Genomic DNA, 576,716 nt, shown 5'->3' on the forward strand with positions numbered 1-576,716 from the left:
GGAGGTGGCGCTGTGGTTCAAGTGGCAGAGTGCTAGCCTTGCGCAAAAAGAAGCCAGGGACAGTGCTCAGGCCCTGAGTTCAAGCCCCAGGACTGGCAAAAAAACAAAACCAAACAAAAAGCTGTATATATATACACACACACACACACATGCATATATATATTAGGGAATTAACATCTAAATTGAGACATGAGGAGTGAATCGAAGTTTATACATCAAAGTACAATGGAATGATAACATTTTATGAGTATAAGCATGTTTGAAATGCCTAGAAATGAAAATATAACTTATGAACAAAAACTGAAGTAATATGCACAAGGTCAGAGTAAAAATAAGCACGAGGGATAGTCATACCAAATAAACTCAAACATGGAGAATGAAAATCCAATTTCAATATAAGTGCAATATTAATTTTAAGTAAAATATTATTTCTATATTATAGAAAAAACGAGAGTATAGCATTCCTAAAATTTTGATGGTTATTTATTGTTTGTTATAAGTATGATGTTCATTAACTACAAAAATAAATTGAATATTCCTTGGATAAACATTTCTGACAAAATTATTTCTGCAAAATTCAAAATCTCTTATTTTTGATACTTAGGATAAATGATCCAAAATTGAGTTATATGCTAATATTATGATCAGTATGAGCTCAAATCTTACATTGTTAAGTAGAGCACAACAGAAACTGATTTATGTTCTTTAAATCATCTTTGAGCTTGCTTTTGTGATACAATTAAAATACTGCGACACAGAAAACTGTGGATCCTCATAGCTGTTTGACCAGGGCCCATGAAGTTCAACATGTTAAATCACTTCCTCTACCTGCAGCTAAAGTATCTGCAGCTTTGTGTGGTCTCTAGAAAGTTTCCTTTATTTTCCTTCCTGTTTTTCCCCTTTTGCTGCTGTTTTGGATTTCTGTACATTTTGTCTTGTCTGTAATTTATGTGATTTGGGGAGGGGAAGGAGAAGCACAGGAGTGGGGGACAAAGGGTAAAGGAATTCAGCAGTGATACTACCCACAATTTGGGGGTGTGTGTGTCAGGAGGTAGGGGAGGGAAAAAAAACGAGGAGAAAATGAGGGAGGGGGTGACAATGTTCAGAAAAAAATTTACTCAATAGATGACTTACGTAACTAACTCCTCTGTACATCACCTTTACAATAAAAATTTCAAAGAAAAAGAAAGGAAAGGTTTTTTCCCTATTCCTTTCTGGTCTTGCCCTACCCTTCAGTAGTCACCTAGTACACATACTCTTATCAATTCTCAGCAGAAATCTGAAAGGAAGACTGCAAATCTGGAGTGTTCTCTCTCTCTCTCTCTCTCTCTCTCTCTCTCTGATTCAGTGTCTCTATTCATTTCTTTCATTCCCTTTCATTCTCCTTCCTCCTCATCTCTTCCATCTCCCCTTACTAATTCCCTTCTGTGATTCCTCCCTGCACTGACATCTTAAGTCTCTCCAAACAATATGCCACAACCATAGCAAGGCTTACTTTCTTTGGTTTCCTGAAAATCAGTGATCTTCCTGTTGCAAACCTGTCAGTTGGATGGCAAGTTTTGAGTGACTGGGATTTTCTAACAGGTTAATAAGTAAGCATTTAACAGTTGCAGCAGAGCAGAGAATGCTGAGCCCTCTACCAATACTGCAGCTTCCTGGAGATGACAAATTATTTCCATGTAAGAAATGAGGGGAAAATGGTTCTTCTGCTAGCAAGTGTTTCACAATGCCCAAACCATACATAGTATATTTTAATAAATTCCAAATTCTCACTTAGAAAGCACGGTAATAAGTTCATCTGATTTAATTTCCATGGATTTCCTTAATCATCTTCATCATGGTTTGATTATTTTTGGAAAGAGTGAAGCTTTATCAACAAATAGCAATTTTACCTTAAACAACTTAATAGCTTCTGTCTGCAGAGCTTCAGAAGGCAACGTGGTGAGCGGTGACAGAATTCCTTCTTTGCTGTGACACAAAGTGGGATGTCTCCATATCTGGGAAGCTATCCACAAAAGAACATACATAAGAACAGAAAGGAAAAGTACACATATATTGGCCTCTCACTAGACTGACCTTTTGGAAGTGACCTCTTTCAATTTTGGCTCACAACTGTCATCCCATATGCCAGGAAAAAACCTTGGCAATTATTTTACTTCAGTTTTTAGTCCATTGAAATTCTCCTTTTCTGTTGTCCATAAAGTAAACAAAGAAGTGGATCTCAGATTTTTAGGCTGCAACAAGTCTACTGGGAGCAAAGTCATATTTATTGGTCAAATGTGCGAGTGAGTGGTGTCCTATGATCATATTTATTGATCAAATGTGTGTGTGGGCTTTTACATGAAAAGGAACTAAGGGAATGACCTAGGGAGGAGAAGTCAAATAGGAAGAAATATGAAGATAAAGAAGAGTGCCAAGTCATTCCTAAAACCAACTTTTATAGATTGGGGGTATAGCTCAGTGGTAGAGTAATTGCACAATATGTGTGAAGCCCTGGGTTCCAACCCCAATACCATTAAACAAATCCCATACTGGACACTGCGGGTAAGATGTGGTTTCTGTAAGTATGTAAAACATAGGATAAAATCTAGACTGTTAATGGAAAATGTTACCCACAAAATAATTTTATCCAGATGGCGATAGCTCATGCCTGTAATCCTACTTGATGGGAAGTAGAGATTGAAAGGACTGTGGTTTGAGGCCAGTTTCAATAAGATATTGTCAACAAGACACCAATGCAAGAGAAAAGGCTAGGTATGGTGGCATGCACCTATCATTTCAATTATAGCAGGAAGTATAAATGGGAGTGGACTTCCCAGTCCAGTCTGGGCCTAGGTGAATATAAATCCCTATCTCAAAAATAACCAGAGCAAAAAGGGCTGAAGGCATGGCTTGAATGGTAGCGAACCTTCCTAACAAGGATGAAGTCCTGAGTTCAAATTCCATACTGCCAAAGAAAGAAGGGAGGAAAAAAAGAAAAGATTAATTTCAAATGTATAGCTACTGTAAAAGAGTTAAAAGGCTGGGCACTGGTGGCTCATGCCTGTAATCCTAGCTACTCAGAAGGCTGAGATCTGAGAATGGTAGTTCAAAGCCAGCTTGGGTAGGAGACTCCTTATCTCCAAATAACCTCCAGAAAACTGGAAGTTGCACTGCGGCTCAACTGGTAGAGCACTAGCCTTGACATGAAGAGATCAGAGACAGCATCCAGGGCCCAGAGTTCAAGCCCCACAACTGACCAAAAAAAAAGGGCTAAAAGGACAAGAACATTGGGATCTAATTTGGACACTGATTAAATTCCTTTTGTAGAGCCAGCTGCTGAACTGGAGGGGGCTGGCTGAGGGACCTCCTAAGACTAGGCAGGATTTCATCATATTGATAAGGACTGCCAGGGTAGGGGGCATTCCCAGCACAGGGAACAATATGAGCAGGCGTGGAGGAGTGTGACAGAACAGAACATATTCATTCAGGAAAGATGGTGCTCTTTGAGCCTAAGAACCCCTCTGAGAACCTTGACCAATTGCAAGCAAAGCCCATGAAAAGCAGGCACATTGCAAAGAAACAGGAATCCACAGTGAAAACTCCCTTACAGCATAATGGGGTCAGGGCCTACTGCATAAACTGTAAGGCCAGCGATGCTTGTGAACTTACAAGGTTCCCCTTCTATGTTTAACAATTTGCAAACGAGTTGTTCAAATTCAGATCCAACATTTACATTGTTACTTCCAGCTGCAACAGTCAGATGATAAAGCCAAGTGTCCTTAAAAATCAGAACATATTGATAAAAGTGTTAACAAGATACATTTTTTGATTACTTGAGAACAACTTACAAAAAAAAACAGAAAAGGAAATTTTTTAAAGTTTAGTAAGAATTTATTTAGCAAAGTAGGATAAAGTAGGGAGGAATTTAAAAAAAAAGGAAAAGAGAGGCATTTCCTGATTCACACACAGAAGAAGGAGCAGAGAGGTTCAAAATGGCAGCTCTGGTCCTGAGCATGTGTATAATATTTGAGCCAAGGGATTTCAGCTTGAACTCAGTAAAAGAAAACTTTGAGACAGAAAAGAAACAACATTCTTTAATTTTTAAATAATAACTCAAAAACGATTTTATCAAGCATGAGTTGAATCAAAACCCATTAACCTTACTTAAAGATTAAATAAAAATTAAAAAAGATTTGTAATACTGTTTGAAAATGGATATATTTTAAAAAAGAATATTTGATGAGGGCCTATGCTCTCTTTTTGTAATCACCACATTTAAATGAGCCTCATTTCTAGGTAGGTACAGAATTAAACTGCTAACAGTCTTTAGCAAAATTCTTGTTTCTATAAAAATAATGGTACAATTATTACCATATCTGAATCATATTAGCCTGCCTCATTTAGAATCAACCGGAGAGTCTTTAAATACCTTTTCATGTTTGGAGCCAATTAGGAGGTAAGTAGGACCTAGGTCTTTGGGGTGGATGACGATGGTGTAATGAGTGGATAGCAAACTACGTCCACTGGCTTCATAGTCTTCATCTGAATCACAGGACCTGTCCACTTCTTCAACTTTTGCCTCCCAGAGCTTGATCTGACCTAAAGGAAACTAAAGTATGGATGAGTAATTGTAAGGGAGGTACTTTATAAGTGTTTTCCTACTGAAAAGGTTTCATGCTCCTTAACATTAAAAAATTTGAATGTCTAGAAGTTATCTGCCTTAGATCATCTATTAGTTACAAATGTACTAACAACAGTAAAAGACCTGATTGTAATATAAAAGAATAATATAAATCCTAGACCTTTAATTTTTTAGGGATAAAGTAAGACACCAGTGGTTCAGATTATTCATATTATGGACTGAAATGACCCTTTTGTTAGACAAGTAACTAATAATAATTCAGTTAAAACATCCAGTTGTCTTGTTATTTTTCTCACAGAATTAATCAATCATTTTATTAAGCTAGTGATCAAAAGGAAAAGTAAAGACATGGTCTCAATATTGTCAGTAAAGCAATAAGAGCAGATGGCTGGTGCAAACACTATGACCCAGGCCCCAGGTAATAAGTAGTATTTTAAGGGTATTAAAATACCAAATACATTCTAAAACAAGGCATTAGAATATGATGGGTTTCTCCCATCTTAACTTAAGGGTGGAAAACCTTCATGAACTGATTTACATTAAGTTTTACCCTTTCACTGACCAAAACAAATATATCTGCCATGCTAGGTATTATGTATATGTTTTAAAACTTTTGCTTTAATTAAGTATATTTATTTCAGGAAAATACACAGTATGCTTCAGATTTAGAATCCGTAAAATATATTGTCAGATTTGCAATTTCAGCTCTTTGAAAAAGTCCATTCCAACCACAAAGACATTTACCATGACAGATTTCATACTGAGTTCCAGTAGTCAGTGCATGGACTCTCTTCACCCACACTCTGAGTGATCTCAACCAAATCAATGGCTTCAATCTCCACATATACTAGCTACTCCCAAATGCCAAACTCCAGGATCATGGTCTGTATGTAGGTATCTGACAGCACCTCAAGCTTACATGTCTACCGTGACAACCTGCTCTTATCAAAGCTGTCAATAACTTGAGTTTTTTCAAAGGTGTAGGGCAAAAATGTTGTTATCCCTGACCCTTAGCTTTCACTCATTACTACCTTGTAGCCAGTAAGTACTGATATCAGACTTCAGATTACATGCAGAGTCTGGTCAGTTCTTTCAAATCCATGGCCACCACTAAGTCACAATCATCTCTCACCTGGATGACTATCATAGCCTCTTACCTAGTCTCTTCCTTGTCCCCTTCAGTCTATTCCTAATGGAAACTGTGGGATTAGACTTGTTAAAATCATTTCCCTGCTCTGCTCAAAGCCTTCCAATGGCTTCCCATCTCATAGTAAAAGCCGGGGGAGGCATGCTTAAAAGACACCTAAAAGGATTATTTTGAACTAAATGCTTTAAAAAATAAAAGAAGGGCATTCTGATCCTCTACTTTTTTCTTCCCCAAAGCAAGAAATAAATTCCCACATGGAAGTTATCTTCCCTATAACAGAAGGAAAACAACATTCTTATCATCAAGGTCAGGAACTTGAGGCCAAAGAAAGCTTATATAAACATTCCTTGTTAAACTACCTCTTGCCTTGCTAGTCTCTTCTTCCCTTAGCTATTCTAGTCTGTTTGCCTTACTATGTTTTTCCAATTTACTGCTCTTTGTACAGTTCAAATCCAAGTACTGTCAAAAAAAAAATAAAGGGAAAGAAGGGAGGGAGTAAGGGAGGGAGGGGGGGAGGGAGGGAGAGAGAGAGAAAGAGAGAGAGAGAGATAAAGGAAGAGGAGGAGGAGGAGGAGGAGGAGGAGGAGGAGGAGGAGGAGGAGGAGGAGGAGGAAGAGGAGGAGAGGAAGGAAGGAAGGAAGGAAGGAAGGAAGGAAGGAAGGAAGGAAGGAAGGACAGAAAGGGAAAATGTATCACTCTAAAGATTTTATGTTCAAAGCAATGTTTCTTGTAAAGATCTTTATTCATTTTGTTCATCTTCGAAAACCGGAAAGTTTTTTTAAAAAAAGATACCAATCTAGATTCCAAAATTGTTTTAGAAATGTCTACATACCGAGTGTTTTATATATGCATGTACGTGTGTGTGTGAATACTGACTTACATGTATTCTCAATAACACCCAGTAATTATAATCGGCTCCTATTGTTTTTTGAAAGATTTTTTTTTTTTTTTCTGGCCAGTCCTGGGCTTGGACTCAGGGCCTGAGCACTGTCCCTGGCTTCTTTTTGCTCAAGGCTAGCACTCTGCCACTTGAGTCGCAGCGCCACTTCTGGCCATTTTCTATATATGTGGTGCTGGGGAAATGAACCCAGGGCCTCATGTATAAGGGGCAAGCACTCTTGCCACTAGGCCATATTCCCAGCCTCTACATTTCTAATATGTCATTTCTACAGGACTCAGGGCCTGAGCACTAAGGTTTCTAAATGCCATAATTAAAAGTTACTAACTGAAATTCTATTGTCATCCTGGCCTAAAATTAAGAATCAAGACCCTGCTAGATGATAGGTATGTGGTTACCTTAATAATAAATTTAACACTACATTTCATCCTCATCAAATATTCCGCAGTTTTACCTAGTAATAGAAGAGTAAAAGGGAAAATTTTAAAGCAAAAATTCCTCCAGATAGCATATTAAAAATATACACATACCTTGTCTTCTTGACTACGAAAATAATATAATATCTTTCCAATAAGTGTACACCAGACTCTTTTGGAGTAGCCGTGCTTTACCTGAAATCATATTTCAATAAATCACAATGTATCCCAGAGCTCTGTAAACTTACAGCATAACTTATACATTCCATTTGAGGTTCTATTAGGTATCCAGATATAAGTAATATTCCTTGTGGATTATCCAAATGCTATATGAAATGTATTTACATACTATGTCTCTTGGAGCTCACTATTCAACATTTAACAGAGTTTCTTATGTGTCAAGTACTATGCCTAGGACTAAGATCCAAAGGTGGTTTTGAGAAAAGGTGACGATTCCATAATTGAGACTAGTCCTTAGCTGCTATGTTTTCACAGATTTCCAGTAACATAGTGGCTCTCTTGGTTAGTAGTCTATTGTTACAACTGAGATTAAAGCACTCTTGTTATTTCCCAAATGTAAAAGCTTCATTCATTTGAAACAGTTGATACCTTCTCCGGAAGGAATCATACAAAATAGTACAATACGAATAAAAGCTAGAGTTCTTTTAGGTCAGACATTATGCTTTAAGTGTCTAAGTCCTGGGAAAATAGCTACAGGCTAGGCACTGCCTCCTAGCTGGCTGAGGTAGTGCACCCACAGAGAGAAGGGAGGAAGGAAAGGAGCTTAGCCTTATAAGGATGATAGATAATTAAGTCAGTAGGAAGCTATATAACTTTGTCAAGAACACAAGGTACTTCCTTATAGTGCTTTTTCTAGGAGATACTTTCCAAAAACATAATTGAGTATTATAGGGCTTATTTCCATTTGGTGGCTATATAAAGACCCTTACTGCAAGTTCTTTAACCAATCTACTCTAATAATCTGCCCTCATATAGGTATCAGAGGTCTTTACCAGGCAGTACCTACCACAGTCTCCTTCTGAGAGAACCATTTAAAAACCTCCATTCCTACCAATGGTTAAGACACCTAGTCTTAGACACCTAGCATGTGATGTTCACGGTTGAGTTCGCTTTGTAATCCCACTTCCCTGGGAGTGGTGCTTCCAACAAAGCCTTGCCAACTTCTGCCTCAAGGGTAGACCCTCTGCTGTAGGATAAGACTAGTTCTGTCCAACAGTCCTGTAAACCAAGACACTGGCCAGGAAAACCAATGTTGTTGACACATTTGCCTGCAATGGTAAGAAGGAGAACAAAGCAGGAAAAAAGAGGAACTTTGGGGGCAGTAGAGAGGATGTTACCATTTAAAATGTGGTGGTCCCTGCCAGGTACTGGTGGCTCATGCCTGTAATCTTAGCTACTCAATAGACTGAAATCTGAGGATCACAGTGTGAAGCCATTCCAGGCAGAAAAGTCCCCATGAGACTCTTACCTCCTATTAACCACTTAAAAATCAGAAAAGGGAATACCAAAATTGAGAGACAAAGGATAAAAAGACAAACCAATGCAACAGCAATACTTACAAAACTATATGGTGTAAACCAACTGTACAATTCATGGGGGGAAGAAGGAAATGGGGAGGCAGGAGATGGGGGAAAATGAGGAGGAGGTAACAAGTTAGGTGAGAAATGTACTCACTGCCTTAGGTATGAAACTGTAACCCCTCTGTACATCATTTTGACAATAAAGAAATGAAAAAAATCAGAAGTGGTGCTGTGGCTTAAGTGGTAGAGCACTAGCCTTGAGCACAAAGAGGCTCAGGGACTCACACAGGCCCTGAGTTCAAGCCCCACAACCAACAATAAATACAAACATACATACATACATACATACATACATACATACATACATACATACATACATAAAATATGGTGGTCCCAATGGAGAGGAAGAACAGCACATCATCTGAGGGAAAAGCAGGTATGTCTGGGATCTGGGAGACAGTATCTAGAAAATCTCAGGAACAGTGAATGCTCTTCTGAGTGTCTGAGGATGAAGGAGGGAGGGGAGAGGTTTTGGGCAAGGAATGAAGAGGTGTAGGATCTCAAACGCTCTTATAATGACTACATTTAAATGAACTGTTCTTACAGTCATTCACTGAAGAATGCTAATGATTGCTACCGAAGATTTTACTGCAGGCAAGTCACCACAGTAGGAAAGGCCTGGACCAAGGCTTAAGTTCAAGTTCCATCACATACTGGATGGACATCTGGGAACTGACTTAACTTCTCACTGTCTTTAACATAACATGGGACGGTTGGCCACATCACTGGGCTGTTGTGATGATCAAATAAAATAATGTAAATAAAGGGTAATAGCATTTAGACAACAAATGTTTTCTTCTTAACTATACATAAGAAGTAAAGCACATGTTTTCCTTTAAACCCACAAACCCAAGCAGCCTTGGGGCTTTCTAAGCTATGGTTTAAACAAATAACTCCACCACTAATAGTTTGATGGATTTTCTTCCTTGAGGAAAACAAAACAAAACAAAAAACTTGTTTCACTTGGCAAGAGTTGTTTCAGCTTAATTAAATTTGGAAACATATATTTATAGGCAAATATCCTGGCACTTTTAAATAGAGTTATGCAGAGGGTTTTGTTTTATTTTTTTCTTTGTTTAAGCAACTCCAGAAAGAAGTCTCCTAAAAATTAGAATTCAATGCATCTGGCTAAAAGATTGTGTACTTCTGAAATTATTTATTTTGAAAACAGAACAATGGTTACTTCTGGAGCACTGTAAATAAATGAAGACCTTTGCCATGAACTCACTGAAAAAGCTGTATTTTACAAATTCAGTCTGTAGGATTTCTCTGATTTAATGTGAAAACATTACAATAAGATCTGACATTCTGATCCTGATGAAGGGTTAAAAGACAATCTCAAAAAAGACATAATGCCTATGTATATCTGATCATATGTAATAATTTTTTAAATGAACTCCAAGAAATGAAAATGAAAAAAAAAGAGAGAGAATCTCAAGACTTTAACAAACTAAATTACTGAAAGAATGTTTATTTACGTTGCATCCATAACGAAGATACTTCATACCAGTACTGTTTACACTTTCAAGACCAACAGTCTATCTTACCCCAGGGAGCCTTTGACTGCACATGGAACCCAAGTTCCCAAGTCCTTTCCTTCCCTGAATTCTCCATCACAAATCCTGGACACCAGTCTTGCTGACTCCACTAGCAGGTAGTGGATGTGGCAGGGACTGTTCAAATACAATTACCTGATTAAGTATAACTCACTTAAATGCTTTCACTACCCTGTGAGGTTGACACTATCATCTCCATTTCACAACTAAGGACACTAAGGCACAGAAAATCTGTAAATGATCTATTCAAGGTCACATACATGGCAAGTGGAGCTAGGACTTGGGCCCAGGCTGTCTGACTCTCAAGCTCCTGGCCTGTCCTCTTTGCCACATTCTCTTTACATTCTTTCTCTTCCTTTTTAGTGACCTTTGCGTCCCTTCATTTCTGCCACACATGACCTCTTGGTCATACCTTTTCTTTCTGTTCCCTCTGGGAACTGCTCTACTCCAGCTCCTTACATTCTGCTTACTCCTCCTTCTACCTGCCTCGCTCTTATTCACACCAGTGCTATTCTTTGATCTCATTTGTAGCTTTAAGTCCCTACTGCCTCTCATTTCATTGTAGTTTTTGAGTGTCTTGCTTCAGGGTCCAGGATTAAATTACATTCCTGAAACTGACAGTCCTAATAGCTGAGATAATTTGGAAGTAATAATCTTTTATAAAAGGAAAAGAAGGGGTTGGCAGAGCGCCAGCTAATGAGCAAAAGTGTCAGATACTGAGTTCTAGGCTTAGTCTTGAACAAAAAAAGGAAAAGGTGCTTGTGTTCAATAAATGCTTACAAAATAATACTAATATCAACTGTATTAATTTTCATTCTAAAGTATCAGGAAAAATGAAGCAAAAATACAATAAATTTACATAGAAATAATGAATCTACCATGGCATATATTCCATTCAGACACTTTTCTATGAATACATATGACAAACAGGAATAATAATGTGCTGCTGCACTGTACTTATTAACTAACAATGCAGCATAACAAATAGCATTAAATATTCTCTTCTAACATTCAGAAGGCAAAATATAGCATTATATGGTTATAGAAACATATTTAAGCTATTCCCTATCCTATACATAAGTTGTCAGGTAGGGTATGGATATGACAATTTTTCTTTATTATAAACCATGGTCTTTCCAGGAATAGGAATGTTCTATACCTTAGTATAGTGGCAGTGAATATTTTCCAAAATTTATTAAGCTCTACACTTTAAATCTGCATATTTCAATATATGTTGATTATGGTTCATTTTTAAAGACAAATAAAAAGTAAATATCATTATTAAGTCTTAAATCTTTTGCAAAGTAAGCTACTTCCTAAGGATTCATTTCTTAAACTGAGATTGCCAAATCAAATTATATATCTTAATTATTTGATGTTCATTCCATTTAAGGACCTTGCCAAATTGTTTTCCAAAGCATTATTCTGACCAGCAGATATGTCTTAATGTTTGTCAATACTGGGTTTCAACATTTAAAAAATGTTTTTACTTTTACCACATAAAAATATCTTCATTACTTCAATTTCTACTTTAAAAATTATTCGTGATACTATTCACAATAGCCAAGATATGGAAACAACCCAGATGCTCCACAATAGATGAGTGGATCCAAAAAAGTGGTACCGATATACAATGGAATTTTACACAGCCATTAGAAAGAATAAAATAATGTCATTTGCAGAGAAATGGATAGAACTAAAACAAATCACATTAAGTGAAGTAAGCCAAGATCAGAGTCAAACGATGGTTGTTGTAGAAGTCAGATCTAAAATGCACTGAGATATGACAGACAAATTATGTAGAATTCTTGATATTCACGTACAGTGAGACCAAAAGAGGATAATCTTAGGAGAGAATCACAAAGGTGCAATACCCAAGCACCTCTTCATATGTATATAAAATATACATACTAAAATGAATCTAAAGACATGGAAACAAAGGACTTAAAATTGTTTTTTCTTTTTTTTGATGGCCTGTATTCTTTACTTTATCTATGGTGTATCCATGTGCACATCTGTGGGAGGGTTGGGGAGGACACAGGACCAGAGGAAAAAGGGTAAAAACGTGCAGCAGTGGAGAGCACTGGCTGCACAGGACATTGGTGAAAGTGATTTATGCAAAAGTGAACAGATGACACTATGCGAAAGGAAATGTACTTATTACCTGATGTATGTAAATGCAACCCTGCTGTATATCACCTCGAAAACAACAATAAAGTAAATTAGAAAAAAATATTAGTGATAGCAAAATCTTTTCCCTTACACTTACTGATCTTCTGTGTTTCTTCTTATTTCTACCTACTTCTTTCCTACTATGTCATCTGGTCTAACACTCTATTACATATCATGGATATTAACTGTTTTTCACACTTCAAACACCTTTTCCAATTTTTCATCTTTATGGATTTTATCTTAGGTATCCTATTTGAATATCCCTTCCTATCCTAAAACAAGATAAGCAATACATGTATTTCCTGACACCCACTTTTTTGGATCTGTGGGACAACATGATAGAGTTACCAATGATGCAGCTGCTATACACACAAGCTCCTACCTTAGTAAGCAATCCCTTCACTGTTGGTTTGCCCTCAGGCTGCAGGCAAAGTGGGTTAGCGGCTTGTACTCGAAGAACATTCTGTAACACTTTAATCCATTCATCCAATATATTGGGAGAATCAGCAGTCAGATAGTATGTGTGTTTTTCAGTGGTCAGCTAGAATGTAATAAGATAGCAAGAAGAAAGGCATTTGTGAACAAGTAGGATTATTAGTATTTCTGTGTTCCTAATAATTTATAATACTTTAGCAACTTTCTGAGAATTGTAATTATTTTTGTTTCAGTTTACTTTTCAGGTTTGTCATAATATAAATTTTGGGGTAGTGATTTTACAACTTGACCCATCACATTTTCCTTTTGCTCCTTCAATGTACTATCAAATAGTTGTTGAGTTGAAGAGTAGAATGACTGGAGGATACAAATTGAAATACTACAATTTTAGCAAATGAAGAGCAGTTTCTTTATAGAAATGAGGAAATGAAGTATAAACAAAATGAGAAGACCTTGCACACAAGAAGAAAAATCCTGGGACATGGTCTCCTTGATATATGACTGTTGGGGGGGGGGGAACAGTAGAGACCAGGTCTACAAAACAAAAAACTTCTTGTCAAATGGTATTTCCATAGGTGTGGGTCAGCGACCTTACATTATGTATCTAAAACCGAACAACTACTAAACATAAAAAGGTCTAAAATAGACCTCTCAGTGGATCACAATAGCTCAACAGCTATGAATATAAGACAAGGATAAGTAAACTCTATTGTTGACGTTATATTTAAAGTTCTAGGTGAATTTCCTTTGGTGTACACCACGTGGCTACTGTATATGATTTTGGTACACTGGGTATTGTATATATGCCTACCTGATCTAGGGAAGGGAAAGAAAAACGAAGGTGTAAGATATCACAAGAAATGTACTCACTGCCCTATTATGTAACTGTACCCCTTTTGCACAACACCTTGTCAACAAAATTTAATTAATAAAAAAAGAAAAATCCTTGAAACTAGCATGTGATTAGATACTGTGAATTATTATTTTCCAATCTCAAATTAACCACATAGCACATTTTCCAAATATATCAGAAGCATACAAATAATTCTTAAGAGCCATGCTCTAAGACAAAGCTTCCTGATTCCCCCTTTAAAATCTTTGAGTTCTTAGTCTACTAAAAACATTGATCATGTACCTTTCTGGCAAATGTTGTCTTCCACCCTCCAAAGAAGCAAGATGATAAGAAAATGATGGTTATTAAAACATTTCAGAAATAAAGTGAATTTTCATGAAACATATCAGAATATCTCTCAGGAGCTTGTTTTAAATTTAACAGGTTTCTGGCAAGACTAGCCTTATGAAGAGTGGGTAAAATAGGCAGCTGCTACTTCTCTGCTGTGACTTGTCAGACAACCCCTCTGCTCACCAATAGCTCTTCCACATAGTTTTGTAAAAACACCTGAAGTTCATAGAAGAACTGTCATTTAGCTTGGTACACCTGTAATCCTAGCTACTCAGGAGAGATGAGATAATGAGGATTGAGGTTTGAAGCCAGGCTAGGTAGAAAAGTCTATGACATTCTTATCGCCAGTTAGCCAGGAAAAAAAAAAGTCCAAAGTGGTATGTTGCTCAATTGTGTTAAGTGAAAAAGTCAAATGATAGTGGAAGGCTCTGAGTTCAAGCCCCAGTAGTGGCACACTCACACCTGCACTCATGTATACATGCATGCGTGTGCGTGCGTGCACAGACACACACACACAGAGAACTGTCATACATTGTATTCTGTATTAAAATTCAAATACTCTTGAATTTAGTTATATATTGCGGACATCTTACTGGGAATTTATTTATTAGATAATCCTCTAAAATGGCTTGTCATTTTCAGAGCTCAGATTATATGTGAGGAAAGAAAAGTATAAGGGTTTTAGAAAAGGTAATGAACGTTAATGGAATTACCCAGCATAAACTTACCTTATGTTATAGTTTTAACTAAATAGTCTTGGAATATTTCATTTGGGGATAAGATTCAATACAAACTGAAGAAAGAAATATGGAGTCATTCAATCTCCTTCCACTAGCTTGGATAATTGGAAAAAAAATGAATTTTTTGTTTGTTTGGTGCCAGTCCTGGTGCTTGAACTCAGGATTTGGGCACTGTCCCTGAGCATTTTTGCTTAAGCACTCTACCACTTGAGCCACAGCTCCACTTCTGAATTTTGGGTGGTTACTTGGAGATAAGATCCTCACCAACTTTCCGGCCCAGGCTGGTTTCAAATTGCAATCCTCAAATTTCAGCATCTTGAATAGCTAGGATTATAGTCGTGAGGCACTGATGCCTGGCATGAGATTTTTTTAATGATAATAAAAGAATAATAACAGTAATAATTTAAAAAGTAAGTACCTGCACAGTTTGTTTATTATCTCCTCTTAAAATATTGCAGGATGCACTAAGTTCAATATGGCCCTGAGGTTTCCTAATTACATCGCTCTGCATGAAAAGAAGAAAATAAAAAAAATGTAAAGAGATTTAATGTAATAGTAATAACAAATGTTTTTATGTAATTAATTTTGCATTATAAGAAACAAAATCAGTAAGGAGTTTTATTTATATTTGGAGGAATTCAAGTTTAAATAGCAAGAACTTTGTACTCACTGGAGATTTGTAGTAAAGTAATTCACCACCTTTAAGAACAAACCACCTCCGCTTCCAGGTCTTGACTTTACCACTCATTTTTAGTAGATAACCAGATTTTTCCAGTACCTCCTAATTAAAAAGGAAATACTATAAAACAATACTGTAAGTTTCCTTTGGGATACTCTAATTCATTAATTAATTTAAAAGATGACAGATATTAAGTTGGGTGCTATTCTCATGCCTATAATCCTAGAAACTCAGGAGGCTGAGGTCTGAGGCCCAAGGTTCAAAGTCAGCCTGGGCAAATAAATCTGAGAGCCTTATCTCCCATTAACCAGTAAAACTCTGGTACTAGATCTGTGGCCAGGTGTTGAAGTACACATAAAAGCAATATAAGTAAACATCTAGTATTTACGTTTTTCCCACTGTCACTGGAAGATGAGCAGGTCTTAGGAAGCTTCTGCTCTGGCTGTAAGCATTCTGTGTCTGTGGCATAAGCATCAGGAGGAATAGCATAATCACTTTCAGAAGCCACAGAACAGACAGACACCCCTAGAGGAACAGAAATAAATCAAGTCAATATTAATAAGGGCTCTCCAAATGACATCTGTAAGTTCTCCTACAGAATACCACCATAGACTAGATTTTTCATTTTTTGGTCATGAAGAACTTTTAAAGAAGAAAACAGAACTAAAGAGTTAGAAATGTCATGCTAATCTCCAAGGAAGTCAAAGAAACATAAATAATATTATGGTTTGATTACAACAACAGCTAGGTTTATGCATATAAAGCATATGTAATAGTCTACATGCATCTTTTATTTAAAATGAAAATACTGTATTTAAATATTGATATATAGGCAAAACTCTAATTTACCAAGACTTTCATAATCATATTATAAACCACTTAAGTTCTATAATCACTTTTAAAGTAACTCTACACTAAACAAAACAATGTGTGTCTGGCATGGTGTCTTATGTCTATAATCCCAACGACTTGGGAGTTGGAGGTAGGAGATCTTCAGTTTGAGGCCATCACAGACAAAGCTAGCAAGACTCTATCTCAAAAACAAAAGAGCTGGGGTATATATAACTCAAGTGGTAGAGTGTTTGCTTAGCAAGCCTGAGGCTCTGGGTTCAATTCCTAGTACCCCTCCAAATATGTACGGTTTCAATTGAATAAGCTACTAGTTGTCATATTTTTTAAAAAGTATCATAAAAGAGAAGCAATAAGACTTAAAGGCATGAACAGCAGCTTAAAGACCTTCCAGCAGCTTAAAATAAAATTCATTGGAACTTTCACAATATTTCAGTTGTTTTAATTACTCATGACTTGTAAGCTACATTTTCAAAAATCACAATTGCAGATTTTGGAATAAGTGAAACAAAGACGTACATCATTATTCATCATAGTATCCAGAAATTTAATAAAAAGTTTTCTAACATCTAATCCATATTAGGATAACATTACTCTTGCAATGCTACTCTTTAACTTATTAGCCTCAGAGAATAGTTGTGATAATATCTTTATTTTTCAAAGGATAACAGAAATTAGAAAGCTCTGTTATCACCCAAGCTAATGCCCCATTCTCTAAGTTTGAGATGACAGGATTTGTCCACCGTCAAATAGTTAATGAAGGGCAATGTGGCAGGGAAAATCTCAGGCTACCATCCCCAGGATCAGTGTGTCAGTATTGTCTGAGGTGCTACTGATAGAGAAGACAACAAAACAGAAATATATCAGTCCTTAGGGAACATAGATTTGGGGGTGGGGTAAGGAGAAGGAGATGAAAAACAGGCAGGAAGTGCTCTGAAGAATAGAACACAGAATACTGGGTCTGAACGTACTGAGACCTACTCCTGGGAACTGTAGCCTGGATTGTGTTTGCTGACAGTCAGGACTGAAGAGTCAAGTCCAGACCCTCTGAACCATGAAACTCCCACAGCCTCTTCCCCCACAAAGTGACATAAACTACTAGACAGGGTTGTTAAGTATTGAAGCAGCAGGCAAAACAAATATATCCCTTGGTTCTTCTCCAGCCAGTGCAGAACTTAGTACTCTGTTCCTCCTACCATCACCACCCTCTGATACATTTGGGGCCATGCAATGGCTTAGATGCTTGTTTACTCCTGGGGACATAAACTGAGGAGGGCGCTGTGGAGCAAACTGGAATCTTCGGAGTCCTCAAGATATAAAGTTCCCTGCAGCCAACAATGGCTCCCACACAGCTCAGCAGCAGAGGACTACCTTTCTCTAAGAGATTCCAGCTAGCTGACCTTGATGCCAGCATGGGGCACAGGATGAATGCTTGGCTACTGAGCCATACCCCTACCCCCAAGTTCATGATCTCCCTTTATTGCCACAGAAAAGTGATCTCTCTCATCTGCAGATAATAAGACAATTAATCATATAATAATAATAGAAATGAGACTATGTGGCTCATAGAAAATGAAATAGAAAATTAGGACAAGAATAACATTTTAGGCCACGGGTAATTATTTGAAGCACTATGGTTTGAAGCAGGTACTTTGCTTCTTTTTTTTAGTATTAAATTTTATTGACAAGGTGATGTGCAGAGGGGGTACAGTTACATAGTAAGGTAGTGAGTACATTTCTTGTCATATCTGCTATACCCTTCCTCATTTTTCTTTCCCTAGTTCAGGTAAGCATATATACAATATCCAGTGTACCAAAATCATATACAGAGGTACTTTGACTCTTTAAACAAACAAACAACTATGAGGATGACATTCTGAATACATATTCTACATGCACCCAAACTTTTCCCTCACCTCGTTTCATGGCTCTGGGACTGCCGGGCCCACTGCGGCTGCGCGTGTCTGATTCTGAGGTTCGGGAGCTGGACCTGGAGCTATCCTCTTCCTCGGAGCCAGAGGACTCGTCCAGGAAAGGGCTGCTGCTTATTTGGGTTGCCTTCTAAAGAGAAGCAGTACAGCTTTCCTAGATGTGTCTCTAAATTTACCTCTCTCCTTTTTGACATGAAATATTTTACAGAAAGTTAAGTCATGGAACAAAATTTTTAAAAAGAAATACACAAATATATTATGCCTATAAAAATCATGTTGTCAAACCTCAGAGTCTAATTAGCTTGGAATTTGTCAATTAGAAAAGACTCCTGAGAACATAAAAGTTGTCAGTGTTTGCCAGTCCTCATTTTAATTAACATCTGGCAAGGAAGGGGACTCTGGCATGGATACAAAGATTTTTGTAAATTAGAAGTCCCCATTACATTAATAGTATGTTTCCTTTGAACAATTAATAGCCTGGGGCAGAGGTGAGAAGAACCCACATGAAACATATGTAGATCTCTACCGCTTTGAGAAGAACTATCTTCTCCAGACCATTCCAATTCTTCTTTTTTATGATATAGTAAACTTCTAAAATTCTCTACAAAGAGAGAGTGTGCAAAATGTTAAGAATGGAATCTGCAGCTTTGGAAAAACAGTTTTTCAGGAAGAGAGCCACATATTTAAAGAAACACTGATAGGTTACCCCCTTCAACGTTGTGTAGACAGGGGTGGTCAGATTCTTGTATATCAGAGATGTATAAAGCCCTGATGTGGTACAGGAAAGCATGGTAGCAGAATCTGAAACAGAAAGACATTTTAAAAAACCAAACAACAGAGGGCTGGGGATTTAGCTCAGGGGAAGAATGCCTGCCTGGCGAGCGCAAGGCCCCTGAGTTCGCTCCTCAGCTCTGGAGGAAAAAAATCTATTAAAAAACAACAAACAACAACCTTTCTAACTAGCATAATAGCCTATTTCTGATGACTATGAATTATCATTGTTTTTAACTAAAGGGCAATTACGTGAACACACATGATTACTAGTCATTCAGTCTACTTTCTGGCATTTATAGGTTGACATACACACTTTTTTTTTTTAAACATAGCTCGTTATATCCTCAACTTCTTCTCTCATAACATTTCCAAACTAAGCTATAAGCTCTCAGCAAGAATCACAGCTTTCATTTCTTTAGTATCTTCATACACATTTATCTCAGGCTGTGCAGATTCTGTAATTCAGTGAGACTGACTAATACCTGTTGGAATACTTTTTGACTAAAGTGCTGTTATATGATTTTGGTTTTTTCCTTGTGCTAACACTGGGGCTTGAACTCAGGAGCCTCGTACTTTTGCTTGGCTTTTTCACTCAAGGCTGGTGCGCTATCACTTGAACCACACCACCAGCCTGCTATCTTAACCATTTTTTCTTTTTGCCAGTCCTGGTACTTGAACTCAAGGGCTGAGCACTGTCCCTGGCTTCTTTTAGCTCAAGGCTAGCACTCTGCCACTTGAGCCACAGCACCACTTGTGGCCTTTTCTGTTTATGTGGTGCTGAAGAACTGAACCCAGGGCTTCATGTATGCGAGGTAAGTACTCTACTACTAGGCCATATTCCCAGCCCCTCTCAACCACTAAGGGCACAATTCATTTCTTATAAGTATATTCACAGTGCTGTAAAATAGATGCCTGGACTATTTTATACTGTAAACATGAAATTCTAAGCCCATTAAACTACAAGTCCCTTTCCCCCCTCTTCTCAGCCCCAGTAACTAGCATTCTACATTCTTTTCTATGAATCTTTGACTATTTTATTTCAGTGGACTAGTAAGTTATTTGTCTTCTATCATTTGTGTGTTATGCTGTCACTTAGCAGAACTTCCTCAAGGTTCATCTGTGATGCAGTATGCAAAAGCACTTACTTTTGTTAGTGTTCTCCATAGTGAAGGCCTCAGACATTCGAATTCCTGATTTGGCTACAGCATAAATTCTGCTTTCCTAAAGTAAAAAAGAGATTTTAAAAGAGATTTAAAGCAAAAAAACAAAACCCAATAGATTTTCAATACGCGTTTTTTCCATTTGTGCTTCACTTAGCATTCACTATTAAATTCATCAATGACAGTATTCACTATTAAATTCATCAATGACAGTAAAACATCATTGTGAATAATACTGAAGAGATTCCCCCCATTTATTTATCAGTCATTTAAAATTCTTTTGATGATGTAGGAAACTAGTAAGTGGACGTTTACTCAGTGTCTGGATAAATACCATCTTTAATATTCTTCCATTCTACACTGTGGTTAAAAGGTGAAAAGAAAGACAAAACCTTTAATGGCTATAATAGTAAACTATAAACCATCCGCAATTACTCATTACATATAAATATATCCTTTAATATTCTGGAATATGATTAAAGAAAAAGAAAGACAGACCTTGAAGTCAGTAATCCACAGCATTCTCTATCTGGCATTCAGTGCTATCACTTTTATATTTCAAGTAACAGAAAAATACCTGAGGTCAAATAATAAATGATTTTGAAAATTATAACAAATATATAATACCATCCCAAAAGTTGTATAATTGTCCCTTCTGCTCTGAGAATGATCTGTGAAATGGGTAACAGCTCTGTCCATGAGAAAAGAGACTCTAAGTGGTTCCCAATGCACAGCATAGATCACCATGGCCATCATCCTGTAATGAGTCTAACCTAAACCAAGTTGGCTGAACCAGGACACAGTAGGCAACCAGCACCATCTTCTTTTCAAACTGGTCAGGTGCCAGAGAAGTAACTGACATAAACTGCTGATGTTTGGTAGTCCTGTTAAGTGAGGAGTGGCTGAATGAATGAATCAGATGTATCTTCCCTGAGCAAGTGATTGTGAGAGACACACAGAGAGTAAGAGGCAAAGTGGTTGTTGGATCTGAATAGGGCAATAAGCAGATATGAGACAGTTAGGGGGCATGGCTGTGGATCTCGAGAGTAGGCAGTAGGAAGAGAAGATGTAAGAATCAGTGTAGGTGTGAGGACGAGCTGAGACTCTGGAGCATGGGCACTTATTTTTAAGTTGTACCATCAGAGGTACTGCTGAATCATGAATCATATGTTTTCCCTCCAGAGTGACTATTATACTTTGAATGACATCCCAATTCATTGATAGGCCGTGCCTTGCAGTAACTTCTTAACTCAGGAAAATGGGATATGTGCATTCCTTAAAGCCTACAGATATATAAAAGATAAAACTTCCTAGCTAGCTAGCTAGACAGAAGGTTTTTGAAAAGCAACACTACTGAATAGTTTTAGAAGAAAAGGGAGAAAGGAATAAGAAACAAAAAAGCAATACAATGGTTTGCCAAGTAAAACAAACTTGAAAGCCTAACCTAAATCGCTGAAAATCTGAACACATTAAAAAAGCAAAATCTGAACTTTTCACTGCCTAAAGAGTAATATGATTGGAATTCCAGAGAATCACATGCCATTAACTTCCACATTTTTGTACCATTCAGAATTTCATGATAAACTGTAGGTTTTATGTGGGCACTGAAATGAAATAGTCTCTTGAAAACAAATAACGGCAGTTATATCTCAAAGTCTGACTTTACACTAGGAAAATATAGCTGGTCCTAGTTTGCTTAAAATTAGGGCAGTTACTAGATTTAAAAATATTAGTAAAAAAAACATGACTCCAAAAAAATTAAAAATCCTGCTAGTCAAACACAACAGTTAAATTATGTCAACATGTGAGGGAACACTTAAATCTACAAGACGGGGCTGGGGATATGGCCTAGTGGCAAGAGAGCTTGCCTCGTATACATGAAGCCCTGGGTTCAATTCCCCAGCACCACATATACAGAAAAAGGCCAGAAGTGGCGCTGTGGCTCAAGTGGCAGAGTGCTAGCCTTGAGCAAAAGGAAGCCAGGGACAGTGCTCAGGCCCTGAGTCCAAGGCCCAGGACTGGCAAAAAAAAAAAAAAAAAAAAAATCTACAAGACGGACCAATTCACTTTGTCTAAAATACAGTTAAGAAGGGAGGCAGGGAAGACAGACTATTTTCACTCTGAGAATGAGAAGAATCTGATGACACAGAAGTAACTCAGTTCTGAAGAAGGAAAGAGTAGAAAAAAGAAGAAACTACAAAGAGTTTGCCAGGACTAGAGAAACAATCACATACGAATTAAAGTAGTAAAGACTTGGGAGGCAGTACCCAGCTGTCCCCGTTGGAAGCCAAGGAACCAGATAGCACTACCAGGTACAATACAATGGTCCTGCCAAGGGAGTGCCAAATTCAGCTGCAAGAAAAGCACACAACCTGTAAGCCTTATTGCCAGCATTGGCAACGGGGTGGCAGTGACTAATCCACTGCAAGAGGCTACAATGGAAGAACTAAGACATTCTATTCTCCTCATATTCCAGAGAGCAACAGAGGGTTTTCATCTTGGAAACTTTCTCTGGGAGCCCAGAGACAAGAAGCCACAGCAGCTTAACAACTCATAGGACCTGAATATAAAGTCAGGTGCCAATGGCTCATGTCTGTAATCCTAGCTACTCAGGAGGCTGAGATCTGAGGATCACAGTTCAAAGTCAGCCTGGGCAGGAACATCTGTGAGACTCATCTCCAATTAACCACCAGAAGACCAGAAGTGGGACTGTGCCTAAAAGGGGTAGAGCACTAGCCTTGAGAAAAAGAATCTCAGAGACAGAACCCAGGCACTGTGTTCAAGCCCCAGGACCAGCATCAAAATAAATAAATAAGATAAAATAAAATAAAAAGAACTTAAATGTATAAATTAGTTATAAGAGGCAAGAGAAGGGAGTGAGTAGAGGGAAGAATGTCTAACAGGGACCAGCACAAAAAACTTCACTTTAGGAAGCTATGCTGCAGCTTAGAAGCCACAGGCTGCAGAAGCCCAGCAGGTGGCAGTACCAGAAAAAGACCGGGGGTGGTGGGGAGGAGGGGAGTTGAAGCAGACCAGAGAGTGGGGTTTCTGTTGAAGCAGATAGCAGAGATACCTGAGAAGCAGCTACTGTAGTTCCCACCTTAGAAGGAGCTGCGGCTTCCCAGGAATCCAGTTGCTATCAAGCTATAGCAGCTCAAGAAAAATCCAGCATTAGAAGCAACTGTGCAGACAAATACCTAGCAGCAAAGCAGCTTTAGAACTCCCTGCTATGCCAAACCGGGTGGGAGGGGTTGGGGAGGGAATAATCATCAGCTTGGACTCTGAAGGCCTTTCCCCCATGTAAAATCTTCTGAGAGAAGCCCTCACACCCAGACCTAAAGCAGCCTTTTTGTATCTTGTAAAGAAGTCTCTATACAAACATATACTGACATTTTATAACAATTTATTGTACATAAGTCTGTTCTTATTTTGGTTTGTTTTCAGTGTTGTATTGTTTGTATGTTTTTTCTTCTCTGTAAAATGGAATAAAAGTCTTTTAACTTCTACATTCTAGCATAAACGTGTTAATTGCTCCCATTTAATTTTGCATTTGTTTCTCCCCCCCTCTTTCTTTTCTCTGTAGTTACACCAAGCCTGAATCCCAATACTTGCCTTTTAGTGCTCTCTTTCAAATCAAAATAGCACAGTTCCTTTCCATGTATACCTTCCTTCTATCCACAATTGGAACTCCACTCCACTCTTACTCATATTCTTTTCTACAGTTGCTTCTCTACTGCAAATTATTTCTCATAACCTAAACTCATACCTTGTAACTAGATCTCGTGAACATTATTTGTTTGTTTTTTGGTTTTAATTTTGTTTGCTTGTTTTCCTCTTTTTTCTCCTTCTTGATCACTGGTAGTATCTTTTTATTTTATATACACACACAAACCAGAAGTACCCAAATAAATACCCTTATGATGCAACTCAAACTTCCAGAAAAACAAAAACAAACAACCCCCCCCAAATAGTAGATGGAGAGAATTATAAATGTTATAGCAGAAATTAATGAAACAGAGTCTAAACAAACTATACAAATAGACTATGAAACAAAAAATGGTTCTCTGAAAAACTAAATAAGATTGATAAATCCCTAGCTAATTTAGCCAAAAGAATAGATTCAAATCAATAACATTAGACATGAAAAAGTGGATTTCACAACAAATGCTAAAAAAAAATAAATTCAAAGGGTCACGAGGGAATACTTTGAAACCCTATACACAAATAATTGGGAAATCAAGGAGACATGGATACATTTTTAGATACAGTTGGCCCACCAAAATTGAACCAACAATATAAACCATTTAAGCATAGCTATAACAACCAATGAGACGGGTGCATTAATAAAAAAAAAAATCTTTCAACAAAGACAAGTCCAGGGCCAGACAGATTCATAGAAGAATTCTCCCAGACTGTCAAAGAACACCTCAAAGTCCTCCATGAAAAAGAAAAGGAAAGAACACTACAAAACTCATTCAATGAAGCAACTTATTACACTCTATTCTATGAAGCAAAGATGAAAAAAAAATCAGTGACAGAGAACTACAGCCCAGTCTCAATGAACACTGATGCAAAAATTCTCAATAAAATGTTTTGCAAACCAAATTCAACAATATATCAAAAACCATATAATAAAATCAAACTGTTTTTTATCCCATTGATGCAAAGATGGTTAAACATATGTAAATCAGTAAGTATAATACATCACTTGAACAGAATCAAGAACAAAAATTACCTAATCTCAATATACAATAAAAACCTCTGGCCAAATACAACATTATTTATGGTAAAAAGCTCTGAAGGAACTAGGAATAGAAGGAACATACCTAAACTTAATAGAGACAATAAACGACAACTCTGAAGCCAGTACATATAGAGAAAGCTGAAATCATTTCCCCTAGAGCCAGGAATGAGACAAAGATGTCCATGCTCTCTACTCTTACTCGGTATGGTACTAGAATTTCTAGCCAGAGCAATAAGGAAGAGAAAATAAATTCCCATTTGCTGCTGGTATGATCCTGTACTTACAGATTCCCTGAAAAAACTTCTTAAACTGATACATACCTTTGGAAAGGTACCAGACTATAAAAACAATACTCAAATACTTTTCTATATACTAACAGTGAGTAAGCATGCAGTCATTCACTTTCCTCTTTCCTTTCCCTTGAGAGGCTGTTCCCCTAGGAAACAAGCTGTTCTGTTTCTCCAGATATTTGTTTTAGTGGAATACCGTCTCACAGGAGGAAGCCTAGAATGGTCTAGTATACCTTGGACAGTGGGTGAATAACTGGCTAACATCCAGAAATGGAACACTCATTTCCCCGCCAATTTATTTTTTTAAAAGGTAATACTTTGATCTCCCATGTTTCATATTTCTTAAGACAGAGAACTAGATGGGAGAAGAGAGGGAGAGATTGTAAATTCTGATCTGGAAAATTTCAGAACCAAGTTGGATTTTAAAAGAAACAGGAGAAAAAGTAAAAGCTGAAAAGCACCAAGAAAAGAAACCACAGTGTATGTTTTGTACAGAGGAATATATAATTACCCAAGAGGGAAACCGGTGCAGGGGAGGAGTGGGAGGTTTGCTGCATGCTGCCTTCTTCGCCAAGTCGTTGGCTTCCTGGTGGTCTAAATATGGAGATTCTGGAGAGTCGTAGGTAAATACTCCATCATCACAGCTTGTGTCCATACTCTCCACATGTTCTGCATTGTCACCATCAACTAGATCAAGATCTGTTTCCTGAGGTCTCAGTGGTCGTATCATGCTTATGGCATTTCTGTTTGTACCAAACATCCTGTCAGAACTTAACTGTGGCTGGCTTAAGTGCCTTTTGGTGAGTGCTACACTTATACTGAAAACATTAGGAATCCTTAACTTAGGGGACAACAGGTGTGACGAAGGTGCTACTTGTGCTCCTTTTCCAGGGAGTGAGTTAGCATACTTTGGAGTTAAAGCTGGGGTCAAAATAGGACTTGGAGTGTTGGCCTCACTCGAAGAGGATGAATAATCCAGTCTTTGGGATTTAAATTTTTTATTCAGTTCATCTGAGGAACTATCTTGCTCCTTCTTATTTGTTTCAGAATTTCCCTTTTCAAGAAGTCTATTCTGAGCCTTCCACTGTGCCTCCTGTTGCCAAGAATAAAGCTTCTTGTGTTCTGGTCTCTTTATGCCAAAAGTCTCTTCTTCAAATATAGAACTGCTGTCATCAGATGCTGTCAAATACGCTTCACTTCCCATCCGGCCACCTTGGGCACCTTCCTCTGAGGTGTGACTAGAAAGGGTGGATGTGGGCCTGGACTTGGACCTTCCTTTGCTCCCATCTTCCTCCTCAGAACTCCAGTCACTCACTGGCACACCGGAATTCTGGGATATGCCACCATCTGTCCCAAAGCTTATTCTCGTTTTCCGGTTCTGTTCTGAGTTGCAAGGGGTTTCATGCAATGTTCTTTGGCTTCTGTTGATTTCTTGAGCTTGCTTATCAGCTGACTTCTCTGCAATGGCTACTTCTAGAAGATATGTCAGTGCAGTGCTTTTAGTAAAATCTTTTCTGCACATTTGGCTTTATGTAACTACATTGTAGAAACTAGAAATTTCATAGAAGTTTAATTTATACTATCCCTTCTCTTATGACTTATTTAAACACATGTTTAAAAATTTTTATATAAAACTATAAACTCTATATAACACAAAACCCTAATACTTCAATATAATTGTATCAAAACTGAAAGGCTTTTTAATAAACAAATATATTGACGTAACAGAAGTGACAAGAGTCTAAGAAGACATAATGAAAGAAAAAATGTAAAATAGGCCATTTTGACCATTAGAAGAAGCAGCCACTACGTTCTGTAGTTCTAGGGAATTGCTCAACCATTTTATCCACATCCCTAGCCATTTTCCTTGTAGTTTGTTTTTCGGATAGGGCCACAGAATAGCTTTCCCCAGGCTGCTCTCAAACTGTGATCCTCGTATCTCCACTTCCCTGGCAGCATCTGGGACTACAGGCTATATGATAATACCTGGTTCATTAATTCCATTTTATAGGCAAAGAAAATGACAACCCCTTTTCCATTAAATCTCTGATTTATCATAAAGTAAAGATAAGCATAATAAGCACAAAGCTTTAAGAAACAAACTTTGTGTCCAAGCTTTAACATATAAAATAAGTAAAATCATGAAGAAAACGTAAATAGAGAAATGCTTCCTTGGCTCTATTTTTTTGTTTAACCACAATTACGAGATTTTTGGTTAGAATAATAATATTCTTTGTGTGTGTGTGTATCAGTCCTGGGACTTGAACTTAGAGCCTGGATGTTAAGCTTTTGTGTTCAAAGCCAGCACTCTACCACTTGAGCCATAGCTCCATTTCTGGCTTTTTGGTGGTTAGCTGGAGATAAGATGGACTTTCAAGCCTAGACTGGCTTTGAACTATGAATGGTGATCTTCAAATTTCAGCCTCCAAAATAGCTAGGATGACAAGCATCAGCCATCGATGCCTGGCTAGAACAATACTCACTTAAATGCCTTTACATATGGCTTATTTATATTAATGGTATAAGTAACAGAATGGACAATTGGCTTAATAAACAATGAATTAAAACTTTTGACTAAAGCTGGGCATGGTGGGGCAGACTTGTAATTCCAGCACTAGGGAGACTCTTGTAGGTGGATTTTAAGTTCAAGATCAGCAAAGAGTTCATGGCAAGATCCTGTCTCATTAAAAAAAAAAAAGGTTAAGGTTATAGAGTAGAAAAGGAACTCTGAAAATATAAATATACCTCAGAGTTAAGCAACCAGAGGCTGAACAAATTCACTTGAAAGTTTCCTATCAGGCAATTTGTTAAACATGTGAGTGAGCCAAAGCTGCACTATCAGCCACTGCAACCCCGCTCTAAGAGACAATGAGATTCTTGAGAAAGCAAAACACAGGGGCTGGGAATATGGCCTAGCAGTAGAGTGCTTGCCTCGCATACATGAAAGCCTAGGCTTGATTCTTCAGCACCACATATATAGAAAAAGCCAGAAGTGGCGCTGTGGCTCAATCAGTAGAGTACTACTAGCCTTGAGTAAAAAGAAAAAAAAAAGTGTTCAGGCCCTGAGTCCAAGCCCCAGGACTGGCAAAAAAAAAAAAAAGAAAAGAAAAGAAAAATCAAATGACATAGCAAGTAATGGCAGGAAGAAAGTAACACAGCCACCTTCTGATTGAAAAATCATCATGTAGTCTTCAGGACAACGTAACTAAGCCTACAAACAGCTGTCAGAGCTACAATTTTCCTCCTGTGGAGGAAGAAAACTGGAACTGAAAGTAGTTAAGTTGCAAATTCAAGCCTTTAAAATATTTGGCAAAAGTCAACAAGAGAGGAGCTTGCCCTTGATGATAACAGCCAGCAGCCATACAACAGAGGCTTAACAGCTGGCAGCCGTACAATGTAGTAGTGACAGCTGTCAGTGGCCACATATAGTGTTGAATTCAGAACCTATGAATCAGAAAAGGAATAAAAATTTGTACAAATAAGCCAGGTGCCAATGGCTCACACCTGTAATCCTAGCTACTCAGGAGGCTGAGATCTGAGGATTTCGGTTTGAGGCCAGCCCAGGCAGAAAAGTTTGTGAGATTCTTATCTCCAATAAATCACCAAAAAAGCTGCAGATGTGTTTATTGTAAAGGTGATGTGCAGAGGGATTATAGTTATAACTCTTATTTCCAATAAACTACTCAGAAAAAGCTGGAAGTGGTGCTGTGGCTCTAGTGGCAGAATGCTATCCTTGAGCACAAAGAGGCTCAGGGACAGTACCCAAGCTGTCTGAGTTCAAGCCCCAGGATTGGAAAAAAAAAAATCTACACAAAGGACAGGAGTCTAGACATCTAGGCAAATATTTTCCACTTTGAAGCAACAGAGGGAAAAATCAAAGCAGTTACTAAACTGTACCCTAAGTTTCATTTCTTTATAAGTTTGCTAGAACAGAATTAATTTCATGTTTAATATTAATTTTTAATATTTTCAATGAATAATGGGTAAAATACAGTTCTAATCTGAAACTCAGATAAAATAAGTAGCTTGTAAATGTCACTTCTACCTGCTGTAGAAAAATTATTAAGGAAAAATCAGGCACTGGTGGCTGATACCTGTAATTCTAGCTACTCAGGAGGTTGAGATCTGAGGATCATAGTTCAAAGCCAGATCGGGCAGGAAAGTCTGTGAGACTCTATCTCCAATTAGCCACCCAAAAAGCCAGAAGTGGAACTGTGGCTCAAGTTATAGAGTGCTAGTCTTGAGAAAAAAAGGTCAATGATAGCACTCAGGACCTGAGATCTATAAAGTTCAGTATAGTGTCATTGTAGAAATACTCCCACCAAGCTTCATGTTGTCAGTACAGCATTGGAGACTTAAGATATATTTAGATTAATCAATTAATTATAGTAAATGATTTATCCTTTTAAGAAAAATACCAAGAAAGGCTGGAGGTAAAGAGTGCCTAGCAAGTAGACACCCTAAATTCAAATCCCAATACTGTAAAAAAAAAAAATCTAAAAACATAAAAATGGGTAAAAATGCTACAATCCATAAATACCTGTGTCCTTTCCTTCCAGAAACTCAGGCTCTTTAGATGATATTTTGCCCATTTCCTCAGCTTTTACTGCTTGAGGAGGACTCTTTGCTCGGGAAGAAAAACACCCAAATGTCAAACTGCTCAGGCGCTGTCCTTCTGAAGGCTTTGTTGTAGTGACAGTGGATGGCTTCTTCCCTTGAACTTCTGCAAGGTCATTAATCAAAATTCAGATCTGAATTTTTACAACAGCTTGTTAAACACAGAGCCAAAGCACATAAAATGTGCATAAATCATTCCTTATACCAGGAAAAAGTCTGAAGCTCATCTTTAGTGATGTATACTTACACATCTCAAATCTATTTTTAAAATCCATTTTGTAGGAAGCGGAGGTATAGCTCAAGTGGTTGAATACCAGCCTTGAGGGGAAAAAATCTAAGAGAGTGCATAAGGCCCTGAGTTCAAGCCCCAATAACCAGAACACCCATACTGCCCCCCAATCTATTCTATATATTTAGATGTTCAAAATATTTTAAATATAGAGAGAAAAATATTTGAAAGCAGTAAGTTCTCAAAATAAAACTCAATTATAAATAAGTAAAGAAGTAGAACTTCTTAAAAAGTTAATATTGGAAAGCAAAGAAAGGGGTGATATTGTCCAAAAACATAAAATGGTAACCCTTCTGTACCATATCTCAATAATAATAAAATTACATTTTAAAATAGATACTATTGGTATATACCAACAGTCACATTTCAAGTGCTCAATAGTCACGTATGGCTAGTACCATCATATTATCATAGGTACAGATTATTTCCTTCATCACAGAAAGGTCCAGAAAAAAAGTGTTTTCCACTGTTTAAAGACTAAATATGTGGTTTAAAAATACTACATAGTAATAATTGAATATCATAAAAGGTGATCGTCAGAGCTTGTGAAATATTCTTCTGAGTTATCTCAAGAGTGGCAAACAGTCCTTTGGATTTAATATTTGCAAGCAGTCAAAAGTTATAAAGAGGGGCTGGGGATATGGCCTAGTGGCAAGAGTGCCTGCCTCATACATAAGGCCCTGGGTTCGATTCCCCAGCACCACATATACAGAAAATGGCCAGAAGTGGCACTGTGGCTCAAGTGGCAGAGTGCTAGCCTTGAGCAAAAAGAAGCCAGGGACAGTGCTCAGGCCCTGAGTCCAAGCCCCAGGACTGGCTAAAAAAAAGAAGTTATAAAGAAATCTGTAAGTAAACATAAATGTCATGGTGTGTGGGGGGTATGTATATGTGTGTTGCTTGGATCAACCGTGAGTTTTCTGCATAATAGGAAAGCATTAAACCACTGAGCTACAACCCTGGCCCTAAATATCATTTTTATTTAGTTATTTTTTGGCAATCTTGAGGCTTGAAATCAGGGCCTCATGCTTACTAGGCAAGTACTCTAACATTTGATTTTGCTTTATTTATTTTCCAGGTATTATTTTCACCCAAAGTCAGTGGCAGACCTTGATCCTCCTACCTACACCTTCCAGTATCTAAGACGACAGGCTCCTAGGATCATGCCTAGGTTACTGGTTGAGATAGAGTCTTGCTAACTTTGTCCGAGCTGGCCTCAAACCTTAAATCTGCCTCCTAAGTAGCTGGAATTACAGATGGGAGCCAATGTACCCAGCTTAATGTTTTTTTTAAATAGGACAATCTCACTACTGATACGATGGAGCTATCAGCAGATGGCCAATGGATACTCCCAATTAGCAGGATTAAAATCCTCATCCAGAAGACCTAATAAGGAATAGTTTGGCATCCTGGTGATCCATGACTGTGTGAAGCTGTAACATTTGCATCCAGCTAACTACCAGCTCAGTCATATAAGAATAGATAGAAGTGTCCTATAGTTCCCTTCAAAGAAAACCAACTTCAGCGATGCATTCAAAATGTGTGAAGCTTGGGCTGGGGATATGGCCTAGTGGCAAGAGAGCTTGCCTCGTATACATGAGGCCCTGGGTTCGATTCCCCAGCACCACATATACAGAAAACGGCCAGAAGTGGCGCTGTGGCTCAAGTGGCAGAGTTCTAGCCTTGAGCAAAAAGAAGCCAGGGACAGTGCTCAGGCCCTGAGTCCAAGGCCCAGAACTGGCCAAAAAAAAAAAAAATGTGTGAAGCCAAGGATCCCTGATGAAAGTCCTCAATACAGAGACCACTGCACTGACTGCATTCAATGCAGCCACTGAATCTATGGTTCCCTGATTCCTACTATGAAAGTTAATTCTCTTTCTATGGCCAAAGTTCATGTCTTCTTGGGCTTTTTTTTTGCCAGTCCTGGGCCTTGGACTCAGGGCCTGAGCACTGTCCCTGGCTTCTTTTTGCTCAAGGCTAGCACTCTGCCACTTGAGCCACAGCGCCACTTCTGGCCATTTTCTATATATGTGGTGCTGGGGAATCGAACCCAGGGCTTCATGTATACAAGGCAAGCACTCTTGCCACTAGGCCATATTCCCAGCCCCTTCTTGGGCTTTTGAAGTATCTATCATTAATGTAAATAATCTGGCTCCATAAGGTTCTCTGAATTCTTTCAAGGAAACAGGGACATGTAGCACTACCTAGCTTAAAAAGATCAAAATATGGGCTGGGAATATGGCCTAGTGGCAAGAGCACTTGCCTTGTATACATGAAGCCCTGGGTTCGATTCCCCAGCACCACATATATAGAAAATGGCCAGAAGTGGCGCTGTGGTTCAAGTGGCAGAGTGCTAGCCTTGAGCAAAAAGAAGCCAGGGACAGTGCTCAGGCCCTGAGTCCAAGGCCCAGGACTGGCAAAAAAAAAAAAAAGAAAAAAAAAAAGATCAAAATAGCTGGGCACTGGTGACTCACATCTGTAACCCTAGCTACTCAGGAGACTGAGATCTGAGGATCATAGTTTGAAGCCAGCCCAGGCAGGAAAGTGTGTGAGACTCTTATTTCCAATTAATCGCAGAAAAGCAGGAAGTGGCACTGTGGCTCAGGTGGTAGAGTGCTAGCCTTGAGCAAAAGGAACTCAGGGACAGTGCCCGGGCCCTGAGTTCAAGCCCCAGGATAGGCAAAAAAAAAAAAAGAAAGAAATCCAATATGCCATTACTATCAAAGTTCAGAGATAATCCTTGGACTCCTGTGCTAAATCAATACATAATACTTTTAGCAAGCTGGACTCTGTGGGACAGTATAGTTCTAAAAAGGAGACAAAGGTAATCTCTTAGAATAGAGAGAAAGGCAAAATTATATGTAGTCTTATTTTCTAACCTATGTAGAAGCCATGTTGATAAGCCTGTAAATCAGTCCTACCTCTTTGTGCCTTTCCCTCTCAATCTCAACATTCACTTAGGTCTGGGTCTTCTGGTTTGCTTATAAATTGTTTTATTTAATGATGATGTCTTCTTATATGACATTCATATTTAGGTCTTTACAACAACAGCAAAGTCTACATAATAGAAGACTAAATAATATAACATTATCTATGGCCTAATAAATCCAACTAAGCTACCTTAGCAAAATTATTTGTACCTTGTAGTCTTGACTGTATTAATTTTATCTCTTCAGTTTGGTTTTGGTTGATCAAACGAAGATTCTGATTCTCTAATTCTAGCTGAAAGAAAATAGCAATATTCCCTTATATAACAATAACATTTCTAAAATGGACTAATAATAACTTATAATATTTAGAAAATATTAATATATCAATACTCTCCATTACAGTAAGATAAAAATAAAATGACAAGAACTAGTTTATTAGCAAAGGTTGTCAACCTAATTATGTCACCAGTATTTACCAGAGCTAAGAGTTTTAAGTATTTTCACCCCCCTATTATTTTTGCACTATAAAATTATTTTAAACCAAACTAGAGAGCATTTCAATCTGTGCTTCTCAGATACTAAACACAAATAATTATATGATATACATGTATGCTCTATAATTATTTAAGAGTAATTAATTCAAACTAAAACCAACTAATTAGGAGGTTGTTACACTGATGAGCCTATGGCTATTTTTAATTTTAGAAATACAATTTTTTTTAAAGCACAACCATCAGAGTTTTTGTTTCACTCAGTATGATCACATACTCTGATGATTTTATTCAAAAGCAGAAAATGGTAAAGAAAAGGAAAACAAAAACATAGTAATAAATACCTCATTTAACTTAACTGTTACCCACTCTTTGATCTTAGCTGCCTTCTCTTCTATTATTTTAGCTTCTTGTGTTCGTATTTGTTTCTGAAATAACATCAGCAGTTTGTTTAGTTCAAACATAAACATGGTAAGTCTGGAAAAGTTACATTAAAAATATTCAAAGCAAAACCACTTAAATTCTATTTCCAAGTTAATACATCACCTCCAGGGTATGAAGGCAGAAGGATCCTAAGTTTGAGGCCAGACATGACCTCAAGCTGGTTTTGGGATCTTTTCTCAATAAAACTGATAGGGCAGAGGGAGGAATGGAAAGAGGTGGAGAGAAGAAGGTAAGAAGAGAGGTTGGGAGAGGAGGAGGAAGTACACACTATTAATTTTAACAACTGTCCTCTTAAATATCATGCACTGAATCAGCCCACTAAATAACTTTAAAAAGAATTTCTAGAACAGTAGATTCAGATCAGTTAGTTGGGGGAAAAAAAAACCCTAATTATAATACGCTCAGGAGCATGCTGTTTTCTTCCTCAAACACTAGTTTTAAAAGACTTAGGAAAAACAAACTTTAAAACTTAAGACCTTACGGTTGTGGTCATAAATCTACTGAGAATGTGGCTGTACTGTAAGAACAATGGTTAGGCTGGGGTGGGAGAAATTGAAAACCAGTAACCTAAAGGAACAACTGATCTTCAGGGAAATTTGTTGTAAATGCTGAAGATGAACAATAATTTAATGTGTTTCATCAAAAATTTTTACAGTGATCAAATTTGAATATTGTCAAATGATTACTAAATAAAATAGCAGGGTGCTGGTGGCTCATGCCTATAATCCTAACTACTCAGGAAACTGGGATCTGAGGATCACAGTTCGAAGCCAGCTCAGGCAAACAAACCAGAGAAACTCTTATCTCCAATTAATCTCCAAAAAGCCAGAAGTGGAGTTGTGGTTCAAGTGGTAGAGTGCCAATCTTGAGGAAAAACAGGGTCAGCATCCAGGCCCTGAGTTCAAGCCTAAGACCAGCAGAAAACCAAACAGAAAAAAAACACCCACAAACGATATACTCTAATTTGTCTCAATAAAGTGGATTAAACTGCACATTTCTTAGTAGAAAGATTCATTTCAAACATAAACATTTTTTCTTTTTTCTAAGCACACATTAGTGATATAAGAAAGGATTTCATTGTGTCCTTTCCATGCATGTATATAAACTAAAACACATTTGTAATATTTCCATAAACATTTCCAACACCTTAACAATCTAAAATAAAGATTGGCTGCAAACACTTGTTTTCCATTTTTTCTTTTTGTTTCAAGACAGGATCTCAGAATGTAGCCCTCCGTGCCTCTGATTGCTATGCTATGTAGCCAATTCTGGCTTTTTTTTTTTTTTTGCCAGTCTTGGGGCTTGAACTCAGGACCTGAGCACTGTCCCTGGCTTCTTTTTGTTCAAGGCTAGCACTCTGCCACTTGAGCCACGGCGCCACTTCTGGCTTTTTCTATATATGTGGTGGTGAGGAATCAAACCTAGGGCTTCATGTGTGCAAGGCAAGCACTCTACCACTAGGCCATATTCTCAGCCCCAGTGCTGGCTTCTAATTCATAATCCTCCTGTTTCAGGATCCCTAGTGCAGAGATCACAAGCATGAACCACCCGATCCAAAGTGCTTGTAAACCAACATAAACACCTGCTGATAACTAAGTATTTCCAATTTCAATACTACAATTAAACTGTAAAGTGAAGGATAAGGAACAGTCACATTTAAAAAGTACTAGATGCTAGCCTTATACAGAATGTAGCTTAAGTTGTACTTTTTACTGGTACATGTGACATGATGCTATAGGCTGACTAAATAAGCAAGATTTATCCTTTAGTTAGATTTCTTTCTCTTTTTAACCTTTGTAAATATGACAAATGAGTAGACACATTTAGAAGACTTTAATGACTATATTTCCTAACCTGCTCTTCAAGTTGCAGTTCCAAATTTTGAATGATGTCATCTTTTTCCTGTAGTAAAGACTCTAGATCTTGACACTTTTTATATAACTTCATCTCTGATTCACTGGTTTGAATATTAGCTGCATTTAGTTTCTCTTCCATATCTTGTACCTGAATTCAGAAGATAAAATATTAAAATCATTCCTAAACTTAAACTTGGACTTTAACATTATATAGATACTTAGAAGGTATCATCATAAAAGGACAATATTAATAAATGCAAGGTTTAATGTATTTAAAAATTGTAAAGTCTGAAGACTATTTTGCCAGAGGCATTACTTTGAAGTTAAGGAAATATGAGATTATCAGAAAACTACTATCATGTTAGATAACAGTCATGTTTACTAGGCAAAGAGAATCTGCAAAGTTTCTGTGTAAAAACAGAAAGTTTCTAGCATCATTTTGTATATGTTAAACAAAACCATAAAGAATAGAAGATGCATGATGAATAAAAACTCACACCAAATGACCTGTATAACACACTTTGGGCAGGGGGAACTGAACTTGGATGGGGAAAAAAAACCCACAATGGAAATTAAAATAAAATAAAGAAACTTAAAGCCTTAAGCATTAGAATTATAAAAAACTAAAAATAAGAAACTAGATACAGATAGGAGAATGTGTTCCATGAGAGCTCATTGATTAGCTCAAAATGTTGGATGAGTACTTGCCAAATGTCAGACCTATTCCAGGCCCTGGGAAAGCACCAGTGAACAAAATAACCACTATTCAGAAATTACATTCTGGTAGGAAAGAAAGATAAAAATATAATAAGCTGGGTGCCCATGGTTCATGCCCATAATCCTAGCTACTCAGGAGGCTGAGATCTGAGGATTGTGATTCAAAGCCAGCCTAAGCAGCAAAGTCTGTGAGACTCTAATTAACCACCAGAAAACCAAAAGTGGAGCTGTGGCTCAAAGTGGTAAAGCACTAGCCTTGAATATAAAAGCTCAGGGACAGTGCCCAGGCCCTGAGTTCAAGCCCCATGATTATCAGAAAAAAAAAATTAAACGTATAAAAAAGGCAGTCAATTTGATTAACAGGTATGTGCCTGGAAAGTGAATGATGCTTCAATCTGCTTGAATCTTCTACTAAACATATTCTAGCATATTAAATTTCAAAAAAGCATATCTGAAAATTGTGTTTGCTGCCCTACACTGATTACATAAGTCTCAACTTACAGTGAAGTTTAGATTTCACTGTCACCATTGTTCAGCTGTCCCTTTTCACCATCTTTCTATGACTCACAAACATGATCCTGGGCTTGGAGGTAATCTCAGCTCCTAAGAGCAAGTCTAAAAAAGGGAGGTGCTACTGACATCAAGAAAAGAAAAGAAAGTATTTGGGACTATATACAATATAGAGGTTTTTTCTATAGATTTCAAATAGATAAGAATGTAATTTTAGCAATGGCTTAGGTTATAAATAAAAACCAATGTGAAAGTATTTGAGAAACTAACGACAGTTAAGATGAAAAATATCTTAACTATTAAAAATATCTCTGAAAAAATCAAAAGGAGTCCTTTCTGCAGGTTGGAAGGCTTTGACTAGTGGAAATTTTCATAAGGAAGACAGAGAGGTTGTTTTGACTTAATTTTTTTAACCATGAATACCAAGTTTCATCTATGGGGTCACTGTATACATGTAAATTCAATTCAGATGTCAAAACTGTCTTACCTAGATAATTACTCACATATCTGGAAATAATTTGTTAAAAAGATCAAAATGTATTCCACAATTCAAATGACAATGTGAGTTACCTTAGATTTAGATTCTTAAATCTAATATAGTGAAATTTCTGCATGAACTCAAAGGACAACGATCCACATCAAAGACTGGGTTTGGATCATAGATTTGTCTTTTGGCCCAGGAGAGAGTGGGACAGTACATACCAAGGGCCAATCTTAGATGCTATTACCAGTTACACATAGGGTATCCTGTAACTGTAGAAGCAGGGAGAGAAGAGCAGAACTCAAGTTCAAAATCGCATTTCTCCTCTTGAGTACAAAAGTACCAGAAGATAAATCTCAAGAAAAAGAAAAGTTAATTGAATCAAAATAAATATTACCAGGCCTATGTCCCCTGAACATCATGAGCCAGAAAATGATAAGGATACCTGTACATCTATGTTTATTGCCACAATATTCACAATAGCCAAGATACATAAACAGCCCAGATGCCCCACAATAGATGAGTGGATCCAAAAACTGTTGTTACCTATATACAACAGAATTTTGCACAGTCATTAGAAACAATAAAATAATGTTATTTGCAGGAAAATGGGTGGAAATAGAGCAAACCATTTTAAGCAAGGTAAGCCAAGCTCAGAGAGACAAATGATACATGTTCTCTCATATGTGTGGTTAGATCTAAAATGCACTTGGATGACAAATTACACAGGATTCTAGATACTCACACACAGTGAGACCAAAAGAGGATACGCTTAGGAGAGACTCACAAAGGCACAATGCCTAAGTGCCTCTTCATATTTATACAAAATAATATACATAGTGAAATGAACTCCAAGATAGTGAAACAAAAGACTTCTTTTATCTTTTTTTTTTAGCTTTTAGTTTTTGATGATTCTGTCTTCTTTATGTTATGTGTGGTGTATTCACACATGTCTATCTTCAGGAGGGTAGGGAGAGGGCACAGAACCCCAGGGAAAAGGGTGACAAAGTGCTACAGTAGAACTCCCTGGTCATTGATGAACGTGAACTATACAACTCATGGTGGAAATGGGAAGGAGGGACTGAGGGAGAATGAGGGAATAGATGATACTATGTGAAAGGAAATGTACTCATTACCTGACTCATGTAATTGTAACCCCTCTGTACATACCTCTATATCAGCAATAAAGTAAATTTAAAAAATATTACCGGGGGGAGGGGGAAATGAGGGAGGAGGTAACAAACAGTACAAGAAATGTAGCTAATGCCTAATGTATGAAACTGTAACCTCTCTGTACATCACTTTGTCAATAAATAAGAAAAAAATATTACCAGTACTTTGCCTATGGTCTCTTTTTATTAAGTCAGAGCAGGCCACCCTATAGACATTGGCTTGCCATATAAAACTGCCCTGTCATTACATAGGAAAGATCTAGGGTCTTAGATGACTATGATTTGAAACTGTTCTTCTACTATGAAAAATATATTTAACTTGAATGTTATTCTCACTCTATAAATGAATGACAGAGCTCCTAGGATGCATGTATACTATCTGAAACTTTTTTGACTATTACTTTTAGACAACTTTCTAAGGCAAGAAAAATATTGCCAAATGTTCAAAATCTCTTTAGAAAGCACCACAACATAATTCTTTTTTTTTTTTTTTTGCCAGTCCTGGGCCTTCAACTTGGTCTGAATACTGCCCCTGACTTCTTTTTGCTCAAGGCTAGCACTCTGCCACTTGAGCCACAGGTGCCACTTCTGGCCATTTTCTATATATGTGGTGCTAGGGAATTGAACCCAGGGCTTTGTGTATACGAGGCAAGCACTCTTGCCACTAGGCCATATTCCCAGCCTCCCCACAACATAATTCTAAGTATCCTACATACCACCTGGTATATGATCATATATGACCAAATCTAAGAGGATTCTCCAGTCTTCCTTGGCCATTAGTTGAATAACATTTTTACTGAAAAGCTAAGAAACAAGTACAAAAGAAACAAGTAGTCTTTTAAAATACCCTACCACAAGCACATGGAAAATAACCTAGTTCATTTCCTACTCACTTAACCTGAACAACTGAAGAATTCAACTCCTCAAACTGACCATAAACAAATACATATAAATTTGAATTAGTTTAAATAAACTCTTGCAACTGTCTATACCTGGATACCCTCCCGTGTGGAATAGCTCATATTCTGGGGCTTCTTTTCTCCTTTATTTCTATAGAAAAGTCTCTGCTTCTACTCAACACTTGCTTCAGCTATTTATCCCCCCCCAAAGAAACCTTCTTAATCCTTAGATCTCTAAGCTCCTCTTTAGCAAAGGGTTAACTGGGAGATCTCAGGGAAGTCAGACCCTTCACATTCTAAAGAAAGGATTGGTCCTTGAAAGACAGTTTCTGAGCCTTTGGAATATCCAGGTGGGTAGAACTATCTTTTTTTGGTAATAAAAATGTGGCGATAAAACTATCTTTTAGATATCTGAGATCATCTCCAGTGGCATAAGAAAGTTAATGCTATGTGCTGATTGGTGAATGCCTATTTTTGTTCAGTAAGAACTGTGGGTCACTCTATACCTGTTTGACCACTAGAAGCAGACAGGTAAGTAGCAAGTCTATAGACTAAGGAATGAAGATCAGTCACATAACACTTAAGACCTACATGACACACCCCAGTAAAAAGCCTGGTCACCAAAGCTCAGTTTTCAGGTTAGCAATGTTTTGACAATGTCCTGTGCATGTTGTCATATATCATTGACAGGAGGACTAAGTGCACCCTCTTGGAACTCTAATGGGTGCTCCCAGCCACCACCTAATGAGCCTTTTCCTTTTGTTGATTTCAATCCAAATATTTTTACTCTAACAAACCATAAATATAAGTCTTTTCTGGGTCCTGCAAGTCTTTCCAGCAATTCTTTGAATCTGAGGAAAGTTTTGGGATGCCCGACAAAGCTTCTGGTGTTATTTTCCATTATTTTGCCCACAACAGGATAACAAAAAAACAGGCACTGCAAATATTACTCTCATAATTTCAACCATGTTGCTATTTCTGCTTCTCATTTCATTGCTCCATCCTCTACTCTAAGCCATCAAGATTTAGTGTGTACTGTGTGTGTGTGTGTGTGTGTGTTATGCTAGAGTATCAAAAACAGGGATTCATTCATGCAAGGCAAGTACTTTACCACTTAGCTACATGTCCAGACGATTATAATTACATTTTGAGTAAGGACTGGCAATTCCTATTTCCTTAAACACTGCAAAGACAGGACAAAGATTCCTGATTGTTCCCAAATAGAATGAAGGAAATGTGAAGAGTATTTAAAATCCAAGCTTATTTTCTAGTTATTTAAGATGTATTCCAAATTAATTAATCATTCTAATCACATTTTAAATGTAATTATTTTGGTATAATATGTCAAAATTTATGAAGTAAGATCTTCTTACAAAGGTGAAAGGAAAAGCAATAAATAAACTTTTTGCATGTGCTAGTTCTAAGGCTTGAACTCAGAGCCTATATGCTATGTCTAAGCTTTTTTCTCCCCTCAAGGCAAATGCTCTACCACGACCTCCTTCTCCCTCTCCTCCTTCATTGTTTTTTTATTGTTTGTTTGTTTTTTGCTGTTCACTGGAGATAAGAATCTTAAAAACTTTCTTGCTCAGGCTGGCTTTGAACAGTGATCCTCAGATCTCAGCCTCCTAAATAGCTAGGATTATAGACGTGAGCCACCTGTGCTTTCTGTGTAGTGAAAAGCATCAAACCATTCTAAAGTCTGGCATATGAAGATAAAAGAGCACTAATAATTCATTAAGAACTAATACTTTCAATTTGAGAAGAACTTTACTGAAAGGAAGATTAGCCTGCATAGCAGAATGGTCAGGGAGAATTTTAAATACAGCTCCTAAGTCTGAATCAAATGTAGGCAAAGAAATCAAGCCCCAAAAGGTAGAATAAAAACACAAACTCCAGGCTAAGGATGGTGGCACATGCCTGTAATCCCCAATTACTCAGTAGGTAGAGATAGGAGGACTGTGTTCAGAAGACTACCAAGTATCATTGGCATAACATGCTACCTGAAAAACAAAAGCAAAAGGACTATGATGTGGCTAAAGTAATAGAACACTTGCCTGGAGTTCAATCCCTAGTACCAAAAAACAAAACAACCTCACAAATTTTACAGGGGAAACTTTTCTTGATTAGCACAAATTAGTATAATACCTAGGGCTATTACATAAGGTAATGAATACTAATAAACAGTACTGGGTTAACTAATGTACTGATATCACAACTTGAAAACAGCAATAAAAATGTGTTTCAGAGTTAAGCATAAAGATCACTAAAGTTTCTCTGGAAAAATGTATGATCTTCCTTCTCTGTAGACAATTTAGTTCAGGAAATGGTGCCATTTATTAATAAACAAAGGGAAAATGTATAAAGGTAAAGTATAGGGTTGAGATGGCTGTTACTTTTGATGGTGAAACATTTCTTTTTGGATAATGTAAATACAGTTATTTAAGTCTTAGGATACAGTTAAATGAGAAAAGACAAGCTGAATAAAAGCAGCATAAACATCCAGATAGGCCACAGTCCCACAGAAATTGTTAAACATGCCAGTGGATTCCCTTACTCTAACTTAACACACAGGCCAAAAATGGTAACATGATCAGCTCATGTTTACATTTCCTGTCAACTTTTTCGATTCATTATGAATTATTTATGGAAAAAATTCTTTCTGAAGCATAACAAAATAGACACCGAATAAATGTAAACTGTTATGACAAAGGGAAATACCTACAGACTTTTCTAGCTTACAGAAACTCAAAGGTCTGCAATCTGATTCTCCTACCCTGACTCCACCTTTGTTTTGCTTTAAATAACCAAACATATTGTTACTTTTTTTTGCTTAAAGATGTAGTGCTAAAACTAAACAATTTTACACCTGAATATACCTATATAACTTATATTTTCAAAGGGAAACTGTAAGTTCTTCTTGTTAAACTTGTCAAGATGAGTGGGTGAGCAAGCATGGGTGGCTAAAAACTGCCATGGTTTGATTGCCTTGCAAGGGGAATGGTGATTCTTTTTCTTTAGAATTCCTACTGGATCTATTAAGACCCAATATCTAAGGGCAAGAAATTAACAAAAAAAAAATCACATATAAAAATTATTTAATTTAATTTTCAGAAACAAACTTACCACACATAGAAGTTAAGAGTTTTAAGCAAAACCACCCTTAATTTATTTTTCCCCCTCTGTAATATATGCATTTGAAGGTTTAAGAAAAGTAAGTAGAAGGGTACAATAGGGCTTATACAGACAGAAGGGCTTATACAGACAGTCATGAGTGTAGATGGAGACATACCACTAAGAAAAGCCAAAGAGAGAAAGGAAAACACACAGTGGAAGATATGAAAAGACACAGAAAGGTAAACCAAGTGACATATGAACTACAGAGTGTGGGATGGAGCAGGAATATGTACATAAGGTTCACTTCACCAGTACTGAAAAAGACAGAGGTGTTTTGATATAGAATGAGGTAGGATGACATAAGTGTCTTTTATAGAATTTGAGTAACCTTTTGTGGTTTTACTGTTGATTGTTGCCTTGTTATAAGTGTGGATATCAGCACCAGTAATATCAGCTAAAGAATATCTTCAAAGGAAGCACATAGACACTTAACATTACTAATAGTACTTCTACCCACCCACCATCACCATTTATGGAGGAATGACTGAATGTCAAGCACTTTACTTAAATTAGCTTCAATCTTCATAACAGCTGAAACTTCTATAGCACTTCTAAGTGCCAGGAAATAGTCCAAGTATTTAGCTCATAGCAACTTATTCAACTTCCACAAAATCCTATGTCATAGGCATTAGATGGTACCACATTTCCCCACTAGAAAACTGGGGCCAAGTCCAATAGATGGTAAGAGATGAAGGCAGATTAAACTTGGCAATTTGACTCCAGAATCTGTGTTTTTAATCACTATGGGATAAACCTCTACATGGTACAGGGGCTATCAGTTCTGCCAGTACTAGCTCTTTTTTTGTAAGTGATAAAACTGAGACATAAGAACATTTTCCAGTCAATTAAAGTAGCAGACTTTGGATTTAAACCTAGTTAAAAAGTTAACTCTGTTCTCAATCAGAGAAAACATAAATTCATCTTATTTCTCTTCATCTGAAAAGACTACCTTGTCAATCTTTGGTCTCAAATCCCTTTATTCCTGTTCTGTCTCCATTCTTATCCTTCAAAGAAGGCAGGAAGGGAGGAAGAGGGGGAGGAAGGGAGGCAGAGGGGGAGGGAGGAAGGGGGGAAGGAAAGGAAGGAAGGAAGGAGGGGAGAAGGGAGGGAGGGAGGGAGGGACAGATGGAAAGAAGAGAAAGAAAAAGTAAAGTGCTCACTTGTGACATGGGCTTTTAGTCTATGTGTTTAGAATACTGTCACATGCACGCTGAAATAACTACATTCTAGGAACACTGACTGGGTTAGAATGTACCACATCTACAGTTTTATGAGGAGCATCTACAATAGTCTTGGAACAGCTGTTTCTTTCGTTACAGTATACAATCTTCTCCCACTTTGGCAGATTCAATGAACTTTTTGCAGTAAGAAAAACCTGCTTGTTACAAAACCAATTGGTGTAAACCAACTATACAACTCATGGGGGGAGAGGGAAAGAAATGGGGTGGGGGGAATGAGAGAGGAGGTAACAAGTTGGATAAGAAATGTACATGCCTTACATATGAAAATGTAACCCCTTTGTACTTCACTTTGACAATAAAAAAGAAGAAAAAAACAAAAACCTGCTTGTAGGTCAAACATCCTAAGTAAAGATCCAGAATCACAATAAATTAAAAAAAGGTTAAATGGGACTACATCAAACTGAAGAGTTTCTGCATGGCAAAGGATATAGCTATCAAGATAAACAGAAGGCCCACAGAATAGGAGATCTTTACTAGCTATATATCAGATAAGTGCCTCATATCTAAAATATACTTAGAGCTCAAAAAAATTAAACCCCTCAAAGATAAATCCACAAACTAACAACACATTAATAAGTAGGCTAAGGACTTAAAAAGAGACTTCTCCAAAGAAGAAATAAGAATGGCCAACAGGGCTGGGGATATGGTCTAGTGGCAAGAGTGTACATGAAGCCCTGGGTTGGATTCCTCAGCACCACATATACAGAAAACGGCCAGAAGTGGCGCTGTGGCTCAAGTGGCAGAGTGCTAGCCTTGAACAAAGAGAAGCCAGGGACAGTGCTCAGGCTGAGTCCAAGCCCCAGGATTGGCAAAAAAAAAAAAAAAAGGATGGCCAATAGACACATGATGGAATGTTCAACATCTCTGGCCATAAAAGAAATGCAAATCAAAACAACATTGAGATTCCACCTCACGCCAGTTAGAATGGCCATTATCAAGAAAAGAAATAACAGGTGCTTACAGGGATATGGCCACTGTTGGTGGGAATTTAAACGTATTCAACCACTCTGGAAAGCAGTATGGAGGTTCCTCAAAAGACTAAACATAGAGCTTCCCTATGACCCAGCAATCCCACTCTTGGGCATTTACCCAAATGACCACAAACCAGCCTACACTAAAGCCATCAGCACAACCATGTTCATGGCAGCATTATTTACCATAGCTAAGATATTGAATCAACCCAGATGCTCCTCAGTGAATGAATGGATCAGAAAATGTGGTATATATACACAATGGAATACTATGCTTCCATCAGAAAGTATTACATTGCTTCATTCATAAAAAAAAGACTTGGAAAAATTATTTTAAGTGAAGTAAACTAGACCCAAAGAAACATAGGCTGCATCGTTTCCCTCATTTGTAATAACCAGAATATGTCTATAAATCTACACATTAATCCAATGGATAGTAAAAGACAAATAATCACACTTGGACATGATTAATAACAGCACTCTAAGCATTGTGCAGTGAGAACAAGGAGGATATATTTAAGAGAAGATCACACCATGGCTCAACAACTATGTGCATATTACCATATAAAATAATGTTTATTGAAATGAACTCCAAGAAATGGAAACACGAGGGTTTTTTAAATTGTACTGTTTGCAGTTATTTTTCTTTCTTGATTTATTCCCTTTTGTCACTGTTTTTTATTTCTGTACCCTTTGTCTCATGTATGTTTATCTGACTTGAGGAAGAGAAGGGGAATCACAGAAATGGTGGGACAAAGGATGAATCAATTCAACAGTGATACTCACTAGACACTATGATGGGAATGAACTTTACAACCTGGGGGGCCAGGGGGTCAGAAGGGGAAAAAGTGAGAGAAAAATGAGGGAAGGAGAACACTGTTCAAAAAGAAATGTACTCATTATCTGCCTTATGTAACTGTAATTCCTCTGTACATCATCTTTACAAGGAAAAATCTGCTTGGGTTCTTTTTATTGGCAGAGATTATTAGATGTCAAACATTTATGTTCTGCTCCAGATAAATTCAAATTGTGGAAATGGTCTGTTGTGTGTACACGTGTATATTATACCAAGGAAGAAAATTTAGATTAGCATTCTGTTGAACAACAGCATGGTTAGAATGGCTAAAATTTAAAAAAATAACCATACCAAGTGTTAGCAAGGTCTGAAGCAGCTGGAATTTTCACACACTGCTAGCAGGAGTGCAACACTACTGCTGGCAAAACCATTTGCCAATGTCTACTAAAGTAAACATTTGCCAACCTTTGGCTCACCAATTGCACCCTTAGGTATATACCCAAGAGAATCAAGAACCAAAATAAAAGTATAGAGATATTTGTAGCTGCTTTATTTGTAAGAGCCTAGAACCTAAGATAAATCAAATGTTCACCAACAGTTGAATGAATAAAATTGAGGTGAAGTCACACTGAATACTATTCATCAGTAAAAAGAAAGAAAAAAGGTAATATTGGGTAAATTTGAACGCACATAGATATAACAGTAAGCAAAAGTATCCAGGACACCAAAAAATATACTATCAGGAATAGCCAAGCTAATTTATAATGATAGACAAGAGAATATCCATGACTTAATTTTAGTGGAACAGGGGTGTGGATGGAGAAAGAGCACATGAGAATCCTCAGGGCAATGAAATGCTCTATATCTTGGTATTTATACAGTGGAGGTCGTGGTAGTTATACAAGTACATACTTGTATGTTTATCTAGTGTACTTTTGGGTTATATAGATTATATCTTGATTTTTAAAAAGTAATAATTATAAACTGCACTAATTCATACAATAGAATTTCATTCAGCACTAAAAAGAAATAAGCTATCAAGTTATAAAAAGCCATAAAGGAAAGAATGCATATTGTTAAGTAAAGAAAGGCCAATATGGACTGTCAATTTACTGTATTATTCTAAAGATTAGAGTCTGTTAAAAGCAAAACTGTGAGGATAGTAAAAAGATTGTAGTTTCTAGAGACTTTAGAGCAAGAAAGGTTGATTAGATTAGGCATAGAATTTTAGAGCAGCACAACTATTCTATATGATAATATAGTGGTGAATAAAATTCATTATACATTTGTTAAAACTCATAGAACAAACAACTAGGAGTAAATTCTAAACTCTAAGGTAAGTTATTTAAAAATTTAGGGGATAATAATGTGTCATTGTTGGTTCATTGATTGTAACAAATGTACTAGCTAATGTGGGATGTTAAGGGTGAGGAAGGCTAGATATAATTTGGGTATATGATAAGGGAGAAGGTACATGAGATTTCTGTACTTTCCATTCAATTTTGTTGTCAATCTAAACCTATTCTGAAAAATAAAGCCCAAAATAAAGACAATCAAAAAGTGATTGTCTCCCTTTGAAATAATGGGTCAAAACAAGATTATCAATTGCTGCTAATATAATACAGAAAAAGAGATCACTAGATCTAACATGCCTCATGATAGAAATATACAATTTGGTGAGGGTGTTTAATAAGAGAAAGAGGGTCAAATATTTAGATTGACTTTATTTTACAGGAAATATAGAAGTATTAAATGCCTCTTGTTAATTAACGTCAGAGGGCTGTAATCTGCAAAATCCAGAAACTTTAGAGGTAAAATTGACTCTTTTTTCCCAACATATAAGAAAAAGAAATAAAAAAGGAAGTAAAGGGAGGAGACCTTACAGACTAAATAGTTTAAGAATCAAATGAAGCCAGGTACCAGTGACTCAAACCTGTAATCACAGCTACTCAAGAGGCTAAGATCTTCTGCTTGGACTATCCTAGACATATACTAATCAATACCAATGAGGGAAAACACACAATAGCTCAATGACTATGTACATATGATCATATAAGATGATGCTATGTGAAATGAACTCCAAGATATGGAAACAAGTGGTTTTTCATTGTTGTTATTTTTAGTGCACTATGTGAAATTATTTTTTTCTTGCACTTTTCTTCCCTATGGTTTAGCCCCTGTTGTCACTGTATTTGATTTTGGTACCCTGGCTATTGTATATATGTGTATCTGAATTAGGGAAGGGAAGGGGGAAGATCAGAATGGTGAGACAAAGGATAAAAGGCGATCCAGTGCAATACTCCAAGACAATATGTTGGAAACTAACTATACAACTGTGGGGAGGGGGTTGGGGAGGAAGGTAGGTGAGGGGGGGAAATGAGGGAGGAGGTAACAAGCTTGTCAAGAAATGTACTCACGGGCTGGGGATATAGCCTAGTGGCAAGAGTGCCTGCCTCAGATACACGAGGCCCTAGGTTCGATTCCCCAGCACCACATATACAGAAAACGGCCAGAAGCGGCGCTGTGGCTCAAGTGGCAGAGTGCTAGCCTTGAGCGGGAAGAAGCCAGGGACAGTGCTCAGGCCCTGAGTCCAAGGCCCAGGACTGGCAAAAAAATAAAAATAAAAAGAAATGTACTCACTACCTTACGTATGTAACCCCTCTGTACGTCACCTTGACAATAAAATTAATTTTTTTTAAAAAAAGAGGTTGAGATCTGAGGATCTCTGAAGCCATCCAGGGCAGGAAAGTCCCTGAGACTCTATCTCCAATCAACTACCAAAAAGCTGGAAGTGGAGCTATGATTCAAATGGTAGAGCTAGCCTTGAGTGAGAAAGCTTAGGGACAGCACCCAGACTCAGAGTTCAGGCCCCAGGATCAGCACAAAGAAAAAGAAAAAAAATCAAAATGTGTCAATATAGTTTTGATTTCAAGAAAAAAAGGCATATAGACAAAAGAATTAAACAGGTTCACAAACACTTGTATATACATGTTCATGGCAGCATTACTCGTGCTAGCCTAATGGTGGGGGAAAATGTTCACCAGTAGATGAGTGGATAAACATAACATAGCATATGTTCACATGGGTGAATCTTGCAAACATCTTGCCAAATAAAAATATCCAGACAAAAAATATCACATATTAACTGAATCCATCTAGAAGAAATTACATAAACTGGGCACTGATTGCTCACACCTGTAATCGTAGCTATTCAAGAGGCTGAGATCTGTGGAGGGTGGTTCAAAGTCACCCCAGGCCGGAAAGTCCATGAGACTCTTATCTTGGATTAATCACAGAAAAAGCTGGAAGTGGTGCTGTGGCTCAAGTGGTAGAGTACTAGCCTTGAGCAAAAGGAGCTGCTTGTCAGATTTTTGGCCTTTCTGAAGAAGTAAACTTTGCCTTGCTGAGTTATTTTCTATCTGGTGTCTTTATTCCTATGTGACAACCCAACATCCCAAGACATTTCAAACCTTTACAACTATAAAGGTGCTATGAATATATTTATATTTAAACTTAGTTATAAGTGGTATTATTATAAAAGTCACATTACATTTTCTCAGAAGATGAAACTTTCTAATTTAGGAAGTCTCTATTCCTCTTGATAGTATGTAAAGTTAAGATTCTCTACAGGTTAAGCTCATGAACAGTCAAAATGGTAAAATGTACTGAGAGCTGACAAATTATCTTCTGATTTTATGCAAAACCATTATAGAGGCAGAAAAAAACAACCTTTAAGATTATACTTTATCAGGCTGGGGATATGGCCTACTGGCAAGAGTGCTTGCCTCATATACATGAGGCCTGGGTTCAATTCCCCAGCACCACATATACAGAAAACGGCCAGAAGTGGCGCTGTGGCTCAAGTGGCAGAGTGCTAGCCTTGAGCAAAAAGAAGCCAGGGACAGTGGCTCAGGCCCTGAGTCCACGCCCCAGGACTGGCCAAAAAATAAAAATAAATAAATAAATATTAAAAAATTGTACTTTACCTGTTGAAAAGCTTTTTCTGCTTGACGTTCAGCATCAATAACTTGTCTCTCAAGCTGTTGCATCTGTAAAGTAAGGTGAGATATGAAATATATAAAAATTGAAAAATTCATAAAAAGTCTGTTTTGATATGATGTAATCTATGCCACAGGAGTATCATCAGTAGACTCCAAATTGCTAGTCAATATATATTAAGAACAACACACTAATAGAAAAATTTAAAAAGAAAGACAGGAAGGAAAAAGAAAGCAAGCAAGGAAGTCTTGAAATGTTACACTTGGTATTTTGATAAAAAAAAAATTCACTAAGACTTCAGGGAATTGGTGTGTTCCAACACTATGGATACATTTAAGTCAGGACTGCACAGTTTCACATTCTTACATGATTATGGAAATAATATATAAGAACCTGTGAATAAATCACACACACAAATACCCAAATGAATAATATAAGTGTACCATGTGTTGACTTCCACAAGTCAAGAGGTAAAGATCAGTTTCACATTCTTTTTGTTGAATGCGGAAATCTGGCCTGCTAAGCGCACATTTCTGCTCACTTTCAGGAGTGCTTGTTGGCTGGGTGGTTGCAACGTCCAGAACTTCTGGGGTGCCTTCAACTCACCCCAGGGTCCCGCTCAAGTTGGACTAAGGCTGGCCCTGGCCTCGCCCTGTCCTGGCACCATCGAGAGGGTAGAGCCTCCAACAGCTAGAGTGGCCCAGTCCAGAAGTGGCCCCATGAAGAGGTGACCCATCCCAGAAGTGCTCCCACAGAGACACAGCTTCCTCCCGCCCCTATCCCCCCCCACCCCCCCGCAAGCCACAGTGGCCCGGAAGTGTCCTCCTCCGCCCGTGCCACCAGGGCACCCTGTTTGGCACGAGCTGTCTTCAACGTCCGGAACATGGCCTCGCCCGGGGCGTCCTTTGTGAAGGGCACGTTGGTGGGGATCATTTCCTGGGCTTTGCTCACTACTCTAAGCCACATTCACATTCGACATGATGGTCCGGCTCAAGGCCACAGGCACCGTCACCTGCCCCCACCCGGCGACAAGGATTTCTTAGACCTGTTGGACGCCACCCGCACGCAGCTCAACCGGAGCATCCGGGTCCTGTGTGTCATCCTCGGAGAGTCCGAAGACGAGAGCGACTGGACGGTCCTGAAAGACACCTGGACCAAGCACTGCGACCGGGCGGAGCTCTACGACACCAAGCACGACGAGCTGTTCGGGGCGGGGAGAGACGACCAGTGGGTCCAGATGAGGGAGACCTACAAGGCTGTCTTCGGGAAGCACGGCGACCACTACAACTGGTACTTCCTTACCCTCCCCACCACGTTCGCGGTCATCGAGAACCTCAAGTACTTCCTGCTGACCAGGGACGCCTGGCAGCCTTTCTACCTGGGCCACACCGCCCGGTCCGGAGACCTCGAGTACGTGACTGCCGAAGGAGGGATCGTCCTGAGCATAGGGTCCATGAAGAGATTTATCCGACGCCTCCTGATCGACAGGAGCTGTGCGGACCCGAGTGCCATGTGGAATTTGGCCTACGACAAGCAGCTTGCCATGTGCCTGAAATATGCAGGCATTGTTGCCGAAAACGCAGAGGATTTCGAAGGGAAAAACATCTTTAATACGAAGCCAATCGCGCGTCTTATTCAAGAGGCCATGCCTACTAAGCCTCAGCAAGTAGTCAAAGGCTGCTGTTCAGATATGGCTATTACTTTTAATGGACTGACTCGCGAAAAGATGGAAGTAATGATGTATGGAGTGTATCGGCTCAGGGCGTTTGGACATCATTTCAATGACACGCTAGTTTTCTTGCCGCCAAATGGTTCAGAAAATGACTGAGGACCCGTGAAAAGCAGAACTGTACTGTCCAAGGGCACTTGAAACACGACTAGAGCCAGTTAAGATGTGCCCTGATATAAATATATATATACTATATTCAAGAATACAAATATTGCTAGAAAACTACAAAAATATAATTTTCCATGTTGAAACTAATATTTGTTGTTAAACATACCACTAAAATTAATTTCATCTGTTTTATTTTCATTTTATTCGTGTGTCCACTAGAAAGATTTTAGTCACATACATTGCTGATATATTTCTACTGGATAATAGAACATCTGCTGTCACCACAGACAATAATATAACTGTCCACATAGAAGCTCCTCTACCACACCTCTTCTTTTTTACTTGCTACTATTGGGGTTTGATCATTGGGCCTTGTATTTACTAGACAGACATTCTACCACTTGAGCCATGCCCCTATCCATTTTTGCATAGTATTATTTTCAGATAGGGTCTTACTTTTGCTTTCACAAGTCTTGGACCTTAATCTTAATACCTACAGCTTTCCATTTCCCTGGGATGATAGACACCCCACATCACCCTGGGTTTACAGATTGAGATGATATCTCACTAGTTTTCCCCAGGCTGGCCCCAAACTGCTGTCCTCCCTATCTCCCAGGTAGCTGGGATTATAGGCAAGTACTACCACATCCACATCATAGCAGCATTTTTCTCAGCTTTTTCTACTCATGGGTAGAAATAGTCTTGAGGACTTTTTTGCTCAGTATGACTTCAAAATGCAATCTTCAGATCTCAGCTTCATGAGTAGCTACGATGACAGGTATAAAACACTGAGAAGTCACTCCTTACACCCTTGGACCTGTATCATTCTAGATTATCTCCCTTTTCACCCTGACATAGCTCTCTCCTTAAATAATCCTTTTAACATTTTTTCACAATGGATCTCCTGTTTCCAATATTGCCTGCCTTCTTTGGTTTTGGTTTACTTTGTCTTTTTTTTTTTTTTTATGGTCCTGGGACTTGAACTCAGGGGCTTGGGTGCTGTCCCTGAGCCTCTTTGTGAGCAAGGCTAGTGATGTACCAATTGAGCCATAGCATCACTTCCAGCTTTTTCTGAATAGTTTACTGGAGATAAGAGTCTCATGGACTTTCCTGCCCAGGCTGGTTTCGAACTGCAATCCTCAGATCTCAGTCTCCTGAGAAGCTAGGATTATAAGCACCAGTGCCAGGCTTACTTTGTCTTTTTGATGGAGATTCACCAAAAGTTACACAAGACTTTAGATATTTTTAAAACATATTCTACCTTCAAGTAAAATTCACAAATAGTCTCAGAACAGAATTCTGGGTTTGAGATCATTTTCCTTCAGAATTTTGAAAACACTGTCCTATTATATCTTCTAATGTCTATTTATTGCTTTTGGTAAGACTGAAATCATTTTAGTTGCTGTTCTTTTCTATGTGATATGTTCGCTCTCTCTGGAAGCTTACAGTTATTTGCTTGATCCTCCTGTTATTAGTGAAGCAGAATGATGGGAAGGGAAGCACAGCCTAGAATAAGGCTGGAAGGGGCCTGAGCTCCTGAAGGCCAAATGTCCTTCAGAATCTTGTAAAGACTGGAGGGAGAATAATACATTGGGTAAAAAGAAAAAAAAAAGTTATTAATGGAAAATATGAGACTATTTAGAGTCAACTAAGTCTATGAAAATTTCTCACCCTCATATGTTAAAATGTCTGGGAAATAAACATTTACTTCCTGCATAAATTGAAAATGCCTTCTCTTACAAAACTGAATAAATTGTTTAGAGTGCATTCATCCAACAACTGTGGCATTTATAAGCTCCTAACCTAACAATTGGTCTCCCCCACACTCTCGCAAAGCAAAGGTTGACAGTTGGCCAGCTCTGACCATTTGTACACAACTGTCAGCCAACATTGCAGATGTCCCATTCTTAAATATAAATAGACCACCAATGATCATGAGACAGTTGAGCAAAGCTTTCAACACACCCTAAAAAAACATGAAAATAGGAAAATAATCTCAGAGGAAAGATATATCGCTCAGGGAACAGAAAATTTTAGAAATTCAAATGAGTGTTCAGAACCAGGAACAATTAAATACATCATTTTGCAGCCTTACCATGAAACGCAAGTTGTTCGTACTATTATGAAGATGGGAAATTGTGTATGAATATGATTATAGACATTTATGCTCCCATAAGGTGGCTGGGGTTTCAGTCTTCATATTCTGATTCCCTAGTGCTCTTTTTGTCAAACCACAGCTACTCTAGTATTTATAAACTACACATAGAGTACAGAATCATATGAAAACCAGCTCAAACATAAAGAACCACAAATTCTTAGTTGGATTGGTCTTTAGTTCTCTTTCAGCCTAAGAATCTGCATTGGTGACTTACAATCATATTAATATTCATAATAGGAAAAGTTCCAAGTTAGATGTTTGGAAAACCTAAAAAAAAGGAGACAGAGAGCTTAGAGATTAACCGATAGAGATTAAATTTGGAATCTGAGATTCTAACCATGTTCTGCTTATGGGTAGAAAATAATTTGAGTACCTCTGGATGGCTGATTTATTTATAGTAACAACTGAGGATAGGATGATGAATACTATATTAATAAATGTTGAGCCCTGAGTTGCAACTCGCTTAAATAAAGCCTTGCCTTCCTTTTGCATTTCGGAAAAAAAAATAAATAAATAAATGTTGAACAAATGAAATGAAAAAAGGCTTAGAATTTTTCCACAAAAATGCTAATGATAAACTCTGATAAAAAGAAACCACTGCAATTCACAATTTGTATTACAGATTACAATTGTTGGATACTTCACACTGCAGTAATATAAATATGGTCTATCTGATAAAGCTTAAATACTTTAAGAGCCGCTCCAACATTCAGGTACTACAAAAGGTAATACTTTGAATCTGCATGATTATTTCTTTTCATATTTGAGCTAGAAAATAACTTTGCAAAATACTCAAAAAGCAATATGAGACACATTTACGTAAATTCTTACACTCAATATGTGCATTACACTTTAGGTAGAATTCACTACCAATGACTACTAGGTAAGTGAAAAAAAATTGAAATGATCAATTTCCCTAAAACAAAACAAAAAAGACAGCAATAGTATTTTAGGAATGGGCCATGTACAATAACTAAAGACATAAATTCTGAACCTCATATTTGACTTATTGCTAACAGAAGTGTCCTCTGTAGCCAGAATCAATAAAATGGCAGAGGAGAATTTACTACTAAGCTTGGATCACTATACCACCACATATACTCACTGATCCTCTCATTATAGGCACTGGGTACAAACTTGTTCAACAGATTGGTTAATTTCAGTAGAATACCTTAGGTTTTCATATTCACTGATGTGGATAACAATACCGATCAAATATTTCTTCTCCTGATTTTCTGTAAAGACTTTAAATGATTCATCCCCAATCTCCTTACCCCATATACTAGAGTTTGAACTCAGAGCCTTACATTTCCTAAACAGGTACTCTACCACTCAATCCATTCTACCAGTCCTTTTTTGGTTATGTTGGCTATTTTCAACCTAGGATTTTGTTTTAAGTCCAGGCTGGCCTAGATTTTTATTCTCCTATTTATGCTTCTCCTGTAGATTATAAAGATGAGCCACAGCATCCATAGTTGGGATAACAGGTGTGTACCACCATATCCAGTCATTTGTAAGAGCCTTGTGAATTTTAATGCCCAGATTGGCCTCAAGCTGAGATCCTCCAATTCATACCTCCTAAGTAGCTGGAGTTACATTACAGGCTCGAACCACTGCACTAAGATTTTATTATTGTTGTTGCAGTTATTATTATTGCAGTTCTGAGGTTTGAGCTCAGGATCCAAGCTTGCTAGGCAAGTGCTATACCCCTTAAATAAGGAGTCCAGCTCTCCTATAAATGCCATAGAAGACTCATCACCAAGAATTGTTTAATGTTTATGATAATAAATAGTATCTTCACCTATTAACCCTCAAAGTGACATTCAAATTAGCCCATAAAGTCTTACAGGCTCTGCAATATTAGGTGAGCCGGAAGAATAACTGATTTAAATGGTTAATTGGGGTATTACACTGGACTGCTGTGTGACTACATATACTGTATTACCCAGGGACTTCTTATTTCTGGGAGTTACTCCTAGACTGTCTCAGAGAAATTACATTCCTGAAAGGATAACTAAAAGGCAGGGGGAAAAATACAGCATTAGGTATATGCAGTGGCAGGTTATATGAACCACACTCATGTCTAAAGGGAAACCTCTTCGCATATTTCTCCCTTTCCTTTGCACTAAAAATCTAATTTGTAGGAAGTAACATTAAAAAAAACTTGCCTTTTTTCCCTCTGACTCAGAAAACTAAGTAGTAATATTGTAAAGTAGGAAAACTACTTACATCTCAGCTTCCCTGAAGAGTTTATATTTGGCATACTAAGGATATTTCCAACACCATTCCTTAAATTCCTCTAAAGACCTCTCCCACTTACAGCCGCACTTGCCCAAGACTTCAATAAGGCCTTTTCTTCACAAGCTTCAATATTCTACCTTACTTAGAAATTGTGATTGGAAAAAAATAGCTACAAAAATAGTTTTTTAAATGAGTTTTCTACTCCATCTTCAATATGTATTTGAAATTCATCTTGAATTATAAAAATACTCAGATTATGTGATAGATTTTTCCTTACATTTCATGAATATACTTCTTACTGGCCAATAATTACATTTTCATTGACTGCTTCTACGCTTAATCAGTATGTCCCACCAGAAAGATACAAAAGGGCCTGGGGCATAGCTCAGTGGCAGTGTACTTGACCAGCACAAATCAGTTCCTGGGTTCAGTCCTTAGCACCACAAAAGAAAACAGAAGGAAACACACAAGAAAGCAATAACATGTCACTTCCATGTACTAGATACTGTTAGCTATATCACAACAAATCAGAAAAATCTAAAGTTTACTAGCAGTTCTGCTATTTGTTAGCTATCTAATACTGGACATAGTAATCAATTACTCTCAGCTTTAGTACTAAAATATATAGATTAGAAATAATACTAATTAGGTCATAGCCTTACTTCTGTGTTTAAACTAACTAATGGCTATGGCAAATGCTTAGTAACCACAGTTGACACCTGGAGTTAGCTGCCTTTAGCCAACACCAACAAAATACAAAATAACCCTTCCTCCCCCCCAAAAAAATAAAAATAAAATAAAACCCCTAAGAACAAGAACTGTCGCAAAAAAGAGAAGCTGGCCACAATTCCTGGCACAGAGCTAAAGAATCAAATTAGTATTTGCTCAAGAATCTTCAGCTTTGGAGTTGTATCCCTGTGGGAGGAAGAAACAAAACTATTAGAAGCCCTGGATCAGACTGGTCCTAACACAAAGCCAAAGGTTATGGATGGGACCAGACTAGTCTCAGGAATTCAGCATTTGACTCAAGTTAGCATTTAGAGTTAATGCAACAGTTTGCTTTGAAAATATATAATGTTATAGAAATTATTACTACTACATGCGTAATAAATACAACTAACAAACACAGATACTTAACCCTAGACAGTGAGGGATTTTTATGTTGCATGGGTGAAAAGCAGACAGAATAGATGGCTGGACAGATATACTAGAGAATGCAAGGAAGGTGGTATGAGAATCCAATTCAAGAGGCCATATAGAGTTACGGCTAATTATTTGGGCTTTACATACAGAATGCCTGGATTTATTTATTTATTATTATTAGTTTTTGTTGTTGTCATCAGTACCAGGGCTTGAATTTATGTCCTGAATACTGTCCCTGAGTGTTTTGCTCAAGGCTAGTGCTCTACCATTTAGAGTCACAGCTCCACTTCCAATTTTTAAGTGGTTAATTAGAGGTAAGTTTCATGGATTTTCCTGCCTAAGCTGGCTTTGAACGGCAATCCTCAGATCTCAGCCTCCTGAGTAGCTAGGATTACAGCATGAGCCACCAGTGCCCAGCTCAGAAAGCCTGGATTTAAACCTTGGCTTCATCCCTTACACTCTGGTGTGAACTCAGACAAGTTAAATAATTTTTCTGTGCTAATTTTCCTTCTATGTAGATATTGATCTGATTGCTGGAAAAATTTAAATGTATATGTATAAAAGCACTTAGAAGATTTCCTGGAACACAGTAAACTTAAGTTTCCTAATCTATAAAAATAAGGACAGTAAAATTTACAACTTCATGAATGGTTAGATGGTTGAAATAAGGTTTACCTATAAAGTGCTGAATATATAATCAATCAATAAATAGTAGGTATTTTTATTAAGAAAAAGAATTTTCAAATTTGAAAAAACAGTTCATAATAAAATAAAACAGAAAAGATTGTGAAAACTCTTATTTCCATTTTGGAGCTGAATATATGTGCTAGGAAACCATGAGTAACTTGGCATACTTAGCCGTTTTCCAACACGTAAAACACATCTGAATTATTCCATTGCTTAGATCTGTCCAAATAGTTAAGTCATAGATACAAAATACAGACCAAAAAAATGAAAGAGAAAATAAAGCCACAACTAGGACAATAATTTTGAAATATCCCTCTTAACACTCAGTGACAAATAATACGTTAAATCTAATGACATACTGACTCATAATTATGAGGCTACTTATAATTTTACTTATAGAGAAAATAAAATTTTGTAATTTATAAAATTGGATACTCATAAGGAAATTTGCCATGATGTGCCTTTCTAAAGAACAGAAAAAAATGTTGCCATAACATTTACATTTTAAAGGTCAAATAATTGCAGGCCAAGTAAACAGAACTTCCTGGGCTGGGAATATGGCCTAGTAGCAAGAGTGCTTGCCTCGTATACATGAAACCCAAGTTCAATTCCTCAGCACCACATATATAGAAAAGGCCAGAAGTGGTGCTGTGGCACAAGTTGGTAGAGTGCTAGCCTTGAACAAGAAGCCAAGGACAGTGCTCAGGCCCTGAGTTCAAGCCCAGAACTGGCAAAAAAAAAAAAAAAAAAAAAGAACTTCCAATTAGTTCACAAGGAAACCAAGAGAATAAATAAGTTAAGAAAAACAACAGAGGCTGTAGTCAACAATGACAAATGTGAAATGACAATTAAGTAAGCAAGTGAATAAATAAAACACAGAAGAAAGGAGCAAAAGACATTAAACTCTGAGTTAAGTTCACTTACTTGTAGACACTAAAACTAGAATTCTTTCTCAATCTATAATATTTATTCTAATGCCAATAAATAGGCCATACTTGTATCAGGAATTCTGCAAAGTCCATTACTGGGTCATCTTTAAATCAAAGTGAACAGAATAGCTTTAGTCTTAGGCTTAAAGCAAAAAAAAAAGTAAGTACACACACATATATATGTATATATGTATATATATAATATGTATATGGAGGCTTAAATAAAATGATATTCCACTGAATTTTATTAGAACATTTTTAAGAGATTCTTGACTAACAATGAAAGGATGATGTATTTTTGGAGATGTATTACATGTATCAGTCTCCATCCAAAAAGAATGGTATAGAGGTTGAGGATATGGCCTAGTGGCAAGAGTGCTTGCCTTGTACACATGAAGCCCTGGGTTCGATTCCCCAGCACCACATATATAGAAAACAGCCAGAAGGGGCGCTGTGGCTCAGTGGCAGAGTGCTGGCCTTGAGCAAAAAAGAAGCCAGGGTCAGTGCTCAGGCCCTGAGTCCAAACCCAGGACAGGAAAAAAAAAAAAAAAAAAAAGAATGGTATATAAAACACCTGCAAATTCTTCTAATGGGTTTTGAATATAAATAGCATTCATTCACCTATATAAATAGTACTGCCTAGAAACATGTGAGCCACACATTTAATTTTAAATTTCAAGAACATACATTTTAAAAGTGAAAAAAGTAATTTAATATTACCCATTTAACCGAATATCCAAAATATTATCAACAGAATATAAAAATTATTGCTCAAACATTTTACCTTTTCCATAGCGAACATTTAAAAACCAATATATGTTTTACATTTGCAGCACATCTCAATTTAAATGAGCCTCATTTGAAATGTTCAACAGCTACATGTGGCCAGAGGCTACCACATCAAGAAACATAGGTCTAGAATCCAAGCTTCCTGGAATCAGAAACATGGGCTATCTTGTTCACATATCTAACTGTGGGATTGCTGTGGTAACCCTCAACAAGTATGTATCAAATAAATGAATGAACAAACAAATTAGCTTAAAACCATTAGCTTAAAACATCTGCAAGAGCAAAATTTCTGTCCTATAATACTCTAACTACATTATTAGAACTATTAAGAGAGGCATATTACTTTGTTGAATTCAATTCTCATCTTGATGATGGTTTAATTATAAACAGTTAATCAATAGAAATTCCTAAGCAGAGGCATACTTTTAAATACAAAACAAGCACCTTTTACTATGAAAATGGGGTTAGTCTATAATTACTTCAAATGATATTCTTAAGTATTTAAAATATTAAACTGCTATTAAGTAATCCTGTAATAAAATTGAATATGTTATAGCTTTCCTCTCTGGAATGAACTCCAAATTCATCAATCACACCTAACTTTAATATATTTGTAGCATTTGCAAATAATGGTGGTTTTTTTTCCCCCTAATGCCCAATCCACCCTAATAGTAGCAAAAGAATATGCCAAGTACAGTTTCAAATGCTTGGTAAAATGTTACATTGCATTCATTATCTTAAAAACGCTTATTTTCCCCAAACAGGGAAATTAATCTTATATGAAATAATCTCACAAGTAGCTGATAGTTCATAGCAAAGTTTGGGGAGAGAAGCTTACTTTTTCTGCTAAGAGTTCTCGTATCTTGCTTGCTTGAACTCTAAATTTCATGAGCTGAGACTCCAGAGCCATACATCTTTCTTTCCAATTTATTGGTCCTTCTGGCTCAGAAAGCTCTGCCATATTTATTCTAAAAAAGAAAGAAAGCATTCAAACAACACAGTACCTTAGCATTGCAGATAATTCATTAAATAACCCAATGCACATGCTGAAGTCACTATCTCATGCTATCCAGATACTAGTTTTAAATTGTAAGATAAGTTCCAGGACTTACTGTAGCTTATGCAAAGAACTTAGTGAGAGATAAGAAGCCAGAGGTGGAATGGAAGCCCAGTTGCACCACTTAACTTTCCTAAGTCTGTTTCCCAATCTAGAAGAGAGAGATTCTGACAACCATGAGCCATTCTTCCTCATGGGGAGTTGTGGTCAACAACCGAAACATTGCTGTTTCTAAAATAACTTGGGACAGTGTGATAACACAGCACAGCATAGAGTCTTTATTACTTTTGAACTCTGCCCAGTAAAGGAGACTCTTAACTTTTCATCATTTTACCATACCCATAAACTTATAGAAGAATTACAATTTGATTCAATTGGTAGTATGATAAAATAATCTAAAGAAACATCACATCGTGACTATGATTATGGTTTCAGTTCTAAAATTATTACTTACCCACCACTCTAAATTTGTCCAGTCAAGGATAAGTCTCTCAAGACAGAAGTCCTTTGACATATTTAACTAGGTAAGTTACTACTCTCCAGACGAGTTTGCATAATTTTTATTTGGCATAAGAAGAGAAAACATATAATTATGACATTTGGAACCATTTACATTAAGGAAATGTGGACTCAATAGTTTCCATGATATGAACTTTCCCTCTGGAGATTAATCCAGGGAGAAGCACGAAGGGAAGAGGAGGCCAAGGAATTGGTTTTGAAATTCTCAAGTGTTACTTGATTTTGGAAGCCTGATTGTTTCTGGCTCTGAGATTCATGAAAGCAGTTTTAAATATTTGTTAATGTTTTATTAGGCAATTTTTATAACTAGCCTAGAAATATATTTTAGAATTGCTATGAAGTGAAAAAAATTTGCATTAGGAATGGATGTTCTATAGGAGACAAGCCCCAGTCATGAACACATGATGGAGAAACATTCAGAACCCAATGATACTGGAGCTAAAGTGCTCAGTTAAAGGGTCTTCTAGTCTTTTGTTCTGTAATAAATATAGTAAAATTTATTTTCATAGAATTTAGTGGAACAAATCTCCCTCCCTAAATCAATACCTATTTTTTAAAAAACTACATGATACTAAAAACTAGAAGATTCTTTTCTTAGCATATTGTTTTGTGCTTAAGTCAGTTTTCACATTAATACTGACTTAATCACTCAATAATAATTTAGAAAGAAATAAATCGCTATAAACACAACTATTTCCAAAAGCTATAACTTTTGTTAAAATTACTTTAGGCATCTCAAAGCTTCCATATGTCCTCCTATCCATAGTGTATGGAAAATTCATTGTAGAGCTAAAAATGATTCTCTTTTTGTTTCTTTTAGAAACTCAACTCCAGGGGTATTTATTAAAATAAACCATTAATATTTCTATATAAAATTTAATATTTAAATTTATCATTAAAAGTTACTATTGTTTTATATTAGCATTTATTATTAGTGACTTAGGAGTGGATAAATCTTCCTTCCTTCCTCCCTTCTCTCCCCCCGCCTTTTGTGGTCCTGAAGAGATAATGCAATTTTTCATCACAAACTTTTTCTCCATTCTGCTGTTACTTCATTAGCAAGAAAACTTGAAGGAGACAGGGAAAATATAGATACAAATATTAAAAATAAAAAGCAGTTAGATCCAAAATACAACTGGACACAATAACTTATACAGAAGTCTGAGCATTCACACACAGCCAGACTAAAGGAGTACACTCTTACAGGAGGAAACCAAAGACTTAATTCCTCTGAACATTTAAAATACTATTTATTGAAATGAATTCCAGGAATGGAAACATGGGTGTTTTTTGTTACTGGTGGTGTTTGGTTTTGCTTTGGGGTACTTTTTTTCTTTTTAGGGTAGGCAAAGGGAAGCACAGAAAGGGAGGGAAGAAGAGTAAACAAATGTGGTCCTAGTACTCAGTGTATACTATGTGGAAAATGACTTACACAACTGTGAGCAGGGACAGGAGTGGGAAACTAAGAGAAGGTGAAGGAAGAGGTGACATTGTCCAAAAAGGAAATATACTCATTACCTGACTTGCAAAATGGTAATCCCTCTGTATAACACCTTAATAATAACAACAAAATTATATATTTTTAAAAAGCAGCCATTCAAAACAGGTACTTAATTCTTGAACCATTCATTGACCAGGATTGTTGAGATATTCTTCTATATTAAGCACCAAGGAGTCTCTATCCTTTCCTTTTTCCTTTTCTTTCCTCTTTTCCCTACCCTTTTCTACCCTTCCCATCCCTTCTATTTTAGGTAGTACTGTAATTTGAACTCAGGGATTTATGTTTTTATAGCTGGCACTCTACCACTTATACGATACCTTTAGCTCAGGTTTTTGTTGGTTATTTTTGGTGTTGTTGTTTTGTTGTTGTTGTTGTTGTTTTGCCAGTCCTGGGCCTTGGACTCAGGGCCTGAGCACTGTCCCTGGCTTCTTTTCGCTCAAGGCTAGCACTCTACCACTTGAGCCACAGCGCCACTTCTGGCCATTTTCTATATATGTGGTGCTGAGGAATCAAACCCAGGGCTTCATGAGTATGAGGCAAGCACTCTTGCCACTAGGCCATATTCCCAGCCCCTCTTGGTTATTTTTGGAGATAAAAATCTTACAGGCTTTTCTGCCCAGTGTGGTTTTGATCCAAGATCTTCAGGATCTCTGCCTCCTGAGTAACTAGGATTATAGGCATCAGCCAACAGAAAGACTATTTCATGTTGGCTAATTTTTGCATTAAGTTTAGAATAATTTATTTATGGTCTGATATAAAGTGTCTACAGGTGTTCTTTTATTTTGTTTTGTTTGTGGTGCTGTGGATTGAACTCAGAGCCTTGTGCATGCTAGGCAAGTGCTCTACCACTGAGCTATATTCTGTTATTTAAAAATAACATAGAAGGGCTGGAGCATGGCTTAGTGGTATCTTGCTAGCCTAAAAAGTGTGGCAAGGCCTTGAATTCAAATCCTTATAGTACTGCCGAGATTAAGTAATTAACATAGACACAATTTTAGTAAATATAAATAAAGGTAATGTGCCATATGAATAAAAGTAAAGGAAAAATTACATGATCATTTCATTAACATAGAAAAATACATTATAAATCCCCCAAAAACGCATTATAAATCCCAAATCCCCCCCCCCATTTTTTTGGTGCCAGTGCTGGCAATTGAACTTAGGGCCTCAGCTTTGCCCCTAAGCTTTTGTGCTCTACCACTTCAGCCACGGGCACAGTTCTGGGTTTTTGGTACAAAATTCTTTTATAATAAACATATTCAGCATGCTAGCACTAGAAGGGAATTTCCTCACCCTGATAAAGAATATCTACCAAAAAAAAAACAACACAACGAATATAATACTTACTGGTAAGTAACTGAAAGTTTTTGTGCCAGGAAAAGACAAGAATATCTGTTCTCACTACTTCTATTCAACACTGTAGAAGAGATCCACACTCAGGTAAGAAATTAAAATAAGAAAGCATCTAGATTGGAAATAAGGTTAAACCATCTCTATTTGCAGATGACATAATCATATACATCGTTAAGAGGAATCCATCAAAAACTATTAGAATTATTGACTTAAGCAACATTAAAAAAAACAGATAATACACAAAATCAATTGTTCTCTACACTAGCAAGAAAAATCCAAAAATTAAGAAAACATTCCATTTACAGTGGCATCAAAATGAATAACACAGGAATAAATTTAAACAATTGCAAATTTATACCCTAGAAACTACAAAGCATCATTGAAAGATATTAAAGACCTAAATAAATGGAAGAAACTACCTGCTCATTGGGCTGAAAGTGTGGCTCAAGTGGTAAGAGTGCTAGCCCTGTAAGCATGGGGTCCCAAAGAAGGAAGGGAGGGAGGAAGGAAGGAGTGAATAAATGAACAAATTTCATACTCCTGGATTTCAAGAGGGAAGGAAAGAGAAAGAAGAAGAAACTAAATTTGTAAAGATGGGACTACTTTTAAATGAATAAACATAACCAACTTCTACTAATAGTCCAACTGAATGTTTTGCAAAAATTAACAAGTTGATCCTAAAATTATGGAATATATTCTAGAACTACCTAGAATATGTAAAATGATCTTGAAAAATTGAAGATTTAAGTGTTCACATTTTTACACAAAGGTATACTACTCAAGGCTGTACAATACTTACAATGGACAGGCTAATAGATTCATGGAATAAAGTCAAAACTAGTGATAAAACCTCACCTTCAGACTTATAAACAATTGTTTTAGCAAGGGTATAAAAATTACTACTCAGTGGGGAAAGAATAGTATCTTCAATAAATGATGCTGAAGCAGCTGGATATCATATGCAAAAGAATGAACTTAGGACCCCTACTTCATACCAAACACATGAATTAAAACAAAATAGGTCAAAGACCTAGATGTAAGGGTCAAACTTTAAAACTTTTAGAAGAAAACAGGTGTTAATCTTCATGACATAGAATTATGCAACATTTTCTTATGGTCTAAAACAAAGGTAATAAAAAATTCATTGTTAGACCTCATCAAAATTTAAGAATTGTGTGCTTCTAAGGACAGTATCAAAAAAGTATAAATTTGGGACTGGGGATATGGCCTAGTGGCAAGAGTGCTTGCCTCGTATACATGAGGCCCTGGGTTCAATTCCCCAGCACCACATATACAGAAAATGGCCAGAAGTGACGCTGTGGCTCAAGTGGCAAAGTGCTAGCCTTGAGCAAAAAGAAGCCAGGGACAGTGCTCAGGCCCTCAGTCCAAGCCCCAGGACTGGCAAAAAAAAAAAAAAAAAAAAAAGTATAAATTTGTTTGGCATTTGTGGGTCACACCTATAATCCTAGCTACTCAGGAGGCTGAGATCTGAGGATGGTGGTTTAAAGCCAGCCTGGGCAAGAAAGTCCATGAGACTCTTATCTCCAATTTAGTACTCAAAAAGGACCAGAAATTGTGCTGTGGCTCAAGTAGTAGAACACTAACCTTAATCAAAAAGCAGCTCAGCAATAATGCCCAGGCCTGAGTTCCAGACCCACAGAAGACAAAAAAAAAAAAAAAAAGGAAATTGTAAAAATAACCAATAAAATGGGAGGAAAATGTATGCAAATCATATATCTTATAAAGTACTGTGTCTAGAATATGTAAATCATTCATAGACCTCAACCAATAAAAAGATGACCTAATAAAAGTAGGTGAAGTACCCAAATAGACATTTTTTTTTCAAAGAAGAGATAAATGTACTAGGTTAAGTGGCTCAAGCTTATAATCCTAGCTTTTTGGGAGGCAGAGATGTGGGGATCATGGTTTAAGGCCAGCTGAGGGAAAAATATTCAACACTCCAACTCCACCAATAGCTGTGGAGGCCCCTGTCATTCCAGCAATGTGGAAAAGCACAAATAGAAGGATCTCAGCCCAAGCCAGCCTGGCATAAAGTCAGACCCTGTCACAAAATGAATGAAGATGAAGTAGCTCAAGTGGTAGAAAGGCTGCTTTTCAAATGTGAAGCCCTGAATTCAAATCCCAATGTTGCCAAAAAAGAGAGAGAGAAAAGGAATATACATATATACATATGTGTGTATGTATGTACATGTCAATGAGCATGTAAAACTATGTTCAGCATCATTACCTTATATAAAGGAAAGTGAAAAATCAAATACTCTACTTCTCACCAAATAGGACAGATGTAACAAAAATGAAAAGGAACACATACAAACAAGTGTTGATGAGAATGTAGGGAAGCTAGAGCCCTCATTACATTGCTGGTGGTATTGAAAAAAATGTTAGAGCTACTTTGTAAATAGTTCTTCAAAAATTTATACCTAAAGTTACTCTATGACCCAGCAATTCCAGTGCTCTTAAGAACAAACCCATGGAAATTAAAACACTGTCCACACCAAAACTAGTACACAATGTTCATAGCACCATTATTTACAATAGCTGAAATGTGGAAACAACCCATGTCCACCGTGTGATGAATGAATAAACAAAACGTGATCTATACAATGGGACATTATTCAGCCATATAAATGGAATAAAGGACAATTACATTCTACAACAATGAATGAACTTTGAAAACAGTATGCTAAGTAAAACATGCCAGACATAAAAAGGCTATATTCTGCCATTTCTATAACAGGTACAGAATAGACAAATCCAAAGAAACAGCAAGTAGGTTAGTGGTTGGCAAGAGTTGTGAGGGGAAGGCAATGAGGACTGACTACTAAATGGGTGTGGAGTCTCTTTTCCAGGGTGAGGAAAATTCAAGAATTAAGGAGTATACAACCTTGCAAATATACTAAAAAAATACTTAAAAAGTCCTGAACTATATACTTTAAAAGGGTAAGTTTTGTGGTTCCTGAAGTAAACCTCCATTTTTTTTAATTTTTTATTTATTTTTTTATTTTTTGGCCAGTCCTGGGGCTTGGACTCAGGGCCTGAGCACTGTCCCTGGCTTCTTTTTGCTCAAGGCTAACACTCTGCCACTTGAGCCACAGTGCCACTTCTGGCCATTTTCTGTGTATGTGGTGCTGGGGAATTGAACCCAGGGCCTCATGAATATGAGGCAGGCACTCTAGCCACTAGGCCATATCCCCAACCCGTAAACCTCCATTTTTAAAAAGCATAACACAGGAGGCTGGTGGCTCATGCCTAGCTATTTAGGAGACTGAGATCTGAGGATTGCGGTTCAAAGCCAGCCAGGGAAGGAAAGGCCATGAGACTCTTATCTCCAACTAACCACCCAAAACTGGAAAAGGCACTGTGGCTCAAGTGGAGAGCACTAACCTTGAGCTGAAGAGCTTAGGGACAGGGCCCAAGCCCAGAGTTCAAATCTCACCACCGACCAAAAAATAAATAAAATTATTTTTTTAAAAATGAATTTAATTTATCAATGAATAAAGAAAAAGTAGAAATTTGGATGGATGCATACTAGGTCCACATTTACAAATTTCATTATGTGTGTTTATCTCTTCCAAGAATTTCACCATTAATTCTAATAACTCAAAGATAACCGTTAACTTCAAATGTGAAAATATTGAACATATATCTTAGGTAATTTGCTCGGAAGAAACTACAATAAATAAATTCAAAGTTGAACACACCTGTTTATTTCTTAAGTTATGGCAATTGTATGTCTTATAATGAAGTAGTAAAGCCTTGAGAATTACTAAATTGGCATTCCCTATTAATTGGGTCCTAATTTTTTAAAACCCCAAACCGTAGATTGGTTTGCTGACGATCCACAATACAATCTAGACCCTTGATTTCCTTGTTTCTGTTAGTTAACACACATGAAGTAACTGTTGTGTGAATGCCCCGACCCTGAGTAGTTAAGAATTCTTTTTTTTTTTTTTTTGAGCAATATCCATCCCCCTTTTTTCAATATATCTTATATTACGAAACTACACCACTTTGGGAGCTACAGCAATTTCTAAATAAACGTTTCCACATTTTGATTTAGAAAGTGCTCTACCTTCTTTATAGGGGCCCCGGGGGGGGGGGGAATCTTAGTTTTCCAGATACCTCCAATGACTTTTGGAAATATTTACGGACACAAAATCAACTGTTTATAATTATAGAGTGAATGCTCTTTTCTTTGAGTCTCTGACTTCCTGTTTCGCTTCCAAATCCCAAAAAGGAAAGAAAAAGAATTCATGTCTTTAGGCTTAGGCTGATGAAGTCTGGGGGGGTCAACCTCTCATTTTCTTTTCCTCTCCTTAAGAAACAGCTAAACGGGGGGGAGGGGGTACGTAATGGTGTTTCTTTTTATTTATTTATTTATTTTCCTCTCAAAAGCAGCAAACATGTCTTTCTTAACCAGACTGAGGGATGCCTTGTTCAAAGTCGCTGACCACCGCCACCTCTGCACCCAGTCTTGGGCCACGCCTGCCCTTCATTGGCAAGGCCAGGACAGCCTACTTTCTTCAGCTGGACCCACACTCCTGGGCGGGGGGTGGGGGGTGGGGGGGCACACACGGCTTGCAAAGATTGGGATTTTGCCTGCAGGTAGCACCGCACCGAGCGCTCCCGGTGCCAAGGGTTCCACCTCCCTTCCCGCCCCACTCGGCCCACGGCAAACCGGGGCTTAGAATGAAGACTGCGGTACGCACGTCAGGGGCAGCGTGGCCTCCGGGGAAGTCGCTTTGGGGCGCTCGGCCGATGCCCGCAGCTCAGGTGTCAAGAGTTGGAGAAGTTCGTTGGTTCCCGTCCCCGGGCTCACAGCGGAGCTCCCCCGAAGCCAAGGCCGCGCCGCGGCATCGTGAACGGCGTGGGTCCCTCCACGCGGGGACGCGGGGCTGCCCCGCTGCGCCCCCAGCACCGCCCGCCAGGTGCCCGAGCCCCGGGCCCCGGGTTTTCAAACAAAACGTCACAGGAGCCCCGGGACGTAGGGCTGCGGACCGCCTCCCCCGCCTCCCCCAGCCCATCCTGCAGATGACGGGGGGACGCGGACCGCGGCTGCCACCCGAGGCGTGGGGCCGCGTCCGGCGCCCGCCCGCTCCGCCCTCCCGCCCGCTGCACGCCCGCTCTGTACGCCGCCCCCATCTCGGCTCGGAGCCCCCAAGACACAGCGCGCTCTTGGGGGGCGGGGACCCTGGGGGCGGGGAGGAAGAAGCCCGGAGGTGTCCCCTAGCTCCCAGCCCTTCCCATCTGCCTACCTCTGCTGCAGGATCTGGCGGCGGCACCCCAACTCCTATCCGTGACTGGTCCAAGCTCCCGGACTCTCCGGTCTTTTAGCCTGCTCTGATCCCTCTTGGAGCCCCGAGCGGGTAGGGCACCGCCTCTTCTATAGATTGGCAGCTAGGATAGCCAATCGGATGCCTCAGCAGACCACCTGGCGTCACTGGAGGGTGTAGCTGTAGTTTTGGCTCTTCCCACTCTCTACCCTGAGTGGAAATTGGGAATTCTGTGCCAAGAGTACCCTCAAATCTTCATCCTACCCTTGGATCTCAGATCGTGTTATAGCGGTAGGTCACCTTCCCTTTCACTCCCTTTGCCTCGAATGAACGGCTGTACCAACCTCTTCCCAGTCTTCCAGCCTGAATTTTCTCCTCTTGCCAATCAACTCTTCATCCTCCTGCGAGTTTAATAGTCCTTAAAAAGTTTTGATATACGTTTTGCCAAATACCTTTACTGATTTCCTGTTGCTTAAATTATCAAGAACAAGATCCCCCTTCCCTGCTATCAAGTGCTCCATCTTAAGTATTCAAGTTTAGTTTTCGTAGCTGCCTTTTCACACCTCTCAGACAAGAGCTATGTACCTCCCCTGCAAGGAAACACACTGGGCACCCTTATGTGCTATTTTCTTTCTTTCTTTTTTTTTTAAACTATGATAATGGTGGCTTTTATTTTAAGCCATTGAATTTGAAAGTAACAGTGCTAGAAATATATTTTTTAGCTTTGGTTTTATTTATGGGCCTAATATTAGTTCCATCTTTAGAAGGCACATAAAATCATTTAGGCCCAGTAAAATGGCATGAAGTTACTGATTTGCATTTACCTGCCATTTTTTTTTGTTGTCAAGATGATGTACAGAGAAGTTACAGTTACATACCTAAGGTAGTGAATACATACATATTTCTTGTCATACTTGTTATCCCCTTCCTCATTTTTCTCCCTCCTTCCCTCCCCCCAGGCTTATGTGCTATTTTTCAATTCCCTTACCTTTAAAAGTACAATCTATTCCTAAAACATGTCTCACAAACAACTCTGTGACTATGCCTGTTGCCCCACTTAGTAGACATTTCTTGTTTGTTCCCTGTGTATCTCGATTTGTGCCCATCTTGGCACTTACTCATTCTACCTTATGTAGCATCCATTATCTGTCTATTATAGAGAGCAAGGATTTGAGTTCTTTCTTTTCCTATCCTCCTAAGCACCAGTACAGAGATTATTGCATAAGTAGATGAATGATAACATAGGTCTAGTTGAATTTCACATCCCAAGCTGGAATCTACAGAGGTCAGGGAGAGGGTAATTTTTGTATATTATAGATAATCTTTCCTCAGGTCACAAAACTAAGTCACACAAATTATTCTCTTTGATTCATGGTTGGCCAATAGAAGGTAACAGAAGGTTTTTTCCACTTCAATTTTTTGGTTTTGGCTTATCTCATATAGAAAAAAAAATACAGAAATTTAGAAAGTCTCTCTGAGGGAAGGCAATAAATGAAAACAAGTAAAAGGCCAGCAAGCGAGTATCAGGCTTCCATATTTCTTCCAGATGAGCACTAATTTTGGACTGGATCCCAGACTACCCCCACACATCAAATTCCTTTTGCCTTCTGTGGAAGCTGATGATGCATATCATATGAAAAATTGTCTCCAAACAGCCCTGGCAAACAAGCAGGCTGATCTGGGCTTATTTTACAGAGCAGACAGGAGGAGTTAAATAAACAGAGTTTAAGTATCTTGCATAATTTAACGCAGGAAGTCAGTAGAGACCAAGGGGGAGAAAGAGAGAAAGAATGCCAAAATAGAATCACTTCCGTTTGTGAGTCAAAAATACTAAACAGACTAGGAGAACTGAGTGAATAAAATCAGTCATGAAAAGCAGCTTTCTAAACAGGGCGGCTGCCACTCTTGTAAGACTCAGCCAACGTTTACTTACTGTCACCTTTTCCTAGAAACATGACAAACTGAATTTGTTTGGCTGTGAAGAAGAAAAGTGGACCAGCATCCTGTTTCTGGCTAGGCAATAATAATAATATGGAATATAATAATTATATGGAATATTATTGGGCATTAAAAAGAAATTACATCCTGATATCTGATACACATTGGATAAGCTTTGAAAACATCATGCTAAATGAAAGGAGCCACTCAGAAAAACAGTATGTATTCTATGATTCCCTTTATATGAGACGATCAGAAAAGGCAAAATCATAGTCAAAGTAGATTACTGGTTGTCCTGGACAGCCTTGGCCAATCATGGCCAAGTGAAGTGAGGTTGCTTTTTGGTTAATGAAAGCAATAATAATAATTAATAAAAAAGCATGGTACTAGGTACACAACTCTATAAATATACTAAAACCTATAAACATGTACAATTTAGATGGGTACATTGTATGCTATAGGACCTGGTTAAAAAGTAGGTTCAAGATCAATCTGGGAAGGGACTAAGGTTTTGCATTTCTAACAAGCCCTAGGGATACATTTTTAAAATTTTAAGTAGTCAAATACAAAGAGATTTCAATTCAACATGTCAATGTATGAATACAGTGCGTCTTGATCAATGTCACCTCTTTCATCATTCTCCCCTTTTTAGATATATTTTGAGCCGCAAGGTTGCAATGACATTATTCCAAGAGTGGGAATCCATGGAAATCTTTGAAGTATTGAACATCACATGTGGCAAAGAGTATAGAGAGTGGAGTAGAAAAAAAAAAAAAAAAGCACCAACTCCCTAACTGGCCATGCTGGTGGCAGCTTCATTGCAGAGGTGGTATGCAAAAGCAACGAGTGACCAAAGCTAGGTTTAAGGGGAGCTTCATCTAGTGTGGTGAGAAGGAGGGACAATCAGGAGGTGAAGGAACTATGAGATGAAGAGAGGACCTTGGTGCTCATGGTGAAAATAAAATGGAGGCTGCGTGAGAAAGGGAAAGTTTTGGAGCTGACAATAGTAGCAGGTGGCAAGTACAGCAGGCCCTGGCACGCAAAACAGACACTGGCCCAAGTGCTTTAGCCCTTATAATCACGTGGAAACTTAGTAATAGTTGTACAATTATCATTCCCACCTAACAGATGGTATTATTGGGTTCCCAAAAGGTTAAAGAACTGGCCAAAGTTAAGAGTAAAACTGGAATTTCTGGCTTCACAGAAACGACTGGTATTTCTGATATCTTAACTGCTTTTAAGAAATGGAATCCATACAGTCTGACAATTGGTTAGAAGGAAGAAATGATCGGATTGGGAGTATTTCTCTGCATTACTGGAAAATGATGGTGCATTTAACCAAAGTAGGAAAGCAAAGAACTGGTTAAGGGGAAGAAGAATGAGCTCTGGCCTGAGGTGGTAAGCACACCTTGGAATATCAGTAAAATATCCAGGAAAGCACAGAAGAAAATTAGTCAGGCTCAATAGAGGAAACCAGCTTGGGTTTGGGTATCTATTTTATGGTAATCTGCACAGACTAGAGATTATGTAAATTGTTGAATGTTTCCTGGACACTCCGCATACTGAGAACAGGCCAGAGGAGTTAGAAAGAACAGAGATAAGGAATGGGTAAATACCAGGGAAGAAGAGGCTACCGCTTTAATCCAACCACACATGAAACAAAGAGGGAGAAGATACTGGCTCCACTAAAATGAGCATGTGGCTTCTAGAGCAGAGTGGGAACTCCACCAACTGAGGAAATACCTCAAACACAAGGGAAGAGATTGTTGTAGAAAAGAAAAGAAGACTGGTAGAAACAAACTTTCCCCAGCTGATTGGAGTACATGACTAGAGAGCTCAGCAAAGCCTGGTACAAAGGAGCCCTGGAAACAAGAGGACAATCTAGTCCTCCTAGTGAAGTGAGCCATGGAGATGGCTTCATTGGTGTATGTCCATGTTGGTTCTGCATAATGTCAAAATACCGGAGGTAGGTAAACAAAAGAGGTTAATTCAACTCACAGATTTGGAGACTAACAGTCCAAGATGAGAGGCCCCATTGATTTAGACTCTCCTGAGGACCTTCTGTCTATGTCACTGCATTGAAGATGACATTGTGGTGAGAGACAAGAAGAAATCACATGGTGAGACTGGAAGCAAGACTCTGCGGGAAGGCCAGTCTTACTTTCACCAGGACTGCAGTTTGAACTCAGGGCCTTGTGCTTGCATTGCTGGTATTCTAACACTTGAGTCCAGTCCACTTTTTTGCTGGTTATTTTAGAAACTGAGTCTCATGGACTTCTGGATTTCAGCCTTCTGAGTAGGATTACATGTGTGATCACCAGTGTCTGTCTGTCTGTCTGTCTGTCTCTCTCTCTCTCACACACACACGCATATAACTCACTCTCAAGGCAACACACCTACTCTTAGTAAACCCAACCTTTGTTTCCTGAGACAGCACAAAGGTGGAGTCCCCCCTAACCAAATAGTGACACATGGTTCACCTTTTAAAAGCTCTGTCATGTCAACATCATCACTGGGGGTTAAGCTTCTAGCATATGAGACTGTGAGACAAACCATACCTGAACCATAGCAATACATCCCACTTCCCTAGGAATAATGGCTTGCTCAACCATTTAGGTCTACAAGGAAAGCAAAACTATACCAGGTAAAGTGAGCCCCCACTGTGTGGGAGCAGTAGCCATATGTGCTACTGTGCCAGGGCCAGAACTGTTGGGGCTTATGAGTTTAATGAGCATTGGTAAGATCATGAAGAGAAAGCAAGTGTGTACAGAGAACAAAGTGAAGTGCAGAGCAGAACTTATTTTGAGCATCACTTGTTTCCAGACATCTGAAAAGAGGAAAAGAACTGTACAATCCAATGGGGGGATACTCAGAAATGGCTTGCTAAGTATTCATGAAGTTTAAGAAACACACACACACACACACACACACACACACACACACAGAACCAACAACAACAAAATGCACTGAAAATAAAAGTCATGAAGGAAAATGGTGACCATCAGTAGAAAAGTGATAAATATGAACAGATGAAGTTAGTACCTAGCGGTCAGAGGCAGTCATTCTGGTACATAATTTTAATAAAACTGATAACTCTGTTTCTATCTCTTAGTCTATGTCTCAGGCTCTTTGTCTGTCTAGCTAGCTATAATAATAAAAATAAAGAAGAAGGAGAAGGAGGAGGAGGAGGAGGAGGAGGAGGCGGCGGAGGTTTATGTTGAAAGTATAAGAACAAAGACCACAACAAAAATGAGCATGATATCTCCTGAAAAGATGTGGTAGAGGAACATTGTTGTGTTCTGTATAGTAACCATAAAATTATAAGGGATTTTCAAAATGCCTTGAAGAATGCTACAGTCCCCTGGATGGTAACAAGTAGTGGCACTCAGGAGGTGGGAGTTGAACAGGGCAAAGCTTGGTTAATCAGAAGGAACTGGTTGCCCCATTGTTGAGTGGGGGTGAGGCTGGAGCTCTGAACCAGGTCCATGGGAGGCACTAGTCTGTGAGCATGAGGGAGACTGAGTCATCTTGGCCAGTTGTAGGTTAAGAGATCTTAGCATCAGTTGAATCTCTAATACTAATAGCTAATATTGCGTATTAAGGAACAAGATCTTAATGTATGTCTCTCATTTCCACTCCTATCCCTGCCTACAGACTATACTACGAAGATTTCAGGACACCTTTGGTAGGGTAGTTAAAAGGATAGTTGTTTCCAGTGAACTGACTAAAGTACAATTCTAGTGCATTTGACAGATATTATAAGCCTGCAAGGTGCATCTATTTGAAAAGTAGTGGATACACTGTAGGAAATTCCTGAGAGGTAAGAGTGGGAGCTGTGGGAAGATGATGCGAGGGCAATGTAAAAGTGAGACAGGCTTTATACTCAATGTACATTATGTAAAAATTAAACCATTTGGGATAAGTATGGGATAAGGAAAGATGGAGCAGAAAGATAGAAAGGATGACATCAAGACCCTTGATACTTAAAATTTTACTTCTGGATTGAAACCCTTTGTACAACTACTTAATTCAAATTAATAAATATAAAGTTTTGAAAAAGTGAGACAGGGCTGCATGTAGGAACAGGAGAGTCAACATCCTGTTGTTCTCAAAAGGTGAGCTTCTCTCTAAACCTACTCAACATAACTTGAGATGGCTTGGCAACAACATTCTGAACTTATGATTGAAATGAGAAAGCAATTATTTGTATCTCTAGGGTTTTTTGTTGTTGTTTTTGTTTTCTGTTGGTTGTGGGGTCTGAATTTGAGGCCTGGGTGCCCTCCCTGAGCCTCTTTGTGCTCAAGGCTAGCAACTCTATGATGTGAGCCACAGCGCCATTTCTGGTTTTGAGTGGTTGAGATAAGAGTCTCATAGGGACTTTTCTGCCGGGCTGGCTTCAAACTATGACCCTCAGATCTCAACCTCCTGAATAGCTAAGATTACAGGCACAAGCCATGGGTGCCCACCCTGTATCTCTGTTTTTTAATGTCTTTTCCTTTCCTTAATAAAATTCACATGGTAGCTTTACACTTTGAACTTTATCACTACAATTCTGTTATATGCATAAATCGGTACTTCTTGAAAAACTCATGTCAAAACTTCTTAAGAAATGTTCCTTTGCCATTTTGTTTTGGAGTTTATTATAAAAGTGATATATTGGGGGCTGGGGATATGGCCTAGTGGCAAGAGAGCTTGTCTCGTATACATGAGGCCCTGGGTTCAATTCCCCAGCACCACATATACAGAAAACGGCCAGAAGTGGCGCTGTGGCTCAAGTGGCAGAGTGCTAGCCTTGAGCAAAAAGAAGCCAGGGACAGTGCTCAGGCCCTGAGTCCAAGGCCCAGGACTGGCAAAAAAAAAAAAAAAAAAAAAAAAAAAGTGATATAAACTCATCTTCACTGGATAGTATGAAAAGATATAGAGAACAAGAAAGAAAACCAATTATCTACAACCCCTCACTCATAAATACTCTGTAATTTTCAGTCTTTAAAAAATACATACATTGATTTGCCTTAATATATGAAATTATAATGGGTTTACCATTTTACATGCCATTGCAGTTATTTTCCTTGTTTTTATTTATTATTTGGAAACTTTTCTCTTTTCTTTTTTTTTTACAACTGAGTCTCAATAAGTAGCTCAAACTGCCCATGAACTCTCAATTCTCCTGCTTCCACTTCCCAAATATAGAGATTAGAGGTGTGGACCACTACACTCAGCAGAAAAATAATTTTTTTAGTGATTTGTTACTATAGAGTTCCCTAATGTATTTAACCATTATCTTTCTATTGTAAAGTTAGGTAATTATTATGTTAGGAAGCCTTTGTCTTTTATTATGTCACATTAAAAATACTTCATCCTTTTAAATAGAATGCTGTTCAGTTTTATTCTATCTGTACTTAAAATTCTAAGAAGAAAACTTCTCTTTCATCTGATCTTCACATTGTTGTACTCCAGTTGTCAGTTCTCAGCTTTTACCTTAACTGAGGGAACAGCAGCATCTGACAAGTCTGATCACACCCAACGGAGAAAGACAAAAGTAGCCCTCAAAATCTGAAAAGTAATCTGTTAGTCCTAGCTACTTGGAAGATAAAGAGTCATAGTTCAAGGCCAGCCCATGCAAAATGTCTGGGCTCCACCAATGGCTGGGCTCTACCAGTGGCTGGACAGCACGGCACCTGCCTGTCCCTGAAGCTACTTGGGAATATACAAATTGGATGACCCACATCCCAGACAGGACACAGGCATAAAATAAAACACAAATTTGAAAATAACCAATGCAAAAACAAGATAATGGAATGACTCAAGTGATAGAGTACCTGCCTAGAAAACGTGAGGCCCTGAGTTAAAATCTCAGCACCACAAAAACATCTGAGTAGTCTGACATTTCATCTCAAATTTGGGCTGCTAGAGAGAGATACTAGATGTCACAGCTATGGTATTCTATTGGACAAGAACCATTTCATACAATGTCCACAGCTGACAAGATCAGTTTATTACCCTGATGTACTGAGACCAACACCAGCACAACAAAACACAGAAATGCTATTGCATGATTTTAACCAAGCAAAAACAAAATGGAGAACATAATACAAACCACAAAAAGTACTGAAACTCTCTCTGTCTCTGCTGCCTCTTACCAGTTCCAACTATAACCTGGCTCTAGTCTTTCCTTTATTCAGATAAGAGTTTCAACAGTACTCAACCATAGAATAATCATATATATATATATGCACATGCATATACATATATATGCCACCATGCGTGTCATGCTCATGCTAGCATGTCCAGCAATCTCCTCCTCCTCTCATTTCTCCTCCTCTCTCCTCCTCCTCTTCTTTTTCCCCCTCCTCTTCTTCTCTCACTTCCCTCTTCCTCCTCCTCTTGCTTTTGAGTTAGTTGAGATTGAACTCTGGCAAAGCCTTGTGCTTAGTAAGATCCATGCCCTCAATTCTTTTTACTTTAGTCATTCTTGAAGTAGGGTCTTATTTTTATGTCTAGGCTGGCTTGGGCCATAATCCACATACTTAACACTTCCCAAAGAGCTGAGATGTCAGGTATGTCAAGAATTCTGATCCTTCTATCTCCACTTCCTGATTAGTTAGGATTACAGGCATGAGTCACCACACCTGACTATCCTTCTTACTTAATAACACGAATTGGGAACAAGTCCCCGATTCCTAGACTGCTCCTGTACCACACTAAATCTGGCTCTGAAGTTACTTTTTTAGTGTCAACATGATTTGTATTACATTCATTATTTTTCCAAATTAAAAGGGAAAGTTGTATGAAAAGGAAAACTTGTGCAAATTTTACCTGATTCTCTTATTGTTAACATCTTGCCTCACTTGCTTGATTAAAGTCTACATACAATGCCCACTTATTGAGGTGTCAGAGTTCCTCAAAGCATGTGCTCCAGCAGTCTTTGCATGTAGGGAACTGACAGAAGTAGAAGTTGAACCAGATTCACTTAAGCCTTCAGGGCCTTGGAGCAGGATCCACAATTCACTACTAGTGTCTATATCAGAGCACCTTTCTTTCTCACATGCATAATCTGAGTCAATTTCAGTATTTCATTGAAACCCTTCAAAAATGGGTTTGATTTGTTTCCACAAAAACAAGATCTCTTGGATTTCTCATCTCCTTGCTTCTCTCTCTTCTCTCTCTTCCCTCCTTTCCTTTCCTCTCTCCCCTCCTCTGTTCTCTCCCCTTCCCTCTCCTTTTCTTTTCCCATCTTTCTCTACCTCTTTTCATTCACTGTCTCTGTCTCTCTCTCTTCGTGATATTGCCCAGGCTGGTGTCTAATTTCTGGTTCAGCCTGTCCACCCATACAAGCCTCCCAAGCAGCTTCTACTTATACATGTGAGCCACCAGGCCTGGCTAGAACTGTTTTTGTCATTGTTAATCAGATTTGCATTGTTCTTGGACAAAATTGTTTTCTAGTCCTCTACCATTGTTTTTCCCCTCAACTAGCATTTAAGTGTTTGTAGGAAAACTGGGCAGGAAGCATGGCATAACTTAGGAAATTTGTCTTGAGTTAGCCTCAAGGGCTAAGGAGTGTGAAGGTCTCGCAGTCAGCTTGAAAAGTCTGAATAAATTTCTCCTTGGGTGATCTTTATAAGACTTGGGACTTCTCCCTCAGCTTTGGTCTTTGTTTCCCTTTTCTGTTTCCTCTACACTGAATTAGAAGATTTCATACAGCTCTGGATCAGCAACAATTGACCCTTGGCCAGCCTTCAGAGACACAGAGCACCTTCTTCACAGGGCATTCAGTTCTCACAGGATTTTAATAAGGAAAACTGTGACCCCATCACGTTATCACCTGTCTCTGTGTTTTTTTTTTTTTATTCACATGATAACATATACCCTGAATTTTCTAAATGGCATTCTTTTACCAAGAAGAAATTGGAGTACTATGGCCAATTGGGGGAACTTTTTGACACAAACAAGATTGTTCATTTCAGAAGTGTATCACAACAAAAAGAAGGAGACGTCCTCATACAGATTATTTGTCTTGCTTGTCTAAAAGAGCAAAAGTTTTGTTTAACCCAAGAAACAACTCCTCCTTCATTCTTGTACTTTGGGGAGTAAGAAGAAATGACATTTTAATTGTATGGCTTCATAAAATTGTTAAGGACTCACATTATGTTGAAATCAATTTACATACTGCTCTTTTGTGTGTGTAGATATAGAATTGATTTTTCTATTTCTCACACTCTTTCCTCTCCTTGCAGAGGGAACATAATTAGTTTTTTTATTTTAAAAATTTTTCGTATTTGTCTTAATCTGGCTCTCATAGTTTTTCTGCATTCTTTTCTTTCCCTTTTTCATCTCTTGGGAAAAGTTAAAGATTAATCAATTTTTCAAAAGTATTTAGTTGCATGCTCCCTGTAGAAACATAGTCTTTTTTTTTTTTTTTTTTTTTGCCAGTCCTGAGGCTTGGATTCAGGGCCTGAGCACTGCCTGGCTTCTTTTTGCTCAAGGTTAGCACTCTACTTCTCAAGCCACAGTGCCACTTCTGACATTTTCTATATATGTGGTGCTCAGGAATTGAACCCAGGGCTTCATGTATAGGAGGTAAGCACTTTACTACTAGGCCACATTCTCAGCCTGTAGAAACATAGTCTACATAAATAGTTAACACTGTCTAAAAAAAGAGATTAGACTATGTTTCTTCTGTTGGCACCAGAAAGAATGTTATATTATAGCCCCATATCAGCGAGGAGATAAGAAATAAAGGCTTGATTCTAATATAAGACAGGAGTTTTTGTGTGATTGATCATTTATAAAAATTCGTTTTATCATGGGAAAATAATTTTTACACAGCAGTTTAATTTGTTCAAGATTAGGATCAAATTTCTGTGGCTCAAACCTCTTAAATTTCCTACATTGGTCTTGTGAATTAAGTAAAATACCTTTCTCCATAACTTGATTTTTTAAATTCTCTATTTTTTTGAATTTATTTTTTTCATAAAGGTGATGCACAGAGGAGTTACAGTTACATAGATCAGGTAATGAGTGTATTTCTTTTTGAACAGTGTCACCTCTTTCCTCATTTTCTCCCAATTTTTCCCCTCCCAAACCGCCTTTCCCCATATTTTGTTTTAAGTCAATGATTATGTGCATAAAATTAGATTCAACAAAATGAAATAAGGGTTTAATTTTATGAACACTTGAAAAACATTATAAATCACAAGAATTTATGTATTGACTAAAAGTAATTTCCAGATACCTAACTTAAGAACCTTAGTCAAATGATTAAATTAAATAGTAAATAATATTTGATGCAAAGTTTAAAAAATAAATACATATCACTAAACATAATTTTAAGTTTCCCTAATTGTTTGAATTGACAATACATTAACAAAATGGGTGGCTACATTTGGAAGATTTTTATCTGTACACTTTTAGTTATTTTCATCTCCTCAAATCTGTCAGAATTACATACAAGGAGAATAAAAATCACTGAGGATTTTCAATACTCAAATTTTCTCCTGTCTCTAGAGTAAAGTTGGTTATATGTAATAGGATAACTGAGAGTTGTGGTGATCAGTGGCCAAACCTTTGCTTAGCACACACAAGGCTCTGGGTTCAGTCCTAGCACCAAAGAGAAAAATAAAGACAATTACTATGAATATTAACTATACTAGATACAATATTTAAAAACACACATACAAGTATATATAATATAATGAATATGATTTTCTGTTTAAGAAAAGTTACTAAAATGGACCAGGCATGATAACTAAAGCCTGTAGTTCTAGCTACTTGAAAGGCAGAGATCAGGGGACTGTGGTTTGAGAATAGCCCTGGCAAAAGAAGTTCATGAGACTTCATTTCAAACAATGGCTAGGTGTGTTGACCCAGGCCTGGTACTCTAGCTACAATTACCCGAACAGTGGTGTTTGCTTCCATTCCCAGTGACGCCAGAAAGTACAAGGTGGAGGATCACAACGCAGGCTAGCCAGAACATACAGCAAAACCCTGCCTCGAAAATAAAGAAAGCTAAAGAGATGAGGTGGAGGATTTAGCTAACTGGAGGGTGACTGAGCCCTGAGTTTGGTCCTCAGATCTGAAAAATAAAAAGAGAGAGAGAGACTAGAGGTTTGGCCCAAGTGATAGAATACCAGCCTAGGAAAGGTAAGGCCCTGAATTCAATCCCTGTCAAGCTTCAGTACCATCAAAGCAGAAGAAAAGAAATTTTACCAAGATGAAATTCAATGTGGTGTATTTACCATTTATATGACTGTTAATTATACTCTAAAAGAAGAAAGGCTTCACCAGGCATAGTGGTTCATATGTGTAAGCCCAGTTACTTGGGAGCCAGACATAAAGAGGAGCCCAGTTCAAGGCTATCCCAAGCAAAAAGTCAGCAAAACCCATTGCAACCAATAAAGCAAGGCATGGTGGCCTATTATCCCAGCTATCTGTGAAACACAGGTTAAGAGACTTACAGTCCAGTCTGGCCTTGGCAAAAATGTGAAACCCTATTTGAAAAATAACTAAAGTAAAAATCATAGGGGCATGGCTTAAGTGATAGGTGCCTGCCTAGCGAGCATGAAGCCATGAATTAAATTCCCAGACCTTCTCCCCACAGCTGAAAAAAAAAGCTAAGGGACAGTATCTAAGCCCTGAGTTCAAGCCCTAGTATAAGCCCACGCAAAAAAAAGAAAAAAAGCTAGTGGAAAAATAATATGCTATGGAGAGAAGAAGAACAAGTGATGCCAGCTAACCTGAGTCTTAAAATGTGTAAGTTGTTAGTCCCAAATTACTCATGTGGTGTAGGTGCAGTATAATATGTGGTCCATGGGGAGGTAAGGAAGGTCATTTATGAAGGTAATGCATGTGGGGGGAAAATACGAGCACCTACACAAAGCTTTAAACAAAGAAGTGCCTGGCATTTTAGGAAATTCGTTTGTTCTGGCACAACACAAAGAGTGGTTGAAAGCAGTGAGCCCTGGGGCAATTGCTCCAATGTGACTTAACACAGTGCAGATGATTTTTGGTTGTCATGACTGACAGATGCTGCTGGCATTTAATCGGTAATGATCAGAAATGCTGCTAAAAAACCCTCTTATGCATTCGACCACCTCCTACAACAGGAACTGTTCGGTCCAAAATGCCAATAGTGTGGATACTGACAAACTCTAAGAAAAGTAAGTTACCAGTGTCATGAAGTAGGCATTGAAAACAAATATGTCACTATCTAGAACACAATTTTTCAGCTACAGGGAGTGGAGTTTGAGGGGGAAAAGGATTCCAAGATTTTTTTCCTTGCTTTAGGGTACAAATGAGTATAGTGATCTAGGAAGAAAAACTGGTTGGGTGGAGTCAAAAAGAGAAAGGAACTTCAGTCAAGATATCAAAGAGAGACATTTGTCTGAAAGCAGGCCTCTAAAACTCTGAAGACAGAAATTTTAGAATTGCTAACAGGTCTCTGTGTTGTAGTCCTATATGTCACCAAGATATCTGGGCAACTCACCCGTTCTTTCATAGTGAATTGAGGCTACAGCTAATCTGTGGGGCAAAAAGGGCAAGTTTTTTGGCTTTTGAACTCTTAAACTATTTTCCTGAAACTTGTCTTTGAAGAAATAGTTTTGCAAATTTCAGAATTAAGCCTTATTTCTGTAATTACAGAGTTTGTTGTCCTACTGTAAATGACATGTTGGAGATGACAGATATGGATCCAAGAATGTTTCTTTGATAGGAAATAGATTCTACAGGGGGAAGAAGATATCAGGGGCTGGGCCAGAGGAGGCTGGGCAGACAGAGCAACACCACTTAAACACCACCCTTACTGCTCCTAATCTTTTTTTTTTTTTTTTTGACAGTCCTGGGGCTTGGGACTCAGGGCCTGAGCACTGTCCCTGGCTTCTTTTTGCTCAAGGCTAGCACTCTACCTCTTCATCCACAGGGGTTAATTTTATGAGTTCCTTGTATTTATTGGATATTAGGCCTTTGTCTGATATATTGGTGGTAAAGATCTTTTCCCAATTGGTTGGCTGTCTTTCTAGTTTAGTAACTATGTCCTTAGCTGTACAGAAACTTCTTATTTTAATGTAGTCCCACTTGTCGAGACTCTCTCCTATCTGTTGTGCCCCTGGGACTCTACTCAAGAAGTTCCTGCCTATACGTTTAAGTTCAAATGATTCTTCTACTCTCTCTTGTAGTAGTTTCAGAGTTTCAGGTCTGACATTGAGGTCTTTGATCTACTTTGAATTGACATTAGTACATGGCTACAAGCACAAATCCATTTTTAGTTTTCTGCACATGGCTGCCCAGTTTTCCCAACACCAATTGTTGAAAAGGCTATGTTTTGGTTTTTTTTCCCATCATATGTCTTTAGCTCCTTTGTCAAATATGAGATGACTGTAAGTATGTGGTTTTATTTCTGGGTCTTCTAATCTGTTCCATTGTTCAGGTCTATTTTTGTGCCAATACCAATCTGTTTTTGTTATTATAGCTCTGTAGTAGAATTTGAAATGTAGCATTGTGACACTGCCCACATTTGCTTTTTTTGCATAGAATTGCTTTGGCTATTCTAGTTCTTTTGTTGTTCCATATGAGCTTTTGGATTGTTTTCTTTATCTCAGTAAAGAACATCATAGGGATTTTGATAGGGTTTGCATTGCATTTGTATATCATTCTTGGCAGTATGGCCATTTTCACAATATTGATTCTACCTATCCTTGAACATGGAAGTTCTTTCAATTTCCTGTGTCTTTTTTGATTTATTTCCTCAGATTTTTATAGTTTTCACTATAAACCAGCCTTGCATCAATGGGATGAAACCTTCTTGGCCATAGTATATGATTTTTTTTTGTTTCTGGATTGTGTTAGTTAATATTTTATTGAAGAGTTTTACATCTGTGTCATCAGAAAAATTGGTCTGTAGTTCTCTCTCTCTCTCTCTCTCTCTTTCTCTCTCTCTCTCTCCCTCTCTTTCTCCCTCTCTCTCTCTCTCTCTTGTTAGAGCCTTACCTGGTTTGGGGATAAGTGTGATAATGGCTTCATAGAATGAATTTGGAATTGCTCCCTCTGTTTCTATTTCACAGAAAAGTTTGAGGAATATTGGTATTAGTTCATCTTTAAAAGTCTTGCAGAATTAGTGGCAAATCCATCCAGGCCTAGGCTTTTCCTTGTTTGAAGAATTCTGATTACTTCCTCTATCTCATTGCATGTTATTGGCTTGTTTAGCGGTTCATATCTTCTTGGGTCAGTTTAGGCAGTTTTATGTATTGAAAAATTAATTCATTTATTATAGGTTTTCCTTCTTTTGTGAGTGTAGGTTTTGGAAGTAGTCTTTTACAATCCTTTGAATTTTTTTTTTTAATGAAACCTACTTTTATTTATTTGTTTATTTTACCAGTTCTGGGCCTTGGACTCAGGGCCTGAGCACTGTCCCTGGCCTCTTCTTCTTCTTTCTTTCTTTCTTTTTTTTTTTTTTTTTTTTTGCTAAGGCTAGCACTCTACCACTTGAGCCACAGTACCTCTTCTGGCCTTTTCTATATATGTGGTGCTGGGGAATCGAATGCAGGGCTTCATGTAATACCAGGCAAGCGCTCTTGCCACTAGGCCATATTTCCAGCCCCTTTTGAATTTCTTGAATGTTTGTTGTAATGTGTCTTGTGGCATCTCTGATCTTACTGATTTGAATCTTCTCTCTTTTTTGTTAATCTCGCAATATCTATCAGTTTTGGTCATCTTTTTAAAGAAGCTTTTTGTTTCATTGATTTTATGTGTAATTTTTTTTAGTTTCCATTTCATTGACTCTTTGTTCTCTGTCTAGTAGTTTTAGGTTTGAATTGTTCTTGTTTTTCTAGCAGTTTTAATTGTATCATGAGGTTATTAACTTGAATAATTTTTCTTTTTGTGTGGTTAGAACTATAAACTCCCCCCACCCCCCGCCACACTTGTTTTGCTGTATCGCAGAGGTTCTGTTGTGATGTGTTTTTACTGTCATTGAATTGTAAGAACTTTCTATTTCTTTTTTTTTTTTTGCCAGTCCTGGGCCTTGGACTCAGGGCCTGAGCACTGTCCCTGGCTTCTTCCCACTCAAGGCTAGCACTCTGCCACTTGAGCCACAGCGCCGCTTCTGGCCGTTTTCTGTTTATGTGGTGCTGGGGAATCGAACCTGGGGCCTCGTGTATCCGAGGCAGGCACTCTTGCCACTAGGCCATATCCCCAGCCCTCTATTTCTTAATTTCTTCTGTGACCGGGGTATTATTCAGTACAGTGTTATTCAGCCTCCATGTGTTTAAGTGATTTTTACAGTATGCTTTATTATTGAGTGCTAGTTTGATTCTATTGTGGTCAAATAGGATGCAAGGAATTACGTCAATCCTCTTGTATTTGTTTAGATTCTTCCTGTGTACTACGATATGATCTATTTTGGAGAACGTTTCATGGGCTACTGAGAAGAATGTGAATTGGGTTATTGTTGGGTAGAATACTCTGTAGATGTCTGTTATGTCCATTTGGGTTATGGTGTCATTTAGTTCAAAGACTTCTTTGCTTATATTTTGCTTGGTGAGAGTGGGGTATCAAAATCTCCCATTATTATTGTGTTTGGGTCTATCCTGTTCTGTAAGTCCAAAAGTATTGGTTTAATGTATCTAAGTGCTCCATTATTTGGTGCATAGATATTGACCACTGTGATTTCCTCTTCATGGATCATTCCCTTTATTAATATGTAATGACCTTCCTTGTCTCTATGTACCGATTTTAATGAAAAGTCTATTTTATCAGATATCAACATGGCTACTCCTGCCTTCTTGCAGGGTGCATTTGCATGAAAGTTCTCTTTCTACCTCTTCATTCAGAGTTTGATTTTACTTTTGCCTGTGAGATGGGTTTCTTGAAGACAACAAATGGATAGATCTTGTTTCTTTGATCCAATCTGCTGTTCTTTTTCTTTTGATAGGGGAATTGAATCTGTTAATAGAGCTATTATAGAGAAATATGTCATAGTCCCTGCCATTTTCTTTATTTTCTGTATTTTGCTTCTTTCCTCTTCCTGTGCTTACTAAATTGATCTTCTAGTGATTTTTGTCTAATGTGTTTTCTTCAGATTGTATATTTCCCTTTAGATTCTTTGTAATTCTGATTTTGTGTTCATGAATTCCTTTATTTTTTTTTTGTTTGTCATGAAAGGTTTTAGTTTCACCTTCAAATGTAAATGATAGCTTCCCTAGGTACATCAGTTGTTGATCTTCAAAGCTTGGATTATACCATTCCAGGCTCTCCTTGGGTTGAGAGTTTGTGTGGAAAGCTCTGCAATGATTCTGATTTACTTTCAATTGTAATATAAGTCTGCCTTTGATTTTACAGTCTTTAAAATCAGTTCCTTGCTTTTCAAATCTAATGTTTTTACTATGATGTGTCTACAAGTGTTTCTTCTTGGATTCTGTCTACTGGGGGCTCTGTACACTTCTGTCAGGTGGGTGAGATTTTTCTCTCTTAAGATTGGGGAAGTTCTCTGTTATTATTGTACTGAATAGGTTTTCGCTGCTTTTAGTATTAAATTCTTCCCTCTCATCGATCCCAACTATGTTTCAATTTGATCTTTTGGCTGAGTCTGCCAATTGGATTTCTGAGTGTTTTCTCTATACCTTTGGCTTTTTGTTCTAACTCCTCTGTTTTATCCTGTTTTCCATTTCACTTATTCTGTTACCTAGGCATTCCAGAGGGATGGGGAAATTGAACCTTTTATGCTTCCTAGATCAGTTCTTATAGTATTAATCTCATCTTTTAAAGGGGTGTTGAGCCTGTCTATTTTTATCTCCATATGTTTTTTGGGAGTTCTGAATCTTTTTCTTTGTCATTTCTTCTTTGTACTCTTGAACTTATTTTTACATTACATCTCTCCTTTTATTTCATTGGCCAATTCAATTTCTTTAATGGTTCTTTGTCCTCCATCTCTTTTTCACTCTCACTGAGGTCCTTCCCTGTATTGTTGTTTGCTTTTTTGGTTTGTTGTCTTGATTGTTCGTGAATCTTGTAATCTTTCATTGTGATCTATGCATTTGGGTTCAGGGATTGTCAGGGCTGAGGCTCAAGCTTGGCCTGCTTACACCACAGCTGGCAGCTGGCAGCCTACACTCAGCCCTTGGGCCAGCAAGTGCTTTGCACCTGCACTTGGCCCCGGTTTAGGGAGGTGGGGAAAACTGGGAAGGCTATATTCAGGCTTCTGAGGTGGGCTCCCATAGGTGTGCAGGAATTTGTCTGTTCTTGGGCTCCTAGCTGGTTCTTTCCACAGGTGGCTGGTGCTTGGCCTCCGGCTTGTGTGTGTGCTTGGCTCGGGCCCTGGGCCAGTGAGCTGTCTGCCAGCTGTACTCAGTGTGGTCTGGGGTGGGTGTTGAGGGTCTAGATTCAGGCCTTAGGGATGGGTGTGAGGCTTCAGGAGTGGCGGGCTCCTGCAGGTGCTCAGGAGTTTGTCAATGCTGTTTTTAAACAGGTCAGGTTTTCCTGCCAACAGCCAGGAATGTAAAGGATGCAGGGTCCTAGCGCCCACTCAGTATGAGTCCTGGGGGAAGGCTCTTCGCAGTTTTCTGTCCTTGTGTGTACAAGTTATGAGGATTTTTTTCCATTCCTGTGATTCTCTATTTGTTAATATATTTGTTGTTGTTGATTTCTTGGGGAGAAATGCATATTAGGACTCCAAATCTCTGATTATAGAGAGCTAGGGGAAGTCCTTATTGCTCTACTGCCATATTCTTCTGTCTCCTGTTCCCTGACTTTTTAAAACCCTATTTATTTATTTTGTCTGCACTCCTAGCTTCCTTTGAAGGCAGAGCTGTTATCTCATTCAACACTTTATCTCTAGACCTTGGCACAGTGCTCAGAACACAGTAGGGGGCTGGGAATATGGCCTAGTGGTAAAAGTGCTCGCCTTGTATACATGAAGCACTGGGTTCGATTCTTCAGCACCACACATATATAGAAAAAGCCGAAAGTGGTGCTGTGGCTCAAGCGGTAGAGTGCTAGCCTTGAGCAAAAAGAAGCCAGAGACAGTGCTCAGGCCCTGAGTCCAAGCCCCAGGACTGGCAAAAAAAAAAAAAAAATCAGAACACAGTAGGTATCGGTAGTGGGTGCTGTGGTGTAGGGTTCCCTACCACCACCATTACCACTTTAAGATCAAGGCTCTTCCTCCCCCCACACAGCTCATGTTGGCTGCTGAAGCTCCTGAGGAGTCAAACGACTGGTGGATGAAGTACAGAGGATCAGTCCTATGTCTAGCCAACATCAGTGCACCCTACTGGATTGGCTGAGGCTTTTGTTGTAAGTTTATCCCAGCTCAGCTCTTTCTGACTAATTCTCTTTCCCTCAAGAATACTCCCCAGACACCCTCCCTCCCACATGTATCTGTCTAGAATCTGTTTCCTGGGAAACCAAATAAGACAGTGTTTAATAAATATTTATTGAATAAATGGATGAAGAGGCTCTTCTATTGTAAACTATGCTGTTCTTCACCCTGAACAGAGATATTGTGGAAAACCTCTGACCTTTATTTGTACATTTAATATTTATTCTGTCATCTCAGGCCCTAAAAGTCAAATCCTAGACTTAAATCATTCACCTGACCTCAGGGCCACGCATAACTTATATGATGACAGTATCAATACCCCGTTGTTGTAGTTATAATGCCACTTGACCACCAGATGGCAGAGGTGACACTTGGAAAGCCTCTCTTTCTGCCTCTAGGTCACCTATTCCAGGATTGAACATTAAACCTAAATTACCCACTTATGCCATTAATTCCAAAGCCATTGTAATTATAGCATTGTTTCACTTTGTAGAAGAGTATCATTGCAGTTAAAAAAAGAGTTCTCAATATAATGGAAAGAGTCCTGGCCCCAGACCAGAATCATTGCACAAGAGCCGCTTGCTCCTTTTAACAGTTTTTTAAATCACTAAAAACAATACAAATTCTAATCTGCATGCTTTACAGTCCTGTCATGAGTAGTACATGAAAGCTACTGGGAATTTGGGAAGGGGATTAACCAAATGGCTCCCTCATACAGGTAGGCTCTGGGCTTGAAAGGGGGCGTCAAGTCTGTGTGAATGGAGGGCTACTATCTGGGCATATAGAATCTTCTTTAGCCTCCCAAGGTTTTATAAGGAGGCCCTGGCTCCTGAAATACAAAACACTCTATTACAACCTTATAATCCTAGACCCTCTGAAGTTCATTTCCATTCTTAAAACATCATAAAAGTTTCCAGCATGCTGGAGCAAACACTGTGGTTTATTTCTCCTAGAAATCCTCAATTTAAGCCTTTGTTGCTTGTGCATGCTATAGCATCATGATCTCATAGCTGAGTTTGAATGAGTTTTTCATACTGCCACATGAAGGTCCTCACCTCACTTCCCTGAATTCCCCCACTCCAATACCCATGATTGGCTGAGTGCAGAGGGTGGCACCAGGAAAGCTTGCATAGTTCTCCATCAACTACCTGATCTGCATTCATTTACCCAGTTCTGAGGTATCTGAGTTGATAAAATGGGAGCTAATGGGCTGAATGCAGACAGTCAGATGAGAATCCTGGAGTCAGTGTGGCTTAGATATGAGTCTATTGCCATTCTCTCCTACTTTTTTGTACTTTAGGAGTATGTCTATTTCTTATTAGTGTAACAAATAGCACATAGTTAGCAGCTTAAAGTATCATACATTTATTTCTCTGGTGGTCAGAAGTTTTCAATGTGTCTTAAATGACAGCTGGGATATATTCCTTGTAGAGATCCTGGGGAGAATGTTTTCTTTGTCTTTCTCTAGCTTCTAGAGGGTGCCTGTATTCTTTAGTCTGTGGTGTCTTCCTTCGTGTTTAGAGCAAATCATTGCAACCTCTGCTTCCATCCTCACATCTCGTTTTCCTGACTCTGACCTCCTGCCTCCCTTTTGAAAAGGTCCTCATGCTTACACTGGAGTCCCTGGGTTTATCCAGGGCAGTTTCTTTAGTTCAAAATCCTTAACTTATTCACGCTCGCAAAAGCTTCTTGCCATTTTAGATAACACCTTTGGAGGTCACAGGCTATAGGTGGACATCTTTGGAAAGACTTCAGCCTAGGGGTTGTGATCTAGGATCAAAGGTGATGAGAATAATAAGAAACCATTTGCTAAACATGTGCAGTATTATGTCTCAGAAATTGTAGGCACTGTGCATGTAGTATATCATTTAAGTTTCACATCAAGGTAGCAAAGTGGACATTACTACAGATTTTAAAAACAGAGATAGAGGAGTTAAACAATTTACTAATCAGTGGTAATAGTTCACATTTAAAAATTCAATCCTTTCCTTTAGTCCCTAGGGAAAAAAAGGTCTTCGCATTTACAAAATGAGACAGTAACTTGATCATGGGTTTGTATGAGAATTCTACATCCGCAAGGGGTTGAGAAGAGGTGTGGCTCATGGTGGGGCTCTGCTCTGACAGCTGTTATTGTTAATCTGGCAGCCCCAAGTTTCCCAGGGCATTCCTGGCTCAAGTTGCTGCTCTCTCTGGCAGACAGAGCCCCACCCGGTTCTAAGCCAATCCCAACCAATCCAACTCACATCAGATGCCAGCTGTGTGCTCTGAAATTATGTGCTGCCACAAGGCCGGTCCTGTGAGACACTAGGGCAGAGCATCCACTTCCCCCAAAGAGTAACTATTTTTGCAAAATATCTTAACCTAAGGTGGAAATGTACAACAGTGCTAACTATGTTAGCTGATAACCTAAAAGCCTTCCAAGCAGCTATCCTGGGGGCTCTCAAGCTGGCCCTGCCAGAGGATGAAGACCACTGTACCTTTACTTACTCCCTAAACTCAATTAGTCATTGAGCTATTTATCTAGGTTTAATTCTACCTAGGAACCTTGCATGACTGTATCCTGTAAGTAAAGCAGTATCTACTAGTCCCTCCTGAGAACTGGGATTGCAGATGAACAAGGCAAGGCAAATTCCTGCATTTGCCTTCAGATGGTATTCTATACTTTAGAATTTTGTTTTTCTATCAGTGCCAACAGAACTACTGCCTTTTCTGTAGGTGACAGTAATATAATCTAAATGTTAAAAATGGCAACTTCTTTTTTGGAATTTGAAAGTATTTCAATTAGCAACTCTATACTCTATTATTTTTTTAAATAGAGAAAGGGTTTTGTACTGTAGAGCAGGCTGGTGATCCTTTAGCCTCAACCTCCTTGGTGCTGGGATTATAGGTGTGTGTCAGCAAGCCTGAATTAATGAATTCCCTCATAATCTTATAAATCTGTCTAACTGCCATACCCAACACATTCTTTTCTAAACCATGTTCATAACATTTATGTTTTATGAAGTTGTAAACATAATGTATAATTTTCTGTTCTAATATTTTTGGGTCATATTATCTTACACTCTTACATTACTTCTTAATTAATGAAGTTTTCTCTGAAATATATATGCATATATACATATGTATACACACACATACACACATATGTTCAGTAGTGGAGCTTGAACTCTGGGCCTGGGCGCTTGAGCCATAGTGCCACTTCCAGTTTTCTGGTGGTTTATTGGAGATGAGAGTCTCATGGACTTTCCTGCCCAGGCTGACTTCAAATTGTGATCCTCAGATCTCAGCCTCTTGAGTAGGTGGGATTACAGGCATGAGCCACCAGTGCCTGGCTGAAGTGTATATGCTTTTAAAGTAAAAAGTATAAGCAAGCTTGGTGCTGGTGGCTCATGTCTGTAATCCTTTCTACTCAAGAGGCTGAGATCTGAGGATCACAGTTTGAAGCCAGCCTGGGCAGGAAAGTCCATGAGACTCTCATCTCCAATAAACCACCAGAGAACTGGAAGAGTGGAAAAGCTCAGTGACAGCACTCAGGTCCTGATTTCAAGCCCATGACCAATAACAAACAAAAAGTATAAGCAACAATGTGAATGAATAAAGAAAAAATACTGAGTAATTATTATAAGTTTCGAATTTGTACTTCTATCTCATAATAGATAAATTATTAAAACTGCACTGAGAAGTTATTCAAATATACTTTCTGGCAGGAAGTTAAGATATAGTCTTTTTATAGTACTTTCATATAAAGTATGCTATTATTCAAATAATGCAGAAATATACAGCATGGACAGTGAGGGCCCCCTGTAACTTCACACTCAGAAAAATCATTGCCTGCCATTTGGTGACTCCTTATGCTGGCTGGCCTTCTTACAAAGGGTAGTAGTGATTCTGTAGTTTGCTGCCACACAGTGGTAAGGAAAGCACTACTGCACACTGACACTGGAAGGAACTTGATGGCCCTTTCATTCTTTTTTTTTTTTTTTTTGGCCAGTCCTGAGCCTTGGACTCAGGGCCTGAGCACTGTCCCTGGCTTCTTCCCGCTCAAGGCTAGCACTCTGCCACTTGAGCCACAGCGCCGCTTCTGGCCGTTTTCTGTATATGTGGTGCTGGGGAATCGAACCTAGGGCCTCGTGTATCCGAGGCAGGCACTCTTGCCACTAGGCTATATCCCCAGCCCTCTCATTCGAATTCAATAAACATTTGCCAGGCTGGGCACTGGTGGCTCAAGGCTGTAAACCTTTATTCAGGAGGCTGAGATCTGAGGATTGTGGCTTGAAGCCAGCCGGGGCAGGAAAGTTCATGAGACTCTTATCTCTAGTAAACTACTCAGAAAAAGCCAGATGTGGTGCTGTGTCTCAAGTGGTAGAGAGCTACCCTTGAGCACAAATTGGCTCAGGCAGTATACTAGTCACTAGGTATCTAAACATGGTCTGTGTTTTGTAAAAGTTCACAAAAAGCAGGAAGCCTAATGAACATACCTAAATACTATGTACTAAAAACCTGAGAATATTCCAAAACAAAAAGAAACCCTAAGTATAATGGAAGAAAGACTTCTTGTCAGGTTTGATTAAGGTGGTGACATTTTAAGTGGGTTCTCAAATATGAGGAAGTTTCCCAGGTGCAAATGAGAAAGACTTCCAGCCAAGAAAGCACAATATGAGAAAGGACTCAAGTTGGAGATAATGTAGAGGAAAGCAAAGACAGGAGGTTCAATACACAATGTTTATGTGTCTGCCTTTTCCCTCCCTCCCTCTTTTCCTTCCTTCTTCTATTTTTTGGCCTTTTTTTTTTTCCCTCAAGGGTAACATTTTACCATTTCAGCCACATCTGACTTTTTGCTTTTGTGTGTGTGTGTGTGTGTTTAATTGGAGATGACTCTCATGGACTTTCCTTCTTGGGCTGGGTTTGAACCATAATCTTCAGATCTCAGCCTCCTGAGTAGTTAGGATTACAGGTGTGAGCCACTGGCACCTGGCTTACTTCAACTTTTAAACTAAACTTTCTCTTGATCCCACTTCCCTGGGACCTAGGAATTAACCTCCCATTTATGTGCTTCTTGTGTACAAGTACACAGAGTGGCCTCTACAATCACGCCTCAATGTCCATGACCCTCTTCCTCATGAGGATACCAAAATCTGAGGATGTTCAAGACCCTTATAGAAGGCCAGTAATTTTAGCTACTCAGGAGACAGATCTGAGAATTGAGGTTTGAAGCCAGTTCAGGGTGATAAACCCAAGAGACTCTTATCTCCAATTAACCAGCAAAAAATTGGAAGTGGAGCTGTGGCTCAAGTGGTTTAGTGCCAGCCTTGAGAAAAACCCAAGCGAGGTCTCCAGGCCCAGAGTTCAAATTTCAGTACTGGAATAAAAAATTGAAACAACAAAAAGACCCTTATAGAAAATAGCATAAACCTGTGTCATTCTCCTCAGTTTGAACCATCTCTAGATTATCTGTAATACCTAACATAAAGTAAATGCTTATGTAAATAGCTGTTTATGGAAATTTATATATTTTTAGGCATTTAAGATTCACTTTTTCTTTTTTTTTTTTGGCCAGTCGTGGGCCTTGGACTCAGGGCCTGAGCACTGTCCCTGGCTTCTTCCCGCTCAAGGCTAGCACTCTGCCACTTGAGCCACAGCGCCGCTTCTGGACGTTTTCTGTATATGTGGTGCTGGGGAATCGAACCTAGGGCCTCGTGTATCCGAGGCAGGCACTCTTGCCACTAGGCTATATCCCCAGCCCTCACTTTTTCTTTTAAAGTAAAATAGCTATTTATTCAGCCTCTTGTCATGCCAAAATGCTCTGTGCACATACCACTATAATTAGCAAACCTTCTGAAACAGGCAAAATTGTACATCAAATTACATTTATTACGTGATTATATAAAAATGTAAAATGAAAACAACTTATCAATTCCTTTTAACATTCCTAATAATTCAGCAGGAGATATGAGGCACAAAATCTTAGTAAAATATGACACAGTAAGAGATGTAATGTAATTTTCACTTAAAGTTAACCTATCATAGTTTGTAACTAACATACAAAGACAACAAACTTTTAAAATGTATTTACTAAGATTCTGGCAACAGTTTTATATAACAAGATATAGCATAACAAGCCTGCACTCAACTTGTATATGGTCTCAGCTTCAATATGAAGCTGTTAAAAAAAAAATCAAATCCCTGCTTTTTACATGCTAAATATCTTGGCAAATATGCCATTAAAATAGTTATGAATGTAAGACAGCAAGAGTAAGGACTTAACTGAAGCTAAACATTGCAACCTAAACAAAGTTAATACAAAAAATAAAGTTAACAATCACTGGTTACATAAAATTTTCTTGATAGGTTAAAACTTAACAGTATAAAACATGCATTTTAGATCTTCAACTACCAATTTCCAAAAGTACCAGTGTCTATTTGAAACGATTCCTCTCCAAAGTCAAAGTGTAGTCAAAATTCAAACAACATAACACATTCTAATGCTAAAAAACATTCAGTTATTATTGAGGTGGAGGTAATTTCCCGAGCTTTGGGGGTTTTCTCATGCTGCAAAGGGCTTCATATCTCTGGCTCACTCAATGCAGCACACAAAATCCAAGGATGTCACTAAACTCAGTAAAGGACAAGACTTAGCAAACCACCCTCTTGCCTTAAAAGTTCCTTCCTTAAGTATACAGGGGGAAAAAAAATTAAAATACACTTATCTACACAGTAAAGATTTCTGAACTATTAATGTAATCCCTACTTCAAAAATTTTAACAAGAATCATCTGGTCATTTCTGATTGCATCTTAAAGATACATCTAGATTCAGTTTGTTTATCCATAGATATATCTAGTCAAAAGTATTAGCTTTAATCCCCAAATGTCTTAACCACTAGCAAGACTGCAGTGTAGTATCTCCCAGAGTTATCAAGCACAGAGGAGAAAGTAGATGCTCAAAAAACAGGCAGCAATCATGGCCTTCCATACAGCAGCATCTGAATGGCTACTGTAGAGTCCAGGAATAATTTTAGAAACAAGAAATTTCATGCATTTTAGTAAATATAATTTTCACAGTTGAGATTTTCTTAGTGCACTTTCTTTAAGGGAATCTTGGTTTTTCTAAACGTTACAACGAATCAGGACTTTAACTAGCAGCCTTCTTTTTCTTCTTGCTGTTTTTCTTATGCTTCTTTTTCTTTTTTGCCTTTTCTGTTGTTCTTTCTCGTTCTTCGCTGTTTTTCTTCTTTTTTGCTCTTACCTCCTCAGCATAATCTGATTCTGACAAGGACCCAGATGATAAGGGTTTATCTTCAGGATACATCTTTCTTTTCTTGCCAAGTCCTTTAATGTCCTTACTGTCTGACTCAGTTTCTGACATAGAGCTTTCAGAAGATTTATGTGAACGGTTCTTCTTTTTTTTTCTCCTTTTTGCTTGTTTCTTATCCTCATCATCAGTCTGAAGAACTGCTGGTAGAATCAGAGTTTGATGAAGAAGATGAATACCTACCAGTTTTCTTTTCTTTTTTCTTTCTCTGTCTTTTTTTAGATGAGCTCTCATTTCCACTTAATAATTTCTCCCTGTGTTTTTCTAGCTCTTTCTTCCAGTTCTCATTCATTTTTTTTTTTTTCAAATTCAGCCAAAGCCTTGGAGCCTTTCTTTTTCTTTTCTAGTTGTTCTTTTACTTCCTCCCAGGTAGGTCTTGGTCGATTTAGATAATCCTGGATCGAGGGCCCCGAAGACTGAATTGGCCCCCTTGATCTGGCCATTGCTATTGCATTCATGTAGGCCATGCGGTTGTCCCGTTTCCCCATGATGCTGGATTAGCCACACAGCAAGCCAGGCCACAGACACAGCATAAGCAGGCCCGCCGCAAGTCCTACTCACTTTTTCTTGTTTATTATCATAAAGGTGATGTATAGAGGGGTTACAGTTACATAAGTCAGACAAAGAGTACATTTGTTTTTGGACAATGTCATCCTTTCCCTTGATCTCTCTGTTTTTCCCTCTCATCCCACCCATACATTATATAGTTCATTTTCAAGTGTCTAGTGAGTACCATTGCTGCATTTGTTCATACTTTGCCGCTCCACTTGTGTCCTTCCCTTGCCCTTCCTACAACAGATATACAAACAAGACAGAAAGAAAACAAATGCAGTTACAAAGAAAAAAAAGGGGAAATTCATTTTTAAAAGTCTGTATATGTTAATATAGACTCAATTTCCCTACCCCCAGCCCCCGTATCCTCCCAACCTGTATCCATGTATGCAGAATCTGCAGATACAGATGACAATATATCTCCTCTCAGCCTCTTCAAAACCCATCCAAACCTGTTCCAAGTAAACTTCTGTCCCTACCACTTGGAGCTGCGCGGGACAGAAATCTTGGACAACTGTTTCATTCTCTAGAAAATCCTGTTAGCACTACTCCCCTCTATATTCAGAATCTATTTATCATCTTTGATCTCAGATACTCCAGAATTTGGGATTACAGGCAAGAGCCACAGTACCCACCTTATAATGTTTATTATTTTTTTTTAAAGGGCGGAATCCTGTCACCATCTGAACTGCATATATTATATACATATTAAGGCTCCTCCTTCCAGCAGCCTGAAGGTAGTTTTCTCCGAATGTGGATAGGCTGATGGGGCAAGTGTAGAAGGTCAAGGTTGAGAATGGGGGTGGAGGGCACGCAGGCATCCCGAGGTGCCGGATCACCGGCTAGGCATCCGGTAGACCGTGAGGTGGGCGCAGTTCCCTCCGTGTCGCTCGCGAGTCCCGCGCCGCCGCCTTCCCCGTGACGTCACTGCGCCTCCAAACTCCTGGTTGGCGGAGCTGCGTCCGGCCTGTTCTCGCGATGACTCCTCCCGCAGGTTCCGGGCCCGCCCTTCTCAGCTCTCACCGAGTATTCGCTCCCGACCACGTTGCGCGCCGCGGAGACGCCGCCGTAGTCCAGAACGGCTTCCGGGACTCGTCCGGAGGCCGCTTCGCTGCTCCGTTCACCCCCGAACTCGAGGTTTGGCGCGCACGCGTTGTGTTTGCCGGACTGGCGGCCGCGCGGGGCTCCCCATCACCGGGCTGGGCCGGTTTGCCGGGGCCGCCGCCTCTCTGTGGTAGCTGTAGCTTTTGGCGGCGGCGGAGCAGCTTTCCGGTCGGTTTGGTCTCCACGGAGACAGCACTGGAACCACTTTTTTTCCCCCTCCCCACCTGTCATGTCCCGGGTTCCATGTGCTTTTGTGGGAGTGAACCAGAAAGGTGTAAATGGAGGTGGGGGCAGCAGTCACGAGGAGCCTGAGTAGAATCCGCCGGGCACCTTCCAGGGTCACTTCAGTGGGATATTAGTGTGGACTAGTGGTTCTTGGTTGCTTTCCCCCTAACCTGGGAGCCCCACTTCCAGACACAGGGTTAGGCATCTACTGAGCGCGCATAAACCCCAAGTCTGTTTATGTGTGAGGGTGCCAGGACCAAATCCTGCCGCGAACTTGGCAGAGAAGAGGTCTCCTAACCTTCCTCAGTTCATTCTCACTGTGAGCTGGCCACCTTCCCAGGAAGAGAGCCTCCGTTATTCCACGAAGTCTAAGCATATCACGTCCAAATCCGCTGTCTTTTACTGTCTTCCTAATTCAGTGATGAATCTACCTTTACTATATTGATTGTTTCTCAGATGGATCGTTGATTCTTTAATTCCTGGGACTACCTTGTCACTTAGTTGTAGAATGTACTTTAGATATGATAGTTCCTCTTTCTACCATGGAAGGTGTATCTTCCCTCTGACATCTCGGATAAATGCTGTTAGTTCATTTACTCACCAAATATTTATTAGGTCTCTGCAATAGGGCAGGTACTCTTGAAGGAGTTGAGAACTAAAACACTGAACAAAGTCGTTACAAGTTGTTAGCTGGGCCCAGTTGCTAAAGCCTGTAATCCTAGCTACTTGGGAAGCAGAGGTTGCTATTTGAGGCCAGCTTGAGTATAAAAGTTTATAAAACTCTATCTCAAATATTGGGAGAGCATCGTGGCATGCATGTGTCATCCCAAGCCCCAAGGGAAGCAGAATGGCTAGGTACAGTGGCACTTGCCTATCATCCCAGAGACAAAGGGAAACACAAACAGGAGGATTACAGTCCAGGTTGTCCAGGGAATAAAGAGCTTATCTCGAAAATAACCAGAGTGGTAGAGTGTTTCAACTGGAAGAGCACCTACCTAGCAAGTATGAGGCCCTGAGTTCAAATCACAGTATTGCCAACACCTCCCACCCCCACCCCAAAACAAACAGAAAAACCAGGTAATAATTTAAGTTATTGTGTTCATGGAGTTTACTACTAGGGGAGACAGACAATGTATAGGTGCATAAGTTAATATAATTTTAGATACTAGCAAATACTGTGAAGAAGGTAAAGAAATGAATGCTGTGTATATGTGTCAGAGTGGTGGCATTTTAGAGAAAATAAAGGAAGCTCCTCTTAGGAGGCATTATTCAAACAGAAATATGAATGATTAGGAGTGGACCTTGCAAAGATGAAGTGGAATGAACATTAAGAGACAGATCAGAGTAAGAGCATCAGGAAATGTGAAGGCTCTTAATGGTGAAGAACAGGTTGCTTTGAGATGAATAGCAGAGGAAGCCAGAGCCAAATTATTTAGGGCTTTGAAGGTGAAGGTCTTAAGTTTGGGTTTTATTCTAAGTACAACTGGAAGCCCTTGGAAAGTTTTAAGCAAGTGTGTAATTAGGTTTGATTAGTATTTTTTAAAAGATTGCTTTGATAACTAAAGAGATTGGACTCTTCAGTGGTGAAAACCTTTTCCATTAGTGCAGCTGTATCAGTATTCACTCAGATTCGGTTCTGAAGCTTGCAATAATTTACCAAATCTTCAGTGAGACATATGAAATCTAGTCCCTTCTTTTCCAAAGTAGTCCAACAGCCATTTTAAGGCATGTCTTTCCTGTAGACCAAACATCTTTGGTTAACACTGCAGTATTGTCTGTAGCTACTCTCCAGGCACTTTAGAAATCATTTATTTTCTGGAAAGCATTATTTCTTGTTCCTTTAAGTGTTCTATCATCCTGTACATCATGGAGATACCTAGTCTCCCTTGATCCAGCTGATTTCATATGCAGCTTTCAGCCATCATGTTGAGCTATTTCAAGCCATATTTAACCTCCCCTAGGTTCTTCATCTTGTATTTGTACATGTGTGTATTGTTTCTAATTTGAAGGAGCATTTTACATTTATTTCCTTTTTCTACTTAGGACATTTTATTTTGTTCATGATTTCAGTTTATTGCAGAGTTCCTCATCTAACATGTCCATGTTTTATGTAATATTCTCTAATGTTTATATCATAAACATTGTTAAAATTGCTAACTTTATCAAGAAAGCCTGTGGCCTTTCCCTAGTGACTTCTTTCTAACTGGCATGGGATTGATGGTCAATCTTTGAGTAGAGTTCTTTTGTCCATTATGAACCCAGTGGTTTGCTAACTAAAAGCAAACTCAAAAGGATCATATGTAAGAGTTTTTGTTTTCTAAACTCTGTGAAATCAAGATACAATAACACTTCTTGATCTTTCAGTCTAACAAGTCACAAAGATAAGTTAGACCCATTTTAGGAAAACTATTGGTCTTTTTAGCTTTTATTAAAATGAAGCTTTGTTTTATTTATTTGTATTTTAAAATACAAAGACTGGTTCATAGTAGGTAAAAGTTCCTTTAGATAGTAATAAACTCTTCTTGATATAAAAATGTTTTTTCTCTTTCAAAGCTGAAATCCTTGGATCAGTGATTCTTAGACTGGGCAGTTTAACACCCTAGTAGACATTTGCTGTGTTGGGAGAGAGTTTTTGTTTGCCATACCTTATTGAGGGGAGTGCCTCAATAGTAGATAGAGGCCAGAGAGGCCTCTCTCACAGTACAGCACAGCACCCTTCAAAAAAGAACTTTCCGGGCTGGGGATATGGCCTAGTGGCTAGAGTGCCTGCCTCGTATTCATGAGGCCCTGGGTTCAATTCCCCAGCACCACATATACAGAAAATGGCCAGAAGTGGCGCTGTGGCTCAAGTGGCAGAGTGCTAGCCTTGAGCAAAGAGAAGCCAGGGACAGTGCTCAGGCCCTGAGTCCAAGCCCCAGGACTGGCCACCAAAAAAAAAAAAAAAAAAAAAAGAACTTTCCAGTCAAAAATACCAGTAGTATTGAGGCTGAGAAACCCTCCAGTAGACAATGCCTAAAACTCTTCTTTTTTTTTCAGTGACTCCTATTCATTTTGTCTAAAATGGGTGTGAAGAAGAAGCGAAGCACGCAAGTTGCTGCATTTACTATTCCTCATCAGGACTTTGAAACCTTGAGATGTAGGTGATTTCTGAATTCATTTTTTTGGTGTGTTTCTTTTCTAGTCTGCAAGCTGAGTGTGTTAATCTCCCTGACCCCATAAAGTTCACTTTTTTTTTTTTGCCAGTCCTGGGTCTTGGACTCAGGGCCTAAGCACTGTCCCTTGCTTCTTTAAGCTCAAGGCTAGCATTCTACCTCTTGAGCCACAGTGCCACTTACGGCCTTTTCTGTTTTTTGTGGTGCTCAGGAATCAAACCCAGGGCTTTGTGCATGCTAGGCAAGCACTCTACCACTAAGCCACATTCCCAGCCTCACATTTTTTCTATTTAGTTTTTTTCTATGGTGTTTACATTCAGTTTTGGAGGAAATATGGATTTCTTAAAATTTTACTTTCAGGCTAAGTTTACTTGATTTTTGGGTATACAGCTTTAAAAGATTATAAAATACATAACACAGGTAAGCTTATATTCATATTGTTGCTAAATTACTGCTTTTTTTGTGTATCTATGTTTCATAGCTTTTGCTGATGTGGAAGGGAAAAATCTAGCTTCTTTGCTGTTACGATGTGTCCAGCTCACAGATGGGGTGTCACAAATCCATTATGTTAAACAGGTAAAGAACTGTTATTTATGGATATATCTTGTAGATTATTATGCTATTATTGATTTTTAAATAAACAATTAAAATTATTTAATATCAATTTAACACAAAGAATAATTTTGTTTTCATTGTACAATATTAAAGCATCAATAAAAGCCATCAATATACCTTTTTGTGGAGATAAATTAAAAAGTTTATTTATATCTTCAAAAGCTTTCAGCAGACTAATGCAAAAGTTAACTTAAAATATAAATATTATTTTTATTCATCTTTCAGTACTTGAATTTACCATTTGTACTTACGTTGTGTGTGTGTGTGTGTGCGTGTGTGTGTGCCCGCGCGCGCGCGCACGCACTAGTAGTTATTTAAGATGCTACAGATTTCTCTACTTTGGACCTAATTGGAGATGGGTCAGGAAGATAAAGCAGGGGTAAGGGACATGGATTAAAAAGGTTGAAAGTACTGAAACAAAAATTAGTATCTTTAACAATACGGTATAGGGAGCATTTTACAGTATAATTGGTACTTAAGAAGTATTTGTAACTTTTTTGCACTTGGGATTAGAAAAGATTGCTTTGATTTTTTTTTTAAATTTTAGATTGTGCCTCTACTGGAAAAGGTAGATAAAAATGGAGTGTGTGATCCCACCATTCAAGCTTGTTTGGATATTTTAGCAGGCATTTATTTTTCTTTGAGTTTGAAGAATCCCTTGAAGAAAGTATTAGCAAGGTAAGGGATTAAAAACATGGAGGGGGAGTATCATAAAAAGTTCCTAAAAGTTCTTTTCTCATTAAAAGAAGACACTGAAGTATACCACTAAAAATTCTATTCATACAGTCCTACTCTCTAGTCTATCTTCCTCTCTTTTAGCCCGTTTCTCAATTCTTAGGTCATAGATCATATATATATATATATATATATATATATATATATATATGTATGTATTAAAGAAAAATCAGTAGTCTTAGAAGCTAGAGGAATGACTTAGCTTCCTGGCAAATACAAAGCCTTAAGTTCAAACTCAATACCAGCTGTTTCCTCAAAAACTTACAACTTTGAACTGCTCTCCTTTTATATCAGACTTTTGAATAGCTAGGATTATAGGCATGGGCCAGTAATGCCTAGCTTGAGTGAAGTTTTCTGCTTGTGTTTTAAAGGTTTAGTTAAGTGTTCCTACATATCTCTTTATTTTTCCCCCACATATCCTGGTGGTACAAGGTTGTCAGAGTTTTTGTGTTTGTTTCTTTTTTAGCTCATTAAATGGCCTACCTGAATGTTTTCTAACTGGGGCTGAACACAGTTTTACTTATCATCTTCAAGAAGAATTGAGTACTGTTGATTTGTACTCTTATAGGAAAGTAGTTGACAATTTATCGTCCTGTATGGAGAATTTTAACTTGGGTAAGCCAGCATTTTTCTAGTACTTTTCCTGGCTAATACTTGTTTTTACATCATTGTTTTTAAATGTTAATTTTGGTAAAACTCTTTACCAGTGTTAATTTTTTTCTTACCCTATAGGTAGAGCAAGTGTTAATAATCTACTTAAAAATGGTAAGTCCTCAATTCTCTGAGGTGTGAGTGCTGGCCCTTTTAGTTTCTTGGTAATAGATAAAATACTACAGATAACTGAAATGCATCTATTCCTTCCTAAATTTATGCTTTTCTGATATCTTTCTAGGTAACTGACCTAAAAATAATTTCTTATACTGAAGTTAAAACTCATAGTTCTAAGTCCTATCTTGTCATTTTGTTCTTTTTGTTTCAGTGCTTCATTTTCTGCAGAAGAGTTTGATTGATGTCCTGGAAGAAAGTAGGCAAGTGCTACATGTTTGCGTGTTTGTGTGTGTTGTGCATGTGTGCACACTTGTAGTTGTGCATTGTCTCTGTATTAAGGACACTTTCAAAAAGGTCTTGGAATGTGCTGTTTCCAGTAATCTTAAAAGTGGTTATTTAAATTTATTTTTGAGTAGGTTTTAATATTTGCTATTTAAAGATTGGATAAATATGAGAATAAATGAGAAAGGGAAGAGTTTTCTTCTTTACCTTTTGAGCATTCCTTTTTCATAATATCCTGTTCTTATTTCATCAGTGATGTTTCCTCCATTATCTCTTAGAGGATATAATGAAAGCTGTCTTTTCTGATAGTTTTAAACTTTTAACTTTCATGGTCTCTATGTTTCTCCTAAGCTGCTCTTTTCTATTGGTTGAATTTGCTTATTTTATTTCCTGCTAGAAACTTTCCTCAGAAGCCCAGTATCTTTGACTGGGTACTAATATTTCAGAGTAGAGTACTAAGAATTGATTTGAATCACTGTGCATATGGGTGGGTTGGCTGCAGGTTGTATTCCAGGCTACCCGAGCTGGGCTCTTTCAGAGGTAGTTCTTTTTTGGTGGGGAGTGGTACTTGGGTTTGAACTGCTTGCCAACCTGGCATTCTGCTACTTGTGCCACTCTACCAGCCCTTCTTGTGGGGATTCTTTAAGTCAATATTTTTAGTTTAATTTTGTTTTTTTCTCTTGGGAAGTGGATTCACCATGGAAGAATCATTCAACCATATTTTGGTGGTTGATTGAGGACAGATGAGTTTGGCTTTTAACTTTTTATTTTTGTGATGATACTGGGTTTTGGACTCAGAGCCTCATGCTTTTTAGCCAGTCACTCAAGTCACGCCCCAGTTGTTGTGTGTTTTGTTTTTTTTTTGCATCTGTTGTGTATATATCGATGTCAATATCTATATATCTATATCTGCATCTATATGTCTATACATATCTATAGATATATCTAATTCCCTTGTTCCCAATATGGCATTACTGCTTTATCTGTATGTTTTAATGCTCTACCACATAGTTGCTGACTTGTTTGTTTGTATATAGACAAGATGTCACCATGTAGCCTGCCCCTTGTCTTTGTCTTCCAAGTGCTAGGATTATGGGCTTGTGCCATTACCTGACTGATGTTTTACATTTTCTAAATATAAACCAGTCATCTGACTTAGAAGCATATTTCAGATTTTTTTTTTTCTTTTGAGGTAGACTGATAGTCAATCTTCCTGTTTTCAGCCATGCATTTATCACCTCATTAAGGAGTATTTAGTGCTTCTGAGCCTTTGTGGGGATACAAATCAAAGAGTTTCTGGGCTTGTTCTTTGGTTTGGTATTTATCTTTCCTCATTCTTCTAAAGCAGTTACCAGTCATCTACTTGCTTTTCACCTTGTGAAATATTGTTATTATCTTTCTGATTGTGCCTATAAAGGTACCTGTTTGTCTTTTAAATCCTATGGCTGTTTGTTTTGGGAGGTTCTGTTTGCCATTTTAACGAGGTCTTATGCCTCACAAGGAACTTCTCTGTCTCCTGTCTCCTCTCTTCTTCTTTGGCTAATCTCATAAATTGTGGGTTCAGTTCTTTATCTTCTCTGTGTTCTATCTATGTAATATCATCCACTTTTTAGGTACCATCCATCACCTATATATTCAGGAGTCTCAAAATTATCATCCCAGGTTAGATTCATTCCCACTTGGTAGACTCACGTTGTCAGTTGGCTCTTGTACATTTTAATACGGATGTTTTACAGATGCCTCAAATTCAAGATGTCCAACAGAAAATTCCTTGTCCATTTTTTTTGGGGGGGGGTCAGTTGTGGGTCTTGAACTCAGGGCCTGTGCACTGTCCCTGAGCTCTTTTGCTCAAGGCTAGTGCTCTACCACTTTGAACCACAGTTTGACTTCTATTTTTTTTCTGAGTGCTTAAGTGGAGATAAGAGTCTCATGGGGACTTTACTGCCAGGTCTGGCTTCAAACTGCAATCCTCAGATTTCAGCTTCCTGAGGAGCTAGGGTTACAGATGTGAACCACTAGCACCTTGCTCCATGTGTTTTTATCCTTCTCCATAGCTCCTGCTAACTTCTTTCTACTTTCTATCTCTTTGAATTTGTCTCTTCTAGGTACTTCATATAATTGGAACAATATAATATATTTTTGCCCATTTGTATCATGTTTATTTCATTTATGTTTTCAAGATCCTTTTATGTGGTATCATGTACTAGAATTTGATTCTTTTTTATGGTTGAGTATTCCATTGTATCGATATGTTAAATTTTATTTATCTATTCATCTGTTCATTGTCACTTAGGCTTTTTTTTAACCTTTTAGTGATTGTACATATGCAGCTATAAGCATTGTTATTCAAGTACATATCTGTTTTCAGTATTTTTGTAGAGTTACATAAGAGTAGAATACCTGGATTATAGTGTAATTGTCTGTTTAATGTTTCTGAGGAACAAGCTGAGCTGATTTTCCTGTCTTAGGTTTTAATTGGATCACTCTCTTCTCTACTGTTGAAGGCAAGGGTAGAAGCTGGGTGACCAGTTGAAAGTGGCTATAGTAATAATACAAGGAAGAGAAGAGTGTGGCTTGGGCCAAGATGCTAGCGGGGGACATGGTCCAATTCTAGGTGTGTTTTGAAGGTAGAATCCCCAGGGGTTTCTTGTATATGGGATGAAGAGGACAGGAGCCAACAATGATTGCAAAGTTGTTGTAGATAGGGATACTAGCAGGTGTGGCAACTTTGGAGTTGAGGATAAATTTATATATTTCAAGATTTGTATAAGATATCTAAGTAAAGAGATTCAGTAAGGGAGTCAGAAGAATATGTTCACTTTAGAGAGAGGTGGAAATAGTGACACTTGTATTTCAGTTTCCTTTTATAATAATATTTTTTCTTCTTTGTAGAAAGTTTGCTGGAAATCATATTGTTCAAACACAGTTGATGAATGACTTGTTGGTAGGCATTAGAGTTTCAATGATACTAGTACAGAAAGTACAAAGTTTCCAGGGAAACCTTTGGAAGACTTCCGGTTCTCCCATATGGCAAAGTATGTGTGGTTTGCTGAGTATTTTCACCAAGTTTTTATGTGATGGTAAGTGTGACAGCATACAAGTGATAGTTATAACTGAGTGTTGATCAGCTTTCTCTAATGGCTTAATGCATATTTAACTGAAGTACATTTGAAATGTATTTAACAGAGTTGTGGAACTCTCCCCTAATCTCTCTCAGTAGTGAATGGCTCAGAATTGTATGTTTTTTTGCTTTTGTTTTTGTTTTGTTGGTCATGGGGCTTGATCTCAGGGCCTGGGCACTGTCCCTGAGCTTTTTCACACAACACTAGCATTCTATTACTTTGAGCCACAGTGATACTTCTGGTTTTCTGGCCATTAATTGGAGATAAGAGTCTCACAGACTTTCTTGACTGGGCTGACTTTGAACTGCGACCCTCAAATGTCAGCCTCCTGAGTAGCTAGGGTTACAAGTGTGAGCTACCAGTGCCCATTCCTGGACTGTATTTATTTATTTATTTATTGCCAGTCCTGTGGCTTGGACTTAGGGCCTCAGCATTGTCCCTGGCTTCTTTTTGCTCAAGGCTAGCACTCTGCCACTTGAGCCACAGTGCTACTTCTGGCTTTTTCTATATATGTGGTGCTGAGGAATCAAACCTAGGGCTCCATGTATACAAAGCAAGCACTCTTGCCACTAGGCCATATTTCCAGACCCCTAGATTATATTTTTAATGCTTTTTTTTCCCTTTCAAATGTACCATTTCAGTAAGGGACAATGTTGAGGGACTTTTCTAAGTGTGTGTGTATTTTGTATAAAGAAGGAAACCTAACTATCTCTGTTGAAAGCTACAGATGTTAAATAGTAGGAGAGATTTTTTTTGGAAGGAATTTTCAAGTTTAGAAAAGAATCTAGAGGGATTAGTGTAACCCATGCATACATTTCTCCTTAGTAGCAAGTATTATCTTCAAATAATGGTAATAATTGTGATTCTGAACATGGTCAATATTTCTTCTCTCTCATAAGTTGCTTTTGTCCATATAAATAAAACTGCGAGGAAACCAAACAGATGAGAAGAAATATCTCTTTATAAAAGTATTTTCAATTAGTAAATTAAAATGAAAAAAAATGATAGAATATCATCATTTTGAAGCTCTCAGTGATATGATGTAGGAGAGAAAATTAGAAACGTATCGTTTAGTGTCTTGCTGCCGATATTCTTCATCTTCTCAAAGGGATTGAATTTAAAAGCAATCAGTCATGTCTCTAGATAAGCTCCTAATTACAGAGGATAGAAGAATTTGTTGAGTTACATCAGGAGCATATCAACCACACATCCAGATCGAGGGAAGCTCTGTAGGTTAGAGTCCTTCAATAGATTGTCACTATCACACACACACACACACGTGCACATGTGTGAAACAAAGAGGCTGGAACATTACTCAAGTGTAGATTGCTTACCTAGTGATAGGCCCTGAGTTCAAGCTCTAGTACTGGAAGGTAAAGCAATTAAAGACACTAAGACATTAAGCTAAATGGTCAAGACAATGATAATGTCTGAGGGAGTCACATTTGATTGATAAAACTATGGAAAACTAAAGCAGTCATTATTGTGAAAGTCAAGATTATGCTTCCTCAGAGTAAGATAGAAGTTAGGATTATGATAAGATACATGGCTAAGTTCTCCTGCTGGGTAGCTGAGTTCTTTTTCTTTGATGGTGAGTGCTAAGTTGAACCCCTTTCTAAGTTTATTAAGCTATATATTTGTTTGTATCTGAGTTTTGTGGGCTTTTTTTTTTTTTGCTAGTCCTGGGGCTTGAACTCAGGGCCTGGGCACTGTCCTTGAGTGTCTTTTGCTCAAGGCTAACACTCTACCACTTGAGCCACAGTGCCACTTTGGGTTTTATTTATGTGGTACTGAGGAACCGAACCCAGGGCTTCATGCATGCTAGGTAAGCACTCTACTACCCAGCTACATTCCCAGCCCATTGTGGGTTTTTTTTTTTTTAATGATTAACAAGTGATTCCTAACGCACACACAAAAATTATCTTTTCTCTTTTTACTTCCCATTCTGTGTGGTAATATATGTATGAACTTAATTAACAACAACACACAAAAAAATTAATGAGCCAGGCACCAATGACTCATGCCTGTAATTCTAGCTACTCAAGAGGCTGAGGTATGGAGGATTTTGTTTAAAGTCAGCCTAGGCAGAAAAGCTGGGGATTGCTTCCGAAAATAACCAGCAAAAGGAAGTGCTGAAGGCTTGGCTCAAGTGCGAGATTACCAGCTGAGCAAGTAAGTAGAGAAAGAAAGCTGAGCAAGAGTGAGGCTCAGAGTTTAAACTTTAGTACCTGCAAACAAACAAACAAAAACATTAATGGGATTTTTTTTAGACCTTTTGTTTGTAAGAAACAGTGACTGGCTCTAATTTTTAGGTTGACTGGGAAAAAGAAATTTCTTACTATTTATGTGTTTTAACTTAACTAGTAAAGATTTAACCATATTATTGCCCAGTTAGTATTTCCATGTTTCTTTTTGCCTTGGATCTCAGATAGGTATTCAAAAGAAGGTAACTTTAATTAAACTTTTATTAAGGTAGAACTTGCTAGGCATGTTGTTGCACACCTGTAATTGCAGCTACTCTGGAAGCAGAGATTGGAGAATTATGGTTTGAGGCTGACCTGAGCAAAAAGACTCTCATCTCAACAAACCAGCTGGGTGATGGTTCACTGCTATAATCTCAGCTATCCTGGAAGACCATAGGTAGTAGGATCCAGGTCTGAGGCTGGCCCTGGACAAAGGAAGGGTTAGTACTTCATCTGAAAAATAACAAAAGGGCTGGAGGTATGGCTCTGCTGAGTTCAAACCCCAGTATTGAATTTACAGATAACTTTTCAGAGAATATTTTCCTTTTCACAGAGAAATTGGTTAATCTTTAAAAAAAGAAAGCCATGCTGATGTAAAGAAAGGACATGACTTTAAGATGAGGCAGCTTTTCTGAAAAGTTGATGGTACCTAACCATGTGTCAGTTAAGCATTTAGCTGCAACTAAACAGAAAACTGAACTTGAACATCTAAACAGGAAGTTGAGAGCAGGTGATTAGAACTGCTGTAGGGAGTCCAAGGCTTTCTGCATCCTTAGTCTGGTGACTATCACCCATGTGTGTGTCGCCTCATGTTTGCCATTGGTCTGCTACAGCTTCAGACATCACGTCTATGTTCAAATCAGAAAGGAGAACCAGTTACATCTTTACCTTTAATCAGGAAAATCAAGAGTACCCAAGGGACTTCGGCTTGTATCCCTCTGGCCTGAATCCTTTTGTGTGGATTTATCTTTAGTTATGACAATGATTGAGGTAGTTAGTATCTTGCCTTTCACTAGATATGTGACTGCCTGTGTTACAGTTTTGTTATGGGAATGAAGAAAAGGATATTTAGTAAATACTTGATGATGGCTGCCATACTTCTTAGTGTAGGTTGAACAAATCACCATTTTATCAGAGGCTACTAGAGATAAACAGAAAAGAAAATAGTCAAAAATTAGATGCTTTGAACAGTGCTACTGAGAACAAACTTTGTAATTCACACTGTTGTAGATTCTTTACATAGGCCTTGAAACTTCTTTAACAAAAGTATGAGCCCAGCACCAGTAATCCTAGCTACTAAGAAGTCTTAAGATCGGAGAATTGGGGTTCAAAGCCAGCCAGGCAGAAAAGTTCATGAGACTCTTATCTCCAATTAACCACTAAAAAGCTGGAAGTGGAGCTGTGGTTCAAGTGGTGGAGCACAAGCTTTGAGCAAAGAGGTTAGGGTTCAAGTCCCAGGAGCAGTGCGTATGTGTGTACACACACACACACACACATACACACACACACACACTGAATAAAAGAGAAGTTTGTGTTTGTGGTTGGGATACAGAACCATTGTCAAGGAAGGGAGTGGGGAGGCAGTAGATGGAGCCCAGATAGTGTATATTGGAAGAGAAAGGAAGGTATCTTATATATTAAGTATTGGTGGGCTGGGCTTAAAAGCCCTTATGTCCATTGTTCCTTTAAGCCTTCACATGTTATTCTCAGATAGGAGTTAGTTTTACAGAAAGGAAAGCTGAGTTCATGGGAGATTAAATAACTTATCTAGGACTTAATCAACTAGGAACTGGTCAAGCTAGAAACTGTTCCTGGGACTGTTTGACCCCAAAACATCTGTTCTTTCCTCTGCACTGGAGTATCTACCCTGTAACAGTTGTTCTCTTTTTGCCAGATAACCTGTTACAGACTATTCAGAGCACATCTGGACTAGCTGTTATTCTTTTTATTAAGACTATGTTTCATCCAACTGAAAAGGTTTCTGAATTGGTAAGTATCTCCTTTTGAGAACTGTACTTTATTGATTACCAAACATATGCTTAACATATATTTGAAGTGTTTATATAGGCCATCCATCAGGTGCTAGGGGCTCACACCTACAATCTTAAGTACTCAGAAGACAGATTGAAGGATTGAGATTCAAAGCCAGTTCTGGAAGACAAATCCAAGAGATGCTAATAATCTCCATCTAACCAGCAAAAAGGCAGAAGTGGAAGAGTGTCAGCTATGAGCAAAATAGCTAGTGGGTAGGGCATGGCTTTGAGTTCAGTAGTACTGTCCCCCCACCACCAAAAAAAAGAATTGCTGGAAAGTGAGGCAGTTGTGGCTCACCCCTGTAATTTTAGCTATTTAGGAGACTCAAAACTAAGAATTGAGGTTTGAAGCCAACCTAAGCAGAAAAATCCCTGAGACTCTTATTTTCAATTAACCAACAAAAAACTGGGAGTGGTAGAGCACCAGCCTTGAGCAGAAAAAGCCAAGTGAGTATGAGCGTGAGGCCCTGGGTTTAAGCCCTGGTACCAGCACCAAAGGGGGAAAGAAAAGATAACTCAAATTATATTCTTTAGACAATAAGCATGTTTGCTTCAGTCAATATTTTAGCGAACTTGGTCCACATGGAAAATACAAATTGGTAATATAAACGAGTCTTTGTACTTACTGTAGCAGTTTTTTTTTTTTTCCATTTTAGAGGTATCTTTACATAGTGTGCAGGTTTTTCAATTTAATAGGTCCATTTGTGTGTTCAGTTCATCTTGATCAGAGTGGGTTTTTTTTTCTGATAGCTGTATTATCTAGAAATTTCTTGCTGTATTATCTAGAAATATATTTTGATCTTTTACATAGCTTTGTGCAAAACATAAGTGCTCCAGCCAATGCGATCACACAACGTAATTATTATTGGATAAAATTGGAGTTTAATTTCTTCAGTCTCTTCTAAAGGTGTTAAGCTGGCCCACCTGCTGGGGGCGACATGTGCTCTGCTAGGACTTTCAACTACAAAAGGATTCATATACTTAAGATTTGTTTTTTTCTCTTAGTATAATACTTTTGATGCTGATGGCTATTTTATCATTAGTTTTCCTGGAATGCGTTGAGAGAAATAAAATTTTGGATTTGCATTTTGAGGTATCTTGTGAAAAGTTTTAATACATTATATGAGCTCTGTTCTATTTTCCAGATTAGCTGTTTGCTTCTCCATTCAGTAGACAACACCAGTGTCCCCGAGTGGTTCACAAGCAGCTGCGGGAGCCTTTGTAGTGCCCACATCCCTAGGCCAGCTCTCTTATTCCTGTGTCAGGGGATCCTGGCCATGTTGGACTGGCAGGATGGGAGTGTAGGCTTCAGTGGGGAGACCCTGCTCTTGGATACTATACATGTTCTATTCACCTTGAGCTCACAGTGAGTTTCTTTTTTGCTCTCTGACATTTTTATTTTCCTGTAACACATTTAAAAGATGCAAATGAGCTAGCATACTTAGTAATTCAATGGAAAGTGTGGATTGATCTAAAAGTGATACACATATGCTGAGTGCTGGTGGCTTACACATGTAATCCTAACTACAAAGGAGTCTGAGATCTAAGGATCATGGTACAAAGCCAGTCTTGGCAGGAAAGTCCACAAGACTCTTGATTCCCAGAACCACCAAAGAGCTGGAATGGGAGTAGAACTGTGGCTCAAGTGGTAGAGCACTGGCCTTGAGCAAAAAAGACACAGGGACAGTGTTAGGCCCTGAGTTCAAGCCCCTGAAACAGCCAGAAAATAAAAACTGATATATATGTATGGAATGAAACAGAAATGAGAGAAAGACATTATGGATATAGGCTAACCTGTAATGAACACTTCTAAAAGTAAAATTTTAACACTTAGTCTTTATGAGATCTCTCAAAACTTTTCTTTTCTTTTTTTTTTTCTTTTTTTTTTTTTTGCCAGTCCTGGGGCTTGGACTTAGGGCCTGAGCACTGTCCCTGGCTTCTTTTTGATCAAGGATAGCACTCTGCCACTTGAGCCACAGCGCCACTTCTGGCCATTGTCTCAAAAGTTTTCATCTGGCTTCAAATGAGGTTTCTTCTGATCTCTGCCTTTGAGGTAGCCAGGATTACAAGTGTGAGCCATTGTACATAATAGTTCAGCTTGTTTTTTTGAGAATGTCTCTACCTTTTTTTTTTTTGCCTGAGCTGACATTGAACAACAACAATCATCCTATCTCTGCCTCCTGGGTAGTGGCAGACACACAAGCCATTAAGTCTCACCCATAATTCTTTTGTTGCAAACTTAGTATTTTTCTGGGGCTGGACATGGTTCGTTCACACATGTAATCCCAGATATCCAGGAGGTGTAGACCAGGAGGATTAGGGTTTAAGGTTAGCCAAGGTACAAAGTTACTGAGACTTACTTTCAACATAAAAGGTGGGTATGGTAGCTCAAACTTGGAATACGTTATGTTGGAGGCATAAGTAGTAGGATTGTGGTCTGAAGCTGGTCCCAGGCAAAACTCAAGACTATTTGAAAAATAACTAAAGCAGAAAAGGACTGGGGATGTGGCTCTGGTGGTAGAGTAACTGCCTAGCAGGCATGAAGACCTGAATTTAAACCCCAATATCACCCCAAAATGTATACTTTCTGTTCATTTTAAAAAGAATATTAAGGTCTGATTGCAAAATGAAATTTCCTTTACCTGTCATAGTATATTAACATGGATCATGATTCATTTTTCTTCAGGATTAAAGAGGCAACACTTGAAATGTTCCTGTCTAGAATCTTAGCATCTTGGACTAATTCAGCTATTCATGTCCTTGAATCAAGTTCCCCAAGCCTGAAGGACAGATTGAAAGGGAATTCAAGCATAGTTGAAAGACTTTTGGAATATGTCTATACTCACTGGGAACATCCATTGGATGCTCTGAGACACCAAACTAAAATCATATTCAGAAATCTTCTGCAAATGCACCAGCTCACTATGGAAGGAGCAGATTTGGTCACTGATCCTTTCTTTTTGGAATTGACTAGGAATCTTCTGAGATTGGAATGGCAAATTAAAGGAAAATATGCATGCCTTGGTTGCTTGGTAGAGTGCATAGGAATTGAGCATATTTTGGCAACAGATGAAACTATTCCATCTCAAATCTTAGAAGTGATGGGTGACCAGTCACTGGTACCTTATGCAAGTGACCTTTTGGAAACCATGTTTAAAAATCACAAGAGTCATTTGAAATCCCAGACTGCTGACAGTACTTGGATGGACCAGTGGCATGACACTTGGGTTTCACCTCTTCTTCATATACTGTGTGAAGGAAATCTGGATCAAAAATCTTATGTGATTGATTATTACTTGCCAAAATTATTGAATTACAGCCCTGAAAGCTTAAGGTACATGGTAAAGATTCTTCAGACATCTATTGATGCTAAAACAGGTAAGATAAATTAAATTTTTTTTTTTTGGCCAGTCCTGGGGCTTGGACTCAGGGCCTGAGCACTGTCCCTGGCTTCTTCCCGCTCAAGGCTAGCACTCTGCCACTTGAGCCACAGCGCCACTTCTGGCCGTTTTCTGTATATGTGGTGCTGGGGAATTGAACCCAGGGCCTCATGTATACGTGGCAAGCACTCTTGCCTCTAGGCCATATCCCCAGCCCAGAGAAATTAATTGTTATTTTCAGTAATTTCTATTTATGATGAAGTAGTTACCTAGGCAGATGTTAGTCATATTGAAATTTAATTATCTCTACTTCTATAAATAGTAAAGGAAGCTATTAGTGATAACTATTTCAGTTTGAAACCAATATTCCTGTACAGAGCTGAATGGAGTCTTTGGCTGAAGTTATTTCTCCAAGTCAAGAAAGGTTTTCTTTATTGCACAGTTTATTACAATAAGGTTTCCTTTATTACAAAGTTTTAATTTGTTCATTATCAATCTAGAATAGAAATATGTGTGTTTTACATAATTGCTTATTCAAGTAATTGAAACAATAATAAAAACAGTCAGGCAAGTTTAAAAACAGGTAACTTGGGGCTGGGAATGTGGCTTAGTGGTAGAGTGCTTGCCTAGCATGCATGAAGCCCTGGGTTCAATTCCTCAGCACCACATAAACAGAAAAAGCCAGAAGTGGCACTGTGGCTCAAGTGGTAGAGTGCTAGCCTTGAGCAAAAGCAGCTCAGGGGCAGTGCCCAGGCGCTGAGTTCAAGCCCAAAGATTGGCAAAAAAAACCACTCCAAACAGGTAACTTTGTGTCTTTTGGGTAAAGACAAAATAAGAAGTACAACCTAAAATGATAGCTATCTGAGTCCTTTAGAATAGGAAAGACATGCCTGTCAGACATACATTAGTCTGGAATATGATTAAGAACCTTGTCTGGCAAGAGGGAAATTATTATTGTTGTTATCATCATCATCATTATTAGTTGTAGTAGTTGTAGTATTTTGGTGCTGGTCCTTGGGCGTGAACTGCATGTCTGGGTGCTGTCTCTGAGCTTTTTTGCTTAAGGCTAATGTACTAACACTTGAGCCATAGCTCACATCCTGCTTGTTGGTGGTTAATTGGAGTTAAGAGTCTCATGGCCTTTCCTTCCCTGCTCAGCTATCTTCAGGTCGGGATCCTCAGATCTCAGCCTCCTGAGTAGCTAGTATTTACAGGTGTGAGCCACTGGTGCCTGGCTTTCTCATTTTAAAAATAACTCTTAAGGAATTACTGGATTAAAATATAATTCAGCAATTTATAAATGAGGAATCTGGCTATGTAAGTCTTAATGTATTCAGTTTAACACAGCAAGAATATGGAATCTACATACCCTGCAATATTAAGAAATACTTTCAACTTAAGTATTAAAAGTCTTCAAAAAGTATCCATGAAGCAACATGAAAATTTCATTTTTGTACCTAAAAATAATGCATTAGTTAAGTTACTACAAACAATTGTTATTACCTTTGTGAAAGATCATCTAAAATTCGGGTTTCATGAATCTGTTCTGAAGTAAGGTTGTCTTAGTTATATGTCAACATGCCCTGGGAGTCAGAGCTCCCTGTTCCCTTACTGAATGCTGAAGTCCTCCTTCATGAAACCAACAGTTCTTTGTGATCTTCCTTTCATCTTTATTAATGAGAACAGTAACTCCAAAATATGTAGAGAGTTTCACTGTTTATTTTTAAAGGAACAACAGTCTTTGCTTAGTGTTTCTTGTTCCCTACATGAAGTATTTTACTTTTTGTATAATTGTAATATTTCTCCATTTATTTATTTATTTATTTATTTATTCTGATTCACTTTCCTGGTACATTTTCTGAGTGTCAAAAGAAATACTAGCACATAATTTAACATTTTATGTTAATAAGGTGATTACGTTTCTCTGAATTTACACAGGAACAATTCAATTTCCATAGTGATTACTTTAGAATAGGAACTTTGTGTTAAAATTTAATTTAAAATGTGATTTTTATTTCACAGAATGTAGTGTTAATCGGAAACATGAAAATTGTAGTCTTGCCGAGCACAGTACCAATCTTTGGTATTATGCTTTTGGGATAAGAACTACCTTTTCCATTCTTAGGGTCACATGGTAGCAGAGGAGCTCTGGGAGCTTTGATGGCATGTTTACGAACAGCTAGAGCTCATGGACATCTTCAGTCTGCACCTGATATCTGGGAGAACCTTGTATCCAGTGCAAGAATAAAACAAGGCCTAATTCATCAGCATTGCCAAGTAAGAAAACAAAACCACCGGGGTTTGTATATACAGTAGATCCCCAAGTCTTCAATTCTTTTAGCTGTGCAATGTGAAGACCCCTAAGTTATGTGTAGCACTCTTCTGGGGAGTCCATGAAGAGGATGGATGGAAAGTGAAAAAACATCATCTTTCTATTCAGTCTATGTAAAGTTTAGTTGAGACAAGAAAACTTGTATAAGGCACTTGAGAACTCTGAGGAGTCAACATAGACGTCAATAAAGGATGATTATAGACATTATCTGGCAGAAGGAAGGGTTTGTCCATCTTTTGGAAATTACCAATGCTAGGCTGCTGACTTAATTGGTTTTCAGTCAACAGTAGAATGAAATCATTCAACCAGAACTACTGTGCCTTCATTAGGGAAGCTTTGCAGAGTGAGATTGAAAAAAGAAGTCATGAGACTAGTTAGAAATGCTGGGCAGTTGTCTGAGAGTGATTTGAAGAGGTTCTGAGGTAGAGTACCCACTAGGAAAAGAGATAAAGAATTGAAGTTGAGTGTTATTCTGAATTGATTATGTTACTATGAAATGACATTAATGGGCCAATCTCAGTAACATAATTTATGTGGATCACGTGATTTTAGGTTGCTGGTTTTTATAACACTCCCAATTTCTACATGTAATAGGATAAATTCATAAGAAATAATGCATAATATTTGACTAGGAAACCTTATGGAGGTATATATGTGTGAACAATTTACTTTTTTCCTTTGGTATTCTGTATAAACAGACATTTCAAGTAGCTTAGGTTTTGCTTATTCCATTAGAAAATTAATACTTTATTGTTTGATGTATTTTAGGTCCGAATAGATACATTAGGTTTGCTTTGTGAAAGTAATCGAAGCACAGAGATTGTTTCCACAGAAGAAATGCAGTGGATTCAGTTCTTTCTCACATACAATCTCAACAGCCAGTCTCCAGGAGTGCGGCAACAGATTTGTTCTCTTCTCAAGAAGGTAGAATTTTGTTCTGAAAACATTGCAAAGTATTGAACTTTCCTCTGCAAATTATTTTGCTCTGGAAACCATTTTGAAAAAGAGCCTAGATTTGGGGAAGGTGTTAAGAAATCATGATATTGTGCTGCTACCTTTCTTCATGACCCTTTTGTGTTCTGCTCTGTGGTTTCTAAAGTTTTCCTGTGGAATTCAAATCCAGACTTGAAATCCCTCTATCTTGAACTTTTTTGGAAAAAATTTAAAAATGTCTTAGGGCCAGGTGCTGGTGGATAGCTATTCAGGAAGCTGAGATAGGAAGTTCACGGTTTGAAGCCAGCCTGGGCAGGAATGTCTGAGAGACTCTATCTGAACTGAACTACAAAAAAAAGCCAAAGATAGAGCTGTGGCTCAAGTGGTTAAATACTAGCCTTGAGCACAAAACCTCAGGGATAGCACCCAGGCCCAGAAAAAAAAAAATCTGGAGTCATGGGTTTATAAGATAGCTATACAAAATTTTGGTAACAGAGGAAGGATGCCCTTGGATTCTTCAAGTTTATATAGTTATTTTTGACTAATTCAATTTGAATTAATCATGCATCTGGGGTGCAGAGTTGTAGACTATAGAAATGAGTGTATCATCTTTAACTCCAGGCCAACTTAAAGGAAATGAAGAGCTGTGGCTTAATGACTGTATTATGTTGCCGTAATAGTTTGTTTTTGGGTTTGAAAAGTAAATGCGAATTTTGCTGTCAAAGAGAAACACTGCACATGTTGAGAGTTTCAAAATCATTGCTGTCCTTGCCTTAAAATCCCTTTCATGCTAACTCTTCTGATTAATATGTGGTTCATATATTCTCTGTTTTTCTTTGTTTCACAGTTGTTTTGTAGGATACAGGAAAGTTCTCAGGTACTTTACAAATTGGAGCAAAGTAAATCCAAACTTGAACCAGAGAATGCATTAGCCAAGGAACAACCCTCTGTTTCTTTGCAGCAATATAAGGTAGGCAATGCATTTCTAGACATACAGAGTTGTAGCAGTACTGGGGTTTGCACTCAGGGCCTTCAGCTTGCTGGGAAGTTACTCTCCTACTTGGGACACTTTCCCAGCCACCTAGACATTCAGTTTTGAGAAATCTGAAACAACTGTGAGTAAGCATTGGAAGGACACTAATGAAAATCTTATGTCTTTCTTCAAACTGGGTGTTAACATAATCTTTCTGGTGCTTTGGTGTCCCACTTGAGATAACCTGAGTTGTGAAACTGGTGTCACATTTGACTGTACTTGACTGTTACGACATTAATGGGGCCAATCTCAGTAACATAGTTTCTGTGGATTAGGTGCTTTTAGAGCTTTAACAGGTAGGCAGTTGCCAGCTTTGCACATCTCTTGACTAGGTAGAAGGCTCTATTCTGGCTGGTCCTACTTCCTCTTTATACTTACTTGACCTGTAGTACTCTCTTACCCATAGTTAAACTGTGGAAGGAATTTTTGTGTGTCTGATTAGAACGAGCTTTAAAAGTAGAGCTGAGATCTAGGATACTGTGTAAATGGGGTAGATATAGCTTTAGGTACAGCTGCTGCAGTCTGGATTATGGTTCAGCCTGACAACCTTCAGTTTCTTTTCAGGAGAATAGATTGAGCTTTTCACTGGTTTTGTAACCAAATCTAGCTGACCTTCCCCCCTCACCCCCCAAAGCCTAGATAAGATGCAGAGTCATCTGTTTCAGTTTATTTAGGGAAACAAGTATAACAAATTGATGATACATTTGAACTATGCATTTAAACTACCTACTTTTCACTTTAAAAGGTAAAAAAAAAAGAATTAACAAAAGACTGTCTATATAAGGCTGAAATAGCTTTATCCTTTAAAAATTCTGACAGCAAAGATTAGAAGGCCTGAACTTCAAGAACACAGTCTCAATTTTACTATGTATTAATTGGCTGACTTGAGTCTCTTCCACTGTAAGTGGCATTAGTAACTCCTCTCAGAAGGTTAGTTTTGAAGATTTAATGAGAAAGATCTTTGTAAAGTATAAATCACTCTAAAAAGCCTCACTGGAAATCATTAAAAATGACTTAGAGTATGTATAGAACCCCTGCTGTGTGTGAGTCTCTCTTAGACCATTGGTAGGTTTAGAAAAATATCTGCTGTTTCTTTTTTTTTTTGCAAGGAGTAAAGTGACTTTTGTGAGATCTGAGAAAAGTACTTAGAAATACAAAGTACCTGTTTTGTGGATTGAGAACCTGAATTTTCTTGAATGTGTGGATTCCTGGTTTGTAATTGGGGATATACAGGTCGTTTTTTTGTTTTGTTTATTTTTTCCTTGAGACAGGATCTCATTATATAGCCCAGTTGGCTTTAAACTCACCATCTTCCTGCCTCAGGCTCCTGAGTACTGGAATTACATTTGAGAGACATTATACCTAACTGAATTTGCGTTTTTGAACATTAATCCTTAGAGACTCACTTTGAGTTTTGTGGTTATAAGCCTTTCTTCTAAGTGAAAGTAACCTGTAGCTCTTGGAGGCTGTGAGGTCATCCCTGAGTTGGTATCATCTCATGGTAGCAGGTAGATGGGAGAAGGTCCAGTGTCAATCAACACACCAAGTGCTAGGGAGAACAGAAGGCTAATTGAAAAAGATGTCTCCTTGGCTAGTAGAGATGATTTCATATTTAGATAACCTATATTAATAATGAGATGGCTTTTAAACTTATAAAGTACTGTACACCCAGATTCTCATATAATCTTTTAAAAAAAGGCTGAGTGGTAAGCATTCTTTTGTGTTTGCTGGGGCTTGAATTCAGGGCTTGAGCACTGTCCCTGAGCTTTTTACCTCAGGGTTAGCACTCTACCACTTAAGCCACACCTCCACGTCTGTTTTTTTTGGGGGGGGGGACAGTGTTGAAAGTTAATTGGGGATAAGAGTCTCTTAGACTTTCCTGGACTGTCTTTGAACCTTGGTCCTCAGATCTCAGCCACCTGAGAAGTGAGGATTACCCGTGTGAGCCACTGGCACTTGGCAGGATAAGCATTTTTACTCTTACTTAGCAAGTGAAAAAAACAAAAATTAGTGAAGTTCAGTGACTTCCCATGGTCCTTCATTTAGGATCCAAATCCAGATATGCTCTTAATGCCCAATTTTTTTGTACAAGGCTGGTTTAAGTACAGGCCTGGAGGTAAGGAAGTCCATGGAGAACTTGAAGAGTAGTGAATTCACTGGTGTGAATGACATACATGGTACTTGGGAGAATGGAAGAGTTGAGTAGTGGGAACTGAGTGTTGAAGGTCAGATTGAGAATGGGTAGCAGTTAACTGTAGTAAGACAAGCTATTTGTAAGTCACTGGGGACAAAGTGTCACTGGGGCATATATGGAGTTACTTCCAAGCGTGTAGGAAACTATGGTCCAGACTTGGGATCCTAATGCATAGATGTGGTCTTTTTCTCCATTACAGTTACAGTCTAATAGAAGGAAAAAAGATCTGTGTCAAAAAAATAAATTACAATTAGGATAATCCCTAAAGAGTAACCTTGTTGTAATTTAATGGTAATGCTGAGTTCCAGCTTTAAGTAGGGTGTATTTAGATTAATTAGGATGTTTTCTGAAACTCAACAGAATTAGTAAAGTCTTAGGAATTGTGAAAGCCTAAAGGATAAACCTCAAGTTTGCATGTCCAGGAGAAAAGTGAAAGCATGGATCTTGCATTCCTGACTAATCATTTAGGACTTAGGCTGCACATATACTGCTCACAGCTGAGCTAGCTATAACAGGATGTTTGAGAGTCACAGCTGGCTTTTTTTTTGTTGTTGCAATTTTCCTCTTTATCTTACACTGAAACTATTACTATTTAAGTAAAGGAAGGAGTCCTTATTTTTGACAAAAGTATTTTGATAAAATGTTAACAAAATTTAATAAAGTAGTTTTAATTAAATAAATTTTCATTTTAATTTGAATGAAAGTTTTAATTTTCAATCATTTGTATAAACAGATAGGCAGAGAAGGGAGTCTCAGTGGGGCAGGGAGAAGATAGTAGAGTAATCGGATCTTTGTGAATTATGCTTAAACTAAGTCTGTACTGTCTGTGTCTTCAGTTTAAAACATTCATACCTCTGATGCCTGAATGCTCTGGCAAGAAAAATTAGTATTCATTCAGTTCTGGCACACATTAGGGTCTAAACAGATCTTGTTCTTTTAATCAAAAATAGGCTTTTCTTTTCTGAGTTACAGTAGGAATTGTACTAATTGTTGACTATACAAAGATAGGGTTTGTTAGGTTATATCTAGTTTATGGTGATGGCTATTAATCTATTTGTGTTGCTATAATAAAATACATGAGGCTAGATACTTAAAAAGAAAAGATATTTCTCAAGAAAAGAGGCTTGAAAAGTTCCAACACCATGGTACTGACATCATGTAAGGGCAGATAAGTGTCCACAGTGCAGAAAGGACATGTGGGAGAATATGGAAGCAAGAGAGCAAGCCAGTAATGTTCAGCTTTGGCATTAAATAACAACCTCTCCTTATAGGAACTGGTAAAATCCCATGGTATCTCACTGAATTCTGAAAGGAGGCATTAATCCATTCGTGGGAGTATAGCCTCCATGACCCAGTTGCCTTTCCACCACTTCAACATAGCCATATTGGAGACCAGTCTTGAAGCACGTGAACCTTTGGAGATCAAACTGTATATAAACCATAGCTGATGTCATGATGAATAATCAGGAGAACTAAACAGCTAGTGTTAACAAAAATCTTTACTCTTGGTATTAAAAATTAGTGAAACACTGACTCTGAAATGAACCTCATGCCTGTTAACTTAATGATATTTATTGTCTTTTTTTTTCAGGATTTTATGTCATCCATTTGCAGCAGTCTTTTTGAAGCTCTGTTTCCCGGATCTTCCTACCCAACTAGATTTTCAGCTTTAACCATTTTAGGCTCAATAGCTGATGTTTTTCCTGCCTCAGAAGGTAAATTTCAGTAATCTTTGGGGAAGGTTTTTTCCCCTTTAAAAACACATGCAGTTAAAAACTTGCTTTACTTGAAGTTTCAGTTTCATTGTTTTTTCTTTAGATTCCTTATTATGTATTCTTACTTTTACACAACTAAATTTGCCAGTAACACACCAGGAAGAAGAGAAGCTGCTTCTCTTATCACTGATCAGCATCTGCCAACCACACGGAAAGTTTCATGGATTTTAGTTATTATGGGAAGAGGTCCTGCTCTTAACTCCTTTTCTTAAGAGAGTTTCTTGCTTCTTTTCTTTCAGTTTAAAAGTAAAATCCTAGTTGTAACCTTTATATTGACTATTCTCAGTAAATTCTCCTGGTTATAGGGTAGCTTCCCTTCTATGCACTATGCTTTAGCCTGGTTTTGGAATGACATTAATAAGTTCTCATTTCCAGGCATTCTGATTTAATGTCATTCTTTTTTTTTTTTTTTTTGGCCAGTCCTGGGCCTTGGACTCAGGGCCTGAGCACTGTCCCTGGCTTCTTCCCACTCAAGGCTAGCACTCTGCCACTTGAGCCACAGCGCCGCTTCTGGCCGTTTTCTGTATATGTGGTGCTGGGGAATCGAACCTAGGGCCTCGTGTATCTGAGGCAGGCACTCTTGCCACTAGGCTATATCCCCAGCCCCTAATGTCATTCTTTGTCCTAGGGGATATGCAAAAGGATAAGCATTTAAACTTTCCTCTTTAAGTTTCTTTTTTATTTTTGACAAGAAATGATTCTTTTTATTTCTGTACCATAGTAGGTATACTTTAATGTGGATTTCTTGATTATACTTAGTGTTCCTTGAGTATAGTCAAGCAGGAAACTATTCTCAGCTGCTTGTTAGCAGAGAATAACCTTGAAATCAGGGAGTTTCACACTTTTTCCTTTCTTTGGTACTAGGGGGATTTAACACCTTAGGACCTTGGGCTTGCTACACAAATACTCTACCACTTAAGCCATACTCTCTAGTCCTTTGTGGGTTTTTTTCAGTTGTGTTTTAGAACCTATTCTAGTTTTGCCTGTGTTAATTTATTACCACTCTAACTACGTGTGTGTGTGTGTGTGTGTGTGTGTGTGTGTGTGTGTGTGTGTGTGTGTTGGTACTGGAGCTTCAACTCAGGGCACTGTCCTTTAGCTTTTATGTGCAAGACTAGTACTCTGCCATGTAAACCATACCTTCCAATTTTTGGTTAATTGGAGATAAGAGTCTCACAGACCTTTCCTGCTCAGGCTGGCTTTGAACTGTGATCCTTAGATCTCAGCCTCTTGAGTAGCCAGGATGTGAGCTGACCCCATTTGACGAAAACCTTTTGCATACTTAATGCATCTATATGTGTAGAAAAAACAGAAAGCTAAATTAGACTAGTGTTTTTTAGTCAGAAGAATAATATATTTAAATTTACTTTGTGAAAAATATAATTTATTTTCTTAATGAATGAATCATGTATAATTGCGCTGTGACTGATGTCACAGTAATTATAGTAATTTAACAAATAGGAGGTAATGTAAATGTAGCAGGCTATACTATACCTATTGCTTTTAAAGCAGGCTGAAGAACCATGATTGTATATAGCATCATGATAAACTAGATATACCCTAACTGTATACCCTATCTTTTGTATAGTCAACAATCAGTACAATTACTTCCCAAAAAAGATTGGGCCTGGGATGTGGCCAAATGGTAGAGCATTTGCCTACTACACAAAGGGATTATATAATACACTAGGTTTGATCCTCAGCATTGCAAAAACAAAGAACTTTGAGGTGAATGAAAATAGCAAATCACAATGCAAAAACTTTAAGGAACGCAGCAAAAGCAGTGCTTAGGAAAATTTATAGTTGTAGATTCCTACATTAAAAGTAAAACTGAGCCAGGGACTGGTGGCTCATGCCTATTATCCTAGCTACTCAGGAGTCTGAGATCTGAGGATCATGATTTGAAGCCAGCCTGTGCAGGGAAGTCTGTGGGACTCTTATCTCCAGGTAACCACCAAAAAGCAGGAAGCAGAGCTGTAGCTTCAGTGGTAGAGTGCTAGCCTTGAGCAAAAAAAGCTCAAAGGACAGTGCTCATGCCCTGAATTCAAGCCTTAGGACTGGCACAAAAATAAGCAAAAAAGCTGAACTTGTCATGTTTATTTGGAAGGCTGAGGCAGTACTGACTTCAAGGCCAGCTTGAACTACTTGCAAACTCTGTCCTGAAAAAAACAAAAACAAAAAAAACCCCACAAGAAACAACTAAAATAATGTTAATGGGGTTGGGAATTTTCAGCAAACGAGCATTTGCCTAGCAAATACAAGGTCCAGAGTTTGATCCTCAACAGTGAAAAAAAAAGTTTAGGCCTCAAGAAATGAGAAAAGCAAAAATAACCAAAAACTGGCAAAAAGAAGGAAATAGAAAAGATTAGAATAGAGATAAATTAATTAATGTAGATGAAAAAATACGGGAAAACTTTTTTTTTTTTTTTTTTTTTTTTTGGTAAAGATCAATGGAATTGACAAAAGTTTTAGCTAGACTAAAAACAAAGAAGGGCTGGGAATGTGGCCTACTGGTAGAGTGCTTGCCTCACATACATGAAACTCTAGGTTTGATTCCTTAGCACCACATATATAGAAAAAGTCAGAAGTGGCGCTGTGGCTTAAGTGGTAGAGTGCTAGCCTTGAGCAAAAAGTGAACCAGGGATATTGCTCAGGCCCTGCATCCAAACCCCAGGACTGGCAAAAAAAACCCCAAAAAACAAAGACAAAAGATACAAATAAGTAAAATCAGCAATAAAGTAAGGGCATTTCTACACTTAACATATAAAAAGAATTTTAAGATAAATACAATGAACAAATATAGGTCAATAAATTAGTGTATAAGGAATTGACAGTTTTCTAGAAACATGAAAATTTTATACACAAGAAGAAATGAAGCAGAACAAACCTAAAACAAGTAGAGATGTTAGATCAATAACCAAAAAAACCCAATCTTCCAGCAGAGGAATATACCTTCACTGGTTAATTTTTCTAATGGTTGAAGGACAGTTGGACAATCCTTCTAAAGTCTCATGAAGTTATCGAGAGAATACCTCCTAAACTCATTCTATGATGCTGTCATTACCTGATGACAAAGCCAAACAAAGACTCTAAGAAAAGAAAACTACAGTCCAAAATCCCTTATGAATACAGATGTAAAAATTCTCAATAAGCACCAGGTGCTGGTGGCTCATGCCTGTAATCCTAGCTGCTCGGGAGGCTGAGATCTGAGGATTTCTGTTCAAAGCCAGTCTTGGCAGAAAAGTCCCCAAGAGACTCTTATTAACTACTCTCATTAACTACTCAAAAACTTGAAGTGGAGCTGTGGCTCATAGTGGTAGAGCTCTAGTCTTAAGCAAAATAACTCAGAGTCAGCACCCAGGTCCTGAGTTCAAGCCCCACAGCTGGCCAAAAACAAACAAAATGTCAACAGAATACTTTAAAAACAAATCTAGTATCATTAAAAATACTGTGCACTGTGGCCTAAATGAAACTATCCCAGGAATACATAAAAATAATAGGGTATGCCACATACTCATTTTATGTCAGATCTTTCTAAGATATGCTGAGATTTTAGATCAGAAAGTTTTTAAGATTTCTTAAAAAGATATATGTGTCTACATTTATTTTCTTTTATTTATTTTTTAAAACTTAGGAATGTTAAATAATTCCTTTTGAAAAAGAATGGAATGGTCTTAAATTTAAAGGAACATCTATTTCTTATTTGGGAAATGAATTTTTACATTGTCATTTGAAGAAACACTTCGTGGGTGATGTATGAAATGTGGGGGCTGGGATGTGATCGCGTGGTAGAGTGCTTGTCTAGCAGTGCAAGGCCCTGATTCAAACACCACACCAGGAAAAATAGTATGAAGTCAAGTCTAGTTGTGGTTTAAGTATGAAGAATGAATTTTATTACAGATATGATCAGATAACTTAAGAAGGCTATTCCTTTAATTCACTTTTTTTTTCATCTTTTGTGTGTATTGGTCTTGGGGTTTGAACTCAAGAGTCTGGACACTGTTACTGAGCTTCTTTTGCTCAAGGCTAATGCTCTACCACTTGAGCCAGAGCTCCATGTCCAGCTTTTTCTTTCTTTTTTGCCAGTCCTGGGACTTGAACTCAGGGCCTGAGCACTGCTCCTGGCTTCTTTTTGCTCAAGGTTAGAACTCTACTACTTGAGCCACAGCGTCACTTCTGGCTTTTTCTATGTATGTGGTACTAAGGAATCGAACCCAGGGCCTCATGTATACAAGGCAAGCACTCTTCCACTAGGTCATGCCCAGTTTTTTTTTTTTTTTTTTAAAGTAGTTTATTGGAAATTAGAGTCTCACAGACTTTCCTGCTTGGGCTGGCTTTAAATTGCTAGGATTCTAGTCATGATCCACTTGTGCCAGCTTTTAATTCACTTTCAAATCTTTTTTTTTAAGGTCACACGCAAACTGTATACCAGCTGAGTCATGATATTGATGTTGGCCGTTTCCAAACACTAATGGAATGTTTTACCAGTACTTTTGAAGAAGTGAAAACTTTAGCTTTTGGCCTTCTGATGAAGTTATCAGTAAGAGCTGTACAGTTTCAGGTATTTGGGCTTTTAAAAAATGTAAATATGAATCTGATACATACAGAAAGGCTTTCTTTTAGCATAAATCAGTCAGGATTGTATGGGTTCTTGGTGTCTGCTACTGTATGTCTTTTGACTGCTTCAGCCACAAATTTGCACTATTGTAGTGTAGTTGGAAAGGAGAAAGTATAAAAGCCTGCATCATTCAGTCTTGCTTTTTGTTTCTTATTACTTTTATGAAAAGAGGCACGTAGGTAGCAGCAAGTTTTATGGTTTGACCAAATTGTTGGTAGGTTTCAGTTAACTATGGTCCCTCCTGTGAAGTGGCTTATAATGTTTGGTCAAAAACATATCACTTACAGTAATTTGAGTTTCTTAAGATAAGCTTCCTGCTTAGTAGACTAGAAGCTGAGTGTAAATAAGAACATGTTTCTGTTCTTCCAATAAACAATTCCTAAACTGAGGCTGAAGCCCTCCAGTATCTGAGGTTAACTACAGTGCTCTCTCAGCCCAGCTCTGGTATTCTTATTTCCAGCTCTTCCTACTTTGAAGTAGGACCAAAGATGGGCTCAGGAGTGCAGGCACAGCATCGCATAAGTCTGCAAGGGGCACCTAGCTAGGCTTTTATCTCTGCCCCTGCATCTTGTTCTGTGGCTGTGAGGTTACCAACACAGTGGACTCTAGAGCTTTGCTACAGATTTCTGTTAGGACTCTGCAGAAGCCAAGGTACTGGTGGGGCTCTGGCTGAGTGGTGGTCTGGGCTCCAGCTCTTAGGCTATATTTAACACATGATGTGTGGTTTGGGGTGATAGCTTGTAGGTCCAATCATAGGAGCACATGTCAGAGAGTACAGTACAAGATCTCAGGGTATCTTTTCTGATTTTTCTGGGTTGAGAATTGCTCTCTAGTGTCCACCTTTGGGGTTCCACGTGCCTGGTGAGCAAGAAGGTGCTTTGGTACTCTCTCTGCTAACTTTTGTGCCCTACAGAGTTTTAAAGTATGAGATTTTCTTTACCCCTTTAGTTCAGCCCCCTTACCATGGAGCACACATAGTCTTTTATCACCTTTGTAACTGGTCAGTATCCCTGGTCAAAATTTTGAGTGGTATATTATAGCACATACATGAAAGGCATTGTTCTTGGAGAAAATACCAAGGGTCCTTAAGGTACCTGGACCTCTTTAACTTAAGAAACATGTGCTTGCTACAGAGACATTGTAGAATTGAGGAAATTTAGTCATGCACACTAGGATTTCAGTAGACTCTTTGTACTGGCTTGCATATTAGTGAAATTATCAGTGGAATGGAACACACATTTAAGATTTAAAAATACTAATTAATTTCTTTTTCCAAAATCTTTGGGAGTAACCTGAAATAATTATGTACATGTATACACACATATATACATCATATGCATATGTATATATGTATGTGTATGTTTATGAATAAATAGGTTTGGGTTTTTTTGGCAGTTTTGGAATTTGCATAAAGGGTTTCAACCTTGCTATCTAAGTTTTTATAGCATTTGAGACTTACCCTCAATCATTTTGCTTTAGTTATTTTTCAGGTAAGAGTTTTATGCTTTTTGCCTGGGGCCTATGCCAGTTCTCAGTCTTCTTATATTCAACAAGAATGCATCACTATGTCTGGCTTGTTTTATTGAGATAGGTCCTCACTAACTTTTTTGCTAAGATTGACCTTGAACCATGATCCTCTTGATGTCTGCCTCTTATAGGCAGTTAGGGTTATTTGCTTATGCTACTGTGCCTGGCCTTGTAATTGTTTTTTGTTTGTTTGTTTGTTTGTTTTGTTTTGTTTTTGCCAGTCCTGGAGCTTGAACTCAGAGCCTGGGCACTGTTCCTGAGCTTCTTTTGCTCAAGGCTAACACTCTACCACTTGAGCCACAGCGCCACTTCTGGCTTTTTCTGTGTATGTAGTACTGAGGAATCGAACCCATGCATGCTAGGCAAGCAAGCACTCTACCGCTAAGCCACATTCCCAGCCCTGTAATTATATTTTTTAACAGTGGTTAAATATTAAAGCTTTTCTTTTAAATGACAATATTGAAGATTGAACTCAATTGCTTTATGCCCAGGCTGGCCTAGGCTGTATGAGCCTTCTACTTGTTTTCTCTGTGTTGTTAGAGAAGTCAGATGCATGCCAATGTATGCTGAGATACAGGAGTGTACTATTGTGCCCAGCCAACCATTGGTAGAAATGGAGTCTTGTGAACATTTCCCCCACCGGGCTGTCCTTAAACTATGATCTCCCAATTGCTAAATCTCAGGCCACTGTGCTTGACTTAAAGCATTTTTTAATGTTAGCCAAACCTCTTTAAGTGGTATGTATATATAACACATACTTGTGGAGGTATATATTCCTAATATATAAATTATTGTTGTTTTGTTTTGTTTTTTTTGCCAGTCCTGGGGCTTGAACTCAGGGCCTGAGCACTGTCCCTGGCTTCTTTTTGCTCAAGGTTGGCACTCTACCATTTGAGCCACGGTGCCACTTCCAGCTTTTTCTGTTTATGTGGTGCTGAGGAAACGAACCCATGGCTTCATGTATGCGAAGCGAGCAGTTTCCCACTAGGCCATATTCTCAGCCCAAGTTTATTATTTAGTTTATTGTTCTTTTTCCTGTGGAGCTACATGCCCTAGGTTTTTTAAAAATATAATTTTATTGTTATTATTAAGATGCTGTACAGAGGGTTACGGTTTCATAAGTAAGGTAATGAGGACATTTCACCCCTTCACTTTTCTCCAGTTTCCCCTTCCTGTCCCTGCCCACAAGTTTCATTGTTCATTTTCTACATAGTGTCTACTGAGTACCATGCCTACATTTGTTCATCTTTCCTCCTTCCACAAGACAGATAGATAGATAAATAAATATATAAAAATGCAGAAACATCATTTTTACCACCAGCACTGCCACTATCATCACCACCAAATGTTTCCATTTTCTGGGATTCATTTCAGTAAACAATTGTTTTTCAAGTCAAGAAAGTCTTATGCTTATAGAATGTAAATATCTGTTTAAAATAATTTTGTTATTGTTAAGGTGTTGTACAGAGGGTCTATCATTTCATGAGTCAGGTAATGAGAACATTTATTTTTTTGGACAAAGTCACCCCGTCCTTTACTTTCTCCCAGCTTCCCCCTCCTATCCCTGCCCACAAGTTACATATGTCATTTTCAACTTATAGTGCATACTGAATAGCATGATTGTATTTGTCCACCCTTCTTCCTTCCCTTTCCCCTCTTTATTCCCTCAGAAGAAAAACAAGCAAAAACAAATAAACACTACCATCACCACCACCAACAATAATAATAACAAACAACAATAGCAACCCCCCTTCCCATTTTCCGGAATTTGTTTCAATAAATGGAATAAATGGTATTTTAAATGTTCAGAGAAGTTACACTTTTGTGTTCCTCCCCTATGGATAACCTCCTTTAGTCTGACTGTGTAAATGCCTTGAGTCCTGTATAGATTATCATGTCCAGTTATATTTTAGATCTAGCTTCTACATTTGAGAGAAAACATGTCCTGTTTGTCTCTCTGACCTTACTTAGCATGTTATGTTATAGATCCACCCATTACCCTGCAAAGGACATAATCTTATTCTTTCCAATGGATGAGTAAAATTCCATTGTTAAGTTTTTTGAGGAGCTTCCAGACTGCTGTCCAGAGTGGTTGTACTAGTTTACATTCCCACCAACAGTGCAATCGGCATCCTTTCCCCACATCCCCACAGTATTTGTTGTTATTAGAATTCATGATGTTGGAATTCTTGGTCTAACTGGGGTAAGATGGAATCTCAAAGTTGTTTGGGTTTGCATTTCCTATTTATGGCCAGGGATGTTGCATTTCATGTGCCTATTTGCCATTCTTCTTCTGAGAAGTCTCTCGTTAGCTCCTTTGTTTATTTAGTGATTAGTTTATAGTTTTTGGGGAGGGATATTAGTTTTTTGAGCTTTTCGTATATTTCAAAAGATTCCTACCTATGCTTATTAGTTCTAATTTTTCTCTTACTCCATCTTGCAGTAGTTTCAAGGTTTCTGGTCTTACATCGAGGTCTTGGGTACACTTTGATTTGATATTGTTGCATGGTGACAGACAGGGATCCAATTTTAGTTTTCTACATATGCACTTCCAGTTTTCCCAACACTAATTATTGAAGAGGCTAATAAATAGTATTTTAAATATTCAGAAGTGTTGTACCTTTGGATTCCTCCCCAAGAGTATCTTCCTTTAGTATCACTTTGTGTATGATTCCCTAGAGTCCTGTATAATTCATCATGCCCTGATGTATTTTAGATCTAGCTTCTGCATATGAGAGAAAACATGCGCAGTTTGTATCTCTGAGCTTGGCTTACTTCACTTACCATGATTTGTCTTAAGGTCCATCCATTTCCTTGCAAATGACATAATTCCTAGATTTTCAAGTTGAATTTTGATTGATCTAAGATGGTAGAACAAAGGTATTTTATGCTTCAAAGGCTTATTATATTTTTTACTAGTTGGTTGGTAGTGTATAGTTCAAAGGCTTATTGTTAGTTTCAAAATTGTTTAGATGCATAATTGGCCCATGATACTTTAGATTTGAGCTTTGGTCATTGGTTTTATTTATTTATTTATGTTTGCAGGTCCTGAGGCTTGAACTCAGGGCCTTGGCGCTGTCCTTGAGCCTCTTTGTGCTCAGGGGTAGTGCTCTACCACTTGGGCCACTTCCAGCTTTTTTTGAGTAGTTTATTGGTGATAAGAATCTCATGGCACAGGGTAAAAAAAAAAAATAGAAATAACTACAAAAGCAATACTTGCAAAAAAAAAAAAAAAAGAATCTCATGGACTTTTCTGTCTGGGCTGGCTTTGAGCCACAATCCTCAGATCTCAGCCTCTTCAGTAGCTAGGATTATATGTATGAGCTACCAGTGTCCAGCTTATTTTTAATTTTTAAGATCAGAGAAAATTTATCATGCCAAGTGGCAAAAAATTGAAATTGAAATAAAGTGATATTCAAATTAGTATGATTGATGTCTACTATTTTATTTTTATTATTTTTTGTTTATTAATTGAACACAAAATTTTTTTACAAGGTGTTGTGCAAAAAGGGTACAGTTACATAGTAGGGCAGTGTGTACATTTCTTGTGATATCTTACGTCCTGTTTTTCTATCGATGTCTACTATTTTAAATTGTAAGACATTATGTCTTTTTTATGGTAATGAGATTTGAACTCAAGGTCTTGTGCTTACTTGGCTTGCTTGTTAGGCTACTAGTTTACTACTTGAGCATTTACTCCAGCCCTGCTTTTTGCTAGTTATTTTGAAGATGTGGGTCTTATGGACTTTTATGCTGGGGTTGGCCTTGAACTGTAATCCTTTAGATCTCAGCCTTCAGAGTAGTCAGCAATATAGGAGGGAGCACTTGGCATATTTTCTCCGTAGTAGACAGTTATGGAACAATCTCAGTTGAATCAGAATATTACCTAGCCAACAAACCCCGATTTCCAGAGTGGTGTGCATGTAGTTTATCAGTGGTTGAGTTGGGATTGGGGTCTCTGTTATATGTTGTTCCCTTGTGCTTTACCATGACTATACAGTACCTATTCTTTTTCTGCCTTCTGTAGTACAGACAATGTGAGGGGATATTTCTATGAGACATAAGTGGAAAATTGTAGGCAGAATCTCCCTTCCTCCTTCCCTCCCTCCCTCCCTTTTTACTTGTGGGCTTGAACTCTCAGCCTCCCACTTTTGCTTTTCTTTCTTTGCTCACAGCTGGTACTGTATCACTTGAGACATGCCTCTAGTCTAGCATTTTGTTGGTTATTTGGAGATGGAGTCTTGTCTACCTGTGTGGCTTTGAAGAGTTTTAAATCTCAGCCTCCTGAATAGCTAGATCATAGATATGAGCCACCATTGCCTGGATTGGATGCAGAGTTTCTGAGACCTATCTTACCACTTTGTTTTCCATGAATAGTCTCCTCACTGGGTGTATTCTTCACAGTTGTTTGGGAAGGGGTAAGGAAGAAGAGGCTAGAAGCATTAAGAAATAAAACAAAACACAATAACAACAACAACAACCTAGCTTGATTAATGTTAAATACCCCTAATTGAAATTAATTTCAAGGCCTTCCTTTCTGAACTTGTTACTCATCATTTACTATAAAAACCAGATTCAGGGAGAAAAGAAACTAATGTTCACATTGAGTTATAGCTAAGGACTATGAGTTTTAAGTCTTTAGTATTCCTTTAAAGTGTAAAAAGCTTTTCATGGTGCTAATACAATGTGTTATATTCTAGGATTCTGAGAAACTGCAAAGCCTGTTCCAGGCAGCACTGGAGCTCAGCACCAGCACAAAACCATATGATTGTGTAACGGCTTCCTATCTGCTGAACTTCTTAATCTGGCAGGATGCTCTGCCAGCATCCCTGTTTGCCTCCTCAACCCAACAGGCCACATGCAAAGCAGGAGATAAGTCTGATGCTCTAGTGGAAAGGAACACATTGATGGGTTTGTATTAAGGAAATGGCCTTTTATTAGTATTTATCAAAACCACAGGATTGTGTTCTCTCACTATTCATTTCATTAGAGTATTCAGTGGTTCAACCTTGTGGTTATTTATTTAGGAGGCTACAAGCATATAAGAGCACCCATGTTCATTTTATGCAGATGAACAGTTTTCTCAGCAATAACATTTGTTTCTAAAGAGATGATTCATATTAAGTAAGTAGATATATAATGTGCTGTACTTACATGTACTCTCCCTCCAAAGCCATGCCACCTTTGTCTTAGTTGTTTTTAAGATAGAGTACTGGGTGTATGCCAGAGAACACTGTGCTGTGCTCCACCTTTGCTTTCCATGTAGCTAAGATGACAGCTGTTGACTGAGATGGGGAATTTATATCTAGGCTGACCTCAAATTATAATTCTCCCAATCTCTGCCTCCTGAATAACTAGGATTACTGGCATGAGCCACTGGTGCCTGGCCTAATAAAACACTTTTAGAAAGTAGACAGCTTCTTTCTCTACCAAAACTATATGTTGTATTTCTGTAGAAACATTACTTTGTCCGTAGTAAATTAATTTTTTTTTTTTTTTTTTTTTTTTTTGGCCAGTCCTGGGCCTTGGACTCAGGGCCTGAGCACTGTCCCTGGCTTCTTCCCGCTCAAGGCTAGCACTCTGCCACTTGAGCCACAGCACCGCTTCTGGCCATTTTCTGTATATGTGGTGCTGGGGAATCGAACCTAGGGCCTCGGGTATACCGAGGCAGGCACTCTTGCCACTAGGCTATATCCCCAGCCCCAGTAAATTAATTTTTATACAGAGTTTTTTTGTTTGTTGGGATTTATAGTCTAATTGGCTATCAGATTCCTCCCTTTTACTCTTCATATAGATTGTTCCATTGCTCCCTAGCATTGGTCTGAGCTGGTTTAACTCTAATAATGTTCTATACTTTTATTGGGGATTTATGTATATAATTTTATGCTGGGATCTTCATTTTGGTGTGTAGATTTTTTTCCCCCCATGTCTGTATTAGGGCTTGATCTCAGGGCCTTATGCTCTCGCTCAGCTTTTTCATTCACAACTGGAGCTTTACCACATGAGCCATTCCTCTATTTCCTTCATTTTGGAATTGTAATGGGAATAAAGACCAATCTAGGTTAAAAATAAACAAAAGTAAGTCAGATATAGAAAAGAACTTGAAAGTGATCCTTCCCAAGATGTTTAGAAAAGACCATTACAAAGAGACCTAGTAGTAGGAGAAAAGCAGGAGGATACAGGTAACTCTGGTTAGAATATAGCCATGGGTCAGGCTTGAGGCAAGGATGCAGATGTGACAGTATAGTAGAAGTCGATTCTGCCTCTCGGTTGCTCCTGAGCTAGTTTAAAGGAAGACCCTGAAAGATGATTTAGGAATAGTTAGAGTAAGTTAGAGTAAGCCAAGGACTGCAGCAGAGAGGGCTGGGAATATAGCCTAGTGGCAAGTGTGCTTGTCTCTTATATATGAAGCCCTGGGTTTGATTCCCAAGCACCACATATATAGAAACTGGCCAGAAGTGGCGCTGTGGCACAAGTGGCAGAGTGCTAGCCTTGAGCAAAACGAAGCCAGGGACAGTGCTCAGGCCCTGAGTCCAAGGCCCAGGACTGGCAAAAAAAAAAAAAAAAAAAAAAAAAAAAAAAGACTGCAGCAGAATTTGTGCTTCACAGAACTACTTTCAACTCAAGAAGTTTAGAATTTTATGAAATACTTCAGTGACATAAAAATACATCAAGCTGGATGCTAGTGCCTCATGCTTATAATCCTAGCTACTCAGAGGCTGAAATACAAGGATCAAAGTTTGAAGCCAGCCTGAGCAGGCAACTAGCACAGTGGAGCTGTGATGGCTTGATTGGTAAAGCATTAACCTTGAGTGAAAAAGCCTTGAGTGAAAAGTGATGATGTGGTTCAAGTGGTAGAGTGCCTGCCCAGCAAGTCAAGGCTTTGAATTCAATTCCAACAGGGGACAAAGAAAATCCCCCAAACGAACAAAAAATCTTGAATAGAAAAATTTCAAAAAATGACCTACAAATGAAGTGCTCACCATCATTCATTTAGGGAAATGGTAAAGGAAGGAAATACTTCATGCTCAGGAACATGCTGCAATAACAATAATAACTGAAGCCACACAGGCCTGAGGTTTGATAACCAACTAGAGGATGTCTAGGAGGAATGAATGGTACAGTGAATGCTGTCATAGATTCAGGCAGTTAAGTGAAAACCTTTTACTCTTTAGTGTTTATAGCTAGATGTGGATAAAATGTTAGGTAACCTGAAAAAAAAAATCTTCGAATTCAAAATCTCTAGTATAAAGTTCAGTTGAGTTATGTCTTTCTGTGGGAACTTCTTTGTTTTCAGTTTGTAAATGTCTTTTAAAATTGTCATTATTTCAGTTTTCTCTTTGCCTTTTCTAGTTATCAAATGCTTGATGGAAAATCTGGAGGAAGAAGTATGTCAGGCTGAGAAATGTCTGCTTCAGGCAGCAGCACTGTCACCAATGTATGGCCGTGTCCACTGTGTTACAGGAGCTTTGCAGAGGTTACCTCTGAAGTAAGCACATCCTCAGCTGTCTCTTGTCTCGTGAATAAACTCATGTATGGGCTTTAACCACAATGGAAAGGTGTCCTTGGAACAGAATGTTGGCTGTTGCCTCAAAGAGAACTGAAGATTCAGTTTTAATTTTACCTGTTTAGAAGTGTTTTTATGTCTTGGTTAGTTTATGCATTTCACTATTGAAGCAGATTTCTTTCAACTTCTATTCCTTGTTAAATTTCCGTTGCAAGATGTGAGCTTTGCTTTTGGTCTGAGTGTCCCTGATATCCTGATTGCAGCTGCCTGCAGTTGGTGAGTGAATGGAGACCAGTGGTGGAGAAGCTCCTGCTGCTGTCCTACAGGCTTTCTGCTGCAGTGTCGCCAGTCATTCAGAGCTCCTCCCCTGAGGGCCTCATCCCCATGGACACTGATTCAGGTCAGCAGTGTTAGCCTCTGATTACTCATTCTCTTTCTCTTAACCATTTCTTTGTGTGTCTTGGAAAAGTTATTATGAGAAAAACGGAGGAAATTACTTTTTTATGGGTTTTTTTGCCCATTTATTAATTTTTAAAATTTTTCCTCCCCGTTTACATCCACGTAACCAGGTGGTTCTTCCCCAGAATAAAAATGGGTTTTATAGTATTCTAATTTTGGAACATAGCCTGCAGACTGAGACTGGGAAAGCAATTATGTAAATCAGTGAATTGGCAACTGATGGCGTGGTCAGAAAGCTAACTTGCTAGGTGTTTGCAATGAGTAAAGACCATTTGATGAGAGGAAAGGGCAGTAGATAGTGAACATGCTCAATACTGAACTTTTGAGCTATCATCTTTCTTTCCCCAACCATCCCCTCCCTCTCTGCAAATATTCTTTCCACAGATAAGGTAGGGAGCCTACGACTGTGTGACATGTTCTCCTTTGTCCCTCCTATCCAGCCCATCTCCACATTTTTTTTTTACTGTTACCTATAAACATCTCTTAAATCTCTTTCCTTTTTACTGGTGTCTTCTCATCTTCTCCAGGCACTTTTTCCCCCCACTTTTGTCTAGGTTATTTCTCACATGGTCCTCCAGCTGATTTCCCTGCATTTGTTCTTATCCCTTTCTCTTTCCTTCTTGCTAAGTCCAAAGTAATTTTTTTCTAATCACCCAATTCATCATTTTACAGATAATCTTTACTTCACCCTTGCATCCTGTCCCAGGTTAACCTTCTTGCTCACAAGACTTTAGTGACCTCAGACCCAGTCCTGTAGTGGTTTGGCTTCTGCTTCCTCTCCAGCCTGTCCTTACTGCTTTCCTCCTTCCAAGGAGTTTTCCTTCATTATAACTTAACAAGGTTACTATGCTGAATAACTTTTCCTTCTTTGTGCTTGGCTCAGTGCCTGGTAGAAGTAGATATAAATCAGCATTTGAGGATGAATAGTTTCTGAAAGGACAGGAACCAGTGCCTGGGATTTCCCAGGTGTTGCACGCATGCGCGCACACACGCGCACACACACACACACATCTTTCAAGATTTTAGCTACTTAAAGGGATGCATAAACATGGAGTATACTTTTTCCTTTCCATTGGTGCCACTACTAGGGCTTGAATTCATGCCCTGGATGCTGTTCCTTAGCTCTTTTGTGCTGCCACTTGAGCCATACTTCTGCTTCCAGCTTTTTGGTGGTTAGTTGGAGAAGAGTCTCACGGACTTTCCTGCCTGGGCTGGCTTTGAACTGTCATCCTCAGATCTCAACCTCCTGAGTAGCGAGGATTATAGATGTGAGCCACTGGCTCCCAACTAGAGTATATTTTTGAACAGACAGAAAAAAATTGCAAGTAAATTTACATTTGATGTTGAAATAAAGTTTTTGGGTACATGTTGGAGCATACATGAGGGCCATATGATAAGAATATTCTAAATTATGAGCACACATTTCTGTCCGTCACTAAGATACCTTGGGACAACAAGATAGCCCAGATCAGAGTGTTTCCCTTAGAAAATGTTAGATTTTATTAAAATGTGTAAGGAAGCTGTGAGTGTGGCTTAAGCAGTAGACAGCTGCTTGCCTAGTAAGCATAAGACCCTGAGTTCAAACGCCAGTATCTGTTCAGAACAAAACAAAGCCGGGTGCCAGTGGCTCACACTGTGATCTTACCTATTGAGGAGGCTGGGATAAGAGGATCATGTGATATTAAAGCTAGCGGAGGCAGGAAAGTTTGTGAGATTATTTCCAATTATAAGCTGGAAGTGGAGCTATGGCTCCAGTGCTAGAGCTCTAGCCTTGAGCACAAAAGCTAAGGGAAAGGGCTCAGCTCCTGAGTTCAGGTCCCAGGATTGGCACAAAAAAAGCCAATCTTAGGCTCCAGTGGCTCATGCCAGTAATCATAACTACTCAAGAGGCTGGGACCTAGAGGATCAGGTTTCAAAGCTAGCCTGGTCCTGTAATCCTAACTACCTTGGCTATTGAGATGGGGAGGAGAGTGTTTCAAAGCCATCCTGGGCAGAAAAGTTACTGACCCTTTTTCAACCCATGGCTGGGTATAGTGGTACACACTTGTCATCCCCAGCTATGTGGGAGGCTGAGATTTGGAGGACCATGATTCCAGGCCACCTTGGCAGAAATGTCCACAGGTATTTGTCTCTATTGAGGGAAGCTGATTACATGGTTGTGGGTGCCTGTGCTCTTAGCAATGACAGGAGACTTAGGTACACACTTGGTTGAAAGTTGAGTTCCTATGCTAAAAATAATATGGAAAAAGTCTAGAGGTGTGGTTCCATGGTATCCTGGCAGCCTACCAAGTATGTGGCCCTGAGTTCAAACCTAGTACCATCTTTTACCCACATCCCCCCAAATACAGTTAAATAGTCATGAACACCCTGTATGAATAATTTTCACATTTTTTACCTTACTAACAGCTGATCATGAGCTGTTGAAAAATCATAGGATTTTTGAGGGTAGGCATTCCTAAGGAAAATCTACGTGTAATGTGGTATTGGAATTTCATGTATTCTCATATTTCTCCCTCAGAGTCAGGAAGCCGCTTACAGGTGATTCTTAGTGAGATTCAGCCTCGAGACACCAACGATTTCTTCAATCAAACCAAAATATTGAATGAATGTGATAGCTTTGATTTGGAGGACTTGAAATCTACCATATCAAATATTGAAAGCTCTGCAGAAATCAAAGGTAGTATATATAGAATTAGTATTGATAATTGTAACCAGTATTTTTTTTAATGATGTTGGGGATCAAACCTAGAGCCTTCATCATACTAAGCAAGTGTCATACCATTGAGCTACCCCTAATTCCAAATGTTTAGGTACTAGCAGTAAAACACACAGAATATCCTTTTTTAAAATGTAGTAAATAAGAGGATGCAGTTCTATGCAGAATAGTTCTATTTTTATATCTTTTTTTTTGATGATTGGCTTTTAGGAATGAAGTCGTAAAATGAGAAAATGGTGTTGCCCACTGCTGCAATGAAAAGCTTTTGAGTACTAAATCCCACTTTGCCCAGATGATATAAAAGCAGTCTTGGATGATAAATCTGAGTCTGGATAGCACTCACCCTCTTCCTGCAGTGTGGTTCTTTGCTTTGGGAGTTCTTAAAATCAAGCAGTCTTTTTTGGTCAGTTGTGGGGCTTGAACTCAAGGCCTGGGTGCAGTCCCTAAACTCTTTTGCTCAAGGCTAGCACTCTACCACTTTGAGACAAATCTCCACTCCCAGTTTTCTGGTGGTTAATTGGAGAGAAGGGTCTCGTGGACTTTCCTGCCTGGACTGGCATCAAACTGATCCTCAGCCCCTGAGTAGCTAGGATTACAGGTGTGAGCCACCAGCAGCCGGCTGGGTCAAGCAGTCTTTTATTTATTTATTTTTCTTTAATTTTTATTATCAAACTGATGTACAAAGAGGTTACAGTTTCATACGTTAGGCATTGGATACATTTCTTGTACTGTTTGTTACCTTGTCCTTCATACCCCCCCACCCTCCTCCCCCTTTCCCTCCCCTCGCACCCCCCGGAGGTGTTCAGTTCACTTACACCAAACTGTTTTGCAAGTAATGTCAAGCAGTCTTTTAAAGAAAACGTTATTACTTGGCAAAATATGATTTGCTTTCAGAATTTGAGTCTTCACAGCTTGTTTTTATTATTAATTGTTATTGAATTTTCTGTAATGCTATAAAAAGTCATCAAAATAGTAATTTCTCAATAATCTATTGTTCTCCACTCTCCACTAGATGGAGATATTGTCTTGCAAAAACTTATCTTTGCAGTTCTATTTTATAAATTACAAAAATTAAAACATGTTTGTTACATTTTAAGACTACAAAAACATGCTTATTGTAATAGTTTCAAACAATATAGAGATAAGTATAAACTAAAAAAAAAGAATTGTCTACCATTTCTTCCTTGGTCTCACACCTTCCCTTTTTAATGTACACTCTTATACCTACAGTATATACTTTTGTATATGTGTAATTTATCCTTTCCATTTAGTGATCTTTAAGAGAAGTGGGATTGCAATATAACTATTATTTTATTCATGTGCCTTTTTATTTATGTATTTACTTTTGGTGGTACTGGGGGATTGAACTCGGGGTCAGATGCTTACTGGACAGATACTCTATCACTTGATCCATATCTTCTGCTCCCTATTTGTCATGATGATTCTTTTTTTTTTATTGTTATAGAGGTGATGTACAGAGGGGTTAGAGTTACATAAAACAGATAAAGAATACTTTTTAGAACAATGTTATCCCTTTCCTTGCTGTCTTCCAGGTTTTTCCACCTATCCCCACCCACAGGTTGTATAGTTAATTTTCAAAGTAGTGTCTAGTGAGCACCACTGTTGCCTTGATGATTTGTGAGATAGGATCTACCTTTATGCTGGTCTGGGTTGCCATTCTTATACTCTTCCTTTGCTGTGTTGCTGCAGATTACAGGCTCAGCCTAGACATTGATTGTGATGGTGTGTGTCCCTGGAACTCTTAATGCCTGGGTTGGTCGTGAATTAATTTCCTGATCTCTGCTTCCTGAATGGCTAAGAATATAGGCTTGAGCAACTAGGCTTCACAAACCTTGCCTTTTAAAATTTAGTCTGACAAGAGATATAATCTGCATATAATTGGAATAGATGAAGGAGCCGAGTACCAGAGCATAGGGCTACAACATATTTTCAATAGAGTTATTGCAGAAAACCTCCCCAATCTCACAAGGGACCTCACCCAAGTAACGGAAGCCTATTGGACGCCTGGCAGACCAGACCCTAAAATTTAGTCTGAGATTTAAAAATGTCACTACTCACATATGCTTAAAACTAGAATAAGAAAGTAAATAAGGATAATTAAAACTTATTGATCATGTGATTTAAATATATTTTGAAAGATAATTTTCATTTTCCTTAAATTTTATAAGTTCTTTTCTAGCTGAGCATGGTGGGGTATGTCTATAATCACAGCAGTCAGGCTAGGATGGACAGAAGGGCTGAGAATTTGAGACCAGTTTGGGCTACACAGCAAGACCCCATATTAAAAATAAGGTTTTTTTTGTTTGTTTTTTTGGCAGTCCTGGGCCTTGAACTCAGGGCCTGAGCACTGTCCCTGGCTTCCTTTTGCTCAAGACTAGCACTCTGCCACTTGAGCCACAGCGCTACTTCTGGCCATTTTCTATATGTGGTGCTGAGGAATCGAACCTAGGGCTTCATGTATACGAAGCAAGCACTCTTGCCACTAGGCCATATTCCCAGCCCCTTAAAAATAAGTTTTATACTAGGATAAAAACTTCATGAAAATAAAGTACATTTATTATAGTTGACCACTAATACTTTATGGATGAGAGAGAAGCAGGCAGGGATTGTTTGTTTCATTAATTGCCAGGTTTGAAGTAGCATTATGTTTTTTTTTTAAAATTTACTTTGAAAATAACAAATTTTACCTGGGCACCAGAGGCTCACACTTATAATTCTAGCTACTCAGGAGGCTGAGATCTGGGACTGACATTCAAAGCCAGGCTGAGCAGAAAAGACTATGAGACTCTTATCTCCAATTAAGCACAGAAAAAAAAAAAAAAAAAAGCCAGAAGTGGTGCTGTGGCTCAAGTGATAGAGTCCTAGCCTTGAGCAAAAGGAACTCAGGGACAGTGCCCAGGCCCAGAGTTCAAGCCCCAGGTGTGGCAAAAAACAAAACAAAACAAAAACAATTTTTTGTAAAACAGTATGCTTCTTCGTAGCACATGCTGTACAAATGTTTTCTCTGAAGTAAATAGAACATATGACAAATTTGTTGGTTCAAACAGACTATTCTCAAGGAAATTATGAATAAGCTTGTTAAAAGAACCTGGGATGTGAGTAATTGTCTAGTTTTGCAATAGTCTTTTTTTTTTTAAGGTAAAGAAGAAAAAACATGTGATGTAACTGCTCAGATGGTGCTGGTATGTTGTTGGAGAAGTATGAAGGAAGTGGCTTTACTTTTAGGTACACTGTGCCAACTCATACCCATGCAGCCTGTACCAGAACGTTCTGATGGGTTGTTAACAGTGGAGCAGGTAAGGAGATTTTATTCTACCAGCTATCATTTTTGGTCAAGGCATAAATCACAAGCTTTTTTTTTTTTTTTACCCCAACTTGAAAGGTTTTGAGTTTTTCCTAGAATAAAATTTTGTATATCTCACTTGAAAAAAGTTCATGATAACTTTAGCATATCTATGTCTATAATATGTTTTAAAACAATGGCATTTTTACAAATATTTTATATAAATAGCTAGATTTTACCTCACTTTTAACTCCAACATTATTTTAAATTTTTATTTGTCATAGATAAACTTAAATTCTAGCCAAAATTATTTACCAAAACTCCATAAATCTCTCAAATGTCACAAAGGAATAAAAAGTAACATGAGTTGATTATGGAGCTCATGTTACTTGGATAATAAAGTTGTAGTCACTTTGGTGTTTTTGGCTTACTTTTATTTTAAGACCACAAAGTTAGTTTACCATCTGGGACTGTTCAAGGGACCTGAGTGCAGTGTTTACAAGAAATTAGCTTACCACAAGCATTTCATTTGGAAATATTTTAGATTTATTAGATTTCTGTTTTTAATTGATTCCCTCTTCCTTTCCATATGGTTTTAACAAATCCATTTCCCACAGTTTTCCAGCAAAGATGTTTAACATGTACTTTCATTTTTAATCTTTTTCAAACAAAGATAATTTTTTCCATAGGGCATTACAACATTCAAGAACAAAACAAACATTGTAGTATGCTAATGTTGATTATTTCTATAGTAAGCACGTGACCCATTTCATGGAAAAAAATGCTAATATTTTTATTCTCATAGCCTGTGATTCATGTGCTTACATCTGGTTAGCAGCTGGGTTTTGTGATGTTGCAAGGCTTCAGAGAGGAGAAAGGCAGCGGCTAATGGCACATTGTGGGCATCATTGTGTCCCTCATTCTTTTCCAAATCAAATAGGCATCAGTTAATATCCTGCAGTTACTTAGTGTCATTGCTGATGACTGCTATAACTCCAATGCCAACAACTTCCCTTAGGGATTACTTCACTGATGTTCATTATTTTGTGAAGTAAACATGCATTAAAATCCCTTGACTTGTCAGTTTCTCTTTCCAAGGACAAGTTAAAGCCTTTAGTTTTTTCTGGTTTGTTTGATAGTGTTAAAAACAAATTACTCTGAGTGAGAAAGATTTAAAAGCATCCTTTGGAAATTATTTTGCTTTGACATGTTTATCAAAGTTTATGGCTTAATGAATTGAATTTATATGGAATAACTATGGTAAAATTGAGAACATAGGTAAAAGGGATATTTGTTTAATTTTCATTCTGATGAGCTCCAGTGGATAGTTCATGTGGTAGCCCCCCCCCCCCCCCATATATGTAGGTGTGTACCAGAAGTATGTCTGATGATTTGGCCCTCTGTGGGAAAACTTCATTCCCTTTTTTTTTTTTTCTTCCCTGTGCCCATCCTGGGGCCTTAGCACTGTCCCTGAGGGTTTTTTTTTGTTTGTTTTTTTTGTTCAAGCCTAGTGTTCTACCTTGAGCCATAATTCCACTTTGGCTCAGAAAGTTCCAGCTTTTGGTAGATAATTGGAAATAAAAATCTTACAGACTTTCTCCTGTGCTAGCTTGGAATCCAAGTTCCCAGATCTCAGCATCCTGAGTACCTAGGCTTTCAGGTGTGGGCCACCAGAGCCTGGCTGAAAATTGATTCTTGATTTGATGACTAAAGAAGTGACTCAGTTTAGGAACATTTAGTGTATGAAAATCCCCAGCCAACCAGAAATCAAATATAATTTATATCACTATAAGAATTCTACTTTCAAATATAAGATTTTGCTTTCTAGGAGGAGGAGGGTCAGGAGGGAAAAAACTGGGGGGAAGTGAGGGTAGGGATAATACTATTCAAAAAGAAATGTACTCATCACCTGACTTATGTAACTACAACCTCTCTGTACATCACCTTTATAATAAAAGTTAAATAAATAAATGAATTCATCATTATTTGTTTTTGAGATCAGGATCCATTGTATAGCCTTGCTTGGATTATGGTGTATCCCTATACTCAACTTCAAATTTTGCTTCTTTAAATTAAAAATACCCTATATAGTGAGGTTTGTATTAAATGACAGAAGAATGTAAATTATAGTGGAATTGCTAGGCCACACCTAAGGTACATTCTTTCTTCCAAAGGTATGTTTGTCTCATGCATGTTGCCTTGACATAACTAGACTTGTGCTTGGTGGCAAAACTACCATTTTAATAGTCAGTTCCTTGGATGAATGTGACTACACTACAGCAGCAAAGTGACTTGTATGTAGAATTCCATCCTTGCTATGGCAGGAAATAAAAACTTGGGTTTTGTATTTCCTGCAATAAGGGATCTGCTTGTTTTCTCAGTATATGTCTTCTATATTCCTTAAAATACTGGTGCTTGGTCTAATTCTTCTCTCCATTCACTTTCCATTCTTGACAAAGTAATATAGTTCTTTTATAATTTGAAATTTGATGCTTGGGTATAGAGGACAAGGAGGATTTCTCTGTTAGTCCACTTCTTTTAAGACTACCCTGGTTTTTGTGGCCTTTGTTAAAAGAGTTGGCCACTTCAGTATCACATTCATGAATACAGTTTATACCAGCCTGACAGGAACTAAGATTAAGAGTTTGGAGATTTTTGTCATATGGCAAGAAGAACTAGTTCTTACTTATAATATTGACCTTTCAGTGGTGTTCACATTGTAAGGATCATAGAGATGATGTTTTCCCGTTCCCTCACACAAGCGGAAACCATGACTCTTGAGTATTACCCGGTTCACCCAAAATTATAAAGCTGGCTTGTGCCAGCTCTGGCTTGTGGCAGAACCTAATTTTCTCCTTCCCAGTCTGTGTTTATGGCACAGTGCTGCTTTTGTTCTGATCTGCTTATTTAATTTTTCTTTAAGTTAAATTTTCCCTTTTCTAATACTAAGCTCAGTTTTGTAAGCCACAAGACAGATAACTCACTACTGAACATTTTGCAAATGATCCTTTCTTTAGATCACTTCTTGTGATTCAGTGGGCTCTCACTGGCTTCCCCAAGGGAAAAATGTGTTCATTTAGTGGCATGTCTGACTTTTCCTCCTGCACTGTAATTCACGTAATGAAAGGTTCTTTCATAATGTCCCCGTACAAGAGGCAGAGATGTAAGTTGAGACCCTTCAAAAATGAACAGTATATACAACCTTATCACACAGCTTCCTGACTAGTTGGTGTGTGTCTAGGTTTCTAGCTTGATATTTTGCTGATAGACTTTTGCTTGATACATTTTGTTTGTCTTTTTCCCATGGGATATATTATACCCAGTGTCTATTAATTAAAAAAAAAACTTCTTCTTCACAGAGTTTCAACTTACATTTATATATTTCCCCTAATATTTTCTGAGAAGAATCTTCTGGGTAAATAATTTCACACCTACTTCTCTCCTCTCCCCTATTATTGACAGAATAAAAATAATTGCCAACTGCTAGAAAAGGAAAAAGCCTCCTTTTTAGTTTTCTGTGTAATTTGTAAGATATACAAGTCTAACTGGGTTGATACACTCATATCTTTCATTCATTAGATTTTCTGTAATGCTTTACTAATGGAATAGACATTTTCAGCACTCATAAGTCTTAAGAAAATTGTCTCGTGTCTTTTACTTGGTCAGAGTGTGCTTTGTCCATTCATATCAACAGACCCAGCAAAGTGTCTGGCAGATACCAAGTTCTTAATAAATGCTCATACTAGTCTCCTAGGTTCTTTTCATGTTGTTTGCCCTCTTTTGTTTTGGTTAACCCAAGTACATATATCCTGTTCAAGGTTTGTCTGTAAACTTTGTCTTATTCTAATACAGAAAGACCTTTCATTTCTTGGACCTGTTATACTTCCAGGAGTGTGTGTGTGTGTGTGTGTGTGTGTGTGTGTGTGTGCACATGCGTGCCATGTGCTAGTTCTGGGGTTTAAACTCAGGGTCTGGGTGCTGTTGCTGAGCTTTTTTGGCTTAAGGCTAATGCTTTACCATTTGAGCCACAACTTTACTTCCAGCTTTTTTTTTTTGTGGTAAATTGGAAATAAGAGTCTCTCAGGCTTTCCTACTTATGTTGGCTTTGAACCATGATCCTCAGATCTCAGCCTTCTGAGTAGCTAGGTTTACAAGCATGAGCCACCAGTGCCTGGCAGACAAATTGTTTTCATCTGTACCCAGAAGTAAACTGCTTAGCATTGGCATGATGCCAAAGAAATACTTGTTTGATTCATGGTAATCTCATATATTCTATAAAAGCAAAAATTTATAATAAATCTGGTTATTAATTATCATTGTAGGTTTGTTGGGAGATAAAATAAAATGAAGAAAAACATCTAGATATCACTCTCATCCATAGGCTAATCATTCTAATTTTTGAGTAGGGGATTATCTAGGGATAAGGTCCACTCTTTAGAAGACTACCCACTCACTCACTCATCAGGCTTCTGAGATTTTTTATTGTATGTGTTTTGGGGGGAGTTAGAATAAAGGAAGCAATGAAATGTGATCTTGGCTTAAGGAAGACAATGAAATGTTTTAGGTCCACAAAAAAGCACTTTGCCAGTAACATGTTTTAGTATCTGTAACATTTTGGGGAAAAAGGAATTAATTTAGAAATTAATTTAGGAATTAATTTAGAAAGAGCGATACTATTTCTTTGACTTGCTTTTATTTTCTCTGGCTTGAAGTACCTTAGAAATATTATTTCTCTAATAGCAGAAATGATGGTCATGACAGATTAGCTAAACTGATGTTTCTTCTGATAGGATTATTGGGCTTCTTACATATTTGGAGGATGGAATTTAGATTTTAAAGTTTTGGTAATTTTCAGAATATGCTCGGAAATGAAATAAAATAGTGACTCTTTTTTTTTTTGTTGTTTGTTTGAGAAGAATCTTGTTTGGCAGCTCAGGTTGGATTTGAACTCAGGATCTTCCAGTCTTAGCTTCCTAAGTACTGGGATTACTGGCATGTGTCACCATGCCAGTATATATGGAGAGAGAGAGAGACAATTATATATATATATATGTATACATATATATATAGAGAGAGATAGGAGATAGCTAGCTAGCTAGCTAGACAGATGATAGAGAGATAGAATGTGTGGTATGTCTGTGTATGTATCTGTGTATCTGTGTGTGTGTGTGTGCATACTGGGGATTGAACCAAACTTTGCACATGCATGGCAAGTGCTCTACCACTGACCAACCTTTTATAGTTTTTATTTATCCAGTCTTTTATGGAAAAAATTATTTGGTGACATTTTGGCAGATTCTGTGGTTTAACTCAAAGTAATACCTGTTGAATTTTTTTAGGCGGTAAATGTATTAAATTTTACCTTGACAATATGTCTCTAAAAAGTATTTATGGGGAGTTACTGTTTAATAGGCATGAGATTTCACTTTGGAAAGCTAGAAAAGTTCTACAGTTGAGTTACATTGACAGTTGCATAAAATAAATATTTTGAATGCTATCAAACTGTACTCTTCAAAATGATTCATATGGTACATTTCAACATGGATATTTTCCTATAATATAAGTGGAAAAAATGAAAGAGAAAACTGGGTTATCTGTGTGTTGTTGCTTTCTGTGATTTTATGTTGGTGTTGAATGACAAGAGCTAACAGAGCCCATGTTAAGGTTTGTTGAGGCAGATTTGGAGGACTAACTCTAGAGTCAGAATGCCTCTTTCATGCCCTGAACATACTATTCATATGCTGGGTGACCTCAGGTAAATTGTTTATCCTTTCTGGGCTCCAGTCCCCCCATAGTGAAGTAGAGATAATTCATTATGAGGATTAAGTGATACAGGTTCTAAATAGCATTGTGGATATAAATGTATCTATCAATGTAAGCATAAATTGAACTTTTGTCATCGTTGTTCTTGTTAAAGGTGAAAGAAATGGGAGATTATTTTAAACAACACCTTTTACAGTCCAGACACAGAGGAGCATTTGAGCTGGCGTATACTGGTTTTGTGAAACTCACTGAAGTACTAAACAGGTAAAACAAACATCCTTTTGTGTGGTATATTTTTTTTTTAAGAGAATGTACAAATCATGTACTTGGAGTAGAATTTAGTTGTGCCTTTTGATGTGAAAAGAATAAAGAATTGGCTGGCTACAAAGCTCTTGGAAGAAATGGTTTTCTTAGGTTTCGTTATATGATATACTGTAGATGATTGAATGAAATGTCCAAAACTAGTTGCTCTCTCATTGAAAGGTGATTTGAAGTGAACTAAAAAAAATTTACTAAAAATAGCTGTGAAATTACTATTTCTTTGCTTTGAATGAAATGAATGTTTTGTGTGTTTGAAATGAACTTGGCATTTGAATAAAATAAGCCTGGAGTTTGGGGATTTGTATTTATTACAGAGAGAAAACATGAATTTTGTCTTCTTTTCCCCTATAATTTCATTTTATAGAAAATTCTTAAAATAACAGCAAGTAGTCAAAAAGTATAATTTTTTGCCCTTACCTTAAAAAACCATATATTTAGCTTAAATATATGTTTTTTTTAAACATTATAGGTGCTGGTAATTTCATTCATTCATATAATAGATCTCCTCCAAAGAACTTGTGAGGAAACCTTAAATTACTTAATGACTAAGTGTTCATGGCAAGTGTTCTCTAAATAAGAGGTAGAAGTTTCCAGGAAAACATTTCCATTGCCTGGAAACTTTTTGAAATGAAGCAGCATATTGCCAGCCTTGTAGCTTCAGCAAACATTTTATTTTGATCTATTAAGACATCTACAGCTTGAATATTTTTGAAACATTTTTTCTCTTTTAGTTAAAAAAGTTTTAAAATATCTTGAAAGTTGTGAGCATTAAATATTATTTTAAAAATGTGACAGATATTAAAATATTGATCTTCAAAATATTTTGTTATGTTTTCAACTCAGTTTCCAATGTAGACCTGACTTAAGGATATTTTTTGTCATAATGCAGTAGACTCCATTCCCTTCAAATCAATGAAACAATGTATTTTGAATTTAGCAGTTTATGGTGCTGTGCTTTAGAAAATAGAATATGTCTTCATGAGACATAATTTTAGAGCTTATATTTTAGTTTGTGTAATAGCAGGTATAAAGTATATAAAAGGTATGTCATGGCCTCTGACTGGCAAGAATAGATACTGGTTATATGTACCTAGCATCCCTATATGTCTGACTATATTTTGTTGGGGTCCTACTTGGAAAGTAAAATGGACATATTTTCGTAAGATAAAGTTGCCCAAATTTGAATGACATTTAAAAAATCCTGTAGCAATGAACAGAAGAGAGAGAAAACAGCAAGGATAGGCTAGTAAGTATTTATGGAGGAGGCAGAATTTATACTCAAGCACGAGTAATGTTTAAGTATCAAGGAAGATTTGTGAGTATGAGGACTAGTACTAGATAGGTTGAGGCCTAATTTTGAAATATACTGAAAGATCTGTGTAATAGGGATGGAGAGAAAGCATCAAATGTTTATTACCAGGCTGGAGACATGGCCTAGTGGCAAGAGTGTTGCCTCGTATACATGAGGCCCTGGGTTCAATTCCCCAGCACCACATATACAGAAAACGACCAGAAGTGGTGCTGTGGCTCAAGTGGCAGAGTGCTAGCCTTGAGCAAAAAAAAAAAAAAAAAAAAAAAAAAGAAAGAAGAGGCCAGGACAGTGCTCAGGCCCTGAGTCCAACCCCCAGGACTGGCAAAAAAAAAAAAAAAAGTTTATTACCAGAACTAGATCTTAGATGGTATGATAGAATAGAAGAATAACAGTGTGGTCTGTAACTCAAGCTCTTAGTTTTATGTGTATCACCCATTCCATTTATTTTCAGTGATATTATGCTAGAATTAACCTCCTTAGATCTGATCTCTAAAGGAGGAAAAATAATATTTGCCTTATTGGTAGTCAGATCTCTCTGGCTTTTATTGTACAGATCAAGTAAAATTGGTATTTATGAAGACTATTTTATGGAATAGAATTTCCTCCTAATGTAAAATATGAGATTATGGAGTTTGTGAGTAGTTTCTAGTTGGAAGTATTAAGTTAGGTAACTTGCAATGACAGCTTATCAACCACATATCACAAATATCACATCTTTCCAGTTAACATTTAGCTTCATTGAGTAACAACTACACACATGATAGATTGAACTATTAGGAGGAAGGCCATGGATATTTTATTAGATTTCATGATTTTTTTTTTGTGCTAAGAATTAGTTCAGGGCAGTTCTTCTCTTTGAGATGTTTACTGAATTCAGTTGGTAACATCCAGCTAGCTGATAAGCCAGTCAAGAACTATCCAAATCAGCTGCACTTACATTTCTAGTACCTTGGTGGATGATGGCTAGAAGATTGGACCTGGTTGGCACTATTTGTGGCCTCTTTTTCAGCATAGCAATCTTGAGCTTCTTCTATGTAACTGAGCTTCTTCTATGGCTGCAGGCCTCCCCATAAAGGATAATCCAACAGAAGCAGGTAGAGCCTATCTGTTTGCTACTGACCTACCCTGGGAAATCTCACAGCATTGTTTCATTTATATTTTTTGGATTATAAATGAGTCTGTAGGCTCAACTGGGTGTAGTTCATCTTTTGGTGGTTAAGTAGCCAGATTGTATTGTAGAAATGTATGTGGATGGGAGATAACTTGGCCAACTTTGAATCTGCCTCATGAACAGATTGCAAGTGAATGATTAAGGTTACCAGGGAGTCTGTGATTATTTCTCTGGGTTAGGATCCAATGAGAACAAAAATGGGATTGATATTACCAATGCCAGGGAAATTTGGCTTTTTTTCTAAGGAAAGAGGTAATTGGTTTGATAAAGACGAATGAGTTTATGTTACAGGTATTCAGTGTGAGATAATGTTGGCATATCCTAGTGAAAATATTTGCCAGCGGTTGGAGTACCAGATTAGGTGATCAGCATAACCAGATAGAGATTTTTGAGTTGTCTTTATAATCATTATTAGTAGGGTTGAAGTCTTTAGGGGAGTGCAGAAAAGAAAAATATAACAGAGGACCAAGGCAGAGGCTTTGAGTCACTGTGTAATGATGCAGTTGAAGGTGCTTCAGATAAGAAGGATAGGAAGACCAGGAAAGGCCTAGTGCCTGGTCTCACAGCTACTTCGAATCTACTTTAAAGATCTCATGGTTGTCACTATTGGCTTTTGACCAATCTCCTCTGAGTTCTCGGATGTTGCTTCCAGACCAAGTGGTTCTTCATCCCTTTGGAAACATTTCAAATCTACTGAACAAAATGTTTTGCACAGAACATCTTCAACAGTGTGTGTGGCTTTCTTTTGTTTGGTCTTTATTTTTTAAAATAAAATTGTTTCTCTTGGACTCCTTTTGAAAGCTTTTCATAAGCTCTTAAATTATGAAAAAGTTGTTTAGGGATACAACATTTAAAAAGTTTGCAAAAAAGTCTGGATGTTCATGCACACACAAAAAACACACAGCAATAGAGGCCAAATTTTGCCCCCCCATCTTAAACTACAGCTGTGTTAAGGAAGGAAGCACTTACAGAGATTAATGGATAAATGACTGAAAAGTTAAACATGAGCAGCATCATTTAATTTGGTTTTTAGTAGGATTATTCAAAATGTTTTCAAATATAAATTAACTTCATTATTAATCATCAAATAATAGACAAAAATGGAAAAGTCACTGTTCTATTTTCCTGGGAAATTTTTTGAGAGCAATACTTGTATACACCAAACACAAGCAATATGTTGAGTTAATTTTCTGTAATTTGATTTTCATGGTCATTTCTATTTGGGATTTGATGAAATATTAATGCTCTCCTTAAAAATATAGCATTATAGGATAGAGAAATATAACAGTAATCTGTGACTCAAATTCTTAATTCTAGGGGCTGGGAATAAGGCCTAGTGGTAGAGTGCTTGCCTCGCGTACATGAAGCCCTGGGTTTGATTCCTCAGCACCACATATATAGAAAAAGCCTGATGTGGCGCTGTGGCTCAAGTGCTAGCCTTGAGCAAAAAAGAAGCCAGTGACAGTGCTCAGGCCCTGAGTTCAAGCCCTAGGACTGGCAAAAAAAAATCTTAATTCTATGTTTATCTATTCTGTTTATTGGTAGTGAGATTGTGCTAATGTTAGCCTCTGAGCTCTTTATCTCTAAAGAAGGAAAATAACACTTACCCTACTGTCAGATCTCCCTGGCTGAATTACTCCAGCCTGACATGGTGGTACACACTTGTAATCAGCAGAGCCTCTAGCATCTTTCTCAAAAAAACCCCAAACAACCTGGCTGTAGATGTGATAGAGTGCCAGTTGTGAGCAAGCAGCTGAGTGTGATGCCCTGAGTTTAAACTCCAGTACTAAAAAGCCAAAGCAAAACATAAACAAAATCAAAACCATGATTATCTATCTGTGCATAATTGCCCACCTAAGCATTCAATTGTTGTGGCTAAGTACATTAAAGTTTCTGATTAATTTTGTAACTACTTGTTTATTGTCTGTGACTTTAGCATTTAAACTTGGCTTTTCACTTTAAATGAACAGAATCCTAAATTAGAATGTTAAGTTTGCGGACTTTATTTGTCTAACCATAAATTAGAAGACAAACTAGTTGGCTATAGTTTTAAATCTTGAAGGAGCATTCGTGAGTACTTTCTAATATTTTCCTCTTCACAGTTTTTAATTGCTCTGCTCATTAAAGTGTGGCTTATTCTGAATCTTAAGATTTCAGACCCCAGTCCCAAACTCCAGGAGTCCCAAGTTAGATCCAGCCATTTGTCCCCATATGCCAAATGAAGAGACATGGTGAAGGACAGAGAAAAGAGATTTATTTCATGGCTGTCATAGAAAGACAGCACTTCAGTACATCTTTAGCCATTTTCTAGGGTATAGACATTGGCTTCAGGTTAAATAGGAGGAATTGGGGCAGGAGGTAAGGAAGGTATGCATAGTTAAAACAGTCCCATGTCATTGATATGGCCTGGTAGACCATTATTTCAGTCTTTGCCTTTGGAAGAATTCTGAAATTGTTTTTACCTTCTTACTGGAATAGGGCAGGATAAAGGTGATCTCATGAGTTTTTGGCAATTTAAGATGATGAGAAGAAGGCATTACTTGTTTGAGTGGCAGTTTGTCTACCATAGAAGATGCTTATCATTGAATTTGCTCTTTCTTGGACCCCAAGCTGATTGCAGAGTTGACTGTAGCAGAGACCAGCTCAGATCAAAGGCCTGGATACACAAAGTTGGAAGTAATTAACAGGACCCCACAAAAATATTTTTTAAGTTGCCTCTTAGAATTTTATAAGTATTTATTGTAATAATTGGGATAATTTTTATATTACTGGTTATAAAGAAAGCTGTTGACATTTAGCAATTTTTGTCATAAAATAATAGTGTGAACTCATGGATATCAACAAATATGCTAGACAGAATGATTTAAAATGCATTTAAACTTTTATCAGTAATATTAGCCACTATGATTCAAATCCAGCCAGAAAAAAAATCACTTAACAACTGAAATATAATAGTAAAAAATAATTTCTTCTACCTTTTCTGAGAATGAAAAAAATATCTAATTAAAATGTAATTGAGTAAGATGTGAATGTAATATTTGAGATTGGGGGGAAAGTCAGTCAACTCCTAAAGAAAGGATTGTCTAAACATTGTCTAAACTTTTATTAATGTTTCATTTGACAAATGTATCTAAAGAAGATACTTAATTCTTGCTGAATATCCTCTAAATTTTATTTCAAATATTAAGAATTAAATGAAGAATAAGTTATAAGGCCTCTGGCTCATACATTCTTATAGAGGAAGATTCTTACAATTTTTTCTTTTTTATAGTAGATTAAGAGGCTTGGGGAAAGTAGACTATCTTACAGTTTATTAGTTTGTTTCTGCTGGTTCTGGGGCGTGAACTCTGGGTCTGGGTGCTATTCCTGAGCTCCTTTTACTCAAGGCTTAACAATCTGCCAGTTGAGCTGTAGCTCCACTTTGGCTTTTTCTATGATTAATTGGAGATAAGAGTCTCATAGACTTTGCTGCCCAGGCTGGCTTCGAACCACAATCCTCAGATTCCAGCCTCTTGAGTAGCTAGGATTATAGGCGTGAGCAACTGGTGACCAGCTTAAGGTTCTTTTTTTTTTTTTTTAATTTATTGTGTCTTTGGTTAATGATTTACTAAGGACCCTTGAAATCCTATTTTTGAGGCTACTCTTACAGTTAAGTCTGGAAAATTGAACATCGGTTTCAACATCTTTATAATCATACATTGTCATTTTAGATTCAAAAACAAGATGACCTTGTTTTCAGTGAATAACCCTATCCTAGCATTTTTTTTTTTTTTTTTTTTTTTTTTTGGCCAGTCCTGGGCCTTGGACTCAGAGCCTGAGCACTGTCCCTGGCTTCTTCCCGCTCAAGGCTAGAACTCCGCCACTTGAGCCACAGCGCCGCTTCTGGCCGTTTTCTGTATATGTGGTGCTGGGGAATCGAACCTAGGGCCTCGTGTATCCGAGGCAGGCACTCTTGCCACTAGGCTATATCCCCAGCCCCCTATCCTAGCATTTTTAGTAAAGTTTTTGAGATACTAATATTATTTTTTTCTCCTTGATCTCAGGGAAATTATATTAAATATTAAGAAAAAAAACTACCCTACCAATCATTATTAATCCACCATATCTTGTTCTTCTCTTTATGGACCTCGTGGTTGGTAATTTCATTTAGATTTGATCATTGTTATTGCCTGTGCCTGCAGCTAAGGCTTCCAAATAGCTTCTGATATTTCAGCCTGCAGTCAGCCTCAACAAGATGTGATAGCTGGTGAGGGAGGTTAAGATGGCTTTAGTTGATAATGTCGATTTCTCACTGGCTCTCATTTGGGAAAAATCATTTTTTCAGGTTTAATGTTTCAGTATGTTTTAAGATTATGTTTCTGTTTTCAGATGTGCCATGTACATACCCAGCCTTCCTGTATATATCTGTTTGTATTTAGTTTAATTGAAATAATAAACACAAGTCTTGGAATAATAAACATAGTACTTGACCAAAGAAGGAGTGGAGAATTTAGTTTATAAAATAATTGGGGATGTGAAAAAAAATCTCAAGTTAGGGAAGATACCATACTGAGAGAGTTTAAGGAAATGAAGATAACATTTCTTAATTAACAATGCACACATAATATAGCCAATCAGAACTCAACACACAATTGCTGTGTTACCCTTTGGGTAGATGGATAAAGCCATTGGAAATCGACTTTGTAGTCAGGGAATCAGATTTATTGGCATGAAATAGTCTAATGACCAATTAGTGGGGTATACCACATATGTAATTTGATTTTGTTCTATGGGTTTTATGCTTATCTTCAAATACTTATCCTCTGTGAGTGAGATAGCACTGTGGATAGAAGTTAGACTAATCTGTTTATGGAAAAATAATTTGCTCCAGTGGTGCTCAAGACAGCACAAAGCCTGAACACCCAGTTCTAGCCTGATTGTTCATTTCTGTCACTTTTAGTAGGGGTTCAGGCTGTGCCACTTAAGTATAGCAAAGCAGTAAGAAAAAACTGCCAATATCTTTCCTGTGGACTTTTAATTTTTTTTCTTTTTTTAGTGTAAGGCCCTTTCTTGATTGTGGTGAAAAGGAAAATCAGAGTTATTTTTTTTTTAACTCTCCTGTATAGAGAAAAGAATATAGGGTTATGAATTCAAGCAAGTTGTACCTGCCAAGCTTGTTAACAATTAATCAGGCCATTTAACCTCCCTAGAATGCTGTATTCTCTTTTCACAAAAGAAGAGATTGGCTTTAAGCTTCTTTCCACTTTGAGCACTCTACTTACTGTATAGTGCTGCTTTCTAATTTCTGAGTGGGGATTTTGTGTATTAAAGATTGTGGAAGCCCAATACCAGTGACTCATGCCTGTAATCCTAGCTGCTCAGGATGTTGAGATCTGAGGATTGAGGTTCAAACCTAGCCTGGGTAAGAAAGATTGTGAGATTCTTATCTCCAATTAACCTCCAGAAAACCAGAAGTGCTGCTGTGGCTCAAAATGATAGAGTGCTAGCCCTGAGCACAAAAGCTCAGAGAAAGTGCCCAGGCTCTGAGTTCAAGCCCTATGACAAATTAAAAAAAAAAAAAAGAAGACCATGAGAAAAATATATTTTAGTAAGTTTCCTTTGAAACTGGTAGACTGATCTGACAGGAATATCTTGTAGATAAATAATAACCTTGAATTCTTAGTAAGAAATATAATTTTGATATACTCAGATGCTAAAGACACCTGATATTTTGTAATAGCTTGGCAGAATAGTTGAGTAAAACAGAAGAGCCTTCAGCTAGAGGACATCTGCTCTTTTAGTGAAGAGCATTCACTAATACCAGCAAGATACTGGAATTTCCCGCATCTGTGGTTGATGACTGCATAGAGTTGGCATGAAGAACCAGGAACTGCTTCTTCATTCTGGAACCTTTCCCTTTTCCTTACTGACCTTTGGGCTATGTGATGAGGAACCAAAACAAACAACTAGGGTTTGCTGCATTGTTCTTGTGAGCCTTGCATGGTTCCATTTTTACCTCTCAATTCTTTCATTATCATAAACACCAGCAACACTGGAGTTTTGAAATCACTTCCTTATAAAGTAATCTTTCCTTACTGGGCAGGAGACAGAAGGTTCATTGAAGGTTCTGTGTTGAATAGGCACAGTGACCTCACCATTGAGTAGTCTTTCATTTTTACACCTGCCTTTTTGCTTTGGTGCCCACTTGAAGGTATAGCTAATTAGTGTAGCAACTGGAGCTAACATTGATCGGTTCTTCTTTAATCAATGATTCAATAAATGGTATTTTAAGAAATGATGTGTGTGTGTGTGTGTGTGTGCGCGCGCGCGTGTGTGTGCGTGCTGTTCGGGGGCTTGAACTCAGGGTCTGCTCTGTCCCTGAGCTTCTTTTGCCCTAGCCTAGTGTACTACCACTTGAGGCATAGTTCCACTTACAGCTTTTTCTGAGTAGTTTATTGGAGATAAAAGTCTCACTGACTTTTCTGCCTGGGCTGGCTTTGAACTGTGATCCTTAGATCTCAGCCTCCTCAATAACAAGGATTACAGTCATGAGCCACTAGTGTTTGGCTAACGAATGATTTTTTGAGTCCAGATGTTGTTTTGTATAATCTGTCTTTGACCACAAGGCTTATTTCATGATAGACCACAAATGCCATGAACCCACAGACAATAACTACAGCCTTAAGCATAAGCCTTTTGTGAGACTACCAGTAAGTGTTGGGAGAGCATTTTCATAAAAACAAACCAACTCAAGGTACTTATGTATTTTAGAATCATTGCCTTCTCTAGTTGTATCTATACCTCAGGAAGTAGTATCTTTTTGACTTTTTTGTTTTTGAAAGGGGGGCAGTTATTGGGATTTAACTGAGAGCCTCATACTTGCTTGACTGATGTGATATGCACAGTCACATATCTCCAGTCCTACTTTTTGTTTTGTTTTTGGTAGTATGGTGACTTGAACTCAGGGCATATTGTCCACTCAAGGCTTCCACTCTATCAGTTGAGCCATAGTTCCAGTTTAGCTTTTTAGTTGGTTAATTAGAGATAGAGTCATGGACATTTCTGTCTTGAACAGAGATCTTTAGAACTCATACTCCGGAATAGCTAGTATTACAGGTGTGAGCTACTGTTACGAAGCCCAACCTTACTTTAAATTTTGAGAATTAGATAAGTAGAGAATGTACTTGGTAGCTATTAGAGACTAAGACAGAGGTCCTTTTGTTGAGCTGTCAACCATAGGTGGTGGTGGGAAGAATAATTTTTTTTTTTTTTTTTTTTGCCAGTCCTGGGGCTTGGACTCTGGGCCTGAGCACTGTCCCTGGCTTCTTTTTGCTCAAGGCTAGCACTCTGCCACTTGAGCCACAGTGCCACTTCTGGCCATTTTCTGTATATGTGGTGCTGGGGAATCGAACCCAGGGCCTCATGTATATGAGGCAGGCACTCTTGCCACTAGGCCATATCCCCAGCCCCGGAAGAATAATTTTTAATGCTGTGAATGAAGGAAGAAAGAAAGGATAGAAGGAATTGAAGGAAGAAAACAGGAGGAAAAGGGGTGGGGAGGAAAGAAGAAAGAAAGGAAGGAGTGCTTGATGGGAGGTAGGACATGTACTGACAATACTGTTTGACGTGATGTTGGGATGGTGTCTATTTGGATAATAAACAGTTGGAAATACAGCCATAAGATTAGGAGAGGGATCAGAGATGGAGATGAGGAACTGGGGACCCTCAATCCTTTTAATACTGAAAGCATAGCATTCTGGGAAACCCCACAGCCTCTGTGATACAGGGACTTTGGCTGGAGGAATGCATTTGAAAGCCAAACAGGAAATACTTGAAGCTATGCGTCTGGAGAGGATATCTTTTTTTTTTTTTTTTTTTGGCTTGGACTCAGGGTCTGAGCACTGTCCCTGGCTTCGTTTTGCTCAAGGCTACTAGCACTCTGCCACTTGAGCCACAGCGCCACTTCTGGCCATTTTCTGTACATGTGGTGCTGGGGAATTGAACCCAGGGCTTCATGTATATGAGGCAAACACTCTTGCCACTAGACCGTATCCCCAGCCCCTGGAAAGGATCTCTAAAAGAGCCTTAAGAGAGATAGAAACATGCTATAATCTTAGATGAAATGTTTTAGTTTTACCTATTGGAAAAACTGAGAAACATCGGTCATTTGAAACTTAGTTTCTAACCCATGTTCAGCCAAGTAATACTGTCCATGAACTTATACTGTTATGGGCTTTTAATCCTATACTTGGTTTTGTTCTCAAGTCCAGGAAAAAAAAAGTTGTCTTTTGGGACATTATTTAGGCAACTAGAGTTGATTTTGATGGTCTATTTGGAGACTCTAGTAGAAAAAACCTTCACGCAAATAGTTGGGATGTAGAGATTTGCTGAGTCTGATTCAGAAAACCAAGGAGCTGAGTCACATGTTGGCCGTAGTGGTGGCACTTATTGTCACTAAAGAAGCACTTGTACTTTCTTTTCTTTGTCAATCTGGTTTGTTAGAATGTCACAGCCAACTGAGTTGGTTAGTTACAGATCATTTATTCAACTATTTTTAAGCTCTGTGTTGGGTGCCAGACCCTGTTCTAGGTGCTGTGAATAGAAAAATGGACAGGATAGAATATCTGTTATTTTGTGTAATTTTTATTTTAAGGGGCATATAGAAAGTCATTAGCTATCAAATAGCAGTATGTACTTTTGTGTGATAAAATTTGATGATAAGAAAAAGTCTTTCCTCTTATACCAAAGTGTTATGTAATAAGAGGTCTGAATGGTGAGAAGCCTCAGCTTTTGGGGGACGAGTTTTTCAAATAATATGGCTAGCCAGTGCAAAAGTCCTGAGTACTCAAGAATAGAATGGGGTATGATAAAGTTGAATGAGGTTGAATAAAGTATGTCCAAATACATACAGTTTTGTGTTTACAAGGAATTTTGGTCCTTCTTGCCCTAAACCCTAGAGAGATGGGTAATGTACAGATGTTAGTAGTCATCCTAATCCAGAGTCTCCCTTGTTTCTCTGTGCCCATGGCAAAGTGCAAATTGGAAACTAAACAATCAAGTGGTTCTTCAGAAAAGCTGCTTTGGTCCTGGCGAATTCCAGGGCAGAACAAGGAGGTCTGGACCTTCTGGAATAGGAGAGATAGTAGGCGTGCTTGTAACATTGCCCAGAGCTGCTTCCTGAGGTTTCTGGATCTTGAGCAGTAAGCAGAGAAGGCTCTTTGGGGGCGTTTGCCAGCCTTGACTTTGTAGAACATTCTCTGGCTTCATTTTGAAATTCCCCAAATTAACAAGGAGCATTTGGTCCTTAGTGTGCAATACTTGAGGGAATAAATAGGCCTGGCTAAATGTTTATAGTTAAAATAGCCAAGAATCTAAATCTGGGACCTTGGCTTAAGAAATGTTTCCCAGTCATTTTATCTACTACTGGCTCAACCCCATGTGGGCCTTCTTCCATTCTATCTGCACAACCTTCAAAGTTTACCTCAAATTCTTCCTCTTCTACTACACTGTACCAACTCCATACATCTTATATCTGGCAGTTACTTACATAATGGGAAACTTAGAGATAAGTAAAAGTCCTTGTGAGATGCACTATTAAAAAAAATTTGATCAATTTGAATGAGAAGGGTTATGTCTAGAGACCAAAAGTTGAGACTGGAGTGTTTTTGATATGTGTGTATATGTGCATGTATGTTGTGTGTTACTTATAGAAACTAGCAAAGAGAATAGAAGGTCTATATAGAAATTTGGAAACGTTATGTTTATATGGGTGACCTATCAAGAATTTGATCAAGATGGAAGAGAAGTTAGATCAAGCTTGGTTAATAATCATGGGCATTGTTACCTCATACACAGAAGAGTAATACATGGTGAGATACACTCTCATCCCAGACCTACCAGCCGTCTAAGCTCTTTGTGTGCCAGTTGAAGCAGACCCAAAAGTAGCCATGTTGGGGTGTATCACTGAACTGGTATACTAGTATTTCAGTGTACTTGATAAAAACAAAGGAAGTTAGAAAGTGCCTCATCTCCTGCAGTTCCTTTTTCTCTTAGTTTTTTCTTTTTTCTCATAGTGAATTCTTACAGGAGACTTGACCTTAGACTGCAGTATTACTTATAAGCCAGCTGGTCCTAAAGTGGGGAAAAATAAAAGTAAATGAAATTCATGTGTAACATTAGCTTCAGTAGTGTTTTATTTCTTCACTTCTGTAACTCTCAATTTTTCTTGGATGGTTAGAGCACCAAAAAATAACTCTTCTTCTAATTCTGTTTTTCTTTTCTTGCCATCTCATTAAATGAACCCATATATGCTTTAAAAAATAATAGTGGTTCAAAAGGAAGAAGATAGTAATCTAATCTGTAACGGTCTCTAGCACTTGAATAATTGCTTTGAGGAATTCGGATTTCAGCTTTTGATTGGGAAACTATTAGGAGTACATACGTACACATACATACCACACACACATTTCATACATTTAAAAGTAGAGAAAAATAACAGAATGAATAGCCTCTATTCACCACCCAGATTTAGTAGTTATCAAAGTATTGCCACACTTGCTTCATCAGTCCTTCTGCATTTTTGTTTGCTGAAATATTATAAAATATATCTAGATTTGTGATTATTGCTTCTATGTAGTATTCATCTCTAAAAACATGGACTTTTTCTCCCATGTCTTCAATGCCATTGTCATATCATATAAATAAGTCATCTCATGTCTAGAGCATGTATAAATTTCCTCTACTATTTGGCAATATGTTTTTTTCATTTGACTTATTCGAATCAGGGTTTAAACAAGGTTCACACATTGGGTGGTTTTGTAATGTCTTTGATTCACTAATGGTTCAGACTTTTGAAAATTGTTTTGGTGGCTGAAGGAGTGGGTAGCAAAAAGAAAGGATGAAGTGATGGGCTTTAGATTATACTAGAAGGGTCTGTGGTTTTATAACATATGTACACGCATACACACAAACACACACACACATCTACATATACCTAAATTTGAATTGCTGTTTGAAATTAAATGGAAGTTAACTGTTTTGTAGCAAAGTAGAATTAAAAAAAAAAACACCTCAAAATGTGTTTCTAAGAATTCGCAGCACAAATTGGGAATTTATCTTTCTGCAAGCTTTCTTCTTTTTTTTTTAAATTTTTGTTTATTTGTTTTGGTTTTGTTGCCAGTCCTGGGGCATAGACTCAGGACATGAGCACTGTCCCTGGCTTCTTTTTGCCCAAGGCTAACACTCTGCCACTTATGCCACAGTGCTACTTCTGGCTTTTTCTATATATGTAGTGCTGAGGAATCGAACCCAGGGCTTCATGTATACGAGGCGAGCACTTTACCACTAGGCCATATTCCCAGCCCCAGCTTTCTTCTTCATTGAGAAAAAAAGAGTATTTTTTTTCCTTTGACCCATATCTGTTTATTTTTATACATTAATTTCATTTAAGTCTAGGTATTATCCTCTTAAGATAAATTTATCTACCTCACATTGAATATGCTATTTCTTCAGAAGTTGTGTAATCTGATAGGATATAAGTTAAAAAAATATTTAAAAAATTGAATGTTCTTAATTATTTTAGGATAACAGTATAGTCGAGCAAAAGCCTGTTTGCGTGGTGTTCATATAACTCCAAAGTATTTTTACCTCTTCCAAGATAACTTGTATTCTTAATATCTGTTGACTCTGGCTCAAAATTTTGGCCACATTTTGAGAGAGATGAAAGTAATTACTAAAGTATAATTTAATGCTGTATAATCTCTAAGTATAGAACATAAACTACAATAAACTATAAATTTATACTTTTTGTTGAAATATATGTGTTGATGCCAGGACTTGAACTTAAGATATTAGGCTCTTCCTTAACTTCCTTGCTCTCAGCTGGCACTTTACCATTTGAGCCACACCTCCAACTTAGTTTTTTACTAGTTAATCAGAGAGGGAATCTCACAGACTTTTTTTTTTGGCCTGGGTTGGCTTCAAACCTCAATCCTTCAGGTCTCATCTTCCTGAGTATTTAGGATTACAGATGTGATTCACTGCATCAACCAACTATATTTTGTCAATGTCAGTTGTACTTTTACCTTTTGATGCCTGATAATTTTAGATGTTTGTTATGTCTACCTTTTAGGTGCCCTAATGTGAGTCTGCAAAGGCTACCAGAACAGTGGTTGTGGAGTGTTTTAGAGGAAATTAAAAGCAGTGATCCTTCATCCAAACTCTGTGCTACAAGGCGCAGTGCTGGTATTCCATTCTACATACAGGTACTTCTTTATAAGGCCATAGTTGTTTTGTTTATTTGTCTTTCAACAATATATTCTAACCTTAATACATGAATGAGTATAATGTGAAATGGACATTAATGTCTTCTGAGTTTGTTTGAATGTGTGGACAAGATGTTCTGTGACAAATCTGTTCTTGGAAAAAGCTCTGTAAGAGGTCAATCTTGTAATATAAGCAGATGGTGGTATAGATTTCTGCCTGTGCATTAAGGTAGCAGACATCATTGTGGTTCATTCATTTCAGTGTAAAAAGTATACAAGTTTCCTTTTTCCCCCTACTAAATTACAATAGCCTTTTTCTCATTTGAAAACCCTTAAGACTCTGTAGGCAACTAGTGTTAAGGTTTTTTTTGAATCCTTCTATAAAAGATCATACCATAAAATAAATCTTTTTTTTTTTTTTATTGGTCATGGGGCTTGAAGTTGGGGTCCAGGTGCTGTTCCTGAGTTCTTTTGCTCAAGGCTAGCACTCTATCACTTGAGCCACAGTGCCACTACCAATTTTCAGGTGGTTAATCAGAGATAAGAGTCATATGGACTTTCCTGCCTGGGCTGTCTTTGAACCTCAAGCTTCAAATCTCAGCCTCCCGAGTGCTAAAATTACAGGCATAAGCCACCAGTGCCTAGCTTATAAAATGAATCTTGATAGTAGTCAACATTTACTAGTGGTTACTTCACATGTATTTTCTCATTTATCATCCATTACATATTCTAGATGAAGAAACTGTACTTTGTACAAGTTGACCTGACAAGGCCAGAAAGTAGTTAGAACTGAGCCAACCAGAGTCTTGAGCCTATAACTCCTAACACTCAACCCCCTCTTCATGTGAGGATTTTTGTGTCTAACTGCAATTTCTGAATAGAAGACACGTTAGACCTATTGTTTGCCCTTGTTTTTTATATTCGTACCTGAAAGATAATTCCATGTCAGCACACCTAGATAGTGCTGTTGATTGGTAAAGTATCTTTACGCCAAGTAGAAGACTATTATTTTCATGATCTTCAAGAATAAAAACCAGTGTTCATACATTACTAAGTTAGACCCCATCCTATTTCGTAAGTATAATAAAAGCAAAGAAGATAAATGAAATGACTATTCCTATTTTCTTAATTTCTCCCTCCTCTCCCCCCTTTATATTTTACTGGTCTTGAGGCTTGAGTTCAGGGTCTAGCTGCTGTCCCTTAGCTTTTTGCTCAAGTCTAGTAGGTGCTTTACCACTTGAGCCACGGTTCTACTTTCAGCATTTTTTTTTTATTTTTGGTAGTTTATTTGGAGATGAGAGTCTCATGGACTTTCCTGCCTAGACTGGCTTCAAACCACTATTCTCAAATCTCAGCCTCTTGAGTAGCTGGAATTACAGTTATGAGCCACCAGCGCACCCAGCTGAATTTTTTTTTCCTTTTTTGGTACTGAGGATTGGATCCAGGATGATGCACTTGCTAGGCAAGCACTTTGCCATTGAGCTACATCCCAGTCCCCAGCCAACTTTTATAATTCCCCAAGTTTCTTCATGATTTTGATGACATTGGGACAGCAGTTATAGAGGTTGTTGACAGGTCACTGGGCTAATTCTACTGGATGACTTTGATGACCTTCAGAAATTAACTCCTTCCTGATCTGACCCAATCTGTCATGGAGTGGTTCAATCTCTTGTAATTCCTTTGTCCTGGTGTGTTTATGTTAATTTTTCTATATGAGGGCAAATGTTATCACAAGGTCCTGTTGTATGTTTTTGTTGTGTCCTTATTATACCTGTCAGCTAGATTGGTCAGAGTAAGAGTGATCAGCAGGTGTACTTTCTTAGCTTAGCCTTGTTGGGCAAAAGTGCCATAACTTTGCTTGGTTCTTTGGGGGGTTGGGGGAAGAAGTGTGCTTCTCAGCAGATATTTCAGTAATTGAGTATAGCTTTCTTATTTATTTCAGTTGAGTAAATTCTAGATTATTAGAAATATCTTTTCAAACAGAATCCCATTTCTTTTAGCATGACTTAACAATATAGTTGTATTGTTCGTTTTGGTGGCAACCTGTGCTTAATGTTAGCTGTGGGGAAAACACTACCTACTTAGTTTGTGAACTTTTTGCATAAACAGAAATTTTTAAGGAGTCATAAAAATTATATAAATAAAACATAAGATATATGGTATATATACCATACTTATATGTGGTATGTGGTATGTATAACTTGTAAAAATAAATAATATGTATATGATACAGAAGACACTGAGTAACCAAAACTTTCTTTTGTGGAAACCAGTAGCTATATACTACAAAAAGTGGATGTAGAGGGAGGGAGTCTCAGAATGTGACTAAAGTGATTTTTGTTCTTTAACAGCTTTGTTGATATAATTCACTTAGGATACGCTTCACGTATTTAAAGTATATGTACGTCAATGATTAGTTTATTTACAGAGCTGTGCAGCCATTAACACAATTTAATTTTAGAACATCATGCAGCCTTCTTCAACTCCATTAGCACTCACTCCTGTTCCACTCTGCTTCTGCTGTTCCCAGCCCTAGGCAACCACTAATCTACCTTCTGTCTGTAGGTGATTTGTCTGTTTCGGACATTTCATGTAAATGGAACCTTATAGCATACTATATCTTTGGTGTCTGGCTTCTTTCACTTAGTATTAATGTCTCACGTATCAGTATTTCATTCTTTGTTGCCTCAAGTGGGGTAATAGCCATTTTTATGGGGTTTTTTTGTGTTTTTTTTTTTTTGCCAGTCCTGGGCCTTGGACTCAGGGCCTGAGCACTGTCCCTGGCTTCTCTTTGCTCAAGGCTAGCACTCTGCCACTTGAGCACCACTACTGGCCGTTTTCTATATATGTGGTGCTGGGGAATCGAACTCAGAGCTTCGTGTATACGAAGCAAGCACTCTTGCCACTAGGCCATATTCCCAGCCCCATTTTTATATTTTTAAAAAAAATATTGGGCTGGGGATATGGCCTAGTGGCAAGAGTGCCTGCCTCATATACATGAGGCCCTGGGTTCGATTCCCCAGCACCACATATACAGAAAATGGCCAGAAGTGGCGCTGTGGCTCAAGTGGCAGAGTGCTAGCTTTGAGCAAAAAGAAGCCAGGGACAGTGCTCAGGCCCTGAGTCCAAGCCCCAGGACTGGACAAAAAAAAAAAAAAAAAAAAAAAAATATATATATATATATATATATATATATTGCCAAAGTATTAGCCACAGTAAATAAACAGGTCCTTGATAATTCAAATGTAGAATCCCATTGGAATTTTCAGTGTTTCTTTTTTCTCATGGAGTTTTAAATATTCTAATATGATTGGTCTTTCAGGAGTACACTCTCTGAGAAAAATTAAATAGCTGGTCAATATCTAGGGAACTTCAAAAACCTTACAGAAAATTCCATTCATGAGTTTTTATTATTGTGTAAGAGAATTTTTTTTTTATTGGTATGTGTTACTGAAATTGTGAAGTGTTTGTTATATTTGGAACTTGCCATACGATCTCATTAATTTTGCCTTGGTTTTTGTTTTTGTTTTACAAATAGGCATTATTAGCATCTGAACCAAAGAAAGGCAAAATGGACTTGTTGAAAATAACAATGAAAGAGTTACTCTCTTTGGCTGGGCCTACAGATGACTCACGGAGCACCGTCTCCCAGGTAATAATGGAAATACAGGCATCCTGCTAGGAAAACAATGGTTTTTAAATCTGGGATGTATATTTGTTAAAAAGAAACATCTGCTGATCTTATAGAACTCTTGAAGTTAGGCTGATATTTGAAATTTTATTTGAATACTTTTTTTAAAAAAAGTACTTGGTCTTTCCTGTCCACAAAATGATCTATTACTTTGGTTGACATATGTTGATAAAAAATGAACTAGTTTTAAAACTTGGATGAGGGGCTGGGGATATAGCCTAGTGGTAAGAGTGCCTGCCTCGGATACACAAGGCCCTAGGTTTGATTCCCCAGCACCACATATACAGAAAACGGCCAGAAGCGGCGCTGTGGCTCAAGTGGCAGAGTGCTAGCCTTGAGCGGGAAGAAGCCAGGGACAGTGCTCAGGCCCTGAGTCCAAGGCCCAGGACTGGCCAAAAAAAAAAAAAAACTTGGATGAAAATTTACACCTGATAGAGCATATTTTAATAGTATTTATATTACATATAAAAATTTAAAAATGAATATGCAGTCTAACTTTAGAACTTCGTATGTACTTCTTTGAGTTGATAGACTTGTAATTCAGCAATTGAATCTTTTCCTAAAATGTAATATCTTACTGTTGGTGCATTCACAATTATGTTTAATCTCCTTTATTTACTATCTATTTATGAAATTGGGTTAAACACTCCTCACAGGTTGACTCTCCTACTACTAAGTTGTATAAATAACACTTCTTGCACCTTGTAGTCTAGACATTCTCAGTTTCCCAGTGGTGGGAGGCCCAGGCTCAGTCAGACTGACAGCTGCAGGTTACAACTAAGTATAATACCTTTTTGTGGTTTTATGTTTTTTTGTGGTTCCAGAGCCTGCGGTAGGTGTTAAAATTGAGCTCTGGGACAGAATATAAACAGACTAGAACTAAAAATGATGTTTATTTACATGTGTACATTGTGGCCAATGATAATGAGATTTCTTTATTTTTTTAAGCATTATAATTTTATTATCTTTAAGTAGTTGTATGAAAGGTATCAATTCAACATGTCAGTTTATGAGTACAGTGCTTCTTGATCAATATCACCTCTCCCATCGTTAATTTAAATTTGAACATTTAGTCTCTGACTAGTTTTTCCACTATCCTAGAATACTTTGTATCAGGTTTTTTTTTTCTTTTTTTTTTGTCATTTGTGGGGTTTGAACATGGGGCCTTTGTGCTGTTCCTGATGTTTATGCTCAAGGCTAGTGCATACCACTTTGAGCATTTCCATTTTCTGGTGGTTAGTTGGAGATAAGAGTCTTATAGACTTTCCTGCCCAGGCTGGCTTTGAACCGCAGTCCCCAGATGTCAGCCTATTTATTTTATATTATATATCATATATAATATAATTGTATATTATCATTATATATAACAAATAGTCTGCCATTTGTTATCATATTGTGTATCTTTTATATATGGCACTGTGCAAAAAGTGTACAGTGAGTAACAAGCATCTTTGGAATTCAATTTTAAGGAACATTACAGATAGAATTACAACCATAATCGGTTCTTCTCCATCTTATTCCCCTTCCTTCCTTCTTAGGGTCACAAACCCAAATTAGTATTTATTATTTTCCTACATTTTTGCCATCTTTTACATGATCCACATTATTTTTTAAGATTATAAGCTCCAATTCATTTTCATTTCTGAACAGTTTTAAAAATGTATGAATTTAGCTAAGTTCTGATGGCTTAATTCTGTAATCTTAAATATTCAGGAGGGTGAGATAAGAGAATTTTTATTTAAAGCTTGCCCAAACAGAAGCATCTGTGAGACACGGTCTCAAAAATGACCAGCAAAAAGCTGGGCTGGAAGTATGGCTCAGTATAGCATAAGCAAAGTAAGTATAAGACTCTGGGTTCAAACTCTAGTACCACCAAAATAAAACAGGTGTTAACTTAAAATTGTCATTTAAGTCCAACCTATATCTAGCCTAATTCCACTCTAATCAGAGAATAATCTGTGAGATAGTAGTTATTTGGTATTTATTGAGACTTTATTTATGGCTAGGTTTTAGGTCATTAAAATATATATACACATATCATATTTGTGTGTATCTATATCTATATTTATATCTATATCTATACCTAGATCTATATCTATATATTGGTGTCTTATACCTGAAATACTAGCTACTTGGAAGGCTGAAATCTGAGCATTGCAGTACAAAGCCAGCTCAGGCAGCAAAGTCCATGAGACTTTGGTCTCCAATTAACCACCCAAAAGCCAGAAGTGGAACTGTCGTTGAAGTGGTAATGCTCTAACCTTGAGGGGTAAAAAAAAAAAAAAAATCAGTGGCAATGCCCAGACCCTGAGTTCAAATCCTAGGACCAGCACACACACAAAAAAAGAATTCCTTAAGTTCTTGAAAGAATGTACTATTTTATTTGCTAAGTTCAGGATTCTCTCTATATATCTACCTGATCTAGCTTCTTTTAATTTTACTGTTCAAATAATACATACAATTTTAGTTTATATTATACAGTGTTTTTAACATATTTCATTTTTGAATTATCTATGTCTTTTTACAATTTTATTTACAGGCTTAGAGTTACCATAGTTTTAAGCTCATTACTAATTTTGAACATCTTGTTTTAGGTTCATGCTTTAAATATCCTTAGAGCCTTGTTCAGAGACACACGTCTGGGAGAAAGCATTATTCCTTATGTTGCTGATGGAGCCAAGGCTGCCATTCTGGGTTTTACATCACCAGTGTGGGCAGTGAGTGACTTTGCCATTTATTTTCACTGACTTAATTGTGCTTCTGAGTAGGTTTTAATAAACTGATCTGCCAATAGATGGCCAAATATATTATGTATATGTTATATATATAAATAAATATAAACATATACTATATATATACATATATAGTGTATTTTGTTAGGGACTTTTTGTAAGGGATAAATCCTTAGATTAAGCTACATATTGACTTTTTATATTTTATGTTTCATTTTTATCTCATTTGTTGGCATATTTTATTTTAGTCGTTATTTTAGGTTTATAATATTTATATTTTGGAATTTGAATCTGTGATCTCATACTTCAACTTTCTTGCTCATTGCTGGCACTCTACCACTTGAGTCATGTTCCAGTCTGTGTGTGTGTGCGTGTGCGCATGCATGCATGCACATGTGCACATGCACCAGTACTGGTGATTGAATTCAGGGTCTAGATGCTGTCCCTTAGCTTTTAAGCTCAAGGCTAGTCCTCTACCACTTGAGCCGCAGCTCCATATCCTGTGTTTTGTTGGTTAATTGGAGTTAAGAGTCTCATGGGTTTTCCTGCCCAAGCTGGCCTTGAACATGGTCCTCAGATATCAGCCTCCTAAGTAGTTGGGGTTACAGGTGTGAACTACTAATACGTGGCTCTAGTCTTTCAATTTGTGAGTTAATTGGAGATGGAGTTTCACTGACTTTACTGCCCAGGTTGGGTTTGAACTAAGATCTCTAGGTCTTAGCCTCTTGAATAGCTAGAATTACAGACATGAGCCACCAGTATCTGGCTATAGTATATATCTTACCTTATCACAGTCTACTCTCAAGTGATAGTATATAAACTCACAGTGTAAGAACTTAATAATAGTGTACTTTTACTTCTTCCAATGTTGTGCTGTTATTGCTATATATTTTGCATTTATATATGTTATAAACCCACACTAGGTTGTTAATACCTTTGTTTAAACAATTGGTTTTCTTTTCTTTTTAGTTTACTATTTTAATCATTTCTACATATACAAAGTTCAGTGATGTTAACATAAATCATCATTGTGCCTTTTCAGAACTTTGTTACCATCCTACACAGAAGATATCTGTACCTGCAAAACACTTTGCTCTTCATCTTCTCTCCTCAATCCCCTGTAATCTCAATTCTACTTTCTGCCTCTATGAATTTTCTTGGTCCAATATAATACCTCTTCTCAGTGGAAACATGAAATATTTTCCCTGTCTTGTTTTACTTAGTATAATGTATTTAAGGTTCATCTACATTGTTAGATGTATCAGAAATTTTGCTCTCTTTTAAGGCTGGATAATATTTCATTGTAAGTATTACCATCTTTTCTTTACTCATCTTTTGGTATTTTGATTGTTTCACTTCTTGGTAGTTGTAAGTAATGCAATGATGATGACTTCACAAAAGTTATCTTAGTCCCTGCTTTCAGTTCACAGGGGCATATCATATGGTAGGTAGCTCAGTGTAGCTTTCTGGGGACTTATCCACCCATTTTCTACAGCAGCAATGCAGTTTTATACCCATTAGCAATATACAAGAGTTCCAGTTTCTTTACATCTTCAGTGATATGATATTATCTCACATTTTTTAAATGATCACACTTCCTAATGGATGTGAAGAGATTTCTTAGTCTACTTTCATTGATTGGTCTGGGGCTTGAACTCAAGGCCAGGGAGCTGTCTCTAAACTTTTGTGCTCAAGGCTCACACTGCTTGAGCCAAAGCTCCACTTCCAGCTTTTTGGTCATTAACTGGAGTCTAGCTTCTAACCATGATCGTCAGATCTCAGCCTTTTGAAAAGTTAGGATTATAAGCATGAGCCACCAGCACCTGGCTTTATTCTACTTTTGATTTGTGTTATACAAATGATTTAGTGATGTGTCTCTCTCTTTTTTTTTTTTTGGCCAGTCCTGGGCCTTGGACTCAGGGCCTGAGCACCATCCCTGGCTTCTTCCCGCTCAAGGCTAGCACTCTGCCACCTGAGCCACAGCGCCCCTTCTGGCCGTTTTCCATATTTTTGGTGCTGGAGAATCGAACCGTGAGCTTCATGTGTAGGTGTCTCTCTTTTTTGTATCTCTAAAGTATTACAAATATCTTCTGCCAAAAGCTGAAAACTCCAGCACAAAACATCAAAATGGAACAATTTAAGTACTAAGTCATTTTCCTTTGTGATGTGATCACTCTCCAGAAACCTTTTGATTCAATACCTTGTGCACTTTGTTAGGTTTAAAAATTAGACTTTTTTCGGTAGTTTCTTACATGATTCCAGGGGGTGGGGGTTATGGATTTTTGTTTTGCTTTGTTTTCTGTGTCATTGTGTCCTTTAGAATAAAGGAGAATATCCTGTGGTTTATAGGTGCTTGGATGCCACTTAAAACAAACAACAACAAAAGCCTGAGCTGGGCACCAGTGGCTCATGCCTATAATCCTAGCTACTCAGGAGGCTGAGATCTGAGGATTATTGTTCAAAGCTGGCCCAGGCAGGAGAGTCCATGAGACTCTTATCTTTAATCACCAGAAAACTGGAAGTGTCACTGCCTCAAAATAGTAGGATGCTAACCTTGAGCAAAATTACTCAAGGACAGCACCTAGGCCCTGAGTCCAAGCCCCATGACACTCTCTCTCTCTCTCTCTCTCTCTCTCTCTCTCTCTCTCTCTCTCTCTCTCTCTCTCTCTCTCTAAGAAACTTGGCAAAGGGAAAAGAAAAACAAGATCTGAACTCTGCAGAATGGAGTATTTGCTAGAAAGGCAAACTTTCCAATAAGTGATATGCACAAGGCATTTCACACTTAAATAATAAGCCTCTAAATGAGAATCAGTCTATTGCAGTGTTAGCCAAAGGCAGAGACTCCTGAAATGAAAAAGAATTCACAAGGTTGCCACATCCTGCACAGAAAACTGGACATCTTCCTGTCAGAGAAGCAGACTTCTAGAATTACATCTAGGAGTATTACATGATGACTCTTTGGGACAGAGTGTTTTCCTTTCGCATTTACAGGAAGCAGAGCAATACCTGTATATAGTCAGTTCATTCAGAGGTAAGGAATGTGATTCAATCTTGAGGAAAATGAAAGATCATCAGACTAACTGCCAACAATATCTCTATTGTTTTCTTCAACTAATTCCAGATAATACAATAGGTTTCTGTAAAAAGGCTTCAGGAGATTAAAACCTGGTGATTTTTCAAACTTTTTGGTCAAACTCAAAGTTAAGAAATGAGTGAGCTAATTTTTTTTTTTTTTAGAAAGGAGCAATTTGGGAGACCCTAAACACAATATGTGCCTGCACAAAATTTGAAAATAAAAGCATAGTAAGAACTGTAAGAGCCATCTGTTATAGCACCATCTGGCTATCTTCATCCCAATGCATTTTCTTTCTTTTTTTCCCCATGTTATTTGTATACGTAAATACTGTGCACACATCCACAAAAGCGCGCGCGCACACACACACACACACAAAATTTCTTATAATCTTTTTTTGGTGCTTATACTAGCACTTGAACTCCTAGACTTTCAGTCGGGGCTCTTTTGACCACTTCTGCCTTTACTTCTGGCTTTTTGCTAGCTTATTAGAGATTAGAATTTCAAAGATTTGTCTGCCCCAGCCTGCTTTGAACAGTGTTTCTCAGATCTCAGCCTCCTGAGTAGCTAGGATTATAGACATGAGTTACCACCTTCTAGCTTAGAATCTTTTTTTTTTTTTGCTAGTTCTGGGGCACTATCCTTGAGCTCATTTTGCTCATGGCTAGCATTCTATCACTTGAGCCACAGTGCCACTTCCAGCTTTTCCTGTGTATGCAATACAGAGGAATTGAACCCAGGGCCTCATGCATGCTAGGCAATTACTCTTACACCACTAGGCCAAACTCCTGGCCCTCTTTTTTTTTTTTTAAATACTGATTGTGAAGAAATTTTTTGCTTCTGTTACTGAGTTTGTTTTAGTAGACAAAATAAGCATCACAGGTATTATTTATATTTTTATTTTAATATATTGTTATATTGCCTCTCCCTCTCTTTTTCCTCTCCCCCCTTCCTCTTTAATTTATATACATTTGCATTGGTGGGGATTAAAGATAAGCATCACAGATATTATGATTCATATTTTTACTTTAATATACTGTTATGCTGCCTCTCCTTCTCTTTTTCCTCCCCCCCCTTTCTTTCTTCCTCTTTCATTTATGTACATTTGCATTGATGGGGATCAAAGCAAGGCCTCATGCATACTAAGCAAATATCTACCTCCAGCTACATCTCAGATCTTCTTTTTGTGTTGATATGATTTCTAGGAAGGGTCATCCTAGGCTTAGTAGTCTGGGAGCTATTGGAGTAAATTGTGTAAGAAATGATGAAAACCTCAGCTAGCAGAGTCAATACTGATGAAGTCACAAGATGAATTGATTTGCTCTTTTTTTGGGGGGGGGCGTGTTAGGCAGGGTGCAGAATAGGGCTCCATTATTGTTTCCTATAGTTCTGTTCAGTTTTAGGATTTTATTGCTATTTTTGAGTGATTTGTTGCTGGTGTACTTCTAAAGTCCACTTCTTAGGCTGCTGCAGATAAATGGAGGTCTGAACTTTTAGAGGAAAGGTTAGTGACCAATAGGACAAATGTGGTGTGACACTATTATTTGGCTCCCACCATGGTTTTCCACCCTTTAATATGTTGCCAACATATTAAATCTCAAAATAGTGAGATTTCACATAAAAGTCAGTGTTTTGGGATGCTTTTTTTTTAAAAAAAAAGAAAAGAAAAGCAGAAGATCTGTCAACACTTGTTTTATCCTATGGCAAAAGTCAGCTGAATCTGAATAGTGACTGCATTGGACACTAGCTCTGTTGCTCATTGCAACAGAAGCATTTGAGTTCCAGATCCTTGTGGTAGTTGTTTTAGGAAGCTATTTTCTAAATCTTGCATTATTATTTTGGATGACCTTTCAGCTTATATTGCTAGTTAATATATCATATGATGATACGTACCTAATAAGAATTTAAGTTCTGTTCTGTTTCTGGATTTTTCCCATAGTGCCTTACACACTGAAGGGGAGTCAATAGTTAGTATACATCTACATGTCTCTAGTCTTATTTTTAAATATAATTGTGGCAGTTCAATACTAGGATATTCAGGACATTTTTATGAAATTCCATCTTAAAACATTGGTTTGGAAATAATATCCTCAGTAGCTTGGAGAAATAATTCAAGTTCGCGCACGCATGTGTGTGTGTGTGTGTGTGTGTGTGTGTGGTTTTTGTTGTTGTTGTTGAGAGAGAGATTTTGCTTTGTAGCCCTGGCTGGTCTCAAACTCAAGATTGGCCTACCTCAGTCTTCTAAGTGCTGGGATTATAGTATAATATACAAGATTATCATATTATAGTATAATACATAGCACCATGCTCAACTCTCACTTATTATTACTAATTAGCCATCTAAAATAATTATAGGGTTAAGATTATTTGGTTACTGCCATTGTGAGGTTAATAACATCTTAAATGTTATGTATTTTTTGGTTATATTCATTACATGAATCATTTTATTTATTTATTTGGTATGGTTTTGCAATTTGAATTTGGGGCCTGGTGCTTGCTAGGCTGTCACTCTCCCATTTGAGACATATCCCCAGCCCATTATATGGATTGTTTGAAATCTTAAAAGCATTTTCCTCTAGGCACTTCATCACAGGAAATAAGTTGGAAGAACTAGGTCCTTCCTAGACTACTCATTGTCAGGAAGGATTATGTGATGATACAAGTACAGACATCATGAAAACAATGGATAATATTAGAAATCTAGGAAGAAGCTGTGTTGTGTAGATAGTCAGATTATACAGCTCAATTTAAGAGAAGCTATTGAATGTATTACTATAAAGAGTTTTTTGGGAAATGGTCTTATTTTATGGACAAAAACATTTTCTTCAGTCCAATTGATTAATGTTTTTGAATATAAAGTTTAAAATTATAAATACTTATTTCATGCCATGAGTGTTTAACTCTCATTGTACATTTATTTTTACATTAGGTGAGAAATTCATCCACACTTCTCTTTAGTTCCTTGATCACAAGAATTTTTGGTGTTAAAAGAGGAAGGGATGAACTTTCCAAAACAAATAGGTAAGTTCCATCTGATGTTAACTTTACTTTTACAAAATACTGTACCAGCCAAAAAAAAATTGTCAAAATTCTGCTTAATTTGCTAGGTGCCCATAGCTCATACTTGTAATCCCAGCTACTCAAGAGGCTAAGATCTGAGAATCAAGATTCTGCCTAGGCAAAAAAGTCTTTTTATCTCCAGTTAACTACCAGAAAAGCTAGAAGTGTAGCTGTGACTCAAGTTGTACAGTGATAGCTTTGAGCAAAAACAAAACTCTTAGGAACAGGGCCCAAACCAACACCAAGACCCAGGCCAAGCACCCAGACCAACACCAAATTAAAATAAAAATGAAAAAATCCATAAAAGTACTACAGTAAATCAACCTATACTGCCAAATTTTAGGCCCTTATATCAACTGTCTAATAAGTCAACTTCTCATAATATAGCAAGGTAGCAAGAGCTAAAATGCAGACTTATTTCTCTCAGTATATTAACTAAAGTTATTTTCTTTCTCACTGTATCTTTTTCGAGTATTTCAGAAAAGTCCTAACCTACTTTTTCTGGCATGTGTGCCTTTAGTTGTACAGGTGGAGTTTTTGTGATTTTCTTATCAGAATGACTTACAGCTTATCTTTTTGTTGAGCTCTCTAGGGGAAACATCTTGGTTATCTAGGAGGAAATAATACTTTCTACTTTTGGTATTTAGCTTACTCCCAACATTTTTATATAATATCTGCAAGAAAGCTTATGAAACCATTTGATTATGAATATTTTTAAATATATAATATAAGAAATTATTCTTAGGTAAGTTTTGAATAGTTCATCCTAAGTACTTGTAATTCATTGGGCTTGCGATTGTTAACACTAGATGTCACTGTTGCTGCATGTTTAATTTAACTGAGCCCCAGCTTGGTCTAAAGATCTTTTCTCTTGAGACCTAGATAAAAAAATTCAGACCCAGTTCCTCTCCTCTCCTGAAAGAGTTGGCATGTTTCACATTTAGGTTTAGCCTGTTGTTATTAGAATACATTTTTATGTGACAGACATACCTGTTAGGAATTAAAAGGTAACATCAAGTAATTATATTATAAGCTGGCAATAATTTTAATAATGCCCACTATGTTAGTTCTGAATTGTCATTTAAATAGCTACTTATCACCCCATAACATTCACCAAATATTTTAAAGGAAGGTAACTGGCTTTAAGTATAAATCCTCTGTGTACATACAGGAAATACCAGGGAATTTTTCTTCTTTTAGACTGAAGATAATTTTAAAACAAAACATTACTTCTTAAGAAGGATGATTATAATTTTACTTTCTAGTCTGTTCTTAAGAAAATTCAGTAACTTAAAATTACTGTCTGTTTTCCTTTTATGTACTTTCTTAATAATTTTGTAATGTGCTATGGTTTAAAATATTTGTCATGTTATAAGGCTGTGATAGTGATATAAATAAAATATTAGATTGTCAAACATGTAAAACTAGTATTTGAAGCTGACTTGAAAATGAAGGTGTGTTTTTCTCTTTCATTTATATTTTTTTGGTGTGCGTGTTCTGTTGTTTGAAATAGATTCTTGCTGTATAGCCCAAGTAGGCCTCAAATTTGTGATCCGCCTGCCTCAACTTCTTTAGTGCTCGTATTGCAGGTGTATGCTACCACACCTTTCTTCCCTTTTAGTTTTTTTTTTTGGCCAGTCCTGGGCCTTGGACTCAGGGCCTGAGCACTGTCCCTGGCTTCTTCCCGCTCAAGGCTAGCACTCTGCCACTTGAGCCACAGCGCCGCTTCTGGCCGTTTTCTGTATATGTGGTGCTGGGGAATTGAACCTAGGGCCTCGTGTATCCGAGGCAGGCACTCTTGCCACTAGGCTATATCCCCAGCCCCCTTTTAGTTTTTTGAAGTGACTACATATATAAGAAAATCATCAGATTTATTTCATTTAGATTGCACCTGAAAGAGAGTAGTGGTATAGGGCAATGTTTCTTTTTTTTTTTTTTTTGGCCAGTCCTGGGCCTTGGACTCAGGGCCTGAGCACTGTCCCTGGCTTCTTCCCGCTCAAGGCTAGCACTCTGCCACTTGAGCCACAGCGCCGCTTCTGGCCGTTTTCTGTATATGTGGTGCTGGGGAATCGAACCTAGGGCCTCGTGTATCCGAGGCAGGCACTCTTGCCACTAGGCTATATCCCCAGCCCTTTTTTTTGTTTTTTGGGTTTTTTTGGCCAGTCCTGTGCCTTGGACTCAGGGCCTGAGCACCATCCCTGGCTTCTTCCCGCTCAAGGCTAGCACTCTGCCACCTGAGCCACAGCGCCCCTTCTGGCCGTTTTCCATATATGTGGTGCTGGGGAATGGAACCGAGAGCTTCATGTATAGGAGGCAAGCACTCTTGCCACTAGGCCATATTCCCAGCCCGCAATGTTTCTTTTTGCCAAAAAAGATAAAACTCTTAAATCCAAACTCTGGATATTCTCTGTCTCTGTCTCTCTGCCTCTGTCTCTGTCTGTCTGTCTGTCTGTCTCTCTCTCTCTTTAACACACACACACACACACACACCTCATTAGAAATTCATTTACTGCTGGGTTCCTGTAATCCTACCTACCCAGGAGGCTAAAATGTGAGGATTGATGTTCCCAGCTAGCTAGAGAAGGAAAGTACATGAGACTATTATTTCCAATTAACTCTCAAAAAAAAGCCAGAAGTGGAGCTGTGGTTCAAGTGATAACGCACTAGCCTTAAGCAAGAAAGCTAAGATACAGTATTCAGGCCCAGAACTCAAGCCCCAGGACTAGCACTCACACATATTACTTTATTTTGAGTAAGATTACAAGATGACAGGTTTCCTAGAAAGAGGGAAGTCAAATATTTGTATAATTTCATAAGTAAAATTAAAAAGGAAAATGAAGGAAACAATGTCAATAATTTATTTAAATTTGATAAACCTAAGAGTCCTTATTTCAGCAATCTGAAGATTAATACGTGCCAGCCCCTATATAGATTACTGTTTCTTTTAGAAAAATGTATTTGTTGGCAGTACTCACTAGATTTTCTGTGTAAAACTTACTTTCTTAAATTTGCAATTGTTTGTGATAATTCTCCTGCTTTAGTGGTTTACTTATTTATGTCACTTTGTTGAAATACTAACTCCCTAGGAATAGAAACATTTCCATCTGTGGTATATATAATGAACACTTTAAGAATGCTAGAAATGATGGCTGGTAGATTGGTTACTTAGTGATGGAATAACTAACTTCAGATGATGACACCTCACAGGACAGTTAAGTTTGCTTTTAGAACTGCAGGTTGTCCTGCTTACAGTCTTGCAAAATGTATGCTTTTGATCAGAAAGGAACAGGACATAAAAAGAACATCTGTCTTTTCCATCTACTAGGGAAAAAATATCTGTCTTGGAGTAAACAAACTGTTTCTAGGCATTTTGCTGCCACTGGAGATGACCTTAATAGATTCATTTATCTACTCTGCACTTCAGTTTCTCCATCTACATGTCAGGAACAATAAGATCTAGACCTGGCCCTGTGGGATTATTGTGAACATAAAACAAACTATCAGATGTTTATTTTCTACTTGAAGTCCTAAGCTATAAGAGATATGGTGTGGTATTTCTCTCTGCTAATATTTCTAATATTGTACTCATTCAGTTTTCTTAGTTAGACTATATTTTCTGTGGACAGCATTGGAGTTAGTATCTCACTATTTTTTTTATGTACCTGTTGCCTTGTATATTATTTCTGGCATATAGGAGGCACATGGACATATTTGCTTAATGAATATTCAGATTTTGTTACTAGAGAGGGAGTAAGAAATCTGATGACTGTTTCTGCCTTTGTTCCCTTATAGTCATGATAACCAACTGAGACAAGTTACTGAACTCCTCTGTGCTTTGAATGTCTCCTCTGTAAAGTAGTAGGTTTGGCCCAGCTTTGAATCTTTGCAACACCAAGATCAAAATATGTCACTAGAACTACAGATTTAGTAAAGTGCAGTATTTCCCTGTTCTGAAAATGGCACCTTTCTAATAGGAATAAAGAAATTCCTTTTATATAAAGGAAAGAACAGAGTGTCTACCTCCTTTCTAAGTATGGAGAATACTCATACACAAAAATAAATTCAAACTGTTTTAAAGACTTTAAGACTTCTAACTATAAAACTACTATAAGAAAACCTAAGTAAAACACTTAAAGATATGGGGATAGTCAATGGTGTTCTAAATAGGACTCCTATTGCTCAGGAGATGAATAAGAACGAATAGATAGGATTGCATCAAATTCTGCTTCTGCATGTCGAAGGAAACATTTACTAGAATGAAGAGACAACCCATAGAATGGTAGAAAAACCTTTGCAAAGTATTCTTTGGACGAAGAACTAATATCTAGATTATGTAAAGAGCTCAGAAAAACAAATACCTAAAGAACAAACAGTCCATTTAATGATCAAATAAATTGAATAACTAGTTCTCAAAAGCAGTACAAATGGCAAATAAATGCATGAAGACTTTGAACATATTTAGCCACAAAGGAAATGCAAATCAGGATGACACTGATATTTCATCTCATTCTAGTCAGAATGATCAAGAAAACAGCACAAATTCTGGTGAGGATGTGGGTAAAGAAAGATCCCTTAAGCACAATTGGTGGGAGTGTAAATTAGTGCAGCTACTATGGAAATCAATATGGAACTACCATATAATCCTACTGTAACACTACTGGACATGTATCTGAACAAATGTAAGTCAACAAAAATAGAGGTATCTGAACATTCAGGTTTATTGAAGCACTATTCATAATAGCCAAGGTATAAAATCAAAATCACCCTAGATGCCCAAAAACCAATGAAGGGATGGAGACCCAAATGGACATGCACGTGCACGTGTGCGTGTGTATGTGTGTGTAATATCAGTTTAAAGGAAAATGAAATTATGATGTTTGCAAGAAAATGAATATAGTTGAAAATTATCATGTGGAGCAAGATAAGCTCAGAAAGACAAATACATGGGGAGATTTTGCTCATAAGTGGAATCTAGACCTATAAAAACCAGACATGATTACAAAAGACGGAATTTGTTTTGCTTTTAATCTTTAAGTAGTTGTATGAAAAAAGGGGGAATTTTGGGGTTAGGAATCTGCAAGAGGAGGGAGGGAGAAAGTAGAGGATGATAGGGTTGAATATGCTCTAACTACATGAAGTAGCACAAAGAAACCCCACTAAAAGTCTTTGAAAAGCAACAGAGGAGAAAAGAGGTTGAGAAAGAGTAATAGAGGAGATGAATTTGATCAAAGTACACCATATGTATGTATGTACAATTAATATTTGCTAATAAAAACATTTTTAAAAGTATGTAGAGTATACTTGTAATGATTGAACTTTTGAGTCATTGATCTTATTCTAGGTATGGTCTTTGGATTGTGAACAACTAAAAAAGGTCTTACTTGTATACCCTCCTTTCATTTATATGTAGCCCAGGCTGGTTGGAACTCTTGATCTTCCTGCCTCAGCCTCCCGAATGCTAAGATCACAAATATCTTCCACCATACCTGGCTCTTAGGTATTTTAAAATAAATAACATTATTCCATTTTAATTTTTAAAGACTCCTTTCTTTTCTGTATGTTGCCATCTAACTGACTTGACCTGACAATGAATAATTGAGCCTCTGTAAAATCAGAGCCAGCATAAATCTATGATCTGGGGAATGGAGTGTACATGCACAGTAGCCTTCACCAGCATGTCAGTAGGCTTACCCTGCTAGCACTACTATTTATCTCTAGGTATTTTTTTTGTTTTTGTTTCTGTATGTACTAACATTCAACAAGGCTAGTCACAGATACATGGCAAGTGTCAATATGTAGCAGCCTGAAAAGCTTTACTTTTGTCTTCTTGGATTGTCTGCTTTACCAGGAAGTAGTCATACCATGCACTCTGTGTACAGAGCTATAGTGTGCATTATGATAGTCTTTGCATTTTTCCATGTTGTTGCCAAGTTCCTGGCAGGAACTCATCATGAACTCAGTGTCAAGATGTGAGACTAATTGAGGGATAGAACTTCTGTGTTACACAAGGAGCATTGCAGTTCAGCTAGGGAGACAAAAATTGTTTCTGAATTAGAAAAAGATAGAAAATACCATATACAAGCACCAGACAGTGTGATATGGGCAATGAAGGCCATAGAAATTGATAAATGGAAGAATTGAACTGAGTGTTAGAGAAGTAAAGCTTCTTTAAAAGCTTAGAAGATGAGTGGATTTGGGATATATGCAAACAGATTTAAAAGGAGAAACAGTAATAATCTTGTTCATTATGTTATGTGCAGATTTATTCTCATTAAAAAAGAGCTAATGTTAGTTAATTAGGTTAAGGTTGGCTTAGTACCATTTAAGAATAAAACGTGTTTGGAAAAGCATTCTTAGGTCCAAATAAAAATTTCACTGACTATGTTTAGAGATGTTAAGATTATTTTACTTTCCTAAATATAAATGACAGTTATTTTTAATATTTTAGTATTTTGTTATTAGTTATTCTTAACATATTTGTGTTGTACATTTGGGAGGATCCTCCTAGGGAAGCTAACCCTATCCAGCATCCTGCCTATAGGCAGATTTTGAATCAATCAATTTCAGACAGACTGGCTTGTCTCCTGTTCTTCATTTTTGTCTAGGGAGAGAGTTCACAATTTCTGTGGTTACTACTACATTGCTTAAGAAAGAATTGGGTTTCCAAAACTAAAAGTGAGAGTTGTAGGGCAATTGGGTTTCTAAATTTTAAAGAACATAATTACTAGGATTCAGAATTGCTTTCTTGCTTTGAACTACATAGTAGCTGTAACAAGCACCTATTTGCCAAAACTGAAAATGACCATTCTCTTTGTAGCCAGGGTAATATTAACATTCTCAGACCTATGAATTCTCATCTTTTCTATTGAACATGCATTTGTTCTATTTTCAGTCTGGGCTAGATGCTCTGCTAAGTATTGGGATACAGAGAAAAATCATGAATACCCTGTGCCCTTGAGGAATTTACAATCCTGAATGTGGTAGTTGGCTGTTTTGTTGGAGTCTGTGTTTAACTGGAAATTGAAAGGAAGGAATAAGTCTGGAGGTGATGTTTGACTGGTGCTGGTTGCCTGTTCTATTCTTGGCACCTGCCAGACCCATTTTCTGTGTCTGAGATAGCCTTAATGAACTCCTTGTGAGGGACACAGTATCCACATCTCACAGGGGTTGGTGACCAAGGTAAGCAGAAAGTGGCTTGATGAGAACACAAATTACCTTCCATGTGCAGAGAACCCACCAACATAGAAAGCTCTTCAGAGCTGTAAGTCACTTTTCTATAGATTTTACTTTGGCTGTGGGTAATGAGCTATTTCACCCAGTGTTTAATTATATTATTAATAGTTTGATTATATCATTAATACCGATTATGCACTGTTTGGCCATGGAGGTTTTTTGTTGTTACTTTGTTCGTTTGTTTGTTTTAAACTTGGTGAGCACATTCTCCCCCCCCCCCCCCCCCCACACACACACATAGTTTTTATCCAGATAAGAGATAAAGAAGGAAAAATACCTTAAGGCTTCCTGTGTTACACTGTAGAACCAGTAAGCAATAATGTAGAAACCTGTTTGTTGACAAGTAGGGAATTAATTAAACTTACCATCTTTATAGCTACTTCTATAAAACTTTTGTGTTTAGTGCTACAAGGAGATTTGGGGGTTTATAAAAATTCTTACCTAAGATACTGTTTCTTTTAGACTTGCTGCCCTAATGTTTTTCAGTCTATGTATTTTTTCAGTCAGATCTTTAAAATGAGACTAACATTCAGTATTCTTTGCTTTTATACTTGAAAGAATATAAGAAATTGTCTAATCCTGCTCTTATTTTGCAGATGTAAAAATTGAGGTACAGAAAAGTCAAGTGATTTTCTCAAGTCCATAATACTAGTACTTATTATTTTTCTTAGCTCAGTGAATTAGCTGATTATTTAGAAATGAAGTTTCTATTAGCAATTACACTAGTTCAGATTCAAATCATGGTTAAAGATTATTATTAAATGTACAATATGGAGAGACATTTTACTTGTCATAAAATTTTAAATATTATGAATGATTTAAAGTCAAGAGTGCTGGTGTTTTGGTATGGTCTGAAGATGTCATTCATGTTTTCCACAGATCTTTGTAAAACATTCAATCTGGAGACAGAAGGAAAATACAAGTCTTAGGTAACCCTTATTGAGAGGTTCTTAAAATCAAATTAAGTGTATACAGAAAAAATTGGTCTGCTGGATCGTTTCAATTTTCAGGTTTTTGTTCATTCTTAGGTTCATGGATTATGGGTAGGAGAACCACGAATAAAATTTTTAACTAAAAAGAAGTTCTTAAAAAGAAGCTTGTTCATGAATTTGAAGTAGGAATTAGTCATTGTGTTCTTAAATATTGACTCTAGCATGGATCAAATAATCTCTGTTCTTAAGTATTGCTTCAGGCCATTGCCTTCTTTAATAACCAAGGCATTGTTGCTTTCGTTTGAGCATGTCCTGTGGAATTTTGGCAATGTATGCATCCTCTTTTTGCATCTTAGGAAAGTATGAGTAAATATTTTTTTCTTAGCTTTGGTATTTTTGTAGCTTATATTTTATATGAGCCGAACTAATATAATGTAATACCAGGATTACATAATTTGTCAGGTTCGCTTCCAAGACTATGAGATAAAGTCTTGATTTATCAGTGGGTTTACAAGAAGTATTTTTTACTCATTCACTACATGTAGAGAAATACCTTAGAACTATTTTCTTTTTTCTTTTATTGGTTGGTCGTAGATCTTGAACTCTGGGCCTGGTAGCTGTCCCTGAGCTCTTTACTTCCTAAGTGCTGTACCACTGGAGCCATAGCACCATTTCCAGTTTTCTGGTGGTTAATTGGAGATGAGAATCATATGGACTTTCCTGCCTGGGCTGGCTTTGAACCGAGATCCTCAGATCTCAGTCTCCTGAGTAGCTAGTATTATAGGTGTGAACCATTGGCACCCAGCTATCATAGAGCTATTTTCCAAATGAGCAGATGGAGTCAAAGAGGTTAAAACCGGAGGAGACAGTTTCTTTGGAACTTTGACATTTTTTTTTATTCAGAACCTCATCTTTATAACTATTAGTTTTAGTAATGTGTATCTTTCCTTTCCTTTCCTTTTTCCTTTCCTTTCCTTTCCTTTCCTTTCCTTTCCTTTCCTTTCCTTTCCTTTCCTTTCCTTTCCTTTCCTTTCCTTTCCTTTCCTTTCCTTTCCTTTCCTTTCCTTTCCTTTCCTTTTTCCTTTTTCCTTTCCTTTCCTTTCCTTTTTCCTTTCCTTTCCTTTCCTTTCCTTTTTCCTTTCCTTTCCTTTCCTTTTTCCTTTCCTTTCCTTTCCTTTCCTTTCCTTTCCTTTCCTTTCCTTTCCTTTCCTTTCCTTTCCTTTCCTTTCCTTTCCTTTCCTTTCCTTTCCTTTCCTTTCCTTTCCTTTCCTTTCCTTTCCTTTCCTTTCCTTTTTCCTTTCCTTTCCTTTTCCCTTCCCTTCCCTTTTCCCTCCCCTCCCCTCCCCTCCCCTCCCCTCCCCTCCCCTCCCCTCCAACATGGAATTGAAGTGAACATTTATATACCTGAGAAAGTTAGATGACTGAGCATAATGGAAGTGTTCATCATTTATTTCTAAGGCAAAGATTCATTGATTGCTTGCTTCATGTAGACACTACATTAGGTCTTGGGGCTATATCATTGAGTAAAACAGACCTATTAAGGAGACTAGTTTTGAATTTTACATGGCATTCTACATTAGAATCTGTTCCTGTTTATGAGAAGAAGGGTCCTTTGTTTTCCCAAAGGACTTATTTTTGGTCTGGGGAAAATAGTGCTTATAGCTCGGATAACAAACTGATCAACAAGTTGAATACCTAATTTGCAGGACTGGCCAGTCAGTCATATGTCTGTCTATCTATAATTTATCTGTCTATTTCTTTGTGTTTGGATATATGTGAGGGTGAATGGTGGATATCTCCTTCTTGCTTTAATTAAGCTAATTTTCCTTGAAGCTTCAACATTTTAGGGAAACCCAATAATTCATCATTTGCTTTTTTTTGTTTGTTTTTAACTGCTGAAGTTTGAACCCTAGACCTTGTGCTTACTAGGTTGGTACTCTGCCATCTTGAGTCATGCCCCCATATCCTTTTTGCTTCAGTTATTTTTCAGGAAGGATCTTTTGATTTCACCTATGGTTGGCCTCAAATTACCATCTTTCTATCTGTGGTCTCTGGAATAACTGGGATTACAGGATTGAACCATAGATCTTGGCTTAATGATTCTTATATATTCTGTGATATATATGCTATGGTCTATATGTTTTTGAGAATGCTTGGAACTTGCCTTTTTCCATTTCAATAAATATTATTTCATATGAGGTGTATAGGCATTACTGCTTTCTGTTCCTCTCCTAAGAGTATCCTCCTTTGGTCTCATTGTGTGTGCATGCCTAGAGTCCTTATAATTTATCATGTCCCAGTATATTCTACATGTAGCTTGCATATATGAAGGAAAGTATTCTCTGTTTGTCTCTTTGTGTTGCCCAATTATTTTTTTTTACCTGTATGTATATGTGTATGTATATAGCATGCATACACACACACACACACACACACATACATACACACACAGATAGTCTTTTCTTTTTTGGTACTGGGGATCGAACCCAGGACATTACCCTTGCTAGGCAAGCGCTTTGCCACTGAGCTACATCCCAGCCCTGAGTGGCTCAATTCTTTACAAGAGTTTTCGTTTTCAAAAAACTCCCTGATTGGGCTGGGGATATGGCCTAGTGGCAAGAGTGCTTGCCTCATATACATGAAGCCCTAGGTTCAATTCCCCAGCACCACATATACAAAAAAACGGCCGGAAGTGGCGCTGTGGCTCAAGTGGCAGAGTGCTAGCCTTGAGCAAAGGAAAAGAAAAAAAACCAGGGACAGTGCTCAGGCCCTGAGTCCAAGACCCAGGACTGGCCAAAAACAAAACAAAAAAACCTCCCTGATTTCTTCCTCCCTCCCTCCTTCCTTCCATATTTGCTGTACTTGGGTTTGAACTCAAGGCTTTGTACTTTGTAAATTGGCAAAATACCACTGAACCATGCCTCCAACCTTGTATTTTATTGGTTAATTTCAAATAGTATCTTGGCTTCCTGCTTGGGTATGTGCTTGAGCCTTGATTCTCCTTGTTTAAATTTCCCAGCATTGCACATACCAGAGCCCAGCTTCCATCTATGGAGATATAGTATGGTGGGCTTTTCTACCTGGGCTGGCTTCTAACCTGGATCCTCCCTTACAGGCTACCAGTGTCTCTCACTTGTTATTTTAAGTTTTTATATGTATTTTCACTCTATCCTGCAGTACTAGGTTTTGAACATAGACCCACAGGTTAGTGCTAGTGTATGCTAGCTAGTCAAGTACTTTACACAAAGCTACATTCCCAGCCCTGATGGGCCACTCCTACTCACCATTAAGACCTATCTACTTCCCCTTTAGTCCCAGAGAAGCTGCCACCTGGATAAGGTGCAGACGCCATGTTGCTCCCTGTCCCGTGGGAGATATGGCCCCACTAATAAACCTCCTTATGAACCTTCTTCTCCTGTCTGTGACTATCTCCATATGGTTTCCTGGGATGGTGGGGACATATCCTTTCAGAGATAATCTATGATATAATTGTCAATATCTTTATTCTGTTTTGGGGAACTATATATAGATAAGTTAGCAGTGTTCTTTGTTCTTCTCAAAGCTGTAGTTTTTAATCTGTTTACTTTGGAAAACCTTAGGTCTTTGACAAAGACCTGAGTGAAGTTGCTAATCAAAAAAAAATATTCACAAGTGTTGAGTAAGTTTGTGTATTTTGTCTTTTCCTTCATCCATTCTTTCATACCACACTTAACCTTTTGTCCCTTGAGTACTCTCTGTTATCAGTACTTGTAGATAAGCTGTCATCCCCTGCATTAAAAACAATTGTTTTCCAAATGGCATTGTCTCCTCTTTATCACTAATGTGCTGCTGGATTTATAGTCTGGTTGATGTCATTTCCTATGGACTCCAGGAGTCTAATTTTGCCACCCTCTACTCTTTTGACTTTTTATGGTGAAAGTAATAAGTGTTTATTAAGAAAAATACAGAGAATATTGAAAATATAAGAGTGTTTTTCTCTTCGCTCAAAAGCAATCTTAAGTTAGATATGGTAGGTCATGATCAGAATCCCAGCACTTGGAGGTTGAGGCAGGAGCATCAGGATTTTGAAGCCAGCCTAGCACATTATGAAGCCTCTCAAGAAACAAAACTGACCTCTCTGTACATCAGTTTGATAATAAAAATTTGAAGAAAAAAAAAAAAAAGAAAGAAAACTGCTGGGTGCCAGTGACTCACACCTGTAAGTCCTACCTACTCAGGAGACTGAGATTTGAGGATTGCCATTTGAAGCCAGCTTGAGCAGGAAAGCCTCTGAGACTCTTATTGCCAATTAATCACCAAAAAGTTGGTAGTGGAGCTGTGGCTCAAGTTGTAAAGCACTAGCCTTGAGCAAAACATCTCAGGCACAGCGCCCAGGCCCTGAACTCAAACCCCAGGACTGGCACCAAATAAATAAAATAAAATGAACATTCCATGAAATTGATAGTCAAGCTTCTCTTCAATAAGATGGTATCGATTTCATATTTACCAGCATGTAAAATCTTCCTAGTCATTGCTATAATTTTTTTCCCACCCCTAGGAGTTGAATTCTGGGCCTGGACACTGTCCCTGAGCTTTTATGTTCAAGGTTAGCACTCTACCACTTGGAGCCACAGCTTCACTTCTGGCTTTGTGTGGTTAATTGCATGGAGATAAGAGTCTCACAGATTTTTCTGCTTGAGCTTTGAACCATGATCTTCAGATCTTGGCCTCTTGAGTAGCTCGGATTACAGGAGTGAGCCACTGGTGCCCAGCTTTGTAATTATTATTATTTTTTTAATGCAAGCATCAGGGAAGAATATGAGGGGAAACCATGTTGTTTGAATTTACATTGCTTTTATTACTAGAGAGTTTGAACATTTGCCCACATTGTGATTTGGTTAATTGTATTTTCTTCAGCTTTGCTTCCAAGGCCCTTTGTAATTTGGACCTGCCCTTTTCACCTTATCTTCTATTATTTAAGCCCACAAATATTTATTAAACTCCTGCAGATTACCTGCTCCCACCCCAACAAATACACACACTCTATTCAAGCTAATCTCCCTATTGTTCCTTTGAATATATTGTGCTTTCCTTTGGGTTGCTTTCATTTATGCTTTTCCACTCCTAAAATGCCTTCCCTTCTTTTTTTCTCAAGTTATGCTTTTTTTCTGTGCTGTGTTCAACCCAGATCTTTTCTCCTCTACAATCTTTCCTGACCTTCCTGGTGGTTTGAGAGCTGAGAGCAGGGTCTGGGCTCATGCTTCTTTGACGCTTCTGTCACTTTGTTCATTTGTACCTCTGCTTTAGGTAGCAGGCCCCGAAGATGCGATAGGCATACTTAGATATAACTTTGGATGCAAGTTTCAACTTCTTTGTTTCTATCGTCCTTACAGAATAGGGATATACTAGTCTCTTCCTCTGCGCTTATGATAAATAAATGTGACAGTGCTTACAAAGACCCTGGTGGTACTTGGTATACAGGAAGCTCTCATTTTAGTACTTGTTATTTTAAATTAATAGAATGAATAAACTAATCACTTCAGCACTTGGCTGTTTTCTCTTTCTGTATGACTCTTCTTGATGTACCTCAGACTTAGCATACTGTCTCTTTTAAATTAGTTGTGTTCTCTTATGTAAATAGCCAGTTCCCACTGAACTAAAGAACTTTCTAGTAAGTCTTCTGTGCAGCTACAGGCTCCTACAGTGCTGTTAAGTGCAGGTGGGCAGTTTTGGTAGCAGTGAAAATGAGGCCACCGCATTGATGAGGACCTCATGTTCAGCCTTTCATAAACCTGTACTGGACTTGACTTAGAAGAACTTTCTCCTAGGGCCTTAAAAATATAATGTTCCATTTTGTTGCTTATTCAGCCAAATGGAGTTAGTTACTCAGTAGAAAGTGGTAAAAAGATCCAATTGCACCGCCCAATTTCACTTTTCCATATAGTGTTTCAAAGTGTTCTATTCATTAATATTTGTGAGAAACCTATGGTTAATGCCACAAAAAGCCGTAAACTGAAACCAGATTCTTTCCCCTTTTAACTTTCGCATGACTTGGATTAACAACAGTGTTCCTCCCTCATTTTCACCTGGGATTTCCACACATTCTCTAAAAGTTGAAACAATGACTCATGTTTAGTCACCCCGTGATGGGCTATTTTCATTTATTTAAAATATAAACAGCAAAAATATCCTGGATAAAGATCTCCATGTATTTTAACTAGTGACAGATGCTATGATCAGTATTTCTACTTAAGTCAGCCATTTTTTACGTACACCTCAATCCTGGCAATTAAGCTTTATGCCTTTCCAAGCATAACAGTTAACCAATAAACCAAAATATCAGCCTGGTCTGGCTTAGCTCAGCGGTCTTTTGATTTCTTCCAGTCTGTTTGATGTGGAGGCTTATTGAGATTTATCTACTGAACTGTTCATAGTTGGTAGGGCTGGGAGCACTGGCTATATTATATAAGATTCCATTAGTGACAGTGTAGACAGTCTCTACAGTGTAGATAGTTCAAGCAGTTGTTCTGGTCATGATTTTATTGAAAATTTTGAAACCATTGTCAAGCGTTCAGTAATACTCAATGATTTTTCTTAATTTTCTATTTATCCTCAGAGCCTCAAATCATCTGATGATTTGATTCAATAGACATTTTCTTAACTTTCAGAAGAAATCTCTATGCAAATCTGAGAATTTTTCCAATTATTTGAACCAATTTACTCACAAGGATTCTAAAAATAGGAATATGTAGTAATTGATCATTAATACTTGTCATGTGGGAAAATAAACATCATTCTGTTATATTGTTCCTGGTAGAAATGACAGTGCACTCAGCTTTATAACAGCCTGCGAAGAGCATTTCTACGTTTATCTCATGTATTCCTGATAGGAATGCTCAGTAAAATAAATACTAATGTTTCCATCCTAGATGACTTACCTGGAATTTAGTTAATTTTGTTTGCTATATGCTTCATATCTATTGATAACCCAAAAGAGTTTTTGTGAATTAATAATTAGGACTGTATATACAGGAGACTAGAAAAACCCTGGTATAGTGTAAATGGATAGCACATTCATCTATTCAACACTCATTTACTCAGTGGGGTCTATTGACTTGTTGGCATGTGCCAGGTAAGTGCTGGACATGGTAAGATAAGTGTCAAAAGTTTTGTCCTCAGGGATCTAAGTCATATACAATAGACATGTTCTAGACTAAATGCCCATAACAAGAATGTTCTATTACAAAAGACACATAAAAGGATACTTGGAAGCACAGATTGGGGTTTGCCAAGGAAGACTTCCTGTGAGAGTCAATGTCTGAACTTGAATGTGTGGAGTTAGCCAAGTGAACGAAAACTGTAGGGGGATGGAAACTTAAAGGACAGGTGATAGAGAAGAGTTGGTATTTCTTCAGCAGAGGTTTTCTTGAACACTTTAGTGTGCCATTATGCATTGTGATCTCTAGGCACAATATTGAGTACTCACATAAAATATTGAATCATGAAATTCTTTCTATAGAATATCTTATGAAGACGTGTTTTAAAGAACATACTTTGGGAGCTGGGTGCTGGTAGCTCATGCCTGTAATCCTAGCTACTCAGGAGACTGAAATCTGACAATCGAGGTTCCAAGCCAGCCCGAGCAGGATAACCCATTGAGACTCATATCTCTAATCACAGAAAAGGTTGGAAATAGTACTGTGGCTCAAGTGGTAGAGTGCTAGCCTGAGCAAAAGTTGCTTAGGACCAAAATTAAAGCCCTAGGAAAAGCAAAAAAAGAAAAAAAGAAAGAAAGATCGAAAGAAAAGAAAAACATACTTTGGGAAACTTAATGGTATGTTAAGACGGGAGGAGTATAAGACCAAGGCAGAAACAAAGAAGATAAGGATGGAGAGGGGGAGACTAATTTGCAAGATGACAATGCTTTGAAGGATTTAATGGAAATGAGGAGATCAAGGAAGAAGAGGACAGTTAGTTGGAAGATGGTAGTTTGGGCGTGAACATTAATTACTAGGGCTGATGGTGCTATTTACAGAGGCAAGTGTTGAGGAGAAGGAACAGATTAGTAGGGAAAGATACCAAGTTCAGTTTTGACCTATGTTTAGAGATGCTTGAGACAGATGTCAATGAGACTTATCTTGTTTGTCAGTTGGATACTTTGGGTCTTGTGCCTGAGTGAAGTCTAGTTGAGGCAAAAGAGTCCTCCACGAATAAATGAAACTTTATGCCCTCAGGAAGAGATCATCCTGTAGACCAAGATATGTACAGAAAGAGGATCTCTCAGCAGAGACTGTTTCAATAATCTAATATTCTTTAGGGCATGCTTATCCATTTCAAGACCCTTGAGTATTTTGTCTTTGTTTTTTTTTCTTTCTGGAAAGTGCCTGAATCCACCCATGTAGGAAGTCTACTCTGTGGGCTACTCCTCCCCCAAATCCATGTGTCTTTGTGAGGAAGCAGTTTTTCACCCACACCCTCAGCTCTCTGAAGAGACTGTGCAGTTGATCTTCTGCCCAGCCCTTCAGACCTCAGTGGGGAAGGTGGAACCATCTTACATTATTCAATTTTGAGTATTAGGTCCTTAAATGTAACTGGAGAAATAATGAAAGAAAAGTATTCCACTGGATTAAATGAGTTCAATGCATTTTAATTTTCCTGATAAACTATTATTAAGAAATTGTTTTAGAGATTTACTCTTTGAGTAGGATTAGCTAACCCACATTTTTCATTTGAATAAGTAGTACTTTAATTAGACAGCAAGGTTGGAGGAATTGTTTCCCTTGCTTTATATAGTATAGCAAAGGTATGCGAAACTATACAATGAAGGTTTTCCTCGTGATAGTGAGAAGCAGGGGAAACAAGAGGAAATTATAATGGGTTAAAGGAAAGGATTCTCTTCATCTAGTGTGTCTGCTTTTATCTTCAGTTCTGGAAGTCTGTACTGTCAAGGGCCCCTCGCCCCATTCTTGTTTTGCCAAGAGTTGCATATTTCTGGCAACATGTTCATTACTGACTAGGAGTGCACAAAAAAAAAAATTCTTTGCCAGAGAATTAAGCAAGCAGAAGTCTGTCAAAACAAATATTCTGGTTTGAAAATATAGTCCTGTGGGGATAGGGGGAAGGGAAGTCTCAGAGGAGGCCAGGGCTAAGGATTTATTTCATAAGAATTCTGTGTTCTAAAAGCCTGGTTGTAAATGCTGGAGGAAGCAGGATTGTGGTACATTGAATGCACTGATGAAAAGGGATGGATGTTGTGGGGATATTGGGTTTGCCCTGGCGTTTGGTATTGCAGCCCATATGATGACGGCTTTTGCTAAGTGTAAAACATTCTGATAACAAATAGCCTTTTAAATTTAATTTGAGAGGCATTTAACAAAACTTAATGTTTACATGAAAAACTCTAAGGCCTGAGGGTATTAAACATACATAAACAAACATGCACATAAACAACAGTCTACTTCATACACATATATTTGTCTAGGAAATGCCAACTTTATATAACAACCCAAAAAGTATTTGTGAGTGATTCTAAAAAGTGAAACTTATTTTTACCCTTTTTCTTCTACTTTTTCCTTGATATTAAAAAAATCATTTTGTTTTTATATTATTCACCCTCTATCGCTCTCTTAGATTTTCCTCTTTCCTCATGTGCCTCCAAATAGGGAAAGATACACAAACATGCAGGTATATGTACATACATTCATATAGTCTTACATATATAAATAGGTATAGATAGATATCAGATAGTCCCAGAGTTAGATACATGTATATCACTTAGGACTAGATTCTGAATATCAGAGAAAACAGGTAACCTTTGTCCTTCAGAATCTGGCTTACTTGGCTTGGCATGATGATCTACAGTTCCATCCATTTTCCTGCTAATGACATAATTTTCTCCTTTTTTATTCATTCATCAGTTGTAGGAAATCTAGGCTGCTTCCATAGCCTGGCTGTTGTGAACAGAAAACATGGGTATGCAAATGTCAATGTGTAAAGATGGCTCAAGGAAACTCACTAGAAGCTGTTGAATAATAAAGGAGTAAGGGTGGGGGCTTGGGAAAAGAGCAACGGAAAAGGTTAAATCTGTTTATAAATCTCTTGGTTGTCTATTAAAGAAAATGACAGGAGTTTATACTAGGTGCTCTTTGGGTATGGATATCAGTGGGATGGGACAAGTTAGTGGAGAGGGTGGAGGAGGGCAAATATGGTCAAAGTGCCTTATATATATTACAAAACAAATAGAACAATGAAACATGTTGAACTGTCTTCAGGATGGGAGGAAGAATGCAGGGGTGAATTCGATCAGGTACAGTGTATGCATACATGTATAAAAATGTCACAATGAAACCATCTTATATAGTCAATATTTACATGAAAAGACCCTTCCAGATATCATTTTACAAATAAATGAATAAGAGTTTAGAATGGATAGATGCAAGCTTTTTTTTAGATTGCCTCACTATGTACTCAAAGCTATTACTATAAAGTTGCTTTTTGTGTTAGAGAAGCATTTTTGTTGGTTAGTTGACATTTTTTGTTAGTACTTTAGGGCATGGCTGTGGTTATCCACCTTTAAGATAAAAGTTGTTAGCATCTCTGTAATCCCTGAGCTATATAGGGAAACCCAATCTCAAAAAACAAAGATAAAAACTATTGTACACCGAAATGGATTTTGATTCTGTAGAATTTCCTGACTGTATATCTACATAAAACAAACATAATTTTAAGAGGAAAAATAGAACACATCTTATAATGCTGCAATAATGAATGCAAGAATAAATTTGTGATAAAGGAGAACTCTCAAAATAATACTAATAAAAAACACAGGCCAGTTTATTTTTATCTCCTTGTGGAAATTTTAGGCCTGCCGCCGTGAGCAGTTCAAGGAACACATGCCTGCATCCAGGAAGCCTGTCTGCTCTTTGATTTCCCTGTTTTGATACACTTTAGTTTATGGAAGAAAGATTAATTAGTGTAAAATTTCTTTAGTTTTAGTAATTCAAAAGAATAAAAATTTGTTGAGGATTGAAAAGATCGTGGTGGACTGTTGGAATTTGCCTTTAGTAAATGTAACATTTGTTTTCTAAAGAATTATAACAACATACTTAAATTCCAGAACAGTAAGCAAAATAGCTTAAGTTCACTGACTTGAAAAAACATTCTTTTATACTGCACGGTTCTAAAATAAATACTTAAAAGAAACAGAGAGCAAGCCATTCTATCTTGGATTTCATTTTCCTTCAGATAGAACAGCTAGAACAAACATTCTTGCTAGTTAACATTGCCTGTGTTTTTATGAAGTTAATAACTGACCTGTCAATCACGCCCTATATAAATACGGTAGTTGAATGCTTTCTGCTTTAGAAGCACTTTTATTTACAAGAGCTGCCAGCCAAGATTTCCAAAGGACTCCACGGGCTGTTTGCTTTGATCTGTTTTGAGGGCTGGTCTCTTTATACCTGTTGGTTTGCTCTTTATGATACCTTTGTGTAATCAGGTATGGGGAGAGCAGATGTGCAGAATAAACATGTCTAAAGGAAACTAAGGCTCAAGAGAAATCATGTAATTAAGAACCAATAGCTCTAGAAAAGAGAGCATATTTTCTTAAATCAACTTGGTTGTTGTTATGACAAGAGAACAGATGTCATGGTATTCACCCCAGAGCAGCCAGGGCTTTTCTCCTAAACCTCAGCTCATAATAGATGGTGGTAGAGTGTGTGCCCACGTCCCAAACTCCTTAAATGTGTAACTTGTTGAGAAGTTGCAGCTCTTCTCCCTGACTTTTGCCTTTGACCTTTTTTCATTTGCTCCTTCCCTAGGAAATGTTTACCACATGTCTCTATCCAAATGACACTGTCTCTGTGGGAATAATATCTTTGCATTTTGAACTGGAAATCCTTTTTAATGTTTTAAGCAGGTTTCAAAACAGAATCGCTTCTGGATGGTTGTTTCATAACTTTGATTTGGTGTTTCTCCTCATTACTAAGGAGAACTGAATGCCAAATTCATCTTTATATCCATCAGAATGCCAAAATATAGTGTTCAGTGGATGGAGAATGACAGAAATGAAGATAAATCACAGTTCTCCCTCCCAAAATGTCCTACTCTGAATTTTGTTTGTTTTTTTAATCTATTCAGTTAGCTGTTGCCTAGCAATTCTTCTATATTATATTTACATTGTACTTTTCTCTGGGAATCTGAATGTTTGAACATATTACAGAGGCTGTTAAATTCTATTTTATTTTAAAATTTAAAACTTCTGATGCCTTTTTTGTTTTATTTTTCGCCAGTCTTGGGGCTTGGACTCAGGGCCTGAGCATTGTCCCTGGCTTCCTTTTTGCTTAAAGCTAGCACTCTACCACTTGAGCCACAGCACCACTTCTGGCCTTTTCTCTTTATGTGGTGCCGATGAATCCAATCCAGGGTTTCATGCATGCAAGGTGAGCACTCTTCCGCTAAGCCATATATATTCCCAGCCCCTTCTGATACCTTTTTTCAACTAGAAATTTAATCACCACTTATGCAAGAGATTTTCAGGCATTCAGTAGTTCACTCTTCTACTTTAGGAAGTTTTGCTTATAACTTTTCATGTTAATTTCACTTTTTTTTTTTCCATTTGGTCAGCACCTTTCTCTTTGTATTACTGGCATGAATCTAGGTGTTGTGAGGAAGGGTACCTAAAAATATTCCAAATTTTAGAAAGCAAGTCTCTTGTTAATAAGAATTTTCTCCTGGCTTTGTTTGAAAATTTGTTCAGATAACTCAAAGTCTGGTGTCTTTGTTATTATTACTGTTAATTTGTTTCTTTGTTTATAGTTTTTAAATGCTTGCATCTTTCTAATAATTATCAGTATAAAATATAACCCCAAACACTCTTGGTTCAGCAGCTTTCTTCACATACTCACTTGTCAAAGTAGAATTATTTGGCAAACATTTACATAGATTAAAGCATGGTTTTAGAAGTCCTTCCCTCTGCAAAGCCTTTCTGGCAGTCAATAATGGGAGAGCTTAGAGGTGGCCTGGAGTCAGTGCAAACCACCTCATTTGTAGTCTTGTGACCCATGTTGAAGCAGAAGCCTCTGAGGAGTACTGATTAGCCAGATACACCTTTGAGTGTCTCTGGGTCTTTGACTGCAGAAGGCTGTGTTGGAAGTGTTGATGCAGGGTAGCCAGAGATCAGGCCAGAGAAGCATGTAGGAATAAAGTAGCGTTGACCATGATGCATACATTGGGGAAGAAACTGCCTGTGCAGATGATGTGCCCAGGACCAATTGTGGAGATTTGTGAGTCTGCTTAGTTAGCAGATTGAGTCTCCTCCAGTGTTTTCAGGTTGCATTCATCCAAGGTTCAAACTTTAAATCTTCTAAACAAAGACCCATCAACCCACCATATCCAGATAGATCATTAATAGCTCTTCCTTCAAGGTACCTAAGAAAGTCATAGTAATTAAAGCAAAATAAAGACTGTAGTTAGGTTTGGGGAGTGAATGAAGTTAGGCAGTAGGTATAGCAGGATTGGATTTGCTTATCAGACTTTTTGAATGTTGCTTAAAACAGGCCTTTCGTAGTTACAGCAGTTACTCAAGTATAGGTGATTTATATATGACATAAAACAATTATATGATATATAACAGTTATATTTTATTTAAATGCCCATAAGATGTCTTTGTTTTTAAACTTAAATCATATTTAAAAAATTCTCTCTCTTACTAGTTTTGTGTGAGCAGTGTAGAGTTACATGATACTTTAGGACAGACTCAAACACACGTATACTCGAGGGTCCAAAATTTCAGGAAGCTTTCCAGAATTTGAGAAATAGAGTTTAAATTCACTAGCTTAACATCCAAGGCCTCTGTTACCCAACTTGTTCTCTACAAGAACCTTTTGTTCGTCTTTTCCATTGTCTTCAGGTAGGCATTACATATCTTCACTTTAAAAGTATCTCGTAACATCTCCTTCTTTTCCATAAACTTTCTGCTGCCACCCTACAACAGTAAGAGAGGTAATTCAGATCTGTCTTCAAGATCAAGCTTCACCCAGAACAGGGACCCCTTCTTCTGAGCTTTTCTAAATCTGTCAGCACACTGTCATGATCCTAAGGGATCATCGATTCCTAGGGTGGTTCTCACTGGCTCTGCCCCACTGCTTTAGCCTATATCATTATTCTAGCTCTTAGAATGCCAGCCTTTTAGTCATGGATTGTTATTCTGTTTTGTTTTTCTTATTTTTCAAGCTTGATCTAGAATTTCCTGCATTTGTTAATGTCCTCTAGAGCGTGCAACGTAATGCTTAATTCTGGTTTGTCAGATAATTGGTGTATGTCTCAGGCCTAGGGTTTGATGTATTTACAGTCTGTTAAAGACAGCTATTTTCAGAACCACTGGGTTACCTTTGAACCACATATATTTTTTGGCTTGTCAGCTCAGCAGTGGAGATATTAGGCCCAGTTCTGCCAAGAAAATATATTTTCCAAATCTTTGCATGAGCAGAATGGTGTTATAGTCACACCTTGGAGCACTTTCACCTAAGTGCTGCCAATTCTTTTTCATATTGACTGGCCAACCCATGGTGAGTATTTCTCAGATCTTATTTCAGCTTTCTGGGTTATTTTTATTTTTAATTAAAGGAAAGCTTATTTCTAAGACCATTCTTGGACCAAAGGCAAGTGAATACTCATTAAATGTTTACTTTCTTGACATTAATTTGTTTCAGCAGATGATAATTTAGGTGGGATTATTCTTTGACAGTGATCTGACAAGTTCCTTTTTCATGGGAACTATTGACTCTTCCAGTACTATAACATGAAGCCAGTATCCTGGTGCCCAAACCACATAGGGAGCTTTCTTTTAATTTGTGTTTGGAGTTTGAGGAAGATGTATATATTGCCAAGTTGAGACTTTCGAGACTTCAGTGCTTAACATACCTGATCTGAAAATTACTGGTAAAATTGCTGTTTTTGCCAACTGCAAAACCAAGTCTAAATATTGAATGGGCTGGTATGACTGACACAGCATGCTTTAGGCTTCTTAAAGCTTAGATCAGACTCTAAGAAGGATTTTCATAAGCCAGTATGGACTTATGCACACAGTGAATGAGCCTTCACATTCACATAGCATTTTCTGTCTCTCTCTCTCTGTCTTTTTTTTTTAACCAGTCCTGGGGCTTGAACTCAAGGCCTGAGCACTGTACCTGGCTTCTTTTTGCTCAAGGCTAGTGCTTGACCTCTTGAGCCACAGCGCCACTTCCAGCCTTTTCTGTTTATATGGTGCTGAGGAATTGAACTCAGGGCTTCATGCATCCTAGGCAAGCACTCTACCGCCAAGCCACATTCCCAGCCCACATAGCATCTTCTGACACTGCTGTATCTACTCATTTTTTCACTAAGTATTTTTGTTGTTGTTGTTCTAGTATTGGGGTTTGAACTCTGGGTCTTATACTCTAGCTCAGCTCAGCCTTTTCCATTTATGGCTAGACCTCCACTTTTGGCTTTTTACTGGTTAAGTGGAAATGAGAGTCTTTTGGATTTGTCTGCCCATGCTGGCTCTGAACCTCAGTTCTCAGATTTTAGCTACCTGACTAGCTTGGATTATAGATGTGAGATACTGGTGCCCAGATTCACTAAGTATTTTTTTAGTACTACTACTACCTAGGAGCCAGTCATTGTGCTAGGGTCATGGGAAACACTAATGAGCAATTAGCAGACATCCTTCTTCTTTATTATTATATTTTAACTTTTAATTTGTAGTATATTTTCTCTTACTGAAATGTCAGCTAATGGGTGTAGGTCTTTTTTTCATTCACTATTTTATCTCATGCACTAAGAACTTGATAAATGGTAGAAGCTCAGTAAGTATTTATTGGTTGTAAGAAAATCTTCAGGAGAGTGAGGAAAACCCAGGGCAATACATGTAATCTGGCTTGGAGGACCAGGAAAATACCCTAGAGGAAGAAAGATGCTGACTAGGAGGAAGGATCAGTATTTGACTGGATGGAGAGTGACTCCTTCTGTGTAAAAACCCGGAGGTAGATGGGCAGGTGCTGGTGGCTCATGCCTATAATCCTTGCTACTCAGGAAACTGAGATCTGAGATCACAGTTCAGCTGGGGCAGGAAAGTCCATAAGACTCTCATCTCCAATTAACCAATAGAAAACAGTAAGTAGTGCCTTGGCTCAAGTGGTACAGTGCTAGGCTTGAGCTGAAGAGGGCAGAGATAATGCCCAGGCCCAGAGTTCAAGCCTCATGACCTACAACAAACAACAAACAAAAAAACTCTGGAGGTAAAAATGTGCCAAACTCAAGGACTGGACGAGTCAAGGATGAAATAGGGACCTGCTCAGTATGGACCTGTGTACCCAGTGGACTATTCTCCACATTCATGTATCACAGGTTGACTTTGCTGTAGTTACTTATTCACTAAGTATTTTCTGAGTACTGGCTAGTAGCTCAGCACTGTATTCATGGGAAATAATAAGGTACATTACTTCTGTCAAAGCATAAGTATAATAGGATTAGATTTGATTTAGGGTAATCATCTTGCCTGTTGAGTAGATTGCAAATAAAAGTGAGATTGGAAATAAAACTGAAGAGTGTGAGATCAGTTTATTTGAATGTAGCCTAGTGATACTCAGATGTGCACATACCATAGTAAATTGTCAGTCTTTTCATTTTGTTAAATAAAGACACTAAAAAAACACACTACCTGTCTGAGTCATTTCATAAACTAAAAAATATCATACATACCCACAACATCCCTCAGAATTTCAAGTAAATGTTAGATATTTAAATATCTTTATGCAATCTTTACCACCTTCTCCTTTACTGCTTTACTCATTTCTTCACGTGGTGTGGTACGTATAAACATGTTTTTGGTTAGAATTTGACCCTGAAGGATTGGAGGAAGTGAGTAAAGTTGAAAGATAAGAGGTAAAAATCAGAAGAATTGGTGATTTCAAAGGCCCTACAGAGTCTTATCTCACTTGCTCCTGAGGGGTAGTTAGGGTAGCATAATTGTCTCTGTTAAATGGATGAGGAAACTGAGACTTCCCTGTCTCCAATCTGATAAACAGAAGACAAGACCACCATTCAAGAGTTGTTCACTTTAGATTGGGTGTTAGTGTGTGTATGTGTGTGTGTGTGTTGGGGGGAACTATTGTTGTTTGGTTTATTTTGCTAATGTTTTGGGGAAGAAAAGAATAGGAATCCTGGGTTCCCTCCAGAGTCATCCCTTTTAGGTCAAAACATAGATATAGTTTGTCCTTAGACTAAAACAGTATTTTAATGATGACTCTGATTCATCCTTATCTTGCAACATCATCCATTACCAATCCATGATCTTGAGTTACCTTATTTAAATAAGCCTGGGGATGCTAAGAAACTTCTTTAATATTTCAATTTTTATCCTGTGCTATCTTGTCTTTTCTATAAATAAGCCTTGGCCATCCTACTTTGGGTTTTGTCCAGAGGAAGGTAGAGGGTGAGAGGCTGTGTGTGTGTGTGTGTGTGTGTGTGTGTGTGTGTGTGTGTGTGTGTTAAGGATATGTTATCTCTGACCACTGCTTTTTATTTTATTTTATTCCTTAGTTTACAGGATCGGTTAAAGCAATTTTGTCCTGTATAAATTCCAGAAATAGTGGATAGGCTTCTTAATTGTTTACCCTTATAGAAGGGCAAAGAAAGGAAGTAGAAAGAACAAAATTGAACTTCAAGAGGGAAAAAAAGAAGCAATAATAATTTGAGTTGGATAAAAGGGAAAAAAGTGTTAGGAAATATTTATGGGCAGTTCCTTGTAAATGGCTTTATAAACAACATTTTTGGTGTGTAGTCATAAAATCCTCTGACCTATGAAACATCAATATAATGGAATTAATTTAAAATAAGATGGCTGCCAAAATTTGCATATGAAAACTATCAGTAATGGTCCTTTCAATTTTATTTTTGCTTAGTCGTATATCAGTCATTTTTGTAGGCTTTTTTTCTAGTCTATTTGAAGATTGTTTTGGAAAATTATTAAGAGTGACTTTAAATTATATCAGCACAGATGCAACCACTAGCAAGTCCATTGTAATTACAAATATGAGAATTTTTTCTCAAGGATGAAATATTCTTATTGAAATAATCTGCATCTATTTATCTGTGTGTTCAATAATGGAAATATCTATTTTTTCTACTAGAATGGGCACACCAAAAAGTAAATATTGTTATGTTGTAATATGTGAGTAGAAGAATATGAAAACAGCATTGTGTACATACTGCTATTTTTATCTCCCATCATACACACATACATTCTTGCAAATTATATATGTTATTCATTAAGAATATTGTGTAAAGTTTTAGTCTAATTTTCAGTGCCTTCATATATTTTTTAAGAGCTTTTTGTGCTGCAAGAGCAAAAGTGAGTTGTGTTCACTGATTTTATTGGATCCTAATATCTTGGCATATGTTGATTTAATGATAATTTATATTAGTCTCCTTTTTCTTTCATCTTTTCTTTAAAGTTTGGAGGGAAAGAAAGAGGGCTAGAGGGCAGGAGCCAAGACTAAGAACAATTATGTGTGTTATCTGTTGAGAAAGAATAGTGTTAGATTTGTGGGTGTATTATCTCACTTCTCACAGTAATTCCACAAAGTAGGCACACAGGAAACAAAATGGAATGGAACTCAGCAAGGATGAGTGACTCACCTGCAGTCACCCTGCCAGTAGATAGTATTCCTGTTAGGCTGATTCTTGGCTCATTTTCCACATCTTGTTCTCTCATTCCTACTTTACCACAAAATAAATAATCTATGGAACTTGGTCAGAGTTTATTCCATGGAAAAATAGCAGCCTTTTCTAAAGTAAAATACTATACACATTTATTTATAAAAATTGCCATTAGAAATAGACTTAGTAGGCAGATACACATGCTGAGTTTATGTGGCATATTATTATCTTTGAGCATGTTATGATTTTTTACTTTAAATATGATTATATAATTAAGATGGGTTTTTGGCTTAACATTTGTGAGTTGTGCACATTTTAAGACTACTTGGAGGTATTTATATACTTCAAATATTTATTGGGAAGTGTCTTTTGCAAGGTTAGGTAAAATGTCTTACGGAACTCCCAGTTTCAATGAGTCTCTGTTGGGAAAGGTTAAATAGTACTGTAGAGTAGTCTTTTGGCATTCAAGCAGTTCCTCTGCTCAAATAGCAGTGAATATAATTGATGGTCTCAGCAATAAGGTCATAGAGTCAAAAAGCATTACCACAATGTAGTCAACATTTTGACCATAGGAGACAGTATGTAAAAGATGGTTAGCTGGAAGGATTTCCTGCCTGCCTTAGAACTATTGTGTCCTCATTTCTTTGGAGTCTTGATTTGGAAAGAAGAGCAAAATCTTTAATTTTGTGTTTAGAATTGTGTGGACAAGTATAAAACAGAATTCTGCCTTTGACATATTGCTTATTCAAGTGCTCTCTTACTTTGGGTCCTCCTCCTGTTGCCCTGCTTTTTAAAACCTTTGTTTGACACATTACAGCCCTACAGCCATTAATATGTTTCAGAATTATTCTTTGCATTGTAGTTGGGAAGGAAGTACTATAATCATATCAACAAATAGCTGTCACCTATAATCAGTAGCAGAAGAAAAGTAGAGAAAAAAAAAAGGATTTCAACAAAAGCGGATAAAATATAGGGACAAGAAGAAATCCTTAAAAAATATTCTCAGATAGGTTAGATGAAGTTGATTATAAGAAATAAGAATAGGGTGATGATTTTGTTGTTTTTAACCTTAAAGGCAAGGTGTCACTATGGATCACAGACTGGCCTTGAACTCATAGTTGTCCTGCCTCAGCCTCCCAAATGCTGGGTTTAAAGGCAGGATGATATTTTTTACCATCCTAGGGTGGGTTCTGGAGCTTGAACTCAGGGTCTGGTCCCTGTCCCTGAGGTTTTTTTTACTTAAGGCTAGCACTTGAGCCACAGCTCCACTTTCAGGTTTTTTGTTTTTGGTGTTTTCCTTGGCGATAAGTGTTTCCCAGACTTTACTTTCCAGGCTGACTTTGAACCAAGATCTTCATATCTCAGCCTACTGAGTAGCTAGGATTGCTGGTGTGAGCCACCAGCGTCCAGTTTAGGATGGTATTTTTTTTTAAGAGCAATTTAAGAATAAGAAAGAACTCTAGGAGATTTTTAAAAATAAGGTACCTCAAATAAAATGTTCAACATATTGATGGAAAACAAGATTACAGAACTCTTTGAAGTAAAGAGGGGATGGGAAGGAAGGGGGGATAAGAACATGGGAGAGGAAATACGGGATGACTATTTCAGGAGATTCAACATCCAAGTTATAGGCAGTTAAAAAGGAAAGTGTTAGGTTTTTTTTAAAGTAGGTAGCCGGTAAAGGAGAACGCCACGCGGTATTCAGGCAGGAGAGAAAGTTTATTACCGAACTGCTGGCCTGTGGCCGAGGTGATCCACGGCCGGAGAGAAGGTAGAGAAGAGAGAAAGAGAGATCCCCCACCCAGCCCTGCCTTATATCTAGGGCAGGGGCAAGGGGTGTGGCCTGGGGGATTAGGATGTGACCTCAGACAAAGGGAAGGTAACTGCCTCCAGGTCTGCAGGTTACCCAGGTAATTGGGTGGAGACTTAATGAGGTGGGGGCATCTACATGGAGCCCTCAGGAAGAGGACCTGACTGAAAGTAGAATGAAGATAGTTGGCCAGGGGCTGGGAATATGGCCTAGTGGCAAGAGTGCTTCCCTCGTATACATGAAGCCCTGGGTTCGATTCCTCAGCACCACATATGCAGAAAAGGGCCAGAAGTGGCGCTGTGGCTCAAGTGGCAGAGTGCTAGGCTTGAGCAAAAAGAAGCCAGGGACAGTGCTCAGGCCCTGAGTTAACGGCCTAGGACTGGCCAAAAAAAAAAAAAAAAAAAGTTGTCAAATAAATAGTACATTTCTCAAAACTAAAGAACACATATCCTAGCACAATGAGTAAAAAAAATTTACATTATGACAGATCATTTATAAAATGACATTTATAAAATTTTAGAATTGGGCAGGGAAATCTGCATCATGTATAGAGAGAATTAAAGGTCAAGTGGCAGTATACTTAGAAATTAGTGTAGCTTTGCTTTCAGAATGTGGGGATATGTGATTTCCTTCTGTTTTCCTATATACAGATACATCTAATAGCCCAGCTTAAAGATAAAAAAGAGGGGCTGGGGATATGGCCTAGTGGCATGAGTGCTTGCCTCATATACATGAGGCCCTGGGTTCGATTCCCCAGCACCACATATACAGAAAATGGCCAGAAGTGGCGCTGTGGCTCAAGTGGCAGAGTGCTAGCCTTGAGCAAGAAGAAGCCAGGGACAGTGCTCAGGCCCTGAGTCCAAGCCCCAGGACTGGCCAAAAAAAAAAAAAAAGATAAAAAAGAATATTTTTATTTAAAAAGTTTTCTTTCACATTAAGAACAAAGAACTGGGGGAAAGTGAAGGAAGGGATGACATGGTCCAAAAAGTAATGTAGTGATTACCTGACTTATGAAATGGTAACCTCTCTGTACAATAGCTTAATAATGGTAATAAAATTATATTTAAAAATAAAATAAAGTTAAAGGAAATGGGTAGCCTTTTCTTTCTGCTTTCAAGAAATAGATGAGAACAAGCCTAAGTAATTGATGAGAATTAAGTTGCCAAGCAATGTTATCCAACTGGCTTGTATTTGCCAGTCTGAAATAACTGTATTATAGTACAATTTGATATTTTTAAGTGTGTGTAAGGTCTGTCCCTGGAAGGCTCCATGTAGATGCCCCCATCTCATTAAGTCTCCACCCAGTTACCTGGGTAACCTGCAGACCTGGAGGCAGTTACCTCCCCTTTCCCTGAGGTCACATCCTAATCCACCTGGCCACACCCCTTGCCCCTGCCCTAGATATAAGGCAGGGCTGGGTAGGGGTCGCTCTCTCTCCTTTCTCTCCGGCCATGGATCATTTTGGCCACAGGCCAGCAGTTCGGTAATAAACTTTCTCTCCTGCCTGAATATCGTGTGGCGTTCTCTTTTACCGGCTACCTACTTTAAAAACCTAACAGTGTGTAGAACTGATCTAGAAGGGACAGTGGTATGTTTTACTAATTCACTTGTATATTGCTTATTCTTTTAAATGAGCATATAATAATTCATAGAATATAAAGTGAAGGAGCAGAAAGGGACCTGATTTCTTCTTGAAAAATGTGAGAAGTATGTACTGTCTTTCTCTTCTGCTGGGTGTTGTAAGAGATATAGTTGAAGTAGTGAACACAGCTTTGAAGGATTTGGAGTCTAGGTTCAGCAGAAATATGCATAGAAGGGGATGACTCCCAACCGTGTTCAAAGTCTGCCTCAGTGTACTGGCTGCATTTGGGGCCACGCAGATGGCTTTCTGGGGCCTAAGAGATGGCAGCCTAACTACAGAGTTATTTAAAACAAGAAAGAAAAGAAACAGTGTTCACAAGAACCAAACACAAGACCCTGATCTTGAAAGAAATGTGCAAGTTAATAAATTTTATTTTCAAACAGAAACCAAAATGCTTCCTGCTGCCAACCCCAGAAGCCAGGGGTTAAAGTTTTTAATAACAACAACAATAATGATTTATATTTATTGTAGATTAGTTTTCTGGCTCTCCAAAAATCAAATGGTTAAGATGTCCACAATGTTCCTTTCTCAACTCTGCTGAGCACTGGCTTCCCTCCCTGTCTGCAGATACAGTGCAAATTATCCTGTATTTTGAGTACTTCCAGGCAGTTGTTCAGAGGAAAAACTAAATACTACAGTCTGAAATGGACAGCTACTCAATGGGGACTTTTTTCTGTTCTGTAGCAAAAGAAATCACACTTTATAATATGGGTATGATTTCTTTATTTGTTGAGAAGACATATGTATACCAGATTTCACATACCTAGTTATGGACAACATTGTGTATTATTGGGGTGTAGTAGCATTTGCCTTGTGACTTTTTGGGTTTGTTTGTTTGGATGATTTATTTTGTTTTTTTCTCATAAATAAGTCTTGGCCTAAATATCCCCAGACTTACAAACAAAACAAAACATGTTGGGGGGGGGTGGAGGGGGAGAAGCATTGAGCCCAAGTAAGAATGAATATACACCACACACCCTGTTGTCTGTTGATTTCTGTGGAGGTTTTATTCATGCACAGGGCAGTGAGTGGTATTTTAGTGTGTTAGTAAGATTCACTTAATTTGAATACAGGAGAGACAGAAGACTTATTGGACCAAATGGAATTATCTGTGGTTCAGTGATCTCTGAAAATGCTTTGTAAGAGCAGATGAGCAGATTTTTACAGATTAGTTTGACTGGCAGTTTGCCTGAGCATCTACCTCCCTCTAAATTCAGTGGGTGGTCCTGGCTTAGTGTGTGAAGTGGAAGCTCAGGTGGGAGAACTTCATCTGACTGACCAGGCTGATTGACAGCAGTGGAGAGATTACTCTGACTCAACCCTGGGAGTATGAGCTTTTTTGAAAACTAGCCGGTTTGAGTCACAATGTGTCCCCTGCTTGTTAAGCATATTCCTGGCATAGGGATGTGATAATTGGGTTACCTATGTAACACAAACTCTGAAACATCTAGTGTAAGAAAACAAGGGAGTTGGATTCTAGACCTATATTTGCCCCCAATCTGCACTTTGATCTTAAGAGGCTCACTTAATTCCTAGTAACTAGCAATTAGGATAGAGCTTGCTTTCTTTTTTGGTGATACTGTGGTTTGAACTCAGGACCTTGCACTTACTAGGCAGGTGCTCTACCACTTAAGCCATATATTCCATCTGTTTTGCTTTTTGTATAGGGCCTCACTTTTTCCCCATGCCAGCCTGGACACTGATTGTCCTATTTATACTTCCTGCTAAATGGGTGGCGCATTTACCAGGCCCAGGTTGTTATTGGTTGAGATAGGGTCTCACAGACTTTCTGTCTGGGTTGACCTTGAACTGTATTCTTTCCCAGTCTCAGACTTCCAGTTATCTGGGATTACAGGTGTGAGCCACTGCACGCAGCTGAAGTTACTTTTAGTTTTAATATGTTCTGTGAGGTCTGGCAATGTGCTGGTTCCTTCCTTTCCCATGACTAGTTTAAACAAGTCCTTGGTGATAATGACTATATGGTTTTCAGTCGAATCTTGGAATAACTGACAAATGTTAGAAGATTAGAAACAAAAAATCTTGCAAATATCTTAGAATATTGGACCTTGTTCATCATTGAGGAATGAAGAAATTGCAAGATGATTTTACTGATAGTACATTAGCTGGAACAGATGGAACAGTTGGAATCGTAAGTTTAGTGCCTTTCTTTGACTGAAATCTAAATGCTAATGTGATGCTCTTTAGAAATAGTAATGAACCAGGCACCAGGAAACTGAGATCTGAGAATCTTGGTTTTAAGCTAGCCCAGCAGGAAAGTCTGTGAGACACTCTTATTTCCAATAAACTACTCCAAAAAAGCTTGAAGTAGCACTATGACTTGTGATAGAGCACTAGCCTTTAGCAAAAGAAGCTCAGGGATAGCACTCAGGCCCATAGTTCAAGCCTCAGGACCAGCAAAAATAAATAAATAAATAAATAAATAAATACCAAATGAGTTTCTTTAAATTGTTATATATCTCTTTTTGAGAAGAGAGTTTCACCCTTAATTGAAGCAGGATTTGTAGATTGGGTTCCTAAGAAAACACTAAGGAGGAAATACTAAGTGTCCCCCATGTCCTGGACACAATTCTAGGTGTTGAGGTTAGAACACAAAGCCATTTGGGGTATGAAGGAGCCAACATTCTAGTGAGAGGAGATAAGCTTTAAACACAATTAAAAATATATCTAACTTAAAATTATGTCAATAAAATCTGAAGTATAGGGTATAGGTTGAAAAGATGGAAATATTGGGAAATGAGCTGTTCTGTTTCATTTCATTTCATTTCATTTCATTTATTTATATTTATTTAGGCAGGCCAGTCCTGGGCCTTGGACTCAGGGCCTGAGCACGGTCCCTGGCTTCTTCCTGCTCAAGGCTAGCACTCTGCCACCTGAGCCACAGCGCCCCTTCTGGCCGTTTTCCATATATGTGGTGCTGGGGAATCGAACCGAGAGCTTCATGTGTAGGAGGCAAGCACTCTTGCCACTAGGCCGTATTCCCAGCCCTGTTTCATTTTATATTCCAAACTCTTCCTACTCTAAAGTGTGCCAATGGAGCTCATGGTATTTGTTCGAAGCTTGCTCTTGCTCAGAATAAGAGGAAGACCAAATGGATGGTGACCCACCTCCACTGTGCTTCAATCAAAATGGCTTCAGTTTATTTGTTTTAATTTAATAAAGGCCTTTTTATTGTGGCAAAATGCACAGGACATAAAGTTTACAGTATCAACTAGTTTTAGACATATGGTTCAATGATACTAAGTATTTGTATATTGTTCACCACTCATCCCCAAAATGAAACTCTATACCCATTAAACAATAATTGTTCATTCTCTCTCCCCACTCCTAGTCACTGATAATCACCATTCTATTTTTTTGTTCATATGAACTTGACTACCATAGGAACATCATAAAAGTAGAATCATATAGTGTTTGTCTTTACTCCTGGTCTCTTCTACTTGCTATTTACTTGGAATATCTTATTCCATCCTTTTACTTTAAACCCATTTGTCTCTCTGGACCTAAAGCAAATTTCTTAAAGACTGAATGTTTTAGTTCATTCTAGTAATACTTCCCTCCCCTTCCTAATTTGCATCTTTTACTGTATATATGTGGCAGACTTCTAAGTTTCCCTGTACATGTGGTTCTTTTTTTTTTTTTTTTAATGGTTTCTTTATCAAAAGAGGAAAAGTGAAAAGTAAAAGGGTGGAGTCTGATGTGGTGCTTTCAGTACTGTAGCTGTGCTCCAATTACATATTACTGCAGCATAATAAGTTACCCCCAAATTTAGTGGTTTAAAATAATAATTCATTGCCAGGTACTAGTGGCTCATGCTTGTAAACCTGCTGATACCTGAGGATCACAGTTTGAAGCCAGCATGTGTGCGCACACACATATACACAAGAGCAAAATACATACTACTACCACTACTACTACTACTAATTTATCATTTTCCACAACTCTTTGGGCGGATATTTCAGCTGGATATTTATTCTGTACCATGTGCTGTCATCTAAAATTACTTAGATAGCTGCATGTATCTGAGATCCAATATGAGGCTGGAAAGACCAAGATGGTTTTACTTTCATTTGTCTGGAATTAGAATTGAAGGCATAAATGACTAGGATTCCATGGGATGTCTCTCTAGCATAGGGTAGACAGGGCTTCAGAAGGGTCAATGAAGAAGCTGCCATGACTCTTAAAGCCTTAATCAAAACTAGTATGTAACTTTCACTGCTTTCTGTTAATCAGAGCAGGCCACAGACATCAATGAGTCAAAAAGAAGAGGAGTAACCCCACTTTTTGAAAGAAAGGAGGAATGTTATACATATAGGGGCAGGTAGGGATTTGCTGGTAATCTCTAGAAATAATCTATCACAGACTGCTTAAAAAATGATTGTTGAATTAAGCTAGTGAAGATTACTTGATTCTGAGACTTTTGAGATGACAAGCTTCAACAAAAATTATTTTCTAAGAAATAATTCCTGATAGGGAAAAATGCATTTCAGCTACCCAAAGGAAACTTGCACACATGAAGAGTTTAAGAGATGCATGTTCACTCAATAATTCACCCAATAATTGCTGTGAAATGAGGGGAATTGTGTTTTTAGGCTAGCTTCTGGGTCACTGTCTTCTGAGGAGAATAGCAAGGCACTTCTTGAATGAAAACCTCCCTTTCACTTCGGTTGTAGAATTGAAATAGCCACTCTAACTGTTTGGGAATTTTCCATTTAAAGAGTAGCTCCTGGAAGAGAAGGGTTAGAAAAGCATCCACAAATACAAGAATCTCACAGGATAAGATGACAAGTGAGTAGGGAAAGCAGATCAGAGTCAGCTCTCAGAGGCTCTAAAGCAGATGCCTTTCCTATAGGATTTGCCTGAAGATTAGAAAAAGTACTTTCTGGTAGATCCATTGCTGGGATAATAAAGCCTTTGAGTTTTGTTTTGTTGCTGGTGAGGATTAAACCCTGGGCTTTAAACATGCTAAATAGATACTCTACCTCTGAGCTCTATCCATAGCCCAAGAATTTGTTGAGACTCTTACTTTGAAGCTATTGATAGTTCTTTCCAATCACTCATTGACTTTTTTTTTTTTTAAGACAAGTTTCATTGGTGTACCATTTAGCTTCAGAACTCAGGATCCTTCTGTTTGAGCCTCCGAAGTGCAAGGATTGTAGGTGTGCCATACCATGCCCAGCTTTAAACGCATTTTTAAATGCTAAAAAAAAGGGTTGTTAACAATGGGACTTGAACTCAAGTCTTCACACTCGTTTGGCTTTCTTATAACTTGCACTCTACCACTTGAGCCATGCCTTCAGTGCAACTTCTTTTTTTTGTTGTTGGTTGTGGGGCTTGAACTCAGTGCCCGGACGATGTCCCTGAGCTTTTTTTACTTGATCAAGGCTAGCGCTCTACCACTTTGAGCCACAGCTCTATTCTGGTTTTTTGGTGATTTGTTGGAGATAAGAGTCTCATAGACTTTACTACCGGGCTGGCAGTGAACCTCAATCCTCAGGTCTTACCCTCCTGAGTAACTAGGATTTCAGGCCTGAGCCACTGGTACCTAGCCCATTTTTAAAAATTGACACATAGTTGTACCTATTCAATCACTCACTACTACTCTACAGATATGAACTGGTGTCAGAGGTAGAAGATTCCAAGAACAGAATGTTCTCCTGGTATGATTACAAATCCAGGCTTCTCTTTTAGGAGTTGTTTCTATTTCGTTAGTTTGCATTTGATCATGTCCTCTGTAGTGCATATGTGCTTTGTAGGTCTTGTTTGAAGGATTTTGTTTTGCTTAAGGTGAGCTTCCTATTTTATCAGCAATTGCTGTGGCAAGGTGACAGACCTTTAGCTGATTTCTAACCTCTAAGATGTTTTTATTGACGAGAATCTGGGGAACTGTTCCATTTTAAAGTTTACTGCATTCTCATTTGAAATGCCAACTGAAAGAAAGCCCATAGGTTTTTTGCATTCAGTGTTTGTTTCCATCTAATGACCATATTTATAGTACTTGTTCCATGACCTGTGAATAAGTCCTGTTTTTCTCAAAGTTGGGCACAACCTATGCTTTTGCTGCTCTTTACTGTGCCAATTCCTTATGTCTTCATGTTTTTACTTGCTTTTGCTTGCTTTCCTTTGCACATTACTCTGTTGATCCGTGTTCCTGAGATAATTGAGAATAATATGAGCTCTCTATAAAAGCTAGGGGTGGGCAGCCTTTCTATTCTTGTTCACATTTTACCAAATGCTTTTTTAAAATTGCAGAATTGGTTCTATCAGGTTGCATTTGTTAAGCTCTGATGCATATGCTTCTAGCATTTTAACTTTTTCTATGTGTGGCAGATTTCAGAGACAGGGTTTCTAAGAAAGCTTGAAACTTGATTCTAGTAAAGAGATTTTAAACTGCCTATCATCTTTGGGTTTTCATTTAGGCATTCAAATGCTTTTTTTTTTTTTTGTAAATACTTAAGTATTTACAAAATTTAAGACCCCCAGCATTATCAAGGTTGATGTAGAATGTACAGATAAAGGGACAACTGAATATAGCTGGAGTGAGGACTGTGTTCCACGTGTGACTTGGCTACTGTGAAAGGAAGTCCTCGTTTGGTGTCTGGGTTAGTGCCCTGGAAGAACTTATAAGTAAACATAAGGTCAAACAGGAGAAACCCAAAGCTGCTAATGTCATGAAGTAGATTAAGATGGATGCAGTTATTTCTTCTGGTGTATTCCCTGTTGGCACTGTTTTTTGTTTTGTTTTTGTTTTTTTGTTTTGTCTAGTCCTGGGGCTTGGACTCAGGGCCTGAGCACTGTCCCTGGCTTCTTTTTGCTCAAGGCTAGCACTATGCCACTTGAGCCACAGCGCCCCTTCTGGCCGTTTTCTGTATATGTGGTGCTGGGGAATTGAACCCAAGGCTTCATGTATACAAGGCAAGCACTCTTGCCACTAGGCCATATTCCCAGCCCTTGGCACTGTTTTGATTCTGTGCCCTTTGTCTTGTATATAAGTTTATTTGATTTGGGGAAGGGAAGGGGAATCACAGAACAAAGGGTGAACCAATTCCACAGTGATACTCAGTAGATACAATGTTGGAGCTCCACAACTTGGGGAGAGGATTGGGAGGGGGGAAAGTGGGAGAAAACGAGAGAGGGAGTAACAATGTTCAAAAATAAATGTAGTTATTACCTTATTTATGTAACTGTAACCTCTCTGTCCATCACCTTTACGATAAAATTTAAATTAAAAAAAAAGATGGACATGGAATCATTTTTGTTGTTGTTTGAAACAGTGTTGTCTTGAAGGCTAGTCTTGAACTCACTTCACTCACTCACTCACTGCCTCACTCATTTTCTCATTGCTCCGGCCTCCCAAGACATGTGTGACTATGCTGGACTGTTGACATATTCCTAAGTATACAAAAGCAGATGATAGAACAATTTTTTTTTAAGAAATCAAGAACAGAGGCCTGGGTACACAGTAGAGTGCCTGCCTAGCAAGTGCAAGGCCCTGTGTTCAAACTCTAGTACTTAGCAAAAAGAGAAGGAGGAGGAGGAGAAGGAGGAGGATGAAGAGTAGGAGGAGATGGAGGAGAGGTATATATGAATAGATATGAAAACATAAGTCTAGTGGCTAAATTTGGGGAATGATTTTGGGGTGAGTTTTACATTTGTCTTTGTAGTATTCTTTACTATCTAATTTTCCCCCATAAACAAATGGCTAGAATAAATTCTATAAATCTTAAATAAAAACAAAATGGTGTGAGGCAGATGTTTTCATCAATTCAGGAAACCTCTTTTGCCAACCTGCTTTATTCCAGGCCTTGGCTAGACTCTGGAATTGGTACCGAACAGGTGAAACAAAGAGCTCTGTGGAACTCTTGCCCACTGTTGTTCTCCATGCCTTACATGTGGCACCACATACTGTAGCTCCTGCCTCAACCCCAAGAGCCTATAAGGAGGGGAAAATGAATACCTCTTACTCCCTTCTCACTTCTTTGAGTGATGAATTAACCTAACATAGGAGATTAACAGAAGAAAAACCATTTTAATTATTTGCATATACAAGAGGGCCCCACCAGATAAGGCTGATTGAAGGCTGTGTAGTTTCCCAAGATGATTGAAACCTGGAATTTCCCAAGCTTGGGGGTCTGAAGGAGAGAACAAATTGTAATAAAAATGGTCGCTGAGCAGCCCTCCATTATTTCTTTTATAGGTGGAAATTGTTTAATAAAAGTTTTTCAGAGCCACTCTTACAACTGCAGTTTTTCATGATAACCAGGTCAAAGTATGACAGTGAAGTAGATTTGTGGGAAGCATAGTTATTTAGGGGCTGTATGCCTGAACCCCAGCAGGCCTCTTTTGGGTTGTGCCTGCATATTCTTGTATAGACGGATAGCTGTAAACACACCCTGTAGAACCTTCCAATTTGAGTTGAAAGCTGTTCTATTTCCACCCTCTCTCTTGTCTTGTTTGTTTTCACCTGTGTCTGCTTGCTTTGCCCATTCACAACTTTTAGTTGTCTTTTTTCTTCCTGACAGTTTTTCCTTTTGGTTATCCCTTCTATTGTTTTCATAAAGTTGCCGGGCTAGTTTTGACCACATAGATAAACAGACTTGAAATGCCTGTCACCAAAGAATTTATCCCCAGGGCCGCTTATATCCCTGGAGGTAACTAAGGCTTGTTAGCTTGTTTGGGTGAACTAGAATTGAACTGTTTGTAAACCGGTGAGATAAGCTTTATCTACTGGTGTTTAGGAAAATGTCAAGCTCTGGCATATTATCTCTGTGGTTTTGAATGCCATTTTCTATAGCTAAAGGTAGACTTTGTGAAATTAGTCTTTCATTACAATCTTAGTCCTAATTCCTTTTCCATTTGTCTGTCTTAAGGACTGTGTCATTTATTTGTTTAACTCACTCAGCACCCATTTGGAGTTTGCTTTGTTTGTTTGAAACATTGTTCTTTTTTGCTTGTTTGTTTGGTTTTACAGAGAAGGTTGTGTTGGGAATAGAACCCCCCTGGGATACAGAGCTTCATCCTCAGTCCCTTCAATTGTTAATTGGATACCATATATGAACTAAGCCTCATACTTGGTACCTGAGACACTGTGGAAAGGAGATACCTCAGTCTCTCTGTTTTGTTGTTGTAGGGATAGTACAGGCTGTAGTATAGAAACAAGGACAGGCAGCTAACCCAACTGCTATAGTTTAAGTATGGTCTATATGTGCCCCTAGAACGTTCATATGTGAGGTTGAGAAATGGTAGGAAGTAATTTGTGTGTGTGTGTGTGTGTGTGTGTGTGTGTGTGTGTGTGTGTGTGTTGTCCTTGGAAGGGATTAATCTTTTTTCATGGGATCATGAGGCAGTTCTTGCAGGAATAAGTTGTAATAAGGATGAGTCTGACCCCCTATGTCCTCTGGTGGTATAATCTCTTCCTACCGCACACACTGTGATACCATCTACCTTCAGATTCACACAAGAGTCAAGCTAAAGCCAGCATTATACCTGCACACTTCCAAAAGTGTAAACTAAACAAACTTCTTCTTTTTGTTTAGTTACCCAGCCTCAAGTGTTTTGTTACAGAAATGAAAAACTGACATTCTTTCAGATGTCGCTGTAGTCATAAGATGTCAGAGAAGATGTACTGGAAGAAGTCTGCCTCAGCCAAACATGAAAAAAATTTTTAGGGGTTGCCTGGCAAGAGGGGCTTTGGCATACAAGTACTTAAATTCAACTGAAATATCATATGGCATATTTTTTCTAATTGTATAATCTAAAAGTAGGAGTAACTCATTACATGATATGCAAGAATTTAGTCACTTTTATCTCTAGGAAGTATCTATGAATAACCAAGCATAGCTTTGTTTTGGATAGATCATTACATTTGTTATAGGGCTGCATGAGCTACTGGTGGCATTTTGAAGTATTGCAGGTATTTTTTTATGGAAGGTTCAGATAATGGGGCCTGAGCCAATACATTTGGTTTGTTTTGACGTCTCAGTACGGAGAAGAAGAAAAGCCAGTATATTGCGCTTAAAGAGTTGAATGGAAGAGAACAGATCCAACAGTTAATTAAATTTAATGTGATCGCAGCAGTTTAGTAAAGTCACAGCAGAACATTTTCCTACATAGAGGATGGTTCTAAAGTCACTTTCAAACAGGAAAGGCCATTAACATTGTAACTCCGATTGTTCTTCCCAAGAGCTGAGATGATCCTTGTATCAAGATCATTCTCCTGTTACCACCACAAAATCAGCTTCCCCAATTTGGTAGCTGTAACTTCATGTTTTCTCCTCACTCTTAGTCCCTACTTGAAACAGGTAAGTCTTTAGTCTGGAAGGATCAGTTATAAGACAGAGGTGTTTCCTGAATGTTTCCCACTTTGTCCCACCAGGACCACTTCAGGAAGAGTCATACTTGTGCTCAAAAAAGTCATTGGTATCTTGGGATTTAGGGCCAGTCTTGCAAGATAATTCAGATTAATGAACTTAATTAAATTTGGGTCATCTAGGCACTTTTTGACTAGGATATTTGGAAACTGTATCAGCCAGACTGAGGTTGTCATTAAGAGGTAAAAAAATCAACATATCAATAATGATTAGGACAGAATCTTAAGTTTTCAAAATTGCCCAAGAACTTTGCTTATTTTGTAATGTACGTGTGTGTGCAACACATGTGCTGGTCCTGGGAGGTAAACTCAGGTCCTAGGTGTTATCCCTGAACAACTTTTTGCTCAAGGCCAGCACTCTACCACTTGAACTACAGGTTCACTTCCAGCAGTTTTGGGTGGTTCATTAGAGATAAGAGTCTCATGGACTTTACTGCCTGGACTGACTTTCAACAATGATCCTCAGATCTTAGCTTCCTGAGTAGCTAGGATTACAGGTGTGAGTCACCAGCACCCAGCTCTTCTTCATGACATTTTAAGTCTTGGAATCAATGGAACTTAATTTTATATGTACTGAGTAGGTAAGATGCGATTTTAATTTTGTCTTTGTAAATAATGAATTACTATATTATCTTTTTATATGATCTGCAATATCAAATCTTTTTGTGGTTGGTTGGTTGGTGTTTTTTTGTAGTTTATCATTTATATGCATTTCCATTTACACCAAATGGCATAAATAAGTATATTATTTGCAATACATGAGATTTATTAGCAATGAATGAGATTTCTTGCCCGTAGCAGAGGAATGTTTTTTTTTTTTTGGCCAGTCCTGGGCCTTGGACTCAGGGCCTGAGCACGGTCCCTGGCTTCTTCCCGCTCAAGGCTAGCACTCTGCCACTTGAGCCACAGCGCCGCTTCTGGCCGTTTTCTGTATATGTGGTGCTGGGGAATCGAACCTAGGGCCTCGTGTATCCGAGGCAGGCACTCTTGCCACTAGGCTATATCCCCAGCCCCTTGTTTTTTCTTTATTGTCAAAGTGTGGTACAGAGGGGTTACAGATTCATATAAAAGGCAGTAAGTACATTTCTTATTCTACTTGTTGCCTCCTCCCTCATTTTCCCCCTCTCCCTCCCCCTTCCCCTCTGGTTGTTCACTTATTTATTTATTTATTTATTTTTGCTAGTCCTGGGGCTTAAATTCAGGGCCTGAGCACTGTCCCTGGCTTCTTTTGCTCAAGGCTAGCACTCTGCCACTTGAGCCACAGTGCCACTTCTGGCCTTTTTCTATATATGTGGTACTAAGGAATCAAACCCAGGGCTTCATGTATACAAAGCAAACACTCTTACCACTAGGCCATATTCCCAGCCCAATATCAAATCTTTTCACCTTAAAAAAAAATCTTTGTTACTTTGAAGTAAGAATTTCTTAGGCCATAGAAAGCACGAATCACAAACTCAAAAAGAAATGATAAATTGTTGGACTATATTAAAAGATTATAAACCTCTGCCCATTAAAAAAATTAAGAAAATCAGTTGACAACCTACTAAGAGAAAGTTTGTGCTGTAGGATATAGGTGGATATAGACAACAAAAGACAGAAGCAATCTTTTAAAAAATAGGACAAAAATCAAGAGTAGATGACTTTATAAAAAGGCCACATTGGGGCTGGGAGTATGGCCTAGTGGTAGAGTACTTGCTTCATGTACATGAAGCCCTGGGTTCGATTCCTCAGCACCACATATATAGAAAAAGCCAGAAATGGCACCATGGCTCAAATGGCAGAGTGCTAGCCTTGAGCAAAAAGAAGTCAGGGACAGTGCTCAGACCCTGAGTTCAAGTCCCAAGACTGGCAAAAAAAAAAAAAAAAAAAAAAAGTCACATCAATGACTAGCACACATGAAAAGTGTGTTGTTATCAAGGAATGAAAATCAAAATCACAGGGTAAAAATCTACAAAACAACAGCAAATGTTGAAGAGGATAGGGACACTGGAAGTTTCACTTATCAACTATTTTGAAACTGTTCATTTCCTAGAATGGTAAACTTAGAGCAGTTTTATTATTGGATATTAGTCCAAGAGAAATGAAAAGCATGTCTATATGCTGAGCTCAGTGACTCACCTCTAATTCCAGCTACATCAGAAGTAAAGATCAGGAAGATTATATAATTCTGAGGCCAACCTGGGTAAAAAAAGTGAGATTCCATTTCAATTTATAAGCGAGGCATAATGGTATGTTCCTGTCATCCCAGCTACTCAGGAGGCAATAGGAAGGAAGGTCATGGCCCTGGCTCACTCCTCTAAATATTTGAGACCCTACTTAAAAAATAACCAAAACAAAAGAGGCAAGTCTTCAGAAAATCCTTGCATAGGAATGCTTATAGCAGTCATATTCACAATGGCCAAAACATGTCTGACAACTGGAGAAAGAATAAGCAGACACATATTCAAATAGTATAATACTAAACAGAGAAAGAAATCTAATAATACAGATGTCAGAAACTCTACGCTGGGTAAAAAAAGCCAAGCACAAAAAATTATGTAATATATCACTAAATTTTATTGAAATTTTAAAGTAGGCAAAAGCAAACTGTGCTCAATTCAAATCAGTGGTTGCTCTGGGGCAGGTGAGGGAGTTGGCTGACAAAATGTGCAAGGAACTTCATCAGAAATCTTCTGAGTCTTGCTTGGGGTGTGGATTACCCAAGTGCCTATGTTTGAAGATTGAATGGGACACTTAAGATCCGAGCCGTTTGCTCTGTGTACAATATGCTTAAATATTTAAAACTGACATTCTGGACTTTCGTTAATAGCATACCTCTCAAGTTGATAAAACTGGGCAGGTTAGGGAACACTTCAGAGTAGCTCTTTCATGGTTAAAGAGACAAGACTGTTTTCCTAAATGCTATATTTGGCTGGAGTTTTCTGGCCTGTTTTTCAGTCTGAGGAATTGTTATTAGGACCACAGCAGAGTTCAAGAATAGTTTTATAAAGATGGAAAAGGTAATCCTCCAGAACATTAAATGCTAAGTCTGGTCACACCTTCTGGTCACCATTCTTCAGAACAGAGACTGTTTTGTCTTACTGGCACCCTTAAAAATATATGGGGACATTTTGATTATCATGATTGGAGAATGGGGTATTGTGTTACTGGCATTCTTGGGTAGAGATCTCAGAGACGACTAACCACTGTACAATGCACAGGACAGCTGCTTCCAAAGCAAAGAATTATTTGGTCCAAAATGCCATGGTGCCAAGGTTGAGAAACCTTGTTCTAAACCTGCCCTTATCACTGAAGCTAAGTCAGCTTCAATCAGGTGTTGACTTTACTTATTATAGTCCAAACCAATTGAGCAAACTTGACATTTTCACATCTTATATATCTCTTTTCTGATAAAATTTAATATCAACTATTTGTAAACATATGTTATATCAAATATGGAGATGAAAAATCTATACATCAAGAACACTTCCAAAATAAAAATGTTGATTGTTAAGTTTAAGACCCTACAGGTTTCATTTTTACTTTATCAAATATCCAACTAAATGACCTGAGCCCACTATCTTATTTTAAAATCAGAATAAAGCAAGGATGATAATGTGTCTTTTATTTCTTTCTCTACAGAATGACAGGCAGAGAATTTTTCTCCCGTTTCCCGGAACTCTATCCCTTTCTTCTCAAACAGTTGGAAGCTGTAGCCAATTCAGTGGATCGGTAAGAAGAGAATTGGGTGAGGCAAAGGAGTCAAGGGTGTGACTTTATTAATCAAGTTTTTTCTTCTAGTCTACTGTTTTTAATCAACTACTTCCTGTAACATGGATTATTTTTAATTACATTTTTCTTTAAGTAGTTGTACAAAGGAGTTACTATACAACAATTAATTTATGATACAGTGCATCTTCATCAGTGTCACCTCTTTCATCATTTTCCTCCTTCCCAACCTAGCCCTTCTTAATTTTGTAGGATAGGATTTAATACTTTAACTACACTCCTTCCCCCTTCCTCTCTTGCTTTCCCTCTTTGTCAGAATGCTTTTCAAAGTAATTACATCATGTTGCCTCTCTATAGTAAATATGTACCTGCAAAGTTGCATAAAATTCTATTTTATACTTCTACATTCTGTTTTATATTATACTGTATCAAATTTAATACTGTTTTCAGAGTTATAGAAAAACTTATTTCTGAGAACCATGTGGTGGTTTCTTCTATAAGATTAGTTTCTTCCTTTTATTTTAAAAATCTGTATGTTTACATGTTGAGATTGTCCATGTTTTTTTTTTTTTCTTTTTGCTGGCCTTGTGAAACTATAGCAAGTAGCTGACCATGCTAGTCCCCTGTGAGTGAAAATTGTGTGGTCCACCTGGACAAAATTAGCTGCTGACCTTGGGAACACAGAGCAGTCTTTAAGAAGGTTTCCAGTCTCTTCAGGGCATATAAGAAAGCTTGCCATTGTTCTTTCAATCACATTCTCTATCTAGGAATGAGATTTCTAGTCTGTATATCTTAGAACATGAGCTTTGTGTATTCTTCCAGCAATTTCTGTTCTTGTTATGAATGTATACAAAGTATAATAGGAAAATAAAATTATAGCAATGAATTTTACTTTTGTTTATGATCCATATCTTCACACTCATAGTTTGTGCAAACAGGCTTTTCTAGCCCTTGTAAGTGACAGCCTGTCCATGCTTTCTTAACTGTTTGGACGTTGTAAGTTTCACATTTCATACAGCACATTCTGCTTAAACAAATGGTTAGCTTTGAGAATAAGATTGTGTGCAAAAATTCAGTGCCCAGTTTTGCCAGTAGTTTTTCCTCACAATACCCATTAATAAAAAATTATGAAGGGAGTGGGAAAAAATAGAACAAAAGAAAACTATCTTTTTGATCAAGAATCTCATTATGTATGTGTGTGTGCATGTGTACATTTAATGAGAAAAATGTTGAAGATAGTATCCCCCTTCTTAAACTTAAAATCTTGATGTTCACTAATTTTTTTTTCAGTGATATGGGAGAACCAGATCGTCACCCCAGCATGTTCCTGTTACTTTTGGTGTTGGAGAGACTCTACCCTTCCCCAATGGATGGCAGTTCTTCTGCTCTCAGCATGGCACCTTTTGTTCCCTTTATTATGAGGTAGTTTCATGCTATATGTAAATATTGGGGGGAAGTCATGTGAGGAAAGGGCCATGAGGGCTTCAGCCATAGCTCCTCACTAGTGTCCAGTGTTTCAAGAAGTTGCTTACGTTGTGGGCATGGGAGCTCATTAGAACTACTATGCAAGTGATGATTTCTTTGAAGACTTGCCTGCTAGTGAGTATGTAGTATAGAAAGGGTGTTCTGCTTTTGGAAAACATAGCTTGGGTGTTTGAATTGTTCCTGTGTTGGGCCTGGCTAGCATGGGGCAGGATTAGTTCTGGCATACATTCCTGTCTGGTGGTTCAGGGTGGCATCTTCTACTTTCTGATCAGTTTTTTTCATTTGGATCAAGCACCTTATTAATCAGTAGGTCTACAAACACCATTCATATTCTTACAAAGTATTTCAGTAACCTCTTATGTTAGCTTTTACCCTTCTGCTTACCTTTTGATAAAAAGCATCTTTATTTTAGTATATCTACCAAATGTTGAAATGAACTTGGAACACAAATACAAAAAATACCACCGTCAAGAAAGTGTCTTTATTATTTATGTGGTGCTCTGGGTTCTACTTCCTTGTTTCACAGAGCTGACTTATGCATTTTAATGTGAGAAACCATTAAACATGAGATTCTGACATGTGATTGCTGTGGCCATTTGTTTGTGCCAAGCCCTGGCTGTGGCTGTGTTATCTTTAATCAGAGATGACTCACTCAGACTGGTTTTTGTTTCCTGATACACAAAGTTACTAGTCTCCCTCATCCACCACTTGGTGATTTATTTGAGAAATTGGGTGGTAAATTTTACTTTCAGAGGCCTTAAAAGTATCCTTTTCATGACTATCTGAAAAAATAGAATAAAACTAGAAGCCAGAAATGGCTACATTGAAAATACCTGTCCAAATGTATTTGTTTATATGTAATCAAATGTCCATATTATTTATATTCAACGCATCTATTCTTTATATAAAAGATTGCACTAATATAGGAAGTTTATATGCTATGTAGTATATTGGCTTTTAAGTTCAAAAGACAGAAAATTAGAAACTTAGAGTCAACCTGTCCTGGTGAAATGCTGTGGTCATTAGTAACTTTCTGCCTGAATACAGATCAGTAGGTTACCTTCAACAGCAGAGGGGTCATAGGTGATTCCTTAGAGAATCTGTGGGTTCTGATTCATTGAATGTCTATGTTAGAAATGTGTTTTTCAAACTTTAAGGTGTACAAACATACCACTTAGGAATCTTGTGAATTCTAATTCAGTAGGTTCTAGGGTGAGTTTCAAAGTCTGCCTTTCAAACCAACTTCCATGTGCTACTGGTCTGTAGATCACACTTGGAGTAGCGGGTACTAAACACCATTAGATCATACGTACATAGACAATAAAACAGATAGTAGTAAGGCTAGACTTGGGTTATGCTTGGTTAGGCTGTGTGTGTGGTTTATAAGGTTTTTGATCTAGAAGTTCATGGAATAAGCAACAAAGTGTTCTAAGTAGAGAGACTAGTACAAAGTTTGCTGAGCCCTGCCCTTTGTGGGGGTACTAGACATTTTGCTTGCATCACCCTGGGAGAAAATGCTGTCACCCCCATTTTCCCATTGAGGAAATTGAGACTTAGAGCTTTAATTAGAGGGCTGAAATTTGAATGCAGGAGTGTAGGGCTTTTTCAAAGAGTATTACATATACTATTTCATTCCATTTTTTGATGTTTGGTTTAGATTTTTTTGAGACAAGTTCTTACTATGTAGCCCAGACAGCCTTGAACTTGAATTCTCCTCCTTATACCTTCCAAGTGCTGGGATTAAAAGAGTGTGCTACCATGTCCTGCAAGATGTCCTCTTTTTGTTGCGTCCAAGTAACCAGCTCCCATTGTGGTTGCCAAACACTTCAGCCTCAATGATATTTCTATGAGGACTGAAGTTTATGTGGCTAACAGAAAGGAGAAGCCTGTAAAATGAGACTATATTCACAGTCTCTACATCTGAATACAGGCTGTCATCTGGACATAGTGATGGGATCTGTTTCTCATTTTCTTTTTTATAGTAGTAATGCTTGGCCAACTGGATTGATCACTCATATATGGTCAGATGTGTATCTAAGTGACTGTTGCCTGGGGTTATGGGGTTGATTCTGAGTCAGATACAGAGGGAGAGTGGTCTACCATTCCTTGACCATCTTCTGTGGGAAAGTATAAGGAGCCCTGACTTAGGAAACCCAGTTTGGGGTTTCATCAGTACAGGGACAATCACTATAGTGTTGGCTGGGAAATGAACTATAGACAGGTTTTTTAAAACAAAATAGAAACAATAGTAGAACTATATACATTTGATTTAATGATTTTGTGAAGAAAGTGAAAGATTAATCACTAATAGAGTTGTTACTAGAGTTTTATTAGTGCCTTTTGTTATGGTAAAGATTGGGCTGTTTTGACAGTTAAAAAGATGGATGAATGTACAGTCAATGGGTGTTTCTTATCTTCCTGGCATTATTAATGGTAACCTGTACTTGGAAGAGTTCTAATCTGGCTCTAAGATATCTCTGAGTTTAGCTAAAGAAAAATTTTATGGCTAGTGGGAGTATGCAAGGGTTGCTCTAACTATGCTAAAGTGAATTGCACAATGCAGAGATTGCAAGTTCCAACAACAGTTTTTAAATTTTTCCTTCCTTTCTGTATTAGCTTTTTTTTGGTATTTTGGACCTTTTATTTCACACTTAAAACTATATTCTCGCTTATTTCTTGGTTGATTTCTTGTTGACTTGGATCTTAAGAATCACTGATTTGTATTTCCAAAGTTATATGTGCATACACAATTAAGATTGTTGCACAGATAGAAAAGTTAGTCCCAAAATCTTGTTTACAACTTGTTTGCTGTTTCTTTTGTTTGTTTGAAATAGGAATCACTTTGTAGCCCATAGTGATCTCAAACTCTGATCTTGACTCAAGTTCCTGAATGCCGGTAGTAATGACCTTACTTGGTGTATAATTCTTTTAAAATATTCCATATATTTATGTGCCTCATGCTATGCTGGGTCCAGACACCTGAATCTCTTTACCTTGAAAGTTACGTAATTTGGCGATTATCATTTGTTCCTTACCCAGATCATAAAGTAAAACAGCTTATTTTCCATGATGCAAAGTTGTGGTTTTTGCAGTAGACAATACTTAGCTTCATTTGAGATTGTCACACCAGGAATTCCCCTTCAAGGCTATATATTACACTTGAACCTGGTCTGTCTTTCAAGAATCCTTCTAGATAAGTACAGCCAAGATTTGCTTTACAGAAAGATGAAAGAGACAGAGAATGGTTCCAGCACTGCTGAGGTGGAAAGTTGTCACCTGCTCCCTTTCTCTCCCTCGGCTCACCCCCACTTCTATGAAGTCTACAGCATGTGTCATTTATTTTTTTATTTTATTTTATTTTTATTTTTTTGGCCAGTCCTGGGGCTTAGACTGAGGGCCTGAGCACTGTCCCTGGCTTCTTTTTGCTCAAGGCTAGTACTCTGCCACTTGAGCCACAGCGCAACTTCTGGCCATTTTCTGCATATGTGGTGCTGGGGAATTGAACCCAGGGCCTCATGTATACGAAACAAGTACTCTTGCCACTGGGCCATATCCCCAGCCCCAGCATTTATCATTTAGTCTGTTTTCTTTTTGTACAACTGTTAGATGAGCATAAAAAGTGAAACTGGGGCTGGGAATATGGCCTAGTGGCAAGAGTGCTTGCCTCGTATATATGAAGCCCTGGGTTCTAGTCCTCAGCACCAAATATATAGAAAAGGCCAGAAGTGGCGCTGTGGTTCAAGTTGTCAGAGTGCTAGCCTTGAGCAAAAAGAAGCCAGGGACAGTGCTCAAGCCCTGAGTTCAATTCAAGCCCCAGGACTGGCCAAAAAAAAAGTGAAACTGATTTGAAATAGAGACTTTTTTGTGTGTGTCTGAACAGATCTGTATCTCTGAAGTAGTCTAGAGATTTTTAGGCCTATGATATTAGAGCCTCACTTTGCTTTTTATTGGTTGCTGGTTGTATAGAGAGACTTGGCTGAGTTTCGTATTTTACCTGGCCTTTCCTTTGAAGGGTCTTGTGTTTTGTGTTTTGACACTCGCTTATATTATGACTTCATTTCTCCAAATTTCAGTTTTCTTTTGTTTTCTATCAAATTAAGGCACTTAGGTGCTGTCTGGCCTGTGAACTCTTTCTAACTGCCTTCCAGGGAGGTCCTGGGAGGCCCACCTTGCAGTACCCTGTTGCAGAGCTTTAGAGCCATGTCAGAGCTGGAATAAGAATAGGAGGAGGAAGGGACTTTTTTCTGTAGAAAATCAGATAGTTATAACTAAGCCAAAACACGTGGAAGACAGCCTTCTTATAAAATAATACTTCTAGGTTTGCTTGTCAAGTAAAATTCTAGAGAGAAGAAGGGGTCAGTAATATAATAGTGACAGAAGTGAAAGCGAGAAGGGAAAAGGGATGTGCGAGAAAGAGAACAGTTTTAAAACTATTTTTAACTTTAATTGACATATAGTAATTGCATATATTTGCAGGATAACAGTATGTCCTTTCAATACATGTATATGCTGTATAATGGTTAGGTCAGGGTAAGTGAATGTCTGTCATCATCTTGTGTTGGGAACACTCAGAATCTAAGAGAAGACTTTTTTTTTTTTGGTCAGCACCTGCTTTGGCATGCCTCTGCCAGGAAACTGGAAGAAAGGCCCTGAAGCCAAATGTAGGTTAGGTGCTAGAAAAAGAGCTTTGTGTCCTCTGGGTGCGGGCACATCCCTGGGCCCAGATAAATGACAGCTTCAGGTGCAAGTGAGCCTGGAACCAATTCAGTAATTTTTGGGAAATGTAGGGTGGGGCTGTTGTGCCAGGAACTTACAGAAGGACTTTTAAAAGCAAGAGAAAATGCATGTTTTATTAATGACCAAATCCTTGTGTTGATGTTAGTTAATTTTAGACTAGATTATTAAATGTATCACTTCAAGTGCTCTGTACTTTATTTGCTGGGAACTAGAAAGGATTGCATAAAATAAGTTATACCCGAGTCACCTCATCATAATGGGATTCCCAGGCTGGTGGATGTAGACAGTGCAGCCTTTATTTGAATTACCTAAGTGAAAACAGACTTGATTACTTACTTATCACATTTCTGTATGGCATAAAAATACTATAGACAACTGAATCGTAGTCTTTAGACAGGAGTGAAAAACACAGATTAAGGCATGTGGCTATTACTTCTATGAGACGAGGGGAAAGGATTGAGAAGCCATATATTAGAAGCTCCAATTTATTGGTGATGTGTTCATAATTTGTGTACAGAGCAAATGATTGAAAGTCATATTATTCTCTGACTTTTTTATGTTTGATGTAATCTATAATTGAGCAATAAGACTCAAAATAGTCTTGGAAGGCTGAACTAATGGACTGTGATGATCAAGATAACATTTGATAGAGATAAGTATCATATCTTGATTTTTTTTAGACATTATAAAATAGGTATATATAAAATACATAATATAAGTTATACATACAAAATGAATTGGAGGCATGGATCAGTGGTAGATCACCTGCCTAGCAAAAGTGTCAGTTCCTGGATTTAAACCCCAGTACTGGCAAAATGAGGGTTATCTCGCTTCCTAACTGGATTTTTGCTGTTATTGGGTTTGGGTTGTTTTTTTGTTTTGTTTTGTTTTTTGTGTGTGGGGGAGGGAACTTGAGACACCATTGCTGCTTCAAGGTAGTGGAAACTAGTCCCTCAAAACATCTGGAAGCAGTAAGTCTGAAAAGATTTGGTTAGAGGCAATGTGGTTATGGTCTTTACATACTTGAGAGGCTGCCATATGGCAGAAGGCACATAATTTGTCTTTTTGTTCCCAGTGGGAAAGTATAAGATTGAACATTTTAATACAAAGAAGTTTTGTGAAAGTATTTTTCATCAAGAAAGTGAAAAGCTTTCCCTAATACTAAACTGCTTGCTAGTGAAAGTGTTTGGAGAAACGTAATCATATGTTAGCTATGTTTCCTAAAGGATTTCTGCAGTTCATGTGAGGTTGGACTCGATGACCATCAAAGCATCTTTTGCGGATGTCCTATTTTAGAACACTGAACACAACTCAGCTGTAGATTCTAAAAGGACAATGGATGAAACCCTGAGCCTTCCTTCCCCTAAACCTATGACACATATTTATACCTTTCAAATCTCCCAAAAGAAAGAATTTAGGGTTTCATTCTTGACATGGTTCACAAGGTTCAGCTCAGCTGTAGATTCTAAAAGGGCATTGAATGAAACAATGAACCTTCCTCTAAGCCTATTAAACATATTTGCACATTTTAAGTCTTCAAAGGAAAGAATTTACGGTGTCATTCTTGACATGGTTCACAAGGTTATGGTGGTCTATTGCTAAATGGTGCCCTCCCTTCCAGGAATTAATTCACTTAAACCTTGCTTCTAATTAACTTCTATAACTTTGTTCTCCAAAGTTCTGAAAATCTTTTTTTTTCTATGTGTTGTCTGAAAAGCATTCCTTAAATTAATAATTTAATTATCTTTTTTGTGGTTGTGTTTTTCTCTATTCCAGATGCTTGCTTAAACCATATTTATTTTCTGACAAGCATAAGGAACATCTGAGTCTTTGAGAAGTCAGAGATGCTCTTCTGAAGTGACTGAAATAGATAATCCTTTGTTGTTCAAATTTCTCAAAGGGTTCTCTTTGAACAGAAACTCCTGGAGACAGAGTATCAGAGTTCCTAAGCTTTGCCCATTGCCTATAGAAACTGTTAAGAAAGGGACTTTGCCTATTAATAGGGCTTTACTGTTAATGTAGAATGTTCTCTCTTTGCACAGCCTAGAGATCCAAAGCTCCAGTCCTCCTGTGGTTACCACTCAATCCCACAGGGGAAAGGAGAGTACAGGAAATCCCCCCCTCCCCAAGTCTGACAGTTGTTGGGTAAAAGAAGGGACCTCCTACCTTATCAATCTGGAAACCTGGTCCTTAGCTTCACCTGGTCCTTCAGCATGATTGACTGTGACACCAGGTCAGGCTTTGGGCGAAATGTCAAGGCATACGTATTCAGTTCTGCTCAGGGAGTTTTTTAGCAGCCCAGTTTTCTTCTTTGCTTGTCTGCCAAACTGGCACCCACTCCTTTTTTTTTTCATAGAGACCCCAGTGTTAGCATTTTAGACAGTTGTGTTATAGAGATGCATATTTGACACAAAGCCCTGAAACTCTGGTGTTGGTGTTTTGGGCCTAACATACGGGGAACCTTTATTTCCTAATGCTGATGGAATCACACTGGCAGCTACCTGTTCTGCCTCCTTCTTATTGTGGCTCTACCTAGCTCTTTATTTTGAGAGCTATACTCATGGCCTTTGGAATTTCTGAATTACACCCAAGGGTAGTTGAGGTTCAGCATGTGGAATGAAATCATGTTTTCTGTGTGTGTGCCTTTCTCTCCCCCTGCACCCCCCACCATCCCCCCCAAAAAAGTCCTTGCATTAAAAGAAACTCTGTCTTTTTTTTTTTTTTCTCATTATTTCCTAGAGAGGTGGCTTGCCAACTTCATTTCTGGTGCCAGATTTCTTTTAAGGCCTTTTTGTAAATGTGTTTTTGAGCAACAGGAATGAAGAGTTCACTTCTTATGGAATGCATTGACAAAGCAAGCTAGAAAAACAAAACTTGTAAGGACCAGCTTTTCTTCAGTGTTATCTGTTACTTCAACAGGCCAATTCAAGTCATGTTAGAACAAGTGATTGGATCTGCAAACAGTCTCATTCTTAGGGGAAGTTTCTGATGGTGATAATCCGTGGCTTATTGCCCCCGTATATTCTTAGAATGGCAGTCAGTTAGAATCCAATCAGTTGACTGATTACCAAGGTTTGCAAAACATCTGTTGTGTACTTTGTTAGTGCTAGGTCTTGGGCATGATGCAATGTAAAGAAAAGAATCTGTATCCTTGAAGATAGACCTACAGCCTAGCTTGTAATACAAAATACATGCTTGTGAACCAGACCAAGTATATACTAACCACTTTTATTATATGGCATGTGCCCTAAAACTGAGGCCTTCTGGGTTTGAGAAGTCCAGAAAAAATTTCCCACATAGCAAGGCAGGAAAAAATAGAATTCAGTCTGCCATTTTCTGGACTTTTAGAAATCTCATGGTAGTTTCATGGAAGGGCCAAGTTAGGCCATCTTCTCCATAGATAATGGGACTCAATAAGGGGAAGATTGTGTTAAAGTTTATATATATATGTATGTATATGTATATATGTATATATATGGGAACCCATCATAAAGAACATTGCTTCTGAGAGTGAAGAAGGAAAGGGTAGGTGACTGTCCAAAAAGAAAGGTACTCATTTCCTGACCTATGAAACTGTAATCCCTCTGTACATTACTCTTATAATAACAATAAAAAAATGAATAAAGAGTATTGCTTCCTCTTAAAGGATTAGCCAGGAAATTCACAAAACAAACTATCTTCTAGGAGATAGCTTTTTTTAAAACGTTGCCCCAATGGTTGCATTTTAGTCTTGTGGAAATAATGAGTAGTATTGAGGAAATTTTTAAGTTGAGTAATATTTCATTTTAAAAATACTTTAATATTTTCTATAGATAATTTTTATTTCCTTTGTTTTAAATATTTTCTAAAAATTGTGACCAACCTGCTCAACAGGTTTTTTTTTTATTTTTAGGTTGTAGCAAAAATTTGTTTTATTATAAGAGGGAGAAATAGAAATAGAAAAAAAAGAGAAGTATTTCCTGCTCCCTATGCAGGAAATGGGAGTTAAAGGCTCAAAATGGGGGCTGGGGATATGGCCCAGTGGCAAGAGTGCTTGTCTCGTATACATGAGGCCGTGGGTTCAATTCCCCAGCACCACATATGCAGAAAATGGCCAGAAGTTGCGCTGTGGCTCAAGTGGCAGAGTACTAGCCTTGAGCAAAAAGAAGCCAGGGACAGTGCTCAGGCCCTCAGTCTAAGCCCCAGGACTGGCCAAAAAAAAAAAAAAAAAAAAAAAAGAACTTCAAAGCCTTTTGGCTGGGGATATAGCCTAGTGGCAAGAGTGCTTGCCTCCTACACATGAAGCTCTCAGTTCCATTCCCCAGCACCACATATACAGAAAATGGCCAGAAGTGGCGCTGTGACTCAAGTGGCAGAGTATGCCTTGAGCAAAAAGAAGCCAGGGACAGTGCTCAGGCCCTGAGTCCAAGGCCCAGTACTGGCCAAAAAAAAGGCTCAAAATGGTGATTCTTGTCTATAGCTTTTATTCTTGCTGAGCTGGCCAAATACATGTAGTTGTGTCAAATAGTAACTCCTAATCCTTATACAGTGGTTTGAGTAGGAAAGATGAGTGAAGCTCAACCAAGACACAGATGTCCTTTAGGACATCTTTTTGCTAGACTTCTTTTTTTTATTTTTTTTTTATTGTCCCTAAGCTCTCCAGCTCAAAGTTAGTGCTCTATCACAGCACTACTTCCAGTTTTCTGTGTGGTTTATTGGAGGTAAGAGTCTCACTGACTTTCCTGCCTGGGTTGGCTTTGAACCTTGATCCTCAGATCTCAGCCTCCTGAGTAGCTAGGATTACAGGCGTGAGCCACCAGCACCAGGCCATGTTATTATTTAAAATTAATTTTGGTAGCATACTGAAAAATGTTAGTGTTTACTGGTAGTTAAGAAGATTCTTTCCATGTTACTTATGTAGAATCTGAATAAGGAGAGAGAAATTGTGTCAGAAAGAAACAAAGAACATATAGTATTTTGTAACTCCTTGACTAGCTTAAACTCAATTAGATACAGCTTCATAAATATTAAAGTGTATATTACATACCAGGAATGATGATGGTTGTTAGTAATACACTGGGCTGGAACTAACAATAAAACACACACTGGCCTAAATGTAAAATGATTGTCTTGCTTAATAAGAAACATATAGGTTAGTTTCCACACAGTTGCATTAACCCAGTAGAAACTAGATTCTTTCTCCCTTTATGCTCGCTCATCTCAAGGTGTTGTTTTCTGTCTTGGAAATGGTTGCCTTTGATTCCACTGTGGATCCCAGCTAGACATTTTTAATGTTAATTTCACATAATAAGTCCCATTTTCTGGCTAATTTCCATCATCCATGGGCATTTTAAAGTTATAACTGTATTTTTTTCTCTTCAGGCGAAAAATAGGAATTAGGTAATAGAATAGACAGGTAATAATTAATAATAAGCATAAATGAGTACTTGAAACAGGAACATCATAGTATGTATTTTTTCAGAAATCTCTTTATTTTTATTATCTTTAAGTAATTGTTCAAAAGAGTTTTCATTCAGCAGAGCAGTTTATAAATAGAATGTGTATTGATCAGTATCATCCCTTGTAACATTCTTACCCATCCCTCCCAACCCATTCTCACCCACCCCTTCCCTCACTTTTCTTAATTTTGTAGGATGTAATTTAAATAAACAAACTCTATTCTTCCCTCCTTCTTCTTGTCACCATAGTATATTTTTATTCGCTCTCCTTGACCAGGGTGCAGGGGAGATATCCTCTCTTTAGGTCTTAACTGGGCCATGACCATGGTAGTCTCCCTTTATTCTAAAGGGCTATAGTCTAAGACCTCTCAAGGACCCAGCACCTAAACCCTGAGTATGAGTACTCAGTAGAGTATTGAACCCTGTATATGCTATTTGTGTTCTCATATGTGAACACATACACAGATTTGCATCTTAAGTGATCACTATTACCATCCATAGCTATAGTGTTCCCATCTGAGATACAAGTATGAATTTTTTTCTCTACAATTCAATAGGTAGAAGATTTATTCTTACCATAAAACTTAGTAACTCCATTTTTCTCTTTCCTTAATGAGAGCTTCCACTTCTTCACTAAAAAAACAAACAAAAACCACATTGCAACTTCTCTTGGCATCACTACTCTCTCTTGTGCTTTGAGACCATTATTAAGTAAAATTTAACTTGAACATAAGGACTTCATTACCTCAACAACCTGATAAGTAATTTAATCTTTTGATCATTATGATTTCCCTATGAGCTTTTTGGCATTATCATTACCATTAAAACTGGGAGAAAGGGCTGGGAATGTGGCTTAGCGGTACAATGCTTGCCTAGCATGCACAAAGCCCTGGGTTCAATTCCTCAGCACCACAATAAACGGGAAAGGCCAGAAGTGGCCCTGTGTCTCAAGTGGTAGAGTGCTAGCCTTGAGCAAAAAGAAGCCAGGGACAGTGCTCATGCCCTGGGTCCAAGCCCCAGGACTGGCAAAATAAAATAAAGTAAAATATTTTTTTTTAATTGGAGATAAAGCTCAGCAGAAGAAGTTTAGACATGTGCCATAGTCATACTGTTAGAGATAGATTTAAACCCAAGTAATTAGATGCCAGAACCCATTTGCCACTGTAATGAGTTTCACATCTTATTCACACAGGTCCCTCCATCTACCTGTTCTGTCTGTGAAATATGGCAGCCTAGTTCTCAGCATGAGAAGGTTAACTTGCAGTTTTAAGTATCAAGTATTTGGGTCTACTTTGCTTACCTTGGATATCTTTCTACCCCTTGAGCATTACATTGGCAGTGGTCTCATTTTCTAATCTGAAATTAGTCAAAAATAAAGAAAAACTTTCAGTTAAGCCCAAGTGGTTATGACAAGTTGCTAAATAAAACTGGCTTGACTAAAGTGAGGTTCTTGAGAAATACTCAGGATTTCTTGCAAAACAAATTTTTCTTATTATAGGAAATCATGGATCATTGCACAGTTACAAGCGTCTTAGGAAAGAGAAAAGTGTCTTGAGGCTACGAAGCATAAAATCTTAATGAGATTATTTGTGGGCTTCTATTTGTGCATACTTTATAGACTATTAGAAAATGTTTCCTATCTTAATTATATTATCTTGTTTCCACTGTTAAACCATTGCATAATTTTGAAAATATCCAAGGTTGCTGAAAGAGAGAAGACAATAGTAACAAGCATTCACATAAAATTGGAAATTTTATAAAGTATTTTCATGTTCAGTAAGTTACTTGATAATTTCTCTCTTTTTATGCTTAGAAAAATAATGGAATCATAATCATAATTTATGTCATAATCAAGTGACTTGAGAAAGGTAAATCCAAATTAGTAAAGTGTTTAAATTACTAAATATTAGGGGGGAAAGTTTCATTATTCCAAATTGCATTTAATAACTTTAGAGAAAGGCTTAAAGGGTAAGTAACAAGAGCAGCTAGTTTATGTGAGGCCTGCAAGGTGGTAAAAATTCTTTTCCCCTCACTTTTTGTGGTTTCCTTGTGCTCAGTCCCACTTCCTTCTTTCAGCAACCAAAGGTTACTAGCTGGAACCTGCTTGGAGGGCACATAGGAAAGGATGCACAGCCATGAGGCTTCTGGAAGCAGGGACAGTTCCTGAGCTGGGACATTTGTGTCCTGACTACCAGTCCCTAAGAAATGCCACGTGTCTCTCAACGGTAGATGAAAACTCTTAGTCCCAGAAGTAATTTTAGCTCTTCATCATTATAATTCCCAAACCCAAATTATGTGTGTCCTCATTAGTGAGAGCTCTCTGTTCAGTCTATACAACACCTAGCACAGTAACAGAATTGATTTGTAGGAGAGGTTCTGCTGTGCAAATAAGCCATTTCCTTTTCAGTCTTACAGCAGCCCAGGAAACAGACATCTGTTTGGATACCAATTATGGAAATGTATCTAGATGGCTAAGGGAAAGCTGGATTGTTACTGAAAGAAGTATCAGACTGACAAGAAAAGAATTTAGAAATCAGTGAGCACAGGTGTTAGTAAACAGTACTCCACGTGAGTTCCTTGAGCTGGCCCTTTTGGTAATGGTGAATAGTACTTGAAGGACCCTGCTTATTCATATTTTCTCCTGCTTATTCATATTTTATCCCTTTATCCTAGAAAGCCAGAGTTTAATAATACCCATTAAAATCTCAGCATCATTTTTTCAAAGAGATAGAGAAAACAACCCCAAAATTCATTTGGAACCATAGTAGGTCCCAAATTGCAAAAGTAATCCTTAGCAGGAAAAGTAGTGCTGGAGATACAATAATACTTCAAACTATACTAAAGAGCTGTAGTAACGAAAACAGCTTGATACTGGCACAAAAAAAACAGGCCCGCGAATTGATAGAACATAATGGAAGACCCAGACATAAACCCACAGATCTATAGCTATCTAATTTTTGATAAAGGAACCAAAAACATAGGCTGGAAGAAAGACAGCCTCTTCAACAAATGGTGCTGGGAAAACTGGATATCCACAAGCAAGAAACTGAACCTGGGCTCATATCAACCTTATACCAGCATCATTTCAAAACCAAAGACCTCCATGTAAGGCCTGAAACCATGAAACTATTACAAGAAGGAATGGGAGAAATGTTAAGACTCCTTGGCACAGGAAGGAACTTTCTGAGTAAAGATCTAGAAGCACAGCAAATCAAAGAAAAGACTGAATTAAACTAAAAGTTTCTGCACAACAAAGGAGATAATCACCGAGCTAAAAAGACAGCCTACAGAACGGGAGAAAATTTTTGCCAGCTACGTATCAGACAATGGCCTAATATCTAGAATATACAGAAAACTTTAAAAATTAAACCCTCTAAAAACTAACAATCCAGGGCTGGGGATATGGCCCAGTGGCAAGAGTGCTCGCCTTGTATACAGGAGGTCCTAAGTTCAATTCCCCAGCACCACATATACAGAAAATGGCCAGAAGTGGCGCTGTGGCTCAAGTGGCAGAGTGCTAGCCTTGAGCAAAAACAAGCCAGGGACAGTGCTCAGGCCCTGAGTCCAAAGCCCAGGACTGGCCAAAAAAAAAAGAAAAAAACCACAAAACTAAAAATCCAATTAATAAGTTGGCTAATGAGTTAAAGAGTCTTCTCAGAAGAAGAAGCCAATAAACACCTGAAGAAATGCTCAACATCTCTGGCCATAAAGGAAATGCAAATCAAAACAACACTGAAATTCTGTTTTACCCTTGTTAGATGGCCATTATCAAGAAAACAAACAATAACAGATGCTGGCAAGGATTCAGCCAACAGGGAACTCTAATACTCTGTACTAGTCTAGTGAAGAAAGTCTTAAGAAATGGAGTTCTAGTTTTCTGGCCAAGCTTCAATGTCATATGCTTAATATAATTTAATCAGTTCTTACCCTTTCCCCACACCCTTGCATAAGTTAAGAAATCAGAATTTAACTTGAAGCCAGAATAAAAACTGGATTTAAGAGAAACTTGAAAAGTCTGATGCGATACTTTCAGTCTGCTACCTGATTGAACATGTCCCAAAGTGGCAGCCTCAGCGTATGCTATGCTCTGGTGGAGTTCCCCACTGAAAGCCAGCTAGCTGACAGAGCACCTTCCGTGAGCTCCATGCCTGCAGGCTACGTATTGTCATGGAGAGCTCCGCCTGAACCTTGGCCTCCAGAGGACTTCTGCACATCCTGCAGGAAAGGGACCTGGTGTCACTGGAAAGTCTGTGCTATGCTTTAGGAGCCTCAGGCTGCAAGTTTGGGAATTGGCTGCCTACTGCTGCTCAACCTTTGATAAATATTTCTGAGTTCTGTGTAGGTTAGAGAATTCAAAGCAGGTTTTTTCCTGAGTCCTTCCACAGCTAATCCATGGCATGCTGTTAAGAGGTCCAAGCAGCAAGGCCGTGTTTAGAAATGGAATAAGGGAACTCGCTCTACTACTATTACTCACATAATGTCACTATCCCTTTTCCCTAAGAGTGAAACCTGTAACCAGGACTAACTTTGCCCTTGGTTAGTAGAAACCTACATGGAACACTTGAGAGCTTTTAAGCAGTGTCCTCTTCCCAACCAGAGCTCTTAGATGACATCTCCATCTTGAGCTGAGCCTTGAAGATTTTCAGGTAGACTTTTTCTTACAGTGTTGGTCTAGGAGCTTGAACTCAGGGCCTGAGCATGCTGTGCCTGACCTGTTTTGCTCAAGGATAGCACGCTACTACTTGAGCCACAGCTCTACTTCTGGCTCTTGTAGTAGTTAATTGGATAAGTGTCTCATGAACTTTCTTTCCCGAGCTGGCTTCAAACTATGCTCAGCCTCCTGAGTAGCTAGGATTGCAGATATGAACCACAGGTAGTCGGCCTAACTTTCTCATTCCTTTAGGACAGGATTTTTATCCCTTCTAAAACAAACATTTCTATGGGAGATAATTTGCTCTTAAGCTGGTCTTAGTCATTAATGCCACAGTATGAATTAGTTTAAGCTTCCTTGGCTTTGACAGGAAAATAATTAGAAGGAATTAGGGGAAGATGCAAATGGGAACAAAGAAAGAAAGTCTGTTGTCTTCCTCACCTCTTCTGCTGGCAGAGAACTGCAATGATTTCTTTCTACCAGAACTCTGTCCATGCTTCTTTTCCATTTACCTCACGCTCCTGCAGGGAAAGACTAGAGGTCTTTTTTACAGCTTTGACTCTTCTTTACCCTTCTAGATGTAGTTCCATTTCCTTTCCAGGATGAAAGCTTGTCTTTGTCCCCTCCCAAAATAGTTCCAGTCAGCAGAACATAGTGAATCCTTCCAGATAAAAGACCCAGCTGATAAAATGCCAGATAGTTATCAGAGAAGCAAGTGAGGGGAGTCAAGTCCCTACCATTAATTACTATGTTATAGCTCTGTTTATATCCTGTTCGTTTGGGGCATGTTTTTCTTGGACAATTTCTTGTCTGTGTTCTGACCTGTAGTCTGAAGTTTGTAAAACTCCCAAAGGTCAGGGAATAGTAGGTTCCTTCTTTTCTGAGAGGCTTAATGGCAAGTAAAAGAAGATCAAAGTTTCTATCTTCCATCTGGAAGGAAATGGACAAATACTTGGTTTGGGCAGTTCATTGCTCACCTCAAGCAGACAAACCCTAGCCTGTTGAATGAACTGTGGCTTTGAATACTTAGCCAGGAGGTTACCTGGGAATGGAATGGTATTTATCTCTGTGAAACCATGAATATCAACTGGTAATTGATATTCAGACATAGAGACCAGAGTCCTGTTGAATCTAAAATAAAACTGCTAGACTTGGTGCCAGTGGACCATATACTTAAAAATGGCAGAAGTGGTAAATGTTATATTATTTATATTTTACCAAGAATAGATAAATAATACTGGCTTCCTGAGATTCCAGTACCTTGGTTACATGTACAATACTGTATGATTGAACTGAATGGTCTGCCTTACTCTGAATGAGAGGGTTGATGCATATAAGGCACTGTCGCTCCCTTTAGGACCCATTGGATTGTGCATATAGGATACCTTAAGGAATCTAAGAATATGAAGAGGCCATTTGCTACCATGATGCAGACACAGAAGTTTGAAATTAGAAAAGAGCCCTTTCCATCTTGAAAACTATTGATTTAAACTATGATAGCTACTCTCCTTCCACAAATGAACCAAAGAAGGGAGTACTAGTTTTACCCTCACCCCAACCAACAATCTCACTGTATACTGGTGCTGGCCTTCAGACTTGGATTTCTTTTTTTTTTTTTTTTTTTTTTTGGCCAGTCCTGGGCCTTGGACTCAGGGCCTGAGCACTGTCCCTGGCTTCTTCCCGCTCAAGGCTAGCACTCTGCCACTTGAGCCACAGCGCTGCTTCTGGCCGTTTTCTGTATATGTGGTGCTGGGGAATCGAACCTAGGGCCTCGTGTATCCGAGGCAGGCACTCTTGCCACTAGGCTATATCCCCAGCCCAGACTTGGATTTCTTCTGCCTCAGCCCAAGGTATAGGTTTTCTTATGGCTGAAATGGTAATGCCTATTGCTCTAGGTTTTCTTATGGCTGAAATGGCAATGCCTATTTCTCTAATTATCAAATGGTAGTATTGGAGGGCTAGGAATATGACTTAGTGGCGGAGTGCTTGCTTTGTATACAGGAAACTTGGGTTCGATTCCTCAGCACCACATGTATAGAAAAAGCCAGAAGTAGCACTGTGGCTCAAGTGTTAGAGTGCTAGCCTTGAGCAGAAAGAAGCCAGGGACAGTGCTCAAGCCCTGAGATCAAACCCCAGGACTGGCCAAAAAAAAAAAAAAAAAAGTTGTGGAAGGGAAAGGGAATCACAGAAACAGTAGGACAAAGGATGAACTAATGCAACAGTGACATTCACTTGGCACTATGTTGTAAATGAACTATACAACTTGGAGGGTGGGCAAGAGCAAGTGAGGGAATAGGTAACTATTTAAAAAGAAAGGTACTCATTACCTTACTTATGTAACTGTAACCCTTCTGTTCATCACTTTTGCAATAAAGACATTTAAAAAGTGTGTAACAAAAAAAATAGTAGTCATGGAATGCTGTATGACTAGAAGTAGGATCATATAAGTTGGCCTCATCTTCAATGTCTGGCAGCTACTAAGTGGCCAAGCACATATTACTAAACAAATTCCAATCTTAATAGTCTTGTCAGATTCTGTCCACAACCCAACACATCTTTGCTACTGACGTAAGAGTGCTTGTGAAGACTACTAGGCTATTTTTCCTAAAATAGAAACCTTCTCTGACCCTGTAGACATGTTATCTGGGGACAAAACTGCAGTGTGAATTTGAGGATAGAAAATAATAAAGTGTATGATGAATGAATGAATGAATATATCCTTTTTCCAAATCATAAAGCTTTTTTTCTTGTTAACCCCAAAACCCCTCCATTCAGAACTCTAGATAAAGATGTTTCTTTGTGTGTATATGTGTGAGACAGTCATCATGATTTTTAGCAATTCTCTCTCTCTCTCTTCCTCTTCTTTTTCCTCCTCCTCCTCCCCCTCCCCCTCCCCCTCCCCTCCCCCTCCCCCTCCCCCTCCCCCTCCCCCTCCCCCTCCCCCTCCTCCTCCTCCTCCTCCTCGTTCTTCTCCCTCTCACCCTTCCTCTCTTCTTCTCTCCTCTTTCTCCTCCCTCCCACATTCTCTCTGTCTCTCTCTTGTCCTGGGGCTTGAACTCAGGCCCTGAGCACTGTCTCTGAGTCCTGAGTTGTTGTTTTTTTACTCAAGGCTAGTGTTCTACCACTTGGGCCACAGTTCTATTTCCACTTGTTTTTTTTTAATAGCCTGTTGGAGATAATAGTATCATGGACTTTCCTGCCCAGGCTGGCTTCAAACCATTATCCTCAGATCTCAGCCTCTGAGTAGCTAGGATTATAGGCATGGGCCACTGGCACCTGGCTTCTTATATTTAGTGTTTTCCTTAGACAAAGCTAGAGGGAAGTCAGATGCTGGTGTTGTTTCACACCTGTAATCCTAGCTACTCAAGAGCTGAGATCTGAGGATCACAGTTTGAAGCCAGCCCAAGTAGGAAAACCTGAAAAATTCTTATCACCAATAAGTCACCAGTAACAACAAAAACAAAAATAAAACAAATTGCAAGTAGAGTGGAGCCTTGGCTTAAGTGATACAATGCTACCTTGAGCACAAAAGCTTAGGGACAGTGCTTGGGTCCTGAATTCAAGCCCTAGGACCAGTACTAAAAAAAGAAGGAGGAAGAGGAGGAGGAGGAAGAAGAAGAAAGAGACTAGGGGGTATAGGGAGGGATTTAGGAAGAAGTTAAGATATAAGAGGCTATGGTAAACTTAAAATATATTAAATTTTACTTGGAGTGGAAACCAGTAAAAATAAACCCTGACTCTTTTTTTTTTTTTTTTTTTTTGCCACTACTGGGGCTTGAACTCAGGGTCTGAGCACTCTCCCTGGCTTCTTTTTGCTCAAGGCTAGCACTCTTCTACTTGAGCCACAGCGCCACTTCTGGCTTTTTCTATATATGTGGTGCTGAGGAATCGAACCCAGGGCGTCATGTATATGAGGTGAGCACTCTACCATTAGGCCACATTCCCAGCTCCAACCCTGACCTTTATATGGGAGAGAAAAATTGGAATTATAATATAAAACATTTTATTTTGTTTTTATTTTGAGAGAGATTCTCAGTCCTAACTGGCCTCCAACTTTTTCAGTCCTCCTTCCTCTGCCTCCCAGCACTGGGATTACAGTTATGCACCACCATATCCAGCTCAAAACATGCATTTTTAGGAAATAAAAGACTTTGCCAAAAACAGCATGGGTTAAAGCAGTCTGGTGTGGAAGGTGTTTCTTTTATAAAAAATAATATTTCTTTACTTTCCTCTTGACTAATGGTTTTGTCAGAATGATCATTTGGATCACAAATGGAGTGCTTTGAAATGTGTATGGGAGTGAACATTTCTGTGCCTTGTACAAACTGGTAAAAAAGATTATAAAGTAATGCCAAATTCCACCAATTTGTCCAGGTTCTAAATATTAGCCAATATAGCCAACGCCAGAGAAATCTACTGATGAAACCATTGAAAATCAGCAGAAGGGATCCAAATTGTTTAGTTTTATTTTGAAATATTATAGTTGTTAAACCTCAGCATCCAGAGCTAAACAGTATTAAATTTCATATATCATACTTTGTTTTTAATCTTAGGTTAAGGTTGTGTCCTCAGCATAACTGAAGAATGACTCATACATTCTATGTTGATTTTTATTTTTGATAGGCAAAGAGGGAAGCTTAGTACGAGGATACTAAATTGATTTGTCAATTAAACTTGGAGGAAATAAGGAATACCACTTAAAGATTTTCTTGTTTTTTTAATTTCAATATATGTATACTTACTATGGAGACTTCTTAAGTGTTATTTATGCTTATAATATTATAGAAAATAATCTATTAAAATTAACTGATGAGTGCAAGTTAGCTTTATGGTAGGCACCTCATATAAAATAATGAATGAAAGTAGACAAGGTCATTATCTTTGAGGGGTTTAATATGTATGATTTACACCAATTTTTTCAGGTTATAGAGCTAAATAAATAGTTGGAGTACCTAAAGAAATAAAAACAAAACAAAAAATTAACAGTGAAAATTAATTGATCTTTTTTTCTGGTAGGTATAAAAACTGCTATAGCTACAGCTTTCAGTCAGATGTATTCCTTGAAGGTTATGACCAATATTCTTTCTTGACATGTTCCCCCATCTTAGAATACAATCACCATGAAATTAATGTATTACACATGGTCACAGTCCAAGGAAAGCTTGAAGGTAAGGTGATTCTTCTCAAAATTAGCAATCTAAATGTTAGAGGGCTTCAACTATAGGAATGTTCTTTGCTTCTGAACAAAGCTAATGCTGCTACTGAAATTGTATACTTGTAACACAAGTATATTTTAATTAGTTCCGGTGTGTGTGTGAGTGTGAACTGTTTTGTTTCACCTTTAACTTTGTACTGAAGCTTCTATTGTGGTTTTGTTGGCTATGTTAAGGATAATTGGACACTGATCTGGCTTCTGGGGTCGTGGATTTTTTTAATTTCCAGGATTTGGAATGATTCAAGCTAGCATGAATTGAACATGACCTGTGATTTAAACAATTTTTGAAAGTATTCAAGATATTAGCTTGGCACTGGTGGATCACTCCTGGAATCGTACCTACTCAGGAGGCTGAATGCTAAGGACTGAAGTTCAAAGCCAGCCTGGGCAGGAAAGTTCATGAGACTCTTATCTCCAGTTTACCACTAAAAGCCAGAAGTGGAGCTGTGGCTCAAGTGGTAGAGTACTCTTCTTGAGCACAAAAGCTCAGGGACTGTGCGCAGGTCCTGAGTTTAAGACCAAGGACCAGTACCAAAAACCTACAACAAAACAAAACAGAACCCTCAAAAATAAAGCAAGATATTAAAAAATAGATTTAATCTACTCAAATTAGAGTAAAACTATTTAGCCTTAATAATCACATGGAAAATTATATAGCTAAATGCAGAGGGGTCCCTTAAATCTAGCCTAACAAATTTGACACTAGTTTGATTTATCAGATACTTGAAAGTAACAACTATCAATTTCTTTTAATATGTGCCATAATTGTTCAATTCAGTGGTTATCAAAATATCTTAGGGCCAGGCATGGTGCTGCATGTCCATAAATCCCAACGTTCAGGAGGGTAAGGCAAGAGGATCTTATGTTCAAGGCCAAGAGCCTTGGCAACACAATGAAGCTCTAGCTCCAAAACAACAACAAAGACCATACAGGGTTTGACAATTAGCATGGGATTTGGAGTTAGATGCATCTGACCACTATTGTTCCTTCATTTCCTTTGTGAATTTAGACAAGTAACATTCTCTTTGAGCTAGTCTTTGGAAGATTTAGAACATTGTCCTAAAAAATACTTATAGGTATTTAGTTCATTTATGATTGTTAGGACTAATAGTACCACCAAAACTTTTTGACTTAAAATAAACTGTACAGAGCTAGGTGCCAGTAATCCTAACTAGTCAGGAGACTGAGATCTGAGGATTATGGTTTGAAGCCCATTCAGGCAGGAAAGTCTCTGAGGCTCTTATATCCAATTAACTACCAGAAAACTGGAAGTGGAGCTGTGGTTTAAAGTTATAGCGTGCTAGCCTTGAGCACAAAAGCTAAGGACAGCACCCAGGCCCTGAGTTCAAGCCCTACAAGTGACAAACAGATGAACAAAAAACTGTACAGTTTGACATGTTTTGTATACCCATGAATCCAGTATAGCTACAGTATGAACATGTCCCCATCATTTACAATGGCTGTCCTGTGCTATGACTCTATAGATTAATTTGTATTTCCTAGAATTTTATTTTAATGGAATCATGTAGTACACAAGCTATTTTATCTGTTTTTTTAAAAAAACTCGGCATAATTATTATTATTATTATTATTTTTTTTTTTTTGCCAGTTCTGAAGCTCAGGGCCTGAGCACTGTCCCTGGCTTCTTTTTGTTCAAGGCTAGCACTCTACCACTTGAGCCACAGCGCCACTTCCGGCTTTTTCTACAGATGTGGTGCTAAGGAATTGAATCCAGGCCTTCATGTATAGGAGGCGAGCACTTTACCACTAGGCCATACTCCCAGCCCTCAGCATAATAATTTTGTATGTATCAATAGTTAATTCCTTTTTACCACCAGGTAGTATTCCATTACACTGATCTACCATGATTTGTTTACACATTTACCTGTTGACACACATTTGTGTTGAATCCAGTGGACAGTATTAGAAATAAGGAATCATAAAGGTGATATACAGAGGGGTTACAGTTATGTAAGTCAGGTAAAGAGTACATTTACTTTTTTAGAGTGCTCAAGGCTAGCACTCTACCACTTGAGCCACTTCCGGCTTTTTCTGTATATGTGGTGCTAAAGAATCAAACCCAGGGATTCATGAATACTAGGCAAGCACTCTGCCATTAGGCCACATTCCCAGCCCCATGAGTACATTTCCTTTTGGACAATGTTACCACTTCCCTCATTCTCTCCTTTTCTTTCTTTTCCTCAGCCCTAAGTTGTATAGTTCATTTTCAACATAGTGTCCAGTGAGTACCACTGTTTATATTTAATTTGTTTTTTAGTTCTTGACTGGCACTCTACCACTTAAGCCATGTCTCCAGTTTAGGATTTTTTTATGTTGATGATTATGTAGTCTCTTAATGAAGACATTTTTATATTTAATTTTTTAACGAAATTACCAGCTTATTTTCCAAAGCAATTGTACCATTTTATACTCTACCCCCAAAAGAATATGAAAGTCTCAGTTGTTCTATGACCTATCTAACACAAGATTATTGTTAGTCTTTTTATTTTAGCCTTTCTTGTTAATGTTTAGTGGTACGTCATTGATGTTGAAATTGAACTTCCCAAATGACTAAGTATCTTGAGTTTCTTTACATGTGTTTATTGCTCATCATATATCTTCTTTACTAAAGTGTCTATTCAAAGCTTTGATTCAATTTTTTATTTGGGTAGTTTATTTTTTCATTACTGTGAACATATTTGGAACAAATATCTCTTAGACATAAGTTCATTTATTTTCCTGGCCCTAATTACTAGAAAAATTAAAAATTTAAATTATAGCAAGAAAGTAATTTTACAAGTACTTTTTCACTGTGGCAGTCATATTTAGAGTCTTGAGACAAAGGAGTATGTAAAACTTTTCCTGTGAAGTATTTAAAACCATGCTGGTAACAGTCTGCTTGGGCTATTGTTGTAAATATGCTATAGTTTGACTCTATTTACCTTCCTGCAAAAAATATAGCTTTTCTGGGGAAGATTGGTTGCTAACATCTTGATATCCTTTGCTCTTTTGTGCTATTTTTCCAGGCCAAAAAAGTACAATTTCTGGGAATTTTTCAAGACTTTCCATGTACTTTATGGTTTTTAAAAATTCATTCATTTTGATTTTGGTTTTAGTGTTGCTAAGAAACATGAGGAAGGTCATTCACGGGCATTAATTAGCTATAACAAAAAAACAAATTGCAATCTCTGCAGGGTAATCATATTAAAAGAATTGATCCACTTTCTCATCCAGCAGTAGCACCAATCATCGTTTTAGCTATTGGTGCTAGACAGATTTGTTTAGCTCTACAGAGCCAAAATAATTAGTTAGATTCTGAAGAGGAAGGTCTCTTTGATGAAAGGACTTGGGTGGATGTGGTCCTCAGAGAGTAGAGTCAGGGGTGTCTTAATGACAGGATTCCAGGAGAGTTAATGCAGGGATTTCCTGTGTAGAAAACACTGGTCATTTGTTCTCCAGCTCCACCGAGATTCAAACTAGAGAAAATTGGCTCCAACTGGAGGAAGACTGAGTGTGGTTAGTGTTACACATAAAACTTTTATTATCAACATCAATATTGTTATGAGATTAAGCAATGGAACAAGACAAGAGAGATCATAAAGATATGTTAAAATAAAAAAGATAGCTATCTGCCTGGTATGTTTAAATGTCCATTGATTTATAGGATTTTGTTATTGAGGGGGACTTTAGTGATTACTTCTCCTAGTATCCTTTTACAGACAAGGATGTGAAAGGACATTATGTAACTTGCCTGTGGCCACAGTGTTGGATACTAATACTTTAATTTGTGGATATTTTAAATGTAGTCTCACTTTAAAAAGACACAAGCAACCATGTGTTTTTCTTCTAGTAGGTTTTACTTCATCAAAATAGTCACTTAAAGCAGTTGCCATGTGTCTTTTTTTTTTTGTCCAAGTCCATGGAGATCCTGTCTGCATCTGTGCTTATTATTTAAAATGTTGAGGACTGTTACTCTGAAGCATTTTGAACTTTTCTCTAAATAAATATGATACTTTGAATGATTGACAAGGCCTGAGGTGATCAATAATGATAGAGGACAGCAGAGGAATTGCCACATCCTTTATGGAACCTACCCTAGTCTGATATGGATTCTTTATAAACTGTTGACTGACCCATGTTACAATGTCCACAGTTTGGTGGATGGCTTTGGGTCAAAGTCCTGTGACTAATTTGCCTTTTTTGAAGGCAACACATTATAAAGCTTTAAATGCTTTGTTTAGGTAAACATTGGATTGAGCAGTAGGAAACTTGTTTAGGTTGCCAATTCATTATGGATGAAATCTGCAAATGTGAGTTCCAGTCATTGGAATTACTGGGGTAAATTGCTTGTAAAGCATTCCACACCCTGGATCAAAACAGAAGGAAATTGGCACAAGGAACTTTATTTGGTTGTGGTTACATTTTATTTGGTAACTCATTGTTCTGTACATGTTCCCACTAGGCCATTGAGAATGAAAACCTGTATATATTTATATAACATTGTATACTTATTTTAAAGGGTTTCCTTAAACTCTAAAAATGGTATAAAACATCTGAAAGTACCTAACACATTGCCTGACATCCAGCAAACTGGTAAATGTGCCTATACTCCTTTCCCTTGGGTTTTAGCATGAACATCTGAGTCCCATCAGAAGGAAAGTAAATGAAATTGTTCAGAGTTAAAAGAGTATTTTTAAATTGTCACTGTAGGCTGAGCATTCACTTGACTTATAGGAGGATGTTTTGATTTTAATGTTATTTCAGGATTAAATAGTCACTCAAAAAGTTAAGTTAAAATTTTGGAAAAAATAGCTTGATTGAGAGACAAAGGATAAAAAGACAAACGACTCAAAAGCAATACTTGCAAAACCATTTGGTGTAAACCAATTGAACAACTCATTGGGGGAGAGGGAATGGGGGAGGGGAGGGGGGAATGAGGGAGGAGGTAACAAACAGTACAAGAAATGTACCAAGGCCTAGGAGGAGGTAACAAACAGTACAAGAAATGTACCCAAGGCCTAACGTATGAAACTGTAACCTCTCTGTACATCACTTTGACAAGAAAAAAGAAAAGAAAAAGTTAAAAAAAAAAAAAAAAGATAGCTTGAAAAGGCTAGGAGTATAGCTCAGTGGTAGATTGCTTGCCTAGCATACCAAAGGCTCTGGGTTTGATTCCCAGCAAAGAGAGAGAGAAAAGGGGGCTGGGAGAGGAGGGAGGGAGAGAAGGGGAAAAAAAAAGTTGACAGACCTGTGACTTCTCTCTCCAACAAATCTTAAGCTTGGCTTAGAGTATTTTGAATATCAGAATGATAAATTTGTTTTAGTATAGTAATAGAAAGCTATCGTAAGTTCTAGAATTGAATGGGGTAATTAATTAATTAGTAATAGGGCAAAATTAATCCTTTCTAAACCTTCCTCCTACCCTCCCCAGATTCATAGTAGAGTTGAAGAGGATAATTTTTCTCTGTACTTTTGTATAGTTTCTTAAACTGACCACCCATTAAAAAATCTCAGTGCAAGTACAGAACAACTCTCGCTAAAGTTTGGTGGGTGCATTTGAAGTGTATTGCTTACTTTGAGAACTTGGATTTTTGGTCAGTGACCACAGTGAAAGCAGACTCAACCTCCTATTCAGATGATTCCTCTACCTGCAAAGAAAGAAGACATGCTGAGGTCAAGTTTCGTGTTCAGCCTGTGACAGAATCTGCCACTTTCTGATAGCAGGAGCCAGTGCAGGCCCAAGATGAAGGGTGTTGTCACTGAGAGGAGTATGCACGTCTGTAATCCAGCTTGCATAAGCTGTACCTTCAGCTTCTGTTCTGCCTGGGCTCATCCCAGTCTGAGAATCCTGATAGATCTGGAAATGTCTTGGCAGGCAGATTGGCAGAGAAGGTGCTGCCAGGATTTCAAACTCAAGCTTGTAGCCACATTCATTTGCTTGGAGATGTTTTATACTGCTTATGTTAGACCATCATATATGTTTCGCCTTATAATGCTCATTTTACTTTGGATAAAAATCGAAATTAATGATTTTTTTTTTTTTACTCCCTAAACTCCCAGTGTCTTTGTATAGATGTTGCTATAAAAAGATTTTTCTTCAATGTCCCAGAGTCAGGAAAGATTCATTGTTAAGAAAGGTAGGCATTTCCATGCTCTAGAGAAAAATCTCTTTTTTTTTTTTTTGGCCAGTCCTGGGCCTTGGACTCAGGGCCTGAGCACTGTCCCTGGCTTCTTCCCGCTCAAGGCTAGCACTCTGCCACTTGAGCCACAGCGCCGCTTCTGGCCGTTTTCTGTATATGTGGTGCTGGGGAATCGAACCTAGGGCCTCGTGTATCCGAGGCAGGCACTCTTGCCACTAGGCTATATCCCCAGCCCCGAGAAAAATCTCTTTTCCAGCTGTCTAAAACATTTGGTTGGAATCTCAAAATTTTACTTTTGAATTGCATTTGTTTTTGTCTAGGTGAAAAATGTTGAAAGATATAAATGAAATAGATTTTTCTGACTTCATCTCTGTTTTGATAAGAGCAAAGAACCAGGGATTAGCGTTCAGAAATCATGCATTCTTTCACTTGCTTAAAAAATATTTATAATCCTGGATAAAGCACATTGTTCCCAAAGCTTTTAAAAAGGAACTCCTATGCTGCATACCTTGACCTGTTCTTGTTGGAAAATGTCCTCATTTTATTTCCTAGCACTAAAAGGAGTGGAATGAATGCAAGTAGCTATTTCCATTGCTTATGTGACCCATGTCTTTGTACATGATATGGCTGAGTGTTGTACACAGGTCTTGTAGGGCACGATGATGAGGCCAATTCCCAGCTCCCTGCAGCGGCCATTTTAATTTAGAATTGACACTCTGGTAGTTAAGCCTGGGCAAAGCCTTGGTAACTGGAAAACAGTACAGGTGACCTCAAAAGCATACATCTTCCAAGGCCCAGACTCAGTGGTTGGGCTTCAGGTGGTCACAAACTGCATTTTTCAAGTGGTCATTATTACTAGCATTTCTTCATAAAAATGTTTTAAAGGGTTTAACATGTTGATTAGTTTACAAATATTAACTCATGTAAGTTGCTTAACAAACACAGATGTTTAACATCAGATCTTGTGTACAATCTTTAGCTTAGCTACTTATTTTCCTCTCACTTTCCCAAAAAGATGAGTTTCTAAAAGTATTCTTTAGGGCTGGGAATATGGCCTAGTGACAAGAATGCTTGACTCGTATATATGAAGCCCTGGGTTCAATTCCCCAGCACCACATATATAGAAAATGGCCAAAAGTGGCGCTGTGGCTCAAGTGGCAGAGTGCTAAGCCTTGAGCAAAAAGAAGCCAGGGACAGTGCTCAGGCCCTGAGTCTACGCCCCAGGACTGGCAACAAAAACAAAACAAATTAAAAGTAAAATTAAAAGTATTCTTTAAAAATCCCTAATGACAAGTGGTCACTGGTGGCTCATGCCTGTGATCCTAGCTACTCCAGAGACTGAGATCTGAGGAACACAGTTCAAGTCCAGTGTTAGAGCCTTAAGCAGAAAATCTCAGGGACAGCACACAGGCCTTGAGTTCAAGCCCCACAACCGACAAAAGAAAAAAAGAAAAGAAAAATCCTAAAACCATTATTCTCCCAAGAAATTTATTTCAATGAAGAAACTGATAGTAAATGCAACTTTTTAAGAGCTAGAAGTTTGAAGCTGGACACTGGTGGCTCATGCCTGTAATCCTAGCTACTCAGGATACTGAGATCTGAGGATCGTGGTTCAAAGTCTGTGAGACTTTTATCATCAATTAACTACCAGAAAACCAAAATTAGAGCTGTGGTTCAAAGTGGAGGAATACTATCCTTGAGCAAAAGAGCTCAGGGACAGTGCCCAGGCACTGAGTCCAGGCACCAGAAAAAAGAAAAAAAAAAAATTTCTTTTTAACCTACAGGTTTGAATTATAGGCAAAAGGAGCATGTATTCAGATGATGGTTGATGAATTGGAAATGGGTATTGGACAAGTAGAGAATCTAGCATCCTTGACCATGACTGGACTCCAAGAATGTGGATGAAGGGCTCAAGGAATGCCATATTTGTGACAAAAAACATAGTTAATTAAAAGCACACAGAATCATCTTTTTTTAAAAAAATTCACTGGGTACCAACCTATTTGTATGCATATACAAATATCCACATGTACATGTTTTTCTGAAAGCAAGATGTGAAGCCCATGTAACAATAAAGAAAAAGGAATCAACAGTGTATTAGCACTAGAGTTAACAGAAAATAGATTTGGGGGCTTTACCTAAAGAACAGAGATAGTGACATAAATGAGCCTGGAAGCACAGAGAAACCCAAGCCACCTAATCTACTTTAAGGCTCATTGGGTGGGAGGAAGAAGAGTAGGGCTTTGTGAGTTTGGGAAGCCTATTTGATATAGCAAGTCTGTTTTCCAGGCCAAGTGTTAAGACAGAGAACAATAGAGAAAAACAATTGTACATTTTCACATGTTTGTAAAGGCTATTTTTTTTGAAGTATTCCACCCACTACACCGAATCATAGCTCTCACTTACTGACCACTACCTGTCTGGCAAGCACTATATTGTACATACATTGTCTCACTTAAGCCCACAACAGCCCTATCAAGTAAGCAAAACCTTAAGAAGTTTACTGATGTGTCCAAGGTTATACACTGCTAAATGGTAGTACTTAGATTTAAAGTTAGGTCTTTGGATTCTAAAACATGTGCTTTGTCCTATGTATTCTATGGTAAAGGGCTAGGAAGACCCTATGTCTACTTTCAAGGTCAGTTAAGTCCAGCAGACTAGTAGCCAAGGTGGCCAAGAGCTGCTGTGGGAAGATAAATGAGCTGAAAGAGCTGATCTGGCAGTTGTGATAACTCACTGGGAAAAAGTGATTGGTTCTGGCCAGAGGAAGTGCAGTAAGACTTCACAAAAGAACTTATTCCTCAGAAGAGTTAAAATGAGGACTTTCCCAGGGGTGCAGTGTGAAAGGAATCATTGCAGTGACAGTGACCTGCAATGTGCTAAGGCAGATGAAACAGAAGTTGGCCTTTCAAAGCCTACAGAATAAAGCTTTTTTTTTTCTTTTTTTTTATTTGTTTATTAATTGAACACAAATTTTTTTTACAAGGTGTTGTGCAAAAAGGGTTACATACAGTTACATAGTAGGGCAGTGTGTACATTTCTTGTGATACCTTACGTCCTGTTTTTCTATCCCTTCTCTAGGTCAGGTAGACATATATACAATATACAATGTATCAAGAACATATATAGTATTCAAAGACTTGGTCTCTACTGTCTCTCCGTCTCCCTTTGTTAACAGTCATATATCAGGGAGATCATGCCCCTTTGTTTTCTGTGTTCTAGGCTTGTCTCGCTCAACATTATTTGGTCGAGTTCTGACCATTTCCCTGCGAATAACAATATTTCACCATTCCTAATCGCTATGTAGTATTCCATTGTGTATAAGTACCATATTTTTTGGATCCATTCGTCTGTGGAGGGGCATCTGGGTCGTTTCCATATTTTGGCTATTGTGAATTGTGCCGCGATAAACATGGAAGTACAAATGTCTTTTTGATATCTTAGGTTTTGCTGTTTAGGATAGATGCCTAGGAGTGGTATGGCTGGGTCATACGGTAGGTCTATATTGAGCTTTTTGAGAAACCTCCATACTGTTCTCCAAGGTGGTTGTACTAATTTGCACTCCCACCAACAATGGAGAAGGGTTCCTCTTTCCCTGCACCCCCTCCAGCATTTGTTGTTTCCTGAGTTCAGAGTATAGGCCATTCTAACTGGAGTGAGGTGGTATCTCAGGGTTGTTTTTATTTGCATTTCCTTTACTAACAGGGATGTTGAGCATTTCCTCATGTGTTTCTTTGCCATTTTTATATCTTCTCTTGTGAAGTCTCTCTATAGCTCTTTTGCCCATTTCCAAATAGGTTTATTGGGCTTGGAGGGGCTTAGTTTTTTGAGTTCTCTGTAGATGACAGATATCAGGCCTTTGTCTGTTGCTGTGCTGGTAAATATCCTTTCCCATATGGTTGGCTGGCTTTCTATTTTGGTGGCTATGACCTTAGCTGTGCAGAAACTTTTTAATTTGTAGTAGTCCCATTTGTTGAGTCTTTCCCCTATTTGTTGTGCCCCTGGGACTCTATTCAGAAAGTTCCTTCCTGTGCCTATAAGTTCTAGCGTCTTTCCTACTCTGTCCTTCAGTAGTTTCAAGGATTCAGGTCTGATATTGAGGTCCTTTATCCATTTTGAGTTGATCTTGGTGCATGGTGATAGGCTTGGGTCTACTTTGAGTTTTCTGCATATGGCTGCCCAGTTCTCCCAGCACCAGTAGTTGAAGAGGCTATGTTTATTCCATTGTATGTCTTTAGCTCCTTTGTTGAATATCAGTTGGCTGTAAGAGTGCGGTTTTATTTCTGGGTCTCCAGTTCTAATCCATTGGTCTTCTGATCTGTTTTTATACCAATACCATGCTGTTTTTGTTTTGATGGCCTTGTAGTAGAGCTTGAAGTCTGGTATTGTGATACCTCCTGCACTGCTTTTTTTGCCTAGAATTGCTTTGGCTATTCTAGGTTTTTTGCTGTTCCTTATGAATTTATGGATTGGTTTCTCTATTTCAGTGAAGAATGTGGCTGGGATTTTGATAGGGATTGCATTGAATTTGTATAACAATTTGGGCAATATGGCCATTTTCACTATATTGATTCTGCCTACCCATGAGCATGGGAGGTCTTTCCATCTCCTTGTGTCTTCTTTGATTTCCCTTATTAGATTTTTGTAGTTTTCATTGAATAGGTCTGTCACGTCCTTGGTTTTGCTGGGTTCTTGATGGGGTGTTGGGTGTTGGAGTTCCCAGCTCGCTATTCAGTTGGAGCGAGTCGGGGTGCCTCCCTATTCTGTTGGCGCCATCTTTCTCTCTCAGAATAAAGCTTTAAAAAAAAAAAAAAAAAAGCTATTTCTCGCCCAGCCTTAAGAGATACCTTGTACTGTAGAAATGTTTTCCATATTACATAAAAGTTTTCTCCAACCATGCTAGTTTGTAATATTACCACATATAGTTTTGAAACTCTGTGTGTGTGTATGTTTGTGTGTTGTGTGTTGTGTGTACTGTGTTTTCTTCTTTTGGAACTGGATATTGAACCCAGGGTGTTGTACTTGCTAGGCCAGCACTGCCACTGAGCTACATCCCAGCCCCCACACAAAATTTTTTTTTTTTTTTTTTTGGCCAGTCCTGGGCCTTGGACTCAGGGCCTGAGCACTGTCCCTGGCTTCTTCCCGCTCAAGGCTAGCACTCTGCCACTTGAGCCACAGCGCCGCTTCTGGCCGTTTTCTGTATATGTGGTGCTGGGGAATCGAACCTAGGGCCTCGTGTATCTGAGGCAGGCACTCTTGCCGCTAGGCTATATCCCCAGCCCCCCACACAAATTTTTTTGAACAGTGTGGGTTAACTAGAAACTGGTTGGTTCCATAAGTTGCTCCTATAGTCAGTGTGATCAGATTTAACAAGTTTTCTTGAGACACTGATCTTTTCCGAATCTTTGGAGATTTTGAGTCAACTGTATTGTAAAGTCTTAGACTGAATTTTTCAAGTGAACATAGACCCTAATTAGAATGCAGGATTTTCCACTTGGTAGTTATATGACCCAAGATATGTTAGGAAACCTCAGTTTCCTCACTTTGGATTTGTGAGAATGACACTGACCTTGAAGATTAATGAAGTAAATGAAATAATATGTCTAAAGCACATGCCCAATCTCAGCATGTAATAGTCAATCAATTCTACTTCCTTTGGTCTGAGTACACTGAAGGGCAATTAGGTTCATATAAAGGCCTGAGGAAGTGCCTTTTTCTTGCCAAACCCAGGCATTCTCTGCCTTTACCCCACGTAGCCAATGCTGGAATGATCTCTCAGACTTCCCTTCTGTGTGTCCTACTCTACCCATCATGGCCCCGAGAATTGTTGGCTGATTTTTTTTTTTTTCCCTCAATTGGCTGTAGATTCCTTCTGGCTGAGTCAGTAACTTTTCTCTCTGATGCTGTGGTGCCTAATTTAGTATATATTTGTACTGGGTTCTCAATCAGTGTCCCTACAGTTTGAGGTGAACACAAACAGTTTTGGTGATACCCAGCAAATTAACCTTTGAAAACTCTCAGGAAAATAGATTTTGAGAATAAATACAGGAGGTGAGTATCTAGAAAATGCTTTAACCACCATTTGTGAAAAGGAGTGAAGGCCAAATGGTGTCAGCAAAGTGGCATTCTGAGCTCTCCTAGTTCCTGAAATGACAGGTCTGAAAGTGTCTTTTATCTCCTCCAGAAAACCATTCAAGCTCTTCTACCTGCTTCCCTTGTGGTTTCACCTCACAGATACCTATGGACATTACAAAAAATACTCTAAGGTGGGCCACCACACCTAGTTACTCAAGAGGCTGACATCTAAGGATCGAGATTCAAAGCTATCCTGGGCAGGAAAGTCCCTGAGACTCATACTTCCAATTAACCACTAAAAATCTAGAAGTAGATCTGTGGCTTAAGTGGTAGAGTACTGTCCTTGAGCATTAAAGCTCAGGGACAGTGTCCATGCCCTAAGTTCAAACTCCAGGATCAGCACAAAAGTGAAATTAAACAAACAAAACCCTTTAAGCTAGTGGTATGAATGATGCTCTAATTTTCCATTACTGCATCACACGAAGAACACATACCTGACTGACATACCGTTAGATCATCTGGTGTATGTGTAAAAGAGCCACAGGGATTCCTAACTGGGAAGTAGTAGCCACAAGGGTTTGGGTGTGTGCCATAAACCTCCTGAAATTGTATGGCAAATTGTGTGTGTACATTCATAAATCTCTTGTGAGAAAGTCCAAAATTTATATTAGATTCCAATATGTGTTCATGAATTATTGTTTCTAAAAATATTAATAAAAACAAAAACTCAGCTAGTCCACTTAGAGGTTTTTCACATACTTCTACATGAGAGCAAGTTTATTATCAATTTATTGTCATATCTCAGTGCAAAATTTACTTTCATAGTCTTAATTCTCTCAGATCCACTTAAAGGACTGCAGTTTAGAATCTGCTGGTACTACACTAGACACATGCACAGTACAGTGTAACAGCTTTGTAATTCCAAATTCCTTTCTTCATGGAGTATTCTTACAGAGGGCACTTCAGAGTGCTGGGTATGTGTTATTGCCACTGCACTTTTTCATTCTTTTTGTTGGGAACAGAGGTTAGTATTAGGGTTTGAATTCAAGACCTCATGCTTATAAGTCAGGCATTCTATTACTTGAGCCATGCCCCCCAGCCCTAGTTGTTCTCCTCTCCTCTCCCCTTTCTTCCCCTCCCCCTTCCCTTCCTTCTTCTTTCCTCTTTTCTGTTCCCTTCCCTTCCTCCTTCTTTCCTCTTTCCTGTTCCCTTCCCCCTCCCTTTTCCCTTCTATTCTTCTTCCCTCCCCCTTCCTTCAAGAGAGGTTACTATGACACCAAACTGTGTCCAAAGCAGAATGAAAAGGCAGTTTTTCTAATTTTCTGTCCTAATAGTCACTAGGTTCCAAATTTCCCCAACACACCCCTTTCTAATAGCTGTCAGAAATGTGGATTTTTTTTTCAGTGTTTACGTATATATACAAATAGTGTTTATATGTATAAAGTCTAGCCTTCCAATTAAACAATTTGTGCTAGAAAAGAATGAGAAATTACATTTAATCATTTATTATGAATGTTATTTAATTAAATATTACTTTACAAATTGACTTTTTTTTCCTTTGGCAATTGTATTACTTTTTGAGAAGTTTGATTTTGCTTTTTAACCTGGTTATGTGTGTTTAGTAAGTTCCCTAAAACAGGACGTTCTGGCACTTTTCCCACTTTCCATTCTCTCTTCTTTATGGATGCCAGATTCCTTTGGGAAATCATCATTTGCAAAGGTCAGGAGCAAAAGGAGGGGCATTCTTTAGTGTGGGGTTACTGCTAATTGGAAACTAAACATCTGTAACCATGTAAGAGTTATTTGTATTTGAAGGGAAACATTTATGTACAAGAGCCCTTTCCTAACATAAAACATACTATAACACAGAGTGTGTGTGTTGCAGGGTGGGAATCAGCCTGGGAAGCTTCCTACAAATGACTGCTATGCCTAGTGAGGTCATTTACTAATTAAATCTCAAAGCATTTTCAGAGTATTTGCTATTCTTTGTCATTGAATGAAGTTTTCCCTGTAGGCCAAACCAAACATTTTACTGTTTGCCAATTACAGATTAAACATTTAATCATTTTAAAGGAAAAATAAGTGAGAAAATGGGTGAATCGTCAAAACCTAGTCAAGGAACATCAGGAACTCTAGCTACCTACAATACCTGAGCTCTTCATCCTGAAATTGTGTGCTGACGGGACTGCCTGATGGTCCTGCCTTCTTGAGGCCTGAGATAACAGTGTTTTCACTTATCTGGTATCTGTCTCCTCAGTCCCTCCTCTGTTCCTTGTTCCTCATGTCTCCCGTGATGAAATTCTGATCAGTTCATTCCTTTTGTATGGAAATAATATCTGTAGTCTTACTGTCACGTTAAGATAAATAAATGGTGTTGCCTCTGAGGTTTTAATAACTTTTAATCATAGGGCTCTGTCCCTTTTTTTGCCAAACCTACATGGCCATAGCCCTAGTTGACCAGATCTTACCAGTCAGCAATTCCTTAGTGCTCTAAACACTAGTTAATTCTGAAAAAAGTAGAAAGTCGAGCTCTTTACCTTGTAAAGTCTATGTCTTCTGATCTTACTTCCATTTATCTTGGCACCTAGACATTTCTTGCTTTTCTAAGTGATAAAAGATCATGAAGCCTAGAGAGTTCTAGTTATGAACTTATTTTAGCTAGGACTTACCATTTTATACTTCCCTCTCAATCACTCCTATATCTGGGAAGGCTCTTAACAATTTCAACAAAATGGTTGTGGCTTCTCAAATTCTAAGTGTTTACAGAGTCAAGGGCCTTTAGATTCCCTGCCTCTCCAGTGACCTTTGTAGAATCTCAAAATACCACTTGCCCATGACTTCTTATTTAAGAACTAGCTTTTAATTCCAACTCTTTATATGTGAGTCAGCCCCCAAGGATTTGGCAAGGGTTTGGTGGCTTGAGGCTCATTTCTTATTCTCTAACAGTAAGTTCTGAACATGTAGCCTGTTGTTTGTGTGGCCTGAACATTTCTTAGTTTTAACATCCATTGTTATTTTTCAGCTTTCTCTTCAGCCAGACACACTACCTGTACCTTGGGCATTGCTAATACCTTGCCTAATACCACTGTCTCTGAGTAAATAGCTTCCTGTTTTCTCTTGCCTAGTTGAACACTCTTTTCTGATTCCCATCCTTTCTCCATTAACTTTCAAGATAAAAATATTTTTTCTCATACTGCCTTGTGCTTTGGTCTTCCAAATGTACTTATCTTGCCAACAACGGGATAGGTACCTCAGACACAACAGATGGTGACTGTATTTTCGTGCCACTTACAATGATTTTGATCATCATTTTCCCAGTGAATATTTGTTGTTGAGAGTAAGTCATGTTTTTTTACTACTGCCTGTCTTTTTACCAAAACCTGCCTATGTTTAATCCCATGTGATTGAATTATATATGTGGCCAGGTGTGGTGATGTACGGCTGTAATCCCAGTACTCAGGAGGCCATCCCAGGCTATGTGGTGAGACTTTCCCAAAAAGTGAACACAAAAAAAAGTATAGATGCTAGAGATATTTTTAACTAAAAGTCATCTGTAGAATTAATGCAAATACAAAAAACATCAGCTGGCATCAGGGGCAGCTTCTACCAACATCTCTCTAGCTGTTCTAGCTGAGTAGGAGATCTACGTATACAGTGGTGCAAATGTGAAGATGAGCACTGAATTGGTCTTGTGTTTCTGTTTATTTCCCAGGTGTGGTCACTCACCTATCTATCGTTCCCGTGAGATGGCAGCTCGTGCCTTGGTCCCATTTGTTATGATAGACCAAATTCCTAATACCATCCGTGCCTTGTTGGCCACACTCCCCAACAACACTGACCACTGTCTCCGTCAAAACTATATTCATGGGACACTTCTCCAGGTGAGTCATGTTTTTGTGTGTGATTTCTAGCAAACACCACCATAAGATAGACATTGATTTAGCTTATACTGTTAGCAGGTGAAGATTTAATTCGTAGGCTTGTACCTTAATCTGTAGAATTTATTTCAGAAAGATCACATATCTCACAGGTACATTCCTTTTCATCCCAAAATTTAAATTCAGTGTTACATTGTGATTCTGGCAGATTGTCCTGTAGCATCAAACCCATTCTTTTTTTTAATTCTTTTATTTATTTATTTATTTTTTGGCCAGTCCTGGGGCTTGGACTCAGGGCCTGAGCACTGTCCCTGGCTTCTTTTTGCTCAAGGCTAGCACTTTGCCACTTGAGCCACAGCGCCACTTCTGGCCGTTTTCTGTATATGTGGTTCTGGGGAATTGAACCCAGGGCCTCATGTATACGAGGCAAGCACTCTTGCCACTAGGCCATATCCCCAGCCCCTCAAACCCATTCTTTTCTACAACATTATTTTCCTATCAAGGTTTCCTGCAGAATATTCCAGGCCACTCCTTGTTCAAGCTGAAGCTGTAAGCATTCCTTGAAAGAAAGGTTAGCCCAAGAGGCACCTGGAAAGTCACACACATGAGGGAGAGAGTACATGGAAATGTCAAAACCTTTCTTTCCTGTTTTCTCAATTCTATAGAAAATACTTCTTATTTTTAATAAATTCACAAGTTTATAGTTGTTAACATTTCTTCTAGAAAAGCTCTGAATACAACAAATGAGTGTGAAATGTACTTCTTATGAAACTGTCCCACTTAAATCCTAACTTGGGGACAAGTAATGTTGGCAAGATCTTCTTTTCACATTCTGTTGTTGCTCCTCACTTGAAGTGGGGCTGGATATGCGATTTAAATGTCAAGTCATGTTCTTGAGATCCCAGTACATATTATAAGCCTGAGGTCTACACTGCTGATGTGGAGGCTGTGTGTAAATGGTTCCATTGGAGTCTGAGCAGGTACCTGGGTCTGAATCGATCTTTACTCCGTACCACCTGAAGGCACATCTGTGTCTTCATTTATGAAAGTAGGATAGTGGTAGGAACATGTGCTTCATAGGGATTTGTGAAGAATAGACTAATCAGTATATATAAAGTACCTGGCACAGAAGAAAAAATATAAATGCTATTATAATTTTAATGAACCTGTCCATAACTAATATTTTAGTCCTATCTGTGAGTGAGAATATATTAGCTTTCTTACTTCCTTTCCTTGGTTGTTTTATATATTCAACAAGAATTTATTGAATGCTTACTATGTGTTACTGTGTCTCAGTTAGAGCAGCAACCAGGCCAGTTCTTGTCTGGAAGTAAATTAGGCAATCAGTGCAGATGGGCAGTGCTATGTGAGCATGTGGCAGGGAAGTCAGAGAAAGCATCATAGAGAAGGTGTTGTCTAAGCAGAGACTAAAGGTAGTCAAGTGGATGGAGGGAAGGAGTCCCCCAGGCAGACAAAGTATCATAGAGAAAAGCTCTGGGTTACTGGTATTAGAACTAGGAAATTGAAAGGGAATACCAAAATTGAGGGACACAGGGTAAAAAAAGAAAAACAACTACAAAAACAATTAAAAAAAAAAAAAAAAGCTCTGGGTGGATTTAAACAAACAAAAAAAAATCTCATTTGGGAACTACCAGTTTGGATCAGACTGTAATTCTAGATTGGTGGTTTTTAATTGGCCCCCAGACTTCTTTATACACTTATTGAGGATCCCAAAGAACTTTTGCCTTTCAGTATTTAATTAGGAGATAAAATGAAAGAAATAGTAAAACACAAGGATCTATAAGCACATACTCCATTAGTCATAGTGAAGGCACCCTCACATACCTTGAAACCTCTATAAATGCCACTGCACATTGCAATAGAATGAAAGTAAAAGAGGTAGCTAACATACTCACATCATTTTGAAAGGAGCTTGATACTGTAGACTTCCTAAAAAGTTTGCTCCCATCCCCTGAAAGGCCCTAGACTGTTGATCCTGTCTTCTCTGTGTTATATGTATTAAAAGCCTTTTGTGGTTTTTTACAAGGAACTTTTAGGTACTCCTCTTCCTTAGGACCTAAATGTATCTGTGATGAAATGGGGGTAGGGGTTAATATCTTGACTGTAGAGAAGGCTGCACAAGGTCAAAGATCATCATTTCTGGCTGGGAATGTGGCTTAGTGGTAGAGTGCTTGCCTAGCATGCATGAAGCCCTGGGTTTGATTCATCAGTACCACATAAACAGAAAAGGCCAGAAGTGGTGCTGTGGCTCAAGTGGTAGAGTGCTAGCCTTGAGCGAAAAAAGATAAGGGACATTGCCCAGGCCCTGACTTCAAGCCCCAGGACTGGCAAAAAAAAAAAAAAAAGGAACAAAAAGGTCATCATTTCTTCAACTAAACAAGTTAGATCTCTGTGTTTGTCACTCTGCTGCTGCTTTAACAGAAAGGGCCAGTGCCCATAAGGAAAGTAGAACAGATTTCTTCAAGTGTGCCTGTAGCTGAGTTAAAAGGATTGCCTGGATTGTCTGAGAGATCAATTGAAGAGCCATTCTGGCCTGGATTTGGCAGAGTAATATGGCTGGAGTCGTTCTGAATTTTTTCACCAGTTGTACAAGTGGACTTCCCCTACTTTTCCTCATACTATTAGCGATGTGACTTTGCTTCTCTGGGCTATCTTTGGTATTCTCAAATTTACTTTATTTCTATAATGTGAAACTCTGTGGAAAGATTAAAAAAAAAAAAACAAAACCCTCTCACCTGGGAGTTGTGTGGCTGTTGCTCTTGTTCCTAAGGGCTAGAGAGATGAAGGGCTTGTTTAAAAAAAAAAAGTGTGGGTGCTAGTTATTGTGCTCCTGTTTGTCAAACATGCTTTCAGCTGTAAAGCTGTTTCTCTTGATTGAACAAAGGAAGTGAAAGGCATGTGAAAAGTCTTTCTGTGTCTGCCCATTCAGGTGTCACCTCTGTGTTATAATAAATAGCTGTGTTTCACTCTGTGGCTCTTCATGGAGCAAATCTGAGTTGAGTTGGAAACTACAGTTTGTGAGTTCCTGCTCCACATAAAGCTACCTTTGAAACCAGCAGACTTGCACCTGGAAAAGAGATGTTAGGGACTGAAAGGAATGATAATCCCCATGGAACCGTCAGGACCAGCTAAGTCAATAGAAACTTGTTATTATTTTCAAGAGCAGGAAATCATTTTGTAATCAGAAAACAGATTCTTACACAGAACATTTTCTTGAATTATACATTTTGACTTCTTTGAAAATGTTTACATAAATATATCAAACTGCAGAATGTTTCTATAGTATGCCTTGAAAACAAGAAATGTGCTGATCTCTGAGTTTTCTTAGACCCTGGTATAAAGACTCAAATTATAGGACATGCAAGAAATGAATGAACGTGTGGTCTTCATTTCATAATCATTTTCAAAACCAGAGGTTCACAATTGTAATATTGAAGTAGATGGGAATAGTATACATTAGAAAATAGTACACATTGGAAAAGGAAGTTATGGAACAGGTTCTTAGAAACAGGAATAAATGGCATTATGTCTCAGTAAAGGCTAGCTAAGAACCAAGGACATTGCCTCATTTGGAAACAACACTAGCAAAACTGCCTGTCTTTTAAGAAAAAATAACTATCGTCTTTATTGCCAAAATTCTTTATGTTGGGGACTTGACATTATTATTAGGTTACTTACCACACCCAAGAGATCATATTGGAATTCAGAAAGTTCTCTTTAATTGAGGAAGAGTTTGGCTAAGTTGTAAGGAAAGATTTATTCAGATTGTTGTATATTTAAGTAACTAATGTCTGCTGTTTCAAAGAGATTTGTATACTGTTAAATTTAGAATTGGTTCGTTTCTTATCCCTTTTGGTTATTTTTTTATGATGGTATAAGCATATAAAAAATGATCCCTACTCTTTCTGAAATGAAGTTCTTTTCTGCTAGTATATCAGAGAAGATAATTAAGGTAATTTAGGTTGCAAGTGAATGATTATTTGGATTACCATAATGGCACACATCCCTTGTAGAAATATAATCTCTATTTTTCTTCTAATTCTGGTATTACATTTTCTTAGATTTTTATTAATAGAACATGACATTTTTAAAAAAGCTCCCTCTACTCCAGTTTGGATCTTTAATTTTTTTTTTTCTTTTTTGTCGGTCCTGGGGCTTGAACACTGGGCCTGGGTGCTGTCCCTGAGCTTTTCAGCTCTACCACTTGAGCCACAGCACCACTTTCAGTTTTCTGGTGGTTAATTGGAGAGAAGAGTCTCATGAATTTTTTTCCTGCCCAGGCTGGTTTTGAACTGTGGTCCTCAAATCTCAGCCTTCTGAGTAGCTAGGACTATAGGTGTGAGCCATCGGCATCTGGCTTAGATCTTTAATTTCTACACTTAGAGAATTTTAAGTCAAAAAGATTGCACATTTCTGGCTGTGAAGCTGAGCAGCAATGTTGCCCTTGACTGACATGAAATAGTAGCCAGGGATTTTGAAATTTTTCTATAAGAGAAGCAAAATTAACGTTTTGGGTACTTGTGTATCCCATGTGAATTGCATATGTAATTTCATTCATACTTTTAGTAACTCTGTAAGGCAGTAAGATGAGTGTGTCTGTGTGTCTCTCAGCCTTTCTTCCTCTCTTTAATAAGGACATTGAGGCTGGGAATATGGCCTAGTGGCAAGAGTGCTTGCCTCGTATACATGAAGCCCTGGGTTTGATTCCTCAGCACCACATATATAGAAAACGGCCAGAAGTGTCGCTGTGGCTCAAGTGGCAGAGTGCTAGTCTTGAGCAAAAAGAAGCCTGGGACAATGCTCAGGCCCTGAGTTGAAGGCCCAGGACTGGCAAAATAATAATAATAATAATAAAGACATGAGGTAAGGATTTGAGAATGACTTACATAAAGTCACAGGGGTCATTAGTGATAAAGATAAGATAATAAAGAATATATCTCTGATAGTTGATGACAATACAACATTTTATGACTAGAGAAATTAAACCAAGAATCTGTCTCTGCTCTAGTTTTATCCCTTATCACTTGACAGGTCTCCTTAAATCCAATGTGAAGAATAATCAACCCATTGCTGTTATAGAGATAGAGGAAGTCCCTAAAACCCAAGAATGCTACAGTCTAGAAAAGACATATTGTGTCTTCTTTTCTTCCTTTACTTATCTCTTGGTCATCTTTGGTCTTCCATCTAAGACTCCTAGCCTAGAAATATAGGATCCTCCCATGAGACATAGCTTATAGCCAAATCCACAGTAGCCACACCTTCTATCATCCTGGAGGGCTTGAAAAAAACTCTTAAGCTTGGGCAGTCAAGGAATTACAGGGTCTTGTATCTGGGAGCTGGTGGGACCAAGACAAAGTGGTGTGAAGATTGAATCTAATTCAGCAGACATAGCATGATTACCTTGTTCTACCTATTATTGAAACACAGGAGATTGCCTTTAAGGTTCTTATCTCCCAGTGTGGAAGTTAAGTCAGGTCTACTAAGTTAAGTCAAGTGAGTACTCTGTGACCAGAGAACATATGAGTAACAAATGAAAAGGAGGTGAAAGATAAGGCAGCCTCAGGCAGGACTTTAGAAACAAGAGGGAGACTGGAACTGAGGCCATTTCTGCTTTTGTCTACATCTCCATGTGAATGGGACAGATAGAGCTGCGCCAGCAAAGACAGCGTGAAAACTAAAATAGAGGGTATTACCTTGTGGAAAGAAAAGCAGAAAACTAGAAAGAAATAAAGACAGGTCAATTTGGCCAATTAGTTGTGTAAAAGCAATCATTGATCTAAAAGTAGGGATTAAACTATTCATCCTTCAGACAGAGCCAATGGCAGAGACAGCTTTCTGGCTATACTCCACTGGAGTTTTTATGAACAAATGCATGATATTAAAAAAATTATTGTTATCAGTAATTATTAAATATAATTTAAAAGAATTACATCTTTAGAATTTAATCACAGGCAACATCTTATGCTTTAAGAATTTTCATAACTTTTCCACATTTCTTAACAGTACAAATAATTGAAACACAGAATGTTCAAATTTTCCAGAAATGGAATATTTTATGGATTGTGTTTGGTGACCTAAAATGTTGGTTTATGTCCATTGTTATTTGTTGTTTATTTTGTGCCCAAAAAATATCATTTCAGAATGGAAAATCAGAAACAAAAGCATGAAATTATAGTGATGTAAGTTACAGATGTATTACTTGTCAGAGTGTTTTTTTCTAGAATGAGTCATACTTTAATAAAAGTGCTCACTCTTGTCATGTCTCCTTTTTTTAGATTCAGAAGGGTTAGATTCACTCTTCCTTTTTGAGAACTTATATTAGTGTAAAAGGGGGAAATAAAACTTAAGTTGCTAGAAAAGTTCCCAGTCCAAGAAAGGCTAGGGTAAAGCTTCTCCAGTGGCATGACTATAGATGTGCCAAGGTATTTATTAATTCCTTGAACTCTCAGGGAGCCTGAGTGTGGCCTAGAGGCCCGGAGTCTCCAGGTAGTCATCACCTGCAATGGGAACAGCAGCATTGCTTTTTCCCAGAGTGCCAAAGGAAGATTATTTTCTGCAGACCTTTACGTGAAAAGGATTGGGAAGCCCTGGGCTCCTAAAAAAAACTAAAGAAAGAACTAAACCTTGTTAAATCTTACCTTTTGGCAATATGCTCCTTTCTGGAAATGAACCCAGAAAGCCATTTTTAATTAAAATGCTACTTTTGAAGATGAATTAATCCCTTCCTTATAAATATCCAAAAACTTTTATTTGGTTTATGTTACTTAGGGAGTTTTCGCTGGGTGCTGGAGCCAGCTTTTGGCTGCCAGGTTATAGAAGATAGGCCATCATGCACAGTCATTGTCAAGCAGTCAAGCAGCGTCCTGCTGCAGTCTTATGATGCTCTTCTGAGCCCTGTGTTCTCACAGGGCACCAGTCAAGGATTTGTGGAACTTAGAAGATGATCACTTGTGTTCCCAGAATTAGAATAGGGAGAACCAATGGTGAAAAGAAGACTTACCTATATATCTTCACCAGTTATCAACTATTGTATGTATTAGGTAGGTTGCCAATAGAGAGAGGTTCCTCCAGAACATAGGTGGTATTTACTAATGAGAGAAAAAATGAGGGTAGGAGGGGCAATAAGTTGTCACCAAAGTCATGTAAGGGTGAATGGTAACAAAAAAGCCTGGTATTCAGTCCCTGGATTGTTTAAAGGTTTTGAGCTTCTGTGCTTAACCACTACACTATACTCTGCATACAGAAAAGAATATTCTCAGAGAAGAGTGACTCTCTGGGGCCTTTAAGATTATGAGGTTCAATGGAAATTTACATTTATTTGGTTGTTTAATCGTTTTTAATTGACACTCTTCTACATATGTGGCATACATCAGGGGAAAAAAAAGACAGATCCTTGTACTCAGAGATCACTGTTCCCTTCAACTCAGGGACTGGGAATGTGGCTTAGTGATAGAGTGTTTGCCTAGCAGGCATGAAGCATTGGGTTCGATTCCTCAGTATCACATACACAGAAAAAGCCCCAAGTGGTGCTGTGGCTCTACTGGTAGAGTGCTAGTCTTGAGCAAAAAGAAGTTCGGGTACAGTGCCCCAGGCCCTGAGTTCAAGCCCTAGGACTGGCAAAAAAAAAAACAACAGAAAAAAGATCACTGCTCATGGAATTGATATTCTAGCCACAGGAGACAGGTCATAATAAACGATAGGACTAAAAACTAGAATTATCTTAACTGTAGTAAAATTACGTCATTTGTTAGAAAGCACGAATTTCTGTGGGTGAAAAGAACAAGTAGAATAGAGTAGGAGGGAATCAAGAATGCAGATGACAGCGTTAAATGAGGAATCAGGGTAATCATTTTTGAAAAGTTAGCGCTTGCCAGACATGTGAACACCTACTTGTGATGCCATTCAGGAGGCTGTGGAAGAGAAATTGTGAAGTTGAGGCCAGCCCGAGAAACCCTAACTTAAGGGGTAGTTGAGAAAATTAGGTGAGTTGATCCATGGAAATTGCTTAGCAAGATTTCAGGCACATAGTAAGTGCTCTATAACTGCTGGTTGCTGCTCCCGCCACCCCCACCTCCATGACCCCCACTGCCTCTAGGAAGGGGTATGTAATGTAAAAATGAGAAGCTTACTGATGGAGATGGTGAGTAAAAGATGATGAGCTAAAGAGAGTTGTGTTTTAGTAAAACATAGGATTTCTGTTTTGAACTGTTTTGACTTTCTCTGTTAACATACTTCACAGGAAGCTCCTCTACTCAGTCACTTTTGTTTTCTACCTTCTATAATAATTCATATTAAAGATTTCAAGAGCTGAAACCAGCTCAGATTGTTAAGAGCAGAGCTCCTGACTATCTGGTTGTTCTTGCACCTGTTTTGTTTTGAATTACATCCTTTCCTTGAACTCCATCAGAAACCTAATGAGTTAGAAGAAGAACACTGCCACACTGTCTTTAAGAAATCTTTTACCATTCCAAAGGGGAAATTAGAGGTTTAAGAAGTAAAAGAAGACACAGGATCCTCCTAACTAAATTAATCTAACACTTCTCTAAGTTCACTTTTCATCTTTAGAAGATGTGCTTTCTATCCCTTCCTAGGCATCTCATTCATTTTGTTTGGGACTTTTTATGTCTCTAGGTAATTCTGAGTGTATACATTAAAAACATAACCAAACAAAGCTTTACACTATGTGTACTCTGCCAGGCTACTGTCATTTCCTAAAATTCCAATAAAACATCTGATAATACATGATCCCATTATGTGACTGGATTTATTTGGTATTTCTTCAGCTAGTTAAAATAGTGTTATTTGTTGTTATTATATATGTTAGTATTATTTAGTATATGCCCTTCTAATAGGCAAATTTAATACCTCACTGTTTCTGAGATTGCATAGTGTATTTACTTGTTCCACAGCCCTCAGATTTATTTTAGGAACCATTTCAGTTACCAAGGAATTGGTTGGCCATTTAAAAGTACTGTGGTTAAGAATAGCCAGGTACTTTGGTAGCCAATTCTATAGGCTTGAAGTAAAATGAGCCAGTGAGCCTAAAGGAAAGTTTTAGTAATAAAACTCATTTTCTGTTTTAAACTATGTCACGACTTTGTCTTGTGTTTGGTAGCATCAGTAAGTGCCAAAATTACCTCCTGCTCCACCCTACTTTGTGATTGTGAAGATTATAATATCTCCGAACGTTTTTACATGCCACTTGGAGACAAGATTGCCTCTTGTGGAGAATTTTATTCCCTTGTATCTAGGGATTTTTCTCCATATCCTGTGGAACAAGGTATGATACAGCTCTTTTAAATGCTCATAATCATGAAAAAATTCATTTCTGATTCAGGAATAAGTTGTAGTAGCTTTATTGGCTACAATAAACTGTACCCAGAAATCAGTAGATAATTTTAAGCCGTAACACCCTGAATGTACCTGATCTCAGAAGCTAAGCAGAATCCATCCTAGTTAGCACTTGAATATAAGAAATTAATGGATAAACTAGCGCAGGTGGCTCACACAGGTGGCTCATGCCTGTAATCCTAGCTGCTGAGGAGGCTGAGATCTGAGGATCGTGATTCAAAGACAGCCCTTGCAGGACAGTCCAATAAACCACTCAGAAAACTGAAGTGGCACTGTGGCTCAACTGGTAGAGAGCTAGCTTTGAACAGAAGAGCTCAGGGACAGCACCCAGGCCCAGAGTTCAAGCCCCACGACTGCCAAAAATGAAAAACGAAAGGAGGGTGGGAGGGAGGAAAGAAGGGAGGAGGGAGGAAGGGAGGAAGAAAGGGAGGGAAGAAGGGTGGGAGGAAGGGTGGGAGGGAGTATACAAAACCCAGACTGGAAATTGAAAAATAAGCTCCCTCTCTCTTCTCTTCTCACTCTGGAAAAAATCCGTATAAGCCAGCTCACTTTTTTAAATCCTGGCTGCTTAGAGATTGCTTTATGCTCTGCCTCAACCTGCCTCTGATCTGCTTGCACAATGTATACTTGAAATATGATCCTTCCCTCAATTCTAGATTCTCTTTATGCAGAGAGCTTTGGAAAATAACACATAATTAGATTTTCCTCACTGATGCTTTCAAGCATCAATGTTTTCACTGCTGGGTGTAATTGCTGTTCTGTTTCACTGTCTTGGATGGTGGGCCAGGGCCTGTGTGTTAAATCTTGCCTAAGAACAGAGTTTCTTCTGAAAACTTAGGCTGGGACATCAAAATTTTAACATGGCGCTAAATATAAACAGGTTCTCAAATATAAACAGATATAAATATAAACATCTCAAAAGGATACTAGAGGATAAATCTGGATAAAAGCTCTAAAATACATGAAAGAAATAGCAATAATATAAATTTAATTTTGTTAAACTCTTACATTTATATATGTATGAAACAAGATAAGTATATAAAACCAGTAATAAATTACATATAAAATATTTTTAAAAGAAATTGTCAAATAATTCTTATGAAAGCTCCTCTTTATTTTAAATTAAGGGATAGGGCTCGACATATACCTCAGTAGAAGAGCTCTTGCCTAGCATGTGTGCAGTCCTGAGTTCCTTCTCTAGCACTGCAGAGAGAGACAGAATAAGAAAAGAAGTACTACACTTTTTACAGTAGAGTGGTTTTGTTTTGGATAAATTTGTATGTTGAGGAACAATCAAGCAAGTTATATCTTACTTCATGTGAATAGGGTTGATAACTGAGGGAAGAATTTGCAGTTTCAAGTACTTGCCTTATTTAAGTAAGGGTGAACTGTGGGCTTCCTGCTTCAACCCCACTTTTTTTCTTGTGAAAGAATAGGATGTTTGTTGTGCATTGGTGGCATTTTGAAGCAGCTGTTAGGTGTGTGCAGGTATCAGATGTTTTACCATTAGACCTCATTGATGTTGAGTAAGCAATCCTCTGTTCTCACTCGGAACTTACTCATGTTCCTGTTTGAGATGACTTTTTAATCTCTGTAAAGTGAATATAAGGGCAAGGGGATTTCTTCATTAACTTCCTGAGAATCATATTTCTAAAAGGGGCTCTAAAATTGCTTGTTTAGAATTATTTTTATGTTAAATGGACTTAAAGGGTCTTTGGGCTTTGAAGAGTTTACAAATGTCAGAAAATTCAATCACCTTTGTTAATCTTCAAAGAGATCTATATAATTAACATCTTAAATGTATTATTTAGCTTTTTTCACTATTCAGGCCTTTAAAAAGTCTTTCTTGTAAACAGTAAGACAGCTTTTACTATAAGCTAATGTTCATTTATAACATTCTTCTTAGATTATAGAATATATGTCATAATTTATATCTAACATGATTTTGAAGTATAGTAATGTTTTCTCCTTTTATAATTGATATTTTGAAATATTTGAGCATATGCCAATTACCAAATATTTCTTATCCTGAAAAACTATTTGTTGATGAGCTTGGGAGGAACATTAAATAGTAATCATGTCTCTTTTTTTTTTTAGATATATATTTAGAGAATATAAGTACACAGCAATAGTTTATATTAAAATTCATGATTAAATACACAAACTGTATGTTTGTATATGTCTATCCTTAGTGTTAAGGCACTAAAAATATGAGTTGTTGTTCTTCAAAGGAAAGTCGGAGTGATTTAGAGATGTAGTGTACACAGCCACTCCCACCAACCCAAAGAATAGAACTGGTAGATTTCTGACAAAATCAGTACTAGCATCCTTCTACGCTGAAGTAGCAGTCGGCTCTTGGTTCTGCACACCAACCCTCCCCAGGATTTCCACAGCCTCATTAAAGAAGGACAACCTGGTGTTTGGCAAAGTGTGTCTTCAGGATTGTCTTTTTGCTTATCCTGGACCAGTATGTGATTTGCTTTGTTTTTCTTCCCTTGTTCTCACTTTTTCCCCTTGTTGTTTCTCTAACTTGTACTCTTCCTCCTGAGAAACAAAATGAGTTGAGACATGCCGTTTCCACCTGTCTGCATTTCAGAAGTTAAGTCTTAGGTATTACTGCATTGGTCACAATAGTCACATCCATATAAGGAAGATGAGGATGCTCTGTTTGTGTGAGTTAGTGGAAGAAGTAATGCAGGCCTGAAAATTCAGCCATCATTTAAGTTGAAACAAAAAATAAAATTTAGAGCCATCACTTCTAGATTTTGGTAGTTAATTGGAGGTAAGTATCTCACGGATTTTCTTGCTCAGACTGGTTTTAGACTGTGATCCTCAGATCTCAGCCTCCTGTGTAGCAAAGATTATAGGCATGAGTAACTGGCACCCAACTGGTTTTGGGTTTTTGTTTGAGACAAAGTCTTACTATGCAGTTCAGACTAGCCCCAAACTTACAATGTAGCCAAACCTGACCTCAAACATACCATTCTCCTGCCTCTGCCTCCCAAATGCTGGGATTACAAGTGTGAACTCTACCACTTGCCACATCCCAGCCTTAAATCTTATATATACTTATTCATTATTTTCTGTCTACTTGATTTATGAGTTTATAAGCAATATGTCAACATCTCCTATGTGAATTTGTCTATTTCTTCAGTTCTGTAGGTTTTAGTGTTGTAATTTCAGGCAGTGTTCTTTTTCTTCTTCTTAATTCTTGTGTAAATCACCTCTGTATTCATATAAAAACAATTTATAATGACTTTTTTTCTGACAAGTAACTATACATGTACAAAGTTCCCAATTTGACATAAACTTAAATTTGTAGATATGCTCTATGTCTCATCACACACACACACACGCACACCCACAGATTCCAGCTTTTCATAAAACATGGAAATTAGAGTGTTCTAGGTGGTCTGCAGCAGTCTTCATCTCAAAGACCTTATTAAGAGATCTTGGGACTCAACTGCTCCAGAGCATCGAAGGCTACAATGATAAAGGCTTCTTTTTGTTTCACTTGCTAAAGCCACAAGAAATTAGTAAATATTATCCAGAGAGGCCTAGGATCCTCAGCACTTACTTCTTTTGACCCCTTGTAACACCCACCTCACCTTGGTGGGCCCAATTACTGCCACTCTAGGGCCGCCCCCCCCCCCCCCCGCCCTGAGGAGTGACACAGTCTGGAGGGCCCCCAAAAGGTGGTTTTCATCCAAACAGCTGACATGTCTGGATTTTGTCACTCTATTGGACGGTCCTGAGCCTCCTCATCTTTACCTCCTTGGTCCTTAAAGAGCTTGCTGAGTCCTCCATCTCTGTACTCAGAAGTACTCGGGGGCTGGGGATATGGCCTAGTGGCAAGAGTGCTTGCCTTGTTGTATACATGAAGCCCTGGGTTCAATTCCCCAGCACCACATATATAGAAAACGACCAGAAGGGGCGCTGTGGCTCAAGTGGCAGAGTGCTAGCCTTGAGCAAAAAGAAGCTAGGGATAGTGCTCAGGCCCTGAGTCCAAGGCCCAGGACTGGCCAAAAAAAAGAAGAAGAAGTAATTGGGCCTGTCATGCCGTAGTGCCAAGATTGTTATTTCTGGACCTTGGAGAGATGTATTTTCTGCTGGCCTAGAGAATGGCTTGAGGGGGATGATCATCAGGGAGCATCATGGAGATGTTCATGACCTGGTCTGACTAACAGTTCTAGGGAATCTGGCTTCCATCATTCAAAGCAAGGGAACTTGGCAGTGGTGGATAGTAAGACCTTCCTTTATCCTCCAATCTCCATCTCTGAGGTCTTGTCCGCAGCACTTGAAGTATTGCTCTTGGAGTCCCACACAATTGCTCTGCTGCTTTGGGAAAATGGTTCCTTTTATCATTATGTAATTATCTTTTTAAAAAAAACCCTATTAATTAATAATGTCTTTTGGCTTCAGTTCTGGGGGTGGCCGTCCTTGAGCTTTTTCCCTCTAGGCTAGCTCTCTAGCTATTTCTCTCTGAGCCACATTGTCACTTCTGGTTTTCTTTTTTATTTTTTTTTTTGCCAGTCCTGGGCCTTGAACTCGGGTCTGAGCACTGTCCCTGGCTTCTTTTTGCTCGAGGCTAGCACTCTGCCACTTGAGCCACAGCGCCACTTCTGACTATTTTCTATATATTTGGTTCTGGGGAATCGAACCCAGGGCTTCATGTATGCGAGGCTAGCCACTAGGCCATATTCCCAGCCCCTCACTTCTGGTTTTCTTGTGGCTAACAAGGTAAGAGTCTCAGGGACTTACTGCCTGGGCTGGCTTCAAAGCATGATCCTTAGATCTCAGCCTCCTGAGTAGCTAGGACTACAGGTACCCCACTCAACCCTGTTCTTGTCCAGTGTTGATACTGCTAAACCATTGTTTTTGCTTAATGTTTCTTAATTTAAACATATTTTATGTTCATTCCTTCTGTCTCATTAAATTATAGGTTTAGTTTCTTGTAACATATCTGATTTCCTTCTTTATGCAATCTAATATACACTGTCTCTTTTTAAATAAACATTTTACTTAAATATAAAAATAAGTTGTGAAGATAACTGCAGAAGGTTTCAGAACACTCCTCACCCAGTGTTCTCTAGTGTTACCATCTTACATTACTATCTCACTCCTGGAAGTCATCAGTATTAATGTTATTCAATTGCTCACTTTCATATTTTACTAGTTTTCATCTGATGTCCTTTTTTCTGTTTCAAGATCACATCTAGATTGCCACATTGCATTTAATTCATTGTCATATTTTTTTACACTTCTCCAGTCTGACAATGTCTCATTAATTTTCCTTGTGTGTGTCCGCGTGTGTGTGCGCGTGTGCGCATGCACCAGTCCCAGAACTTGAACTCAGGGCCTGAGCACTGTCTCTGAGCTTCTTTTGCTCAAGGCTAGCACTCTACCACTTGAGTCACAGTGTCATTTCCGGCTTTTTTTCTGTTTATGTGGTACTGAGGAATTGAACCCAGGGCTTCATGGATGCTAGGCAAGCACTCTACCACTAGGCTACATTCCCACCCAATTTTCCTTGTTTTTTATTATCTTAACAGTGTTAAGGATTGCTGGTTAGATTATTTGGTAGGAAGTTCCTTAATTTAAGTTTGTATGATTTGTTGTTGTTACTGTTGTTAATGGTAAGCTAGGATTCTGTTGTTGGGAAAGGCCATAGAGATTTTGTGCCATTTTCACTATATCATATCCAGGGTATATGCTATTTGTATGACTTATAACCATTGGTGTTAACATGAGGTAGAGGTAGTGTTTGCCAGATTTTGTTTTGTTGCCTTATGGCTTTTATTTCTCTGTAATCTCTTGGACTATTCAAAACACGTTTTTCTTAGTCTTTTACAGTTGTTGGTTTCTTGAAGTTTTCCAAATATGATTTCTGCCTGTTATGTCTTCTGCCTCTCCCCAAGGTTTGAAGTTGTTTTTTAGCTCATCTCCAGGGGCAATGCCAATCCGCCCCCACCCAGGTGGTTTAACCTTCAAGAGCCTTTCCCACAGGTTTCTGGGGTCAAGCCCCATTGTTTTCTTCTTATTCCCAGACTACCTACTTCCCTTTGAAATCTGGAATTTTGGTTGCTAATGAGGAACTATTTTTCCCCCCAGTTTGACTTCAAGTGTAACTTGCCCTATTAGTCTGTAGCCGGCTGATGGTGTTTTCTAGTGAACAGGGCAGGTTTTTTATTGGCTACAGCTCAGGATCTAAGGCCTCCATGGATCATTCTGCCTGCCCCATCTCTCACTCACTCTTCTTCCCAAGTTTCTTCTTTATCTCTGAACTAGATTTCCCTTCTTGTCTTTGAGCTGTATATACTTAATGCATTCTTTAAAGAAACAAAGACAAAGTATAATTTGTGTTTAAAATAGGAGAGGAAATGTCATATTTCACCTCAGCTGAGCATTATTAATTAAATTTCCAGATTCTTCCTCGTGAATGAGGTTATGGGTTATTTCCAATTCTGAGTCTGTGATAATGGCACATATGGGTGCATATTAAATAACTCAAGCAGGAGAGAGCCATTTCACAAACCCTAAACCAGTTCTAAACAATTCAGTTTTGCCAGAGGCACTTTAAACTCCTCTGACAGTTTGCTTAGCCTGCATTTATGCTAACTCAGCACTGCTGCCCTCTTTGTTACCACACTATGCCACTCCAGGAGTTAGGCTCTGCCTGATCACAGGTGCTCAAACCTGTAGGTGACCTTTCAGCTGTGGATTTTATGAGTGCAAAGTCAGGCCTGTGGAGGAGAACTAACATCCTTTAAGCTGAACACCCTGCCTTCTTCAACATTTAAATTCCCAGAGTCAACACAGGCTCTAGGAGTTTCTGTAGTGTTTGCTGAGTGGGAAATTACTTAGGGACCAGAAATCATGAATCTTAATCCCCAAGACAAGTGCTTTCTAGTCTATCCCACTTTCTGGGCTTTCCCCTTACAGGAACAAATTTTCTTTCTTTGAACAGGGATGGGTAAGCATGCTCTGAGTATCTAACTTACCAGAGCCTCTGTGCACAGGACTTCTAATATCTGAAACTACAGACATCTGACTGACTTCATTCATATGTGCTCAGTCCAGAAAATACCAACAGAGTCCTGTTGTTGGCTACAAGCAAATGTTAAGTGGTTTTGTTTCAAAGTGGGACAGAATTAGGCTGCATTTGCTTAACGTGGCGTTCAGTGAGTGTGGCTGAATGTGTGTTTAGAATATGGGTCCTTATCATTCTCTGAGAGAAACCTAGTAAATCTCTGACACCAAGTACAGTTTTGGGGGAAAACATTAGTTCTCTATGTTATAGCCACAGAATCAAAGATGGCTTTAAAATGACTTGAACTAACTGGCGACCATTTTGGACAACAAATGATTTTCATGTGTTTTTTTAAGGATCAGTTGGTTGTCTCAGTAAGTATCCAACAGAGCAGCTCTACTTGGACAGTGCAAATGCAATAATACCTCTGTGTGCTTTCAAAACTAGATCTTTACATGCCAGATGAAGAGATGGTTTCCTAGTTATGTGTGAAGCCATTGACAGAGACAGGCAGAGAAAGCTTACTCTATTTTTTTTTTAACAGAAATAACTTTAACTATCTTGTAAATATTGGCTCTAAGGGCTTCACTGTGTTGATCTGACTTCTGGGCCCCTTTTAGTCTGAAGTGGCTTGCACTTGGGTGGTGTTTCTTATGTTGAGTTGTGAACACTGACACCGATTTCACAAAATTCTCTTGTAAAATGCTTTTGCTTGCTTAGACTTTGTTTTATCCCTTTTCTTGAAGACCTTACTGGTACAGGATCTGGGCTGATTTTCCTTTGCTGTCTTACCACTGTCAGCAGTTCCGTAAGAGTGTTAAAGCTATACCTCAGTTTCCAAAAATAGAAGCTCAAGAGGTTTACTGCCCAGCAAAGGAAGTCAGAACAGCTAGCATTTATTCTTTTGGCATATACATTTTCAGTTTGCCACATCCAGACATTGTGTGAAAATGAAAATAGTTACAGGATTTTCCTTGGTATAAAATTCTATTGAAGCTTCACATGAACTTTCCTCTTTTGTAAAGAATTACATGTAAATAGTATTTATCTGGAATGTCTTTCAATAATTAAAATGCCAAGACGCTTCCACAATAAAGTATATATCAGTCTGGAACCCTAAGTGTACTAATCACTTTAAAAGTGAAAAGCATACAGGGGAGAAGCTATGTTTTATTTTATTTCCCTAAACTTCAAATGTTTGTGCAAAGGGAATGCTTTTACTACTTCATTCCTGTGTGGTATGCTGTTAGAAACCTGGCACTGTTTTTATGGCTCTGTTTATAGAGTTTCATCAACAGTTTGAACTACTTTGAGCATAGAGCATGCTATGGTGGAATTGGAGATGGTGGTATGATGGCATTAAGGAGTCAAGCATACCTGGGTTTGAAGTTCTTTTATTTCATTTTTTAGATATCTGGCCTAAAATAAGCCACTTAAACTCTGAACAGCATCTTACTCATCAGCAAAATAAAGATAGCAATTTACAGGGTCAGTAATAAGGACATTATGCACACATACATACATACATATACACATACACACAAATTCTCAGCACAGTGGCTGGCTTAGTATAGTTCCTTAATAAAACCTGTCTTTTTTCAATTATTATAAAGGTACTGATTGGTTAAAGACACTATGATGAGTTGTGGATATGATTCGGCACTTGGCTCCCATGTGTGAAATGCTGGGCTCAATCCCCAGCATTGCAAAATGAAAATAATAATAATAATAATAATAATGGTGATGATGATGATGCCATTATGAAAATTACTTACTAGTGAGGAATGAAAAGGTAAATACATGGACAGTTATTATATGAGGATACTGGCCCGTGATCATTTATTGAAAAATAAATCTTACTTTCTCTGACTGAAAGGCCTAGTCATTCAACGAATTTCATTGTGAAGGTGATCTTATTTTCTATACTTTTAGGACTTCTTCCAGTGAACACAATGTCTGCTCGTGTTCTGCTTGCTCATAGTAGCTTTATGTTTTACAACTTGGGAGAGACTGATGCTCCCTCATTGTTTTTCTTTTGCAGTACTCTGTGGACTTTAAATCAGCTTGCCTAGTCCCCTACCCTCACTTTTGCAACCATTTTTTGTTTTATTGTGATTAAATTGAATTTATACATGAAATTAGTATTAACTTACTATCTATCGTTAGTAAGTATAGTAAGAACATGCTATACCTTTCCATTTGTTTCTGTTCCTCATGTAATGCATATTTTTGTCTCTTTTATTTTAATTAATTTTTGGTGCTGATGATCATGTTTCTCACACACTGAGCACACACTCTACCAATGAGCTAGCTATTCCTCAGCCTCCAATTTGTTTGTTTTGGTTTATGTTACTGTCCATGTTTAAGTAATAAATTAGCATCCCTTTAAAACTTACTTTTTTCAAATTAATTTCTTGTACATTCAGATTTTTTCTCTATAATTATGTTGTATCCAGGAGCTGCTACCATTAATTAGACATTTGCTACTGAGGCACACATTTAGTTAACTAAACTTACAGTCCTTTTAGCTTGCTAAGGAAGTTTTTGTTTTGAGGAGGTGACAGCAGGCAGCCAAAAGATGGGAGAATGTGTTTGGACCAATGGTGACAAAAACCATCACTTAGGTGGAATTATTTCAGCCATCAGAAATCTAGGATGTGGACTATCTGCTGAACCTGGGTTTTATAATCCTTTGCTGTTGAGGGGTACTTATTTAAACAACAGAAAAGTTACCACATAAAAATAGCAGCAAAATGGTGATTTCTTAGCACACCAGTAAAGGGATGTGATAGCCAGACCCCTTAGCAATTAAGTGGCCAAATTGTGTGTGGAGCTTTGGCAAACAGACGGAAGTAATTCAGTCCATTGACAGTAAAACAGTTTTAGAGAAACTGTGGAGGTTTAATTTATTTTGTTTGCCACAGAGTTGATATATTCAGCGATAAGTTAACAAAAAAAAAAATCAAAGAGTTTAAAGATCAGTCCGTGTTCTATGCCCTTGGGAGCAGAAGATTCACAGTTTGTTTTCTTATTCTTTGTTTTTCATTTTTATAAAAGCACTTTCTTCCTAGGTCTTTTTTTTTTTAATATAAAGAAATAGATTCTCTTCTTTTTAAATAATGGCACTACTGACTTATACATTTTGAACAAATAGGACTTACTATTAATGTTTTAGGTCATATGGAAATTCTGTTGTTTAGCTCCTAATTCAAAAAAAATGTTAGAATGAACTTTTAGAGATAAATGTGAGAAAATAATTTTATGTGATGAAGTTATTTGTTGAGTTTTTTTAATACTGGTATTGGCTATGCATATGAAAAACTTACATTGTACACTGCAAGTTTTACATTTTGAAGTTTCAGTTTTTAAAACATTTTAGGAATGATCACCAAGGTATAAGAATTGTGTTTAATAATTTTGGGAATGATATACTTCTAATACTATAAAGAGGATTTTTTTTTATCTAAAAAGTTATCTCAAGGACTAAAGCTTATAGTGAATTAAAAGCAGAATTGTTTGACAGTCTACCTTGAAATCACTACATAGAATATGTGGGAGAATTTTAAATGAAATGGCTGAGAAAGAATTTGTTGTGGGTATGTTTTTCAACATTCACTTCAAAGTAGAAATGTAGTGTTCATTAATCTTGTTCTTTGATGGTCATGTTAGCTCTTTTGTTGCTGTAGAGTTTACCTTGGCCTGAGTGCTTGGCAATTAAATGGCACTGTGAAGATTACTGGAAAACATTAACTTGTTATTGTTAGTTGACATCAAGCTGAAGTTGATTGGAAGGAGAGTTTATAAATGGCCCATCTATGTGTCGGTTTTGCAATCTGCTGAATTTCAGGGATGAATTTTATTATGCACACTACTCATTATTTACATTTGAATCTTTTTGTTTAGCAGAAAATTGTGTCATCCTTTTGACAAACGTAGTATTGAGCGTATCTATAATATAGTTCATTGACACTTTTGTGTATAGTACTTTAGAATAAATAAGGTTCCTTTCCTTTGCTTAGCTTTTCTTTTGAATTTAATTTTATTTTTGGGATATTATATAAAGGTGCTCTTTTACTTTTTAGAAAAAGTCTACATGATTTAATGCATCTATAGTTTAATATAGAATGTCTCTTATTTTCAAATAAGTAAATCTCCAAAAGATTTTCAGTGTTCCACAACGAAACTTCTGCCGGTTTCTGAGGAAGGTGTTTTTCTGTGTCTTTCCTGAGAGTAGGTGTGCTGCTTGCACTTCATGATGCACTGTCAGACTGTTGCATACACAGATCTGAGCTCTCTCCAGCATGATAATAGACAAGCACAGGGTCAAAGCAGCAACACACACAGGATAAAAGGAAGCTGACTGCATTATGAGAACTCTGGCCATTTTGCTGAGTAGTTGCCTTTTCTCAGACCAAGACACAGACCTAGGTTTTTTTGGTTTTATTGTTTTGCTTTGGTTTGTTTTGTCAGTCGTGGTGTTTGATCTCTGGGCTTGGGTACTGTCCCTGAGCTCTCCAGCCCAAGGCTAGTGCTCTCCCATTTTAGCTACAGCACCACTTTTGGGTTTCTGGTGGCTAATTGGAGATAAGAGTTTCACGGACTTTCCTGCCAGGGCTGGCTTTGAACTGTAATCCTCTGATCTCAGCCTCCTGAGTAGCTAGGATTACATGCATGAGCCACTGGCTCCTGACCAGACCCTAGATTTTATTCTCATTCTCATGTTTAGCTGATAGTGATGGAAAAATTCTGTGGTATTGAAGTAAGCTTTAAGATTAGGAGCCAAAGGCTTGCAGAGTAGCTCAGCAGTAGAGCTCTTAAGTAGCATGCAGAAGGCTCAAGGTTAGATCCTAATTATCATCCCTTTGAAAAATATCAACAAGATACACAGTTTTTAAGACCTCTTTTTAAGTAAATACTATCTTTACTGACCAATCAATGTTGTTTTGAGTTCCAAGTAGATGCTCAGTACTATGCTAATTAAGCACTAGATGGATATAATGTGGTATAAATTCATCACCAAAGCCTTAATTAAGGAGCCAACAAACACTTCAGTGTCAAAGCAATTGCCTAGCAAGTGCAATGCCCTAGGTTCAATCCCCAGTACCAAAAAAGAAAAGGCCAAAAAAAAAATACAATTTAAAAAACAACAACAGTAAGTGGCTCTGTGGCTCAAGTAGCCTTGAGCTAAAGAGCTCAGGGACTGAGCCCAGGCCCACGACCAACAACAACAAAAAAAACATAAAATGGAGAAGATAGCATAATCTTATATGACTAATTTTTAAGTCCAAATTAACGATAAGCCCACATTCAACATAGCTAGAGTAGTTAAAGTCTTCATGGCCTCAATATATGAGGCCATTCAGTTTGATGTCTTCAGACCTGTGATGTGTTAGGGCACTGACTAAAACCATGATAGGCTGTTAAGACATCCCAGAGTTCCCTGGTATAAGAGTTCTGTGGAGGGCTAGGAATGTGGCTTAGCAGTAGAGTGCTTGCCTAGCATGCATGAAGCCCTGGGTTTGATTCCTCAGCACCGCATAAACAGAAAAAGCCAGAAGTGGCACTGTGGCTCAAGTGGTAGAATGCTAGCCTTGAGCAAAAAGAAGCCAGGGACAGTGCTCAGGCCCTGAGTCCAAGGCCCAGGACTGGCAAAAAAAAAAAAAAAAAAAGTTACATTGAAAATACAAATTCCTAAGGCCCTATCCTGGAGGTTTTGAATATCAGTCGAATGTCAGACCCCAAAATGAGCAGCGCACCTGATTCTATGATGAGGTAAGTTTGGAAAACACTGGGTTAAAATTGGAGAAAGGGACTTGATGTGTTTAATAGAAAAGTGATTCTTGTAGTCAGTCCAAGGAACAGCAGACTTTCTCCCAAGTAGTGGATAGCACATCACAGTAGGAAATTTGCTTTTGAACTTACAGGGTCACAAGGAGCAATGAGAAAATTCTAAATAGTCTAACAGTCAAAATGTTTCCAGGGCTGGGAATGTGGTTTAGTGGTAGAATGCTTGCCTAGCATGCACAAAGCCCTGGGTTTGATCCCTCAGCACCACAAACACAGAAAAAGCTGGAAGTGGTGCTGTGGCGCAAGAGTGCTAGCCTTGAGCAAAAAGAAGCCAGGGACAGTGCTCAGGCCCTGAGTCCCAAGCCCTAGGACTGGGGGAAAATTGTTAACATGTTTTATGTAATTAATTATTTTCTACCCCAAACCTGATCCAGTCTACGGAGGGTATTTCTGGTCATTCATGTGGAAGCAGTCAAGGAGACAGGAGGGAGGAGGAAACTTTTGAAACAGCTTTGGTATTGGCTTGGCAGATGCAAGGAGAGATGCTTCCAAGTTTAAAGGGCAACTGGCAACAGTACCTAAAGGTAGGAGTGGAGGAAGCAGGAGACTGAGTGAGCAATTTAGTAACACGGTGTTGTGTGGTCAAGATGAAGAAGCATGAAATAAGAGTTGTGGGAAAGGGGGCAGAGATAATAATCATAGCTCTGCATGACACATCTTTTAAGGATCAAGGTCAGTAGTCCACATAAACTCTTAGTCCTATGACATTCTTTTCCTTCAAGCTATCAGAAGGTTGATGTTATTTCACTATTATAGCTGGCAACCTAATGTTTTAGGAGAGATTTTGTTGGTATACACAGTAAACTAGAGAAGAAAGAATTGAAGCCAGTTGGCTTTTTGACACGAGATGTTAGGTTGAATGAGTGTTGGGAGGGAGGAAGGAGAAGAGCAGAGAAGACTGCCTTGATGTTGAGTTCAGGTGAGTTTAGTTATAAATTTCTGAGCAGATTTCAGCATAAATAAATGGAAAAAAAAGTTATTAACCAGATAAAAAGGAATAATGAAAGTAAAGCTGAAAACATTGAAAAGACTTTTACCTGTGAGCAAAGTAAAGTCAGATACTGAATGGCAAGTAAAATTGATAGTTTTGTCTAGTGACCTACAGTGACATTGGTGATCATAATAATGTCAATTACATCTCTGATAATTATAATCGTTTTTGAAGTCTGCAATTGGGAACTCTTTGCATATATATACCACTACCCGAGCTTGAACTTGAGGCCCTGTACTCTTGCTTGGCTTTTTCACCTAAGGCTGGCATTCTACAAATTGAACCATGCCTTTTTGCTCCAGCTTTTTGCTAATTAATTGGAGATAAGAAGCTCTCATAGACATTCCTATTTGGGCTGGCCTCAAAACTTAATCTTCAGGGATCAGCCTACCTAGCATAAATGGCATGAGCCACTGGTTCCTGGCTGGACACGTGTGTGTGTGTGTGTGTGTGTGTGTGTGTGTGTGTGTGTGTGTGTGTGTGTGTGTGTGTGTGTACAAGTCCTAGGGCTTGAACTCAAGGCCTAGCAACTGTCCCAGAGCTTTTTGCTCAAGGCCAGTGTTCTACCACTTGAGCCACAGCTCCACTTCTGGATTTTGTTGGTCAATTGCAGATAAAAGTGTCATAAACTTGCTTGCCCAGGTTTCAAACTGTAATCATTAGATCTCAGCCTTTTGAGCCACTTAGTACCCAGTAAACTCTTATATTTTATTTATTTATTATTATTATTATTTTCCTGTGGTTTTGGTCTATCATGATAGAGCCATAGACCAAACTCATAGGAAAGGATAATATTTTTTAAATGCAGCAGAGTGAGTGTAAAGGCAGTTCACTTTGAGAAGCAGTAGAGCAGGTTTTTACCACCCTTGCTGGCAATCCACTGTCTCAGTATCACTTGAGGATTGTTCTCCCCAAAGTTACTACAACTTCCATTTCTTGCCTCTTGTGATACATTTTGCCCTTTGTAGTCAACACTTGGTGCTAGGTGTCTATTTATCTTCTTTTATTTTTGGTAAAGGATAAAAACAAGCTAGAATGGAGTTCTAAGAGCATTTAATTAACTCAGGCTCACAATCCCAGTTGGGCATCTAAAGTAAATGTGGGGCTGGGAATATGGCCTAGTGGAAGAATACTTGTCTCCTATACATGAAGTCCTGGGTTCGATTCCTCAGTACCACATATATAGAAAAAAGCCAGAAGTGGCGTTGTGGCTCAAGTGGCAGAGTGCTTGAGCAAAAAGAAGCCAGGGACAGTGCTCAGGCCCTGAGTTCAAGCACCAGGACTGGCAAATAATAATAATAATAATAATAAAATAAAGTAAATGTGTAGTTCACCCCCAGGGCTTTTTAATAAATGAAGAAGTCTATAATCAGAAAATTCAAAACATGTCCCAGAAAGAATATGGAGTTCCATATTAAGTATTGTTGAGTTATGTGCAGGGAGTGTTTTTTAATTTAAAGAATTTTAATTATAAAGTACATAGAATAAAATTTGCCATCTTAAATCATTTTAAGTGCATCATTCTTTAGTCTTAAATATATTTTTGTACAGCCAGCCAGTCTCCAAAATATTTTCATCTTGCAGAACTGAAACTCTATACCCAGTATGTTGTGTAATTTTTTTTTTGGTGGGGGGGCAGTGATGGGGCTTGAACTCAGGGCCTGAGCACTGTCCCTGGCTTCTTTTTGCTTAAGACTAGCACTCTACAACTTGAGCCACAGCGCCATTTCCAGCTTTTTCCATTTATGTGGTGCTGAGGAATCGAACCCTGGGCTTCATGCATGCTAGTTGAGCGCTCTACCACTAGGCCACATTCCCAGCCCCTCTGTTGTGTAAACTTAACTACTCTTGAATACATATGAATGAAATTATGCAGTGTTTGTATTTTTGTGCATAGCTTTCTTCCTCTTGCATAATGTTCTGTTTTGTAGATGTCAGAATTTCCTTCTTCTTATTATTATTTTGCCAGTCCTGGGGCTTGGACTCAGGGCCTGAGCACTGTCCCTGGCTTCTTTTTGCTCAAGGCTAGCACTCTGCCACTTGAGCCACAGCGCCACTTCTGGCCGCTTTCTGTATATGTGGTGCTGGGGAATTGAACCCAGGGCCTCATGTATACGAGGCAAGCACTCTTGCCCCTAGGCCATATCCCCAGCCATGAATTTCCTTATTTTTTAAAGGTGCATAATATTCATTATCTAGTCATCTGTCATTGGCCATTGTGGATTGCTTCTACCTTGTAGCTCTTGTTAATAATGTTACTATGAGCACGGGATGTACAGATACCTCTTTAAGACTCTACTTTTGGAAATGGTATTGCTAGATCCAGTGGTAATTCTATTTATTTTTTTAGGAACTAACATGATACTGATATACATAGATGTAAGCAGATCTTATTTCTTGTTTTATTGGTTGGTAACTTTACTCAGAACTTTGATGGTGTGTTCCTGGGTTTCAGTTTTCTTCAGTTTCCTTCAGTATAATGTCCTGAAATGTTTGCTTTCCTTTTGTTCTCTTGGAAGGTGTTATGGCTACCACCCCTCTCTACTTCTTCTGAAACAGTTAAATCATCTGCACTTTTCACTGAAATTGTTTGAAGACATGGGAAAATGTCTGGAGATTGAGAACCCAAGTGGTCATAGAGGATTATCACCATCTATGTGATTACATGGATGGTATCTTTATCTTTGATCTTTTTCTATTAAAATCACACAAGTCTCAAGCAAGGAGTCATTCCTTCTCCCTTCATTTTCCTTTGTATTGTTTCTGACTTAATCCTCAGGCATCTACATACAGCTTACTACACAGTAACTTTCATTTTTTGGTGTTTTTTGCTTAAGTGAAAATAAATTCATTTCCTATTTAATGGAATTGCATGGAATCCATCCAGTGCACATCCTACAAAATTAAGAAGAGTAAGGGAAGGCATGGGTAGGAGAAGGATAGCTGACAATGGTAAAAGGTGTGACATTATATTGTATTCATAAGCTACTTTGTTAAATGGCAAGAGAAAATTTCTCTGAAATTTCTGTCATAAATTAGCCTGTTGTATTCAACTCTGTTGTAAATATGATATATCGTAATTTGTCAATAAACTACAAAAAAGCAGAATTGATATGGAATAAAAGATTGAAAAAATCAACAGCTTTAACCTTTAGACTGTTTATCAATTGCCATAAGAACCTAACCCAACTTTTTTGTGATAATTAAAATACCTTAATGCTGAATTAAATTCATGGTCTTTACTAACTGCTTTAATTCCTTCAATGAAATACAGAATGTTTCTTCACTCGTAAAACTAATTTGTTCATAAATTACTGAATGTATCATTATAAAACAAAGAAAGAGAGAGAAGGCCAGGTGCTGGTGGCTCACATCCATTATCCTAGCTATTCAAGAGGCTGAGATCTGTGGAGTGCGGTTTGAAATCATCCGAGGCAGGAAAGTGTGTGAGACTCATTTTCAATTAACTATGAAAAGGCCAATGTGTAGCTGTGGCTCAAGTTGTAGAACACTAGCCTTGAACAATAAAAAGCTCACTGACAGTACATTGGTCCTGCCTTCAAGCCCCAGGACCAACAGAGAGTGGGGGAGGAAGAGGGAGGGAGAGGGAAGAAGGAAGAGGGAAGGAGGGAGGAGGAAGAAGGGAGGAAAGGAGGAAGGAAGGAAGGAAAAAAGGAAGGAAGGATGGAAGGAAGGAAGGAGAAACCTTTAGCTGGGTAAACATGTGCCGGGATGAACAGGGAAATGAGAGTTGGGAATTTATCCTCTCTTTGGCCTCTGGCTGTGCTGAATATGATTCAGTAGCCATGGCTTTAGACTCTGCTTCCGTATAGGATGACAGTCCCCTTAAATGAGTCATAAACTCATAGGTATAGTCCTTTTGTTCCTTGTATCCCCATTAGGTCAGTAAAAAATGTCTTTCCATCTGAGCAAATGTAAACTAATTCTATTAATTGCATCCTGACCTAGCCTCACCCAATTTCTCCAGAACCAACCTGCACTCACATTTTGATTTGTCTTTCTTTTAACTTGGCATCTAATCTACTGGTATCATCTACTTTTCTACTCAGTCTTTACTGACTGCATTTCTAGTCTATGTCATCATTACCTTGTGCTTTTGCATCATATCTGACCTCTTTATTCTCTTGCAACCTAATTTTTTTTCCATACAGAGCAGAAGAAACTTTTTAAAACAGATGAGATTAACTTAATTCTCTATTTGAAACTATTAGTCATTTATCATCATCACACACTTAATCTTTCATACAATAGTTTTTAGATGCCCCCAAAAGGAGCCAGGTGCTGGTGACTCATGCCTGTGATCCTAGCTACTCAGGAGGCTGAGATCCTAGGATCAGTGTTCAAAGCCAGCCAGGATAGGAAAGCCTGTGAGACTTTTTTTAAATTTTTATTATCAAACTGATGTACAGAGAGGTTACAGTTTCATACGTTAGGCATTGGATACATTTCTTGTACTGTTTGTTACCTCATCCCTCATTCCTCTCTCCCCCTGTGAGACTTTTATCTCCAGTTCACCACTAGAAAACCAGAGCTGTGGGTCAAAGTGATAGAGCACTAACCTTGAGCAGGAGAGCTCAGGCCCTGAGTTCAGGCTCCATGACCAAAGAGGGGGGAGCTTCGAAAGGACCTGCCCAGCCTGTGTCTTCTACCTCACCCATACTGCTTCCTTTCTTTTATTCAGACTAAGCCCCATGACCCTCCCTTTAATAACCAGGCCTTTTCCTGCCTCATGGCCTTAATGCTAGCTGTTCATTGTACTTGGAAGGCATGTAAGCAATGTGAACAGATATTTATAAAAGGAATAAATGCGCCAGGAGCTTCCTGAGGATGTAATATATACTAAGTATCATCTCCCCAAAGTAGATATACATAGTGTTAATATATAGATTGGAATGCTTAGTGCAGCTTTTAATTGAGAGAGATCTTTCTCAGCAGAGGACACTGGCAGTCTCTGGAGATGGTTGTCACAGCTGGTGATGTGGATGAGCACATACTGTGTAGAGGCCAGAGACTGGAAAACATTCTCTGATATACAAGACAGCCCCCACAACAAAGAATTATCTGACTTTAATTGTCAATGGTACTGGTAGTTGAAAACCTGTTTTAGACTAATACAGTGGAGTTAGGGGAATTCAGTTTTAATATCTCTACTGGGCCTTCAAGTCTGCCACATTACATGAAAAGCTCAGTTACCTACTAGGAAAGAGAGTCCTACTGACTCCCACTGCTGGCTTCAGAGACTGTGTGTCATTTCCATAAGGGTAAATGGCCCTACTCCACAGACTTATAGACCTAGATTCTCCATTGGTAGGATCTCACTGACTTCCTTATAGTGCTCAGCCAAGCTTGGTCTTTCCATTCACTTTTTTTGTTTCGTTTTATTTTGCTATTCCTGGGGCTTGAACTCAGTGCCTGAGCACTCTACCACTTGAGCCACAGCACCACTTCTGGCCTTTTTTATATATGGTGCTGAGGAATTGAACCTAGGGGTTTATGTATATGAGGCAAGCACTCTACCACTGGGTCATATTCCCAGCCCCTCCATTCACTTTTCTAATGATAAAATGACTCACCGATCACAAGAGTTTAAAACATCCTCCTGGAAGAAATCTCTTTGTCTTTTGTCCCTTCAAGTGTTTCTAGGCCTCTTTCGCGATAACTAGGTTTCTTCCTTACGGAGACATGATATGTGTACACATATTCGTACACCTTAAAAATAAGACTGTAATGTAAGATCATAAGCCTTCACTGTAGAAATATCCAAGTGCCTATCTTGTGAGACTAAAAGAAGACACTTTGCTTCCTTTGAATAAAATAAAAAGAAATGTGCCAGATTCACCCACAAATGACTTAAGTGGAAGCTAAAGTATTCGTTAAAATGTTATCAGATTTGAGTTATTTGGGAAAATAAGGATGGACTTCCTCTGTCTGTTTTAAAGAGAAGCTCAAAGCTGTCTCTATGGGTATGTTAATTTATAGAGTATGCCCAGGTGGAAAGCATATCAAGGGTAAACAAACCTCTTTAGGGTCATAACTAATAGAGCTCCTCCCATTACAGCTAACCAAATTATTCTGATACATCAAATGGTACAACTCACTCCTTGATGTAAATCACAATGTAGGACATTTAGCTTATGACAGAAAGAGCAAACTCAATAAAGGGGACTATACTTCTTAAAGCACCTGAGGGATAACCATTACTTATCCTTGCCATACACTTGCCACTGTTAAGAGCTGTAGCAAGATTGATTAATAAAAAGCATAGTTTATGGGAAAACCATCAGGGACTGCTAAGGAAAGTACTAAAGAACACTATTGTAAAGGGGAAGTCCATAGCAAACTAAAAACTTGTTGAGAGATGGGAATTGTTGTGATAGCACAGAGGAGTCAGAAAGCTTTTTTCTAGTAATGCAGAGCCAGGAAGTGGGTGGTAGGGGAAAAGGCCAGTCTTCTCTCTACACCTAATACTGAGAAATGCTTTCAGTTGCACAGCAAAATTAGAACCACACATGGAAGATTAATCTGTTGAAGAATAATTACAGAGGACTTTTCACATCCATTATTCTTTAGGCTTCACAGCAAGTACACTCCTGCAATGAGTTATCTTATGCTCTCCATTTGATAGATGAGGAAAGTAAGGTCTGGACAGGTTTAATTTTCTACGGTTATCAGCTTAGTCCTGACTACAAAACCTGTGATCAGACAGCTTCTTTCCATTTGGAGCTGGATACTTCCTTGTTGTGAAGGGTTGTACTGTGCCTTGTAGAACACTGAGCAGCATCCCTGGCCTCTGCCCACTAGGTGCTGATAGCGTCCCCTTTATAGTTGCCAGCTAGAGATGTCCTAGATATTGCTAACTACCCTCTTCCACCAGCGGGTAAGCTCACCTTTGGTTTAGAACAGCTAATGAAAGCGTGAAGTTTCACAGTATAAGTGGTAGAAACCAAGAGGCATGTCCTCTCATCCCACTGAAATCAGTCTCAATGATTGGCTAACGGATCCAATGTAGGGAAAAACATGGAACAACTTTGAATTTTCCCATATTTGGTCCTCTTGGCCTTCCCAACAATATAGTGAAAGGGGAAGGGCCAACATAGACTATGGCTTGCTGTGTGTGCAGTAGCTTAGTCATTGTTTCTTTTAGCTGTTCATTCAACAAATAACTTGGCTCCTGGAAAAATGGCTTCAGAGATTAGAGGAAAGATCATGGATTTCTTTCATGATGAGTTCCAGGGTTAATGAATTCATGTGACCTGTCAGGAGGCCAGGAATAACAGGCTGATGGGTCAGTACTCTAGCATATCCTGGTCTTGAGGACTTGGCATTGGTTGGTCATCTTACCTCCACTCACTCATTTGTAAGCAGTCTTGCTGTTTACTTTCATTGTTAACCATTGCTTTGCAAGTACTGTTTATCTCAGCACACATGGTAATTGCCTTAAACTTAAAATCAAATCAACAAACATTTGCTCTCTAGCAAAGTTCTGTAGGAGATAAAACAACATGGTTTACATAAAAAGATAAATAGCAGTCAAGGCAACATTTCTTAGGTGCCAGAAGAGTAGTTTAGTTAATAAATGCTATGGAACCAGGGAATGGAGAGATTGCTGTGACCTGGCATTGTCAGAACTTCACAGAGGGTGTTGGTGGGCCAAGCCTCAATGGATGAGTAGATACGGTATAAAGTTTTGGTAATAGACTGAGAATGGCACTTTGATTAATTTTTGCAGCATTCATGTAAAAGGTACCATAGGTGGTTCTTTTAATAGCATTTAGGTCTCACTACATGGAATATGCCTAGTAACAGATATAAGATCCAGTTCAAAGCTCATGCATGATGATCATCCTGAGTTCATTGTCAACTCAGCCAAGAAAATTCCTGAGTCAGGTATTTTTTATCACTCTCAGTGATCAGAGGAGGTTCACTGGCCCTTTGCTTCAGTGAGAGCTCAGAAAAAAAATCACTGTTCTCTGAATATTGCACTGTTAGGAAGCTGGGGTCAGGATTTGGAAAGACCTTACTATGGCCTGTCTGTATGAGTGGATACTACACCTGGCACTGTGGGGTTGTCAGAAACAGAGATATCAATAAATGAGCTACACAAACCTTCTCTTGAGACACTGCCTGGTTTATTTCACAAGCCCCAGTTGTCCAGTAGAACTTAATAATTCTGCAAAAAATGAATGCACCAGATGTTCCCAGGCCTCTGCTGGAGGTGATGAGTTGCAAATGAACAAACAACTAGGGGAGAAAGAGAACCACCCAAACCCCCAGTCCTAGAGGCTTCCTTCCTCCATGTGAAAATATAAACAGTCACTTTGTAAACAGTTGTCACTTTTTGACTTTTAAAGATTCAGCCTTTTCCTTTTGTTTACTTTGATGACCTTTAAAATAAGCTGCAAGTAAAAGAATAAAAACAAAACTCCATCTTCATTTTTCAAGTCTCTGTTACCATAGTACATGGGAAGCCAGCAGCCTCCTGAGGCTGCCTGTGACCCAAGATCGGATTTGCTAGGCTGTAGAAAAGTTCTTAAGGCCATTCGCCCCTTACCCTTTAACGGAGTAGCTTAGATAACATATATTACCAGCCTGAAGACCAGTTGTTGAACACCAAACTTTTCTGAAATTCAGACTCTTTTTCACAAGGCAAATTGGGAAGTATAAATTAATGTAATAGCCAATTTCCTTTGGCCTTGAGTACTAAAGAGACAATATTGGAAATACCATTGCAACTCTCTGAAGATGCTAGTACTGTCTCTCCTCTCAGTGGGTTTCTCTGACCTGCTCTTCTGGCTGTGTTAGGCATGGAACTGGAAAATCAAAGGAGAGACCAGAAGTTGGGCATGGCAGCAAACAGAAAAAAGCCTGAAGCAAGGGGGGTGGTGTGTGTGTGTGTGTGTGTGTGTGTGTGTGTGTGTGTGTGTGTGTGTGCGTGTGTAGTACTCAGGAAGCTGAGGCAAGAGGATCATGAGCTCCAGGCCAACCTGAGTTACTTAGCAAATTGAAGCTGTTTCAAAAAAACAAACAAAAAAAAAATCAGAAAGGAAAGGAAACTATAGCGAAGCTTTGAGAATGTCCTAAGATCTTCCCCACACTGATGCTTTCCTTGATTTCTATCTTTAGGTAAAAATACTACAAAGCCGCCTGTTTTAATAATTAAGATATGAATTTTCATTTTTGAGTGTGGATTTAGAGGATACACAGAATGGAATGCGTTTGGCTTTGTTTCTGACTTCAAAATTAATGTTCTCTTCCTTTATAATTATTAGGCAATGGTATATCTTGATATGGCAGTGATTATACAAATCCATATGTGCAGCAGAATCCCTAACCCACACAGCATGCATGTAAAAAGTTAATAAAGTACATAGTCTACCTGACAGTATTGTTTCTATGAACTCGGCCTGGATGCTGTTCTTGAGCCTTTATGCTCAAAGCTAGTGCTCTACCACTTGAGCCACAGCTTCACTTTGGCTTTTTTTTTTTTCCGCTAGTTAACTGGATATGAGTTTCATGGACTTCCCTACCAGGGCTGGCTTTGAACAGCAATCCTTAGTCTCAGCCTCCTTAGTAGTTGGGATTACCATTGTAAGCCACTGGAACCTGGCAATTTCCTAGTTTTGATGTAGCCCTACAGTTATATAATTAGTTAACACCATCAGGGAAGCTGAGTCAAAGGCACATTGACTACTCTTTTTGCAAATAAAATGAGTCTGTAATTATTTCTAGAAGAAGAAAAAAGAATACAATCTTACTGTTACAGAAATATGTGTAATTGAATGTAACCCCCCCCCTCCCTCCACTGTTAAGAATTTGGCACCGGGCTGGGGATATGGCCTAGTGGCAAGAGTGCTTGCCTCCTATACATGAGGCCCTGGGTTCAATTCCCCAGCACCACATATACAGAAAATGGCCAGAGGGGGCGCTGTGGCTCAAGTGGCAGAGTGCTAGCCTTGAGCAAAAAAAAAAAGAAGCCAGGGACAGTGCTCAGGCCCTGAGTCCAAGCCCCAGGACTGGCCAAAAAAAAAAAAAAAAAAATTTGGCACCAATAAAAACAGGATAGTAGCATCTTTGCAGCTTCCTTTTTCACACAACAGTATGAGTTAGAGATATTTCTGATTAAGTCCATATAAATCTCCAGCAATTTTAAATACCAATACTGGGGCTAGGACTCAAGTCCTTGTATTCTCACTTGGCTTTGTCATCCAAGATTGGCACTCTACCATTTGACACACACACACACACACACACACACACACACACACACACTCTGCTTTAGGCTTTTTTCTGTTTAATTCGAAATGAGTCTCAGAAAAACTGGCTGGCTTTGAACCACAATTCTCAGATCTTATGAGTAGCTAGAGTTATAGTTATGTGCCACTGGTGTCCTGTTGCAACATTTTTTTAGATGATACAATTTATACCTAATATGGCAGAGTGCCATATTACATAATTTTCCCACTGGTTCTGTGTTGGCCATTTCTAACCTTTTTCATTATGATCAGTGCTTCTAAAGGCCGTCTTTGAGCATCCATATACTTGCCTAAACCTGGAAGTATGTTTGCAAAATAAACTTCTAGAAGTAGCATTGCAAGATTGAAGATAATACTTCTCCATTTTCCTTTTTTTTGTGGGGGAAATGGAGTTAATCATTACAACTGATTGAACATTGAACTCAGGGCCTCATGCAGAGTAGACATGAGTTCTACCACTTACACCATGCCCCAGTCCTAGTTTCTATTTTGATAGCACTTACCAGGCTAGGCATGGGGTTGCTTTGCCCAGCTCTATTGGGGCACCATTGTATAGAATAGTACATTGTGTGTGCAACACATGGTTCTGCTGGTCCTTCTCCAAAAATGTTGTGACAGTTCCCACCAATGATAGAGTGAAATGTTTATTTTCTTACCCAGTTATTAACTGAGTCTTACCTTTCAGAATATTCTGTGCCAAATTATTGGGTTTCAAAACACATTGTTTTACTGCACTTTAAATAATAATGGAATTAAACATTTTCTCATGTTTGTTAGCTATCTGTATTTCATTTATGAGTTGTTTGTTTATATTCTTTGCTAAATATTTGCAGTTCCCAAAGTATTTGTCAAGGCTTAGGACTTTTAAATTTGGGAGAAGGACAATGATGCTTGCCATATGTCAGACATTATGTGAACTACAAGCCCAAGGAAACTAAGATTTATTAACATTAGCCCCTACTACATTCCTTTTGATGATATTAAATCTGTGCACAACTGAGCAAAGCAGTTGCTGTGCTTAAAAATCAAGTGCCGTGAAAAATGTTGAACAGACACAAGAGTGGCGGAGTCCAGTGATTCTAAGGCTTGGGAAGTTGTAAAGTATCCACATATTTCATACATTCCGTTACTAAGAAGTGTGGTTATTCAAGAATGAAGTAATATATACAAGTACTTTCAACTTATGTGTGTTGCTTCCTTTTCAACAACCACTAAATTGTTAGGGCATAATGTGTATGAATTGGAGGTATTAATGAATTGGAGGTATTTCCTTTATCCTTGGGATACCATGAAAACATTATAGAGTCACTAAAAGTACCATGAATTGAGGAAGTTTGGGAATCACTGCCATATGTAAATTCAGCCACTTTCACTTTTGTTACTGAGAGAGGAATTAAAAAAATATTTTACCCTGGTTTTGCTTTTATTTTTTAATATTCTTAGTAGTTTTTGCTGAGGTTTTCAATTTTTGTATTGATATATTTTCATGTCTTTTTTTCTTATTTCTTTTTTTAACTCATTTTACCCAAATATTATAAAACACTTCCCCCATTTTCTTCTAGGCTTTTTATAGTTTCTTTTTGCCATTAGATTCTACTTTTTTTTGCGGGGGGGGGGGGCAACCCTGTGGCTTGAACTCAGGGCTTAGTCGCTATCCTTGAGATTTTTTTTGTTCAAGGCTAATCCTCTACCACTTGAACCACAGCGCCACTTCTGGCTCTTTCTGTGCATGTGGTACTGAGGAATTGAACCTGGAGTTTCTTTCATACATGCTAGGCAAGCACTCTACCGCTACCACTATCACATTCTCAGCCCTAAATTCTATTCTTGACCTGGAATTTATCTCCAAGGAAGATGTTAGGTATGGGTCCAACTATATTATTTCCCATGGGACTAGTTTCTGTAATACCATTCATTGAGTAAATAGTCTTTTACTTGCTGTTTAAATGTCGTTTTTATCCTGTACCCAATTTTCATGTGTAAATTTTCCATCAAATTTATTTCTGGACCTTCTGTTTTATCTTGGTTAATAGATATCACTTTCAATCCAGATGCTATCTTTCTTACTGTTTTCTTACTTACTGTTTTCTACTTTGAACTTCAATGTGTACCTATCTTATTTTGTGCACTAAATCATAATCATTCCCTTTATTCATTTAATCTTTATTTCCTATACATTTTGCTATTTTCTTTCCTTTTTTCCTCTCTAAATATTTTAAACTTTGTATCATAGAAAATTTTAAATATGCACAAGTAATGGAGTGAATGTTTTACACCCATTACCCAGCTCCAACAATGATAAATTCCTGACTAATTTTGTTTTGTTTATGCCACTACCAATTTCCTCCCTCCTGTGCTGCTTTAGAATTAATTTTACGTTGTCTGATCAAATTATCTGCGTTACTTTTCATTAATAAGTTTTGTTACCTCAAAGAGTCCCTTACTGATCTCTGTGCTGCCGTTAAGGAAAGTCAAGTAGTTAAAGGTCATTCAGAAAAGATAAAACTTCTCAGGCATAAGAAAAACATGTTTTGCAAATAATTAAAGTACTTATGTATTTTTTAATTTACACTACTGTGGTTGGAACTGTTGGCCTTGAGCTTGCTAAGCAAGCACTACTCCTTTAGCCACTTTGCGGGGCACCATATAACTTAAATATTTTTTATACATAGCTTCTCAGAAATGGAAGTTAGAAACTCTTTAGTTAAAATTCTTTATATGTAAGCCTTCCTTTGTATATTGTGTTAAGACTGACTACTTTTGTTTTGACAGGGAGAATTGAGATAGGGTTTTGATATGTAGTCCAGGACAGTCTTAAACTTGTGTCTTAGGTTCCAAAGTGCTAAGATTGCAAATGTATATCACCATTTTCAGCTACCTTTCAGATTTTTGTTATTGTTATAGGGAGGCAGTAAAAAAATATGATTGACTACTTTTCTGTTGTTTTATTTTATTGTTAATATAATTTTATTGTTATTACTAAGGTGATATACATAGGGGTTACCTTTTCATAAGTAAGGTTATTATTTTGTTTTGATGGTCTGGGAATTTGAACTCAAGGCCTTATGCTTAATAGACAGTCACTCTCCTGTTTGAGCTATCTCCCAGCTGTTTTTATTTTTAGTTTGTTTTTCAGGTAGGGTTACATGTTCTTTACCAGGATGGAGGAGGCACTACCCTTCAGTCAGCTTTCTCCTATCTTTGTTTCCTGTATTCCATCCACTACATTTGGCCCTAGAATATACTACTTTTGACATAACTCTTTAAACTTTACTTACTTGGGGGAGAAGTCCTTGATATTGTCTGTGAACAATATATTGTATTGTGAATCTCAGAGCACCAAGCCTGAGATAATTCAAGACAAATGAATACTCATCTTCTTTTAACCACCTATTTGCCCTTGACCCCTTTTTGGGGGGGTAAGGGGGATTAGAAAGTTGGCTTTTAGCATCTTGGCTCCTGCTAACTCTGGTAAGGGAATGTGGTAGAACTCGACTAGTCCCACCATTTACTGAATCCCCCTCTCCTTCAGACAAAATTCCATGTTCTTGGGATCCTACGGAGCTGCAGAGAATAACATAGTCTTTCATTTCAAAGAGATCTACTCTAGGGAAGAAGGTCATAGACTGATGGCCATGATGACAGAGTTTTAAAAACTTTAAAGACTCGGGGTATGGTTCAATGGTAAAAGCACTTACGTAGCATGCAAAATTCTCTGTTTGATCTTCTCCACCACCGTAAAAAGAAAGAAACAGTTTTAAAATATCCAGGTAAATGAACTATTGTGACATTGGGCAGGAAAAGAAAGTCTTAGAGTGAGATGAGGAACAGTAGATTCAAGCTAAGGAAGGTTTTTATGGAAAAGATAGTGTTTGAGTCTGTTTTACAATATAATGGACCTTTCCTAGGCTGAGTTGGAGAGAGTAGAGGGGGAAATGGGAGGAATTTCCAGGACAGAAAAGCATTTGTTAAATTGTCAGGAATGGGACATCACCCTATGGTCACAGAACTGGTTTGTGAATTGGAGGAAGTAGGAAGTAGAGCTAAAATGGTAAATTGAACTCCCCATGCTCAGCAGATCCTTGAAGAGGTTGAAAGTCGATAGATTTTTATCTTGAGGCTAATATCCTCCAAACTTGGCTTTAGGAAAACTTTTGATGGTCATGTGTCAAATACACATTGAAGAGAGAGACCTGCCACTTTATTTGCTTTTATTATCTAAGTACAAGGTCTTTTGGCTCCTGAACACAACAGTAAGCATGTTCTGGGAAGAAGGAGTGAATTCTAGGACACAAAGTGAATTCCAAGCATCCACAGACTTCATATTTTTATACATATTTAGTCCTTAAAGATACTCATGGCCTATTTCCAAACCAGAGTCAAGAAGAAAGTAATTATACCTGTAATTAGTGATACTTCCTGGCAGTAATCACATACAGCCCAGTAGAACCACCTTTAGAAAGCTTGCTGAGGACACCTTTTCACCTGATAAAAGTTGAGGTTTGGGAACAACCAACCACTTGAAATGCTTTCTGGTCTTCCTTCTAGCATAAGTTCCCTCGTGTCTGGTCCATGCCCAACTAAGCCATTCTACAGAATGACTAGGCTGGGCAGCTCAGATGTCTTAAAGTCTGGCCTCAAGCTCATATCAACATCCAAGGACAGTTACAGTAGGACTATCTGTGAAACAGTGCATTGAGCTATACAGATAGCACAGGTGTTATTTGCCCAACAGCTCAGTGCACTGCCTTGTGGAGTCAACGGCAAGAGAGGTGCTTCCAAGAGCTGTGGTCTACTTGGGGTTCCAACTAGTATGCAAAAAAAAAAAAAAAAAAAAAAAAAAAAAACCAACACCAGAGCCCAGTCCTAATGACTAGAAATTATATAAAAATTAGAGACCTTTTCTCTCTTGCTTTTCCATCCCATTCCCCTGTGCACACATACACAAACACCATCAGCCTGTTAAATAATTTTTTTGCTGTATCCACTTGCCAGCAGTTATGTGATGAGGCATGTTTTTGTGAATTAGAAAGTTTAGATCCCTTCTTCAGCTATTCCCCTCACCACTCCCTTCTTTTCAGCAAGGCCATAAAATACTTCTGCCTGCCTGCCTGCCTTTCATTCTGTTTGTATGAATTAAGTCGACAGGATAAATATTCACATTCCCAGCTACAGGCTGAAACAATGTTTGCCTGTTCTGCCCAGTGAGTCGAGAGAAAAAGGAGCCTGACATCACCCTATACTGTACATTCCCGGCATAGATCATTTATTTAAGTCCCTGAAAAAATACAGATGTTTCACCAGCCGAAATAAAATCCTATGTAAACACTGAGCTTGGAAAAATGCAGCACGGACCTAGCTGGGAGGTTGGAGCAGTGTGGGCTGAAGACAAGGCAGAATGTCAGATAGAGAAATTTTATATGTGGCTGGATGTGATAAAGTCAGAAATGTTCACCTCATGGTCTGCATGTTGCGAAAGGAAAAAGATCAAATTAGTTTTTAAGAAAATCCAGTTTTAAGCATGAGTCGATTTGTTGATCTTCAGAGTTTGAGATTGTTCACATGGTGATAGTATTTGTCTCTGAAGTGAGCATCTCTGTTCTTACTGGAGTTGGCCCTTTTCAGGGTCTGCTCAACCCTGTCCTGTTATTGCTGGATCCTGCTGGCTTCTGGAGCTCAGCTGCTGTTGGCTTTATGCAGGGAAACTTGCCTGGAAGCCATGCTTGTTGAAGAGGAAAACCCATCTCAGCGTTGCATTCCCAAACAGCCATATATCATCTTGATCTTGTCTAACACAAGTCCCTATTTTAGTCCAGCAGGGTAAACCAGACATTTTACTGGTGCACTGCAAGTTTTTTCAGGAAAGTCTTTTTAGGCCCTGTGGCATTTATTCAAAGAGCATTACATTTGCTCTGTAGAGTTGCTTTTAAGATGCTGAGCTGCCCAGATGGACCCCATCCTTTGCACAAATGCCTGAACCCCGTTAAATAACACCCCCCCCCAGTCTCTCTGTGTTTAAAGGGTCAAAGGACAATCACTTCCAGGTTTTCCAAGTGGGGTTTCATTAAGGCTAGTGTCTTAAGGGCAAAAAATCCAGCCTACTCCCTGGTCTCTCCTGCAGGGCAGTCTGTGCTCCTCAGCTGTGCCAGGAACTACCCCTCTCCAGGACAGAGCTGCCCGCCCCATGCCTGTCAGTCACAGGGGATGCTTTTAGTTGTCTTTGGTTTACTCCTGTGTGCTTTCAGTCTGTTTCTGACCAGTATATAACTATCTTAAGACAACAAAGCTTTCTTCTGTGTTGTTGGGGTTTTTTTGGTTTTTTGGTTTTTGCTGGTAACATTGTGTCCCCCTCTAACTGATTATCCCAGTGTGATCATTGGATGCCTTTTAATCTCAAGAATTCCTGTTTTCCTCCATAAATTACCCTAGTCAGAATAAACATCACATAGATGTTCCCAACCTATATCTCATTTAATGAGAAGTTAAACCCAGGCTCATTAAATAGCCTCCCACATTCTCAGAGCTCCTTGGGATTCTCTTATACAATCCTGCTCTTGAAAGATGTCATTTAGTCACCATCTGCACAAGTTGAATCTGTTTCCTTGATGCTCAACTCTAAGTCTACAGTAGTTGTCACACCTTGTCCCTGTAGCCCCCAGTGGGCTTCTTAAAAGGACCTTTCCTTCTTTGTTTTGCTCCTGCTAATTTAGGTAGAGTGGGATGGGGGAGTCACAGTCAGATCCTGCCTTGGCCAGGCAGGTAAACAAACCCAGAGGGATGATATAAACCTGTGGTTCTTTTTGTCCATCCTCTACTTTCAAACATCTGATAAGAGATTTGGGCTTAGTATTTAATTTTCCTCTTGACCTTGCAAAAGTTAAAAGAAGAGCAGTGGCATTGGTACTCTGCCTTAGGCAACAGTGGGATGAGGTGGGCTGGAGAGAGCATCTTTTTTCTCAGAGCTAGCTGCTGGTTCTCAGCTGTGGCTCAGGGACCTTTGCTTAGAGGTAGGTAGGCCTCCTTTTTCAGAGAAGTTGGAAATCGGGGTGATTTTGATGTGCTGTTTATTTGTTAGTTCACAAGTGTTGGTCCTAATTTTTTTTTTAAGTACATGGAAGGGCTGGGAATATGGCCTAGTGCTAAAGTGCTTGCCTTGTATACATGAAGCCCTGGGTTCGATTCCTCAGCACCACATATATAGAAAAAGCCAGAAGTGGCGCTGTGGCTCAAGTGGTAGAGTGCTAGCCTTGAGCAAAAAGAAGCCAGGGACAGTGCTCAGGCCCTGAGTTTAAGCCCCAGGACTGGCAAAAAAAAAAAAAAAAAAAAAAAAAAGTACATGGAAGCCACATGCCAGTGATTCATGCCTATCTATAATCCTGGCTACTCAAGAGATAGCGATCTGAAAATTATAGTTCACAGGTGGTCCAGGCACACAAAACCTTGAAACTCTTAGTTCCAGTTAGTCATTAAGATGCTAGAAGTGGAAGTGTGGCTCAGCTGGTAGAGTACCAGTAGTGAGAAAAATGGTTATGTAGAGAGAGAAAGGCCATGATTTCAAGCCACAGTACCAACAACAACAAAAGAGAGAGACAGTGGCTCACAGTTATAATGCTAGCTACTCCGGAGGCTAAGATCTGAAGATTGTGGTTTGAAGCCTGACTGGGCAGAAAAGCCAATGAGATTCATCTTCAGTTCACCACTAGAAAACCAGAAATGGCGCTGTGGCTCGAAGTGGTAGAGCAGTAGTCTTGAGTGAAAAAGCTCAGGGACAGCACCCAGGCTGTGAATTCAAGCCTCACAACCAACAGAAATTTAAAGGAAGGAAAGAAGGAGGGAGGGAGGGAGGAAGGGAGGGAGGGAGGAAGGGAGGGAGGGAGGGAGGGAGGGAAGGAGGGAGGGAGGGAGGGAGGAAGGAAGGAAGGAAGGAAGGAAGGAAGGAAGGAAGGAAGGAAGGAAGGAAGGAAGGAAGGAAGGAAGGAAGGAAGAGAAGACTACTTTGTGGGTTAAATAAATAAAGTCTCAGTAGCCCCTCTTTACTTGCACACTATTGATCCTTTAAGATTATTCTCAGACTGACTGCACCACCCTGCTGTGCTTTTTTTCATAGAGGACTGCCTCTGAGCACTATTAACATATATTTTTCTGTTTTACACTATTTTGTTTTGCCAGTCCTGGGGCTTGAACTCAGGCCCTGAGCACTGTCCCTGGCTTCTTTTTGCTCAAGGCTAGCAATCTACCACTTGAGCCACAGTGCCACTTCTGGCTTTTTCTATATATGTGGTGCTGAGGAATCGAACCCAGGGCTTCATGTATACAAGGCGAGTACTTTACCACTAGGCCATATTCCCAGCCCAACTGTTATAGACTATTTTTAAAGACCAGTTTTCATTATACAGAAAAATTGAGTTGGTAGTACAGAGAGTTCCCATGTATTTCTCTCCTTTGCCTTTCTACCCGTTTTCTCTTTATTATTAATGCCTCCAGTAGTATGGTACATTTGTTGTAACTAAGGAATCAGTTTCAACACATCATTATTAACTAAACTCCATAGTTTATACTAAGGTCAATTTTTTTTTAAATGACAGTCCTGAAGCTTTACCTAGGTGCTATCCTTTTTTTTTTTTTTTAACCAGTCCCAGGGCTTGAACTCAGCACTGTCCCTGGCTTCCTTTTGCTCAAGGCTAACACTCTCCCCCTTGAGCCACAGCCCAACTTCTGGCCTTTTCTGTTTATATGATGCTGAGGAATTGAACCCAGGGCTTCATGTATGCAAGGCAAGCACTCTACCATAAACCACATTCCCAGTCACCTGGGCGCTATCCTTGAGCCTTTTTTTCTCAAAGCTAGTCCTCTACTGCTTTAGCCAAAGCTCCACTTCAGGCTTTTTGGTGATTAAGAGTCTCTTGGACTTTCCTGCCTGGGCTGGCTTTGAACCATGATCCAGGATTACTTATATTTTAATGCCCTTTTAAAATCTTTTTGAGGTTCACTGCTCCCTGTATGCCTTCTCTTCCCTTGATTCTGACAAAATTCTTTTTGAGGCCAACTATTAAAATCAATCTTTCTGTAGAGCCTTCTCGACCTGTATTTGGAATGGGCTAGGGGGGAGGGAACAGACAACACACTCACATTTTTACCTAGTGCCTACTGTGTGCCAAGTAATATATGTATTTTTTGCCATCTCTCTTCACTTACAAAAGTAAAGATTATTACAGTGATTTTCCCCCACACACACTTCCATGGTTTCTCTTTTCACAATTTCACTTATCTATAATCAACTTCAGTCCTAAAACATTATATGGAGGTGTGGCTCAGTGGTAGGTCTGCCTATCAGGCACGAAGCTCTTGAGTTCAAACCCCAGTACAACAAACAGATAAATGGAAGATTCATAAAGTTTGTAAATTTTAGATTAACTTCTATCATAGTACATCATTATATTCTATTTTATTACTATTGTTAAACTTTTAGTATCATTAGTTTGTATGTTTCACTAAAACAGCTAAATAAACCATGGATACTTAAATTTAGGAAAAACATGGTATACATGGGGTTGGGTTTACTGTATATAGGGTTCACATTTCAGCACCCTCTGGAGGTCTTGGAACATAACCCTCACAGATCAGATGGATTGCTATACGCTCTGTTTATCATAGGAAATAGAGAAAAAGGAAGGTGCTCAAAGGCCAGCCAGTCATTTATTTATATCCTTTTCCCACAGAACTGTAAAGTCTGTCTTTCTGCTCTCTCTCATGTAGCTAGGTTCTTACTCATACCTTGGGTTTACCACCTTCTCCGTCAGATGAGGGATTTCGCCTCTATATAGTCACTTCACTCTGTGATGATAACTACAGCAGCTCACTGAACCTATGGGGAGGTGTCCTGAAAGAGTTTTTATAGGGAGAGGCATGATATCCCAACATGGGTTTCATATGGCAAATGCTTGTTGAGTTCCTACTGTGCCCCAGACTTGTAAAGGTGAAGACAGGCATGGTCAGGCAAGTGATGGCAATGTAGCATTAACAGGTAATACATCCCATCCAGGTGGTGCCAGGGAAATGTTGATTTTCCATTTGTCCATGTCTAGAGTTTAAGCTGGATGACAGTAAAGACAGTTTGTTCCTAATGCAGCCCCTAGGACAGTGCCTGGTAAGAAGTTGCTTAATAAATATTTGTTGACTGAATGTTTGAATCCTGTTACACATTCGAGACACCTAAAATGACACCAAACACCTCAGAGTTTTCATGTCCATTAATTCCCCTCCTCTGATCTGACAGCTTTAGATTCTCTGTCACTTAGTTCAAGCTGTTTACAATTTAGAGCAGGCTTGGGCCCACCTAAGCTCTTAGTCCAGAAGTTCTTGGTCAGAACTTTAGGCAAGAGAGAAAAAGAAAGTAGTCACCTTGCTTCAGCCTTACAAGCCATGGAACAAGTGAACCTTCCTGGGAGCTGCCTGGAGAGCCTGGGCCTAACCATGGATTCAGAGGCCTGGCCATAGGTCTAAACCTTACACCAAAGGATGGCCTCGTTTTCATAAGTCCACCATCTTCAGAATCACATGAAAGTGCTTGTATTTTCCAATGCTTTAATTTTCTTAAAGAAAAACATTGCAAAAACACTTAACCTATTTCATAAATTTACTTATAAACCTATTTTTTCCTCTCCCCATTCTGTCTTATCTCTTCCTTCTCCTTCCCTGTTTTACTTTTTCCTTGACTTCTCTGACCCCATGCTTCATTTCTACTGCTCTGTGTTTTCTCTACTTGTTTATTTCTGCCAAGTTCTCTACATGAGCCTCTCTTTCTATTTGTCCCATGTAAACAGATCACTCTCTGTCCCTGGTGAATAACTAGGATTACAATTGTTGTCTGGTTTGTGCCCAGTGTGACAGAATTGATGGACCTGTAGGCTGATTTTCATAAACCAGAGCTACCAAGCGTTTCAAAAACAGTCTTGTTTTTGCCAAGCAAGGTGAGCAAATATAGGACTAAGTTTAAACATCCATCAGGAGTTATTTTTGAAGTGATTACTCCTAAATGAAAAGCATTTGAAAATCTCACAGCTTTACAAGTAAATTCCAAAATCTTGTATTTTGCTGGTTTCTGCTGATTAATTACAATCCTGTGACACCGTGAAAAGCCCTGGTGGTTGGTTTTGTGCAGCTGTGGAGAAAAAAAAAAATCCTAGGCTCAGTGATTTTGCCAACTTTTTCAGGACAGTGAGGATTGAGGCTGAGGGAGGTATTTTTCCCTCTGGCAGTCACCACATAAGAACAGAAGCCCTAGCCAGACATAGTTCTCCAGGCTCCACACCACGCCATTTGGGTCCCTGTGGAGGTATGGCAAGAGAGCAACATCTGATCAGTTGCTTCTGAATAATAGATCCTCTGTGAGAGAAAGCTTTTCCACTGTCCACACTGGGCCCATGCACATTCTTCTGTACAGTCAGTTCTATTTAGGAAGAAGAAGTAGTTACTTACAGCAAAGTAATCAAAATTTATTACAGTTCCTTAAAGAAAAGGTGCTTTCCATGGATTTGTGGTTGATGATGGCAGATTTCTGATCTAGGAAAACCTGCTAGCTCACCATTTAGGCTTTGATGATATTTTATCTTCTCCTCTTAACTTTTTCTCATCATGCCCTTCTATATTTAACTTGCAATTATTTCACTGTGAGCCCAGCCTCTCACAAGAAAGAAAAGAAAAAAAAATGAATCAGGTTGCTCAAAAAGAATCATCTGAAGCTCCATTGAAGGAAACAATAGGGGAAAATCTCAAATGTTATTAAAATAAATTTGAAAGTTATTGATGTGTTTATCTGTATTTGTTTTCCTTTATCCATCCCTAACCCTTGATTTAAATGAGAAAGCCAAGACAGAAGAATTTCTATGATATGTCTTTTTCTTTGGCGTGAGCTCCAGTCATTGGGATTCATCTCATTGTCTTTCCTTCTGTACTTTAGACTTGTGCTTTTCTCAGAAGCATATGAATTCCATTGCTAGAGCCCTGACCATTTTTCTAAATATAGGCACTAGAGAGACAACAAGATTGCCTTATCCTTTGAATGCTGGTACATAATTCTATGTAAGAGTTAGAAAGTAGAGCAATTCTACTTTGACCTCTAAGGGAAGGCCTGCTGAAAAAATTTGTCACAAACATCACCACTCGCTGTTTGCAAATACAAGCATGGATGTGCCTCCTCCTTTAGCCAACACTGTTCCCATGAACCCAGATGTGTAAAGCAGTGTAAGACTCTCAGACTGTCTTTCCTGTATAAAGACTTTGACTTTTAAAAGGATCATTTTTATTTTCATATGAGGTTGCTAACACAAAGATGTTTGCATTTCTTTGCTGAAATCACTATATACAGGCTGCTTCTAACTAATAAGCTGTTGTAGCAAATGATTGGTTACAGACTACCTCCAATTTGGGGAATTGTGAGAAGGACTCAAGAGCACAGATGTGGATAGAGGCCATAGATTTTGTACACCACTACAACCTCCTGAGCTCCCATTCTCGTTCTCTAGCAGAGACCACAGCCACATTACACAAGTGTCTGTTTTCTTTGAGGGGAATATTTTGAGGAAACCTAAAATGGAGGAACTGAGTACATGAGAAAAACACATTTTCACGTCAAGATGTTGCTTTTTTTCTTTTTTGGTTTAGGTTTTTCATTTGTTACAAGTCTACACAAACTCCAAACACAGAACAAATGCAGATTTTCTACAGGAGCTGACTGACATCACTGTTTGTACCAAGGCTAAACTCTGGCTGGCCAAGAGGTATGTTAAAACCCTATGTGAGCAAAGAGTTATTATAGATCAGAGGTTAGCAATATATTCAAGAATTGCTGTTTCGGGCTGGGGATATGGCCTAGTGGCAAGAGTGCCTGCCTCGGATACACGAGGCCCTAGGTTCGATTCCCCAGCACCACATATACAGAAAACGGCCAGAAGCGGCGCTGTGGCTCAAGTGGCAGAGTGCTAGCCTTGAGCGGGAAGAAGCCAGGGACAGTGCTCAGGCCCTGAGTCCAAGGCCCAGGACTGGCCAAAAAAAAAAAAAAAAAAGAATTGCTGTTTCTAGTTGTGGGAAATTTTAGGTCATTGGCATGAGTTTTCTAAACTTTTGGAATATTTATCCTTTTAGAACTTGGAGTTGTGGTAAAGCAAGAAAAATATTTTCTTGACAATTTTTCTAAAACTTCTGAGTTACTAGGGGGCATGTAATATGGCTTTTTATCTGCCCACTAGTCAGCTGGTTTTTATTAATTCCTGCTATTTGCCAGCCCTGTGTTAGACATTATAATAACAATGAAAGACAGTAATTGACTCAGTCGTGTGATACAAATTCTTAGGAACTGTGACAGCTCAGAGATTAGAGATTGGCATTGAGCAGGCACTGAAAGACAGGGTATAGATAGAAAGAGGGCTGGAAGTGGCCATTTTTAGATGGGTAACTTGAACAAGGAAGGCAAAGAAAGCTGGGTACCAGTATTCTTTTTATTGTTTATTCTAGAAAGTAGACTATGAAAGAGGAAAAAGAGTTTTCTGTGTCATAAATCATAAGAAGTGTTCTCTGTGACAGTATTCAAAATCCATGTTGGAGTCTTGGGTGCTGGTAGGACGGTATCCGTGCAAGGGCCCATTATGTATGTCCTGTCATTTGGAGCAGAGAAGGTGTAGAAATGGCCCATGTGCCACCTTATCATATCTCATGCCACATTATGCTGAACCTGATTATGAGTATATAATAGTTGTCTAATGTAGTGGCCTCTATTTTTTTAATGTGTTTCTCTTGGACTCCTCACTTTATATGGCACATCAGGTATGGGCAGTATGCAGCCTACACATAAGTTTAAATTAAGGGTTGAACAATAAGCTACATGCTAACCTTTGTTAGGAGAGGTAGAGATGCAATGACACTCAAGAACCAGCTCTGGCTTCCAAGTAATGAGAAAGATGTATGAGCAGATTGTTTTTACCTACTATGCAAAATGCAGTAACAAATGTATGTCATTCAGGAGTGACTCAGAAGGAGGGTAAAGGTGAGCTGACACTGTACCAGCCATCAAGAGATAATAAAGTTCTATACTTTCATAGTAATAGGAAATAGTGTGGCAGTTTAGAGAATGCTGCAAAAGATAATCCCCCCAAATGGCAGAAAAAGAGGCTGAGGGATACACAGAGGCCACAGTGAGAACTCCTAAAGGAAACCTTTGGGTGAATGGGAGCCAGTGGTGGACAACTTGACACATGGGGGAGGTAGAGGGAGGGTCAGCAATTTTAGCTTTGGGCAGGGATGTTGAGGAGGAAATTCTCTAGTGTCTGAAATGCCAATGAAGTTTCAGTAAGCCTGCCATGTTTCATCCAGGGTTTGTTTGTGTGTGTGTGTGTGTGTGTGTGTGTGTGTGTGTGTGTGTGTGTGTGTGTGTGTGTGTTTTCTATTTTATTAGCAAGGAACTGTTGCTTTGCCATGGAGTATCTCCCTGAGTCTAGTTCCAGTCACTCTGTTTGCAACCCTTAGCCTCTCCATGCCACATTTTCTGAGAGAACAGGGATTTGTGTTCACATATTTGTACTCTAATCTATGAGTCAATAGGTCAAATCTTGCTGGCTATTGCCAGGCAGGAAGTCAGGACTCTCCAAGAAACCATCCTTTTGAAACCCTGCTACCAGCCAGGACTGCCTCTAGAATTCTAGCTCTATATTTCTTAAAGTGTTTTTTTTTCTTTTGTTTTTTTATTTTTTTATTTTTGTAATTTATTTATTAATTAAACAAAAAATTTTTGACAAGGTATTGTGCAAAAAGGGTACAGTTACATAGTAGGGCAGTGTGTACATTTCTTGTGATATCTTACACCCTGTTTTTCTTTCCCTTCTCTAGGTCAGGTAGACATATATATAATACCCAATGTACCAAGAACATAATACAGTAGCCACGTGGCCTACGCCCAAGAAAATTCGCCTAGGGGCTGGGGATATAGCCTAGTGGCAAGAGTGCCTGCCTCGGATACACGAGGCCCTAGGTTCGATTCCCCAGCACCACATATACAGAAAACGGCCAGAAGCGGCGCTGTGGCTCAAGTGGCAGAGTGCTAGCCTTGAGCGGGAAGAAGCCAGGGACAGTGCTCAGGCCCTGAGTTCAAGGCCCAGGACTGGACAAAAAAAAAAAAAAAGAAGAAGAAGAAAATTCGCCTAGGGCTTTAAATGTAATGTCGACATTAGACAATATGTCGACAGTAGTCTTATATGAGTATACATACATAGCTTTTGAGGTATTGTATTCCACTGAGAGGTCAATTTTTGACCTTTGTATGTTGAGTAGTTGTTTGGTTTTAGTTACATACTGTTGGGTTGCTGACCCAATCCTGTGAGAAATACCATTTGACAAGCAGTTTTTGGTTTCACAGACCTGGTCTCTACTGTCTCTCCGTCACCCCATCTTAACAGTCATATATCAGGGAGATCATGCCCCTTTTTTTTCTGTGTTCTAGGCTTGTCTCGCTCAACATTATTTGTTCAAGTTCTGACCATTTCCCTGTGAATAACAATATTTCACCATTCCTAATCGCTATGTAGTATTCCATTGTGTATAGGTACCATATTTTTTGGATCCATTCATCTGTGGAGGGGCATCTGGGTTGTTTCCATTTTTTTTTTTTTTTTTGGCCAGTCCTGGGCCTTGGACTCAGGGCCTGAGCACTGTCCCTGGCTTCTTCCCGCTCAAGGCTAGCACTCTGCCACTTGAGCCACAGCGCCGCTTCTGGCCGTTTTCTGTATATGTGGTGCTGGGGAATCGAACCTAGGGCCTCGTGTATCCGAGGCAGGCACTCTTGCCACTAGGCTATATCCCCAGCCCCTCCATATTTTGGCTATTGTAAATTGTGCAGCAATAAACATGGAAGTGCAAATGTCTTTTTGATATCTCGGGGCCTGCTGTTCCGGATAGATGCCTAGGAGTGGTATGGCTGGGTCATAGGGTAGGTCTGTATTGAGCTTTTTGAGAAACCTCCATACTGATCTCCAAAGTGGTTGTACTAATTTGCACTGCCACCAACAATGGAGAAGGGTTCCTCTTTCCCCGCACCCCCTCCAGCATTTGTTGTTGCCTGAGTTCAGAGTATAGGCCATTCTAACTGGAGTGAGGTGGTATCTCAGGGTTGTTTTTATTTGCATTTCCTTTACTAGCAGGGATGTTGAGCATTTCCTCATGTGTTTCTTTGCCATTTTTATATCTTCTCTTGTGAAGTCTCTCTTTAGCTCCTTTGCCCATTTCCTAATTGGGTTATTGGGCTTGGAGGGGCTTAGTTTTTTGAGTTCTCTGTAGATGATAGATATCAGGCCTTTGTCTGTTGCTGTGCTGGTAAAGATCCTTTCCCATATGGTTGGCTGGCTTTCTATTTTGGTAGCTATGTCCTTAGCTGTGCAGAAACTTTTTAAATTGTAGTAGTCCCATTTATTGAGTCTCTCCCCTATTTGTTGTGCCCCTGGGACTATATTCAGGAAGTTCCTTCCTGTGCCTATAAGTTCTGGCGTCTTTCCTACTTTGTCCTTCAGTAGTTTCAAGGATTCAGGTCTGATATTGAGGTCCTTTATCCATTTTGAGTTGATCTTGGTGCATGGTGATAGGCTTGGGTCTACTTTTGAGTTTTCTGCATATGGCTGCCCAGTTCTCCCAGCACCAGTAATTGAAGAGGCTATGTTTATTCCATTGCATGTCTTTAGCTCCTTTGTCGAATATCAGCTGACTGTAAGAGTCCGGTTTTATTTCTGGATCTTCAATTCTGATCCATTTGTCTTCCGGTCTGTTTTTATACCAATACCATGCTGTTTTTGTTATGATGGCCCTATAGTAGAGCTTGAAGTCTGGTATTGTGATACCTCCTGCACTGCTTTTTTTGCCTAGAATTGCTTTGGCTATTCTAGGTCTTTTGCTGTTCCATATGAATTTATGGATTGGTTTCTCTATTTCAGTGAAGAATGTAACTGGGATTTTGATAGGGATTGCATTGAATTTGTATAACAATTTGGGCAATATGGCCATTTTCACTATATTGATTCTGCCTACCCATGAGCATGGGAGGTCTTTCCATCTCCTTGTGTCTTCTTTGATTTCCTTTATTAGATTTTTATAGTTCTCATTGAATAGGTCTGTCACATCCTTGCTTAGGTTGATCCCTAGGTACTTTATTCTTTTTTTGGCTACTGTAAATGGAATTGTTTCCATAATTTCCTTTTCTGCTTGTACATTGCTGGTATACAGAAAAGCTGCTGACTTTTGTGGATTGATTTTGTATCCTGCTATTTTGCCAAAATGGTTTATTAGGTGTAGGAGTTTGGGGACTGAGTTTTTTGGGTCCTTCAGATATAAGATCATGTCGTCTGCGAATAGGGATAGCTTGATTTCTTCCTTGCCGATGTGGATCCCTTTGATGTCCTCCTCTTGCCTTATTGCTATGGCTAGGGATTCCAGCCCTATGTTGAAAAGAAGTGGGGAGAGAGGGCATCCTTGTCTTGTTCCTGAGTTAGGGGGAATTATTTAAGTTTCTCTCCATTTAATATGATGTTAGCAGTTGGTCTGCTGTATATGGCTTTTATTGTTTTGAGGAATGCTCCATCTATTCCTGTTCTCTCCAGAGCTTTTAATAAGTATGGATGTTGTATTTTGTCAAAGGCTTTTTGGGCATCGACTGAGATAACAATGTGATTCTTGATTTTAGTTCTGTATATGTGGTGAATTACATTGATTGATTTACGAATGTTGAACCATCCTTGTGTCTGTGGGACGAAGCCTACTTGGTCATGATGTATAATTTTCTTGATCAGTTTCTGGATCCTGTTAGCTAATATTTTATTGAGGAGCTTTGCGTCTGTGTTCATTAGTGATATTGGTCTGTAGTTCTCTTTTTTTGTTGAGTCTTTGCCTGGTTTGGGAATGAGTATGATATTAGCTTCATAGAATGAGTTTGGGATTTCTCCCTCTGTTTCTATTTCACGGAAGAGTTTGAGGAGTATTGGTATTAGTTCCTCACTAAAGGTTTTGTAGAATTCGTTGGTGAATCCGTCTGGGTCTGGGCTTTTCTTTGTTGGGAGGTTCTTGATTACCCCCTGTATCTCGCTGTAAGTTATTGGTTTATTTACTTGTTGAATGGTCTTTCTATTTTCAATCAGATTTATCTCTTCTTTAATCTTTGTGATCTCTCTCCTCCTAGTCATTTTAGGTTCGATCATTTCTTGTTTCTCCAGTTGTTTTAGTTTCATCATGAGGTTATTCACCTGCTCTGCTTCCATTCTTTTAATATGAGTGCTGAGGCCAATGATCTTGCCCCTCAGTACTGCCTTAGCTGTGTCCCATAGGTTTCTCTGTGATGTATTTTCATTGTCATTGTGGCTTATGAATTCGTTGATTTCATCTTTAATTTGGTCTGTGGTCCAAATGTTGGATAACAGTGTGGGGTTTAGCTTCCAAGAATGTGTATAGCCTCTGTGGTAATCGTTGTTATTGAGGGTTACCTTTAATCCACTGTGGTCAGATATAATACATGGGATGACATCAATACTTTTGTATTTGCTGAGGTTCTTTGTGTGGGCTATGACATGGTCTATTTTGGAGTATGATCCATGGGCTGCTGAGAAGAAGATGTATTGGGTCTCTGTAGGGTGGAAGATTCTGTATAGGTCTGTCAGCTCCATTTGGGATATGGTATTACTTAGGTCCTCAGCTCCCTTGCTAATCCTCTGGGTGTTGGATCTGTCTCTTAGAGAAAGTGCGGTATTAATTCCCCACTATGATTGTGTTTGGGTCTATCTTGTTCTGTAGTTCTGTGAGAATTTGCTTGACATATGTAGGGCCTTTTTTGTTCGGTGAGTATACATTTATCACCGTGATGTCTTGATTCTGGATTTTTCCTTGTATTAAAATGTACTGACCTTCTTTGTCTTTTTGAGTTGATTTTAATGAGAAGTCCAGCTTGTCTGAGATCAGGATGGCTACTCCTGCCATTTTGGTAAGTGCGTTTGCTTGGAAGATCTTGCTCCATCCTTTTGTTCGGAGCCTGTTTTATCCCTTGCTGTAAGGTGAGTCTCTTGTAGACAACAGATGGCAACTTTTTGTTTGCGGATTCATTCTGCCAATCTGCTCCTCTTTATCGGAGAGTTTATACCGTTTATATTCAAAGAGATCAAGGGGGGCTGGGGATATGGCCTAGTGGCAAGAGTGCTTGCCTTGTATACATGAGGCCCTGGGTTCAATTCCCCAGCACCACATATACAGAAAATGGCCAGAAGTGGCGCTGTGGCTCAAGTGGCAGAGTGCTAGCTAGCCTTGAGCAAAAAGAAGCCAGGGACAGTGCTCAGGCCCTGAGTTCAATCCCCAGGACTGGCCAAAAAAAAAAAAAAAAAGATCAAGGATATGAGTGTTTTTTCTCCTTCCATTTTCTTGTTGGGCTGTTTTTCATCTTTTTTTTTTTTTCTTGTCTTTAGTGAGCTGCTCTTTCTGTTGGGCTCTGGATATTGTAGTTTCTTTATGTTTCTGTCTGTGTGTCCTGTACGATTTCTGTTGGGTGGGATTTCCCTCTTAGAATTCACTGTAGGGCTGGTTTTTTATTCACATACTCCTTTAGATCCTCTTTGCTATGGAAAGATCTGGTTTTCCCCTCAAATATGAACTCCAGCTTCGCTGGATATTTTATTCTGGGTTGGCACTTGTTGGCCTGTAGAACTTGGATGGTGTTCTTCCATTCTCTTCGCGCGTGGTAGGTTTGTGTGGAGAGGTCTGCTGTTATTCGAATCCTCTTCCCACTGTAATAGATTTCTTTCTTCGCTTTGGTTGCATTCAAAATTCGGTCTTTATTCCTGAGATCTGAAGTCTTGATTATTATGTGCCTTGGCATGGCTTTTCTAGGGTCTGGTCTGCCAGGTGTCCTATAGGCTTCGGTTACCTGGATGGGGTCTCGTGAGATTGGGGAAGTTTTCTGCAATAACTTTATTGAAAATATGTTGAAGCCCTCTGCTCTGGTATTCGGCTCCTTCTTCTATTCCAATTATGCGCAGATTATATCTCTTGTCTTTGTCCACCAGCTCCTGGATTAGTCTGCCCTGGAGCTTTACCGTTTCTTGTGGTAATTTTCTGGTTATTATCGGCTGCATCATCATCCAAGAGAGAGATTCTGGATTCAGTATGGTCAATTGTTTGTGCTGTGGATTCAATTGTAGAGTTTATGGATGTCAGAGAGCTATTTATGGTTACCAGATCAGCTCTGATCATGGAAATTTCTTCCTTTAAAGAGTTGTATTTTAAATCTATTTTTTCATGCATTTCACTTCTCAGGATGTTAAGGTCCTTAACGGAGGTTTGCACTGTATCCATTTTTGCTTCCATTTCTTTCTTGGCTTCCTGGATATCCTTTGAGACTTCCACTCTAAACTCCTGGAATTGTTTTCTGATTTCGTTTCTGAGGCTTTCCATCATTTCTGCTAACATTGCCTCAGTTGATTTTTTATTCTCCATCTCTTCTTCAGTCGTGCTGCTTTTTGGAGCTGGCGAGTTGGCTTGCCCTTTAATGAAATGTGTTATATTTCTTTGTGATTTGTGCATCTGGAGATCTGTGGGTGGCTTCCCTGGTTTGGCTTTGTGCTGGTTCCTGCTGGTCCATCAGTGGAAGACTTGTGTCCTGGCTCTGGGTTTGAGTTTGGCTGTTGAACCTTACTGCCCAATGGGTGAGCGTGACTGTCTCGGTTGTTGCCGGGGTGGTCACCCTCCCTACACTTGGGGGTAGGTAGGTTCTGTGTCTTTCTCTGCGGGATAGTGTCCTGCCGCTGTGTTGTGCTGACCCTGGTGTGCCCCTGGTGGGGGTTTGCTGGTTGCTGATTCAGCATGGTGTGGAGGCTTTTCTTATCTTTGGTTCTTTTTTTTCCCCACTCTGTATCTTGGTCAGAGGAGCTCACCTCTCAGGCGGTTCGTCCTCCTGTGTGGATTGCTCCGGGGCCAGTGTTGTTGAGGGGCGGCCCACCCACTTATGCAAAATGCACCAAACTGAGTGGGTGCTGCCGCTGTGGGGCTCTGCCCTCTTGTGCAGGTGCGCCTATCAGAGCGTGCACTGCCGCTGGGGGGCCCTGCCCACCTGTGCAACATGCGCCTACCACAGCGGGCACTGCCACTGGGGGGACCCTGCCCACCTGTGCGGGGTACGCCTACGAGAGTGAGCCCCGGGTTGTTGGGGTGTGCTTGTGCCCTCCCGCGAGTTTGCTGTGGAGGGCGGTATGTGTGGGCCCCAGTGGGATCAAGTGTCCGGGCGCGGGTTAGCACCCACAGACTGCACCTCTGCTGCGAGGGGGACGTGTGATCGGGCCCAGGTGTCCCTGCTGGGCTCATATTGCCCACCAGCACGCCTGTGACTTTTGTTGAAAAAGTCCGCGTGGCCCAGGCACCTCAGGTGAGGCTTCCAATGTCTACTGGTCCCCCGGCCCCTGTTGGGAAGGGGGGCGGGGCCAGTGGGGCTGGTTCAGGCTCCTCTGCTGCCTTGGCGCTGCTCCGCCCCTCCCCTGCTAGCTCCTGTGTCCTCCCAGAATCTGAAGGGACCTTTTGCCGCCTGTTTTGGGGGTTCTTTGTTCCCTCGGGTTGGGGAGGGGGAGGGAGGGAGTTCTAGCTTCTTTGTAGGGTTTGGGTCTCTGGTACCTGGCCTCCCGTTGGGGGAGGGGGTAATGGGGAACTTACTGGTCCTGGATTGTGTATGTGTGTCCCGAGCTGCTGTTGGCCCTTGGGGGGGGGGGGGTACTGGGCTATCATTTGGTGGTGCGGCCCCGGCTCTCCCCTTCTGCACCGCTTGGTTCCCCCGCCACTCACATCTGATCCCGGCCATGTGGTCCTGAACTTCCCGTCGCCACTGTCTGTCTCGATCTGTCCATGCTCCCCCTGGGTTCCATGGAGTCCTGCTGTCTGGACTCTGCGCACCTGGCGTGACTTTTCAGCAGTCGGTTTGTTGTTCGCCGGGTCCCCTTTCCCAGTCTGGCCCTGTTCGGGCCAGGGTCGGCGGGTGGGGGGAGGGTACCCCGGAGATTTTCCGGCTCCGTGCAGGTTATAGGCTCTTCTTTTTTTGTTCTTTTTTGTTTCCTGCGTTTCTCTATTGCTTCTGGCTGCTGGTTTTGCTGGGTTCTTGATGGGGTGTTGAGTGCTGGAGTTCCCAGCTCACTATTCAGTTGGAGTGAGTTGGGGTGCCTCCCTACTGTGGCGGCGCCATCTTCCTCCTCCTGTCTTAAAGTGTTCTTTTTGTTTGTTTGTTTGTTTGTTTTTGGCCAGTCCTGGGGCTTGGACTCAGGGCCTGAGCACTGTCCCTGGCTTCTTTTTGCTCAAGGCTAGCACTCTGCCACTTGAGCCACAGCACCACTTCTGGCCATTTTCTGTATAGGTGGTGCTGGGGAATCGAACCCACAGCCTCATGTGTATGAGGCAGGCACTCTTGCCACTAGGCCATATCCCCAGCCCCTTAAAGTGTTTTTAAGAAAGGAATTTCTTCCCTTTAGCTTACTGTTCCTTCATGGGTATGTAGAAAGTTGTTACCTACCTGCCTTCTGAGTCTATTCCTTCTTCCTGAATGTGAAGAAATATGAGTGACAGTCCAAACTTCAGTGGCCTTTCGTGTTATGCAGTATCTGAAGATGGCTGGCAAAGTTGCCATCAGCCTCCTCCTTTGCTGGAGAATTCCTCCATTTCTACCTAAACCTCCCTTACTGTCCTTCTTGCTATTATCTAATCGGGTTTCAATCAACATTCCTGGTAAAGCTGTAAGAAGTAAAGGCATAAGTCACTGCAATTCATTGGGTTTCTACCTTCTTTACCCATAATCTGTTTGCACTACAGTCAACTTTGTTATCATCCAGATATGAACTTTCCCCTTGGTGGATTGTCTATAGATGGTTCCTATATAGCTCCCTTACATAAATTTACAGCTGTTAATCAGGATGTCTTTAGAGTCGTAAATAGTTTGGAGGGAAAATATGTTGCCAAAGCACAGTGCATTCCAAAGCTTTATATATCAGTCTTTCTATATTATTTGTATTCTTGTTACGACAACCCTAAAGATCCTCAGTAGAAAGATACAGAATTGAATATAGATGAAGCTTCTGCCTCCTCCACATTTGCCTTATTCCTGAAGGTCTCTTGCTCTGAGGGGTATTTATCTACATCCACTAACTCCATGCTCAGATGAACCCACTTGGGGTCTTAGTGATCTCCCTCTCAAAGCAAACCTTTCTTTAATTTCTCCCTGCCTTTCTCATGAAAATGTTACAGTGAAGAGTATTCTAGCTGGACACTGGTGGCTCATGCCTGTAATCCCAGCTACTCAGGAGGCTGAGATCTGAAGATCACGGTTTGAATCCTGCCTGGCCAGGAAAGTCTGTGAGACCTTTATCTCCAATAAACTACTCAGAAAGAGCTGTAAGTGGAACTGTGGCTCTAGTGGTAGAGCTCTAGCCTTGAGCACAGAGAGGCTCAAGGACAGAGCCCAGGACCTGAGTTCAAGAAGCCCTAGGACTGGCCAAAAAAGAAAAAAGAAAAAGAAATATTCCAGACTTAACTGCTAAAGATGCTACTTTATGTCACTATTAATTTGTACATGAAAGACAAATAAATGTTCTACTGAACTCACTAGGGATTTTCTGTATCATTTTATTATAAACTAAAAAATTGATTTTACTACAAAAAGTACATTTTAGTACCTTTTTCCTCCTATAATTTATTTGTGTATCAGACTGAATCCATTTAGCCTAATAAGTACAAAAATTTTAGTGGATTTCTTTTTTTATTTGTCCTTTTGTTCCTGAAGAAGATTTTTTTTTAATTCATTGGAACCATGGGATAATGAATTCAGTTTTTAAATTTTGACTCTGAAATTGAGGGTACATAAAACTTTTGTTATATATTTGTATTTTGACTTTGCAAGATTAATAAGGATTTATATGAGGTGGTTACACAGTAGTCGTGGAGTTGTTGGAATTTCTCGTGATGAATGGCTAACTGGCGACACAGCCAGAGTAGCAGGACTGGGCTTCTGCTCTTTACAGGCCACTTTTCATTCCAAGATGTCAAAACCATTATGGAAATCAGCTCATTAATCCTTCTGGCCCCTTCATTCCCCATTTCCCTCTATTCCTCCCTCCTCAATCCACTTCACTGTCTTTCTCATGGTGCTAAGGCAGTTTACCAACTACTGAAGTAAATAAAACTAAGGAGATCTAGGCCAGAAACTAGGGAAAATAAGGATTAGCCATTGGCCTAGAAACTAGGCTGGCTGGAGACTCCATGAAAGAGGACTGAACCCAGTCCCCAATGATGGCTCAGTCTGCCACCCTTGCTGTTTGTACATTCCAACTCCATCACAATCCTAACTGCCCCGTCAAGTCAGACTAAAACAGTCTTCTTTACTTTGGTTGAGAGTTAGAATTACTATTATATTGAACTTAAATTTTTTTCAGATATAAACCTAGTCATCTAGTGTCTCATAGAATATGTGAGTGCATATAGGGTGTTCCTTCAGTTCTAGCTTTTTGCTGGGAGAGTGTTTTTATTTGTCTGTCCTGGCTAACTTCTAACTGTGATCCCACTTCTAACTGTGATTTTGCCCTTATGAGCAGCTAGGATTACAGTTGTAAGCCACTAATGCCTTAGCTGTAGAGTTTTACTTTTCACAGGTGAAAAGTGTTCTGGAATTAAGTGAGTAAATTTTACAATTAAAAAAATTATTGCAAATATTTAAAACAAAAGAACTCCATGCCTGTCATTCCTCAAGGTTATCACTGTTTCAGTTTTTCATGATAATTGTTTCTTTATTTTTCTTCCTAGTTTTACCATGCAACTTTAAAAATAAAATATTTTGTTTGGTTGTTTTTTTTTAAATTTACTTTATTGTTGTTTTAGAGGTGATATACAGTGGGGTTACATTTACATATATCAGGTAATAAGTACATTTCCTTTCACACAGTGTCATCTTTTCCCACGCTCTCTCCCTTATTTTCATCAAAGTCCAGTGTGCTCCACTGCTGCACTTTTTCACCCATTTTCCTCTGATTCTGTGTCCTCCCCCCTCCCTCCCACAGATGTGAATGTGAGTACATCATAGATAAGGTAAAGAATACAGTCATCAGAAAAAGAAAAAAAATCAAGTCCTTTGTTTCCATATCTTTAGAGTTCATTTCAGTATGTATATTATTTTATACATATGAAGAAGCACTTGGGTATTGCACCTTTGTGATTCTCTCCTAAGACTATCCTCATTTAGTCTCACTGTGTGTATCTAGAATTCTGTGTAGTTTGTCATATCCCAATGTATTTTAGAGTAACTTGTGCATACCAGGGAGAACATATGCCATTTGTCTCTCTGACCTTGGCTTACCTCACTTAATTTATTCTAGTTCCATCCATTTCCCTGCAAATGACATTATTTTATTCTTTTTAATGGTTGTGTAAAATTCCATCGTATATAGGTACCACACTTTTTTGATCCACTCATCTATTGTGGGGATCTAGATTGTTTCCCTACCCTGGCTATTATGAATAGTGCAGCAATTAACATGAATGTGCAGGTATCCTTGTCATATCATGACTCATGATGCTTAGTGTAGATGCCAAGGAAGGTGGTATGGCTGGGTTGTAGGGAAAGTGTGTGTTTAGTTTTTTTTTAAGAACCTCCAGACTGATTTCCAGTGTGTTTGTACTAGTTTACATTCCCACCAGCAGTGCAGTAGGGTATTTTTTTCCCCTCCATATCACTGCCAGCATTTGTTATTGTCAGAATTCAAGATGTTGGCCAATCTAACTGGGCTAAGAGGGAATCTCAGGTTGTTGTGATTTGCATTTCCTTTATGGCCAGGGATGTAAGCATTTACCTGTGTGTTTCTTTGCCATTTCTACCTCTTCTTCTGAGAAGTCTCTTCTTAGCTCCCTTTCCCATTTAGTAATTGGTGTATTAAGTTTGGGAGGGGTGAGTTTCTTGTGTTCCTTGTATCTGTTGGATATTAGGCCTTTGTCTGATGTATTACTGGTAATGATCTTTTCCCAATTGATTGACTGTCTTTTTAGTTTAATAACTATAGTAACTATGTCCTTAGCTGTACAGAAACTTCTTAATGTAGTCCCACTTGTTGAGTCTCTTTCCTATCTGTTGTGCCCCTGGGACTCTATTCAGGAAGTTTCTACCTGTACTTATAAGTTCTAATGTCTCTCTTACTCTTTCAGATAAAGAGTACATTTCTTTTTAGACAATATCACCCCTTCCCTTGCCTGCTTCCAATTTTCCCTCCCATCCCCACCCACAAGTTGTATAATTAATTTTTAATATAGTATCCAGTGAGTATATTTGTTGTATTGTTTCCACCATTCATTTTTATTTTTTTGAGGTTGAGGCGTACACAGACTAGACTGTACTTGGATTACTTTATTCAACAAATATTTGACAACATATATATATGCAAATATAGCCGTGCAACACTACAGCTATTTATTATAGTGTAAAGCAGGCAACAAAACAGTTTACTCAAGTAGACTTGTAGGCCTGAAATTTTGGATTTGCAAAGAACTATAAAGTTGGGGCTGGGAATGTGGCCTAGTGGTAGAGTGCTTGCCTAGCATGCATGAAGTTCTGGGTTTGGTTCCTCAGCACCACATATACAGAAAAAGCTGGAAGTGGTGCTGTGGCTCAAGTGGTAGAGTGCTAGCCTTGAACAAAAAGCCAGGGACAGTGCTCAGGCCCTGACTTCAAGCACCACCACTGACGAACGAAAGAAAGAAAGAAAGAAAGAAAGAAAGAAAGAAAGAAAGAAAGAAAGAAAGAAAGAAAGAAAGAAAGAGAGAGAGAGAGAGAAGGGCTGGGGATATGGCCTAGTGGCAAGAGTGCCTGCCTCATATACATGAGGCCCTGGGTTCGATTCCCCAGCACCACATATACAGAAAATGGCCAGAAGTGGCGCTGTGGCTCAAGTGGCAGAGTGCTAGCCTTGAGCAAAAAGAAGCCAGGGACAGTGCTCAGGCCCTGAGTCCAAGCCCCAGGACTGGCAAAAAAAAAAAAAAAGAAAGAAAGAAAGAGAGAAAGAAAGAAAAAAAGAACTATAGAGTTTATTATAACTTACTACCAGCACTTTGCAGCCACAGGTTGAGGGATTCATTTTCATACTGCTGACCAAGAGTAAGCCTCTACTGACAATTGCCTACATTTGTGGTGGAGGTTCAGTTCCCAGTTCCTTTGTCAGGTGTTTTGTTCTGGACCGCACTGTTTCCATCCAGGCAGACCTTGAATAACAGTAACTTAAGCATTGTTGCAGGATGGAAAAAAATGCATATTAATCACCTGGGGATCTGGCTACTCACTCACTGTGTGTGGTGAGACCAAAGAGACTATTTTGCTTCTTTCTTTCTTGCTTTCTTGCTTGCTTTCCTTCCTTCTTTCCTTTCCTCCTTCCTTTCTTCCTTTCCTTCTTTCCTTCTTTCTTTAATTTAACCAGCTTCCAGGTGATTTCACTGCTGCAGGTTCCAGTTCCTAGTACACACTTTAAGAAGCAAAGGACAGAGAGCCAGCCGCTGTGATGGTCCAGGCCCCAAGGAGAAATACTCCACTCTCCTGCCCTCATACTCAAGGTCTTGGACCTGTGGCCTGGACTGCGGGAGAGGGCAGGAGACTACTCAAAGTGTCTGCCCAGCATTCTCTCCTGACTCCCACCCACCTAGTATGACCTGCACTGGGAGGCTGTTTGATAGCGGGGCAGTCTATGGGAAGTCTACATTCCCTAGTCTGGACAGCTGGCCCTGTGGCATCAGTGCCTAGGGCGGTGCTTTGTTGGCATGCAATGAATATTTATGGTCTTGAAAACTAACAATCTAATATTATAGTGGGGAAAAACAAGCTCTCGGGAATACAAGGTTACTAGAAAAACAACCTTGAGAAGAAATTTTTGAATAAAATAGTGTTGATAAAGAGGGCAAGGGAAGCCAAGATTTGCTAAAGACTTACAAACCTAATGGTTTATGTCTCTAAGTTATTTTAATTTGCAAACATGACAGACTATATGATCCATTCACTTCCTATTCAGCTTTCCTGTCCATGCTCCTCATACCCCTCTGTGCTCTTTACTGTTCTTCCGCCTCTCAGGACATATACTTCCAGCTATCTCCTTTACTTTTCTCTTATCCACACTCCCATCTGTTTTCCTTTTTTCTCTTTCTTACTAGTCTGTTCTAAACTGTGTGTTGTTCCCCTGAGGGCCTATAGACTTAAGTGTATAAAGAAAATATGTTTATTAGAGACAAAGATGGGACTAGCTTTTTGTGTGTCAATCCCAGTTTCTCCCTAAGGAGTCTGTGGCCAGCTGCTGAAGTTCTAGTTTAGGATTCTGTTTTGCTTTACAATAGCTGAATACAGCACTTGGTTTCTAACCACTAGACTTACTGACACAAGAGACTATACTTCCCAGACAGAAATATTGGGGCTTGGGCCTGATTCCACTTTCCCACTGTTCCCTAGCCCCTTTCCAAAACCATCTTGCCTTGGGGACTACTCACTCCCCAGCAAAGAGGTCCTTCAAGTTGCAGGTTGCTGTTTCCCTTCCATGCCAGTAGAAGGAATCCAGTCCAGAAGAATTGTTAAAATATATCATCATGTGGCATTTTGAGACTATAATTGTGGTCTCTACCAAAATGTTAAGGGACACAAGTTTTAATAGAATGGTTAGTCACATAGCAAGTTTCCAATCATTGTTAGAGCTTATGTTGTTGTTTTTTTGTTTGTTTCATCATTGCTTGCTTGTTTTTTTCTCCCTTCCTTCCTTTTATCCTTCCTTCCCATCTTCCCTCCTTCCCTCCCACAATTAAATGTTCCTTCAATCTCCTCCCCTTTTTTCTAGTTTTAGAAAAGAGAGAGGTTACTAGGTGCCCATGGCTCACATCTGTAATCCTAGCTACCCCAAGAGGCTAAGGTCTAAGGATCACAGTTCAAAGACAGCCCAGTAGGAAAGTCCATCTTCAGTTAATCAGTGAAAAAAGCCAGAAGTGGAGGTGTGAGTGACTTAAGTGGTGGAGTGGCTAGCCTTGATCAATAAAGCTCAGGGATGACACCCAGGCCCTGAGCTCAAACCCCACAATGGGAACGAGAGAGAGAGAGAGAGAGAGAGAGAGAGAGAGAGAGAGAGAGAGAGAGAGAGAGAGAGAGAGAGATTGTTTTTCTTTCAACCTTCAGATTTTATGGGGAAGCAAAGCTCTCATTAGGATCCCTCTTTAAAACCCCTCCTTAATCCTCCATCTCAGTCAGTTTGAAGTTAACCTGAGTTGGTGAGATAAATTAAGGTGGTATATTTTATGGCCAAATTTGTTGACATTTGTTCCCTGTCCTTCAGACTTCTCAAGAATGTTTAAGGTCATAGTGTCTTCAGATGAGATATTGTTTGTATTTATTGAAAACAAAAACAAACATTAAGAGATCACATTTCAACCCAAACCAATGGAATAAGGTACAAAACATTTCTTCATTGAATACTCCTTTTGAAAACACAGTTTCAAATTTTGAAGTTTGAGATGTGAAGTTTGCACATGTATGAAGCATGCCTTGTTGACAGACTAGGCTTATATACACTAGTCTGGGCAAAAGCACTTAAAGTGACCAGCATGTTAAACTGAACCTTTGAGCAAGTTGCCCAAGATCACAGCTTCTTCACGTTGTAGCAAAAAATAAAAATAGCCCTTTTATACAGTTGGGCCCCAAGAGTGCAGCTCCAGTTGCTGATGCTTTTTCTTTTAAATATAGAAATCTGCAACCTTAGCCTAGAGATGGCAATTGCTTCAATAAAAGACTCAGAAATATCGGTCTTCCTCTACTTGTAGCTGTTGGCTTGTTGGAGTGTTACTGTTGGAAGATTTAGGCAATGCTGTCATTGCCTAACTTGCAAGGGGTGAAGGCTCTAAGTGTCGGCACATTCTCATAATTTATGTAGCACCCTAGTATAGTGGGGTATTTTTTTCCTTTTAGCATGTAACATGTTCCATTTTTTTAATAAATCAACAACTTCATCGAGCCATTCTCAGTGAATTACAGCCAAATCATATACACAGACAGTACAAGACAACATAGCACAGTGAAGAACATAAAGATGAATGGTACTGTGTCTGTTTTAGGAACAATGTGAATGAGACAGTTACAGAATAAATTAACTGTAAGCAGGTGCAAACTTAGTAAATGCTATAATGAGTTGAAGTGTGTTAGAATTGAGACAGGAGCAATAACTACTCACTTGTAAGAGCTGGGTGTCAAGGAAGTATTTTAGGAGAGATAAGTCTAATGAGATCTAATTATTACCTGAGGTTAATTTTCTTTGATTGAACAATACAGGAGATTATAAAGCCTTTGTTGCCCAAGGATCTCTTAGTACAGAGCTCAGCAGTGTAGATGTTAGGCATGTGCAACTGACACATTCCTGTGTCGGTTGTCCAGCCTAATACAAGAAAAAGTGATTCTCCATGTGAAATAATTAACCAATAATAAAGAAAAACAGAAATATATATATATGGTAAGTATAAGAGTTCAGGAAAGAATGTAGGCTCATATAGATAGGGAAGGCTTTCTGGAGTAGTCATAGCATTTGAGATGGGTTTTAGAACAGAGAAATGACTTGGAAACCAAAGGTGATGAGAAATAATGTGTCAAGATGGTGGAAAGTGTGTGTGATGGTATTCTGTGTGCAAGGCATGTAATATATTGTGGGCAGTTGGGCGATAGAACCACAGGAGAGAGATGTTGTGTTTGGGAGAGCAGTGCCAGAGTGGACAAAAGACCAGATGTGGCAACCCTTAAATACTGGCCCAAAGAATGTGAAATTGATCCAAGACTTAATAAAGAAATGGATGAGTTCAGGTCAACATTGGTGAGAGGCTTTTGTCTGTTTGCTCATGAAATGCACTGAGGAATGTTTAAGGGTGTCTGCCTTCTCTTATTTGCCAACTAATTTCTGTTCTCTCCTGGTGTTTAACTGAAAACTCATTAGTAATATTCTACCAACTCCTTGTCACCTAGAAGCTCCCATTTCTTCCCTAGTTTTCTAGTAATAGGAGTAAAGATACTTGTGTGCCCTTGAGATCATATGGCTTTTATCTTTCTAATGTTAGGAAGTGGACCATAGAACTACAGAATTTGTAGTCTAAGAAAAGGAGGGGGGGTTAGAGATTGTCTAATCCAGTGCAATTCTTCAAACAGAAACTTATGTGGAATTCAAGATGTTGACGATAGTATGACAGAGATGGTGAATATGGTTCAGTATGAGGTATGTGGGCCTAGAGACCCACCTGCATGGCTTCCCTCCCATTAGAAATCCCAGAAAGGGATAAAAAAAAAAAAAAAAAAAGCACCTTGGCTTCCTATTTCAAGGCAGTCATCTAATCTAGACCAATATTTGCAGAAGAGGTAACAGATAAAGGGGAAAGACACCCTTTGTAGTTCACTAATGTAGCTGGCCCAGAGCTTGATCAGGTTAGTGATACAAGTAAAATGTTTCTTTCTTACCTCTTAACCTGTTTCTATTTTTTCCTGGTGTCTGATCATCCTGGTAGAAAATCTTACACCTCTGTACGCTGGACTGTCTGGACTGTCTGGGACTCTCTCAGAAGCTGCCCTCCCTGAGTAGGGCACATACTCCAGACTTTCTTACCATCAGATATATCTGTTCTAGGTCCCCTTTCCTCAGGAATCCACTCTCAACTGCTTATCTGCCTCTTAATCTAACCAACAAATTCTAAGTTCTAATGCACAAATTCTCCCAGGACATAGAGCTGTTCTGATGTAGTGTCGTTTTGGAGATAGTACCTAGTACCCTAACTGACCACAGGCTTTCTGGCAATGTACAGACCTGGCAAGAGCACTTAGGTGCCCTTATATCAAACTGACTCAGCCCTAGTACATTTGCCCTGCATGACCAGGCTCTAGGCTACGTTCAGGAAGGCTTTGGGGGAATGTGGGCTGGTCTATATGAATGGGCCAGGGAAGCATCCCTCCAAAGCTTCTTCCCTCCTTTCCTGCAGATAGATGCCTATGATGCCCAGAGGTATCCTCAGTGATTGGAATGACCCGGAGGACAAGCAATTTCAGGGTCTCATACCAGAATTCCATGAGCCAGAGGGGCTCTCTTCAGCCCACATACCTTATATTCCCAGACAGCGACTGGGAGGGCCACTTTTAGATGCACATGGTGAGTGGAAAGCCTCTAGCCTGAAAACAAGAGCACTATACTGGAGTATGGAGACACAGAATGCCTGTAAGGCCATTGGGCCTATTCTGAGCCCTACTCAACTGCCCTAGCATGGTGTGGCCTATACTGCCTTTAGGTCTCTGTTTTTATGTACAGAGTGGAAAGCTCTCAAATGAAGGTATAAAACAGATGAGGATGGAGAGGAGTATATGGTGAATAATGGCTGTGAACACATGAAAAAGTGACTCAGATATGGAAAAGATCTGTTGTCATGTAACTAAATCTTGATGGTTGTGATCAACCCTGTTGGAAATTCACCTACTGTTCCTCATGAGAGCAGACTAGCTACCAGGCTCAACACCAGGGTGTGTGGGTGCACACGACATGCCCTAATTGCTTGGCACAGTGTCCTATTTTTCATCTGGTTTTGTTTGGACACATTGATACAATTTGTTTGTCTAGAAAACCTTGATTCTATTCTTGGCTTTTGCTCTGGTCTTGAATAGGTCACTTGAGCTAAATGAAAAACTTTGTGGATTTGGATAAACAGGAATGGTAATACCTATTTTTCTTCCCTCTTAAGAAGTATATGAAGATAAGATAAAATAGAAATATTTTCTGAAGACAAAACTTTAGTACAATGCTATTATTATTATAATTATTATTTCTGGGGCTGAGGTCCAAGTGTGTTCCTTGCCAAGTTAACATTAACCACAGTTTGTCAAGCATGCAGTAAGAAATTCTCAGTTTTGGTATGTCCAGACTTCTCACGCAACATCCCAAAGTTCCCATTTTCCTCGCTTATTTATTCTTTTTATACTTCTAGAGAAAAAGTAACTTTGAAGAGCAAAGGTAGGGCTGGGAATGTGGCTTAGTGGTAGAGTATTTGCCTAGCATGCACAAAGCCCTGGATTCAATTCCTCACTACCACATAAATAGAAAAGGCCAGAAATGACACTGTGGCTCAAGAGGTAGAGTGCTGGCCTTGAGCAAAAAGAAGCTGGGACAGTGATCAGGCCTTGAGTCCCAAGCCCTAGAACTGGCAAAAAAAAAAAAAAAAAGGCAAAAGGACTTCTGTTGCCTTCTATATAATAATTGACACTACACATGTTTTACGCCCTAAAGTACACAATAAACGTTTTCTTGGATACTACTTTTCTCCCATAATTCCTAGCACATAGCTTATTAAGTTATTAACCAGCAATTTCTCTGGCAGCATATTAAACTTTACTTTAAAACAAGTCACAGAGGGATGGAAGCATGCATCTCTCATAAAAGGAATAAAAAACATACATTCTCTAAAACAGTTTCCTTGGGCTTTGAACAAATCCCAAGCCCCACACAAGTGCTTTTTCATCATTCTCTGCACATAGCTTGAGTATTAGTGCATTAATGAGAAAAAGATGCCTAATAGAAAGATGGAAAAATATGAGGGCCTCTGGGGAGTTCACTGAGAAGGCAGGTGAGCATTTGTAGAGGAAAAAGGCAAAGTCATGGCTTGAGGTTGTGGCTTTCCTCCTAAGCAGTGCCATTCCCAGGAGAAGCAGAGGAGGTGGGGACCTTGGCCTTACTCAGAGAAGAAGACTCTACTGCTTTCTGCAGGCCCTGTAGATGCCTCTCTAGGATCCTAATAAAGGGCTGAAGATCCTCTGCTACTTCCCCAAGGGACACCCATTGTGCTCTATAGTGCATGGCCATCAGTGCCTTTGAAGACACACTCACAGCTTCTGGTCTTAGTGCGTGGTGACTCCATGAGCATTCGCTGGATGCTGGTTACAACCAGAGCACAGTCCAAGTTGGAACAGCTTATACAGGGGCATGAGTATGAATACTTGCAAAGCTCCAGACCAAAGAAGACTGGATGGATGTTGGAGCACACAGTAAAAATGTAGCCCTGCCATCACACTTCCCCTGGCAAAGGCAAGGTAAATGTGAAGGCCCAGGAGCCCAGCAGGCCCTGTATGCTGCTGCCAACTGGCTTGACTACAAATTTAAATCCTGTTTACACTGGGGGTGGGGATAGCTTGTTTAAAATATATATATTCTGTATCTTGTGATCATCTTAGTTTAAACAAATCCTCTGTTGTTTCTCAAAGAATGACATATGATAGTTTTTTGACTGGGATCTGCAGTAAAAATAGAAATCAAAACAGGAGAGGGGCTTCTTTTTGTTTCATTTAGATTTCTGCATTTACATGGCCTAATATGCCCTGTATCAAAGAAAGACCTCCTACTTCCTGAGCACAGCAGTTCTTTTTAAAACCAAACACAAGAGGCGGTGCTTTGTAGGCACCACCATTGCAGCGACAGAACTACCTGTGTTATAAAGGTGGCCCTGGGGACCTCTGTGTGACCAAAGGAAGATCAATGAAATATCTTTGATGCAATCAGACATTTAGATTTCCTGGGATGCTGTTTAGTTAGTGAAGGCATCCTAGAAGACAGGCGTTGGGGAACATTTTAAATAAAGGGTATGGTGTCAAATAGGATTCTTTTTTTTTTTTTTTTGCCAGTCCTGGATCTTGGACTCAGGGCCTAAGCACTGTCCCTGGCCTCTTCCTACTCAAGGCTAGCATTCTGCCACTTGAGCCACAGCGCCCCTTCTGGCCGTTTTCTGTATATGTGGTGCTAGGGAATCGAACGGAGAGCTTCTTGTGTAGGAGGCAAGCACTCTTGCCACTAGGCTATACTCCCAGCCCCTCAAATAGGATTCTTAAAGCATGTGGGAATGTGTTATATTCTTCCATTCTCTAGCCTCTCTTCATTTCTTCTATCCTGCCTCTCCTGCTTTTTCCCCTGACTCTACATCCTTTCCCCTATCCACTCCCCGCCCCCCCCCACACACACACACAAATCTGGGTGGTCCAGCTGTCAGTGCAGGGTGCCGCAGCCAGTCTTGCTGCTGGCTGCATAGGGTATCACAGCTGATAGTCTAGGGTGCTGTAGCCAGGCTCACTGCTGGCTCTAGGCCATATACCACTCTGCTTCTCTTCCTTGTGGCCTACATAGGAGACATGATTAGAAAAACCCAGACGCTATGACAAGTTCCTGCTGAGACTCAAGGCCCAGAGTCATTCCTAGCTGTTAGCCTGTCAGACGCACCTGTTTGGTGTCTGGAATTCCATTTCTTGACTTCCTCAGCCCAGATCCTTCATGTGTCCAGGCCCCTCCTCCATGGCATTCCCATTGATTGTTTTATGAGTACCCTGATTGTCTCCATCCTCCAAAACCAGGCTGAAACTTGTTTTCTTTTCCTTTCTACCCAGTAAGGATAACTCTACAGTACTCAGAAAGTTTCCTTGTCAGTCCAGTCAGGCAGGGTTCTGAGGGAGTAGTACTGAGGACCAGGGTGACCCATAGCTGATGGCTGTTGAAGTCCAGATCAAGTTCCTAAAAAACTGACACCAGCCGCTCCAGCCAAAGCAACTGTTGCTAGCCCTCTCAATTCAACTTACTATGTTGGAAATGAAATATACAGCTTTGGGAGAGAATGAGAGAGGGAGTGACACTGTTCAATAGGAAATGGACTGATTACCTGAATCATGTAATTGTAACCCCTCTGTACATCACCTTTATACTCAAATTTTTTTTTTTAAGAAGATGACAGTGAGTATTTCTGAGTGCATTATACCTTCCGGGGAGTCCCTCTGGCTTCATGGAATTTGCCCATCTTTGTATTATTTCCTGCAGTGGCTCCCTCTTCCACATTCCTTTAGCATTTCTTATCCTCTCAACCTCCCATGTATCCAGGTCTTTGACCCTACTGCTTCCACTATAGGTATACTGCCTGTGATCTCCATTCTGAGCACAAAACTGCATTTGACTCACTGGGAAGACAGAGTACTCCCCTTCCCAACTGTCCTTCATCCTGTTTGTTGACTTTATATACTCTAGTATGACTACAGATTTCTCCTGCTAAATTAGTAGCTTTCAAATTTTTTAAGTACCCGTAGCATGAAATACCTTTTATATTTGGCCTTAATGCATATGTATGTGTCTGCATGCTGGATGTGTACTTGCATACACACAGATACTCTAGATACTCATTGACCTATAAAATCTTTCATGGTTTAAAGTTTTAGTAATAGCCATGATCTGGGGGAGGAGGGATTAACAGGAAATTTACTGAAGATTTAGCATATTAAGTTCAGGAATAGCACATTTGATTTCAACGTATCTACCACCATTTTGGATACCAAGTATACTCCAATTGCTACCAATCAGTGTAATGTAATGTATCTTTTTTTTTTTTCCTGGTTCTAAGCTAAGGCTTGAACTTGGCCTGGGTGCTGTCCTGCGATCCTTTTGCTTAAGGCTAGTGCTCTACCACTGAGCCACAGCACTACTTCTGGCTTTTTCTGTGGTTAATTAGGGATAAGAATCTCATGGACTTTCTGACCTGGGTTGGCTTCGAAATGATCCTTAGATTTCAGTCTCCTGAGTAGTTAGGATTACAGACATAAGCCACTGGCACCTGTCTTACTGTGTATCTTATTACCTAGAAAAGAAAAAGTAAGAATGATTCATTGAAACAAATCAGTAATTATTATGCGAATTATTTCATTTCATTGTTTACCTTTCTTTTAAATATATATTTATAATAGAAACATATATAACAGTAAAAACTATATTCTGGGCAAGGACTTGATAGAAGTCCTTGTATGTAACAAATGAGTTGATGAACTAATGCTTACTCTTTCTAACTTGACATGCTGATTTATTTTCCTCCTTCCTCTCTCACTCTTTCCCTCTACCTCCTTTCCTCCTTTCTTTTCTCTGATACTGATCACCACCCACTAGTTGATTTTATAACCAATCAAATGGGCCGTAACTTGGAATTTGAAAAACACTATTCAGGACTCTAAGTTCCTTGAGGGCAGTGACTGTGTCACTGAATTATTTCATCTTCATGTTTCCAAACCCTGACACTATTTCTGGCTCTTGGTTGCCTCTGAATAAATGTTTTCTGAATGAATAGGCCTCAGTTAAAAAGATCTGCAGGCACTGGGATTCCGGAAGAGCTGGGAGAAGTGAATAATTTATTGCAGACTTCCCAAGAGCTCCTGCTGTCTTCTAGACACTAGGGCCATTGTGGACGTGTCTCAGAAGCCCAGCTCTTTCTGCCCTACCTTCTGCTTCTCCCCAACTTCCAGGAGAGAGGGCAGGAGGTTTAATGAAGTTCAGAGATTTCCCAAGGCAAAAACATATTAATCAGGTTCTCAGGTGGATATTTGTCAAGGGGCAAATGATTTTTATAAACACAGTGAAAGAAAGCAGGGTTCTTAAAAATACCTTTATTTCATTTCATATATATATAAACTTAGTCCTCATACCTGATTCTTTCTACCTCTTCTAAAGCTACTATTATGCTGTTTTTCAGCCCATCTGTTAGACTCTGACCACTTCTGGGGTTTTTTTTTTCAAGCACTATAAATCTTCATTAGACCTTGCCCCATGCCAGGATTTTTCCATTTGGGGGTAGAAAAAAAATCCCCAAGCCCACCAAAACTCCGTTGCTTGGTTTCCTGTCCAGCTGGCTTGCTGTTCCTTGGGATTTTATTCCCATCATCAAAGTGGCTTGACAGGCCAAGAACAAACCTCTGGCTCACCCTGAACTCACAGTGTGCCGATTCCGAGTCAGAACAAACATCAAGTAATAGCAAGAGAAAAAGAAAAAGAAATTATTTTCCTGACTTAAAAGCCAGTTCAGAGAAAGCCCAGCTGTGTGACTCCAGACAGGGCCCCTATGTGGCTGTCCTGGAGGGTGGAGCCAGGAACATTGCTGAACTACCTCAAAGCCAGGGATGGACCACATTATGATCCAAATCCTCAGTTCCTAGAATCTAAAGTGGCAGCATTTGAGGGAGCCTCCATGATTTTGTTGATTGGAGCAACATTGCTTCCCAGACATGGAGCAGCCAGAGCAGTCCCAGACATGTCCCAGGAGGCCAGAGAGGTTACCAGCTTGTGCCGGGCCTAGGGGAAATACAGAACAATGTAGCTTAACAGCAGCCCTACAGTTTACCAGCTTTTCCTCTGTTCATTTAGAAAAAAAAAAAAAAATTAAGGTCTGGCTTAGTGGTAGAGTGTTTGCCTAGCATGCATGAAGCCCTGGGTTCAATTCCTTAGTGCCACATAAACAGAAAAGGCCAGAAGTGGCACTGTAACTCAAGTAGTAGAGAGCTACCCTTGAGCACAGAGAGGCTCAGGGACAGTGCCCAGGTCCTGAATTCAAGCCTCCCTCAGAACTATTCCCCAAAAGAAAAAAGGAAAGAAAGAAAAAAAATTAAATTAACAATTTCTTGGAAACCCTACTCATTGGACTTGGAAAGCAAACCAATTTTCCAAAAGAAAAAAAAACCTTAAAAACTTGCTTTATAGTTCTATATGGCTCCATGGGAATACATCCAAGGCAAGTGGCCCTGATGCTGGGAGGCCACAGGGCATCAAGCAGTGAATTATCCAATCACGGTAGCCTAGGTATTGAAAGCTTGGTTGCCTTGCTTGTGTTTCTGCTTTCTCAACACATCCACATATCCCTGAGCAAGCTGACAAATCACTTCCTACATCTGTTTTCTCCACCCCACACCACCCTTTTTTTTTTTTTTTTTTTGCCAGTCCTAGAGCCTGAACTCAGAGCATAGGTGCTATCCCAAAACTTCTTTTGCCCAAGACGAGTGCTCTACCACTTGAGCCACAGCTCCACTTCCAGCTTTTTCTGAGTGGTTCATTGGAGTTGAGTCTCGTGGACTTTCCTTCCCAGGCTGGCTTCAAACTGCAATCCTCAGATAAATCACAGCCTCCAGAGTAGCTAGGATTACAAGTGTGAGGCACCAGTACCCGCTGTTGACTCTCTAAAATGCCTTTCTTTGTCAAGTTTTTCCCATCTTACACTTCTTGTCTTATCTCAGAATTTGTCTTTCTTTGCAAAAGTAGGCAAAATTCTCAGAGGCCAGAAACCCATCTAATATGCATCTTCTTCCCAAGTAGCTTAAAGTGGGATGCACAGAGGCATTCTACCTGCTGTTGGGGCCATTTGCTTAGCCCTGTGCTAGATATCTGGTAATTTATTGAATTCTCTAACTCAGGATCAGCCCCATGTTCTAGCTTTCTTTCCCAAATGCCTCTTTCTTTGGCGGGGGAAGCCCCAGCTGTTCAGCAGTGAAAGTCCTAGTAGTGAGAATGCTAATCTTGAGAGAAATGTTCATAGATTGTGGCTTCCTATTATGGATTGTCTATTATGATAGATGGGAGAGTAACAACCTGGGGAAGATAGAGAAAAGAAAGAGCAGGACTAGAAATTTATGCAAATATACAAGCAAATTCCAAGGCAATGTATTTTTTAATATGAGCTATAAAATACTTGGAGAAAATATGGGAAATTTAAAATATGTATGTATAATATCTAGAGAAGAGTAAGACTTTATAAGCTAACAAACTCAGGAGATATTTTTTAAATCAGTGTGTTTGACTGCATAAGAATAAACATTTCTGAATTGCAAAAGAATTATAAAGTTAAAAATGGCAAACTGTGCAAAGTATTTGCAACAAATGTGACAAAGGCAGATCTTCATATACAAAGAGCTCCTACAAATCCTTGAACATAGGTCAAAGAAAAGGAAATTAAAGTATTTCTTAAGAAGCATATGAAGGGGGGTGGTCAACCTCACCCTTAATATACTGCTTAAAATAATCAGCTGGTGCGGGTGGCTCACACCTGTAATCCTAGCTTCTCAGGAGGCTGAGATGTGAGGATCACAGCTCAAAGCAGGAAAAATCCATGAGGCTCTTATCTCCAATTAATCACCAGAAAACCAGAAATGGCACTGTGGCTCAAAGTAGTAGAGTGATGGACTTGAGTAAAAGATCTCAGGGACAGAGCCAGAGTTCAAGACCCACAACCAGAAAAGATGAAAAAAAAAAAGTCAGATATTGTTTTTCATTTATCATCTTGGCATAGGTCAAAAGGTTTAAATGAACTGTGGTGTTCAGATTGTGGGGAAACTGGCATATCTAAACAGAATGATGAATATGTAAAATGACAGCTTTATTAATGAACATCTTGTCAAATCAATGGAATTTTTATTTATTTTTTTATTTTTTATTTATTTATTTATTTATTTTTTTGCCAGTCCTGGGCCTTGGACTCAGGCCTGAGCACTGTCCCTGGCTTCTTTTTACTCAAGGCTAGTACTCTGCCACTTGAGCCACAGCGCCACTTCTGGCCTTTTTCTATATATGTGGTGCTGGGGAATCGAGCCCTGGGCTTCATGTATACGAGACAAGCACTCTTGCCACTAGGCCATATTCCCAGCCCCTCAATGGAAATTTTAAATGATGAAATACCGTGGTCCAGCAATTTGGTTTCTGAGAACTTTGTACAAAACTGTTGGCCAGATATATTTATTATAGCATTACTTGTTTTGTTAAGACATGCTTATGCTAGATCACCAGGTTCACCTTTATACCTATGCTATATAGCTCAAACTCAGGATCCTCCCACCTCAACATCTGAAATGCTAGGATTACTGTCCTGTGCCAGCACATTTGACACAGCATTGTTTTTAGTAGCAAAATATCTTGATCTCAAGTTTAGAAGCCTGGCTTATTGGTAGAGCCCCAGCCAATGAGCACATCAGGTATGGAGTTTGAATCCAGATCTCAGACCTAAAATAAAAAATCTTGATTGTTCAGTTCTGTTAAAGAGAAACCGATATATCCATAAATTGGAGCAGTTTGCCTCAAAAAAAAGAAAAAAGAGAGACAAATCTCTGTAACTTACAGAAAGGTATCTAAAACATATTAGTAGGAAATAGTAAAAGTCTAGAACTTGGTATAATAGTAAACCACCATTTTGTGAAGATAAACAAGTAGAGCATAAATGAATACAAGGAACCTGGAAAGGTCAGCCAGTAAGTAGTGACAGTGGTTTTAGACTGTGGGCAGAGAAGGGGTTCATGGAAAGGGAGCTGCATAAATGCTCTTTCGTATACCACACATGTATATTGCCTATTTTTTAACTAAGTTTTGAAAACTTAATTTTTTTTTTTTTTTTTTTTTTTTTTTTTTTTTGGCCAGTCCTGGGCCTTGGACTCAGGGCCTGAGCACTGTCCCTGGCTTCTTTTTGCTCAAGGCTAGCACTCTACCACTTGAGCCACAGCGCCACTTCTGGCCATTTTCTGTATATGTGGTGCTGGGGAATCGAACCCAGGGCCTCATGTATACGAGGCAAGCTCTCTCGCCACTAGGCCATATCCCCAGCCCCCTGAAAACTTAATTTTTAAAAATAGCTCTGCATAGGTATGGTTTTAGGTTAGAAACAAGGGATACAAACTGTAGGTTTGGGTAGGTAGGAGTCCAAGAACAAGTAGGTACTGACTGGTACTGACGACTATCGAGGAGCTAGTCTATGAGACTGAGGTAGGGCAGACACTGAGATACAACATAGTTCTGTTTCAAGTTAAAAGTGTCTGATATATGGATTTTTTTTAATACAGAATCTCACAACATAACTTAGTCTTAAGATCCTCCTGCCTCAATTTCCTATGTGCCGGAATTCGAGGTATCTACCACTATCCAGGCCCAACAGTGATATATTTTTCGTATTTGAGTATATACTAGCTTATATATGCCAGTTGTATGGGCAGTTTAGGATAGACATTGAGAGGAAGCTTTAGGGAAATGGTAAAGATGTGAACAGTGAATGAGAAGATTGGTTTAGGGGGCTGGGAATGTGGCTTAGTGGTAGAGTGCTTGCCTAGCATGCATGAAGCTCAGGGTTCAATTCCTCAGTACCACATACACAGGAAAAGCCAGAAGCGGCACTGTGGCTCAAGTGGTAGGTAGAGTGCTAGCCTTGAGCAAAAAGAAGCCAGGGATAGTGCTCACGCCCTGAGTCCAATTCCCAGGACTGGAAAGAAGAAAAGAAAAGATTCATTTAGGACATCTGCCAGCCAAAACAGCTAGTCTCCATTTCTGTGCCATCTCTAATGTTATATTGGTAGTGGAGAAGAGCTGGTACCCCAGCCAGGCCTCAAGGTGGACATTTACAGTTCACTCCACCACCTTGACAGTCACTGCTGTGACTCATAGTGAAACAGACAGTAATGTTGGTAATGTCATTCCAGTGGTACAGGTCAGGAGTCTGTTCTGGTCACAATAGTATCAAGTGGCAAAGCCACAAGATTCAATAGGACATGGGTTGTGTCCTATTGATTTTGCCACTTGTGCCAGGTCATTAGCACATCAAAGAGATCCTAGCCTCATCTGTGGTCAGTATGAACCAAGACTGAGAACCTATTCGCTTCAAGCACCATTCTCAAAAGAAAGTCCATCCACTTACTGTTACAATCACATGATTCAAAGAGTAAAACCAGCCACTGTTGCAAGAAAGAAAAAAATTTCACTTATTGGACAAAAGATATCAGCACCATTGATTGTTAATCTTGCATGTTTATTGCTCAAATAGTTGTTTTGAGCATATAGATTCATTTCTCCAAAAATTAGATGTGTGGTTTTTATGACCAATAATTTTCCCCGAGATTTCTCCACTTAAGAGGGGAGTCATCTAATATAATTTCTTTTTTCCCTCCCTTCCTCTCCCTCCCTCCCTCCCTCCCTCCCTCCCTCCCTCCCTCCCTTTCTTCCTTCCTCCTTTCTTTTTTGCCAGTCCTGGGTCTTGAACTTAGCGCCTGGGCACTGTCCCCAAGCTTCTTTTCCTCAAGGCTATTCCACTTCTGGCTTTTTCTCTTTATATGGTACTGAAGAATCGAACCCAGAGTTTCATGCATGCTAGGCAAGCACTCTACCACTAAGCCACATTCCCAGCCCTCTACCTCATTTTCAACTAACTAAAATAGTATCTTACATTTTGCTTGCTTTCTGTTTGTTTTAGTTAGAGCCAGAGCATAGAGTATGAGCTGTTTTGTCCCATGTAGCCTCTACCATATGCACTCAGACTTACTTTCTCACTTGGATTGCTGATTTTCTTACCACTCATGATTGTGCACCTATCTCATTTCAACTGTCATCAAAACTGTCTAATTCTCATGATGTACCTAGTAGAAAGCACCTATTTTCTCCTTTTTGTGACTCAGGCCTGAGGAAGAGAAAGTAATTTATTTCTTTTCTTTACCCTTTTAGGCAGAATCCATGTTTGGTGACCAGAGCTGTATATGTTGATATTATCTTTCTGTTGACTTACTGCCTCAGCAGACCCACAAAGGTCAATCAGCCAGGTATGATTCATAGCTATATACTATTTTGGAATAGTTACAGGCCATTGAAATGTGGGTGGGGTTTTCAGCAGCTCTACCTCACACTTCCACATTCTGCTTGTGTAAGACTAACCGTATGTTAGAATTCAATCATGTCTTATATCTCCCTCTTAAAAGCTTCTCAAGTAAACTTGTCCTTGCTTGCTTAGAAGTTTGCTGTTAAATTACTGTCTGTGCTTATTCAGTGAACTCTACTCGAATACCTTTGTGTTTTAGAGACCTTGGCTTCTTCCTGTTTCTTTGCATCATCATTTCATATCTTTAACAGTCATTCACCCTGTTCCATCTTGTGGAATAACCAAACTGTCTCATTTGGTACTGGAGCTGCAACATTTGAGCCCCAGTCATCAAATCTACCCATGTACTAGTACATGTAGGAGCTGCTGCCTCAGGCTCTGAGTTCATATATGTCTCTAGGTCATGCATGTTTCTAGGTATCTGCCACAGATCCACATATAATTGTTCTATTTTAATAGTGATTCACAAAATGTGCATTTGATTTTTTTTAACAGAGGACAGCCCAAATAAAACTTTTATGTGTTTATATAAGAGGCCGCAGGAAATGCTGTACATGAGTTCCAGGCCACAGACTGAAACTGATTTTCATCAACACAAACTGAAATACATGGTAATGAGCCTGCAACTGGTTAAAATCTGCCTCTTCTAATTGATTAGGCCTGTCTAAAGGAGGCTACGATTACAAAGTCAGATTTTGAGCACTAGCAGGCCAGGCCTTTCCTTTACTCTTCCTTTCCTTTCCTTTACTCTGTCAATGATTTGTTGTCTTCAGTAAATATGTTCAGTCTGTCAGCGTCCAGCTCTGTCCATATGGAACCCTCTCCCCAAATTCAAACCAATTTAAAATGCTTTGCAGGAGGCAGGAGCAAGAAGTGCAAAGCCATCTCTCCTAGACTGATGTATATTAGCCCACAAAGCCTCTGTGGCCATGCTGAGGTAATCAGAACACAGTCATTGTCCTCTGTTCTACATCCTTGCATTGGGGCAGCTGTTATGTCCGTTTAGTAGTATAGGATCATATTGTAACACTATAAAGTACAGGTCTACACACTTCTTGCTTGCCTCAGTGTAATTATGAATGGTGACCTCCTTTTATTCTTGAGACTTTCATTTATATAATAAAGTACAGGTCTCTTAAAGTCTTTACATCATAAAGTGAAGGTCTCCTAGCTATAAGAGACCTCAGTATTGTATCCACTTTAATTTATCCTTGACTAAAGTCCAAAAATTACAGATATAATAAAGTAAGTTGTTTTAGATTTCCACTATCGTTGTACATCACCTCCATGTTACATATACTTAACTGCTTGTGTGTGTATCTAAAGGATGCATGAGGATCCTGACAGAGCTTTGTGGCTGACAGTAATCTTTGGTTTATTTGAATTGTATTTTTCTTGGCTCATTTAGTGTTATTATCTCTGGTCTAGAAGAGAGTTAACTGTTGTGTGTTATAAAATATCTTCTCCCCAACTTCTTTTTCCTTATTGATGAGCTAGGTTCCATGAAGACAACTTTGGCTTTTTAAAATTACTCTTTCCTGACTCTTTTTCTTTGTCTGTGCCAGTATTTGGGCTTGAACTCAGGATCTCACACTCCACCTTGGTTTTTCTGCTCATGGCTGGTGCTCTACCATTTGAACTATGCATATCTTTTTTTTTTTTTTTTTGGCCAGTCCTGGGGCTTGGACTACAGGCCTGGGCACTGTTCCTGAGCTTCTTTTGTTCAAGGCTCTACCACTTGAGCCACAGTGCCACGTCTGACTTTTTCTGTTTATGTGGTCCTGAGGAGTTGAACCCATGGGTTCATGCATGCTAGACAAGCACTCTACCAATAAGCCATATTCCCTGCCCTGAGCTATGCATATCTTATTCAGCATTTTGCTGGCTAACTATAGAGAAGAGTGTCACAGACGTTTCTGCTCAAGATTGCTTTGAGCCTCCATCTTCAGATCTCTGCCACCTGAGTAGCAAGGATTACAGGTGTGTGACACTGGCATCTAGCTCCAAACTCTTATTATGTACAGTTTCCACTTCCACACAGTGTGATCATAAAGATATCTTTTGCTACTCTACAGTATTTCATTTACTTAATGTAGATGTACTACTCTTAACATTTGCAGAGTAAGACATTATAGAAACGGGGTACTTTTATTCTCATATGACAGGCATACCTCCATGTTGTTCTGTACTGTTTGATAAGGCAGCAAATAACCAGCCACATTTAGCACTTCAGCACTTGAGATATGGCTAGTCCAAAACAAGATGTTCTGTAAATACAAATGCATTCCACATTTCAAAGCACTGGCAAGGCTGAGGCAGGAGAATCTTAAGTTTGAGACCACTCTAGGCTTCATAGCAGGACCCTGTCTCATAAAAGAAAAAACAGGCTTCAATGACTTAGTAAGTATTTAGGTGGATTATATTTATTAAATGTTGGAAAGGTGATACTTTTCTTTAAAACATGACTACTGGAATAAAAAAGTAAGTAAAACTACCTTTGAAATATGTGAATTTATCTTTGTCAAATGGAGAGATGCAGCCAGGCACTGGTAGCTTATGCCTACAATCCTATCTATTCAGGAGGCTGAGATCTGAGGATCAAGGTTCAGAATCAGCTGGGGCAGGAAAGTCTGTGAGACTCTTATGTCCAATAAATTACTCAGAAAACTCTGGAAGTAGCACTGTGTCTCAAGTGGTAAAACGCTGGCCTTGAGCAAAAGAAGCTCGGGGACAGTGCCCAAGCCCTGAGCTCAAGCCCCAGGACTGGAGCAACAAAAGAAAAAAAAATGGAGAGATGAAAAAAATGTATTAATGATTTATCACTGAAACTAAATGATACATTAAAGTAACATTACTAGGAGAAAATTGTGACTACTAGGAAATTTCAAATTCTGTACATAGTGTGTTTATATTCCTATTGGATTTTTTCCCCCCAGATCTTTGGGAATTGTCCTTATACACCACAGAATATATGTGTATGTGTGGGTATCTGTTTGCTGTCTGTATATCTGTTTATCTGAATGAGTATTCACATAGCATATACACACAACAGTCATAGCTTATTCTTAGTCTTTTGTGTATAGAATCAATTTTTAGAACTAACCAAATGTCAAACAAAATGATAAATAATATGGGTAGCACTATTCAGGATGGAAATAAACTGTGACCTTAAAATGGTGAAATCTTTTCCTGTGTGTTTCAAAATGGTTTTCTTCAAAGGTAGTAGTATATTACCAAATAAGGTAATCGATCACTCATTTAGATGTGTAGATTTCAGTAATGCCATGATTTTATAGTTTTCCCTTGGAAGTGCCTTAAAATAATGGACCATGTCTTAGGTTATATCTATTTTATTTGGATTTTTATTTAGTTGTACAAATGGGCTCCAATTCACATGTCAGTTGATGAGCACAATGCGTTTGGATCTGTGTCACCCCTCTCATCATGGTCTTCCTTCTCTCCCAATCCCACCCATCCCCTCAAATTACCTAGTTTTCACATGTATCCATTAATATTGTGACTACATTTTCCCGCCCTTTCTTTCTATTCATCTGTCCCCCCTCTCTCCTTGACCTAACCTTTCCCCTTACAACAAAGAAATGTTCCTGGCCTTTTGTTAAACTGTAAGTTATTCAAAGGAATTACTCCCCTGCATATACCATCCTTTAGTTAACATGTTTGCATATATTTACAAGGCACTGTGTATGTTTACATATATATTTATAATTTAGATTAACTTGGGTTATTTATCCTCCAGGAAAGCAGATAACAGACCTTAATTAAATGGGTTTGTTATTAGTAGATTGAATTAAATGCAGAATTCCTCAGTTGTAGAATAGTACACTTGTTATCAAGATACAATTGTTGCTTAAATTTGTGCATCAATCTAGTATGAATTTTACTTTCTGAATACAAATGAGGTATGTTATGCTTACATATAAGTATATGTATATATCCATCTCTGTTCTTATAACACAAAACTCAAGAGTAAGAAGTGTACCACATAGAATTTGAAGCCAGTTTTCTGTTTGAATCTTAGTTCTGCCAGTTATTTTATGATCTTATGCAGTTGTTTAGCTTCTTTGAGTCACTTTTCCTTATCTTGTGTTGTCAACTTACAGTGGAAAGCCTTATTAAAGAATGTGCTTTGTGTGACAGTAAGTGCTCAATCAATATTAGCTACTAGCATCATCTTCATTATGCTTATCATTAGCCAGAAACCATGCAACTAATTCAGCCCCCTAGAGTCTGGCGGAATTATGTTCCATGCTTATTCACAATTTTCTTCTCATGTATGTATGTATTGTGTATATATATGTATGTATGTGTGTGTGTGTGTGTGTATTTGTTGTTGCCAGTCCTGATGCTTGAACTCAGGGCCTGAGCACTGTCCCTGGCTTCTTTTTGCTCAAGGCTAGCACTCTACCACTTGAGCCACAGTGCCACTTCCAGCTTTTTCTGTTTCTGTGGTGCTGAGGAATCGAACCCAGGGCTTCATGCATGCTAGGCAAGCACTCTATCGCTAAGTCACATTCCCAGCCCTTCATATTTTTTTAACACCTTAAGAAAAGATTTTAAAAAATGCTTCTATACCAGGCATAGTTTGTCAGGAATCTACTTGATTAGGGATATTATGCCTACTGACTGATCCAGGCTCATGCCTCTCAGGAGGCTGAGATCTGCGGATCATAATTCAAAACCAGCCCAGACAAGAAAGTCCTTGAGATTCTAATCTCCAATTAACTACCAAAAGCCAAGCTGTGACGCAAAGTGGTAGAGCACTAGCTTTGAGCAACAAAAGCCCAAGGACACTGCCCAGGCCCTAATTTCAAGCCTCAAAACTAACACCTCAAAACTGTTCTTTTTCTTACTCAAAATAAAAATTATTAAATAAAGTTACTTATGTTTTTATTCTTGTGGTATGCTAGCATCTGTTACATGTTGAATACCTGTTCCTGGAGCTAGAGATGGATATGTCTTGGAGCTTATAAGTAAAATAAAAGAGAGATACACTTGAAGCACTAAAGGAAAAGTGCCTTTTACCATGTCTACTTGGAGATAGGAAGGGCTCAGGTTGAGGACGAGGTTTTGATCATAAGAAGGAATTTCACCAGATGGGCCAACAAGAGGTGAATAACCGGAGGAGAGCAAGGGCAAAGCCACTGAGGCACAGATCAGAAGAGCCTTAGAGAACTAGGGCAGGGTCAAGGCTAGGAAACTGGTGAAGCAGAAATTCAATCGTGGGGCGCTCCACAGGGCAAAGGAAACTGTTAGAGGATATAAAACAAAATGGGATCGTGTGGTTTTTGAGGAAAGGTGGCATTTCTTTCTATGACCTATCCTCATAGACTCTTAGGACTCTTAAAGAGCGGAAGTTCCTATTGTCATCCAAAATGAGTGTAATTGAAAATCCATTGGCTATCTGGGAGATATTCCTACTTTTGTGCTAACCCATTTTGAAGGCTTGGGAGGCTTGGGGGATAGAGACTAGCATGAAAGGCAGCACAAGTGTTAAAAATAGTTGTTGAGGGCTGGGGATATAGCCTAGTGGCAAGAGTGCCTGCCTCAGTATATCCGAGGCCCTAGGTTCGATTCCCCAGCACCACATATACAGAAAACGGCCAGAAGCGGCGCTGTGGCTCAAGTGGCAGAGTGCTAGCCTTGAGCGGGAAGAAGCCAGGGACAGTGCTTAGGCCCTGAGTCCAAGGCCCAGGACTGGCCAAAAAAAAAAAAAATAGTTGTTGAAAATGCTGAGATTATAAGGGACTTAGGCCTGTTATTTTCCATTTAACTACCTTTATGAGTGATTCTGTTTCATTTATGAGTGCATACATTTAACCTTTGAATGTAAGCATGAACCTTAACAGAGACTAATTTTCCGAAAAGAAAGTGAAGCTATAGTTTCAGGAATTTTCTTTTCTTTTTTGGTACAAAGGTTATGGGAGAAGGATCTGCTTATCTCCTCTGAAACCCTATTTTATAAGTGACCTTGGAAGGCTGTTGCTACCTCTAAAATGTCTTATAACCACATTGGAGGGCTGGGGGGCATAAACAAGGAGAAGAACAGTGAATGAGAAAGGCAAGAAGGTAATTAGGAAAGCTTAGGATAATGATGTGTTTGTGCAATCAAACTTTTATCTTAGTACTTCCCAATCATTTGAGGTTTCCTCAGCCATTAACTGGGTTTTAAAAAGTCCAAATCTGGGAGTTTTGTTTGGAGTTTTAAACTGATTTAAACCCACAAGGACTCTTTGTCCTCAGTATTCTTTTTCCTCATCTGAACCCAGCTGTCATCATTAGTGTATATCAGTTTCCTGAAGGAAGGAAAATTATAGTCTCTGGTTATAGCTGGGGGAGGAAAGAAAAAGTCTAACTTGGTACAAGGACCTAGGGACTCTGTTCTATGCCTGGGCAGAGATGTTGAAACAGAGCTTTAGTTCTCGTTTTAAACTTAATTAAGTTATTTACAGCTCTCAGATTAGACATTTTTCTATCTGCTAATTGAAATACCCTCTAAGACTTGACTAAATACCCTTTTCACTGTGAGACATGGGCTTTTCTTATTTCTCTCTATGCATACTACCTTAAACTTGGGTTTTTCATGGATTTTAAATTAAACATTCTCTTCTATTAAGTATTTTTGAAAATATTGTATCAAGTTAAACATTCAGACTTTTATTTTAAAACTTTCTTGGTGGACTTAAGTGTGAATTTTTCCTTTTCCATGCTCCAACCTAGTTAATTTTTTGTGTAACCTAGTTTTCTTATCCTTGTGTGTGTGTGTGTATTAAAGTATTAATCTTGAAGAGAAATTAATAATCCAAAAGTAATAAATGACATTATAATTTCATTAAAATGTTTTAACTAGAAAATAATTTGTCTATCATACATACCTTGTATAAATAATCCAGAGGCTATTTTTCTCTCCAAGGATGTATACAGGATGCCCATATACTCTCCTTTTTAGGAAACATTGTTTTCACCTCTTGGTAGGAGTTAATAACAATGCCAACATGCATTGAGCACTTAACTATTCCAAACACTGTGCCAAGCACTTTTTGTGCAATCTTTTACCTTAGTACTAGTGTTGAAGAAACTAAGGCAGAGAAACTGCCCAAAGTTACATGTGTGTTAAGGTGGTGGAGCCTGAGGTTTCTAGCCACCCACACAATGCTCATAATACAGCTATGGCCAAGTCAAGAAAGACTGGTCACTTTCTTGGGAGGGCAAACCCAGAACTCTCTTTATGGATCCAGATTTCCAGGCCTCTGCCCATACTGCAGAACCCCCAGGCCACAGAGAGAGATCCTTTTATAGGAGCTTCTAAGTCACAGAATTTTATGGAGCCTTTCCTGCCTGAGTTTCTGTTCTGATCTCGAGGGTATATGGAATAATCCAAATACAGAGCCAGACGTGAAATATGTTACTAGAAAGAGAAAACCTGATGCTCTCCAGCAGCCACCTGCCCTTTTTCCTCTTGAAAAGTGGATCTACAGCCATTACACCAAAGACTTCCCAATACCAGGCTGCTAGGGACTGAATTTTGTGGTTTCTTTGTTAGTTGAGATTTATAAATTGAGATCTCATCACTCTGCCAAGTGCAATAAACAACTGGAATGTTACTTTTGTTATTTTTACTTTTTTTCTAAAAGTGACCAGTTAAGTCAGAATCCCCAAATATCTAAAAACCAAGTCCATGGACTTTATAGATCAGTATAAGATCAGAAGACAGGTCTTGTTTATTACATCTTGTGTTATATAAGGGAAATTAGGTAATGTAAACCCTCCCTCAAGCCAGCTGAGATGTTGATGATGGTTAAGTGGTAAAATCTGTGAGAAATATTCAACAGTGCCTTATATTTGTACTGCCTAGGACATGAATAATATATATGTGACATGAATAAAAATAAGGTCAGTGATTTTTATGACATATTAACTTCCTTTACTTAAGTTCCTAGGAGACAGAGATGAACAATTACAGAGAATGAAAACATTGGCAGTTTACAAACTCTTGCGTTAGATATTTGGTCTAATTGGGTTAAATTTAAGCAATTCCACCTGAACAAATTGAAAACAATTCTTATCTGTTCTGCGGTCATGCACTTTTATCGGTGGTGGATGCAGATGTGGTTAATATGACACAGTTGGTGTGATTCTCTCAGTTCCGGGCGGGATTGAGAACATATTTTTAGAATCTTCTGGAGACTTTTCATGCCTGGCCCTGTAGCTATGAAATTTCAAAGGATGGGAGGAGAAGACATATTGTCAATAAATTGGTTTGCTCTGAAACACTGGGACTGTCTGCCATCTGAACTGCTCTACCAAAAGTGTCTTTTCCAGGGAAGGGTAAGTGCTAAAATAAGCACATGGCTTCTCACTGTCTTTCAAAAGTCAAGGCACATATTAGAAAGAATAAAATAATATAATTTGTAGGGAAGTGGATGGAGCTAGAACAAATCATGTTAAGTGAGGTAAGCCAAGCTCTGAGAGACAAGTGGTGCACGTTCTCTCTGAGATGCAGAAATTAGATCGAAAGTACAGTGGGATATGACAGATTATACAGGATTCTAGATACTCCCATATGTTGAGACAAAAAGAGGATATTCTTAGGAGAGAAGCACAGAGGCACAGTGCCTAAGTGCCTACTTATATAAAATAATAAACATACTGGAATGAAGCCCAAGGTATGGAAACAAAAGACTTTTTTTAAAGTTTTTGAGTTTTTTAAGTCTTCTTTACCTTATACACAGTGTATTCATATATTTATATCTTCGGGAGGGGGGACACAACTCGAGGGGAAAAGGATGAAGCAGTGCAGCACTCGAGTTCACTGGACATTGATGAAAATGGACAATACAACTTGTGGGTGGACACAGGAGAGAGGGACTGGAAGAGACTGAGGGAACAGAAGACATTGTAGGAAAGGAAATGTACTCATTGCCTGACTCAAGTAATTGTAATCCTCTGTACATCACATAACAATAAAGTAAATGTAAAAAAAAAGTCAAGGCACAGTCATAATAATCAGTGTACATATGTGAAAATGAAATTAGATAAGATGGATAGGGATGGGAGAGATGGAGCAAAAGTGATGGGGTGACATTGATCAAGATGAATTGTACTCAAAACTGACATGTTGAGTTGAAACTCCATTGTACAACTACTTAAAGATAATTTTTTAAATTTAAGTCAAGGCAATTCAGAGTGTTATTAGGTTGTTAGATTTGTTGATTTCAAGTCTGATGTCAGTATATAGATCTGCAACTTTTAAGAATTTCATTTGATCAGTAGGTAAAGTGGAAATTGTTATAATGAAATGTCTTACCTGAGGTCAACCAGCTGGTTAGTGAAAAGGTTGAGCTTTTTCGACTCCTGGTCCAACTGCTTATTGTAGTGACCCAGTTAAGCATAATAGTATAGTAAAAGAGTTTGGACTTAGTGTCTGTATCTATGACTTATTATAATCCGGTCACCAAAGTGGAACTTTAACCCATGGTGGGACTCTAACCCATGGCCAGACTGGCGGTGGTTATCTCCAAAGGTGACTCCCAGACACTTAGTTAATTGGACTAGGATTTTACTTACTGCATGCATGGTGTCTGCACTCCATCATTTGGGGAGCGAAGTGCAGCCCTGAGCTTCAGTAGGCCTGGGTTCTTAAAAGTCAAAACCCACACACTGGTGGCTGATCAAGTTAGACAAGCAAGCAAGCAGACATACAGAAGCAGAACTGGTGGTTAATGATTACAGATGATTATAATTCCAGTAAAAATGGTAATATTGATCAGAACACATTCTAGGTTTTCCTTTTGGGATCTAAGGCCAGACCACATTCCAGGTTTTTGCACTCTTCGGAGTTTTACTCTTTTCCACCGAATTCTTATAACCTGGTATTCAATTTCCCAATTCACTCCAACACTCTTTCTAGAATTCCCTCATCCCCAACGGGGCCTCCTGAGGGGAATTATCATAGTCTGGATGTCACAGACTGAGCTATGTTCTGAAACCTTCTGGCCTACATTTCTACCTCAAGAATAAGACACTGTTCAAATGAGCAAGAAGTCTCTCAGATCACCTATGACTTCAAGTTTCTACTTCTTCCTACCTCTCTCCACTCCAGCAACTCATCACAAATAATCTGAAACTCATTGCCCGAGTCAGTTAGATTGTTGTACACATAACTTTTGAAAGTCTGTTCTAGACATTTCATATGTAGAAGCATAACCTGTGTGGCCTTTCATGTTTATGTGCTTTCACTTGTTTCCAAGGCTCATCCATGTTGTAGCATAAATTATAGCTTTATTCTTTTTTATAGACAACTAATACTCTATTGTACAGTTATCACTTTTGTTTACCAGTTAATCGATACTTGGTTTGTTTCCACATTTAAGCTTTTGTGAACAATGCTACTAAAAATATTCACAGCACATTTTTGTGGGAACCTGTGTTTTCAGTTCTTCTGAGTATCTTCCTAGGAACACAGTTTAACATTTTTTGAGAACTTGCGAAACTGTCTCCATCTAACATTTTTACCAGCAATATATTACATTTCTCATTTCTCCACATCCTTTTCAACACTTACGTTCATTCTTTTAGCCATTCTAGTGTGTATAAAAGAGTATCTCATTATACTTTTGGTTTGTTCTTTCACATTTCCTTCCAGCTTAACAGTTAGTTTTTACATGTACATGTCATGAGATGAAGTTGAAGTTCTCTTTGTTTTTTCATATAGTTGTTCTAGCACTATTGTGCCTTTGAATATTTCTTCTGCTTCCTTTTGCCTCTCTTTTAGAGATTTAATTCATAAATTAAGTCACTTGAAGTTGGCCCATCAGGTCACTGATGATCTGAGCTTCTTTCTTTTTGTTCTTTTTTAATCCATTTTCAGTTTTTTTATAGCTTCTACTTCTATGTATCCAAATTTCCTATTCTTTTCTTTGTCTAATCTGCTGTTAATTTTATCCAGTGTATTTTTAAATTTTAGTTATTGTTTTGATCACCTCATTTCTGTCCTTTTTTATATCTTCCATATTTCCCACCATCATGTTGAATTTTCTTCTAGATTTCTCAGTATGTATAGCATCCTTACAGCTATTTTCATGCCCTTGCTTCTAATTATCACTATTTCTGGGTCCATTTCTTTTTATGAATCAGGTTATGGATTATATTTTACTATCTCTTTGTAGGCTGATAGCTTTTTTTATTAGAAGACTCCAAATGTTCATTTTTTGTCTCTAGATACCAGATTTAGTTTTATTCCTCCAAAATGTTGAGCTTTATTTTGGAGCTCCTTTGTAGTTACTTTAAATTGGTTGGGCTCTTCCTAGACTTGCTTGAGCTTTGTCCTGATGGGTTCCGACTGAAAAGCAGCTTTAATTTAGCGCAAATTTAGCTCTACTTATAAAGTGATACCTTTTAAAGGTCTCTCCTCTGGTGGAGAGAATAAAGTCAGAAATTATTCAGCCCACTTTTACCCAGCCTCATAGTGTTTCACACCATGCAGATCAAGATTCAGTTGGAAGAGTCAAGGATTCCCTTGATCTACAGATACGCAGATCACAAAGGTACTCATACTATGTAGCTTCCTCCTGTCTAGGTTGTGTCCCACTGTTTCCGATGCCTCAATCTTTCCAAAATGACCTCATCATTCCCCTGAGCCAGACCTCTGGGCTCTATGTTTTGCCTGTCTTCTAGGGCTTAGAAATTGCCTGTCAGATATAAGTTGGGGTAGGGTAAAGTTTACCTTGTTTGTTTTTTCTCTCAAGGATCTTCAGTCCTACACTGCCCATGTCCAAGGTTTAAAAATAATAATTTCCTACATTTTGGTCCAGGTTTCTAGTTGGTTGTGATAGTAGGACAATTCCAGTGACGGGGCATAGATCGCAGAAACAAAGAAAGGAATGGTCATACACCCAGCGTAGGAGATAGAGCTTCTTCTGGGCTGGTGTCTGAGTCTTACTCTTATTTCCTATTGTTGTCAGTATCACAGATTAGTTATACTTTAATAAAGAAAAGAAACACTGGGTACTGGTGGCACACACCTGTAATCCTGAATAAGGAGGCTGAAATCATGATTTGAAGCCAGCCCACACAGTAATGCCTGTGAGACTCTTATCTCCAATTAATCACCAAAGAAGCAGGAAGTAGAGCTGTGGCTCATGTGATAGAGTACTAGTCTTGAGCACAAAAGCTCAGGGATGGCACCCAGGCCCTGAGTTCCAGCCCCAGGACCAAGAACAAAAAAGAAAAAAAGAAGATAAAAGAAACTTCTAGAACTCATAGCTCTAGAAGTATAAGAACACAGCACAGGAATCTGCTAAGACCTAGTAAGAGCCTTCCTACCATACCATTACATGGCATGCATCATGTATCAAGACAGCTTCCTAGCTTCGTATAAAGCCACCACATCATTACATTAAGACCCCACTTTTTTTTGTTTTCAACTATGATCCCCAGATCTCATCTTCCTGAGTAGCTAGAATTATAGGCTAGTCACGAGTACCCAGCTAGGACTCTACTTTTCTGTTCTCATCTGAAGTTTTGGTGGAAACATATAAACCATAGCCCTGTGTAAATTTACACCTAGAATCACTTCCATTGCTCACCTGTCAGAATGTACTTACCTCTGCCCTCCATGTTGGGGCTGGACTTCCTAGTCCAAACAGATGCTGTTGGATTTTTGTCAGCTGTGACCTACAACTTACAGCATCACACCTGCTCATGTTCATGTATGATGAAGTGAAGATGCAGACCCTGGAGCCCAGGCTCAATTCCCATACCCAAGAATTGAAGCACTGGCTAGAGACTGAAAGGGATAGTCCTCCTGGACTTTTAATACAAGTGAGGCAACAAAGGTTTGCTAGATAATTAAATGATGCTCTCAGATTAGTTTTGTTGCCTAAGAATATCAGAGGAGCCCTTGTTCCTTAATAAGTAAAAGATTAAATTGAGCAAGGGTTGACTATGGTGTCATGGTAGGGAAGTTTCTGATTTCCAGTCCTACCCTTCAGAGCAGTTCATTGACAGAAGCAGCTGGAATATAACTTTTATGTTTGTGTTTTTCGTTTGTTACATGTTTATCCACATATCTCCTGACTTCTTCACTGTTTGGGGCAAAAGCCCCAGTATGGGGCCAGGAGGTAGAGGCAAGTTGTGAAAAATGCTGGTCCATCCCAGTGCCTGATGAGCTCAACTGTAGTGTACCCAAGTCCTTTCAGCACTCTTGTGCCTCATTGTCTTCCAAACCAGAAAAGCCGAGCTCCTCTTTAGTGGGTTGACAGCTTAGTCTTCAAATAGTATTCTCAGAATCATATTCTCCCACCTGTGCAACAAATAAGGAATCCTCTGCTGGAAGGTATGTACACATACACCCTGAGAAAGGGAAAGCGGGAGTGTTTTCAAGGATGCATGTGTTAGGAGCCACACCTCTGTATGCAGCCAGAAAACTACAACAGAGAACTAGAAACAAAAGTAGACCCAGTTCAGGGGAGACACGGTTAGTCTCCAAATCTTGGAGATAGGTCCTTCTATACATTTATAACTAGAAGGGCTCCCGGGGTCAAGGCTACAGTTACTGGGAAGGACAGAGGATTTACACACACAACACACATAGACAGAGAGAATGGAATTTCCCTTTGATAAGGAGAAGCCAAGATTTATTAAATTAGTTGATTTTTGTTGTTGTTATAGTTCCTATGGTTTCCTGTTCTGTACAAATAATTTATTTTTTTACTGAGGAATTGCATAACAAGACATTCACATTTACAGAGAGTACAAATTATCAACTGATTATTTTTAGAACCAGTTTATCAACTATCTCTGATAAGAACTTTTGTTGGATCTGATTGCAGATCTTCTTGACTAACCCACAGTTCTTTGAAATAGAAAAGGCAGGCCATCCTGCTATGCATTACAGTGGAAATCTGTGTTGGATTTTCTTTGCACCCTTCCCTCTTTTGGTGCCAGGAGGTACAGGGAGGGCAGAGGAAGCTCTAGAACAATTATGTTGTAAACTTTTTTGACCTAGTGACAGAATTCAGAGCCTTTACAAAATGTGAAAGACAAATTCATTCATTCGTTTATTCACTTGAGGCAGAGAGATAGCATGTGCACAGTCAGTCAGAATAAAGAACATTTGGAGGCTCGGTGATGATAGATGAGCATCTAGATTGGTGCAGCCAAGGTCACTGCCATTTGCACATTGTTCCCATAAGTGACTTACTTTATGGCATTGAAACCATGTGCGTGTCTGGTTGGCCTTTTCATTCCCCCAAGGAATGAAATGGATATGAACTGCTGTTTATGACTTGCTGTGATTCCTGGGGCTTTTGTCATCCCTGTACCCATCTCTGTCAGAACCAAGAAAATATTGCCATGCAACCTGTAAACTTTCTCATTTGTGTGTGTGTGTGTGTGTGTGTGTGTGTGTGTGTGTGTGTGCTGGTACTAGGGCTTGAACTCAGGGCCTCATGCTATTGCATGAACTATTAGTTAGGTGCTCCACAACTTGAGCCATACATCCAATTTATCAGCATTTGGCTGGCTAATTGGAGATCAGTCTCAGATTTGTCTGCCCAGCTGGCTTCAAACTGTGATCCTCAGATCTCAGCCTCCTAAGATATCAGGATTATAGGTGTGAGTCACCAAGCGATTTCCACTTTACCATTCATGCCCTTTTTACTTTAAGCAGTTCATCCCAAGGCATTTGGGCTACCTTGAGAGACATAATAGTAAAGGCCAGGAACTGTGTAAAATTCTGTACACAAATATGTAGTTGAGCACTAGATGAAGAGTTTAACTTATGATTAGGGGCCACAGTCTGCAAAAACAAACACCACTAGACACTGGAATTGCACACATTCAGCATGGCACAGTGTTCATACTAAAAAGCAAAGGTGATCTCAGGCGGGCTGAGGGGGAGCATGTGGTCCCAGCACTAGCGGCAGCAGCAACATTACCTGGGAACGTGTTAGGAAATGTGATCTAGAAGATCACACCCTAGACTTACAGACATTGGAAGTGAGCAGCTAAAGTTTAAGAGCCCCTGGCCTGAGGTAACAGTAAAATTACCTACCCTAGACATTGCTCAGAGATAGTAATGCCAGGGGGAACTGCCTTCCTATTCACCTAAGTTAAATGCTCTTAAGTTGTAGCTGTACTGTATAATTATTAATATGGTAAGTATGCGTTATATCAATTTTTTTCTCAGAATGCCCTTGTTGGAGCTAATTCAAATTAGCATACATCTTTTTTCTTTTTCTTTTGTTGTTCTTTTTGCCATTGTTGTTTGTTTTGCGTTTTATGAACAGCTTGGGCACTATCCCTTAGATTTTTCATTGAAGGCTACCACTCTACCACTTAAGCTACAGTTCTACTTTCAGCTCTTGGTTGCTAATTAGGCGTAAGAGTCTCATAAACCTTCCTGCCCCAGATAGTTTCAAACAACAATTCTCAGATCTTAGCCTTTTGAGTAGCTAGGGTTACAGGCATGATCTACCAATCCCTAGCTACCATGTATCGTTTAAATTTTCACTTGACTTTTTGACCAGGCACAGTGACACACACTTGTAATCCCTGCTACTTACAAAGCTATGGCAGGGCCAACCTAGACAACATGGTGAGACACAGTCTCAAAACAAAACACCCAACAACAATAAAAAGCAATTTTGACAAACCTACATTAGCATCTCAGAGGATCAAAGGTGGCTGGACAGTGTGATGATTATATTCCTGCTCCTGAACACCATCTGTGCTCAGGTACTGATACTGCTAAGTCCTTACCACCAACCTGGTAGATGTTAGCACCCTACCTTAGTTAGCTAGGGAACAGAAACTTTGAGGTCCAAAATTCACTTTATCTATAAGCACTATTCCTAATACAAACAGAACTGAAATCTCCAACTTGTCTGGAAACTACAACTTGCTAAAAATGGCACAGCTGAGGTCACCAGAAGACATAGTATAGAGTAGCTGCTGTATTCCTTCTTACAGGCAGGCCACTGAGTAAGGACTCCTTTGGTTCCTTCTTAGGTTATCTCTAATCCTAGGAGTCAAACTATCCAAACAGACCATTCTCAGGAGGCTCTGGACTCTAAAACTGCCATCCTAGATGCTGCGCTCTGGTGACATTCTCACCAGCCCACAACACAGCGAAACATAGCTTTGAGCTTCATAGGTAGGCATTCTACTATATGAACTAAGTCTTCAACTCTTTTTGCTCTGGTTGTTTTGGGGTTTTTTGTTGTTGTTGTTGTTGTTGTTTTTGTTTTTTTTTGTAGGAGACTGCTTGAACAGTGATCCCCTTTTGCTTCTGTAGTAGCTGAGATGATAAGTTTGCATGCACCACCACACCCCGCATTTCGGTTGAGATGGAGTCTTATGAACTTGTTTTCCCTGGCTGGCCTAGAACCCTGATCTCAGCCTCCTACATAGATGATATGACAAGCACATGCCATCATGCCCAGCTATTGGTTGAAATGCAGTCTCATGAACTTTTTGTCTGGCTGGCCTTGAACTGTGGTCCTTCTAATCTCTGCCTCCTAAGTAGCTAAGATTATAGCTCTGAGTCCTCAGCACCTGGGTTTGCATATTTTTTAAAAGGCCAAATTCCCTTAAAGAGTTGTCCTTTCAAGTGATACTACAATTCCATTTCCTCCATTTTTGGTAATAAAAGAGCCTCTCCATTACAAAATGATAATAGTAGGTTTTTAACATCCTTACTTTGTAAGACAAAAGTTGGCAACTTATACCTGTCTACACTTTATTTATAACATTTTATTAGGAACTACTTCTCCAGTGAGCCAGGACATAACACAGTAGGAGGTCTTGTTCTATCATGTGAATCCAGCCATTAAGGCATTCCCTTGAAGGCCAGAAATACACTTGCTCTGAAGAAGGAAAAAAAATACTTCCAAAAATTAGATCAGATTGGATGTTTAGAATCAGTCACACATACTTGAGTGACTGAGATGGCTGCTGAGATGGTGGGAACATGCAAAGACTCTCACCAGAAAGGGCTGGGAAAAGCTTTGTGCAGGATGGATTTGCAAAAATCATCCCAGCTTATAAAAACTACAGAGAGGCCATTAAAGTAGAGACTCTTTAGGTCAAACTCGTAACTTCACAACAGAAGAAGAAACCTAAAGCAATCAAAATTGAGAAAAGTTAGATTTTCAAATCACTACCTACAAGAGAAGAAATCTGGTAAACTTCAGACAGAAGAATGAATACCAGTTCTTTGTGTGATGCAAATACAAGGCACTCACAGAAACAAAAATAAGTACCACCTGTTGATCTAGACATTGAACACCATTTGATATGGTAGGACACAAACATTCCTTCACTATGGAGAAATCCCGCTTGTGAAACCACTTGGTGAGTTTCCCTCCCATGAGTGAAAAGACTAAGCAAGTAGCTACAGACTCTCAGGACTCAACACAAGTGCTTTCCAAAAGCTCTCATGAATTTCACATGCTCCCTGGGCTGAGAAGAAAGAACTACTTTGTTAGCTACTGGGCTATGTCTTGTTAAAGTATGAAACATGGTTATCTCCAGCCTTCTGTTCGCTGGAGACTGCAGCCCCCTTGCTCAGTACCAAATGCAATGGAGATGGTCTCTGGAGTTCCTGCCCAAATGGAGGTCCCATGAGAATAGGACTTAGTCTTTCTAATTCACTGCTGCATCCAAGACCTAGAAGAGGCCTAGACCAGAACTGTACCTAGTGAGCCATCCTTGGCATTGTGAGAGGCCTACCAGACAACAACACTTGCTAATGCTTACTCATTCTTCTTACTTCTTGCTCACTTTCCTTCCTTTGCTGTTATCATTAGTGAGAGAAGCTGAAGCATGGTGAATTTTCAGTTCGCTACTATAAAGTACTGAGCTAACATCAGCTGCACTCTGCACACCTATAAACTCAATGAACCTCTGTAAATCTGTCCCTTCAGAGTGTGGCTCTCAGCTGGGGTGCAGAGCAGGATCACCTGCCAGCTTCTTAGGCCGACAGCTGGCTGTACCCAGTTTGCAGTCAGTGAAATCAGAGTCTACTAGCATGGGATTCAGGCATGTGTGGCTAAGGGCAGTGGTTTTCAAAGTAACTGGGTCAGCAGCACCTGCGCCTGTGAACCCTTTAGATATGGCATGGTCTCACCCCACCCTTGACCTCTGAAGTGGCATTTCTGGGGGAGGCCAGGCACTCTGTGGTTTAGCAAGCCTTCTGGGGTATCTGTTACACACTTGCGCTTGAGAAGCTCCACTTTAGGGCATCACTTTAGTTGGTAGTTGCAACACGCCAGAGAATATTTTTTTTCCAAGCAGCAATTTAAAGAAAGTGCTGAAATGAGCATCATTTGGTCCTTTACTGTCTTGCAGCACACTTGTGGCACAAACCACAAAAATTCCTCTGAATACAGTTCTAACTCTCCTGGCAACCTTCAGTTGCCATCCACAATTTTATACCTTTTTACTTCAGTGTTGTCCTGAGGAAGCAGTAGGTGGGAAGGATAGAAAGTAGAACTTGAATTCTGCAGCAGTGCTCAATAAATGCTGAAAACACAGCCTGGTGCCAGAGGCTCACGCCTATAATCCCAGCTACTTAGGAAGCTGAAATCTGAGGATCAGGAGTCAAAGTCAGCCTAGGCAGGAAAGTCCTTGAGACTCCTCTTACCTCCAATTAACTACCAGAAAAAGCTAGAAGTGAAGCTCAAGCCTGAGTTCAAGTCCAGGAGCAGCAAAAAAGGAAAGGAAGAAGGGAGGGAGGGAGGGAGGGAGGGAGGAAAAGATGACACAGGATTGAGCAACTGCTTGGGCTTTCCCTGCTGCTTTGTAAAGATGACCACCCTCTGCTTTAGCTGGGACTTCAGGCTTAGGTTAAAAGCAGAAGTATATCTGCCCAAATGGCATATGGTAACCTTCATGGGATACCCTCATATCTGACACTTAGTCCTATGTCTTTGCCACTTAGGGCAGACTTCTTTTTGAAAAAAAATATGACATATTATATAAATTCCTAGGTTATTACATATTTATGCAATTTTTGTTTTATTTTGGTCAGTCCTGGGGCTTGGACTCAGGGCCTGAGCACTGTCCCTGGCTTCTTTTTGCTCAAGGCTAGCACTCTGCCACTTGAGCCACAGTGCCACTTCTGGCCATTTTCTGTATATGTGGTGCTGGGGAATCGAACCCAGGGCCTCATGTATATGAGGCAGGCACTCTTGCCACTAGGCCATATCCCCAGCCCCTATTTATGCAATTTTTTAAATTTCAAAACAGGTTTTCCAAAAAACTTCTTGATCTAACATTTGTTACATTTATTCTAGAAATCAGCTAGAAACTGGCTTTGATATTTAAAATAATGCTACAAGTCTCACATAGTGGTTCAGGCCTATAACCCCAGCACTCAGAAGACTGAAGCAGAAGAATCAAAAGAATGAAACCCAGTCTGAAAAAATAATAGTAATAAAAAATAAAGATAGCTTGTTATGTTGACTGTTCACATCTATAATCCTAGGTACTCAGGAGGCTGAGATCGGAAGATCATGGTTAGTGGAGAAAAAAAATCAGAGAGACTCATATCAACCAACAAAAACCAAAACTAGAGTTGTGGCTCAAGTGATAGAGCACCAGCAATGAGGGAAAAGCCAAGGGAGAACACATGGCCCTGAGTTCAAACTGTGGTATCAGTACATAAATAAACTGATGGATGACTGTGTGGATGGGAATGGATAGGTGGGTATTGAATGGATGGATGTGTGAATGGATTGATCAGTCAATGGATTGGGCACTCACACTTTAGTGTCATTTCATTGCCTATAGAAGAACAAGATCATATGGAAGAACTACATCCAAGATCCTTTATGTGGTCTACAAAGACATATGAATCTTGACCTTATTTCTACTCTAGCCTGAACTTGTGCTTTTTTCCATCTCACATTTATGTTCCAAGAAGCCTGTACTCCTGACATGATTCATTCTGCTTTGCCTTCCTTTGCCTTTGAGACTCAGATTGTTAAAATTGTCTGTTCATATATTTTCTCTTTCTCAAACTAAACTATAAACCGATCTTATTTTCACTTAGTACCTAATATACAGGAAGGAAGAAAAATGGTTTTGGACCAAAACTGAAAATATAAAAAATAATCTCCACACTGGAAAGCAAACATTAAAATTTAACAAGTAGATAACACAACAGTTATACACTTAGGACTAAAACAGAACAAAGAGAAAATGAAGAGCCAGGCACTGATGGCTTCACACTTATCATCTTAGCTACTCAGAAAATTGAGGTTTTGAGTCAGCTTGGGCAGACAAATTCAAGAGACTCTTATCTTTAATAATCAGCAAAAAGGTGGAAGTAGGAGCATGGCTTAGGTGGTAGAGCACCAGCTATGAGTGGAAAAAGCCCAGCTAGAGTGCAACACCCTGAGTTCAAGCCCCAGTGATAGATAAATAGGTGGGTGGATGGATGGATGGATGGATGGTTAGATAGATCCAACCAAGAAAACAAGTCTTGACTTGAGTACCAAGTATAGGTGAGAAATGATGACTCATTCCTTAAGACCATGTAAAAAGGAAGGGCTGTGGTTCCAGCTGACCTGGTACTCCATGTGAGTCAGTATTGTGACTAGTAACCTAGTGTCCAGAACAGGGAAAGTTAATAGTCCTGCTGGACAGATTAAGCAGGAGTCACATCTATTTTATGAGCCATACTTACAGAGAGGATGAGGCATGTCCAAAACAATGCAGCTGGAATAGTGGGAAGTAACCCATCATATGGGCAGGAAGTAGAGTGTTTCATCTAGAAAAGACAGATGGGGCACAGTAATTGTAATCAGATGCCACTGACAGAACTGCCAATGAGAGCCTCAAAGTTCAGAATGAGACCAGTGAGTAAAATTTCCAGAAAGAATTTTGCAACAGTTAGATCTACAAACAATGGAATAAGCTCTCATGAGCTCCAAGTCACCATAAAGTCAATACAGGGCCCCTGGGGAGCAATCCTGTAGAGAGATTTGAGCCCTAAAAGAAATTTGTACTTTTTTCCCTGGTCAGCTTTGAGACTTATTGATTCAAGAAGTTTGAATATCCAAGAGGGTTGCCAAGGGTACATTTTCTGATAGTAATGCCTTCATCCTTCTTGGAGGGAAAAATTATAAGTTGCCTAAATTGAAATTGCTTCTGGGCCCAGAGTCCAACCTTAGTGGGCTAGTACTTACCACATTGTTTATTTGAAATCCACCTAAGAAAGACATCTAATGTTCCTACCCAGCCTAATACCCAGTTTTTGAGCCTTCCATTCTCCCATGTCCTTTCACAGAAAGTAAATAAAGTGAATACCTCTTTCTCTTTTCTTTTCTGCCTTTTAGTTCTGAAGAGTCTTGGCTTCTGGGAGGAAATCAAGAGGATCATCTCATTATCAGAGCTGATAACAGGATTCCCCTGTACCATCAAAGTGCCAGGCCTGCCCCAATACCTGGAAAGCCTCACCAAACTAGCCCTCAGTGCAGTATGGGCAGGGCTGGCTGAGGCTGGTGGACAGACAAAGGACGTTCCCATCACCTTCTCCCAGCTGCTCAAGTCTTCCTTTTCTGAAGTGCGTTTGCTAACTCTGAATGCCCTGTTGGAAAGGTTCTCATCTGCAGCCTCTGCACTGGGAGGGAAGGGACTACCACCCCTGCTCTGCAGTATGGCAGAGGAGTTCCTGCTGCTGGCAATGGAGGAACCCCACCCAGAATGCTTCTGCAAGGTAAAATCTCTGCCAGATTGATGGGTTGGTTGCCTTCCATGCCTCAATTCTTTGATGAACTACCAGGAAAGTAGGATCAGAAAGACAAGATCAGGCTCAGACTTTCTAGGAGCAATAGAAAGTAGATTCAGCATTCAAAGGAAGATTCTCTTTGTATAATGCATGATATGCTTCAGGTATAGAAAGCATAAAAAAAAAAGAAAAGAAAGAAAGAGAGGGGGAAAAGAAAAAAAGTACCAGGCTCTAGTGGCTCATGCCTATAATCCTAGCTATTAAGGAGTCAGGGATCTGAGGACCCATTCAAAGCCAGCTTGGGCAGGAAAGTCCATGAGACTCCTATCTCCAATAAACTACCAAAAAAGTGGGGCTATGGCTCAAGTGGTAGAGTACTAGCCTTGACCAAAAGAAGCTCAGGAACAGTGCCTAGTCCCTGAGTTCAAACCCCAGGATTGGCACAAAAAGTAGATTTTTAAAAGTGGTTGACGATAGTGGTATTAATAGCAAGGATTAACCAAAAGTAGACCCACTCTGGGATGTTTAGAAAACAGATCATTAAAAATTAACTTTGGAGTGTGTCAGAGGTCATCTTTGCTGATATGCCTATTCTGGGGGCAGATGACCACCTGTGAAAGGCTACTAGAGTCTGGGAAGCCAGTTCCATCACAGGTTACTAAGAGCCTTTAAATTTGTCATTGCTCCATCTAGCTTCAGATTCTTGCAAGTATAACTGGAAAACAAGTCAATAGGAGCCTTTTGAAAGACAGGCCCTTGTCATCTATTAATAGTGATATCTACTTAACATCTGGAGTCTTTTCCCTGAGTATATACCTTTCTCTTTTCTTTTTTTCCTCATGGACTTGGCTCACACAGATACTGAAGATTCTGTATCACATGGATCCCAGGGAGTGGCTTCCCCAGACAGAACGCTGTGTTCATCTAACCCCAAAGGAGTTCTTGATATGGATCATGGAGATTGCTTCCAATGACAGGTTTGCCCCAGTGCCCCCTGTGCAACCCAGGTGACATAAGTGATCCCCGTCAGTCACCTTGCAAGGAGGGATCCTGCTCACAGCCCTGGCCTGTAGGTCCAGGTCCTATACTTCTTTCCAAGACTTAGCTAGGAGCTGCTTTGAACTCCCAACTTTTCCCAATGATAAGATGATTTCAGAGTAAACATTAATAACCAAAGTATAATCACTTCTGAAGACATTTGTATAACCAAGAGGTAAAAATTCCATATCCGTGTAGGCTACAGGTTATAGACTTATCTACAAGAAACTTATCTATGTGTCTAATATATTTAATTTGACTTGATTTATATATTTGTTTCCTCCAGATCTGAAATCCAGGGTGTGTCTCTGAGACTTGCTTCCAGAGTTATTGCCTACCACTTGCAGACACATGAGGAGGTGAGGCTAGTTCTGTGCCTGACCTAGGACTGGGGATGGTTTGTGCCCTTATTTTCCCAGAAAATAAGTGTCAGTTGTCCCAACAAGCACAATTGCTGTTACTTTTTTGCATGGCCTCTATTAAACCATTGCTCATGTTGAGTTTTCACTCTGGGACTAGCTTTAGAAGACTGATACCACATTTCTTTTCTCCTGTGCATTTTCAGTAAGAATCCATGATGATGGTACAACTTCTCCATCAGCACTTATGTACCCATTGTTTTCTCCCCATTTGTGTAGCTAGACCCTATTTGAAGTAGAAAAAAGCAAGTTAATACCAAGAATATTGAAATTGTTAAGCTTAGAGTGCCAGAGTCTGGCTTGAGATAAAAGACCAAAGGGTGGAAATTAACCAGCTGGAAGCTGTTTCTGTCATTCACAGTCAGGCTTGGGGGCGGAGGTGTGAAACCTAGTAGGTGAACATCATTAGGAAACACACACACAAAAAAAAATACCCTTGTAATCTCAGGATTTAGAAGGCTAAGGCCAAGGACTGCAAATTCTGGAGTTCTAGGTCAGCCTTGGATACATAGCAAGAATTTCTGTTTAATTCCATTGCCCTGTAGATAGTCAGAGCAATCAGTTAGCACATTTTGAACATTTATGGTTCACTTGGTAAATCAAGTGTCGTGATCGTCTAGCCTCTGATGCTATCACACAGTCCTAAGACTGAGTTATTTATTTTAAAGACATCTCATAGTTCTGGAGGCTGACCCTGACATCTGATGATGGCCTTCACACCACCTCATAACACAGGAGAAGGCATGTGGGAAGGAGGGAGAAGACCAGAACTCACTTTTATAGCAGAGCCACTCCTGTGGTGACTCACCCACTCTGGAGATAACGGCATTCATCCATCCAAATCATTAGAGTTCCACCCTAGTGACCTCATCACCTCTCAGGGATCCCATCTTCCATATAAATGCTGCCACAGCAGCAATTACATTTCAGCATGACTTTTGGAGAAAATGTTCAAACCAAAACAGGAAGTTCCAGAGAATGACAATTGCCTTTCTAGGAAAAAAAAAATGTTTTTAATGACAGTATAAAAGAAACAGTCCAAATATCAATTGAGTCAGAATGGAATATTATTTGGCCATAAAAGGGAATAGAAGTTTATGTATAGGGTGGCTCATATTTTAATTGTAGCTACTTGAGGGGCTAAAATCTAGAGAATTGTGCTTTGAGTCCAGCCTGGGCAAGAAGTGAGACACACACCCCCCATCTCAACAAAAACATTGGACATATTATAATGGCAGAGGGGTAAATTGGTCCAGGCCAATCTGGGACTTATCTTAAAAGTAACCAGAATAAAAAGAGCTGGAGGCACAGCTCAAGTGGTAGAATGCCTTCCTAGCAAGCACCAGGCTCAGAATGCAAACCTTAGCAGCAGGGAAAAAAGGAGTAGATTGCTGGTATTTCCCACAGCACAGATGAACCAGGTAAAAGAAGCCAATCATAAAAAGACCATATGATTCTGTTTACATACTGTGCCCAGAATTAGACAAATCCAGAAGTAAGATTAGTAGTTGTTTAAGGCTAAGAGGATGAACCGGTAGAGGAGTGATAGCTAAAGAATACACGTTTCTATTTGTAATGCTGAAATGGTCTAAAATTCACTGAAAAGATGTTTGCTGTGATTTGAACATTTCACAACCATATGCATGTATCAATATATAAAATGGTAAATCATAAACGTGTATTTTTATAACAAACTTCATATTTTAAAGTAAAGTACCAAAAGTAACAAAATTGACTGTGGTGATGATTACCCACATCTGTGAACATACCAAAATTCATTGACTTTTCCACTTTTTTGTGTGGTACCATTTCCAAGGCTTGAGCTAAAGACCTTGATGTTTTTGCTCAGCGTGCCCACTGCTGGCTCTCTACTACCTGAACCACAACTTCCACTTCTGGATTTCTCCTTGTTTATTAGAGCTGAGTCTCAGAGACTTGCCTGGGCAAGCTGGCTTCAAACTAAAATCTTCAGGTCTCAGTATCCTAGTTAGGATTTACAGGTAGGAGCCATAGGCACCTGGTGACTTTTCCACTTTAAAAGGATGACTTGGCTGGGCACCAGTGACTTACACCTATAATTCTAGCTACTTAGGAAGCTGAACTCAACACCCTGTCACCAGCCTCCCAGAACAATTCTGTGGTATGTGAATTACATCTCAATAAAGCTCGTAAAATTTAAAACAATAACAGAGCTTTGTTTAAATAAGAGTATCAGTTAAGATACTGCTTTTATATGTCATAATTAAAAACTCATGAGTCCAGATGGAGAGGCTGGGAATGTGGCTTAATGGTAGAGTGTTTGCCTCAGATATATGAAGCCCTGGGTTCAGTTCCTTGGCACTACATATATAGAAAAGGCCAGAAGTGGCACTATGGCTCAAGTAGTAGAGTGCTAGCCTTGAGCAAAAAGAATCCAGGGACAGTGCTCAGGCCCTGAGTTCAGGCTCCAGGACTGGCAAAAACAAACAAACAACTCATGAGTCCAGATGGATGCAGTTCACAGAGACATGGTAGTGTGACATTGTTTGGCCCCAGGCTCTGCTTGATAGGTCTGCTATCTTCCATGTGGTTTCATCTTATGGTTCCAAAGGCTGCTCTACCTCCTACTATCTTGTCTTGTTCAGGAAGCTGGAGGGAGGAGGGGTCAAAAGAGAAGTGAAGGTCATGAGTAGTTTTGTTGTTGTTGTTGTTGTTTGTTTTTGCTAGTCCCGCGCTTGAACTCAGGGCCTGGGTGCTATCACTGAGCTACTTTTACTCAAGGCTAGCACTCTTTGACTTGAGCCACAGCACCACTTCTGGCTTTTTCTGTTTATGTGGTACTGAAGAATTGAACCCAGGGCTTCATGAATGCTAGATACGCCCTTATGGGTGTTTTCTAAGGCACAACCTACAAGTGCACTGGTACTTACTTTCCAGTGATGGCTCCATTAGTCAGAACTTAATCTCAGGTTTCTCCCCAGTGTGAAGAAGGCTGGGATATATAGTCTTTATCTAAGTGCAAAAAAATCTGGGGTTCTCTTAGTAAAAATAGGATAAATATCTTGTTACTGAGGGCAACTTATTATTTGCTACTACCTTACTAAAGCTGTGAGATACACCAGTGTGTGATAAGCTGACATATGCAACAAAAACTCAAGGAACTAGCTAATTTTTGGGACTCTCTATTTTGCAAAAACAAGTTAGATTTTCTTCCTTTGAGCTTGTTTGTTTCTCCCTGCCCTTACTGTAATAGAAAAATGTTCCCACTGATGTAGGAGGTGACATGCAGACACAGTTTGGGGTGGCTCCATGGCCACCCATGGTTCATCTTCCAGGCTACTGATAGGCACCTTTTGTGCTTTCAGAACAAGGACTTGCTAGCCCTGGAGCTGAAGCAGTGGGTGCAGCTGGTTGTCTTGTCCTGTGAAGACCCTCTCCCCACCGAGTCTAGGCTGGCTGCTGCTGAAGTCCTCACCAGCACCACACCATTGTTCCTCACCAACCCCCAGCCAGTTCTAGGTAAGTGGTAAGAGAGAGAGAGAGAGAGAGAGAGAGATACATACCCAGCCAAGAGAGATGGGAAGGTGACAAATGGCAGCATGTACCTTGCCTCTATTCTAGTCTGGTATTTTCCCCCATCTTACCCCCTCTTAGCTCATACCCATTTATTCTCGCCAGCAGCTTCTTAGCCCCTTTTCCTTGTCTTATCTTCTAAGCCTTTCTTTCAAAAGCTTCCAGAGAACATCTGTGGCCTTTTTCAAATATTAATCTAGTCATTTGGTTCCCTGTAAAAACCATTGAGTGAATCCATTGCCTTTAGGATGAAATCTAAATGTTCTTTAATGTGGCTCAGAAGCACTTCCCTTCCATCCTCCTTGTCCACAACTCCCCACCTATAAACAAATCTCAGTTTCACTAACTTCATTTGTCTTTCAAGACTCAGCCCAACCATCCCTTCTACCAAGAAGCCTGCTTCCGTAGTTTATGTGAAAAGTGAATAAGTTAGCATAAGCTGACGCAGCAGGAAGTAGACAGAGCAGCCTCAAAACACACTGACAAGGGGCTAGGAATGTGGCTTTGTGGTAGAGTACTTGCCTAGCATGCATGAAGTTCTGGGTTTGATTCCTCAGTACCACATAAACAGAGAAAGCCGGAGGTGGTACTGTGGCTCAAGGAACAAAAGAAGCTAAGGGACAGTGCCCAGGCCCTGAGTTCAAGCCCCAGGGGAAAAAAGGACTCTGTAGAGCCCCCACCTGAGACTTGGTAATACTGAAGTTAAAGGAGATGCTAAAATGACTTCTAGGCTTCTGGCCATAGTCACTACAGGGTGACTTCACTGAGCTTAAAGTACAGTATCCCTAGGATATGAAAGAGGAGATATTTTGAAGTGAAGAGGTTATATAGCTCTTAACTGATTTCTAGCTGTGTCATCCACCTCCATGTCTCTTTCCTGCTACCACCCCCATGCCTAAAGAGGAATGAGTAGAGAAGAGCCATGAGCTAATGCTGCTGAAGAAAACTAAGCTTGAGATCTTCAGAATTTGGAAGGAGTGTTAATTTTACATTTTTGTTGTCTTGGATTTTATTTTGGTCTTTAACATAGGGTTTAATAAGAGAAAAGCCTGGGACCTGAAAACATGCTTCAGTTTTGACCCTGTCCTCTCCTGCTATGTTTAGTCCTGTCTTGATTTCCTGTTTGATTTCCTTTTCATCTGTTAGTAGAATTCTAATTTTCATACTACTTCCAAGCATAGCCAACAAGAATGAAACATCCCTGCTCCCAAGAGCTTCCAATATAGTTGTGGAGGCATGTTTCCAGAATAAAGGAAGGAATTCTTTTCAGATAGTAAGATTCATATTTTAGGAATTAAGACAAATGAAGTATCTCTTAATCTCTCTGGGAAATTAGTTTGCTTTCCTTTCACTTCTTTCGTCCTAGGGACATATGGGCATTTTTTTTTTTTCTTAGAAAGGCAGATTGAGAGCTGGGAATATGGTCTAGTGGCAAGAGTGCTTGCCTTGTATACATGAAGCCCTGGGTTCAATTCCTCAGCACCACATCTATAGAAAAGGCCAGAAGTAGCACTGTGGCTCAAGTGGCAGAGTGCTAGCCTTGAGCAAAAAGAAGCCAGGGACAGTGCTCAGGCCCTGAGTTCAAACCCCAGGACTGGCAATAAAATAAAATAATTTAAAAAAAGAAAGGCAGATTGAGGGGAAACTTCCAGTGATTGTAGTTTAATCATTGGACCTAAAGGAATAAGAGCAAAGTCTTATCAGCTTTGGTCAAATGGGCATGGTCGCACACTTGCAGCTCAACTTTTCAAGAAACTGAGATAGAAAGATCTCCTGAGTTCAAGAGTTCAAGACAACCCTGGGCAATGTTGCATGACCCCATCGCAAAAAACAAGGCAAGGGATGTGTAAAACTTCACCAGTAAAATTAATACACATTTTGTGATTAACTTGGCTACTTAAACTCTGGCTCACAACAGGCGAGGTGCACATGGAATAGCCTGGAGTTCTTGTGTGGAATAGAGTCCTAGGAAAATTATAGCATTATAGACATGAAGAAGATGAATGGTGGCTAACAATTAATAATATGAACATGAAAAATTGGACTACAGAGGGAAGAAATTTAGAAGTATAAATGACTAAGTTAGAAAAATGTCAAGAGAGAAAAGTTTGAAGTCCTAGAAAGCAAAAAAGGATGGATTGGGGCTGGGAATATGGCCTAGTGGTAGAGTGCTCACCTCGTATACATGAAGCCCTGGATTTGATTCCTCAACACCACATATATAGAAAAAGCCAGAAGTGGCGCTGTGGCTCAAGTGGTAGAGTGTTAGCCTTGAGCAAAAAGAAGCCAGGGACAGTGCTCAGGCCCTGAGTTCAAGCCCCAGGACTGGCAAAAAAAACAAAATAAAACAAAAAAGGATGGATTCTGAAAGTGAGCAAAATTGAAAGCCAGATCTAAAACAAAAAGAAGAGAACAAAGCTCCAAGTGAAGCCATTTCTACTCTTGGCTTGACAGAAGGGCCAGTGATTCTTGATAGCAAGTCCTCTGGGGACAGATGAAAGAGAGAATGGACAAAGGGAAGATACAAGAACAGGACTGCTTTCCTATGACAGGACAGGGATGCTGTTGGTAGTTTGTCATGGCTCTCCATTGAGTTCCTCCACAGTCCTCATCCCACCCCTTGCTCTTTTGCAAGTCTGCCTCTCTCTACCTACCTCCTGAAAGGTCCGCTCCGTTTCTTGCCAGTGCTCTGGACTTCATCCCTTTCTACTGCTTAGAAGCAAATACTATCCTTGCCTATCTGTCTATCCAGAGTAACACCTAATACAGCCTATCAAGGTCTGTGCCTGGGGGTAATGGCAGCAGAAAATGGATCTCACAGACATATGACATTAGGCCCTCCTTTTTTTTTCTTCTTAGCCCGAAACATAATCTGCCTCTCTCCTCCCTCCCCCCTCCCTCCTGTGTGTGTGTGTGTGTGTGTGTGTGTGTGTGTGTGTGTGTGTGTGTGTGTGTGTTTGCCGTATTGGGACTTGAACTCAGGGCCTTGTATATTTGCTTGGCTTTTTCACACACATCAGATAGCACTGTGCCACTCAAGACACATCTCCAGTTCAGCAAAGTACTCTTAATTTGTAAATTTCATTCTTGATAACCATAACAGTGAACTGAGAATACTCACGCATGAGCTAGTCCCAGGACCTTTGTGAGTCAGACAGTACCTTCTTGGGTACTTGCCTGTAGCTAGTTACCTCTACCTGGTTACCAACTTTGCCCCTCCCCCAAATAGATATTTCCAATCCTACCTCAAGTCTTCCCTATTCCAGCACTAGGCTGATATTCAGGTCTTTTTGCAATACCTAGGGATGATGGTATGGCCATCATTCATTCAGTGTTGGTCTCTTCCTCCATGGAGTTAGAACGGTATTTTTCAGGTACAAATATTGAGATTTATATTGAAACTTTTATTTGAAATTTGTACCAGTCTGTGGATTGCATTCTAGATTATTTGTTTATTTTTGGTCTTCCTAGAGTTGCAAGACACACTTACCCTTTGGAGGTGCACCCTCACTCTCCTGCAGAGTGAAGAGCAAGCAGTCAGAGATGCAGCCACAGAGACGATAACGACAGCCATGTCACAAAAAAACACCTACCAATCAACAGGTACTTTGTTCTTGTCCTTTTACATTGCCTTCTTTCTCTAGTATAGGAGTTTCAGACTTTTCTTATACACTTCCACACTGTGAGTATTTTAGGTTTTGTTATCCATTCAGTGTCTTCTCAACTGTCATTTTACAGGGAAAGCAACTACAAACAATAGATAAATAAATAGGCATAACTATGTTTCAATAAAACTTTATTGAAGCAGGTAATTTCCTAGTTTTGGTCTACTGGGCCATAATCTGCACATCGTACAGAAAACTGTTTTCAGAAGTAGAAATTTAATCAACAGTATTTGGTCTTTTTATAGTTACCACATCATCTGTTTTAAATAAGGCCAACTTTTGGTTACCTCTGTGGGTATATAACCCAAGAATCATAGACATATCATTTTGTTCCTATGTAAGTTTCTATATATGACAGAAACATAAATATGGGTCAGTTAAAAGTTTCTCCTCACTGTGCCTTGGCTACTTATTTGGCAATGACATTAAACTAGTCAGGAGTGGGTAATAAGAAGAGCAGCCTAGATAGGTAGTGCTGAGCTCATATTTATAGTATGAGCTCTTACAACCCTGGCCCAAGAGGTTTTCTATGTGGTATGAAAGCAAAAGAAACTTGTCCTGAGGTTAGAAAGTGGGCTGCTGGCTAGAAGGGGCAGGAAGCTGGTACAGTGTCCATCTCTGAACAAGGGATTCTGAGAAAGTGACTTCTTTGGAAGATTTAGTTTTCTTGTGCTTAGGCCTAGGCATCCAGAAATATCTCTGGGCCAGTCATCCTGATGAGAAACAGGAATGGCATTAAGGCAGAGGTCACAACTGAGGGGGGAAAAAAAGTTTACCTTAGCTGGGTACCTGTGGCTCATACCTGGAATCTTAGCTACTCAGGAGGCAAAGATCTGAGGATCACAGTTCCAAGCCAGCCTGGGCAGGAAAGTCTGTGAGAATCTTATCTCAACTGTAAAAAAAAAAGCCAGAAGTGGAACTGTGGCTCACGTGGTAGAGTATTAGCCTAGAGCACAAAAACTCAGGACCACTGCCCAGTCCCACAGTTCAAGCCCCAGGACTGGCCAAAAAAAAAAGAAAAAGAAAGAAAGAAGTCTGGCCAGATTCCTTTGATTCAAAGATCTCAGCAAACGTCTGGAGTCACCATGTGGTGACCTCATTCATACCAAGTAGCAGTGTTATCTATAGCTTAATTAATAATGCTTAGAACCACCATAATGCAACTTGATTATTATTAAGATTAGAATACAAAAAAAAACAAAAACAAAGAATAAGGCTGGGATTGTGGCTTATGGGTAGAGTGGTTGCCTGGCATGTATGGAGCCCTGGGTTTGATTTCTCAGCACATACACAGAAAAAGTCAGAAGTAGCTCTGTGACTCAAGAAGTAGAGTGCTAGCCTTGAACAAGAAGAAGCCAGGGACAGTGCTCAAGCCCTGAGTCCAAGCCCCAGAACTAGCCAAAAAAAGAAAATAGACCATAATACATATTTTCTGCTTTAGAATGAGAGATATGAAGAACTGACAATCACACACACACTGCCTTTTAGCTTTAGTTGATTTAGGCAGCAGATTCTCCAGGACATGTTTTGTTTTAGCATTTGTCAAGAATACATAGCAGCTGATAGTAACTTCATATTCCTTCACATATAAGGATTTTACAGTAGACATTGCTGATAATTTTTCTTTGTTGATCCAAGTCAGTTATGCTGTTGAATCTTGAATAGCGTGTTTATTTTAGCCCCCAAATCAGTGACTTAATAAATATCACAGTAAAATAATGTGATTAGGTGACGTGAATATTTGATTTCTTCTTTGAGAAATCAAAATTACAATGGAAAAAATTTTTACTTTTCCTCCAAAGAAAATAAAAAACAGCCAGGCACTGGTGGCTCACACCTGTAATCCTAGCTACTCAGGAGGCTGAGATCTGAGCATCATGGTTCAAAGCCAGCTTGGGCAGGAAAGTCCCTGAGACTCTGATCTCCAATTAAGCAGAAAAACAAAAGTGGCACTGTGGCTCAAGTGGTAGAGCACTAGCCTTGAGCTGAAGAGCTCAGGGACAGTGAGTAGGCTCAGAGTTCAAGCCCCACAATGGACAAAAAAAGAAGGAAGGAGAGAGGAAAGGAGGGAAGGAGGGAGGGAGAGAAGGAAAGAAGGAAGGAAGGAAGGAAGGAAGGAAGGAAGGAAGGAAGGAAGGAAGGAAGGAAGGAAAACCACTCACTGTCCATACTTCTTATGTATAAACATGGACTGGGTGCAAACAAAGAATATCTGAGGACATTTTCATTTTGGGATCTAGGAAAGGTCTGAAGGATGCAGTTTTTCCACAGGAAGGAGACACAACAAGAGTAGAACATTTGACATGGAGGGAGAAGCCAGAACCAAGGCCTAGAGTTGATGAAGTACTTGAGAGCAGGTGGAGCAGCAACCAGTGGCAGTGTATAATCAGAGTCCAAGCTTGATTGAGCCAGGCAAGGAGAGAAATAGGAGATCAACCCAGAAAGGCAGGAATGACTTTGAACTGGCCTGGTGGCCAGTGACCTCATCTGCAGCTGAAAGCTGAACAGGGTTTTCTTTATTTATTTATATTTTGTCAGCCGTGGGGCTTGAACTCAGGGCCTGGGCACTGTCCCTGATTTCTTTTTTCTCAGGGCTAGTGCTCTACCACTTTGAGCCACAGCACCAGCTTTTCTGGTGGCTAATTGGAGATGTCATGGACTTTCCTACCCATGCTGGCTTTGAACCGTAATCCTCAGATCTCTGCCTTCTAAGTAGCTATGATTATAGGTGTGAACCACTGGTGCCCAGCTGAATAGGGTTTTAAGCAGAACAGTGATATTACCAGACACATATTGGAGGAACTCTTGCCAGGTAGCTGTGTGAGATGGGCTGTGAGCTGGTGGCAACAGTCCTCATGAGGTCACACAACAGAGAAGAAAGGTTGGATTTGTGAGAGGATGGGGGAATCAGCAGGACTTGGGGAGGAAGTGAGGGAAAGCCTGTGTGAAATGACTTCAAGGTTTCAAACCTGGAAAGCATCCAGGAAAAATGCCTGGCTGTGCCTCTGTCACTGGTGTAGAGTTATGATATGGCATTCCGGGAAGTGAAAATACCAGGAACTGGGAAAGGTACTTGGGCCACAGGCATTGTGATCTGGGGCAAAGTATTCTTTAGACCATGGAGAGGTCAACAGTGGAAATGGAGAGGGCAAAGGGGATCCTTTATATTGGTGGAAACAGAGTGAAATGTCCAGGCTCCATCCTGCCCTCTCCAGAACACAGTCCAGCTATCCTTGAGTCCAGGCACACCCTAGTCAGGGTAGCCATGGTCCCATCTGGCATTGGCTGGAACTTATAGAAGGGGCAAGCATAACATCCTGTGTTCACACAGCATCACTGTAGCATAGCATCTGCACACAGTTGGCTAAGGTAGAGATTTGTAATATGAATTCATTAAGGATTCTAGAAGACCTAGAGAAAATAACTCAACACTCAGCCCTTCTGGAATTCTGAGTTGCTCACCTTTTTGCTTGAGATATCCTCCATTGTGCTTCACCCCATTTGGGTTACCAAGAGCATGAAATTTATAGACTCAGAATAACTCCATGCAGCACCAGAACTCCTCAGCCCTTGCAAGTAAAAACTTAGAAAGTCCCTACAGCAGGCCCTCCTGTCTCTGCCTCCTGTTCTGTGCAGTCACAGAGCCTGCAAGGACAGGTAGAAATGGCCTGCCTAGGACTAAGGAGTCAAGTAATGAAATTTGGGGCAAGAAGAGCATGTGTGGCAGGACCCTTCCCTGCTCTGATTTAGCTTGAGGTCTTAAAACACACATCAGTTCAAGTAGGAGCTGCTCAGAGTCATTAATGCACACCCCATCCTCCAAGCAACTCATCTACACCTGTTTTAATTACTATATTGGACTTAAGGTCCCAGTTCATTTAAGCAGGACGTATGGGGAACAAACAAACATCTGGACACTATTTAAGTTTAAATCACTGAATTTGTGAGATTCTCCAGTTCGGTGACAGTGTTGTAAATGAGATCTAGAGCCTCTGGAAGCTGCAGAGGCTGTAGTAACAGAGCCGGCAGGGGCAGCTTCCTGAGCCCCCTCTTTTTGATACAGGGTAAGAAAGAAAACACATTAGCAAGGAATTTTAAGAGTCTAAATCTCATACTTGATGTTAGTATCAAGGTCCAAGCAGACTGAGTACTCAGTAGAAACTTTATTTTTAAAATATAAAAGACTTAGGGCTGGGGATATAGCCTAGTGGCAAGAGTGCCTGCCTCGGATACACGAGGCCCTAGGTTCGGTTCCCCAGCACCACATATACAGAAAACGGCCAGAAGCGGCGCTGTGGCTCAAGTGGCGGAGTGCTAGCCTTGAGCAAAAGGAAGCCAGGGACAGTGCTCAGGCCCTGAGTCCAAGGCCCAGGACTGGCCAAAAAAAAAAAGAAAAAGAAAATAAAATATAAAAGACTTAGGGAGGGATGGGGATATGGCCTAGTGGTAAAGTTCTCGCCTCATATACATGAAGCCCTGGGTTCGATTACTCAGCACCACATAAACAAAAAAAGCCAGAAGTGGCGCTGTGGCTCAAGTGGCAGAGCGCTAGCCTTGAGCAAATAGAAGCCAGGGACAGTGCTCAGGCCCTGAGTTCAAGCCCCAGGACTGGCAAAAAAAAATAAAGAGACTTGAGGAAGAAAGAAGGATGGAGAAATCCAATAATCATGCCAACCTGAGGGTCTTTTTTTTTTTTTATTGTCAAAGTGATGTACAGAGGAGTTAGTTTCATACATCAGGCAGTAAGTACATTTCTTATCCAACTTGTTGCCTCTTCCCTCACTTTTCTTCTACTTTCCCTCCTCCCCATTTTCATCCCCCTCCCCATGAGTTGTACAGTTGGTTTACAACATATAGTTTTGTAAGTATTGCTGTTGCATTGGTTCATCTTTTATCCTTTGTCTCCCCATTTTGATGTTCTCCTTCCCTTCTCTTAGTTCCAATAAACATATATATAATACCCAGGGTACCAAAATCAGTTACACTGACATTGGGGGTAAAGCCATGGAGAAGAAAGACAAAAGAAAAAGGCATAATTTCACATGTTACATTGAAAATAACAACAACAATTATAAACCACTTACTTCCATAACATGGAGTTCATTTCGCTTAGCATCATCTTATGTGTTCGTACAGGCATAGCTATTGAGCTATTGTGATCTTCTGCTAGGATTATCCTAGACATATACTAATTATTCACAATGAGGGAAACCATACAGTCTAGGTTTGTTTGGGTCTGGTGCACTTCACTTAGAATAATTTTTTTCCAAGTCCTTCCATTTCCTTATGAATGGGGCAATGTCATTCTTTCTGATAGAGGCATAGAATTCCATTGTGTATATGTATCACATATTCTTGATCCACTCATCTACTGAGGGGCATCTGGATTGGTTCCATATTTAGTGATGGCAAATTGTGCTGCGATGAACATAGTTGTGCTGGTGGCTTTAGTGTGGTCTTGCTTGTAATCTTTTGGGTAGATGCCCAAAAATGGGGCTGCTGGGTCATAGGGGAGCTCTATGTTTAGCCTTTTGGGGAACCTTCATACTGCTTTCCAGCACAGTTAAACAAGTTTACACTCCCACTAACAGGTTTTTTGTGGCGGTTTTTTGGTGCTCTGGCACCAGGTAATTCTCTTCCAACTTCCTATAGGCCAGTGGCTCTCATCTGTAATACTAGCTACTCAGAAGGATCATGGTTCAAAACTAGCCTGGACAGGAAAGTACATGAGATCTTTATCTCTAATTAACTACCAAAAGAGCCAGAAGAGGAGCTGTGGCTCAAGTGATAGAGTTCTAGCCTTGAGCACAAAAGCTCCTCAAGCCCCAAGACCAGCAACAACAACAACAAAAAAGAACCACCTCAAAACTTCTGCATATCCTGCCCCAGAAGCATGCTTGGCAATGATCCTACCTCCTTTATGACATCTTTATGCCCTCCAGTATCCTTTCTATGAACCACTGAACATCTTCTCATAATGCCATCTCATATAGCTCTTACTTTCATATTCTTTTCTCATTTCCTCTTTTATGTATTATAATTTTTCTCTACTCAACTATCCCATAAGCTTAGAGATTAGAGATTGTGCTGTTAGGGACACAGTGGGTGCTGTTTGTACCGATGGCTCTGGCTCTTCCTTAATCAATTCCTAGTGCCTTTCAAACAAGAAAGAGTACCCTTTCCACTTAATCAGCTCAACAGGCACTGCATTGGTTCATACTGCTGGCATTGTCTATTTTTTCACTGTGTTTTGGGCCATCCCCATTCTTACTTCTCAGGCCTCAGTCTCAGACTAAAGCTAGGGATCCAGCTGAGGCTGTACAGGCCAGGGCACTGCATTAATTGTCAGATACAGAAGAAGCCTCCCAGGCTTGGCATGATGATCCATAGAGACTCTGGAATAATGGCGAAAGTTGGCAGAGAGGCACAATAAGTGGAAACATAAGCAAGATATAGAAGATAGGAGAGTCAAAGGTTAGAGAATGGAGCAGTGGGTAGATGGCATTGTTAGGCGAGTCTAGACAGTTCTATAACCTAGGCAAGGTGAAGGAGGGGAAATCCCACACTTACTCAACTTCCCCCAAATACACTTCTTCCTCCCCATGAACACCTGGATGTACCATTGTCACTCTTTCAGAGCTAGCAGGAAAGTATGAATACTTCTCATGTGCTCCAACCCTTGAGCAATTGGAGAGGGAGGCCTGGAAGGAGAAATAGAGAGCCTCGGGTCACTGTGACATTTCACAGTGGGCCATGGTGGGACAGCTCAGTGAGTAGAGCCATGATCTATGAACATTCACACTGAGTCACAGCTGCTTCCACCCCTGGGGACCTTGAAGCCTGCTTACCACCCTCAGACCTAGCAGGGGGCCCTGTACCTTGTACAGCTACTGCCTATTCACAGTGTCTCTGAGAATCTCTGAAAGGGCTCTCTGAGTATCGCTTACCTTCTCCCTCCACTTCCCTTTTGGTTCTTTACTAATCCCCTCAGATGTGTTATCTCCAAAGCAGCCCCTCTGTTCTGTGGTGCCAGAGCTTGGCTTCAAGTCAATTCTGTATTTGTTCCAAGTACCTTTGTCTAAAGGACCAAAACAAGCTAAGACCTAGAAGGTACCTGCCTGCCTGTCTCCCAGCTGGACCTAAATTCCTCTTTGATTTAAACTAATTGCCTCCATAGATTCTTCATATTTTTACTTTCTAAAATGTTCTCTGATAATTTTTTCTTTTAATCCTACCTAAATTGCCCATAAATTTTTCTTCCTATTATATAAGTATAGAGTAAGAAGTGATCAGATGAAGCATATTCATTCATTGAGCAAGTATTTGCACAGTGCCCATCAGTCAGGCTGATTTTTGTGTGCTAACATCCAAGCCCTTATCATCTTTCCTTAGACTTCTTAAGGAGTCTCCAGCCTAGACTTTCTCTTCCACCCTTGCCTGCCATTGTCTGTGTGTAATGCTTAGAGAGCTCTTCCTGATAGATATTATTGTCCTGCTTGAGACCCTCCCATGACTTTCCAAATAAATAACTCCAGTAAAACCTGACTACCAAAGAAACACCCTAGAGCCTTCTCTATTTACCCTGTGGCCCAGCCTCCTTCTCGGCCCCTGCTCCATTCACTGCAGCCACGTAGGAATCCTGAAGCCAGTCCAAAGTCTCTGCATGAGCCATTTCCTCTGTGTAGAATATTCTTCCCTCATACCATTCCGATCTCGGTGTCCTGACCACTCACACTACAGGAACTACCCCAGTCACATTTCCTGGCTCTTCGTACTGCTAGTCTAATTCCTTACATAGTTTTTAGTTGTTATTTGTCTCTCCCTACCAGAATAAAAGTCTCCAGAGTGTAGCAATTTTGTCTGTGTTGCTCACTGCTGTAATTCTCAGAACCTGGCATCTAATAGATGAAGGGGGAAAAAATGTGTTGGATGATCAGTTGAATGAATGAATAAATGGAAGAATATATCAAACAAAGGATATTGGTGTTTTCAGAATCAGCCTGGTGAGGGGATAAGGATGAAACTGAATTCTGAGTTGCCATAAACTTGCTCTAAGGTGGTAGGTCCTCACATTGGCAAATCATATCAGCTACCTTAGGCCTCACCTCTTTCTAGAAACACTAACTCAACAAGGAACTGATGGAGCATCTCCCAAGTTTGGACATTATGGCAGATTCTGGATCCACTCCATGTCTCCCTTATCATCTCTTCCCCTTGTCCCATGCAGGCTAGGATTTCTAGAGCAAGAGTTTCATTCATTCAGCCCCTCATGCCTAGCACAAGAAGACTGAGGCCAGAGCAGATAAATCAACCTGGAAGGCCTGAGGAGGTGGCAGCAGCTTTGTGAACAGTAGGCCCTTCCTCAGGCCTGTCTCACAGTCTCTCCAGTAGTCAGGCAAGGACAGAGCATATAATCTCCACCCCCAGATGCTTCTGCATCACTTAACATCATGTAAACCTCATGGTACTCTGTAAGACCTTTTACACTTTTTCCATTCAGCTGTGGACAATATCTGGCCCACGGGTCATATGAGGCCCAAGAAAACATTTGATATAGGATGGAGCAAACACAATGCTTTGCCCTGGCTTTCCTCAGCCGTTTGTCTATACTGATAATTTTGTGTGTCCCATGAAAAATATTATAAATACCAAAATGGCCCTTTATAGAGAAAGGTTCCCCATCCCTATGATGACTAAGCCAAAGTTCAGAAAGTTGAAAATAATGGGCCCAAAGTCCTGTGGAAGCTAAATATCGGAGCAAGAGTTAGAGAAAAGTTCCATAGTAACAAAGCCCTTTCTTTTTCAACCCTCCTCCACCTTCCATGTTATTGACGTCTGAGCTCAGGACCTTGAACTTGTTGGACAAGCACTTTATCTCTTGACCAGTGCACTCAGCTCTTTTTGCCTATGCTATTTTCTATATTAGTCTTATATGAGTATGAGTTACTGGACTGGGCCACAATCTGCCAATTACACTTTCCATGTGGCTAAGATGGCGGACACCCATCACTGCATCCAGCTATTCATTGAAATGAAGTCTTGTGTTTATGTCCAGGCTAGTCTTGAGCCACAATCCTCTCAAGCTCTACCTCCCACCAGTATTACATGTTTGAGCCACTGGCTCTCAGCTCAGCCCCTCTTCTAAGATAGGGAGAGAAGTCCAAACCAACCTTCCAGGCTTGGAACTAGTTGTTAAGAGAACAAGGAACACAAAGTTTTCTAAACTCTCTATGGTGTTAAAATAAGATAGGCAGTTCACGTCAAGAAAGTAGATTGAAGGCTGGGAATATGGCTTAGTGGTAAAGTGCTTGTCTAGCATTCATAAAGCCCTGGTTTTGATTCCTCAGTACCACATACACAGAAAAAGCCAGAAGTGGCACTGTGGCTCAAGTGGTAGAGTGCTAACCTTGAGCAAAAGAAGCTCAGGGACAGTACCCAGGCCCTGAGTTCAAGTCCCAGGACTGGCAAAAAGAAGAAAGAAAGGAAGGAAGGGAGGGAGGGCGGGAGGGAGGGAGGGAGGATGAAAAGAAAAGAAAGAGGATTGAGAACCTAGAGAGCCAAGACAAAACTGCACTAAGGCTAACCTTCAGTGCCCTTTCAGGGAGGGGTGTAGGGCAGGGAGTCATATAAGTTCAAGGAGTGAGACCTCTTTAGTGATTCTGACCTTTAGTGATTAGACCTTTTTCAGTGATTCTGTCACACTGTCAGTGAACAGTGAGGTCTGAAATTCAGATCCCACGAGTCCTAGTCCAATTTTTCACTCTCCTGGCCCCAATCCTTGATTCATATGGGGGGAAAAGCAGAAATACAGGTGTACACACTAGGACTAGTCCAGTCTTCCAGGAAGTCTTGAGTTCAGGTGCTGAGGAAGGACAGAAGGGATGAGATTCCTTGGGAAGAGGGCTGCACAAGAGCAGGAAGAAACCAGCATCTCTGGGCCTAACCTACACCCTGAGACCAGCCCTGGACCTTTCTTCATGGTCAGCTGGGTGTTCATCTCACCAATCAGGAGGGCTACAGGAAGTTAGGAATTGCAGTCCTGACTGCCCCACTAGCTTTTGTCTCTGCCCAAGGCAAGGAAAGAGAGAAGGGAGAAGAGAAGAGAGAAGGCAGGGAGTTAGAGAGAAGGGAGTTATAGGCATGTTCTCTGTTTGATCACTCCTTCCTTCAAACCAGAGACTCTTGTTCAAGGTGATCGGTAATCCTCACCTCTTCCTTGATCACTGCCAGCTATAGTGGGCTGTTGGTGGACCTCTAGTAACCATATACCATATTGCCTTTTCCCATCTGTTGCTGTTCCCAGGGAGCCTGGGCCCCTGATGTTCACCTACACTCAGCAAGCATGTCGCTAGCAGCTGGCTCCCATGCTTTGCAAAAGCAGAGACAAGCTAATACTCTCATCTCAAAACTGGGGCAGGTGGCAGGTGCCTGGGAGGACCCCGACAGGGCCTTGTTACTGTGGTGATGGAATTGTTTCCACAGCCTCTTGGTGACTAAGCTCCACAGAGACAACAACAGGCTCCTTTCGAGGAATTGAGGGTCATTTTTGCATCATTTTGCCTCCACTCATACTGTTCCTGAAAGCCAAGCTCCCTGGCCCCAGTATGACTGACCTTTGTGGGTGGCAATAAGCTGTAGTCTGGGGCTTAGGCCATCTGGTGCTGACGTGGCTGGCAGGGTCTTGTCGTCCTGTTAGTCGGGGTGAGCCTGCACCTGATCTGCACTCCTGCCGTGGCCCCAGCACTCCTCTCCTGTGTTTCCTGTTACTCAGGAGCCTTCACTCACCTCAGCCAAGGCCACTTCAGGACATAGGGTTGCTCTGTTCACTATGGCAAACAGTCTTCCTTTCTGAACGGAGCCAGTCTGATAAGTTAGGGTCACTGTACTCTCAGGGATAAATAGATGGGCCATGTCCACTCCAGATTTGGTTAGAGTGGCTGAGAAGCCTGTTAGCAATCAACCCCCCCAACCCCCCATCCCCAGGCCTGACCTGGAGGCCTGATTCCTTAGGGAGTATTCTTTCAGAGCATCTCATCCAGTGCTGATATCTGCTCTTGATCTATCTGGATCATTCACCCCCACACGTCTTCCTTCAACCCCAGGAAGCACATAATCATCAGAGTTGGACACATCATACTTAGTAAGAGGTTCTGCAAGACAGGACTGAGCTGGAGAATGGCCCCTGCATAGGCCACTATGCAGAATGGGGGAGCCTCTCATTCCTTAGCACTCATTTTCAAAAGCCCTCATCCTACCCACAAAATCTTCAACATTTTGTTCTCAAATTGCAGAAAATACCCTTGCATAAATAGAATGACCTGGGCTTCCTTGTTTCAGTTCTCTCTCTCTCTCTCTCTCTCTCTCTCTCTCTCTCTCTCTGTCTTTTGCTAAAAACACATGGCAAGAGCTCTTCTAGACAGAACAGAGTGGGAAGTATCTGTGAGGTACAGGGAGGACTTTCACTCACTGGGGAGTATGTGTGTTCATGTGTGCATTTATGTAGAAAGCTGTGTTATCAATCTATAGTCTTTCAGAGTATCTCTGTAAAGAACACAGAGCACCAGTGTGGATATGAATGGATGTGTGAGCGCTTTGAGAAGAACAGGCTCCTATAGATGTGCTCTATCTAGCCAGCTCACTGATGCAATTTGACAAGCAAAAACAAGAAGTATTTCTAGCCTGTCTACAGGAGCAGGAGGTCCTTACTGTCAGGCAGTAATGGAGCTAGTTACAGTGAATTCTGGCCAGGTGCAGTGATTCATATCTGTTTCAGCCACTCCAGAGATGGAGATGAGAGGTTTGTGATTTGAAGCCAGCCCAGGCAAACAGTTAACAAGAGTGTATCTAAACAAATTGGGCATAGTGGTGCATACCTGTGATTCCAGCTATGTGGGAAGCATTGGGAGGAGATAGAGGTCTGAGGTTAGCCTAGTAAAAAATGTAGTACCCTATCTAAAAAATAGCTGAAGTAAAAAGGGCTAGAAGCATGGCTCAAGTAAGCAAGGGCCTGAGTTCAAACCCCAGTACCACTAAAAGAAAAAAAAAAAAAGACTCCTTGTGAGGCTGGTCTACAGGAGCAAATCCAAAGCATGGCAGATAAGAATCAAAAAATCGGCCTATCTGTGTCTCTGTTTTCCTCTCCTCCTATCTTTTCTTGCCTGCTTCCCTGTACCTCCAGCTAAACTATAGGCATTACTAGAGTAGAACCAATGCACTTAGTTTGAGCCATAGCTTCAAATGACCTTTCTTGAGTGCTTCCTGGAACTCTAAAGCATGATACCAGTTTGGCATCTGTAACAGAAAGACATACATCCTGGTGTCTTAAATACATGAGTAGCTTGTTTCCCTCTCCCTCACACAGAAGACCCAACAGACTGGTGTGATGGTCCCTATATCAGAGATCCATACCTGTTCTAGTGCTCTGCCATTTTGAAAGTGCCCCATCCCTCTTGTGGTCAAGAATGGTGTAGGCCCAGCTCCAACTGCCATGTACATAATACAGTGAGCCAGGAGGAAAGAAAAATCCACTGTGGGAATTCATGTGCCACATCCATCAGCTCTCAGCAGCCAGGACCTGCTCATGGGCTACAAGACAGACTAGGTTGGAACAGCTTGGCAAGGCTCCCTTGGTACCCCCAAGGGAGTGAAACCCCCCTGTTCTTTTAACAGCCAGACCATAGTGCATAATGGCTCTTCTTCAGTCTGAAGAATATTGTTGGGTTTTTTCTCTCAAAAGTAAAAGAAAAAAATTCCTATTCTTACCCCTACCTCACTGAATATGTTCCAAAGGAGAAACTCTTCCAGAAGAAAATTCCCAAGAACCCACTCTCTCCAGAAAATTGTTCTGCTGGGAGTGTAGGTCAGGGTGGGGATACGGTTAGGAAAATATATGGAAGCTGACATAGGAGATGTGTGTGTTTGGGAAGGGATTTAGGTTGTTTTCAGGTTTGAGTTACAGCTTAGTCGTGTTTGGAGAAACGGTTGGGCAGCACTTCCAGCCACAGCTTTGTGAGCTTCCCTCCTCCTGTCTAGGCTGACTTGTTAAAGATGCCTCGCTTAGTGGATGCCTGCGAGACCTTCCTTCATAAATAACTCCCAGAGAGACAAGAGTGATAACAGATGTTTAAGTGGAGCCAGCCTGCCATGGCACTTAAGGAAAGGCCTTGCACCAGGCTGACCCTGGACGCCCCCCTGCCAGAGCAAAGAGTGCTTTTAGGTTTTTCAGTTTTCCTGTTTCAGTTTTATTATTCCTCTGACCTCTCCAACCAGCAGAGTGATGGTGAGTCCTGCTTTACTTTTCACACTCTCTTCTTATACTTTAAAGCTGTGGTTATAAAATCTACACTGAAAAAATGTCTCTGCCTCTACAAGGCCTGGGAAATTGTCGCGTAGGCAGTGTCACTGTGATCCCCAGCAGCCTTGGTCAGTGCCCTTGCCCACCCAATCCTTCAGGAGGGATGGGGCAGATGGGTCCAGATGGCAGAGTGGTCCAGGTTCCCAGCCTGCTCATTTATTGTTGATGTGATTCTGGCAGAAACTGGCAGAAATATTTTTCTGGTGGCCTTCCCAACACCGTGATTTGTGAGAACCCTTTGGAAGCAGAATTCCATTTCAGATAAAATGTTCTTTATCTCCATACACACCACTGCCTCTGCCCCTCTCCCGCAGCACCATGTTGGTGTGTGCAGTATGGTCCTGGGAGCATCACCAGTCTCACTCATCAGCCACCCAGTGCTGCATTCACATTCACACAGACAGAGTGGCCGTAGGAAGTCTCTCCCCTAGGGAGACTGGCTGCCTTCCTCTTCGGCCTTCCCTCTGGCCTCTTGCCTTCTCTTTTCCCCAGGCTCCTCCCTTTCTCCCACTCCAGAATAGACCTAGGAATCTCTTGATGTTTCCATGTTGGCTATAAGCAGCACTGGGCCTTTTTGAACAGACTTGTCCATAAATCTTAGATTTCTTTTTTTTTAATCTTTGAAGAAGCCCCTTCTATCAGCAAGTCATCATTCACATCTGAGGGGTAGAGAAAAGTTTACCAATTTCAGACTTCCAAGTTCTTGTCACTCCATTTCACAACATACACTCCCCAGAAATCACAGAATTTTTGTTGTTGTTGTTGATTTTCAGTTCCCAATAGACAAAGAGCTTGCTAAACCTTGGGCCAGCCACCTGGGAGGGAGGTTCCTGAAGTAGGGCAGCCTGGCCCCGCTCACCCATGGAGAAAAATAAGATCAGCGTCTGAGAGTACTAAATATCCACTGTTCTTATTTTAGAGTGGTAGTGGCGACCCTGGGGAGACGGGGACAAGTGTTCTTTTGGACTGAGTGTGTTAGCTAGAGTTTTCTTATTATGGAAGAAGGGAACTCATCCTCCTGTCTCTCACTTGGCTATAGAAATACACTTTAAATAGCATGTCGTTAGTTATTGGCTATAAAAAGGAATGTAAAATGAGGGGTGACATCAATCAAGATGCATCATACTCACAATCTGATTTGTCAAATTGAAACAACTACTTAAAATAATAAAGTAAATTTTTTTTTTGCCAGTCCTGGGGCCTGAACTCAGGGCCTGAGCACTGTTCCTGGCTTCTTTTTGCTCAAGGCTAGCACTCTACCACTTGAGCCACAGCACCACTTCCGGCTTTTTCTGTATATGTGGTGCTGAGGAATCAAATCCAGAACTTCATGTATGCGAGGCGAGCACTTTACCCCTAGGCCAAATTCCCAGCCCTAAAGTAATTTTTTAAAGGATGTGTAAGGGGATTCCAGACAGATGGCAACAAAAAAATAGGTTTTGTTATATATATTGTAAACAAGGAGATGATCATTCACGAATCGCATTGTTTATTGCCATACAAAGGGAATTTTTTCATAGGTTCACAGTGATTAAAGAGGGAGAAAGTAGTCTGGGAGATAGCTCAGTAGTAGAGTGTTTGCCTAGCCTATTATACATCAGATTCAGGATTTGATCCCCAGTACCACCAAAAATAAAAAGAATGTCATCAAGAAACTTCACCAGGAATATATTTGGCTAGATAAGGTGCATTCAACCACCTCATGAGTTGTTAAGGTCCAGTTGTTTAGTTAGGATGGAAGCCGACACATGTGAAAAGATTCTTCAGAGGAAATACTTGTGACATATTAGGCAATTAAATTATTGCACATTATATACAAAGAAGATTATAAAATCAAGAAGTGAAGATGATCAAAGTTAAGAGAAAAAATAACTTTAGATACTGATTAACATTTTATGGTAATATAGTTGTCATATTACTCCTTTTCTTTTTTTTTTTTCTTTTATTGGCCAGTCCTGGGGCTTGGACTCAGTCAGGGCCTGAGCACTGTCCCTGGCTTCTTTTTGTTCAAGGCTAGCACTCTGCCACTTGAGCCACAGCGCCACTTCTGGCTGTTTTCTGTATATGTGGTGCTGGGGAATTGAACCAAGGGCCTCATGGACACGAGGCAAGCACTCTTGCCACTAGGCCATATCCCCAGCCCAATATTACTCCTTTTCTAAAGCTAATTCTGAATGTTACTTTTATACTCAGAAATGCACTCTATTTTTGTACTTTATAATGTATATTAAAATTAAATTATAAAAAAAGAAGTGAAGATGATAGAAAAGAGAATGAAATGTTTTTTAAGCCCTTTATGGAAGAAAAACAGACATGAACAGCACACATGAAAAAATGTTCATCTTCACTAGTAATAAGTGCCAACTAGAGCACAGTGCCCTATCATTTTCCCATATCTTACTGGCACAGAATGAAAAGATTGCATGCATTTGGATTACCACAGCTGTGAAGGAGTAGGCATGATTAGACCCAGGTGGAACTATAAAGGATACATTGTTAGAGGGAAGATAATAGTATCTATGGAAATTTTAAATGTATTTACCAATTGAAAGAGTAATCCCTATTCTAGAAATTTAACCTGTAGAAATATTTATGGACATGTGCAAAGATATATAGACATAGAGGTAGATATACATATAGATGGTTATTCCTCTCATTGTTTTTTAGGAAAGGAAAAGAAGGAGCAACCTAAATGTCCATCAAAGGATTAGGTAAATAAATTTTCATACCACCACTTACTATGCAGCAGTTAAAATGGAGTCAGGGTTGGGGATTTAGCTCAGTGGAAGAGCACTTGCCTGGCAAGTATAAGGCCCTGAGTTTTGTCTTCAGCTCTGCAAAAATAATGGAGCAAATCTATGTGAAGTGATCTGTAAAATATTCATGATAACATTATTATCTGAAAAAAGTAGCAGAATATCTGAAATGATTCTGCTTTAATCTCTAAAGCTATGCATATAGTATGCATCCCAGTCTCTGTTGCCTACAGAGGCAAGGATCTAAAAAAGACAAGCTGGCCAGGAGTACAGTCAGTCTAGAGTAGGGACTGGACAAGAACAGACAATCACTTGGTGTCTCAGTTATAGCCCACTGTTTCAATGGTTTCTCAAGCCAGCCTCTTCTGTCCCATTATCAAGATGTATTGGCCCTTGGTCCTGTTTGTCTGTACCTCTTTCAGTTGAAGACAGCTTCTTCCCCTCTCCCCTTTACTGGTGAACCTGCTCAGTCACTTCACTCAGAAAGTAGTAGTGGTTAAAATTAAGTTAAACATTTTATGTAATTGGTCTTGGTGCACTGTCATAACCCCAGTATTCTGGAGGCTGAGGCCAGCATGAGATGCATAGAAAGATGCTGTCTGTCTGTCTGTCTGTCTATCTACACACTCTCTCTCTCTCTCTCTCTCTCTCTCTCTCTCTCTCTCTCTCTCTCTCTCTCTCTCTCTCTCTCTCTCTCTCTCTCTCTCTCTCACTCCCTGGCTTCCTTTTTTGCTCAAGGCTAGCACTCTACCACTTGAGCCACATCACCACTTCTGGCTTTTTCTGTTTATGTGGTGCTGAGGAATCGAACCCAGGGTTTCATGCATGCAAGGCAAGCACTCTACCACTAAGCCACATTCTCAGCCCAGGGAGTATGTTTTGTCTTGGTGTTCCTTGGTTCCTTCACATTCTCATAAACTCATTCCCTACCACATAACCTTCTGGATGCCCCATACAGGCCACATTTCCCACAATATAATGGAAGCCTCCTGGGCTTATGAGTCCCTGTAACCCTTGTCTGGGAGATGGGAGAAGAACAGTCTCAGTTGAAAAGGAGAATCAGTAGAGATGAACTGCTGATGGAGGAGAGCACGTGAGTGTTGTGCCAAGTCGCAAGACCACCACCAAGAAGACCACGGAGACTCAGACATTCCGAAATGCAATAGCAAGGCAACACTTTATTCAAGCGGGGCCGCGGCCCGGGCCTTGTCCTACCCACCGACACAGCGAGGTTAGGAGGCAGCCTCGAGCTGCAATTACACAGGGCTTATAAAGGCAAATACAAAGTTACAACAATCAGGTGCTCAAGCAAGCAAGATTAGGACACAGGTACAAATCTGATTGGCTCAGGGCTCGAGGCATTCTGGGGACAGTTAGAGTTAAGCATTCCCAGTGGTTAGAGTTCTTGACCGACTGGGCCCTAATAAGCTTGTCCTGGGTTTGCTCACAGGGCCTGCTTATCTCAGGTTCACGTGGTAAAGTGGGGTTCACGTGGTAAAGTGGGGCCTGACTTCAAAGTCTGGGACTTCAGTGAGGATTACAATCCCCTAGTCTCCTCTGTTTATTTCTACTCCACTTAGCAAAATCACTATGCGGCTCACTCATTTCTAAAAATGATCTGAACTTGACTTCCTCCCAACCACAGTGTCAACATTGGCCTGCCTATTGAGGCTATAGTCCAAAGAACGGTTTGTTCTTGGGTATAGAGTTGCCAGATCTGGTGAGTAAAAATACAAGATACCCAGTTAGGTTTGAAATTCAGAGAAACAACATAATTCTTTAGCATTAGTATTTTGGAATACAAATACTGAAAAGCTATCTAAAATTATTTAATCTAGCACTTCTCCAGTAGAATGTCATTGGTTCTCCCAATCCAAAAGGGGCACCTAAAACATGAAGGATAAAAGTCAGTAGTGGTTGTAAACAGTCATCAATGTACTAATAAGAATTGTCTGGCACAGTGCAGTCCAGAGCTCTGGCCCCCTGCTCCTGCCTTTTAGGCCTCCTTTCACTTGCCTCCCTGCTCTGAGCTCAGGCCTCTGAACTTCTTTCTGTTAGACTGTGACTTTCTCCCACCCTCCGCTTCCCTTCTTTTTCCTCATTTTGCTCTCACTAGTCACAACATGCAATTGAAGTTTACATATTTCAGTGTTGGTTATAATTACTAAGTGAGGTTTTGTGTTCCTTGCTGTAATTTAAATAGCAGGGAAGTTTAACTGTGTGTGTGTGTTCCTCTTTGTGATAGGTGGCCTTCAGTTCATTTTTAGCTAAGTGAATCATTGACCTTCACCTTGAGCGGGAAGAAAACTCTCCTGTACCTGGGATGAACTCATGTTCATCTTCCTAGAACACATGCCAAGGGGAAGTGGGATTGTTTCAAGTGGCAGGGGAGTGGGGGAGCATCAGGTTGATCCAATCAGAGAAGGAAGCTTAGAAGCTTTTTAGATTTGGGCCCATCTCACCAGGGAAAGTCTGTCTCTTTCCCATCCAGAAGCAACTCTAATAGAGAAGAACATAATTTGAGGCCAGGACTTAGGACTCCAATGGCCTTCAGATTTCTCTGCCTTTCCCAGTGGGAGCTGATATGTGAAGGAAACTCCATTCTGGCTCCCTCCCCAAGTCAAGTAGGGTGTAGCCAATTCCCTGACTTCCCCTTTATTAGAACCCTTTGATTTCTACAGGTTTATTTAAGAGTCTCTGGTGTCTGTGTGCTCTCTTATCTCTCTCCCTACTCTTGCCCACTGGTAAAGAGACCTCTACCTATAATTGGAGGGGTGAAAAAGAGATCTTTTCAGAACACTGCCATTTTAAAGAAAGGATATTGATCCATAATAATAAGCACTTCTATCCTGAACTATTTAGTTACACTCAGTTTTATCATCTGTACAATGAAGTGGTCGCATATCTCATATAATAAAAACAAATGTCGGTCTGGGAATGTGGCTTAGTGGTAGAGTGCTTGCCTAGCATACATGAAGCCCTGGGTTCGATTCCTCAGAACCACATAAACAGAAAGGGCCAGAAGTGATGGTGAGTGATAGCCTTGAGCACAAGAAGCTCAGGGACAGTGCTCGGGCCCTGATTTCAAGCCCCAGGACTGGCACAAAACAAAAAACAAAAAAAGGCTGGGAATATGGCCTAGTGGCAAGAGTGCTTGCCTTGTATACATGAAGCCCTGGGTTCGATTCCTCAACACCACATATATAGGAAAAGCCAGAAGTGGCACTGTGGCTCAAGTCGTAGAGTGCTAGCCTTGAGCAAAGAGAAGCCAGGGACAATACTCAGGCTCTTGAGTCCAAGGCCCAGGACTGGCCAAAAAAAAAAAAAAAAGTCAAAAAATGAAGAAGGTTCTATCCCTAGTCAGTTGCTAAATAGCATTTTATTTTAGTCAGGATCTCGCTGAATAGGCCAAGCTGACCTGGATTTGCCGATTAGCCCAAGCTGCCTTTGAACTCACAGTCCTCCTGTCACAACCTCTGTATGCTAGGATTATAGATACGTACCACCATGTCCACCTAACTAAATGACTTATTTTTGTTAAATGCTGGAAACCCAGTAACTCATTACTTGTAGATCCTTGTCATTCACTAGATTAGGGAACCTTACCAACCTTATTTCTTTTTATTCCTTCTAGTTTATGGGTTCATGAACTTGAGAGTGTTCACTCTTTTCTCAGGCAGAGAAAAATTACAGAGACTGAAGAAATAAATGTGTCCCCTTTGACATTCTTTCGGATGTTTCAGTAGAAAGGAGTTTGACTTAATGGTTTGTAACTGAGGTGAGCTATCTTCTTGACCCTGGAAAGGAGGCAGTAATGTGAGTTTGAAGGCTACACATACCACATGGCTATATAGTTGCTCGAAGAAGTGCAGATGAACTCTCTTACCTTTGATGGGCATGAATAACAAGTCCTCACAAACTACCACCACCACCTGGAGTCCATTGCCTTTCACTGAGCAAAGCCATGTCAGCTGTTTAAGTACAGAGGCTTCCAGTCCCCCCCCACCCCGAAAACCCACCAATCAGTGAGTCCTAAGCTTCCCAGATTGTGTGAGAAATTGAACAGCAGAGGCCACAACATTCCGACCTGCTGCTTGGACAGAATTTGTGCATTCCCTTGGTTACAGCCATTTGAGGCCCAGAAAGGCAGAGGGTTAGCCAAGAGGCTGAGCCCCACCTCTTCATGCCATTCTGCCCCTTCTTTCACAGTAGTGCAAACAATGAAAAGCAGCCACACCCCTGGAAATTCATATCAGGGGAAGAAGGCAGGACAAGATCAAAGCCTGCTGTAACCCAGGAATTCCTCAGCAGCCCTAGTCCCCTAATAATTATGGTTTGGAGATTTGCCAGGAAACAAAACCACTTAGCATGCCATATTTAACAATGAGCAGTTTTCTGTGTTCATAATGGCCCCTCTGCAGATCAAATAGGCACCTTGAACAAAAGGTAGGATATTTATACGTGTGCAGAAGATAACCTGCACCTACCTTCACTCTAAGCACGTTTTCAGGGTGGAATGTAACATTTCCTTCTGCCCAAGTCCTGTCTCATGAATGAGCTGGAGAAAGGCAGCATGGTCAGCGACCTCTCCTCAATTCCCTTGGCTTACATATACAAAATAAAAAGTCTTTGTTTTGCTCAAACTTACTCAATAGCTGAATTTTTGAGGTTTGGGGCTTTTCTCTCTGTTCTAAATATTCACTAACATTCTAAAAAGCCAGCATCCCAAGAAAGATGTTTTGGGAAATGATGCCTACCCCAGTGGGGGTAGGAAGCAAGGATTTAGACCATCCAGAAGAGGGACAAAACAAGTCCCCAACCCTGAGCAGGGAGGAGTTCGTATACAGAAGGACCGGGACTCTATATATCAGATGTGCGAAACCTGTGATCTTGGTTCTTTGTATTTGTTCAGAGTTCATCATTGAAGGTAGAGAAGAATAGCTGTTTCCTGGAAGTTCATTAAGAACTAAATCTTAAAAGATGGGCAAGGCTTCAGAGGGCATTGATGGGAAAGATAGAAAACAAAAAGACATAGATGGCAAAGTTTGAGGCCTATTCTAGAAAGGAATAAATTAGAATGGTACAAGCCTCAATTTGAGTTGGGGAACATGAGATTAAAGGGAGAATGTGGAGCTGGGGATATGGCCTAGTGGCAAGAGTGCTTGCCTTGTATACATGAGGCCCTGGGTTCAATTCCCCAGCACCACATATACAGAAAATGGCCAGAAGTGGTGCTGTGGCTCAAGTGGCAGAGTGCTAGCCTTGAGCAAAAAGAAGCCAGGGACAGTGCTCAGGCCCTGAGTCCAAGCCCCAGGACTGGCCAAACAAAAAAGGGGAGAATGTATGGTAATATATAATCCCAGCACTTGAGAGGCAGAGACAGGAGGATTGAAAGTTCTGGGTTAGCCTCATCTACATAGTGTTTCCAGAGTCAGCCCTGCCTATATAGGGAGACACTGTCTCAAAAAAAGGGGAGTGGACACTGAGGTGAGGCCTTGGATCTCATCTCTAACCTTGCAACAAAAACACAAAGACAGAGAAAGGAGGAAAGAAGCCCTTTGGTTCAAGCAGGATTCTTTCCGTTGAAGAAGTGCAGCCAAACCCACTTCAGCACAGAGGGATATAGCAGGTCATGTGACCTAATTCCAGGGCTAGGGCCAACTTCTGACATGGTATATTTCAGGATCAGACAGTGTCACAAGGACCTGATTTCTTACTGTTTCTTCTCTCTGCTCGTAGGTGGATTATTTCAGAAGAGCTTGAACTCCCTTAGGGTTCAGGATAGCTGCAGTAGCTCTAGTTCACACGAAGTACTGTGTCAGGAAAGTCCCATTGCATTTTCTTGACGGAGTTGGGTTCCGGGACCATCCTTTGAACCAGTCTTACAGGCAAATGCCTTCACTAGCTTAGACCTGTGGCAGGTATCCCTGTCCAGGGAAGTCCAAAACATACAGACTAAAAAGAGGGGAGGGCTGGGGATATAGCCTAGTGGCAAGAGTGCCTGCCTCGGATACACGAGGCCCTAGGTTTGATTCCCCAGCACCACATATACAGAAAACGGCCAGAAGCGGCGCTGTGGCTCAACTGGCAGAGTGCTAGCCTTGAGCGGGAAGAAGCCAGGGACAGTGCTCAGGCCCTGAGTCCAAGGCCCAGGACTGGCCAAAAAAAAAATAATAAAAAAATTAAAAGAGGGGAGGGGAGGGGAAACTGGGGCACAGTTGCCCAAAGAAGGTGAATGGAAGATGACAACAAAGACAGCAGATGTTCACTAAAACCTGTAGTTTTAGGCTAGAGAATCTGGATGCTATTTGCATTAAGGTATCTCTAAAGATTTGTAAACCAATAAATAACATGGTCGGGGCTATGTATTAATATTTCAATTCAACTGCAGTTTAATTGCTGCCATGTGCTTGGTACTTGGCAGGGGGTTCATAAATACAGATTAAACGGGGGTGGGGCAGGCGGACAAAATAAATGGTAGATTAGAGGAAGGGAGAGAAAGCTGTGGAATACTGTTGAGACATCATTGGAATAGTTTGGAACAGGAGCTAGCAAAAGACCCAAGAAGTCCTTGTCTTAAAAGGAAACACTATCCAGAGGACAGCATTGGTCAGCTGTGCCAAGTCTGTTGCAAGGGTAGGTCTCAGAGGACAGGGATTGGTAAAGGGTCAGGAGTGAAAGTTGAGAGAGAAGGTTTTGTAGCAGAAGGTTAGAAGCCAAGTTCAATGAATTTAAAAGTCAAAAATGGACAAATAAAAGGCCCAGATGTAGGCTACTGTCCTATTACCTGTCTTTTTATCCTCCTATGTCACAGAAAAGGTGCACCTTTTCTCCAGGTGTCCCTCCTGCAGTGCCTTAGACCTCCTCCATGGCCTCTGTCCAGTCACAAGTCCCTTTTCTCCCAGTTCTTCAGACTTTCTCCCTCCTCCTGCTGCAGTGGCTTCCTCTCCCACAGCTATTTCCATTTCTTCCCTGCTCTAAAACCACACATCCTAGAGCCTCCACAGCCTTCAAGCTAATGTTTCAAAAGAGTCACGAAACATGGCAGTCAGGGAGGAAGCAGTTTGAGCCTGGCTTCGACATTCTCTGAAGATAAAATGCCCTACAGGAATGAGTGATTAGGGAAAAAGAGTATTGAGACAAAGAATTAGTTGGAGTAGTTGTTACTGAAGTCCAGTGGAGTCACCAAAAAATGAATGAAAGGATTTCCAGGGGGGCAGTTGATCTTCCAGCAGATAGTTAATAATGTGAGTTGATGGAGAACCTGATCGGCTTACTGCCACTGCTCAGCTGAAATTTGTGGCTCAAAACAGAGAAGTAGTCTGCCATGGGGAGAGATAGTGATGGAGCGCAATGGGACTAACTACGAGAGTCCCAGGTCAGGGGCACCCTGGATATGCCTCTACAGAGAGGCAAGTGGAAAGGGGGCAGGGGTAGGAATGTAGTTGGGATTAGCGTGAGGGACAGTTAAGTGAAAGAGGTCGAAGGCTCAACAGTTGTGTTAGGGACACTAACAAAGTCACATAGTGTGAGCACTGTAGAGTATCTATACTTAGCAGTAATCTAAACCACAGAGCTTACCTGTGGTACTTGGTTCTCTGTTGTACTTCATGAAATGAGGCTCCTAGAAGGCCCATAAAAGTGATACAGGTGAAGCACTTATGACAGGGCTTTGCACCCAAGTATTCAGCAAACATGAGCAGTGGTGCTGAGAATGTTTACTTCAAAGAGATGATAAAACTTAGCATTTGAGATCCTGAGTTGAAACAATTCCAAGAAATAACAAGTTCTCAAATGCCATGGTGGTTAGTGGGAGTTGGTGAGATTGGAGATGGAGGTATTGGAACTGAGGAGGTTGACTAATGTTGAAATTGCATACAGGGACATCTTTATGGGTGTTTAAATCACTGATGGGGTGGGTGGGATGACAGATAGGGAGAAAGGCCAGATCTACAGTTCAAGATAATAAGAATGGGAGGTGCTTAGGACAGACTGCAAAGGAAGGTAGTGTGCTGAGACAGAGGAGGGTATCTTGATTCAGCTGAAGGAGTGTGTGCTGGTCTGTCTAGGACAGAGGCCAAGAAAAAGAAGAAGCATGAGAAGTTAGAAGCATGGCAGCTTCTGTCAAAAGGAGTTGTTAGTGTGGAAAAATGAAAAATAGGAAGAATGTGTTCATAGTAGATTTTGATGGAGGAAATATTTCTCTTAATAGCTTCCCCTCCCAGTCCCATTGAACTCAGGGCTTCACGCATACTAAGAAAACCTTCTACTACTTAGCCACATCTCCAGCCCCCTTGGGACAGTTGTTCAGAGCTTGAGGACAAATCTGAAAAAGACCAAAGGTTAGAGGAGGGTCTGAGTAGACTCCTGAGGAAGCTGTTCCCTCACCTGGAGTGTAAGATGGTATTGACCAAGCAGGTCCTTTAGGACTTGAAACTGGCTGAGTAATCCCAGCTAGCTGCAGCTGCACAAAGGCCTCACTCCACCAACCTCTCCGGGGAAGCAGCTCTGCCTCTGTTCTGCAGTATTTCCCAGAGCAGTGCTACTCAGCAGCTGACAGAGAGGGACCTGGGGAGTTGGGATCTGACTGCTCTTTTAGAGAGCCCAGAGAATCAAATGGCTTTCAAAGAGGAAACAGGACACCAGCCAGCTTCAGAGCTGCCTGCTCTTCCAAGAGCACTGCTCTGTAATGTAATTGTATTCCAACATTTTTTTCACATGATGTCAGGGAATCATCTCCCTTAAAAGCTTTCCTGAAAAAGCACAACTATAAAACAGACTCAGGCAGTGAAATGGAAACCAGACGTGTGGGCCTGTGTAAGAGTGAGTCTGTGTAGTTCGTGGAAAGAGATTCCTCTTTGCAACTTTGCAATCCAATCTCCGCTCTCTCCATACAACTCTGTTTCCTGGGGTACCCATACATCTGAGTCTTAGCACACAGGTGATTGCAAATGTGGAATGTCTTGCTTTATTGCTGACCATGAGGAGGTGGAGGTGCAGGGAAGCAGCAGTTCCCATGGTCCCAGTGCAGACCACCCTGCTAGGCATGGAGCTACTCTCATCCATGTGCTAGTGTGAGCCCAGGCCCTGGCACACAGGGAGGAGGGCCAGCCCCAATACATGGTTTTATTGCTGTTATTCTTGTTTTTTTGTGTGTGGTAGGGATTGAACCCAGGGCCTCGTGTATGCTGGGCACATGCTCACCTACAGAGCTACACCCTCATCCCTCACCTTTTTCACAATATAGTACCATCGTCACTGCTTTCCAGAAATTCTTCACCTCTCCCAAAAAGCTCTGTACCCATCAAGCAGTGATTTCTTATCCCCACCCCACCACCAGCCCCTGAGCCATCTCCAGTCTGCTTTCTTGCTCCATGAATTTTCTTCTGTAGATAATTCGTATAAATGAGTCATGTGGCTTTGTGCTTGGCCTTTTTCATTAGGCAGAGTACTTGTAAGGTTTGTCTATTGTAGGATAAAACAACACTTATCTGTTTATTCATTTCTTTCTGTACTGAGGATTAACTTGGTCTCACTCTTGCCAGGCAAGTGCTCTTGAACCACACCTTGTTTGTTTTTCTTACAACTTTTTTTTTTAATAGGTTCTTGTGCTTTTGCCAAGCTAGCCTTGGACCAAGATTCTTCTACCTCTACCTAGTACCTTAGATTACAAGCATTCACCACTATACTGGCTTATTTTTGAGACAGGTTCTCAGTAACTTTTTCCTTGACTAGCATCAGACTTTAATCTTCCTATCTCTGCTTCCTGAGGAGCTAGGATTACAACATCTTCTTTTTATGGCTGAGTAATATTCCATTGTATAGATAGGTATAATTTGTTTCTCCACTCATCAACAGATAAATGAGAGTTAACTGAAAGTCCTTTCTTGGTGAAGGTCCTTTCCCCATAGGTCTGCTCTGAACGGGAACAGCAGACTTGTACCACTCCATCCCTGCCTCTCTTTCTCCACCCCAAACTGAGAGTTAGCACATTGTCCTCATCCTGCTAAATCCAGAAAGAAACTGCAAGACTGAGATTGAGGTGTGGGAGTCACTCTGGAAATTAGTAAGGTCATGAAAGAGATCTTGGTAATCAGAAGAAAAACAATCTGGAGAGTGTTGGGAAAAAGTGAGATTCTGAACAGGTCCAGCGCCCTAGAAAAGAATTGACTAAGGCAGGGGGAATAGCTTCACAGGACAGGGGTTCATTGGGTCAGAATGAAGGAAGAAGTGAGCCCCACACACCCTAGCTGGTATTTTAGTCCACTAGTGATGGGAGAGTAATACCAGAGAGCTGTAAACTTACTTCTTTGGTGAGAAGGGCCATGGAAGGAGAGAGAATGAACCTTTCATGCTAAGGAGATGTAGGGTATTTGGGACTTTGTAGAGGACTTTTAACCAGCAACACATTGAATTCCCCCCCCCCCCCCGACACACACCAACAACTCGGGAGGGGATGACTTGGGTGAGAGAAGACTGGGCCAGAAGAGGCTAGAGAGAAGACCACTATGGATGTTAAAGGAAAAATGGTGAGGACTCTGCCAAGAGACCTGAGTCCTGGAGCTTCATAGCCCTGAGTGCAGGACTAGGGACAGGGGCAGTGGGCAGGCCCCCTGTGGGTATGAGGATGGACACACTGGCTTCCTTCTCTTCTTTAGGCCTACAGATGTTTTAAGATAGAGTCAGTATTTGACCTCACCTTTGACCCAGAGGACATTGTGACTATGAAAATGCAAGTTATTAATCTGAGTTACACAACACTGATTACTTTTCAAGTAGTTTCAAGAAATTACTTTCCAGTGGAACTGCATCTGTTCTATAGAAATCAGTTAAACCACTTGTCATGTTCTCCCTTATTTTCTTAAGTATCATCTCTTTTGCCCAAATATTTTATAAGGAGAAAGGTTTATATGTGGTCAAAATTTTTTAAGTCCATAAAAGTTTTACTGTGCCATTTCAAACTGCATTGGTTTTATTTTTGTGTTTATTTCCAAATCTCAGATTTCCTAAGTGTTCCTATTGTTTGGCTCTTTTCGGTGCAATAGCCAAGTAACTAATTTTGTTATTGTGAATTTTACCATGTGTTATTACCATTATCAGTGCAGCTTCATGCTGATTATTTTTACTAGTAATTTTCATGGAAAGTCAAAATTCTGCTTTGACTTTTTTCTGGCCCCACTGTCCCCTCCCCCAGTGTAGTCCTTGAAGAAGAGAGTTTTTGTGCCACATAGGTGCATGCTCTTCAGAGCTGCTAACCTGAACTCCACCCAGCAACATTTTTCCTCCTGTTCAGTTGACTGAAAACCCAGAGCTTCACTGTCCTCCATCCTCTGGGTTTGTAGTTTTGCTTTGTTTTGCCTGTACTAAGGCTTGAACTCGGGGCCTGAGCACTGTCCCTTAGCTTTTTTGCTCAAGGCTAGCACTCTACCACTTGAGCCACAACTCCACTTCTGGTTTTTGGGGGGTTAATTGGAGATAAGAGTCACAGACCTTTCTTTCCTGGACTGGTTTTGAACCAGGCTAGATTTGAACTGAGATCCTCAGATCTCTGGGATTACAGGCATGAGCCACAAGCACTGGGCCTGTGGCTTGTTCTTGAGAGATTTTTGGAGGACTCACCCTTCTCTTCCCTCACACCAACTGCTCCAATCTCAGCTCCCAACTTCCGGCTGTCACAGCCATGTCATTAGGTGGGTTTCCAGGTCTGTGGGAGGTAGGCAGTAACTCAGGTCAGCTACTGAGGAATGTAAGTCACGGGAAAGATAGGAAGGGCCCTGAGAGGCCTGGGAGTAATCTCCGTTTCCAGTCAGAAACTTCCTGAGGCTGGAAGTATAGGTCAGTGGTAGAGTACTTGCCCCAGCATACACAGAGTTCTAGATTCTTTCCCCAGTACCAGGGGACAGGAGAGAGGGGATTCCCAGCGTGAAATCACAGATACTTAATATTCTGAAGACTGTTTATAAATCTTCAGATCACTCTGTGAGTTTAAAATGCATAACAAGGGGCTTCTTCTCAGGAAAACACCAAATGGCGGATGACGCCGGTGCAGTGGGAGGGCCCGAAGGCCCTGGGGGCCCAGGCTTGGGAGGCCGTGGTGGCTTCCTAGGAGGCGGTATTGGCCTTCGGGGTCGAAGTCGCAGCCGTGGTAGAGGCCGGGGTCGTGGCCGCAGGGCTCATGGAGGCAAGGCCGAAGAAGGAATGGATCCCCATCACCAAACTAGGCTGCCTGGTTAAGGACATGAGGATCAAGTCTTTGGAGAAAATCTATCTTTTCTCCCTGCCCATCAAGGAGTCTGAGATTATTGACTTTTTCCTGGAGGTGTCCCTCAAGGATGAGGTGTTGAAGATCATGCCCCTGCAGAAGCAAACCCAAGCTGGCCAACGCACCAGGTTCAAGGCATTTGTAGCCATTGGAGACTACAATGGTCATGTGGGTTTGGGTGTTAAGTGCTCCAAGGAGGTTGCCACTGCCATCCGAGGAGCCATCATCCTGGCAAAGCTCTCCATTGTCCCTGTGCAGAGAGGCTACTGGGGGAGAAGATTGGCAAGCCTCACACCATTCCGTGCAAGGTGACAGGCCACTGTGGATCTGTGCTGGTGTACCTCATCCCCGCCCCCAGAGGCACTGGGATTGTTTCAGCTCCTGTCCCCAAGAAGCTGTTGATGATGGCTGGTATTGATGACTGCTACACCTCAGCCAGGGGCTGTACTGCTACTTTGGGCAACTTTGCCAACGCCACTTTTGATGCCATCTCTAAGACCTACAGTTACCTGACCCCTGATCTCTGGAAAGAGAACCGTGTTCACCAAATCTCCTTATCAGGAATTCACTGACCATCTTGTGAAAACCCACACCAGAGTCTCCGTGCAGAGGACCTACACTCCAGCAGTGGCTACAACATAGGATTTTTATACAAGAACAATAAAGTGAATCAAGCCTGGAAAAACAATGCATAACAAGGGGCTGGGGATATATATGGCCTAGTGGCAAAGAGTGCTTGTCTCGTATACATGAAGCCCTGGGTTCCATTCCCCAGCACCACATATACAGAAAACAGCCAGAAGTGGCGCTGTGGCTCAAGTGGCAGAGTGCTAGCCTTGAGCAAAAAGAAGCCAGGGACAGTGCTCAGGCCCTGAGTCCAAGCCCCAGGACTGGCAAAAAAAAAAAATGCATAACAAAGTTTCAGTCAGTGATGGACTGCAGATAACACAGTTGTCACATAGATCATTCCATCTAGTGACATCACCACCATCTTCATTTCTGTAAATATGCTATATGATGTTCACACAACAGTGAAACCACCTCAACAGTGGTTTAAGTAGATATGCATATTGTTAAGTGACACTTGGTTGTACCTTGATTTGCTCTTGTTACTGTGTACTGTGTTATTCTGTTTGGAGCTGAGGGGGCGGGGGTAACTTTCTGGATTCTATATGGAAGGCTAGGAGATGGTAAAGTTAGTCCTCAGGAGAGAAAATTTCTCTTCCTCATTTTTTCTGACTTAAATTTTCTAGTCCTCATTTATGCCTCAAGACCACCTAATACCAATGGTGTGTTAGGGAGCCTTGCAGTCTCCTGTGCTGTGTATTCCCGGCCTAGACTGGGCTGCTGACACAGCATGTGGTGCTGATGACAGCTTTGTTAGAATGGAGCAGTTATTTGGTTTCTTCCTCTCTTGCCTTGAACTCTTGAGTACGTTCAAGGGTTAAAACTAAGTAGGATTTAGGGACCAGGTGGGTAACTCCAAAGGCCAGAGAAGCTTCATAAGGAATTCATATAAGCCAATCCATCTTAAAAGCCCAGACAATAGAGACATTTCTTATAAGAAAAAGTAGTTCCCATTGTGAAATAAGTTAAGGGAAACTGAAGTGACTTCAAGGAAAGAGAAAAGAGACATTTGAAAATTTCTCATCAGTTAAGTAAAATATGTCCGAGCCACTGAATTCTGCCTGTGCTGAGGCAGGAAAGGATGATGGAAGGAGAATCTCATCACCCTGGCACCCCAATAGAGCTTCTCAGTCTATGGCCTGAGGCTGCCCTCATTGGCTCGTGGAGTCGAGGTCCATTACTGCTCCCAGGAAGACTGTTTTGTGGCCTATGCAGAGAAGAAAGTACAAGATACCTCCTTCCAGAGCTGCAGGTATGGAACCCTTCAGGAAGCTTAGCAGAATGAAGCCACCAGGACTAAAAAGGGGAGGGAGCGGGTGGTCTCCTACAGAGAGGATTTTGCACTGTGCACAGGAAGGGCCTGACCCAGTCTAAGCCAAACAGATCACCCAGACATGGAGACTGAGTGTGGGCCAGAATGGGCCGACATGGTCTTGTTCTTCCACATGCTGGGGCCTCGTGACAGGCCCGGGTTATCTGCCTGGGACATCACAGGTGAAGCCCACACAGTCCAGCCTTCCCTACCTAACTCAGGCTTGCCACAAGAAACAAGCAGTGGATGACATCCAAAGTCATGTCCAGAGTAAGTCCCCTGAAGGGTTTGAAGGCTGCAGGACTGCCGCCCTTTCTACTTCTCAGGCAAAAAGGCCCTTGGAGAACCAGGGCTGTTCACAGGCATTGTCTGTTTGAGGGTAATGTTTGCTTGAGTCCACTCCTTGCTCATTAGTGTGGGTGGACATGAAAAAAAAAAAATGCAAGTATTTGTATAAGCTTTTAGCCAAGCAGCCATAATTGAATTTATGAATCCCTTTTCGGTGAAATATGGCCCTACACATTTAAGTCTTATGAAGTGCATATTTGTTTTCATTCATATTGGCTCTGTCCATTTTTTAAATCAGTTATGGAAAAAATGTATTTACCCAATGATTCAAGGTGGGCCCACATTTTTTTAATTATAATTACTTTAACTTGGAAAACAGATTTGCTTTTCAAATTTACTTTAAATGGAAACAAAGGATTTGCTAGAGCATGTCTGGTTTCATAGTAGGTCACCAGAAAACACATTTATATCAGGATGTGACAGCACACAACCACTGCTATGGGTTGGCACTGTTTGGGAGCTCAGCCTGCAGGAACTTTGGGGGACCTAGGCCATGTGGTCCATGTCAAAGTAGCTAACAAGGGAAGAAAAGGCATAATGTTAATGCTTAGAAGTTTTCTCCCAAGCACTTTTTAAACTTTGAATGATGATTATTTTAGTCTCCTTTCTTCAGACCTGGAAACATGTTTCCAGCACTTGGCAGAAAGGACTCATAGTTGCTCAATAGAAATGGCTGCTTTTCACCTGCTGCCCCTTTCAGCTCAGAAGGTGATAGGGAAGGAAGGGGTGAACTATGGTGATATTTTCCCAGAAAAGGGAAATGAAGAAGTGAGCCTTTCCAAATCTGTCCCAAATGGAGACCTAGTCTGTCATTCCTAAGGAACACGGAAGAGTTTCATCTATCTGCTGACTAGTCACTTGGAGTGATTTAGTGAGGAGACCACGGAGGGTTGTATAGGTTTGTGGGTGAGGCTAAGGTAGGGGTTCTTGCTCCTAGGGACTACTGCCATGGAGTACTACTTGCTGTTTAGCAGCATCTCTGGCTTCTACCCATTGCATGCCAGTAAGCACCACCTCCTCCTCATTACAACAACCAAAACTGGCTCCAGATGCTAACACATGTCCCATGAAGAGCAACATCATCCCTAGAGGACAACCACTAGGTGGAGGAAAACAGTAATGAGGCTGAGGAATGTAGAAGCTATGCCAACCCCCATCATTGGAAGGAGAAGGAAAGAACTGGCAGTTGAGGTCTCAGACAAGATATACATCTTCCTTCTGTGGGTTTGGTCTACCCAGCTCCAGGCACACCAAACTCTACAATTTCCTGAAATTTCAAAAGATGCTATAGCTGAGTTCTGGTAGATCATACCTGTAGTCCTAGCCACTCATGTGACTGAGATCTGAAGATCTTGGTTCAAAGATAGCCCAAGCAGGAAAGTCTGCAAGACTCTTATCTCCAGTTAACCACCAAACAGCCAGAACTGGAACTGTGGCTCAAGCAGTAAAACACCAGCCTTGAGCAAAAAAGCTAAAGGACAGTGTACACACACACACACACACACACACACACACACACACACACACACACAGATACTATAAATGTAGTTTATTCCCCTCTAATTTTGAAATAACCTTGTAAACTATACCAAACTTTTATGAAGACCCACTGCACCCCTTTCCAAATGCTTCTAATGGGTACCTTGGGGTATTAGTTGAGACTGGTTAGGGTCTACCTCCAGGTGTTCCTTCTTTTACACAGCAGGTCTCAAAAAGAAAAAGGAGGAAGAAGAGTGGTCCCCTGAGGGATGAAGTCTGAATTTCCCTCCAGAATTACTATCAAGGCCAGATTGGGGAGAGGGGAAAGGGCTGGCTAATGTCAGGGACACAGACCTGGAACAATGAGTACAGTAGTTTTCAGTGCAACACATGCCCCTGGCACTTAGCCCAATGCATCCTGGGATTGGGGCTGCCCTTGAGAGCTCCAACCAGTACACTTGGTTCTTCTTTGATGAAATGTTTTAAATATTTAGATAAGAAACAAAAACAAATACCACAAATACCCATGATTCCCTACCTTGACTTCCTGTTGGAGTTTTAGAAGCCAGAAGAACCAACCCCCTTCATTCTTAGGACAAAGATCATCATCCTCTGGGCCATTTATCTCCATTAGGGTCCCTCTCACAAATGCTCCTCATGATAGACAGATCCAGTCTCTTTGCTGCTCAACCTCTGGGCTCCTCACTTTGGTCCCAGATATGCAATGTCTTACCCCTCCACCTGGCCAGGCTTCCCCTCCGCTAAGTTTTCCCTCCTCCTGCTCCCCATCTGGTTTTTCCATTTCTGTCTTTTCATTTCCACCACTTATGATATAATTAGTCTGTGTCATGCACCATCTTGAACTATTTCCTCACACTTCATGTGTGTCAGCATGCCTCTGACCAAACTATTCACTCTGAGAAAAAGGTACAGGGCTTTCCTCGGGTTTTTTACAGTGTCTCACATAGCAAGATCAGCCAACACTTGTGGGTAGAGAAAGAGTTGGGTAAGTAAATGGATGATGAGTGAATGGGTATAGAGTTATTTGGTTGGCAGGGCTACCCAGCACATTGGCCAGCCCCTAGATCCAAGAGATTTTCCACTTGTGCCTAAAATGGGGTTCTCCAGAGCTAGAGAGGGAAAACTCAGCCCCTCACTGTGCTGGCTTGACTGCTTAGGAAGGAAACTTGACTGATATCCTTACCTGATTCTTTAGAATCAGACTGTAGGAAGCCACTATCTAAAATCATTTCACACCTGGAAAAATGTGAACAGCACATATTATCATCAGTTGGTAGGCAATGTGGGAGAAGTCCATGGTGACATTTTCATTTTAATTAGTACAGTGGAAAACAACCTCAGCCTATCTCCCTGCCTCAGAATTAGCAACCCCTTCCCTCAGAGGAGGAAACATGGACAGGGACTGGCCTACACGTAGGCCTCTTCCTGGAGCTAGGAAAGAAGCGTTACAGGATTATCAGCAAGGAGCATTCCCTGAGAGTAAGGCATCTGCCTCGCGGGAAAGCTCAGACAGAACTGGCCCTGTAGCAAGAGGCAGTCCATACCACAGCAGACCTAATGCCTCGTTTGCTTCCCTTCTCTACTGTCCAAATGAGTTATCCACTCATAAGGATGGAAGCACAAGATTAACCAATTCTAAATGTTGATTCGGTATATGTCCAGCATGATTCCAAGTGACTGAATGTCAGTCCCCCGGTGTAGACCTGCCACAGAAAGGAGCACTAGCCTCTTCCCTGCCCAGCTACTGCAGCTCCTCCATCTGGACTGCTCCACTGAATACCTGATGCTCATGCTCATACCTCCCCCCAGCCGATCGGCTGCTTCATTCCTTTTTACAGCTAAATATAGACATACCGAAATTTATCCAGTCATCAGTGAACACAGTTTGATTCATCCCACTTTTTGGCTATTATGAGCAAGGCTGCTATGAAGATTCATGCACAAGTGTTTATATGGACATTTTTGTTTTAATTTTTCTTAGGTATATCTAGTATTGTTGGTTCAAATGGTTTCATCTTTGTTGGACCTGAAAGACTTTTCCATAGTAGCTGCACCATTCAACATTCCTACCAACAAATTGTGAGGGTTTGTTTCACACCTTTGCCAAAACATCTTTTGGGGGGGGTGTGCATGCACGCGCATACACACGCATGCACATATGTGGGTATGTTTGTGTGTGTCTATGGGCTTGAAGTCAGGGCTTGGCTGCCATTTCAGCTTTTTTGCTCAAAGGCTAGCACTTTACCACTTGAGCCACACCTCCACTAATAGGGTTAGGGTTTTGTTATTGTTGTTTCTAGTTAATTGGATATAAGAGTCTCACAGATTGGGCTGGGAATATGGCCTAGTGGCAAGAGTGTTTGCCTCATATACTTCATGAAGCCCTGGGTTTGATTCCCCAGCACCACATATATAGAAAACGGCCAGAAGTGGTGCTGTGGCTCAAGTGGCAAAGTGCTAGCCTTGAGCAAAAAGAAGCCAGGGACAGTGCTCAGGCCCTGAGTCCAAGGCCCAGGACTGGCAAAAAAAATAAATAAATAAAAGAGTCTCACAGACTTTCTTGCTTGGCTGGCTTCAAGCCATGACCCTCAGATCTCAGCCTCCTGAATAGCTAGAAAAACAGGTGTGAGCCAGTGGCACCCAACTTGTCTTTTTTATACTCATCTTTGCTAGCATGAAAGGGCATCTCTGTGGTTTGAATTGCATTTTCTGGTGGTTCAAACTTATGTATCTTTTCTGGAAAAATATCTAGTCAGATCCTTTGATTTTGTGTGTGTGTTTTAACTATAGTTTTAACAGTTTTTCATATATTCCAGATATATCTCTTTCCAGCTACAGGGTTTGCAAATGTTTTCTCCTGTTCTTAGTTGTCCATTCCTTCTCCTTTTCCTCATCATCTTCCTTCTCTTCCTCTTCCCCTTTATTGTTGTACTAGGGATCAAACCCAGGGCCTTTTGTATGCCAGACAGTATTTTCTAGAAGATACCTTTCAAAATACTTTGTTTCTAGTTTTGATGAAGCCTGGCTTGTTTGAGCTTTTGATGTCACATCTATGAAACTACTGTCTAATGTAGTTTCCATGCAGGTTTACTCCTTTTTTCCTCTCTAAATTTTATAGTTTTAGCTCTTACATATAGTTGTTTGCTACATTTCTTTGTGTGTATGTGCCAGTCCTAGGGCTTGAACTCAGGGCCTGAGCTCTATTCCTGAGCATTTTTGCTCATGGCTAGTGCTCTACCACTTGAGCCATAGCTCTGCTTATGGCTTTTTTTTTTTTTTTTTTTTTTGAGTAGTGTATTGGAGGTTAAGAGTCTTACTGACTTTTACTTCCCAGGGCTAGATTTGAACTGCAGTCCTTAGATCTCAACCTCCTGAGTAGCTAGGATTACAGGTATGAGCCACCAGCACCCAGCTGTTTGCTGTATTTTAAGGGTTTTTTTTGTATATGCCTTTAGGTAGGAGCCCAGCTTTATTCCTTTCCATGTGCGTATCCAGTTATCTCAGCATCAGTGATTGAACAGACTGTCTCTCCCCCCAAATTACTTTGTTTTGAGCCCCTTGTCAAAAATCAGTTTACCCTAAATAGAGAAATTTGTTTCTGGGATGTGTTCTGCTGTTAATCTGGATTCTGCCTTCATGCCAGCACCATCCTGTCAGACTGGCAGGTGGCACCCTGTGTGTGCTTAGACTGTGTGAGGCTCCAAGTTCATCCCCAGCACCATGAAAAGCTCTCATTCCCATGACCTTGGGGTCAGTTTTGAAGTCAGAACATGTGAGTCCTCCAATTTTGGTTTTTGGTTTTGTTTTTCAAGATTGTTTTGGCTATTCTGGATACATAACATGTGTTGTTTTGTCACTTGCTTTCTCATTTCCTTGCTGGAATGACTAGCCTGCATGTTAAGTACAAACTCCCCTCCTCTCTTCTACAGTCTCCTGCTGGGTCTGTCCCCTCCTGAGACTCTCAGGCTCCTCTGGCTGAGCTTAGGCTGGGGCCAGGTAGTAAAGGAGGGAACTTGTGGACCTCACCTGGCTCCTATGCAGGAGACCTAAATCCTGCTAATCCCCCACCCTGCCTCTACCGCCCCTCCCACTTCCTTCCTTAGCCGCAGGGTTGGGTTGATTGGGACTCTCTGGACCCACTTGCAGCCACATCACAGGGGCTCTCCTCGAGCCGGTCAGCCTAGCTCTCCCCTGCACATTCCGGAGTGCAGCTCATGGCAAATAGTGTGCAAAGAGACAGTCCTGTCAGGCAGCATTCGTGTGGCAGCTTGGCCTTCCCCATGGCATCTTAGTCATTCCTATGTGACCTTTATAGATCCAAGAGAGTCACCTGAGCTACAGGCACTTATTTTGTAGGTGCAAGTTTTTTCTTCTTGGGGGTGGGGGTCAGACCTTGCTATAAAAAGATGCCTCTTCAGCTAAGCAAATTGAACTCCAAAAGATGGAAACAGGAAGATTTTATTGATATTGTCGTTATGTTTAATGTTCTAGGTGAATTTCCTATGGTGTGGTCACTGTATATGATTTTGGTACACTGGATATTGTGTATATGCTTATCTGAGCTAGGGAAGGGAAAGAAAAATGAGGGAGGGTGTAACAAATACGACAAGAAATGTACTCACTACCTTATTATGTAACACTATCCCCTCTGTGCATCACCTTGACCAAAAAATTAAATAAATAAACAATAATATATAAATAAATAAAAAGATGCTTCTTCTCACTCCCCCACCAAAGGGGGGGAAAAGATGGAGAATTGGTGAACCAGAGGGTATAATTTTCTGGAAGCTCTGAAGATCAACCTGCTTTCCTTCTACAATAAGAAGGACTTTCAGCTGTGGCCTTTTCCACACATAGCCCCCCCAGTTGGGGGGCTTTTTTTCCCCTTTCCTTATTGTTATTTCTCTTTTTGTGGAATGACTAACAGTGATCAGGTCAAATGTGCCTCCTTCACCTCTGGGCTGCGGGGCCACTTTCTCAGCTGCTCCTCTGCCGGGAGCACAGTGCCACCCCCAACTCTGCACACGCGCAGCCATGCAACTGCTGCACGCAACAGCCTCCTCACTGCTAAAGGGGGACAGCTCCCTTTTAGAGCAGTGGGAGCACCAAACAGTCAAGAGGAGTAGAGCTTTCATATTTCCAATAACAACATTAATTACTGGTCATCAAGTGCCCCAGATGTGGTGGAACATAGCTTACAATCTGGAGACATAGGCAAGAAGAAGGGGCATCCTGGGCTAGCTAGGGCTAGGTAGAGACACCTGGGTCCCAAAAAACAGGAACAAAAGCAATTTTTAAATCAAGTGAGACAAAGGAAAAAATTATAGTGTCCAGAGCTTCAAACAGGTATGCTCTGAGCATCTTGTCTGTATTGAATTATGTTTGTAGTTTCTTGGGGGTTTGGAAGAGGTCATGTAATTGTTCTCCCACCCATGCAATGCTCAGCCAGCCAAGAGCTCACAACTTAGTCAGGTAGAGGTAAAGACAGATTATTTTCTAATAAAGAACTGACCAACACATGCCTCCCATCTACAGCCCCTCCTCCCCTGCACCCTCCTCCTCTCCTTTTCTGTTTCCCAGTTTAAACCTTGATTCCCTGCACTGAGAGCACTAGCAAGCAAGTTGCCTCTGAGGACAATGAGATATGGCATGAAAGTAATCTCCATGCTGGATAGTCCCCAGCCCTGTTTTATCTCACTCTAAAAACCTCCTTGCTGACTCTTGAGTTCTTACAGCCTCTATGACTATACAAGTGGGTTGGCCTATCTGCTCTGCGGGCTCCTCATCAGTGACCGGGGATGTTAATCCAGTCCATAGGTGTTAAAGAGGGAAATGTAGCTCAGCAGTAGAGCCTGTGCCTAGCATGAACAAGGCTTTGGATTTGATGCCGCACAGACTTACTTTTACATACATACACACACACTCTATAAACCTTGGAAGAATTAGAGACAAAGCACTTGATCAGGGCCTGGTTCAACACCCTGGAAAACTCAGCTTCCTCATCCAGACTCTGGGCCTTCCCCTAGTATGCTAAGCAAGTAGGATTGGGGCCAAATACTCAGGGACAATTGCAGACAGACATCCAGACATCGGAGCTGTGGATTGGAAAGAGCTGAGAGCTTCACAGAAGTATGTCATTAAAAGGCAGGTGCTGGTGCCGGAGGGATTCCCAGGGGCCTGCTGACCTGAGGGGGGATTTGAGTGAGTTCCAGGCCTACTGCTGGTTAGTTGGGAAGGGCTGCTTTGTTGTTGGCAGAAGCATCAACATCCTGAACCTCCCTACATCCCTGTATTTAGTATTGCCTAAGAATGGTAACGGAGCAGTGGTTCCCCCATGGTACCCTACTTGCCCTTTTTATCCCAATTTCTGCTCTCTCAGTGCCTCTACCTCATATAGCCAGGAATTCAGGGTCTGAAAAAACTAAACCACTCCAAGACAGAAGGTAGCAAAATGTGAGCGAAGTCCCAGGCTGGGGTTGTAGCTCAGTGGAAGAGCACTTGCCTAGCATGCAGAAATTGAACAAAATCCTACCCATCTACTTTTGGATAGCCATGACTTTGAAATGGCTTTTGCATTCTTAAAATGGTTGGGGGAAAAAATCATAAGAATATTTTGTGACATATGAAATTCAAATTTCAGTATCCATAGGTAAAGTTTTATTGGGACACCACCATACCATGCTGCCTTTGGCAGAGCTGAGCAGGTGTGACAGAGACCTTAAGATGTGTGGTCTACAGTATGTATTCTCTGCCCATTGAGATGCGTGCTGCTCCCTGCTCTGAGATGATAGAGCTTTAACTTGTTACCTACCAAAAAGCTTTCCCTTTGTGGGAGGGGACAAACCAATGAATATGGAGTTCCAAAGAGATCCTGGGTGGCAGACTTCTTGATCCTTCCAATTATATACTTACTAGAAGGGCTAGAGAGAAAGGCCTGGTCCTGCGGTGCGGCTGCTCCAACTTGGGATAAGGGAAGAGTGGCGCTCAGGCCTAGACTCATTCTAGCAGGAGGATCTAGGAGGAAATTACTACCTCCCAGGGAGCCCTTCCTACCAGCACCATACCCAGCTGGCATTGGGGTTTTATTTAAGACCCCTCATGTTCCCAGAGTCCGATGGGATTCCCATCTGGTGCAGAGCAGTGCACCCATTGCTCACCTCTCTGTCTTTGCAGAGTTTGCCTTCTGCCAGGTGGATGCCTCCATCGCTCTGGCCCTGGCCCAGGCTGTCCTGTGTGACCTGCTGCAGCAGTGGGACCAGCTGGCATGTGGACTTCCCATCCTGCTGGGGTGGCTATTGGGAGAAGACGATGACCTCGCCAGCTCTGTGGAGAGCCTACATCAGGTGATCCCGGGAACTTAGGAACTGGACATCTTGAGTGTTCTCTAGATGCTAAGGTTCAGTGGGCCACTGGAAGCTGTTTGCTAAGTGCTTGGATGCAGAGCGGGCACTAATCAGGAGAAGGCCTTCTGAGGGCCCAGGGAGATATTCAGCTCAGCTGTGGGATTCTCATGGCAACCCTTCACAGAGCTGAGGAAGGAACTTTGAGAGAAATTGTGTGTAACTTCGGATGTTGCATGTAATTATGGTAAAAAGTTTGTGTGGGGTTCCCTGTAGTGAGGTTCAAGAATGAAGTATTTCCTAATTAGGCCATGGAAGAGAACGGTTTACCTCGTCCAGGTGGGGGAGCAGTCACAGATAGGGAAACTAAGAAGCAAGGCAAGCATCAAAAGCATCCTGAGAATGGAAATTCACAGCCATCTGTGTCTAACTCTGCTGGTGTCCCTAGCAGCCCAGTTTAAAAGGCAGCCGTTTACGGGAATTGTGGAGGATGGATAAGGGTGTGTGATAAAATGGCCTTGGAAATCGGCAGCATCATAGAAACTTGGTCTCATGCTCAAAAGCCAGTGTCTCACATTGGTAATTCTTTGGTCCCTGGTCTGCTGCTGAGATGTCCCATTCTCCCTCCTCTCTGATTTCCTGATACACCTTACTTTGGTCAAGGTTGTCTTTTCAGCATCTGGCCCCCAAAATATCTTGGCTTTGAACTACAGATACATCTTTATCAAAGGTCATGTTAAGTCAGGGGGGAGGGGAGGAAAGAACTCCTCTGGTTTAAAGAAAAAAAAAAAAGTACAGGAGTGAAAATAGAAGGTGACCTTCAAGGCTGCTAGTGGTGTGTGGGGTGAGGGTGTTGACAGGCTGGAGTGAGCCCTCTGTCAGTTGGGGGGAGGGGGCGGGGATGTCCCTCTTACATCTAGCAGTGCCTTGCTTGGTGTGCCTGGGGTTTGTCAGCATTCCCTGGAAGGCTGACTCTGAGCATTTTCACTTGATGTAGGGAGAAGAAGACTACCTGTTTGAAAAAGCAGAAGTCAACTTTTGGGCTGAGACCCTGACCTTTGTGAAATACCTCAGTAGACACCTATTCCATGTCCTCTGCAAGCCCCGCAGGCATCCTCTTAGCTCTGAAAAACTCTATCACCTGCAGAAGATGGCATCAGAGCAGCGCCAGTGCGTCTCCCAGCTCCTCAGCGAGCTTCCTCCAGCTGCTGAGTTCTTGAAGACAGTGGAGCACACAAGACTACGCATTCAGGAGGAAAGGACATTAGCAGGACTGAAGCTGTTGGCCTTTCTGGAAGAAAAGGAAGGGGAAGCCCCCTTGTTCTCAGAGCCCAGGACTCTCCAGCAAAATCAAAACAGTTAACTCACAAGAACACTGAAGAAAGAAGGCTTGAAGGGAGTCCTCCGCCAAATCTGCAAAAAATATGTCCATCGTGTTCAAACTTTCCCCTTTCACTCCTCCCCCATTTCTAAGAGTTTGGACTTCTGTCACTTCCTGCCGAGGGATTTTTCTTCCATTCACTCATTCAAGACAGCCTAGCTTATTGCAGCTATTATAGGAAATGAGGCTACTATTGATATTCACTCTGCCCCCAGGTGCAGGCCACCTGCAGGCCTAGATTAGCCTTTGCCATCCCCAAGGACCACTAATGTCCAGCCAATGCCACCCGATAGTTCCTGTGAATTGACTATACAGGCTGGGTTTTTAAATACACAACCCCTCCCTCTTTAGGGGGGAATATATATGTCGGGACTAGATTAGTTGGCAAAAGACCCATTTGGTCAGATTTCTAAATTGTATTCTATTTTAGCAAAACAGAAATATGTTCCAAAGCCAGAGACTGGTCGCTCATGCCTATAATCCTAGCTACTCAGGAGGATGAGATCTGAGGATCGCAATTCAAAGTCATCCTGGGCAGGAAAGTCTGTGTGACTCTTTATCTCCTATTAATCACACACATAAAAAAAAAAAAACACAGAAATGGTGCTGTAGCTCAAGAGGTAGAGTGCTAGCCTTTAGCAAAAGGAGCTTAAGGATGGCAGCCAGGCAGAGTTCAAGGTCCAAGACCGGCACTAAAAAAAAGAAAGGAAATGTTCCAAATGTTTGGTCCTGGGAAAGGTAAGGATAAACCTCATGCTAATATTTGTGTCCTGATATCTGCATGCATAAGTCCTGAAGTGGTCCTCACATGTATACTGTTAGGATAGCCACTGGGAATCTCCTATCTCCCCAAAAATATGTTACCTAGAAAATCTGATTTTGCCACCCAACATATCCTATTGACTTTTACAAAGAACCTGAAGAGGGGTTGGGAATATGGCCTAGTTATAGAGTGCTTGCCTTGCATACATGAAGCCCTGGGTTCGATTCCTAAGCACCACATATATAGAAAATGTCAGAAGTGTCGCTCAGGCCCTGAGTTCAAGCCCCAGGATTGGCAAAAAAATAAAATAAAATAAAGAACCTGGAGAAAGGATAGCCAAAGCAAATGTTTTATTTAATGCCTACACTTTTTACCATCCTGTGCATGGTGGCAGTAACAAGATTGTGCTTTAAGATGTCAATAAACACACTGATCTTTCAGTGATTTAGTCTAGAAACCCTACAGGCATTCTGCCTTTACAAGCTCAGCCCAGCCCTCTTCCCCACATATCCAGCAGGTGGCGTTCTTGCACATATTTTGCAGCTGGTCTTGTAATTCATTTTAATCTACCATTTTAAACGTATACTTTCAGAAGTTACCTTGAGATTCATAGCTTGGGTGTATGATTGTCTCATTCATGGTCATTTTGTATCCTAGTTGTCTGAAAAGGCCATTTTGTTTATATAGTATATAAACCTGTGGAGGCCTGTAAATATTTTTAAATATTTCTCTGGTGAGTAATCCCTAAGACTTAGATTGTATTTGAAGGTCTGAAGGTGCAAGTTAGAGAAGGAATTGAATGTGGCCATTTCCTACTGGAGGAACCAAAAAAAACCTGGAGTTTTTAATTAACTGATCTGAGAGAAAACCATCAAAAAGTAAAAATTTGGCTATACCTCCAGTATGGAGAAAGGCTCTGCAGGAAGAGGTTAACTCAGTGTCCAAAGGATCATATCATCCTAAGGAGAACAGAAAATTCCCTGGGTGGTCTTGCATTCAGGTCCAAGTGAGTTTTTTGTGATCATGAATTAATCACCTACTTAGGCATCTGTGTAGACCACACTTGATAGGAAGTTGTCAACTTTGCAGTTCTTTTTTGTTCTGAGACCTAGCTGATAAAAAGTTAGGGACTGATGGTATAATATGGTAATAACTATGGGGCAATAACCATACCAATACTTCCGAGCAAGGCACAACAAAGCCCAGCTCATTAAAAAGGCCAGTTATACTCTACCACCACCATTTATGTAAAATGAAATACAAGCAGTGATGTAATAATAAAAATATTTTACACTAGTAGGTACTCTGGCCTAAACCATGGTCCAGAACATGTTTACATGGCAATTTCAGAATCCTACTAAATCCACAAAGGGGGGGGGGGGGATTGTTCTCACCGATGTTGGCTGTTGGCTGGGAATTACCCCAGATTTAAATCTAGAAGGGCAGGAAGGACTGATCTTTCCTGACGTCTGTACCTGGTCTTCTTACTAACCTGACAGTACTAGCTAAGGAAACGGTTGCTTCACACTGATGCTCCCCAGGGGAAATCTTGAAGACCCTGTGCTCCAGGACTAACTCATGTTTGGGGCCATTTCAGCAAAGAATAAAACCATGTCAGCCTGTTACATCACCGTGCCTACAAGCCAGTGATGGGTGGGCAGGAAGAATAAAGCTCTCATTTCCCCTGCAATCACTGCTTACTCCCGGCTGAGTTCTAGGGCCCAAAATTCGGGTGGTCACTGGTTCTTTGGGTATTCATGATTCTGTGACCCTCCCTCCATTTGGCACATTCCAGAGGACTGGCCTTGTCCATTGGTCCACTTTGCCAATTTATTTTAAAGTAAAAGATGATTTGTACCTGTCCATCTTTTAAGCACCTCCATGATTAGCTCAATTGCACCTCTACAAAGGTGAGGAATGAGTGAAGCAAGTATTTTGTCTTTGCTATCTTTGTTTTACAAGTACCAAATAAATTGTGTGACTTGTCCCAGATCACATGAGTGAATGAGGGGTAGGGCCTGAACTCCAGCCGCACAGTTCTGGCCCTAAAGTCCTTCCAGCCCCACCTAGGACTCTAGATCCCAGGGCAATGGGGTAAATCCTGTTTGCTGGGGCTTGACGGGCTTTGTCTCTTTCCCTTCCTGGTTAACTGACAGCCCAAAGAGGACCGAGTGAACTGGGTGCAATCAGACTGGTAGATCAATTTGGAAAGAGGTGTGGGCCAAGCTTCCTTCCCTGGCAGCTCCTGGACATTCCACCTTGGGCGGCCTGTCTGCCAGCTGGGTGAAATCGTGGGCCTGGCTCCAGCCATTTGGCAGCTCGCGTAGACAGCACTGCTAGAAGAGGCCTCCTCCACCGGCCTCCAGGTCGGCTGAGTACAGCTGTCAGCGGCTTTAGCTTCTCCGGGCGCTAGGTGGGGGTGTCTGCCCCCTCCCAAGGCAGGGGCTGGGAGTCCGTGGGGCGCACGCCTTTCCCAGGGAAAGCTGTTGGGGTGCGGGCTACCGAGAGGTAATGGGGAGTCCCCACCCCGGCCCGGCCTCAGCCTAACCCTACAGCAGCTAAGGCTGGACTGGTGGCTTGGACAACATGGAAGACGCGGCAGGCAAAGACTATGCTGTTGGGCGGGAAGCCTAGGCGGGCAGCTACGTCCCAACCCCCGAGGGAGTAAGGAGAGATCAGACCCGCCAGCAGACGGAAGAGAGGGAGGAAGTTGCCTCCACGCCTGAACGGCTCTAGCGGCTCTCTCTCCCGTCCTCCGAGTCGGCTCCCCCGCCCCGGACACCCCGCGCCACTCCGCGCCTTTGGCCCAGGCTCAAGGTCTTGTGATGTGATTAGCAAAGCCAGCGCCTTGTCCTCAGACACACAGCCCAGCCCGGCAGGCCCGGGCGCCCGAGCCCTGTTTACTGAGCCTGGGCGGGGAGAGGGGCGGAGAAACCGGGCCCGGACTCCTAAGGGCTAGACTTACAGCTGCAGCCTTCCGCGTGGCCGCGTCTCCCAACCCCCACCGGGTTCTCCACGTGCAGCCCAACGGAGCCCACCGCCGAGACTCAGGCCAGGAACCCCTGCCCCGAGTCCCCAGCGTCCTTTGCCAACCAGCTGGGCGCGCGCGGACGGTTGCAATAGGTTTGCATTTTGCAATTCCCGCGCCCAGTACAAAAACCGAGGGAGGGAGATAAAAGCTGCGCCCGCCCGCCTGCCTGGCAGGATCGGGCGGGGAGAGACACGTCCAGGGCTGCAGAACGCAGGGCACGTGGAAGGAGCTGGTGCTTTCCAACACGGCAGCCCCACGGGCGAAAAGACAGCAGCAGCCCGCACCGCCACCCAGCTAGCACCCGACTGGGCTGAACTCTCCACGCTGCTCCGGCGCCCGGACCGCCGACCCCGCCTCCTCCCCACCCCCTAGAAGGGGGAAAAAATTGGCGGCGACCAATGGGAGGCCAGCAAGGCGCCTGACGTCGGCGAGCCGGCGGGCGGCGTTGCCTGGAGACCCCGGCGGGGTCAGCGCTCCGTGCCCTCCCCCGGCGCGCCCGCCCCGCCGCCGCTGCGCTCTGGGGTTATATAGGCTGCGCGCTCGCGGGCCGCCGAGTTCCAGCAGTCCGCGAGCTGCCGTCGGCTCCGCGCGGGGGGCGGGCCGGGCACCCCGGGCGCCGAGGTGCGCGCGCTCTGCTTTCCTCTCCTTTCCCCCCCCCCCCCCAGCCCGCTCCGCACTCCGGGGCGCCTCTGCCCGTCCACGCCGCCCTCTCCCCTCTTTCTCGCCCCCCAGCACAACTTTCGATCCCTCCCCGCTCCCTCCTCGCCCGTTACTCGTCGTGGCCGCCCCGAGGGCTCCTCCCAGCCTTCCAGCCTGCAGCTCCGACCATTGCCGGACCCAGAAACATGTCGACCACACTTCTGTCGGCCTTCTACGACATCGACTTCTTGTGCAAGGTACGCGGGGAGCCGGGGAGGGCGGGCGGAGCCCCCTTCCACTTCCCAGACTTCGCCTCCGCTCCTCGGCTGTTTTTTTGGCGGGGGGAGGACGCCTCCCTCTGACTTTTTGGGGTCTTGGGGGGAGTCCTGCAGTTTGCTGTCGGGCGTGCGAGCGCCCTGTGGGCGGGGAGCCGCCGCAGGAAGGGCGGAAGGGAAAGAGGGAGCGGCCGAGCCGTGGAGTTTCTCCGGAGCAGCCCGCGGCCACGCTGCCCGGGACTTCCCGGACCGTGTTTGCGCCGCCCACCCGGAGGCCCACGGGCCGGAGGATCACGTGCCGGGCCCCGGGGCGGCCGGGGTGGGCCTCGGCTCGCGCGCGCGCGTGTCCACGGCGGAGGCCGCCGGGTCGCAATCGCGCGGAAGGAGAAGTTGCTTTGCAAAACGGCTCGCCCCAGCTCCCCACCCCCTCGTCCCCGCGCGTCCTCACCCCGGCCTCGCTCCCCTCCCTTCGGCAGACCGAGAAGTCGCTGGCCAACCTGAATCTCAACAACATGCTGGACAAGAAGGCGGTGGGGACGCCCGTGGCCGCGGCCCCCAGCTCCAGCTTCACGCCGGGTTTTCTCCGACGGCACTCGGCCAGCAACCTGCACGCGCTCGCTCACCCTGCTCCCAGCTCTGGCAGCTGCTCCCCCAAGTTCCCGGGCGCCGCTAACGGCAGCAGCTGCGGTAACTCGGCGGCCGGCCCGGCCTCCTATGGCCCCCTGAAGGAGCCGTCGGGGGGCGGCGGCACCGCGCTGCTCAACAAGGAAAACAAGTTCCGAGACCGCTCGTTCAGCGAGAATGGCGAGCGCAGCCAGCACCTCCTGCACCTGCAGCAGCAGCAGCAGCAGCAGCAGAAGGGAGGCGGTGGCTCCCAGATCAACTCCACGCGCTACAAGACCGAGCTGTGCCGCCCCTTCGAGGAGAGCGGCACGTGCAAGTACGGCGAGAAGTGCCAGTTCGCGCACGGCTTCCACGAGCTCCGCAGCCTGACCCGGCACCCCAAGTACAAGACGGAGCTGTGCCGCACTTTCCACACCATCGGCTTCTGCCCGTACGGGCCCCGCTGCCACTTCATCCACAACGCGGAAGAGCGGCGGCCCGCGCCGTCCGGGGGCGCGGCCGGGGACCTGCGCGCCTTTGGCGGCGCTCGCGACGCGCTGCACCTGGGCTTTCCCCGCGAGCCACGGCCCAAGCTGCACCACAGCCTCAGCTTCTCGGGCTTCCCGACGGGCCACCACCAGCCCCCCGGCGGCCTCGAGTCGCCGCTGCTGCTCGACAGCCCCACGTCGCGCACGCCGCCGCCACCCTCCTGCTCCTCGGCCTCCTCCTGCTCCTCGTCCGCCTCGTCCTGCTCCTCCGCCTCGGCGGCCTCCACGCCCTCGGGCGCCCCGACGTGCTGCGCCTCCGCAGCGGCGGCGGCGGCGGCCGCCGCGCTGCTCTACGGCTCCGGGGGCGCCGACGACCTGCTCGCGCCGGGGGCCCCGTGCGCCTCCTGCTCGGCGGCCTCGTGCGCCAACAACGCCTTCGCCTTCGGCCCGGAGCTGAGCAGCCTCATCACGCCGCTGGCCATCCAGACCCACGGCTTCGCCGCCGCCGCCGCCGCCTACTACCGCAGCCAGCAGCCGCCGCCCCCGCAGGGCCTGGTGCCCCCCGCGCAGCCCCCCGCGCCCGCCGGGCCCCTTCCCGCCGGCCCCGCGCCGCCCTCGCCGCCCTTCAGCTTCCAGCTGCCGCGCCGCCTGTCCGAGTCGCCCGTGTTCGACGCCCCGCCCAGCCCCCCGGACTCGCTGTCGGACCGCGACAGCTACCTGAGCGGCTCGCTGAGCTCGGGCAGCCTCAGCGGCTCCGAGTCCCCCAGCCTCGACCCCGGCCGCCGCCTGCCCATCTTCAGCCGCCTGTCCATCTCCGACGACTGAGGCAAGGGGGCTCCGCAGAGGAGGCTGTGGGGAGGGGGGCGCTGTGGTAGGAGGGAGCCCCGCGCCCCTCAGCCCTGCGGGGGGGGGGGCGCGGAGGGAGGTCGGGCCCGGCCCGGCCCCCGGCAGACTTCGCCAAGCCCCCCCTCCCTCGCCGAGCATGTGGACTCGAACTCGTCTGGGAGGGGGGATCCCTCCCTCCCGCTTCGGTTTTCTCATTTTTGTCTATTATTATTTTTATTATTATTATTATTATTACGAAGTTTCTTGTTGAGCAAAAAAAAAAAGCCAACGAACTTTTTGTATTCATGAACAAAATACTCACAACAGCAGTTGTGATGCGAATAAGAACAAAAACAACCAAACACTTAACTTTTTTTTAGGTCTCTTTTGAGTTTGAGACTCTAGGAAAAGTCAGCCCAGCACCAGCAGCTACCCGCCGCCATTCCAGCTCTTCACTTGAAAAGCATTAGTGACAGTCCAGATGTGGGAACTCGGAAAGAAGTTCCCAGCCGTGTGTCTCAGACCAGTGTAAACAGACCAGCCTGCCACCTTGCTGAACTGTAAGCCTTCAGAATCCAATACTCCGCCAAGAATATGCCTTGATAGCAGTAGTTCTCAGACCCTTAGAGTGGGGTTTTTCTTTTTTGTTGTGTGTGGGGTTTTTTTTTAAGGAAGTTATATATGTCTTGGGAGGGGGGGACCTTGCATTCCAAAGTTTGATACAGGTTACTGGTTTCATTGTCACCACTTGGGGTGTTTAGTTTAGAACCATTTGTCTGCTCTCTCTGGAATCCTTGGGCAGAGCTTAGTTTGTAATTGTTGGGGAATAACTGCTGAATTTTTAGCTGTTTTGAGTTGATTCGCACCACTGCACCACAACTCAATATGAAAAAAAAAAACCTATTTAACTTATTTATTATCTTGTGAAAAGTATACATTGAAAATTTTGTTCATACTGTATTTATCAAGTATGATGGAAAGCAATAGATATATATTCTTTTATTATGTTAAATTATGATTGCCATTATTAATCGGCAAAATGTGGAGTGTATGTTCTTTTCACAGTAATATATGCCTTTTGTAACTTCACTTGGTTATTTTATTGTAAATGAGTAAAAAAATCTTAATTTAAGAGATTGTATGTAATATTTATTTCATTAATTTCTTTCCTTGTTTACGTAAATTTCGAGAGATTGCATGATTTCTTAACAGAAATCTACCTTGATGCTGTGGAAGTAGTTCGAGGAATATTTTATGAGTTTTCTTAGAATGTATAATGGTTGTGGCCCATCCAGCTTAGAAGGAAAACAATGACCACATACTTTGCAATCAAGCTTGTGTGTGGCATGCTTTTCTAATTCCAACTTTGTAAACTAGCAAAAAAAAAAAAAGTGTTTTGTTTGCTTAGTCCTCCAGTTGACTGTGACATACTCTTGAGTATCAAGACATGTAGCAATAATGAGGAGGTGAGTCTCCAGTGCCTTCAGGTGGCCCAAACTTGCCTTAAATCCTCCTCAACCAAATAAGTATTGTGTTTATTAGTGCTTGAGAGAATCTGAATGTAGGATGGGTTCAACTGCACAAAAGGAAAAGATTTTTTTACCACTTTTTTATATAGCTATAGAGAGGCCACCTCATAGTGCTATGGTGTTTGCAGAACATGAAAATGCCTTGTTTCATAACAGAAAATTCCAAAACTTGGACAGTTTCTTTTTTTTTTTTCCATGTAGAAAGGCAAGAATGTCTGAAGCTTTCCTGGACAGCAGATGAATGAGCAGTAGCTTAGGTTTGTAGGTACAGTTGGAGCACTATTATGTATGTATTCTCTGGACTACTTTGACAGAAGTAGGTTTTGAATGTAACAAGATAAGTCAACTTGAGTTGTAATATATTTTGGGGAATCAGTTCACTACAAATTGTGACTGTAAACATTGTACTGTAAATGTTTTGTAGTTTTCCCCCAATAAAATTTTTGGGAAAAAAAAGGTACTAATGTACATTTGTATTTTGTTTTTTTAACAGTCTTTTCGTGTGCCTCAGGCATTATCCGGGTTTTCATAGGGTGGGGAGGAAGATTTGGGGAGTTGGCAGAGCTCTGAAGCGCCTGTATCCACTTGTACCTGTATTTATTTTATAGCCAGTTCCTTTTGAGCTGAAAGAAATGATCCGCACTGTCAAGGGCATTAGTTGTTCCCTTTGGTAATAAGATGCATCCCAGCGTTGGCTGACTGGTGGCGGATCCTGGCGGGAGACTTCGAGGGGTGTGGCTCGCCTGTGAGTCACCCGGCAGGATCACGTGGCTGCGGTGGCAGCAGAAGGTCCGATTTTTCTCTAGGCCACTGCCTGCCCACAGCCTGTGGGGCCTTAGTGTGCTGGTCTGGAGGGAGCTCTGGGCCTGAGCCGGGGTTGCAGAGCTGGGCTTCTGCCTGGACTTTGGAAAGCCCTGGCTGTGGCCTTTAAAGAGGGAGGGCGGGAGGGGGGATTAAGCAAGTTAAACTTATATCTGGATGATGTTTGTTTATGCAGACAACTTCCTCTGGGAATGAGCACATACCAGCTATTTATGCAAAAGGAATTACGAGTCTGAGTTTCAGACAAGTAGAAAGCTAGGAAGCAAATTCAATCCAGGCCTTGAAGAAGAGACTGCGTTGATTTGACTGTGGGTCCCCAAAACAGTTGAACAAACTTAACTATGGCTGACATTTTTTCCTGTTCGCTTTGAAACAATCACTTTAAAAAAAAAAATCGGGTTCATAATAGTTTTTTTCCTTCCCCACCTCCCCCTCCTGCACAAGTACACACACACACACATACACACACACTTTCCAAAGTAGGTAAGAGATTAAGCAATAATTTGCTTTCTTACCGACAACAGCTGGGCTCCATCAACCAATCCTTGCCTCCCCTTTTAACGGCCCTGCCTTTGCCAGGGTCTCTGACTCACAGCTGAGCCGGGAGGGGTGGGGGCTCTGCCGGGCCTGGGCAGCTGTTTGGAGTTAAGGACGATGGCGCTGGTGTTCACTGGAGCCTTTTTCTGGTGCTTGGCCCAGGCTGCCAATGGAGAGCAGTTAGAAAATTCTCCCATATGCTGGGCCTCCCGCGTCAGGGGAGGGAAGGGAAAGCTGGAGGCCAAGGAGGGCTGGAGCTGGGTGAAGACCCTGCTGCTCCCCGCCTTGGATGCCATAAAGAATGTGAAATGGGGAGGAAGCAGCTATTTAAGCCGAGCTGCATTTCAAAGGCCTGGTTTCCACTTCATTCCCAAACTTATTTTTCTCAACAAGTACTTTTGATGGATTGGAATGTTAGACTTCTTTCTGGGGTAAGCCACATTCTCTCTCTCTTTTTTTTTTTTTTTACTCTGTTTGAAAGCCCAAGGGCTAGGATTTGAAATTTCTGTGTTTTAGACCCAGCAGAATGTGGCAAGCTAGGGGGATCACTTGGAAATCTCCTCTTGCCGCACTTCAGTGGAGGGTCCCAGGTCATTGTCCTTCTGCAGTGGCTGGAATTAACAGCAGACACTAGTGCTTCATCATCCCTGGCCTGTTTTCTTGTCAATCCAGGAAACTGAAGTAAAACTTGCAAGTAAGGACAAAAGCAGGATTGCCATCACAGGCTCTGCCAAGTCAACTGGAGCTGGGGACGGCTCCGGGCTGAGTCAAGATAGAATTCTTTCATGGTCAGCTTTGTGACAAGGAGCCAGAATAGGGGAGCAGGGGGATGCCCCACTGGCTGATTAAAGACCAAAGGGTTTTTTTAAGCAGCCCAGTTCATAGGCACCAACTTCTAAATAATTTCAGAGAGGATGTGCACATGCACGCATTTCCCACCCTTCACACTGCCTGGATCCATTGCTGAGTGAGAAAAAGAGGGAAAAAGCCAAAGTTTTGCACTGTCCCATAGGAAACGGTCACTGGAGGATTGAGCCCAGGCCTAGTGGCTTCTGACACAGGAAAGACGGCGAGCACAGCTCTGGGCTGCCAGGTGCTGCACCTTGGGAGCAAACCAGCCTCTGACATCCACTGTCCGCCAATGTTGCTCGTGGTGACAAGTGAGGACGGCAGCGACTCTCACCTAGTGTTCTTGAAACTGGAAGCTGGGTCTGCACACAAGCCCTTAGAGGCTGGGCAGCTGGCTGGGCTGAGGGTAGTCTGGCTTACCCCCCCTCCGTGGCCCATAGTGGTCCTCCGCATTCTTCACTGCTGTCACTTTTGTGTGTGTGTGTCTTGCGCAGGTGCAGACCTGTACAGGTACTGGGGCTTGAACTCAGGGCCTAGGCACTATCCTTGAGCTTCTGTCACTCAAAGTTAGTGCTCTACCACTTGAGCCGCAACTCCATTACCTGGCTCCTTTCTTTTGGTGGTTAATTGACAACAAGAGTCCCTCAGACTTTTACTTGCCTAGGCTGGCTTTGAAGGGTGTGGTTCTCAGATCTCACCCTGCCGAGTAGCTGGGATTACAGGTGTGAGCCACCACTGGCACCCAGCGCTGTTATTTCTTTTGCTTGCTCTCTTTCTCTCTCTCTCTCTCTCTCAGAGGATGTAGGAATCCAGGGCAGTCTCAGCTCAGAGCTGCCAGCAAGACCCAGGAGGGAGGAGGGAAAGAGGAAGGGCAAGGAGGAGGTGGGGAGGGGCCAGGGCCTGCAGGCTGCCCAGGCCCAGCCCTGCAGGAAGAAGGCCAGAGCGGCTAAGTTCCGCACCTCTCCTTCCAACCTCTCCTGACTATAGGCGGGACAGTGCATGCGTGTTCCTCAGGCTGTGTGTACAGCGGGTTGTCTCTGGAGGGGGTGTCTGTGTGGGAGGCGTGTTTGTGTGTGTCTGTGTCCTTGAATGATGGTGCATCGATGTTTGTGGGCGTTGAGGGCTCTGAATGTGTCCGGGGCGGGCGGGGGGGGGGGGAGGTTAGTGGATGCTCTGTTTATGTCCATAAATATCCATCTGTGTGAGGTGTCTGTGGTGTGTCTGTGATGAAGGGAGGGTCTGTGAAGAGGTGTGTGTGGATCTGTGTGGTGTGATGGGGGGTGGGTGCCGTATGGTAGATTATGTGGAGCACAGGGAGTGGAGGACTGTGGGTGTTCCTGTGTGTTTGGGTGTGGGTGTGGGTATACGTAAAGGCTGAGTGTGTTCAGGTGCATGTGTGTGAGTTTACGTGTTTGTGGGTGTCTGTGGTTTGGGTGTGGCTGCCCTTGTGGGGGTAGGTGTGTGGGTCCAGGGGTGTAAGGAGCTGAAGCCCAGCTGTGTGTTTGGGTCTGGAGGAGTCTGTAGTTGCAGAAGGGGTGACTATTTGTTGGGGTGGGGGACTGTATTACTAATGCCTACAGAGGAAAAGCAGTCCTTCTTAGAGGCCTTTTTCAAGTTAAAAAAACTGCTTTCAAAGCCAGGAAGTGACTGCCAGCCTGCCATCCACTTCCTGCTGAGTGGGAGGGTGGCCTGTGGGGACCCAGACCCACCTCCAGTGCGGGCACACCTGCCGCTGAGGACAGGCCTCCTGCCTCCCGGGCCCCTCGCTGGCCAGGGACATTTTTAGAAACAATCCATTCCCTGGGGGGGGGGGGGGGGGGCGGGGCCGCTTATTTTCATCTGGGCAGAAATAGCAGTTGTCAGATTGGCGACCTGGTGCCAGGAGAGGCAGTTCTGAAATAGGAAAGATATTAAGGACTCGAGACAGACAAGAAAACTCCTGAGCTCACCAAAACCAAGTTTAAAATATTTCTCTAAAAATAAGCTTTGTTTTCCTTGTGGATTCCTCTGGCAATCAGGCCCTGGTGTCAGGGTGCTTAGCTGCTCTGGGAAGCCAGGCGGAATTTTTTTTTTTTAAGTGAGTGTTTTCCAGCTGTGGCCTTGGAAAGTTCTCTGTTTTCCATTTATTAAACTCCTAGTTTCCGGCTAATTAAAATTATTTTCAAATAAAATTCTGTGGCCCAGCCGTATTTGGTGAGACATAGAATTCCCATTGACCCTTTTGCAGGAAGCTGGGCCGGCTCTGGGGTGGCGTGTGTCCCCTCCAGGAGGCTCAGTGGCAATGTTTTTCTCCCCATCAGTCACAGAGCTTGAACTCTAGGGCTGGGCTCTGTCCCTGAGCTCTTCAGCTCAAGGCTAGTGCTCTACCACTTTGAGCCACAGCACCACTTCCAGTTTGCTGGTGGTTAATTGGAGATTAGAGTCTCACAGACTTTCCTGCCCAGGCTGACTTTGAATCTCCATCCTCAGATCTCAGCCTAGAATTCCAAGCATGAGTGAGCCCGAAGCATGGGTATTGGTGAACACACAGCTCAGTGGTACTTTTCTAGGGAAGTGGAGCTGGGCCTCTGAAATGCAGGCCCAGGGCCTTAACTAGATGCTACCACCAGGGAGAATGCTCTAACAGTGGGCAGCCTTGGGACCGGACAGCCCTGGGGTAATTGACTCAGGGAAGCTGACTTTATGTATAAGATAATATAAAATAAAATATATACTATTCATCTTTTTTCAAGGCTGGGGACCAACCCAGCTCAGGATCTTGTACATGCTGGACTATAGACCCCACGCTTCGGGCTCTGGGTAATTAGGAAGCTATTAGACCCATCCCCAGATCTCTTCAGCCTCCACTAATACCTGAGCTGAGGGTGGAGCAGGCAGGGATTAGAAATTGACTATGTGCGACTGCACGATGCTGTTAATGTACATGACCTAGCTGCCGTGTGTGTGTGTGTGTGTGTGTGTGTGTGTGTGTGTGTGTGTGTGTGTGTGTACTTCAGCTTGAATTCAGGGCCTGGGCACTCTCCTAACTTTTTTGCTCAAGGCTGGCACTCTATACTCTTGAACCACAACTTCATGTGCAGCTTTTTTGGTGATTTATTGGAGATAAGAGGCTCAGACTTCTCTGCCAAGCTGGCCTCAGATCACCATCCTCAGATCTCAGCCTCCTGAGTAGCTAAGATTACAAGTGTGAGCCGCTGGCACTGGGCTGTACCATTCTGTTTTCAAAGTGACCTATCTCCTTTTTCTTTGGGGGTAGGGGGTAGGGAGCAGGGGATGGTGATGTTAGAGATCCAGTTTAGGGCCTTGCATTTGCTGGGAAAGTGCTGGACCACTGAGTTGCATCCCCAGCCCACCTGTGGGGATTTTATCATCCTATGCTAATGTCTGTCTCCCTTGTTCACCATGTTTCATGAAAACTCTTTTTTTTTCTTAAGTGTGCATTCCTTCATAATAGCCAAAGTAGAAACAGCACAAATGTCATCAATTGACTGATGAGCAGACATGTTCTGTGTATAGAATCATGGGATGGCTGCCCAGGCCACAGCATGGGAATACCACACCAAGGGAGCCACCCCAGCCGCAAAGACCACACACTGTGCGGTTCTGCTCAGTGAGGCCAGACAGCAGTCCCTGGAGACAGAAGCAGACCAGCCCTGGCCAGAGCCGAGGGGGGAGAATGGGAATGGCTGCGCTCTCTCCTTTTGGATGGGAAATGCTTTGGAGACAGGCGGCAGCGATGTGGCACACTCTCGTGACTGTACCAATGTGTGTCCCTTAGCACACTTTCATTGGATGGATCTGATGTTATATGAATTCTGTATATATATATATCAGTCCTGGGGCTTGCATTCAAGACCTGGGCTCTGGTCCTTGACCTTTTTGCTTACCACTAGCACTCTACCACTTGAGCCACAGCTCCACTTCTGGCATGTTTTTTTTGTTTTGTTTTGTTTTGTTTGTGGGGTGGGGTTGGTAGTTTAGTAGAGATAAGAGCCACACAGACTTTCCTGCCACAGCTGGCTTTGAACTGTGATCCTCAAATCTCAGTTTCCTGAGTAGCTAGGATTACAAAGAAGAGTCACACACCCGGCTTTGTCCCCACTTCTTCACAGGCTGAAATGCAGGCTGCATTTCTTTTGTCAAAGAAGCCCCTGACCAATGGCAAGCAGCAGCTGGCACAGAGGCCTTGTGGGGGCATGGTTCCAGAGAGAGAGGGGGAACGGGGCTGGGGCCCCAGAGCTGGAGAACCGCGAGCGCAGTGGTGAGGATGGTCCGCGCTGGCCACTCAGCCCCCAAGAGATCTCTTGTCTGACCTCTACTTTCCTTGCCCTCACCAAAGACCCCATAGGAGAGAAGCATATATTTAGGTCAGTGGTTTATATATTGTCCTGTTCTTACACTGTCCTTTGACCTTCTCTACATATTTTAGTTAAACATTTTAAATGAAGCTTCTCATCTTCAATTTTTTTTTCTTCAAGCTGCTATAGTTATTCACACTACATAGCCAAAGTCCAAAGATCATGGAAGCTCAGGAGTTGAGGGCCAGCCCAGGCAACATGACAAGACCTTGGCTCAGAAATAGATAGATGAGATATACATAGACAGAGGAACAAGTAATTTCCCTAAACTGCACCCCCAGACAACACCTCCTTCTTTCTTTCTTCCTTTCTTTCTTCCTTTCTTCCTTACTTTCTTCCTTTCTTCCTTCCTTCCTTCCTTCCTTTCTTTCTTTCTTTCTTTCTTTCTTTCTTTCTTTCTTTCTTTCTTTCTTTCTTTCTTTCTTTCTTTCTTTCTTTCTTTCTTTTGCTAGTCATGGGTTTGAACTCAGGGTCTGACGCTGTCTCTGAGCTCTTTTTACTCAAGGCTAGTGCTCTACCACTTGAGCCACAGCAACACTTCTGGTTTTCTGGTGGTTTATTGGAGATGAGAGTTTCATGGACTTTCCTACCCAGGCTGGCTTTGAACCAGGATCCTCAGATCTCAGCCTCCTGAGTAGCTAAGATTACAGGCGTGAGCCACTAGTGCCTATCTCAGTCAACATCTTTGGAGCTGGCTCCTTTGAGATCTTTTACCTGAGAGCCCAAATAATCATCACTAGAGAAAGAACTGGGACTTTGGAGTTGGGTGAGAGACGTAGGGTGAGTCACCAGGGGCTGCCAGTTACTCCTCGGGTGCAGAGTTCCCAGTCTCTTAAAGCCTTGGTTTCTTCATTTGAAAAAATGGACTCATCCACTGTTTTTTATTGTTTTGTTTTGTTTTGCTGGTCCTGAGCTTTGTATTCTAGTCTGGGTGCCATCCCTAAGCACCTTTTGCTCAAGGGTAGTGCTCTACCACTTGAGCTACGGCACCACTTCCTGCTTTTTCTGTGATTAACTGGAGACAAGAGTCACAGGACTTTTCTTCTGGGCTGGCTTTGAACCATGATTCTCAGATCTCAGCTTTCTGAGTAGCTAGGATTACAGGTGTGAACTACCGCTGCTCGCCTGCATCCACTATTGTTAATCAGATGAAGAGAGGTCATGTAGGCAGAGTGCCTAGAGTGGCCAATATTCTGCAACAACTAGCAAGTGCTTTTCTTTTTTTCTGAGGGGGGTGGCATACTGAGGTTCCAACTCAGGACCTTATACTTGCTAGGCAGGCACTTTCCCACTTGAGCCACGCTGCTAGCTTTTTACACCCTCATTAGTTTTTGGATAGGGTCTTGTGTTTTTGCTGAGGGTTGACCTGGACTGTGGTCTTCATATCTACACCCCTGAAGTAGCTAGAATAACAGGCATACACCACTGAGCCCATCTTATTGAGTTGTGATCCTAACTTTTTGCCCCAGTTGGCCTAGAACTGCATTCCTCCTGAGAGGTTACAGCTGAGCCACCTTCTGGACACTGGCTGTTATTAATTATTCTTATTTTATGATTATGCCCTCCAGGCCCACAGATCTCCTGGAAAGCCTTAAAATCTCTAATAGCTACGCTTTTCAGAACTCTGTTACATACTGCAGCTTCCCATAAGTGAACATCACCCTCCTAATAGGACTGAGGTGCTCTTCCTATTCCCATTTTCATGTGAGAAGCCGTGGCGATGGAGCTAGGGAAGGCCACAGCTGAATCCAGATGAGCCTAACCTGTTGCTGGGACATCATTCCAAGTAAGTGATATCCTGCTTCACCTATCTCCACCCACTGAGCCACTCAAAAAGCAGAGGTGGAGCTGGAGCTCAAAGGGCTATGGCACTAGCCTTGAGCAAAAGAGCTCAGGGGCAGTGTCAGGCCCAGAGTTCCAGCCCCACAACCCACTGACAAACGAAAACAAACTCCTGGAGTTCAGAGGGGACGGGAGCTCCCACACGGAGGCTTCGCTGTGATCCCTGGGAAAAGACACAACCCAGACCAGCAGCAGCGTCAACTGTGCCAATAGGACAATTAGGAAAGATGCTAAATACAGCTGGGCCTGATAGCATATGTCTGTAATCCCAGCTACACAGGAAGTGGAGGTTGCCTGGGCCCAAAAGGTAATAGAACCCCATCTCAACCAATAAACCATGTGCAGTGGTTTGGGTCTAGAGTTCCACCTACACAGGGGTGTGGGTTAGAGGATCATGGTCTGAGTCTAGCCCCAAGCAAAAATGTAAGCCCTTATCCAAAAAATTATCTTTAAAAAAAAACAAAAAACACCTAGGGGTGTTACTCAAGTGGTAGAACACCTGTCAAGCAAGCTGGAGGCTGAGTTCAACACTCAGTATGACCAATAAAAACAAATAAAAGATAACTAGAAAGCTCAGTAGGGATTCCCTCCAAAGCAGCTCAGTCCCTCCAGGCCAAGGGCTCAGCCCCTGAGATTCTGCACGTTCTGTCCAGTAGGCTTCTGGGGGAATGGGGAGGGAGGCGCCAAGGGTGAGCTGGCAAACCAGCCCCCGGGTGGGGGGAGGGGGAAACCCCTGGGGCCTGCCTAGCAGCACCCTCATGGAAGGGAGGAGGCTCCTGTTAACAGTCAGGGTCCCAGCAGGGCACTGGTGGCTCATACAGGTAAACCTAACTACTCTGGAGTTGAAGATCTGAGGATCATGGTTCAAAGCCAAGCTAGGCAGGAAAGTCTGTGAGACTCCAATTAAAATCCCTCAAAACAAAACAAAACAAAAAAAAAACCTAGCCATAGAGCTTTGGTTCTAGTGGCAGAGCACTAGCCCTGAGCAAAAAAAAGCTCAGGGATTGTGCATAGGCCCTGAGTTCAAACCCTAGTAATAGCATCAAGAAAGAAAGAAGAGAAAAGGAAAAGGAGCTGTGCATTGCAAGGGCTGCACCAAATCCCCAAGCCCTCGTGCCTTAGAGGCCTTGTCCTGTGCTGCTCCATTTCACACACACCACACACACACACACACACACACACACACACACACACACACACACACACACACGCAGGCACAGGACCGCCAGGCTCCTCAGGTCCTCCAGTCCCCCGGCCCGAGGCCCTGCAGACTGAAGCCACTTTGGCCTGGGCCAAAGGTCATCGGAACTCTGCAGAGTAAATGACCTCAGGTTTGATCCCTATCCTAGGGACAGGACCCTGAGGAGCACCCAGGCAGGCTTCTCCTGGTCTGCTGTGTGCCCTGACCCCCCCCACATGCTGTGTACCACCCTCCTCTTTGAGACCATCCCTCTCTTTGAGACCTGCAGGGCTCCAGGGTTCCAGAAGCCTTTGTCCAGCACCAGAGCCATGACCCTGCCCTGGGCCAGTGTGGACCTCACAGCCGGCTTCGTGGCCCCCGTGTGTTCTCAGAGCACCCCCTCCCATCATCCCCAGCCTGGAGCCTTGCTTCCAGCCATCTCCCCACTTCTCGGCCTCTTCAGGCTTCTCCCTGTCCCGCCACTCATGGCTGGCTCCCACTCTGAACCCCGGGGACGCCTCCGGATGCGTAGTTGGACATCCGGCCGAGTACCGTCACCCCTGTTCTCCTGCCATGCGCTTTAACAAGAATAGCTAAAGCCTATTCTCCGTGGGTATGGGTCGGTGTGGGTACAGGCCATGGAGTCAGCTAAAGTGTTTTTCTACACTTAAAAACCTTTCTGGGGACTGGGCACTGGTGGCTCATCCCTAGCTACACAGGAGGCTGAGATCACAGTTCAAAGCCAGCTCTGGCAGGAAAGTCCGTGAGCCTCTTTTCTCCAAGGGACTACTAGAAAACTGGAAGTGGTGCTATGGTTCCAGGTACCATCTACAACACAGCACAACTTACATACTTGTCTACTTTCTGTCCCTCGGGCAGGAACCCAAGATCTAAGTGGCCATGCTTGGTGATCCTCCGGCTTCAGCCTCGTAAGTGCTGACACGACAGTCAGAAACCCAATCACACCATGCCTGGCTTTACATATTTGCCTTGAGTTTGTCTCTGTCCCAACTGCTTTGTTTGACGGTGCTGAGGGGAGAACGCAGTGCCTTGCACATGCTAGGGCACATGTTCTACCCTTGAGCCTCACCCCCAGCTCCACCACTACATCGAAGAGAGCTTGGCACTTCATAGGTGCTTTACAAATGCTTGAAGGAATGGCTGAACTCTCCCTACCCCCCCCCCACCCCGTGCCAGGTGCCTACAGCATCCCCTCCCAAACCTCTTACAGAAAAGCTTCTGGAATTGATTACACCAGCCACAAGGCAGTCATCTCCCCCCTTCCCCCGCCCCCATGGCATCACCCTCCCTCTCCCCTTTCTCCAGGCTCCGGAAGGAGCAGCCCTTGGGGCTGTGCAGGGACCCTGTGTAGCCCGACTAAGGCTTGGAACATCAACCTTTCTGTTACCCACAAGCTCTGCCCAAAGGCAGCCAGGAAGCCCAGGATTTCCTCTGGACCCCTGGGCTCTCTGCTCCGGCTTGAGCTCCACGGGAGTGGGGTGGGTAGGAGTAGGGGGTGTCTTACAGGGATGTCTCATAACCCATCCATGGGTGCCCCAGCTCCAGGAAGGTGAAGCTTTGCAGAATCAGAGACCAAGACCCTACCTGGGAGGCTTCAAGTGTGCGGTGGGTTCGAGGTCCTTCCCTGAGAATGCTGGGAGCACCAAGCTGGGGTACAGAGGGAAGGGGATAGGGAAATGGCTCTTCACCAGGGCAAACACCCAAATCAGGGAAGCTAAAAGTGATGCAGGACACAGCCGTGGCCCTCGCCCTGGGCAGGGCGGTGGGAGGTCCTGGGGGCCCAAAGTCAGGGTCTCTTCTTCCCTTTGCCCAGGTCACCACCCATCCTTTGGCTTCGTGGGTGGGAAGAGGCCTGGGTAGGAACTGGAAAGACTAGCCCCCTTAGCCGCAGTCTATTGTGCAAAGATGAAATGCCATCCAATATGTAAAACACACCTCCTGGATGCAAGGTGTGGCTAATAGCGTCGGGGCCTTTCCCCCAGCCTCTCCCTGGGGAGGAGGCCCGCTGACCTCTGGGAGGTCGGTTCCAGCCTCCACTCCATAAGGAATGTAGAGGAGCTAGAGCCCGCCTCACCCAGCCCTGGCTGTGGGGCGGGGTTTGGGGTGGGGTGAGCAGGCCCCGTGGTCCCATTTGGAAAGAGATTGCATTCCAGGGCACAGCCTTTGGAGCCAGACTGACTCCCTTGCATCTGGGTGTTTCTACTTATCTGCTTGCTGTGTGACCTTGGGCAAGTTCCTCAGTCTCTCTGAGCCTCTGCTTCCTCGTCTACTTTCCCCTTGTCATTACTGTTTCCTGGAGACCTAGGTGGGGGAAGCCAGCTTATCAGATCACTGTTTAAAATCTCCTTCACCAGCCAGTACTGGGGCCAAACCTGAAATCTTGTGAAAGTAAGGCTGCTCTGCCTTCTGCTCTCCTCCCTCTCTCTCCTTCCTTCCCTTCCTCCCTTGCCTCCTCCCTTCTCTTTCCTTCTCTCTCCCTGTCTCCTCTCTCCTCTCTCCCTCTCTCTTTTCCCTATCCCCTCTTTCTCCTCTCTCCCCTCTCTCCTCTCCCCTCTCCCCCTTCCCTATCCCCCCTCCTCTCTTGCCTATGCCCCCCTCTCCTCTCTTTCGCCTGACTTCCTTCCCGCCTCTTTGCAGGCCTGTGATCTCTGCATTCTGATTTCTGGGCTCTAAGATGGACCAAAGATGGTGGCCGGGTGTGATTAGGGAAGAGGCAAGTGAGCAGGTGGTTCTCAGCCTGGCTACCAAGATTTCAGGGACCCAGCCATCATCACAGGGCTGTGAAATGTGGGGCTCCATGTGGCCAGAGACCCATGGGGACTGTGTGGGTGCTGAGTGGAGGGTGTCTAGGCCTTGAAGTGGAGTTAAATGAAAGAAAAGCTCAGTGTGTGTGTGTGTGTGTGTGTGTGTGTGTGTGTGTGTGTGTGTGTGTGTGTGTGTGTGTGCTGGTCCTGGAGTTTTAACCTATGGCCTGGGGCACTGTCCTTAAGCCTTTGTGCTCAAGGCTAGTGCTCTAGCACTTGAGCCATAGCTCCACTTCTAGCTTTTTGCTGATTCATTGGAAATTAGAGTCTCCTGCACTTTCTTGCCCCAGCTGGCTTTGAACTCCCACCCTCAGATCTCAGCCTCCTGAGTAACTAGGATTATAGGTGTGTGTAATTATGGAGAACAAACAAAACAACAGAGGTAGGGCTAGAAGCTCAGTGGTAGAGCGCTTACTTAGCATAGCACAAGGACCTAGGATCCATTCCAGCAACACACACACACACACACACACACACACACACACACACACACACAAATAGTAATGGTAGTAGCAATAAGATACTACCACACATCTATTAGAATGGCCCATACTGAGAGCACTAGCCACACCAAATGCTGGCTAGGACATAAAGGGACAGGAACTCATCTATTCATTGCTGCTAGGAATGCAAAATGGCACAACTCTGGAAGCAGTGTGGCAGTTTCTCCCAAAACAAAACACATGCTTACCATCAGATCCAGCAGCCATGCCCCTGGCCATTCAAATGAGTAGAAAACAGATCTATGCAAAAACATGTACACAAATGCTTCTAACAGCTTTATTCATAATTGCCAAAACTTGCAAGCAATCAAGATGTTCTTCAAAACAGTTTAAACAGTGGTACATCCATACAATGAGATATTATTCAATGCTAAGAAAGAAAAAAGGAAGGAAGGATGAAGCTGTGAATGGAGGAATCTTCGGTGTCTATTAGGAGATGAAAGCCGTCAGTCTGGAAAGACTTTGTGCTGTGTGATTCAAGCTGAGACATTCTGGAAGTCACAGGGCTATGGAAAGTTAAAAACCAGCAGGTGGAGGGCCAAGAGCTCTACCACTTGATGCATTCCTCTACTTTTGCCTTTCTGTCAGTTACTTGAGGATAAGTTGGATTTGTCTGCCCCATGCTGGCTTCCAACCATGAACTTCACATCTCAGTCTCCTAAGTAGCTAGGATTATAGGGCCCTGGCAATAATGCTCTATCTTAAAATGGTGGGGGCTGCGAGTGTGATTCAAGGGATAGAGCACTATGCCTAGCATGTTGGAGGACCTGGGGTCAATCTCCAATATTTCAAAAGTGGATTAATCTATTAATCAATAATGAGCTAGGAGTCCTAGGTAGCTCCCGCCTATAATCCTAGCTACTCAGGATTGCAGCTACTGAGGACTGCAGTTCAAAGCCAGCCCAGACAGGAAAGTCTGTGAGACTCTTATCTCCAGTTAACCACGAGAAAACCGGAAGTGGCGCTGTGGCTCAAGTGGTAGAGCATTAGCCTTGAGCTGAAGAGCTCAGGGACAGCTCCCAGGCCCAGAGTTCAAGCCCCACAACTGACAAAGTAAAATAACAATAATGAGCTAGGAGCCTGGGTTCCAAGAGTCCCTCTCTACCTTGATTCCCAGGGCCCATTTTGGTGAGTTGAGGACATCTATTTTCTTTGGAGAAGGAGGAAGTGAGAGGCTTTGGTGGGCTCCCAGCCCTGGGGCTGCAGGAGAGCAGCTGCCTTGCCCCCTCCCATCTCCCACAGTTTCCTGGAGGAGGCTCAAAGATCTCCAGCCGTTGGCCCCCTTCTCCCCAGCTTCCTGTCTGGGTCCAGAGAGACGTTTGGCCGTTAATGCAGCTGAACTGGGAGCCAGCTGGCCTGATGGGAGGGAGGACACTGGGAGGGAGTCAAGGGGCGGCCAGCATGAGGAGGGGGAGCTGGGCACCCGTTGAAGCCTGGGCTATGCTGAGTTCATCACAGGGATGCTCACATCCCCAGACTCAGAGCCTTTACACGGTAGCTGAGTTCGTTCAGGCCCAGCCTCTGGGCAAGACAAGATCTGGGCCAGGCGGCTAAGGCCTGGGCCACCTCTGAGCGCTGCAGCCCCCACAGGCAGACTTTCCTACCAGCTGTGTGACTGGAGCCGGCCACTTATCTAGCTTCACCCCAGCTTCACAGCCACACAGGCTGATAAGCGGCAGAACCCGCACTGGAACGGCTGAAGCAGGCATGTGAGGCACATGGCCGACACCCACAGGCCCTACACCCCCTGTGCCAGCTTTGCTGCCTCTGCCCATTCCTCAAACCTGCCTCCAGTACAGACCAGGCAGGCTCACAGAGGGTGGGTAGTGGACAGCCCTACCTGAAAGCCTACAGTGGATTGGGCAGGAGGCAGAGGGACTGTGCTAAGCACCTACTGCAGCGTGCACGTGGGAGGGCTGTCAGGGAAGGATGCCTGGGGGAAAGCGGTCTAGAGCTCCATAGATGTGCAAGGGTGGGTGGTATTTGTCTCAGCAAGGGAAGAGGGATGAATTTACTTAGATGTAGAAGCAGGCAGCTACTTGCCCTGCACAAGTGATTAGGACAGAGAAGCCTTCTGTCCCATCCTCTAGTTCTGCTCCCCTAAGGAGCAGCCACTGGGGTCACTGTCTTACCTACTCGGGGGTGCAGGGGAGGGGAGGGCCAGAGTCACACAGTCCAGGAGACACAGCCCTAGAACTGGGGTAGGGAAGGCCCCGGGCCCTGGGGAGGCCTGTCCACAGACCCCAAGGCCAGCGAGGGCAAGGGGTGACTGAGGAGCTCTGCCCTATGGCACGCCCGCGCGTGTGTTCCTGGGAGAGGCTGTTTGCAGACAGGAAAGGCTATTTCTCCGTCCTAGGAGTGGGAATGGTGGGGGAAGCTTCCCTTTGGGGGTGCACAAAGGGATGTTTGGGAGTACTCTGCAGACAGAGGAGGGTGCTGGGGCAGAGGGGTTACCCCGGCTTCTGCCCCTCCAGGCCCAGAATGGCACTGGCTCAGGAAACAGAGGCCAGGAGGAACCTTGACCAGTGAGAACACAGTGTGGTTGTCCTCACCCCCGAGGCCCGGAACGGACCTGCCTCTCTCCAGGGGACTAGAGCCTTTCTGAATCTCACCCATTGGACTGGGGCATCCTGGAAATGAGCCAGGTCTCCTGAGACATTGGCTTTCTGTTCTTCCCACCAGTGTCTCAGGGGAGCTAAGGCCTAGGCCTGTGGCCAGCAGACACTCTGCTTTTCCATGGTCTCCAGGACTGGCCATCCCAGGCCGGGCCTTCTCCCTGCAGGAAGGGGGACTGCAGAGGGGCTCCTGAGAGGCTAGAAATGAACAGAAAGGCATCATTTACAGAGTCCTGTGCAAAATGAAGACTCAGGGGTACTGCTCAAAATTTTGAAATTTTACGAAGGGGGCGAGGGAGGGGTAGGCTAGAGATCTAGCTCAGTGGGAGAGCAATCGCAGGTACAAGGCCCTGGGTTCCACCACCAGCACCACAATAAACAAACAAACATTCCAGGGGGACAGGGGCAGATCATTAAATTAGCCATCAGGTCTCTTTAAGCGTCAGGTCCCATGAGCCTGTAAAGTGGGCACATGCCAGGAAGCTGGGCCTGAAGTTGGGGTGAGTGTTCTTAGAGGGACACTTGGTGGGGAAAGGAAAGGTGGCTGGAATAAGGGGCCAAGGGACAGGGGGACCTGGTACTCCTGGATTATGAAAACAAGTGAAGAGATGCGAATGATGGTATAGGCCTTAATCCCAGCACTTGGGAGGCTAAGACAGGAGGATGAATTTGAGACCAGCCTGGGCTACGTATCAAGAGCCTTCTAAAATGAATGCATAAATAAATAAACATTAAAAACAAAACAAACAAAAACAGGGAAGAATGAGACCTACTGGGTTAGAAGACACCAGATACATAGGGTCTGCAACATTGGAATTTGAACTTGACCTTAGGGGCAGACACCAAAGATTCCTGAGCCACAGGGAAGGAAGCAGGCGAGGTCAGGCCAGTGGGTCACACACTGTCAGACCTGGAAGGGTCTGTGAGTATCATTGCTCACCATTCACTGAAGAGAAGAACAAGGCCTACAGCGGGACAGACTTGTCTAAGTCACCCAGCGAGGGAGTGCAGCAGGCCAGAGCCCTGGCAGCTGAGTCTTACCTCGGGTTCTGTGGGAACTACATTGAGAATGGACACACAGGGTGGAGAGGGCTGGAATGGGGCCTCTACTGCCTGTGTGGACCAGAGAGCAGGACACGGACACCCCAGGTCCTGGGTGCCCATTTCCCCTGGCCCATCTCTCCTCTGTCATTTCTGCCACCTTCCAAACTTGGCTCCAGGAGCTGTGCCTTACCTTGCCCTGGATGTGGGAAAATCCTGGCCCAGTGGTCTGCGGCTGGAGGGGAACATGGAATGGGGAGCCAAGGAAGGCCCATGAGGGTGCTCCCAACACAGCCTGGGTGCCCAAATCCAATGCTCTGTCTCCTTTCCACACCCCTGCACTCCAGGTCCAGATCCTGAGAGCCCCACGGACACATTCTTCAACCTCTGTGAGCCCATGGCGTCTCCTGAGACCCACGTATCCATGACTTCCCAGTGCTCTTTGGGAAATGGAGAACCTCCAAAGCAGCCCATGCAAATGTTTGCAAAAGAGATGCAAATATAAAGGTGAGCATCAACTATTAAAACTAACATGGGGGCTGGGGATATAGCCTAGTGGCAAGAGTGCCTGCCTCGGATACACGAGGCCCTAGGTTCGATTCCCCAGCACCACATATACAGAAAACGGCCAGAAGCGATGCTGTGGCTCAAGTGGCAGAGTGCTAGCCTTGAGCGGGAAGAAGCCAGGGACAGTGCTCAGGCCCTGAGTCCAAGGCCCAGGACTGGCCAAAAAAAAAAAAACTAACATGGGCTGAGAGCAGCTTAGCTCTTCTCCACTGTGCCCGGCCTGGGGGAGATTGGTGATTTTGTGGGAGTCCCTGCGGGTGGGTGGTGCCACACCCTCCCTTCCCCATGGGGTAGGAGTGGAAGATGGCCAAAGTGTTTCCTGGGCTTCTGAGTCCCCCCAGGGAAGCCTGGGGGTCACGGTGAGTCACACTGGTGAACAGTGTTCTGGGGAGGTGGGCCAGCGCAGAGGGGAGCAAGTAGGGCTGGAAGGATAAGCTTGGGAAGGGGTTCAGCACTTTTTCCCCAAAAGGAAAGCTCTAGGTGTCAGACTGAAAGTCCCCCTCAGGGCCACCCAGGGCCACCCTCCTCCCCCCCCCCCCCCGTGGAACTCATGAGGGGGCCACCCAGACAGTGAAGTGCTTGACACTGCCGTCCCCCGCCTCAGTTTCCCCATCTATAACGCAGTAATGGCTGAGGAAACCTCTGCACAGGAGTGGTTCTGGGCTATCTGGTTATGCTAAGATGATTTACAGAATTGGGGGAGGAGAGAAGTCTGTGAGAAGCTTCACAAAATGTCTGAAAGCCACGGAGCCTCTTTGTGAGGAAGTCAGAACCCCAATGTGGAGCGTATGGGTCTCCTGGTGGCATCATTTCTCCTGGCCCAGTGCTGCTGGCGAGCCGAGATCAGCCCCCCCCCCCCCAGGCAGAGGTGCAGTCAGTACAGGGGACAGGAAGGCAAAAGGGGGGAAGCTGAGGCAGAGGCAGCTGTGGGAACAACAAGGTTGTCCAAATCCCTGGTTCTTTCCCACTAAGTCTTGGAACTGCCTAGCCTCAGTTTCCCCACCTTTGCCAGGCTTGCTCAAGGGGATGGCAAGGGAAGAGGCGTTGACCTGTGTGGAGTTAACTCCTGCCAGCACAGTTGTGCTTTGATAAGAACTCAGTTCTAGAAAGAGCCTGGGTGCTGCTGCTTCGGTCCCAGCTCTGCTCTGCGAGGCTAGCCAGCGAGCGCCCACACCGCCTGCCGCCTCGGTCACAGGCAGGCCAGGCCTCAGGCTTGGCACCCCTCCCCCGGCTACACAGGGCGTTGAACTTCAAAGGACCGTTCCAACAGACTCAGACGATTTCCTGCAGCTGTAGAGCCCCATTACCCCCGCCCCCCCCCAAGAGCTGGGGAAGCAAAAGCCTAGGGCCAGGCTAATCGGTGGGACTTCCTAGTGGGGTCCCAAGCCCCAAATGTCAGAAGAATGTGAAGGATGGCTTTTCAGGAGCAGCTCTTCTGTGATCCTTCAGTAAAGTCACTCTGGAGGCCATGTAGCCCAGGGTGCTGGGGAGGGGAGAGGGAGAGGACTCTGGTAAACAAGCCTGCCCAAAAGGATGTAACCTACTGACCTACCAGCCCCAGCTGCCCCCTCCTCCAGAAAGTCCACCAAGAATGCCTCGGGTGATGTGCTGACAGCTGCCAACCTGTAGGGAAAAATCCTTTGGGTGGGGGAGGGGGGTAGAAGAAAAAGAGGGGTGGAATGAACATTGACTAGGGGCCAAGCTCAAGCCCAGGACCCCAGGCGGGTGCCTGGGCAGGAGTAAGGGGCTTAGAAGCTCGGTGTGGGTCTGGCCCAAGGCAGACCATTTTTAGGTAGGCTCAGGTGCAGACAGAGATATTACAGACATTACGCCACAGCCTGACAGGTGGTTAATATTTAATCCCCTCCTTAATCATTAACTCTGGGGCTGGCTGAGGAGGTACCAGGCTGTTGTCAAATCAGTAACCACAGGCCCAGGGAACAAGGTCCGCTGGATCTCCTAGCCTCCCTGTGCTGGGGGTGCTGGCTGGGTGGGGTCACCACTGGCCCTGGGGGCCCTGCGCTGCAGACTCCCGTGGCCATCTCCTCAGGGTATGGACAGACAATGAGGTGAGATAGAATCCCCCTGAGGCCCCATCCTTCTCTCCCTGAGGTGCTGACTGGTGGTCATTCAGCCTGGGTTCCAGCCCCTCCCCCTTCTTTGCAGGCCACGTGATCTTGGGCTAGACACATAGCCTCCTCTAGCCTCAGTTTCCTCACCTGTGCAATGAGGATAATTATTCACAGCTTGAAGGATTGTCATGAGACCTGAATGAGATGCAGGTGGACAGGGAAGTATTTGCTAGACTGGAGACCAGCTAGTGTGAGAGGAAAGAGAGCGTCTCCAAATGGTGCAGAGCTGGAAGAAGAAACAAATGCGAACATTCTTTTCTTCTTTCTTTTTTTTTTCTTTTTGTGCTTGTACTGGGGCTTGAACTCAGAACCTAGATGCTTTCCCTTGGCTTTTTTTTTTTTTGGCTCAAGGCTGGTGCTCTACTGCTCCCTCACGGTGCTACTTTTCGCTCTTTTTTTGTGGCTAATTGGCGATCAGAGTCTCATGGACTTCCCTGCCCAGGCTGGATTCAAACCTCTGTCTTCAGATTTCCGCTTCCTGAGTAGTTAGGATTACAGGCGTGAGCCACTGGTACCCGGCTTGAAAGGCAGTTCTCTTCAATGGAGGTCATCTTGGTTCAGTTAAGCTGCTGCGTATTAACAGGGCAGTGTCAGTCCAGCTCCCAAGCTGGGCTGGGGTGGGGGTTGATGTGAGAAAGAGTAGACTTCACTCTCACTCTCCAGGAGCCAGGGTGCCCAGTTTCCAGGGCTGAACCAGAACACTAAGACGACAGTGCTGGTGAGCGAGGTCAGCAGGTCAGGGCCTCGGGTAGGCGGGCGGGTGGGAGGATATGCGGGCTGGAAGATCAGAACAAGCTTCAGGGGGTGAGCTGGGCATGGAGAGTCCTGAGGGATGAGTAGGAGTTGGGTGGAGTTGAGGAGAGAGGGCTCATGTGCTATATGTGTTCACAGAAGTGACAGAATCAGACACGTCAGCAGACCATCCAAACATGCAGCTTGTTGCAAGGGTCACGTGACTCCCACTTCACCGCACTTCAAATAGATACCTATCCCCTGCACAGATGCACACATACACACACCCATGGGTGCACGCAACAGCTCTAAGTGAGGGCAGGCATATCTTCCACCAGCTGGGGCCTGAGGCTGCCTAACGGTCTACTTAGTTCACAGACTGTGCAGTTCTGGGCTTAATACACACAGAGAGCTGAATGCCTGTGGGGTCTTGATAGCTTTACACTGGGTGAAGAGGCTGAAAGTAGTTGTGGTCCAGGCTGGGACACTAGCTGGGAGCTCAGCCTGGCATTGGGATCTAAACACATCCACGAAGGCACAGGGCAATACAAGTCTGGCATCAGCAAGTGGGGCTTCTTGGAGGAGGTAGCATGGAGCTGGCCTTGGGAAGGAAGAATTCGAGGGGGCAGAGAGAAGTGTTTGGAAGGTACTAGAACCCCCAGGATCCAAGTCCCCAGCCCTCCCCCTGGGTAATGTGCTCACATTCCAAGCTGAGGCTGGACCCAGGCCCCTAGAGCCAAAACAAAGCCAGGCAGTGACTCCTGAGAAGTCAGGCTGAGGGTTAGCAGAACTGTTTTTCACTGAGCTCCCTCCCAGAGGGGCTCTGAGGACCAGGGGTGAGATGGCGAGATGGGCTTCCTGCCCTGAGGACCTTTTAGTTGGGTGGCCAGGACAAGCCTTGCACCCTGGTAGGCAAGGAGTCTAAAAGAGGTTCAGACAGCCATAGGGCAGGCCATGGGTGATTCTGAGTCCAGACTCAGGATCCTGAGAGTGGCTTCTAAATCCAATTTCTATCCATCCTGCTGCGTGACCTCGATCCTATTTCCCAACCTCTCTGGGGCTTGGTTTCTTGACTAAGGAGACAAAGGGGATGGTGACAAGTTGGTGAGGGTTGTTGTGTGACACACAGTAAGGCCTACGGCTGCTTGAAGGACACCTCGCTCCTGACTAGCACCTGCCAAGAGGCTTCCTGAAGGAGTCCCCGAAGTCCCAGAGAGAAGGAAGACATCCCTCTCCTGAAGAGGGGTGCAGAGTAATAAAAGAACCAGGCATGGCTGCCCCCCCCCCCCCACCAGGCATTCTGTATGGCTACCATTGTGGCCTGTAGGGCAGTGGGGAATGGTCAGCCTACCTTGGGGAGGGGAGCTTTGGAAGGCTGATGTCTGTGGGCTTGGAGGGAGAAGTGGAGACACCGGCCTTCAGGGCTAGACGCAGCACAAGAAGGCACCCTGAGCTCTGGGCTCAGGTGGGGCTGGGAGCTGGTTCATACCAGCAGGAAAGGGGCCATGCTGAACCTCCCTCTGAGGGTCTGTCTCCCTAGCTGGACTCAATTGTGCCCTGCACTGAACTCCACTGAAGAGTCTTAGGCTATCTGAGCCCTGCCCCTTGGCCGATCTTCTCTGTGACTGGCCCAATGGCAATGATCCTCACTTTTCCCACCTGTTTGATGGGTACAAGATAGCCTTGCCCGGTGTCCTTCTCCTGTGGTGCTGGGGAAGTGCTTGAGGACGTCTAGCTTCTTCTCTGGACAACATCTGGCTAAGAATCAGGCTGGCTAGCTCATGGCGGGGGTGGAGCCAGGTCACAATTTTGCTTCTTTCTTCTTGAGGGCCCCCCCTAGCTTATCTGAGTCCAGGCAGAACTGGGGTGGGTGAGGAAGGGGTGCTTCTCCAGCAGCCAGATAGCAGAAGGGAAGATAAAAGGTGCAGGCCCAGCAACGAGCATGGGAGCTGTGGGACCAGCAAGGTGGGGTGGGGGGTGGAGTTGCCCACACAGAGGATCCCTATGCCCACAGGCCAGCCCGGTGCAGCCTGCCCTCTCACCACCTTATCACCGTCCCCAGCGGGTGGAGGAGAAAAGAAGAGGCATTTGAGGTTGGGGTGGCCTTTGGACACTGTTTCAGGGGACCAATGGGGGCAGAGGCCAGTCTATGGGGTAATAGTAGGATGACCAACTGGTCCTGTTTGCCAGGGGCTTTCCCTGTTTTAGCCCTGAAGGCAGATCTGGGAAACCACAGTTAGGAGCATATCAGGCTAGTTGTCAGAAGAGTCAGGGACTGTCCAGGTGTCCACACTGAAAGTCCCCCTTCCAGAGGGGGTGGTCAAGGAGGCAACTGGGACCAGTGAATACGATGAGGGACCAGATAGGTCCTCCCCCTTCCCCCCCCCACCCTTTCTTCTTTCTCTCCTCCTCTATGTCTTCTACATATGTATAAGTACTTGGGCTTGAACTCAGGGCTGGAGCACTGTCCCTTAGCTTTTTCTCTCAAGGCTGGCACTCTACCATTGGAACCACAGCTCTACCTCCAATCTTTTCCTGGTTAATTGGAGGTAAGATTCTCACAGAAGCTGGCCCCTGGTAGCTCAGACCTATATTCCTAGCTACTCAGGAGGCTGAGATCTGAGGATCACAGTTCACAGCCAGCCTGACCAAGAAAACTGGAAGTGGTGCTGTGACTCAAAGTGGTAGGGTGCTAGCCTTGAGCAAAAAAGCTCAGTGCCCAGGCCCTGAATTTAAGACCCATGACTGACTGAAAAACAAACAAAAACCTCACAGATTTTTCTGCCTAGGCGGGTTTTGAACTGAGATCCTCAGTTCAAAGCTAGGATTACAGGTGTGCGCCAAAGCTACCAGGTCTTTTCCTCATGCTTACCAGTTCCAGGTATCCTCAGTGCATGCTTCGCATAGGCAGGAGTGGAACACATAGACAGATCTCCCATTTTGTATGGAGATGACCAGTTTAGATTTCAGAGCCCCTTCCTAGAGGGCCCCTGTCTCTGCCAAGGCTGGAACGAGTAGAGGGGAGGTGGTGTGTTTGACAGGCTCCTGGAGACTCATGACCTGCTGTTCATTGGCCATTTGGAACCTTCTCAGGAGGAAGGGTCTCAAGCCAGGCTCTGCCCCATCACTTGCAGTTCCTGCTTGGAGACACCATAGGCTACAGATGTGGCCAGCAGACCTGCTCAGAGACCAGAAATGGCTCAAATTTAAGGTGTAAACCACAATCACCCTGCTGACAGGATGGCCTTTCCTGACATTGGTGCCTGCCAAAGACATGGAAATCCCAGAAGCTGGGCTGGGAATATGGCCTAGTGGCAAGAGTGCTTGCTTCGAAATCCCAGAAGCCCCTGGGCCCTGGTGTCTCCATCTCAGATGGGCCTAGGCCAATCAGCATGGGCCCCAAACCTAATGGGCAGAGAAGAGTGTTGGTGGAAAATCAAGAGGGAAGTGCCTGGGGGCTAGGAAGTCCCTCATACCACCTCCTATAGACCTGCTGAGCCATGTATGGATTTGAGAGACCCTTCAAGAATCCCCTGCTCCCTGGGTAGACAGTCTGGCCAAGCTAATGGTGGACTTGCTATTAATATAGAGTTGCCAAATGAGCCAAACTGATCCAGCTCTGCTCCATCTCCTTTTTACCCAACATCACTCCTATTGATTTTGCCTTTTCATAAGTACATTATCTCCCTCCCCAAAGTCCTGGCCCTTGTCTGGTTCCCTCTGAATCCCACTGCCTCCCAAGTAGTAAGCTCAGTAAATGTGCGGACAATTAATGTGTGGGTCATGAAGTTTCAGCCAGACAGGGACCCTGGGGTGAAGGGCTGGTAAAGGGAGCTCAGGAAGGGGCCCGGGGGCCCTGGATGTTCTGGAGGAGACAGCCAGAATAGATGCCTGTGTCTGTCTAGCTCAGCCTTCCCTCCCTCCTGCACCAGACTGAGCTACCAGACCAAACTGTGTGAACAAATGGTGCTGGATCCCTCCAGACAGACTAGCTAGGGACTTCCTAAGTCTTCAGGGAGCCTCAGGGATGGGGACTGAGATGAGGAGACCAATTGGGGGGGGGGGGGCTGGCAGCCTCGGGGGAGAGGCTGAGGAAGAGGTGCTGAGGGCAGGCAACCCTGGCAGCCTGGTCTTTGAAGGGCTGGCCTTCCTGAGGAGGCTTCTTTAATGCCCCCAATTAAGCCATTGCCGGAAGCCTTTAACAGCCCCCTAAGCCTTTTAAGGACCGCCCTTTTGTTAGGCAGCCAGGCCGTTTATGCAAAAAGAGAGCTGGCCAGACAGGGCCTTTCTTCACTTTCCTCCACAAGGCCAGTCGACTTCCAACTCCACACTGCTGCCTTAGAGGCTGTTTGTTGGGGAATCAAAGGCTGGGGAATCTGCTTTGATCTGGGGTAGCGCAGTCCTTCCTGACTCCCCAGCTCCTGCCCCTTCCTGAAGTCTCTTGGGCCTTGGAGCAGTTTAGTGCATTCACCACTGTTCACAGTGGGGTCCTTGGGGTCCTAGGCCCTTGTGGCCAGATGGATGGATGGATCTCTTCTGAGATCTCTGGAGAAATGCCAGGCCCCAGCCCTAAGATCTGGCATTCATTTTCTAATGTTCTCCCAGGTAGTGGGGAGACTACTGCTCTACAATTCCCTTCCCCAGATTCCTTCTTCCTCCAAAGCAAGATCAGGTGTAGACTGTAGACATGCAACCAGCAAGGGTACAGCGAGGGCATGATTACCTCTGCTTCCCAAGTTTCCTAAAACGGAGCCTTCTCGGTGAATTGGAGCTCCTTGGATGACCCCAAATGGCAGGTTTCCATTTGGTTGACATCAAAACCCATTACCTCTGGTTTCCACATCTGTTCCCTCATTTTCTCCCCAGGCTGGCCCGAAGCAGGCCACACAGGCTCCCCAGTGCAGGGAAGAGGCTGGAGTCCCAGAAAGTTGGATGAACCTGAGTCCCTGGGAAGGCTGAGAAGAAAATTCAGGAACGCCCCTCCCCCCATCTCAGGGCCTGCCTCTCCCGCAGGGTCACACAGCACAAAAGCCCGGTGGGGGCTGATTGGACGGCTCCCCTTCCACTTCCCAACGGGTTCTTGGTTAGGGACTCAAGGAAGGAGATTCTTCCTAAACAAAGCCCCACTTAGGCAATCAAAAGCCAGAGGCTACCAGATCCCCACCTTTTCCCTTTCCCATCCCCTTTCTCTTCTCATGGAATCTGTAGGTTGTTCAGAACTCCTGGCATTCTTTGTTCTCTTCCTCACCCCCAACTAATTGCCATGGCTGCTCTCAACTCACATTTCCAACTGAGACCTCAGCTGCAGTCTTGATGTGGGCTCCTTGAAAAGCTAGACAAGGCCTAGAGCACAATAGAGAGGCCCAGGGCCTAGGACAAAGGTTTCCATGGTGGGCAGGTCTTGAGTGAGAGACAGAGCCCACTGAGCCTGCCACAAGACTACAGCAGCCCCGCAAGGCAGGTGAGGTTGAGAACCCCAGAGGGTTGTGTGGTTCGTGTGTGTGTGTGTGTGTGTGTGTGTGTGTGTGAGAGAGAGAGAGAGAGAGAGAGAGAGAATATGCGTGTCAGTAATAGGGCTTCACATCAGGGCCTGGGTGCTGTCCTTGGGCTTTTTTGCTCAAAGACTGGCACTCTACTACTTGAGTAAGTCTACTTCCAGCTGTTGGGCAGTTCCTGGGAGACAAATGTGGCTCAGACTTTCCTTCCTAGGCTTGCTTAGAACCATGGTCCTCAGATCTCAGCCTCTTGAGTAGTTAGGATTACAGTGCCAGGCTGTGGGTGAATCTTTTGGCAAATGTCTTCTGTCTAGGGCCAGAGTCACCATTCTAGGTTTTGAGGATTTCATCTCTGTCGCAGCTATCCAACCTTGCTGTACCCAAGATGTGAATGTGATGGTGTTCCAAGAGCACTTTCCTTTATGCACACTGAAACTTTAATTATATATGCCCAAAATGTATGTTCTCTGCCATATGTAAAACCCAAGCTAGTTCTTTGGCTGAACCAGAGCAGAAACAAACAGTGGGCTATGGTTTGCTGACCTTTGTGATCAGTGTTGGATTCAAGTGCTGGTTATATCATTAACCAATAGTGTGGCCCCAGGCAAGTTAATGAGCCTCTCTCTGGAGCTAGAGGCATCTTGCTCAGAGGTCATGGGAGATGGACTATCCCTTGAATAGGAGCAGTGACCATTGCCTCGGGGGGTTTAGAGGACAGTGTAGGGGATACATGCCTGGAGAGATCAGGGGTCCCTTCCTGAGGAGGTCTGAAAGAACTGATATGAGATGGAAGAAGGGAGACAGTTTGGAGTTCCAGGAAACTAGTCTCAGTCCTAGGGTCTGGCTATTGAAAGCCCTGGAAATGAGCCAAGAGGAGGCAGGATGAGGAGGATACCAAGGGCTGGTGAGTGTGGTGAATGGGGTCTGGGATGGAGGAGGTTTCAAGGAAGTACCAGGGTAAACACATAAAAACAGAGCTGTTGGTTATGTTTTGCTTTGAGTCACCTGTGGAGACTGAATTAACCCCACCTTCCTAGTGCCTTTGTTGCCTTGTTAATAATTTGAGAGGGTGGCCTATTATTTCCTAGACCTACAGGTTGTTGGAGGGTCTGGCCCATGACATCATTTTCTTTGTCTACATGGGTCTCTTAGCTCATCTTCAATGATGCATGCAGGGGGAGGATCCTGAACGGAGCTGAGCCAATCAAAGCCCTTCCCTGAGAGAGTTCACACACTTGGGATCAGAGAGAATATGATCAAGTGAGAGTCCCTCTCCAAGGAGGAACATCTAGCTATCCAACAGCCATGTCTCTTATCACATGGGGAAGTGAGGGAATGTGAGCAAAAATGAAGTTGATTCCAACAGGAAGCAGATAGGCAAGACTTAAAGCACTTTTGAAAGGGCCACATCTGCCCTTCCATGGCCTGCAGATTAATGACTTGAGTTCTTCCTATGCTGAAGAGAGCTATCCCAATACCTTGAACAAATTCCTCTTGTTCTAAAACCATTTTGAGTTTCCATCACTTGCAAATGAAGACAATGTTAACCAAATGTGTTGTTCAGGTGCATTGATTGGGAGAGGGTTTTACATTCATCACTTTCAATGGCCTTCAGATATGCTGTAAGCTATGGGTACCATGGTCTCCACTGTGTAGATGAGAAAGTCAGCTTTCACCTGACATTCCAGTGCTGGTATTCCTCAGGCCCAAGGGCCTGAGTCCTCTTCGGTTAGTATTGATTTCTCTCTTCCAACCTCCCTATGCTCATTTTTTTTTTAATTCTATGAAAACGTTCGTTCAGTTTTCACCCTAGACTTTTCAACTCAAGACTGATGTCTCCAGCTACCTACTTGAAACAGATAATCTCCAGTCTCTAGAGCTAACCTCCTGTTCTTCTCTTCACCCTTCCCTAGAAAATCACCTCACCTTGGTCTCCCCAAATCTATGCCATGTCATTATCTATTCAGCTACTTGAGCTACTATGGAGAGTCCCTTCACTGTTAAAAACAAATAAACAAACAGAACCACTCAATACTCCAAAGTCTTTCCTAGGCTGGTGGCCTCATTGGCTTCAGCCTTTCTCTTCTCCAATCTCATCTTGAGTCTCTTGCTTGCATACTATGGGTTCCTTTCAGTCGAGGAGTATCAAACTCTTCTAAATCACAGTCTTTGTATGCACTATTTCCATAGAGTGCCCCACCCCCTTCTGCTTTCCCAGCTCCTACAACTTTAGGTAATGCTTCAAGTCTGGCTTCCACTTCAGGGGTGCTTGCTCTCCAACCTTCCATGAAATATGAGCCCCAGAGCACCCTCATCTCTCTACAGCACTTAGTGATTATGAGTTCTGTGTGTGTTCAGTACGTGTCTTCTTTCTGGCTGATTATCTGAGGGCAGGGAGCAGCTCTGCCCTTTTCGCCTGTACCTGTGGCTCCCAACCCAGTGTCACAGAGCAGATCCTCAGAACTATTTGCTGATTGAACATGTGAGTGACAGAGGTTTGGGGAGTACCCAAATTTGTTCAGGGTCTCACAGCTAGTAAATGGGCAAGCCTAAATGGCAGTCCTCCCTGTTGAGAAAATGGAAGAGAACAGAAAAGGAATAGGCCGGACTCATCATCATCAAGGGGCGAGGACTGTTTATTGAGGAACAGCGAGGGGCACAGGGGGTTTTGGGGGTTGTGAGAGGGGGTGAATTTGGGACCAGGCTTACATGGGGTCTGAGCAAGGAGGCAGAGGTCACTGAAAGCACCACTAGGTCTAGGAAGTTGGGGCTTTTTTGTTTGGCCCACAAAGGGTTGTTTACAGCTGGGCCTAGGTGAGATGTCCTGCCAGCATATCAAGGCAGGTTCCCAAGCTGAGGTTCCACCTGGTGTCTGTATGGGCCTGAGGCAACAGGGTGGGGGGTCAATCCTTCATATCCCATCTTTGGTTACAGAGAAAGAATGGGCCTAGAGGGGAGAGGCAAATCCTTCACCCCCACCCTTGCCCCATCCAGTGGGCTCTGAAGAGGGTTCTGTTAACTTTGATGCAATATTGGCACCCTAGAGTAGCCAGGTGTCAGGCCCGAAACTCATCAGACAGAACTGGAAGCCAGGTGGGGAAGAAGACCAAACCACTAAGGATGGAGTTCGGCTAGAAGTGAGTGGAGGCTCAGGTACGTGAGCGCAAACACTGACAAGGAAGGTGTTCAAGGCCAGAGGTGGCTGAGGGGATCGAGTGAAGGGCGGGGGTGGGAGGAGAAGACAAAGGCCACGAAGGAAGCCCCTGCGCACCACTCCAGGTTTCATTTCATCTCCTGCCACTGTTCAAGGCAAAGATAGACAAGGAAGTAGAACTTTGGAGAGAGAGTCCCTTCTTATGAGTGTCAGAAGCAGGATTTGAAACTGTAATGTGAGCCTAAGAAATCAGTCATTTGGGAGATTTGCTCTCATTTCCAGTGTGAGGAGCCAGGAATGTTTCTTCCACCTCCCTACCTCCCACCATCTCTTCCTGCTGTATCCTGCTATACTGAAATGGATCCTTGCTAAAAACAAAAACAGCAAACTTTAGGGCAAACAACAACCCCACCCCCACCCCAGCAATTAGGAATGAGCAGTCCACAGGAGAAGATGGGCCAGCAGGCATCACGGTTGGTGGGGGGGCTGCATGGCTTTGGGGCTGCATTGCTTTACATCACTTTGCTTCCCTTGGGCTTACCAGTGGAAGCATCTTTTTGAAATTCCTAAAGCTTTTGCAGGAAACCAGCAAAGGCTCTGCGAGGTGCCCAAGTGGGTAGACCCTCTGGGCACATGGGCTAAGCAGCTCAACTTCCATTAGAAAAGGAGGTTTAGAGGCCTGGTGTTGGTCCTGCTGAGGCCTATCAATGCCCTGGCTCCAAGGGGCAGTGGGCAGGTGGGGGGGGGGGGGGGGAAGGAGCTTGGCCTGCTGGGGGTGGGGGAAGGGCAGGGGAGGTGTTTTTTTTTTTGTTTTTTTTTTTTAGCATTATAGCTCTCCTTCCACACATACTACTACCCCCCCTCCCCATTTAATGATACCATAGCTCTTTTAAAAATTAACCTCACTGATAAGGCTGGGGATGTAGTTCAGTGGTAGAGTGCATGCAGGAGACCCTAGATTTGATCCTAGCAATGCACCCATTAAAAATAAATCACTGCAACGTTTATAACCCTTTCTTCTTTTCTTTCCTTTTTTTTTTTAGGTCTGACATCTTAACTCGAACTCGGTACCCAATGCTTTCATTCATTGACTAGCGCTCTACCAATTGAGCCACACCTCCAACCCTTATAGCCCTTTTAAAATAGGAACCCATCGATCCTCAGAACAACCCCACTATACAGGGACTATTATTCCAACAGGGTTACAATGGGGAGGGTGGCTAAAACAGGGGAAAGAGGATCCTTGCATAAGGCCATCAGCAATCAGAAGCAAAGCCGAACTCTGCTCCCCTTCCCCCCCATCCGTGGGGAAACCTCTATGCCAAGAGGTAGCTCAGAAAGACCTGCTTCTCACCCCACCCAGGCTCCAGATTGCCAAGACCTCTGTTTTTACACAGTCCAATGGCAGGGGCTGTCCCTAGCCGGGATGCGGCTGGAGATAACCCACAATCGTGCAGGACCTGGGCCAGGCAGTTGGGAGAGCAGGTTTCAGCTCAGCCTGCTCCCGGGGCTGGACTTTCCGAAGTGCTAGGACCTGGCTCCGGCCTGCTGTTTGTTGCAAAACAATGACTCAGCCCTGGAAGGAGGGGGTGGGAGGGGTCAGGACCTGGGCCCCGGCAGTTCCTCCTGCAGCTCTGCCTTTGGCTTTTCCTAAACTGGGTTCTGCTCACCACCCCCGCCCCCAGTTCCCCCAGCTCCCACCCACACCCTTCCAGTCCTGGGTCTTTAGGAGGCTCAACGAATTTCCTTTTTCTGTTGTTGGGCTGTGATAGGAAAAGTATTGAAAAAATAGAAAGTGTCCTAGACAGGAAAACACTTGGAGCTGAAACCTGAAACCTGAGGCCTGGGCCAACATCCCAGCCGGAGGTGGCTAGTCAGCCAGGGTGCCTGCTCGCACTCCTTCCCAGCACTGGCTCAGGGTAGCACATCATGAGATGAGCCCTTGAAGGCCAGGACTGAGGGGTGAGCACCTCCTGATCACACCGCTGGTGGAACGGGCAGATGGGCAGATCCCGGGGGAAGGTTCCTGGAACCCAGTCCCTAAGTAGGAAAGAGATGAGAGATGGGCACACTGACTTCTGTCATTATATATTTTATTACTTGTAGTTGTCATGTCACGGGTGTTGAGGATGACCCAGCACAAGCTGGTTACTACAGTACCATGGAGCTATACTCCCAGCCCCAAACTTCCTCTGTGTGTGTGTGTGTGTGTGTGTGTGTGTGTGTGTGTGTGTGTGTGTGTGTGTGTGCTGGTCCTAAGGTTTGAATTCGGGCCCTGGGTGCTGTCCATTTGTGCCACAGCACCACTTCAGATTTTTTTTTCCTGGTAGTTACTTGGAGATAGAATCTCATGGGCTTTCCTGCCCAGGCCTCCTTCAAGCTATGTCCTCAGATCTCAGCCTCCTGAGTAGCTAGGATGACAGGTGTGAGCCACTGGTGGTTTTTCTTTTTAAAATCGCTTTGTCAGAGTACCATACACTGGCAAGCCCCACCAGGATATGGGAGCATCTTTGAGGTTGGTGTTCACTGATGAGCCAGTATGGCTACTCCTCATGGATTCCATGGCCCTCAAGGCCTCATGAAATCCTTGCAGGTGTCACTGGCCACTCTTCCTTTCCTTGCCTACCTTCAGGCCTTTTCCATCCAGGAAAGAGAATGACTGCCTGCCCTTAGTGAGAGTAGGACAGAGGGATTTTGCTTGAGGTCACAGAGTAAATTCATTTCATTCACCTCACTGGGCTGCCACTGAGCCAGGCTCTAGAGAGGAAGGTATGGGAGGGCCCAGGCTCTTGGGAGGCGGCTGTATAAACAGATAACTGCTCTACAAAAGCACATGGCCCAAGACTTATCTGCTGTGTGTGCACTGACCCAACCTGAGGAGCAGGAAGCCTACTTAGAGGAGGCAGAAAAGGCTGGGTCTAGCAGTCCAAGGAGGAGTACAATAGGACCAGGGGTGGCAGAGAGGTGTTAGGCACCAGGAAATGACTGTATCCACAGCTCCTGATGGGTTCTCACCCCTGGTCTGCAGAGCCACTTGGCCAGTGTTACTGAGCTCCTACAGTAGCAACACAGAGTTGGAGCTGTGGGAAGGGGTTCAAGGTTATCCTCACAAGGCACCTGCTCCCAAGAAGCCTCATGAGCTAACAAGCTTTCCCACAACTCACCTCTATGACATGAAAGCTCAGAGGAGACAGTATCTTGAAAAGTATCAGTAACTTATCCTAGCTCAACACCCACTCAGTAAGGAGCTTTAATTGAAACCCAGGAACCGAGCTTTTAACCACCATGTTCACTTCAGTTGCCTGGGACGGGGCAGGTTCTGGGTAGCAGTTAGAGTCTGAGTTCCAGAGCCAGGGAGCCTGGATTCTATTCCATGGGAAGTGGGGAGCCAGCGAAGGCTTATGAAGGAGGGCTGGGCACCACCTGACCTATATTCTGGCGTGGAAACTCCAGAGGTCACTTGGAGATTGAATTAACGGCACAGTGCAAAGGAGGAGGATGGCTTGAGTGTTCAGGTGAGAAAGGATGACAGTTGAGTGGGGCAAAGGGGATGTTGAGGAAAAGGAATTTTTCAGCAGGATGGAGGACCCAGCTCAGCTCTGCTGTGGCTTTCTGCTGCCAGGAAGCATTTTGGCCATTTATTCAACAGATTTCAACGGAGCAACTACTAAATGCAGGACCTGGGATAGGAGGCAGACAGCCTTGCTTCTGCAAGCTCAGCGTCTTGCAGCCTTTTAGCAGTTAGCAATGTCATAAGTGCAGTACCCTTGAGCCCCTCACAGCTCTGCATGTAGACTGTGTCCTCACTGCTTAGGCCCAGTCCTCCACTAACACCATTTCTTTCGCGCCCCAGAGACACCCTGGGGTTGATCTGTTTCCTAACATTTCCCATAGGCCCAAATGCTTACCAGTATAGAACTTAAGTATTTATTAAGTATTTGCTAAGACTAATTAGTCTCAGTGGAGAAAAGCCATTCTCCAGTTGCAATCTGACCTGGAGCCCAAGTCACAGACGACTTCTCTTTTTTCTCCTTTCTCTTTCTTTCTTTCTTTCTTTCTTTCTTTCTTTCTTTCTTTCTTTCTTTCTTTCTTTCTTTCTTTCTTTCTTTCTTTCTTTCTTTCTTTCTTTCTCTCTCTTTCTTTCTTTCTCTCTCTTCCTTCCCTCCCTCCCTCCCTTCCATTCCTCCTTCCCTCCTTCCGTTCCTCCCTCCCTCCCTTCCTGCCTTCTTGCCTTCTTGCCTTCCTGCCTCCCTTCCTTCCATTGGTCGCTGGGCTTAAACTCAGGGCTTGGGCACTGTTTCTGAGCTTTTTTGTTCAAGGCTAGCACTCTACCATTTTGAGCTACAGAACCACTTCCTGTTTTCTAGTGGTTAATTGGAGATTAGAGTCTCATGGACTTTTCTGGCTGAGCTGGCTTTGAACCACGATCCTCAGATCTCAGCCTCCTGAGTTGCTAGGATTACAGGCATGAGCTACTGGTGTCCAGCTCACAGACAAGTTCTTTAATGTAGTTAGGCATTTTTGCAAATGGTGTAAGTGTAGGCACATTTTCATCACTAGAGTTATTTGGGAAGCAGGAATTGGAGGAGGATTGAGAGTTCAAGGCCAGCCCAGGCAAAACGTAGAGTTAAACCCTGTCTCAAAAAGAAAGAAAAAATACAGAGCTAATGGTATAGTTCAAGTACTAGAAAGGCTTATCTAGCCTGGAGGCTCAGGCTTCAATCACTACTGCCAAATAAACAACAGCAAAAAAGCTCATTTGGCCTGCGAGTCCCTGTTAAAGTGGAGACTGACCCATGGATTGGTGCCATGAGACCATGATCCTGTCTCTCTAGTAGTAAGGCCACTTAAGACATTTGCTGAGCCTTTAAGGCCATAGCCCTCCGTACAGCCAGTAGAGATTTCTGTAAGCTGCCAGTTGATTCAAATGAGCCAATGAGCACAAGCGATGAGTAGCGTGGCCCTGGGGGAGAACTGGGGGTGGGCTGCATTACCATTGCCACTCTAGACTTCATCTGATGTGACAGCTGAGGTCTGTGCAAGGCCAAATCCAGAGTGGGGAGAAAGAGACACCTTGAGGCTATTCCTGCCTTTGGGAGCCTTCAGTGCTTAGGTTGCTCAGGTGTGAGAAATGGGGTGAGACCTGGGTGTCTTGAGTGAGAGCTGTCTGTTGGAGGACGAAAACACTGGTGTGCCTTTGGGGGGCTGGGTTTATTTCTTAGAGGTATATGTTTTCATTTCCTCTTTGCCCTTCCTTAAGATTTATGAAAGCCCTTTGGGAAGTTTCTGCTGCTTCCCCATATCTCAGGATAGGGGGATGCTCAGTCTCTGGCAGTCCTCCGCCCCCTGGCCGGCCCAGGCAGCCCCTGTTCTAGCAGCTGGCAGGTCAGCCTGGGACTCTTTCTTCCTTTTATTTCTGGCAAAGGCTATGGGAGGGGAGTTCCCCTTCTCTGTTTGTTTTGATTCTGTTGTTTTCTTAAAGACAGGAAGGAAAGCCCTCATCACTTTTTCAGTTCTGTGAACAATAAAGGCAGGCAGAGAGGATGTTCACTTCAGCCCACACCACCACCTCCTCCTCCTCCTCCTCTCCCTGCAACCTCAGCCCCAGCAGCTCAGGGTACAGATGCCCCCCAGAGCAGGCATCCACAGGTGTGAGATCATACTTACATGCTAGCTCTGCTTTTGAATTGCTTTTGATCTCTCCAGGCATTTCTATGGGGGGAGGGGGGAGTGAAACTCTTCAGATTTTCCTTATAAAGGTTATTGAGCTTAAAATTAAAAATTCAAAGCTGGAAAAATATAGTAGTAGGCATACAGAAGATGCTCTAGAAAAATCTTTCTTTGCTTCCTTCCCTTGTGGGTGGTGGTCTATACCTTTATTCCAATTGCATGATGGGGTGCACCCTCCTATGTTCTGCTTGTCCCTACATAGCTGACTCCTTCTACAACAAGACTGTCAAAGGCTGACTGTCCTGGGCTTCTAGAAGGCTCTGAGAAGCAGATGGCAGGTAAGGCTGAGGGCTGATTTGGTTCCTGGAATTGTCACTGCTCTGCTGGGAGACGGGCTAGTTTGCTACTGAATTTCGCTTGGTCCCTTGAACAGTCTGTGCCTCTCAATGCCACCCCTACACGTCAGGGCTCCTTACAGAAGATGAGGGAGACCCGCCAACCAGGCAAAAGGGAGTTCTACCCAACTCTTGTTATACTCCCAGGATCCCAACTTGCTCTGAAACTTGACCAAGATGTCAAGACCTTGGTCCTCTCAGGACTTTGGTGTCTTCGTTTGCAAAGTGGCTCTTCCTGAACTTTTAAAATATAAATATTCTCTCTCTCTCTCTCTCTTTCTCTCTCTCTCTCTTTCTCTCTTTTGTCTGAGACCAGGACTCTTAAGTGTCTGATGTTTCCCCTCACTGGCTGATTCTCTACCACCTGAGCCATGCCTCTAATCCAATAAATATACTCTTAACAGTTGGTACATATGTTCCCAGTGATGGTAACTCTATTATTAAAATGCGTTAAGGAAAAATAAAGCAATGAGCATAAGCAAATCTACATTCCATAACACTTGAGAGTGTGTATTTTATTCAACCACCTCTATGTATGTTGAAAATGTCTTCCCTTATATAGGAGAAGCTGGTAGAAGATGCTGACCTTTAGAGGGCTTAAGGGTCCTAAGAGCCCCAGAATTTCTAAGCACATAGTGCTAGAATCGGACTATGCTTGAGACCCAGGAACTTAGGGACATTGAACCAGTCAGAGGCTCAAATACAAAAACCCTACAGTGACAGACAAGAATGCAAGCAGTGTAGTAGCTTTTCTCCAGCAAATGCCCACTGCTTAGGCTGCCTGCCTGGCTTCAATGCTTTCTCTGCCACCAACCAGCTCTGCAACGTGGGCATGCTTCTTTACTTCCCTGTGTTGTCCTTTGCCTGGGCCTTGTCTCCTGGCAGCAGGATTCCACGCTGGCCTGGCGGTTGCTTGGCTGGGCTCAGCCTCCATTCCCAGCCCAACTTCCCCTATCCCAGGCCCAGCCTCTGCTCCTGGACCAGAGCATCGGTTCCCAACCGCACGAAGGATGGCACAGAAAAGCCATAAAGCCAGGGCTGAGCGGGATGTTTGTCTAAGCAGGACAGATCTGCAGCCAGGGACGTGGAGGGAGCAAGCCTTGCAGGGGAGAAGGGATGAGCACCAAGGAGCTGGCTAGGCCAGGGCAGGAAGAAGGCCCATTAACACTTGTGCCCCAGCCGTGCTTCCTCCGGCACCTCGGCCAGGCGCACACAGGCGCGTTTGTCCCCCTCTCACTGCCGCACTGTGTTCACAGCAGCCCCAGGTGGGCGGGTGTTGCCTGGGCACAAATGCCCTTTATGGATGGGCAATGCTGGGGAAGGAAGACAGCCCCTCCTGGCCCAAGACCACCCCCAGAATTCAGAATGAAGAATTCAGAAGTCATCCTGGAGCTGCTACTCTCCTGGCAATGCCTTAGGATCCTGGTCCCAGGACCGGCGGAAGTGACATGGCCCATCACAGGCATAATCCAGGAGGAGGGAGCCACATGTGCAAGGCTGGCGGCCCTCGGTGAGTGCTACCTCCAGGGCCCAGGCTACCACCTGAGAGGAGGATTGTCACCAGAGGGCCTCTAGAAGGTGGGCTTGCCTTTGGAAAGATAGAAGACCCAGTTCTTTCTCATCCCCATCCTTCAAGAACACGAGGAGTTAAGCTGGGCACTGGTGGCTCACACCTGTAATCCTAGCTACTCAGGAGGCTGAGATGTGAGAATTTCAGTTCACAGCCAGCCAGAGTAGAAAAGTCCATGAGACTCTTGTTTGTTTGTTTTTGTTTTTGTGCCAGTCCTGGGGCTTGAACTCAGGGCCTGAGCACTGTCCCTGGCTTCTTTTTGCTCAAGGCTAGCACTCTACCACTTGAGCCACAGCACCACTTCTGGCTTTTTCTGTATATGTGGTGCTGAGGAATCAAACCCAGGGCTTCATGTATATGAGGCGAGCACTTTGCCACTAGGCCACATTCCCAGCCCAAGTCCATGAGACTCTTATCTTCAAATAACCATCAGAAAACCAGAAGTGGAGCTGTGGCTCGAAGCAGTAGAGTGCCAGCCTTGAACAAAAATAGCTCAGGGATAGTATTCAGGCCCTGAGTTCAAGCCCCACGACCCTCCCTGCCCCCCCTTCCCGTCCCCCATCCCAGGAGTAAGGCCTAAATTGAGCTTCTCCCTTGAAGGGTTCCCCATCTCTTTCAGCCTGGGATTTTCTTCTCAGAGGGACTGCTGGTCTTCCTCCTGAGGCCAGTGAGTGACAGAAGTCACACATCCCCATAGATAGGCCCTGCCAGGCCTCGCTTAACTTCTGTCTTGTCCCTCATTTCATCTATTGACAGGTACAGACGTGTGCTGGCTTCTGGCCAGCGCCCCCTGGAGATTGCCCAAAGACCTACACCTCCAGCCCACAGAAGACCCACCTGCATTGTTTCTTTGAGGGGGCCTACTAAGAGAGTACATGAGCCAGCTTGCCTCCCTGGGGGCTGCTCCTCCAGGCTCATGGGGCATGGGTAGCCCCTCTCTGTAGCGGTCCCTGTTCTTTTATACCCAGGGAGACCAAGGCTGGAAGGAGAGATTGGAAGGAAGAGAGAGACTCCACCTGATGATATAGCATGGTCCCTGTTCTCTAGTGTCTCTTCATAGGGTGGCAGGTGGATCACTTGGGCTGGGGAGAGGGTGAGGGGTTACTAGGCACTCATGAAGCCAGACAAGCTGACACACTGGCCCTGTTGAGGAAAATGGATCAGAGGGTGTGATACTGGCCTCATTCCCATCCCAGGCCTTCACACTGTACAGAGCCAAAGGCCAAGGCTACCCAGGGACTCGCCCCCTTCCAGGCAGAAATGCTTCCTCTACCCAGTACCCTCCTTCTCCCACACTCACTGCTCAGATATCCACCAGGACACACTGGGTGTACAAGTTCAGTCACCCCTCAGAGGCAGAGTGTGCAAAGACACATACACCTGTGCTGATCCCACAGGCCCCAGACGCTTCCCTAACCACATCCTCTCAGACACAAGGATCCCTCAGGTCTCTGCACTGAGCCTTCTCTGACCTCAGCAAACTCACAGGGTTGTACATGAGTTACATAGGAGCTCACACCCAGAGCCCTACCTAAGTTCCTCACTGCCTCTGCCCAGATCAATATGTTTTTGTTGCCAAAGACTTACATGGAGCATATGATTCTGAAAGGTGGTTTTGTGTGTGTGTGTGTGTGTGTGTGTGTGTGTCTATGTGTACAAAAGTGAGGGGGGGGAGAAAGAGATTGCACAGGGTGTCAGCAAGCAAAATAGAGAGGAAGGAAGGAAGGAAAGGCTCTGTGACTCACTTCCAGATTAACAATGCCACATCTCAGCTCGTAGGCCAGGAGGAAGGGCCCATTTGTCAACAGTCAGGGCCTAGCATTGGGACAGTAAAGAGAAGTCCTGTCCCCAGGCCCTACTGGATGGGGTGGTAGGGATCTTATCTAGAAATAGTGGCTATTTTGACATCTGCACTGAAGGGATGGGGGCAGGGGAGTAGAAACAGCATCCCAAATCCCTAAGGCCTGTCTTACCCCCTGGGCACCTACCTGGGAACTTGGACTGTCCTTCCTAGTGTTGACCAAACAAAACCCTAAAGCCCTCTGTTTATCTGTACTTTAACTACTGAGGCCAGGTGCTCTCATAGCTCATGTCTCTAGGATCTCCCATGGCCTCCCAAATGTTCCCCAGGCACCTTCCAGGCCTTTCTTCCAACTGTACCCCCTGCCTGAAGGGCCCTGTGCCTCCTCCCCCCACTTAGCTATCCCCAATCTTCATGCTCCAGTGCTCTCCCTGCTTCTTCCTGCTGGGAACCAGTTTTCTTTCCCTTGTTTTCTGGATGGATGGCCAGAGCCTCCTCCCTGTTAGCCTGTGAGCGCCTACAAGGCCACTTTTGTCTCTAGAAACACCCACAGGAGCCCAGCAGAAGCCTCAGAAAGCCTTGAAGGAACTAAGACAGGAAGGAACTAAGGACTGCAAGGCCAGGGAAGCTCTTTGTGGGCTCTGCCCATAGCTAGCTTTGCTTCTGGATTCCTGGGCAAGGCTTGTCCCCATACTACAGCTCACTTTGGTACAGATTTCTTTTCTTTTCTTCTTCTTCTTCTTTTTTTTTTTTTGCCAGTCCTAGGCTTGGACTCAGGGCCTCAGCACTGTCCCTGGCTTCTTTTTGCTCAAGGCTAGCACTCTGCCACTTGAGCCACAGCACCACCTCTGGCCTTTTTCTATATATGTGGTACTGAGGAATCGAACCCAGGGCTTCATGTATATGAGGCAAGCACTTTACCACTAGGCCATATTCCCAGCCCTGGTACAGATTTCTTGCCCGTCCTCACCCACACCACGGCAGAGGGAAACACAGCTATAGGCTGTAGGCTCAGAGTGCCAGGCCTGTGCTAGTTTTCTCACGAGCCTATAGCAGTCTTGTGACTTGGGGGCTCCCATTAGCCTGTTTACAGCTGAGGAGACTGAGTTTTAGACAGGTATGAGGATGGCCCAGGCCATCTAGTTGGTAAGTGGCAGAGCTCCACAGCCTTTCAGCAGCCCTTACCCCTGGGCATAGTTTTCCCTGATTCTTACTGATCTCTCACTGGAAATGTTCCTCTTGTATTGTCTGCCTGAAACTCTGCCTGTTTCTCCCTCTGTGGTCTCTGAGCCCTGCCCCTTTCCTCACTCTATGGTCTTCACCCCTCCACCCCCAGAAGAGTATACATATGTATCACTATGTGCTGTTCTCCATTGGGAAGTAGGCTCAGCACAAGTGTTTATAGAATGGACAACCTTTCTCATTCCTAGGTCAGAGACCTGTCCTTCTTTCAGCAGAGCTCCCTGCCTGCCCCCCACCCCCCTCCACCCGCACGCACGCCTACACATCATAGCAGCTGACTCCCTTCCAGAGCCTTTGAAATCTTCATTGTAAATGGTGATGGAAAAAATAGGTAATGGGCGCTGGGAAATACATGGGGCCAACTCTCCTTGTGGCACAAACTCAAGCGTGTGATCAATCCCAGCCCACAGATAGCTAGTAATTATTTGGTAATAAATCACATTCCAAACCCAAGCCAACTGTCCATGCTTTTATTTCCCTTTCTCCTTTGTCCTTGCCAGACCCACAATGTCTCGGCAATGTCTCAACATAAAATATGGTAGTGATTTTCATGCCTAACCAAAGTCAGTGTTGGAGTCATCTATTCAGTTTTGTTGGATGATAACAATTGGCCCAGAGTCTGAGGTGTGGATGCTTGTGTTTCCTCAGAGGGAGAAGATGGGGCTTTGGAGGGGTAGGGTTACCTCTTTACCGTGAAGGTTTTTGAGGGGCCAAGATAGTGGTCTTCATGCACAGAGTTTGGGCATAAGGTTGGCAGGATTGCATTTGACAACTCCCTTGAAGTGAGCCTGCCCATGTGACTTGTTTCAGCCAATGAAAGTGAGTAGAATGGATACTTGCCACTTCCCTGCACCAGCAATAAGGACTAATGTGGAAGTCTTCAGATATGCTTCTTTCTGCCATCACAATGATGAACAATGATCCCAGTGTTTTTCAGCCTGTCTCAGAGTAAGAATGATAGCACTCAAAATCCTTCAGGTAGGGCTGGGAATGTGGCTTAGCGGTAGAGTGCTTGCCTAGCATGCATGAAGGTCTAGATTCAACTCCTCAGCACCACATAAACAGAAAAAGGCAGAAGTGGCTCTGTGGCTCAGAGTGCTAGCCTTGAGCAAAAAGAAGCCAGGGACAGTGCTTACGCCCTGAGTTCCAAGCCCTCAGGACTGGCCAAAAAACAAAACAAACTCCTTCAGGTAATCTGCAGTGTTCATTTGCATGGAGAGACATCAGGGTACTGTTCTAAATCAACAGAATATTAAAAAAAACACCACACAAAACCAAGTTTGTATTCTGGTGTTGAAGACTGAACCCACATCCTCACATGTGGTAAGTACTCTATCACTGAGCTGTACCTCCAGTTCTCCATTGTTTGTTACTGTAGCAGCTACTCCCTCCTGCCTGATACTTGTACTTTATGGGGTTGATGAGCATATTTACTACCTCATGGATGGGATGAGCTTAGCAAAGAGCCCCACCCACCTGTGTACTGTTGCCTCCCCCTTTTCCTTTTCCTTCTCCTCTTCCTTTTCTTCTTTTACCTTGTTCTCCTCTTTCTCTTCTAATATCACTTTGCTTTTTATGCCACTCAAAGCCAAGTCACAAAAATTTACCCAGGTCCAACTAAACATGGTCCAGATGCCCCATACCCGTGGGGGTGAAGATACACTGGCAAGTGACTGTCAGATGCTGTGGTAAGGGCTATATTGCCAGCACAAACCCAGACTTGGAGAAGCCTGGAAGATGGAGCAATGAATATACTCGGGTCCTCAAAAGTGAAGGCTGACATAGATATCGAAGGGTTAGTTTGAGCCCTTCAAGCCAAACAAGGAGGGAATGAGGGAAGCTGCCATCTACTATTTTCTGGGTACTGAACCAAGTGGAGCCAGCAATTCTCTCCTCCTCCTCCCCGAGCTGTGGTAGCTGGTGTGTACTGTGATCTCCATTTCACAGATGAGAAAGCCAAGGCCACTGAGACTGCAGAGCACACCCTGGCCTGGGCAGCTCACAATCTCAGAGTAGGTTCACAGACGCAGAGGTGTGGCAAGTCCTATTGGCCTAGTATCTGGTCCATCCCCAAAGGGCTGCCTCGTACAGCTCTGGGGATACTGGTGTGAGTTTACAACCCACACTCCTTTCTGTCTTGCCAGAGAGAGGTTTCTGAAACGTGGTTCTGGCAGAGTCACATTCCTGCTTATGAACCCTTTGTGGCTCCCTGCTGCATTCTAGACAATGTCCAGTGGTCTCAGCCAGTTGATTTTGGGCCTGACCCAAAGTGTTCCAGTGTTGTCTCTGGCTATATCTATTCATGTCCCCAGGGTTCTTGTCTGTCCGAACATTCCCTGCCATTTCCTGCCTCTTAAGTTTTGTTCCAGTTTTTTCCCCCCCTTTCAGTTGGTATGTCCTTTTCTAACATAGTTACCTGCCCAAGGCCATGGTCAGCCTCCCCGGCAAAGCTCAATCCAGCTCCACCTGTCTCCCTGCCTACAGCCCCTTTGGGACCAGAGATCTGGGGTGTAAGCACTGATTTCACCTGGTTTGAATGGTGGGATGAGATTAGGTTGTACCATTGGAGTGCAGTTATTTGCTGCTATCTGATAACACAAACTCTCAGTCCTATGTACACATGGTTTATGGCTACATCTAAATAAATAATGTACCTAGAGCTGTTTTTCAGTGAACATAGTACACAAACAAATCTGGTGAGCACTCTGAGGTTATAGGAGTTGTCTGTGTGACTTGAACCAGTGACTAAGCCTCTGTCAGTCCATTTCCCTGTCTGTCAAATGGAAACTATCTTGGTATCTACCTCATGGGATCAGCAAGGGCTCAAGGAGACAAAGAGACAAAGCTTGTTAAGGAAACAGCACCTCCCAGATGAACTCTAGCCAGGGGAGTCAGGTGGAAGAGGAGTGGGGAAGAAGAGTGGAGCTGGGTTGAGACAATCCCAGTGCTTGATAAAAGGCACGGGCTCTTCTCTGGCCAAGTAAATATTATAAGAAAGAGCCGTCTCCAGGGAACAGCTCCCTGCCCATTCCCCTCCTGCTCCCACCCCCCTTTGAGGGCCAAAGTCCCCAGGGTCTGGAGGCTCCTTTTATGTGACTGTAAAGTAATCCAGGACCTGGCTGGGTTGCGGTTGGGCAGCACTGACGTGCAGGGCAGGGCTGCATCCCTATGGTCAATGATTACCTTTTATGCCTGGCCATAAAGGCAACGGCCCCAGCCCTCTGCACAATGCTCTCCTAGACAATGCCATGAAAGGGTGGGCTCCTACACACACACACACACACACACACACACACACACACACACACACACCCCTGCTGCACAGGGATCTATCTGCCGACTCTCTGAAGATATCCTCACAAGGCATCTCTATCTCTTCCAGTTGATCCCCTGAGATAACTCAGGAGCCAAGGGGATACGAGTGGAGATGTGTGGGGTCCATCAGAACATGGAGGCTTCTTTCTGCTCTCCAGTTCAGGGTTTTTTGTAGGAGAGGCTGGAGGCTGTGCCCCTACATCCTGGGAATCTGTGCAGAAGGAGAGGTGGCACACCCCGCCCCCCCCCCCAGTTTTGGGGGCCAAGTCTCAGGGAAATAAGGGTCTTCAGACAGATCACAGTCCACGCCCACTTTAAGGCAGCGCGGCCGAGGTCTGTCGTGCAGTAACTTGATGGTACCAACGCCGAAGACCTTGGCTGAGAGAGAAGGACTCAGGTACTCCTAGGAGCTGATGGATACCAAGACCACTATCCATGAGGGGGTTCTAACAGGAAGGAAGACTTGCGGTCATTTCCTAGAAAATGCATCTCCCCTGAGGCTCGGTGGAGAGTGGAGAATACCCGAGGACCCGGCTCTGAGGCTGATGTTGGAGAAAGACATCAGGTGAGAGCCAGAGGTGGTCACAGGGCCACATTCAGGACCACTTCTTCCCCAGCTCACCTGTCCTGATGAGTAGATAGATACCCTACCATTTGTAGTGCCGCCTGGCCATCAGAGGTCAGGGCTGGGGCAGAGATGTCCAGATTAATATTCTACCTCACAGTTGATAAGGCTCAGAACCTTTGTCCCAATCAGAGAGGCCGGAGCATCAGGGCCAAGGGGCTACTTGGAGGTCTTCCTCCAGCAAATCAGGGGCCCCGGGCTGGCTGGGGAGGTGCTGAGGGTGGCTGTCAGGAGGCTGGGTCCTTGCTGGCTGGGCCCCACTCTTCCTCTTGGACAGGGGAGAAAGACTTGGTGAGACTTCTTGGAGGCATGTGGTAAGGAGCGGAAGCCTTTAGAAACCTGCCTCTGGGGCTGGGCTGTGTTGGGAGGAAGAGAACTGTTCTTCACAGTGGTCATAAATGTTCTCTGAAATTAAAGTGGAGTTGCTTTGAGCCTCAGCCAAAGGCTCCCATCAACCTTTGGCTCTGGGAAAGATAAGCAGCCCCAGGTGATAACACACAAACCAGAAACTGTCACCAGGAGCTAATTAGGGCACTGGGTGTTGAGCTGGCCACACCTGCTATACCTGACTAGCCATGTCAGGTGGGGGAGGATCTGCTCCCTGCCTGGGCCTTGGGCTCCTGGCCTGTTAACCTTCCAAGCACTTTCTACCCCTCATGCCTGGCCCTCACTCCATTGCTGACATAACAGTGTGAAATAAAATATGTGACAGCCTTGTGCAATTTGACATGATTGCCAGGCTTGAACACTGTGAAAAGAGTCCTGATCACAAGCCAGAAAGCTGATTCTTGCCTTTCTCTGCATGCCCTTGAGCCAGTAATTTCTCCCTGCCTCAGTCAGGGTGGCCACACAGGGGCCTGTTTAGGTTTAAAGTCCTCGCTCATCTGCTACAAAACACTGCAGCCTTGGAAGTGCATAACTCCCTCCCCTCCAGTGCCACCCAGGAACACAGGGGTGTGTGTGACACTGGACAGAACCAAGCCCATGCTGCAGGCAGAGGGAAGTCACACGGAGGGGCCTGAGGCACGGCCGTCTCCAGGGCTCCTGGAAGCGCTCTCTATTTGCGGCCTCATCCGGGCACTCTGGCTCTATTTTTAACTCTGTGCCCATTAAATAAATGTAGTGTGAGAGCTGGGCTCCATAATTAGGCCCCCCTCGTGTACCTCTCCTGCCCCTGCCTGGAGGTGCACACTGAAGGCACTGCCTATGGATGCACCAGTGCTGAACTGGGGGCTCCCAGCATTCTGGGAGAGTTGTAAGGAGACCCCAGCCCTCCCAGGTTAAGACCAGTATGTGTTCTTTTTCCTATCTTTGAGGTCCAAGCCGAGAGCAGGGCAGGGCTGGCATGTGTCTTGGGATGAATAGCGACAAAAGCAGAGGAGGAGAGAAGGGAGGAAGGTTCAGCCATCATTCCCAGGTCTACTTCTCTGGGTTATCCTGCAGGTCCAGCCCACCTCAGTACTGGGCACAAGGCGGGGTGAGCAGAGGATTGCTCTGCTGGCAATAGCCATCTGAGCAGCAGGTAGGAGACACAGCCCTTGACGCCCAACACACATAGGAGGGGCACACATGAGATTCTGGGGAGTTCCTAGACACCCCACAACAAGCAGGCAGCTCTCACAGCCATGACGAAAGGATCAGTGCACAGACACAATTCAGGATGTGTGATGCTGAAGGGGTAGGCCTGACTGGTGATGATATTCTGATTGCTGATGTCATGGTGTGTTTGTGTGTGTGTGTGTGTGTGTGTGTGTGTAAACAGCATGGACTTTTTGTATGTGTGTGGTACTAGAATTTGAACTTGGGGGTCTTGAATTTGCTAAGCAGATGCTCTACTGCTTATTTTGCTTCAGTTATTCTTCAAAATTTTTGCCCTGGGCATAGACCAAGGTCCTCTTTTTTTTTGGGGGGGGCCAGTCCTGGGCCTTGGACTCAGGGCCTGAGCACTGTCCCTGGCTTCTCTTTGCTCAAGTCTAGCACTCTGCCACTTGAGCCACAGCGCCACTTCTGGCCATTTTCTGTATATGTGGTGCTGGGGAATTGAACCCAGGGCTTCATGTATATGAGGCAAGCACTCTTGCCACTAGGCCATATCCACAGCCCCCAAGGTCCTCTTATTTAAGCTTCACATGTAGCTGGGATGACGGGAATGTGCCACTACCGCCTGGCTTATTAGTTGGGATGGGATCTCACTAACTTTTTGCTGGGGCTGGCCTCAAGTCTTGATACTCCAGATCTCTGCCTCTTGAGTTGCTGGGATTATAGGCATGAGCCAACACGCTTGGCCCTTGCATGGGATTTTGGTGTCTTTCTATGAGGCTAGGGTCACAAAAAGTGAGAGAGAAGAAAATAAAGAAGGGGAAGAGAAGGGAATGGAGAGGAGGGGACTGTAGGGTTGGGGTACATGCTAAGGGGCAGTAGGAAGCTCTACGCTACCCATTCTGAGAGAGGCCTACAGCCCAGGCTCTGCTCTCCAGCATGGAAGGTTCAGAGGCCTCTTATAGGAGAGGCTAGGAGGCTGAGCTCCCGCACTCTGTTCTAGCTTAGCCTAATTCTCCTCCTTCCTGGGCTGCCTGAGCCCCACACCTGAATGATTTATTTCATGTGGTCACAGCATGGATGTGTGTGTGTGTGTGTGTGTGTGTGTGTGTGTGTGTGTGTGTGTGTGTGCCCAAGTGCCTGCATGTGTACAGAGTGTTCCTATATCAGGGTTCAAGTGCCCTGCTAAAGGCCAGGTCAGTGAGGGTGACACCTGACCCCATGCCCTCAGTCCTGACACCCAGACTGCTCCTTTCCACTGGAATCTGCTGGGCCTTGGGTGCAGTCGCAGCTGTCAGGCCTCTGCGTCAGGCTGGGCAAAGGGGAGGAACTGGCTGGGCCTGATCAGGGAGGAGCCCAGGGAGTCATTTGCTCAGTGACCACAGAGATGCCTGGCTTTCCTGCCTTCAAGAAACAATAGCTAGCCTGGGCAGGAAGTAGAAGAGGCTCCCCGCAATCCCCCCACCCAGGCTCCCTCCCCACAACTGCAGGCAGGGGTCCCCAGGGAATCAGAGAGCTCAGGAGAGCTTTGGGGCAGCTCAGGGGAGGCCGGGCCTGCACAACCTGAGAGGTGTAAGGCCAGAGGCCAGCCTCCCAGGACTCAGTACAGCTGGTAGGAAAAAAGAGGAGGATCTAGAGGTAGCCCCTGTGCACACTAGAATAAAGTAATCCACCCACGGTCACTCCCAGCTTTCTGGTCTCCAGACACAGCCTACCCAAGTTTGTGGGTGGGACTCCTCTTGGCAAATCTCAATTCCAACTACAGATACCATGTGGAAGTCTCGTCTGAAAGAAGACACCTCTAGCTTTCCAGGAATGCTAGCCAGGATGGAGCTGGTGGCAGGGGCCACAAGTTAAGGAATGCATTCCAGAATGGACTGAGACCCTAACTTGTCCCCATGAGTCTGTTGTGGAGGAAAACAAGAGGTCAGAAGTTAGACCTGGCAACACCAGTAATGAAACAGGCTGTGTGTGAGAGAGTGGTGGGAGGGGTGTGTGGGGGAATGACCCAGAATTTCATTTGTGCCCCCAGTAGCAAAGGCCAGGTAGGACTAAGAAATGTCACTTAAAAAAAAAAAAATTAAAGCAGAGTGCCGGTGTCTCACGCATGCAATCCTAGCTACTTGAGAGAGCTGAGAATTGTGGTTCAAAGCCAGCCTAGGCAGGAAAGTCTATAAACTCTTACATCCCACTTAACTCTGAAATAGAGCTGTAGCTCAAGTATGGTAGAACACCATTCTTGAGCAAAAAAGCTAAAGGAGAATACCTAGACATCAGTAATGGCGTGTGCGCCGAGTGTGTGTGCATACACACAAATACAAAATAAAACAAAAAATCTTAAAAAAGAAGATACACTATATATATATACACACACACATACACACACACACACACACACACACACACACACACACACACACACACATATATAATGTAGCAGTTCAAAGTCGGGCAGACTGGAGTCAGAGAGCCTGGGCCTGAAGCCTGATGATTATATACTGTTGTCTAGCTGCTGTGAGTTCAGGAAGTGAGTTCTTCTATCTCTGGGTCTCAGTTTCCACAATTGTAAAATGGGCATCAGAATATTCTGTGCCTCATCAGATTACTGTGATTAAATGAGCAACTACAAATGAATTGTTGAGGGCTAGGCCTTCCTCTCTCTGATTTCATGCTATATAGATGTGCTGGTCCTTGCTGAAGGAAAGAATTCCACATTAGCCAATGAGGCCCAGGTGCCTCAGAGCTCTGGGAAGCAGGGCTGTGGCACAATGACCCACATCAGCCCATCTGAAGTGCCCTGACCTGCAGAGTTGGCAGAGGGCCTGCACCCCAGCCTGACACTAGCCCCAAATAACACCCCCGAAAAGTGCCTGTGCTCCCCAGAGTCTCCATGGGTAGAGGCAATGGGGAATTAGGAGTCCCCAGCCTTGGCTACAGTCTTCAACCATGGCCAGGTGTTGTGGCTGACATCTGTAGCCTTAGCTACTCAGGATGCTGAGATCTGAGACTGCAGTTTGAAGCCAATCTAGGCAGGAAAATTCATGAGACTCTAATCTCTAATTAACCATCAAAAAAAAAAAAAAAGCCAGAAGTGGAGCTGTAGTTCAAATGGTAGAGCGGTAGCCCTGAGTGAAAAAATTCAGGGACAGTGCCTAGGCCCTAAGTTCAAGCCCCAGGACTAACACAAAACAACAACAGCAAAATCCATGGCCAGCTGGACTCCTCCTACCCCCACCCTCAGTCTGACTTGAACCTATCACCACTAGTCCACACTGACCCTTCTGGAACTAGTTCTTATCTGATTTATACTTGCAGTGATTTCATCCATATAGTCAGTCAACAAATCCATTTGAGCCTCATGTCATACTGTTAAGCTTGATGCACACAAAACTATGTTAGCTTTATCCATTGCCATGACAAATAGCTGAGGAAAACAAAAGGAGAAAGACTTCCTCTGGCTTGAGATTTCAGTCCATCATGGCAGGGAGGGTCTGGTGAAGAGGGCAATTCTCATCATGGCTGCCAGGAAGTACTGGGAATGTCTGCACCAGCAAGCAAAGGTGCCACCCACATTGGGGGCAGATATTCTCCATTATGTTAATCCTCTTGGAAATGTCCTCACAGACACCCCCAGCATGTGCTATAATGATTTCCTGGGCATTTTTTCGGTCCAATCAAATTGACAACATGATTAACCATTACAATCTTTGGCAGGCAGTGGGAAGGGGGTGGGGAGAGAAATGGGAGCATTGAACTCGGGCCCTTGTGCTTACCTAGCAGGTGCTCCTCCACATCCTGCTTTTTTTTCTTTGGTCGGTCATGGGGTTTGAACTCAGGCCTGGGCACTGTCCCTGAGCTCTATCAGCTCAAGGCTAGTACTCTACCACTTGAGCCACAGCACTACTTCTGGTTTTCTGGTGGTTAAGTGGAGATAAGAGTCTCATGGACTTTCCTTCCCCGGGCTGGCTTTGAACTGTGATCCTCAGATCTCAGCCTCCTGAGCCACTGGCGCTCACATCCAGCTTTTTGCTAGTTAATTGGAGATAAGGGTCTCTTGATTCATCTAACTGGGCTGACTCTGAACTGCAGTCCTCAGGTTTCAGTCTCCTGGTAGCCAGAATTATAGGTTTGTATATATGTGTTATCTATGCCAGTCCTGGGGCTTGAACTGAGGGCCTGGGTACCGTCTCTGAGCTTTTCTGCTCAAGGAGAGCGCTCTACCATTTGAGCCACAGTTCTAGTTCAGTTTTTTTGTTTTGTTTTGTTAATTGACTGTGGCCTCATTGGTATGGGCACTGGGGGACGGATGATATGGGCTGCCACATCCACTGTAGACCACATGCTTGCCTCATTCTGGAGTTGGGCAACATGCACCCTGGTGTCAGTGACTATGTTCTCACTGTGTATGTTAGTGAGCATCTGTGGAGCTGTGTGTGTGTGTGTGTGTGTGTGTGTGTGTGTGCATATGCACATAAGTACGGTTGCTATGATCAGGCAATCTCTCAAGTTCTCAGGGCTGTTTTCAGAGATGTTAGCCCCTATCCTAACTCCATCTTATGTACACCTCCTCAGGTGAGACTATCTGGAGGTGATTCCACATCTGGGCTGGCAGCAGGGACTGCAACAGGACCCTGCCTGGCTGAAATGTAGGTCTCTCTAGATCTAGCTAGCCTGGCCTGGGAGGAAAGGGATTGGGACAGAGATAGGAGGGTCAGTGTTGGGAGTAGCCTTGTGGGCTCCCCAGAGTTCCTGTGGGGAGAGGTCCAGAGGCCTTCTTGGTATGTCTTCCTTCTGTGCGCCTCAACCTTGAATGCCTAATTCCCACCCAGTTTTGCCCTTCCATTTGTCCATCTATCCCCTTCTGCCTTTTCGTTCATGGCTTAGTCTGTGCATGTATCTGTCTGTTAACCACCTGACTGCTTGGGGTGCTCCCATCCAGGTACCTCATTCCCTTGTCTCATGCAGGCTGGGATCTGAGTCTCACCTTTAGTCGTTGGTAGCTCCCTTGTTCACAACACACCCTCCTTGTTCTGGGGTGTAGGCTAACCCCATCAACCCCCACTTTATTCCAGTGGGTGTCATGAGATCATGGAATTAAAAACAGTCCCACCAATAACTTGAGCTGCTCCTCTAGCCCTCTTCCCAGAAGGTGCTATTGCTATTGGTTTGTGTGTGTGCATGTGTGTGCGTGTGTGTGTGCACACATGCCCATGTGTGCAGCCTTTACTTGGGCTTGAACCTGAGGTCTGAACACTGTCCTTTAGCTAAGGCTAGCATTCTACCCCTTGAGCCACAACTCCACTTCTGGCTTTCTGCTGGTTAATTGGAATTAAGAGTCTCATAGACTTTCCTGCCCTGGCTGGCTTCTAATGGTGATGCTCAGTCCCTGATCGCAGTCTCCTGAGTAGCTAGGATTACAGGTGTAAGCCACCATGCCCAGCTGGTACTGTTACCCCTCCAGGTTCCTCTCCTTCATAGAGTCTCCTCCCCATCCACCCACAAGCTGCCTTCTCCCAACACGTTCTCCACGCCTTGTCCTTGGGTCTGCAGCTTGGGCTCAGCCAGACCTTCCCTCAGAATTCCAGCCCAAAGATGCTGCTCTCCATGGGGGGCTCAAAGCTGCCATCCCCCAAGCCCTCCTACTTCCTGGGACCACCTCTGCTGGCCACCTTCTTCACCTGCTTGGCTTGGCATGTGGAGTTCTCCTGGTCCAAGAAAGACAGGCCTCATGGGCTGCCCTTTGTAGGGCTTGGCCGATCTCAGGGCCCCACGGCAGGGGTGGTTAACTGTCAAGTATGTATATGAGTATGTGACACTCATACATAGAGCCCATGCTTCCTGAGCACCTCACATACCCAAGATTTATGAGGTGGCAGCAGCACCCTGCCTTCAGAAAGCCAGTGTCCCAGCAGGGAGCTGCACTGGCCATACCTCTTTACATGTCAGACTGTGCTGGTGAGTGTGAATGTTGTGAGAACGTGTGGACCAGGGGCCTAGCTTAGCATATGGGTGCATGTCCACTGGGGTCTGAGCCTGGAGTTTGCTTGTCTTTGCAGGCCCAGAGTCAGTGTGGGCATGACCGCTCGCTTGGAGAGGCTGTGTGGCAGTCACACCTGGCTGACTCCTAGGCTGTGGGGTTCTATTTTTAGAAGTGACAACTTGTAGACCAGCCCCCCTTCCCCATGCACACACCTGCTCAGGTGTCCCAGCCACTGGAAGGGCACAGCCAGCAGGCTGCAAAGGGAACCTGTCTCAGCTAGCACCCACTTGGGCAGGCCCACCCTTCAAAGGAGCAGCCTCTGGGGCTAGTTAACCCCGTGCGCTGTGCTTGGGCCCTGCTGATGGATGGGGAATCCCAGCGCCTGGCTTCACACCTGCAGCTCTGCCTCCTGTCTCCCAGGCACAGCCCCTTCCAGGAGGCCCCGCTGTGGAGCCCTGCAGGGATCAACAGCCTCACCAGGCCCAGAGAGGGGCCAGATGGGGCAGGAGGTAGGAGGAAAGGAGGGAGCAGGTCAGGGAAGAGCTCCCATCGGATCAGATACCTCGGCTCCTCCCTCTCCTTCCTGTCTCCATCTGAATCTCATCTTCCTTTGCCTTTGGTGCCCCTCCTCCTCTGATGCCCCTCCTCCCCCACCCCCTTTTGTGCTCTGTCTTAAAATGTGTGTGCGTGTGCGCACGCTTGGTATGCACGCTGCTCCTGGGACTTGAACTCAAGGCCTGGGCACTATCCCTTAGCTTTTAACTCAAGGCTGGTGCACTACCACTTGAGCCACACATCCACTACTGGCTTTTTGATGATTAATGGGAGATAAGGAGTCTTATGGACTTTGCACTGATCTTAGCCTCCTGGGTAGCTAGGGTTTCAGGCGTGAGCCACCAGTGTCGGGTTCCTGTCTATCTCCTGTCTCCCTCATCTTTCAGTTAGTATCAGTGTACATAGAGAGCCAGCTATGTGCTAGGGAGGCATAGTGCTAAGTACTTTGTCGGTATTTCCTCACTGAACCCTTACAGTGGCTCTGGAGGTCAGCCGTGGGACCCCATGTCACAGGGAGAAAGCCACGGCTCGGTGGGGTCCAAGGCACCCAGAGCAGTCTGGATGGTGTCCAGCCTGGCCTAGGAGAGTCCTGAATTGTACTCCATCCTTGGCCTCCCTTTGCTGCTCTCCCGGGGCCGTTTTCGGGTAGCCTAGCTGTGGCTTAGAAGCCCCTTCTAGCGGAACCAGCCACATTTAGGATCTGGGCAGTGGGCATGGGATCTAGCCTCCTATCCTCCGGTGCTTCCACTGCCTCACAACCTTCCTCAGGCCCCAGGCAGGCATTTACCAGCCCGTGTGAAGGCCTGGAGGGCAGCACGTGGCCTTTCCCCACACTGCCTCCGTCTTCCCTTCGAAGACCATCCTCTCAGTCAGGCCAGGCCGCCCTGGCTCCTTCTCTCAGCTTGGGCTGAGAGGGAGGGATGAGAGGAGGCTGCCCCGTGAGCTCAGGGTCCAATCCATGTATTTCCAGTTACTGGCATAACAGCTCTACAAGGTTAAGTTTTCCTTTTTGTTTTGTTTTGTTTTGTGCTGATACTGGGCTTGAACTCAGAGCCTGTGGTGTCAGACATTTGAGGGACCTTTTTTATTTCTTATTTTTGGTAGTACTGGGTTTGAACTTAAGATCCTGTGCTTGCTAGCCAAATATTAAACCACTTGGGCCAAACTCTAAACCCATTTATATTTTAGATAATTTTCAGATAGGGCTTTTAATCCCTCCCCTTTTTTATTTCTTGGTGCTAGTTCTGGGGTTTGAACTCGGCCTGGTTACTGTCCCTTAGCTTTTTTTCACTCAAAGCTCGTGCTCTACCACTTGAGCCACAGCGCCGCTTCTAGCTTTTTCTGTGTATGTGGTGCTGAGGAATCAAATCAGGACTTCATGCATGCTAGGCAAGCACTCTACCACTAGGCCACATTCCCAGCCCCAGTTATTCTTTTTTTTTGGCCAGTCCTGGGCCTTGGACTCAGGGCCTGAGCACTGTCCTTGGCCTCTTCTTGCTCAAGGCTAGCACTCTGCCACTTGAGCCACAGCGCCCCCTCTGGCCGTTTTCCATATATGTGGTGCTGGGGAATCGAACCGAGAGCTTCATGTGTAGGAGGCAAGTGCTCTTGCCACTAGGCCATATTCCCAGCCCCCAGTTATTCTTTAAAGAAAAAAAATGTGGGGGAAACTGAGCTCAGAACAGGATGATTTACCCAAGCCACACAACTAGAAAAGAACGCAGGTGCTGTGCAAGCCTGTCTGACTCTATCCTGACAAGCAATTCAACGGGACAGAACTGGTGAATCATTATTGAGTTCAGTAACTACCAATCCCTATCCCAAGGGGCCACCGATGGTATCAGGAGAGGGCCTGACGCTGGTGCATGCGGAGGCTCTGATGGGACTCCCTGAAAGGGGGAAAGGACAGTCTTTTGTCCTCTGTCCCTTCCCCCTAGGTTTCAGACAGAGAGGACACTGGTGCTGAATCACTCACCACCTCCCCTCACCTACCACACCTGGGCTTTGCTTGCAGACAACACCTTTCAAAGGAGCTCCACTTCCCTTTAAAGGAAGGGGAGAGGATGAAAGAGGAAAACATTTTGTTCTGCAGCCTCAAGATGTCATTGGGGAGCACTTGTCCCTTTTCCTCTTTCTCTGTTTTTCTCCTCTTCTACCTCCATCCAGGCTAGTCCTGAGACCAGTCATTACCTTCTTTGCACCACCATTTACCACTAGGTACAGCACTGAGCCACTAGGCTGAATGGGGAGATTTCTCTGTGACGATCAAAGTGTGGGAAAGGAATCTGGGGCCCTTGGCTAGCTCATACTTCAGCCTCGGTCCCCTTTGCTGTCTCCTCCTTTAGCTGAAAGGCTAGCTTGTTTGTGGCTCTAGACTTGGTAAGCTCCAAGCGGGCAGAGACTATGTCTGTCTGGCTCACACACAGGTTAACAAGCTTTTGGACAAACTCCACCAAAGGCCATTGACACTTATATTTGGAGGTTTTGACCAAGTACATCAAACACATGAAAGTGTACCCTGACCTCACAGTGAATGGAATTTCTGGTAAAAATTTTTCAAAGGGTTTTCACATAATTATTACAAAAATTATCCAACAATAGCAAATTCGTTGACTTTAAAATTAACTCCAGGGCGAAGGTGCTGGTGGCTCAGGCCTGTAATCCCAGATACTCAGGAGACTATGATCTGAGGATCAAGGTTCCAAGCCAGTCCAGGCGACAAATCTATGAGACTCTTATCTCCAATTAACCAGTAAAAAACTGGAAGTGGAGCTGTGGCTCAAGTGGTAGAGCACCCGCCTAGAGCAAAACAAAAAGCTAAGAGAAAACAAAACAAAAGCTGAGTGAGAGCACCGAGGCCCTGAGTTTAAGCCCAAAAACGAATGGCAGAAAAATTTCCATTTTGGTGGTTAGTTTATATATGTGACTACATATATGAGGGTGGTGCTGAGATAGAACCTAGCATCTCAAGCATACCAGACAAGCACCCTACCACTGAACCCCATTTCCAGTCAGAAAGTACATCTCTCACCTCTCTCTCTCTCAACTATCTAGTTGACAAATAAAGAAGTAAAGCAAGCAAATGGGTGAGTGAATGAATGAATGGATGAATTCTAGGTGACTCCTGGGGGAATGAACTCTGGCAGCCTAGAGCTCAAGGGACACCTATCATGTGGAAGAGGAGACTCAGAAAAGTAGGTCTTCCTCCTTTCCACCACACAATGGAGGCTAAGCAGTGGGTAGAGAGGAGGTTTCGGTGCTCTGTCGGGGGGGGGGGCAGGAGGGGCGCTCTTCCTCCCTGTCCCTACCCCCAACCCCTTCCTAGAGTACACTTCAAGTCTGAAAAGTCCCAGTGCTAACATAATACCTAATCTGTGACTGACTGAATGGATGGACTCAGTCAGCACTTAATCCCGGCCGCATTATTAGTCACTCCATCTCCTCCTCAAACATCTCCCTTCAACGCCACAACAACAAATAACTTTCTTAGAGCTGCCCCCGTGCCGTCAGGCAGGCTGTCTCCTGGGTCCCATTGCTTTGACAGCTACGAGAGTGACACCTCCTAAAGTTGAGGGACATGGTGCATTGGTGAAACTCCTTCTTCCTCTTCTAGGCTCAGGGGAACTGAAGTCACATTAAGAGTGAAAAGGGTAAGAGAAAGGGAACCTTAGGACCTTGGCACTGCAGGTTCTTCTCCCAGGTCCCTCAGGTTCCTTCCTTTGTTCCCGTCTAGTTTTGTGACTTAGCCCAATCTGACTATTTTGTCCCTTGATTTCAGAGGCTGGAACTTGGAGTATGATCTTGGCAAGTCCCAGAACTATTCTGGGTATCAGTTTTTCTTCCATAAGCAAAATGAGTAACTAGGAAGCTTTTTTTTTTTTTTTCTTTTTTCTTTTTTCTTTTTCAGTGTGCAGAATGGAATCCATGGCTTTCCACCTGCTAGGCAAGTGCTGTACCAATGGCCCCCAGCTCAGGGATCAATTCTCCATCACCTCTGCTTTGAAGGGATGCCTCATTATGGGCCTGGTCCTCTTGCCCAAGCCTGCCTGGCCCTTCCAAGGGGCAGCATCCTGGCAGGGAAGGAAGCAGCTGGACTCCTGAGCCCTGAGTACCAACTCTGGCAATACCCACAATGTGCTATCAAGCCCATGCTAGCCCTGCCTTAGCCTCAGTTTCCTGCTCTGTGGAATAGAAACTTAGTGTTCAATGTTAGATGGAGTCTGTCATGACCCTTCCGGTTTCTCTTTCACTTTATTTTAATCTATATTCTTACTAAATACAAACATTCTACACATACATGGAAATTCCAGCAGTACACAATAGATGATGTACTTAGGAAAGCCCACCCTGATTGAGAATTAATGTTAGCCAGCTTGCTATTTTTGTGTGCTATTGTTTTTGTTGTTGCTTGTCAGGGTACTGGGGCTTAAACTCAGGGCAGAAGCACTGTTCCTTCTCAAGGCTGGCTCTCTATCATGTGAGCCACAGCTCTGCTTTCATCTTTTTGAGGTTAATTGGAGGTAAAGACTCATGCTTAGGCTGGCTTTGATCTCAGCCTCCTGAGTAGCTGAGATTACCAGGTGTGTGCCATTGGTGCTTGCATGTGGTACTTTTAATTGTGAAAAAAAAATTCAAATTTACAGAGAAGTTGCAAGAAGAGCCCAGAGATTCTGTTCTACTTTTTGTTTAGACTTGTCAGCTGCTCTCATTTTATTGTTTCCTTCTCACTCTTCTTTTTTTCTCTCTCTCATCCTGTGTATAATTTTCCCTCCAAATTTCCCAATTTGAGAGTAAGGTGCACGCATCATGCCCCTTTACCTCAAAATACTTCAGGGTGTATTTCCTAAGAACAAGTACTTTCCCTTCTACCGCATGTCTTACATAATGCCTGCATATTTAACAACCTCAGGAAGCGGTATTAATACACTACTGCTATCTAATCTGCCTGCCGTGTTCAGATTCAGGTGGGTTGAGACCTTTTAGAGGTTTTCAACAAAAGCACTAAAGTCAGGGCAACAAAACCAAACAAGACAAAACAAACAGAAAGAACAACACTGCCCTGGGTTTTTCTTAATGCTAAGGTGAATTTAGCTTAAAGGATTGGACATTACTCAAAGGTCACCCTCTCTCTTTTTATTTATTAGTTTTAAAGATGTTTTCTTTTCTGTGACATGATGGTGAGACTTGAAAGTAGTGTGGGATTTAGTTTTTGTGTCTTGACAGAGTAAAAATGGGTGATCTTTTATTTTCTTTGCATATGAAAAATATAATTTAAAAAAATTGGGCTGGGAATATGGCCTAGTGGCAAGAGTGCTTGCCTTGTATACATGAAGCCTAGGTTCAATTCCTCTCAGCACCACATATATAGAAAGGGGCCAGAAGTGGCGCAGTGGTTCAAGTGGTAGAGTGCTAGCCTTGAGCAAAAAGAAGCCAGGGACAGTGCTCAGGCCCCGAGTCCAAGCCCCAGGACTGGCAAAAAAAAAAAAAAATAATAATAACTTCAAGCTGGACAGTGGTTCAAGTCTATAATTCCAGCTATTCAGAAGGCCAAGACTGAAGATACACAAACAGACAAGCAAGCAAACAAACAAACTGCAGTTTGAGTCCACTGTGAAGTCTGGAAAAAAATATTGGTGTTTACACAGAAATTGGGAAACAGTATGAGAAAAAGTCATCTCAGGCACAAGAGTTGTGCTTTCAAAAATCTGAAATAAAACATAATTACATTCACTTGGAAGTTTTTCTTTGGGTTTTGTTTTGTATGGATATTAGAGATGTTTCTGTTGTTGTTGTTGTTTTGCCAGTTCTGGGGTTTGAACTCAGGGCCTGGGTGCTGTTCCTGAGCTTCTTTTGTTCAAGGCTAGCACTCTACCACTTGAGCCGCTTCTGGTTTTCTGGTGGTTAATTGGAAGTAATTGGGCTTTCCTGCCTTGGCTGCCGTCAAACCATGATCCTCAGACAGTCTCCTGAGTAGCTAGGATAACAGGCGTGAGCCACTGGTGCCCAGCCAAATGTATATATTTATTGTTGATTTTTCACCTATTGCAAATAAGTTATCACAAATAATTTCATATCCTTGGTATTTTGTCTACATTAAAGGAGTTCATCCTTCTAGTAGAATTTCAGCATGATAGGGGATGCACCTTAAAATTTACTGTTATTATAGAGATGATGTACTGAGGGATAACAGGCCAGGTAATGAGGACATTTCCTTTCATACAGTGTTACCTGTTCCCTTTCTCTCCCGTTCCCTCCCTCCCATCTCCACCCACTGATTGCATAGTTCACTTTCATCACCTTTTCACGCTTTTCCCTTGAGTTCTGTGCCCTCTCCAAAGATAAACACATAAATACCCTGTACATAAGGTAAAGAATTCTTATTTTTAAATTTTCTGTACAATACCATTGTGGTATTTCCATACATACATACAATGTTCCCCACCAAAGTCACTCTTCTCACTCTATCACTCTCTCACCCCTTCTCTTTCTTAAGACAATTTCAATAGATTTAATTGTTCTGTTTTACACACACACACACATACACACACACACACACACACACACACACACACTACTTTGACCATGTTCACATATCCTCTTTGCTCTCCCAATTCCTGGTACTCACCTCCCAAACAGAAATACTTTTTACTTTCCTGTCATTCTTGTTTGTTTTCCACCCCCACCTCCCACCCTTTGGTGCCAGTACTAGGGCTTGAACTCAAGGCCTGGGTGCTATCCCTTAGCTTTCCACTGAAGTCTAGAGCTCTACCATTTGAGCCATGCCTCCACTTCTGGCTTTTTGGGTAGTTAACTGAAAGTAAGAGTTTCATGGCTATTTCTGGGATCGCTTGGAACCATGATCTTTAGATCTGGGCCTGAGTAGTAAGGACTACATGCATGATTACACGTGTTAGGATTACATGTGTGAGCCACCAGTGCCCAACTTTGTCATTCTTTTCCATATATGAGACCTAATATACAATATTTGTCTTTCTCAGTCTGGCTGATTTATTTTTTTTTAATATCATGGTATCTTTTGCTGTGCTGAGGATACAACCCAAAGCCTCCCCTATGCTGAGTGAGTGCTCTTCCATTGGGCTACACTCCCAGCCCAGGATGCACATTTGAAATCTTAACTTGATATCAGAAGTGATAGCAGGTATTTATGTCTTGTTTCTAAGGAACTCTGAACTTGAGGGAGTGAGGCAAAGAAGCAGCAGTGGAATATGCCTTACCTACATGGAGCCAGGCAAAGAACAGCAGGAAAGGGAAAGTGGGGCCTCGGGCCAGTTGCACTGTCTTCTCCCTGCTCCGGCCTGGCCTTGCTGGAGCTGTGACGTGGGCTGGGGCTCTGGCTGCAGTTGATCCTCCCCAGTTCCAGAGCCTGGCTCTTTCCCAGTTAACCCAGGGAGTCTCTGTTGCTTGCAACCAAGAACCCTGGCCAAGAAATAGAGAAGCCAATGGTTCTGAGATGAAGAAGAGTGGGGACCTTGCATGTGACGGGAACTTAGTGTCTATGGAGGAATGTAGATGCCTTATGTGAGTGGTACCTGCCACACATGTCTAGGTGCTGGGAGGGACAGCCCAGACAGTTGAGTGTGCCTGGGCGTGGAGGGGGGGGGGAGGGATGTCAAAGACAGACCCTGAGCTAGGCAGGCACTGAGCTCAGGGCTGGCAGGAGAGAGAGGAGCTCTAGGGAGGAGGAGAGAAGAGGAGAGTGGTATTAGAGGCTGGGCCATGTGGTTCCATCTGCCCAGATACTTTTAAATCCCCTCCCTTTTTGTTTTCTTGTGCAATTCCTGGGATTTGAACTCAGGGTCTGGTTTTTGCTCCAGGCTAGTGTGCTACCACTTGAGCTACAGCTCCATTTCTAGCTTTTTGGTGGTTGATTGGTGATGAGAGTCTCTTGAACTTTCCTGCCCAGGCTGGCTTCAAACTGAAGTTAGGGTTACAGGTGTGAGCCATTGGCACCCAGCGTATCCCTTTTCCATATGTTAATGTCTTGGTTAGTAGTAAAATAACCTAGAGATGGGCATCTTTATCCTCATTTTCCATATAAAGAAAGAGTGGTGATGAAAATTTAACTAACATGTAAAAGATCACAAGAGCTAACTGGGAATGGAGGCTCAGGGCTGCAATATCAGTACTCTGGAGTCTGAGGTAGGAGAATGGTAGGTTCAAGGCTATCCGGGGCTACGTAGGAAGACCTTGTCTCAATAAAGAAAGAGCAGGTCAGATATCAGTGACTCACACTGTAATCCTAGCTACTCAGCAGGCCAAGATCTGAGGATCGTGGTTCAAAGCTAGCCAGGAAAATCCATGAGACTCTTATCTCCAATAAGCTACCAAGAAACCAGAAAGTGGAGCTGTGACTCAAGTGGTGGAGTACTAGCCTTGAACACGAAAGCTCAAGGGCACAATCACACAGGAAGGCGATTTAAACATAGATCTTCCCTATGACCCAGCCATACCACTCTTGGGCTAGATCATTGCAAGTCAGTATATGGTAAAGACACTTGCACATCTATGTCCATTGCTGTACTATTCACAATAGCTAGGTTATGGAAACAGCCCAGATGCCCCACAACAGATGAGAGGATTAATAAAATGTGGTACCTATACACAATGGAATGGAATTTTATTCACCCGTTAGAAAAATAAGATTATGTTACTTGCAGGGAAATGGATGGACCTAAAACAAATCATGCTAAGTGAGGTGAACCAATCTCAGTGAGACAAACAAGTGCGTGTTTTCTCTCCTCTGCAGAAGCTAGATCTAATATATAACGCGACTAAAGGAGGAAACCCTTTGGGGAAGAACACAAAGGTGTAACTTTTCTGAACATTTACAATACTGTTTATGGAAACAAACTCCAGAAATGGAAATTGTTTTATTGTTGTTGTTGTTGGTAGTGTTTTTTTTTCTTTTAGGAGGGGCCAAGGGGGTTCCAGAAAGGAAGTGAGGAAGGGTAAACAAATTCCATCATGCTGTTGAGTACATACTATGTGAAAGTATGTCATTTTTAGGCAAGGATGGGAGGGGGAAACAGGGTGACCTTGTCAAAAAAAAAAGAAATATACTCATTGCCTGACTTAAGAAATTATAACCCCTCTGTACAACACCCTAACAATAATAAAATTATATTAAAAAAACAAAAAAAGAAAAGCTGAGGGAGAGCACCCAGGCTCTGAGTACTGGCACAAAAAAAAAAAGAGGGGGGTGGGGATCAGAAAGACAGGGTGAGAATATTCAAATCTGGGTCTCTTAAGAACCAAGCACATGCCTGGTTCAAGGGGCCAAGCCTCTGTCTGGATGGCTGAGTTTTTATATCTTCTATGTATCTTGCATCTAACAGAATACAATCCTTCTAAGGACTCTCTGTTGGGAAGTAGAACTAGGGACCTGGCTTGCTGTGTAAACACAAGCTTTCCCCCCTCTTTCCCTTCCTGTAAAACAGCCAAGCCTAAGCAACTGAGCTACAGCACACACTGTAATTGCCCATCCTTCCTTCCTTCCTTCTTTCCTTCCTTCCCTCCTTCCTTCCTTCCTTCTTTCCTTCCTTCCTTCCTTCCTCCTTCCTTCCTTCCTTCCTTCCTTCCTTCCTTCCTTCCTTCCTTCCTTCTTCCTTCCTTCCTTCCTTCCTTCCTTCCTTCCTTCCTTCCTTCCTTCCTTCCTTCCTTCCTTCTTTCCTTCCTTCCTTCCTTCTTTTGTGCATGACCTCAGGTTAAACTCTGGGCCTAGGTGCTGTCACTGAGATTTTTCACTCATGCTAGTACTCTCTATCACTTGAGCCACAGCTCCACTTCCAGCTTTTTTGCTGGTTGGAGATAAGAGTCTCAAACAGCTTCCTGCCTATGCTGGCTTTGAACCACAATCCTTAGATCTCAGCCTCCTGTGGTTAGGATACAGGTGTGAGCCACAGGCACCTGCCTTGGTAATTCCCCTCTCCCCCCTTTTTTTCCCCTAACATCATGGGACTTGAACTCAGGCTGGGTGCTGTCCCTGAGCTCTTTTGCTCAAGTCTAGCACTGTCCCACTTTGAACCACAGCACCACTTCCAGTTTTTTAGTGGTTAATTGGAGATAAGAGTCTCATGGACTTTCCTGCCCTGGCTGGTTTTGAACCATGATTCTCAGATCTCAGTCTCTTGAGTAGCTAAGATTACAGGTGTGAACCACCAGTGCCCAGCTTTGGTAATTGCCCTTTCTAGTCAGCATCTGAGCCTGAGTTTGTTCCAGGTATTCTTCTCTCTCTAGTTCAAGGCTAGCACTGAGCCAGTCATAGCCCAGAACAGAGTCAGGCATGAGATGTGGGACAATTCAAGCCAATGACCAGTTAGGGTCATTTAGGGTTTGGTTTCTTTAATCCTCTGGGGAAAGTTTTCCTTCATCGTAAAGTGAGACAAAAGGATGAGCAGCTTCTTGCTCTCTGTTTTGCTGCTTGTGTAGACGTTGTATGATGCGGCGAGGATGTCTTGGGTGGTGGCAGCCATCTTGCAACTATAGGTGAAGTAGCCGAGGACAAAGCATTAGGGAAGGGAAAAAGGAAATAACCTGGATCTTTGATGATGTTGAGCATCAGCCTTAACCTCTCCCAAAACTGCCCTTTCCTCTGGACTTCTTGTCTGGGAGAAAATGCACCTAGCTTATTGCAGAAGGCAATTAAATTGAGATTTCTCTATTTCTGGCCAGGAAAGCATCTTTACTGATCTACGAGCCAAGGGATCATAAGAACAAACCCCCAACAGAATACTAATCTGATATGTGCATACTGCCAGCAGGAACCACAGCCATGGCGAAATGAGGAAAATCATCACTCCTCTGAACAAGAGAGACCCTGAGATTCCTTTTCCCTGTTGGCTCCAAGGGGCCTGAGCAGCGCCAGCTGAGGCCTGCTCCTCTCTTAGGTGGAGTGGTCCATGCCCAGTGCCCCACACTTCTGAGTCCTTCCTGTAGGGTCCACAGAGGGGAGGTAAGGGGCTCAGAAGAAAGCAGATGTCCAGGATCCCCACTGGGCCTAGGCACACCCTGGATAGAAGCTAGGCCTATCTCCCATTAACAACCCATTTCCTACATTGTTAAGACCTGGCTTCCTCTATGTTCTAATAACCCATTTGATTGATGGATGCTGAGCACTCCGCTCAACCCTACACTAACCAACTCACCAGGGAGAACAGGAATCTGGCCGTAGACCAGTAGTAAACCAGCCTGCGTAAGGCTGAGATGAAGGTGTACTACACAATCAGACCAACCAGGTTCAGCCACAACCTGCTCTCCTAGCAACCCTTTGTTTTTAGCCAAAGGTATGCAATCACTGTATCAGTCATCAGTGCTGTGTAACAAGCTGTCACAAAACTTAGTGCCTGGAAGCAACTATCACTCATCTGCTGACAGTTCAAATATTAGAGCAGGACTTAGCAGGCCACGATGTGTTATAAATCTGCCTGGAGAGTGGGTTAGGCAGATTAGTAGAGTGGACAGACACCATAGCCACGCCCACCTGTTTTCCCATCTCCCCATCTCTATGTAGACAATTCCTTTTCCTCCTATTTCTTTCTTATAAGCCAAATAAGCCAAAGACGGAGAGTGTGGATAGAATGCATTCACACCAAGAAGAGAATTAAATATGAGTTGCTTCTATGTAGTATGTAGATTATGTGGATAAGAAGCTATTGTGGGCTATGAAATATGAGCTGTGTAGTTTTGGTGATTTGTCCTCCCATGGGCTTTTAAAATTGGCACTGGAGAACATAAAGCTGATACAGTAACAATGCTATTTAAATTTTTTCTTAAGATCACATGAAATGGTTTTGATGAGTTCACAAAGGGCAACAGTAAGGAGAAAGCTTTATATTTTAGCTCCTCTAACAAAACTTTGCCTGCTGATTTGTTTTGTTTTCTTTTTTTTTGTTCTGGTCCTAAGGCTTGAATTCACAGCCTAGGTACTGTCCCTGAGCTTCTTTTGCTCAAAGCTAGTGCTCAATCACTTGAGTCACAGCTGACTCCTGGATTTTTGATAGTTTGTTTATTTTTGGTAGTTTATCTGTTGAACTTCCCAGGCTGGCTTCAAATTTTGACCCTCAGACCTCAGCCTCCTGAGTAGTTAGGATTACAGTTGTGAGCACTGGCACTACCACTTAAGCCATGCCTCCAGCCCTTTTCTTTTGCTCTGGTTAATTTTGAGATAGAGCCTGGACTAGCCTGGATTTTGATCCTCTTATTTACATTTCCTGCTGAAGCTGGGACCACACCCAGCTATTAGTTCAGGTGGAGATCTCACAAACTTTTCCCCTATGCTGGCCTCAGATCTTGATTCTCCCAAGCTCAGCTTCCTGAGTAGCTAGGATGACAGGTGCACCTGTTTGTTTTGCTTTTAGAATAAGTGGCTCACACTTGCACTGTTTCAGATCCTGCCGACTGTGGCTGTCCCAGAGGCCAGATCCCTCAAGTCCCAGGCCTAGCTGATACAGCATCGCCTGTATTTGCCATATTCTGTTGTTCACAGTGAGTGACACAGTCACCTAGACGAGACGCAAGGCAGTGGGGTGGGTGGGAAGGTGAAGGGAAGCTGACTCCAGCTCTAGAAGAAGGAAGTGCTGGCTGCCATCTTTACAGAGCCAGCACTAGCCAGAGGTTATGACCTTTCTGATTTGTTAAATGGGAATCTTTCCACGTAGCTCCCAGGGTTGCTAGAGGGTGAAAGGAATGTGGCAGCTACAATTCCTGGAACCTGGTGGCTGCTCACTCAGGCTTGGTCCCACCCCCCTCCCACCTTTGGATCGCACTTTATAAATGCTTACTAATTTGCTCTCGTTCCTTTCCGTACTCACTCAATATTTATTGAGTCCCATAAGCCAGGCACTGTTCAAGAAGCTAGAGGTGGTCGTAGCTGGGAATAAACCAAAGGGCCCTGGTAAGAGAAACAGACAATAAGGGGAGATCCGTTAGTTAAGGAAGGTGAAAGGGACTGTCTGCGCCTGCGCCCTGTGGGATGGCCCATGGGAACCTGGCTGGAAGATTCTTACAGGTGAGTCCTGAAGGAGGAGCCAGGAAGACGCTGCAGGAGGAGGGCATGTCAAGAGTCCTGCTCTGAGCAAGGCACTGGGGTTGACAGAGCATCAGGAAGGAGTTGGGGGGTGGGGGGTGGGAAAGGAGGGGAAGGCAGAGGTGCTGGAGTCATCAGGAGGTGAAGATGGGCAGCCAGCGCGGGGGTGGGGGGGTGGGGGTGGGGGTGCCTGCATGGCAGCTCCCTCTCCATGTGGGTTGAAACCTGGTTTTCTTGGTGGAGCGTACCTAGACCACCCACCTTCATCCCAGGACCTGTTGCATCTGCTTGTATCCTCTTCCCACCCCACCTCCCACCCATGGGGGGAGAGGGGCGGCTGAACTTTTTTCTCTACCCCCACCCCCCAACTGCCTAGTTATAGTGTGCAGAATGTAACTAGGGCCTCCTGAGGTCAGGGCGCTTGGAGTTGAAAGGAGAGAGCTTGCTTTGTGGGTGGAATTGGGGCTTCCCCGCCCCAAAGCTCAGACAGCTCCTGGGAGTGGGGGAGCAGAATGATTTTGCATCTCCCCCCTTCCCCGGGGGTGTGTGGTTCTACACATGCGCACTGGAGCCCACCTGCGTTCCCTGCAGCGTGGCCCACCTCCCACCCAGCCCTACACACGTGCTGCTGACTGACGTGCCTGTGGTTTGAGGCCCTCCGGGTGCAGATTAGAGTCAGGGCGTCCTGTCCTCTGCGGCTGCCACAGTGTGGGGGTGGGGACAGGCCCCTGCACACACGCACATGCCCAGAGGGCCCTCCTGCTACCTTCGTGCGCACAGAGGGTGGACAGACAGCCCGGCTCCCCAAGGAAACTGCAGGCAGACCCCAAGCGTGGGGTGCCCTGCAGGGGACTGGGCACAATGGGCAGAGGAAGTCGCTGTGATCATGGCCGCCCTTCCTTGCCCCTGAACTTCTACTTTTCGGACTCTGTGCCCCACACAGGGCAGTGCGCACTGTCTGTGGAGGAAGCATCAAAACCACTTCCCCGTGGCAGCTTCCAGGTTCAACCCTCAGTGGGGCCGGTTTGCCTCCCCTCGGGCTCCACCCAGCACAGTGGGTGGCCAGGCCTGGGGAACAGGCTAAAAAAAAACCCACTGTGGCTCCCCAGGGCCTGTGGGGTTCAGAACAACTCCCCAGACCATGCTCAGTTTCCCCCTGTTGCTTTCTTTTTAATCCAGGCCCTGCCTTGAGGGAGAGAATGGCTTTGGGAGCCAAGGCCTGGGCTTCCATGCCAGCTCTGAGGGATCCTGGGAAAGTCCCACTGCCTCTCTGTGCTTTGCAGTACTATTGTGAGGGTGAACTAGGTTCCTCCTGGCTAAGGGCTCAGCAGCACAGTGTCAACAGCAGTGCTGGTGTGGTCTCCTCTTTTGGTGTGGCCTGACAGGGCCCGTGTGGCTCACAGGCCTACCTGGCTGCCTGGAGGCCGGCTCCTGCGGGCTCAGGGTGGAGGCCCACTCTAGGGTTCAGATGGGTGGGAGCTGGCCCTGCAGTAGGCTACAGCATTAGAAACTCCTCCCCAGCCCCTCTTCCCAGTCTCAGGCTGGCCGGCCCAAGCCCCTCCTTTTCCCTGCAGCTCCCATTCCCAGGAGCCTCAATTTCCTCAAGTCTAAGAGAGAAAGAAAGTGTTGGGCACAAGTGGCTCACATCTGCGATCCCAGCTCCTCAGGATGCTGAGATCTGAGGATCACAGTTCTACGCCAGCCTGGGGAAGGAAAGCCAAGGAGATGCTCATCTCCACTCTAAGAATCCAAAAAGCTGGCAGTGGAGTTGTGCGGTTCGAGTGGTAGAGTGTTAGCTTTGAGCACAAAAGCCCAGGGACAGAGAGAGAGAGAGAGAGAGAGAGAGAGAGAGAGAGAGAGAGAGAGAGAGAGAGAGAGAGAGAGAGAGAGAGCAGAACAAGTTCCCCCATCACCATAGATTAGCATCCAGAGAGGTCAGGGCTGCCCGGCAGGAGGCGGTGGCCTCTGGGGTGACTGTTGGGATTCATGCTGTTGTTGCTACACACCTGACACTGGGGACACATGCCTGCTCTCCCTCAGTGCCCAGGTCCAGGGGACTTTCTACCTCTTTGCCCAGGCCCTAGGAGCAGAGTTGTCCCCTATGGTAGATTTGAGGGGTGGAGGAGGGAGGAAAGCAGGCTGGGCTGAACATGTCTGCGCTGCTGCCCAGAGGAAGCTGAGAGCGGCTGTGGTGTGACAGCAGCAGCTCCTGACTGACAGCCACCTGCAAATGTCATGGGCTGTGCCTGGCCTCATGGATGGGTAGAGGCAGGGGCCGGGGGACTGGCTTCTCTGTGTGGCCAGAGGAGTCCCCTGACTCTGGGTCATTTTCCCCTGGTCCAGGTTCCTGGCATGACTAGAACCATCTTAGGGTTTTTCATCCCATCTTATCACCCCACCTTCCCCAGATACAGCCTGGGAAAGAATCTATTCAATCCCTATCTTGTGCCAGGTGATCTCATAGCCACTGTTTACAGGTAAGGAAATTTGACTTTGAGAGGCTGAGTCACCTGCCTGAAATAACACAGCTCATAGGTAGCCCAGCGGGCCTCCCAGCCCAAGCTCCTGACTGAAGCTCCGTGTGTGTGTGTGTGTGTGTGTGTGTGTGTGTGTGTGTGTGAATGTGTGTGTGAATTCATGCTGGGGAGCCATCAGAGGCTAGAGCAAGGGAGCCTCCTGTTTACCAAGGAGGAAGTGGACTCCCTATGTGGGAAGGCGTGAGCCCCAGGCTATGCCCTGGGCTGCTGGCAGAACTCTGCAGGGTTACAGAACTTTCCTTGGCATCAGGGGCCTAGAGGGAGGGGCTTTGCTGGGAACCTCCGCCTAGAGGCCGTCTCCTCAGAAAAGCCAGGGACAGCCCCAGCTGAAGAAAGCCTCCGTCACCTTCCGCCCTCTGCCTGTTTTGATTCTCTTCATGGCTTTTACGATCACTTACAGTTTTATGTATCAAGTTATTCATTGTTCCTCCCTTCAACGTAGAATGGGAACTTGAAAGCTTAAGGAAGTCCTGTGTTCAGTGTCTGGCATAAACCCAACCTTTTTTGGGGGGTTGTGGGGCTTGAATTTAGAGCCTGGGTGCTGTCCCTGAGCTCTTTTGCTAGCGCTCTACCGCTTTGAGCCATAGTGTCACTTCCAGTTCTGGGGTGGTTAATTGGAGATTTAAAAAATCTCACAGGGACTCTTTCTTTTTTCTTTCTTTCCTCCCTCCCTCCCTCCTTCCCTCCCTCCCTCCCTCCTTCCCTCCCTCCCTCTCTTTCTTCTTTCCTACCTTCCTTTCTTTTCTTCTTTTTTAAATTTTTATTCATTTTTTATTTTATTTTATTTTTATTTTTTTGGCCAGTCCTGGGGCTTGGGCTCAGGGCCTGAGCACTGTCCCTGGCTTCTTTTTGCTCAAGGCTAGCACTCTGCCACTTGAGCCACAGCGCCACTTCTGGCCGTTTTCTGTATACGTGGTGCTGGGGAATTGAACCCAGGGCCTCATGTATAGGAGGCCACTAGGCCATATCCCCAGCCCCTTTATTTTTATTTTTTGCCAATCCTGGGGCTTGAATTCAGGGCCTGAGCACTGTCCCTGGCTTCTTTTGTTCAAGGCTAGCACTCTGCCACTTGAGCCACAGCACCATCTCTGGCTTTTTCTGTATATATAGTAATGAGGAATCGAACCCAGGGCTTGCTTCATGTATGATAGACAAGCACTCTACCACTAGGCCACATTCCCAGCCCCTTACAGGGACTTTTCTGCTTGGGTTGGCTTCAAACCTCCATCCTCAGACCTCAGCCTCCTGAGTATACTTTTCTTTTTTGAATGAATGAATGGAATCAAGTGGTAGAGGAAAAACATGCATGTTTGGTGTGAGGATAGACTGATGAAATACAAGCCAAATAGAACATTCTAGAAGGAGGCAACAAAGAAGTAATTTAGAAAAGGGAAGGGGCAAGGCCAACCTCGTACAGCCATCTGGTCTGGCACAGACACTGCCAAGTGGATGGTGTACTGTCCAGATTTACTTCTCAACTTGCACAACCACACACGGTGCCCGTAGGGATGGGGAAGGATGAAACAGTGTGGAGCCGTCAGCAAGGGCCTGAGGGAGCGAGGGTGTGGGGCATGGGGCAGGTCTACAGGTGCCCGAGGCTGCAGGAACAGGCTGTACTCGCCGTGAGGACGCCACGTGGTCGCGGTTAGCAGTTTGCCATCCGGTGTTGTCTTCACAGACAGTTGTCCAACCACGGGAGGAACAACTGCTGTGCTATTAGCAAGTGCCAGTACCCGGAGTGCCCTGGAGAACCGGGGAGGGAAATCACCACATACACCCCACAGTCACACAGCCAAGAGGAGATGGCCACCGCAGGGAGTGGGGGTGTTTCCCCAGAGGTGGAGGACACTGTGTACTGAGGTCTCTGCTGAGCAGAGGGGACCTGTCCCAGCCACACAAAAACAATGGCCCTGTGGCTGCTGCCGGGCTCCCTGATGAGTCACCTTGGCCCACGATGTTATCGGCAGCTCGCTCTGCCTGCTCTGCTTGGGGTGACATCACCCGCCTCGGCTCTCCTTCTCAGCACTGTAGCCTGGCACCTCTCGGAAGGGACAGCCTGCGAGCCTTTTGTCACCAGCCACCCGGGGAAGGTAAACTGGCACTTTCAGATGCCAGTCTATGGCCAGGAGTGGCTCTGCCTCCATTCTGCCTTGGCTGCCTGGGGTCCTCAGTTTACCTGCCAGGAGACAAGGTCAGCAGTCAAAGCCAGAGGACGTTTGCTTGCCCTGTGTTGGTGCTTGTGCCCTCTCTCCTCCCTCAGAGGAGGCCTCTGTGTGTGCAAGAGGCTTCTACCTGAGCTGAACTGCTTGCCCTTGGGCGTGCTGAACATTTTCCTCTGGTCACAGCCTCCAAATCCAGCCCTCTGTGGGCCTAGGGACTCCATCCCCAGTTCTGTCCAGCTCCGGCCTAGTATCCTCAGCACCTCGGGGATGGGCATAACCCCTGGTTCTCCCAGGCCCAGACTGTGCCATCCTGCTGGCCTTTGCTACCTGTGTCGAGCCACTCTGTCCCACACCCATCTCTCCTGCCCTGTGTCTCCCAACAGCCTCTAGGGAGCCAAGGCTAGCCCTTCTCCTCCATAGTGGAACAGCCCCTCCAGCCCCCTTTTGACCCCAACTCTGACCCTGTCCCCATCACCCTTCTCCACATTCACCTGTATCCAGGAGCACATAGGAGGTGCCCCTGGGTGAGTGGGATGGCGACCGAGAGGTCCAGAGGTTGGGCCTGCTCTGGTCACTGCAGCAGGTGGGAGGGGAAGGGAGGGCCCAGCCTCCACTCTCTTTCTCTCTGGGACAGGACAGCAAAAGGATGACGCTGGATCCAAGGCTGTGCCCAAGCAAGCAAGGGAGGCACAAGCTACGCAGCTGCCCAGAGGCCTCCTCCTGTGACCTCCAGAGATGGTTCTTCAAATGTCAACGTTCTACATACACCAGTCACTTTTTCTCTAGTTCTCTGATTAAAAGGAACTGCTCCTTAGAAGGACAGACAGATCACATACATCAGACAGACACACCACCACTCACACAGGTCACACTTAGTCCCCCACAGCAGTTGGCATCTGGATTTTACCTCCCAGTGTGCCACCCTTGCCAGCTGCCCATCTGCAGATGCAGCCCACGACACTCCAGAAATCCCAGCAAGGAAGTAGCTGCAGGGAGAGGCCTGGTGGAACAAGCTAGTGCCACACAGCCAGCCTCCCAGCTTCGCAGCAGATTCTCAGGAACCAGAGAGGCTGTGGTCCTGTGCCCAGGAAAGGAGGCCCGGAGAAGATTTCAGAGGCCAGACCTCTTAGGGGCAGTGGCTTAAGGTCATTTGACTCCATCTGGCCTCAGCTTCTCATCTTGAGTCAAGTTCACTAAATATTCCCAGAGAGGTTACACACTGAGAGTGATTGGCACCAGTGCTCAGCTCGGCTGGTATGCTGTTCAGATCCTTCTGCATACTCTAGAATACAGCCTAGCCAAGTCCAGCGGAGGTTCTGGTTGTTGTGCCTCCTTCTGGGTTGCAGACCAAGTTCAAGTTCTAGTCAGCCTTGACTGCTTCCTTTAGTTGGACAGGACTGCCTGGCTTTGGCTGTATTTGGGGTCCTTTTCCCCTTTATCCCTAACTCAAGGCTCAGCACCACTTGCAGTGTTCCTTCTCTGTGGTGCTAGATCTTAGTTCTTGGTCGTTCATGGTCATCCTCCCTAAGCCAGAGCCTGCATCATCTTCATCCATGGTGTGTGTGTGTGTGTGTGTGTGTGTGTGTGTGTGTGTGTGTGTGTGTGAGAGAGAGAGAGAGAGAGAGAGAGAGAAAGAGAGAGAGAGAGATTGAACTCAGGGCCTGGGCGCCGTCCCTGAGCTCTTTTGCTTAAGGCTAGCACTCTACCAGTTTGAGCCACAGCTCTACTTCCGGTTTTCTGGTAGTTAATTGGAGATAAGAGTTTCCCTGACTTTCTTGCTCCAGCTGGCTTTGAATTATAGTCCTCAGATCTCAGCCTTCTGAGTAGCTAAGATTACTGACGTGAGCCACTGGCATGCTTGGCAAGTACAGTGCATCTTGATCAATGTCACCTCTTTCATCCGTCTCCCCTCTCTTTCAACCTAACCCCTTCATCCATGCTTTGTTGCCCAGTAGTCTAATTATCTGTCCCTTCTGGTAGATTAGGCATCAAGAAGCTCCATCCTCACTTGCCCATTCCCCTCACTGGTTTTTGGTCCTGAGGGTAGACTCTTTGTACTAGGCAAGTCCTTTAGCATTGAGCAACAGTCTAGCTCTTAAAAACAACATTATTTTCTTTTAATTTTGAGACAGGATCTCACCCAGTTGCTCAAGCTGGGCTCCAATTTGTGACCCTCCTGTCCCTGCCTCTCAAATGACTGGGATCCTAGATGTCCACCACCACATCCTGGCTCTCCATCCTGTTCATTTTCTTTACCAGCATAGGTCTTCGGTTTCTAAGAACAGCCACTCTGCACACAGCTGTGGGGGCCTCCCCCTAGGTGGCCCCCACTGGACATAGGCAGGCCATGCATGCACAGACCGTGAACAAATGCAAGTTTGCCAACTCTTGCTGGAACAGCAGGTGAAGTCCCCAAGCCTGCTTTCTCTGAGTCCTCCTTTCACCTTCTGTCACACGCACGTTCCCCTCTCTCAGGAGGGATGTCAAGCTTGTCCAGTGCTTGGCACCTGACACACCATAAGGATGTACCAAGCGCCTCCGTGACCTCGCTAATGCCTGGGTCTCTGGAGGAAGTGCAGGTCTGCCAGGGCGCTCTCGCCCAGCCAGTTCCAGCACCGCCCCTTTCCTTGGCCACATGGCCAGTCTGTCTTTCCCTTCCTGGCTGTCTGCTCTCTTTACGGGCAAGGGCCTGGGTGAGCTCTTTCTTCCCAGTTACCAGCACTTCCTCCCAGGACCCAGGGCTTTCCATCCCTGACCACTGTCGTCCTGAGGGACAGTGTGAGCTGCCACAGCAGCGATTTGTTAACAAAGCCCTAAAGGTTTCCCCAAACAACTTTTGCCGAATTGTCACACCAGTTCTGCTGTCCTTTCCATTCTTTCCACCTGTAGACCTGAGTCTTTTGCTCTGCAAAATGGGCATAATCTTGCTTACTTTTTTCCTCAGCAGAGGAGGAGAGAAGGAATGTGAGGAGGTGGCAACCCTTCAGGGCCCAGGCTGGCGAGCCTGGCTAGGGTCGAAAATAGCTCTTGGAGGCACGTGGAGTCCTCACCACGTGGCCAGCCACCTCCCTTTCACAGTGGGCCCTGTGCCTGAGTCCACAGCGCCCCCTGCTGGCAAGTCATCCCAGAAGCTCCCTGTGGGCAGCACCTGTCCCACACTTAATTTCTGCACTGACCGGGAAAGGAGTCCCCCCTTCTCTGAGGGAGCCCCATCTGAGCAGGGAAGCCCAGCCCTGGACTGGGGAGCCAGTCTGTGAAGGAAGTCTCTAAGTCATGAGCTCCTCATGGTTCTGCATCTCTGAAAGTTCTGGAGAGAAAGGGCTAGAAGGCGGGGGGCGGGGGGGGGCCTCATTCACACCATGAGCCCATGTGGACCTTGGGGAGCCATGGGGTGGGGTTAGAGCATGAGGAGCCAGGTGCCCTTCTGTCCTTGGCTGGGCCCACACCAGCCTCTCCAAATCTAGTTGTTTGGTTGGGCCAGTCTCCACGTCAGAGTGGCTTCATCACTATTCTGTGTTACCATTCTGTGCCCATCACAGAGGATTTTAGGGAAGAACACATGGCTACCCAGGATCCCGGCCGTACCACTATTCCCTCCCCTCTCCTTCCAGCCATTCCACTATTCCTTCTCCATCAACTTCTGGCCCCTACCTCCTCCAGATTAAAATGCAGCCAATTCTGCCATTCTCCTTTCTCTCCCACTCCCCTCCCTTTCCTGGGCTCTGCTTGCTGTCTGAGACTTTTCCCTCAAAACCACCTTCTCCCAAACATTTCTTCCTCCAGGAAGTCTCCTTAGATGGCCACCGGCCTCTCTGATTTTCCCTGGCTCTAGGCTTTTTCAGAAACTCCTGCATGTACTGCTTTGTCATGGGCACATTTATTATGCCATCCCTGCCTAGGGTTTCAGGCCTCTGGGAAGACCCAAGGGTCAGGCCATACCTTTAAGTCATTTTTATTTACTTAAAACAAAAACAAAACCCTCTCCATTGGCCCTACCCCGCTCACTACTTTTTATTTACATTTATTTATACTCACTTTTTTTTTTTTTTTTTGAGACAGGATCTCCTAGCCCAAGCTGGCCTCAAACTTAAGATCCTTCTGCCTCTGCCTTCTGAGTGCTGGGATTACAGGTCTGTAACCAGCAGCCTTAGGTTTATTTATTTATTTGTGCCTGGTCATGGGGCTTGAACTCAGGGCCTGAACACTGTCCTTGAGCCTCTTCACTGAAGTGTTCTACTACTTGCGTGTTGGTTTTTTTAGAGGTTAATTGGAAAGACGAGTCCACAGACTTTCTGGGCTGGCTTTGAACCATAATCTTCAGGTCTCAGCTTCTTGAGTAGTTAGGATTACAGATGTGAGCCACCAGTGCTAGGTGTTAACTCCTTTTAAATCTAAGATTTAAATCTAAGATCTAGGGCTGGGGATATAGCCTAGTGGCAAGAGTGCCTGCCTCGGATACAGGAGGCCCTAGGTTCGATTCCCCAGCACCACATATACAGAAAACGGCCAGAAGCGGCGCTGTGGTTCAAGTGGCAGAGTGCTAGCCTTGAGCGGGAAGAAGCCAGGGACAGTGCTCAGGCCCTGAGTCCAAGGCCCAGGACTGGCCAAAAAATTAAAAAAAAAAAAAAAAAAAAAAAAAAAATCTAAGATCTAAGGCTTGAACTCAGGGCCAGAGCACTGTCCCTGGCTTCTTTTTGCTCAAGGCTAGCACTCTACCACTTGAGTCACAGTGCCACTTCCGGTTTTTTCTATATATATGGTGCTGAGGAATTGAACCCAGGGCTTCATGTATACAAGGCAAGCACTTTACCACTAAGCCATATTCCCAGCCCCAGATTCTTAACTGGATTTGCTTTAGACTCCGGAGGACATTGGCAGGTCTGCTGATCATTTGGGGGTAAATACTGCTGGCATTTAGTGGGCAAAGACCAAGGAGGCTGTTGAACATCCTGTCATGGAGAATCGAGGCCAATGACCTGTCAAGAGTCCATAGGCGAGTGGGCAAGGTGTGAGAACCTTTTGGGAGCAAGGGGTGCCTTGGCCTTGTCTGTAAGACAGGGATGTGGTAGCCTTTTCCAGCCCCATTGACACAAGTCCTCAATTGTCTCTGCCAGGCACAAGTCATTTCCCCCTGGGTGGAGCACTGACTTCCAGCCTAAGCCAGATGTGGGGTGGGGGTGGGGTCACTGTGCTGCCATGGCCCTCCCTCCCAGAAAACAGCTGTAAGAACAAGAATGCTTTGATAGACTCCATCAAAGCTGCCTGCATGTCCCCCAGGGCCTGGCTGGGTGGTGGGTGGGTGGAGCATCGAGAGCCTTCAGCCTGGGACAGCTGCTGGCCAGGCCCCAAAGCAGAGGAGGAGGCCACAGAAGGTGCCCCCCCCACCTCCCCGCCTCATAGCTGGGGTTAGGAATGTCCCAGAGGCTTGTCACTCTGGAGGGTTTTCAGGGCCCTTCTCTGCACCCTCCCTGGGTGGGCTTAGGTGACCCCAGGGCTCTTGGCAGCTGAGAGGTGGCAAGGCTGTCTCTGATTGTGAAGAACCAGTTCTTTTATGGTGAGGCCTGGTTGCATTTCCTGGGGCAGGGGTTTGAAGGAGAGCAGGGGAAGGGAGCTCCGAGGGGTTCTTGTACTTTTCTAACCCCCAGGAGCCCTATCTCTAGCAAGGGAGGGGACCCTGAGAAACTGCCTCTATGGTCCTGGAAGATCAGCTTCTTCATGGGGGACATTTATGTAGGACTGAACCTGACTAGGAACAGAATGGGACTCAGAGGAGAAGCAGGAGGCAGAGTTCCCTGGGAACTACCTCACTCTCTACACTCTGCCCCCAGCATCTCCTGCAGGCCTGGTGTCATGTACGCACTGTGGGGGATGAGCACAGCTGCCATGTGGGTAAGGGCATAGTTGGAGGTAGGCAGCCCTGGGGCTAGTGGTTGGGATCTGCATGGAGACACTACTGTAATTCTTCCAAGCTCCAGTCTGTGCATCTGTAAATGGGCAGAAATAATAGTTCCTACCTTCCAGGTTATTGGACTGGTTAGAAGGAAGGTGTATGAAGCATTTAGCATATTTCTGTAAAGCATTAAGCACATTTCAATAAATGCTTTTGGCCCATCCTCAGGCAGACACCATTTAGGTTAAATCTCACTTTCTAGAATGCATCTTTTAGGCCCCTTTGATGTGAAAAACAGAGGTTTTTATTTGGGTATACTAGTTGTGGCGTTTCCTTTTCCCTCCCTCCCTCCCTCCCTCCCTTCTGTTGGTCATGGGGCTTGAACTTGGGGCTTGGGCAGTGTCTCTGAGTTCTTCTGCTCAAGGCTAGCACTCAACCACTTTGAGCCACAGCTCCCTTCCGGTTTTCTGGTGGTTAATTGGAGATAAGAGTCTTGTGGACTTTCCTGCTCTGGCTGGCTTTGAACCACAATCCTCAATCTCAGCCTCCTGAATAGCTAGGATTACAGGTGTGAGCCACCAGCATCCAGCTCTTTCTTTCTCCTTCCTTCCTTCTCTCCTTCTTGCTATCTCCCCTCTCTTTTTCTTTCATTTACAGAGGGTAAAACTTGAGCCCCAGAAGTTTGGGGATCAGAATGAGCATACATATGAGGGGGCTGTGGGCACAGTTGGGATTCCTGTGTTCCCTCGCCTTCAGGAAATGGGGGAGGCAGCTTGCGAGGGTGTGTAAACACAATTTGCGATCTGTTTGGGCATGTGTGAGAATGTGTGGCATCATCGGGGCTGGGGCTGCACATGCCTTGGTGGGTAAGCTAGTGTGTGCCACATGAGCACAATTCTGTCCTGAGGGGTCTGTGGCTGCCCCTTGGGGTTGTCTACTTTTCTTCCCTCAACGATCATGTCTGCACTTGTGCTCTGTGTGTGTGTATATATGTGTACTGTGTGCTCTGTGTGTATGTATGTGCGGGCTCTTGTTTGCGTGTGTGTTTGTGTCCTCTGTGTATTTGTGCGCTGTGTGTGTAGGCTCTGTGTGTGTATGTTTGTGGGTCCTTCCTAGCAGTGTTCTTGCAGGTTGATGTGTGGGAACTTCTGTGGAACAAGGGCCCCAGGGCTAGGCTGAATGGGGGCAGCACAGGCCTGCACCCTGAGGAATGCAGGGCTGGAAATGTCCTTTATTATTTTTTTTAAAACAGAATAATGGATTTTATTGTGACATTTTTATTTACGCATCACAGATATGTGGATTATATTCACCCCTTACCTTATCCTCTGTTACTTCCTCATCCCTCTGATTCCTTCACTTCTCTAATGGTCTTCCTTCCATGTTCATATTATCTTTTTTTCCTCTAGATTCCACACATGAGAGAAAACATATGATACTTGTCTTTATGTGTCTGGCTTATTTGGTTGAACATGATGATCTTTCTTGGTTGTTCCTTCCCTGAAGCTGGGCCCCTGAGTCTGTCCAGCCTCTGGGATGGGAGTTCATAGGTATCTCTGCTATTTCTACAACAAGATTCTGTGTAGAGCCAAGATCATCTCTAGCCAGACACTCTGCTCTCCATGGAGGACTGATCTCTGACAGGAATCTTTTAGTTCTGGCAGCTGGTAGCTAGGGTTGGAGGATCGATTGCTTTGGGGTTCTGCTAGGCGTGCCAGATGACAATAGGAAATGTTCTTTTTGTGAGAGCAGAAGTTAAGAGACGTTCCCTGACATAAATAGTACTCATTAAATGGAAACTAGAATGGAGCTTAGAGTTGGAGTGTAGGCTAGTTCTCTAATCTTATGGATGGAGGTCTAGACCGGTGTATGATGACTTGGAATATGGACCGCCAGGCCCATGGCTGCCTTCAGGAGTGTTGATGGCCTCCCTCCCTACTCAGAACCGTTCTCCTCTGGGGCCAGGCCCTGGGCAGCAGTAGTAACGGTATAGAGAGTCTGGGCGTGGGTCAGCCTTCAGCTAGGCCAGGCAGGGACTTCTGTAAGAACAGGCCCACAGAGCAGAAGGCTCCTGACCAACAAGTGGTTTTTCAGCATAGGTGTCACAAATACTGTGCAGGTGAAACTTAGACTAAATGTTGATTTATTATTTATCTGGAGTCTGTGTTTCTATTAGCTGAGTTTAGTTACTTAGAGCCAAGTGGGCTAAGGGGCGAAGGGGCTGATAGAGCAGACAGCCAGCTGCCTCAAGTCTGCTCGTACCTGTTGAGTGCTCTTGGGCACAGACAGAGCCTAGGAGCCCAGGTGTGACTCACGGTGAGATGCATGCCTCTGGCATGGTCTGGGGAACTCCAGACCAGAGCTCCCAGAGACTCTGGAAAAGCCAGGCTGGCCACTGATAGCTTCTTACTAAGATGGCTGCAGCTCATACATATCAAGAGATTTGGTTGTGATGAATCAAGGGCACATTTGTGCCAAAGCAAGAACTACATAATGACTTTTGGCTGTTGTAGTTTTGCCTCAATCAAGAGAACATCCAGAGTGTAGGGCTAACAGACAGAGATACTTGGGAGGCAGGGAACTGTATGGGGCATGGCCTTCCATACTGAAAGACAGGAGAACTCTAGAATCTGACCTTCCATGTACCCCATTAGCATCTGGTGAAACCTATGGACCACTTTCAGCATGCTTTTAAATGAAAAGGATGCAAAGGAAACCAAATAGCATCAAAATACAGATGTCCAAACGTTTCAGAGCTGGCTCTATGATAGAGGAACAGTGGTGTTCCTTTCCTCCTTTCCTTTCCCTTCCCTTCTCTCCCCTTTCTATCTTTCCCTTCCTTCCTTCCTTCCTTCCTTCCTTCCTTCCTTCCTTCCTTCCTTCCTTCCTTCCTTCCTTCCTTCCCTCCTTCCTTCTTTCCTTCCTTCCTTCCTTCCTTCCTTCATCCCTCCCTCCCTCTTTCTTTCTTTCTTTCTTTCTTTCTTTCTTTCTTTCTTTCTTTCTTTCTTTCTTTCTTTCTTTCTTTCTTTCTTTCTTTCTTTCTTTCTTCCTCTCTTTCTTTCTCTATATTTCTTTTCTTTCACATGGCATTGGGGATTAAGGGCCTCTTGCTTGCTAGACAAGCACAGTGCCATTTGAGCCATGTCCCCAGGTTTTTTTAAAATTATTATTGTTGTTTGTTTTTTACATAAGGTCTCTTGCTTTTGCTTGTGCTGTCGTTAGACCTTGATCCTACCTCTGCCTCCCAAGTAGCTGGGATTATAGGTATGAACCACCACACTTGGCTCTGTGTGTGTTTGTGTGTGTGTGTGTGTGTGTGTGTGTGTGTGTATACATGTGCATGTATGTGCACACATGAATACTAGTCCTGAGGCTTGAGCTCAGGACCTGGGTGCTATCCCTGAGCTTTTATGTTTAAGGCTAACATTACCACTTGAGCCATAGCTCCACTTCCAATGTTTTTTGGTGGTTGATTGAAGATAAGAATCCCACAGACTTCCTTACTTAGGTTGGCTTTGAACTGTGGTCTTCAGATCGATCTCAGCCTCTTCAGCAACTAGGGTTTCAGGCATGAGCCACTAGCATCCAGTTCTGGCTTATTTTTGAGATAAAGTCTTACAAAATGTTTGCCTAGGCTGGCCTCAAACCAAGTTTTTCTTATCTCTACCTCCCTAGAAGTGCTTGTTTATCAACACTTCAATAGCAATCTGTTTATAGTGGCAATGAGTATAAATGATATTTTAAGAGATCTGCAATCATGTAACATGTTAAATCTTCTAATGAAAGGAAGTGTGCTAAATTTCAGCTAGACACAAGTGAAAATAAAGATGTATTTTTTCCCATCCAAATCAGTAACATGGGTGCAGCAGCCCCCGGATCCTGAGGAAGCCTCTAATATGTTGCCACATGCACTGCCTAGCTTTGTGAGGTGGTCCTGTGTTAGCTGTACCCTCCAAAGACCCTGTCATGAAGGGTGTGGTCAGATTCAGCTCCTCCTTAGCAAACATTTGGGCTGCCCTGAGGCTAGGAGCTGGAGGCCAGGCAAAGGCCCCGGTTCTTTCAGTGTGAAGGTGGGAGAGAGGGACAGAGATGGGTTTCATGGGGACTAGGGACATTGGAGTGGGTAGGATGAGGTGTGTAGAGTTGGGCTGGGGGTTAGAAATGCTGAGGAAGCTTCTGGAAAATCTGTGCCTTTTGCTTCTTTGGTGAACTTCCTCTCCCTCCCCCACTTCCCACTCAGGACCAGGATCCAATTTCCTCTTTTTGTTTTTGTTGTTTTTGTCAAAATACAACTGAAAACATTTTATCTCAGAGAATTAGCAGTGAGGAGAATTTGTGAAGGCAAATGGGCTGAAGAAAGACTGTGTTTATATAGAGATTCTGACAACAACAATGTCCATTGGGCACCTGAAGTGGCTGCCAGCTCCCTGGGTACTACTGGCAGTAGCCACCAACTAGGCCTAGAGCTCAGGGTTGGTGTCTCTGTCCCCTTTGCTCTAATGTAGCCTCCCATCATGGGGACATTTCAGACATAACCACAAGGGAACCCTATATGTGTGACAATTAGTATTCTACCCTATGGAGTCAGCATGATGGCCACTCCTGGACCCTCCCTTCCAGTGAGCACCATGACTTAGAGTCCTTAGCTGCTGGGACTCTGCTGCAGATGGACTGTGACATCCACTCGATGGCCTTGTCCCCTGGCTGGTGGCCTGCTTGCTCAGCGAGGTCTTGGAGGTGGCTGGTTTGGGGCCCCCTCTTCACTCAGGGCTTCAGAAAATGGCTCCCTCCTGGCATTTTGAGGTGAGGTGATGGGGTGGTGGAGGGTACAACATGACCTGTTCAGTGTGTGGAACATGTGGTACCCTCTGCTGTCAGGTGACATATGGTGACACTTTAGGATGTGTTCGGAAAGATAATCCCCCAGGAAGCTGGGCCTTCCATCCCCCAAGGACAAAAGTGTCTCTTATCTCTAGAGGGCCATTTATGTCTGTGCTCCTAGAAAGCCAAAGGTCTTCCCCACTGAGATTCCAACTCTACTCGGAGTTACCAAGTCAGCTTTTCCAGAATGATCTTCTGAGCCTCTTACAGAAGTAATGTGCTCAGCCTCGAAGTGAGAAGCATAGCTTCTCCTCACATCTGCTGGCTGCCTTTGGTGGTCATGAGCCAGGACCATAGCCTCCATGGTTGCCCAGTAAGAAGGATGGAAGTTTTCACTGGTGAGAGCTGATTTATTTATTTATTTGTTTGTTTGTTTGTTTGTTTGTTTATTTTATTTATCTATCTATCTATTTTAAGGTCTGAGACTGGGACTCAAACTTGGTGCCTTTTTGCTCATTGGCTGGTGCCCTACCAGCTAAGCCACGCCTCCAACCCCACAGCAGCTGATTTCTGCATTCTGAATATTGGGCTCCTGGGCCTGGTAAAAAGGGATACCTCTGATTCGACAGGAACCTAGGGCGCACCAGGCTGCCTCCTGGGGTCCTTCTGGGCTCAGGCCACTTGGTCATCATGGAGAAGGGAAAGAAAGGCCATGTGAGCTCTCTGGGGATCCCCAGGAGGGAGTAGGCATTCCTGGGGTAAATAAGTTGGGTTTGGTTCCAGTACCCTCACTGGTGACAGGTAGAAGAACTTGTATGGGTCATAGAAACATCCTCTAGGAAGGCCACTGGGAAACTTGTCCTTAAGATCGGGGTGTGAGGCTGGATACCAGTGGATCATGCCAGGAGGCTGAGATCTGAGGATTGTGGTTAGAAGCCAGGCAGAGGCAGGAAAATCCATGAGACTCTTATCTCCAGTGAATGACCAAAAATCTGGAAGTGGAGCTGTGGCTCAAGCAGTGCTAGCCTTGAGCACAAAAGCTCAGGGACAGCTCCTTGGCTCTGAATTCAAGCCCCAGGACCAGCACCAAAAAAAAGAAAAGGAAGAAAACAAGAATGAGCTGTGAGGAGTTTGTGGGCAAAGCCTCCTGTTTTGTTTGCACCCAACAAAACTGTGTGGGCTGACAGAAAGGGCTGCATTGTTGTGGGAATCTGTTGGGTGGTCTCAGTGAAGGGAAAGCCTCATTGAGAATGGATAGTTGAGTCAAAGGCATGAAGATGCTGAAACACAAGAATACTTCAGGAAGGAAAAAGAACAGCTAGTGTGGAGTCTCTGAGACGGGCAGGCCTGTGTGCCCAGGACCATTGCAGCAACCTAGACCAGGGATAGTGGTGTTGGCAGTGGGTGGGTATAGGTAGTGGTTAGATTTAGGGTCATTTTTGTCTCTATTCCTTTCTTCTTTTCTTACCAGCTTTCTAGGTGGGACTTAGGAAGATACACTGAGGTGTGTTCTTCTCTGGGCTCTTTTATACCTGGCAGGTTCCTTGCGGGCAGGAGCTCACCCTGACTGTTCTCCCTTCCCTCCTCTCTGGCCCGGGGACTGCATGTCGGCAGTGTCCCATAAAAGATGCCTGGGTCCTGAGCCACCAGCTTCCATGGGGCTGAGCCTAGGTTCTGTGCAAACAGGCTTAGAGGACTTGGCCAAATGTAGTGTGGTCAATCTTCCCGTGGTCTCCCTTCTCAAGAGAACTTTGTGTATCCATCATAGGAGATGAGACTTGGGTGTTACAAACTTGGAGAGAATCCTAGGAGCACCTGGCCCTGCCGTGATGTACTGAGGAGCTCAACCAAAGACAATTTCCTGGCTTTAGTTCTGTTCTAATGAGACACTTGTCGCTGGTTTCCCGGGGAAGTGACAGGATGCACACATGCTGCGTCTACCTTATGTCCCTGGCCTTGTCTAGCCTGGCCTTGTACTTGGGTAATGGGTATTGGGTTCTACGTGGCTCACTGATTGGCATATATGAAGAACTTCCTGCAGCTTCAGGGAGAGATTGATTTGGGGGTGCCCTTTACCCACTGTCCCATTCCTTGGCTTAATCTGGGCCCTTCCCTGAGACATCCTCTGTGTCCTAACTTCTATGGAAACTTGGATACAACTCATATTCACAAATCAGCAGGCCAGACTTTGTGTGTGTATGTGTCAGTACTAGTTGAACTCAAGGCCTGCGTGCGGTCTCTTAGCTTTTTCACTCAAAGTTGGTGCTCTACCACTTGAGCCACAGATCTACTTCTGGCATTTTTGGTGGTTCATTGGTGATAAGAGTCTCATGGACTTTCTTGCCCGGGCTGGCTTCAAACTGCACATTACGGAGCTCAGTCTCCTGAGCAGCTAGAATTCCAGGTGTGAGCCACCAGCCAGGCCTGACTTTTGAGAGGGCTTCATCCACAGCCTTCCTGAGCCCCATGGTCTTCTACACAGCAACAGCACATTGGCGTGACTTTTGGATTACGTTTTCTTGAGAGTTCTGAGTTTCCTGTTGTCTCATGCCACAAATTAACGGCCTTTTCAGGTTCCACAGCTTTTATCTGTCCCGTGTGGTAGGGTCTCACAGGATAGCAGTTGAAAGTGTGTGAACTTGGAATCAGGCAGGTGCGAGCCAGCAGACTGGCTTCTGCTCTTTCTAGCTATGCCACACCTGGCAGAGTCCTCTGATCCCGATTTTTGTCTATAAAATGAGCACAATCATAGCATTGGCCTGACAGCCTGGCTGTGAAAATTAACCAGGGAATGTCACCCCGCCAGGATCGTCAACTGATGAGAACAATCAACAGTCCCAAAGTATGGTGGGGCGCTCAGTACTGGGCACAGGCGAGTGTCCTCTGCCAGCTCCCAGTCTGGGTCCTACTTCTGTCAGCCTTCCAGCCCAGTACATTTCAGACCAGAGGAAATTTGGAATCCTGGCTTAGTGCTGGTGGCTCACCACTGTACTCTTAACTACTCAGGAGGCTAAGATCTGAGGATTGCAGTTCAGTGCCATGCCAGGCAGGAAAGTCTGTGAGACTATCTCCAGTTAACCACCAAAGAGCTGGAAGTGAAGCTATAGCTCAAGTGGCAGAGCACTAGGCTTGAGCGAAAAAAGCTCAGGGGGAGCACCCAGGCCCTGAATTCAAGCCCAGGGACTTGAGGCTCCACCCTCATCCCTTGCCAGGGTATTGCCTGCCAGACTCTTGTCAGCGCTTACAACCTCCAACTGCCTCCCGCTGCCTGAGTTTTATCAAAAGCTCAGTTGAGAGAAATAAAGTTCATGGGGGTTATTTAAAGGCCATGCATTCTTTCCATTCCTGCAAATGAGACTTATCCCTGAACAGAGTCAGACTCTCACGAAACAAGAGTCGTTTTTGGATCACATTACTTAGTCACCACAGAAATCTTTATTGTCTCTGCTGTATGATGGGTCCTTCATGGAACAGCATGGGAAGCTCCTGCAGTGGTGCTGATTGTGGGTGCTCCTGTTCTGCTCTCCCCAGCTCAACCAGTGTCCCCTATAAAACACCATGAGCTGAAGACATTTCTGGCTCTGGGTTTTTGCCAGCAAAGCACTGTATATGCAGACAAGCGGGCAGATTTCTAATGTAGGGATCATTTGTGTAATTCATGAGACTCATGTCAGCTCCCCCTTTACTTGGGTTGCCAATAGCATAGCGCCAAATTTGGGGTCCAGCCTTAAGAACCTGAGTCACAGATAATTTGTGTGTGTGTGTGTGTGTGTGTGTGTGTGTGTGTGTGTGTGTGCTGTTACTGGGGCTTGAACTCAGGAGTCTCGTGATCTTTTCCTGCCCCAGCTGGCTTTGAACTGCAATCCTCATATCTCAGCCTCCTGAGTAGCTAGGATTACAGGTGTGAGCCACCAGCATGTGGCCTATAGTTCTAGTTTTAGAGGTGTCTTGCCTGTCATTTGGCCCCACCAGGGCCCAGTGTGGGGCAGGTGGTGGGAAAGGGGCACTGGTCAGGGGGCAGCGATGGAGTAAGGCCTGGTGACTGTGGGACAAATGTCCCCTTTCTTGGCCATTTGGACAGGGATGGGGAGAGGGCTGGCTTTCCTGACCCCAGAGTTCACAGAAGAGAATGTTCCATGAACTGGAAAAGAGAAGCACAGCATTTCTCAATTGGAACTGCTCCCTGTGGCCTCCAGGCTTTCTGTATATTTTTGTAACGTTGTGAAACACTGAAACTCGCAGTGTCCCTTTCTCTTCCTCTTTGCTCCCACCCTAGTCCAGTCCCTGCCATCCCAGTCACCCCTCCCCCCTCTCTCTTTCTCACATGCCCCTCCCCTCCATCCTAGAGATCCTCCAGTTGCTGGTACTTGTTGGGCTGCCTGCTGTGACCATCCTCATGGGGTAAGCTCAGGGCCTTCCTGGCCCAAGGCCTACAGCCTGCACTGCAGCAAGCAGACAGGGCCAACTGCAGATTCCAGAATGACAGAGCACCGAATGGTAACAGGACCCTGTCCAGTGCGTCTTTTCAGAACCATTATGACTGCTGTTTCTTTTATTTAGTCCTCAGCTCACGGCACATTTTCATAATTATCCAAACACTTTATTTTTGCTGGTCCTGGGGCTTGAACTCAGGTCCAGGGCACTGTCTCTGAGTGTCTCTGAGCCACAACATCACTTGTCTGGGGCATTGTATGATGTCATGATTAGCACCCTTGGTCTCTCCATATTGCCCAAGTAGTCTCCCATATGGGACTATTGAAAGAAAATCCAGACATTGCCTAATACCTTCTAGGGGAAGGGAGTGATGGCCTCCATGTTAGAAGTCGCCATCCATCCCTCTCATCCCCATCCTACTTCTCTCCCCGCCTCTCTTGCAGTAACCGAATCGTCTTGGTTGGACATCTTCCTACAGTCTTTGCCCACTCTCTTTCTTCATTTCTTTTTCCCTCATCCTTCCCTCTCTATTCCCTCTTTCCCTCCCTTTCTTTCCTCCCTCCCCCTCCCTCCCTCTCCCCATCCTCTCTCTCCTCCCCCTCCCTCCCTCCCTCCCTCCCTCCCTTCTTCCCTCCCTCCCTCCTTCCCTCTCTCCCTCCCTCCCTCCCTTCCTGATGTGCTAGGAACCGAACTGAGGGTCTTGCGCATGCTAAGCATGAGTTCTATCACTGCGATTCACCCCCCAGTTCCCTTGCCCAGTTTTTTTTTTTTTTTTTTTTTTTGGCCAGTTCTGGGTCTTGAATTCAGGGCCTGGGCACTGTCCCTGGCTTCTTTTGCTCAAGGCTAGCACTCTACCTCTTGAGCCACAGCGCCACTTCCGGCCTTTTCTGTTTATGTGGTACTGAGGAATGGAACCTAGGGCTTTGTGCATGCTAGGCAAGCACTCTTTTTAGTGGGGTTGCATTTCCTTTTTATTTGCTAAGGGAAGAACTTTGTCCAGATATATGGCTGCATTGTCTTGGGCTTGTGTTGTCTTCTCCCTTGCTGTCTGCCATCAGCCATCTGCTGAGTCTCACCTTATAGGTGCCCAAACCGGTGCAGAGTCAGAGGTCCTTGCACACTCAGTGCTAGCTAGGGGCAGAGCCCTTGACCCCTGGTACAGTGGCCTCCATTCTCTGAGTATGACTTTACCAGAGGCAGATAAATCCAGCCCTAATGCTCAGGAGGGGAGCAGAGGGGAGGGAGGGAGGTGGCCCTCAGGGTCACAGAACTCGTCAGCAACAGCAGCATCTGGATTTCCTTGGTAGGGTGCCCAGTATCTTGGGAGTTGGACATAACATCTCCTTTGGTTTAGGAGTGACCAAGTGATTTCACTTCAAATCTGGCAGACCGAAGTTCTAAGGAGAACAGGAGTTGGGGGTGGGGGGTGGGAGGAGCTCTTTGCCAGTTGTGTTTCAGGGACCCATAAGGACCAGAGATGGCCAATTTCTGTCCTTAGACTTTCTGTCTTGGCCTCTGGGAGCAGCATATCCTCTGTGCCCTAGGCCTGGGCAAGGGAGGCCCAGGGGGAAGACGGGGGGGGGGGGGGGTTGGGGGAGGAGGGGACAGAGGGTAGGGGTTTGTTGCCTAAATGCCATTCACATGACTCTGACCTCAGGCTCTTCCCCTTTCTCTTGTCTTTTTCTCCTTCACTGCATTCTGCCCAGCTTTGCTCTCTGGTCTCTATTTTCATTTTCTCAGTTTGCGCATAACCCTCCACAACTGGAGCTGACCAGAAGCCTGGCAGAATGTGGTTTCTGGTTTTTGGATGGGACCTTACATGCCTGCCCTGGAGGTCTATGGAAAGGCTTTAGTCCCTGGAGTGAGTGGGCAGAGCAAGGGGCGAGCACCTAGAGGTGGGGCCCTATACCCCATCCTCAGAGCAGGGCATCTGGGCCTCCATAGCTGATGGCAAATACTTGGTCTCCATCCAGCCACATCTCACCCACCCCTGATGAAGTCTGATCTGGTCCTAGATGTGGGACACAATGTGTCACTCCAAGCTTATGGCAGCATCTTCAACCTCTGGGATTCTTTCCACAATGCTTTTACCCCTGAGCACTCTGTCAGGATCGCCTGGGTCCCAGGCCTCAGGCCCCGATTCCAATATCCTTAATGTGGAGTCAACTGGGGCTGGCAGGCCGTGAAGCCTGCCCACACACCTCTCACACACTCCTTTGCTCTGTGGCTACAATCCAGAGCAACTGGTTACTGAAGGCAGGCTATTGCAGGGAGCCCCGAGTGCTGTCCAGTAGACGCCAGCTCCAGTCTGCACAACGTTCAGGCAGCTGGGTGCTTCTGGTCAGGCCTTTCCCTGAATCATTGGGCAGGAGTGACCCAGCTGTGAAGTTTTAGACTTGGAAGGGGCCAGGAAAACCAACTGAGCTAGTCTCTCATTCTACAAATGAGAGGTCTTTGTGTGGAGGGGGCTAGTAGATCTCCTAGGGTCCTCCCGGTGCCAAGCAGGATCAGGAGAAAGCCAGGCGTAGGCCGGCTGTCTCCTACTACTTCACTCAGCTGGAGACCCATGGTGAGTTCCCTTTAGATTCCATCCATCTTTAGGGAGACTGGGCCCCTCCACTGTTTGCTGTCACTCTTCCAGAGTCTGGAAAAGAAGCAATGACTAGGGCTGGGGCTTGTGGGTCTCAGCCAAACTCTGCAAGAAAACGTCTGCAGAGTGGCTGACCTTCTGCAGCTGTTTTATAGGCCCTGTGGACCAAAAGGGGAAGTTTGGCTGTATTTAGAAAGTTGTTCACAAAGAGGAATGGTGGGGGTGGGAGTGAGGATGAGGAAGATGCCTGGGGAGGAGGGGAGCTGGGGGGGTGGTTAAGGCGGGCAATCCAAGAGGGATGCCAGCAGGGGCCTGAGGGCAAGAGTTAGATTTGGGCCCACATGTTGTCACTTTGGAAGTTCTTAGTGCTGGAAATGGGGGGTGGGGCAGAATGAGGGGGAGGTAGAAAGAGAAGAAAGGGGAAAGGGGAGGAGAAAGAGTTCAAAGCCTGGAGGTCTGGCTTGTTCTTAGGCTGGAAGCAAATATTAAATATGCCTGGCTGCCCCAAAGGCCCAGGTGTGGTTGCCTGCAAGGAGACAGAGAGATGGGAGAGGTGTTGGAAGGCAGAGTAGTTCAGATGCACAGCATGAGGTAAGGGCTTGAAGGAAAAATTCCCCCAAAGTGTGTCCAGATTCCTCTGCTATCTTAATCTGTTCTGGTGGTCACTACAAAACACTAGAGTGGATGGGTTATACACAACAAATGTTCCACTGCTCACTTCCAGGCACTGATGGCTCACACCTGTAATCCTAGCTACTCAAGAGGCTGAGATATGAAGATTGGGGTTCATAGTCAGCCTGGGCAGGAAAGTCCATAAGACCCTTATTTCTAACTAACCACTGAAAAGCCAGAAGGAGCATGTGGTTCCAGTGGTGGAGAGCTAGCCCCAGGCAAAAAAGCTAAGGGATAGCACTCAGGTCCTGAATTCAAAAAAGGAAAGGAAAGTCCTGCCTTAGCAAGAACACATTTGAGTAAAGCTACAGGAGAAGACCACCTAACTCAGCACTACCCATGTCACCCTGGCCACAGAGATGGTGCCATTGCTTTTCTCTGAGACCTGGGACAATCAGACCAGGGACCTGCTCTGAGCATGGGAGTCAAAAGCAGAGAGAGTCTACATTGGTTCTGTTCCATGGCTGAGCATCTGAGGTCCAAAGTACAACTCTCAGAGAGCCTGATCAATGTGTCCTAGCAAATCAGGCCACTCAACTCTGTCTGACCCAACTCAGCTCATTCAACAAGACTCTGCTTCTTCTGTCATCCAGTGAGGACCCACTGAGCACCAGCTGGCTGTATGCCAACTGCCAACAGTGCTGCAGTGAAGACAGCCCTTGCCATTATGGAGACTGGAGTCTTGTACAAGCCCTTGGGGGTTCCTCTGGGGCTACGTCTCTCCTAAGCCCATCAGGACGGCCAGGGATGATGGGAGGAAGCAAAGCTCTTACCTCTTCTCTCACTGCAGAGAAAAGAGTCACTCACATGAAACACTTGGAGGATGAAGGCAGTGATTAAGTACATTGCTGACTTTGGGAGGATCCTGTTGGAGTGGATGTGATCAGATTCAGCCTATGGGTGCCTATCCGTGCTCTGGGTGGGCCCACAGAGCAGCTCCACTGGGACCAATCCTTCCCAAGCTCCATGGAAGGGTCTGACTAAGTGGATCTGAGTATACATTAGCCTTAAGTAAAAAGTATACCCGCTTTCAGATGAGCATTTGAATGGGAAAAATCTATGTAGACTCTGCCATCTTTCTTGGTTCCTTCATCACCCATTGGTCATCCCCTTCTCCTTGTCCTTCACTGCAATCTGGAAATCTTCACAGAAAGAGATTGGATTCTAGGTGTGGGAAATGTCTACTATTTACAAAGCACAGTACTCATTGCAATGGGCTTCACAGATAAACACCACAGGCCTTACCCTAAGGACCTTCAGACCAACGTGGGTTCACAAACTGCTATCATAGAACCCAGTGGCAGATGGCTATGGGTGGGAGTGCATGGGAATAACAGGAGTTGGTCCCATCTCTGGGTACAGGAATTGGAATACTGATGCTATGATGAGTGTGTGCGCATGTGCACATGTTCATGTCTTTTAAATTTTAAGTGAGAGAAGTTATAAAATATTACAAGGAATTCCTGTGTGTCCTTTCCCCAGACCCACCAATTATTTATTACTTATGAAAGTAATGAAGAAAAAAATTAAAGTCATCTTGCCCTTTAACCCTTAAATACTTCAGTGTGTATTTTCAAGGATATTCTTTTAGTGAGTTTTTTTCCCCCCTTTCTTTCAACTGCTCATTTTCCTTAATGCTTCTTTACCAGTATTTTAACTAGATGACCTTTCTGCTGAGTGTCACACTGGGGTCTTCGCCATTGTGGGGCTGCCTAAGTCCCAGGGTCCCTAGGAAACTGTGCTGACTTCAGGATTATGCTTGAGTCTGCTCATTACTACTGGACAGCTGCTCTGCCCCCTCAGAGGCCTGGCAGGGCTTTGGCTGAACTTTCTTTCACTTTGTTTTCCTCCACTTTGTTCTTCTGGAGTTTTCTATGCATTTTCCCACCCACAGATGTGAATGTGGCATGATGTTGGTTTTCTAGCGTCCAGCGTGGTATGGTGGAAGCAGAAATAAACTTGCTTGGCTACCCTCTGTGAGCCTTGGAGGCAGGCCTGGGCTCTTCTACAAACATGGGAGGCTTCCTGTCGCTGACTTGCCAGGAGGAGCGAGGCTCTATGGCGTAGTCAGGCTCTGAGGCCTGGTCCTGTTCTGGACTGGCTGTCTTAGGCTGAAGGAACATTTTCCAGAGTACAGCTGAAGGACAGAACGTCTCGGCGAGATGGGCTGGGATGGGTAGGGATTTGGAAACACTACTGCTTGTTCTGGGAAGTGTTCAGTATGCTGAGGTTTTGGAAATCCATGGTGGCTCTTCACAACGGTTGAATGGATGGGTGCCCAATGCCTTGGGTTCGGTGGGAAACTTGAAGCTTGATCTTGGCCAGCCTGGGATCTGGACCTATGCTAGGCCTGGAGAGGTCACAGGACTTTGAAAAAGAATGCTGCCCACAGGCCTTGGTCTCTGGAGCCCTGGGATGCTGCTCCCATCACCCAGCCTTGTCTGGAGCTGGGCTGGGCACTGATCCTGATATAAAGCCCGGGCCTCCAGGCCTTGTCCTCAAAGATGCCTCTGATGACACAGGTAGGAGAACACCCAATGTACCCATGAGCAGAAGATGCTGGCGGCATCCACTGCAAGGAAAGGCCAAGACAGAGAGAGGAAGCTCAGACCAGGCCTGTGCAGTCAGGGAAGCATGGTGGTGGGGGGGGGGGGAGGGGGGAAGGGAAACCTGCCCCTCCTCTTTTCCCTAGCAGTCTCTGTGTTCTGTTTTGCTTTTAAGCATAATCAGTAAGCCCAGGGTCCAGTTTCAGACCTGTTCTGTGACCTTGGGTGAGTCACTTTAACTCCATGGACCTAGCTCCTCATGGGAGAACTGAGATGCTGAGCACTTGAGCCACAGCTCCGGGCCTTGCTCAGTGGTAATCAAGGCATGGAGGGCTTCAGAGGTGCTTGGAAGGATTTTTGGAAATACAGACATGTGGGATGCCATGTTGGGGACCTGGATCTAGGGGAGCGGGGCTGTGATGTGAGGCCCAGGCAAGCCCCATGTGGTCCCCAGCAGAAGCCCAGTAACAGTGGTGTCACCGTGTCTGGAACCCCTGACAAACTGCAGTCTCTGCAGACCTAGGCCTTTCTTCTGTGATGCACTTCCCCACCTGATGTTGCGGAAGCCCTAGGCCAGGTGGGGCGGTGGCTAGGCCATCCTCTTGATTCATCACCCAGGACAGACCAGGTCATCCATCCAGGTGCCTTGGACCAGGCAGGACGGACACACAGCTTCTTCCCAAGGAGCCAGCCTTTTTCCAAGCCGCATTGCCAGCTCATGACGCGTTCCTGAGGGCCCCCATGGAAATCACCAGGCCTTTTGAGGAGTGACCCAGGCTTTAGAGAAGGACCCCGGGCTTGGTCCACCCCTGCCTGCTCCCCGGTTGCTCTCATCCCGCGCAGGGCTGGAGACAGAGCTCCCTGTCTCCTCGGCCTCGGCCGGCTCATTCTCCCACCGAGCTGGCGTTGTCCTGCGGCCCAGCTGGCTGCAGTTTTTAGAAATAACAATATCCCGGGGAGGGTGTGGGGGGAGCAGCGGGGTGAATGGGCCCCTTTGTCTCGGGCCCTGTGAAGCACGATTAATTATGCGCCGCGGAGCGCGGGAGCCCGTCCGCACGGCCCCCTGCGCGCCTGAAAGGCCCGGGCTTGGGAGCGCGGCCGCCGGGTCCCTGCGCGCCAGCGCACAAAGGGCCGCGCCTCAGCATCCCGGCAATTACCCCGCACTTTGTATTTGCCCTGTCTCCCTGACACTGCGCACCGCCCCTCCCCGGGGCGGCTGCACTTTGAGGATTTTCAAACTCTTTCTGGGTTGCCAGGGGCGACTGGGCAGAGGGCTTGGGAGCTTGGGGAGAGGAGGGGTGAGCTAAGAGCTGGGGGGGGGGGAGGGTGGGCAGTGGGGGGCATCAAGGCGGGGGGGGGGGAGAGATGGGTGGGTGTCACCCCGGGCAACATGGACCTCAAGTCTAAGCCAGAGCCCTCCCCGCCCCCTTTCCGAGTGCTGATTCCCAAGTCCAACCCAAAGAACTCCCTGACTCAGTGGATCTAGAGTGCCTGGAAAGATGATTAAAAAAAAAAAAGAAATTATTTATTTTTTGTTGTGATTGTAAAGGTGTTGTACAGAGTGGTTAACAGTTACATAGGTCAGGTAATGGGTACATTTCTTTTGGGACACTGTCACCCCGGAATGATGAATTTTAAGCAGTCTGGATGCACAGATAGTAAATATACACGATGACAAATGTATATCCCTTCATCCCATCAAGATATAGAACCATCACATCCCTGAAAAAACTTCTGAGCCCTCTTTCCAGCCTCTGGAGCCCACCCTGCTTTCTCAGACACTGCTGTTCCCAAGTCTTGACATTATCCCTTAAGTTTCATCTGGTTTGGGACTTTTCTCATTCAGCATAATGTTTTTGAACACTTCCAGCCCTGCTTTTCATTGGTTAGTTTGCAAAAGCAATGTCCTGGATTCTTCTGTCACGGCTGGCTTGGGACCATCATCTTCCATATCTCAGCCTCCCAAGTAGCTAGGATTATGTGACTGAGCCACAGCTACCTGGGAGTTTGCGTCTTATTAAGTAATTTCTCTGTTGATGGACACTTGAGTGTTTCTCATTTGAGGCTGGTAGAAATAATGCTGCTATGATCATTTTGTACAAATCTTTTGTGTGAACCTGTATGTTTATATTTTTGAATAAATATATGGGGAGTGGAATTGCTAGGTTATTATAATAGAAAACTGTTGGTTTTAAGGGAAACTTCTGGCTCTTCTGTTCTTTTTTTAATTAAATTTTATTGACAAGGTGTTGTGCAAAGGGTACAGTTACATAATAAGGCAGTGAGTACATTTCTTGTGATATCTTGCACCCTTGTTTTTCTTTCCCTTCCCTAGATCAGGTAGGCATATATACAATATCCAGTGTATCAAAGTCATATACAGTAACCACGTAGGGTATGCCAAAGGAAATTGTTTTTTTTTTTTTGTTTTTTTTGTTGTTGTTGTTTTTGCCAGTCCTGGGCCTTGAACTCAGGGCCTGAGCACTGTCCTTGGCTTCTTTTTGCTCAAGGCTAGAACTCTGCCAACTTGAGCCACAGCGCCCCTTCTGGCCTTTTCTATATATGTGGTGCTGAGGAATCGAACCCAGGGCTTCATGTATACAAGGCAAGCACTCTTGCCACTAGGCCATATTCCCAGCCCCTGTTCTTAACTATCTACATGCTATCCAATTCTGCATCCCCACAAGATATGTATGTGCATTCCAGTTGCTCTACATCCTTGGCAGCACTCACTATCATCAGTCTTCTTTTGTGCTAATCCTGGGCTTGAACTCAGGGACTGAGCACTATCTATGAGCTTTTCTTGCTCGTGGCTAGCACTCTATCAATTGACCACAGCTTCACTTGCAGCTTTTTGCTGGTTAATGGATTTAAGAGTCTCATGGACTTTTCTTTCTTTCTTTCTTTCTTTTTTTTTTTTTTTGCCTGTCCTGGGGCTTGAACTCAGGGCCTGAGCACTGTCCCTGGCTTCTTTTTGCTCAAGGCTAGCACTCTGCCACTTGAGTCACAGCACCACTTGTGGCTTTTTCTATATATGTGGTGCTGAGGAATCTAATCTAGGGCTTCATGTGTATGAGGTGAGCACTCTTGCCACTAGGCCATATTCCCAGCCCTCTCATGGACTTTTCTTTGAACAACAATCCTCAATTCTCAGCCTCCCGAGTAGCCAGTATTACAAGTATGAGCCACCGGCACCCAGTTCATCATTCTTATTCAGTTAACTGTTCTAGTGCAGGTCTGTTTGTTTTTGTTTCTGAGTGATTTTAATGTGTGAACTGTGAGGACAATACTTAGAGAAACTTCTCATCCAATTCTTTCCTTTGTTGTCAAGGCCCATCAGGGAAAGTGACCTCTCAGAGGCCCAACTAAGTGCTTTCTTTCTTTTTGGGGGGGCCAGTCCTGGGGCTTGGACTCAGGGCCTGAGCACTGTCCCTGGCTTCTTTTTGCTCAAGGTTAGCACTCTGCCACTTGAGCCACAGCTCCACTTCTGGCCATTTTCTGTATATGTGGTGCTGGGGAATTGAACCCAGGGCTTCATGTATATGAGGCAAGCACTCTTGCCACTAGGCCATATTCTCAGCCCCAAGTACTTTCTTTTTTGATGTCATGCTGCTCCTTTGGGCTCTACCTGGTGGGCTCATGTATGTGAGAAGCGTGGGCCTGGCTCTGTCCAGGTTCAGTTGGAATAGACCTGAAAGGGCGCTTCTGAAGAAGCCACCCAAGTAGCAGTAGCCATAGACTCCGTTTGGGTTGAATGGTATGGAGCTGCTAGTTACAGGTATGTGTATATGCACACACAGGGACAAGGGCAGGAAGCTGTGGCTAGCTACCTTTGACTTTAAGGCTATAGGCCAATCTCAAAAGACTCTCTGCTTCACCTAGCTGAGGAGGGCCTTGGGGACTTCCTAGTCAAGCACAGAGGGGATGCTAAATGATAGAGGAATGAAGTGACAAGAGTCTGGTAGTTCCAAAGTCCTTTGTTGCCAGGTGTGGCAGTATATGACTATAATCACATCACTGAAGAGGCCGACATAGGAGGATCATGAGTTTGAGGCTAGCCTGGTTTACATAGCATGCTCAAAACAAACACAAGCATGCACACACACAAAAAAGAGCCAAGGGCTGGGGATATGGCCTAGTGGCAAGAGTGCCTGCCTCATATACATGAGGCCCTGGGTTCGATTCCCTAGCACCACATATACAGAAAATGGCCAGAAGTGGCGCTGTGGCTCAAGTGGCACAGTGCTAGCCTTAAGCAAAAAGAAGCCAGGGACAGTGCTCAGACCCTGAGTCCAAGCCCCAGGACTGGCCAAAAAAAAAAAAAAAAAAAGAGCCAAACCTCTGAAACCAAGTCTTCCTTTGTCTATAAACATCTCCTAAGTATGGTTCATAGGACTTCAGAAGCCAGCCCTACATACCTTTGCAGTCTTGTACATGATTGCCCTCAGTGAGTACATTGTACTCCAGCAAGAGTGGCAAGAGTGGACTCTTGTCCACCCATTTTTGTGCCTTCCTTTTATAAAAACTATGACAATGTATTTGCCAAAGATAGACACACCAACCTATGCTTTCTACTTGCTTGCTATCTTGCAATGTGATAGTTCCTCCTCCCAGAGTGAGGAGCCCTCCACAGAGGAGAGCTCTGTGTTTTCTCTCATTGGATCTGGGCAGAGGCTGTTGTTTTCATTGAGATAGGGTCTTGCTATTTAACACTAACTTTAAATTCTCTATGTAGTCCAAGCTGGCCTCAAACGTACCTTCCCCAATGCTGGGATTATAGGCATTTATCATGCCTGTATGAGAAGCGATGATTTTTAAAAAATGAATTTATTTTTCTATGTACTAGTACTGGGCCTTGAACTCTAGGCTTTGTGCTCTCTCTTGACTTTTTTTGCTCAAGGCAAGTACTCTACCACTTGGGCCATACCTATCTGTAATGTTCTGCTGGCTACTTGAATATAAGAGTCTCTTGGACTTGTCTGCTCAAACTGGCTCTGGATCTAGCTAGAATTATAGTGATGAACCATTGGTGCCTGGTTTTTTATGCTAATCTAAATAAAAGAAATAGCCTTTGTCTATCTCTGTCTTCTTTGGCCACATGCTGTGAAGGAGTCCAAATGATCTACATGGAGAGACCCATGTGAAGGAGAACTGAGGCCCCCAATTATAGCCATTCTAGCCATCAGATCTGTGGGTGAATGAGCCTTCAGGAGACCCTAAGCCCCAGTCCTCGATGCTTCTAGTCAAGATCCCAGAATGCAGAGAACAGAGACAAAATCTTCCTGGTACCTTGCCTGGATTCCAAAGATAACAAATGCTTATTTTATGCTGATAGTATGCTGATTTTCTATGACGCTGTAGTAACTGGATTGCATGCATTGTTTCTTGCATTCTTTCAGGGTTAACATACTTCACTGCCTCAGTTCTATACTTAACGCTTCTCTTAAAGGTTTGGCTTGGATGTCACCTTTGCTGAGTGCCCTCCTCACTTGTGCCTATGTACTCCATATCTATACACTGAACTGGAGGCTCCTTTTCTGAACTCCAGGATCCTGTCCAGGACTTTGTACCTTCCACATGGTCCTCTAGTTTCCTGTTTGGATGTTACATTCCTCCAGAAAAAGGGCTCACAGATAGCAGGGTGCTGGTTAACATCTGAGGACAGCAGTTTGAAGATAGCTGGAGAAGGAAAGTCCAAGAGACTCTTATCTCCAATTTACCACTAAAAAGCCAATAGTAGAGCTGTGGCTCAAGTGGTAAAGAGCTAGTTTTGAGCAAAAAAGGTACAGAATAGCACCCAGGTTCTGAGTTCAAGCCCCAACACACCACACCACACACCCATACACCAGAGAGCGCCACAGTCCTCTTTGGACTTCTAAGAACTTGGCATGTTAAATGTTTATTGAAAAATAGCTTGTCCTTAAAACAGAGGGAACAGAGCCTAAATTAACCAAAATTCAACTTCCCGTTCCCTGTTCTCATTTACTTTGGGCCTGGTCTTGAGCAAAGGTGACCAAGAGAACAGTGATGGTTTTCCCCTTCAATGGGTTTTCAGGATGAATAGGAAGAGCAACAAAAAGACTAGGATTAACTGAGCACCAGTGTCACATGCCTGTAATCCTAGGCTAGGCAACTCAGAAGGTTGAGATCCAAAAATGGAGGTTTGAGCTGGGAGATGGTAGCTCATGTCTGTAATCCTAGTGATTCAGGAGGCTGAGATCTGAGGGTCATGGTTCAAAGCCAGCTGGGGCAGAAAAGTCCTTGAGACTCATCTCTAATTAACCACCACCAGAAAACTGGAAGTGGCACTGTGGCTCAAAGTTGTAGAGTGCTAGTCTTGAGCAAAAATGCTCAGGGACAACACCCAGGTCCTGAGCTCAAACCCCATCAGACCACCACCACCACCACTACCACCACCAACAACAACAAAATGGAGGTTTGAAGCCTGCCTGGGCAGGAAAGTCCATGAGACTATGTGTCCAATTAACCTGCACAAAACCAGAAGTGGAACTGTGGCTCAGGTAGTGAATATTAATAGCTACTGAGAAGCCAGGGAGCAGCTATATGGGTTCTATTTATTCATTTTGTATGCATTTTGAATATGCCATGAGCTTAAAACTATTTTAAGAACTTAATAATCAAGATGATGTAAACTAACCTCTGAATACTTTGACAGTCTTCAGTGACAGTCCCAATAAGGAAGAGAATATGAAGAATTTGACTTTCTATTTTGTGTGCACAAATGCGCTATTTTACTTCCAGCTTTTTGCTGGTTAATTGAAGATAAGAGTCTCACAGGCTTTCCTGCCTGGGCTGGTTTTGAACCCCAATCCTCAGATCTAAGCTTACTGAGTAACTAGGATTATAGGCGTGGGTTAACAACACCCAGCCTTGACGTTCTATTAATGCTAAAAGCTAAAAGACTAGGATTAATTAAGCACCAGTGGAGGTGCTAAATGCTAAAAGCATTGACAAGCAAGATCATTGGTGACTGGCAAATACCACTGCTTGCTGCATAGAGGGAGAAATGAGAAGAAAGAACATCCATAAGAATTTTTTTTTTTTCTGGCTAGTTGGATCCACGACGGTGGAAAGATCAGATCTATGAATGTCTTTTTTTTCCCTTTGGCCAGTCCTGGGCTTAAACTGAGCACAGTCCCTGAGCTTCTTTTTGCTCAAGGGTAATACTCTACCACTTGAGCCACAGCACCAGTTTTTTTCTGTTTATGTGGTGCTGAGGAATCAAACCCAGGACTTCATGCATGCTAGGCCAGCCCTCTACCACTAAGCCATATTCCCAGCCCCCAACGCTGGCCTTCTTAAAGAAAACCATCTTAACACTTGTAAGAAACTGCTTCAGATACATCTATGCAGCTTCCAACTGGGACCTTTATTTCTGGGACCCATCCTGACACCGATGGTTAATGGGCTCAACAGCTAGATCCAAGATCTAGACTGTTCTCAGCCCTAGCTGCAGCTCATTGGTGAGGAAGGAGCATCAGAACCATGAGGAACCAATCTAATTCTTTCTCTCAAGATTTGGAAATTTTGAACTGAGGCAGAGCTCATTTCTGCTGGGTAGGGTTGCTTTAATAGGAATTGTGTAGTGAAGAGATTGAAAGGCTCTGGCCTTTCAATTGTTCAACTTTTTCCTGAAACTTAATAAATTTATTACCATTATTATTTGTCTGGGTCAATTCTATTGACTTTGTCTTATGGAATAGGTCGATATTTTATTATCTTCCAGCCATTGCTAGTGCTGCTGCGAATAATATGGTATCTTTATTATATTAGCCAAAGAGGCCCCCTTTCTGGGACAATTACAAAAAACTGTTCTTCCCTTTTGGCAGACACAGCCCCTCATCAGGGTGGAAGGTTTGGCCGGTGGAATGTGAAGCTGAATTTCAGGCCTCATTCCACCCCTTTTTCATGGCCAGTGAGTGTCCTTTGTGTAAGTGCACAGACTATATAACCCATCATGGCTCCCTGCCTGCCTGCCAGTCACGTGCTACCTGCTTTCCTGACATCCCAGTATCATTCCAAATAGGAAGTCTTAAGCTGGGCATCAGTGGCTCACACCTATAATCCTAGCTACTCAGGAGGCTGCTCTGAGAATCATTGTTTGAAGCCAGCCTGGGCAGGAAAAGTCTGTGAAACTCTATCTCCAATTAATCACCAAGAAGCCAGAAGTAGAGCTGTGTCACAAGTGGTAGAGTGCAAGCCTTGAGCCGAAAATGCACCAAGGCCCTGAGTTCAAGTCCCAGTAGTAGCACCAAAAAATGTTATTCCAGACAAGACTTACTGGAAATGATAAAGGTTTTAAAGGCGGTGTTGTTATCACTAGAAATCAGAGGCTGTCAAGGATACTGCAGACAAGGGTTTACAGGAAAGTGAGGAAACTGTATTGGAAGCAGGAGAAAAGGGACTTTGTTGAAGAAGAAAGTTTTAACCACATGGTCACTTGAATTGATGTAGACAATAGAAAATGTGCCTAGGGAATTAATGGGTTGGACTAAAGAGGTTTTTAAGCAGACTTCTAGAAGTGTTAATTGGATTATTTTAGTTGCATATAACAAGGACAGAAAAAGATGAATTCAAAAGGAAAAGTTACAAGAAAATGTTACAGAAAAGTGTACAAGAGCCAAGGATTTGCTGAGTTTGAAAATAAATCTGCTTCATATGTACAGCCTTCACAAATGGGAAAATATTCTCAGAGTCTGAAAGGGCTTCGGGACAAAGATAAAACCCAAAGTGAAATGGTAAGACCCCTTGTCAAAACCTCAGAAAGATCTAATGGCTCATAAAATCTTTCAGATAGGCAAAGGCTCTCTAAATATTTCAAGAGCATGCTTCCCAGCTTTCCTTCATTAAGCAGGAGGGCTTCTAAGAATCTGAAGGGAATTGTCCCAGAATAGCTTCCTCAAGAAGCTTAGGGTAGAGAGAACAGCTCATCTTGATGAGATTTGTGGGTATAGCCTTTGACTAATGAAGTTAACCCCAGTAGGACCCATAGAAAACCCACAATGCTATACATAGAATTATATTGTCTAAAGCACATCAGCTTAGACTAAAAGGAATGGCCTAGAACAAAATGAAAAGAGGTCTTAGGACCCCCCAAAACTCCGAGGGAAGGAAGCAAACAAAACAAAATAAAGCAAAAGAAACAAACCATTCAGTTATAAACCCCAACCATATTTTATAGAAAAGGAAGATGAGTCAGAAAAGGGAACCCAGAGCCCAGAGAAAAAGCCTAGAGTGTGGGACCTCAGTCCCAGACAGTAGCAGTGAGCTCTAATCCACAAATGTGTGCCTGGAGGGATTTCAAAATTGCTGTGGTTCAGTGACTGCCATGTGCTCCCCTGGACTCACTTAGGATGGAAATATTTATAATGACTCTTGTTTTGACCCCCTGTCGTTGTGGGGGTATGTCAGAAGCAGGTGACTCAGTCCTCAGTTCACAAGTTTTTAAATCAAGAAGAATAGGGTGAAGGGGCCTGACATTCACTTCAGAGGGGCACTCTCCACCCCTGGATGGTTTAGACCATCGATAGGCTCCGAGCCCCCTGGCCTTGCCTGATGTCATGATAGATGGGAGGAGGGGGAAAATGATCCTTTGAAGGAAGTGAGTATATTTTCCATGTGAGAGGAATAGAAATAATTTATGTTCAGAGGATAAACTGTGGTGGTTTAAAAAATAGTTTGTATTGATCAACACTTTTTCTATCAAGAAATGGGATTGCCTGTGCCTCACACCTGTGATCCTAACTACTCAGGAGGCTGAGATCTGAGGGTTATGGTTTGAAGTCAGCTAAGACAGGAAAGTTTGTGAAACTCTTATCTACAATGAACTAGCAGAAAAGCCAGAAATAGAGCTGTGGCTCAAGTGGTAGAATGCCAACCATGAGCAGAAAAGGCAAGTAAGTATACAGGCCTTGAGTTGAAGCCCCAGTACTGGCAGGCATGGGTACATACACACATGCACACTGACATCAATGTCACCATCCCCTATACCTGGGCAGGCCTTTGTAATCTTACCATACAGAATGTGGTAGGAAATGACACTCCATGACATCCAAGTCTGTATTAGAAAAAGGTGACAGGTTCTGTTTTGCATCTCCCTCCTTTTGAAGGCCATACCTTGGGTCCTGAGTTTGTTGCCCTGTAAGGAGTCTGGGTACTCTGGAGCTGTCAGGTTGAAGAGCTTGGTGTGAAAAGACTGAATAGAGACAGACAGGTCCAAGGAAACCCAATTGTTCCAGCCCTGCCTTGCCTATGTCCTCTCAGCTCAGCCACAGACATGTGAGTGAAGATGTCTCTAAGGCGACACAGCTTCATTCCTAGTCTGATTCCAGCTTCAGGAGACCCCCAAGCCAGGATTTCCCAGCTAAGCACAGAAACCATGAATGGTAAGACATGACTACTGTTGTTTTAAGCTATTAAGCATTGGCTTGTTATTCAGCAATAGACAGTCTCTTTAAGCAAAAGTGTTCTTGTCTATATAACAGAACTAAGATCAGACCTACCTTAGAAGGTAAATAAGCAAGGGGTCAGTGAGTTCCCAGTTTGTGAGGTCTTTAAAAGTATCAAACCTAGTGTCTGGATGTAATAAATGCTTGGTAAATGGTACTTATCCTTGACAGGGTCTCTCAGTGGCTGTCACTCTGGGAACCAAACAAAAGTGGCATTTAATTTAAGTACACTCTGGTTAAGAAGGAATCTGTGTGCCTGGCACTGAATATTTGTGAATATTTGTTAAGTAAATGAAAGAAAAAAACAACTATTACTTTGGGGTTGGGAGCCCCATCCACTGACACACATTTGTAGAATTATTTCCTCCTCCTTACTCTCCCCTAACCCCCACCTCCTGCACAGATCTGATCTGGGTCTGTGACTCGCCTTACCTAATAGAACATGGCCAAGGCTGAGCTTTTATGCATTTTTTGGTTGTTTTTTTTTTTTTTTTTTTGTCTTTTGGCCAGTCCTGGGGCTTGGACTCAGGGCCTGAGCACTGTCCCTGGCTTCTTTTTGCTCAAGGCTAGCACTCTGCCACTGAGCCACAGCGCCACTTCTGGCTTTTTGTATATATGTGGTGGTGAGGAATCAAACCCAGCGCTTCATGTATACGAGGCAAGCACTCTTGCCACTAGGCCATATTCCCAGCCCCAAGTCTGGGCTTTTAACAAAAGGCATAGAGGCTCCCCTATCCCCCCCGCTGAAGTCTTGTTATCTTCCTGGAGAGTTTCACATGGAGAGGAGATCTAGAAAAGCCAGGGAAGGAGAGGCCCTGAGGATGTGTTGGAGAGAGGGAATCCCCACGGTTCTCAGATCCCAGCAGAGCCTCTTGGGGGCTCTTGACCCAGTGAGCCTAGTCAAGCTCCCTAGTTTGGCAGTCCCACAGCTATCTGGCTGTATCTTCATGAGAGACCCCAGTAGATGGACTGCACAGTCAACTTAGGAAATTGTGAGATAATAGATGTTTATTTATTATTGGTTCAGTATAAGTCATTGCATTTTTGTGGTGGTTTGTTATATAATAGATTATCAAATAGTAAGTATGTAACACAGGTCTTGGCAGACAGCAGATATTCAATTAAGATTTGTTAACTAAATGAATGAATGCCTTAATTCTTTTCCTTTCAGGACTTTTCCAGGCCTTCACCTAGGCCTGGTGCTCCTGAGTTGTGGCCATGAATTGTTGACTAACCAACCTCGTTCCCTATCAAGAAAATGGGCCCTGTATCAAGTCCATATTGCAAAAAGTGGAGTGTCCCACTTGCTCCATAGCACTTGGCACACATTAAGTGCGGGGGTGTGGGGTGTGTGTGTGTGCTTGTGTGTCTACAACATGGGTGGATCACATAGGTGTGACAGTGAGTGAAATCAGCCAATTACAAGAGCACAGACTGTTGTGATTCCATGCAAACAAAGTTCAAAGGCAGGCAAAATTAATTGCCAATGAGAGGAATTTATAAGCATGGTAACCTGGAAGGAAATAGGTAATGCCTTGAAAGGGGCTCCAGGGCACCTTCTGGACACTAAAAAGGCGCTTGGAGTCCTTCCACTGGGGTGTGGGTATGTGCAAGTTCATGAGCATGAGCCTCAGCCTGTGTGTGAGGCTGAGGATGGGGCGTGGCCTCCTTCACACAGGGGTGAGCTGCAGGAATTCCCTCACTGTGGGCCTTTTGCTGCCTGTGAGACACTTCCCTGTGCTCCTCATCCCTGGAGCATCCTTGGGTAATCATATCACCCCATATGGCCTGCGTTGGCGGGCACTGCCAGGCTTGGCAAGGGCTGAGTGGACATGAGGGCTGAGTGCTCATGAGAGGGCATGGTGGCTGGCCGGTGGGGGCTGGAACAGGCCATGAGCTAGTGAGTGTGGAAAAGAGCCAGGCCTTGGGCTGTTTGGAATAGGGAGTCTGGAAGCACATGGTTGGTGTGTTGGGCTCATTCCTGAAGGGGAGGGGAAGGCTGGCCAAGGGGGGAAATCCAGAGTGCTCAGCTCACAGCTCGCCCCTCCCGGCCCTGTCCCTTGGGGGTTCCCTGCTCCTCCCGCAGCTGTGTGTTGTACGTTTCACTCAGAATGCTTTGCTGGAAGTGGTGACGCTGCATTCCAGGGCTTTTAGTCATTTTCTCTCTTGGAGCTTTGGGATTGGGGGTAAAATGTTCTTCAAACCACACTGTCCTCGGCTGGACTCCCAAGAGGAAGTGGGTGGGTCCCTGTGGGCGAGAACACGGGCCTAAATTCAGGCACATAATGACAAGAGATCAAGGCTGGCCCCAGTAAACCCCGAGGGATCAGCTGAGGGAGGTGCCGGTACGTGAGGGACAGAAGTGTGTGGGGTGGTGACTCTTGGCCTCTCTAGCCGTGGGCCAGGCGGAGTGCACATTGTGTGTGCGCGCACACACACACAAGGGGGTAAGATATGTATGTGGACAGAACAGGGTCAGTAGCAGCATTTCATTCTCCAATAGACAACACACTTAGCCTCCCTTTCCTTCCCTTCTCTTTTCTTCTTCCTCTTCTCCCTGTTCTTTTTTCGTGTGTGTGTGTGTGTGTGTGTGTGTGTGTGTGTGTGTGTATGTGTGTTGGCACTGAGGCCTTAACTCAGGACCTGGGCCCTTCTTACTTGGCTTTTATGCTCAAGGCTAGTGCTCTACCACTTGAGCCATGGCTCCCCTTGTGGCTTTTTGGTGGTTAATTGGAAATAAAAGTCTCATGGACTTTTCTTCCCTGGCTGGTTTTGGGCCTATCATCAGATCTCAACCTCCTGAGTGGCTAGGATGACAAGCATGAGTCACCAATGCTAGGCTACATTCCTCATTTTTTTGGTATTACATTATTTGTGAATTATCATAGATTTGTAGTAAGAGGAGGTTTCATTCTAATATTTCCGTACATAGCACATCACATAACTGCCCCTCCCCCCCCCAAAAAAAGAACTGCCTTCTTCAAGCAGCTTCAGCCTGCAGGGTGAGAAGCTGCCCCAGCCCTGCAACCTCCCCAGGGAGGAGCAACACTGAGCAGAAACAGGAGAAGGGCAGTGACCTCAGCCTCCCCCTTGCTCTCAGATGACAAGTCTGGGCTCTGTTAAGGCAAGACCCAGGACCTGGGATCCAAGGCACAGTAAAGTTCACCTCGCTCTTCAACCTCAGCCAAAAGCATTCTCTGATGGCACCGGATAGGGATGTTAAAATGGGTCTGCTCGCTTCCCTCACAATTTGCTGGGCACACAGTCAGGTACCTCCTGGGAGTCTAGAACTGTCTGCAAGAAGGAAGGTTCGGTTTCTGTTTTACTGATTAAAAGGCCCCAATGAAGGTTTTCTCATTCCCACATCAGGCCTCTGCTCAAAATCTCTAATTCTTCCCAGATGGTGGCCAGTTCTCTCTTCCCAGCCCCTGGCTGGGTGGGGTTTCAGAAAGTAGAAGGCTGTGTCTGCCAGATGTGAGATCTCAGCTCTGCCACTTAACCCTGGGGGATGCTGGGATTGAGGAGTGGTGGGGTGGGGTGGTGAGGGGGTGATGTTCAGAGCCTCTGCTTCTCCAGATAGACATTTTCTAAGATGTATAAGGCAATGAACACATATAAGGCACTTGATAGGCAGGAAGAAGTAATTGATACTATTGTCCTGCCTTAGAGGACACTGGATCTATCTTTGATGATGATGATGATGATGATGTGTGTGTATATGTGTGCATGAGCACTACTACTGGAGCTTGAACTCAAAGCCTGTGCACTTATGCTTAGCTTTTTCCTTCAAGGCTAGTGCTCTACCACCTGAGCCTAACTTCACTTCCAGCTTTTTTTTGGGGGGCGGGGAGTTGATTAATTGGAGATAAAAGTCTCCTGGTTTTTCTTGCCTGGGCTGACGCTGTACTACAATCCTCAGACGTCAGCCTCCTGAGTAGCTAGGATCACATGCATGAGCCACCAAATGAGCCATCAGTGCCCAGCTGTTGATAACTCTGAGTCAGAGTATCACTATGAAGGCCAGGCTAGCTTTGAACTCTTCATCTTCATACTTTCATCCCCTAGAGTGCTAGGATTACAGGCATGCACCACTATGAGCAATAGAAATACATATATATATATATATTTTTTTTTTAACAAGCTGAAAATAATTTTGATTTTCATGACAGATTGGTCTGATCGATGTGCAGCAAAAGTCTTCAGTCAGCAGAATTTGTCTTTGTGTCCCCTCTCCCCTCTCCCCCTCACCCCCCAAAGCTACTTCCTCTATCTGTAGCACAGTTCCTTTTTTTCAGGCTCTTTCTGGCTGGATTCCAGGAGCCTGGGGGAGGGAGAGAACCCAAGAAATCTCTGGATAATTGTGGAAGTTCAGTGTTCAGGAGAGAGGGTCAGCCAGGGCTGACAGCATGCTATCCCAGGCACTGGCAGGCCGGCCCATGTGGCATTCCTCCACACAGGGGGAGAGGCAGGGAACCAGGTCCCTGAAGGCCTCCGTCTAGAGGATTGATGGGTAGCACTGTGCGGGCTTCTCTTCTGCCTGGATCTCTCTTGACTGTCATTTGTAGCTTTAGAGATTTGATCTTAGTTCTCAGATTTGTTTTTGTGCTGCCAAGATGTCTCTGAAGGGAAATATCTGCCTTATTTAAACTAAAATTTCCAGAATTCCCAAGGTGCAGGCTGGGGTAGGCAAGATCCTTGGGACAGAAGTTTATATGTAGGCCACCAAGCGTTGTCCTATGAGTCTGGGGCTTGGAGGAAGATGGCGGATGATGGTATGTGTGACTGCATTTTATCTTGTTACCTGCAGAGGAGAGGAAGACCCTGAGGGTTGGGAGCAAAGCTGGATCCTCCAGGAGCTCCATTCCTGGGGTAGAGGCTGAAGGAGGTACTGGGGGCAGGGGTGGCGTCATGTCTGTGAACTGGGGCCTCCACTTGAGCTGGGACTTGGAGGCCTAGGACAGGCAGTGCCCTCAGCTGCCTCTCCCCTCCTCCCCTGGGTTATGGACTCAAAGCTGAGCCAAGCATAAAACAGACAGCCTCTCTCTGCCTTTCTGTTCCCACCCCCATCCTGCCGGAGTCTGGTTTTCATCACCCATTAATCACTGACGCTTCCCACAGCTTGTGTCTGTCTATCCACACTCTCCAAGCCTTGGGGGGATGGATAGAGAGGCAGATGGTCTCTGACTTGGGGAAACTTTGGGTCACATTAGGGGGCTGCTCCCTACTCCAGGCAGGGGAAAGACATGCTTCCTGGGCTTTTACAGGTCACCCCACCCCCAGCCTAGCCTGAATCTGCCAGCTCAGCCCACCTCACCCTGGCAGCAGGCAACAGGGACCATTAGCTGTCCTGTTCTCCAGGAAGGAAATGGGTTGGAGGGCTGAGGAATTCTAATTAAGCTTCCCCAGCTGGCAGGCCGGCTGGCGGGTAAGAGCTGGCACCTCCAGCTCCACTAGGGTTGGTGCCAGGCTTTGGCCTGCTTGGTGCCCACCTGCCGCTGTGGGAATCCCATTCCTGGGTTGCCTTGCAAAGTATCCTGAAGGTTCCAAGCACCAGGGTTTTCCTCTTGTTCCCGTCCCTCCTCCTCTTCCTGCTACCTACCTACAGTGGCCTCTCTGAAGAAGATAAGGCCTCTGTCCAGAAATGAGCTTTTGCCTTGATCTACTATCCGCTTTGAGCTACTCACAATCGCCTATCCAACTGGGCCTCTGTTTCCTTAACTGTAAAATGGGATAATTTTAATTCATTTCTCTCTCTCTCTCTCTGTCTCTCTCTCTTTCTGTCAGTCATGGGATTTGAACTTAGGGACTGGGTGCTATCCTTGAGCTCTTTTGCTCAAGGCTAGCAGTCTACCACTTTGAGCCACAGTTCTACTTCTGTTTTTTTCTGGTGGTTAATTGGAGATACGAGTCTCAGACTTTCCTGTAATTCTCAGATCTCAGCCTCCTGAGTAGTTAGGATTACTGGTGTGAGCCACCTGCACCTAGCTCATTTACCTATTTTAAGATTACCCTTCTACTAACACTAATTAGCACAATTACTACTTACTGGTAGTATGCTTGGAATAACAGACTGGAAAGAGCATAAGGTGCTTGGGAGGGGTGTCTAGGGTCTTTGTCTTTGACATCATCATTTCCGGGCTATAGCATCACTGGATTTGATGGCAGAATTTGCTGACTGGGTTCCCCTGCCTTTTGCATTCACTTGGCCCTACTGTGTGCATGCCCCAGGACTTCCCTGCTGACCTGGGTCTCTTTATCCTTTCTGTAAAGTTCATTTCTTAATCTAGAAGTGCGCAGTAAGTAGTGCTTGTCCTAAATGGAGTACGGTTCTAATGGCAAATGGCTGGTGCTATGGCTGAGTGGGAAAAAGTCCAGGCCAGAGGAGGAGCTTTGTTTTCATAGGTTGTCAGCTGACCTTGCATGGAGGGGAAACTCCAATCATTGCACTGGAACTTTCCTAGCACTAGATTCAAGCCCCACCCCAGGTGGTCACTATGGGGGCTGGGTGCCCAGTGGTCATTGTGGCACAGGAAGGAAGCCAGGCGATGGCAGTTAAGAGGGTCATTTGTGGGGTGTGTTAGATTTGGGGCTGAACTCCAGTTTTACTGTCAGTTTGAGCAACTGTCATCCATAAATGTTGGTACTTCCTTCCTGGCTGTTGCGGGTTAGTTGATATAATGTGGCTAAAGTACCTATGGCCAGAGAGGGGACCCTATTCATGGCGGTTATCCGCACTGGGGAGCTCCTAGTGGTCCACTACCTGTGTGGGGCATTTGCTTGATGGTCCAGTACTCTGAGTTGCCCCAGAGCTGTTTCTCTAGAACCCAGGAGTTCTCAGCGCTGGCTACACCCCAACCCTTCCTCAGGGCAGAACTCTGTTCTCATAGCCTCCTGTCAGCTCGTCTGCCCTGGTGGGTGGGAGCAGCTTCATAGAGGATCATAAGATGACATTGATCCCCCAATGGTTTCCGCCGGCGCCGGAATGCCGTGTGGCTGCCAGTTCCCAGCTGTTGCCATACAAAACTGTAAGATCTGCAGCAGGCATGGAGGGCCCCCTCAGAGGCCAGAGCCTGCCAGAACCAGAATTCTAAGTCATAGGACTTCTTCCCACAAATCCAGAGTACACATCTGCATATCATTGCATAGTGGTTTGCATACATTTGCATCCAAGTCCACATCCTTTCCCCACATACAGTTCTTTTTTCCACCTCTACTAAAACTAATATATAAGTTGTAGTGTCGAAGCGCCCAAATTCAAATCCAATTCCATTCCAAGGGTGTTTTCAGGGCCTGTGGTCCGCACTGGCCTGCCTTAAGAGCTTTTGGGGAAATGGGGGATGTGGACAATACTCTTTGCTCTTAGGGAAAGAAAACTTGTGGCTGAGATGTAGGAAAGAGTGTCTGATGGGGGATAAACAAGCAAGCCTGTGATAGATGCACATGGTAGGGGTGCTGGTGTTTGGGGGGTATGAGCTCAGAGTGGCCTGGAGGGCAGGAGTGGGTGAGCTTCAGAGTCCGCAGCACAGGGCTGGAAAGGAAAGGAAATCCATCACATGAACTCCCTGGGTCCCATGGTCCTCATTGGAGCAGGCCCTATTGTAATGATTGCCTTCCCTTGTACCTTTAGCCTGTGCTTAGTCTCTACAGATGGAGCCAAGGACAGACTCACCAAATCTTTGGTGAGTTGGCTGGCCATGAAGATCCTGAGCAGGTATCAGTGACTAGCCCATCCGATGCTGCTCCATTCAGATGATAGAGATGAAGAAATGGAGGCACAGAGTGGTGGGTAATGTCTTCAGTGTATTCAGGTGTTCACATAGGTAGGGGAAGGGCTGGGGCACGGACACAGGCAGCCTAGCTCCTTGGCCTTTGGTCATCATGCTCTATGGCTTGCTGTGAAAGACCACCTACCCTGGGCATTGAGGCAGGAGTTATCAGTCAGGGGCTAGTGGGACCAGCTCTGGACTCTGACTGCCTGGGTTCTAGTCCTGACTCCACCAGTTACCAGCTGTGTGACTCCAGGGAGGCTACAGGATTTCTCAACTGAGGTTTGCTCACCTGCGACGTGAGCAAAGAAGGGCAACTTCTTTAGGGAAAGCTGATTCACCTGGCACTACAGTGAATGTGCAGTACATGTCTGTGCTGAGTGGGGTGGGGCCGAGGGGAGAAGGGTGAGAAGGGCTTGCTGATTGCTTTGTGAGGAGATCCCCTTGGCTACAGCACGGGCTACTCAGGGAAGGAGATGTGGGACAAGGTTAGGCCTGGGGCACGGATGCTAGCATGCTGCCCTTGGCTCCCAGGTCTTCCATCATTTTAGACAGGGGGAGGTGAAGATGAGTGCAGAGCCCCCTCCCATAGCTTGGCAGGTTTTCTTCACTGGGCTTGGCTGGTCACTCATCCAGATGCTGGGGAACTGGGGACCCTATGCCTCCCTGGTGGGGAGTGGTGAACAATGCCTTTCAACTCTTGCTTCTCAAATGCCACCAACTACCCATGACCAGCCTTCAGGGCCTGCAGTGTGATGAGTTTGGAGATGTCTGTCAGGGCACTTCAAAGGCATGCCTTAACGTTATCTTTCACTTTCTTTGGATTCCCTAAAGAGATGAATAAATATCCAAGAAAGACGGAGGTTTCCCCATATCATTGGGGAAGGGCAATGAGAGTCCAGTGTCAAGGCAAGAGCCTGGGGGTAGCAGGAAGACTGGGCTATGGAGGGGATTGTTGGGTACTGAATAGGAGCAGGGCAGAATGAAGAGTCCTTGAGGTATATGAAATAATCAGAACGCAGCCTTCATTTTCTGGAACATTCCCTAATGAGAGACAGTATGCAGGAATCTAGTTTGAAATAAAGCAACATTCCCATTCTTATATCTTTTATTTAAGCACGTTTGAGCAGACTGTTGGATTGCAAGCCAGACCAACGCACCCAGCATTGGAAGCTTCCATGGTGCTGCTTCCTAGTGAACATCACCCACGGAGGTGACTGCTAGTCTGACCTTTGGCGCTCTAGATTCCTGACCTTCATACAAATGGTATCCGATGGTCTTTTTGGGGCTGGTTTATTTTACTCAACATAATGCCTGGGAGACTCACTCGCGCTCTTGTGTTGGAGTTGACACTCTTTGTTGTTGCAGTGATTGCTCAGTGTTCCAGAGTGTGAGCACACTACATTTGGATGAACCATTCTCCTGTGCCTGGCTGTTTGTTTGGGTTGCTCCGGTTTGAGGGAACCATGATTAAGGCCTGTTCATGGACACAAGTATTCGTTTCTCTTGGGTATATAAATTAGAGTGGAATTGCTGGGCAGTGTGGAGTTTTGTTTGTCGTTGTTGTTTTTTTGTTGTTGTTGTTTTAGAACTCACAGTTCTTCCCTGTCGCCAGCTAGTCTTTGAGACAGGACACAAGCTGTGCCTCCTCTTATGTATAAGCATCAAGGGTAGGTGCTGGGTGTGAGCACTCCGTACCTGGAGTACTTGCATTGTTAAGGAGTCACTTGAGGCTTGGAATGCTAGAGCGATGGGGGGGGGTGTCTTTTTTCCTCTCTCTCTCTTTCTCTGTCTCTGTCTCTGTCTCTGTCTCTGTCTCTGTCTCTGTCTCTCTCTCTCTGTCTCTCTCTCTCCTAGGTCTGGAATGAAGGTCAAAAGAGGGTGGGGCCTCGGGCAGAGAGACAAGAAGGGTGCAATTGCCGAGGATGGTGCAGGTAGCTGAATGAAGCTCAGGATCAATAACCGGCCTGAAGTCACATGGTGAGTGAGAGTATCAGCTCAGGTGTGTCTCCCTCCTGTCACCGCAGGCTGCCTTCTTCATAGAGAAAGCAGTTAGAGCCATCGGGGTACTGGTCATAGACCTGCTGGGTGCTCCACTCTCTAATTAGTTTTCAGGTAAGCCTTTCCTGGGTGCTCTTCCCCTATCTGGCCACCAGACCTGCCTCTGGCCCACTCTCCTCTACTCTCTTTCTAGGGAGACATTTACGGGTCTTGGACAGATTGAGTCATGATTGTGAGCTGGAGGAAGGGGGGGAAGAGCCTGAGGGCTGGTGTTGCCTAAGACCCCATGCTAGGACCTGCCAATGAGCCAGCCGTGAGTGGGGGCACCCCCCAGAGAACATTCCTGGAAAACAGTTTGACCTTAGTAACCCCCTCAGGCTTTCTTGGCTAGACCAGCACATTTAGTCTGAGCTTGGCAAGGCCCAGGATGGCTTTGAACATGTGGTGAGGTCTTAGAAGGTCAGGGGAAGTACTACCTTGGCCTCCTGGCAGCTGACAGTGGACATCTCTCATGGGAAGTTGTGGATGGTACATTCTCAACGAATAACAGCTGCAGTTCATGGTGAGAAGACTTCGGGCTGTGGCACTAGGGATTCTGTGACTTTGTTCCTGGAAGGGAAAGAGGTTGGCTTTGCCTGCCTGTGTGTGTGTGTGCGCGCGCGTGTGTGTGCGTCTGAGTAATAACGTCTTATGTGTATAAGCATCTATTACTTAGTCATTTGTTCATTCATTCTGAAAATATTTACTAATTGCCTATTATGTACCACTGGGGATTCCACAGTGAATAAAAGAGACAAAGTCTTTGCTCTCAAAGGAGCTTATTATACCCAGACACAAGTCTCCATGTGACGTGTGTGCACCCGAAGGCATGTATCTGCTGAAACATGTGCTGCTGTGTGTGTCTCTGTGTGTGTGTGTGCATGTGAGAAAGAGAAAGAGGGAGAGTCTGAGCATCTGAGTTTCTGAATGTGTGTGTGTGTGTGTGTGTGTGTGTGTGTGTGTGTGAGCCTGTGTGTGTGAAGAGGAGAGAATTACTCATCTACTCAGAGAACTATTCAAGAAAGACCTCTCCCAAAGCAGTTATATTTTCATAAATAAAAATAATCAGATAATGAGTTCATTTCCGATCTCAAGTTTGATGCCAACATTCCAGTGAAATAAGACCCGCTGGCAGGCTGGCTGCTCTCTGTGTGGCTTGGATTAACTGGTGCAGTGCGGAACAGAGGGGAGATCTGCTGCTTGCAGACTTCAGGGAGTGGGAGCAACCTGTAGCTAAGGAGAAGCGTGTGTGTGTGTGTGTGTGTGTGTGTGTGTGCGCACACATGCAAGCGCACACATGCACCTTTCACCTATCTGCAAGCAAGGCACTTACAAGGCCTGTGCTTCTCCATTCCTTCCTTGGGAACTGGTGTTGGGCCTTGACTGGCAGCTTTGTCAATGTCGATGGCACAGAAAGGGTGAATGAATACATTACTGTGATTCAATCTCAGAAGACCAGAGATGACCCTTTCTCTGAGCACACAGGCCAGAGCTCTTGGATGTTTGCTGGAATAGCAGAAAGGGGTACACAAAGGATGTGATTGGAGACTTGCTAAGAGAGGGAGAAGCCATCATCCCCATACTACAACCTCTACTTCTGCCTGGAATGACATCCAGAGGGTCAAGCAAGCATCTTAATTTGGCATTCCTGGCCTCATACCTGGGTCTTTTCTTTTAGTAGTACTAAGGCAGAACTCTACCATTGAGTTGCGCCCCTAGCCCATTTTGCTTTTTTTTTTTTTTTTGAGGGGAGATGGGATATCCCATTTATGCCTGGGTCTGTCTGAACCAAGATCTTTTGATTTACACTTCCAGAATAGCTGCCACTGCACCTGGCTTATTTTTTGAGCTGGGGGTCTTGTGGAACTTTTTGCTCAACTTGGCCTCAAACTGTGACCCTCCCCAGTAGTTAGGATTACAGGCATCAACCTCTGGGTCTAGCTCCATCTCAGTTTCTCATATCCATACCTCTCCCTTATGTATCTTCTCCCTACTTGGCCTTCTCTGTCTTTGCTTCTTTTCCTTTCCTTGGAATGCTCTTCCCACAACTGTGCAAATCCCTATCATTCATCCTTAAAGATTAAAGTGTCACCCTCTTCACGAATCTCCTCTAACTGCCAGCTAGGAACACTTTCTCACACTCAGCAGTGGTCACCTCTTAAAGTCTTCTAGTTTTCCTCCCAAGAGGCAGGATTTGTGTCCTACTCAGGCAACTGATGTTCCTGCACAAGCCCTGGCCAGCCTGAAGATGAAGCTGTTCCTGGCCTCTGGCCAGAAGGGTGCCCTGAGTTGGCTTCCAGGCCCATCTTAGGGCTGTGCCCTAAGAAATATTTGCTTTGTGTTTAAGATCCAGTGCCAGATGGACTGCCTGGCATCTGGATGGGGGCTGGGAAAGGGATATGCAGAGAACAGGGAAGAGGAAAAGAAGGAGAGCTATTTCTAGAGGCAGGATAGAGAACCCAAGTAGAACCATCTGTGAAATATCAGGGAATTATACTACAGTGGGAATAATGAATACAAAGGCAGAGCCAACTGTAAGAAAGAAGATTCTACCAAGGCTGTCCATCCATCCATCCATCCACTACACATTCACGAATTCAACAGGCAACATGGAACATTTATGCCAAACCTTTCCATACATTATTTATTCTCCTCCTCACGACATCTGGGTGAGGAATGTGTGTCTGTCTCTGAGGAGGGGGAGCTGAGCGCTCAGCAACACTGAAGTTGAAGTCAATGTTCAGGGTCACGCAGCTGGTAAGGGCTTGCGCCAGGATTTACACTCAGGTCAGGCTGCCTCTCCAACCCAAGTTCTTCCCACGCTAGGATCGAACAAATGGTTTATTTCTCAGTCTCTCCTCGGCTTCAGGCAGAGCTGGATCATGGCCCTTGGGCCATATGATTAAGCCTTGTTCTTTGTCTGAGAAGTTCAGCCTGTGTCCCCACCCAGTGCCCCCAATACAACTTTGCTACAAGCCAGCTTGTCTTCATCTTCTACAATCTTCGCTGACAAGGCCATTTGAAGAGGCAAGGGCCTAATCTGATGAGCGAAGCTTGGAGGGGAATTTCCAGCAAAGAGGGGAGTTTTGCTGGGAAGGGGCCCTCTGACCCTGCCAAGAGGATGCCAATCCTGGCAAGAGAGCCAGTATGGCAGGATGAGCGGAAGATGTTTTCTCAAATCAGCTGGGATGCTGTTGGAAATGCACATTACAGGACCACATTCCGGTTTAGTCTCATTGCACAAGCTGGGTAGAGCCCAGAAGCCCACATCTTTAACAAGCCCTAACAGTTTTCATTGTGGGTGTTCAGAGGACCAACAAGAAATCAACACAAAGCCAGACTTCCCTAAATGCCCTAAGATCGCATCCTGTTCTGTGCAATCTGAAGAGTTGACTGGCGCCAGGAATCCCTAGGATTGTTTGTTGTTTTGGGGTTTGGGGTTTTTCACGTGTGCCAAGGAAGATTTCTTGCATCTTATAAGCAGATTGTTACAATGACCCCTTTTAAACTCCCCTCTTTCAAGATGAGGTCCATCTATCTAGTCTGACCAAACCTTTTGGAGGCAATTTCATATTACGCAGTGCATTTTCCACTTTCTCTCAGCACTGGTGATCTGCAGATGCCTGCATCTTCACCCAAGTCCCTGATCAGTTTGTCAGCAGGACCACACAACCAAGGCAGAGAAAGATCTTTCCAGGCTGACAGGGATCTTTTTTTTTTTCTTTCCCCTCCAGACAGGGTCTGACTCTATGACCCAGACTAGCTTGTAATTCATGATCCTTTTTCCTTTGGCACCCTAAGTGTTAGAATTACAGGTGTGAGCCACCAAGCCCAGCTTATCCAAGGGTCTTGATAACTGACCCAGAGGATTCAGTCATGAGTCCATTCACAGAGATTAAAGTCTCCATTGTAATGGGTGCTTAAAAGGCCTGCTGGAATCCAGCCATGGGAACTGACCCTTCCAGGGTCCCCCTCATCCTGTCAGCAGGACACACAGGCCACCTGGGTCAGACCTTGAACTCACTACTCTCTTCGTTTTGTCTTTTCATATGCATGTCTCAAAGGGTGACAGAGGGATAAGGAAAATCTCTTTGTACCCCTTCTGAGACTCAGGCCTGCCTGGGTGTCTTGGGCTTGACAACCTCTAAACCAGGAGACCATTGCCTATGCTTGTGACCCTGCAGATGGGGTGTGGGTGGAAAGTTCTGGAAGAGAGCCACCCTGAAGGATTTGATTTTCCTTAAGGCTGGAGGTTGGGAAAAGGGTCAGTGTGATCAATGACAGGCTTTGGAGTGAAATTTCCCCTGCCTGCTGGTAGAAAAGGCTGAGTTGGGGGTGGGGAGGACTTGAGCCTTGATCTAGTTGTGTGTGAATTGGGGAACGGGAAGAGGAACTTTGGGACTGACACGTACTGACTGGGCCTGGCTCAGAAATCCGATCAGGGGTTGAATCAGTTCCATACATTTCCCATATTTCTCTGAGGGCTTTTGGCCCAGAACTGGCTTTCTCTGGAGTAATTCTGTCCCCCACTCCTCAACTTGTCTCTACCCTAGTGGAGTGGGGATAGGCAGGAATTTACCATGCCTAGAGATCTGGGCTGTCTGTCTCTGTTCCACCATTGACTGCATGGAAGGAAAGAAAGGGCATGTCTTGGAAGAGAGGCAAAATAGCTGAAGGTAGAGAAAACAGGATGATGCCCTGGTGAATAAGCTATGCCTGTATGCAGCACAGGAGGCCATCTCCCAACTTCTCCATGTGGCAGAAGTGGGGAAGCCTAAGGACAGCCATGGTCAGCAACAGAACCTCCATCAACTTTCTGCTTCCCCAGAAAGTTGAGACCCTGAGACTGGTCCACTTTGCCATGAGCTGACTTTGGGGAATGGGGTCCTCAACCTGGGCTTCTTTCTCCTGGCTGTGGGTTCACAATGAAGTACTGGGAGTCTGAGATTCCACAGGGCAAATGTGGCGCATTCCCCAAGTATTAGGTTTCCCAGACCATGGGAGGAACACTGCTCTTCTGTTTCTGTTGCAATGGCCGTGTTCATATTACAGCATTGAGTGCAAATGACACACATCAACTTTTATGAAAACATCACTTTCCAAACAAATCTCAAACTTGGAGCCCATTCAAGGTAAACCTCCAGATGTTCACTCTCCACCTCATTCAGAAAAACACAGAAAAGCTCCTCTGCCTTCAATGGGATCCCAATCCTGATAAACCCACGACAAAGTGAAAATACTATAAATTGAAAAGCATTTACTCCACCTAGCCTACTGATATTCTGGAGTAGCGACACAGGGCAGGTGGAACGAATAATGGTTGTTCCCCTCACACGATCACCTGGCAGACCCATTGGGAGCTGTGGATTCCTGCCACTGCCTCGCCTTGAGTGACACCTCATTCAGCCTATTGCTAGCCCAGGAAAAGATCTACATTCAACTTTCAAACATAGAGGAATTTTTTTTGTTTTTTTTTTGTTTCTTTTCTTTTTTTTCCAGTTCTGGGGCTTGAACTCAGGGCTTGAGCACTGTTCCTGCCTTCATTTTGCTCAAGTCTAGCACTCTACCACTTGAACCACAGCGTTACTTCTAGCCTTTTCTATATATGTGGTGCTGAGGAATCAAACTCAGGGCTTCATTTATGCAAGGCAAGCACTCTACCAGTAGGCCATATTCCCAGCCCCTAGAGGGATTTTTGAATGTGGATCCCATTTGCACCATGGTATAATGGAAAAAGCATCAGTCAAACCATCATAAGTTGTGGAGGAACCACCCATACTCCTACTCTTTATACCTTAGTTTTTTAAAAAAAATATTGTTATATATTATATAGGTGATGTACAGAGGGGTTACCATTACATAAGTCAGGTAAAGAGTACATTTCTTTTTGGACAATATTACCCCTTCCCACACTTTCTTTTTACTTTATTTTAATCAATCAATCAATAATTAATTTGCTGGTCCTAGGGCTTGAAATTTGGGCCTGGGTGCTGTTCCTGAGATGCTTTGAACCATGATCCTCTAATCTCAGCCTCCTGAGTAGCTAGGATTACAGGAGTGAGCCACCAACACTCAGTACCTCGCTCTCTTGTACCTTAGTTTTTTGTTTGTTTGTTTGTTTTTTAAAGGAGTAGAAGGGCTGAGAATGTGGCTTAATGGTAGAGTGCTTGCCTAGCATGCATGAAACCCTGGGTTCAATTCTTCAGCACCACATAAACAGAAAAAGCCAGAAGTGGGGCTGTGGCTCAAGTGGTAGAGTGCTAGCCCTTAGCACAGAGAGGCTCAGGGACACAGCTCAGCCCTGAGTTCAAGCCCCAGGATTGGCATGTATGCGCGCGCGCACACACACACACACACACACACACACACACAAGAGGGGTAGGGTAATGTTTAATATTATCTTCCAAGAAGCCTGTAAGGTTGAAGACAGGTAGAGTGTGAGGAAGAACAGGAGAAGCAGGCCTGTCCTGTGTCTGAGCCTTTCACATATGAGCCCTGTTATCCCAGGAGAAGACCCTCATTTCATGACTTCCTTCAGCCAAACTGGATTGAAAGTTGCTGTCCCTTGGCCGTGGCCTTGTTCACTAACATCCCAGGGATCTGGAGCCCTCAAGCTCGAGCCTTCTCCAGTGGAGGATCCTGGGCTCATGCAGCAGCCTCTGTAGAGAGAGCCTAGAGCAGGGCATAGACATCCCTATAGGGGCTGGGTATCCATCATCACTTACTCCAAACCCCTGCTGTCCCTTAGGACTTGGAGAAGCTAGGAGAAGAGAGATTCAGAGGGGAGAGCCCGGGGCATTCTTATAGTATGGGAAGTAGGCTAGGTACTGCCAACTTGCAGGCTGAATGTGGACCTTATCCGTGTCAATGTAGCCTATACTGTCCTTCTTTTACACTCAGAAATTCCATCTGAAATGTCAGTTTCTTCTTTCTCTAGAAAGCTCAGGCCTGGCTAGTTGAACCCACATGGAGGGAACAGAGACTGCCTAGTGCGCGGGAGCTTTTGCTACACTCCCCCTACTTCCCCCAAAATCTCATCCTAGGTCCATCCCCCACCTCCAGCACGCCACTGTGGACAGGAGTGTGTGGTCCCTGCCAACATCTCCTAAGAAGGGAGTTGCTTGGCTATCTGGGGCAAAGCACCTACACTCTAGAGTGTTCTTCACTCAAAGCCAGACTGCTTCTGACCAGCTGGAGTGTTTGGAGAAGTGGCAAGGGGGCCTTTGTTCATCTTCTTTCTGTCTATATAGGATGTCATCAGTCCTTCCCACTGCCCTGTTCTTGGAAGAGATGCTGGACTGCAGGCCTGGAGCCCCTGAGATGCAGTTCTGCTGGTCTGTTAGAAAAGAGAAATGGTCAAGTTTGTGGGCCTCCAGACCCTGTGCTGCCCAGGTGGTGGTGGTGGTGGGGTGAAGGTACTGACTTGGCCCTGTGCGGGCCTCTCAGTGCAGCTTCCCTGAAGGAAGTGGCCCTCCACGCCAGGCTGTGAGCCCCCCCCCCCCTGCTGCTCTAACTCCCCACCTATGTGGGTAGCCACAGGGGAAAAGTCAGAGGTTCTCTGTGATTCCATCCTTCCAGAAACTGCCAACTTGACCATGCACCCATCCATTCATTCATTCCCCTATCCATCCCACCATGAGTGAATGCCTACCACTAGGTATGGATGCGGACCCCACTAGTTGTCCTTTTGCAAGTCACAATATCTGCACCCCTTCGCTGTCATTGGTAAAATCTGGGTGTTACAGGATTCATTGTGCAGGTCTTTTTGAGGATTAAATGAGATAATACCTCTTGGGCTAGGCATACAGGTCCACAGAAAGTGCTCAACCCGTTATTATCTCTTACTAAAATGATCCGGTGCCCTGTCCTGTGTCGGTGCCCCTCTCTTCCTTGGAGAGGCCAGCCTGAACCAGGTGCACAGAAGCCATGTTCTCTAGGGCGCATCTCCTGGCCCACTTCTGGGGGGACCCTGCTAGGTGACCTCACGACCCCAGGGCAAAGAGGGACCTTTTGTTCCTGGGCCCTGCCCACCGGGCTGTGTGGCTCCCTCCCTAATCCAGCTAATTACAGTCCACATGGCGGGTTGGGACCCGGCGCTCGCCCACCACTTTCCCACGGCCTGGGAAGAAAGCCCCTCAGTGCGAGCCAGAACAGAGGGCGATTCAGCTGCTGATCTGCTGGGGCTGCCGGGTCTTCTGTCGCCCTCTGCTCCTCTGTCACTGTCTGCAGGGACCCACTGGCTGCTTGTCTCTGACTCTGTCTTCATCTCTTCCTTGCCATGTGATCTCTGCCTCCCCAAGGAGGTTGAGATCTCTCCCTTCTGCCTGTTCACCCTGAGGCTTTCTGTCTGAGTGTTTAGTCCCCAAGCTCTCCCAAGCTACGCGGAAGGCCCCATCAAGTCGAGCCTCAGCTGCACTAGCCTTCTCTCCCTCCTTTCTATGGACTCCAGGTCCTTGGTACCTCCTAAATTGGAAGGAAACCCAGAAAGCAGAGGCTAAACTCTGTCTCTTGAATGATTTGGGAGGGAGCTCTGTCCTCCCTCCACTGGGGTGAGAGTGGGGCGGGGGGGGGGGTGCAGTTCCAAGACTCAATCCTGGGAGCAAGAGGAGTGACTGAAATTATTCCCAGTCTCTAGGACAGCCATCAGCCTCCATAGGGGTGGCCAAAGAGAGGGTCTGAGCTGTGCTTGTTGGACTCTGGGCAATTGTTCTAGAACTTACCAGGATTGCTGATCCAGAAAGTGCTAAGCTGGCCATGGAATGAGTTTAGAATCCAAGAAATGCATCCATCTACCCAAATTGAGGGCTGACTATGTTCCAGAAACTGTGCTAAGCAGGGGGAAAGTCTGGAGCACACAAAAACTCCTGTGCTGAATTTATACAGGGAGGGGAGCTGTGCTTAAATAAATAAGAGGACAGACATCAAATGGCTCAAAGGGCAGGAAAAATGCAAAAGCAGGAAGGGGTGTTGAGAAGTAGGTAGGGAGCCCAGTCAGAGTTGTCTTTCTGGGTCAGTGGCCCTCGAGGGGAAGCCTGAGGTGATGTCTGTTGGCAATTTCCTACCTGAGCTGCCAGGTGGCTCTTCTTGGAAGCCTCTGGGGCCCCTGTCATTGGCGGTGCTGAGCCCCACTGTGGCCTGGTGTAGGAAGATTTGGGTTGCAGGGAAATTCCTGCTTCTAATTTTTTCTTGCCTTTTCTCACCATTGTCTAGCCGGGTGATCTTTGAATGAACAAACCACAAATAAGCCAACAGTCCTGGGGAAAGTATCCTGGCCAGAAGTTTGTGGTCCGAGCCTCTGGGAGCATTAGGGCACTCCTGTCTGCCAGGAAATCCGGGACTTCATGTGGAGAGGAGTGAGAGAAAAAGGGTTATGTATGATGTGAATGGCATGTATTCACATCAGGGAACAAAATGCCAAACTAGGAGACAAAGTGGGAGACAAAATGACAACGTAGGAGAACCTAAGACAGGCAGGACAGATGGAAACCTTTATTGTAGGATCAACCTACAGTCACTTGCAGCTGGAACTTAGGCCCTGGAGGGAATCTGTGAGTCCCAGCCAGAGTGCTACTGTAGTGTGTTTGCTAAGTGTGCTGGTGTGTGTGTGTGTGTGTGTGTGTGTGTGTGTGTGTGTGTGTGATTTGAGGGGGCAGGGAGGCTCATAGGACCCTAGCTGAGCCTGGTCCTGGTTGAATTACCACTGACTGAATAAGAAGGTGAGTCCTGCCTAGCTCAGGTGCTAGAAGAGGAAATGTACAAGGTGAACCTGGAGTGTCATCCAGTGCCAGAAAATTTGAAAATTTGGAGGGGTGAGGGGAAGAGAATTTGATGGAAGTATGCCAGAGAGATGCAAGAAGCCAAGTAAAAAATTCACACTGGTCAAAGCTGGAGCAACTCTCACAATAAAAGGAATATAGTAGACCTGAGTTATTACCCAAAGCATACAATAAATATCCATGGATCCATATTTACTTAAGTAATTGATTCACTAAGTGGGGGAGAAAATAGAAAACTCTGGAGCAGAGAAATTCCAGATGGTTACTATAGACTGCACAACAGTGGCTTCCAAAGGAGTAGCAAGAGGAAGGAAGAAGGCCTTCATATTAATGGAAAGGCCTAGCACACTTCACACCAGCCAAGTGTAGAAGTTAACATTGCAGTGATGAGTCATGTTGGTAGCATGGACCCTTGGTACAATGTAATAAAAGTCATACTTCCTCTGTGGCTTTCCTCTCCAAATGCATTGGTCCAATCTAACCATGAGAAAAACATTAGACAAGCTCCAGCTGAGGGACCATCTACAAACTACCTGACCAGTCCCTGGCAAAAGGAGGGAAGTGTGAGAAGCCATCACAGCCCATGGACAGTGACTGAATGTGAGTGGTTTCCTAGAACAGAACAGAAAAGAGACATTATGTTAGAAAACTAAGGAAATTGGAATAAAGTGTGGCTTACACTTTAATAATTGTCATTAATGTTAATAATATTAAAAGGTTGATAGTAAGTCAGTATTGTGTTAGTAAATGTAAAAAAATGTGAGATAATGGTAATAAAGGAAGCTGGGTATGAAGAACATGGGAACTCTCCTGTATTTGAAATGTTTCCTATAAATCTAAAACCATACTACAAGTATTTTTCCCTCTTTGGTGCTTCTTGAGTCACATGCCTCCAGCCTTCTTTTCTTGTGTGTGTCAGTTCTGGGGCTTACACTCAGGGCCTGGGCACTGTCCATGAGCTTTTTTTCCTCCTCAAGGCTAACACTCTACCACTTGAACCACAGCTCCACTTCCAGCATTTTTTTTTTTTCGGTGGTTCATTGGAGATAAAAGTCTCACAGATTTTCCTAACTGGGCTGGCTTTGAACTGCCATCCTCAGATCTCAGCCTCTTAAGTAGCCAGGATTTATAGGCCTGACCCACCAGTGCCTGGGTGAAGGCTAGCCTTTTGCTTCTGTTTTCTGAATAGGGTCTCACATTATATACCAGCTTGACTTGGACCATGATCCTCCTACTTAGAATTCCCATATTGCTGAGATGAAAAACATGAATCACCGTGTCCAGCTTTTTGTGATGAGGTCTCCTGAAATTTTTGCCCAGGCTGGCCTCTTGATCTCAGTCTTCCAAGTAGCTTAGATTCCAGGTGTGAGACACCACACTCAGCTAAAGGTTTCTTTTTGTTGTTGTTTTGTTTTTAATTGTATTTATTTTTTATTTATTTAATTTTTTTTGCCAGTCCTGGGCCTTGGACTCAGGGCCTGTGCACTGTCCCTGGCTTCTTTTTGCTCAAGGCTAGCTCTCTTCCACTTGAGCCACAGCACCACTTCTGGCCATTTTCTATATATGTGGTGCTGAGGAATCGAACCCAGGGAGGGCTTCATGTATACGAGGCGAGCACTCTTGCCACTAGGCCATATTCCCAGCCCCTCAGCTAAAGGTTTTATATAAAACTGTAAAGGTCTTAGGTTAGTACGTTCACAGATTATCCTTGAGAAAGAAGGAATTGTGAGCATGCTTTGAGGGGAAAAAGAGTGTTTGGGGAATTCTCTGGGTTGAGAAATTCAGCTGGGTAAGATACAGCAGAGGAGGAAGGTCTGTACATGTCTTGTCTTGAGATGCGGTCCTGGAGGGCCAGGATGGTTGAGGCCGGGTGTCTTTCAGCCCTTCCCTCATCTAGGAGGGCTCTTGGAAGAGGAGAGTGGGTGAGGAAATATTCCAGCACTCCTTCCAACTGGAGGTGAGCTTCATATCACGATAGATGACTACTTTGACCAATAGCCGTAGCAGCACCTAAAGTGAGGCTGTGCCTAGTTTCTGAACCTAAGCTTTAAGAGACTGCTATCTCTTGTAGTCTCTACTCCTAGAACCCAGTTATTATGCTGAGAAGAAGCCTGAGCACCTGGAAGAGGTGGAGAGGACCCAGAGAGAAGGAGGCCTCTGACTGTCAGTCCTGGCTGCACTCCCAGCCAGCAGCCAGTTCTCACTTGCTCACCACATGGATCATCTTATAACTGGATCCCACAGTCTGCAGACGAGCCACCCCAGCTACCAGCATGGCCCAAACTGTATATCCACAAGCTCAATTAAAGATGGATGACGTATTAAACAACTAAGTTTTATAGTTGTGAAGTCATGGTAATGTAAACATCCTGTCCCTGGCTCAGTCTCTTCCTCTGTGTGCTCAGGTGTGGTGTTTGTTGTGGTATGATGATGGCTTACTGTAGAGACTCTAGAGCCAGAGTGCCAGACTTTAAATCCTGACTGTACCATGCATTAGTTGTGTGACCCTAAACAAGCAGGCTACCTTACCTTTATGTAAGTCAGGCACTCCATCTGTAAAATGAGAAATGTAGAACTATTGGCAAATGGTAATACAGGTTTATTATAACAAATCAAGGTACTAGTCCTCCTGGGTGCTGGGTTGCTGTCCTGCTGGACACTCCGTCATCTAAGATGCTCCTTGCTAGCTACTTGGGGTCCCAGTCAGGTTTTCTAAACTCTGCCAGTTCCCCAGCCTCTGAACCCCGTCTTCCCCTTGGTGCTGAGTTCTGCCTGTGAGTCTGGCCTTGCTCACTGCCATGACACTTTCTGGTCCCCTGGTCCCTCCCTGTACCTCTCTGATTATGATGAGCCACCTGGCTGTTTTGGGGCTTGGCTGACAGGGAGTAAGGAAGAGTTGTCAGGTGGAAGAAACACCATGATAGGGTGGTATGTTGAAGGGTGGATGAAGAGGCTTTTCTTCCTTAACTTCATGGGAAAACAGAGGCATCTGTCCTTCTCATGGGAACATGTTCATGTTGATGTTGAAATGAGTCCTGAGAGAATGGGGCATGGCATGAGCAATTCTTGCTAAGGAGAGCAGACCTTTCACAAAGACTTTTGAAGAAAGTACCTGATGGCAGGCCACACTTCCCCCAGAAAGCTAAGGTTTCATCTTAATTTGATTTAACCAGAGGACTGTGAATATACCTTATAAGAGTTTCCCACACAGCTTCAGGTTCTGAGAGCTCCAAAGTGACTTTGCGTTTGGTTTTACCCCAGCACTCAAGTTTCACCAGCTCTAGGGGCAATCCTGGCAGCAGGCAGGAATGCAGAGGCCTTCACATGAGAACTTTTCAAACCGAGGTGGGCTCCAGAGAGGGATTAAAATTCCCCTGGGGTGAAAGGACCTTGGCAGTGGGGAGTCACTGGCCCCGGAGTGTCACTCAGTCTCCAGCAGCTCTTCCCCTGGGCCTGGAGGAAGGTCCCCGTTCCTCACACTGGGAATGTGATATGGCTGTCCTCTTACAATGTAGGAAGGGACTCTGGAACTGCATCTCTCCCTCCAGCCTCTCCGGGGAGATGAACTGAAGGGATTGAGGCACACAGAAACCAGAGAGAGCCACTGTCCAGCGGGAGTGGGGAGGTGTGTACAGCAGGCCAAGGCCCCAGGAGGAGTCCTAGATGATCTTATTCTGGACATGCTCTAGACATGTTGAGTGTGAGTTTGGGGCAGGGGGGAATGTGTGGATAGAGTCTCAAGCCTGAATCCACGTTCTGCCATTGGCCGTGGTGAAGAGGCTGGCTAAAGCAAGAAAAAGACCAAGCATGTATATGTGCACATACATACGTCACCACTGCCATCTTCCTCCCAACATTTGGCAGAAGAATTTTTTTTCCTTAAAAAGATCTTAGAGGGCTAGGAATGTGGCCTAGTGGTAGAGTGCTTGCCTGGCATACGTGAAGCCCTGGGTTCAATTCCTCAGCATCACATATAGAAAAAGCCAGAAGGGGGCCTGTGGCTCAAGTGATAGAGTGCTTGCCTTGAGCAAAAAGAAGCCAGGGACAGTGCTCAGACCCTGAGTCCATGCCCCAGGCGTGGTTCCAATGGCTCCTGACTGAAATCCTAGCTACTCAGGAGGCTGAGATCTGAGGACTGGGGGTCAAAGCTAGTCCGGGCAGGAAAATCCATGAGACTCTTTTATTTCTAATTAACCGGCAAAAAGCTGGTAGTAAGCTATAGCTCAAGTGGTAGACATCTAGCCTTGAGCAAAAAAGCTCAGGGACAGTGCCCAGGCCCTGGGCTCAAGCCCCAAGACCAGCACACACACGCATGCGCACACACACACACACACACACACACACACACACACACCTTTGAAACCAGGTACCAGTGGCTCACACCTATAATTCTAGCTACTCAGGAGGCTGAGATCTGAGGATTACTTACAAAGCCAGCCAAGGGAAGAAAGTTCACAAAGCTCTTGTTTCCAATTAACCAGCAAAAATCTGGAGGTAGAGCTGTGGCTCAAGAATAACAGCCTTGGGCTGGGGATATAGCCTAGTGGCAAGAGTGCCTGCCTCAGATACACGAGGCCCTAGGTTCGATTCCCCAGCACCACATGTACAGAAAACGGCCAGAAGCGGCGCTGTGGCTCAAGTGGCAGAGTGCTAGCCTTGAGCGGGAAGAAGCCAGGGACAGTGCTTAGGCCCTGAGTCCAAGGCCCAGGACTGGCCAAAAAAAAAAAAAAAAAAAAAAAAAAAAAAAAAAAGAGTAACAGCCTTGGCAAAAAAAGCTAAGGTCAGTGCTTTGTCCCTGAGTTCAAGCCCCAGTGTGGGTACTCACATACAAAAAGATCTTTGCTCTGTCATTGTGTCCTATGAGTCAGCAAGAAGAGCTAGAATATTAAGCACAACTCAAACCAAGTGAATCTCAGGGTCTTTCCTATGAATAAGGAGCCTGGGAAACTAATGATGAACCCTGCAGTTCCCTACCCTTGCTGAGTCTCCTAGAGTCTTGACAAAGAAAAGGATGCTGGGCTCAACTGCAAACTAATGGAATCTGGGTGGGGCCCAGAGCTGGGACAGTTCTAAGGCCTAGGTGACTCTAATGAGCAGGCGAGATTGAGGTTGGTGGGTTACTTGACAGAGACTCTTCCACTAGCTCCTTTCTCAGGCCTCATGGCATGCTGGGCTGTAGCCAGGACCAAGGGAGGAAACATTATAGCAGCTTCCTCAGGGCAGGATGCAGTCAGAAGCCTCTCTAGCTGTCCTTGGCCCCTAGCAGGGCTCAGTGATGTCCATGAATTAATAGGAGGTCCAGGCTTTCGGCCTCCCAGGCCTCTCAGTCCCTCTGTCTCTGCTGCCTTTGGAGCCAGGTATGGTGTGGGTTCCCTCTTGTAAGTCTTGTGTGCAGCTGGCAGGAGGCCTAGAATCTGTCAGCAACTTCATTGAGATGCTGCCCCAGCTCTGCCCTAGTTCAGGATTTCAGAGCCTTAAGGCCCCTGCCCCTGCCTCCCTCTGCTCTCTTTGTCACCCTGGAAACAGCTCTTCGTTTCTGGGGGCCCCAAGAAGAATGGCAGGCAGGGTGGAGCATGGGTAGGGAACTGGCTGGCTGGCTGAGCTGGGGAGAGGCCTAGCAGAACCAAAGGTTGGCATGGGGTGAGGGTGCAGAACCCAGGTCCACCCTGAAGAAAGGATGCTTTCTGCTGTTCACTGGCTGAGAGGGAGGATTTTTCTGTGATTTGTCTCCCCTGGGAAGGATGGATGCCTTTTCCTAATGTGCACAAAATGGCTAAATGGTGGCTGGGTGCTTGAACTGCTTTCTCAAAGCTGGTAGGGTTTGATTAGAAGATCTACCCTCCCAGCCTTCTACCAGCGGGTGATCCTGGCTCTGTCCAGCCCCAGCCCCAGCCCCAGTGAAGGTTCCATCTGAGTCCTGCCTCCAGGGTCCTCACTGTGGGAAAGAACTGTGATTCCAGGAGCAGGTGTCCATAGACAGGGGTGAAGCTGGTTCAGAGGTAAGCTGCCCATGGCTACCTGAGCCAGAGTGTCAGTACTGGTCTGGTAGCAGCCAGGCTGGGGCTAGGGGGCTGCTCAGCTTCTCTCCTCCTTTTCCTTGACTACCACCCCGAGCCACATATTATTATTCATGTCTCACCAGTGAGGCACTTCAAATGCTAGGTCACCCAGTGAACAGAATGCCTCCACCAGACTCCAAAGCCTGCATCCTGCTCCCCACTCCTAGGTGCTACCCTGTCCCCTCCCTCGGGAGTTGGCAGAGCCCAGATCTTTGGCAGGACACATTTAGGGGGCACTGAATGCTGGGTCTTCTCCTGGTGTAGGGAAAGGGTTTGGCTGTGTTGGGTTGGAGCAGCTGGCCAGCCCCACCCTCTGGCAGCTGGGCTAGGAACTGAGGAGACAGGCTTCCTGCCTCCTTCCTTCCCCTTTTCCTGCTTACAACTTCCCTCCTCTGGCTGCCTCTCCCCCTGGGTGGGTGGTTGGAGTTGGGTTGAGCAGAAAGGCAGGGGCACAATGGGGACTTTTCAGGCACTGTCATTGTGATGTGGGGGGATTGTGTCAGCAAAGAGGACTTCTGGAACCCTCCCCTCACCATGTCACATGTACCCAGCCCTGACCTCAAAGAAGAGGGAAGGCCTGTGCCACAGAGTCAGTCCCACCTTCCGCCATACTTCTGCATGCAGTACTGCTGGCCTAAGCCTGGGGCCATCCTCTGGGCACTGGGAGGGAAATCTGGAAGAGGCTGGGGCTCAGCTGGGAGGGCTGAAGCCCAGGAGGAGGAAGTGCTAGTGTTTTGCTGACCTTCCCACTTGGGATCTGCCCACATCAGCCCTGCTGGCCACTGCAGCCACCACTTCCTGTGTCCAGCCTGTGGGGGAGACCATGGCGGCTGAGACTGCCAGCACTGGCTGACACTGACCACAGCTACTCTGATAAGCTTAGTCTCAGCCAGCAGAAGCATGGTGACCCTGTGGCCCCAGCAACCTGGCCCTGAGAGCTGTGCCATTGTGCTCACAAGAGTATTGACCCCCACCCCCCACCTTCCGCCTACTAACTACCAGGAAAGCATGGTTCTTGGGGTGCTAGGAGCCAGGTAGAGCAGGTTTGAAAGTGGTGTTTGGGAGCACTTCCTGTCACAGGCGCAGGTGGACAGGGGAAAGGGATTGATAGCAGCCTGCTGGGGGCAGCCAGGCAACGGGGATCTCACACCCTTACGTGTGGGCACTTTCTGACTCAGCAATCCATTTCTGGGAATTGATCCTAAGGAAATAACAGTGAGGCCTTACAGGCTGGTGAGAGGAGGCTTATCTCAGCCTTTTTTTTTTAGAACTGATACAACTCCATGGGAGATTGGAACAGGCACACAATGGAGAACTTGTATACTATTCACACAGTGATGGAATTATCGATAAAGCTGCCAAGAACATTCTGGAACATGTCTTTTGACTGGCATAAACATGCCTTTCTCTTGGGTACAGATGGAATGCTGAGTTCAAAGGCTTGTGTATGTTCACATGATCACCTCGTTCCATGAACACACCCATGCCCAGTTTATGGGAGCTCCAACAGCTTTCCCAATTCTTAGTATTGTCGGCCTGTTTTGTGTTGACTCTTTTAGTAATGTACAAAGATGTTGCATTGTGGTTTCATTTATTTTTTGGTCAGTCATGGGGCTTGAACTCAGGGCCTGGGAGTTGTCCCTGAGCTCTTTCACTCAAGGCTAGTGCTCTACCACTTTGAGCCACAGTGCCACTTCTGGTTTTCTGGTGGTTAATTGGAGATTAGTGTCTCCTTCCCTGCTTGAGCTGGCTTTGAACCTCGATCCTCAGAGATCAGCCTGCTGAGTAGCTAGGATTACAGGCATGAGCCACCAGCACATGGCACATTGTGGTTTTAATCTGCATTTCCAAATATAGGTCAACAGGAAAATGGATAGTCAGATTGTGTATGTTTCCTAGATAACTATCTATATAGTAATAAAGAAGAATGACTTACCTACCACTCACACAATTATATGGATAAGCCTTAAAAACATGTATATGGAAATTGTATACAAAAGAGCACATATTGTATGGATTCACTCACATAAAATTTCAAAACAAGGAGAGTTAATCTAAGGTGATAAGGTAGAACAGTTGCCTACAGGGATAGGGAGGTATTGTCAAGGCAGAGGATGAGGGGATTTTGGAATGTTGGAAACATTGGACACTTTGGTCTAGGTAGTGGTTAAATACATGTAAAGTGTTATCAAACTTAGTAGCTTTGTACTTTGTGTATATAACATGTTTATGTTAAAAATGGAAATATTTATTAAAGAGAGAAAATAAGGAAGCTCTAAATTACCTAAAATTATGTGCAAAATGCACTCAATGTTAAAAAGGAGGTTACAAGATTCCATGGACATCTAGGGTTTCCCTTATGAGTTCTTGTTTTGGTGGAAGTCAATCCAGGGTGTCTTTCTTAAGCTAGCATAAAATGTTGACTATGTACTGAGAAAAACATATACACATATAATACATATATTATATATGCCATATACTATATATACTGTACACTAAACTAATATGTATGTGGTGTGTGTGTGCGTGTGTGTGTGAGTGTGTGTGTGTGATCCTAGGGCTTGAACTCAGGGCCTGGTGCTGTCCCTACACTTTTGTGCTCAAGTCTACCCTTCTACCTCTTTGAGCCACAGTTCCATTTCGGGCTTTTTGCTACTTAATTGGAGATAAGAGTCTCACAGGCTTTCCTGACTGCGTTGACTTTGATCCTCAGATCTCAGCTTCCTGAATAGCTAGGATTATGGGTGTGAGCCAAGGGCATCTGGCACTGAGTAATATTTTTTAAAAAGGATTCAAAGTGCATCAGAACTGTTGGACAAAGATGAGAAAGTCAGCTGTACGTGGATTTGAAAATCATGCTAGGAAAGACAGAGGGGATGTGGTGCTATAACTCCAGAGGGCTGGAGGAGGCAGGGGAATCTGTAAATTATATAAAGTGGAAATTATACAAAGTGGAATTGTATAAAGAAATTATATAAAGAAATCTGAGGGTATTCAACTTGGAAAAGAAACTGCATAGAAGCGAAGATTTTGAATGAATTGGACACAGTCTCGCATTTATTCTGTGTCTTTAGGAAGGGAGACAAAAAGAAAAGATTTCATAGAAAGCCTGAATCCATGAAGTAATGAATGAGCCAGTCACTAAGATTCCTCCCAAGTCTTGAATGAAAAAGTCAGGAGCTCCGGGTGGAGCTCAGTGGTGGAGCACTTGTTAAACATGTGCAAGGTCCCAGGTTTGATATCCAAAACTGGGGGGAAAAGTAACAGGAGTGAATGGTATATTCAGAGTGACATAGGGAAGAGTAGGCTAGAGACAACCCCACCTTCTAGCAGAGGAATTTTATAAGCAAGCGTGTGGAGAGGAACAAAGCAGGGTGTGGTCAACAGCAAAAATAGCAGCTAAGCTTCCTCCCATCGCAGCAAGAACCTCCTTCCCTCTGTGATTTTCTAGCTACTCCCATCAAGCAGCTGTCTATTTTCCCCTTGACCCTGAACTTGGCCCTACAACTTGCTTTGGTCATTCACAAACATGAAGAGGGCAGAGGATGGAAAAGAGCTTGTACCCTGGACTCACCATCCTGTGCTGTTCTTGTGATTGTTACCATATGAAAAAGCCCGGGCTAGCCCACTCAAGACATGTTCCAGTCAGTCACATCATTACCCAGGAAGAAACCAACCAGCCAGTTCCAAAGATCAGACTCCTGGTTTAACTGTCCTCTAACAAATCTCCTGCTGACCCACTAGAAGACTGCCGCCGACAAGAGTGAGCCCAGGGGAGGCCAGTGAAGAGCCACCCTTCTGAGCCCAACTCATGCTGCTAACCCACTAACTCACGAGCTACTAAACACTGCATTTGGTCACTGCATTTGGGGGTGGGTGGGATATAAGGTAGAAAAGACTAACTTACACAAAGGGCATCTTTTCTGTCCCCAAAAGGTTATAAGTTACACATTTCAAAGATTCTGGAGGAAAGAGTTATGATGTATTTTTGTCATCAGGATAATTTCACTTGGATGGGGACAAACATCCTCAGAAATGCGAAGGTGAGACTCCCAGTATTAGGTGTTGGGACAGCAGCAACATCAACAATGATTGCTCACAGTACCACTCCAAGTCATGTCTCATTGGATAAATTGTGTAACAGGCCTTGAAATCAGCTTCTAAGGCAGGGATGGGAAATGCTGATGGGGTGGCTCACCAGGCTAGCACCCAGAGGGGTGGGGACAGGAAATGGCCTCTTAGAGAAATCACAGAGCCAAGGCCCGTTCTTAGGCCACTAAGCCTGTATCTTCTCTCACTTCTCCATCCACCCCCACCTGACCTCGAGGAAATCTCTAAGCTGCTTCTATGAGGTCCTCAGTCATTCCCAGACTTCACAGTCGAGGTCTCTCTCTCTCTCTCTCTCTCTCTCTCTCTCTCTCTCTCTCTCTCTCTCTCTCTCTTTCTCTTTCTCTCTCTCTCTCCCTCTCTCTCATTCCTTCTTCCTTTCCCTCTCCCTCCCTCTTCTCCCCCTCCATTCCTAGGGTTTGAACTCAGGGCCTGGACACTGCCCCTCTGCTTCTTTTTGCTCAAGGCTAGAACTCCACCACTTGATCCATAGCTCCACTTCTGGCTTTTTTTTTTTTTTTTGGTAGTTTCATAGACTTTACTACTTGGGTTGGCTTTGAACCACGATCCTCCGATCTCAGCTACCTGAGTAGCTACAGGTGTGAGCCACTGGCACCAGGCTTGAGCTTCTCCATCCTAAGCTCCCCTCCCTCCAGCAACTCCCTCCTCTCTCATTCCCCTTTTACTTAATTTCAAAGCAAAAAGGACTTTGGAGCTGCTTCTTTACAGGATGACCAGGAAGTGGATGAGTCAAAGGAATGGTCCAAGGTCACCCATCTGGGCCTGGAGAACTCCTGTTCCTTGGGTTCTAATCTAATGTTTTCTCATCCTTTGAGAGCATCATGGGCAGCTGACTAGGAGGCGGACTGGGCTGAGAGTTGGACTCTGGGCTCTGGGTACAGAGAAGATATAGATAGTTCTAGTTGTTTTGTTCTGAGGCCGTCTTGCTATGTAGCTTAGGCTGAACTTGAACTTGAGATTCTCTGCCTCAGCCTCATGAGTGCTGGGATTATAGGTGAACCACCGAGGCCTGGCATGGTTAACTTTTTTTGTGCCAGTTCTAGGGCTTGAACTCAGGACTTGGACACTGTCCCTGCTCACTTTGCTCAAGCTAGCTCTCTACTACCTGAGCCACCACTACTCCACTTGTAGCTATTTTAATTTTATTTTTTTGGTATTTACTTATTGGACACAAGAGTCTCATGGAGTTTTCTGCTCAGATCTCAGCCTCCTGAGTAGTTAGGATTAGAAGCATGAGCCACGAGTGCCTGGCCATAAAGGTAATTCTTGAAAATAAAAACAAAGGTGCACATGTTAGATAGTTCTATTGTTACATGTCTTTGATTTGAGCTTAGATGGAAGTAGTAGGACAGGAGGACTTTTTAACTGGTAAGGCAGAGTTTGTTCCTCTCAGCTCTGGATGGCTGCATTTTCCTCTTTTCCCATACACACAAGCCAGGGGTGGAGGTAGTCTGGCAGGTGCCATTGTGTGGTGTGTGACTGGGTGGGGAATCCGCATGACTGCAGGATGAACACGCATTAAGGCACACACATCTGTCTGTAAGCAGGCATCTGCCTGTCTGGGTATGACATGACTCAAATGCTGAGATTCATAAATCCTCTACACCCTGCTCCTGCCCATCCCTCCCTCATCCTCCTGCAGTCCTCTCAGCAGCTGTATCCTTCCTGCTCTGGGAAAAGAATGTCCTTGGCAGCCGTGATGCCCACCCCAGGCTGGAAGCTGGAGCACAGGTGGGCGCAGTGTGTCCAGCTGGCCCTGGGACAGGGCCTCCCAGGAGGCCTCTCCCCTGGGTCTCCCATTCGTGCTGCCTGCAGCAGCTGTTGCCCTGTGGCCCCGCCAGGCAGGGGCTGGCTGGCTCCATCACTTCCTATGCCATGGTGTTCCTTCTTCAGACACATCTTAAGCACCTACACCTTGCCAGGCCTTTGTGTGCTGGCACCTGGACCTTAGTTGGGAGGCTTGACGGAGGTGTTGGGAGCTCCTCTTGGAGAAAGATACTGGTTTCTTCAAATTCCCAAACCCATGGCTCTAAAGGAATCAAATTTAGACACAAGTAACTTGTGACAACAGCAAGGAGGATCTGAGTTGGGCGAAAAGTTTGGAGCACAGTTTTTGTGGCTCTGTGTGTTATGGGAGTAGGGTGGGGGTTGACACCTAACATGGGTACAAGAGGAGGATGGGAGGCAGAGGAGCAGGTGGAAAGGGTGATCTTGGGAGAGGCACAGCACATACAAAGGTGTTATGGCGCCAAGGGCCTTCCTGGTTCAGTGGTGGGACCCAACTTGGTACATAGTTAAGGGGACAGTGAGTATGGCATATGGATGAGTATCAGTTTGGGGTACAGCGATTAGGGGGAGAGGCATTTGGACAGAGTAGTAGGCTTGGAAAGTTTCTGGAAGGCGGCAAGGTCAGACCAGGAGGGCAGGGCATCCCATCCATGGGTTTTAGAAGGCTTCCCATTCCTGGACTTGATTTTCAAGGCCAGAGGCCCAGGGGTCAGAGGTTAGGAAGACTGTGTCCAAGACAGCAGGGACCCTCAGTGTGTCCCAGTGGCAATGTCCAGGGGCTTAGACCAGGCACATAAGCAGAGAAGGATGCTTTGCAAGGCTCACTTCATTTTGGCTGACCGACCTGAACTGTGCTGTGACCTCACACAAAGCTCACCATCTCTCTGGCCCCAATTCTCTTACCCACAGATTGTTCCTATCTCCGAACTAACTGATGAGGCTGGGCAGCTCTGTGTGGGAGAGGGACAGATGCTGTAATCAACAAGTGATGTCTGCTATGTCCTGAAGTGTGTGGTTGGCCTGTGTGGCTTGTATCTCTCCCTGTGCTATGGCACTCTATGGCACCTGTGCTCTAACAGTGGGCAGAGGATCTCTTGTGACACTGAATAAGCTTACAGGTCCGCCCCCCCCGTCCCCGCCCCCCTCCTCCGGGCCTGGGCCAAACCTCCAATGGAAGGCCAGTATCTGGTGTTTGGTCTCATCAAAACAAGAAAGGCACAGCCAATTTCATAGGGATGAAGGAGGAGGATAAAAATCCCCAAATTGGAGTTCTTGGTCCATTTATGTTTCTGGCATTCCAAGAAATTTGTGCTCAGCTGCATTTGCTGACAGCTAATAAGAAAGGAAGTTTAGTTGTTGTGTGGTTTTTGCTGAAACAGAAACAACAACCCACCCTGTATTTTCAAGAAAAAGAATAGATGAAGGAGAAATGATATGTTCTATAATTGGGTTTAACTAGAACTCCTAGTCTTGAGAACTTTAATCAGAAAAAGAGAATGCTGTGGAATATATGTGGATTTAGTTGTGTGTCTGTTGCTGTGTGTATTTGTGAAGGTAGAAAGTGTGTATGAGGTTTGTTCATGTAGGACACAGGTGATAGGCAGCAAGTGTGTGGAGAGGATGTGGAAGCATGAGTGTTTATTTAGCTTGGGTATGTGCAATGTGCATGGTGTATGTAGTAGTCATATAGAAAAGGGAGTTTCCATGTGTGTAGGATGCATGTGCATAATGTATGAACATATGGCCCAGGACCTGTGTATTCTGTAAGCATGTGGAGCCTTGCTCTGCGACACACTGCCCTCATGCAGGGTCCCTGATGATGTGCGTGACCTCAGTATTTGGAGCAGACTCAGCAGGGCCACTGAGAAAAATGAGAGCCAAGAGCCCTGTTTAAGTTTTTCAGGGCTCCTCTTCCAGAAGAAAATCAGGAATTTCACAGACAAGCAGAAGTGTGGAGTCCACCAGATACCATCTGCCAGCTTGCACTTTGTGGTTTCCAAGAAAACATGCTCATCAAACTTTCCATATCTTTCTCTCTTTCAGCAAAGACGGGGGAAAGGTCCCAATGGCTTTTCACTAGAAAGTTGAGCCATTTCCACAATGGATTTGGGGCCTCCACTCATGGTAACTAAGAGGAAGGGTTAAGGAAAGCAGTACTTAGCTGACAGGCAACAGATTCCAGAACTGCTGTGTAAGGTAAAGGTGATTGCTTCAAAACCCTAGAGGCTACAAAATGTGTGTGTGTGTGTGTGTGTGTGTGTGTGTGTGTGTGTGTGTGAGAGAGAGAGAGAGAAAGAGAGATAAGAGAGAGATGGGAGAGAGAGGAAGAGACAGATAGAAGAGAGAAGAGAGAGATGGAAGAAAGAAAAGAGAAGAGAGGAAAAGACAGAGGAGAAAGGAGAGAGAGAGAGAGAGAGAGAGAGAGAGAGAGAACTCAAATCTCTCTTAGCTGCCTTCAGGCAAGATGTGTGGGCTCTGGCTTCTCCCTGACAGAGAGCCTTGGGGACAGAGCAGGGTGACCCTCGCTCCTCCGAGGCTGTGCTCAAGGCCTAGCAGTTTTTGGATCCTTACCTCCGGGTTTGTGAGGGTAGCTGTTAGTTTCAGTCTAGCTGTAGCTCAGGACTAGAGGAGGAGTCCGGAGGCAAAAGCATGAATGTTTTTGCAGAGTTGAGGGGCCTGTCCCCAGGGGCAAAGCTGTTCCTGGCACAAGGCCCAGAACCTAGTAGGTGTCCAGTAAATAGCTGCTGAATGAATGAGTGGCCCAGCAGGGGCCATCCAAGAGAAACAGCCCATTTCCACTGGCCTTGGAGGAGGGCTTCCAGGGCAGGCCTGGGGGCGGACGCCACTGCCTGTCCAGCTGCCCGGTTTCCTCCTCTTCTTTTCCTGCCCCTTCCCCAGAACCTCTGCCGGTTCCCACGGCCTCCCCTGTGTTAGGCTTAGTGGCCATTGTTTGGCTGTTTTATAGGGGTCCAGGCCTCGGCCCATCTAGTTCTTCCATGGGCCAAGGTAGGTAGATTGAGGGAGAGGTAGGTAGCAGGGACCCAGGAGGAGTCAGCTTTCAAATGCATCACATTGGTTCATCTTCAGGCTAGGAAGCCAAGATGTACAGAAGACCAAGGCTGTTTCCAAGATTATAACCAAAGATGGAAGAATAAGAAATCATTCTAGTGAAAGTTAGTGTCTACTATCTATGGAGGGACACGGGGATGATTTTTTAAAAATGTATGAACTAATGTTTCCTTGAAATATTTCCTGGTACCCTTGGCTCCCTCCCCTCCCCACCCCCACTTCCTTTAGTTGATTTGCTAAGGGTTTGTATGGCCTTTGGGTTCCTGGACGCCAGTCCTCAGGACTGGAAGCAGCTGAGGATTCTAAATGGGAAGCTTCATTTTCACATGGCAGGAGGGACAAGAGAGTCCCTCAGTCCTCCTTTTATAATTGTATTTATTTTTATTATTTTTAAGTAGTTGTACAAAGGACTTACCATTCAACAAATCAGTTTATGAATGCAGCTTATGAATCTTGATCTATGTCACTCCTTGCATCATTTTCTCCCATCCCTCCCAATCCTACCCCTCTCTTCAGTTTTCTTAATTTTGTTGGCTATGCATTAAGTTTTATGACTGCATTCTCCCCTCCTTCCTCTCCTCATTCCTCCCCCTCCCCTTGACCCTGCACTCTACCCTGGTAATCATTTTGTTGGGCTGTGAGTTAGCCTTTCTAAGGAATTACACTGTTTGGATACTTGCCTGAAAATAACTTATCTCTGTTAATACACATGTATACATCAGCCCCCTTTTATAAAACACTAATTATATCCTTTTCTTCTTCCCTCCTTCCTTCTCTCCCTCCCTCCCTCCCTCCCTCTCTCCCTCCCTCCCTCCCTCCCTCTCTCCCTCCCTCCCTCCCTCCCTCTCTCCCTCCCTCCCTCCCTCTCTCCCTCCCTCCCTCCCTCCCTCCCTCCCTTCCTTCCTTCATTCTTCTTCTTCTTTTCTTTGTGTGTGCTGGTATTGGGGCTTGAACTCAAGGCCTCACATACTTGGTTTTCATTTTGCTCAAGGCTGTTGTGTTGCTCTACCACATGAGCCACAGCTCCATTTTGGCTTTTTACTGATTAATTGGAGATGAGAATCTCACAGACACTTCTGCCTGCCCTGGCTTTGAACTGTGATCTTCAGATTTCAGCCTCCTGAGTAGCTAGGATTATAGGCATGAGCTGCCAGTATCTGGCCACTAATCCCATTCTTGATAATCACCTCCTAAAAGCCTTCATCTTAATATTAGTACATTGAATATTAAGTTCCAGCATAAGAATTATTGGGATGTGTGTGGTCACCAGCATTTAGACCATAGCAACTCTTGACCCTCTTAGTCTTGATCCCAAAGTTTTTCCACAAATAAAAATGCATCATTGTAAGCTCAAAGTGGAATAGAGGACCTGCCAGTTGAACTGGGATATGTATTGGGGTCTTGGAATAAGAACACAAGATTCCAGAAGATTCTGTATTTTAGGCCATCTCGGGTCCTAGTAGACACTTAAACAACTAGAGGCAATATAACCTGGATTGAATATAACCTTTGGTCTTTGATATGAGCCTTGTTGGAAACCCAACCATGTCCAATCCCTTTGTTCTCTGCCTCTGTTGGCTAGCCTCAGATGCATCATGACCAGTCACGGGTCTGGTGAGCCTGGCTCCATTGGTCAGCTCTCCTTGACAGCTCTCCCTGCCCTGGAGTTGAGCTGGGGCTGGCCAAGACAGGAGGTCTGTGAGAGCTCTAGGAGACTTGGTTCCCATTTGGTGACCCCAAGGTACAACCTGGAAGCATCCATATGTTGTAAGGTTTCTGATGGACATTGTTGTGAAAGGCTCTATTCCTGCCAGGGTGAGGAAGGCCTTCCTGGGACCCTGTTTATTAGGCAGATGAGGAGCTGAGGATACATGCAGAACCTTTGCTTTCAAGGAATTTCCTCCCCTCCATTTTCTCTCTTTTCTTTGCACTGTATCCCCACTTTTCCTTGATACCACTATCAAACTGGTATCCCCAGTAAAGGCAAATACTAGAGGCTCAGAAGACCCCTTGCCTCAGCTCTCTATCCCTGGAGTCAGCTCCTTCACTTTGCTCAATCTCTCCCTCTTCCCCCCCCCCCCCACTCCATGACTGTGGCTACAGCTAGTCACCCTCCATTCTTCAGGGTGCAGGGGAGCCTGGGCAGTTTTCATACTTTAAAGAGCTTTTATCATCTGGAACATACTTTGAGGACTACATTTGTCTTTTCCTCACAAACAAATGGGGCTTTTGAGGAAGAGGTGGCCCCAAGACCTGGAGGGGGTAGGGAGGACCTGGGAGCCTGTCTTTCCCCGAGGATGGAGGCTTTCTAAGGAAGGGAGATTGTTTCCTCTTCGGACTGGGGTGTTTGTGGGAGCCATGGCCATGGCCCACAGTCTAGGCTCATGGAAGGCAGAGCCTTTGCCTCTGCCATCAGACTGGAATGGCAGAGGTATTACTCACCAGGCCAAAATGGGCACTGCAATCCTGGGGCTGTGAGGATGTTGGAAGGTCCAGTGGGGCCTGCCGTCCAAGTTTACCTCAATCCAGCTTCCTCCTAATCATCCCCAGGCTGCCCCAGCCCCAAGCTATGCATGTCCCAGGGTGTCTTGGGCCTTTGCCTTAGAGATCTGCTGCAGATGCCACAACCTGGCTCTGGTTCTGGCCAGTATGGTTTCTCTTACAGTCCCTCCTCCACAATACTGGGCCTCCCCCTATTTTGTTCATGCCACACCCCAGGGCCGGAGCCCCCTTTCCCTCTCTCTACTTGTCAATGTTTGTCACCTTTCCTAACCCAGGACCAGTCCTTCACCTCCCAGATGCCTAGTCTGATGCCCTGGGCTATGCTGGCCTCTCTTCTCTCTGAGTTATCTCTGGGGGTCCTGTGACTGCCACTTTAGGGGGACTGACACCACCACATTCAGCTCCACACAAACCCACAGCTGGGGAAGAGGACCAAGGCAGAAGAATGATGGATGAGGCTGCGGTGGCTTCAGTCCCCACTGGGGCTGTGGTGAAGAGAGCTTCCCCCCCCAAGAAGTCTGATCTTTTCCAGGAATTTCCTGAGAGGAGGGACCAGGCTCTCTGGAATGAGAGCCAGCTGTGGGGCTGAGGCTTGGGGTGGGAGCTGGGGGCTCTGGGCTTCCTGGCTGAGTCAGCGACCATCCCTAGGTAATTTATGGGCTGAGTCAGGGCTGGGGGCAGGGATGGGGTGGTGGGGTTGGGTGGGAGCTTTCAGTCTGTTGACAGGAGGGCAGATTGACTGCCGGAAGTGGATCTGGCCGAGTCCAATACAGACCCCCATCAGCCTCCCCATCCTCCCCTGCTCTGGAGCACACACAAGGGGTAGCCAAGAGCCAGGCGACTGTGGGGGATAGAAACAAGATAGCAAAAGGGGAGATGCCGCTAGAAGGCACCCACGGAGGCAGAGGGGCCTGCTGGCAGGGGCTGGGGGTGGGCCAGCCTTAGGGCTCATTTGGGATGAAGACTGCTGGTTCCCATGCCTGGGCAGTGTGGGCTTCTCCTTCCTTGGCTAGCCTCAGCTGAAAAGCAGATGTGGGACCTGATGCCCCTTCTTCCATGATCTCTTGGGTGACTGGTCTTCCATACTTTCAACCTAAAGTTCTAGCCCTGCTCTGGCGTGCGCCAATGCATCCTGGGAGTCGGGCCCAATGGTAATGGCCTAGCACATTCAGCCACGCAAAAGCAAGCCTGCGGGAGCTCCTCGAGAGCTGCCTCTCAGAAACCTGGCCTTGAATGGACATGAAGCTAAGCTAGGAAGATAGAAGGACAGGCTGAGCAGGGTCATAGCCCCCTCCAGGTGTGAGGAGCTGGTGTGCACACGTGCGTGTGTGTGTGCATGCATGCACACACACACATACACGTCCAAGGGAAATTGTTTCTGAGCCTCTGGCCACACAGAAAGACATCCCTCTCTTGTTGATAGATGTTGGCAGGAGTATGTCCCCTGGGGGCTGGGCTCAGCTTTCCCATGTCACTCACCAACACCTGGTGCCTGTCACACCTGTGGCAGAATCATCCTGTCATGGATTCCAAGCAAGCTGCTGCTGGTGAGGGAGGCCAGGCTCTGCCCTGGTCTCGGCATCTGAGGAGGATGGAGCTCCAGATGGTTGCACGTCTTCCTCTGAATCCAGGCTTAAAGTCCCAAGGTCCGAGAGAAGACGCTGTGAGGATGGTGGATGCCATTAACCCTAAATTAGAACAAGAGATCCCTCACCGGCCTGACTGGAAGTCTCCTATTTCCATCTCCCCCAAGTAGCTGGGATGACAAATGATGAGACTCACAAACCTTGTGTCCAGGATGCCCTTAAACCATGATCTCCCCAAATTTCACTTGCTAAATCGGTATGAGCCACTGCCCCTGGCTAGTGAGCTGCTTTTCTTGACAAGAAGAGCCCAAATGAGCCAAGAGTGGTGGTACACGCCTGTAATCCCAGCTACTTAGGGGAGGGGAGGCTGAAGACAAAAAGGTTAAAAGTCTAAGGCTGGCCCAGGTAAAAGTGCAAGACCTTCCCTACCTAAAAACAAAGGAAAGGCAAAATGGCTGGCAATGTGGCTTACCTTCCCACTGTGTGGCAGGGCTGAGGTGGGCAAAGTGGAAGGGTTTGTCCCTCCTGAGCTGGTGCTGTGTCTTGATAGACTTGGGCCAGGCAGGGACACGTTAGTGCAGGAGAATGGGTGGGGGTAGGGTGGGTAGAGGAGGGTGGACTCAGACTGCCCTTTCTGGAGCCCTATAGAAGAAGTGGTCACCAGAGTTGAGGATGGCAGCTTTGATTGTCCTAGCCACAAACCTCTTCAGGCTAGGGGCTTCTTGGTTTAAAGTCTGCGAGGATGGCTCAGTGCAGCGGTACCATGCCAGGATGGGCCAGAGGGGCCACCAAACCTCCTGATCTAAAATTCCCTAGGAAACAATCTGATCCGCTCACCTCCTTTCCCTTGCTTTACTCCTACTTTGTGTCTGCTTGAGGTGTGGGGTCAAAGGCCTGTGGCAAGAGCCAGGAGAAGCCCTTTGTGGAAATGCATGTTCCCAGGCACTTTCTGGCACTTCTTGGCACCTGCACCTTTATACCTGCTCTGGAGATCTGCAGGGATTCGGGGGGCTCTGCTTCAAGGATACTCTGTGTGTTATCCACATGGGAGACAGCCAGAGCTTACAGGACCCGCAGCAGGTGTGCTGGGAGGCACGTTCTGGTTATTCTGGGACACAGAGCCCTGTCCCACGATCTCGCCTCACACTTTGCTTTTTCTCCTCCCCAGAGATGATCTCAATCCAGGCCTGCAGGGTCTCAAGAAGCATTTGTATAGTGTGAGCCTAAAACAAGGCTCAAAATGCAAAGCCCCAGAGATAGAGGGCTGTGTATGTTCAGACAAGCCAGAGGCCTGAGCAGGCCCCCGAGGCCCTGCACCACAGGCTTTGGGAGGTAACCAGAGTTCCAGAATGGGGGTCAGAGCAAGCTTACCTGTCTCCAAAGGCCAGGTGTGGGCACATCACTGGGTACCAGTCTTTTCTGCTAGCTTCAGTCAGACAGAAAACCAGAATTCCAAGGGTTGGGGGCAGATTTGAGGCTAGAGTTTGAGGTGGGAAACCTGGGGGCTCATCTGGCCTACATTGGATGACCCCTTAAGCTGGGTCCATCCATCCATCTACCCATCCATCCACCCACCCATCCATCCATCCATCCATCCATCCATCCATCCATCCATCCATCCTCTCACCCATCCACCCAGCCACCCATCCACCCATCCATCCATCCATCCACCCACTCAACTCAAAAAAGAAAAGAGATAACCAGCCCTTTTGGGGTTGGGGGCATGTCTCAGTTTATAGAGCACTAGACAATGAGCAAAAGTGGCCACAGGTACCAAGTTCGAGTCCTGGTCTTGAGCCAAAAAAGAAATAACCAGCCCAGATACTATACTCAGAGCTCAACTTTGGGCAACTAGACCAAGCCCTGCTTCTGAGGGGCTCACAGCCCCTGGGCAGGATGAGCAGAAAGTGCTGCCTGGAGAGGGTGATGTCTGAGTGGGGCACCCAGGGGGTGAGCAGGTAGCCTGGGTCTCAGCAGGAGGGAAATGTCTGCTGTGCCTCAGATAGAGGAGGACCTTTCCAATGGATCTTAGGGTGTGGAGTTGCAGGCCTGGATTTGGGATTATCTCTGGGGAGAAGGAAAAGCAAGAGAGTGAGGAGAGATGGGGTCAGAAGCGAACCCTGGCTACCTGGCCCCATCACAGGTGCTGGAGGGAGGCCAGAGGGAGGCAGTGCCCTGACCTGTTTCCGAAAAAGTGACAGGGAAAATACCAAATCTACACAAGGAGTGGATGGAGGCATGGAGAAGAGCCCAAGGCTGGTGCCTGGTCTGCAGAGGGCCTGGGGAGGGTTAGGCGGTACCTCGAGCTACTGTATCCTAAATATTTGTGGCTACTATAAGAAAGCACTCCATCCGGTTCTGGAAGTCAAAACTCCAAAGGCAGGCTGGCGATATGGCCTAGTGGCAAGAGCGCTTGCCTGGTATACTTGAAGCCCTGGGTTCGATTCCCCAGCACCACATATACAGAAAATGGCCAGAAGTGGCACTGTGACTCAAGTGGCAGAGTGCTAGCCTTGAGCAAAAAGAAGCCAGGGACAGTGCTCAGGCCCTGAGTCCAAGTCCCAGGACTGGCAAAAAAAAGACAAAACAACAACAACAACAAAAAACTCCAAAGGCATTAAAGTTAGGGAGTCTGGAGAGCTGATTCAGGAGGTTCTGGAGGAGAATTGTGTTTCTTCCTTTTCAGCAATGAGTGGTTCCTTCATACCTTGGCCTGTGGCCCCATCCTCTCCCTTCAACCAACGTTACACCCTCTCTGCTTCCTTCAGGGCATCCCCTTCCTCTTTACTTTGATGATCACCTTTGGCCTACAATCTCCCCCACTCCAGATCCTTAACTATTTATAAGTCCTATACAAGGTAACTTGGGTGGACCCCAAACATTAGGGCTGGAACACTTGGAGTTGATGGGGGAGGGGAGAAGAGGAGCAAGCAGAAGCAGCACATGGAGACAACTCACTGGAGAAACTCAAATAGGAGGGAAGGAGGAGAGGGCCCAGCCTGGAGAAGGAGCTTTTAGGAATCCCCGCTCCCCACCACAGCTGCCGCATCCCCTTCCCACCCTCTTTCGCTAAAACCCAGAGGGAAAATTATACATATAATCCCTGCTGTGGATTAAGTAAGGATAGTGCCTCTTTACTTTGTACTCACCCATCAAAGGTCTTCTAGTAAGACACCACCGCCCCCCCCACCCCCAGGCCCTGAGAGAGCTGGAAATCTACATTTTAAACCCTAAGGAGGAGAAAACCCAGCATTCCCAAGAATAACTTCATTGACTGGGAACTAGACTGGGAGTGTGTATGTTTAACAAGTCACCCAGGTGGTTGTGATGAGAAATCAGCTTGAGGTAGGATTTCCTCCCACTTTGGTTTTCGTTCTGTTTCCCTTTCTCTCAGCTTCCCTCAACGATTTTTCAACTTTGTTCTTCAATGGAAACCATTTCCTCCTCACCGGGGACCAGGGCTGGAGCCTGTACGCAGCTCTCTCATACCCACAGTCCAGTGTGCTTGCTTTCCGTGCCCTCCTCCTCTTCCTCAGCCATTCAGAAAGCAGTGACATGCACAGAGGCCACCATGTCGCCTCCATCTGCAGTAAAGAGCCGTGCACTTCCTCAGATCCAACCAGGAAGATCTCCAAGTTCAAGAGATAAGCCCAATTAGAATAAGGCAGGATACAGGGAGCCTTGAGCTGGATGGAGCTGGGGGGACTGTATTTCTGAGGTCTCTCATCTGCTGGGATCAACACCACCACCAGCTGTCACCTGATCCTGCTTTGGGAGATGTGGCGAATGAATTTTACAGTGCTCTCCACTGGCCACAGGGTAGAGACAGCTGCAGGAGGGGACACAGCTGGTGCCAGCCCCCCCCCACCCCTTCACAGCTGGAGCTGCACCAGGCAGAATGGGAGGCATACTTGCTGTGGCTCTGGGGACCGTGGGAAGGGACTTCAGTGCTTTGAGCATATACATTGGCTTTTATAAAAATCACACACAGGATCACTTATTCTAGTGACTTTCAAACCTGACTAAATATCTGGATCACCCAGGATTTGATTTAACACCTTGAAGAGTAGCTGGGTACTGATGACTCACATCTATAATCCCAGTTACTTAGGAGGCTGAGATCGGAGGATCGTGGTTTGAAGCCAACCCAGGTAGGAAAGTCTGTGAGACTTTTTACTGCTAATTAACCAGCAAAAAAAGTCAGAGGTAGAGCTATGGCTCATGTGGTAGAGTGCCAGCTACGAGTGAAAACACTAAGGGACAGCACCCAGGCTCCATATTTAAGCCCCCTCCCCACTAAGTAAACAGTAAAAAAAAAAAAAAAAGAGTATTAGAAGTACTCAGACCTAATCTGTTAGGCTATCTTTGGGTAGCTCTGTCTGGGATCCTGAGGCTCCATTTAATCTGATTGCTTTCCCAACACCGAAGGCTTGAGTCCATGGAATGAGAGAAAGTAGACGGAAGGGTTGGGGCTTGGGTAATAGAAATAAAACGCATGTCACCTTTCCTTAGAGATCTCTGAACTGTAGACATCTCATGCCTCTTCTGTATTCAGCCTTCAAAACACACCTGGGAGGTTTGACCAATTACTGTCCCCATTCTCCTGAGGACGGATGGGATCTCACAAAGGACACACATACAGCTAAGGAGAGGCAGCACCAGAACTGGGCTCCAGGCCTTTCTCTTCACTCTTGCTATGGAGAGGGATAATGTGAAACCCAGCACTAGCTGGGGCGTTGGGCCAGTCCATGGCCACGTTCAACATTCATGCTGTTGCCTTCTGGCTGCCCTCTCTGGTAGACTGTCTCATGGGCACAACTGTCCTCTGCTCTCCCCTCTCATGTCAGTTCATGGGGATCCTGGGGACACGGATGTGGTCAGGACATGGCCAGGGCCATCATGAAGGCAGCATGGTCTGTAAGGAGTGTGCTGGATGAGAGTCGAGGAGATGCTTCTGGTCCCAGGACCACCGGCAGAGCTCTGATGGGGGCCCAGCACTCTTCCTATGCAAAACGTGGGAATGATCTCTGGGGCTTATCTGCTTGTGAAAAGTAGGGCCTGACCACTATCTACCTTGGCACTATTACTCCAGCACAAAGCCCTTCTCTAGACTCACCTGTCTTCCCTAAAGGACAGTTGGAACCTGGCAGTTTCTGGAACATGGTAGGTTCATCAGTGAGGTGCTATTCACTGATAATCAACAGTTATGTTTTGAGCACCTGCCAATAGCACTAGGTACTAAGCTAAAATAGAGATTGAGAGAAGACTCCCAACCTCATGTTGCGGGAGGAAGATAGAAAACAAGGAATAGATGCATTATGATTGTGGTGAGCAAGGGCTGGAGGTGTGGCTAGAGTGCCTGCCTAGCAAGCACAAAGCCCTGAGTTCAAACCCCATCAACACCCCCAAAAATGAACAACAAACAGCCCCATACCGCCAGCAATCGTGGTAAGTACTAGGAAGGAAAAGAATGAGAAGAGGTACATTTGTAATTTACGTCCACGAAGGCTTCTCTCTTTCTTTTCTTCTTTTGTCAGACATGGGGCTTGAACTTGGGGCCTAGGCTTAAGGGTAGCGCTCTGTCACTTTAAGCCACAGCACCACTTCTGGCTTTCTGGTGGTTAATTGGAGATAAGAGTCTCATGGACTTTCCTGCCTGGGCTGGCTTTAAACCATGATCCTCAGATCTCAGCCTCCCTAGTAGCTAGGATTACAGGTATGAGCCACCAGTGCATGGCAGGTCTCTCTTTTTGGAAGGAAAAGTAAAATGACCACTCAGTATATGAAAAAATATCCTACATTTTTAGCCATCTGGGAAATGTAAATCAAAACTTCAATGAGGTTCTACCTCATCCCAGAGAAGAAAACAAACATAAAGAAAATGAACAACAACAAATGCTGGAAGCCTTATTCACTGCTGGTGAGAATACAAATTAATCCAGCTACTATGGAAATCAATATGGAGGTTCCTCAACAAATTAAAAATAGAATTTCCATATGATCTAGCCATACTACTTCTGAGCATATACCTAATGGAATCAAAGCCAACTTATTATAGAAATACCTGAACACCCATGTTTATTACAGTACTATTCACAATAGCTAAGTTAGGAATGCCCAACAATGAATGAGTGGATAAAGAAAATGTAGTCTATATGCATAATGAAGCTTTACTGAAGCTTTACTCTGCCATGAAGGATAATGAAATGATGTAGTCTATTGGAAAATGGATGGAACTAGAGATCACCATGTTGAGTAAAATCAGCCAATCCTAAAAACACAGTATACCATACTTTTGATTTTTGAATCTAGAGGAGGACATGAAAAAACCAAGGTCACAAAAGTAAAAGGGGAACTCTAGGGAGATAGAAAGGAAGGACAGGGATAAGGAAAGTAATAGAGGAGTGAATGTGATCCAAGTATATCATATGCATGTATGGAAATACCACAATAAAACTCATTTGTCAATATATGCACAAAGGAGGAAGAAGAGGAGAGGAGTAGGAGAAAACATTTAATCAAAACCAAAGGAGGAATGGAGCCAAATGGAAACCAGGAGTGGAGAGAGTGTTGCTTCAGGTAAAAGGAGAGGCAGGTGCAAAGGCCCGGAGGCAGGGAAGCTGGACACTATAAAATTGCACAGACAGACACAGGGGCTGCTGCAGAGAGAGTAAGAAGGAGAAAAGTAGCAACCAGCATGGGAGAAGAGGCCAAGGTTAGACTATTGGGATTGTATAGTAAGAACCTTGAACTTTTTTGCAACAGGGAACACTTACAGTACACATGATTCCCTTGAGCAAGAATTCAGGATTTGTGGTCAAGCCCTGGCCAGAAAAGGTCATTTGGTTGGTCAGGGGAACAGAAGAAATCCTGAAGGAGTCACTGGAGGGGTTCTGGTAAGATGCAAAGCGGCAGGAAGGAGAAAGCCAGAGTGCTGGGAACAGCAGGCATGCTCATCCTTTCTTCCACTCCATGTAGCTAGATTTGGCATTACCCTGTTCTTGGGTCTGGTAGACAGAGTAGGTCCACTCACACCTCTCCCGAGGGGACAGATAGACACCTTCTAGGTCTGGGTCCTACAGTGGCTTCTCTAAGATAAGAGATTCAAATTCAATAGCCCCGGGGCTGGGAATATGGCCTACTGGTAGAGTGCTTGCCTCATATACATGAAGCCCTGGGTTCAATTCCTCAGCACCACATATATAGAAAAAGCTGGAAAAGACACTGTGGCTTAAGTGGTAGAGTGCTAGCCTTGAGCAAAAACGAAGCCAGGGACAGTGTTCAGGCCCTAAGTCCAAGCCCTAGGACTGGCAAAAAAACAAACACACAAACAAATTCAACAACCCCAGCAACAACATACTGGCTACTCCAGAACCTACTGTTAGCTCCTGACCTGGGACTTTGGCTGCTATAATTTAGATATTGAATGTCTCCCAAAGGCCCATGTGTCAAAGGTTTGGTTCAGCCTATGGAGCTATTTAGTGAAAGGTAATAGACTCTTCAGTAGGTGGGGCCTAGCAGAAGGAACTTAGGTCATGGGGGGGCGTGTCCTTAAGGGGGGTAGTGAGATGCCCTCTTTTTTTGCTCCTGGGCCACTAGGAGGTAAGCAGACCTTCTCTGCCACATATTCCTGCCATGACGCACATGGCTTGTGCTGCCACAAGCCCAAGGTGACAGGACCCAGTGACCATGGACCAAAACGTCCAAAACTGTAAGCCAATGAGTCTTGTCTCTTTAAAATCAACTGCCTCAGGTATCGTTGTCACAGTGAGGCAAAGCTAACTAATCCAGGAGCATCTTTTGCTGGTGATGAGGTAAAAGAATCCTCTCGGACTGAGCAGAACTCAGAGCCATCTCCCTCAGACACTGCCCCTCTTTGATTCTGAGCCTCTCCAAGGCATTGCCTCTCTTATGTCTGCAAGGTAAAATTGGTCCCTTACCTAGACACAACAGGCTCCAGGGCCCTCCAGAGAGCAGGGGATGCCAAGCTGTGCCAAGGGCAGTCTGAGACTGGGAGTGAGACACGAACTTCCATTCCTCTCCTTTTTCTAGGCCACACCTTCTCCAATAAGTCCTCACATTGTAGAAGAACGGTTGGGGCCCTGCCTTGGAGAAAGGGAGGGAGTTACAGTTAAGATCCTAAAGTACACTGAGGCGGGAGTGACTTCCTCACAGTTGGGACATCCTCCTTAGGTGCCCACAGAAGGCTGAAGAGCCTCTCAGTGGGTGTCAGTCAGCCATGTGGTACTGGGTGCAGGAAAAGGCTTCCGTTCTGAGGAAAGAGAAGAGGCAACATGAGAGCCAGAGGCTCAGCACCAAGAAGAGAAGAGAGGCAAAGCACATCCAGCCAGAGGCTCAACAAGACGAGATTTCCCATCTTAGCATCAGAGCTGGCTGAGGCCACGGAGACCAGCTTGTAAAGTTACAGGTGAAAAAACAACCCTAACAGAGATGGACACTTTCAGAAGGCTGACCAGTGGACCCCCACCTATGTCCCAAGCCCAGAACCTCTGAATGTCTCATATAGATGTTAAATTATGGATTCTGAGATGATTACCAAATTGGTGTACTCACCAGTCTCCTTATAAAAAGATGAAGGAGGAGCCAGCATTAGGATGATGTGATGAAGGAAGTAGAGATAGAATGATGCTCTTTGAAAGAGGATGGGGCCACTCCCCAAGGGATGCATGCTGGCACTAGATACTGAATAGGCAAAGGATATGGATTACCTCCAGAAGGAGCCAGTTCTACAAGCTCCTTAAATTTAATTCAGTGACACCAACTTTGGGATTTTTTTTTTGCCAGTCCTGGGCCTTGAACTCAGAGCCTGAGCACTGTCCCTGGCTTCTTTTTGCTCAAGGCTAGCACTCTGCCACACTTGAGCCACAGCACTTGAGCCACAGCACCACTTCTGGCCATTTTCTATATATGTGGTGCTGAGGAATGGAACCCAGGGCTTCATGTATAGGAGGCAAGCAATCTTGCCGCTAGGCCATATTCCCAGCCCACCAACTTTGGGATTTTTTTTTTTTTTTTTTTTTTTTGGCCAGTCCTGGGCCTTGGACTCAGGGCCTGAGCACTGTCCCTGGCTTCTTCCCACTCAAGGCTAGCACTCTGCCACCTGAGCCACAGCGCCCCTTCTGGCCGTTTTCCATATATATATATATGTGGTACTGGGGAATCGAACCTAGGGCCTCATGTACCCGAGGCAGGCGCTCTTGCCACTAGGCTATATCCCCAGCCCCAACTTTGGGATTTTTAACTACTAGAATCACAGGTGACTAAAGTGGCCATTTGCTTCAGCCATTTACTTTGTGGTTCTTTACTATAGGAGCCAATGGAAACAAACATGGAGCACTGAGTGAACAAGTGATTTAGCCTGCTCTTGGGATCCCAGCTTTGTGGAACGAATGGGGCCAGGAGAGGGGTGAGATTGGAGCTCCAAGGACACCTATGTGCCGAGGACAGCCAGTCCAAGTCTTGGGAGGGGTGTGTGTGCGCGGGCACGCATGCACATGTCAGAGTAAAGGGAAGAACACATCTTCATGCATCAGAGGGATTTTCTGGGCAGACAACCTTCCAAAGGCATGTCAACATTTTTCTCTTCAGGAAAAAAAAATAACTCATTGTCTATTAAAAAGATGGGTTTGTGGATCCCCATGAAGTGCAGACTCTGCTACTGGTACCCGGCATCTTTCCTTTCAGAAGGCAGGGAGCAAAGCTGGGGGGCTCCTGGGGACTGGGGATGGCCCCTGGATTTCCCTGAAGTGCTCTCGGTCCCATGAAGTGAGCCCCACTCCCCGTGCTGTCCATGCTCATGAACTCTCTAGGATGATGTGAGGTATTTCCCAGTGATGGGAGCAGCTGGAATGTCCAGCTTGATTCCAGATGTGGGTCTGATAGGGGACTGGGGATTGGCTTTGGAAAACATCTGGGAGGTCAGGAGTCCCTTGGACACTTGGCTGGGGCTGGCCTGTACTGTTCTGCGTGTCCCCCCTCCTCGCTCTCTATCTCACAGTTGGGCTTTCACTGGGGAGCAGCTGGGAGCCCTTGTGTGTAGTGTGCATCCATGTGGAGAAGGCTGAAGCTGGCAGGTTACAACCTCACAGCCACGAGGCAGACCAGGGGCCTTGACAGGACAGGGGAAAAGGGGTTGTGGGAAAGCTGGTGAGCAGCCCTCTGAGAGAGTGGATTTAGGCCTCCTGCCTGACCAGGGGTTGGATGTGGTACTGGCTGGGAGTGTTAAGGAAGACTCATGGGAACTGGGGATCAGTCTGAACAAGGGTAATGGTGGATGTCTGACCTGTGGTTGCTAGGAAGATAGAATGAGGGGCAGGTCATGATGCAGCCAAAGAGCTGGGCCTCTAGGATCTTGGGACAGCTCAACCCCAGACTGGGCTGCAGGGACCTGAGGGCTGCACAGCAGGGGTGAGAGTCCCCACCCATGACCTCAGTGACACCGGGAGAGGATTCAGGATGACATTAGCAGCCTGTCTGTGGTTACCCTCTCTGGTCAGAATGATTCTCCATCTTGCCGCCTTCCCCTGCCCCCCAATTGCCCCTGGCGGTGAATGTGTCACCTTCCAGGCAAATGGGCTTTGCAGATGTGGTTGTGTTAAGGATCCAGAGATAAAGAGGACGTCTGAAGCAGCTTACCCTTGAAATCCTAGTTACCCAGGAGGTGAGATCTGAGAAGCAAGGTTCAAAGCCAGCCTAGGCAGAAAAGTCCACAAGTTTCTTACCTCCAAAATGTCAGAAATGGTGCCGTGGTGCAAGAATACTCAGAAGAAGGTTAAAGGCAGAAAAAAGAAAGGCAAGTGGGGAGATTTGAAGATGCTGTGCATGGCTGACTTTGAGCTTGGGGGAAAGGGTCCACAAACCATGGAATGCAAGTAACCTCTACAAGGTGGAAAAGGTAAGGAAACAAACTCTCTCAGAGTCTGTGAAGGAATCAGCTTTGCTGACTCCTCGGTTTAGTCTGGTGATGTTGGTTTTATATTTTGTGCCTGTGGAGATTTTTGTGCCTATTGTAGCTCTAGAAAACTAGCACAGTTTTTCTCAACTTGGTGGGCCAAGAGTCTACTTCATTCCCATTGCAAGCATTTTTAACCCACCCTGGCATTAGTGAACTTCTTGTCCGGCCTATCTCCACAGCCTGCAGAGTTCCAGAACAGTCTCCATCAAAGGCAGAGGAGCTGCTGCTCACCAGCTTGGGCCTCCAGCTATAGGGAGGGCTGGACTTGGTTCCATGGCTAGTGCCTTTCTTGACCCATGGGGGAGCTTGCCAAGGGCATGTGGGTGTGTCTTTCCTCCAGGACAGCTGTCTACCATCTCTGCTGTGTCCCGAGCTCTGTTCCTGCTCCCAACAAGGAGAAGCATGTCTACAGGCTGCAAGTTATGGAAGAGAGAGAAAGAGAAAGGGAGGGAGGGAGGGAGAAGCAGAAGCGGGAAGAAGCAGAAGAAGAAGCAGGAGGAGGAGGAGGAGGAGGAGGAGGAGGAGTTGTTGGGGAGGCTGCATCAAGGTGTGGTTGTGGGATGTACGAGGTTCCTATATCCCTAACCCTAAGAGTGATAAGATTTCAAAACCCTCATCCCTGACATTCATTTTCTCCTCTTTTCTTATCATCCCAAGCACAGATGTCTATGCACAAGTCATACAGACACCCGGGGGTGCACAAATATCCACAGGGCTACAAACAACTGGTGTGCGTGCCTAAGAAATGGGCAAACACATGCACAAACACAACACAAACAAGCAACCAGACTCCTGTTTGTAGATCCACACCCACAAATGCAGATACACTCACTTCACATACGCCCACAAGGACGCACACAAGCACAGACAGACCTGTGCACAAACGGAGACCACCCATGCATGTGGACACCTGTGAGTAGGGCAAAAGGCCCAGAGAATCCTGTGATGTGCCCTCTCCGCCCCCCCCACCCACCCCAACCGGACCACAGGTTGTCCTATACTCTGCTCTGGAGCCCTCTGCTGGTAGAGCCAGGAACTGCCCCTCCGGGCCCTCCTTGGCCCCGACCCTGAGCTGAACTGGGCTGCAGGAAGGAGAGTGGAGGAGGGAAGAGGTTCCAGGGCCAGCTCCCAACCTCAGCTCCCACCTGGCTGGTGTGACTTTCTGGAACCTTCAATCTATCACAAGAGAGGTCCTTTGGCCAAGATCTCTCTTGAGCAGTTTAGGCAACACTAGTCTGGCTTCACATGTCTCCCTTCTTCTCCCAACCTCCATGACAAGTTTTTTCCCCTCCCTTTCACACACCCTGGGAGCTGATGTTTTTCCTCTCCTCACCCCTCCTGGGTTGGTGTATGGTGTTAGTGGGCACCCTGCCTCCCTCCCCGTTGCCCGTAAGGCCTTTGACTAGCTTGCTGTATCTCTTATTTACACCTCCATCTTCTTGGTTCCCATACAGGGATCCCCCACTCCTGCTCTTAGTGGCTTTTTCTATTTTCTCCTGTGGATCATTTGGGATGAATGAAGACCGGGGCTTTGAGTTCAGACCGCAGCACAAAGGTGGGAGTTTTCGCCAGTGCTGGCCCTCTTGGGCAGCTGCCCTCACGGCCTTCAGTCTCACCTTCCCCAGGTAGAATGGAGATCAGGATGTTCCTGTGGCAGGGTGACGACATGAGCTGAAACACTCAGTGTCCAGTGTCAAGCGGCTGCCTCGGGGCTCACAATTATGAGGTACTCCAACACCACTGGAAATGCAAGTTGCTAAAGAAAACTGTGCCTGGAAGTCTCCTAAAGGGCACATGAGCTCCTTGCAGTGGAGACTTAAGGGGGACCCTCAAAAGACCAGGCTAGAACAACAGTCCGTTTATATTAAGAGGGGGTGGGGCAGAACTTTAATTGGTGGCAATCCTAGGGTCGGTGCTACAGGAGATCATCTCTTCTGTCTACTCCCTTGTCCTCCCAAGTGTTGAGATGGAATGGACAATAAACGAATACTAGTCTGATGCCTACAGAGGGCTGGTGTTGCCAGTGGAGTGTAAAACATGCTCAATAATTGTTAGTGGGTCTATCTCTCCAGGCTCTGACCCAGCCCCTCTGCTCTACTCGGCCTTCCCACCCCTTCTTTCCCTAGTCTTGGTGCCCACAGCATCCTCTTATTCTTCAGTCCATATTCCCTGCCTCCCGCCCAAAAGAGGCCACTGCCCAGTCCAGCTGGAAGCCCTTAGGCTTCTAGCAGGGGCCAGGATTTCCATTTTGAGGAAGTCAGATAGTTCTCATATTTAGCCTATTAAAAAAAAAACAACACCACCCCCAATAAACAGCCACCATCTCGCCTTGGAAAGTATCTCATTATCTTTCTTTTGCATGTTTATAATCAAGCTGTCCCAACTTAGTTTTATTTTGAAACTGTTTTGGGGAAGTGGTTTGGCATTCCAGACAAGGAGCCAATAGAAAAATGGAGGGCTCCATGTATGAATGGGGCTCAGTTTTCCAGGTTGAGCCATAATTACCCATTCAACCCATCTCCAAGCTGGGCTGCCTCACACCTACACGGTAAAAAAGAAAAACACAGTGTTGTAAGACTTGGGTTTACAGAAATGGAAAATAATAATGCAGATCTAGAAAAGTATACCTTTGGAATTTAAAACTGGTGCTTATAGGAAAGAGCATTTTAAAACAAGAGTTTGGAGAAAGGGTGGGTATTCTGAAGGGAATCTTGATGTGATTTTCAAGGCAGGTAGGAGACAAAAGCCTTTAGTCACCTAATTATTTTTTTTCTTTGACTCTCTGTCTTTTTCTTTCTTTCTTTTTTTTTTTTTTTTTTGCCAGTTCTGGGGCTTGAACTCAGGCCTTGAATGTTGTCCTAAGTGTTTTGTGCTTAAGGCTACTGCTCTACTACTTGAGCCACAGTGCTACTTCTGGTCTTTTCGGAGTAGTTTCTTGGAGATAAGACTTTCACAGACTTTTCTGCTTAGACTGGTTTTGAACCGTGATCTTCAGATAGCCTCCTGAGCAGCTAAGATTAGAGGTGTGAGCTACCAGAGCTCAGCATGTCTTTTTCTTAATACAAGGACAGGTCTGGCTCTATCTAAGTCAGCCAGGATTCATTGGGTAGTCAGAAGACAACAGGACAGAGTCAGAAGATGAGTGCCGAAAGAAATGGGTTAAAAAGGGCTGGGATATAGCTCAGTGGCAAAGCTCTTGCCTAGCAAGTACAACGTCCTGGGTTCAATCCCCAGTAACAAAAAAGAAAAGACAAAAAAAAAAAAAAAGAAAGAAAGAAATGGGTTAAGGGTTTACCATTTGTGTTTTAAGATGGACTCCCTTAAGAGTTAGGAAAGAATGAGCTGAACTAAGCTGATTATGGTTTAAAAAAAAAAACAAAACACACAACCAAACGAACAAAAACATCCCTTCTCTGCTAACTCAAGAGAAAAAAAATAGCCCACTTCCTGACAGTTCCAAGACTGACCACCAGGTGATGCCACAGGCACAAGACAGCTTTGTTGCTTTCTGTAGCAGGTGGAGGGGATTCTTCAGGAAGTGGGGGAGAGCCAGTTAGTGGTTCAGATTCTTCTTTCAGACTGTTGGAGAATGTTCTCTCCTGAGTATCTCTATTTCCTAGCCACACAGGCTTCCATGAAGGGGTTACTGCTGCCATACAAGGAGAAATGGGGATGGATGGTTCCAGAAGGATAGGAACCAGAGGGAGAGGGGGCCAGGGAGAGGCGGCTAAGTGACAGAAGAGGAACACAGGGTCTCAAGGACTTGGGCAGAACCCATAGCTGAAAGAACAGAAAACAAAGAGCCTCTATTGAGAGTCTACCCCCACCTACAAGTCCTGGCAAAGGGAGGCCCAGAGGCAAATCAAGAGGCCCCACCCATGGACTGCCCACAGATACAGGTGATTCAGAGTTTAGGCTTGGCTGATAACAGAACCAGTGGCTGAGAATGGGTCTTTTGTGAGGGGAGGCCCTCCACAGCCCCCTCCTCAAGAATGGGCCAGCTGGAGCTAGTCTGAAAGGAAGCCTGACTAGGAGGAAATGGCTGAGTGGAGAAAATGCAGGAAGCAGAGCAGAAATAGCTAGGTAGCTGGAGTCTACATGACTTTTTCTGTTTATGTGGTGCTGAGGAATGGAACCCAGGCCTTCATGCATGCTAGGCAAGCACTCTACCACTAAGCCACATTCCCAGCCATATGATATTTTTCTTCTAGGTTTTCTTTTCTTTCTTTCCTTTTTTCTTTTTTTTCAGTTGTGGGACTTGAACTCAGGGCCTGGGCACTGTCCCTGAACATTTCTTCTCAAGGCTAGTGCTCTACCACTTGAGCCACAGCTCCATTTCTGGTTTTCTGGAGACTAATTGGAGACAAGAGTCTCATGGACTTTCCTGCCTGGGCAAGCTTTGAATCATGATTCTCAGACCTCAGTCCCTAGAGTAGCTAGGATTACAGGCATGAGCCACCAGTGCCTGGCTTCTTCTAGGTTTCTATCTCAGTCATGCCCACTTCTGACTCCAATCCACTTCCCCAGGAAGAAAATATTCACCAATTTCAGTACCAAGCCAGGACTCTGAGTTGCAAATGGCTAAAACCCAACTTGCATCAGCTTAGAAGAAAGAAACTTGACTAGTGGCTCAAGCAGCTCAAGAATATGGGGATGGCTGGCTGACCAGGTTGTCAGCTTCTGCATCTGCTCCATGGATCTCTCAGAGGCTAGCTGCACCCTTTGTTATCTAGATAGGTTTTGAATGCCCACTCCATTCCCTTACAGGGAAAATAACCATGATCAGTTCAGGGTCACAACCATATAATCTTAAGATTACAAAAGTATGGAAAGAAAATTGTACCATCTGCTACTGGGTTTAGTTAGAAAATGTCTGAAGAATTCTGATTGGGTCTGTTCATGTCACTTACTATATCCAGCGAGATGTCTTACTGTAATTTTCCCAGGTTCAGTTATTTATCCCACTCATGGTCAGGGCCTAGCGTAGATGGGGAAGACAAATAAATGGAAGAAACATGGTGCTGTACACTTGGGGTGTTGGATGGAAGAACTACAAGTTGGCCCCCATAGCAGTTTTCCCTTTGTTCTCACAGACTAAAAGGTGTTTACTAGATTATATGGCTTCCTACTGGAGACTGAGGGGACTACACTTTCCAGACTCACTTGCAGCTAAGGATAGCCATACATCTGAAAGCACTGGCCAATAAGATGTGAGCAACAGCAATGTGGGCAACTTCCAGGTGGTGCCTTTGAAAGGAGGGAGTAAACTTCTCTTGCCCCTTTTCCCACTATTTGGTGCAGCCTGGAAGCCAGTGTGATAAACCATCCTGGATTATAAGGTAAGGATAGGACCAAGAGATAGCATTGCTGTGTTAGCCTGAGTCCTAGATACTACTTTGGCTCCAACTGCTGATGCCTGAACTGTTACCTGAACTGATAGCATAGTCTATTTTATTTGGGTCACTCCTGAGTCTCTGTTATATCAGACACATGTATATCTTAAGCAGTCTATTGTAAAGCCTCCTCATGCATGCTTCCAACCAAGAAAAATTCTGCCTGTGACAAGCTCAACCTTTGCTCTAAATGTGGTAAGATGTATCATAAAGCCAGAGCTGTTGTTCCCATCTTAGACATTCTCTCTTCTTGCATACACATCCTGACTCTCTTTATCACTGGGTATGTCCCAAAGTGGGTTACACTGCATGTGGGTTACCCCAGTCTCTGCCTCCGCTCAGGAACCCCAGTGGTTGTGTAATAGGGAGGCCAGATCTGCCCAGTGCCATCAATAGCTGTGGAGGGACTTCAGGTTGACTCCAGCTCAGATTAGAGCAGAAGCCAACTCCTTCTCCACTAAGCCCTCCCCCACCCTATTCAGGGAAGCTCCCCTTTACTATGTAGATTGACTACCTGAGGCCTGGGAGCTTCAAGGGAACCTGTGTCCTCCTCTTTATTATGATAAGTTATGTAGATTGACGACCTGAGGCCTGGGAGCTTCAAGGGAACCTGCTATAAGTAGGCATAGAATGATAGGTTAGTTCAAATAAATATTATGAGACAGACTGTAACTCTATTGGCCACCTGTGTGCGGCCTAGCATGCTCTGTAAGTATTGTATCTTCATTGGTCACCTGCGTGTGACAAGTTTGTCTGTGATGTTTGCCTTATAACCAGGCTGAAAAGCCACACGGACACGCGGTCCCAGCTCCCGTGCCTGGGCTGCACATGTGCGGGCGGTCCCAGCTCCCGAGTCTGGGCCCTGATCCTGCACTTGTGGTCAGCAGTTTCGGCTCCCGAGTCTGGGCTGCGACCAAGGCCGGTCGGTTCACTTTTTGTTCACTTTTTACTTCCCCAATAAAACTGTCTTTTTGTCACCTTGTAGCTGGAGACTGTGTGGTGGACTCTTGGGGGAACCAGGAATCCCCTCCCTTGGGGGGGACCCCGTTTCATTGTAGCGAACCCCCACTCTACTTCAGTTGTAGTAAAGACCATGGCTCCATCTCACACTGGGGCCTCTAAGTGCTGGAGTCAAGGAGAAATATAAAACTACTGTTCCTTCCCCTAAGGAAAGGTGCTTTGCATCGAATTACTCAGATATGCACTAACCCAGAAGACAACCCATCTCCCTGTGTAGCTACCCAGAGTGGAACAAATGGTACCCCAGAAGAATTTGTTGCTAACAGCAGAAATGGTCCATCCCTGGGGTTCCCACCAGATCCTCTATGGTCCATGGGATAGTGGAAGGGGGGAAAGGAGCAGAGGTCATGAGAGCATTTAGGTCCCTTGGATAGCAGTGTCAGGGAGGCAGTGCCAGTGTTATATTATAGGACAGTGGAGGAGATGAGCTGCAGAAAATTACTGAACAGCTGTGTGTCTAGTGATTTCCCCACCTTCATTTCAAGCTGTCATAATCAAAAAAGCACAATTAAACAGCACAATTGAGCCCAGTTGGGAAAATTTGGAAGGATACATTGCTTTGGGCCACAGAAGGTTGGGCTTTTCCTTTCTTTCTGCACTAATTATGTTTAACAAAAATAGCAAGCAAACCCAGGTCTCTCTTAGGGCCCTTCTTGGCTCCCAAGTAACTGGCTTTCCCTTTTCTTCTTTTCCTCCACATGCCCCCTCTTAGATGGAGACTCTCTAAGAACCAAGATGGTGCCTCTTGCCTCAGATTGGGGCCAGGAGACTGTTGAGAGGGCAAGATGTGCTAACCAATGCAACGGATGACAGTGTTAGTAGCATTCCCACCTCTAACCAAGGCAGTTCTCACACTGGTTGCCCCTGACACTAGCATTGGACCTAAGGAAAGCAGTGTGATTATTTAGTTTCCCGCTCATGAGGTAAGTCAAGCCAGAGGGCTAAATGAGACGGGTGGCCTAGTGGCCATGGGAGAGGGGAAGCGAGATGCTGAGTATTAGTTCTTCCACAGCATTGTAGGACACTGGTGAGAAGCATGCAGCTGCTCCTAGCTTGTGAGGCAGAGTCAAAGCTGACCATCCATCCATGAACCCCGGGACCCATGCCCTTCCACCACTCCCAGCCTTAGCTGAGCTCTGGATGGGATGACTGGCTGCCTTCTCTGCTGGATCCCTCCTATCTTATGAGCGACCTAGAGGTTTTGCACCCTAGGTAGAGCCTTCCCCTGCATCTCTACATTCTCCCTGGAGTGTTTTCTGCTTCTCCAGGCCTTGGGCTCCCACCTCCATGTAGTCCTCTCAGGAGCAGGTTCTCCGTATCTCAGGGCTGGAAGGCAGAGTTTCATTCCTTTGTCACTTCCAGCTCACTGCTTCCATCCTCTTCCATCCTTAGACACTCCTGCTTCTGGCTCTGTTCCCTACCCCCCCTCTTTGTCCCTGTCATCTACCAGCCTCTCACCCACAAAACACTCTATAGCTGCATCTTCATCCTCTCTTTCCCACCTCCTGCCACTCTCCCAGACACATGGGATGACTAACATCACACTCTAACCTTTGACCTGCTTTGACCAACTTTCACCTCAATGCCTTCTGGCCATGTACCCTTCATCATTGGCTCCCTCCAGCCTTCTTTCCTTTCCCAGCTAAGATCCCATAGTTCATGAACTATGGGACTAATAGACCGTAGTATACTCACACAAGGGGATATCAAGTGAGCAATGGCAAGATAAAATGAAACGCACAGATCTCAACAGTATACAGTTAGGCAAAAACTGTATGGCTTAGCAGACTACATGAAAAATGAGGCCCTTTTCAATGAGGCTAGAAAAATGAAAATAAAATATATAGATATAGTTGGGTGCCAGTGGCTTATGTCTATAATCTTAGCTGCTCAGGAGGCTGAGACCTAGGGGAATCACAGTTTGAAGCTGTCCTGGGTAGAAAAATTCAAAAGACTCCATCTCCCAAATAACCAGCGAAAAACATGAGCCACGTACCACAAGACTCAAGTGGTACAGGGCCAGCCATGAGCCAGCAAGCTGACAGAGTGCGGAACCCTGAGTTCAAACCTCAATATCGGGGGGAAAACATATGGATATATCTGGGGGAACTATAGAGAGGTGCAATAAAACTGTGAAAAAAAAAGGGGAGGGGGAGAGGGAGGGGGGTATGAGGGGCAAGGTAACAAACAGTACAAGAAATGTATCCAATGCCTAACGTATGAAACTGTAACCTCTCTGTACATCAGTTTTATAATAAAAACTTTTTAAAAAACTGTGAAAAGGAAAGCACAGAGGTGTTGCACACGGGCTTTAGGACAAGTGGCTGCTATGAGTGGAGAGAGGCAGGAGAAGGGAGGGGAACCTACGGTCATTGTTGTGGCTTTTGTTTAGGTGGTGTTTTTGCAGGTGCCTATTACCTCATAAAAACAACTAATTAAATCAAAGTAAGCCATACACATGGATCAATAATGAGTGTGTCAGAGAATTGAGGCCGTGGGGGGAGAATTTATGCATTATTATTACACTGTTCTCACGAATGGAATCCACAGTCTCTCAGCTCCACTCTTCTTTTCTTCTTCCTATCACAATGAAAGAAGCATCCCAATTTCTTCAGGCAAGAAAAAAGTTCCATCACTTATTCCCTCGATCTTATTATGCTTCATCTTTTCAAGGACTTGATGACGCTCTTGTACTTTCCCACCCATCGATTTCTCCTTCTGCTGGTAGGTTATTTCCACCAGCAAACAGATTTGTTCTAGTCTCTCTCATCTTAAAGATAAACACATTCCTATTAGGATAAAAGTTAGCCTGCTGTAACGAAGAGGACCCAAAAGTGCATCAAACAAGTCAAAGACTAGCTCTGGCAGGCAAAGTCTAGAAAGGCAGGCTGGAGGCCTGTAGTGGTTCCTTCTACCTGTTGCTCTGCCATCTTTCACTGTAGTTTCGCTCCATGGTGCCTGGTTGAGCCACTGTCAGCTCTTCCGCCGTACAGCCAGAAAGAATAAGAAAAGAGGAAGAAGATAAGCCTACCTTGCTGACAGGGCATGCTTGGAAGTCCCATACACCATATATGCACAAACTTCGTCATCAGACATGCATTGATGTAAAGGTAGTTAGGAAATCAGAGTAGGGGGCAATGTATCTGGTTAAACATTCCCCCACTGTGAAGGAAGAGGAGAATGGCTATTGAAGGACAGCTAGGGATCTTTGCCATTGCCTGCACCTTTGTGCAGCCAAACAAGTACACAATGTTCCCTTACAAGAAGCATACTAATCCCCAAGTTTAGAGTTCATCCATGAGGCCTCATCCATTACTGCAACCAGCTCAAAGTCCAGACCCTCTTGGTAAGTGTCTGACCTTTAAATGAAGTTTAGATATTGGACCAGTTACACATGAACTAAAAGACAAGTCATCAATTTGCCCCACTTCTACCCTCCCCCCCCCCATCCCTGCTACTTCACAGGCAAACAGCCCTTGTGCAATATACAATAGGGGAAGAAACAGGATAACCACAAGTAAAAAGTGCCACTTGGAAAAGGAAGAACAGAGAACACAGCAATTGGAAGACCCCACTGGACAAGAGTTCCAAAGGTTCTCCAGCTCCCAGATGACACAGTTCCTTGGGACTGACTAGTGGGAAATGTCTTCCTTATTTATTATTCACTGTGGTCCCTGGATATGCCTTCTGGGAGGTCACTTCTCCGAGGATGTCTTGAGTTCTTCAGGGTAACATCTGGCCCTCTCACTGCGGGTCACCTCACACAGCTACCTTTCTGTGGTGCAGGTTGGGGAGCTTAAGGCTTGCTCCAGGAGTTGAGTAATCCCAGAATTGTGTAGGCCAGCCTTGCAGACTTTTGTCAATTAATTTCTCTCAAAAACGTAATATAACAATACAAAATTGAATTACAAAAAATTCCACTTATTGAAAAGAACAAAATGAGAATTAATTTAACAAAAGAAATGGAAGACTTGAACATTGAAATCCATAAAGCATTATTGAAAGACACTAAAGACCTAAGTAAATGGTTGGATGTCCTGTGTTCATGGACTGGAAGACTTCATATTGTTAAAACAACAATAGTCCTGAAAATCATCCACAGACTCAAGGCAATTCTTCTTTAAAAAAAAAAAAAAGCTGCGTTTTCCCCCTAGTGATTGATCTTGAAATATATTTGGAAATGTAAGAGACTTAGAATCACAGAAATAACCTTGATAAGGTAGAGAAACTCACACTTGCCTATTTCAAAACATATGACAAGCTGGGTGCCAGTGATTCAGACCTGTAATCCTAGTTCTTTAGGAGGCTGATATTGGAGAATCATGGTTCAAAATTAACCAGGTCAGAAAAATCCATAAGACTTATCTACAATTAACAGCTAAAGAGCTGGAAGTGAAGCTGTAGCTCAAGTGGTAGAGCACCAGCCTTAACAGAAAAGTGTAATTGATGGTGCTCAGGCTCTGAGTTCAAGCCCTAGTACAGGCAAGAAGGAAGGAAGGAAGGAAGGAAGAAAGGGAGGGAGGGAGGGAGGGAGGGAGGGAGGGAGGGAGGGAGGGAGGGAGGGAGGGGAGAAAAAGAGAAGGGGGAGAGAGGGAGGGAGGAAGGAAGGAAGGAAGGAAGGAAGGAAGGAAGGAAGGAAGGAAGGAAGGAAGGAAGGAAGGAAGGAAGGGAAGAAAAAGGGGGAGGGAGGAAGGAACAAAGGAAGTACGGAAGGAAGGACGGAAGGAAGGAAGGGAAGAAAAAGAGAGGGGGAGGGAGGGAGGGAGAGAGAGACACACAGAGGGAGGGAAGGAGGAAGGAAGGAAGACATTTCTCCAAAGGAAATAGAAAACAGACAACAAGCACACAAAAACATGCTCAAAACTTTCCTGATGTGTATATATATATACACATACATACATATATAGTTTTGCATTTATATGCACTCAAGAAAGATGAAAACATAAATCCATACAAAAACTTGCACATGAACATTCATAGCAACATTATTTTTAATTGCCAAGAAGTAGAGAGTAATCCAAACATCTATCAGCTGATAAACAGGTAAACAAAATGTGGTATATATAAATGCAATGGAATATTAGTTAGCTATTAAAAAAAAGGCACAAAAAATTGATGTATACCACAGCACAGATGAACTTTGTAAGCATAATGTTAAGTGAAAGAAGCCAGTCAAAAAAACCATATAGTTGGTGATTCCATTTATATGATTACAGAATAGGCAAACCAATAGAGGCAGAGAGCATATTAGCATATTACCAAGGGCTGGAGGGGAGGGAAGAAGGAATGGAAGTGGTTGCTAATGGGTACACAGTACAGGACCTTGTGCTGGGCAAGTATGCTACTACTGCGCTACAACCCTACCTCCTTCACAGGGAGTCTTTAGCTGGAGCTGTGAGGGAAGGGCTCAGGGCCTCAGTTTATCTGCTGGTACAGCTAGCCACCTGGTTGGAGCCACTTAGAGCAGGGCTTCAATCTGGAGCACAGGAGCAGAGGGTTTTCAATCGATGTTGAAGCTGCTGACACTGGACTCTAGATCAGCTGCAGTGACTGGCCAAAGGCAGCAAGGGTCTCCATGAGCCCAGGGGTGCGTGCTTTCACCTCTGCGTGTCAACTGCTGTGTCCCATCTGAGTTTATTTTATTGGGCATTGCTACCCAGGCCCAGCTGCTCAGGTGAATCACCCTCTCACACCTTCATCCTTCCCTGCCCAGCATATCAACCTTTATTTACAGATTCTACCTCCTGGGTCTCCCAGTGCATCCTCTTTCCTTCATGCCAGCGCCTCACCATCCTC

At 42.5% G+C, this 576,716-nt stretch overlaps 4 protein-coding genes, 2 long non-coding RNA genes and 2 pseudogenes across 14 annotated transcripts in view; 5 read left to right on the plus strand and 3 right to left on the minus strand.

Moving 5' to 3' along the window:
• Plekhh2 (pleckstrin homology, MyTH4 and FERM domain containing H2) overlaps positions 1-69,377 on the minus strand; it is a 103,273-nt gene extending 33,896 nt beyond the window's left edge. For 3 of the 8 annotated variants that reach the window (XR_007211911.1, XM_048353027.1, XM_048353030.1), the window contains exons 1-20: positions 69,274-69,377; positions 60,406-60,535; positions 49,771-49,833; positions 35,822-35,971; positions 33,868-33,951; positions 33,243-33,324; positions 29,740-29,922; positions 29,245-29,247; positions 25,711-26,672; positions 20,151-20,226; positions 18,938-19,032; positions 18,217-18,361; positions 15,840-15,976; positions 15,443-15,553; positions 15,191-15,277; positions 12,797-12,955; positions 7,200-7,280; positions 4,412-4,591; positions 3,652-3,760; positions 1,893-2,005 (exon numbers count right to left, since the gene is read on the minus strand). Coding sequence is in view for 7 of the 8 variants with exons in the window: in XM_048353027.1 (XP_048208984.1) it covers positions 1,893-2,005; positions 3,652-3,760; positions 4,412-4,591; positions 7,200-7,280; positions 12,797-12,955; positions 15,191-15,277; positions 15,443-15,553; positions 15,840-15,976; positions 18,217-18,361; positions 18,938-19,032; positions 20,151-20,226; positions 25,711-26,672; positions 29,245-29,247; positions 29,740-29,922; positions 33,243-33,324; positions 33,868-33,951; positions 35,822-35,971; positions 49,771-49,833; positions 60,406-60,528 (2,943 nt within the window). In the remaining variant the exon portion in view is untranslated. The other 5 variants (XM_048353029.1, XM_048353028.1, XM_048353031.1 and 2 more) reach the window with 5 other exon arrangements.
• C1galt1c1l (C1GALT1 specific chaperone 1 like) lies at positions 50,573-52,638 on the plus strand. Its single transcript, XM_048353035.1, has one exon. The coding sequence runs from the start codon at positions 50,667-50,669 to the stop codon at positions 51,609-51,611; it is 945 nt and encodes a 314-aa protein (XP_048208992.1). The 5' UTR covers positions 50,573-50,666; the 3' UTR covers positions 51,612-52,638.
• Positions 69,378-95,646: 26,269 nt separating the features above from the next.
• LOC125355995 lies at positions 95,647-96,406 on the minus strand (annotated as a pseudogene).
• A 1,002-nt stretch (positions 96,407-97,408) lies between these two features.
• Thada (THADA armadillo repeat containing) lies at positions 97,409-406,189 on the plus strand. Of its 2 annotated transcripts, XM_048353036.1 has the most exons (38): positions 97,409-97,533; positions 100,762-100,861; positions 101,359-101,453; positions 102,040-102,170; positions 102,694-102,842; positions 102,960-102,992; positions 103,207-103,255; positions 106,170-106,357; positions 110,537-110,631; positions 111,821-112,041; positions 113,362-114,053; positions 116,181-116,332; positions 117,156-117,311; positions 118,168-118,290; positions 122,139-122,262; positions 126,732-126,883; positions 133,168-133,378; positions 135,821-135,956; positions 136,238-136,374; positions 138,952-139,110; positions 142,309-142,466; positions 148,371-148,480; positions 163,130-163,262; positions 166,801-166,914; positions 169,548-169,670; positions 175,688-175,779; positions 220,122-220,211; positions 221,499-221,630; positions 257,662-257,830; positions 304,005-304,120; positions 334,697-334,791; positions 356,210-356,589; positions 357,460-357,578; positions 357,926-357,998; positions 361,403-361,556; positions 365,082-365,213; positions 404,608-404,777; positions 405,772-406,189. In XM_048353036.1, exons 2-38 carry the CDS (start codon positions 100,786-100,788, stop codon positions 406,135-406,137), a joined length of 5,805 nt encoding a protein of 1,934 aa, XP_048208993.1. In that variant the 5' UTR covers positions 97,409-97,533; positions 100,762-100,785; the 3' UTR covers positions 406,138-406,189. The 2 variants fall into 2 exon arrangements, with proteins under 2 accessions (XP_048208993.1, XP_048208994.1); XM_048353037.1 differs by lacking the exon at positions 138,952-139,110.
• LOC125356505 lies at positions 393,409-394,289 on the plus strand (annotated as a pseudogene).
• A 4,298-nt stretch (positions 406,190-410,487) lies between the features above and the next one.
• Zfp36l2 (ZFP36 ring finger protein like 2) lies at positions 410,488-414,768 on the plus strand. Its single transcript, XM_048353038.1, has 2 exons — positions 410,488-410,845; positions 411,340-414,768. The coding sequence occupies exons 1-2, from the start codon at positions 410,795-410,797 to the stop codon at positions 412,777-412,779; spliced, it is 1,491 nt and encodes a 496-aa protein (XP_048208995.1). The 5' UTR covers positions 410,488-410,794; the 3' UTR covers positions 412,780-414,768.
• Positions 414,769-433,381: 18,613 nt separating this feature from the next.
• LOC125356507 lies at positions 433,382-451,710 on the plus strand. The gene is made up of 4 exons (XR_007211912.1): positions 433,382-433,516; positions 444,004-444,027; positions 450,444-450,603; positions 451,352-451,710. It is a non-coding gene; the product is annotated as an uncharacterized LOC125356507 (long non-coding RNA).
• A 110,156-nt stretch (positions 451,711-561,866) lies between these two features.
• On the minus strand, positions 561,867-567,901 carry LOC125356909. The gene is made up of 3 exons (XR_007211982.1): positions 567,892-567,901; positions 565,875-565,879; positions 561,867-561,886 (listed from the first exon to the last, which is right to left on the minus strand). It is a non-coding gene; the product is annotated as an uncharacterized LOC125356909 (long non-coding RNA).
• Between the last annotated feature and the right edge of the window lie 8,815 nt (positions 567,902-576,716).

Source organism: Perognathus longimembris, chromosome 8 (genome assembly GCF_023159225.1).
Source record: "Perognathus longimembris pacificus isolate PPM17 chromosome 8, ASM2315922v1, whole genome shotgun sequence".
Classification (NCBI taxonomy): domain Eukaryota; kingdom Metazoa; phylum Chordata; class Mammalia; order Rodentia; family Heteromyidae; genus Perognathus; species Perognathus longimembris.

Bases quoted from the DNA above. Each gene is read 5' to 3' on its own strand.
- Zfp36l2 (XM_048353038.1), top strand. From the start codon at position 410,795: ATGTCGACCACACTTCTGTCGGCCTTCTACGACATCGACTTCTTGTGC. The intron at 410,846-411,339 runs GTACGCGGGGAG...TCCCTTCGGCAG, and splicing joins ACATCGACTTCTTGTGCAAG to ACCGAGAAGTCGCTGGCCAA.
- C1galt1c1l (XM_048353035.1), top strand. From the start codon at position 50,667: ATGGCCTCGCCCGGGGCGTCCTTTGTGAAGGGCACGTTGGTGGGGATC.
- Thada (XM_048353036.1), top strand. From the start codon at position 100,786: ATGGGTGTGAAGAAGAAGCGAAGCACGCAAGTTGCTGCATTTACTATT. The intron at 117,312-118,167 runs GTAGAATTTTGT...TTTGTTTCACAG, and splicing joins TTTGTTCTCTTCTCAAGAAG to TTGTTTTGTAGGATACAGGA. The intron at 169,671-175,687 runs GTGAGTGACTTT...TTTTTACATTAG, and splicing joins TTACATCACCAGTGTGGGCA to GTGAGAAATTCATCCACACT.